Source organism: Saccopteryx bilineata, chromosome X, assembly GCF_036850765.1.
Source record: "Saccopteryx bilineata isolate mSacBil1 chromosome X, mSacBil1_pri_phased_curated, whole genome shotgun sequence".
In the NCBI taxonomy this organism is placed as follows: Eukaryota; Metazoa; Chordata; class Mammalia; order Chiroptera; family Emballonuridae; genus Saccopteryx; species Saccopteryx bilineata.
In genome coordinates, this window is record NC_089502.1 from 31,387,058 (window position 1) to 31,943,080 (window position 556,023).

A 556,023-nucleotide genomic window follows, 5' to 3' on the forward strand; every position below is an offset into this window, starting at 1 on the left:
CAATCTTATCTAATTGGATAGGCATAGCTTTGCTCTGTTTTGCAGTATAGCAATCAAGGGAAATGTGCTAGCTGATCTTATATTTTAAAACTTGGATGGAAATTATTTATATTCATATCCAGATGGTGCTATTGTGCTGAACCTTGCACTAATTTATTATAGATTATGTAAAATATCTCTGAGGCTTTTATATACCATATATAGTGTATATATTACAACTGAGGCAAAAAAAATATGTTCCAGTGACTTTTTAAAATTTTGTCTCATAAGTACAAGATATTTTTATGTGAATTATGGATATTTCTTTCCTAATTCTAATTATCTTCTTAGTCTTAGTTTATCAAATTGGTTTCCTATTCAAAAATAAAAGAAAGCGTTTGATCTTTGGCTATGAAATTGTCTACCTCTCTTTCTACATATACATTTTATATTTTGATTACAGTAGCTATGGACCATTCATAGCAGGAGGATAAATGAATATTTTTTTGTCCTAATATAAATAAATAAAGCTAGAATTAATTGGCTAAAGCTCACTACATACATTTTCATATTAGTTTTTGTTAGATCTAAAAGTATAAGTAGTTAAAACTCTGTGATATTGTGATTTATCCTAAGAAATATATATTTGGTCTTAGTTCCAGTTTCTGACACAGAGCTCCTAAAAGACTCTTTGAATTTCATAAGTGATGAGAGTGATAATGTGTCATTGTTATGTTTATGAGGCAACATTTGAAAAACACCTACAGGATGGGGTCCTTTGCCAGAGTAGCCAACCCTGTGATAAGAGGGTTGGAACTTTCAGTCCCATGCTGACCTCTGGGGGAGGGAGAGAGTTGCAGGTAGATTCAGTCACAAATGGCCAATGATTTAATCTATTGCTTAAGTGATGAAGTCTCCATAAAACCTCACAAGGACAGGGAGATTCTGGGTTGGTGGACATGAAATATCGGGGAGAGTGACATGACTGGACTCTCCCCAGTCTCCATCCTCTGATGGAAACTCCATGCCCTTTCCCATTCCTTGTCCTTTCCCATTCCTTGTCCTGTGCATCTATATAGAGAAAGAGCAGAGTGGACTTTTTGGACACCTTTGACAATCCAATATGGAGTCACTGTCAGCCATGACAGTTATACAAGTGCTATATTAAGACTGAGGTAATGAGTATAACGGGAATGCCCATAGGAAGGGCCTTGAATGCCTAAAACCACATCTGGATACTTGAATAAGGACTCCATCTGGACATCAATGAGTAGGACCTACCTGTGCCCCCTGTGGGCTATAAGAATTCAGACCTGCCTGACCAGGTGGTGGCGCAGTGGATAGAGCATCGGGCTGGGATGTGGAAGACCCAGGTTCAAGACCCCGAGGTCGCCAGCTTGAGCGTGGGCTCATCTGGTTTGAGCAAAAGCTCACCAGCTTGGACCCAAGGTCGCTGGCTTGAGCAAGGGGTTACTTGGTCTGCTGAAAACCTACAGTCAAGGCACATATAAAAAAGCAATCAATGAAAACTAAGGTCACAACAAAAAACTGATGATTGATGCTTCTCATCTCTCTTTGTAGCTGCCTGTCTGTCCCTATCTATCCCTCTCTCTGACTCTGTAAAAAATAAATAAATAAATAAAATCTTAAAAAAAAAAAAAAAAAAAAAAGAACTCAGACCTCAGACTACCCATGCTTACCCTGGCTGTACCATGCATGAGCCATGCTCAGAGCCTTGTTGGACTTCCACTCCACCGGACATGTGTCACCACTGCAACTGTCTGGGCTGAGACCAATGCCTGCCTTTCCACCTAGAGATGCCGCCAGAGACTGGGGCTCACTGCTGGATGCTCACTCTGCTCACTTCTATCCTGTAAGCTGCCCACTCTGTGTATAACCTACCTGTGACTCCATTTGCTTATTGGAGAAGTCTCTCCTAATAAACCTGGCATTGTGGAAAGACCAAATGTGTGAGTGACTCCTTTTGGGGGTGTTCCCTTGATCACAACAACATTTCTTCCATCTGGTTGCTCATGAGTTATATCCTTTTATAATAAACCAGTAATCTAATAAGTAAAATGTTTTCTGAGTTCTGTGAGCTGATCTAACAAATTAAGCAAATCCAAGGAGGAGCTTGTTGAAACCGCTTGTTTATAACCAGTTGCTTAGAAGCACAGGTAACAAGCTGGACTTGCACTGACACTGAAGGCCAGGGAGGGAGTCTTGGAAACCTTTAATCTATAGTCTGTTGGCCAGAAATACAGATAACAACCTGGACTTCTGATTGGCATCTGAAGTGGGGAGCAGGCAGCCCTGTGAGACTTAACCTTAAACTGTGGGCTCTGAGGCTGTTTTCCGGTAGACAGTGTTAGAACTGAGTTAAATTGTAGGATACACAGATGATATCAGAGAGTTGCTTGGTGCTGTGTAAACCCCTGTTTTACTTTGGAATTGGAGTGCTCAGAACCTTTGTAAACCCTTTTCAGGGTTGCATGTGAAAGCTGCCAGAGCATTTAGAAATGTATACTTTCTTTTAGAGAGAAAAAGAGACAGAGAGAGAGAGAGAGAGAGAGAGAGAGAGAGAGAGAGAGACTGGAAGGGAGATAGATGATAAGTATCAACTTGTAGTTGTGGCACTTTAGTTGTTCATTAATTGCTTCTTGTATATGCCTTAATGGGGGACTCTAGCTAAGCCAGTGACCTTGGGATTCAAACCAGTGACCTTGGCATCATGTTGATGATCCCATGCTAAAGCCAACCACTCTGTGCTCAAACTGGTGAGCTTGTGCCCATGCTAGATGAGCCCTTGCTCAAGCCAATGACCTCGGGGTCTTGAACCTGGGACCACAACATCCCAGGTAAATGCTCTATCCACTGCACCATCATCAGTCAGGCTAGAAATATATACTGTTTAATCTTGTAATTTGATTCTAAAATGAGAACCTAATGAAAGGCAATTTGCAAAGGAAGGCAGGGACGATCTAGGAGATTGTCACCCTCTATTATTGGCAGTGTCATAGTAAATAGCCCCAAATTTTAATGCTCAAAGCAAAAGAGACAATTTAGACATTTATGCTGAAGTGGCAAAGGACCTCCCTTAAAAATTTAATCCACCAAAGTGATTTTCAGTGATATCAATTTTATTATTGGTCACTGTGATGTTCAGAACTTGTTCCAAATAAGGCCATCTGTCTTGTTCCAAATATGGCCATCTGTCCTCCAATGCTGGCTGAGGGCCCTCCATTTAGATGGTGTTTGACAAGGGATTAAGCATGAAGAGATGAAGCAGGTGTGGTTGACTAGGCTGGGCCCATTTCTGGATTCCTGAAATAAACTTCTAATAGCTTTCCTTGCTTCTGGTCTTCCTTGTCTGTCAATCTTCACTATTACTACTGTTAGTACTCTACCAGATTCTAAAACATGGATTTTTTTTCATCCTCTTGCTTAGAAACTCTGTTTTTAACCTCTGTTTAGACACTTCACAGTTTCTGCTTAGAAATTCCACTTCCTAAGAGTTTAAGACCATGGTTCACAATCTGATATTCAAATCCCTTCATAATCTTGCATAGGTATCCATTTCACTTCGTTGTTCTTGAGTGTCAACCACTGAGGCAGCTAGGTTAGAACACTGCTGGGACCAGTAGCAGGGTTTTAACTGAAAGGGCCAAAATCACAAGGTACGATTCAAGTGATGTAGGTTTCAACTATGTCCTACTTTCTAAAAGTTTGTGTTATGCCTCTTGCTTTTATGAAAGACCTACATTATATATTAGTGGCATTTCTCACAAAAGGAAAAATCCTCGTCAGATTTCTTTCAGTTTGCAAAATGGGTACTAATGTATCCAGTTCCAAGATGTAAAATGGAGGGACTATTTGAAGTCTGTGTATGGAAGACTTAAGAGAGATAAGGGTAGAAGGTGTGTTTTAGGCTGGGAAGTTGAGGCCTTAATCTTTGAACCAATGGTCGGGAACCTTTTTGGCTGAGAGAGCCATGAACGCCACATATTTTAAAATGTAATTCCGTGAAAGCCATACAACAACGACCTGTGTATGTTACACATTATCCAATAAAAATTTGGTGTTGTCCCAGAGGGCAGCTGTGATTGGCTCCAGCCATCCGCAACCATGAACATGAGAGGTAGGAAATTAATGGATTGTAATAAATAAGAATGTTTTATATCAGGGGTCCCCAAACTATGGCCCGCGGGCCGCATGCGGCCCCCTGAGGCCATTTATCCGGCCCTCGCTGCACTTCTGGAAGAAGCACCTCTTTCATTGGTGGTCATTGAGAGGAGCACATTGACCATCTCATTAGCCAAAAGCAAACCCATAGTTCCCATTGAAATACTGGTCAGTTTGTTGATTTAAATTTACTTGTTCTTTATTTTAAATATTGTATTTGTTCCCATTTTGTTTTTTTTACTTTAAAATAAGATATGTGTAGTGTGCACAGGGATTTGTTCATAGTTTTTTTATAGTCTGGCCCTCCAACGGTCTGAGGAACAGTGAACTGGCCCTCTGTGTAAAAAGTTTGAGGACCCCTGTTTTATATTTTTTTAATTAAAGATTTGTCTGTGAGCCAGATGTAGCCATCAAAAGAGCTACATCTGGCTTGAGAGCCATAGGTTCCCTACCCCTGCTTTGAACTGAGAGTAAGATTACAGTTACTGGTTATCCATTTTATGTAGTGCCTACTACTGATTGGCAGTACTAGGTATAGCTTGTGGAAGGAGCCGCACCGATCCTGTCACCACTCCTTTGCATCACCTCTGTGCCCCACTGCCCATCCCTCATGCTCTGTGCTGGGCAGTGTGGGGGGTGTGCTCCTTTGGACTGTTGCCCTACTCTGGCTCAGATAGATATGCAGCAGACCTTAGTGGTATCAGGAGGAGTCCGTGATTTTTAATTTTTATGTTTTTGTATAAACAATTCTGGCGCCCAGTGCCCAACTTCTCATCTGGTAGAGGAATTTAAAGGGGTCAGGAACATGCCAAGTGCTGGGGTATGGTGGGACAAAGAGATCAGAGAAAACATGTTGAACACTGTACAGCATAGTGTAGGTGGTTAATAATACTATAGTTGAATAAGGTATAAAGTGTAATGGCGAGAACAGGTATTATCTGCAGATAGGTTTTATGGAGGAGGTTGGGAAGATAATGAGCTCAGGGTTTTTTGTTTTAAATTTTTTCCATTGATTTGAGAGAGAGAGAGAGAAATATAAAGGGAGAGAGAAAGAAAGAGAAGCATTGATTTCTTGTTCCACTTAGTTGTGTACTGATTGGTTGCTTCTTATATGTGCCCTGACTGAGGATGGAACCTGCAACCTTGGTGCACTGGGACAACACTCTTTCCACTGAACTACCTGACCAGGGCCTAAGTTCAGGTTTTAATATGCTGATTTTGAGGTGCCTGTTGGACATGCTTACCAAACAGCTGGATATATTTTGCTTTGACATTTCCAACATGAGTGCAAAGTTAGAAGCCTGGCTAGAAACATGTCATCAGCACACAGTGATACTTAAAATTTAGAGAATGGATAATATCCTCCAGGGAGAGTGGGTAGAGGCTGAGAGAGAAGAGGCCAGCAAAAGAATTAAGAGAAGTGCCATGGTAACTGAGAAAGTTTCAGTTAAGAGAGGAGGGATCCACAGGACCAAATGCTGGAGGGAAACCAAGACAGATATGATTAGAATTATGTCTATTGGATATGGCCATATGGAGGTTGGTAGTGGCCTCTTCAAAGTTGGTTCAGTAGAGTGATGAGATCAGTTCATGTTGCTCTGAGGTGAGCAAGTAGAGAGAGAAAATCTGGATTACCGATTTAAGGTGTTTTGCTGAGAAGAAAAGGGAAGAGAAAAGATAGTTAAAGCCTGTGCAAGTAAAACAAGGATTTTTTTTTTTTGAAAGAGAGAGAGAGACAGGAAGGGAGATAGAGGATGAGAAGCATCCACTCATAGTTGTTTTCACTTTATTTATGCAATGCCTACTTCTTCTGCCTGCCTTGACCAAGGGTGAGCCCATGTCCTCTTGCTAAAGCCAGTGACCTTGGTTTCATGCCAGTGACCTTTGGGCATGAGCTGGCGAGCTTTGGATTGTGTGGATAATTCCTCTACTCAAACTTGTGAACCCACAATGACGAGCTCATGTTCAGAGCCAGCAACCTTGAGGATTCAAACTGGTGACTTTAGCCTTCTGGGTTGATGCTTTAACCACTGCACCACCACTGGTCAGGCAAGCAAGGGTATTTTAAGGAAAGGAAAGACCTTCGCAGGAATATAGGTAGAGGGGAAAGGATCAGTAGAGTGGAAGAAGTTGAAGGTGAAGGTTCTAGCATTAGTGGGAATGATTACAATTGAGCACATAGGTGGAGGGGTAGCCAATAGCCCTGAACAAGAAGAGCCACATCCCTTCCTCTGATCAAAAGAAAGAGTAGATTACAGTTTCAGAAAAGTTTGCAAAGTGAGAGGAAATCCAGGGCTTTCACACTTTTTGTTAGCCACTTCTTACTAGTTCAGATCTTCTTGGACTTATTATTTCCAGGGCCTTTGGCTATTGCTTCTGTCCCAGCCCCTTCTCTGAGTAGGCTCTGATAGGCTTACACAGTACAACCCGTCAGCCTTTCATTGCATGCTCTAGGGCTTTCCTGTGGACATTGAGATGAGACACAGTGGGACCAGTTGGGACACCCCTGCACTATGTAGCCTGAAAATGCTGAGAAGTCAGCCCAGGGCAGCTGTGAAAAACTCTGAATCAAAAAGAGACTAGTGTTAGCCATTAAGTTCTCTTTCCCTTCTCATCAACTGATTTGAGATGCAAGTTATGTATTTACAATCTCTCTGAAAATGGTCCCCCAAGCTCAAGCTTGATACTAACACACCTTATTGACTCTCTCATTTCTTCATTTTTACCCTTTCCCTCCCTACTGCTCCCCTGGGATTGCACTTTTTAATAACAAATTAGGCTAAATCGTGTTGTTTCTGTGTGTCAAAATGGTTGAATTTTGGCCTGACCAGGTGGTGGTGCAGTGGATAGAACACTGGACTGGGACGCGAAGGATCTATGTTCTAAAACCTGAGGTCACTGGCTTGAGCACAGGCTCATCTGGTTTGAGTGGGAGCTCACCAGCTTGGGCATGGGGTTGCTGGCTTGAGCATGGGATCATAGACATGACCCCATTGTCACTGGCTTGAGCCCAAAGGCCACTGGCTTGAACCCCAAGGTCACTGGTTTGAGCAAGGGGTCACTCGCTCTGTTGTAGCCCCCTGGTCAAGGCACATATGATAAAGCAACCAATGAACAAGCAATCAACAAACAACTAAGATGCTGTGATGAAGAATTGATGCTTCTCATCTCTACCTTCCCGTCTCTCTGTCTCTATCTGTCCTTCTCTCTCTGTTTCTTAAAAAAAAAAAGTTGAATTTTGGCACTTTCATGTGATTCAACCAACTAGCACATTGGCAGCCTCCTGGGGAACTCAGGCTAAGAAACACTTAATGGTATTAGTGAAGTACAGACATGTGAGCACGAGCTTTTATCAATAGCTATCATTTATTGAGCACCTGCTAGGTATCAGGCACATGTTAATTGTTTTACATACATAATATTATTGAGTATTTAAAGTAGATATTAGTATTCCCATTTTATTTATGAAAACTGAGGCAAAAAGAAGATAGATGACTTGCTCAAGACCATATAGCTAAGTATATGGTAGATAGAATCAGACTCCAAACCCAGATCTGTCTGGTTTCCAGCCTGCAATCTTTTTTATAGCACCCTGTTGTCTTGCCTAAGATAAATCTGATAGGCAGTTAAACAAAGACCATTAAAAAGGATAGACTAGAGGAAATGAAGGCCTAGTTAAGATCTAAAAACACTAGTTTATAGTGGCTCAAATTCATTTAGGGGCACATTTTTCTCCAGGTATGTTCAGGTATTTGGCTATAGGTTCAGAGAGGTCTGGTAATGGGATTGACTCAGGATTGGTTATGGTTTTGACAGTCAAAGGAGTATGATGGAAAGAAAAGGGAGCAAAGAGATTGAAGATGCTAGCAAGGGAGTATAGTGATAGACCATGGTGTCCGGAGTGGATAGGGGAAAATGAGGTCAGGTGGGGTCCAACTAACTGGGAGATGATGGAGTGGTTCTGAGGTCAAAGAGTAGATTTATAGGAGAGTGATAAACTGGAAAGTCTGTGGCACAGAAGTTGTGGTCAGAATGGGATATTGGTTTCGTCTGTCACCATTTATCTCCCCTCAAACCGTCCTCCTCCACCTCCCCCCTCACTCCCTGGCAATCACCGCATTATTGTTGGTGTCCATGACTCTTCTCCTTTTTTTTTTGGCCTTTTTTTCTCAACCCCTCCATCCCCTCACCCAGCGCTTCCTCCGCCCCCCAGAAAGACAGCTGTCAGCCTGCTCTCTATGTGTATGAGTCTGTCTCTATTTTGTTGGTAGTTTATTTTGTTCATTAGGTTCCACATATGAATGAAATCATGTGGTCCTTGTCTTTCTCTCATTGGCTTATTTCACTTAGCATAATGCTTACTGGGCACTTGAAACCTGTACAATTATGTTAACTAGTGTCAGCCCAATATATTTAATAAAAAAGAAAAAAAAGAATATGATATTGCTTTGAATTTATGATAAGTGTAATATTTCTCAAAGAGTGGATTGTTAAAATGGAATGGAGGTGAAAGTCATTGGAATTGAGGAACTCAAGGTACTGTGAGACCATGGAGATATATGCTCATCATAATTATGGGTTTCTAAATCACCCAGAATGACGGCAGGACTAGAGGTGAACTGTGAATCAGACGGCAGGAACCTCAATAAACATGGCTGAACCAGGCATATGAACCAGGTGTATGAACATGGGTGTATGACAGGAGCAAGGGGAGTTAGGGTAGAGTATATGGTTGGTGTGATTTTCAAATAGGAAGGGAATATTCTTTTTTTTATGATTGTGAAAGATTAATAGTTTTGAGTAGAAGTCAGGAAACTAGCCATGGTTCAAATATGGTCTTGCTACCTATTTTTGTAGATAATTTTATTGGAACACTGCCATAGGTATGCGTCTACACAGTGTGTGACTGCTACAAGAGTAGAGTCAGGTAGTTGCAATAGGGCCAATTAATACCCAGAAAGTCTAAGATATTTACTTATCTGGTGCGTTAAAGAACAAGTTTGCTGACTCTTGGTTTAGAAAATGCAATGGGGGAGTGAGGAGAAGGGTGACTAACACAGCTCTCCCTAATCCTCACCCCAGCCCCGTGTGCAGGCTGGGGAAGGAAGAACAGCCTTGAGGTGACTCTATGGGACATGGTATTATAGGGTAGACGGCCAGCTTGCAATTAGCAACAGGAGGTGGAGGGAGAATCTGGGGAAGAAGTGGAGACACAGGGGTGGACTGTGTTCACCATGGAATGACAGTTCCAGACTGTGCAGTGGGAATGTTGGGAGAAAGGGGAATAGCAAAAAGTTGGACAGAGAGGGGAGGAAGAGAATGGCATCAAGAAAATTGCTCCACTATTGATGTCCAGCCAGAATTTGTTGTTTGGGTGGTACCCAAGGATCACAGGCATAAAAAGGCAAGGAGGAATTTAACCAAGGTTCTCATCGGATCAGGCTGAGCAACCTCCAGGTCATCTCCAGGTTAGCAAGGAATTCCACACTCCAAAGGCAAGATGTCCATGGCAGGGTGGCTTCCAGGGCAGCCCCAGGCCTCTCTAATTTTCTTGTCTGGCAGGCTGAGAAAACTGTCATTTGGTAGTTTTTGAATATAGAATCCAATCTAGTCCTCTTTTCCCCTTACTGGAATATTCATGGGTTTTACTCTCTGTCTATGAAAATGCAAATATTGTAAATTTTCTTTTATCATCTACTTGGAGAATGTATAGGCTGGTACCTTGTATTTGAAGATAGTGCATTACTAAAAATATTTGCCTAGGAGGCATCTTTGGGTCAGAGTCATCTTCTTTCTTTTCTATCTATCTATCTATCTATCTATCTATCTATCTATCTATCTATCTATCTATCTATCTAGACTCACCTATGACACCTTCTCCATACATGTCGCAAATGTCCCGGGCTGCTTCGGCAGCTTTTTGACCTCGATGAAAAGCAAAGAAGAGCAGGTGTTGAAAATGTTGATTTTTGCCTCCTGGGTATTCCCCTTCTAAGCCTCAAAACTAATAAAAAATTAAATAACTCAAAAATACAATTAACATAGTTTTGTAGAGCAGAAAGAGTTTTATCGAATACATACTTACCCTTTGTCAAACAGCAAAAAAATCGTTGTAAAATAAAAGAAAATATTAAAACGCTACGAACTTATTCCCCAACCTAATATTTCAGAGTCAGAGAAAGAGATAGATAGGGACAGACAGACAGGAACGGAGAGAGATGAGAATCATCAATCATCAGTTTTTCGTTGTGACACCTTAGTTGTTCATTTGATTGCTTTCTCATATGTGCCTTGACCGTGGGCTTTCAGCAGACCAAGTAACCCCTTGCTCAAGCCAGTGACCCAAACCAGATGAGCCTGTGCTCAAGCTGGAGACCTCGAGGTCTCAAACCTGGATCCTCTACATCCTGACACTCTATTCTATGCGCCACTGCCTGGTCAGGCTCTTTTCTTTCTTGAATAATATTCACTACCATAAGTTCTATCAAGGCAGGGATCAGTGTTTAGCATTTTCATTATTTAGTTCCCAGAGCCTAGCAGTAATAAAAGTTCAATGCATTTTTTTGTTAGATTAATGAATAAGAAATGGTTTTTCCCTTAGTGAAATATGATTTTGATATTAATGTTGAAAGTACTAAAAAATACAATTTCAGGCTTTCCATGAAAACTGGAAAAAAATTCTATAGATTTTACCAACTTTAACAAAAGAAAACAAGTCCACAATTTTAAAGAAATAAATGCTTTAGGAAAATTTCTGATGTGAGTTGTATTAACATTGGTGGATTTTTAGAAATGTGTCATTTTCAACATGATTTTAAATGAATAATGTTTGAAGGGTCTTAAAAGGGGGGTTAGGAGAAGGCATAAGATAAATGGTGGAGGGACATAAAATCTAGACTCCCTGTTATTGTGCATTCAGGCTGCTATAACAAAAATACCCTAGACTGGGTGGCTTAAGGAACAAACATTTATTTCTCAGTTCTGGAGGCTGGGAAGTTCAACATCAAGGTGCCAGCAGGGGCTGCTGAGTGTCTGCTTTCTAGTTCACAGGAGACTGTCTTCTTATTGGATTCGCACATGGTGGAAGGGACAAGGGAGCTCTCTGGGGCCTCTTTTATAAGGGCTCTCCCTTTATGACCTAAGTATTCCTTGAAGGTCCCAAATATTGTCACATTAAGGGTTAGGTTTCAATGCATGAATTTCTGAGGGGCACGGACATTCAGTCTATAGAACTCTGCTGCAATACTTTATACTCAGAATCACAAACAGAAATCTTGCCAGGGTAGGGAAGGAACATAATAGATAATCTAAAGAATTACAAATCTGTGATGGCCACGAGAGTCTAGTCTTTGCCTATTTTGAGGGAAAAAATGTGGCTACAAGTTATTTATTTTGAGAGAGATTATATCAAATTTGGGCTACAGAGACTTGGTAGCATGACTTGGTAGATATAGAATCTGGACTAAGGAGCTTCAAATCCTGGCTCTACTACTTACTAGCTGTGTGACTTTGAGTAATGTATGCAACTTTTCTAGGTCTCAGTTTTTTCATCTGTAAACTGGAGTTGATAATCTTGCCTATATTATAGGGTTGTGTAAGTATTAAATTAGTCTATGTATATCACATAATCTGGTGAATAATAAGTACTCAATAATTGTTAGCTATTAGTGTTATTATCATGTACAAAAGGTTCCAGTTATTGTTTTATTGATTTAAGGCTAGCTTCTTATCCAGTCATAAAACCCAGTCTAAAAACCAAGTGCAAGTTTTTGTTTCATCTTAACTCAGCTTTGGCCATTTTTGCACTTTGAGCATATATGGAAGAGGACATAAAGTCTGTAGAATTACGTGGTCTGCATTTTTGGTCCCTTTTCTTTATAAGATTCTATGAGGACAGTTTAAAAACCTTGGTGAGAGGTAGGACAGAAAATTGGGTTCAGACTACCTAGTTAGTGGCATTTTATTTGGTGTACTTCAAAACATTGCCATAAGGTGGCACTCTTCCCTTGTTCTAGAATCACCAGCAGTTTGAAATTAAATTTTTTTTAGACTTGAGTAGATGGAGGGAATATAAAGAAAGCAACATAAAATTTATTGCTGTTGGTACACTAAAAGTAGTCCTGTTTTTCAAAAGAGTAAAGTTTTGAAAAGTTTGAACTTTAAATATCTTGTGAGATACATATAGTCGCTTCTAAATAATCAAAACAACTATTTGAAGAGTTTAGATTCAAATTAGAAACATAGGAAATTCTTAAAGAATCATACGGTTTAAAGTAAGTTAAGCAACGAACCACTTTACATGAGTATCTACTGTGCTTCTGTGTGTGGTATATTCACCCCTCAATCTCTCAAAGGCTTTTAAAGGATCTCAATTGATGTCTGAATGTGCTTGTTCTTGGGAGGATTAAGGAACTCCATCCATGTCAGTTGTCTGAAGTCTTTCCTTAACATATCTCATGTGTCTGTCCCAGGTGTCCAACATGGCTATAGGCTTTAAATGCTGATAAGGATGATGGACCCATCTATATGCTTTGTGGCCAGCATGCAGTGTGAGAGAGTATTTCCAGTATTCTCACCAGTCCATGACCAAAGTTACAGATCTTATTCTGTGCCCAGTGGACCAAATCTATTGCAGGAATGATCAGAGGCCGGCACAGATTGGTTGGGTGGGGTGAGTTGCCTTAGGGCTTGATTGGGAAAATTCTTATGTAAGGCTGAAAAGGGCATCATCTGGGTATTGGAATGATGCATAATTTATTTAATCTTTCTTTTTTTTTCTTTTTTCTTTTTTTTAAAAGCTGGAAATGGGGAGAGACAGTCAGACAGACTCCCGCATGCGCCCGACCGGGATCCACCCCGCACGCCCACCAGGGGCGAAGCTCTGCCCACCAGGGCGATGCTCTGCCCCTCCGGGGCATCGCTCTGCCTCGACCAGAGCCACTCTAGCGCCTGGGGCAGAGGCCAAGGAGCCATCCCCAGCGCCCGGGCCATCTTTGCTCCAATGGAGCCTCTGCTGCGGGAGGGGAAGAGAGAGACAGAGAGGAAGGAGGGGGGGTGGAGAAGCAAATGGGCGCTTCTCCTATGTGCCCTGGCCGGGAATCGAACCTGGGTCCCCCGCACGCCAGGCCGACGCTCTACCACTGAGCCAACCGGCCAGGGCCTATTTAATCTTTCAATATTCTGTATTGGCTTTTTAAAAAAAAATCTTTGGTGAACATATAGCTTTTTGGTAATCGAAATGAAATGACTTGATTTCAGTTTTGGAAGAACAAACAAACGAAATAAGCAAAGTTGAAAACTGAATGAGATCCAAGCCTCTAGTCTTGGAAAGGTGCCCAAAGTATCACCAAAACCGAAGGGAGTAAAATATGGGTGTTGACATTGGGCTGTGGAGCCAAGAGTCCAGGTTCTGAGTGATGAGAGCAAACAGAACTGACTGATTGGGGAATAACGAGGATAGTGGTGGTGGGTAATCCTGAGCAAGTGCTTAGAGAGAAAGGAAACCACTCCCTCAGGGTGAGCAAGGCTAAGCTTTCCCGTGATTACCTGGGAACCTGAGAAGTTCTGTGATGTATCTGAGGGGAGTGGGAAGCTCCCTGACTCTGTTTTGGTCCATAACTCTTGAGTTGTGAATGGGAGGCCAATACTTAAGTTTCTGGTCTTGGGTTGTTGGGGTGCGCCGAGCTTGGAAGTAGCAGACAGGGTCTTTTTTTTTTTTTTTTTTTTTTGAGAATAGCCTTTTTATTTATTTATTTATTTAAATTAATTTTGTTAACATAGATTCAAGTGTATCACTGAATATAACGCCTTCATTCCCCACCCTGTGTCCCCCATTACACCCCCTTTGCCCCCTCTCCCTAACTCCCTCCCCGTTCCCTCTAGGATTTGCTGTCCTGTTATCTGTATCTCTGTGTTATGTATATATAATTTCACTAATCCCTTCACCTTCTCTGATACTATCCTCTCATCCAACTTTTCCTCTGAAAGCTGTCCCTCTGGTCCCTGCGTCCCCGCCTCTGCCTCTATTTTGTTCCTCAGTTCACTTTGTTCCTTAGATTCCACTTATAAGTGAGATCATATGATATTTGTCTTTTTCTGCCTGGCTTATTTCACTCAGCATAATAATCTCCAGGTCCATCCATGCCATCACAAAAAGCAAGATTTCCTTCTTTCTCATGGCCATGTAGTATTCCATTGTGTATATATGTACCACAGCTTTTTAATCCACTCATCCACTGACATACATTTGGGTTATTTCCAGATCTTGGCTATTGTAAACAATGAGTAGACAGGGTCTTGATAGGCCAGATGCGGGCTACTTCCTTTTCCTGGAGTTTTGGGCCATTCCTAACAGGGGACACTCCATGGTTATAGTTTTATCAGCAGCATTCCTGCCTTCTCCATGTCCTGGCATGCAGTGACATTATTCCTGTGATATATAATGCCGGGGAGTGCTGCATAGCTCCTGGCTGGTGGAGAGGAATCACTCTGGTTAAAGGAAGACCTGAGTATATTCATCTGCTCAGTTCTCCCCCCTCCCACACCCCTGGCCAATTGTAAGTCCTGGTCTCTGAACCAGAAGAAAACCTGAGAATACCTGGAAGTTTGCTGGAGTTCCCTAGATTTGAGGGAGATTTAATTGGGGAATGGAGATGCAGAGTCAAATAGACACATTCATAGTTGTTCCAGGACCTTTGCCTTGGCTTTAGTCAGTTTTGCATTGAGTAAAGCTACTTGGTCCCATCACTGCATTTTTCCCCTCACAATGTTTTAGTCTCAGAAGAAAAAAATATTGGGCCTTTTCCATATTCCCCAGGTGCCTAATGAAAAGTACTGGAAACCTGCCTAATCTGCCTAAGTTCTTCCTTTGTGTGTGCGTGCACACGTGTGTGTGTATGTGTGTGTGTGTGTGTGTTAGAGATATAGGGATAGAGTGGAGAGAGCAGATGGGGAGGGAGAGGAGAGAGGAAGAGAGGGAGGAAGGAAAGGAAAGGAGAGAGAAAGAGAGAGAGAGAGAGAGAGAGAGAGAGAGAGAATGAGCAAAAATCAAGGGAGCCAGCAGAATTGATAGAATTGATAGAATTGATCCAGAAACCAAGATTCAAGTAATGATTTTGAATGAGGCACCGTGATATGGGATTAGTGGTAGCTCTCAAAGCCAGAGTACAGATTTAGAAATCTAAAGTTAAAGAAACAAGAGAAGAAACTGATTAAAAACTGTTTAGTTGACCAGGAATCTGACGGACTAATAAGTTTATAAATATGAATATGAGTAACTAACAATTTAAAAATCTGTCTTTTATGTTAGGCATGATTTTCTCAGCACATACACGTTTTCTACTTAGTGAGATCTTTGTATAGCTCTGTTGTATTAGCTAATCACTTAACTTGTTTGTTTCCCTAACTCTACATAAGTTTTATAAGAAATGGGGCTTCATCAGCTAAAAAAAATTAACATTATTTTTCCCTTCTCAATATTGAAAATTGCCTCTGTATATTGTTTAGAAAAGAAAGATGTTGTCTGACCAGGTGGTGGCACAGTGGACACAGTGTCAACCTGGGATGCTGAGGACCCAGGTTCAAAACCCCGAGGTCACTGGCTTGAGCACTGGCTCACCAGCTTGAGCATGGGCTCACTGGCTTGAACGTGGGATCATGAACATGATCCCATGGTCGCTGGCTTGAGGTCAAGGTCACTGACTTGAGCAAGGGGTCACTGACTCAACTGAAGCCCCCTCCCCGCCCTGGTCAAGGCACATAGGAGAAAACCATCAATGAAAACTATAAGTGCTGCAACTACAATTTAATGCTTCTCATCTCTCTCCCTTCCTGTCTGTTCCTGTCTGTTCCTCTCTCTTTCTCTCTGTGTCTCTGATTTCTCACACTTAAAAAATAAAAGATGTTATGATCCTAACTTACTTTTCTGTTTCGATGAGAAGAAATATCATATTTTTGTGTAACTGGCTTTATTGTGAAACACATTTTTTTTTCAGGCCAACTTTGTTTCTCTGACCTAGATTTTCCTCTCTTCTGTACTTGGCTTATTTAAAGTATGAAACTGGGAACCAGGCACTTGTGGCCTCATAATGACTGTGTCACTGATTTGGTATGTGACCTTGGCCAACATGCGGAACAGAAGAGGCACAGAAAAGTTAAATGGGGTTCAAAGGATTGTAAATAGTGACCTGCCTCATTAAGATATTGTTTATGTCCACTACTTTTAAAAATCCCTAAGCTAAGCAAAGCGAAAGAAAAAATAAGCTCTTTTTTTCCACTCTCTGTCCCATTCTTACTCCCTGTTCTCTTTCCTCCCCATTGCTGCTGATCAAGTGTGGAGTAGAGAAGGTCCTTTTTCAAGACGTCTCTCCCTTTTGGTCTGGGCTCTTGAACAGTCCAGCAGCATCTTTGGGATATACTTTTGGATGCTTGGTCTGTGCAGATGTGGAGTTTTATTTGGGAAAATATAAAATTTGTTTTATTTTCTTTAAATATTTTCTTTAATTATTTTAGAGAGAAGAGAGAGAGAGAGAGAGAAAGAGAGAGAGAGAAGGGGGGAGCAGGAAGCATCAACTCCCATTTGTGCTTTGACCAGGCAAGCCCAGAGTTTAAAACTGGCGACCTCAGCATTCTAGGTCGACACTTTATCCACTGTGCCACCACAGGTCAGACCTAAAATCTGTTTTAAATCATCGTACTTGGCCTATATAGATGTGTACTGGGTATGTCAAGGGATCTAGATTTAATCTCAGTTCTATGCATGGTTAAAGGTGTTCACCCAGGTCCCTTTTGAGAGGTGATAGAAGGGAAGGCTGGGGTCACCAACCTGCTTGGGAAAAACAAGCTTGCTTTCTAGAAAGCCTAGAAGAGGACTTGGTGCTTTAAACCATCTGAGAATCTTGATGACAATAAGCATAAATTTATTCCTGACCCTAGCAATAAAATGAGTATTAAATTACTTGTCTCCTATGTAGGTCCTATGCCTATAATATATATTAGATTAAAAATTATAAGAAGTAAAATTAAAAAAATATAGGAAGCAATAATGTATTTGAAAACTCCTTGGAAATATAATTTCAAGGCATAATCATAATAAAACAGGGTTATTGTATTATAGCATCTGTTTGAAGGTCTAGGAAGTTGACTGTGATTCCGGCTGATGCAGCCTGTGATAGCCAGGACTCCAAATGGCTCTTTGCTAGCCCTGATTTATATGTGGACCTGTAACCAAATTTGCTAGTGAGACTATATTAGAGTTTTCTGAGTTGCTCCAAATGGCAAATTGTTTTAAAGCTTTTATTTAAAATACATAAATCTCATGAGGAATATATTGGGATAAGGTTCAATGGCAAGTAGGAGAAAAACTCTTCTCCTGAGCACCCAGGCTGGAAATGTTCACACACCTCCTGCTTCCTTTGCTCTCCCATCGCCTCTTAGAGATTTTACCTTCTGTGGCTGACACTTCCCATTATCTCCCAATATTCATTCTTCTCTTCCTCCTCCTACCTCTTCCTCTTCCACTTCCCCTTATTTGTAAAAAAAGAAACCCAAAAACCTGGAAATTCAGCTAAGACAGGATTTCTCAGTTTTCCTTGCATGTAGTCACACGACTAAGGTCTGGTTAATGAGATAAAAGGGGTGTGTTATATGATACTTCCAGGAAGACTCATTAAAAAAGAAGAAATCACACATTTCTTCTCTTCCTCCAACAGAAGAAATAATTTTATTTATTTATTTATTTATTTATTTATTTATTTATTTAGAGAAAGAGAAAGAGAAAGAGAGAGGCAGTATGGGAGAGAGATGAGAAGCATCAGCTCATAGGTGCATCACTTTAGTTGTTTATTGATTGCTTTTCATATGTGCTTTGATCAAGAGGCTCCAGCCAAGTCAGTGACCCATTGCTCAATCCAATGACCTTGGGCTGTAAGCCAGCAACTTCTGGGCTCATGCAGCAACCCTGGGATCATTTCGATGATCCCATGCTCAAGCTGGTGACCCCACGCTCATGCTGGTGAGCCTGTGTTCAAGCCAGTGAGCTTGGGGTTTTGAACCTGAGTCATCAGTGTCCCAGGTTGATGCTTTATCCACTATGCCAATAGAATTCAGGCAAGGAATTAGTTTTGAGTAGAAGTATAATGGGCTTGTTTAGGGGCATGTAAATATTGGTAGGTCACTCAGGAAGAAATTCAGAAGTCAGAGCTTCCGGAGATGGTAGGACTGATTAGACCATGAAACTCTCTGCTTCTGCTCTTCTCTCTGGTGTTGTTAAAACCCAGGAGACATAGAGTTGGTTCTACATTGCTACTTTGTGAAAAGTTGGCCTATACTAGAAGGCCAATAACCTTTTAACTGGTCTCCCTACTTCCTGTCCTTGCCTTTTGAAACGATTTTATTTTTTTTTTCTTAAGATAATTTCTTGAAACTATTTTTTCTCATGCTTACTGGCCAGAGTCTGATTTTCTTATGTTGACACTCATGGCTTTCCACGACCAGGTTTGAATCCAATTTTCCATTTTTTTTTCGTTGTGTCTTCTCATGTAACTCATGCTTTAGTCAGACCGATGTATCCTCTCTGTCCTGTTTATGCTTCACAATTTCCTCTTTTTTGCCTTTGTACATACTCATGGTCATCACTAGCCCATATGGAATCTTGGTGCAAAGCAGGTGTAGGCACCTCTTCCTCAAAACACATTATTTCCATCTGTCAGAAAATTATTGTCATGCACACTAACTATTTGAAAATGGCATTTCCTTGCCATCTAGTAGAAAAAATTTGGAAAAAATATATCTCACCCAATCTTCAGAGCAACAGAAACTTATTGAAATATAAAAAAAATTTCAAACAATCAAGATCTCAATGGGTGACCATGACCCCCTTAGATGTGACCCTCTTTGGCAGCACACAAACTGAAGAACCATGAATGGAACCCTGCTCATACTATTTGCTCTCCCTGAAACTCCCACCCTGTCACCATCTTCATATATCTAAGGCCTACTCGAATGCTATTTTTGTGAAAATGTTCCTGATTTTTCAAGGTGGAAATAAACCTCCTCTTACCCTGCAAACCCCGTATACTTTATCTGGACTTTTCTGAAGATATTTATAACTTTCTGATAGCATTCTGTTTATTTAGGTTCATGTCTCATCGGTCTGCTAGACTTAGTTCCCTTTGATGGCAGGATGTGTTTATGATTTACTTTTGTAGCTTCACAATACTTGGCAGGGTGCCTTATATTTAGGATTACCATATGTCTCAGTTTTCCCAGGACAATCTGGGTTTATGCCTGTTGCTCTGATGTATTAATAGTGCCTCCTTTCACACTCAAAATGCCCCAGTTAGAATGATAAATTGTATTCACTCTACTCATGTGATATGTGTCCAGTAAGCAATTGATGGATAGATCAATAAATGAATTATATGGATTAGTTCACCAACCACATAGAGAAAGTAACTGAACCTGTGGAATTGGTAAGTCCATCAAAAGGGAAAGAATAGAAAAGATGAAGGCCATGAACAAGGACCTGGGGGGAATGCTTACATTTAAGGGATAGATAGAGAAGAAAGAGTCAACAAAGGAGACAAAGCAGAAGTAGTCAAAGAGATAGGAGAAAAGTCGGGTTGGGGTAATTTTAGTGAAACCAAGGAGAGTGTTTTAAAAAATGGATGAAGTGATCAACACTGGTAAGTAGCACACCTAGGTCAAGCAGGATGCATTCTCAAAAAAAAAAAAAAAAAAAAAAAAAAAAAGCTGTCCAATCTGAAAATTACTAGGTTGTTACTTACTTTAAGATAGCACTTTCAGTAAGTGTAATAGAGTGGTGGTGTGGAAGCTGAGTTGCAAGGGATTGCAAGGGAGTGAATGATACTGAGAAAGGAGTCAGCGAGTATTTGTGAGGAGTTTGACTTATGAAAGGAAGTTGAGAATTAGGGTGGTAACTTGGGTCAAAGTCAGAGGAGACCTGAATGTGTTTATAGACCATGGGGAAGGGTCCACGAAAAATAGCTCATGGAACAGTTTCTCTGAGGAGTGGAGAGGGAAGGGATCAAGTGTTTAAGTAGAGCACATAGCCTTGACAAGGGAAAAGAGAGATGTGGCTTTCTTTGAGACAGAAGAGTTGTGATAAAGTACAGCAAAAGCAAACTGTATAATGCAGTTTGAAGAAAGAGGGGAATAAGAGAGCCTACATGGCCACAGTCTCTGCAGTGAAGTAGCTGGTGAGGTCATCTGTGAGAGGACGGACAGCTGGGGTAGCTCTGGGGATTTGAAAGCAACGGAAAGTTTGGATTTCGAACAACTGTTCTAAGAAATTCCCAAGAGAGCCAACAAGAGGCCTGCCAAGCTGCAGTGCGAGCCCAGCTGAGGTTCAACTTCCCATATCAAATGAGATAGTTATTTCTACAAAATCCATAGAAAACGTATTTCTCAAGCTTATTATCAAAATATGGTCCTTTTTTCCCTCCAGGAAATGTATAAAGAAAAATACACTGGCAGTTTAAAATGTGGCAGAGAGTTATGAGCATTTAATCTTTCTCAAAAGGCTATTGCACAATCCTCCAGAATCCTATAGCAGCCTTCGTGAACATGAATGCTTCTACGGGTTGTTTGTGGGCCCTTTAAAGCATAGACCCCAATAAAGCCTTCTCTTTTCTGAGCCACTCAGGGATAATTCTTCAGTTACCATGCCCAGTTCAGAGCAAAGGCAAACAGTGCCATGTCTGTGAGATATAGCATAAACTTGCAAATAGCCTCTGTGTGATCAAACCCAATTTAACTAGGCGGAACCTTTAAGCTTCTGCGCGGCCTGCTAAATCCACTGAAGACCAAATGTCAGGCGGTGCCCTTTAAAATCCAAGTAAATGACCACAGTACTGGTGGCTTAAAATGAGAAAAATTAAACATCTCACACGCCCACAGGTAATCTTTCCAAATGTCGTTTAATCATATAGTCATAATGATTACAGTGCTCTTTAAGGAGGATAACATTTGAAGACAACTGTTTGGCCAAAGTGTTAGGCATTATTTTCTTGAAAACAGAGTTTGCTTCCTTTGTTTCAGTGGGGAATCAGGGTGGCATTGGTCCAACAGCACAGCTGCCCAAATGCATAAACAAGTGACTCCGATTATTTTTCATCCACCTGTCTAAGCAAAGTACAGGATCTACACATATGCACTTAATTAAGCTGTTTTCATGTTTGTGTTGCCAGACTCTTCCAATGACACGTATTTGTGAGGTGAACAGTAAAACAGAATCTGGGTCTTAAGACAGATGCATAATGCACCATAAGCAATTTCACTTAGAGGCCGCACAGTTTCCCTCTTTTGTTTACTTAGTGAAAGGATTGTTTATTAAGCACCACCTGCATTAAATTATGTGAGTATCCATTTCCTTTGGAAATAATTAGCTTGTTGTGTATGCATTTTCTTTAACCTCATCAACTGTGTACCATTTCAGGGGCATTATACAGGGTGGGGAGAAAGCGTACCATTTGGGACTAGCCTTTCTCAATCTTGAGGGGAACTATGGCTTTCTCACCTCAGCATGAAATAACTCTGCCATATAATTTGTAATTAGCAGTTGGATGGTGATGAGAGCAGAGATATAGGCAAAGGAATCACCTTTCTCCTCTAGAAAGCCCAGAAAACCTATTTACTTCAATAATAAGAATTATTATTATTATCACCTCCAAGCATTAATTAAGTGCCATTACTGTACCAAGTGTGGTGCTAAATATTCTTTCTGTTCTTTCATTTGATTTTCACAACAGCCATGTGATGTGATTAGGAAGTTCTTTGTTTTTTTGTTTGTTTTGTGGTTTTGTTTGTTTTTTTGAATGAGAATCTTGATGACCATAGAGGTTAAATGATTTCTCTTGGGAACGTCAGAGAAATGGTGCTTATCTCTCCCCTTGAAATTTCAACAAATTCTACAAATATATGCAGAGAAAAAAAACCTAGATGAACCTGAAATATACACACACCGGATAGACAAAGGTATGATTGCACAAGAGGTTGTGCCAAAGCACAGAGGAAAAAATAATATCAGAGGTCTGAGTCTTTCTCTTTCCTTATGGACGTGAGGGAGGGAGGCACTGTTTGCGCAGGCTTTGTCTCAAACCCAGAGTAGCAAGGAGGAGAATCTGGGAGGAAGGAGCAGAACAAGGGGCAATAACCAAGAACAGGGATCAGGGCCATTTCTCGGCATCTGCTGCACCTATGATTTCAGAGCTGAGCTACTACAGGCACAGGGTGCACATAAAGCCAGTGGCAAGCTCCCAAGAACTGCAGGCAATAGCCTGTATAAATTGGCCCACAGGACACTGGGGCACACTTGATCTGCCCACCTGACTGGCACAATTTAGCCTTGTGGTGCCAGACATGCTTGATCTGGGATCTGTACACCACCGGCTCTGAAGATCGGGCACCAGCTTGCCAGAGGGTGTTTAGTGTGGTGGGTGGGAAACCCCTATTCTGTGATCTCTGCCACAGTTGCTCCCAAGATTCAGGGACACAGGCTTGTGGTGCACACACTTGCCCTGCCCAGGGCTGTGCTTAGAATGCTATCAGAGGAGGGACTGGACTCTGTCACCCCAGCTTCCCGGATCCTCATTGCTCCCCTTGCTGTGAAAACAAGTGGTGGCGGACCACCCTCCTCTAGGTCTCCAGGCTTCTCTCTCTTGTGAGAGGTAGTGGCACCCAGAAACTAGATCCCTTGCACTGTGGGGACGTGGGGGAGGGCCCTGGAGGACTCCTGGTCAGCCAGTGCTGGTATTATAAAGTTGCAAAGCCCTAGCAATAAGCCCCTCCTACCAACACAACGACCCTGCCTGCATCATTACAAAGGCGACAGCTAAGCCTTAACAGATCACCCATGAATCTCTGAGAGGTAAAGCTTATAGTGCGGTGCACCCTGCCAGAAAGAGGAATAATTATCTCTTATTGGGGTTATTAACAATATCACCCACAAATGTCATCAAGGAAAAAGAAATAAAATATAGATATACAAGACAGAGACGTAGCTCACATAGATGATGAAAAATTTCCAGAAAAAATTTCAATTATATGGAAACCTTGGAGCTTAATGACAGAGAATTCAAAATTGAAGCTCTAAAAATACTCAATAAGATACAAGAAAACACTGAAAGGCAATTTAGTGAGCTCAAAAAACAATTTAATGAACAAAAAGAGTACTTCACCAAGGAAATTGAAACTATAAAAAAGAACCAAACAGAGATGAAAAACTCAATACATGAACTGAATAATATGGTAACAAGCTTAGCCAATAGAACAAGCCAGATAGAGGAGAGAATCAGTGACATTAAAGACAGGCAACTAGAGATATTACAGAGAGAAAAAGGGAGAGACTCACACGTTTGAAAAAATGAGAAAGCCCTACAAGAATTGTCTGACTCCATCAGGAACAGCAATATAAGAAAAATGGGTATACTAGAAGAGAAAGAGAGGGAAAAGGGAATGAAGAACATATTGAAACAAATAATAGATGAAAACTTCCCAAGCCTGTGGAAAGAGTTAGATCCTCAAATCCAAGAAGCAAACAGAATGCTCAGTTACCTCAACCCAAACAGACCTACTTCAAGGCACATCATAATGAAATTATCACAAATCAATGACAAAGAAAGAAAACTCAAGGCATCTAGGGAGAAGAAGGATATAACATAAAGGAAGGCTCATTAATCTATCATCATTTTTCTCAGCAGAAATTCTAGAAGCCAGAAGAGAGTGGACCCTAACATTTAAAGAACTGAAAGAGAGGAACTACCAGTCAAGAATACTATATCATCAAAGCTATCCTTCAAATATGAAGGGGTAATGAAAAACATTTACAGACATAGAGAAGTTGAGGGAATTTATCACCAGAAAACCCCCACTACAGGAAATACTAAAGGGGGTTATCCAACCAGATACAAAGAACAAAAGAAGACAAAATTACAAGTAAAAATTTTTTTTAACAAAACCACAATACAACAAGGATATCTGTGACAACAATAACATAAAAGGGGAGAGGATAAAGATCAGCAGTAACAAAGGAGGATGAAGTGCAGAAATACTCATGAGATAATGGACTCTAGTAAATATGATAATTTTTCTTCTAATAACCTAATGGTAACCACCCCTGAAAATGCCACTACTGAAACACATAGCTTAAAAAAAAGAAGAAACAGAAGATAGAAGTATGGAATACCACCAAACAAAAACAATGACAGAAAACAAAAAAGAAAAACCAAACAAGACACAAAGCTATCAGAAAGAAGTATATAAATGGCAATAGAAAAATCCTCAAGTGTCAAAAACTACACTAAATGTAAATGGATTGAACTCTCCAATAAAGAGGCACAGAGTAGCAGATTGGATCAAGAAGCAAAACCCAACAATATCCTGCCTTCAAGAGACACATCTAAGCTACAAGGATAAAAATAGATTCAAAGTGAAAGGTTGGAAAACGATTCTCCAAGCAAATAATATCCAAAGAAAAGCAGGAGTAGCTATACTCATATCTGACAATACTGACTTCAAGACAACAAAGGTAAACAGAGACAAGGATGGACATTTCATAATGATAAAGGGAACATTGTTTCAAGAAGATACAACACTCTTTAATATATATGCATCAAACCAAGGAGCAACAAAATATATAAGACAACTACTAACTGATCTAAAAGTACAAACTGAAAAAAATACAATCATACTTGGGGACCTCAATACACCATTGATTGCTTTAGATCATTCATCCAAACAGAAAATCAATAAAGAAATATTGGTCTTAAATGAAACACTAGAACAAATGGACATAATAGACATCTACAGGACATTTCATCCCAAAATGTCAGGATATACATTTTTCTCCAGTGCATATGAAACATTCTCAAGAATACACCATATGCTGGGCCACAAAACTAACACCAACAAATTCAGAAAGATTGAACTTATACCAAGGATATTCTCTGATTATAAGGCTTTGAAACTAGAATTTAACTGCAAAAAAGAAGTAAACACACCCACAAAAATGTGGAAATTAAACAACATACTTCTAAAAAATGAATGGCTCAAAGAAGAAATAAAAGAAGAGATCAAAATATATATATATATAGACAGATGAAAATGACAACACGATATATCAGAATCTCTGGGATGCAGCAAAAGCAGTAATAAGAAGGAAGTTCATATCACTACATGTTTATATGAAAAAGCAAGAGAGAGAGCCCAAGTAAACAACCTAACATCACATCTTAAGGAAGTAGAAAAAGAAGAACAAAGGAAAACCAAAACCAGCAGAAGAAAGGAAATAATAAAAATTAGAGCAGAAATAAATGAGATAGGGAACAGAAAAACTATAGAAAAAATTAATATTTATACAACAAAGAGCTGGTTCTTTGAAAAGATCAATAAAATTGACAAACCCCTGGCAAGACTCACTAAGGAAAAAAGAGAAAGACTCATATAAACAAAATCCAAAATGAAAGAGGAGAAATTACCACAGATATCATAGATAAACAAAGGATTGTTGCAGAATACTATGAAAAATTATATACTACCAAATTCAACAATCTAGAATAAATGGATAAACTCCTAGAACAATACAATCTTCCTAGACTGAATCAAAAAGAAGTAGAAAGTCTAAATAGATCAATAAGCAGGGAGGAAATAGAAACAACTAGCAAAAACCTCCCCCAAAATAAAAGTCTGGGGCCAGGTGGATATACTAGTGAATTCTACCAAGCATTCAAAGAAGAATTGGTTCCTATCCTTCTCAAAGTCTTCCAAAAAATTGAAGAAGAAGCAATACTTCCAAACACATTTTATGAGGCCAACATATCCCTCATGTCAAAACCTGGTAAGGACAACACACAAAAAGAAAACTACAGAACAATATCTCTAATGAATACAGATACAAAGATCCTAAACAAAAAAAACTAGCAAATCGAATACAACAACACTTCAAAAAAATAATTCATCATGACCAAGTGGGAGTCATCACAGAAACACAAGGGTAGTTCAACATATGTAAAATGATTAAGGTAATACACCATAGCAACAAAACAAAGAATAAAAACCATATGATCCTATCAATAGATGCAGAAAAAGCTTTAAAAAATACAACATCCTTTTATGTTTAAAACACTCAATAAAAAGGGTATAGAAGGAATATACCTCGACATAATAAAGGCCATTTATGACAAACCATCAGCTAACATCATACTATTCAATATATGGTAAAAAACTGAAAACTTTTCCTCTAAAACCAGGAACAGACAAGGTTGCCCACTCTCTGCATTCCTATTCAACATAGTGCTGGACGTTCTAGCCAGAGCAATCAGACAAGAGAAAGAAACAAAAGGCATCCATATTGGGAAAGAAGAAGTAAAGCTTTCACTTTTTGCAGATGACATGTTCCTGTACATAGAAATCCCCAAAGACTCCACAGAAACACTATTAGAAACAATAAACCAATACAGTAAAGGTTGCAGGATACAAAATTAATATACAGAAGTCTATTGCTTTTTTATATGCCAATAATGAAACAGCAGAAAAAGAACTAAAAAAAAAAATCCCTTTTGCAGTAGCAACAATAACAAAAAATACTTAGGAATAATCATAACAAAGAATGTAAAGGATCTATATACTGAGAACTACACATCATTATTAAAGGAAATTGAAAAAGACACAATGAAATGGAAAAATATTTCTTGTTTGTGGATAGGAAGAATAGTATAGTTAAAATGGCCATATTACCCCAAGCAATATACAAATTTAATGCAAACCCTATCAATATTCCAATGTCATTTTTTAAAGAATTGGAACAAAAAATTGTCAGGTTTATATGGAACCATAAAAAACCTCAAATAACCAATGTAATCCTAAGGAAAAACAATGAAGCTGAAGTCATTACAATACCTGACTTCAAACTATACTACAGAGCCACAATAATCAAAACAGCATGGTTCTGGCAGAAAAATAGATACACAGACCAGTGGAACAGAATAGAAAGTCCAGAAATAAAACAACAATTATATGGTCAAATCATCTTTGACAAAGGAGCCAAAAACACACAATGGAGAAAAGAAACCCTCTTCAATAAATGGTGCTGGGAAAATTGGAAAGTCACATGCAAAAGAATGAAACTTGACTACAGTTTATCTCCTTGCACAAAAATTAATTCAAAATGGATCAAGGAACTAAATAAAAGACCTGAAACAATAAAGTACATAGAAGAAAACATAAGTACTAAACTGGTGGACCTTGGTTATAAAGAGCACTTTATGAATTTGACTCTAAAAGGCAAGGAAGTGAAGGCAAAGATAAATGAATGGGACCACATCAGACTAAGTAGCTTCTGCACAGCAAGAGAAACTGACAACAAAACAAATAGACAACCAACTAAATGGGAGATGATATTTTCAAACAACAGCTCAGATAAGGGACTAATATACAAAATATATAAAAAAACTCACAAAACTCTGCAAGAAACAAACAATCCAATAAAAAATAGAAAGAGGACATTATGAGACACTTCTCCCAAGAAGAAATACAAATGGCCAATAAATATATGAAAAAATGCTCATCTTCACAGCTATTAGAGAAATGCAACTCAAAACTAAAATGAGATACCACCTCATGCCTGTTAGATTAGCTATTGTCATCAAGATAGGTAATAACAAGTGCTGGAGAGGCTGTGGAGAAAAAGGAACCTTCATTCACTGTTGGTGGGAATGTAAATTAGTGCAACAATTATGGAAGAAAGTATGATGTTTCCTCAAAAAATTAAGAATAGAACTACCACATGACTCAGCAATCCCTCTACTGGGTATCTACCCCCAAAACTTGAAAACATGGGCACATAAAGATACATGCACCCCCATGTTCATTGCAGCATTATTCACAGTGGCCAAGACATGGAAACAACTGAAATGCCCTTCAATAGAGGATTGGATAAAGAAGATGTGGTACATATATACAATGGAATACTACTCAGCCATAAGAAATGATGACATAGTATCATTTACGACAACATGGATGGACCTGGATAACATTATATTGAGTGAAATAAGTAAATCAGAAAAAGCTAAGAAGTGTATGATTCTATGCATAGGTGGGACACAAAATTGAGACTCTTGGACATAGACGGGGTATAGTGGTTACCAGGGGGAAGGGAAGGGTGAAGAGGGAGGGGGATTGGGGAAGAGAGGAGCTTAAAGAGGAATAAATTTAGGGTGACAGAGGATGATTTGACTTTGGGTGATGGGTAATTGTCCAAAGGATGTGGAGATATTTTCTATCAATCTATATACTCTGATTGACCAATATCACCCTGTTAAATTTAATTGTCTAAAAAATTTTTTTAAAAGAAAAGATTTCTCTTAACGTCATACAGCCAGAAAATAAATGGAAGAGTTGGAATTTGAAGTCAGGTGTTCTGATTAATAGCTATCCTTCACCTCATGTTTCCAGTGGTTAATTGGAGGAACACATTTTAAAGTTTAGGTATTCCAATATTGGAAGTACCTCTAAGGGCATATCTTTCTACTTCGTGAAAGGTAGTGGGGCAAGTGTGTACCTTCTCTATGAGTACTAGTTTTTCTTGCCTGCAGCTAGCTCTGCTTATTTTGCATGTTTGTTAATTTACTGAAAAATTTGCTTTTCGTTTGACCTGTGGTGGCTCAGTGGATAAAGCATCGACCTGGAACGCTGAGGTCGTCGGTTGGAAACCCTGGGCTTGCCTGGTCAAGGCACATATGGGAGTTGATGCTGCCTGCTCCTTCCCCTTCTCTCTGTATCTTTCTCTCTCCTTCTCTCTCCTGTCTATCTAAAAATGAATAAATAAAAAAATCTAAAAAAATTTTCCTTAATTATTACTTGTTCATTATGAGTTCTTGTAGAAGTATAAGAAGAGAAGTTTGCGGTCTAAAATTTTTGAAGCAATTTGCACAAATGGCTGCTCAATTCCAAGAGAGCTCCAGTTTTATCAGGCAGTCATTGCAGACTTAGCCATGCCATTGGCCCAACACAATCACAGCACTGAAACATGACTTCCTACCGCATAAGTCTGGTCAAAGAGTATTAGAGGAGAGAACAGGTGCTATTCTGTCCCCTGGCAGAAGAATTAGAGCTAGTTTCCACCATACAGTTCCTAGGGAAATTGTATCTGCTGGCATGCTCCAGGCCAGACTTGCAAGGGCCCCAGTTCTCTTCTCTAACCTTTAGCTACTGCCACCTACACCTTACCTTTTCTTTACCCACAATTTATTTTTTTAAATTTAAACCCTAATGTTAAAATATATTTTTAAAATAGATGGAAGGATACATGACTTAGGGTGGTGAACACAAAATACAATATACAGATGATGTAGTAGAGGCTTGTACACCTTACTCTTTACTTTTAATTCTGCTGTTACCTATGTGGTAATGAGAAGAACTCTTCAGTGGGTTTAGCAGAGATAGTTAGGCAAAGGTTGGAGGGTACATGGCGCATTTCTCCCATCCAAGTACTAACCAGGCCTGACCCTGCTTAGCTTCCAAGATCAGATGAGATCGGGCGCGTTCAGGGTGGTATGGCCGTAGACATGGCACATTTCTGATCAGCTTGCTCTGTTCTCCCAGCGACGGACTCAGTGTGCTCTGAGTTGTGTCCGGCCCCCTGGCCATGTTATTGACACAGAGGATATATTGACAGGATTGTTTATTGGATGCTCCTGCTGAATTATATTTACTCATGCAGGTTATTAAGCTTTTAGATCTCTGCAGTCATTGTGTAGCTCCAAATCCTAATAGGTTTCCAATCGAATATGGACCTAATATGTAGCCTAATCAAAGGGGGGGTAAAAAAACTTGGCTAAAGGCATGAATGTTTATGCCAAGTGCATGTAATTGACAGGCATAGACCTTAAAGGGATATAAGACCAAGAATAACAAACCAGTACAGTTTCTGGAATCACATAATTACTCACAATTTGTAGAAAATTAGCAAACAGGGAGGCAAATCGTAGAAACAAAGGGCAGCCTTGGAAAAGACTCTTGAACTATTGAAACATAGACCACAGGTTTCTCTTGAATCCAATTTCCCACTCACCCACTAATAATTGTTTCATTTTCCTGCCTTGCAATGCATTAGAGGAAAAGAATAATCATATTTCAACCCTATCACTCATTACCTATTTTATATTAATTTACACTGATGTAAAGCCAGTCAAAATGCAAATACTAAAGGGGCCACTTCAAGATTAATTACTTTGTGTCTGTTAACAATTACTTTGAAACTGAAAAGCGTCTAAATTTACATTCTCACAAATACTGAGACAACACAAATATTGGAGTTAAGTGTATGTATCATAATTATAATTCACCGTTATAATCAAAGGAGACATTAGGAGTCCAATTCAAGTCTCTGCTCCTGGACACATAATAGAGAATACAAACATATGTGCTTGGTAATAAATATAAGAGGAAAAACATTTATACTTTCATTGATTTATGTGCAAATGAGGAATTGCTATTTGATACATGTACGTTAATTACATTTATTTTGCAAAAAGCAGTGTTCACCTAGAAAATCTCATTTAGTTCTAGTTGCTTTTATTGGCAGATAAAATCGATGCTCAATTGTTGAAAAGATTGACTATTTAAACATTAGATTAAAATAATATTTATAAAAATCCCATTTGTAACATAATTTGGTTCTGCTTTTTATGTATTTTTTTTAATTTTATTTTTATTTTTATTTATTTTTTATTTATTCATTTTAGACAGGAGAGGGAGAGACAGAGAGAGAGGAGAGACAGAGAGAGAGAAGGGGGGAGGAGCTGGAAGCATCAACTCCCATATGTGCCTTGACCAGGCAAGCCCAGGGTTTCGAACCGGCAACCTCAGCATTTCCAGGTCGACGCTTTATCCACTGCGCCACCACAGGTCAGGCAACTTTTTATGTATTTTATTCCGAGTCATAGTCATTTTCTTATCTCTTTATATATTCAATATTTTTATAAGTTTTATTATTGGAGTATTAAAACATGTACAAAAGAGAAGAATTCAAAGCAGGATCTTGAAGAGATAGTTGCACACCCATGTTTGTTGCAGCATTATTCACAATAGCTAAGAAGTGGAAGTAACTCAGTATCCATGGATGATGATGGATAAACAAAATATGGCATATACATACAATGGAATATTATTGAGCCTTAAAAAGGAAGGAAATCCTATTATATGCTACAACATGGGTGTGAATTATGATTAGTGAAATAAACTAGTGACAAAAAAAGACAAACGTTATGTAATTTTACTCATGAGCAATCTAAAGTAGTCAAATTCAGGAATAGAACATAGAATTATGGTTGTCAGGAGCTGCGGGGAAGGGTAAGTGGATGTAGAGTTTCAGTTTTGCAAGATGAAAAAGTTCTAGAGATCTGTTATACAATTTAAATGTACCACCATTCAAAATAATGAGTTGGCTTACCAGCATCCTTCAATAGTGGCCAGTTTTTCTTTTTTTTTAATAAATTTTTATTAATGGTAATGGGATGACATTAATAAATCAGGGTACATATATTCAAAGAAAACATGTCTAGGTTATTTTGTCATCAAATTATGTTGCAAATCCCTTGCCCAAAGTCAGATTGTCCTCCGTCACCCTCTATCTAGTTCTCTGTGCCCCTCCCCCTCTCCCTAACTCTCTCCCTCCCTCCCTCCCATGTCCTCCCTCCCCCCCCCACCCTTGGTATCCACCACACTCTTGTCCATGTCTCTTAGTCTCATTTTTATGTTCCACCAATGTATGGAATCATGTAGTTCTTGTTTTTTTCTGATTTACTTATTTCACTCCTTATAATGTTATCAAGATCCCACCATTTTGCTGTAAATGATCTGATGTCATCATTTCTTATGGCTGAGTAGTATTTCATAGTGTATATGTGCCACATCTTCTTTATCCAGTCTTCTATTGAAGGGCTTTTTGGTTGTTTCCATGTCTTGGCCACTGTGAACAGTGCTGCAATGAACATGGGGCTACATGTGTCTTCATGTATCAATGTTTCTGAGGTTTTGGGGTATATACCCAGTAGAGGGATTGCTGGGTCATAAGGTAGTTCTATTTGCAGTTTTTTGAGGAACCACCATACTTTCCTCCATAATGGTTGTACTACTTTACAGTCCCACCAACAGTGAATGAGGGTTCCTTTTTCTCCACAGCCTCTCCAACATTTGCTATTACCCGTCTTCTTGATAATAGCTAATCTAACAGGAGTGAGGTGGTATCTCATTGTAGTTTTGATTTGCATTTCTCTAATAACTAATGAAGCTGAGCATCTTTTCATATATCTGTTGGCCATTTGTATCTCTTCCTGGGAGAAGTGTCTGTTCATGTCCTCTTCCCATTTTTTTATTGGATTGTTTGTTTGTTTGTTGTTGAGTTTTATGAGTTCTTTGTAAATTTTGGATATTAGGCCCTTATCTGAGCTGTCGTTTGAAAATATCAGTTCCCATATAGTTGGCTGTCTGTTTATTTTGATATCAGTTTCTCTTGCTGAGCAAAAACTTTTAATTCTGATGTAGTCCCATTCATTTATCTTTGCCTTCACTTCTCTTGCCATTGGAGTCAAGTTCATAAAATGTTCTTTAAAACCCAGGTCCATGATTTTAGTACCTATGTCTTCTTCTATGTACTTTATTGTTTCAGGTCTTATATTTAGGTCTTTGATCCATTTTGAATTAATTTTAGTACACGGGGACAGGCTGTAGTCGAGTTTCATTCTTTTGCATGTGGCTTTCCAGTTTTCCCAACACCATTTGTTGAAGAGGCTTTCTTTTCTCCATTGTGTGTTGTTGGCCCCTTTATCAAAGATTATTTGACCATATATATGTGGTTTTATTTCTGGGCTTTCTATTCTGTTCCATTGGTCTGAGTGTCTATTTTTCTGCCAATACCATGCTGTTTTAATTATCGTGGCCCTATAATATAGTTTAAAGTCAGGTATTGTAATGCCCCCAGCTTCATTCTTTTTCCTTAGGATTGTTTTGGCTATTCGGGGTTTTTTATAGTTCCATATAAATCTGATGATTTTTTGTTCCATTTCTTTAAAAAATCTCATAGGGATTTTGATGGGAATTGCATTAAATTTGTATATTGTTTTGGGTAATATGGCCATTTTGATTATATTTATTCTTCCTATCCAAGAACAAGGAATATTTTTCCATCTCATTGTATCTTTTTCGATTTCCCTTAACAATGCTTTGTAATTTTCATTATATAGGTCCTTTACGTTCTTTGTTATGTTTATTCCTAGGTATTTTATTTTTTTTGTTGCAATCGTGAAGGGGATTATTTTTTTGAGTTCGTTTTCTAATATTTCATTGTTGGCATATAGAAAGGCTATGGACTTTTGTATGTTAATTTTGTATCCTGCGACCTTACTGTATTGGTTTATTGTTTCTAATAATCTTTTTGTGGAGTCCTTCGGGTTTTCGATGTATAGGATCATATCATCAGCAAAAAGTGATAGCTTTACTTCTTCTTTTTCGATATGGATGCCTTTTATTTCTTTGTCTTGTCTGATTGCTCTGGCCAGAACTTCTAGCACCACGTTGAATAAAAGTGGAGGGAGTGGACAACCCTGTCTTGTTCCTGATTTAAGGTAGAAAGTCCTCAGTTTTATGCCGTTTAATAGGATGTTGGCTGATGGTTTATCATATATGGCCTTTATCATGTTGAGATATTTTCCTTCTATACCCATTTTGTTGAGAGTCTTAAATATAAAATTGTGTTGTATTTTATCAAAAGCCTTTTCTGCATCTATTGATAAGATCATGTGGTTTTTGTTCTTTGTTTTGTTGATATGGTGTATTACGTTGACTGTTTTGCATATGTTGAACCATCCTTGAGATTCTGGAATGAATCCCACTTGATCATGATGTATTATTTTTTTAATATGTTGTTGTATTCGGTTTGCCAGTATTTTGTTTAGTATTTTAGCATCTGTATTCATTAGAGATATTGGTCTGTAGTTTTCTTTCTTTGTGCCATCCTTGCCCGGTTTTGGTATGAGGGTTATGTTGGCCTCATAAAATGTGTTTGGAAGTATTGCTTCTTCTTCAATTTTTTGGAAGACTTTGAGTAGAATAGGAACCAAGTCTTCTTTGAATGTTTGATAGAATTCACTAGTATAACCGTCTGGGCCTGGACTTTTATTTTTGGGGAGATTTTTAATAGTTTTTTCTATTTCCTCCCTGCTGATTGGTCTGTTTAGGCTTTCTGCTTCTTCATGACTCAGTCTAGGAAGGTTGTATTGTTCTAGGAATTTATCCATTTCTTCTAGATTGTTGTATTTGGTGGCATATAATTTTTCATAGTATTCTACAATAATTCTTTGTATATCTATGATGTCTGTGGTGATCTCTCCTCTTTCATTTTGGATTTTATTTATTTGAGTCCTGTGTCTTTTTTCCTTGGTGAGTCTTGCCAAGGGTTTTTCAATTTTGTTGATCTTTTCAAAGAACCAGCTTCTTGTTTTATTGATTTTTTCTATAGTTTTTCTGTTCTCTATTTCATTTATTTCTGCTCTGATTTTTATTATCTCCTTTCTTCGGCTGGTTTTGGGTTGTCTTTGTTCTTCTTTTTCTAGTTCCTTAAGGTGTGAAGTTAAATGGTTTACTTCGGCTCTCTCTTGTTTGTTCATATAGGCCTGAAGTGATATGAACTTTCCTCTTATTACTGCTTTTGCTGCATCCCAGAGATTCTGATATGTCGTATTTTCATTTTCATTTGTCTGTATATATCTTTTGATTTCTGCGCTTATTTCTTCTTTGACCCATTCATTTTTTAGAAGTATGTTGTTTAGTTTCCACATTTTTGTGGGTTTTCCCCCCTCTTTTTTCCAGTTGAATTCTAGTTTCAAGGCTTTATGATCAGAAAATATGCTTGGTATAATTTCAATTTTTCTAAATTTGCTGATATTGTCTTTGTGGCCCAACATATGGTCAATTCTTGAGAATGTTCCATGTACACTAGAGAAAAATGTATACTCTGTCGCTTTGGGATGAAGTGTCCTGTAGATGTCTATCATATCCAGGTGTTCTAGTATTTCAATTAAGGCCACTATATCTTTATTGATTCTCTGTTTGGATGACCGATCTAGAGCCGTCAGCGGTGTATTGAGGTCTCCAAGTATGATTGTATTTTTGTTAGTTTTTGTTTTAAGGTCAATAAGTAGCTGTCTTATATATTTTGGTGCTCCTTGGTTTGGTGCATATATATTAAGGATTGTTATGTCTTCTTGATTCAACTTCCCCTTAATCATTATGAAATGACCATTTTTGTCTCTGAGTACTTTTTCTGTCTTATAGTCAGCATTATTAGATATGAGTATTGCTACGCCTGCTTTTTTGTTGGGTGTTGTTTGCTTGGAGTATTGTTTTCCAGTCTTTCACTTTGAATTTGTTTTTATCCTTGTTGCTTAGATGTGTTTCTTGTAGGCAGCATATAGTTGTATTTTCTTTTTTAATCCATTCTGCTACTCTGTGTCTTTTTTTTTTTTTTTTTTTTTTTAATTTTTTTTTATTTATTTATTCATTTTTAGAGAGGAGAGGGAGAGACAGAGAGGGAGAGAGAGGAGAGACAGAGAGAGAGAAGGGGGGAAGGAGCTGGAAGCATCAACTCCCATATGTGCCTTGACCAGGCAAGCCCAGGGTTTCGAACCGGCGACCTCAGCATTTCCAGGTCGACGCTTTATCCACTGCGCCACCACAGGTCAGGCTACTCTGTGTCTTTTTATTGGTAAGTTTAATCCATTTACATTTAGTGTAATTATTGACACTTGTGGGTTCCCTACTGCCATTTTATAAATTGCTTTCTTTTAGTTTTGTATCTAGTTTGATTCTTCTCTTTTGTTTTTCTATCATTTGTTTTTGTTTGTTTGTGTTCCATACTTCTTTCCTCTGTTGCTACCTTTTTTAAGTCAAGTGTTTTTGTGGTGGTTTTTTTAAGGGTGGTTACCATTAAGTAATGAAAAGGGTACCTACCATATTCATTGTAGTACCCTATCTTATAAGTATTTCTGCACTTCATCATCCTTTGCTACTGTTAATCTCCATCCTCTCCCCCCTTTTTTTCCTTTGTTGTCACAGTTTAAGTTTGGTTTTATTGTGTTCTTGGTGGAGCTGTTACTTGTGGTGTTGTTTTCTTTTGTTCTTTGAATCTGGTTGGAAAACCCCCCTTAGTATTTCCTGGAGTGGGGGCTTCCTGTTGATAAATTCTCTCATCTTTTCTGTATTTGTGAATGTTTTTATATCTCCTTCATACTTGAAGGATAGCTTTGATGGGTATAGTATTCTTGGCTGAAAGTTCCTCTCTTTCAGGGCTTTAAATATTGGGGTCCACTCTCTTCTAGCTTGTAGAGTTTCTGCTGAGAAATCTGATGATAATCTAATAGGCCTTCCTTTATATGTTGTACTCTTCTTTTCCCTGGCTGCCTTGAGAATTTTTTCTTTGTCATTGTTTTGTGTCATCTTTATTATGATGTGCCTTGGAGTGGGTTTGTTGGGGTTAAGAAAATTCGGTGTTCTGTTTGCTTCTTGAATTTGAGGCTTTAGTTCCTTCCACAGGCTTGGGAAGTTCTCGTCTATTATTTGTTTGAGTATATTCTCCATTCCATTTTCTTTCTCTTCTCCCTCTGATATACCTATTATTCTTATGTTATTCTTTCTGATGGAGTCAGACAATTCCTGTAGGGCTTTCTCGTTTTTTATTATTTTTGAGTCTCTTTCTTCTTCTCTCTGTTGTGCCTCAAGTTGTTTGTCTTCTATTTCACTAATCCTATCTTCAATCTGGGCTGTTCTGTTAGCTAAGCTTGTTACCTTGTTTTTCAGCTCGTGAATTGAGTTTTTCATTTCTGTTTGATTTGTTTTTATAGTTTCAATTTCCTTGGTAATATATTCTTTGTGTTCATTGAGTTGTTTTCTGATCTCCCTATATTGCCTTTCTGTGTTTTCTTGTATATCTCTGAGTATTTTTAAGATTTCTATTTTAAATTCTGTCATTTAGCTCCAAGGCTTCCAATATGTTAAGTCTTTTCTCCATAGATTTTTCCACATCTATTTGTGTTACCTCTCTTTCTTTTGTATCCATAATATTCGATTTTCTCTTTCTTATCGGCATCTGAGGGTGGTCTTATTGATAGCACTAATTAGAATTAATATAGAGTAAAAAGTAAAAAAAAAAAAAAAAAGGGTAAAACACCCCCCCAAAAAAAAACAGTAATAATTTATTATTTCCCCCTTTTTTTTCTCTCTCTTCTCTTTCCCTCCTCTCTCTTCCTCAGGGAAATATCGTGCCTATAATGGAGGGCCTGATTTGGGGTGAAGAGTTCAAGGGGCAAAAAAAAGGGAGTAGGGACCTACTAAATGCAAAAAAAAAAAAAAAAAAAAAAAAAAAAGGAAGAAAATATTAGACAAGCATAAGATGATTTGCTTGTAAGTGATGGTCAACTAAGAGATATAATGAGAGGGGTAAGAGGGAACCAGAAAAAAGGACCAAAAAAGAATAATAAAGAAGAAGAAATAAAAATAATAAGTAAAAATCTGTTGTATTAAGTGGAGCGAAGACTAAATACAATGGAGACCTTGGGTTGGGAGGACCCAAAATGCCACAAAAATAAACAAACAAGAAAAAAAAATAAAAACAAAAGCAAAAAAGAGAAATAAAGCCAAAAAAAAGCCTTGAGTCCCAAATTAACTAATTAGTTCGTGATTGAGGATTATATGAGAGGAAAGTAAAATGAGAAAAGAAAAAACGAATAAAAAGGAAAAAATAAGAAAAAGAGAAAAACGAAGGAAGAAATAAAATAGGAAGAGAAAAAAACAAAATAAAGCAAGACAAAAAAAAAAAAAGAGGAGAGAGTGAGAGTTAAGTGTTTTGGAGTATAACCTTAAAGGAGGGTGAGGATGAAGAAATGAAATAAAATGCAACACTCATGAGTAGTGTAGTTCAAGAAAGGGGAAGCATAAGATGGGTAGAGAATAGAAGGACCGAGGTGGAGGAAATAAAGGCAAAAAGATAGAAGAAACAAACAACAACAACAACAACAAAAAAATTAGTGGATCAAGTTGTAAAGTCTGTGGGTTTTTCTTGATTTTGAGAGGTTAACTTCCTCCTTTTTCTTTTCTCTCCCTCTTCCTGGTCGGTGACTCTGTACCCCAGGCTCTGCCCCTGTGTCACTCTTAGCTAGGGATTTGCAGTTGATGGGATTCTATGGCAATGTCATATAATTGGCTTTAGTCTTGCTGGAAGTAAAGGCTTGTTGGCGTTTGTAGGGTCCAACGATGAGAGAGTTTGCTTTCCTGGATTCTCTCTCCTAGTCCCCCCTTTCTGAATTAGCAGCCTGGTGATCCAGCTATAAGGCTGCAACTGCTTCTGCCTGGGGAGTAAGAGGCTCAAAGAGCTGGGAAATCCCCACTCTATCCCCACTCAGTGCAAGGCTTTGGGAAAGGCTCTGAGAGTCAGGGCCTCCAGTGTAATCAGGCGGGGGTGGGAGTCAATTGTTGTCAAGGTGACTGTTCAGCGTTTATCATTTAGTTGGACCTCTCAACTCAGGGTTTCCACAGTTTGTAGCCTGTTTATGCAGGGAAGAAGAGGCACTAGTCTCTGCTTACGACTAGTGTAGTATAGACCTTATTATCTGCCAAGTCCTTCTTGTTAGCGTTTATCCCTGAATATGGAGGCTCTATCAATCAGAAGTTGCCCCTGCCCCTTTAGCGAGAGGCACTAAAAAATATCACGCCTCTTGTCTTGGATCGCTGAACTGAGAGAGATCTTATCAATTAGAACCGAGGGTGCGCAGATTTCATGGGTTAAGCTAATTTCAGTGATTGGGTCGCAGCTGTGTTTCCGAAGGTATTTTAGGCTGCCTGCGCGCGCCCCTCCCCCAACGCTTGATTGTTAGCTTGAATGGCTGGGTGAGGTGCCCCGCCCATGGAGAGAATCTCCCAAGCCTCTCCAGCTCGCCCGGCCACTGGCGGCTGGACCGCACCAGGTGCAGGATAATGGAGCCCCCTGGGTGTGCGGGCCAGCAGGGCGCCCTGGGCGCGCGAATGGGGCGCTCCGGGCACCGTTGACCGGCGACCCCCACTCGCAGTGTGCGAGCCGCTGGGAACGTCAGCGGTGCTCAATCGGACCGGGCACGCGCATGGCTGCTCGCGGCGGCTCGCGGCGGTGGCTCGCGTTGGCCGCTTGCGTTGGCTAGCGGTTCCCAAGTATATGGGCTGACTCACCACAGGCGCACTTCCTTGCGGTTTGAAAGAACGTCCCTGTGGTAGATTCCTCCACACCCTCGTCTCTCAGATTCAAGTGATAACAGTCCTTTCGCTATCAGTTTGTGTGGAACTCCGGAATGCTCCGAGGATAAATTTTTCTGTTTCTAGTTGATAAATTTGTTGTGATTTAGTGGAGAGCTGTCGGATGCGCTGCTCACGGCGCCATTTCCGTGACGTCACCCTGCAGTTTTTCTTTTTTAACTTAATTATGAACTCATGGATTTAAATATACAGGGTGGGGCAAGAGTAAGTTTAAAGTTATTCATATGGAAAATAATACAATGGTTAATAAATAATAATATAAGAATAAACTGGTTTGCGTACTCACAACTGTAAACCTACTTTTGCCTCATCTTGTATTTGATAAATTTCAATACACTGCAGCTAATATTTTCATTGATACTGTAATTGTCTCATCTTTGACCTTACGGTTTTTCAATCTGACTTTTCAGTCCTTTTGACATGGTCTTAATGTCTTCTATCTTTTATCTTTTTACTTTGGTAATGGTTTTATGACATACAAAAATTTTTAAAAATTTTGTAACTTATCCACCCTTTTGTTATTAAATTTTGAGTCATAGTTAGGAGTAATATCCTCACTCTCAGACTATAGAGGAACTCACTCATATTTTCTAGTACTGATATTGTTTGTGTCTTTGCTTTATTTACATCTTTGATCCACTTGGAATTCATGTTGTTTATGGTATGAGAAATAGATCTAATTCTATCTTTTTTCCTTATGGCTACCTAGTTATCGCAATACCATTTATTAACAAGCTAATAGTTTCCTCTCAGATTTGAGGTGCCTCTTTTATTTGAAACCAAACTTGTATCTGTAATTGGGTCTATTTCTGGATTTTCTACTCTGTTATTGGTCTGTCTCATTTTATTAAGAAGCTTTATGTTATATTTTATTATTATATGGGGCTAGTGTCTTCAGTCCTATGCTTTTATACTTCAGGGTTTTTTTTTTTTTTGCACATTTTTACTGTTTGTTCTCCCAAATTGGCCTTGTAATTATTAATTATAGTTTTTATTCTTTTTCTTTTTTAAGTGAGAGGAGGGGAGATAGACTCCCACATGTGCCCTAACCGGGGAACACCTGGCAGCCCCCATTTGAGGCCGATGCTTGAATCAAGATGCTTGAATCAACTGAGCTGTCCTCAGCACCCAGGGCCAATACTTGAACCAATTGAGCCACTGGTTGCGAGAGGGGAAGAAAGAGAGAAGGGGAAGAGGGAGGGGAAAAGAAAGAGTGGTTGCTTCTCCTGTGTGCCCTGACCGGGGATTGAACCTGAGATATCCACATACTGGGCCAACGCTCTATTCACTGAGCCAACTGACCAGGGCTAGCTGCAGTTTTGTTTTTTTTTTTCTGAAGCTGGAAACGGGGAGAGACAGTCAGACAGACTCCCGCATGCGCCCGACCGGGATCCACCCGGCACGCCCACCAGGGGTGACGCTCTGCCCACCAGGGGGCGATGCTCTGCCCCTCCGGGGCGTCGCTCTGCCGTGACCAGAGCCACTCTAGCGCCTGGGGCAGAGGCCAAGGAGCCATCCCCAGCGCCCGGGCTATCTTTGCTCCAATGGAGCCTTGGCAGCGGGAGGGGAAGAGAGAGACAGAGAGGAAGGAGGGGGGGGAGTGGAGAAGCAAATGGGTGCTTCTCCTATGTGCCCTGGCCGGGAATCGAACCTGGGTCCCCCGCACGCCAGGCCGACGCTCTACCGCTAAGCCAACCGGCCAGGGCCCTAGCTGCAGTTTTTAACAAATTATATTTAACAATCTTACAGGCAGCCTAATGTTAATTTCTTTATTAAAAAAGAAGGTAAAGTTATAACACATTTTTTGGCTCAGGGGGTAAGAAAAAGTTCATATTTAAAAAATGGTTTCAATTTTCACATTGAAATCTCTGATCCATTTCAAATTTATCTCCGTCTGTGGTGTGAAGAATGGATCCAATTTTATGTTTCATTTGGAAGATTGAAAGGCAAGGTGGGATACTGGAATGAGGCTTTAAACTATTTCTGGAGATGTGAATTAACAGAATCACTTTGAATTTTTATTCACAGAAGACACTGTGAAATCTACTACCCTCAGACCTCCTGTTTGTTATACCACTGCTATTTACACTTTACCCTCATTGATAGGAAACTACTTAACAGGAAGTCTTGTGGTCTAGTCACTTCTGAAGTTCAAGCTGAGTGTTTAATACTAGGGCAGAGAATGTTGACCTAAAGTTTATATTACTTTGAGTTAAGATTGTGTTTTTTATTTAAATTTTATTTTCAGTTACGCTTTACATTTTAAATTATTTTGTATTACTATCGTTTCAGGTGTACAGTATAGTAGTCAGAGAATCATACACTTTACAAAGTGTCCCCCTGATATTTCCAGTACCTACCTGGCACCATACATACTTATTATGGAGTTAGGATCTTCATAGTACTTTTACTGTGTGGCAATACATTAAAATCTGCTTTCTGGAATACTCATTAATTGTTTTCTATTTATTTGAATCTTTACTGGACAACTAAAACTATTTTTACAGGAGAACTGTTGGTAAGCGATATTGCATTGACAGAAATAGCACAGGCAAAATTTGATGAAAAAGAGGGGGAAGAAACTTCTGGAGAATGGAGTCATGGGGCACATAGTCTTACCCTGAGAAGTTCCAACTTCTCTTTACATTTTAATTTTTTTTTACTTAGTGAGAGGAGGGGAGATAGAAAGACAAACTCCCGCATGTGCCTCTACTGGGATCCACCTGTCAAGACCACCAGGGGGTGATGCTCTGCCCTTCTGGGGCATTGCTCTGTTGCTCAGCAACCAGACTCTTCTTAGCACCTGACACAGAGGACATGGAGTGCCCAGGGCCAACTTGCTCCAATTGAGCCATGCCTGCAGGAGGTGGAGAGAGAGAGAGAGAGAGATGCAAGAAGGAGAGGGGTGGAGAAGTAGATGGGCACTTTTCCTGTGTGCCCTGACAAGGAATCAAACCCAGGATATCCACACACGGGGCCAATGCTCTACCACTGAGCCAAATGCCCACGGCTACTCTCTTAACATTTTGAGCAGAATCATCACTCTTCCTAAAAAGTAAAAACAAACAAACAAAACAAAACAAAAACAACACAGAAATGTTGGTCTTGCCAACCAGCAGAATGTGTGATGAAATGCAAATCACATTCCTTGATTTTCACCACCCTTGCCCCCATCTTTCTGTTACATAAAGCATATTCTCGCACCCCCATCCTGCCACCTCTTCATTAATGTTGTATTTAACCACTCACCAGAGAAGTCTATTTTGAAGTGTTTCTAGTCAAATGACATCAAGAAATAGTTGAAAATATATATTTAGAAACAGTCACTAAGATGTTAAGTGTTCAATCCCTCAAGCTCTCTAAATACAGTTGGGCATAATAACTAACTTTTGTTCAAGGTATAAGTAGCCTTGGCTGTTGTGGCCCAGTGGATGAAGTATTGACCTGGAATGCTGAGGTCGCCAGTTCAAAACCCGGGCTTGCTTGGTCAAAGCATATGCGAGAAGCAACCACTACGAATTGATGCTTCTTGCTCTGCCCCTTCACCTTTCTCTCTCCTCTCTTTAAAATCAATAAATAAAATCTAAAAAAAAGTATAAGTCATGATCACATGAAGCAATTCTTCATCTTTCAGATAATGATTTGTTGAAAATAATTACAATACTCATTGTCTTTTAACTAAAAGCTCTTAAGAAAGATACCATCTAGAATTTAAAACCAGGAAAACGCTTTTTTAAAACACAGTTATCTTTAAAATGTTTATTTATTGATTGTTTGATTTTTAGAGAGAGGAGAGATAGAGAGAGAGAAAGATGGGGTAGAGCAGGAACCATCAACTCATAGTAGTTGCTTCCTGTATGTGTCTTGACCAGGCAAGCCCAGGGTTTCAAACTGGTGACTCCAGCGTTCCAGGTCGATGCTTTATCCACTGCGCCACCACAGGTCAGGCAGGAAAACCTTTTTTAATGGAGGAAGTACACTTGTTGAGACAGCTATAGATTTTTTCTTGGTAGAGAAACTTGCCTGGGTTGGTCTTGGTTCTCAGGATGCTCAGAATAAACTGAACGCCAATTATGGTAATTATGTCACCCCTGGTTCCTTGTAAATTCTCTTTTCTTATCTCTATTAGAATTTTAATATATGTTTTATATCTTTATTTTTACTTGGTATATATATCCTTTTAAAATTTTTTACTGTAAATTGTATCAAATTCAGAAACAAGTGGATAAATAGTAAGTAAATTTAAAATAAGCAAGTAAATAAATAATCAAACCAAACCTTTCCTAGGGTAAAGGGATGTTTACTGAAATCTTATCATATGTATTTGACACTTGTCTGGACTGATACCTGACTTGGGCATCTCAAACTGCACATGTCTCTTTTTATCCTTACTTAATTTTCATAGGTTTCAAAATGGAGCAAGGACTTTCCTACTTTTTTATTCTTCCTGGGGGGTGGCAAATTGTCCCTGCTTCTTAAAAATTGGCCTCTTCTTTCATTATTGGCTTATCTTCAAAGAAAGTTTGTCTGATGCTAGAGGACCAGTGTCTTGTCAGAGAGGAGTGTTGAGTGTTGGATCAAGCAGCTTGCATCCTGTATCATCTTAATGTGCCAAAGAATTACTTTTGCAACTGATGATTTTAAGCATTAAGAAAGAGATAGAGGGCCCTGGCCGGTTGACTCAGCGGTAGAGCGTCGGCCTAGCGTGCGGAGGACCTGGGTTCGATTCCCGGCCAGGGCACATAGGAGAAGCACCCATTTGCTTCTCCACCCCTCCGCCGCACCTTCCTCTCTGTCTCTCTCTTCCCCTCCCGCAGCCAAGGCTCCATTGGAGCAAAGATGGTCCGGGCGCTGGGGATGGCTCTGTGGCCTCTGCCCCAGGCGCTAGAGTGGCTCTGGTCGCAACATGGCGACACCCAGGAGGGTCGCAACATGGCGACGTCCAGAATGGGCAGAGCATCGCCCCCTGGTGGGCGTGCCGGGTGGATCCCGGTCGGGCGCATGCGGGAGTCTGTCTGACTGTCTCTCCCTGTTTCCAGCTTCAGAAAAATGCAAAAAAAAAAAATGCAAAAAAAAAAAAAAAAAAAAGAAAGAGATAGAGGAAGTGTGAGGGAGCTGAGAGCCAGGGCAGCTGGCAGTGACAGCCAGCAGCTGCAAGGAGATGAAGGGGAGGAGAGATGAAGGCTCTAAGCAGAGTGTGTAGCAGAGAGTAGGTAGTAGGGCTGGATGAGAACTACACTCACTGAAGAAAGTATGTAAAATAACACAATAGAATAAACTCTTTTATTAATAAACAGATTATTCCCACCTTTCAAAGGTCCAGCTCAGAAGTAATCATCTTCTAAGTTAAGCTTCCCTGTGTCTCCTCCTCTCCTTCCCAAGGCAGGAACAGTCTTCACTTCGTCTGAAGTTATGAGGCACATCGTTCATTCATTCTGCTTTTATGGCACTCATCACTTTCTACTGTACTTGTGGACTTCTGTCCTTCTGTCCTGGAGCATGTGTCCCTTGAAGGCAGTTTGTTCACCTTTATCTCGTAGAGGCTGTAGAGTTGTTAGTAGTTTGTTGAATAATGACGTCACAATGAGGAATTGTCTGACTCTATATGGTCTGTTCAGTGTTGATTGATTTTTCAACACCAAAGGGCCTGTTGGGCTATGAAAGAGTTGCATATCCTGAAACCACAATTCTCCCATTTGAATAGTCCCAGGACTGAGGTCCTGGTAGGGTCTCAAAACATTTAAATTGTGTATACAATAGATTTACCTTGGAAAGGCTACAGATCTCTTGATGCTTTGTGCTTTGTGCCTGGGTAGACATTAGGCTTTGGGAAGGAATATTGCTTTTCAGGACATGGTCACAGTGATTTCCTAAATGACACGCCCAGGAAAGACTGAAAATACTTTTCTTCCCACCTCCACGTTGACTTCACTTTAGAAGGGGTGACAGCTTTCATGTTGATTGAACTTTACGAAGAGCTTCATTCAGTGAAGTGGGACCAGCAACTTGATCTTCCTGATTGTTTTCTCAAGCTTTGCCACAACTCTGGCTCTCTCTATGTGGCCACTCTCAATGTGGTCTACATTGTTTCCCCTTTTGCTGAAGAGAGCAGCATTCATTTTATCACCAGTGGTGCTTTACTGGACAGGTGCAGACATGGAGGGTGGCTATTGTCTTGTGAAAGGGACTTCCTGGAGAGGCAAGTAAATGTCTCCTTGCATGACGTTTGTCCCCAGAGTAAGTCATTGGCTCAGGAGCAGTAAGGTCTATTGTTTTTGTTATATTATTTCTTTCTTTCTGTTTTTTATTTTTTTGACAGAGACAGAGAGTCAGAGAAAGCGGCAGATAGGGACAGACAGACAGGAAAGGAGAGAGATGAGAAGCATCAGTTCTTCGTTGTGGTACCTTAGTTGTTCATTGATTGCTTTCTCATATATGCCTGACTGGGGGCTACAGCAGAGCAAATGACCCCTTGCTCAAGCCAGCAACCTTGGGGTCCTGTCTATGATCCAATGCTAAAACCAGCGATCCCTCGCTCAAGCTGATGAGCCTGCGCTCAAGCTGGTGACTTCAGGGTTTCAAACCTGGGTCCTCTTTGTCCCAGTCTGACGCTCTATCCACTGTGCCACTGCCTGATCAGGCATCATATTATTTCTGAAGTTATTAACCCTCTTCATTTTCTCACACCAGACCAGCCATATATGCACCTTCATGAAACTGACTAAGTTGTGTGTATGCCTGGTCTTTCCCACACCAAAACTTCAAGCTCTCAGCCCCTCAGGCACTCAGATTGTCTCTTCTGGGATATCAAACCATGTTTTCAGGAAGGGGTCTTGTATAGGTCAGGTCATTTCTTATTTTTCATTAAGATTACAATGTCATATTTTTCCAGGATTATTTTCATATTGTGTTATCTACATTTGTTGAATCAATGGCTTCCTGCCCCCTACCTTTTCTTTTTTCTTTTCTTTTCTTTTCTTTTCTTTCCTTTTCTTTTCTTTTCTTCTTTAGATTCAGGCATTAAGAAATATTTAGTGGTTAGATTAGCAGTTGAGTGGTAATTCTTTGGGTATTTTTGTCATGTGAGTTAGGCCATTGAATATTCCAGCTGAATATCCTGTTAAGGAGACGATCTTGAAATAGGAGCCAGATTTTCTGAACCCCAGTATAATACCTCAAAACTAGAAGTTAAAAACACAGCTTTTGGGGGGCTAAGATCATATTCTATTGCAGAGCATTGCCTGCTCCATCAGGAATGTCCCTACCATTTAATTGATCACTGCAAGGTAGACAGTGGTCCAAGACAAGCAAATGCTATCATGTCATTGAAGACTGGGTCCCTGACTAAGATGTATCCTGAAAAATGAAGATGGAGCAATGGAGTCATGGGCCAAGGAATGTCGGTGGCTTCGAGATGCTAGGAATGGCAAGGAAATGCATTAGCCCCTAGAAGAGGGGTCCCCAAACTTTTTACACAGGGGGCCAGTTCACTGTCCCTCAGACCATTGGAGGGCCGGACTATAAAAAAACTATGAACAAATCCCTAAGCACAATGCACATATCTTATTTTAAAGTAAAAAAACAAAACAGGAACAAATACAGTATTTAAAATAAAGAACAGGTAAATTTAAATCAACAAACTGACCAGTATTTCAATGGGAACTATGGGCCTGCTTTTGGCTAATGAGATGGTCAGTGTCTGGTTCCATATTTGTCAATGCTAGCTGTAACAAGTGATATGACATGCTTCCGGAGCCCTGACACGTGCGTCCCGCATCACTGCGCTTTGTGGCGCCACCACATACAGCACACAGGATGCATCCTTTGCTCTCTCACTGACCACCAATGAAAGAGGTGCCCCTTCCGGAAGTGCTGCGGGGGTCGGATAAATGGCCTCAGGGGGCCGCATGTGGCCCGCCGGCCGTAGTTTGGGGACCCCTGCCCTAGAACCTTGAGTAGGAATTCAGCCTCTGCTGACACCCTGATTTTAGGACATCTGACCTCCAGAACTGTAAGATACTACATGGAAGCCACTGAGTTTGTGTGTCGGTTTGTTACAGCAACCACAGGAAATGAATGGAGAGCCCATGGTTTTGATCACTAGGCCTGTTTGATCACTAGGCCTAGTTTGCTGACTTAGATGCCTATAGAAGGAGTGCTTATGGAATTACCAGGCTATCCTAAGGAAAAACAGAAAACATGGCTATTTGGTGAGTATAAACCTAACTAGTAACTCAGAGTCATCACTAGGAGATACTTAGTTTTACATTTCACCTTGAAATATGATCTGAACATCTTAGATCAGAGAGAGAGAAAGAGAGAGCGAGAGATTGAGAGAGAAACAGAGAGAGAGAGATTGATTCACTTTACTCAAAGCTGGCAATTTCAAAATGTTATAGTTACTCTGGTATCTGATATCCATCCACTAGATGTCAGGAGAGACATTGTCAAGGCTTTTACTGATTGCTTCATCCTTCTGCTTGGGTAACATTCCCAATGAAACTGAAACACAAATAATTGTAGAAACTATATAGTAATTAACGTGTATAACATAGACAAGATACAAAAATATTCTAACTTATTATTTTGAAATATGTACAGCAGAAAATACTCATAGTCTGTGTTCTCATGAGGCCAAATGAAATATTGCCAGCCCTTTTCAACAGTTTTTAGTTGCCCACAGAAAGTATTCAGCCTCAGTCGCCCGAGGCTTAACTTGTCCCTTTTACACTTTCAAATAACACTTCGCCTAGAAAGTGTCTCAGCAGCCTAGCAGAAGGGAATTTTATTTGTTTTGTGTAAATTAGATCATTTTTGTGGCTCTTTTTGATACAGTGGTACCTTGAGATACGAATTTAATTCGTTCTGTAACTGAGTAAGTCAGTCAACTCGTATATCAACTGCCGACACTGGACCCGTGCGCCAACATGCCAACTAGCGGCAGCTTCCCGAATTATGACTCGTATCTCGGAATTTCGCTCGCATCTTGAACAAAAATATGGACTGAGTCGCAGCTCATATCTTAAAACAAATTCGTATGCTGGTCTGTTTGTATCTCAAAGTACCACTGTACCTGTTTTCTGGCTGCTCTAGTGTTCACGTGAAAGAATCCATGTGTCTTTAGTGATATGTAACTTGCTGACTTAGATGGTTTAAGCCAGTGGTCCCCAACCTTTTTTGGGCCACAGACCAGTTTAATGTCAGAAAATATTTTCACAGACCGGCCTTTAGGGTGGGATGGATAAATGTATCACATGATTGAGATAAGCGTCAAGAGTGAGTCTTAAATGGACGTAACAGAGGGAATCTGGTCATTTTTTTTTTCTATTTTTCCGAAGCTGGAAACGGGGAGACAGTCAGACAGACTCCCGCATGCGCCCGACCGGGATCCACCCGGCATAACCACCAGGGGGCGATGTTCTGCCCCTCTGGAGCGTCACTCTGTTGCATCCAGAGCCATTCTAGCGCCTGAGGCAGAGGCCACAGAGCCACCCTCAGCGCCCGGGCCAACTTTGCTCCAATGGAGCCTCGGCTGCGGGAGGAAAAGAGAGAGACAGAGAGGAAGGAGAGGGGGAGGGGTGGAGAAGCAGATGGGCACTTCTCTTGTGTGCCCTGGCCGGGAATCAAACCCGGGACTCCTGCATGCCAGGCCGACGCTCTACCGCTGAGCCAACCGGCCAGGGCCTAATCTGGTCATTTTTTAAAAATAAAACATTGTTCAGACTTAAATATAAATAAAATGGAAATAATGTAAGTTATTTATTCTTTCTCTGTGGACCGGTACCAAATGGCCCATGGACTGGTACTGGTCTGTGGCCCGGGGGTTGGGGACCACTGGTTTAAGCAATATTCCCTATAAGTTTGACTTCTTTTACTTTGCTCCTGGGTCAGACTGGATGGGTCTGACAGGGGAACTCAGAAGGGTTAGCTTCTAATTAAAGGCAGTGAAGTTGTCAGGTGACTCATCAGCCTGGCATTGGGGTCAAGAGAACAGAAACAAAAACAAACAAACAAAATCTAAAGTACTTCTTGCTGAACTCTGTGTGTGTGTGTGTGTGCATGTGTCATGGGTTGATTCCCAGGTGAGAGAAGAAGTCATGATTCTTCCATGGCATACCTGAGTACAAATTACCAAAGAACTTTCCATTGCTTGTAGAAACAGCCTGTATCAATAAAATTGGACTGGAGCTGCTAACAAGGTTAACGTCTGTGTCAAATACAGTGGAAAGCTGATGACCTCTTTCATTCCTCTTATTATACCTCAGTGTCATTAGTGTCATTTGAACTTTTCAAGTAACATACTTTTAGTTCTTCTTAAGCTATAGTATAACTTTCTAAGTTTTTCTTTTCTATTTCTGAGTCTTTCTGACTATTTCTTACATTACATTCTGGATTTTCTTCCTGACTTATACGTGCTCTCTATCTTTGTTTAACTTCTTAACTCATCTATGATAGCTTACCATTCTTTTCCCATATTCTATAGAATCAGTGACCCTGCCGTCCATCTTCAGGCTTAAGGTTTTAAATATTTATCCAAAGCTTGCTGAGACATGGGTATTTTGAGCTATTAGCCTCCCAGTATCTACTTTTTAAAAGTGATCTTATAACTTTCGTTCACTTTTAAATGATTAATTTTTGAATAAGCAATACATACACATGGTGAAAAACTGAAAGAGTGAAAAGAAGTAAATGAATGTTTTTTAAAAAAAAACCTTAAAAAATGCAGTTTTCCTCCTGTTGCAACCCTAGACATTTAATTCCCATCTCTTGAAGCTATAGCTACTACCAATTTCTTGTTTATTCTCCAAAGATAGTCTAAGCATTTATATAATGCAAATAATAACAAACTTTTATTCTCTTTCATATCCAACTTTTTAAAATTGATTTTTTAGAAGTGAGAGGGGGAAGAAAGAGAGAGCGAAAGAGAGAGAGAGAGAAAGAGAGAGAGAAAGAGAGAGAAACATTGATTTTTCTTGTTTCATTTATTTATGCATTTATTGGTTGATTCTTGTATGTTCCCTGATCAGGATTGAACCCACAACTTTGGTGTATCGTGATGATGACCTAACCAACTGAGCTACCCAGTCAGGGCTACACCCTACTTTTTACATTCAACATTATTTTAGAAGTAGTTTATATCAGTACATTTGGAAATACCTGCTTCATTATTTAGATGAACTATAACTCGGACCTCTAGATGATTTCCAATCTTTTGCTATTACAAACACTATTCTAATATATATCCTTGTAAACAAGTCTTTTTGCACATGTGGAAATATATCTATAGCATAAATCCCCAGAAAGAGAATTGCTCAGTCAAGGGTAGGTGCATTTTTAGTTTGGACAGAAATAGCCTAATTGTCACCATTGAGGTCAAAAGAATTATAATCCCATCAGCAATGTATGGCAGTGCATATTTCCTCACACTCTTGCAAGAAAATGTGTTATCAAAAATTTTAATCTTGCATGACCAGTCACTGGTGCAGTGTATAGAGCATCGACCTGGAATGCTGAGGATCCAGGTTTGAAACCCTCAGGTTGCCAGCTTGAGGGTGAGCTCATCCGGTTTGAGTACAGGGTCACCAACTCCAGTGTGGGATCATAGACATGACCCTATGGTCATTGGCCTGAGCCCAAAGGTCTCTGGCTTGAAGCCCAAGGTCACTGGCTTGAGCCCAAGGTTGGTGGCTTGAGCCCAAGGTTGGTGGCTTGAGCAAGGTGTCACTTACTCTGCTGGAGCCCCCTGGTCAAGGCACATATGAAAAAGCAATCAGTGAACAACTGAATTGCCACAACTACGAGTTGATGTTTCTTGTGTCTTTCCCTTCCTATATGCCTCTGTCTCTCTGTCTCTTTCTCATTCTAAAATAATTTTTTATCTTTCTTTATCGGACATATATTATATATCAATATATTCTAGATTTGTTTGAGTTTCCCTCATGAGTGAGATTGAGCACTGAAATATGTTCAAGAGAAATTTGTATTAACCTTTTTTTGTGGATTATCTATATTCATTTATCACCCATTTTTAAAAATTTTAATTTATTGTGTTTACATAATACTAGTGTTGCCCCAAATGCATCTCCCTTCCCCTGTATTCTTCTCAACATCTCCCTCGTTGACCTTAGTCTTATTGATTTGTAGGAACATTTATATATTAAGGAAAGTAGCCCTTTGTCTTTGGTGTGTGTTGCTGTTTTTTCCAGGTTGTCTTTTGACACTCTGATAATGCTTTCTTTGTGATGCAGTATTTTTAGATTATATAGTCAAATTAATATTTGCTTTTATGGCTTTTGAATTATATGGCATCTTAGGTCTTTTTCTCCTTGGAATTATTAGAAGTTTCATCTATATTTTCTGCTAGTATTTTATGGTTCTGTCATTTCAGATTTAAACATTTAATCTATTTGGTATAAGGAATGACATAGTGATTTAATTTTTCAAATATATTTTTACTATCATCCTTGCTGATGACGTAAATAATAGCTGCTTTTTATAAAAAAAATAGGGGAACAGAAAAACAAAAAGAAAAATCAGTTATCACATTACCTAGTGATAACTATTGATAACATATGGTATTTCCCTTTTTTTCTATGTATATATAGAAACAGCTTTTTCTTTCAAAATCAGGATCATATTATATATACAGTTCAGTACAGGGGTTTCTCAGGTTATGACAGTCCTGACATACAACATTTCGAGTTTACAACACGCACTCCCATAAAAGCTTAAAAAAATTGAAACATAAGTATTGAGGCTTACACCATTAACATCGTATTTTATGGACTACGCGAGCAAATTAGTTTGGTTGCACGCAGTGGAAGAATACTCAGTAACGCAGCATATGAGTGAGAGAGTTGGCATCCCCCAGTATGCTTACCTACGCCATTTTGGACTGTTAAAAGCACAAGTGTTCCATTTGTGTTAAGCTAAGGTGTATTTTGACTCACACCAAAATTCAGGTTACGTCACTGTCATAGGAATGGAACTGTGTTGTAACCTGAGGACCCCCTGTATCCTGCTGTTTTCAACTTAATATTAAATCATGAGAACATCTCCTATGTCAAATGTGCTTACTCTTTTGTTTTCTGACTCTGTTTTATGTGCATTTATTTAGTGGCTTAGTTTGAAAGCTCTGGAATGACAGAAACTGTTTCTTTAAAAATGGTTATGACTATTCATGGTAAACCTCATTCTTTGATTGGCATCTAGTAAACATTCATTGATAATATTATGCTTTGCCTTTTATCGTTCAAAGTCTTAATTAAAAGTTAAGTGCAAATACACTTAATTTGGGACCAAATTCTATTTTTTTTACACAGAGAGAGAGAGTCAGAGAGAGGGATAGATAGGGACAGACAGACAGGAACAGGGAGAGATGAGAAGCATCAATCATCAGGTTTTCGTTGTGACACCTTAGTTGTTCATTGATTGCTTTCTCATATGTGTCTTCACCGTGAGCCTTCAGCAGACCGAGTAACCCCTTGCTCAAGCCAGTGACCTTGGGTCCAAGCTGGTGAGCTTTGCTCAAACCAGATGAGCCCGCGCTCAAGCTGGCAAACTCGGGGTCTTGAACCTGGGTCCTCCGCATCCCATTCCGAGGCTCCATCCACTGTGCCACCGCCTGGTCAGGCCAAATTCTATTCTTTATATACTGTCCTAAGAATGAATCACAGTGTTATATGTCAAGTAACTATTCAATAGTATTTTGACATAATACTATTTTGACACTGAACCACACCAAATCATTATTTTCTATGGAAAATTTACCAATTAAGGTTATATATAACTTAATGGGGTAATCATTTAATAATTACTTAAACAGACAATGCAAAGAGGAAACGGTGAGAGAGAGGTTCCATTTCTGATGGTCAAGTAGTAAAAGTCTTCATGTAACAAGTGGTATTTGATATGGGACTGGACAAAATTTGACAGGTAGAGCTGGAGGTGGGAAGAGCAAGACATTTCTGGCAGACAGGATGAACTGTGCTAAAATGCAGAGTGGGGATATGTACCAGGTATGGTCAGCAAATTTTTAAAAAGATTTTTAAAACTTTATTGATTTCAGAGAGAGTAGAGCGAGAAATACAGTGGGGGAGGAGTGAGAAGCATCAGCTTATAGTTGTTTCTCATATGTGCCTTGACCAGGCAAGCTCGGGTTTTTGAACCTCAGCGTTCCAGGTAGAAGCTTTATCCACTGTGCCACCACAGGTCAGGCTGTTTGTTCAATGAATTTTTAATTGTCCTGTTTGGTTGATGCATGAGATGCATGAATGAGAATAAGAGAGATTAAGTTTAAAAATGAACTTTGCAAATGCAAAGCTTAATGAAGGTTTTGAGTAACAGACTGAAAAGTTGCTGCTTCTCTAGGTATTAGGGTAATGGAAGATTTTTGACTGTGTACTACAGAAATATTAAACATATACAAAAGTAAACAGAAAAATATGACAGCTCCTTATGTAGCCATCACCCTGCTGCAGCAGTTGGGATTTTTGTTTCTCAGTTGGGATCATAAAACCACTCTTGTTTCATCTTCATGCCTTATTTCTGCCATGTTATTTTGAAGGCAAAATATCATTTCATGCATAGATATTTCAGTAAGTGTCTTTAAAATATAAGGATTCCTTACAAAAACATAACCGTAATACCAAAACATAACCACACCTAAAATAAATAACAATATTTCTTTAAAACGACCTAAAGGGATTTTTTTTTTAATGGCAGAGACAAAGAGAGTCAGAGAGAGAGGCACAGATAAGGACAGACAGACAGGTAGGAAGAGAGATGAGAAACATCAATTCTTCATTGTGGCTCCTTAGTTGTTCATTGATTGATTTCTCATATGTGCCTTGACCGGGGGGCTACAGCAGACCGATTGACCCCTTGCTTGAGCCAGAGACCTTGGGCTCAAGCTGGTGACCTTGCTCAAACCAGATGAGCCCACACTCAAGCTGGCAATCTCAGGGTCTCGAACCTGGGTCCTCCACATCCCAGTCCAATGCTCTATTCACTGCACCACTGCCTGGTCAGGCACGACCTAAAGGTTTTTAAGACGGCATGCCATGACCAGTGCTGTAATCAACCCAGGAAGGGATATGGTTGCTCCCCCAAGCATAAAATATTGTTTTATTTAATTGAACGAACTTGATATTGCATAGAGAATTTCTGAAATGCAGATAACAGAAATGAACCATTTTTATGAGTGGTGAATGCTATAAGTCACTTCACTGACACAAAGTCATTTAGAGATTTTTTTAGAAGCATGTGATTACGTCAGAAGCAGAGCTTGGAAATGATGTTTCTCAGAAGGGAAAATGGTATAGTCAATTTTCATTAAAATAAAACTGACAATATATATTTTTCAACCTTTGAAAGGCTTTCATAGAAATAACAGGGGTCCATTTCTTTCTATCTTTGTCACCTTGTCCTAGAACTGCCTAAGAAAGAGAGCGATTTTTTAAAGACTAAGGTTAAAGAGAGATAATTAAGGAAAAGGAAGAAAATAAATAGCTCAGTATCCCAATAAATTGTGCCCTTCTGAAGAAACTGCATTATGTTAGAATAGATTATTATCTGGGGGTTGGTTGGAAAACTGCTGCTATCGTGGTGGAAATGCAATTGCATTGTGTAGGATGTTGATGAAGAGAAGGCCATTGAAAGCCAGAAGCCTCTTTTTTCCCTTGGGTGCCTTCATCTCTGTGACATTAGCCACCTGGAGCCCTGTTTGTTCAGTTGCCCATCTGATAGAATATCCAATCTCCTCATTTCCTGTGCTGTGGAAAATTATTTTATTCAAGTAATTGAACCCTTATTTGGAATGAAAATTGCTGATGTATTTGAGACAATGTATTTGGCACAAAGCAAAGATGAGTCTTAGATTCCTTTTTCTAGACAACAGGAGGTCTGAGAGGGTCTGGTAGAGCAGAGGATGTTTTAAAAGGTAAATATTTTCTTTTACTTCATTTTCTGAAGGCTTACTCTTTAAGAATATGGGAGAGGGGAAAAACAAATTCATCTTCACTACTGCTAAATTTTAGTTGTAATTCAGCACCTCTGTTAGGCCACAAAGCCGGTCACATTTAAGGGGACAATTGCACAGTACACTGCGATGCTGATGCTTGTGTTGATTGACTTTTAATTCAAGGAGGAGAGAAGATGGGATATGCACACTTAAAAACTTTATACTTTCTTTGACATAGTGTAATCTCAGTGGGCAGTAGAGGCTTCTGAGGGTAGGTGGCAGAACTTGGCACATATTTTATCTTTTCTCATTTTCTTGTTCTAATAGTTCTTGCTTTTTCTCATTGCATTATGGCTTATTCTTTATTGTTCTGTTGCTACTTACATTAAGTTTATGTAAATCTAGTTCCCTTAGATTATAAGGTCCACTCGTCCTTCTGTCTAGCATGGAGATAGAGCAAACATTTCAACAGATTAGATCCAATTGATGTAAACTGTGGTAACATCCCCTTATCTGTACTTTAGACTCCTGGCAATCTCAACGGGCCTCTCTGCAAGGCCAGAACCTGGGAGGAAAAATAAAAGGCCTTCACGAGGTCAAAACAACTATCACAAAGACCGAGAACTTTACCCTGTTGGAGAAGCCTCAGGACAGGCAGTCAGGTACTAACTTTAATCAGTAACCTCATTCTGTACACAATTCTAATATACTCCATTATCTGTCTTGCTGGACTACAGAAAATTAGATGAGAGACTATTAGCAGCAGGTCCACTGAGAGCCAGGAGAAATAACAGGCAAAAATTTGAACGTAAGGGAAGAGTAGAAAACACAGAAAATGAGACAAGCTCAGCAATCTGTGGCTATTGAGCGAAGGGGCAAACAGGCATGTGGGCCACAGTAGCCTTGAGCACATCTCCGCCTCTAAGATAGGAACCATCTTGCCTCTCTATATGTATTTCTGGTAGTTAGCCTAACTCTTTTTTTTTTTTTCCTGGAGAGCAGATGTCAAAGCAGGATCCCAGTAGAATCCATTAGTTAGTGCTTATAATGATAAACTCAGGTCATCAAAAATAATTAGATTATATTCACTGTACTCTGATTAAGAAGGCAGAAAACAATTCTATCCTATAAAATTCAATTAAAAATACTTGGGTAAATACCTGGGCATGGGATTGCTGGATTGCATGGTAGGTTTATCTTTAACTTTATGAAAAACTGCTAAACTGTTTTCCAGAGTGGCCTTTTGCATTTCTACCAGCAATGTTTGAGAGTTACTGTTGGTCTGCATGCTCTAGAGCATGTGATACTGTCAGTTTTTTTAACATTTTAATATTCTACTAGATACACAGTGATATATCATTTTGGTTTTAACTTGCATTTCCCTAACAATTTATAATATTTAGCATCTTTTCATTTACTTTTTTGCTATTTGTATATTTTCTTTGGTGAGTGTCTGTTCAAATATTTTGCCTTTTTAAAAAATTGGGTTGTTTTCCAATTATTGAGATTTCAGAGTTCTTTATTTATTTTTAGTATAGCCTTTTATCAGTGAAATGAAAACTTGTCTTTAAAAATAACCCTGGGCTCTGGCCAGTTGGCTCAGTGATTGAGTATCAGCCTGGTCTGTGAATGTTCCAGGTTCAATTCCCGGTCAGGGCACCCAGGAGAAGTGACCATCTGCTTCTCCATACCTCCCCTTCCCTCTTCTCTCTCTCTCTCTCTCTCTCTTCCCCTCCTGCAGCCATGGCTTGATTCATTTGAGCCTCTGCCTCAGGTGCTAAAAATAGCTCGGTTGTGAGCATGGCCCCATTGGGAGTTGCGGGGTGGGTCCCAGTTGGGGCACACGTGGGAGTCTGTCTCTCTATCTCCCTACTCTCACTTAGAAAAGAAGAAAAAAACCAAACAATCAAACAAAAACCCCTGTACACAAATGTTAATAGTGGCTTTATTCATAATTGCTGAAAACTGGAAACAACCCAAATATCTTGCAACTGGTGAACGGTTAAAATGTAGTGTGTCTATAAAATAATATACTACTCAGCAATAAGAACTGAACAAGCACCTGATTCACCTAACAACTTGGATGAAACTCTAGTGCTTTATGCTAAGTGAAAGAAGCCAGCTTCAAACTGCTCTGTACTGTGTGATTCCATTTATGTGACATTCTGGAAAAGGCAAAATTTTAGGGACAGAAAACAGATCAGTAGTTTCCAGGAGCTGTGGGTTAGGCGTAGGGTTTGACCACAAAGGGGCTGCAGGAGGGAAATTTGAAGACTGATAGATCTGTTCTGTGTCTTGATTTTGTTGGCAGTCTGTCAACACTCATAGAACTAACATAATGGTGAATTTTACTCCATATAAATTATACTTCAGTTTTTTTAAAGGTAAAAAAGAAGAGTTGGGGGGTAGAAAAGGGAATAAACTTTACAGTCGTGGTAAAGTCTACTCTGGCTACATTTTAGGGGGTTTTCTGTAAGCCAGAGCATTGTATTAGTTATCAGACTTCTATAAGATGTTTAATTCTGTTTTTAGGGGAACACAAAAGTTTTAATCACTTGAATTTTAACTTGCAGAGAATTGTGAATGCAGTAGCATCAGCATAGCTTAGCAGTTATTAATGTGATGAACAGATAGAAGCATGGTGGAGGACAGGGGGAGAAAACCCGTCATGAATAAATGACCATCAGCTTATTTCTTATTTTACACGCACACAGAAACACACACACACACACACACACACACTTCACTTTTTCCTCCTCCTCCTCTGCTACCACTTCCTCCTCATCATCACTAGTCTGTTAGTTCAACCTTCACATTAGGGCCAAATCTCTTTGTGGTCCAGGCACACAAGCCCAGCCTCAGTTTTACTTATTTCCCATAAACGTTCCTACCAGTGTGAATTTGCTCACATGGACTCCTGTGAGTCCTTGCCTGATATGCCCTACCCCTTCTGACTCCCGACTCTTTCGAGATACAACTCAAAACCTGCCTACCCATGAAACCTTCTTTGATCACTCTATTCAGAATTGAATTTCCCCTACTTGGACTTAGTAGATTCTCAGAAAATGCTTATTCCATTGACTCCAAGCGTAGTTAGTGGAACAAAGGACAAATATATGCATATTACAGATGCTGGATAGATATTGAATGACGGGCCTGAACCATTAGCTTTGTTTGAAGCAGGATGGTGCTGTGGTTAAAAAACATGGAGGTGCCATGGTTCCTAGGTTTGAATACTAGATCTGCCAAGCACTTGCTGTGTGATATGGGAGAAATTATTTAACTTTGACGTCTCAGTTTCCTTATCTGGAAAATGTCAGTAATCATTGCATCTACCTGGAGTTCTGGTGAGGAGTAAATGAATTAATTTATAATAAAAGTGTCCAATGTAAGTGTTAGCTGTCATTATTTTGGATGCAGCCTTAATACTTCCAACTAATTCTAATCGGATGGACTAAATATATTAATTCAAAGGGTATGTTGGTTTCAGGGGGGATAACACTGTTAGAAGACGTAGAGATATAACATTTACATTCATCCCATCCAGGCACTTCAGAAAGATCAGCAACACTGGTTCCATTGTGGATTCTAATTTGCCCCCGTGAAAATAGATCATTACAGCCTTCATAATAGGACTTGAAAGGGGGCTGCATTGGTGGGGGCTGGTGGAGGAGGAGTCAGCTGCTGGACGACCTCTCTGAAGAGAGCACTTACAGCCAGCCTGTTCCATGAGCAGCCATTTGATATTCTAGGCAGCTGCCTGACACTGCACTTTGGTGCCCTACAGTATAATTAACAGGCACACACGCAGCTGCCTTGTCAAACAATTGGCCAGACTTGGCAGTGTCTGCTGCAGAGGCGGGTGGTGGCAGGGAGCACCCAGGATATGTTCACCACCTTCGGCACTGAGCTTTCCTAGCAGCTTTGTTGTAACACTGCAGCTGCACCCGAAGCACTTCTCAAAGCACTGTGCTGGCTAATTTCTCCTTGGGCACTATCCTGATTCCTCAGTTTCTAGTGAGTTTCCATTCTCTGGCTTAAACAACAACATCACTAGCTTGAGCTCTTGATGTTATCGGTCAGCTGCGACTGGCCCATTCAGGTGTTTTTGTTTTTTAATTCTCCTCTAACCCACACAAGGACTTCTTCGTCTTTGTTACCCCTGGCCAGATAAATCTAGTTCAGGGAAGGAAGTGTAAGGGAAGTGTGATGTCAGGAAAAAAGCACGGGACTGGGAATCAGGAGACCTCCCTGTTTGTTCTAACTCATTAGTTAGGACATGACCTTGAGAAAGTGTTTGTTCTCTTTGGGACTTTGCATCTTAATGTGTACCATTAAGGTGCTTAGTTTAAAGAGAGCCTTTCTGGGATATTTGCAGCTTTGGGGATCTATTACTCATAAACCATTTCAAGAACTTTGGATCTTTGATCCTGGATGCAGAATCTCAGAATTCAGAAGCTCAGTGTAAGAAACTCAGAATTGAACCTATCCTGAATTGCCAAATTACCAACTCCTATGCAGTAGGATCCCTGTCCTTGAAGCTTCCAGCCTCTCCCTCTTCCAGCCTTTCTGGAGCGTGCTGCGGAGTCTGAACATGGGGCTGTATTCAGGATGCTCCTGCAGCTTTTGGTGAAAAGCTCAAGAACGTAGTAACACTGCTGGTGGAAAACAAGGCTCAATTCTAAGATTAGCTTTGCTGCCGTGTATATATTGCTACCCTGGGCTTGCTCATCTAGGTTATGTTTTTTACATTTTATATGTGTCAGCCATCAGGCTGCTAGTTTGAGAAACACTCTGTTGGTTTCAGCAGGGTTCATTCCGCTCATTTCCCTTGTGAGGAAATGTTGCTTCACACAAAGGGGCCTCCTGCGAAGAACAGAGCAGGAGGGACTGTGCCTTGGTAGTCTCACTGTACACTCTCTGCCCATGCTTATCCACTTGAAATCAGATTGAGGAGAACAACAGGGACAGCTCGGATGGGGCTGGGAGTGCCTACAAGGGAGATCAATAGCCTCACGGTGTTTGTGGTCAGAAGGCTGAGACTCTAATACAGGGGACGGGAAACTTTAAGGCTGAGAGAGTCATGAACGCCATGTATTTTAAAATGTAATTTCATGAGAGCCATACAACGACCCGTGTATGTTACACATTATCCAATAAAAATTTGGTGTTGTCCCAGAGGACAGCTGTGATTGGCTCCAGCCACCCACAACCATGAACATGAGTGGTAGGAAATGAATGGATTGTAATACATGAGAATGTTTTATATTTTTAATGTTATTATTTTTTTTATTAAAGATTTGTCTGCGAGCCAGATGCACCCATCAAAAGAACCACATCTGGCTCGTGAGCCGTTGGTTCCCAACCCCTGCTCTAGTACTACTGGTCTTGCCTTGGCAGATGGGAGATATTTGTGGGTAAGAGCCACTTATGTGTATCTCTCCCCACCACTGCATTCAGTGACATCCAGTTGGTAACCTTGACATTGGCCAGTATGGTAGTATTTTTCACTATGGAAATCGGCAAACACTACAAATCAGAGATGTTTATTTTTTATTTTTTCTTTCTCTTGTTCACATTGAATAATTTCTATTGCTATATCTTAATTCTTTTATTTCATTTTTAAGCAGCGAAACTATTTACTATATGAAGCTACAATGGTGGGTAGATATTATGTGTTTCTCAAAACCCATAGAATGTACATTAAGAGTGAACCCTAATGTAAACATTCCAGACAATTCACATGTCCAAAATAGGTTTGTAAAACACTGATTTATTTATTTATTATTTAAAAAAATTTTTTACAAACCCTTGTGTCGAGGGCTGACTTTCAATAGATCACAGCAAGGGAGCTGCTCTGCTACGTACAAAACCCCGACTAGTAAAACACTGATTTAGAGGAAAGCTGAGTTCCAGGAAGTCTCATGATGCCAAGTCATAGTTCTCTTTTCAGCCACCTGGAAAAGCCTAACTTGTGTCCCTCATGGCTGACTGAGAAAGAAGTTCCCACTGTTCAGCATGGAACTCAGCACACCAGTGTCATTCCTGGGACTGAAGGAGAAGGCCTCACATCGTTCAGAGAGAACTTTCACTGAATTGCATCCAGGTGAGACCCAATCAGCTTGCAGTGAGAGATACCATGAGAAACAATCCTGGGAATTTGTTGCTGTCTCCTGCAATGAAGTTGTTTTTTTTTCCTGGCTTACCTCATTTTTCTTTATTTTTAATTGGATTTATTGAAGCAACACTAATTGCTAAAATTATATAGGTTCCAGTTGTACAATTGTATTATACATCATTTGTGTACATTGATCAGTCCATCTACTGATACATCTTTTAAATTTACTGGCTCTTTTTTCTGTCATCTCCAATCTGCTATTGATCACATAGCATGAGTGTTTAATTATGGTTATTGTAGGTTTCAATTCTAAACTTTACATTTAGCTCTTCTATTTCTTTTTTGAGACTTCCCATTTTACCCGTTTTTTCAAGAATGTTCATGATTGGTTGCAGGAGCATTTAATAACAGCTATTTTAATACTGTTATTGGATAATTGCAACATATACTATATTTCCCCATGTATGAGACACATCTTGATTTTGGGGCCCCAAATGAAAAAAAAATGCATTACATAAAGTTATTGAACTCATTTTATTCATCATAAAATTTATACAGCTCCTCATCACTGTCAAAACTCCTGCCCATTAGGTTATCCTCATCTGTGTCTGATGTTGAATCACTGTCTTTATATATTGTCTTGTCCTCAGTTCCATCTCTGGTATTTGAAATGCCACACTTCTTAAATGACTTGACAACAATCTAAATCTTGATATTATCCCAGGATCTTTTCACCCAGGAACAAACTTTTCCGATAGTTGTTATTTTCACTCTTCCTGCTGGTGTCAAATTGTCCCCAGAAGACTTCATCCATTGGTCCTATTCATCTCTCATGGCAACTTTGAAGGGTTTGTTAATGCTGACATCAAGTGGTTGGAGCTGGGATGTCAACCCTCCAGGTATGATGGCAAGTTTTGTTTTTGCTCTGCAGCAATCTTCTTTGTGTTTTTTGTTATGTGTGCCCTGAACTGATTGAGCACCAATAGGGCAGGTTTGCATAAGAGCCCACCTGGTATCTTTCTTTAAACTTTCTCAAACCAGATCTTCATCCCATCCTGATCCATCCAACCCTTGTCTGAACATGAACAATCACTCAAGAATGTCTTTTTTTGGCATTGTTTTGCATTTGAAAATCAGCATAGAAGGCAGGTTGGTTCCATTGGCACAACAAGCTAAAACAACTGTATAATGGCTCTTTTCATGTCCACTTCTCTTCACAGTTACAATTTTCACCCCTTTCGTATCAACGGTTCTGTTACTTGGGACATCAAATTGAAGGGGGACTTCGTCCATATTTGCAGTCTGTTCCAACTCAAACTGATGTGTCCTCCGATATCAAATGACAAAATGATGAAATTAAAAGACCTTCTGTTCATAGCTTTCAGGCATCTTTTGGGCAAGTCTGGTGTGTGTACGCATGCTTAGTCCATTCTGTTTCATGAGCCTGAAGCACCAATTGTGTCCTCCTTTGAAATCAGTAACTTCTTTTTCATCAGCAATTCTTCTTGCCTCATGCTGAACCATCTTTGTGGACACAGGAATTCCAACTGCCCTTTGATCTTCAATTCATATCTTCAATTCCCTCTCTAAATCAGGCCATTTTGCTGACTTCCCTCTCATGGCCTTCTTCTGCTATGGCATTTTCAGTAGAGTTTCTTCTTCCTGTAGCCAATCTCGGATTGATTTCTCAGTTGGAGGAGGACCAAACTTACATTCAGCAGCATGATTTCCATTCACTTTTGTTAACTGGATCACTTATAACTTGAATTCAGCACTGTATGAAAATCTTTTCTGAGCCATTTCTGGGCGGAACATGGCAAAATGTAAACCACTTTAATATACCAGTAACAAGTGTGAAACAATGAGTGCAAAGACAACAAGTGCAAAAAAGTGGGAGATGCAACTAAAAGAATCTACAACCACTGTATAAGACACACCCAGATTTTAGACCCCAAATTATTTTAAAAGGGTGCATCTTATGCATGGGGAAATACAGTATATCATTTTGACACCTGTACCTGTTGATTGTCTATTCTCATGTGAATTGAGATTGTCCTGCTTCTTTGTATTCAAAGCATTTTTTGGATTGCATTCTGGGTATTTAGACTATCATGTTGTAAGAATCTGGTTATTGTTTAAGTCCTATGAAAGATGTTAACAAATGTTAGCAGGCAATCAATATGGTTAGGTTTGGGTTGCAATTTTCAGTTCATCTTTGTGGGTTGTAGTTCTAGTTTCAGTTCTACCTGCAGTATTTTCAAAGCCTTCATATTGTTTAGATCTGTCCTAACTGTGTGCCACCCAGTGGTCAGTGTGGGACCTGGACAGTAATCTCTCTTGTGGTTCAGTTTTCCAAGTTTTTGGCATGATCATTAGCTTCAGGGTGAATAGGATCTGATCCATATGTGCACAGCTCAGGGGTGAGTCTGGGAATTTATAAAGAATCTTATGGCGTCACTTTCCTGAGCTTTCTTCTCTGCAATTTTCTCTGATTCCAGCCAGGAATCAGAGGCTTTAGTTCCCTCTGTTACACATTTATATGCTTCTGCCCACTTCCAGGGCCAAGTGGTGGGAGGACAGAGCACCCCATTGAAAGAGCAATGGGGGTTTGCCCATATGGGCCACAGCTACAGTGACCAAAAAGGAAGTTTCTGTTACATGAAAGCTCCTCAGCCACCACTGTCACGGGGTTGCTTGTGGTCTGGGCCATGAGAGAATGGAGAGAAAAGAAAACCTCTTTGACTGCTAGGCGGTCCTCTTCCAGGTCCTTGAGCCAGAACTGGAGAGTTTCTCCTGGAGCTTTCTCTGTTGATACTGATGGCCAGCTTTGGCTTTCAGGCTGTGTTGAGTTTAAACTGGGGGTACTGCAGGAGGAAATGGTAAACTCACCATCAGTTTGGTGCTACTTTGGATTCTGGTTTTCTTCCTCAATCTGCTTGCTGCTATATATTTACTTTTCAGCATCTTCAAAAAGCTGTTCCATAAATCTGGCCAGGTTTTATAGCTGCATTAAGTAGGAGAGATAGAGTGGGTTGTGCTTACTCCCTCTTGCCTTCCTGGAATTGAGGGTCCTTTCTTTTTTTCCTGGAGATCAGTGGTTAAACATTCATCAGTACACTGCTTACTGGCTGATTATACCAAGTATGACTATAAGTAAGGAAACTCCGTATGTAATCTCTCACATTGATTTCAGGCTGTTATACCATTTTCTCTGCAACTCTGAACAATTAGTTACTCTACCACTCTGGGACTCAATATCCTCATTTGTAACTGGGGGGGGGATAATAACAGTACACATTGCGTTGGGCTGCTATACAGGTTAGTGGGAATAATACAGTACCTACAATGGTACCTTACCTACAGGATATGCTCAATAAATGGAAGATATAGTATTAAAATGTAAAGAAAAGATTCTGTATCTCTTTCAAAATAGAGACATATGTATTTAGCAGAAATAAAACCAAGAAATTGATAGGCATTATGGCACAGTGGTAAAGCTTCAGTTTGGGAGCCAGTGGGTGAATCCCTAGTTCATCTGTTTACTAGCTGCATGGTATTGGGAAGTCAGTTCACCCTGTGTCAGCAGTAAAATGTAAAATGAGGACAATGATAGTGCATACTTCACAAAGTCATTGGGAGGATTAAAAGAGCTAACATATAAAGAATGCTTAATAAATATTGACTATTAATATTATGTCAACTCAATATCTACTGTGAACTAGACCCTGTAAGGCTATTTAATGGATATTTTATAGATAAAGTACTTATAAATGACTTTATGCACACATATAGTATATATACACACATATTGTATATTGTATGGTGTATATATTTAAATATATATATATATACACACACACAATCACCTATAAGCATTATATCTATAAAATATTCATTAAGTATCCCTGTAAGGCCTAGCTCACAGTACACACACATACACACACACACACACACACACATACACATATGCACACACACTGGGGTGTTTTGGAACTTGCTGTCAGTATCTTCTTTTCCTGAGACACTATTCAAGTACCTTCTCTCTGTAGCACTGCAGGACCCAGAGCCACTGTCACAATCTGTTTTAAAACACTTGACAATGTTTACTGGACTATAACGAAAATAATTTTATGTGGATACACCTAATTTCTCTGGACTACCTGAGGGCTCTGTCACTTCCTGCTTAGAGCTGTAAAGCCCTCAGTTTCCTTGAAGTTCACAGTCGGTGAGTTTTGGGCCTGAGTTTTCCATGAGCTTGGCTGACTGTTCAGCCAGGCTCCCCATGGGAGGAGCATGTGCATTGCTTTTTCTGCAAATGGTTACTGGGGCTAGAATTAAGAGAAGTGGTTTTGCTGATACATTATTTTGTGGTTTTTCTAACACCCTCTTTCCAGAGCAGCACGTTGCATCTTATTTTCCTCTTTGGGTGTGTGATTGTATTTTTTTAAATTAATTAATTTATTGTGTTTACATAGATTCTAGTTGATTGTATTTTTAATTTTCTTTTTATGTAGCGCTTTTGATTTAATTTTTTTTCATATGTTAAGATTCCATTTTACAACTTTGACAGAGTGGCATACTTCATATTCAAAGTGGCAGTGACAAAAGGTCTTAGTGCAGTAAGATACTGTTCTCTGTGTCCCCAGCATCTGTCTCCTTTTGGGAGACAGCAAGGTATAGTAGATAGAACTAGCAGTCCAAAAAACTGGTGTCAAGTTCTGGACCTGCCTCTCACTTCCTTGGAGACATAGGGCAAGTCACATCACTGCTTTGGTGTCAGTTGTCAGTTTCTGTCATCTGAGTACAGTGATGCCAGGGGTTACAGCAGTGTTGCTTAGCTGAGGCCATGTGTGAATCATAAGAGTACCAGCAACTGCAGAGGAGAGCCTCAACAGTCAGCAAGAGCACATGACACCCCTGGCTCCCCTGCTGGGGAAACCGAGGGATTTAAGGAGTTGGTCTCTGGACAGTCCCCTTTGCTCTTCTTTCCTCAGGCTGGTAGAGACTCTGGAAACACAAGTTCTGTCTTTAACATGAAGGCTTGAGCCAGATAATTTCTGAGGCTTGTTAGCTCCAAAATTTGGGGTTTACAATGAGATGGGGACCTCAAAAAGGAGGGGCAAATTCTAGTCATGTGACCTTGCAGGTTTTGTTTCTTCCTTTCTGAACCAGGAGTAATAAATAATCCCTATGTGCTTAGTGCTCAGGACAGCTGTGAGGAGCGAATGTGGTAAGGGCTGTGAATGTTGTCCTGGTAGCACTCCTGAGTGGAAGAAAATCTCGTGGAGGCCCCCTTGAGGAAAATCTGTTCTTTTTTGGCCTTCCCACTCTGGGTACCGGATTCATTTAAATTTCTTTCAAAGTAAAAAAAAAAAATTAATTAATTAATTGGGTAACATTGGTTAATAACATATAAGGTACAGGTTTATTTATTTATTTATTTATTTATTTGTGTCAAAGACAGAAAAAGGGACAGATAGGGATAGACAGACAGGAAGGGAGAGAGATGAGAAACATCAATTCTTTGTTGCTGTTCCTTAGTTGTTCATTGACTGATTTCTCATATGTGCCTTGACGGGGGGGGGGGGACTACAGCAGAGCAAGTGACCCCTTGCTAGAGCCAGCAACCTTGGGCTCAAGTTGGTGAACTTTGCTCAAACCAGATGAGCCGTCACTCAAGCTGGCGACCTCGAGGTCTCGAATCTGCGTCCTCCGCATCCCAGTCTGACGCTCTATCCACTGCGCTACTGCCTGGTCAGGCAAGGTTCAGGTTTAAAACTTATAATACCACATCTGTATACTCCATTGTGTACTTACCACCCAAAGTCTGTATTTGACCCTGTTTGCCCTCTATGTCTCCCCCACCTCCCTTTTCCTATATTGTTGTCTCTATCTGTGAGTTGTTTGTTGCTTTCTGTATTATATCCCACACATGAGTGAAATCATATGGTTCTTGTCTTTTTCCATCTGACTTATTGCTCTTAGCATGATATTCTCAAGATTCATCCATGCTGTTTGCAAATGGCACTACGTTATCATTTCTTATGGCTGAGTAGTATTCCATTGTATAGATGTACCACATCTTCTTTATCCAATCCTCTATTGAGGGACACTTTGGTTGTTTCCATGTCTTGACAACCATGACTAATGGTGCAATGAACATGGGGGTACATATATCTTTGTGAGTGTTTTCAAATTTTTTAGATAGATACCCAGAAAAGGAATTATATGATAGCTTTATTCTTAATTTTTTGAGGAACCTCCACACTGTTTTCCATAATAGCTGCACCAACTTACATTCCCATCAGCAGTGTGGGTACCAAAACCTTCACTGCATTTGCTAGGTAGGGTCCATGTAGTCCAACTAACAGTGCATGAAGACAAGAAAATGACTTAGGTGAAATGACTTAATGTAGGGAAGGGTTATAGAAGATTTAATATAATTTTATGAAGCATAATTATCTATGTCAAACTACATATCTTATATTTTTGGGTTCTAATGTTAATTTTTAGTTCCTTCTTTCCTAGGGAATTGGGGAAAACATTAAGCTTAGTGTGGTTTAGAAATTGTTTCTGTTCGGGTCCATTCTGAGTTTCCATACTTTTTTCCTTGTCTAAGTCCTACAAATCCTCTTCTGTGTGTCCTGTGCTGTTTTTGGCTTATGTTGAGCTGCTCTGGGAAGGGTACATTTTTGTACTACGACCTTCATTAATCAATACAAGAAATGCACAGTCATTTGGCAAATATTTAAATGTTGGCTTTATGTCATGTAATGCACTAAGGGGAGAGTGAGTATACAGAGATTTAAAAAATAAGTTTCTACCTTTTAGTAACTTGTAGTTTAGCAGAGGAGCCAGACAATTACAGTAGTGAGATAAGTGATCTGACAATTTCATAGAGAGTGGCAGGGGACCACCTGATAGTGGAGGGGGGTTGGTGGGGCTGGTTCTGGAAGACTGCCCTCTGAGCTGGGGGTCATAGGAGTAGTTAGAGATTTTTTGGAGAAGAGGGCTGGTAAAAGGCTTCCCAGATTGTCTAACCACTATCCTGTATACCTGAAATTAAAACAAAATAATGTGGAATGTAAACTATAATTGACAAATAAAAATAAGAAAAACAAAAACATGATTTTCCAGGCAAAGGAAGCAGTATGTATTAAGGCATGGGGCATTGGCAATCATTATAGAGAACTTGATTGACTCAGGAACAGGGATTAAGGGGTAGAGTCATGGGAGATGAAGCTGGAGAGATAAGCAGAGGCTGGATCATGAAGGGCCTTAGGCATCAGGCTGGAAAAGGACACAAAAGTAGTGAAGAGTTTATGTAGGAAATCAACATGCTCAGGTTTTTGTTTTTGAGAATACAGCATTGAAAGAGGACTCAAGATGATCAAGCAGGATACTGGGAGACAAGTTAGGAAATGTGGCAGAAACCCACAATTACCTCTCAGGCAATAGCAAGGTGGTTGGATATAAGAGGAGACAGAAATTCAAACTTGGCCCTGGTGAGACCATAGTAACTGAGGTCTAAGGAGGCAGTATTGGTTAAGTACTATAGAGGTCAAGACATGGAAGGACTAGGAAAAGGCCCTGGACTTGTCTGAAATGAAATCACTGGTACCAGGGCTAAGGGTAAGGATAGTAGGAAGTGAGATGGCAGTACTTTCAGGTGCAGAGTCCAGGAGAGCTTCACCAGGTGCAGTATACTGAGGTCAAGTCCAGGACAATTAATTTTCTGTGGTGCATTTCTTGTATAAGAGCACAAACTGGTGTTCGTTTTATAGGTGACCTATAGGACATTCTAAGCATTTTGAATCGATGATTAACAACCAGGTGATTTTATACTTAAGAAATCAAAATTTCTGGTTTCTCTTGAAAATCCAGATGCTCTGGCTACAGTGGGCCCACATTCATATGTGGTCTCGGGCAGCTGGAGCCGAGTAGCTACTCCTCTTTTTAGATGTCGTGCTTCTTTCTACTCTGTCAGGAACCCGCTCCTCACACCTTTATGTGGCGTGCTTGGCCTGTGTTGGCCTTGAGTTTGTAATCCCCATGTTATCTCAGGCCTGGTTTTAAAAGAGACTTAAGGCAGCTACATTGCTCATCCGGGATGGTCTTTGTCATCATAGTGAAGAGACCAGGTCATCAGCTGAGAATAAAGGATATGAGTTTTAGGAACTCAAAATGTTGACTGGACCTCAAAATGTTGTCTTGATAACAAACCTACTAAACTAAAAAAAAAATCCTTCAGTATGGAACCTTCTCAATGGCCTTTTAAAAAAATTTATTTTTAATTTTTAAAAGATTTTATTTATTGATTTTAGAGAGAGGAGAGAGAAAGAGAGAGGGGAGGAACAGGAAGCATCAATTCATAGTAGTTGCTTCTCATATGTGCGTTGACCTGACAAGCCTGGGGTTTTGAACTGGCAATCTCAGCATTCCAGGTCGACACTTTATCCACTGCGCCACCACAGGCCAGGCACAAAGGCCTTGTAGAAAACAGTTTCTTATTTCTATGCATTGTGATTGTCTGTTTCATGAATCTCTACTCACCTCATCTTGTGAACCTCTATTGGTTCTGTGCCTATTCCTTGGCTATGGGTCTGAGATGATAAAAGGTGCTGAATATACATATCTATAATATTAAACTGGAAAAAAAACAGAGATGTTAAAATTACTCTTCTTTGTTGTTGAGGGAACCAGATGAGACAATACACTTCAGATTGCATAACATAGAGCCTTGCATATAGTAGACACACAAATCAATTTTTCCTTTTATGTGTTAAACTGCTTAAAGAGCAGACAGACACTCAACGAAAACTCATTTCCGTCCTTCTCTCTTCCACTTCTGTGATATCTATGTCCCTGGAAATTCACCTTAGACCATGAAAGTAGAACTCTTACATGCAGTCTCTCCCACTCAGCAAGGCACTTGTCAATATATTCAATTTGTTGATTGTATATTATAAACCTATTATTTGTACAATCCCATAGTAGTCATGGCATGGTACCAGAGATAGGATCCAGTTCCTGCCTCTTGCTCTTTGCCTGGTAGGAAGGTTGGACACAGAATCAAGATTTTTTTATACATAAACTTTTCAGTGTGCCATGAGGGCACAGGTAAAATTCCCCTGCCATTTAAAGGATGGAGGAACCCCATGAGGGGAGGAATCAGAAAAGGTTTCCTGAAGAAGTTGATAGCCAAAGGCATGAAAAGGATAAGATTTCAGCATGTGGAGGTGGAGAAGCTGCAGAGACAGTTCTCTGCCTGTAGGGAATGTTTCCCTTGGAATTGTGCCAGGTTGTCAAAGACCTTTTGAAAGTTTAAATAAAGTAGACACACTGGTTTCTCTTTAGCCAAGAGGTCTATTTACCTTCTTGGAGAACTCTGTAGAGATATGATGCAAAAACACACTCAAACCCCAAAGGATGACACTGAACTGGGTCATGACACCAGACTTATTTGGGCCATTGAACTGATATAACTTCTTTGCTGAGCACTCATTTGGCAAATATTTATTGAGTATCTATTTATTACATGCCTGGCACTGGCACTGTTACAAGATACTGGGGCATATTAAAATGAATACAATATGGGCCATACCCTCAAAGGGCCTCTATTCTATTGAGACAGCTATGAAAAACTACCTAATGTGGCAAGTATTCTACAAGGGGTTTGAGCAGAGTGCTATGAATGTGCAGAGGCGAGATTAACTAATTAAATCTGCAGAGAGAGTGAAGGAAGGTGTCACCAGGATGTGACATTTTTAGTGGGCCTTGAAGAATAACTAGCATTGCTCGAGGTAGAGAAGTGAGTAAATTAACATTAATAAGAGCCAGGAGCTTTGCACTTAACCCTCGGTGAAACTTGTGATCCAAATGTTACTATTTTCATTTTGCAGATGAGGAAACTGAGGCTCAGAGAAACTCAGTGATTCATTGAATGCCACACAATTAATCAATGTCTAATCAATGTCAGAGTTAGGCTTTAAACTCACATGTCTTTGGCTCCAGTGTATCAGGCTACCTTCATAAAGAAGAAGCAGTGGCCAGTGAGGATGTGAAAAGGCATTCTAGGCAAAAGGAAAAGTTTTGCTGGCGATTGATGGGCTTTGGATCAGCAGGATATTACTTCAGCTATGATCGTGCCTGCTTGACTTTGAATCACTTTAGGGTGATTATCTACTTTCAGATGTGCTTTTGAAATGGAAGTCATTCAGTGCCTGCTTACATTAACTATAGCATTCATTCTAGCCAGCATTTATTGAGCGAATTGGCTACAGCACAAGGGATTTGAGCTGTTTGACCATCTTCACAATCATTTTTACAGTGATAGATTAGAACAATTCTCAGAAGACTCACTTTAGCTCTTTTGTTCACCAAAGTCCCTAGATTGATGATGCCATTTCTGGGTCCTTAACAGACAGACACATCCTGAAAGTAAAGCCGGAAAGAGCTTATTTTTCAAGAAGTAGCTCTCTTGAAAGTGTATATACCACTTAAACCCTTTCTTGAACAAGCAATGGTTTAAAGAAATAAATATATAGATATACAGATAGAGGATAGAAAAAGCGTACAACTCACATATATTTCTATATGTGTACATGAGTAACTAATTAGAATTTGTTAGAATAGTAAAATTAGAATAGTAAAAACGACCCTAGTGCAAATTCTACTATAGTAGATCCCTACTCCTCTTAACAGAGACAGACAAAAACCATTCCCCTTTCTACTTTGAGTAAAAGAAGTATGTTTGGCTAAGGACAGTGAGATCGTTATGAACAGAAAAAAGATGTATCCTGGCCCTCTTTGCTGATGGGAACAAATTTACCAAATACTGGGAAGTGGAAACATCAGTGCCACCTGCAACAGTACCATAGACCCCAGCACCAAAGAACCTGCCTGCATCTGCCAAAGGCAACATGTTGGTGAAAGAGTGTAATGTTTCAGTTATGCATGATGAGTGAGTCCTGGAGATCTAAATAGACAGTATGGGAACAGTAGTTAACAATACTGTATTGTATACTTGATATTTGCTAAGCAGGTCATTCTTGAAAGTGTTCTCACCACAAAGAAAAAAAAATAGAAAAAAAGAAAATGGTAACTGTGTGAAGTGATGATGGGTATGTTAATTTGCGGCAATCCTTTTACAATGTATGTGTATATTAAAACATCAAGTTGTATACCTTAAATGCGTGCAATTTTTGCCAATTATAGTGGAAAAATAAAGCCAACCCTCCCAATCCCTACTTTTTTCCATTTACTTCTGGTTTAAAGATTTGGAGTGGTATGTGTGCACCTGTATGCATCTCCAATTGCCAAACTTTCTCAGTCCTTTATCTAACATAACTTTAAACTATATTACTTCCTTTCTGTGTTATTAGCCATAATCCTAGCTCAGATAATCACTAAAACATCCTAAAGCTATTGCAATAGTCTCTCTGTTCCTCACTGTTTTCAAATCCATCTATGCATAGCTATGAAAAAAGTGAACACCATTTTCTTCAATGGTCTTTTATTCAATGAAAATAGGTTTACTTTTTTTCTGATTAGATAACTAACACATGTTTTTGTTAAAAGTGCAAAAATAAAATACAGTAAAAATATACAGAATATAGTAAGACATTACCTGGAATTTTACCACCTTGAGGTAATCACCATTAATATGTTGGTTATCATCCCTTTATTCATCTTTTGTATCTGTTAACACAAACATGCAATTTTACAGTTCTTAGTTTGCTTGTTACCCGTTACTGCATAACCAGTATCTCTTTCTTCAGGTTCATAAAACTATAACTATGATAAATTAAATAGACATATATACAAATAGAGGTTTAAAAACCTTTGTACATTTTTTAAAAAAAGTATCATGTTATACACTTTTTTTTGCCTCTTGCGTTTCTTACCCAACAGTGAAATCCCTCCAAGTTTACTGGTACAGATCTAATTAATTCCTTTTAATATCAGTACAACATTTCATTGTATGTATATACAATTTATTCACTTATTTCTCTATGGAAGGACAGTCCTTTTGCTATTAGATTTCTGCCGCTATAGAGCCAATGCCTCTGTAAATATCTTTGTGGATGTATCATATCTGTGTATCTCCTTATATTGCTATTTTTATTTCTTTGGAATGGATTCATAAGAGTGAAATTGTTGGGACAAAGCATTATGAGAATTTTAATTTTTTTCTTCTTTTTCCAAGTGAGAGGAGAGGAGATAGAGAGACAGACTTCTGCATGTGTCCCAACAGGGATCCACCCTGCAAACCCTGTCTAGGGCTGATGTTTTGCCCATCTCCGGCTATGCTTGCAACTGAGCTATTTTTAATGCCTGAGGTGAAAGCTCTGTGAATCCATTCTTAGTGCCTGGGGCTCTTACACTGGAACCAATTGAGCCATGGCTGCAGGAGTAGAAGGGGGGGAAGAGGGGGAAGGGGAGGGGAGGAGAAGCAGATGGTCGCTTCTTCTGTGTGCCCTGACCAGGAATCAAACCCGGGACATCCATATGCCAGTCCGATGCTCTACCACTGAGCCAACCAGCCAGGGCTTGTAGTTTTCATTTTTATAGCTATTTCCAAATGCTTTCACCAAAGGCTATAAATAGTCATCTTAATGTAAGCAGCGGTATGAAAGTAAACTCTCCTTTCTCTATTCTGCCAGCATAGATGTTAGTATTTAAATATTTTCTAGGCCAATGGGTAAGAAATATTTCATTATATATTTTTAAATAGCATTTCCCAAACTGCAATTGTTTAACCCTTTGAGTAGTACGAACGTTCATGTATGTCCTCATGCCTCCTGACCATCCAGAGTACGATCATACGTGTGTAAGGCAACATTTAAAAAAGTGAAATTGTATGTTCTCTTGTTTCCATAAATTAGTTATCAAACAAACATGATTTTAAGTTAATAAAACTGTAATTATAATTAATTTCATTTTTTGAAAAAACAAAAAAACAAAACTCACTCCTGGGGGTCAGCAAGCATGGAAGAAAACTCACTACTCAAAGGGTTAATAACCATTTGGATTTGCACTTCATAACCTTCGTTCATTTTCTTGTTGTGTTGTCTTACAAGTTTGAAGGAGCTATTTAGGTATTGTAGATATCAACATCTTATTTGGTATATGTATTCTAAGTTTTATTTTCCAAAAAATCATTTGAATTTGTTAATGCTATTGGCTTTCCATAGAAATATTTAAAAAGAAAATTATATAGTCAATATGTTTGTTTTTCTTTATAGTTTCTGGGCACTATATCTCAGTTAAAGATTACCAAACCTTCTAGGTTACACATGTATTTACCGAAAGTTCTAATGACTTTTCCTGGTTTATTATTTAAACTTATGCTTTTATTATGTCCCAAATTCACTTTTTTTTTTAGCAAGTGCGAGAGAGAGAGAGAATGGAAGGGAGAGAGATGAGAAGCATCAACTCGTAGTTTCATCCCTTTAATTGTTCACTGATTGCTTCTCATACATACCTTGACCTGGGGGCTTCAGCCAAGCCAGTGACCCTTTGCTCAAGTCAGTGACCTTAGGCTCAAGCCAGCAACCTTTGGGGTCAAGCTGGTGAGTTTGCACTCAAGCCGACGGCCTAGGGGTTTCAAACCTGGGACCTCAGCATCCCAGGTTAACCCTCTATCCACTGCGCCACCACTAGCCAGGCCCAAGTTCACTTTTTAAAATTAAGTTTATTGCAGTGGTTCTCAAGCTGTGGGTCACGACCCCGGCGGGGGTTGAACAACCAAAACACAGGGGTCGCCTAAAGCCATTGGAAAATACATATTTCCGATGGCTTTAGCCTCTGAGAAGCCGTGCTACCATCTGCAGCAGCGCTATTCAGTTTGAACGCACGCCGTTATGGATGTGTGTTCCAAACTGAATGCCTGCGGTCATGAGCAGACATGATTGCATCATCTATCCAGGGCCTAAGGGGCGGGGGAAGGGGGGGGACGCTCCACAGTCCATAACAGCGCATTACGTGTGTCCGGTGCTTGCTGACGTCATCAGTGGGCTGGTGCAGCAAGCGCCAGAGGACAGAAGCCTAGGAGGTGGAGAGGCAAGGGGCGGAGAGCCAAGAGAGCCTGCGAGACAGCCTGCTGGTGTAAAAAAGGTTAATAATGTAAAAACAGTACACATACCATACACACAATACTGTGTAAGTGTAAGGTGCTTTGTGTGTAATCATTACACAGTACATAAAGCAGCTTACACTTACACAAAGCACCATACATTTACACAGTGTGAACTACATCAGTCTTATACTATAAGAGATCACTATAAGATGTAGTTCACACTGTTCCCCAATGTATAATTATCTCCCATATCTCCTACTATTTTCCCATATTCTGAATGAGGAAACTGCTGAAATCAGCGGTTTCCGGCATTGAATCCGCCTCCTATTAATTTCATTGGGAGTGCGGCGGATTTTGTGAAAGAGAGCTCCCGAGAATCTTGGGTTACCACACGATCCGCCTGGGAGGCCGCAGCAGATTCTGCTCAAATATAGAGCATGTTGCTTAATTTTTTCCACGCTAGAACTTTTCCTAGAGCAGAAAAATTCCAAAGGTGGAATCCGCCACCCCCAATAGACTGAAAGAGGCCTCACACTGAGGAATCTGCTGTGCGGATTCTGCAGTGTAAAAGATCTGCCTCCTATAGAAGTCTATTGGGGGTGGCGGAATCTGCTGCGGCCTCCCATTGACTTGAGTAGGAGAGGAAGAAATGTGTCGGAACTGCATTTCTGCCGTACAGGGGATGTCTCTTCTGCGGAATCCACAGGTCTCCCATTGAAGTAAATGAGATGTGGATTCCACTGCAGAAACCGCTGCTTTATAGTGTTAAAGAGCCCTGAAAGATACCATGCTGTGCAGAAACTGCAGTGTATCGTATGACGTAAATCACACTGTTCTATGTAGAAAACTTGCCACTAATCTGGAAAAAACAGATCCATTACTTAAGCAGCTATTTATGGAATGGTAGCCCTAATACACTAGGTAAGGAGGTCCATTAGTAATAAATATTTCTCAATATATAATTAAATATTGTTTTTGTGATTAATCACTATGTTTAAATTATGTTTGATTTGTAGCAATGAGAATACATAATACATATCAGGTATTTACATTCTGAATCATAACTGTAGCAAAATTACAGTTATGAAGTAGCCACCAAAATTATTTTTTGGTTTGGGGTCACCGCAACATGAGGAACTGTATTGCGGGGTCATGGCAATAGAAAGGTTGAGAACCACTGGTTTATTGGGATAGCATTTGTTAATATCAAATTTACTTTTAAAACTGGAGTACTGTAGAGAGTTGAAATTACTTTTATTCTAGATGGGTAACCAACTGTGCCAGACTATTTTTTTTATTAAATTTAATGCAGTGACATTGATAAATCAGGGTATATATGTTGACAGAAAACATCTCTAGATTATTTTGACATTTGATTGTGCTGTATACCACTCCCCCAAAGTTAAATTGTCTTCTGTCATCTTCTATCTGGTTTTCTTTGTGCCCCTCCCCTCCCCCAACCCCTCTCTCCTTCTTCATACCATCCCCCCTCCCCCCACCCCCCACCTCTGTTGCCATCACAATCTTGTTCATGTCTCTGAGTCTCATTTTTATGTCCCTTCTATGTATGGATTCATATAGTTCTTAGTTTTTTTTCTGATTTACTTATTTCACTCCATATAATCTTATCAAGGTCCATCCATGTTATTGTAAATGATCTGATGTCATCATTTCTTATGGCTGAGTAGTATTCCATAGTATATATGTACCAAAGCTTTTTGCACAGCTAAAGACAACAAGAACAGAATAAAAAGACAAACTACACAGTAGGAGAACATATTTGACAATACGTCGGATAAGGGGTTAATAACCAAAATTTATAAAGAACTCATAAATCTCGGCTTTTGAAGATGGCAGCGGAGTAGGCGGACGCCCAGACGCCCAGCTCTCAACACCAAACTGGAATACAAATCAATTTAGGAAAAATCAGCATGAAAAACCAACACTGGACTGCAAGAACAGCTCTCAAAAACCAAGGAGCAAAGAGGAAGCCACAATAATCCTGGTAAGGAGTGCCTGAATCTCCTCTGCTTACAGGAATGGCAGGGGGGGGGGGTTAGGCTGAGAGCCCAGAGAGGATTTCACAGAGGAAAAAGAGCAGAAACTACTGCTCACAGCCACTTACCTGGCGACCAGGGAGCAAGGTGGGTTGAAAAGACCAGCTTATCTCCCAAGTGGAAAGGACAAGGAGAGGGACAGACTGTGAGGGGCTAAGGTATGAAAGAAACGAAATAAAAAAGCTGACTCATTCGTGCTGGAGGCGGCCATAGCTGGGGGAGGGACTGAACCTTTCACAAAACAGAGCTGAAGTGCTTCTGGATCAGAGATCTCCGGACATCTATCCAGCTCCAATCAGCACAACAAGACACAGCTGAAAACAAGAGGTGGGGAGGAGGGGCAGTAACTCAGGTCTCCATGGAGATCTGAGATACACCTCCCCCTACTGAAGCTGAGAAAAAACCCTGCCCCCAGTGAGATTAGTTGGTGGAAGAGACCTTCAGCGTCTCAGGTTACACCCACAGCATTCCTGGTTACAGTTTCAAGGAAGCCCCCTGCTGAGATCAGTTAACAAGACTATCACCTGTTAAGAAAACAAACAAATCAAGACTTCAAAGCTGCCCAAATCTGAAAGTGGATTACAAATAATAGCCGATACTAACCCAAGAAGACCTAGAAATAACACAACTGAAAACTGGAGGCAGACAACACCAAGCCTAGACTCAACCAACTCTACAAATAAAACACCATTATGAGAAGACAAAGAAGTGCAACCCAAATGAAACCACAAGAGACACCTTTGAGAGATGAGCTGAGTGATATGGAAATAATCAAACTTCCAGATGCAGAGTTCAAAATAATGATTGTAAGGATGCTTAGGGATCTTAGAACAACAATGGAGGGGCAGTTGGAAAACCTAAATAAAGAAATAGCAAGTATAAAAAAGGATATTGAAATATTAAAAAAGAATCAGTCAGAGATGACAAATACAATATCAGAAATGAAGACCACAATGGAAGGAATTAAAAAAAGGATGGATACAGCTGAGGATCGAATCAGCGAGTTGGAGGACAACTGGAATGAAGGCATGAAAGCAGAGAAGAAAAGAGAAAAGAGACTCAAAAAGTCAGAGGAAATACTTAGAGAGCTCTGTGACAACATGAAGAGAAATAACATCTGCATCATAGGGGTTCCTGAAGAAGAAGAAAAAGAACAAGGGATAGAGACTTTGTTCAATCATATCATAACTGAAAACTTCCCTAAATTAATGCAAGAGAAACTCTCACAAGTCCAAGAAGCACAGAGAACTCCATTAAAGAGAAACCCAAAGAAACCTACACCAAGACACATCATAATTAAAATACCAAAGCTAAGCGATAAAGAGAAAATATTAAAAGCTGCAAGAGAAAAAAAAGTTATCACCTACAAAGGAGCCCCCATAAGGATGACATCCGACTTCTCAACAGAAACACTTGAGGCCAGAAGGGAATGGCAAGAAATATTCAAAGTAATGCAGAAGAAGAACCTACAACCAAGACTACTTTATCCAGCAAGGCTATCGTTTAAAATCGAAGGAAAAATAAAAAGTTTCCCAGACAAAAAACAACTCAAGGAATTCATTACAACCAAACCAATGCTGCAAGAAATGTTAAGGGGCCTGTTGTAAACAGATCAAAGTTGGAAAAGAATATAGCAAAAAAAGGAATACACCTTTAAAGAAGAAAATGGCAATAAACAACTACATATCAATAATAACCTTAAATGTAAATGGATTAAATGATCCAATCAAAAGACATAGGGTAGCTGCATGGATAAGAAAACAGGACCCATACATATGTTGTCTACAAGAGACACACCTTAGAACAAAAGACAGACATAGATTGAAGGTAAAAGGATGGAAAAAAACATTTCATGCAAACGGAAATGAAAAAAAAGCTGGGGTAGCAATACTTATATCAGACAAATTGGACTTTAAAACAAAGGATATAGTAAGAGATAAAGAAGGCCACTACATAATGATAAAGGGAGTAATCCAACAGGAAGATATAACTATTATAAATATCTATGCACCTAATATAGGAGCACCCAAATATATAAAACAGACTTTGATGGATTTAAAGGGCGAGATCAACAGCAATACTATAATAGTAGGGGATTTCAATACCCCACTAACATCACTAGATAGATCCTCAAGAAAGAAAATTAACAAAGAAACAGCAGACTTATTGGAAACACTAGATCAACTCGATTTAATAGATATCTTCAAATCCTTTCACCCTAAAGCAGCAGAATATACATTCTTTTCAAGCGCTCTTGGTACATTCTCTAGGATAGACCACATGTTAGGGCACAAAAGTGCTCTCAACAAATTTAAGAAGACTGAAATCATATCAAGCACTTTCTCCAATCACAACGGCATGAAACTAGAAATGAATCACAGCAGAAAAGCTCAAAAATTCTCAAACACATGGAAACTAAATAGCAGGGTGTTAAATAATGAATGGATTAAGAATGAGATCAAAGAAGAAATAAAAAAATTCCTAGAAATGAATGACAATGAGCATACAACAACTCAAAATTTATGGGACACAGCAAAAGCAGTGCTGAGAGGGAAGTTCATAGCTCTACAGGCACACTTTCAGAAGCTAGAAAAAGCTCAAATAAACAACTTAACCCTGCATCTAAAAGAATTAGAAAAAGAACAGCAAGTAAAGCCCAAATGTAGTAGAAGGAAGGAAATAATAAAGATCAGAGCAGAAATAAATGACATAGAGGCTAAAGAAACAATACAGAGGATCAATGAAACTAGGAGCTGGTTCTTTGAAAAGGTAAACAAGATTGATGAACCTTTAAGTAGACTCACCAAGAAAAAGAGAGAGAGGACTCAAATAAATAAAATTAGAAATGAGAGAGGAGAAATAACAACTGACACAACAGAAATACAAAATATTGTAAGAAAATACTATGAAGAACTGTATGCCAAAAAACTAGACAACCTAGATGAAATGGACAAATTCCTTGAAACATACAATCTTCCAAAAATCAATCTGGAAGAATCAGAAAACCTAAACAGACCGATTACACCAAATGAGATCGAAACAGTTATCAAAAAATTCCCAACAAAGAAAAGTCCGGGGCCCGATGGCTTCACAACAGAATTCTACCAAATATTCAAAGAAGAACTAACTCCTATCCTTCTCAAACTATTTCAAAAAATTCAAGAGGAAGGAAGACTTCCAAGCTCCTTTTATGAGGCGAGCATAATTCTGATTGCAAAACCAGGCAAAGACAACACAAAGAAAGAAAATTATAGGCCAATATCTCTGATGAATATAGATGCTAAAATCCTCAACAAAATATTAGCAAACCGGATCCAACAATATATGGAAAAAATCATACACCATGATCAAGTGGGATTTATTCTGGGGAGGCAAGGCTGGTACAATATTCGTAAATCAATCAATGTGATTCATCACATAAACAAAAAGGAGAAAAACCATATGATAATTTCAATAGATGCAGAAAAAGCATTTGATAAAATCCAGCACCCATTCATGATCAAAACTCTCAGCAAAGTGGGAATACAGGGAACATACCTCAACATGATAAAAGCCATCTATGAGAAACCCACAGCCAACATCATACTCAATGGGCAAAAATTAAAAGCAATACCCTTAAGATCAGGAACAAGGCAGGGGTGCCCCCTTTCACCACTCTTATTTAACATAGTCCTGGAAGTCCTAGCTACAGCAATCAGACAAGAAGAAGAAATAAAAGGCATTCAAGTTGGAAAAGAAGAAGTAAAACTATCATTATTTGCAGATGATATGATATTGTATATAGAAAACCCTAAAGTCTCAGTAAAAAAACTACTGGACCTGATAAATAAATTCAGCAAAGTGCCAGGATATAAAATCAATACTCAGAAATCAGAAGCATTTTTATACACCAACAATGAACAGTCAGAAAGAGAAATTAAGGAAACAATCCCCTTCACAATTACAACCAAAAAAATAAAGTACCTAGGAGTAAATTTAACCAAGGAGACTAAAGACTTGTACTCGGAAAATTACAAAGCATTGATAAAAGAAATCAAGGAAGATACCAACAAGTGGAAGCATATACCGTGCTCATGGTTAGGAAGAATAAACATCATTAAAATGTCTATATTACCCAAAGCAATCTATAAATTCAATGCAATACCAATTAAAATACCAATGACATACTTCAAAGATATAGAACACATATTCCAAAAATTTATATGGAACCAAAAGAGGACACGAATAGCCTCAGCAATCTTAAAAAAGAAGAATAAAGTGGGAGGTGTCACACTTCCTGATATCAAGTTATACTACAAGGCCGTTGTACTCAAAACAGCCTGATACTGGCATAAGAACAGGCATATAGATCAATGGAACAGAACAGAGAACCCAGAAATAAACCCACAGTTCTATGGACAACTGATATTTGACAAAGGAGGTAAGGAAATACAATGGAGTAAAGACAGCCTCTTTAACAAATGGTGTTGGGAAAATTGGACAGCTACCTGCAAAAAAATGAAACTAGATCACCAGCTTACACCACTCACAAAAATAAACTCAAAATGGATAAAAGACTTAAATGTAGGCTGTGAAACCATAAGCATCTTAGAAGAAAACATAGGCAGTAAGCTCTGGGACATCTCTCGGAGCAATATATTTGCTGATTTATCTCCACGGGGAAGTGAAATAAAAGACAGGATAAACAAATGGGACTATATCAAACTAAAAAGCTTTTGCACAGCTAAAGACAACAAGAACAGAATAAAAAGACAAACTACACAATGGGAGAACATATTTGACAATACGTCTGATAAAGGGTTAATAACCAAAATTTATAAAGAACTTGTAAATCTCAACACCAGGATGACAAACAACCCAATCCAAAAATGGGCAAAAGAGATGAATAGACACTTCTCCAAAGAGGACATACAGATGGCCAATAGGCATATGAAAAAATGCTCAACATCACTAATCATTAGAGAAATGCAAATTAAAAACACAATGAGATATCAACTCACACCAGTCAGAATGGCGCTTATCAACAAAACAACACAAAATAAGTGCTGGCGAGGATGTGGAGAAAAGGGAACCCTCCTGCACTGCTGGTGGGAATGCAGACTGGTGCAGCCACTGTGGAAAACAGTATGGAGATTCCTCAAAAATCTGAAAATCGAACTGCCTTTTGACCCAGCTATCCCACTTTTAGGAATATACCCCAAGGACACCATAGAACGGCTCGAAAAGGAGAAATGCACCCGCATGTTTGTGGCAGCATTGTTCACAATAGCGAAGATCTGGAAACAGCCCAAGTGTCCGTCAGAGGACGAGTGGATTAAAAAGCTTTGGTACATATATACTATGGAATACTACTCAGCCATAAGAAATGATGACATCGGATCATTTACAATAACATGGATGGACCTTGACAACATTATATGGAGTGAAATAAGTAAATCAGAAAAAAAAAAACTAAGATGAATCCATACATAGAAGGGACATAAAAATGAGACTCAGAGACATGAACAAGAATGTGATGGCAACAGGGGCGGGAGGTTGGGGGAGGGGGGGTGAAGAAGGAGAGAGGGGTTAGGGGAGGGGAGGGGCACAAAGAAAACCAGATAGAAGGTGACAGAAGACAATTTAACTTTGGGGGAGGGGTATACAGCACAATCAAATGTCAAAATAATCTAGAGATATTTTCTCTCAACATATGTACCCTGATTTATCAATGTCACTGCATTAAATTTAAAAAAAACAAACAAACTCGTAAATCTCAACACCAGGAAGACAAACAATCCAATCCAAAAATGGGCAAAAGAGATGAATAGACACTTCTCCAAAGAGGACATACAGATTGCCAACAGGCATATGAAAAAATGCTCAACATCACTAATCATTAGAGAAATGCAAATTAAAAACACAATGAGATATCACCTCACACCAGTCAGAATGGCGCTCATCAACAAAACAACACAGAATAAGTGCTGGCGAGGATGTGGAGAAAAGGGAACCCTCCTGCACTGCTGGTGGGAATGCAGACTGGTGCAGCCACTGTGGAAAACAGTATGGAGATTCCTCAAAAAACTGAAAATCAAACTGCCTTTTGACCCAGCTATCCCACTTTTAGGAATATACCCCAAGGACACCATAGAACGGCTCGAAAAGGAGAAATGCACCCGCATGTTTGTGGCAGCATTGTTCACAATATCGAAGATCTGGAAATGGCCCAAGTGTCCACCAGACTATTTTTATTAAGTAAATTGCCCCCTTTGTCATTGAATTGAATTACCACCTTTATCATATGTAAAAATAACCCATGTAATGGTCTCTATTTCTATACTTTATTTTGTTCCATTGATCAATTTACCTATTCTGCCAATATCATACTATTCTGCTTATAATGGCTTCATGATATATTTTAAATTTGGTAAGGCAGATATCACACTATTTTTCCTTTTCTATAACTTTATTAGCTATTCTTAAACATTTACTTTATTTTGTTTTATGTTTTACGGCTGTAAGCCTCTTTATTAATTTTTATTTTATTTTTAAAAATGTTTATTGATTTAGAGAGAGAAGAAGAGGGAGAGAGAGACACACACAAGAACATAGATCTGCCCCCATATATGCCCTGACCAGGGTTTAAACCCACAACCTCTGTGTTTTGGGACAATGCTCTAATCAACTGAGCTATCTGGCTAGGGCTAGGCATTTATTTTTCCATCTAAACATTAAGATCATTAAGATCATGTACTATGTTATGAAACAAAGTATTACAAAAATTATGGTATTCTGATTGTAATTGCATTAAATTTATATATTCATTTTGGGAGAATTAAAATTATTACAATTAGGCTTTCCATAAAAAAATGGCATGTGTTTTTATTTGTTCAAGAAAACTAACTTTTAACAGAACTTATATTATAGCCAATATTATAAGGCAAGAGTCAGAATAAGAGGTCTACCTATTGAAAAAAGTGGGACAAAAGTGGTCATTATTTGCAGACACTTTGATCTTTCTCTATAAGCCATAAGACAATGAACTGAAATTCAATCAATAATAATTATAGGTATTATAAATATGGTAAATACAAAATAAGTACAGGTAGCCCCCACTCTTACTGTCCAAATATTTGCTAGACTGACATGAAAAATTATACTCAGTTGTCATTATCTGAATCAAAAACCTGCTATAATAGACTCATGTGTGCACCATTAAAAAGTTTACCTCTAGTTACCTCTAGTTGTATTTTATTTTGCTAAATGTCATTTGTGACAATCACATGTCTTTAGCATGTTATTTTATGGTTTGTTTATATGAAAGCATGTGGTTGTTGCAGCATAGGAAGAAAAGATTTACATCTGATACAGTATAATGTCATTGCATATTGCAAGCAAACATTCCCCCTATTGAGGTTATTAAGGATTAAATAATTACTGTTCTTCAGTGCTTTATGTTATGCTGAAATCTTTGGTGGATGGTTGTGTAGGTATCTAGGAGTGCTTTAGTGATAATTGAGGAAATTCATTGGAGTTATTGGGAGGACTAGTAATACAGTTTTTCTTTTAAAACAATGCACTGCTGCTTTTAGAAAATTTGTTAGCCAACATGTTTTTGGGCACTGAATAGATTCTGTTGATGAATGATTCCTGTACGAATTTGGGAGAAATAGAAGAAGATATATGCACAGTGGTCTATGATTTGGGGGGAGCAGCAGTAGTGTTTGGTTCTACCTATGGTTAGTCAGTCTGTCAGTCTCTAAGATTGCTCCTAATGAACCCAGCTTTCTGATATTAATGCTCTTAGGTAACCTCCTACCTTCTGTGTGGCTCAATCTAGTGACTTGCTTCTAATGAACAGACTCTCACAAAAGTGAGAGGATGAGATATTTAAGATTAATTTACAAACAGACTGTGAATTCCTTCTTGCCTTTTTCCATTCCTGATCCCTCATTCTGGGGGAAGCCAGAAGCCATCTTCTGAGTAGCCCTGTAAAGGTCTGTGTGGCAAGGGTCTGATGTCTCTGGACAGTAGTCAAAGAGAATATGAGGCCTTGCCATATGAGTGATCTTGGAAACATATTGTTCCATAGTCAAACCTTGAGGTGACTGCAGCTTTGGGTAACACCTCGATTACAGTCCTGTGAGAGACCTAAAGTTGAGGCATTTAGCTCAGCCACAACCAGATTTCTGAGGCACGGAAACTGACATAATGCATGTTTATTGTTCTAACACACTAATTTTGGGGGTAATTTGTTATATAGTAAGAAGTCATTAATGCACCACCAGAATGTAAAGGATGTGAAGAGAGGCACTGAGAATATCTGGTTTATCACTCTACCTTTCACAGTACATAGTACGAAGTGGGATTTCAATAAATATTTGATGCCTGACCAGGCGGTGATGCAGTGTCAGACTGTGATGCAGAGGACCCAGGTTCGAGACCCCGAGATCGCCAGCTTGAGCAAGGGGTTACTCAGTCTCCTGTAGCCCCACGGTCAAGGCACATATGAGAAAGCAATCAATGAACAACTAAGGTGTCGCAACAAAAAACTGATGATTGATGCTTCTCATCTCTCTCTGTTCCTGTCTCTCTGTCCCTATTTATCCTTCTCTCTGACTCTCTCTCTGTCTCTGTAAAAAAAAATTGTTGAATGAATGAATGAAAAGGCCAAGAGAATAGACCTTTGCAGCTCTGTCACATTAGTCATCTGGGCCCCAAAGCAACACATTTTATGCACTGAATCTTATACAAGCTCTTCTGAAGAGTTGTACTGTATTTCTGACCCACTTCTCTAAGTGGAAGACCTAAAGTGAGTTTGGAGAACAAGGCAAGGAACTGATAGTTTACCACCTTTCCTTCTTCTTCCAGAGACGTATATTTTCCCCGAAGTATCCTAGGCTACAGAGATGCAACACTACTTCCAATAGAGGAGACTGTTAATATTATCACACCTAAAAGAGGAAATTGGATTACCATCTCCATTTCAGAAGTGGGTCTTTGCTTAACATCTGTATAAAGGGTCCATTGGGTGTTTTTCCCACAACAAAGGAAAACTTCGCTTTAAGGGTGCTTTGACAACTCTGCCAATTGCTAGAAGGAAACTACTAGCAGCTTGGAAGTGACATTTTGTTGTTGCTGTTTTTCTTTTTTCTCAGATTAACCATGGAAGTTTTAATCAGCTTAACAATAACCCACCACCTTCTTCGGACCAACTCAACCATGGAAGTTTAAAAAATTTTTTTTTTATTCATTTTTTTTTTTAGAGAGGAGAGGGAGAGAGAGAGAGAGACAGAGAGGAGAGACAGAGAAAGAGAAGGGGGGAGGAGCTGGAAGCATCAACTCCCATATGTGCCTTGACCAGGCAAGCCCAGGGTTTCAAACCGGCAACTTCAGCATTTCCAGGTCGATGCTTTATCCACTGCGCCACCACAGGTCAGGCAAAAATTTTTTTTCTTAATTTTTTTGAGTTTATTTATTTATTCATTTTAGAGAGAGAGGGGAGAGAGAGAGAGAGAGAGAGAGAGAGAGAGAGAGAGAAGGAGGGAGAAGCCAGAAGTATCAATTCCCATATGTGCCTTGACCAGGCAAGCCCAGGGTTTTGAACCGGCAACCTCGTGTTTCCAGGTTGACACTTTATCCACTGCGCCACCACTGGTCAACCATGGAAGTTTTAAAAAACATCTTAAGGGTTTGGATTTTCATGTGGGCCAGCACCCTTGGAACACTGTAGCCAATGGACACCTCCTGCCTTCTCCATGCTACTGATCAATTACCCCAGTTCAGTTTCTCCTTTGGATTTGTACCATTATATTATAAATGTTTGTTTTCTCTTAACTGAATCCAGCAATACATTTAAAAAATCATACAGCATGATGAATAGGATTAATTCCTGGGATGCTAGGTTGGTACAGTACTTGCAAATCAATTAATTCGATATACCACATAAACAAAATGAAGGATAAAAACAACATGATTGGCCCTGGCTAGTTGGCTCAGCAGTAGAGCATCAACCCAGCATTTGGATGTCCTGGGTTCGATTCCTGGTCAGGGTACACAAGAGAAATGACCATCTGCTTCTTCACCCCTTCACCTCTCCCTTCTCTTTCTCTATCTCTATCTCTGTCTTCTCCTCCCATAGCCATGGATCAGTTGGAGCAAGTTGGCCCTAGGTGCTGAGGCTGGTTCCATGGCCTTGCCTCAGGTACTAAAATATACTGCTCACAAAAATTAGAAAATATTTCAAAATATTAAGTGATAAAATATCTCCTAATTTTTGTGAGCAGTGTAGCTCAGTTGCTGAGCAATGGAACAATGGCCCCAGATGGGCAGAGCATCACCCCATAGGGGGCTTGCTGGGCGGATCCCAGTTGGGGCACATGTGGGAGTCTGTCTCTCTGTTTCTCCACTTCTCACTTAAGAAAACAACAAAGAAAAACAAAGCCACATGCAGAAATAACTTTTAGCAAAATCCAGTTACCATTTATGATAAAACCTCTCAGCAAAGTGAGAATAGAGGGAACATATCTCATTATAATAATGGCCGTATATGAGAACCCACAACTAATATCATGCTTGATGTGGAAAAACTGAAAACCTTTCTCTTAAGATTAGAAACAAGATAAGGATGTTCACTTTAACCACTCTTATTCAACAAAGTACTGGAAGTCCTAGCCACAGCAATCAGACAGGAAGAAGAATTAAAAGACATCCAAATTGGAAAGGAAGAAGTAAAAATGTCATTATTTTCAGATAACATTATACTGTACATAAAGAACCATAAAGATTCCACCAAAAAACTACTAGAACTGATAAATGAATTCAGTAAAGTAGAAGGATAAAAAATAAATATCTAGAAATAGGTTGCATCATTTTTATACACTAATAATTAACCATTAGAGAAAAAAACCCCTAAAAAAACAATCCCACTTACAATTGCATTAAAAAACAATTAAATAACTAAGAATAAATTTAACCAGGGATATGAGACCTGTACTTTGAAAATTACAAGACACTGAAGAAAAATTTGAGTAGATACAAATAAATGGAAGCATATACCATATTCATTGATAGGAAGAATTAGCATTGTTAAAATGTCCTTACTTCCACCCTGACAGATTGACTCAGTTGGTTAAAGCATTTTCTGATAAGCAAAGGTTGTGGGTTTGATCCCTGGTCAGGGCACAAGCAGGAGCAGATCGATGTTTCTGTCTCTCTCCTCCTTCCTTTCTCCCTAGAATCAATCAATCAATCAATCAATCAATAATAATAAAAATAATAAAGTTCATACTTCTTAAAGCAATCTTTAGAGTAAACACAATTTCTATCAAAATACTAATGATGTATTTCAGAGAAGTAGAACAAATAATTCAAAAATTTATATGAAACCATAAAACATCCCAAATAACCACAGCAATCTTGAGAAAGAAGAATAAAGTTGGAGGAATCATGCTACATAATATCAAACTATACTATAAGGCCATAGTAATCAAAACATCATGCAACTGGCATATAAGCAGACATATAGGTCAATGGAAAAGAGGATAGAGCCTAGAAATAAACTCACGCCTATATGGTCAATTAATACTTGACAAAGGAGGCAAGAACATACAATGGGGTAAAGAGAGTCTATTTAATAAATAGCATTGGGAAAACTGGACATATACATGCAAATAAATGAAACCAGACCGCCTTTTATACCATACACAAGAATAAACTCCAAATGGATCACAGACTTAAATATAAGACTTGAAATCATAAAGCCCCTAGAAGAAAACAGGCAGACAATCTCCGACATTTCTCCTAGCTTTTTTTTCCTTTTACTGATACTGTATATCTATCTTCTTGGGCAAGAGAAACAAAAGAAAAAAAAAAGTGAACCTACATCAAACTAAAAGGTTTTTGTACAGCAAAGGAAACCATCAACAAAATGAAAAGACAACCCTCCGAATGGTAGAACATATTCAGCAATGATACATCTGATAAAGGATTAATATCCAAAGTTTATAAAGACGCATACAATTCAACGCTGAAAAAAGGAACAATCCAATTAAAAAATGGACAAAGGACCTGAATAGACACTTCTCCAAAGAGGACATACAGATGGCCAATAGAAATATGAAAAGATGCTCAATATTACTAATCATCAGAGAGATACAAATTAAAACCACAATGCGATACCACCTCACACCTGTCAGAATGGCCATCATCAAGAAATCATCAGACAACAAGTGCCAGTAAAGATGTTGTGAAAAGGGAGCCCTTCTGTACAGTTGTTGCAAATGCAGATTGGTGTAGCTACTGTGGAAACCAGTATGGAAGTTCCTCAAAGAAATAAAAATGGGACTGCCTTATAACCCAGCAATAACACTTTTGGGTATATATATCCAAAGTAACCAAAATCACTAATTTGAAAGAATATATGCACCCCTATGTTCATTGCAGCATTACTTTCAATAGCCAAGATATGGGAGCAACCCAGTGGCCATCAATAGACAAGTGGATAAAAAAGTAGCAGTGCATTTACACACTGGAATATTACTCAGCCATTAAAAAAATGAAATCCTGCCCTGGCCAGATGACTTGGTTGGTTAGAGCATTGTCACGGAGCATAGAGATTGCTGGTTTGATTCCTTCATCAGGGCACATACAGGAGCAGCTGAATGTTCCTCTCCCCCGCCAAAAAGAAACAAAAAGAAAAAGAAAGAAAGAAAGCAAGGAAGAAATCTTACCACTTGTGACAGCATGGATGGACATAGAGGGTATTATGCTACATGAAATGTGAGTTGGAAAAAGACATGTACCACATGATTTCACTTCTTTGTGGAATCTGATGAACAATATAAAGGAACAGACAAAACAGGAACAGCAAGACAGAAACAGACTCATAGATACAGAGAACAGATTGATGGTGGCCAGAAGAGAGAGTGGTTGGGGGACTGTGTGAAAAAGTGAAAAGATTGAGAAGTACAGAATGAGAGTTACAAAATAGTCATGGGAGTGTTAAGTACAGCATAGGAAATATAGTTAATAATATTATAATAACTCTGTATGGTGCCAGTTGAGTACTGGAAATATTAGGGGGACCACATTGTAAAATATATAATTGTCTAACCACTATGATGTACACCTGAAATAAATACAAAGTAACCTTACATGTAAGCTGTAATAAATTTTTTTTAATTTTTATTTATTCATTTTTTAGAGAGGAGAGAGAGAGAGAGGGAGAGAGACAGAAAGGAGAGAGAGACAGAGAGAGAGAAGGGGGTAGGAGCTGGAAGCATCAACTCCCATATGTGCCTTGACCAGGCAAGCCCAGGGTTTCGAACCAGCGACCTCAGCATTTCCAGGTCGATGCTTTATCCACTGCTCCACCACAGGTCAGGCCTGTAATAAATTTTTTAAATAAAAAATGTAAAATATGGAGAAAATATTTAGGGTCTAAGGTATACTTTTTATTTGTGCTGACGTTAGGAATACTATTGGGAACCCGAAAAAATTCTTTTTTATTTATTTTGTGGACTTTTATCTTACTGTTCTCTTTCTCCTAGCTCATATTAAAATAATTTAATGAGAAAAAAATGCTTTTTTGCTCTTAAAACCCTGTGGTAGAAAAGATGTATTGACAATGATATATATATATATATATGATTTTAAAAATGGAGGTTAATTTATGTTAACAGATATGGCATTATTACCTGGGAAAAGACAAAGTTTCAAGTGGTTCATATTTTCTCCTAACTGTGAAAACAAAGCGCATATACAACAACTCAGTGAATTGTTTTTCTTTTTTGTTGTTGTTCTTTTCTTTTCTTTTTTTATTAAGTGAGAGGCCGGGAGGTAGACAGACAAACTCCTGCATGTGCCCCAACTGGGATCCACCCAGCAAGCCCCCTATGGGCATGATGCTCTGCCCACCTAGGGCCACTGCTCTGTTGCTCAGGGAACTGAGCTATTTTAATGCCTGAGGCGAGGCCATGAAGCCATCCTCAGCACCCAGGGCCAACTTGCTCAAACCATTCAAGCCATGGCTGCAAGAGGAGGAGGAGGAGGAGGAAGAGGAGAAGGAGGAGGAGGAGGAGAGAGAGAGAGAGAGAGACGGGGGGGAGGGGAAGGGGTGGAGAAGCAGATGGTCACTTCTCTTGTGTACCCTGACTGGGAATCAAAACTGGGACTTCCACACACCAGGCCAATGTTCTACTGCTGAGCCAACCAGCCAGAGCCACCCAGTGAATTGTTTATTCAACACTTTTCATTGGTTCCTTTCATAAATAACAAGGTGACAAGAATAATTTCAACCCATTTTATTCATTAGTTTCCTAGTTTTGTAGGTGAAACTTGTTCTTATCTAGACAATTGTACTTCTCTGTTCTAAATTCATAGAGACAGAAACATTTTTTTTTGTATTTTTCTGAAGCTGGAAACGGAGATAGACAGTCAGACAGACTCCCACATGCGCCCCACCGGGATCCACCTGGCACGCCTACCAGGGGGCGATGCTCTGCCCACCAGGGGGCGATGCTCTGCCCCTCCGGGGCATCGCTCTGTTGCGACCAGAACCACTCTAGCGCCTGGGGCAGAGGCCAAGGAGCCATCCCCAGTGCCTGGGCCATCTTTGCTCCAATGGAGCCTCGGCTGCGGGAGGGGAAGAGAGAGACAGAGAGGAAGGAGAGGGGGAGGGGTGGAGAAGCAGGTGGGTGCTTCTCCTGTGTGCCCTGGCTGGGAATCGAACCTGGGCCTTCTGCATGCCAGGCCAACGCTCTACCACTGAGCCAACTAGCCAGGGCCCAGAAACATTTTTTAAAGATAAATGTTGTAGATACAAGCATGTCAGGTTTGCTGACATCAAAATTCAGAACTTAATTCAACAAACTTTTGTAGAATCTACTGTGTGAACATATATTCTGTCCTCAAGGAGTTTATAATGTACTAAGAATTATAAGAAATATGATTATAATGGCATCTTTTATTGAGTGCTCAGTAGTGTCAAATACCTTTTCCCCAGATGACTTCTTTTAGTCCTCACAGGAACCTGCTAAGTAGTAGCATTATTATCTTAATTTTACAGATAAGGAAAGTGAGTCTTAGAGAGGTCAAATAATTTGCCCACAAGGTCAATCACACAGCTTACAACAGTGACATTGGGAATAAAGCCCAGATCTGTCTAATACTGGAGTTCTAAACTGACAAAGGACTATAATACAAAGATTGTTAGAGGTGACTCTGCTACAGAAACCTGCTGGGTAGACTCCAAGAAACCAAAGCCTGTGAGTCCCTTGGGGTGAGGGAATAGAGAGTAGGGTTGCAGAATTGACACTCAGAGAAACTGACGGAAGGGCATCACCAGGTGTGGAGCCTGAGGCTGAATTTTACTCATGTGTAGAAATCTCACCTATCCAGTACACAGTGATGACTGATAGATTGAAAGCTCTCTTTTGGTTCTGCAGGAGATAGGGAACGATTGTTTTAAGTCAGTAGTGATTTTAACTGATCAGTTCCACTAACAAGACAAGGCAGAATGTGGTAAGTGGCATAAGAGAACTTTGTATAAAATGCCATTAGGGTTCATATAATAAAAAATAATAACGAAAGCTTGCATTTTCAGAATGCTTTCTCTGCAAAGATCTGTGCCAAATGCATCATCTTACTAAATCCTCACAATGCTTACTTTATGAAGTGGGTAAGTTTTCTCAAGCCTGCCCATGGATAACTCTGAGTTGAGCGTTTTATCCAAGGCTGCACAGCTAGTAAGCTGTGGCTGGATTCAAACCCACATCGGTATGGTTGACCTCAGGGAGTTTCTAGATGAATGACTCAGGACAGTCTTTATGAATCAGGTGGCAATTGAGGTGGACCCGAAAGGGAGCCAAGTGCAAGAACAGCAAGTGGAATGGTTTGCCTGGAGCTTCATGTGGTTGAGGAGCTATAGGGGCAGAGAAGACTGAAGAGAGCAGTTGAGATCAGATTTTGGAGATATCTGAATTCCAAGCTGAAGAATTTGTGCTATGTAGTTGTATTAGTTTGCTAGGGCTTCCAAAACAAAGTACCATGAACTGGATGGCTTAAAGAACAAAAATGTATTGTCTCACAGTTCTGGAGGCCAGGAGTCCAAGATCAAAGGGTTGGCAGTGCTGTTTCCTTTTTATGGCAATGAGTGGAGGCTCTTTCCTGGGCTGCTCTTTGACCTGGAAGTGATCTTTTTTCCCCCCTGTGTCTGCACATTGCTTTCCCTCTATGCTTGTCCAAATTATCTTTTCTTATGAGGACTCCAGTCCAATTGGATTAGGAACCACCCGAATGACCTCATTTGAACTTGATAACCTCTGTAAAGACCCTATCTTCAAATATAGTCACATCATGAGGTTCTGGGGGTTAGGGCTTCCACATGAATTCAGGGAAGCAGCACACAGTTCAGCTTGTATCACTAATTAGGTAGATGGTTCAGTGGTTTTATAGTGTCTGCTTTATTTTGAGAAAACCATTGTTTAATTTCAGACTTTCAAATCAGGTACATAAAATCAAATGATGCAGATCATATGAAATAGAGAGGGTAATAAATCTCAGAGGCATCAGTGTGGTGAGAAGAAAAAGAAAACCTTTCTATTTAAAACAAGAGCCAACTACAGACAGTTTTTCATCAGGAACTGGGGCATTGTTCATGTCTACAGAGGCGCTTCTTTGTTTGGGAAAAATATCTTGATGACATATTTGAGTTGAAATGGTAAATGATACATCCCTCACCATAGTTTTGGGCATTGATTGAAAGGGCAGAATAAAACAAATAATTAAAAATTTCATTCTACTAAAGGTTGACTTTGAAAAATCAGGGTTGGCTGCAGATAATGTCTAGAGCAGGGGTCTCAAACTCGCAGCCTGCAGTAAACTGCATGTACGATTGTGCTTGTTGTACTGATTTTTTTTGTTTTCAACTGCAGTGAGAAAAGTGTTGCATAACAGTTGCCTTTTGTAGACCTAGTGTGGCCCACCGAACAGCTGTGATCTTGCTCTGCGGCCCACATGCTGAGTTGAGTTTGAGACCCCTGGTCTAGAGGAAGGAAGGTGACAATAATGACAGAATTGGAAGAGAAGGAAAGGGAAGGGAAGAGAAAGAAGTAAAACATGACAGGTTGGAATCAGGAAAGAAAGTTGGACAGTTTGGTATGATGGAAGTGTTCAGAGTCATACAATATTCAATTTTCAGTTGTGTGTCTATTGTTATCAATGTATTGTCCTTTCAAATGACTTCTACAGGTACTATCCTTTTGATAGTGATGTGTGGAGGGATTAATTGAAAAAGATCTGAATTCTATGGGTAGGTCTAAATGCAACACAAAAAGAATGACTTCAGAGGCAAGATGGTCCTGAGATAAGAGCTTAGTGGAAACAAGAATTTGAAGTCTTAGAGTTCTGGAATTAGGCCAGATGGGGACCACTACTTATTAGCAATGTGGCCTTGAGGAAGTCAATTAACTTCTTAAGCCTCAATTTCCTCTTCTTGGAAGAAGGAGACAAAATGAAACTATCTCATATGGTTGCTGTGTGTGAGGATTAAATAAGATAATGGTTATTAGATGTTTGAAACGACGCCAGACACATAATTAAGTGCACGATAAATATTAGCTGTGGGAAAGACCAAGAGACTTTCAGCAATACTTGGAATGAGGACTGAAAGCACTTTTTTGTAAGTATTGAAAGAAAGGACTAGGCCAGAAGGAGGGAGGTCTTGGGAACACCCAGGCTGGAAACATCTGGGTTGCTCTGAGGAGTAAGGATAGATCTGTAGGAGTGTAGTGCATAGAAAGAATGAAATTAACAAACTTCCTGGAAGAAAATCAAGGGAAAATATCTTTTAATTAATTCAATCAATGATGAGTACTCCCCATCCCACTGTTGCTCTTTCTGTCTCTCTCACAGTTTGGCTTTGTTTTTTAGCCATGGTGCTGCTGGATGAGTGTCTCCCCCCATACCCATTTATATTTTATTATGATATATTGCAAGAATTCAGAAAAGCATAGAGAAAAACATCATGAATACCTGTGAGCCTACCACCCAGTCCTAGCAAATCTGAATGTTTTGCCTTGCTGTCTACAGTTTTAAAAATTTAATTATTTTTTAGAAATGAAATGTTATAGATACAACTAAAGCCTTCTTCCCTTCCAGTCTGTGAACACCTCTCCCAGGAATATGATTCTTTGGAATACAATGTGAATTATGTTCCATGGAGCTGTGCAGCAACAGTCCAGGATCCTGAATTAAATGTTTTTCATCCTTATATATGTTTTAGTAGTTTTAACACCGATGACTGTATCAATAAACAATGTTGTTTGACAGGTTTTATTATTTAAAAAATTTTACTTACTGATTTTAGAGAGAGAGGAAGAGAGAGAGAGAGAAACGTGGGTTTTTCTTTGTTTCACTTACTCATGCCGTCATTGGTTGATTGTTGTATGTGTCCTGAGTGGGGATCAAACCTACAACCTTGGTGTATCTGGACGATGCTGTAACCAATTGTACTACCTAGCCAAGGCCTTTTTTACAGGTTTTAAACTTAACTAATGGTACCTCCCTGTATTTAACATTCTACGTGTTTATTTATTTATTTTTGTTTATGACTCAATTATTGAATTTTTCCACGCAGAGAGATATAGGGAGCTGTGTAAATGAAATTCTATTGTATGAATATATCACAATTTATCCTTTCTCCTGTTGATGGACAGTTAGGCTTTTTCTTTACTTTATTTTTTTCCCCTTTGCTATTGGTGCAGTGAACAGTCTTATACATTGTGCAAGAGTTTCTCTAGAGAATATGCAGGAGTGAAATTGTGTATCTTCAGCTTTCTCAGATATTTGCAAATTGCTCTCCAAAGTAATTTTACTAATTTAAATTAATTGTAGTGGTGTACCAGTGGTGTACGAGTTAATATTGTTTTACATCTTCATTGACAGTTGGGATTGTAATATTTTATAATGTTTGTCAATCTAATGGCTAGGAAATATGTTGTTACTTTAATTTAGTTATTCTGTTATTTTAGTCTTGTTATTTTAATAGTTATTGGTGAGGCTGGTTGTATTTTCATAAATATATCAACCATTTCAGTTTCCTTTTCTGTGAGTTACCTTTTCCTTTCCTTTAAGGATTAAATGAAGTTGTATGTGTAAAGCAGTTAGAATAATACCAGATATCAAGTACATAATACATACGACCTATTATTATTTGCCTGTTTTCTTATTGGATTGCTATTGATTTGTATAATTCTGATATATATTTTATATAACTCCTTTGTTATGAGTTGCAAATATTGTCTCCCATTATGTAATTTGTGTTTTTATTTTTTATAGTGTACATACATTTTAGATTTCAATGAATCAAACTTATTCTTTTTTAAAAAATATTTATTTATTTGTTCATTTTACAGAGGAGAGAGAAAAAAAGAGAGAGAGAGAAGCGGGTAGGAACAGGAAACATCAACTCCCATATGTGCCTTGACCAGGCAAGCCCAGGGTTTCAAGTGGGCAACCTCATTGTTCCAGGTCAACGCTTTATCCACTGCGCCACCACAGGTCAGGCTAACTTATTCTTATCGTATAAGTTTTTGTATGTTTTGAGTCCTGTTAAAGAAATCCTACCCTGATGTCATAAAGACAGTCTTATCTCTTATAAAAATTTTTATGTTTAGTTTTCATATTTAGATTTTTAGATTTATGTGGATTTAATTTTTGTGTAGGAATTGTTTTGTTTTGTTTTTCCCAAAGAAAACTAGCATGATTTAATGAATGGCCCATACTTTCTTCAATAAAATGTAATGTTACTGCTATTGTGTATCAAGTTTTTACAGGTTTGTTTGGCAGTTTGTTCTCTGGTGGGACTGGGCGATCTATATTTGTCCCTGCATCATTGCCACTTTTCCTGACTACTTGATTCTATATAACAAATTGTAAAGTTAAGTTCCTTCTCTTTTGCTTTTCTTCATAAATGTTCTCAACTCTTCTTGGCTCTGTGCTCTTCCATTTGAATTTTAGAATCAATTTATAAAATCTCACAAAAATTTTGATGGGGTTTTTGTTAGAATTGCATTGACTTTAAGGATCAATTTGGGAGAATTGATATCTTTATGATATTGAGTCTCCCCTTTCACGGGCATAATACAATACTGCCTTTTTAAACTTCTTTATTTGCTTTTCAGTAAGGTTTTAGTAGGTTCTTCCCTAAGGTCTTTTAAAATATTGTTTGAGTTTATTCTTATTTACGATATTAGTCAGTGTTTTCCAGAAAAACAGAACTAATAGGACAGATATAGGTGTAGATGTAGGTACAGGTATAGATTTAAATGGAGATTTATTGTAGGAATTAGCTTTGAGGATAACAGCAGTCTCATTGTCTGCTGTTTGCAAATGGGAGAGCCAGGAGAGCCAGTGGTATAATTCAGTCTGAGTTCAAAGGCCTGAAAACTAGGGAGCCAATGGTGTAAATCCCAGTCTAAGACCAAAGGCCTTAGACCCGGGTAGCCACTGGTGTAAGTCCCAGAGTCCAATGGTCCAAGAACCAGAAGCTTTAATATCTGGAGATAGGAAAACATGAACATACAACCTCAAGAAGAAAAAGAATTTGCCATTCTGCCTTTTTGTTCCTTTTGGATCCTCAATCAATTGGATGATGTCCACCCACATTGCTGAAGGCAGGTCTCTTTACTCAGTCTACCAAATTAAATGTCATTCTCTACCAAAAACACCCTCATAGACATGGATAAATAATGTTTTTACATCTCTCTGGTCATCCTTTTACCCAGTTATGTTGACTCAAAATTAACCATCAAATATAATTTATAATTTTATTGCTATCTGAAAAGTTTTATTTTCTTTTTAATTCATATGTTCTATTTGCTGCTTATATGTAGGAATGCAACAGATTTAATTTTTTTAATTTTTTTAGAGAGAGAGGCAGAGAGATTGAGAGAGAGAGAGAGAGAGAGAGAGACAGGAACATCAAGCTACTCCTTTATATGCCCTGACCAGGGATCGGACCGGCAACCTCTGTGTATAGGGATGATGCTCTAACCAACTGAACTATCCAGCCAGGGCTTAATTGTTATTTACTGATCAATTTTTAGAGAGACAGGGAGAGGAAGGGAGAGAGAGGGGAGAGGGAAGGGAAGCATTCATTTATTTTTCCACTGAGTTGTAGAATGCAACAGATTTTTTTTATATGAATCTTTTATACAATGGCATTGCTGGTATCTTTTATTAGGTCCTTATATGCAGATAATCCAACCATATCATTTGAATATAATGATTGCTTTTTTCCTTATGCTTACATCTTTTAGATTTTAATATATTTTTTAACTTTTGAATTGTTATTTAAAAGGATGTGTGTGTATATTTCAACACTGATGAGATTCTTCATCTTTTCACCTATTTTGTCCATCTTTTCCTCTGTGTTTTGAATGTATTCATCATATATATATATTCTTGTGACTCTCTCCTGGGCGGGTCTGAAACTTGAGTCTACAATAGATATAACTTTATATTACATTTCACAGGCTTGACAGATACCAAATAATGGTCCAAGGGTAAAATCAGCTGTGTGCTTGATGAACCCAAAGTTTTTGCCAAATCTCTTAAAGTTTATTAATCTTTCCAGTAAGCTTTTGATTATATTATTCATCACTAGTATATCTAAAAAAATAACTTCTATAATATTTATTACTTCATTTTGTTAACTTCTTGAGTTATAAAATGTGCTCATTAATTTTTAAAATACCTTTTCTCAGATAAGTATCTGAGAAGCATATTTATTTTTTTGTATTTTTCTGAAGCCAGAAATGGGGAGGCAGTCAGACAGGCCACCCGGCACGCCCACCAGGGGGCGATGCTCTGCCCCTCCGGGGCGTCGCTCTGTTGCGACCAGAGCCACTCTAGCGCCCGGGCAAACTTTGCTCCAATGGAGCCTCGGCTGCGGGAGGGGAAGAGAGAGACAGAAAGGAAGGAGAGGGGGAGGGGTGGAGAAGCAGATGGGCGCTTCTCCTGTGTGCCCTGGTCGGGAATCGTACCCGGGATTTCTGCACGCCAGGCCGACGCTCTACCACTGAGCCAACCGGCCAGGGCCAGAAACATATTTAATTATCACTCCTGCTTTAGCTGTACCCCTCTGGTTTGTGGTGCCCAGTGTTTCCACAGTTTTGTACACTAATTTCCATTATGATTTCATTATGTGGCTAATGGATCATTTAGAAAAGTTTTTCATTGCCAATATATGTTTTCAAATTACTTTTGTTATTATTTTTTTATAAATAAATTTTTATTTTAATGGGGTGACATCAATACATCAGGGAACATATATTCAAAGAAAACATTTCCAGGTTATCTTGTCATTTAGTTCTGTTGCATATTCATCACCCAAAGAGAGATCATTCTCCATCACCCTCTAACCAGTTTTCTTTGTACCCCTCCCCCTCCCCCTCTCCTTCATTCCCTCCCCCCACCCCCCGTAACCACCATACTCCTGTCCATGTCTCTTAGTTTTGCTTTTTTGTCCCACCAATGTATGGAATTCTGCAGTTCTTGTTTTTTTTCTGATTCACTTATTTTACTCCGCATAATGTTACCAAGATTCCACCATTCTGCTGTAAGTGATCCGATGTCATCATTTCTTCTAGCTGAATATAGTATACCATGGTGTATATGTGCCCTGTCTTCTTTATCCAGTCTTCTATTTTTTTTTTACAGTGATTAAAAGCCTTTAAGCAAACTCTTGGCCAATACAGCAAGAATCCATATAAGAGTAGTGTCCTTAACATGTTCACCAAGTCTAAGTTGGCCCCATCACCATGCCAAATCCCTGAAAAATGCAACCCAACCACAGTTCAGTCTGTTAGGAGCTGTCACAGGGAGCAGGAGTCCAGGAAAAGTTCACATCCAGGAAAAGTCCACACGGCACTGGAATTGTCACCATTCTATACTTTGCAGCTCATGTCCAAGTCCCAATGACCGCTGCTTCTAGCTGGTAATGATTCAGGTAGACTGGAAAAGCCATTTGCAGCATGCATGGATATGGAGCTTCTGTTCTCCTCTGCCTGGAGAGATGAGAGCAGGTTGCTTTTCCCTGGAGCTCTGCGACTGTGGCATGGTAAAGAGAACCTTGGGATACACTAAGCTGGGTGGCAAAGGTAGATTCATAATAGAAGTTGGCAAAAGGGAGAAAGAGAGCTCTAAATTAGGAGTAGGTCCTAGCCTGAAATATGAGTGGGGCATTGAGGTAGGAGGGATAAAGGAAACAGTATATATTAAGCAAAGCAGCATAAAATAAGACTATCAACACCCACAACAGAGATCTTTGAGGGAAGAATAAAAAACTTGACTATTCAGGCAAAACATAATTAAGTGGCCCTTGTGCAAATGAGATCAGTTTACCTGCTTCTTGGAAGAAATACCCTAGGCTCGTCCACAGTGTCGTAGATGGGGCCGACGGCCCTGGGCACCTTCAGCCTTCAGTGGCAAACCCCAGCTTTCTGGGCAAGGTTAGGTCATAGGTGGCTGGAGCAGGGCTGGAAGAGACTGAACCCTCCCTTAGAGGAGTGAGGGGGAAGCCTACCTTCCAGTGTCCCTGTTTCCTCACAGCAGAGGCATGTAAGCCTGGCAGGCTTTAGCTCAATGACCTTCCTTTCCACTATTGAAGCAGGACCCAGATGACATCCTATGAGACCCCTTTGGGTTATTGGAGCCTTTAAGGGTGTATCCTAAAAGCTGGTAGTTCCCCTGATCTCTCTTGGGCTTTTTCTGCCTCTAGGTGTCTTAAAAGCCATGCTCGGAAGATCTTGCTGAGGGGTTTGAGGATCCCCATCCGCCTATATAAATCTTTTCCATATATCTGGAGCTATTTGTAAAAAGACAAAACAGTATTATTAGCTGGATCTAATAAAGAAGGTAGTAGTTTGCAGGCTAAAAAGATTTGGTGTCTCCTGTTCATCAGCATTCAAAAGAAATGTAATTTTTTAAAAGTATTCAATAAAAAGCATGATATGGTAGACCCGTAGGAATTCCAGGATATGACTACCCCCTTTAAAATTTGTTTTAAATTGACCTTAAAATGTTTGCTGAGTACACTTTAATAATACCTTAACTTTAAATATTGTAAGCATGACAAAATACAGTAAATGCTTTTGCTCCATATGCAGGAGCATTTTCAGTTTAGCCAGTTTAGGAAATCCAATAATAGAACAATGCATACAGACAATGAGCTATAACATGCTTAGCAGCCTCTCCTGTTCTGCCAGAGGTTACTATAGATCCGGAATATGTATCCACTGTAATGTGGACATACGACTGTTTGCCAAATGAAGGTATATGAGTAACATTCATCTGCCAAAGTTGTCCTGGTAGGGGTCCTTGAGGGTTAACTCCAAATGAAGGGGCAGTATAGGACCCCTTGGACAGGATTTCCCAATCTGCCGTGCTGCTTCCCGAGAAAGTTGAAACTGTTTATACCGGGCTGCAGCGTTCTGGTGATGAATAGTATGAGCTTGACTTGCTCGGTCTGTTATGGTTGCTCCATATAATTTTCTTTTGGGTAGCTTGCTCAACAAGGGCATTCCTAGGCCCTGGCCGGTTGACTCAGTGGTAGAGCCTTGGCCTGGTGTGCAGGATTCCTGGGTTCGATTCCCAGTCACAGCACACAGAAGAAGCACCCATCTACTTCTCCACCCCTCCCCCTCTCCTTCCTCTCTGTCTCTCTCTTCCCCTCCCACAGCCAAGGCTCCACCGGAGCAAAGCCACCCTGGGCACTAAGGATGGCCCCATGGCCTCTGCCTCAGTCACTAGAATGGCTCTGGTTGCAACAGAGCAACACCCCAGATGGGCAGAGCATTCCCCCCTGGTAGGCATGCCAGGTGGATCCCGGTCAGGCGCATGCGGGAGTCTGTCTGACTGCCTCCCCATTTCCATCTTCAGAAAAATACAAAAAATAAATAAATAAAAGAAAAAAATACATCAACAAAAAAAAAGAGAAAAAGAAAAGAAAAAAAGGGGGGGCATTCCCTTGTGCTAAAGCTTCAGGGAGCATGGAGTGAGCTTGAGTATGTCCTATGAAACATGGAGCTCTATGTTGACATATAAGTCTTTGAAGAAGGAGGAACTGCTGAAATAGTTCATCAGCATTTGTTCCTAAGACAGCAGTCTTTATAGTGGAAACACCATACGTAAATATTTGCTGTCTGTCTATAGATTAAGGGGGGAATATGGCCAATGCTGAAAAGCCATGATCTTTGTGCCCCTCCCCTCCCCCAATCCCCTCCCTCTCCTCCCCCCACCCTGTAACCCCAGCACTGTTGTCCATGTCTCCGAGTCTCATCTTTATGTCCCACCTATGTATGGAATCATATGGTTCTTAGTTTTTTCTAATTTACTTCTTCCGCTCAGTATAATGTTATCAAGGCCCATCCATGTTGTTGTAAAAGATCCTATGTCATCATTTTTAATGGCTGAGTAGTATTCCATAGTATATATATACCAAAACTTTTTAATCCACTCGTCCTCTGATGGACACTTGGGCTGTTTCCAGATCTTTGCTATTGTGAACAATGCTGCCATAAACATGGGGGTGCATTTCTTCTTTTCAAACAGTGCTATGGTTTTCTTGGGGTATATTCCTAACAGTGGTATAGCTGGGTCAAAAGGCAGTTCGATTTTTATTTTCTTGAGGAATCTCCATACTGTTTTCCACAGTGGCTACACCAGTCTGCATTCCCACCAGCAGTGCAGGAGGGTTCCCTTTTCTCCACATCCTCGCCAGCACTTATTCTGTGTTGTTTTGTTGATGAGCGCCATTCTGACTGGTGTGAGGTGATATCTCATTGTGGTTTTAATTTGCATTTCTCTAATCATTAGTGATGTTGAACATTTTTTCATATGCCTATTGGCCATCTGTGTGTCCTCTTTGGAGAAGTGTCTATTCATTTCTTTTGCCCATTTTTGGCTTGGATTGTTTGTCTTCCTGGTATTAAGTTTTACAAGTTCTTTATAAATTTTGGTTATTAACCCCTTATCAGACGCAATGTCAAATATATTCTCCCATTGTGTAGTTTGTCTTTTTATTCTGTTCTTATTGTCTTTAGCTGTGCAGAAGCTTTTTAGTTTGATAAAGTCCCATTTGTTTATCCTGTCTTTTATTTCACTTACCTGTGGAGACAAATCAGCAAATATATTGCTGCGAGAGATGTCAGTGAGCTTTCTTCCTATGTTTTCTTCTAAGATGCTTATGGTTTCACGGCTTACATTTAAGTCTTTTATCCATTTTGAGTTTATTTTTGTGAGTGGTGTAAGTTGGTGGTCTAGTTTCATTTTTTTGCAGGTAGCTGTCCAATTTTCCCATCACCATTTGTTGAAAAGGCTGTCTTTACTCCATTATATTTCCTTACCTCCTTTGTCAAATATCAGTTGTCCATAATGCTGTGGGTTTATTTCTGGGTTCTCTGTTCTCTTCCATTGATCTATGTGCCTGTTCTTATGCCAGTACCATGCTGTTTTGAGTACAATGGCCTTATAATATAACTTGATATCCGGAAGTGTGATACCTCCTGCTTTATTCTTCCTTTTCAAGATTGCTGAGGCTATTCGTGTTCTCTTTTGGTTCCATATAAATTTTTGGAATATGTGATCTATATCTTTGAAGTAAGTCATTGGTATTTTAATTGGTATTGCATTGAATTTATAAATTGCTTTGGGTAATATAGACATTTTAATGATGTTTATTCTTCCTAACCATGAGCACAGTATATGCCTCCACTTATTTGTATCTTTCCTAATTTCTTTTATCAATGTTTTATAATTTTCCGAGTACGTCTTTAATCTCCTTGGTTAGATTTATTCCTAGGTACTTTATTTTTTTGATTACAATGGTAAAGGAAATTGATTCCTTGATTTCTCTTTCTGACAGTTCATTATTAGTGTATAAAAATGCCTCTGATTTCTGACTATTGATTTTATATCCTTCCACCTTGCAGAATTCATTTATCAGGTCTAGTAATTTTTTGGCTGAGACTTTAGGGTTTTCTATATACAATATCATATCATCAGCGAATAATGATAGTTTTACTTCTTCTTTTCCAATTTGGATGCCTTTTATTTCTTTTTCTTGCCTGATTGCTGTGGCTAGGACTTCCAGAACTATGTTGAATAAGAGTGGTGAAAGGGGTCACCCCTGCCTTGTTCCTGATCTTAAGGGTATTGCTTTTAATTTTTGCCCATTGAGTATGATGTTGGCTGTGGGTTTGTCATAGATGGCCTTTATCATGTTGAGGTATGTTCCCTGTATTCCCACTTTGCTGAGAGTTTTGATCATGAATGGGTGCTGGATTTTATCAAATGCTTTTTCTGCATCTATTGAAATTATCATGTGGTTTTTCTCCTTTCTTTTGTTTATATGATGTATCACATTGATTGATTTGCGAATATTTTACCAGCCATGTCTCCCAAGAATAAATCCCACTTGATCATGGTGTATGATTTTTTCCATATATTGCTGGATCCGGTTTGCTAATATTTTGTTGAGGATTTTTGCATTTAAGTTCATCAGGGATATTGGCCTATAATTTTCTTTTTTTGTGTTGTCTTTGCCTGGTTTTGGAATCAGAATTATGCTCGCCTTATAAAAGGAGTTTGGAAGTCTTCTTTCCTCTTGAATTTTTTGAAATAGCTTGAGAAGGATAGGAGTTAGTTCTTCTTTGAATATTTGGTAGAGTTCACTTGTGAAGCCATCAGGCCCAGGACTTTTCTTTTTTGGGAGTTTTTTGATAGCTGTTTCAATCTCATTTGTTGTAATTGGTCTGTTTAGGTTTTCTGATTCTTCCAGATTAATTTTTGGAAGATTATATGATTCAAGGAATTTGTCCATTTCATCTAGGTTGTCTAGTTTTTTGGCATACAGTTCTTCATAGTATTTTCTTACAATATTTTGTATTTCTGTTGTGTCAGTTGTTATTTCTCCACTCTCATTTCTAATTTTATTTATTTGAGTCCCCTCTCTTTTTTTCTTGGTGAGTCTTGTTAAAGGTTCATCGATCTTGTTTACCTTTTCAAAGAACCAGCTCCTGGTTTCATTGATCCTCTGTATTGTTTCTTTAGCCTCTATGTCATTTATTTCTTCTCTGATCTTTATTATTTCCTTCCTTCTACTAGATCTGGGCTTTACTTGCTGTTCTTTTTCTAGTTCTTTTAGATGCAGGGTTAAGTTGTTAATTTGAGCTTTTTCTAGCTTCTTGAGGTATGCCTGTAATGCTATAAACTTCCCTCTCAGGACTGCTTTTGCTGTGTCCCATAAATTTTGAGTTGATGTATGCTCATTATCGTTTGTTTCTAGGAATTTTTAAATTTCTTCTTTGATCTCAATGTTAACCCATTCGTTATTTAATAACATGCTATTTAGTTTCCAAGTGTTTGAATATTTTTCAAATTTTCTATTGTGGTTGATTTCTAGTTTAATACCATTACGATCAGAGAAAGTGCTCGATATGATTTCAATCTTCTTAAATTTGTTGAGACTGCTTTTGTGCCCTAACATGTGGTCTATTCTAGAGAATGTACCATGAGTGCTTGAAAAGAATGTGTATTCTGCTGTTTTAGGGTGAAAAGTTCTGAAGATATCTATTAAATCGAGTTGATCTAATATGTCCTTTAAGTCTGCTGTTTCTTTGTTAATTTTCTTTCTTGAGGATCTATCTAATGATGTTAATGGGGTATTGAAATCCCCTACTATTATAGTATTGCTGTTGATGTTGCCCTTTAAGTCCATCAAAGTCTGCTTTATATATTTAGGTGCTCCTATATTAGGTGCGTAGATATTTATAATGGTTATATCTTTCTTTTGGATTGCTCCCTTTATCGTTATGTAGTGACCTTCTTTATCTCTCACTATGGTCTTTGTTTTAAAGTCTATTTTGTCTGATATAAGTATTGCTACCCCAGCTTTTTTTTCATTTCCATTTGCGTGAAATATTTTTTTCCAACCTTTTATCTTCAGTCTGTGTGCATCTTTTGATTTAAGGTGTGTCTCTTGTAGACAGTATATGTATGGGTCCTGTTTTCTTATCCACGCAGCTACCCTATGTCTCTTGATCAGATCATTTAATCCATTAACATTTAAGTTATTACTGATATGCAATTGTTTTTTGCCATTTTTTTCTTTAAAACTGTATTCCTCTTTTGCTATATTCTTTTTTTCCTTTGATCTGTTTACAACAGGTTCCTTAGCATTTCTTGCAGCCTTGGTTTGCTTGCAGTGAATTTCTTGAGTTTTTTTTTTGTCTGTAAAATTTTTTATTTCTCCTTCAATTTTAAATGATAGCCTTGCTGTATAAAGTAGTCTTGGTTGTGGGTTCTTGTTCTGCATTACTTTGAATATTTCTTGCCATTCCCTTCTGGCCTCAAGTGTTTCTGTTGAGAAGTCAGAAATCATCCTTATGGGGGCTCATTTGTAGGTGATAGTCTTTTTTTCTCTAGCAGCTTTTAATATTTTCTCTTTATCATTTAGCTTTGGTATTTTAATTATGATGTGTCTTGGTGTTGGTTTCTTTGGGTTTCTCCTTAATGGAGTTCTCTGTGCTTCCTGAACATGTGAAATGTTTTTCTGCCCTAATTGGGGGAAGTTTTCCACTATGATTTGTTTGAACAAAGTCTCTATCTCTTGTTCTTTCTCTTCTTCTTCAGGAACCCCTATGATGCGGATGTTATTTCTCTTTATGTTGGCACAGAGCTCTCTTAGAGTTTCTTCAGACTATTTGAGTCTCTTTTCTTTTTTCTGCTCTGCTTCTGTGCCTTTATTTATCATGTCCTCTAACTCGCTGATTCAATTCTCTGCTTCACCCATCCTGCTTTTAATTCCTTCCATTGTATTCTTTATTTCAGATATTGTATTTGTCATTTCTGACTGATTCTTTTTTATTATTTAAATGTCCATTTTTATATTTGTTATCTCTTTATTTAGGTTTTCGTAATGGCCATCTATGGTTGTTCTAATATCTTCGAGCATCCTAACAATCATTATTTTAAACTCTGCATCTGGTAATTTGGTTATATCTGATTCACTTAGGTCCTTTTCTGGGGATTTCTCTTGGTTTATTTGTGTTGTATTTCTCTGCCTCCGCATTTTCTCTTCACGGGAGTGGCTGTGATCACGCGCTTGGGTGCACAAGCATTGGTGGCCTTGGCCTTTGCCCCTCCCCCGTGTGTGACGTTATGCTCGGTCCTGAGGGCACTAGTGAGCACCTTTGCTCAGCTGCGAGTCTCTGCCTGTTTTCGGGCTTTCGCCCTGCCCTTGCAGGAGAAGCCTCCTTGAGGAACGGCTGCTAGCCTTGGCTCTACTGCCAGGCAGGACTGCATGCCCAAGCTCAGCTCAGTAGGGGAACCCCGCCTCTTTTGGGCTTTTGGCTCCACCCCCACAGGAGGAGCCAGCTACCAAGTCAGACCGCAAGCCTGGGTTGCACGGGTGGGTCAAGGCTGTGCTCCTGCGCCCTTGCTCAGGGGCTGGTCTCCACCCTATCTGGGGTTCCCGCCCTTCTCCCGCAGACTTGATTACAGGCTGCCTGCAGCTGAGCTTGACTGCTTTTGCACACCCCCTTCTCCCTAGCCGGGCAAGTTTGAGCTCATACCTGAGCCCAGTGGTAGCCAACTGGCTTCTGCCCCTGCCAGCAGAACCGTGCCTTTGTCTCCTGATGCCGCCTGCCCTCCAGCGAGCCCTCAGCAGAGTGGGTGGGGGCATTGCTGCTCAGACCCTAAGACGACTGTAGACCCAAAAGCTCCCTCCTTCTATGCGACTCTGCTCTGAGTGCTGTGTGGGAGCTTGTTTGGCTGCTCTCCTGCTTCCCTTTGCTGGTATTGCTGTTTCCAGGGAAAATATTCACTTCAGCTTTGGGGAGTGACTCGTCCCAGGGGTTAGGGTGGCTATCTCCCAAAATGTTTCTCCCTGTGCCTCCTAGATTACACTCTCTTCCTGTTACACTGGTCCTCTCCTCTCTCCCCATCCCCAGGAGCCCCGGGTGAGTGGTTGTGAGAGAGATGTTCTGCGCGGTCCCTTTAAGAAGGATCCTGGGTCTGAGAAATCAGACTCTCTCACAAACAGTATCCTGTCTTGTTTCCAGCTAAATACTGTCCTTACGCCTGTTCTGGGCTCTGGGGCTGCAGGCTGGGGCTTTGTTCCTGGGGCTCAGGACCCTCCCCTCTCTGCTAAACTCACTTCCCACCACGTGAGTCTCTCCCAGCTGCCTTTCTCTCTGGGGAGCTGGGCAACCCTCTCCACATTTCCTACCAGTCTCGGTGTGGCTTCTTCAGTGTTCCTTGGTTGAAGAGTCCACTTAGTTTAGTCCAAAGTTGGTTTTTCCAGATGATAGTTCTTAAAATTAGTTTGTAATCCACTTTGGTTCTGGGAGGTAGATGTTGGTACGTCCGCCTACTCCAGTGCCATCTTGTCTCTACTTTTGTTATTTTCTAATGAGGTCAGTAGAGTTTTGATTCTTTGGTAGGTTCTGAGACTTCCTTTATTGCCTATTACAGGGTCAATTTTGAATAAATATTCCATATGTGCTTGAAATAAAAGTGCATTTTTAATCATTTTGTGTGAAATTACATAAATATTTATTTGAAAAATTAGAATTTTGTTAACTTCAATATAATTACTAAATTTTAAAATCCTAGCTTTAAAGCCTTCTTTATATTTTGATATAAACATCATATCACTTCTATTGATCACAAAATAGGTAATTCACTTTCGTTACTAAATGTTTTTCTTTTAATATATGGATGACAGTGTTAAATACACAGGCTGAATATTTTAAGTATTTACACTTTCATATTGTTTGTTATAATAGCACACTAAGGTAGGAAGAACCTAGCATATTTATATTTCCATCTTAAAATTCTCTTGTGAACTATTTGGTATTCCCATAGTAAATTTTGAATCTTACTAGATTTGCTAAGGTCTTTTGCTCCATTGTCACATTATAAGAATATTAAACAGAGCTAGAACTTGAAGTGAAAACTTAGTGAAATAGAAACCTCCAGAGTATCTCCTGGGTCTTATTAAATAAGATAGTGGATGCAGTTGCTATAATACTCAAAAGCCATGCTACTTGAAATTGTAGCTCTGTTACATGAGATTCAAGCCTCAGTAGACCCCTGCATTGTAAGGAACATATATTATGAAATTAGTGTCCTAGAAATCTGAATATGAATGAGTCTTGGCTGAATACACATATTTGGCCTAGTTGAAAGGCTTTAAAAAATGAGTTGATGTTCTTGGATCCAATTTAATTTGTAATGAGTCTAAGAAACTGAAGAATCATTACCATGGGGTTCCAGAATGAAATCAGTCATTTTTTGTTATTATTACACTTTGCCCCTACCTTTGATGTGATGCTTTAAAGTGGAACAGACTATTAATAAGACACAGGGAAATTGGGACTAGCACATTTCAAAATCTAAAAATTTCCCAGCTGCCACTGATTCACATTTAAGTCTGAAATAATTCCATATATTGCTTGGAAATTTAAAAGGTTAGGGGGAGTGGTTGTTTCCCCTGGAGAGATGCTTTGTTTGTTTAACAATGTTGGCTTCTAGCACATTTAGGGCTTGGTGAGTTGTGACTCTGTGGTGGTCAGATTTTGGATGTAAGCTTCCTGAAGCAATAATCCTCTTGTCCTTCCTTTTACATAACAGAAAGAGAATCATCACTTTCTGTTATTTGGATAATATAGACAAAGAAATGATGTCTTAAGTTATTTGAGGAAGTGCTTAGGGGTAATAATATGTAAGCCCTTATTAGGAAAATACTTCAAGGAGATAATTTCAGGTTCCAGACTGTGTAAACCAGAATCTAAAATGTTACTGTTGACCACGCAGGCAACCCTTAAATTTATAAAAGGGATCTATGCCCACATTTTGTAAGTGGCATGTTTGGAATTTGGAACTGGTTTCTCATAGGAACAAAGCTGTATTTGATTAATGTTCAAAGTGGGACTACAAAATGCCAATTTAATACAGACTGTGACTGAAATATTGTTACATTTCTGATTTTAACCCTTTTTTTCTTTTAAGTTTTATAAAGTATATTTAAACATACAGAATATCTTTAAAGGATACCAATACCAAACATGCAGGGTCCTAAGCATCATGACTCACATTTAGGAACTCTGCTGGGGCTTTGTATGTTATGTAATTCCCCAAATACATCACTGGAAATTGGCCATCAATGGTGGGAAGGAGGTTTTCTGAACCCCAAGGTGAAATGACACTCTAGAGCCATGATGGCTAACCTTTTTATAAAAACCGCTCACTTTTGCAGTGCTGGTCAACCTGGTCCCTCCCGCCCACTAGTGGGTGTTCCAGCTTTCATGGTGGGCCAATCGTGGCACCGTTTGGTTGCTTCGCTACCTTGAAAGCTGGAATGCCCACTAGTGGGCAGGAGGGGCCAGGTTGACCAGCACTGCAAAAGTGGGCGGTTTCTATAAAAAGATTCACCATCATGGCTCTAGATGCTTCAGTTTCTACTTTTCCAGGTCTCAAGAGTCAAAATGTACCTGTTATCCAGAGCAAGGGAAAGAATGGGGTGGACACAGGGAGCAAGTGTATGAGCTCCAGATATCAGCCAACCACCCAAACACCCAGGTGTAGCCCCCACTGGGAGAAGCTGGGAGCAGGGGAACTGGCTTCTTTCCATCCGTCATGCTGGAGAGTGGAGTGAGGAAAACTCCCACAGAGCACCTGTAACTATAAGCCTGCCCTGCTGGATGGGAGTGGAGTGAAGAAGGCAAAGTGAGGTCCATTAAACTACCAATTGACTAGCATACCTATTAGCAAAATCTGAACTGGGAAACTCTATCAGTCAAATAGCCTGGGTGTTTCATCAAGAAATTATAAGGAAAAAAGAACAGAGGAATATTAGCCTAAAAGTGATGAAAAGACATATTTAATTTTTTAAACAGGCCAGACTAAAAATATAGTGTTTAGGGACACACATTTAGGTGATAGAACTATTTTTTTAGAGACAAGGAAGTGTTTACTGTAGAAGTCTCGATAATATTTGTGTATGGATCAAAGGAGGGGCTTGTGAGGTGGGCAGTACACATGGAAGGGGTAACTGACAAAGACCTATTTCTTGACCTGAAAATGGTTAAAAAATTTTGATTTATATGAATTCATAAGCCATACATCTATTACATCTGTGTGGTTTTCCTTATCTGTTTTACTTTACAATATAGAGCATAAAAAGTAGAAGAGCATACCCATGGAGACAGAGCACTTGGGAGCTGGGAGACTGACGTGGTTACTGAGGATTTTTAAGGAAAGGAGAGGAAAAAGCATTCCCATCACAGCATGGGTAGAACCTGGGGAGGAAGAGATGGCTGGGAAGGCACAGCAGTGACAGAAAGAAGATGAAGGGAAGGATGCAGGGCTCAAAGAAAAGAGGAACACTCGTTAAGTAGCTTGCAGCAGAATCCCGGGCTGAGTTACTGTTCCTCATTGAAGGCACATAGATTGAGGATCCTTGTGGTGGTGCCACCCCAAATACGATCTGGGGCAGAAACGAGTGTTTCACAAGTTGTTTTTGTTCCATGTCAAAACAAAATTAATCTCACCAACTTGCCTCAAGATGTTATTAAATAGCAATATATGATCTGATATTTAATCCAAATTTTAACAGTGTGGATCAACTTTAATACAAGATTTCTAAGTTGAGAAACACCTAAAAAGCTGGCAGAAACTTAAAAACAGGTAGCCTGAGAGCAGGCAAGACAGAAGGGTTCAAATAGGTGGTCAGAAACAGGGAGTGAAGGTCCCACAGTTGGGTTGGGATTCAAGGCCCAGGTCCTAGTTTCCCATAATACTGGCAAGAGCAAAGCAGGCTCCTATTTCAGAGCAACTGAGGCTGCAGGCAAAATAACAAGTGGATTAAGAAGCTGTGGTACATATATACAATGGAATACTATGGGGCCATGACAAGGAAGGAAATCTTACCTTTTGCGACAACATGAATGGACCTGGAAACTATTATGTTAAGTGAAATAAGCCAGGCAGAAAGAGAAAAATATATGACCTCATTCATTTGAAGAATCCAATGAACAATGTGAACTAAGGAATGGAATTGAGACAGAGGAGAGATCAAAGGGACCAGAAAAAAAGAGTACAGAGGGAAAGGGGATGATAGGATGGGATAAACCTGAAGGGAAGAGGGGAAGATGCTATGGGGAGGTGGGCAAGGGAGATGTTAAGGGGAATACAGGGGAGGGAGGATACATTCGGGGCGACACTAGAATCTATGTAAACAAAATAAATTAAAATCAATTAAAAAATAACCAGATAGACTGAGACTTAAGCAGAGGGTCCAAGCAAGTGGCAATAATTTCATCTGGAGTACAAGGTACAATGTTCCAGCGGGGTCAGTAGCCAGGTTACTGCACACTGCAGTCCTCAGAGTGATGAAACTCAGGCTCCTTAATTTCTAGTCACTGCATAAAACAGGATTTGTTTCAGAGCTTGGGGCAGACCCAGTTCACAGGAGTGAGGTTGGGGATGGTCAAGTGGCCCCAGCTATAAGAATCGTTTTGCTCTTTCACTCCTTAATCAAATACAAATAAAACTGTTTTCCTGAGTATCATTTTTTTTTCTAGAGATTTGACAAGATTTAGTTCACTTTTTGAGTTAAGAATTGCTAATCAGTGGGAGTGTTTATCCCACTGCAGCACATCAGGATGCCTGTAATGTCTCAGAGTCTCACTTTTTATAATATTAATATTGATGAGTAGGTTTCAGGTGGTGTCAGCCTGATTCCTGCATTATAAAGTATCTCATCAACCTTTAACCTAATAATTTTAGCATCTACCGATGATCATTGCTTAGATCCATTATTTCATTAAAGGTAAGAGTGTTGATTTTCTCCAATGTCATCATTCCTTCTGCATTTATTAACTAGAATTCTATAAAGAAGAAATTTCCCTCATCAATCGTCTGGCTATTTTGAAATACAATTCTTATAAGAAAGATAGGACAACCAATTAATTCTTGCCTTTTACTTATCAATTTTCAGAATGATTTGGTGTCCTAGTGAGTTCCAGTGGTGACTAATGTGTTTCTATTAGCTCATGAATTTATGGATTTTTATATATCGAATGTCTCAATAAATCACTGTGATTTTTCACTTTGATACACAAATTGTCTCATATTAAGCCAGTGGGAGCCCCTTTAAAGTTGACTCATGAGGCCTGTTGCTATGACCACAGTACTCACAGATTATGTCCTTGCTTTCTAGCACAGGAATAGATTTCAGGTGGGTCCTGCAGTCAGCCATTTCTCTAAGGAACACTGATTTATATATTGGGGAATGTTTTTCACAGATTACAATTTGTGTGCCAGGGTGCTCATTGCTGTTAGTTAGTCATTGCTCCTAGGATTTTTCAGTGGTCAGGGCTAGGAATTACCTTTTTCTTTAAGAAACAGAAAAAAAAATTGAGGTTATAGTGATAATTCCAATTAAAATGTAAGATTATAGGATTTCTACCTAAAATTGAATTTACATTTTTTTTAAATAAATTTTTATTAATGGTAATGGGATGACATTAATAAATCAGGGTACATATATTCAAAGAAAACATGTCTAGGTTATTTTGTCATCAAATTATGTTGCAAACCCCTCGCCCAAAGTCAGATTGTCCTCCGTCACCCTCTATCTAGTTCTCTGTGCCCCTCCCCCTCCCCCTAACTCTCTCCCTCCCTCCCTCCCATGTCCTCCCTCCCCCCCACCCTTGGTAACCACCACACTCTTGCCCATGTCTCTTAGTCTCATTTTTATGTTCCACCAATGTATGGAATCATGTAGTTCTTGTTTTTTTCTGATTTACTTATTTCACTGCTTATAATGTTATCAAGATCCCACCATTTTGCTGTAAATGATCTGATGTCATCATTTCTTATGGCTGAATAGTATTCCATAGTGTATATGTGCCACATCTTCTTTATCCAGTCTTCTATTGAAGGGCTTTTTGGTTGTTTCCATGTCTTGGCCACTGTGAACAGTGCTGCAATGAACATGGGGCTACATGTGTCTTCATGTATCAATGTTTCTGAGGTTTTGGGGTATATACCCAGTAGAGGGATTGCTGGGTCATAAGGTAGTTCTATTTGCAGTTTTTTGAGGAACCACCATACTTTCCTCCATAATGGTTGTACTACTTTACAGTCCCACCAACAGTGAATGAGGGTTCCTTTTTCTCCACAGCCTCTCCAACATTTGCTATTACCCGTCTTGTTGATAATAGCTAATCTAACAGGAGTGAGGTGGTATCTCATTGTAGTTTTGATTTGCATTTCTCTAATAACTAATGAAGCTGAGCATCTTTTCATATATCTGTTGGCCATTTGTATCTCTTCCTGGGAGAAGTGTCTGTTCATGTCCTCTTACCATTTTTTTATTGGATTGTTTGTTTGTTTGTTGTTGAGTTTTATGAGTTCTTTGTAAATTTTGGATATTAGGCCCTTATCTGAGCTGTCGTTTGAAAATATCAGTTCCCATATAGTTGGCTGTCTGTTTATTTTGATATCAGTTTCTCTTGCTGAGCAAAAACTTTTAATTCTGATGTAGTCCCATTCATTTATCTTTGCCTTCACTTCTCTTGCCATTGGAGTCAAGTTCATAAAATGTTCTTTAAAACCCAGGTCCATGATTTTAGTACCTATGTCTTCTTCTATGTACTTTATTGTTTCAGGTCTTATATTTAGGTCTTTGATCCATTTTGAATTAATTTTAGTACTCGGGGACAGGCTGTAGTCGAGTTTCATTCTTTTGCATGTGGCTTTCCAGTTTTCCCAACACCATTTGTTGAAGAGGCTTTCTTTTCTCCATTGTGTGTTGTTGGGCCCTTTATCAAAGATTATTTGACCATATATATGTGGTTTTATTTCTGGGCTTTCTATTCTGTTCCATTGGTCTGAGTGTCTATTTTTTTGCCAATACCATGCTGTTTTGATTATCGTGGCCCTATAATATAGTTTAAAGTCAGGTATTGTAATGCCCCCAGCTTCATTCTTTTTCCTTAGGATTGTTTTGGCTATTCGGGTTTTTTTATAGTTCCATATAAATCTGATGATTTTTTGTTCCATTTCTTTAAAAAATCTCATAGGGATTTTGATGGGAATTGCATTAAATTTGTATATTGCTTTGGGTAATATGGCCATTTTGATTATATTTATTCTTCCTATCCAAGAACAAGGAATATTTTTCCATCTCATTGTATCTTTTTCGATTTCCCTTAACAATGCTTTGTAATTTTCATTATATAGGTCCTTTACGTTCTTTGTTATGTTTATTCCTAGGTATTTTATTTTTTTTGTTGCAATCGTGAAGGGGATTATTTTTTTGAGTTCGTTTTCTAATATTTCATTGTTGGCATATAGAAAGGCTATGGACTTTTGTACGTTGATTTTGTATCCTGCGACCTTACTGTATTGGTTTATTGTTTCTAATAATCTTTTTGTGGAGTCCTTCGGGTTTTCGATGTATAGGATCATATCATCAGCAAAAAGTGATAGCTTTACTTCTTCTTTTCCGATATGGATGCCTTTTATTTCTTTGTCTTGTCTGATTGCTCTGGCCAGAACTTCTAGCACCACGTTGAATAAGAGTGGAGAGAGTGGACAACCCTGTCTTGTTCCTGATTTAAGGTAGAAAGTCCTCAGTTTTCTGCCGTTTAATAGGATGTTGGTTGATGGTTTATTATATATGGCCTTTATCATGTTGAGATATTTTCCTTCTATACCCATTTTGTTGAGAGTCTTAAACATAAAATTGTGTTGTATTTTATCAAAAGCCTTTTCTGCATCTATTGATAAGATCATGTGGTTTTTGTTCTTTGTTTTGTTGATATGGTGTATTACGTTAACCGTTTTACGTATGTTGAACCATCCTTGAGATTCTGGGATGAATCCCACTTGATCATGATGTATTATTTTTTTAATATGTTGTTGTATTCGGTTTGCCAGTATTTTGTTTAGTATTTTAGCATCTGTATTCATTAGAGATATTGGTCTGTAGTTTTCTTTCTTTGTGCCATCCTTGCCAGGTTTTGGTATGAGGGTTATGTTGGCCTCATAAAATGTGTTTGGAAGTATTGCTTCTTCTTCAATTTTTTGGAAGACTTTGAGTAGAATAGGAACCAAGTCTTCTTTGAATGTTTGATAGAATTCACTAGTATAACCGTCTGGGCCTGGACTTTTATTTTTGGGGAGATTTTTAATAGTTTTTTCTATTTCCTCCCTGCTGATTGGTCTGTTTAGGCTTTCTGCTTCTTCATGACTCAGTCTAGGAAAGTTGTATTGTTCTAGGAATTTATCCATTTCTTCTAGATTGTTGTATTTGGTGGCATATAATTTTTCATAGTATTCTACAATAATTCTTTGTATTTCTATGATGTCTGTGGTGATCTCTCCTCTTTCATTTTGGATTTTATTTATTTGAGTCCTGTGTCTTTTTTCCTTGGTGAGTCTTGCCAAGGGTTTGTCAATTTTGTTGATCTTTTCAAAGAACCAGCTCCTTGTTTTATTGATTTTTTCTATAGTTTTTCTGTTCTCTATTTCATTTATTTCTACTCTGATTTTTATTATCTCCTTTCTTCGGCTGGTTTTGGGTTGTCTTTGTTCTTCTTTTTCTAGTTCCTTAAGGTGTGAAGTTAAGTGGTTTACTTCGGCTCTCTCTTGTTTGTTCATATAGGCCTGAAGTGATATGAACTTTCCTCTTATTACTGCTTTTGCTGCATCCCAGAGATTCTGATATGTCGTATTTTCATTTTCATTTGTCTGTATATATCTTTTGATTTCTGCGCTTATTTCTTCTTTGACCCATTCATTTTTTAGAAGTATGTTGTTTAGTTTCCACATTTTTGTGGGTTTTCCCCCCTCTTTTTTGCAGTTGAATTCTAGTTTCAAGGCTTTATGATCAGAAAATATGCTTGGTACAATTTCAATTTTTCTAAATTTGCTAATATTGTCTTTGTGGCCCAACATATGGTCAATTCTTGAGAATGTTCCATGTACACTAGAGAAAAATGTATACTCTGTCGCTTTGGGATGAAGTGTCCTGTAGATGTCTATCATATCCAGGTGTTCTAGTATTTCGTTTATGGCCACTATATCTTTATTGATTCTCTGTTTGGATGACCGATCTAGAGCCGTCAGCGGTGTATTGAGGTCTCCAAGTATGATTGTATTTTTGTTAGTTTTTGTTTTAAGGTCAATAAGTAGCTGTCTTATATATTTTGGTGCTCCTTGGTTTGGTGCATATATATTAAGGATTGTTATGTCTTCTTGATTCAACTTCCCCTTAATCATTATGAAATGACCATTTTTGTCTCTGAGTACTTTTTCTGTCTTGTAGTCAGCATTATTAGATATGAGTATTGCTACACCTGCTTTTTTTTGGGTGTTGTTTGCTTGGAGTATTGTTTTCCAGCCTTTCACTTTGAATTTGTTTTTATCCTTGTTGCTTAGATGTGTTTCTTGTAGGCAGCATATAGTTGGATTTTCTTTTTTAATCCATTCTGCTACTCTGTGTCTTTTTATTGGTAAGTTTAATCCATTTACATTTAGTGTAATTATTGACACTTGTGGGTTCCCTACTGCCATTTTATAAATTGCTTTCTGTTAGTTTTGTATCTAGTTTGATTCTTCTCTTTTGTTTTTCTATCATTTGTTTTTGTTTGTTTGTGTTCCATACTTCTTTCCTCTGTTGCTACCTTTTCAAGTCAAGTGTTTTTGTGGTGGTTTTTTTAAGGGTGATTACCATTAAGTAATGAAAAGGGTACCTACCATATTCATTGTAGTACCCTATCTTATAAGTATTTCTGCACTTCATCATCCTTTGCTACTGTTAATCTCCATCCTCTCCCCCCTTTTTTTCCTTTGTTGTCACAGTTTAAGTTTGGTTTTATTGTGTTCTTGGTGGAGCTGTTACTTGTGGTGTTGTTTTCTTTTGTTCTTTGAATCTGGTTGGAAAACCCCCCTTAGTATTTCCTGGAGTGGGGGCTTTCTGTTGATAAATTCTCTCATCTTTTCTGTATTTGTGAATGTTTTTATATCTCCTTCATACTTGAAGGATAGCTTTGATGGGTATAGTATTCTTGGCTGAAAGTTCCTCTCTTTCAGGGCTTTAAATATTGGGGTCCACTCTCTTCTAGCTTGTAGAGTTTCTGCTGAGAAATCTGATGATAATCTAATAGGCCTTCCTTTATATGTTGTACTCTTCTTTTCCCTGGCTGCCTTGAGAATTTTTTCTTTGTCATTGTTTTGTGTCATCTTTATTATGATGTGCCTTGGAGTGGGTTTGTTGGGGTTAAGAAAACTTGGTGTTCTGTTTGCTTCTTGAATTTGAGGCTTTAGTTCCTTCCACAGGCTTGGGAAGTTCTCGTCTATTATTTGTTTGAGTATATTCTCCATTCCATTTTCTTTCTCTTCTCCCTCTGATATACCTATTATTCTTATGTTATTCTTTCTGATGGAGTCAGACAATTCCTGTAGGGCTTTCTCATTTTTTATTATTTTTGAGTCTCTTTCTTCTTCTCTCTGTTGTGCCTCAAGTTGTTTGTCTTCTATTTCACTAATCCTATCTTCAATCTGGGCTGTTCTGTTAGCTAAGCTTGTTACCTCGTTTTTCAGCTTGTGAATTGAGTTTTTCATTTCTGTTTGATTTGTTTTTATAGTTTCAATTTCCTTGGTAATATATTCTTTGTGTTCATTGAGTTGTTTTCTGATCTCCCTATATTGCCTTTCTGTGTTTTCTTGTATATCTCTGAGTATTTTTAAGATTTCTATTTTAAATTCTCTGTCATTTAGCTCCAAGGCTTCCAATATGTTAAGTCTTTTCTCCATAGATTTTTCCACATCTATTTGTGTTACCTCTCTTTCTTTTGTATCCATAATATTCGATTTCCTCTTTCTTATTGGCACCTGAGGGTGGTCTTATTGATAGCACGCAGGCGCACTCCCTCGCGGCTTGAATGAGCGTCGCTGCGGTAGCTTCCTCCACACCCTCGTCTCTCAGATTCAAGTGATAACAGTCCTTTTGCTTTCAGTTTGTGTGGAACTCTGGAATGCTCCGAGGATAAATTTTTCTGTTTCTAGTTGATAAATTTGTTGTGATTTAGGGGAGAGCTGTCGGACGCGCTGCTCACGGCGCCATTTCCGTGACGTCACTCCCTGAATTTACATTTGTTTCTCCTTTTATTTTTAACATCTTGGCTATTTATTGATTAAATTTATTGGGGTGACATTGGTTAATAAAATTATATAGGTTTCTAGTGTACAATTCTATAACACTTCATCTGTGTATTGTATTGTATGTTTACTAGCCAAAATCCAATCTTCTTCCATCACCATATATTTGACTACCTTTATTTTTTAATACTCCCCCCTTTCCCTCCGGTAACAACCATACTGTTGTCTGTGTCTATGAGTTTTTGTTTGTTTGTCTTTCTTGTTTGTTTACTTGTTGCTTTCAGTTTTATATCCCACAAATTGTACAAGATCATATGGTTCTTGACTTTTTCTGTCTGACTTATTTCTCTTAGCATAATATTCTCAAGGTCCATCCATGTCATTGCAAATGGCAGCATTTGATCATTTCTTATGGCTGTGTAGTATTCCATTGAATATATGTAGCACATCTTCTTTATTTAATTCTCTACCAAAGGTCATTTCAGTTGTTTCCATGTTTTAGCCATGAATAATGCTTCAATGACCATAGATGTACATATATCTAAGTTTGCAAATAAATATTTTCAAATTTTTCAGGTAGATACCCAGAAGAGGGGTTGCTGGGTCATATGGTCAGTATATCTTTAATTTTTTGAGTATACTCAATACTGTTTTCCATAGTGGCTGTACCAGTTTTCATTCATACCAGCAGTGAATGAGGTTTCCTTTTTCTCCACAAGCTCTCCAACACTTGTTATTACCTGTCTTGGTGATGACAACCAACCTAACAAGTATGAGGTGTTATCTCATTGTAGTTTTCATTTGCATTTTTCTAATAGCTAGTGAAAATGAGCATCTTTTTGTATATCTGTTGGCCATTTGCATGTCTTCTTGGGTGAAGTGTCTGTTTAGGTCCTCTATCTTTCTTTTTTTTTTTTTTTTGAGAGAGACGGAGAGAGGAGATGCATCAACTCATAGTTGTGACATTTCAGTTTTTCATTGATTGCTTCTTATAGTGCCTTGACCAGGGGGCCTCAGCCGAGCCAGTGACCCCTTGCTCAAGCCAGTGACTTGAGTTCAAGCTAGTGACCTTTTGCTTCAAGCCAGCAACCTTTGGGCTCAAGCCAGCGACCATGGGATCATGTCTATGATCCCATACTCAAGCCAGCAACACTATGCTCAAGCTGGTGAGTCTGCACTCCAACTGGATGAGCCTGCACTCAAGCCAGCAACCTAGGGGTTTTGAACCTGAGACCTGAGTGTCCCACATTGATGTTTTATCCACTGCACCATCACTGGTCATTCTCCTCTATCTGTTTTTGAATTAGATTGTTTGTTTTTGTTGTTAATAGCATAACCGATAATATTATATTGTTTTAGTTACCTATAATATTTTTCAAATAAAAATGATGGTATAACCATTAACAATAAAACTACTGAATGCTGTTTAGAATTTGTTTGTGGTTCTCTGAGCCCTGAGATGATATCCAATTAGTAATGTACATTCAAAATTCTGTGTTTTAAAGTCAAGTTGAAATAATTATTTTCTCTACATGGATTTGCCCTCAATTTAGTAAAAAGTTAAGTTCATTTATTTCAGTTTGCTTTTTACTTTTAAGGTTTTTAGCTTTTTAATTAATTTTGTTTCAAAGTCAAAATATACAGCAGGAGTTGGGGACCTTTTTGGCTGAGAGAGCCATGAACACCATATATTTTAAATGTAATTCTGTGAGAGCCATACAACGACCTGTGTACCTTACACATTATCCAATAAAAATTTGGTGTTGTCCCGGAGGACAGCTGTGATTAACTCCAGCCACCCACAACCATGAACATGAGCGGTAGGAAATGAATGGATTGTAATACATGAGAATGTTTTATATTTTTAACTTTTTTTTCTTATTAAAGATTTGTCTGCAAGCCAGATGCAACCATCAAAAGAGCCACATCTGGCTCACGAGCCATAGGTTCCAGACCCCCGGTATACAGTATAACAAAGATATATCAAGGCCATCCCTGACTCTTCCACCCTCATCCTCCCACCCCCTGTAAGTAAGTATCTTTATTGTGTTTTTAAAATTTATTTTATTGGGGTGATACTAGTTAACATAATTATACAGGTTTCAGGTGCCCAATTCTTTTTAACTTTTTTAAATTAAAATTTTAATTTATTGTGTTTACAGGATTCAAGTATTCCACTCAATAAAATACCCTCACTCCCCATCCACGTGCCACCCATTCCATCTCCTTTGATCCTTTCCATATAACTCCTTTCCCCCTTCCCTCTAGGGTTTGCTGTCCTGTTATTTATATCTATGTGTTATGTATATATAATTTCACTAATTCCTTCGCCTTCTCTGATCCCATCCCCTGATCCCCCTTCCCTCTGACTGCTGTGCCTCTGTTCCCTGTGACCTCACCTCTACCTCTATTCCATTCCTCAGTTTACTTTGTTCATTAGATTTTACATATAAGTGAGATCATATGATATTTGTCTTTCTTTGCCTAGCTTATTTCACTTAGCATAATAACCTCCAAGTCCATCCATGCCATCACAAAAGGTAAGATTTCCTTCTTTTTCATGGCTGTGTAATATTCCATTGCATATATATATCACAGCTTTTTTATCCACTCCTCCATTGATGGACACTTGGGCTGTTCAAGATCTTGGCTATTGTAAGCAAAGCTGCAATAAACATGGAGGTGCATATCTTCTTTTGAATTAGTGTTTTGGGATTCTTAGGATATATTCCTAAAATGGGATAGCTGGGTCAAAAGGCAGTTCCATTTTTAATTTTTTGAGGAAACTCCACACTGTTTTCCACAGTGGCTGCACAAGTCAGCATTCCCACCAGTAGTGCAGGACGATTCCCTTTTTTCCACATCCTTACCTGCATTTGTTGTATGTTGATTTTTTTTTTTACAGAGACAGAGAGAGAGTCAGAGAGAGGGATAGATAGGGACAGACAGACAGGAACAGAGAGAGATGAGAAGCATCAATCATTAGGTTTTCATTGCAACACCTTAGTTGTTCATTGATTGCTTTCTCATATGAGCCTCTACCGTGGGGCTACAGCAGACTGAGTAACCCCTTGTTCAAGCCAGTGACCTTGGGATCCAGCTGGTGAGCCTTGCTCAAACCAGAGGACTCTGCGCTTAAGCTGGTGACCTTGGGGTCTTGAACCTGGGTCCTCCACATCCCAGTCCGATGCTCTATCCACTGCGCCAATGCCTGGTTAGGCATATGTTGATGTGTTAATGTTGTATGTTGTATGTTGATGTGTTAATGAGCACCATTCTGACAGGTGCTCTGAGGTGGTATCTCATTGTGGTTTTAATTTACATTTCTCTGCTGATTAATGACGTTGAACATTTTTTCATATGCCTATTGGCCATCTGTATGTTCTCTTTGGAGAAGGGTCTATTCCAGTGTTTCCCAACCTTTTTTGTGCCATGCCCCACCTTAACCTTTCTAAAATTTTTATGTCCCCCCCTATGTAACATACATAATTTTTAATATTAAAAAATTGATTTGTACACTTAATAAACATAAATGATAGGTTCTAGGAAGAAATCACTATGAAATTGTTAACAAAACACAGTAAGTTAAATTTCAAAACATATAATGAAAAAAAGAAATTTAAATTCCAAATAATTTTCTATATTAATTTATTATTTTAATTTAGTGTGATCCTAGCGCTTGATGCTTCCTGCACAGAGATTTCATATTAGGTTCCAATTTGGTTAGCTTTAGTCTCAAGTCTCCACATTGTGTTATATCCAGCCGATTTCTTTTTTTTTACCAGTAAATCATTTACAGCACTAAATCCACATTCAGCTAAAAATGAAGATGGAAACGGTAGCAATAGTTTTCTTGCACATTTGGTTGAATTTGGGTATTTGATTTCTGTTTCCTCACAAAGCCATGCCATCACTCCTTTGATATTAAATAAAGCTTTAACTGACTCATCATTTTGCAATTCTTCGAGTTCTTCTTGATACTGCATATTTGATATATCAGACAAATCCACTAACATTGGCTGCATCATCCATGTTGGGAAATCAATTTGTTTTAAATCAGAAAATCTTTCTTTTAAATCAGCTGATAGAATATTCAAATGATTGACAATAACAAGTAAAGCGGTATCAGTTACTTCACATTTTCGGAGCCAATGAAACTGTTTAAAGTTTTTGTTGTTAACATGTTTCTGACATAACTCAATCTTGGTAATGAAACCAAATATCTTTGCTTTTGCATCGACAAGAGTTTTATTTGTTCCTTGAAGTTGCTCATTTAATATATTTAGTTTTTCAAAGATATCGGCTAAATAACTCACAAATGCTTTACCATCTATTGTTAACAGATACTTCATTTCAGGTTTGTCGCTTAAAAATCACTAAGAGTATCAAACAGTTCCATAAATCTTTTCAAACAGTTTCCTTTAGATAGCCATCTTACTTCAGTATGAAGTAAAAGTCTCACATGGTCTTCATTTTGTTCTTCACAAAATAGCTTGAAAAGACGCTCACATTTGGCACTAGCTTTAATAGCATTAACACACTTTATTACTGTATGTAATACTTCATTCAGAACAGGCGAGATGTTTTTAGCTACCAAGTTTTCCCTATGAATAACACAATGCACAAGAATCATTTCTGGATTCTCATCTTTCATCAATTTTAAGCAGCCATTTTTCTTGCCCATCATATTGGGAGCACCATCTGCAGCACAAGATGTTATATTTTTCATTGGTATATCATTGACATCTAAGTAGTTTTTTAGCTTATTATATATATATCTTTGGAGGTAGTGGTGCTTTCTAATCTTTTACAGAACAACATTTCTTCAGCAAAATGTCCTTTATCAATATATCTTATGTTAAGTTATTAATACTGCCTCACTGTCTCTCAAAGTTGATTCATCCATTTGCAAGGAGAATTTTCTTGTTTTCAGCTTTTCAATAAGTTGTTTTTCAATATCCTCACTCATTTCGTCTATTCTTCTGCTAACAGAATTGTTACTGAGTGGCATAGCTTTTACATCTTTGTCATCTTTTTCAAGAACAGTTTTAAGAAATGCTGATATTGACAGTTTTATTAAATTCTCTCCTATAGTGTAATTTTCCCCAGTTTTAGCAATGAATAAAGAAATTTGATAACTAGCCTCAAGAACACGATTATTAGTTGAAGTATGAGCAGTAAATAGAGACTTTAATGTTCTTTTTTCAAAATTTTTCTTTAAAGTTTTAAAGTAACTCAAATCTGAATTAATATGAGCATTATGTTTCACCTTCAAATGCGCCTCAAGATGACCTCGTTTCATTGATTTGTTGGTCAAGCATTGCTGGCATAAAAGACAAAAAGGAATCTGCTCATCGTGAACAGCGGGTATGAACCCAAATTTTATTTTATTTTATTTTTTATCTTTTTTTTTTGAAGCTGGAAATGGGGAGAGACAGTCAGACAGACTCCCGCATGCGCCCGACTGGGATCCACCCGGCACGCCCACCAGGGGCGACGCTCTGCCCACCAGGGGGCGATGCTCTGCCCCTCCGGGGCATCGCTCTGCCACGACCAGAGCCACTCTAGTGCCTGGGGCAGAGGCCAAGGAGCCATCCCCAGCGCCCGGACCATCTTTGCTCCAATGGAGCCTTGGCTGCTGGAGGGGAAGAGAGAGACAGAGAGGAAGGAGTGGAGGGGGGTGGAGAAGCAAATGGGCGCTTCTCCTATGTGCCCTGGCCGGGAATCGAACCGGGGTCCCCCGCACACCAGGCCAACGCTCTACCGCTTAGCCAACCAGCCAGGGCCTGAACCCAAATTTTAAATATTCCTCCGAATATTGACGAGTTATTTTCTTGCTTGCACCACTCATTTTACTATGGGCTATAATAAAAATAAGATCAATTAAAAACTAATATTAAAATATGTGTTAAAATATATTCAATGTGACATAGAGTAAACATATACTAAAAATTCATATTTAGTTAAATGTATATAACACATTTACTACACTACTACCGCAAATCAAAAGGTATCTATATTTTTTCCACTTGACAAAATTTTCTGGAAAGTTATGCTTCTAAAATTAAAATTGTCATGCATGCACTATTATAGCCCCAATAATATTTATAAAATATTATTGCTTTCTAGCCCCGATGCAAGAAGTACTTAATAAAGAGTTTAATATTGATAAAAATAAAATCAAATACTTACCAATTTTATCTATACAACATATATATGTATATTTATTAAATCAAAGAGCTTTTACAACAGTTTTGACTGACAGTTATTTCAAATTAACACCAACTGAATGATGTGAAACACTACAGAAGTTGCGATGGGCCAATTAGGTGAGAATAACTGTGTTGTTTAGCGAGTTTTTAAAACATCCGGGGTTCCCCGCAGCAGACGGCACGCTCCGCGGTGAATCCAGGACGAAGTTTACTTGACGACGCCAATCACCCATTGATATTTTGGTCTCGTCAAATGAAATTATACTTAATAATTATTTACCACAATTATTTAAGAATTGCATTTTTTGTTAAATTTGGCACCGATATCTAGCATTACATTTAAATGGCCCGGGGCGAAAGAGTTAAAGTCCTGTTGAGTCCATTTTCAAATTGCCCCCCTTAACTATCGAATTGCCCCCTTGTGGGGCGTGGGCCCCCACGTTGGGAAACACTGGTCTATTCATTTCTTTTGCCCATTTTTTGATTGGATTCGTTATCAGGTGCCCAATTCTACAACACATTTCTGTACACTATATTGTGTGTTCACCCCTCAAGTGAAGTCTTCATCCATCACCATTTATTCTCCCATAACTTCTTCCACTTCCACAATCACCACACTGTTGTCCATGTCTGTAAGTTTTGTTTTAATTTTTCTTCTTTGCTCTATCCCACTCACTGAGCTCCCCCTGCTGACAGCTGTCAGCCTGCTCTCTATCCATTAGTCTGTCTCTATTTTGCTTGTCAGTTTATTTTGTTCAGTAGATTCTACATATAAGTGAAATCATATGGTACTTGTATTTCTCTGACTGGCTTATTCCACTTAGCATAATGCTCTCTAAATATAATCAAATGTGTGTTTCCCTTTAAGTAAGCTACTCAAAAGGTGACATTATTACAAACATTGATTTTTTTATTCACTCTGCACCCTTCTTTTTATTTAACAATATACCATAGACATAGACATATTCATATAGACACAGCAGAATTTTTAAAGTACAAATTTTATTGCAGTATAACATACAATTTTAAGTGTGTAGCTTGATGAATGTTCATAAAATAAACACACCCATGTAACCAATGTTACACAGTGTACACCCCAGAACATAATATACCAGCACCCCGAAAGACTCCCTCACACCTCCTTCCAGGCACTGTGCTCCATCTTGTCTTACCACCATTCTGATTTTTTAAAATTGAATTTATTGGGGCGACAATGGTTACTAAAACCATACAGATTTCAAGTGTACAATTCTATAACACATCATCTGCACACTGAATCCTGTGCTCACCGTCCAAAGTCAGGTCTCTTTCTGTCCCATTTATCCCCACTTTGCTCTCTTCTGACTCCCCCAAACCCTTTCCCTTTGGTAATCACCATACTGTTGTCTGTGCCTGGGTTTTTTTTTGTTGTTTTGTTTTGGGGTTGTTTTTTTTTGCTTACTCTAATTACCTTTTTCACGCATACCTCCAACCACCTCCCCTCTGACAGCTGTCAGTCTGTTCTCTGTACCTGTGAGTCTGTTTCTGTTTTGTTTGTTAGTTTATTTTCATTAAATTTCACATATAAGTGAAATCATGTGGTACTTGTCTTTCTTCAACTGGCTTATTTCACTTAGTGTAATGCTCTCTAAGTCCATACATGCTGTTGCAAAGGGTAAGATTTCCTTCTTTATAAGACTGAGTAGTATGCCATTGTGTAAATGTACCAGAGCTTTTTTGTCTACTAATATACTGATTGGCACTTGGGCGGCTTCCAAATATTGGATATTATAAATGTTTTACCCTTGCTTTTTTCCCTAATAAGGATTCTGTTGATATATCATAACAGTATATAGAAGTCTTTCCCATTTTTTATTTTTGAAAAATAAATGTATATTACCCATTATGGATGTACCATACTTTATTAAAGTGGTCCGTAATTAAGGGCATTTGGCTTGTTGCCAGTCCTTTGCTACTACAAACAATGATGCATTGAATGGCCTTGTATATATGCTATTTTGTTAATCCATCTTTGTGATAACATTGATATTATTTTTATTGTAAGCTTCAGTTGATCAAGATTATTTTCATGACCTAGAGTCTGGTCAATAGTGAGTGCTCTTTGCTAATCTAGTGTTGATGAATGCTATCGAAGGAGAAGTCCTAAAGATAGCAGATATATTCACAAATCTCTTAGAACTCACTACCCCTCAACATTCCCCAAAGGCATCATACTCACTCTGGTCTCTGGATCTGTGCTCTGCCACAACCTACTGGCCCCAGAATACTTTCCCTCCTCCATAAATTCTAATTTGAACATTTTTGGTCTTGATGTCTTTGTTTCCTCTAACTCTTGAAAATATTTTAAAACTTTTAAGTTTGTAGTTTGACTATTCAAAAGGTCTTTGAAACAATGCTTATCTTTCCCCTGCAATTAGAGTATACTGCTGAAAGATGGCAGAAGTATCTTCTTGGTTTTGTTCTCATGGTCCAAACCCCAAAGCATTGGTAAATTGGACAATTTTTTCTGAACCTGTTTCTTTATCTGTAAGTTGAAGGGAGTAGGTTAGGGATTTCTAAAGTCTCTGATCCCAACTTTTATGAGTCTAAATAATTTCCTAAGTGATTTCAGTTTCTGTCAATTGTTTCTTTTTATTTCCATCTGGCAAGAGAGAAAAATGTGCGACAGGCTTTTCTTAGGCATACACTACTCAGGAATTAACTCTAATAGAAAAGAAAAATTAGAAAAGAAAGGCTATTTTCCTTGCTACTGTAACCAAAGAGTAACAATTCTCCTCTTGCCTGTTAAGTATTTTTTTTAAGTGGCTGCTGCTGGGTAGGTATTTCTTAAATCTACATTTGTTTCATTTGATAATTTATTTAATTATTCAACAAGTATTTATTGAAGGTCTTCTACATGCCACTCACCATTTGGTTGTTATTGACTTTGCTCTGTGTGTGTTGTTTTGCTTTTAGCAACAGCTTGAGCTCAAAATCTGTTTTCTTTCTTCCTTTTTTAAAAGAAAGTCTAATTATAAATACAATTTCCAGAACCCAAACTTCTAAATAACAAATTAAAACAATTTTTTGACTAAACTATAAATCAGATTAGTCATATCTTTAAGTAGATGGTAAGTAATTTAGTGATTCTCATACATTTTGAGTTAATGGACCAGTAATATTAAAAGAAAAAGCAGACTGACCTAAAGTGACCATTTTTCTTGTTTTGTTTTGCTAAGTAAGGATGTTAAAAATACAACTGCAACTATAAAATAAGGAACATTTCAGTGCCAAGAAAAAACGTGGAACAGAAATATTTGTAAGAAACTTGTAATAAAGAAAAAATGTTAAAGAATTGCCCATAAATTTAGTCATGAAATATTGTCTTTATTTTCCTCTTTGTCTTTCTTTACATTTTGCCATGGACTTGAGAAAACATTGTCATAGACTAGCCCATGTTTGTGGATCAGTATTTATGAATCATCATTTTAGGATGGCAGTTGTATCTTCTAATTCTCACTTGTGCTCCTATTGTGCTAGGCTCCAAAAATAATCATCAGATTCAGTTGAAGTCTATCCTTGGAGTTACTGTGTTTTTTTTAAAAAAAAGCGTCATTATTTTGACTGAGGAGGTGGTTTGTTATGTTGTGAAAGACACTGAGGAAGTCAAAATGGCTTTGTACACAGTTAATTATTTGTAGCCCAAATTTTATAGATGATGAAAGAAACACAAAAAGATTCAGTTAGCACCTTCAACTCAGTGAGTCAGTAAAACAGGCAAAAATAGAACAAGACACTGGACTTTTAGGATCGCATAACCACTTGAATATAATAAGAAATTATAACAAATTAACTTTATGAGATTTTCATTAGCTTTGGCTGACTCATTACCAGCATAAATTTTCAAACAAATATGCATAAGTTTATACCCTACTCCCAGGCTGAAGTAAGCTTTTTCTCTGTTATACTTCGCTGTGGAATAAATTACATTTTGCTCCAGCTTGCAAGAAGGCAGTGAATTCCAGTAGAGTGGTCTTCCAAAGACCCACTTCGTGGAATTCTGTGAAGACACACAGATTCACGGGATCTTCACAATCAGTGATTTCCCATAGCATTCTCACAGCTCACTAATGTAAACTAGACTAATCTCGAAGGATCCCCTCAGCTCAGGGACCCTAAAATTCTAGTTTTTTTTTCAATCTTCTGACCTGTAAGATAACACTGAGTCAGTTAGACAAGGATTGCCAATTTTATCAAGATTTTGTGAAGATTTTGTGTATTTGTTTGTCCTGAGCCATTTTTTTCATAAGTGGAGTCAGTCACACAGAAGACTTTTTAATTTTAATTTTAAAACTAAGTGATTGGAAGGAGGCACGTTAGACCCCCATTAAATATTATTATAAGAAATCTCATAGTATTCTCTCTTATCCTAATGTGATTATCTTACAAGGTAAAATTTTATCCTTTTTTTTTGAAAGGAGAAAGCCAATGCTTAAAGAACTAAAATTCCAAGTGGTTTTGTAGGACTATAAGACTGTCAATAGATGCTGTTGTTAGGCAATGACTACCACCCTATAACATCAGCCCTAGTCAACAAAGGATGACTAGTCCCTTTAAGACTAGGAAAGGCTACCAGAGAAGACCTGAGCTAAAAACCAGGCCAAGATCCACAGACGTTGTTGACACAACCTAGCTTCTCAGGAGAACTCTTGAGACTATTGTTGTGTGGCTTACTGTGGTTTCCACTTTGCTGGCTCCTTTTGTATGTACTGTATTCCTGATCGCACATTTCCTGGCCAGCCAGCTTGACCAAGTAAGGGGGTGCTTATTTGGTTTATTTTCATCATCTATCTCACTCCACAAGCACATTTACTTTTCCTTTTTTACCTTAATTTCTCTGACATGACTATGAGTAAGTTTGGATTAGCACACAACAGTTTGAGCCACAGCTTGTACTTGCTCATGTCAGCTTAAAAACATCTCTCAAATAAGCCAGGCAGAGAAAGACAAATATCCTGTGACCTCACTTATATGTGCCATCTAATGAACAAAGTGATCTGAGGAATGGAATAGAGGCAGAGGCAGGGTCGCAGGGACCAGAGGGAAAGTAGTCAGAGGGAAGGGGGATGAGGGGATGGGATCAGAGAAGGTAAAGGGATTAGTGAAACTATATATAATAACACATAGATATAGATAACAGGATAGCAAATCCCAGAGGGAAAGGGGAGGGAGTTAAGAATAGGGGGGCAAAGAGGGTGCAATGTGGGACACAGGGGTGGGGGGTGAGAGAGTTATTTTGAGTGGAACACTTGAATCCATGTAAACATAATAAATTAATATTAAAAAAAGAAAAAAGAATAATCTCTTGCAGGTTTTACCTTGAACCTATGTATTCATTCTCACCTCTCCAAGCTATGTTTCCTTTATACTAGCTCTGGGCTTTATATAGTTTCAGTGGGTTTGGGATTAGAATTGATTATATAACTCATATCTGTTCTTCGATATTTATTCATTCACATCCATTCATTCAAAATACAAGAAGTCCTTGAAAAACATTATTTCATTATAACATTGATGAGATGAAATTTAACTCTTTTTTAAAATTCCATTGATTTAAGAAGGGGGAGGAAGAGAGAGAGAAGCATCAATTTATTGTTAAACTTAGTAGTTTCATTTAATTGTGTACTCATTGATTGCTTCCTGTACGTGCCCTGATTGAGGGTCAATCCATGACCTCTGGCATGCTGGGTCAATGCTTTATTCACTGAGCCACCTGGCCAGGGCTGGAAGTTAATTCTTTTTATTTTGTTTTAAGAGAGAAAGAGACGGACAGACAGACAGACAAGAAGAGAGATAAGAAATATCAACTCATAGTTGCATCACTTTAGTTGTTCATTGATTGCTTCTCATACATGCCTTGATCAGGAGGCTCCAGTCAAGCCAGTGACAACTTGCTCAAGCCAGCAACCTTGGGCTACAAGCCAGTGACCTTTGGGCTCAAGCCAGTGACCATGAGATCATGTTGATGATCCCACGTTCAAACTGGTGACCGTAGGGTTTCGAACCTAGAACCTGATTGTCCCAGGTCGATGCTTTATCCACTGTGGTACCACCAGAAAGGCTGGAACTTAATTCTTGTTTATATTAATTAGCTGATAGTAAAATGGTTTTCATTTTATGTTGTTTGGCTTAAACAATTTACTGCATATTCATTGAGTAACTACTATTAGTCACTGTGATAAGCACTAAGGATGAAGCAGTGAACAAAACAGTCATGGTCCCTGATTTTATGGAATTTTAAATTTAGCAAGAGAGATAATAATTAATTTAATAATAATACTAGTGAGTATGTAATTATAAGCTAAGACAAGTCTCTGAAGGAAAAAAATCATGTATATTGTGAGAATATATAAAAAAGTAAGTTTACTATGACTAGGGGGTTAGGAAAGGGTCCCCTTAGAAAATGACGCTTGAGCTGAGATTTGCAGTAATAGTTTTAAATAGAAGAGGCAGGGTTGATGTGGGCACCTATTAGAGTGTGTCTAGAAGACCATTTGGAATAGGGAGTGTAATTGACCAAGGTCCTCAGCTGCTGTGTTCTGGCACTTTGGATCCAACTCTTCCCTCCCATGACTGAGCACAATGGGGATACTAAGGCAGACTCACTCCTGAGAGACTCCTTTGTTGACCAGCTTTGGCACAAGAACTTGCAGAAGCTTCGACTGTGTGGTGGTCTGGACTGTTTCCATGCGATCTTCTTTCGTCTGTTCCTTACTCATGATCACATGTCCATCACAACTTCTTTCCTATATTCTCTCACACTGTCATTCTCTTAATAAAATGTTTCCATATGTTTAACCACGTTTGACAAGTGCTTCTTGGAGGACTTGGAAAAAACACAAGAAGAGTGGGTATTTGAGATACAGGGAACAGTGTTTACTTCCTCATCCTAGATTTGACTTGTAAGACCAAAAGCTGTGAAGCTTCAAAAAACTGATTGTTGTTAGCTGTATACGCAAGACTAGATTATCAAGAATAAAGTCGAGAGGAGTGAGGATGTGGATAGTAGGGGCTGGCAGCAAGCCCTATCATTCTCTTCTGCTAGGGAAGGTCTCTGAGCAGAATTCTTGTAGACATTGTTATCTTTATTACCTACCATCTGCATTGTTGGCTCTGGTCTGTCTTCCTGGCGATAGCTGTTCTTCTTCTACAGATTGAGTTGCTACAGTTACCAAGTGAGGAAATATGGGTAACAGTAGAAAATTTAGAATCCAGGCTTCACCACTTTTCTAAAGATTATCTTATTCAGTGAAGGCTTGTCTTCTAGCTTCCTAAAATCTCATTTTTCTTGGTCTGAGCCTTTTCAAAAGTTCTTCACCATATATATAATTTGTCTTTTTCAACCTGATTTTTTTCTTTTCCTCAGTCAATTAAAATGCACTTCTCTTTTTAGTTGTCTACTTGAAGAGGTTATGAGTGTTTTAAGAAGATTCAGATCAACTCCACCACTTCCTATATGTGAGACTTTGGGCAAGTTACTTAATTATGAGCCTCAATTTTCTTATTTATAAAATAAAGATAATAACATTAAGACAGCTGTGAGGATTGAATGAGTTATGATATATAAAAAGACCTGATACATAGTACATATAGAAAAATGTTAGTTCCCTTTTAGCTCCCATATTAGCCTTCCTCTTGGCATTCTTTTTTATTTTTAAGATTTTTTTAGTGAGAGAGAGAGAGAGAGAGAGAGAGAGAGAGAGAGAGAGAGAGAGAGGAGACAGGGACAGACAGGCAGGAAGGGAGAAAGATGTGACGCATCAATTCTTTGTTGTGGCACCTTAGTTGTTTATTGATTGCTTTTTCATATATGCCTTGACTGGGGGCTACAGCAGAGCGAATGACCTCTTGCTCAATCCAGTGAACTTGAGTTCAAGCCAACGACCTTGGGCTTTAAGCCAGTGACCTTTGGACTCAAGCCAGCGACCATGGGTTCATGTCTATGATCCCACACTCAACCCCACAACCCTGTGTTCAAGCTGGTGAGCCTGCACTCAAGCCAGATGAGCCCATGCTCAAGCCAGCAATCTTGGAGTTTGGAAATGTCCTCTGCATTCCAGTTGGATGTTCTATCCACTGTGCCACCGCCTAGTCATGCCCTCTTGGCATTCTTATTTGTTTTGTTTTTAACTTTATTCATTTATTAATTTTAGAGAGGAGAGAGAGAGAGAGAGAGAGAGAGAGAGAGAGAGAGAGAAAGAAAGGGGGAGGAGCAGAAAGCATCAACTCTTATATGTGCCTTGACCAGAGAAGTGCAAGGTTTTGAACTGGCGACCTCAGTGTTCCAGGTCGACGCTTTATCCACTGCGCCACCACAGGTCAGGCACACTCTTAGCATTCTTAACTTTCCTTCTTTCCAGATGCTGGTCCCCACAGCCAATTTTTCCTTCCTGAGACTAGAAGGGCCTTGCAAGATCTAGTTGCTTTTATATTTTTTTCACATTCCATTTATCTAAGCACAAATAAGTCCTTTCTCTTATTGACTACCTTTTATTTAAAATTTCAGTGCACTCAAAACTCATATGAAAAGATTCAATTCATAGAGATATGGAACTTAAAGGGCCACAGAATGAAAAAATTGAAAACTACCAGTTAGACTTCATTCATCTGTTTATTTAGTCACCAAATATTTCTTGACTCTCTATTATGTCTCCACTCTATGGAGCGTAAGTGCCCCATATTTAATTTTCCAGGATAGATCATAGTGTAAAATAGGAAGCAATATAAAATTTGCTGGTCAAATATCAGAATTCCAAAAGATATTTGGCCATATGTCACTACTAGAAATGCCCTGCTTACTGGTAGCTCACTCTCTCTGTAGGCCCTAGTGTTGCAGGATGTTGTGGGGGCTGCTTTTACTTTACTCATTTTCCATTTCCTAGCTATATAATCTTGAGCAACTTGCTTAACCTTGAAGACTCCATTTTTTTTTATTTGTAGAAGAGAAAGAATAAAAATATTTTCCCCCCCAAATTAAATGAACTAATTTAAAGTGCTTAACACAATGCTTGGCATGTAATAAGTACTCATTATCTGTCACTGTTCACCAGCATGGTCACTGTCATTGTTATTTGGCTTAAGTGAGCCTAGCAGTTTGTAGGCCCAGATTTTAAGTGTTCACACCATTTCCCCTTTTATTTGAAGGAAGATAGGGATGACAAATATGAATGCCAACTCTTCCACTTTGACTGTGAGACTTTCAGTAAGTCATTTAATGTTGCTAAAGCATATTTTTCAGATCTGTAAAATGAGGAGACTAATGGTCCCTGTTTCACAAGTCTGTTGGGGAGATTAAATGAAATGCTGGGTAGAGCACTTAACCTGGTGCCTGACTGGATGATCATGGCGAATATACATTAGTAACTATTAGAATTCCAAAGGTAGTTTTCTAACCTCTCTGTACCACCTATGGTACTTCTTTTCCATCTCCTATTACTAGGATGGGCTTCTGTTCAGAGGAAGCAAGAAATAATTGTCCACCAGAATCACCTCTATCCCCAGAAAGATCCATTTTCTACTTTATTATGGAGGTAATTAGACCCCCTTTGGCTAAATCCTCCCATTGCCGTCTATGCGTCCAGCTTTGGCTTTTATCTCCAAAGGGTACATAATGATATTTTACTAAACAGGATCTGCTACCGTACATACACACTCCTGAGGTAAACTCTGCTGTTCCCTCCTCCAATGTGGATTCCATACTAATTTTTTTAAAAAAATTATTAGGATGACATACTTTTTTAAAAAGCAATTTTTGCTTCATGCAATCCAATGGGTCAGGAAGTACGAGATTTCAGGCCACAGTCCCAGCTCAGCCTGATTGAGTATGCTGTGTGTCCCATATACCTTCAGCAATTTCAGTCTGGAAGTGCCTCTGACCCGTTAATGTCGAATGCAATGTGCTTGGCCTCGGACAATCACCAGTCTCTGCAAGTACGCTTTGGCCTCCAGCTGTGTTAATGCTGTTTTTTTTTTTTTTTTTGTTTTGTTTTTTTTTTTTTTTACAGAGACATAGAGAGAGTCAGAGAGAGGGATAGATAGTGACAGACAGACAGGAACAGAGAGAGATGAGAAGCATCAATCATTAGGTTTTCATTGCGACATCTTAGTTCATTGATTGCTTTCTCATATGTGCCTTGTCCGGGGCACTACAGCAGACTGAGTAACCCCTTGTTCAAGCCAGTGACCTTGGGATCAAGCTGGTGAGCCTTGCTCAAACCAGATGAGCCTGTGCTCAGGCTGGGGACCTCAGGGTCTCAAACCTGGGTCCTCCACATTCCAGTCTGACGCTCTATCCATTGCACCACCACCTGGTCAGGCAATGCTGTTCTGAGCCACAGAAACCTTCAAGCCAACTCATATGAGGAGAGAAGAGAAAAGTGTGGATGTGGTGGGAGATGCGGTGGTGTGAGGCAGAGCAGAAATCAACTGAATTATAAAGTGCATATTTGCCAGGTTATAAGAAGCATTAAACTAAATAGCCTGAACAGTCTATTTGCTGAAAAGACATTTAATTATTTCAGTGAGAACTAGTTAGAGATGAGAGCCCATAAAATAAACAGAGACACTAGCATTTGACTTTAATGCCTTTCTATTTTGCTACAGGCCAAAATTTAATTAAAATTCTGAATAGAAATTTTAAGACAACACATTTTCCTTCCAAGCAGCCAGGGAACTGAGATAAAGCATTCACAATATCTTTCTGGAATTTTGAACTTTTTAGCTAAATGCCCAGAGTGAGGTCATCTTTGCTAGCTTCCAGTCCTCCCCCCACACATGATGAGAGATGCTTGCAATCGCTAAGCTCAATGTTTTAAGTCTGGGCCAAGTGCCCAAGGGTCATAGAAAATTTGCTATTTATTTTAGCGAAAAAAATGTAGAACTGGATTATTGAAAAACTAATCAAAAGAGGTGGAAGTGAGTGCGGGTGTTAGGGAGAGACGTGGTTTTAGTTTTGTGATTTTCATTGGTAGAGCAAGCACTGAATCAGAAATAAGATTCTAGTCCCTGGATCTCATAATTAAAAATTTATTTTAAAATTCTCTGCACCTCAACTTTGCCATCTGTGAAATGGGATAGCGTAAACTGGTGATCCCTTAAGGTACCCTGCACATGTATTCAATAGTACTCATGTCTTTAAAATCTTAAGGTAAATAGGGCCTTAGAATAGAAATGACCACAAATTTAAATAGTTTGGCAGTGACGGCAGTTCCTTCAACTATATTGAGAAGGTTTCGAAAGGAATTACACAAATCAACACATCTGTTTTTTTGTTAATGTCCAAGAACTAGAGCAATACTTGCCTCATATAGGTGCTCAATAAATATTTATTAGCTGAGCATGTGACTCTTCCATGAATGTTTTAGCTCTCAGTTTTAATTACCTAGTTTCCCAACCCACATTGTGTGAATGTTTAAGATGTTTTGATGTACTTGGGGGCAGTATTTGCTTAATAGGTTAACTTATAGGCCATTACATTCAACTTGGCTTTTCTCTGATGGTAAATTGCTATCATGAGGGATTTAAAAAATGTTACCTATACACTAATTATGTAAAATCCTAAGGAAAGCAATAATTTGTAGCTTACCTTAGTTAGGTTGTGTGTTTTTGTTTAATCTTTTGAGATATATATTTACCTATATATAATCATGAATGATTTCTGTCACATTTTCTGTACTTATAACATATTCATTTATCTATATTTATAGCAAAATATAAATGTATTATTTAAGTATTTAATTTTCTTTTTTACCTAGAGAGTTTAGGAAACTCCTCTGAACCTTTTAAAAACTTTTGCATTGGAAGCTCCACCCCTTATAAGCAAGAATCGTAAAATCTCTGAGTTTAATTAAGCCTTAAAAGTTATTTTGGTCTATCTCTCATTTGATGCTTGACTCTGTTGTAAAATATTTCCAATAGAACAATACTTTTTGGCAAATGGTTGAGCTCTCTCTTAGATGCAACCTCTCTTAACTATGTTTCTGTCTGAGTCAGTTTGGGCTGTTATAACAGAATACCATGGACTGGCTAGCTTATTAACAATAGAAATTGATTTCTCATCGTTCTGGAGTCTGGGAAGTCCAAGATCAAGGCATCTGCAGATTCAGTGTCTGTTGACAGCCTGCTTTGTGATTCATAGTTGGCCATCTTCTTTCTCTGTCCTCCCATGGCATAAGGGGCAAGGGAACTCTCTGGGCCCTCTGTTCTAAGGGCACTAATCCCACTCATGAAAGCTCTGCCCTAGTGACCAATCACCTGCCAAAGCCCCCACCACCAAGTACCACCACCTTGGGGGGTAGGATTTCAATACATGAATTTGGAGGGACACAAACATCCAGTCTATAGCAGATTTTCCCTGTAGTTTTTCTATTTCTTTTCTTCCTGCTCCAGCTATTCTTCTCAACTGACTGCCTCTGCTTCCCCACTCCCTATTTACTCCTCAGTGTCGTGTGATCTAGCAATGACACTGTTCTCACTGAGGTCACCAGTGACCTCCATCTTGTCAGATCAATGTATACTTTTCTTGTCTTGCAACACTTTATAGCATATGAAACATTAACCACTCCCTCCTTGAAAATACTCCCTCCTTCGTGTACTATGATAATCTTCTGGCCTTTTACCTCATTCTTTGGCTCCTTTTCCTTGGCTGGAATCTCTAATGTTGTTTCACAACACTCTAACCTTAACCTTGTGCTCTGTCATGTACTGTCTTCCTGGGCTGTCTAAACCACTGTCGTTTATATACAGATAACTCCCAAACCTACATTCAGCCCAAACCTTTCTTCTAACTTCTAGACCTACATATCCAACTGCCTACAGAAGACCTTCGCCTGGATGTCCTAAAGGTCTCTCATCATGTCCCACCTTGATGGCAGCAGTCTTCAGGCTTATGCCCATTCTCTTAGTTCTCTATGCTCTGGCAGGCTAATTTTTAAAAATACAAATCTAATTTGGTCACTTTCCAGATGAAAATTATTTAGTGGTTTCCATTGTGTGTAGTATAAATCCAAACTTTTAAAAAAGCATATAAGGTACTTCATGTTCTTCACCTTTTCCTTGAGGTTCATTTTTCTGTACATCACCCTCTCACACTGTAGCAACACTGAACTATTTGTGTTGCCTGATAAATATCATGACCTTTCATACATCAAAGGCTTTGTCCAAGCTGTTCCCTTTTTTAAGTCAACTTAAGCATAGCTTCCTCTGGGAAGTCTTCCCTGGTTCATGTTCTCCTTCCTCTAGTCTCCCATTGGGCCATATATTGACTTTCAGTATAATAATGGTTGCTTCTGTTGTATGTTGGATTGATTAAATGCTCATTTCCTAGTCCTGGAGGTGAAGCAAGGAGCGGTCATTCTTGTTAGGTGAGTGGACCTTCAGAGTAAGACATAGATTCCCAGCCAATGGCTAGACAACAAGCAAACTCTGATAATATCTCCCATTGTCCTGAGTTCTAGTGGGGAAGATAAGGTATATTCTCTAACCAAGAGGAGGAGTAAAGCATGCTGCTAAAGTAACTCTTATAAACCTTTCTCACACTATTATTGACCTTTTCCACACTTATTTTTCTTATTTCACCACAAAAATAATTAAAATAATAAACATATAAAAATACCTATATACCACAAAATCCCACGATATAGTGAAAAATACATGATACAAAATTAGATATACAGTATACAATTTTAAAATTTGTGTTACAGTGAGACCACAAAAAGTGAACCATGATATGGCAAGGGATGACTGTATTATCGTATTGTGGAGGAGGCAGGGTAGCCATACAAGTAGCATCTGATAGTCTATGCATATGGAAGATGACAGAATAATTAGGGGCTGGACTTCCCAAGTATATTGAGGAAGATCCAGCATTTAGAGGCTAGAGCTCTCCAAACAGGTATACATCACTAGTGCTTAAAATATATATATATATATATGTAAATATATATAATATTTACCTTTAATAGGTTTTACATATATATATATAAAATACATATATATGTAAAACCTATTAAAGGTAAATCAAAATAGTAGCTACCCCATCGTGGTGGGAGAAGGGAGGATTTGTGGAGCAAGGGAAGCTTCTGGTGTATTATTATATTTTATCTCTTGATCTAAATGGCAGTTACATTTTTATGTAAGTAAAAATTTATAGTGATTCACTTAAGATTTATACACTGGACTGTATATGTGTTATATCCCAATGAAAAAGTAAAAGAAATAAGGGGAAATATATATATGTTTCAGAAAAAAGTAGCTCTTCTCAATTTATATTTCAAACAAAGCATTGATACCTAAAATCAAACTGCTGTATTATAATCATGTTCTAACCTTAGGCTTTTAGGTGACAAACTAGTGACTACAAAGAGAGAGAGATTCCTTATGAAATGCCATACCCTTCGAGGTGCTTAGGCCATTGCAGCAGGTCTGGCCTCTTTACTTGTTGATTTCCCCCATTATACTGTAAGCCTATTGAAGTCAGGGAGCATGCCTTCCATCTCTGTATCCCAAATTGTAGCACAGAGTAAGTGCTTAATTAAGTTACCTCTACAACAGTTACACTCTTTTTTTCTAGATTTTGAGAAAGAGAGAGAAGCATCAACTCATTGTTTCACTTAGTTGTTCCATTTAATTGTGTATTTATTTATTGCTTCTCATACATGCCCTGACTGGAGGTCAAACCCATGACCTCTGGCACTGGGTTGATGCTTTATCTACTGAGCCACCGGGCCAGGGCCAACAGTTATAATCTTCTTTTGTAAACAAAAGAGTAAACAGCAGACAAAGACTGTCTTTTTACCTTCTATCCTACTTTGGTATGTTCCTTTCCTCCATCTTGGTGTCTCTGTGCCTGGCCTGTTGCTTGGAGCTCCCTGCTGCCGTAGGTGCAGTAACTACTTGCCTGGTGGAGGGGGTGCTATGCCTGTCACATAGTATGCACTTAACAGATACTTACTGACCGAGGCAGAGAAGCAAGCTTCCATGGTGCTGGTGTAACAGGGAGGCTCAGTGAGTTGAGGAATTCAGTCAATGGGAAGGCATGTTGGGTCACACATGGACACAGGGCAGAGTGAGACTGCTGGCAGGAGCAATGCATTAGTAGAGAAAGTCACAAACTAGTACTCTAGCCCAGAAGCTAGAACCAAGCCTGCACAGCCCCGGGCCCTGAAATGCCTAGCCAAAGACTACCCATCACCGGAGCCAAAACCAAGAGCCAAGGCCAAGCCAGTGGAGAGTCTTGGTGAGGTCTGAGCATGCCTGAAAGAGACTCGGTCAAGTGGTGGCCATTTCTGCCACAGATGACAGCTTTGAATTGCTTGGACCATAATTCTTTTAGGATTCTGCCTTTTCTGTCTGTTTATCTTAAACTGGCTGCATACATTTATCTGGTTTTCAATGAATTTAACCCTACCAGCAGTTTAGCTGATCAGAATAGTACCCTACAGTTGTATAGTCTTTTAAAGTCTGCAAAATATTTTTTCAGGCATTAAATTCCCACAGCAATCCTATGAGGGTGGTGTAGTAGGTATTCACATTGCCATTTATCAGATAAACCGAGACTCAGAGAAGTTAAGTGTCTTACACAAGGTCACACAGGTAAAAATTGGCAGTCAAGCTAGAACCCAGCTCTTCTGACTGTAAGTCCTTTGTGCTTTTAAAATCAAACTGTAACTGCCTGATAATTATTTAAGGGATAACTTTACACTGTGATATTTATCTTTTCATAGGGGATCTTAAAAATGGAAAAAGCCTTGAAGAAGTAGAGAAGTGACTTTCTTTTTTTTTAAAATAATTTTATTTTTTTAATGGGGCAACATCAATAAATCAGGATACATATATTCAAAGATAACAAGTCCAGGTTATCTTGTCATTCAATTATGTTGCATACCCATCACCCAAAGTCAGATTGTCCTCTGTCACCTTCTATCTAGTTTTCTTTGTGCCCCTCCCCCTCCCCCTTTCCCTCTCCCTCTCCCCCCTCCCCCCTCCCTCCCGTAACCACCACACTCTTATCAATGTCTCTTAGTTTCTCTTTTATGTCCCATCTATGTATGGAATAATGCAGTTCCTGGTTTTTTATGATTTACTTATTTCACTTTGTATCATGTTATCAAGATCCCACCATTTTGCTGTAAATGATCCGATGTCATCATTTCTTATGGCTGAGTAGTATTCCATAGTGTATATGTGCCACATCTTCTTTATCCAGTCATCTATTGACGGGCTTTTTGGTTGTTTCCATGTCCTGGCCACTGTGAACAGTGCTGCAATGAACATGGGGCTGCATGTGTCTTTACGTATCAATGTTTCTGAGTCTTTGGGGTATATACCCAGTAGAGTGATTGCTGGGTCATAAGGTAGTTCTATTTTCAGTTTTTTGAGGAACCACCATACTTTCTTCCATAATGGTTGTACTACTTTACATTCCCACCAACAGTGAATGAGGGTTCCTTTTTCTCCACAGCCTCTCCAACATTTGCTATTACCTGACTTGTTAATAATAGCTAATCTAACAGGTGTGAGTGGTATCTCATTGTAGTTTTGATTTGCATGAGAAGTGACTTTCTATTGGTGGAAATTTGGGATATTTTTACAGGAGCTGGGAGATATCTTTGGGCAAGACATTGTGCGCAGTTCTTCTGAAAGCATTCCATCTAGTTGGCAGCGTAGTTTGTGCTCTGAGAATAGCCCTGCTTCCTGGGATATATGTTATGTGGTACCTGGGCCAACGTGGGTGATACATGTTAGTCCTTCGCCTTCTGCTCTACAGGTCAGGCAGTATAGCATAATTGTTAAAAGCAAAGACTCTGGAGTCACATAGTTTGGGTTAGAATTTCAGCTTTGCCATGTACTAATTGTGAAATCCAGGGCACACTCTTTTACTTCTCTGTGCCTCAACTTTCCTCATCTGTGAAATGGGCAGTAATAACAGTATTTACCTCATGATTAAATGACTTTCATACTTGTAAAGAATCATGAACAGTTCTTGGCATGTGGTTAGTATCACAGAAGTATTGCCTATTTTTATTATTGGCAGTATCTGTATTATTTTGTATCCTCTAGTGAACACTATAATGGGTATGTGTATAAATATGAGTGTTTTCAGAGAGGCCAAATCAGGTAGGATGAGAAACGGAGTCTTTAGACCAGGGGTCTCAAACTCGCGGCCTGCAGGCCGCATGCGGCCCGCCGAACAATTTTGTGCGGCCCGCAGACTAATCCACGGGTTTACTTAATTTTATCCAAAATATTTTGAACTTCGTGGATTAGTCTGCAGGCCGCACAAAATTGTTCGGCGGGCCGCGAGTTTGAGACCCCTGCTTTAGACAGAGACACAGATTAGATAAAGAACCAATTTATGACCCCATATGCACCCCAGGACTCTTGAATATCAGTTTTGCTAAGAGTCAGTTCATCTGAACAAGTGATCAGCTCAGTTTACCTGGGCCACAGACAACAGCATTTCATTTTAACAGCAGTTGCTTCCCTCCCAGTGAAGGATATATGATGATAATCACAAACCTACATGATAGAGCCCTCTGGACTCCAAATGGCCCAATGTTTGCACCTTTCATGTGTTAATATTTATATTTAACTCCCTGCAATTTCATGAGAATGCATGTTTATTTATTCCCAGGGTAACTAGATGGGACGCAGGCTTCCTTTTTGTCAAGACTCTGGGTGAATAGGCTTGATCACCGAGAAAGAGTGGTGAAAAATGCATAAGAGAAGCTCTGCCTTCATTGTCAGAGAACAATTGAGACATGCAGAACCCAGCGTCTTCCCTTGCTGCTCCAGGAAACCTTTCACAGTCACCACTGTGCTCACTGATCTCTCTGCCTCTGATCACCCCCTAGCACTGTCTGCCACTCAGCTTGGCACTTAATTATATACTGCCTGAGGTGAAATCTCCCTCCCCAATTATAGGCCATTCCAAGTACACCGCTGTTCTCCCAGCAAAAGCCTGACTAGGCAGTTGAAACATATTTCAGAGGACAGTTCAAGTCATAAATTAACTCTTTATTCTCCAGGATCTTTTAAGCTGTATCCCTGTATCCAGATCACCAGAAAAGCTACATAGCTGATTCATGTTGCTCTAGCCTCCTCTCTGACACCCCACCTCTTAAAATCGCCATTATAAAATGGTTTCAGCACGAATGTTAGCCTCTGCTTATATTTTCCTTTTGTTATGTGGTGATCTTTTTTTAATATTTTAAAATTTTCCATTGATTTTTTTTGGGGGGGGATAAGGGAGAGAGGTATATAGAGAGAAGCATCAAGTCATTGATCCACTTAGTTGTTCTATTTTTAGTTGTGCACTCATTGATTGCTTCTCATATGTACCCTGACTGGGGGTCAAACCCACAACAGTGTGCCAGGTGGATGAGTGGATAAAGCATCCACCTGCTTTATCCACTCATCCACCGGGCAAGGACTGTTGTTTTTAAGTGAAAGCTATCTGAAATCCTTGATAGAAGGAGGGAGCAGGTACATAAATCCTCGAAGTGTATTCCTGTTTAGAGTAGATAAAATTATCTCCATGATTCGAGTTATGTATATGTAAATGAAGATGACAAAACTGAAGGGTTTGTTTATTGGATAGGCTGAGAGCAGGAGAGAAATGGTTGTAAAGCGTGGGACTTCTGGATACCCGTGGCTTCTGAAGTGTCAAAGTATAAAAAAGTTGTAAAAAATAGAAAAGCTTAAGGTTGTGAATATGGCAGGGTACTGGCTGCCTGTAAAAGGGGACAAAACCCCTCTCTCTCTCTATCTTATCCCTTCTAAATGTTTCCCACATCAGCAACCCTAAATTGGGCTAGTACTGTCTCCCTACCAGCTCCAGGACACCTCCTATAGATACTTTGGCTGCACTTTCCTGGGAACTCTGATGTGTGCTTGCCTGCTTGCTTGTCAGTAATTGCAGTAGCATGTGAATATCCTGTAGTCATCTTGGGTGACACTGTTCTTACATGTGCCCAGCATTTAATTTCCTGATTTCAGTATATACCTTTATCTTGTATGTGATCTGTGATCTGTGTGCTTGGAATTTGGCATACAAATATCTTTGTGCCACCTTGGTCATTCTTTGTGATCCCGACCATGTGGTAGAAGCTCATTTTTGATATGCCATAGAGTGGGATCCTTATCTCCAAGGCCCTTTCAGATTCTGGCATTGTGAGTCAGTGACCAGGAACTGAGACAGATTTTTCAGCTGATTATAGCTACAATGTGGAGATGACAAGATTCTGACATTATCTATTTGTTATTATTGCATGCTTTTGGGAATCAATAGAAAATATGTTACCCTTTTCCCCTGAAATTAAAAGCAGTGTGTGGAAATCAGACTTCACAAATAAAGTAAAGGCTGGTTATTTGCTCTACAAAATGACTCACAGAGATTCCTTTAAATAGCAAACTCCTCTGGTGTGCTTAAAATATGGGTCAATTTATTTTTAAAAAGGCTTTTCACGTGCTGTACATTTAGAAACAAGTCTGTTATATAAAGAAAGATAGATATGCAGGATAGTTTGGGGTTTGGTTTTGGATTTAACAGATTTCACTTGTCCAAATGAATTCACTTCTATCTTTGTCCAGGAAAGTCTTATTTTAACTTGGGGAGTTGAAGGTAATTGGATTAGGAATCTTAAGAAAATCAACAGAGAAGTACCATTCATTCTGCCTCCTGTGGTGGTCTCAGACAAGTAGATTTTTGTTGCAGGGGAGTCGTAATGGTTTCAATGGTCCTTTCTATGCACTTTTCCCCCTGGGGATGTTAGCAGAAAGTGCAACATTTAAAATTGTTTTTCTGGAATATCTAGACCCTCAAAAAGTAGTCAGAAACCTCTGGTATATGTGAAAGCATGGAAAAGAACTGCGAATTTTTTAAAGATAAAAGATGGCCTTCTTAAACATCCCAGGAAGATTAGTACACACATAGTTTTCAATTCTTAAAGTCAATCTTAAGACCTTTTGGAGTATACGTTGCTTTGAGACCACCATTACTTTACTGTCTTGTTCTGCCTTTTAAGTCAAGCCCATATGTACCCAGTTGTGAAGCATGCTGAAACTCAGCAGAATGGGGGAGGAGGCCAAGGTTGAGCTGGACCAGGGTTAAGGCTCTCATCCAAGAAGGATGGCCAGCTATCTAAAAGCCAGCATCTGAAGAGATGGGGTGAACTTCACCTTGAATTGGGCAAGTCTTTATGTCCACAAGGTCTCATCTGATAGTTTGGGCTAAGTAGCACATGTAGAACTACAGGTTAGGTGTATGGTAATATCATACTTTGAGGTTGATGGGTGGGGATGGATGTCTATCAGTTTCAGCTGGATTTCAGCTAGTAGCTAGGGAGAGAGGGAGACAGGTTTAGTTCTAGAGGAAAAGGAGTGACTAGAGGTAGATGGGGACTGAGGGACCTAGCCAAGTTGGTTGGGGTTCTAGGCCGGATCCCAGGTCCAGCAGAAGACATTGGGTGTGATTTAGGAACTATGGAAGAAGCACAGTCATGCAAGTAATAATGATAGCTGCTTTTCATTAGTTACTTACTGCAGATCACCAATTATTTTTTTCTTCCTTATAACAAGTCTATAAGATAAGCAGTTAGTTTTTCCTTTGGACATCATATATGCAGTGTCTTTCAAATGTCAACTAATCCTACAGTTTTCTGAAACCAAATGGATGTCCAACAATTTGATTCTGTTCTGATGCTCATTATCCAGAGTTAATTCAGATTTCATAGGTGAAGGGCTCAGTGTCACAAGACTGCCCTCACTTCAGATGAGAGCCACAAATGGGGTCCCCAGGTGACCCATACTTCTGCCTGGCTGATTACCAATTTAGGTGTTCCCTACCTACCAGGTTGGAGAGTTCAGTAAAATGACTCACAGAAATCAGGGAAGCACTTTGCTTATGATTACTGATTGTAATGAATGTAACTTGGGAACAGCAAAATGCAAGTGATGCACAAGGCAAGGTGTGTGTGTGTGTGGGGGGGTGCACAGGCCTTCCATGCCCTCTTTGGGTCTGGCACTCTTCCAACACACCAACATGTTCACCAACCTGGAACCTCTCCAAGTCTCCTTTTTCCAAGAATTTTTATAGAACTCTATCCTTAGTCTCCCCCCCCCCTATGAAGGCCCTCTCTGGAGGCCAGGGAGTTGGGCTGAAAGTCTAACCCCTTGAATCACATGTTTGGTCTCTCTGTTGACCAACCTCCAACATAAAGCTATGTAGGTGCCTCAACTTTAGTCAATCATTTACATACATAAATGCAGGTGTTGAAAAAGGCTTACTATGAATAACAAAAGATACTCCTATCACTCAGAAAATTCCAAAGGTTTTGGGAACTTTGTGACTGGAATCTGGGGCCAGGACAAACATATTTGTTATTCTACTGGTAGGTATTTATATTACCTTACAGATAAGGAATCTTAGACACAAAGAGATGAAGTAACTTGCTTAAAGTCACGTAGTTGGGATGTAAGTTGTAGAGATAGAAATTGAACCTAGGTCTGGCTGTTGTCAAAGTCCTGCATTTAACTAGCATATCCTGCTTCTACTATATAGTGTATGTCATGGCGGAGTTTGGAGGAATGGAATGCTGAAGCTCAGATGACCCCTTACTCATATCCTGCTTAAGAGAGTCAATACCTTTTGGTATTAAACAATGGAGAAAATAAAATTCCCAAATCAACAAAGTGAAAATTCAAGCTTACTCTGCTAAAAATTCAACACGTTAAAGGTAATAATGCAGAAGACCACTTTCATGTCTCTTTTCAATTTAGGGGTAACTGGAGTCCATATGACTTGCAGCCACATGTTTGGGGAAGTTAAGGGGGCTGATTTCCAATAGCAAAGGAAAGTTGAGGTCATCACATCTTTGTGGAGTGCATGCCTTTGTTGTTGTTGTTTTGGCCAGGCTCTTTCCTAATAATACCCAGAGAAGAAAAGGTAGCATGAAGAATTAATCATGCAGAAGTGAAACCTGTAAAAAGACTGTATAGTTCAGTGATGACCATGTCAAAATGTGTTAACCTCTTAAAATAAAAACAAACGTTCAGATAGCTCTGTCACCCAACTGCCAGTCATCAGCTTGAGGAATCAGCCTTGCCTGCCCTAAGCAGTGAGCTCCCCGAGTCTCACTCCTCAGCCCCCTTGGCTGACCAAATGGTAAGAAGGTCTTGGAGTTGGGTCAGTCTAGAATGGTTGTTATCTAAGGAAACATGAAGTTCCATTTCCAATAAGGAGAGGTAAAGCTGTATTTATTCATTTGGTCAGTTAATCCACAGTTATTCATTAAATGCTTAACGAGGGTCCAATACTCTGTTAGGTACATGTGAGAGAAAACCATAGGTTATTATCAGAAAGAAAATAATAATTATGTTAGATGTAAAGTACTGGGTGAATATGGGATAGGAGAAGTAGGAGGACCAGCAGAGTTCAAAACTGAACAGAGTAGGGTCCTGGTGTACATGAATTGAGAATATATCCTTTTAAGGAGGGCATGGCTGCATAAAAGAGCTTTAGTGGTGTGAACATACATCTTAAATTGTTGGGAAGCCACAGTAAACATTTTGTACCGTCCTGAGCTCAATAGAGTCTATTCAAGTGTACGGATGTGTCCCGAGGCAGTAGGCGTAGGGGCAAGAGCACTGGAGCAAGATCAGTAGCAAGGTTTGGATGTTAATTCAAGCTCTGCCACTAACCTTTTGTATGATTTGGAGCAAATTGCTTACCCTTTCTAGCTCCTAGATTCCCTTTCTGTAATTAGAAAAGGGTCGACATGATTGATTGTTCTAAACAAGCAAGGCAGAACTTTAAACTAACTCCTGAATTCTGTTTTACCCTACTCTCAAATTCTCTCTTATTCCTGCTCTCTGTGGTAAAGAATTTCAACACTATCCTGGACTACAGGACCATCTGAGTTTGGAAACCCCGAGGTCCCTTTTAGCTCCTGAATTCTATGCTTTTGTGTCACTGTAAATGTGGGCTTTAGGTGCATTAATTTAATCTTGTAAAGATTGATTAGCAGTCAGCCAGAAGGTATTGTCAGGCCAAATACAGGGGATAGGGCTGTCCAAGTAAAAAACTCTACGGAGAAAACTGGAATTAGAAAGAGGGATGGCAGGCCCTGGCCGGTTGGCTCAGCGGTAGAGCGTCGGCCTAGCGTGCGGAGGACCCGGGTTCGATTCCCGGCCAGGGCACATAGGAGAAGCGCCCATTTGCTTCTCCACCCCTCTGCCGCGCCTTCCTCTCTGTCTCTCTCTTCCCCTCCCGCAGCCAAGGCTCCATTGGAGCAAAGATGGCCCGGGCGCTGGGGATGGCTCTGTGGCCTCTGCCCCAGGCGCTAGAGTGGCTCTGGTCGCAACATGGCGACGCCCAGGAGGGTCGCAACATGGCGATGCCCAGGATGGGCAGAGCATCGCCCCCTGGTGGGCAGAGCATCCCCCCTGGTGGGCGTGCCGGGTGGATCCCGGTCGGGCGCATGCGGGAGTCTGTCTGACTGTCTCTCCCTGTTTCCAGCTTCAGAAAAATGCAAAAAAAAAAAAAAAAAAAAAAAGAAAGAGGGATGGCTGTATCTAAATTGATAGAAACAGATTGAGTATGAGGATCTCATCTGTCCAGAAGGTGATTAGTTAAATGGGGAAAACTCATGATTATTACTGTTATTATTAGTGACCTTTGTAGAATCACTGACTGTATGGCAGGCACTGAATTAGGTTCTCTATGTACTTTACATATTTCATTCTCACTATAAACTTATATTATTATTGTTTTCTTATCCCCACTTTTCAGATGAAGAAATTGAGGCATAGGGAGGATGGAGACTTTCCCCCACACAGCAGGAGAAAGGAAGCTTGTTAAAAAACTACTCAGCCATAAGAAATGATGACATAGTATCATTTACGACAACATGAATAGACCTTAATAACATTATACTGAGTGAAATAAGTAAATAAAAAAAAGCTAAGAACTGTATGATTCCATACATAGGTGGGACACAAAATTGAGACTCATGGACATGGATAAGAGTATAGTGGTTACCAGGGGGAGGGGAAGGGAGGAAAGGAAGGGGGTGGGGGGAGGGGCATAAAGAGAACCAAATATAAGGTGACGGAAGATGATGTGACTTTGGGTGATGGGTATACAGCATAATCAACTGTCCAAATGATGTGGAGATGTTTTCTCTAAATCTATGTACTCTAGTCGACCAATCTCACCCTGTTAAATCTAATTGTCTAAATAAAAATTAATCAATCAATTAAAGAAAGTGCTGGGAGCTCCCAGAGCCATGATAGATTGGGTTTGAAGTGATTGGAAAGAATATACCATGGGTTTGAAACAAGAATAAGATCTAGAACCCTCCAAGAAGGGATTGAGGGTCTCCAGTGACTGGGTTAAGTAGTAGTTGATTAATTTGGAGGAAAACCAATTAGAATCGAATGTTTAGAAATCAGACATATATGCAAGGTTTGTTTTGTTTTGAGACCCTATCATTTTCTTCAAACGATCATTTTTGTTTTCATTGTGAATTCTCTGTTAGTAACAGAATACATAAACTAGATTTCTATGGCCTGCCTAGAGAGAGAAATGCACCATTTCTGTATGGACATGTTTGCCCACAGAGATAAAGAGTTGAATCTGATGAGAATTCCCCTTTTGGGAGGCACCGTAGTAAATTTATTGGCTGATTTGATGTTCACTACAGTTGGAGCCATTTAAATTCATTGATCTTTAGAGCTATGCTTTGTAGCTTGTATCTGGGCAGCAATCAATAATTTTATATTTAGTGTGAATTAAACTGTAACCAAAAGATGGAGTGATTCTTTGTCATGGCTCTTTACTGTAAATAGAATTTATGCTTTCTCTGTAGTAATCAGGATAAGTGGAAAATGAAAGTGTTCAGTATTCCTACTATGCTGTCAGAAAAGTTACACCCACTCATTCACTGCCAGGTTAGGAGGCATACTTCAATTTGTCCAGAATATTAAATTTATGAATTCCACTGAAGTGTGATAGAAATTATTTAGGAATAAGTTACTCACCATGCTACTGTATTTTGAAGGATCTTTAAAAAATTCTCTCACTAAACGTAATTAAGGGAAAATACATGTTTTGATAAATGCTTAATTATATACATTTCACTCATTGTCTTTGAATTTGTCACTTCCCTTATGTGTTTTATCTTTGTATCCAGTTGAAACATCTACTTCCTCAGATTGTTAATGGATGCTAATAGGAGAACATATACTATTTGTTAATTTGTTTAGATATTGATTGTAATACATTCTGTTCCACTTGTATAAAGTAATTTTCAGAATTCCCAACAAGCTTATACAATCTTGCTACTCAGCTCAGCCTCTGCCTCTTTGGATCATCCTGAGAACTCCAGTGTGGCCTACTTCCTCTCTCTATTGCTCCATTTACCCTCTTTTTTTGATCTGCTCTGAAATGTTCACTATGAAGGTGACTTTAGGAGGCCATGCTAAAGTATGCAGGTATTGCCTGGAAAAGGGAGGAGGATTCCATCATAATTTTCTCACCATTTCTAGATTTAAAAAAATCAGATTAGCTACTTTTTACCTTGGAAAACATAGAGATTAACCCTGAAAAGACTGGCTGTGTAAAAGCCAAAAGATTGGTTGGAAAATCAAAAGCCATAGGGTCTAGGCTCTGCCCTGCTGCAAAATAGGTATGTGATGTGGCTCAGGTCACTACCTCATTCTGGACCCCAAACTCCTCATCCATTGTAGTCAACTAAATAATTCCCCCCCCCCAATATGTCCATGCTGGAAGCTGTGGATGTTACTTTATATGGAAAAGGGGACTTTGAAGTTATGATTAAGTTATGTATCTCAATATAGGGTGCTCATCCTGAATTATCTGGGTGAGCTCAGTGTAATTGCAACCATCATAAGGAGATACAGGAGAAGACAAAGGAGGAGGAGGCATTATAATGAAGGTTGGAGTGATGTCCTTTGAAGATAGAGAAAAGGGGCTTCAACTCAAGGAATGCAGGCCACTAGAAGCTGAAGAAGGTAGGGAGAAGGATTCTGTTCTAGAGCCTCCAGGAGGAAACAGCCCTGTTGACACCTTGATGTAAGCCCAGTGAGGCTGATTTCAAACTTCTGGCCCATAAACTGTAAGATAATAAGTCTATGTTGTTTTAGGTCACTAAATTTGTGATAATTTGTTCTGGCAGCAATAAGACGTCAATATATTATAAAATGAGGAAGTTGGGCTAGGCAATCTCTGAGGTTATTTCCAGCTCTAGTGGTCTGTGATCTAAGATAAATCCAGAATAAATGTTTTAATGGAGAGGCATAGGTATTTTCTGAATGGACTGTAAAGAAAAATGATATGGAGCCTGACGAGGCAGTGGTACAGTGGATAGAGTGTCAGACTGGGACACAGAGGACCCACGTTCAAAACCCCAAGGTTGCTGGCTTGAGCGCAGGCTCATCTAGCTTGAGCATGGGCTCACCAGCTTGAGCGCAGGGTTTCTGGCTTAAGCATGGGATCATAGACATGACCTCATGCTCGCTGGCTTGAGTCCAAGGGTCGCTGGCTTGAGCCCAAGGTTGCTGGCTTGAGCAAGGGGTTACTCACTCTGCTGTAGCCACTTCATCAAGGCACATATGAGAAAGCAATCAGTGAACAACTAAGGAACTGCAATGAAGAATTGATGCCTCTTATCTCTCTCCCTTCCTGTCTGTATGTCCCTATCTGTCCATCTCTCTGTCTCTCTCTATCACACACACAAAAAAAGAAATATGATATGGAAACTAAGTTTAGTCTTGTTGACCACTTATAATTTTGTCCACATATGGCATAAATGACTAATAATAAAAAATATCTGTGGAAGAGTTGAAGTCATAAAAAAATAAGCATCTATTGCTATCAGCAAATTTTATAGTGTATTGGTCTCTCACAGGAATCAAAGGATAGAAGATGAACACCATCAAACTATAATCTCTCCAAAATTTATATCCTTAATTATATTGTAAGTCTGTTCGGCCAGAGCTGGGTGGAGTAGGAGGTGGAACCCCAGATTTCTGGGCAGTCAGTGCCTTATAGGGCTGACGTTCATATGAGACAGTGCTGAAGTTGAACTAGTCAAAAGAGCTCTTACTGATTGAACAGTCTGCTGGGGTGAGGATAGGCCTCAGAGTAGCAAAGCAGCTTTTTGTCATGACTGCATGGTCTTATGTATCTGTACCTATGTTTGACTAATGACCTGTATTTGTGCCTGATTTAGGTATCAGAGCCTTTAAAATAAATACTGCTTTTACTTCCCTCTATGTCTAGACTCTTAATTCTACTAGCAGGCCTATAAAGGAAAAATGGCAAAGAAAGAGAAAAAAATGGTTAAGTAGTGAATGGACTATGGGATAAATTTATTCATTTTCTCATGTATCCATCCATCCATCCATCCATCCACGCATTCATCCAGCAAATATGACTTGAGAACTTATTCAGAGCAAGTCTATGTTCTATGTGCCATGGTATATCAGATAAACTGGACAAAAATTCTACATTCAGAGAGCTTAAATTTGAATGGGAGAGTTACAAAATGTGTGTAATATCTTAGTAGAGATATCACTTAGAACTTAGTGTATAGAAATATTAGTGCCTGCCCAGTACTTTGTACCCTCTTATCTTGGAAGGTACTCACCAAACCTGATCATAGCATTATCTAAAATCTACCCTCAGGGTGAGTATTTATCGTACACATAAAATAAACTAGAGGACATAAATATATTTTTATTTGTGTGTGTGTGTGCATGCGTGCATGTATTCCTGTGGCATTTCCTAATATGGAATAGATGCATCTATATCACTGGGGCATTTTAAATAAAAAGGAAAGAACATTATTGCCTGATTTCCTGAGTCAGCATTTGTCTAATGAACAGAACAGAAAAAGCATTAGGATTTGTAGGGAAGAAAAATATACTACCCCCAAACATGCCACTTTGGCATAAAGATTATTTTGGGCTGAAGTCATTTGAGATTCAACAGATGAAGAAAGAAGCCTTCCCGGAACCTCCCTTATCTGACTAAAAGCAGACACTTCTGAGAAATGAGTATAACCATAAGTCCTCTCTCCCAGGGAAGGTCACGGCTATGAAGAAGATGGAAAGGTATGCCAAGAGGGACGTGCAGGAACAAACCTTACCCCATTAGTTTTCCCAGAGGCGAATTAAGGTCGGTTAAGGCCCCGGGTGCAGAAGAAAAGTTTGGGCCCCTTAAAAAAAAGAGACGGAAAATAAAAATACATGTTCACCATATTTTTAAATAAATAAAAAATATATACTATTCACGTTAAAATTGTACATATGAAACCAAACTTGGTGTCATTAGAAAAATGTGTCAAGTTAAGGTTTTATGGGGCCCTTCAAAAGCCAGGGCCCAGGGCACATGCCTGGTGCGCCCACCGTTAAATCCACTTCTGAGTTTCTCCCATATATTTGCTTTCCTACAGTTTGCTGTGCTTAGTATCCTAAAATCTTTTTTCCTTTGTCTTGTAGCTTTTCTGCAAATTTAGTGTACTTTCTTCAGATGCTCCCTAAGCCCAAGTTCACCCCTTTGAGTTACTCATCACCGAGTTTCTCCTGTGTGTATGTGTGCTATGTGTTAATAAACTCTGTTTTTCTTTTGTTAATCTTTTGCCAGTCTAATTTCCAGGGCCCCCACTGGAGAACTTATGAAGGTCATGGAAAAAAAGTGTTTTTTTTTTCTTCCCTACAGAATATTGTCTAAATGCTTCTTTAAAGCAGAAGCGGTAACTCAGATGCCTGCAGGGGCAAACAGAGGATTTAAATGAATAAATCAGGACAGAGTATATTTTATTGAAATACGGGTTTTTTTTGTATTTTGAATACATAACAATATTTTTCAATTCTGAAAAAATGGTCTCCATTTTTTCTTGAAATATGTGGTATTTATAACTTGTTTTCCTTTTTTGTTAGTCACACAGAGGAGAAATATTTCATCTTCTTTAATGGAAGGAAACAGTCATTCCATGTAATGATAAATATTCCCTGATATCCAGCTGGAGGACAGAAGTAGAGGGGCAATAAGGAATGGTGAAGAAAGCGGCCAAATAGGTAGCGCATGTCTCATCTAATTGGAACATTTTCTAGTCCACTCTGGTCAATCAGTGCCACTTGAGAATATGGGCCCAGTATTATCAGATTTTCTGATTTTTTGAGAAAGGGTAGAAATTTGGATTTTATGTGAAATATTTCACTTTTCAAATGTTAGTAGCTTTTTAAAAAAAGATGTATGGCACTGTGTGGGCCACATACAACATGGCTGTAAATCTTCAGTTACATCTTTTAATTTAAGTCATTTATAAGCTTCATGTTCTTGACTCTAGCTCCTATTGGTACCAAGCATAATTTCTAATGGCTCAATTTGAAATGAGGATGAGAACAAAAGCCAGCCTCTTGTTAGAGGTAGGTAATGAATTTGAAGGAAAGAAAACTAGAGAGGAGAAAAGAAAAAAAATGATACTTTTTGTTGAGCAGATAAAATATATTATGCTCACTTTGTTAAAGATGGCATTGCCTACGTGGAAGCCCATTGCCCAGGTGATGGTATTGGTTGCCCTTCTTGCTTGGGATGGGCGTGATTATATTAATGTGTGTTGGGGTGAGCTGTGGTCAGGCAGGATCCTTGTAGCCTGGGGCTTGGTTTGGGGACTAAGCCTTTCCCACCCTTTTTGATGTGGGGTGGTGCACTCTCATGAGGAATCCCATTATGCCTCAGATAAGTGACTTTGTATCAGAGACTTCCTTGTTTGTATATTGGATTAAAGGTTTTCGTTTCTACACTATAAAGTGGGGCAGACTGGGAGCTTGCTCTCTCTGTTCCTGAGTTTAGCATTAGAGGAGAGAACAGAGAAAGGAGAGCAGAGAAAGGCCATGTGGAGGAGGCCAGGAGAAGCAGCCAAGATGGTGGAGTGCTGAGTGAGAAGCCAGTTTGTGCAGAGTTTGGGCAGGGAGAAGGAGATGGGGAACAGAGGTGAATAAGTCTAGTGAGCTAGAAACCTTTGATTCTAGGAAACTCAGATAAGTCAGTAGCTTTGTGAGCACTGAATAAGTGGGTTTTGGAGCCCAGTGTGTGTTTTTACTTGCCTACCGGATGCAAGCTAGGATTAAAGATGATGGCCCACCAGTTTTTGGCTCTGTTGTTTCTTTACCAACTGTCCGAATCCAATGCGAACCTGCATGGGTAGGGCGGCTGTGATGGTGGCCATGGCTACTGGCTTTACACTTTTGTATGTCTCCTTGCCAAATAAGATCTCATGTGCCATTTCCTTCTCCTGTGGAGTGTGTTATATATCTAAGGATGGTAGTTACAGTTTTTAAAGAAACATTTTACTTATTGATTTTACAGAGGGGAAAGGAGGAGGCAGGGGTAAGAAGTATCAACTCATCGTTGCTTCACTTTAGTTGTGCATTGCTTACTTGTTGCTTGTTGCATGTGCCTTGTCCGGGCAAGCTGGGGTTTTGAACCGGCAACCTTAGTGTTCCAGGATGACACTTTATCCACTGGGCCACCACAGGCCAGGCTGTTTTTGAAAAACCAATTGAAACACATGATCTGACAGTGAGACATACTATTTTGAGTGTGGTTATGTCTAGGACAATATGGGACACATGTCAGACATCTTGATAAAAACACAAATGGAGTTCTTCCCAGGGACTCAATGTCTTACTGCCTTTGCAAGTGGCAGAGCTGTCACAGGGTCATTTGTGGTTTTGATTTTTAATACCTCAATTACTAAAACTCCTCTAGTGAATTGCACATACAGTTGACCTTGAACAATGTGGGGATTAGGGGTACAGTAAAAAAATCTGCATACAACTTTTGACTCCCTGAAAATTTAACGTGTATACAGAGGTTCTGATGCTTGAACACTGGAGACCAGACCATGAATTCCTCTAGCATGGCCTGCCACAGTCCCCTGTCCACAGTGGAGAGAAAAGCCAGTGTTTAGTATGCAGGACCCTACAAAGTGCTTCTTGTATTAGGTGGGGAGAGCGGATAGTGCAGGGGAAACACAGACTTCTCAGACAAGGTCTGGACTGATTTGAGTTTGGAGTTGTTTAGTTTGGGATGGCTGCTGGGAACCAGACTGAGGGTGAACCTTTCTAGGGCAGCTTCAAAGGGAGGGAGAGTAGAAGACAGCAGAGATGTCACAGAAAGATCTGGTCTCCAAGTCTTAGCTCAAACTCAGAAGTGTTTTGGGGCCAGGCTACTCCAGGAGTAGTGGCTACAGGGAAGAACGGTAGACTGTGTGGCCTTCTCAGAGGTACTCACAATAAAATTTATTTTGAGTCTGTGCTCGTCTCATAAAACATATGCTGAGTTAGGCCCACTAGCTACCAGTTGGAGCCATGGTCTAGACTCTCTTTAAGGGCCCTAGCCCTGACCTGTAATTATTTGGTAGTACTTTTAAAACCCAAACTAAAAAGAGGTCAAGTGGGTGTGTGGTCAGATGGCATCTAGAAAGAAATGCTCTCGCAGAATACTGAAGAGGAACCAGCAACTGGACAGGTCTACACAGCTTTTCTCATGCAGGGTTTTCTTGTCCTTTTGCCTAGGCCCCATGATCTTCCTGACTTTTTGTTTGGAACAGTGCTCTCCAAGGTTGCCTTAAATCTGACCAGATCTGAAGTTTTATGGGTAATTGTTCCCCTTAATGCTTTCCTCGCTCTGCCAATAAGCCAGGTGGGACTTATTAGGTTGGATTTGGATTTGTTGACAATCCCTGCTTTGACTTCTGAAGTTCTGAAGGGTAATCTTGCATTGGAATGGGGTGAGGCAGCACTGTTTCTTGGACTTTAAATTCTTACTCAGGTCTGTTGAAATTGAGAATGTGGAGCAAGGTCTGTTTGTTTAATGGGGCTTTCCCTGACTACTTATTCACTCACTTCTAGTCCTTACATGTTGGTGGTATTTGTTGACTGTTTCAGAATATGTGTATGCATTGAGTGGCTTGGCTATGACTGTGGGTTTTATAGATTCATAGAATGTCAGAGTTGGGAGCATTGGAGGGGATCTTGTCCACCCAAGTGCTCATTTTACAGATGAGGAAACAGGCCCAGAGAGGGAAGTGACACAGCAAACCAGTGGCAGCGCTAGTAGAACTCAGGGCTCCTGTTATTACTATTATTATTATTTTCAATTGAGAAATCTTTATTACTTCCTAATATGTAATAGCTCCGTAGATCAGTTGTGGAGATCAGCCTCCCCTCATTCATGACTCTGACTTTCCTGCCTCAGAAGCCAATAAAATCCAATGGGAATGATAGCTACTGTGGAAAATGTTGCTACTGAAAATTACGCTCCTAGCCGCAGGCTTATCATATCCAGTAGGGGTTCTCAGAGTCAGTAATCAGTAGGAGCACTTGAGATGTGCAAACATTCTGCAATCATCACCATCCCTAATTGATATTAGCACAGCTTTTTAATTTGCTATATAACTATAATCACAGTAACTATTTTAAAAACCTCATATTTAGAAAAAACAGTGTGCCTGACCTGTGTTGGCACAGTGGATAAAGCGTCTACCTGGAATGCTGAGGTCACTGGTTTGAAACTCTGGGCTTGCCTGGTCAAGGCACATATGAGAAACAACTAGGAGTTGATGCTTCCCACACCATTCACTGTCTTTCTCTGTCTTTATCCTTTCTCTAAATTCAATATATAAAAGAATAAAAAAGATGTCATTTAAAAAATCTTAGTACTGAGTATGGCATAGGTGCTCAATAAATATGTACACAAAAATGAATGCTTCAGTTTAGTTTTGGGTTCTGCTGAGCTGTCCATTGGCTCAGGCCTCCCAGGGGGAGCAACAGGAAATGTGATGCTCTTTTCCCATGCAGCAGCAAAAACAAAGGGCTCCAACTATGATATCTTTTCTGATGGCTTCTGTGCAGTGTACAGAGAATGCTTAGAAAATCCTATCTGATCAGCAAAAGGTTCCAGTCCAGCGTTAAATGAGAGCATTCCTGGAAGCAGCCTACGTAGGTAAGCACGTCCTGTCCTTTGAGGTCATTTTGATGACATCTCTGTATTTCTCAGCATCCCTGCTCCTCTCCTGGTTCAGATCACCTAGATACAGTGCTTTTTCAAATAATCCTCCCTCCTTCCCTCCCTCCCTCCCTCCCTCCCTCCCCCCTCCCTCCCTCTTTCTTTCTTTCTTTCTTTCTTTCTTTCTTTCTTTCTTTCTTTCTTTCTTTCTTTCTTTCTTTCTTTCTTTTTTTTTTCTTTCACAGAGACAGAGAAAGATTTAGAGAGAGGGACAGATAGGGACAGACAGACAGGAAGGGAGAGAGATGAGATGCATCTTCTTTGTAGCTCCTTAGTTGTTCATTGATTGCTTTCTCATATGTGCCTTGACCATGGGGCTACAGCAGATTGAGTGACCCCTTGCTCAAGCCAGCGACCTTGGGCTCAAGTCAGAGACCTTGAGCTTCAAGTCAACCTCTTTTGGGCTCAAGTCAGCGACCATGGGTCATATATATGATCCCACGCTCAAGCTAGCAACCTCGGGCTCAAGCTGGTGAGCCAGCACTTCAAGCTGGATGAGCCTGCACTCAAGTTGGCGACCTTGGGGTTTTTATCCTGGGTCCTCCGTGTCCCAGTCTGACGCTCTATCCACTGCACCACCACCTGCTCAGGCAATCTTGTTTTTCCTAATGGCAGAGAAATGTACATGCGGACTCTTTGGCAAGTCAGGGAATAGTTTAAAGTGCATCCTTGTATGTACACAGTTTCTGTTAAAACTTGTGTTTTATTTTTTAAACACATGAGGAGTTTTTATTCTGCTCCATCCTTTGTTTCAACAGAAAGATAGTATTTACTTCCAACGTTGGGGTGAAGTTTCTGCTCCAGAAAACATGCTAGGCCTGTTAAGTGAAAGCATTACTGTAAGTAGCATAACTAGGAAGCAGGTCTTGTTCTTTATGTCATCTTGATGACACCTCTTTATATCCCAGCTCCTCTCCTGACACAGAAGCTCATCTGGACAGAGTGGCATTCTCTGGGACACCTGGGCCACATTGTCAGAGCTCAATTTGAAGAGTATGGAACTAGGGAGTACCTGATGTATCCAGCCCCTGAGGTAGATCATCGCTCTTAGTCTGGAAAGGTATGGTACTGATTTTTATAGATTTAGGGCCATAAATTTTCAAACAATTATTCAAAGCTAATCCAAGTAATATTCTCTTCCAAACAATGCCATCAGGGAGTGTCACTGTGTAAGATTTGACTCTTCCCTGGTTAAAGCAGGAGACTGAGGATCCAGAGTTTTATCCCCTTGAGTCCCTTGTCCTTTGCCTTATAAGGGGACACTGAGTACTTGAAAGTAGTTTGAAAATCATTAAACTAGGGTGAAACTATTCTTCATCCAGATCTACTATCTTTCATTCATTGACTGTCTATACACTGAACAAACATTTGTTGAGTGACTACTATGTGTCAGGCACTGTTCTGACACTTCTGATACAGCAATGAATAACACAGATAACATTTTCTGCCCTCATGAAATGAACATTCTAGTGGGGTAGCTAGCCAACTAGCATGATAAGTAAGTAAAATGTATAGTTTGTTAACTACTGATAGTCCTAAGGAGAATGGTAGAGCAGAGAAGAGGGATAGAGGTGTCAGAGGTGTTCTGCAATTTTGGACAGGGTTGCTAAGGAAGGCATCAGTGAGAAGATGAGTTTTGGGTAAAGACCTGAAGGAAATGAAGAAGTTACCCCTATTTAGATCTGGTATAAAAGCCTTCTGGGTCAAGGCAAGAGCACGTGCAAAACCCTGAGGCAGGAGAGTGCTTAGCCTGTACAAGTTACAGCAAGGCTTTCAGTGTGAGCAAAATGAAAGGTGCCTCAAGGGCTTTGAGTAGATTCTGTTAAGTTCCAACAATGTCACATGGCTGCTAGGTAGAGGATAGATGGAAAGTGAGCCCTGGCCGGTTGGCTCAGCGGTAGAGCGTCGGCCTAGCGTGCTGAGGACCCGGGTTCGATTCCCGGCCAGGGCACACAGGAGAAGCGCCCATTTGCTTCTCCACCCCTCCGCCGCGCTTTCCTCTCTGTCTCTCTCTTCCCCTCCCGCAGCCAAGGCTCCATTGGAGCAAAGATGGCCCCGGCGCTGGGGATGGCTCTGTGGCCTCTGCCTCAGGCGCTAGAGTGGCTCTGGTCGCAACATGGCGAAGCCCAGGATGGGCAGAGCATCGCCCCCTGGTGGGCAGAGCATCGCCCCTGGTGGGCGTGCCGGGTGGATCCCGGTCGGGCGCATGTGGGAGTCTGTCTGACTGTCTCTCCCTGTTTCCAGCTTCAGAAAAATGGAAAAAAAAAAAAAGAAAGTGGGCCAGTGCAGAACAGGAAAACCTGGTAGGAGGCTATTGTGGAAATCCAGAAGAAAAGTGGTGGTGAATTGGGACAGAATGGTGTCAATGGATGGTAAACAGTGGTCAGACTCTGGCGGTAAAGCTAGTGGGATTTACTATGGACCATATTGTGGTGTGAGAAAAGAGAGTGACTAAGAATGTCACTAAAGATGTGGATCTGAACAATTTTAAAACGGGGTTTTTATTATTATATTTTAGAGAGGGGCGGAGAGAGAGAGAAAGGGAGATGGAGATGCAAGAGAGAGATGAGAAACATCAATTTGTAGTTGTGGCACTTTAGTTGTTCATTGATTGCTCCTCATATATACCTTGACCAGGGGGCTCAAACAGAGCCACTGACACCTTGCTCAATCCAACAATGTTTGGGCTCATGCCAGGGACCATGGGGTCATACTGATTATCCCGCGCTCGAGCCAGCGACCCTGCATTCAAACTGATGAGCCTGTGCTCTAGCCAGTTGAGCCCGTGCTCAAGCCAATGACCTTTGGATTTTGAACCTGAGACCTCAGTATCCCAGGTCAATGCTTTATCCACTGCACCACCATTGGTCAGGTAGAAATTGGGGTTATTAATAACTGAGACCTGAAGTTTGAGAGAGGACCAGTGTTTGTGTCTGGAGGGTGGGGTGGGTGCGGGTAGAGATGAAGGGAATAAAAGTTGCTCATTTACACATGTTGAATTTGAGATGTTCGTAATACATCTAGGTAAATATGTCTAGTAGGCATTTGTACATATGAATCTTGAATTTAGGACAAAGTTAAGGCTGGAGCTTCACATTTTCCTGCATCTCTGTAGTAAGGATGTGCTGTATCAGAAATACATCAGCAAACTGACTTTCTACAAATGGCACACATCCAGAGGGCTCATGGCTTCCAGTCTCAGTCACTTGAGGCCACATTCCAGTTGGCACAAATACAGACAACCCCTTGCTTTCACCCTTAACCATGTGAATTAGATAAACACATCCACACTTTTCTTTCAAGGACCCCTAGGGATGATTGTGAAGCTCAGAAACAGTGTTCATGGAACTAAGTAACTTTCATAATCCCTGGATCCAGAACATTGCCAGTTGCAATGGCCTCCGTAGGGGGTCACAAAAACTTTGGAATAAAGCAAAGAAAACTTGTTTAACCACCAAGGCTAAAATTGCGGGACCTAGGGCTGATCACAAAGCTGGCGTTCTCCCACTTTGTGAGTGACTTTTTCAAGAGGAAACCCTCTTCAAAGGAGTGTCAAGGGCAGCCTTGAAGGGAAAAGAAGTTCAAAATGCAACATGCTGCCCTGGCAGGAGGGGTGGCAGATTGGCTTTGCCCAGATCACAGAAGGAATGATTTTTTTTGACTTATGTGCACAGGAGCTTCACTTTCAGTTAGTATCAGAGGGTCGAGCTGTCTCCCTCTAGCCCAGTCACGGCATCCTGGAACTCAGCCCTAGGGCCAGAGCATGGGAATTAGAGCAAGGCCACTTGTCACTTAGCACTGACAAGTACAGTCAACTCTTGCTATCCGCATAGAGTGTGGGGGGCAGGGAAAGGGGAGGAGGTCCTGACAAGAGGGAGGAATTGAGGAAGGAGTACAGTAAACAGTAATGGGAGTACCAGGAGCAGAGCTGAGGGTACATTAGAGAAGCTTTGAGGAGTAGGTGGTATTGAACGATAAGTCAGATTTGGCTAGACAGAAATGGGGAAAAGGACAGTCCTAGCAAAGGGACTGGCATGAGCACAGGCAGATGTCTTCAAAGAACAGTAAATTAAAGCAGACAGAGTTGAAGTAAGTGAATGAAGACATGAAAAGGGAGGCAGGGCAATGTTGCGGTTAAGGGCATAGTCTCGAGTCAGTCGGATAGCAGTGTGAAGCCCAGCTCTGCAACTTACTGTGTAACCTTGGATAAGTTGCCCAACCTGTTTTATCCTCAATGTAATGTGGAAATAATAAAATTAATAGCACAACTGAGTGTTTGTGAGTATAAAATAAGACAATTTATTTAAGTGCTTGGCACAGTTTTCCATCACCTATCAGTTCTGCTACGAAAGGTAAAAGACTAAAAGAAATTACACAAAAACATTTAAAGCAGTTATTCCTGGATTGAGGGATATAGGTAATTTGTCTCTATTTCATTCTTTTCTGTGATTATTAAGTTTCCTTTCACAAAAATTCTAACAATAATCAGGAAAACATAAGTTTTCTTTCTTTGTAAGCATGTGTGAAAGGCTGTAGAGTACAAGATTAGAAAGATCAATGGAGGCTGCCTCACCACACAGTTACTTTTATATTAAGGCTTTCAAACTGTGTTTCATAAATTCAAAGATTCTATACAGATGTTTCAAGGGTTCCATAGATATTGAATTTAATTTCTACTTTAAAGATATATGTTGAAACATATATTTGAAAACCATAATAAATTACATGCTTAAATATATAAAACATAATAATTAACATATCAGAGACAGTAAAATAATTTATGCTAACATCTGACTTATTTTTCTGCAGACCTTGTAGTAAAGCTACTTTTGCCTTCTTGTGCAAATGAGGTATCTTGCAAGATGAACTTTCAAACGGTTAACATTTGCAGCTACTTACCTGTGTAAGAATTTTTTCTCAATACTGTACAACCAAAATAAAAAACAAATGAAATATTAATGTAAGATTGAAGTTCCCTTAACCTTGACTTTAGATTTTTGTGTTTATCAGAAGAGCCTTATTTTTCCTCACTGATTGATTATATGATGCATAAATACAAATTTTTCACTTACAAAATAAAAATATATTATTAAAATATTTATATCTGTTTTATAAAGTGGGGTCTGTGTCACACTTTTGTCTAGGGAAGTCCTCATCTGTTATGGAAAATAAAAATATCTGAAAAACAATATTCTGTAGGAAGAGGGAGCCTCTGAAAGTTTTTAGGTCGGGGAGTATAACTCTTTGGATCTGTGCAGTTTTTCTGGCAGCAGTGTGAGAGGTAGTTTGAAGAGGAGTAGGTAGAGACTGAAATCCGGGACAGCAGTTAGAAGTCTGCTTTAGAAGTATAGCTGGGAGTGAATATGGTCTAAATTAAGGGATAGGGCAGTGGACATGGGAAGGAGAAAGTGCATCAGAGAGATGCTAGATGTGGGATTGACATGACAGGACATGCCAACTGAGAAGGCATGAGAAAGGGGAGTCAAATGTGCCGTGGTGAGGTTGAAAACACTTGCCCCCTGGACAGTGGCAATGCTGTCCTCTAAAGTCATAGACACAGGAAAAGGATCAAATTTGGAGAGCATGGGCAGGAGATGGTTTCAGTTTGGGGTACATTGAATTTCAGGTGTCTGGACAGAATAGTGGGAGACATCCAATAAGCAAGAAAAGGGTCTAGAGTTCAGGAGATTGTTCTGGGCTGGATGTGGAGATGGAGGTTTGGGAAAGATCTATTTAAAATAGATAAAGCCCAAAGCAGTGGTCTGATAGCTCTGTTGGTTGTAGCATCATCTTTGAGCACAAGGGTTGCCAGGTTTGAATCCCCGGTCAGTACACATACAGAAGTAGCTTGATATTTCTGTCTCTCTCTCTCCCTGCCTCAATCTTAAAAAAAAAAAAAAAAAAGATGAAGTCCCAAATTCCTGCTGTAAACTGACTAGAAGTATAATTAGGTTTTGTGTTAATATTTTGGCCAGTAGTCTTCATGTCAAAAGGCATTATGATAATAATTAAACATTTTTTTGTTGCATCTTAAATGATATAACAGTTCTCTGAGTTTGTGGTAGATAATATTTTTTTTTCTGAAGCTGGAAACGGGGAGAGACAGTCAGACAGACTCCCGCATGCGCCCCACCGGGATCCACCTGGCACGCTCACCAGGGGCAATGCTCTGCCCACCAGGGGGCAATGCTCTGCCCCTCCGGGGCATTGCTCTGCCGTGACCAGAGCGATTCTAGCGCCTGGGGAAGAGGTCAAGGAGCCATCCCCAGCTCCCGGGCCATCTTTGCTCCAATGGAGCCTTGGCTGCGGGAGGGGAAGAGAGAGACAGAGAGGAAGGAGGGAGGGGGATGGAGAAGCAAATGGGTGCTTCTCCTATGTGCCCTGGCCGGGAATCAAACCCGGGTCCCCTGCACGCCAGGCCGACACTCTACCACTGAGCCAACCGGCCAGGGCCTGTAGATAGTATTTTTCCAGCTTAAATTATAGAGTGTTTATGGCTGAACCTAAGTAGACCTTGGAAGACCCATGTCAGAACATGGAGCCAGCTTGGCCTTGTGGAGTTAGATAGCTATCAGAGGATCACAGTAGAAGGCAATATAGCTATATCCCAAATGCACTGGTGACTACACGAGGGTTATTATTTCAGTACTAGAAATATTTATCTAAATGGCAGAATGATGTTAATTATAGGCATCGTGTCAAAACCCCAGTGTTGCTAAAGAAAACATTATTTGGAAAACAAAGAGTTGTTACTTAACATATTGTGATATGCTTATGATTTGAGGTGAAAAATAATGGAATGTTGGAACTCAAACGGCTTATAGGGTAACGTTTTCCAACCGTGGGTCCGCGGACCAGTCCGTCAGAAATTTCGTGCCAGTCGCGAAAGAGTTAATCACCGGCATGTTGTATGAAGTTTAGAGACAGTAGCCACAGCCACCATCACAGCTTCCTGGCCCATGCAGGTTCACATTGGATTCGGACGGACAGTAATGAAACAAAGGAGCCAAGAATTGGTGGGCCATTAGTTTTAATCCTAGCTTGTACCTGGTGGCAAGTAAAAACACACACTGGGCTCCAAAACCCACTCATTCATGCTCACAAATCTACTGACTTATCCAAGTTTCCTAGAATCAAAGGCGTCTACCTCACCAGCCTTAGTCACCTCTGTTTCCCATCTCCTTCTTTCTGCGCAAACTCTGCACTAACAGGCTTCTCCTTCAGCACTCCGCCAACTTGGCTGCTTCTCCTCTCCTCCACGTGGCCTTTCTCTGCTCTCCCCCAGCATTGGCTCCTCTGCCCCATTTTATAGTATAGAAATCAAAACCTTTAATCCAATATAAGGAAGTCTCTGATACAAAGTCACTTATCTGAGGCATAAATGGGATTCCTCAAAAGAGTGTACCACCCCCTATCATGCAACAGTCAAGGGTGTGGGGGAAAAGTTTAGTGTTGAGAATATTTTAGTATTAAAAGAGTGGGAAAGGCTTAGTTTTAAAACTGAGCCTTAGGCTATAATGACCCAGCCTGCTTACAGCCTGTCCCCCACATCCAATGCAAACTATAAGCGAGCAAACATATATATCATATTTGCAAACTTATTTGACCCACAAGACCCAATGATCTTAGTTAAATTCGCCTATACCCAGGGTGATTTCTGCCTTAGTGGTCCCTGAAATACTTCTATTTTCACAGGTTCAAGTGTAAAAAGGTTGAAGACCACTCTTATAGAGTTCTTCCAGCTAAACTTTTTAATTTAATTGAACCCCAGGTCATACTTGTTAGCAGAGCTCAGAACTCAGACCAGCCCAGTGTGCTTCCCATGACATCACATTTTATGTAATTCCATTCCTTTATTGGTGAGCTAAATCAGATTTGTGGCACAAAGGGGAAATCAGCCTTATCTGTAAAAGGAATATAAGTAAGTATCAAGCAATGTTTGCTTGACCTGCAGGGAGATGAGGAAGCTGCAATCATTCTCTACAGTTTCCTACCTCTGCGGATCAGCTACTCCTCTATTTCTCCTCGGATGTATTTACATACGTAGAACACAGTTCACAGGGTGGATAACCCAAGTGATAGTAAAATCTGCAAGGAATTGTCAATGTCAGAACATCAAAGTGCTAAAAGATAAGGGGTGTATGATGGGCAGGTGGTAGTCACAGTTTGAATGTGTGGAAGCTAAGCAATGTGGCTATTCCTTGTCTTTCTTCCTAGACCCTTACTAATCCTCTCATTTACAACACCCCAAAAATGGTACCTACTTCAGAGTGAATGGAATTTATCAGAAGTTTAAGAGATTGCCTTTTTGCAAAAGCAATGAGAATGTAATTTTGTCCCATAAAAAGTACTAATTGAAAGAGAATGACTTTATTAAGAATGCCACTGAGTTAGAGGCAATCAATTGGTATCCTTATACTATTAAAATAATGAGTATAATCACAGCAATTACTTTTTCAAACAGTGTCTCTCAACTTTCCTTTTATTCATAGCCCTGAATCGTGTAATTCTCAGGCTTTGTGATCCTAAAGAGCTTAAAATGATAGTTAGAATATGTGATCATTAATATTTTAAGCATTTTTTTCTGATGTTAAAAACTATGTAATTATTGCAGAACACTTTAAAAGGCATAGGAAAGTATCAAAAAGAAAATAAAACTTCCTTCTAAGCCCATCTCCATTGGTACCTGTATTCTAAATGATGAAATTCACATATAAAGGTAATTACGTAAAAAAAAAAAAGGAACATAGAAATTCCTGAGTAAAACTGTGGGCTAAAGTCACAAAGTATGATTATTATTTAACCTTTAGGAGCTCCCATGCCATCCGTCCCAGGCAGACAGGAAGGAAGCAGAGTGGCATGGCAGCTAGCAGGATTGCTGCTGATCAGCAGAGTGATCCTTAGGGCCCACCTGAGAGAGCTTGATAGGACATATTGTCATTGTTAAGGTTACTTTGGTGGCAGAGCAGGCTGTTCTTTTCTTGACTGTCTCTGTTCTCCCACCTTACTTTTAAGTTAGTCAGTTGACATCTATTAATTGAGCAGCACTGAGCTAGGCAGAGACAGAGATAGAAGTCAGAGAAGCTATCAAAATAGGGAAGTTGCCCTGACTTTATACAGATGAGAGACTAGTGGGAGTAATAAGCATTAAATAATTATACCAATAAATAAGAGTCGTAGCATAAGTGCACTCCCTTTTCCATTCTGAACTCTCTTTTTTGTAATTAAAATACTGAGAGATATATGGTACCTATTAATCTATTATATACAGTATATTCCTGTGCACACAATACATTTATATGTATTATACATGTAATACATATACAAAGTAGAATACACAGAACACCCATATTGTACTTTATGGGAGCTTTCACTCCCCCTTGTTTTAAGAACTCAGGATTTACTCTCTTATTTATGGGAGATTTAAATGATTGTTAATGCTAATTTTAACTGCTGTATTTGCCTCATATGCTGATTTTAGAAACTAACCCCTGGGTGAGCTGGAGCTTCACTATGGGAAGCGTTGTGTGAAAACACAAGAAGCTAAGAGACAAGATAACCAAAAACCCTGTTTAAATTGGGAAAGCAGTAAAGCTCACTACGACTCTGCCAATCTTTGGTAGATTATCAAATACACTGACTGGGTCATTACAAAAATCAAGAATAATTGTCTTAAAATATACCTTCAGGGCAGCATTTCAGTTTGGCAGGAAAAAAGAAAAAGTTAGGAATGGAAAATTGAAGATGTATCTGAGACATTGGTTCTGAACTAGTTCTGAAACATTTAATCCCACTCTTACAGAGCTGTTCTTTGTTCTATGTCTGATTTCTTCTACATGAATAATTCCCATTCTTGTGTTCAGATGCAACAATCCAGTGTTCATTGTCATGATAAAAATAGAAAACGACAGGCATTGATTTTTCACAGCAATTAGCTCTTCATCTGTTTTCTGATTTCTTGAGCACATATAGGCAAAGCAGGCTGGGCAGTAATATGGAAGAGAGTGCCACATGCATTTAATGGGAGCCAGTTGTTTTAGCACGTAAGGCATGGTGAAGGATGCTATATTTCAGAGATGTACTTTTTTTTTTCCATTTCAGATTGAACCTTTCCTCATATGTAAAAAAACATCTGCTAAAAATGTCATATTTTATGTAGCTAAAATAACAGCAACATGTTTTTTAGGAGTTTCTTATCTCTTCTGAGAATTGCCATTTGAGGCACAATTTGTCAACCCCATCTGTTTTAATTGTACCAAAAGGACCTGTTAAGATCAATTAAGGTAATGTATAGAGAAGCATTTTGTAAACTGTAAAAAATGTTCTAAGAAGATGAAGTATTAAATTTTACATATACTTAGTGAGGGACTCCTCTGTGTCAGGAACTGTGCTAGATGATGGGAATAACTCATAGAACAGAGCAGATAGTGCTAGTCCAGGCTCTCATGGAGCTTACATTCCAGAGTTGGTGACGTTTAGCAACCAAGAATATGGAATAACTTCTGGAGAACTTGCTCCATCATTAGATAATCTACTTTTCAAACACTTTTTAAGCATCATTTTCTTCAATAAGTGTTCTCTGGTTCCCTTTTCTATCATTTTTTTAGTGAGAGAGAAAAACAGACAGAGGGACAGATAGAGACAGACAGACAGGAAGGGAGAGAGATGAGAAGCAACAATTCTTTGTTGTGGAAACTTAGTTGTTCACCGATTGCTTTTCTCATATGTTCCTTGACTGGGGGCTCCAGCAGAGTGAGTGACACCTTGCTCAAGCCAGTGACCTTGGGCTCAAGCCAGCAACCTTGGGATCAAGTCAGTGACCATAGGGTTATGTCTATTATCCCACACTCAAGCCAGCAACCCCATGCTTAAGCCAGTGAGCCCACACTCAAGCCAGATGAGCCTATGCTTAAGCCAGTAACCTCAGTGTTTTGAACCTGGGTCCTCTGTGTCCCAGGCCAACACTCTATCCACTGTGCCACTGCCTGGTCAGGCCCTCTTCTACCCTGTACACTATGATGTGTTAACATCTCTGTCACAGCACTTATGTCACTATCACATCCTAGGTCCTGGTTTACTTACTTATCTTCTGTTAAATTATGAGCTCCTCAAAGGAAAAGGGTATGTTCTGTTATCTCCTTGGTATCCATGATATCTGCCTTGTACATACTATATACTTAATTTTGTAGTGATGGATCAATCAATGCATGGTAGTTAATCTTGACCCTGAAATCATAAGTTCTCAATCTGGAATCATAAAGTAGGATGTGCTATCTAAGATCATATAGTCTAGTCTCACTTTACATATGAGGAACTTGAGCCTTACTGGTATGGTATGTGACTTTGAGTTGAGCAAGTCATCACACTCTGTCTCAGTATTCCCATCTGTAATCTGGAGGTAAGAGAATTTTGATATGAAATAAAGTTCACAAAGGTCCCCTAATCCACATACTGTACAATATTTGAGAGGTGAATGAAATGAAACCCAGAAAGATCAAGCAACTTATCTGAAGTTCCTTGGCAAGTCAGTTGAAGAACCAAGAACAGATTTTGTGGCACCTGTCATAATTCTTTTTTTATAATCTCATGTTTTTCTTCATGTAAGTGTTAGTACTATCACAAGACTGCTATAAAGTTACAGAGAAAGAATAGATATGAATACTCTAGTTGGAGAATAAATTAGTGCTATCACTTCAGAAAACATTTTGGTATTATCTCGAAAAGAGACACATCTTCTATGACCCAGCAGTTCAGCTTCTAGGAATACACTCTAGAATTCCTACACATGTACAAGAATATTCAAGAAGCTTTGCTAATAATAGTAAAAAAAAACCCCACAAAAATACAACAAACACTCCCAATTTCCATCAACAGAATGGATAAAGAAATTGAGGCCAATACATAAATTGGAATATATAGCAAAGAAAACTAATTTCATAAATATGATATTGAGGGGGGAAAAGCAAGTGTATAGGGAAATATGCACTTAATATTAGCTATAGAAAGTTCAATTATGAGCAAAGTGAAACAATATGTGTGCTAAAGCAATAAATAGTAGTAAGAGATTGATAAATATAAAACTCTGAAAGGCCTAAGGTAACATTAATATTTGGCCTAAACCAAATATCAGCATTATGGAAGGAATTTGTGAGATATAAGAACAGACTTGAAACTTTATTTTAAAAATTAATTCTTGCTAAGTTTCCATTAGTTAACAGTTTAGTATTCAAAATTTTTTTCTAGTTTTACATTCAGAAAAGGAAGAATAATTTTTTTTTAGCACTGTCAACTGCTAATTTGTTTCTGTGGACACTAAACTACACACTTCCAAAAGAGAATAGTTGTTCACTGTCAATGTCAACTGAGGTTAATGTAGAGACAAGATATTTTTAGGGTACCTTAATATTCTCTTTTATGTAGGGGATTGAAGATGTTTTGTCATGGATGCAACTGATTTGTTTTTATTTTCTCCTTGTGAAAGTTCAAAATGACAATGTTAATAATCCATTTTTAATTTATTCTCACAAAAGGGAAATATTCTCAAATAGAACTATTCTTTAAAAGACAAAGAGCCTAAATTGAATCAGGTACCTGAAAATTAAAATCAGTCCTTAAATTTTATTTTGTTTCATCTTAGAAATATAAGCATACCAAACAATTAAAAATATTAGATTATAGACCTGAAGATGGCAGCAGAGAAGGCAGATGCACAGACTCCCAGCTCACACCACCGAACTGGATTATAAACTAATTTATGAACAATCAGCGTGAAAAACCAAATCTGGACTACAAGAATAGCTCCTAAAAATCAAGGAGCAAAGAAGAAGCCACAACAAACCTGGTAGTGAACGCCTGAATCTCCCCTGTTTACAGGAACGGGGGGGGGGGGATGAGGCTGGGCTCTCACTCCAAGGAAAAGAGCAATAAATAATGCTCACAGCCACTTGCCTGGTGACCAGGGAACAAGGTGTGTTGAAAGGGCCTGCTTGTTTTCCAAAAATGTAAGAGGGGAGAGAGAGAGACGGATGGTGAGGAGGAGAGGAATTCAGGGGATGACCTGAAAAGCTTACTCATTCAGTGCTGGAGACAGCCAATCTAGGGGAGGGGCTGATCCTTCCACAAAGCAAAAACACAAAAGTCCTTTCAGGTCACAGAGACACAGACATCGCTCAAGCTCCATCAGCGCAACAAGACACAGCTAAAAACAAAAAGTGGGGAGGAGGGGCAGTAACTCAGGTCTCCATGGAGATCTGAGAAACACCTCCCCCTACTGAAGCTGAGAAAGAAACCCGCTCCCAGAAAGTTTAACTGGCAGAAGAGGACTTCAGAGTCTCAGGTCACACCCACTGCATTCCTGGATACAGTTTCAAATAAGTCCCCTGCTGAGAACAGCAAACAAGACAATCACCTGTTAAGAAAACAAACAAACCAAGACTTCAAAGCTGCCCAAATCCAAAAATAGATTACAAATAACAGCTGATGCCAACCCAAGAAGACCTAGAAATAACACAATTGAAAACTGGAAGCAGACAACACCAAGCCTAGATGCAACCAGCTCTACAAGCGAAACACCCAAATACACAGATACAATGAGAAGACAGAGAAGTGCAATCCAAATGAAACCACAAGAGAAACATCCAGGAAAAGAACTGAGTGATATGGAAATAACCAAACTTCCGGATGCGCAGTTCAAAATAATGATTGTAAGGATGCTTAGGAATCTTAGAACAACAACGGATGATCATTACAAACACCTAAATAAAGAAATAGCAAGTATAAAAAAGGATATTAAAATATTAAAAAAGAATCAGTCGGAGATGACAAATACAATATGAGAAATGAAGACCACAATGGAAGGAATTAAAAAAAGGATAGATAGAGCTGAGGATCGAATCAGTGAGTTGGAGGACAACTGGTTGAAGGCATGAAAGCAGAGAAGAAAAAAGAAAAGAGACTCAAAAAATCTGAGGAAACTCTTAGAGAGCTGTGTGACAACATAAAGAGAAATAACATCCACATTATAGGGGTTCCTGAGGAAGAAGAGAAAGAACAAGGGATAGAGACTTTGTTCAATCATATCATAGCTGAAAACTTCCCTAAACTAATGCAGGAAAAACTCTCACAAGTTCAAGAAGCACAGAGAACTCCATTAAAGAGAAACCCAAAGAAATCTACACCAAGACACATCATATTTATAATTACAATACCAAAGCTAAGTGATAAAGAGAAAATATTAAGAGCTGTGAGAGAAAAAAAGGCTATCACCTACAAAGGAACCCCCATAAAGATGACATCAGACTTCACAACAGAAACACTTGAGGCCAGAAAGGAATGGCAGGAAATATTCAAAGTAATGCAGAACAAGAACCTACAACCAAGACTACTTTATCCAGTAAGGCTATCATTTAAAATTGAAGAAGAAATAAAAAGTTTCCCAGACAAAAAACAAAAAAACAACTCAAGGAATTCATTACAACCGAACCAATGCTGCAGGAAATATTAAGGGGCATGGTATAAACAGATCAAAGTGGGAAAAGAATATAGTAAAAGAGAAATACAGCTTTAAAGAATAAAATGGCAACAAACAACTACATATCAATAATAACCTGAAATGTAAATGGATTAAATGATTTGATCAAAATACATAGGGTAGCTGCATGAATAAGAAAACAGGACCCGTACATATGCTGTCTACAAAAGAAACACACCTTAAAACAAAAGATGCACATAGACTGAAGGTAAAAGGATGTAATAAAATATTTCATGCAAATGGAAATAAAAAAAAAGCTGGGGTAGCAATACTTATATCAGACAAAATGGGCTTCAAAACAAAGAATATAGTAAAAGATAAAGAAGGCCACTACATAATGATAAAGGGAGCAATCCAACAGGAAGATATAACTATTATAAATATCTACACACCTAATATAGGAGCACCTAAATATATAAAGCAGACTTTGATGGATATAAAGAGCAAGATCAACAGCAATACTATAATAGTAGGGGATTTTAATACCTCACTAACATCACTAGATAAATCCTCAAGAAAGAAAATTAACAAAGAAACAGCAGACTTAAAAGACACACTACATCAACTCGATTTAATAGATATCTTCAGAACCTTTCAACCTAAAGCAGCAGAATATACATTCTTTTCAAGTGTTCATGGCACATTCTCTAGGATAGACCACATGTTAGGGCACAAAAATGATCTCAACAAGTTTAAGAAGATTGAAATCATATCAAGCACTTTTTCTTATCACAATGGCATGAAACTAGAAATCAACCACAACAGAAAAGCTCAAAAATTCTCAAACACATGGAAACTATTCATAAATAGCAAGTTGTTAAATAACGAATGGATTAAAAATGAGATCAAAGAGGAAATAAAAAAATTCCTAGAAACGAATAATAATGAGCATACAACAACTCAAAATTTATGGGACATAGCGAAAGCAGTACTGAGAGGGAAGTTCATAGCACTACAGACATACTTTAAGAAGCTAGAAAAAGCTCAAATAAACAACTTAACCCTGCATCTAAAAGAACTAGAAAAAGAAAAGCAAGTAAAGGCCAAATGTAGTAGAAGGAAGGAAATAATAAAGATCAGAGCAGAAATAAATGACTTAGAGGCTAAAGAAACAATACAGAGGATCAATGAAACTAGGAGCTGCTTCTTTGAAAAGGTAAACAAGATTGATAAATCTTTATCTAGACTCACCAAGAAAAAAAGAGAGAGGACTCAAATAAATAAAATTAGAAATGAGAATGGAGAAATAACTGACACAACAGAAATAAAGAATATTGTAAGAAAATACTATGAAGAATTGTATGCCAAAAACTAGACAACCTAGATGAAATGGACAAATTCTTTGAAACATACAATCTTCCAAAAATCAATCTGGAAGAATCAGAAAACCTAAACAGACCGATTACACCAAATGAGATCAAAACAGTTATCAAAAACTCCCAACAAAGAAAAGTCTTGGGCCAGATGGCTTCACAATTGAATTCTACCAAATATTCAAAGAAGAACTAACGCCTATGCTTCTCAAGCTATTTCAAAAAATTCAAGTGGAAGGAAGACTTCCAAACTCCTTTTATGAGGCGAGCATAATTCTGATTCCAAAACCAGGCAAGGACAACACAAAGAAAGAAAATTATAGGCCAATATCCCTGATGAATATAGATGCTAAAATCCTTAACAAAATATTAGCAAACCCGTTCCAACAATATATGGAAAAAATCGTACACCATGATCAAGTGGGATTTATTCTGGGAAGGTAAGGCTAGTACAATATTTGCAAATCAATCAATGTTATTCATCACATAAACAAAATAAAGAAGAAAAACCACATGACAATTTCAATAGATGCAGAAAAAGCATTTGATAAAATCCAGCATGCATTCATGATCAAAACTCTCAACAAAGTGGAAATACAGGGAACATACCTCAACATGATAAAAGCCATCTATGAGAAACCCACAGCCAACATCATACTCAATGGAGAAAAATTAAAAGAAATCCCCTTAAGATCAGGAACCAGGCAGGGGTGCCCCCTTTCACCACTCTTATTTAACATAGTCCTGGAAGTCCTAGCCACAACAATCAGACAAGAAGAAGAAATAAAAGGCATTCAAGTTGGAAAAGAAGAAGTAAAGCTATCATTATTTGCAGATGATATGACATTGTATATAGAAAACCCTAAAGTCTCAGTCAAAAAAATACTGGACCTGATAAATGAATTCAGCAAGGTGGCAGGATATAAAATTAATACTCAGAAATCAGAGGCATTTCTATACACCAACAATGAACAGTCAGAAAGAGAAATTAAGGAAACAATCCCCTTCACTATTACAACCAAAAAAGTAAAGTACCTAGGAGTACATTTTACCAAGGAGACTAAAGACTTGTACTCGGAAAATTATAAAACATTGATAAAATAAATCAGGGAAGATACAAACAAGTGGAAGCATATACTGTGCTCATGGTTAGGAAGAAGTTACATCATTTTTTTTTTTTATTTTTTTTATTTTTTTTATAATTTTATTTTTTTAATGGGGTGACATCAATAAATCAGGATACATATATTCAACGATAACAAGTCCAGGTTATCTTGTCGTTCAATTATGTTGCATACCCACCACCCAAAGTCAGATTATCCTCTGTCACCTTCTATCTTGTTTTCTTTGTGCCCCTCCCACCCCCTATCCCTCTCCCATTCCCCCCTCCCCCCCGTAACCACCACACTCTTATCAATGTCTCTTAGTTTCACTATTATGTCCCACCTACGTATGGAATAATACAGTTCCTGTTTTTTTCTGATTTACTTATTTCGCTTCGTATCATGTTATCAAGATCCCACCATTTTGCTGTAAATGTTCCGATGTCATCATTTCTTATGGCTGAGTAGTATTCCATAGTGTATATGTGCCACATCTTCTTTATCCAGTCATCTATTGATGGGCTTTTTGGTTGTTTCCATGTCCTGGCCACTGTGAACAATGCTGCAATAAACATGGGGCTGCATGTGTCTTTACGTATCAATGTTTCTGAGTTTTGGGGATATATACCCAGTAGAGGGATTGCTGGGTCATAAGGTAGTTCTATTTTCAGTTTTTTGAGGAACCACCATACTTTCTTCCATAATGGTTGTACTACTTTACATTCCCACCAACAGTGTATGAGGGTTCCTTTTTCTCCACAGCCTCTCCAACATTTGCTATTACCTGACTTGCTAATAACAGCTAATCGAACAGGTGTGAGGTGGTATCTCATTGCCGTTTTGATTTGCATTTCTCTAATAGCTAAAGAAGATGAGCATCTTTTCATATATCTGTTGGCCATTTGTATTTCTTCCTGGGAGAAGTGTCTATTCATATCCTCTTCCCATTTTTTTATTGGATTGTTTGTTTGTTTGTTGTTGAGTTTTATGAGTTCTTTGTATATTTTGGATATTAGGCCCTTATCTGAGCTGTTGTTTGAAAATATCATTTCCCATTTAGTTGGCTTTCTGTTTATTTTGTTATCAGTTTCTCTTGCTGAGCAAAAACTTCTTAGTCTGATGTAGTCCCATTCATTAATTTTTGCCTTCACTTCTCTTGCCATTGGAGTCAAATTCATAAAATGCTCTTTAAAACCCAGGTCCATGAGTTGAGTACCTATGTCTTCTTCTATGTACTTAATTGTTTCAGGTCTTATGTTTAGATCTTTGATCCATTTTGAGTTAATTTTTGTACAGGGGGAGAGACTGTAGTCCAGTTTCATTCTTTTGCATGTGGCTTTCCAGTTTTCCCAGCACCATTTATTGAAGAGGCTTTCTTTTCTCCATTGTGTGTTGTTGGCCCCTTTATCAAAAATTATTTGACTATATATATGTGGTTTTATTTCTGGACTTTCTATTCTGTTCCATTGGTCTGAGTGTCTATTTTTCTGCCAATACCATGCTGTTTTGATTGTCGTGGCCCTATAATAGAGTTTGAAGTCAGGTATTGTTATGCCCCCAGCTTCATTCTTTTTCTTTAGGATTGCTTTGGCTATTCGGGGTTTTTTATAGTTCCATATAAATCTGATGATTTTTTGCTCTATTTCTTTAAAAAATGTCATTGGAATTTTGATGGGAATTGCATTAAATTTGTATATTGCTTTGGGTAATATAGCCATCTTGATTATATTTATTCTTCCTAGCCAAGAACAAGGTATATTCTTCCATCTCATTATATCTTTTTCGATTTCCCTTAACAATGGTTTATAGTTTTCATTATATAAGTCCTTTACATTCTTTGTTATGTTTATTCCTAAGTATTTTATTTTTTTTGTTGCAATGGTGAAGGGGATTATTCTTTTGAGTTCCTTCTCAGTTGTTTCATTGTTGGCATATAGAAAGGCTATTGACTTCTGTATGTTAATTTTGTATCCTGCGACCTTACTGTATTGGCTTATTGTTTCTAGTAGTCTTTTTGTGGATTCTTTGGGGTTTTCGATGTATAGGATCATATCATCTGCAAAAAGTGATACCTTTACTTCTTCTTTTCCGATATGGATGCCTTTTATTTCTTTGTCTTGTCTGATTGCTGTGGCAAGAACCTCTAGTACCACATTAAATAAGAGTGGAGAGAGTGGACAACCCTGTCTTGTTCCTGATTTAAGGGGGAAAGCCTTCAGTTTAGTGCCATTTAATATGATGTTAGCTGATGGTTTATCATATATGGCCTTTATCATGTTGAGATATTTTCCTTCTATACCCATTTTGTTGAGAGTCTTAAACATAAAATTGTGTTGTATTTTATTGAAAGCCTTTTCTGCGTCTATTGATAAGATCATGTGGTTTTTGTTCTTTGTTTTGTTGATATGGTGTATTACATTAACCGTTTTACGTATGTTGAACCATCCTTGAGATTCTGGGATGAATCCCACTTGATCATGATGTATTATTTTTTTAATATGTTGTTGTATTCGATTTGCTAGTATTTTGTTTAGTATTTTAGCATCTGTATTCATTAGAGATATTGGTCTGTAGTTTTCTTTTTTTGTGCCATCCTTGCCTGGTTTTGGTATGAGGGTTATGTTGGCCTCATAAAATGTGTTTGGAAGTATTGCTTCTTCTTCAATTTTTTGGAAGACTTTGAGTAGAATAGGAACCAAGTCTTCTTTGAATGTTTGATAAAATTCGCTGGTATAGCCGTCAGGGCCTGGACTTTTATTTTTGGGGAGGTTTTTAATGGTTTTTTCTATTTCTTCTCTACTGATAGGTCTGTTTAGGCTTTCTGCTTCTTCTTGACTCAGTCTAGGAAGGTTGTATTGTTCTAGGAATTTATCCATTTCTTCTAGGTTGTTGAATTTAGTGGCATAAAGTTTTTCATAGTATTCTACAATAATTCTTTGTATAGCTACGGTGTCCGTGGTGATTTCTCCTCTTTCATTTTGGATTTTGTTTATATAAGTTCTTTCTCTTTTTTCCTTGGTAAGTCTTGCCAAGGGTTTGTCAATTTTGTTGATCTTTTCAAAGAACCAGCTCCTTGTTCTATTAATTTTTTCTATAGTTTTTCTATTCTCTAATTCATTTATTTCTGCTCTGATTTTTATTATCTCCTTTCTTCGGCTGGTTTTGGGTTGTCTTTGTTCTTCTTTTTCTAGTTCCTTAAGGTGGGAAGTTAAGTGGTTCACTTGGGCTCTCTCTTGTTTGTTCATATATGCCTGAAGTGATATGAACTTCCCTCTTATCACTGCTTTTGCTGCATCCCATAGATTCTGATATGTCGTATTGTCATTTTCATTAGTCTGTATATATCTTTTGATCTCTGCACTTATTTCTTCTTTGACCCATTCATTTTTTAAAAGTATGTTGTTTAGTTTCCACATTTTTGTGGGATTTTTTTCCTCTTTTTTGCAGTTGAATTCTAGTTTCAAGGCTTTATGATCAGAAAATATGCTTGGTACAACTTCAATTTTTCTGAATTTGCTGATATTGTTTTTGTGGCCCAACTTATGGTCAATTCTTGAGAATGATCCATGTACACTGGAGAAAAATGTATACTCAGTCACTTTGGGATGAAATGTCCTGTAGATGTCTATCATATCCAGGTGCTCTAGTGTTTTGTTTAAGGCCACTATGTCTTTGTTGATTCTCTGTTTGGATGACCGATCTAGAACCGTCAGCGGTGTATTGAGGTCTCCAAGTATGATTGTATTTTTGTCAGTTTTTGTTTTAAGATCAATAAGTAGCTGTCTTATATATTTTGGTGCTCCTTGGTTTGGTGCATATATATTAAGAATTGTTATGTCTTCTTGATTCAGTGTCCCCTTAGCCATTATGAAATGGCCATTTTTGTCTCTAAGTACTTTTCCTGTCTTGTAGTCAGCATTATCCGATATGAGTATTGCTACACCTGCTTTTTTTTGGATGTTATTTGCTTGGAGTATTGTTTTCCAGCCTTTCACTTTGAATTTGTTTTTATCCTTGTTACTTAGATGAGTTTCCTGTAGGCAGCATACAGTTGGATTTTCTTTTTTAATCCATTCTGCTACTCTGTGCCTTTTTATTGGTGAGTTTAATCCATTTACATTTAGTGTAATTATTGATACTTGTGAGTTCCCTATTGCCATTTTATATCTTGCTTTCTGTTAGTTTTGTGTCTTGTTTGATCCTTCTCTTTCGTTTTTCTATCTTTTGTTTTTATTTGGTTGTATTCCATACATCTTTCCTCTGTTGCTATCTTTTTTATCTCATGTGCTTCTGTGGTGGTTTTTTCAATGGTGGTTACCTTTGAGTAATGAAAAGGGTCCCTACCCTGTTCATTGTAGCGAACTATTTTGTGAGTACTTTTGCACTCCATCGTCCTTTGCTACTGTTAATCTCCGTCTTCTCCCCCTCTTTCTTTTTGTTGTTGTCACAGTTTAAATTTGTTTTTATTGTGTTCTTCTTGGAGCTTTTACTTGTGGCTCTGTTTTTTTTTGTTCTTTGTATCTGAATGGAGAACCCCCTTTAGTAATTCCTGGAGTGGGGGTTTTCTGATGATAAATTCCCTCATCTTTTCTGTATCTGTGAATGTTTTTATTTCTCCTTCGTATTTGAAGGATAGCTTTGATGGGTATAGTATTCGTGGCTGAAAGTTCCTCTCTTTCAGGACTTTAAATATTGGGGTCCACTCTCTTCTAGCTTGTAGAGTTTCTGCTGAGAAATCTGATGATAATCTAATGGGCCTTCCTTTATATGTTGTATTCTTCTTTTCCCTGGCTGCCTTGAGAATTTTTTCTTTGCTGTTGGTTTGTGTCAATTTCATTATGATATGCCTTGGAGTAGGTTTGTTGGGGTTAAGAAAACTTGGAGTTCTGTTTGCTTCTTGAACTTGAGGCTTTAGTTCTTTCCACAGGCTTGGGAAGTTCTCATCAATTATTTGTTTAAGTATGTTCTCCATTCCATTTTCTCTCTCTTCTCCCTCTGATATACCTATTATTCTTATGTTATTCTTTTTGATGGAGTCAGATAATTCTTGTAGGGCTATCTCATTTTTTTTAATTTTTGAGTCTCTTTCTTCTTCTCTCTGTTGTGCCTCAAGTTGCTTGTCTTCTATTTCACTAATCCTCTCTTCTATCTGACCTGTTCTATTAGCTAAGCTTGTTACTTCGTTTTTCAGATCGTTAATTGAGTTTTTCATCTCTGTTTGATTTGTTTTTATAGTTTCAATTTCCTTGGACATATATTCTTTGTGTTCATGGAGTTGTTTTCTGAGCTCCCTATATTGCCTTTCTGTGTTTTCTTGTATATCTCGGAGGATTTTTAGGATTTCTATCTTGAATTCTCTGTCATTTAGCTCCAAGGTTTCCAATATATTAAATTTTTTCTCCATAGATTTTTCCTCATCTAGCTGTGTTACCTCTCTTTCTTTTGTATCCATGATATTCAATTTTCTCTTCCTTAATGGCATCTGAGGGTGGTTTTGTTGATAGTATTAATGAGATTTAATAAAGAATAAAAAGTTAAAAAAAAATAAAAAAATAACAAATCGAAAAGAGTTGTTTTTTTTTAAAAAAAAATTAATAATGAAATAAAGAAAAATAAAATAAAATAAAAATTTTTAAAAAAAGGAAATTATTTCCCCCCTCTTTTTTTCCTCTCCTCTCCTCTCCCCTCTTTCTTGAGAAAATCTTGTGGTGGACTGTGAGTTATAACAAACAATGCCTGTGATGGAGGGCCTGAATTGGGGAAAAGTAATAAAGGGGCAAAAAAGAGAGAAAGAAAAAAAAAAGAAAAAAAAAAAAAAAGGAAAAGAAAAAAAAAAAAGAGCGTATGGACCCACAAAAAGCAAATAAGGAAAAAATTTGGGTCAAGAATAAAATGATTTGCTTTTAGGTGTTGGTTTTCTAAGAGTTATGATGAGAGGAATAAGAGGAAAATGGAAAAATGGGGGGACAAATTAAAAACTTACTATTGTATTTAGTGGAACAAGAACTAGATAATATGGAGAGCCAGGGATGGGAGCACTGCTAGTGAGTTAAAAAGGTGAAGTAAAAACCCCCCAAAATGCCACAAACATAGGTTTGAGTCCCAGATAAGATAATTTGTTTGTTATTAAGGTTTGAATGAGAGGAGATGTAATGGAGAAAGGAAGAAACTAATATAGAGGGAGAAAAGAAAGAGAGAGAGAGAAAAAAAGAGGGAACCACTAAAAGAAGAAAAAAGAAAGGAGAGAGAGAGAAAGAGTTAAGGGTTTTGGAGTGCAACCCTCATAGAGAGAAAGGAAGAGAAGAGAAATGATAATGGGAGATGTAACACTTATGGGTAGTGTAGTTCAAGGAGAGGAGAGAGTAAGACCGGTAGAGAGTTAATCGGCCAAATTGGAGGAGGAAAAAAAAGTCTCAAGAATGAAGATAAGAGAAACAAACGAACAAATATAATAAAATGGGATAGGTTATAAAGTCTGCAGATTATTCTTGATTTTGAGAGGTTATCTTCTTGCTTTTTCTTTTCTCTCCCTCTTCCTGGTCGGTGACTCTGTACCCCGGGTTCTGCCCCTTTGGCACGCTCAGGTAGAGGTTTGCAGTTGATAAGTCTCTATGGCAATGTCATGTATTATGCTTTATTCTTGTTGGGAGTTGAGGCTCATTAGCATTTATAGGCTCCGACAGTGAGAGAGTCCGTGTTCCTGGAGCCTTTCTCCTAGTCTTTCCTTCCTCAATTAGTAGCCTGATAGTCCAGGTATGGGGTTGCTGCTGCCTCTGCCTGGATAGTAAGAGGCTCAAATTGCTGGCAACTCCCCACTCTATTTCCACTCAGCACAGGGCTCTGGGTAAGGCTCAGTCAGTCAGAGCTGCTAGCATAATCAGGTGGACTTTCCGCCCACTCAAAGACCACTGGCTCTGCCACTCTGTCCGGTAACACAAGCGGGCGCCCACTTCCGGGGCGCTTGGAGGAAACTCTCACTCACTGTCTGCAACCAGGATATCCGGCCAGCAGTCTCACGCTCTGAGTGAAACCCCCAACCACAGGGAAAAGTTGCAGCGTTGGAATTGAGTCTCGCTCCGTCCCCGTGTGCGGCTTTTGCAAGGCGCTGGGGCGGCCCGAGATTCCGCTTTGGCCCACACAAAGGCCCCTGACTCTGCCCCTCTGTGCGATAACACGGGCGCGCACTGCCGAGGCACTCGGAGGAATCGCTCACTCCTTATCTGCGCGCGCACACCAGGATATGAGGCCGGCCGCGGTTCCCTCTGAGTAAAACCCTCACCAGCACGGAAAATCTCCACCGTTGGAAGTAGTTCTCACTCCCTCCCGTGCGTGGCTTTCCCAGGGCGCTGGGGCTGCTCAGAGACTCTGCCCTCAGCCCACAGAAAGGCCTCTGACCCTGCCTCTCCGTGGGGCAACACGGGCACCCACTTCCGCGGCTTAGGAAGAAATCTCTCTTCCACTAACTGCGCACCGACCAGGAGACCGGGTAAAATGGCCGCTCCGCTTGTCTTTCTTTGTTTGGGTTTGGCGCGAGTGTTAGCTTGTATTGCCCGGGTTGCCACAGGATCAGATTTTCCTCGGCTTGGATCTCTGAGCCACAGCCTGGTTCGGCCGTTTTTGCTGCGGCGGCCTGGATCTATTCACCCCCTTTGCCCGCCTCAGTTTCTATATTCACAGTTACCAGAGAAAGCTGCCCTGTTTAGGTTAGTGAGGAAGGCGGAGCATTTCTTACTCCCTATTTCCTTCGGGGTTTGGTTATATATTTAGCCAATTTTTCACTCAATCATACCTTTGGGTGTATTGCGAAGAATCTGGAAGCTCCAAGTATAGGTTTTTCTGTTTCTGGTTGAAGATCTTGTTGAGTTTTGGGGGAGATTTATCGGTATCGCTTCCTACTCCGCCATTACTCTGATGTCATCTCTCCGAAGTTACATCATTAAAATGTCTATATTACCCAAAGCAATTTATAAATTTAATGCAATACCAATTAAAATACCAATGCCATACTTTAGAGATATAGATCACATATTCCAAAAATGTATATGGAACCAAAGGAGAACACGAATAGCCTCAGCAATCTTAAAAAAGAAGAATAAAGGGGGAGATATCACACTTCCTGATATCAAGCTATACTACAAGGCCATTGTACTCAAAACAGCCTGGTACTGGCATAAGAACAGGCACATAGATCAATGGAACAGAACGGAGAACCCAGAAATAAACCCACAGCTCTATGGATAACTGATATTTGAGAAAGGAAGTAAGGGCATACAATGGAGTAAAGACAGCCTCTTTAATAAATGGTGTTGGGAAAATTGGACAGGTACCTGCGAACAAATGAAACTTGACCACCAACTTACACCATTCACAAAAATCAACTCAAAATGGATAAAAGGGAGTATGACGTCATAGTGATGGCGCGGTAGGAAGCGATACCGAAAATCTCCCCATAAACTCAACAAGTTCTTCAACCAGAAACAGAAAAACCTATTCTTGGAGTCTTCAGATGCTTCACAACACACCCGAAGGTAGGATCGAGCGAAAGATTGGCTAAATATATGGTCAAACTCCGGAGGAAATAAGGAGTAAGAAATGCTCCGCCTTCCTCTCTAATCCAAACAGGATGGCTTTCACTGAGAACTGAGAATATAGAAACTAAGGCGGGCATAGGGAGTGAATAGTTCCAGGCTGTGGTACAAACAGCCAAACCAGGCTGTGGCACGGAGATCCAAGCCGTAGAAAAACCTGGGCAATTCAAGCTAACACGCGTGCGCCAAACCCAGACAAAGAAAGACAAGTGGGGCAGCCATTTTCCGCATCTCCTGGTTGGCGTGGTTAGTGGGCAAGAGATTCCTACGAACACTTCAGGGGTGGGCGCCGCCCGTGCTAACCCACAGAGAAGCAAAGTCAGAGGCCTCTGTGTGGGCAAAAAGCAGCATCTCCTAGGAGCCCCAGCGCCCTGAGAGGACCGGGCACGGGGAGGGAGCTGGAGCCAACTCCAACGGAGGAACTTTTCTGTGTGGGAGGAGGGCTTTTGCGGAGCGAGAGGCGTCCAGCCTGAGCCTCATGATCTGGTCTTTGCGCACGCACGCAGAGTGGGCAGGAGATTCCTCCGAACTCCTCAGGGGTGGGCGCCCGTGTTTTCCCTCAGAGGAGCAGAGTCAGAGGCCTGTGAGCGGGCCAGGAGCGGAAGCCCCAGCGCCCTGGGAAAGCCGCACGGGGACAGAGTGAAAGCCAATTCCAACCCAGTAACTTTTCCGTGTGGGCAGAGGGCTTTCTCGGAGTGAGAGGTGTCCCGCCTGAGCCTCATAATCTAGTCAGTGCGCACGCAGGAAGAGTGGACAGGAGATTCCTCCGAACTCCTCAGAGGTGGGCGCCCGTGTTTTTCCCACAGAGGAGCAGGTCTGTGAGCGGGCCAGGAGCGGAATCTCAGGCAGCCCTAGCCCCTTGGGAAAGACGCACGAGGATAGAGTGAAAGCCAATTCCAAAGCTTGATCTTTTATGTGTGGGTAGGGATTTCACTCGAAGTGTGACCTGTCTGGTCTGACATCCTGGTGGGTGCGCACGGAGAGTGGGCTAGAGATTCCTCCAAATGCCTCAGGAGTGGGCACTCGAGTTATCCCACAGAAGGGCAGAGCCAGAGGTCTTTGAGTGAGAGGAAACCACGCCTGATTATGCTGGCAGGTCTGACTGACTGATCCTTACTCAGAGCCCTGTGCTGAGTGGGAATAGAGTGGAGAGTTGCCAGCTCTTTGAGACTCTTACTATCCAGGCAGAGGCAGCAGCAACCTCATAGCTGGATTATCAGGCTTCTAATTGTGGAAGGAAAGACTAGGAGAGAGGCTCCAGGAACACTCTCACAGTGAGAGATCCTCTCACTGTTGGAGCCTATAAACACTAATGAACCTCAACTGCCAACGAGACTGAAGCCCAATACATGACATTGCCATAGAGAATTATCAACTGCAAACCTCTTCCAGAGCGTGCCACAGGGGCAGAACCCGGGGTACAAAGTCACCGACCAGAAAGACAGAAAAGAAAAAGCAAGACGACAACCTCTGAAAATCAAGAATAATCTGCAGATTTTATAACCTATCCCATTTTATTATATTTGTTCGTCTGTGTCTCTTTTCTTCATTCTTGATTTTTTTTTCTACTCCAATTTGGTCATTTAATTCTCTCTCAGTCTTACTCTCGCCTCTCTTTGAACTACACTACCCATAAGTGTTACATCTCCCATTATCTTTTCTTTCCTCCTCCTTTCTCTCTTTGAGGGTTGCAATCCAAAACCCCTAACTCTCTCTTTCTCTCTCCTCCTTTTTCTTTTTTCTTCTTTAAGTGGTTCCATCTTTTCTCTCTCTCTCTCTCTCTCTCTCTTTTCTCCCTCTATATTAGTCTCTTCCTCTCTCCTTTACATCTTCTCTCATTCAAACTTCAATAACGAACAAATTATCTTATCTGGGACTCAAACTTAAGTTTGTGGCATTTTGGAGGGTTTTTACTTCACCTTTTTAACACATTAGCAGTGCTCTCATCCCTGGCTCTCCATTTTATCTAGTTCTTGTTCCACTAAATACAATAGTAATTTTTTAATTTTCCACCCCTTTTTCCTGTTTCCCTCTTATTCCTCTCATCATAACTCTGAGTCAGCCAACACCTAAAAGCAAAACATTTTATTCTTGACCCAAATTTTTTCCTAATTTGCTTTTTGTGGGTCTATACTGCTCCCCCCTTTTTATATATAAATATTTTTTTCTTTTATTTTTTTTCTCTTTTTTTTCTTTTTCCTTTACCCCTATATTACTTCTCCCCAATTCAGGCCCTCCACTACAGGTATTGTTTGTTCTATTTAGTACAATATAATTCACAGTTCATCACAAGATTTTCTCAAAAAAGAGGGGAGAGGAGAGGAGAGGAAAAAAGGAGGGGAAGGAATTATTCCCTTTTTTCCTCAAATTTTTATCTTATTTTATTTTTCTTTATTTAATGATTAATTTTTTTAAAAAAAACGCGCAATTTTTTATTTTTATTTTTATTTTTTTATCCTTTTATTCCTTATAAAATCTCATTAATACTATCAAGAAAACCACCCTCAGATGCCATTAAAGAAGAGAAAATCGAATATCATGGATACAAAAGAAAGAGAGGTAACACAGAGAGATGAGGAAAAATCTATGGAGAAAAAATTTAAGATATTGGACCTTGGAGTTAAACGACAGAGAATTTAAAATAGAAATTCTAAAAATACTCAGAGATATACAAGAAAACACAGAAAGGCAATTTAGGGAGCTCAGAAAACAACTCGATGAACACAAAGAGTATATCTCCAAGGAAATTGAAACTATAAAAACAAATCAAACAGAGATGAAAAACTCAATTCATGAGCTGAAAAATGAGGTAACAAGCTTAGCTAACAGAACAGGCCAAATAGAAGAGAGGATCAGCGAAATAGAAGACAAGCAACTTGAGGCTCAACAAAGAGAAGAAGAAAGAGATTCAAAAATTAAAAAAAATGAAATAGCCCTACAGGAATTATCTGACTCCATCAAAAAGAATAACATAAGAATAATAGGTATACCAGAGGGAGAAGAGAGAGAAAATGGAATGGAGAACATACTCAAACAAATAATAGATGAGAACTTCCCAAGCTTCTGGAAAGAACTAAAACCTCAAATTCTAGAAGCAAACAGAACTCCAAGTTTTCTTAACCCAAACAAACCTACTTCAAGGCACATCATAATAAAATTGGCACAAACCAACTGCAAAGAAAAAATTCTCAAGGCAGCCAGGGAAAAGAAGAATACAACATATAAAGGAAGGCCCATTAGATTATCATCAGATTTCTCAGCCGAAACTCTACAAGCTAGAAGAGAGTGGACCCCAATATTTAAAGTCTTGAAAGAGAGGAACTTTCAGCCATGAATACTATACCCATCAAAGCTAACCTTCAAATATGAAGGAGAAATAAAAACATTCATAGATACAGAAAAGATGAGGGAATTTATCATCAGAAAACCCCCACTCCAGGAAATACTAAAGGGGGTTCTCCAATCAGATACAAAGAACAAAACAACAACAACAACAAAGCCACAAGTAAAAGCTCCAAGAAGAACATAACAAAACCAACTTCAAACTGTGACAACAATAAGAAAGGGGGGGAGAGGATGAAGATTAACAGTAGCAAAGGGCGATGGAGGGCAAAAGTACTCACAAAATAGTGCACTACAATGAACAGGGTAGGAACCCTTTTCATTACTTAATGGTAACCACCATTGAAAAAAACACCACAGAAGCACATGATTTAAAAAAGATAGCAACAGAGGAAAGATGTATGGAACACAACCAAATAAAAACAAAAGATAGAAAAATGAAAGAGAAGAATCAAACAAGGCACAAAACTAACAGAAAGCAATCTATAAAATGGCAATGAGGAACTCACAAGTGTCAATAATTACACTTAATGTAAACGGATTAAACTCACCAATAAAAAGGCACAGAGTAGCAGAATGGATCAAAAAAGAAAATCCAGCTGTATGCTGCCTACAAGAAACTCATCTAAGTAACAAGGATAAAAACAAATTCAAAGTGAAAGGCTGGAAAACAATACTCCAAGCAAATAACATCCAAAAAAAAGCAGGTGTAGCAATACTCATATCGGATAATGCTGACTACAAGACAGGAAAAGTACTCAGAGACAAAAATGGCCATTTCATAATGGCTAAGGGGACACTGAATCAAGAAGACATAACAATTCTTAATATATATGCACCAAACCAAGGAGCACCAAAATATATAAGACAGCTACTTATTGACCTTAAAACAAAAACTGACAAAAATACAATCATACTTGGAGACCTCAATACACTGCTGACGGCTCTAGATCAGTCATCCAAACAGAGAATCAACAAAGACATAGTGGCCTTAAACAAAACACTAGAGCACCTGGATATGATAGACATCTACAGGACATTTCATCCCAAAGTGACTGAGTATACATTTTTCTCCAGTGTACATGGATCATTCTCAAGAATTGACCATATGCTGGGCCACAAAAACAACATCAGCAAATTCAGAAAAATTGAAGTTGTACCAAGCATATTTTCTGATCATAAAGCTTTGAAACTAGAATTCAACAGCAAAAAAGAGGGAAAAAATTCCCACAAAAATGTGGAAACTAAACAACATACTTTTAAAGAATGAATGGGTCAAAGAAGAAATAAGTGCAGAGATCAAAAGATATATACAGACTAACAAAAATAACAATACGACATATCAGAATCTATGGGATGCAGCAAAAACAGTGATAAGAGGGAAGTTCATATCACTTCAGGCATATATGAACAAACAAGAGAGAGCCCAAGTGAACCACTTAACTTCACACCTTAAGGAACTAGAAAAAGAAGAACAAAGACAACCCAAAACCAGCCAAAGAAAGGAGATAATAAAAATCAGAGCAGAAATAAATGAAATAGAGAACAGAAAAACTATAGAAAAAATTAATAGAACAAGGAGCTGGTTCTTTGAAAAAATCAACAAAATTGACAAACCCTTGGCAAGACTTACCAAGGAAAAAAGAGAAAAAACTCATATAAACAAAATCCAAAATGAAAGAGGAGAAATCACCACGGACATCGTAGATATACAAAGAATTATTGTAGAATACTATGAAAAACTTTATGCCACTAAATTCAACAAACTAGAAGAAATGGATAAATTCCTAGAACAATACAACCTTCCTAGACTGAGTGAAGAAGAAGCAGAAAGCCTAAACAGACCTATTAGTAGAGAAGAAATAGAAAAAAACCATTAAAAACCTCCCCAAAAATAAAAGTCCAGGCCCAGACGGCTATACCAGCGAATTTTATCAAACCTTCAAAGAAGAATTGGTTCCTATTCTACAGAAAGTGTTCCAAAAAATTGAAGAAGAAGCAATACTTCCAAACACATTTTATGAGGCAAACATAACCCTTATACCAAAACCAGGCAAGGATGGCACAAAAAAAGAAAACTACAGACCAATATCTCTAATGAATACAGATGCTAAAATACTAAACAAAATACTAGCAAATCGAATACAACAACATATTAAAAAAATAATACATCATGATCAAGTGGGATTCATCCCAGAATCTCAAGGATGGTTCAACATACGTAAAACGGTTAACGTAATACACCATATCAACAAAACAAAGAACAAGAACCACATGATATTATCAATAGATGCAGAAAAGGCTTTTGATAAAATACAACACAATTTTATGTTTAAGACTCTCAACAAAATGGGTATAGAAGGAAAATATTTCAACATGATAAAGACCATATATGATAAACCATCGGCTAACATCATACTAAATGGCACAAAACTGAAGGCTTTCCCTCTTAAATCAGGAACAAGACAGGGTTGTCCACTCTCTCCACTCTTATTTAATGTGGTACTAGAGGTTCTTGCCACAGCAATCAGACAAGACAAAGAAATAAAAGGCATCCATATCGGAAAAGAAGAAGTAAAGGAATCACTTTTTGCAGATGATATGATCCTATACATCGAAAACCCCAAAGAATCCACAAAAAGACTTCTAGAAAAAATAAGCCAATACAGTAAGGTCACAGGATACAAAATTAACATACAGAAGTCAATAGCCTTTCTATATGCCAACAATGAAACATTTGAGAATGAACTCAAAAGAATAATCCCCTTCACGATTGCAACAAAAAAAATAAAATACCTAGGAATAAACATGACAAAGAATGTAAAGGACTTATACAATGAAAACAATAAACCCCAAGCCATGGAAACAACCAAAAAGCCCTTCAATAGAAGACTGGATAAAGAAGATGTGGCACATATACACTATGGAATACTACTCAGCCATAAGAAATGATGACATCAGATCATTTACAGCAAAATGGTGGGATCTTGATAACATTATAAGCAGTGAAATAAGTAAATCAGAAAAAAACAAGAACTACATGATTCCATACATTGGTGGAACATAAAAATGAGACTAAGAGACATGGACAAGAGTGTGGTGGTTACCAAGGGTGGGGGGGAGGGAGGACATGGGAGGGAGGGAGGGAGAGAGTTAGGGGGAGGGGGAGGGGCACAGAGAACTAGATAGAGGGTGACGGAGGACAATCTGACTTTGGGCGAGGGGTTTGCAAAATAATTTGATGACAAAATAACCTAGACATGTTTTCTTTGAATATATGTACCCTGATTTATTAATGTCATCCCATTACCATTAATAAAAATTTATAAAAACAAAACAAAACTATAAACCATTGTTAAGGGAAATCGAAAAAGACATTATGAGATGGAAGAATATACCTTATTCTTGGTTAGGTAGAATAAATATAATCAAGATGGCCATATTACCCAAAGCTATATACAAATTTAATGCAATTCCCATCAAAATTCCAATGACATTTTTTAAAGAAATGGAGCAAAAAATCATCAGATTTATATGGAAATATAAAAAGCCCCGAATAGCCAAAGCAATCCTAAAGAAAAGGAATGAAGCTGGGGGCATTACAATACCTGACTTCAAACTCTATTATAGGGCCACGACAATCAAAACAACATGGTATTGGCAGAAAAATAGACACTCAGACCAATGGAACAGAATAGAAAGCCCAGAAATAAAACCACATATATATAGTCAAATAATTTTTGATAAAGGGGCCAACAACACTCAATGGAGAAAAGAAAGCCTCTTCAACAAATGGTGCTGGGAAAACTGCAAAGCCACATGCAAAAGAATGAAGCTGGACTACAGTTTGTCCCCCTGTACTAAAATTAACTCAAAATGGATCGCCTGATCTGTGGTGGCGCAGTGGATAAAGTGTCGACCTGGAACGCTGAGGTCGCCGGTTCGGAACCCGGGACATGCCCAGTCAAGGCACATGTGGGAGTTGATGCTTCCTGCTCCTCCCCCTTCTCTCTCTCTCTCTCCTCCTCTCTCTAAAAATGAATAAATAAAAATCTAAAAAAAAAAATGGATCAAAGATCTAAACATAAGACCTGAAACGGTAAAGTACATAGAAGAAGACATAGGTACCAAACTCATGGACCTGGGCTTTAAAGAGCATTTTATGAATTTGACTCCACAGGCAAGAGAAGTGAAAGCAAAAATTAATGAATGGGACTACATCAGACTAAGAAGTTTTTGTTCAGCAAGAGAAATTGATAACAAGATAAACAGACAGCCAACTAATTGGGAAATGATATTTTTAAACACCTGCTCAGATAAGGGCCTAATATCCAAAATATACAAAGAACTCATAAAACTCAATGACAAACAAACAAACAATCCAATATGAACAGACACTTCTCCCAGGAAGAAATACAAATGGCCAACAGATATATGAAAAGATGCTCATCTTCTTTAGTTATTAGAGAAATGCAAATCAAAACGGCAATGAGATACCACCTCACACCTGTTAGACTAGCTATTATTAACAAGACAGGTAATAGCAAATGTTGGAGAGGTTGTGGAGAAAAAGGAACCCTCATCCACTGTTGGTGGGAATGTAAAGTAGTACAACCATTATGGAAGAAAGTATGGTGGTTCCTCAAAAAACTGAAAATAGAACTACCTTATGACCCAGCAATCCCTCTACTGGGTATATACCCCAAAAACTCAGAAACATTGACTTGTAAAGACACATGCAGCCCCATGTTCATTGCAGCATTGTTCACAGTGGCCAGGACATGGAAACAACCAAAAAGCCCATCAATAGATGACTGGATAAAGAAGATGTGGCACATATACACTATGGAATACTACTCAGCCATAAGAAATGATGACATCGAATCATTTATAGCAAAATGGTGGGACCTTGACAACCTTATACGGAGTGAAATAAGTAAATCAGAAAAAACCAGGAACTGCATTTTTCCATACGTAGATGGGACATAAAAGTGAGACCAAGAGACATTGATAAGAGTGTGGTGGTTACGGGGGGAGGGGGGAGAGGGAGAGGGAAGGGGGGGAGGGGCACAAAGAGAACTAGATAGAGGGTGACAGGACAATCTGACTTTGGGTGATGGGTATGCAACATAATTGAACTTTAAGATAACTTGGACATATTATCTTTGAATATATGTATCTTGATTTACTGATGTCACCCCATTAAAAATAAATACAATAAAAAAAATGGATAAAAGACTTAAATGTAAGCCATGAAACCATGAGCATCTTAGAATAAAATATAGGAAGTAAGCTCTCCGACATCTCTCGCAGCAATATATTTGCGGATTTATCTCCACGGGCAAGGGAAATAAAAGACAGGATAAACAAATGAGACTATATCAAACTAAAAAACTTTTGCACAGCCAAAGACAATAAGAACAGAATAAAAAGACAAACTACACAATGGGAGAACATATTTGACAGTACGTCTGATAAGGGGTTAATAACCAAAATTTGTAAAGAACTGGTAAATCTCAACACCAGAAAGGCAAACAGTCCAATCAAAAATGGGCAAAAGAAATGAATAGACACTTCTCCAACAAGGACATACAGATGGCCAATAGGCATATGAAAAAATGCTCAACATCACTAATCATTAGAGAAATGCAAATTAAAACCACAATGAGATATCACCTCACACCCGTCAGAATGGCGTTCATCAACAAAACAACACAGAATAAGTGCTAGAGAGGATTTGGAGAAAAGGGAACCCTCCTTCCTACACTGCTGGTGGGAATGCAGCCTGGTGCAGCCTCTGTGGAAAACAGTATGAAGATTTCTCAAAAAATTGAAAATCAAACTGCCTTTTGACCCAGCTATCCTACTTTTAGGAATATACCCCAAGAACACCATAGAGTATTTCTAGAAGGAGAAATGCACCCCTATGTTTATAGCAGCATTGATCACAATGGTGATCTGGAAACAGCCCAAAGTGTCCATCAGAGGACGAGTGGATTAAAAAGCTTTGGTCCATATATACTATGGAATTCTACTCAGCCATAAGAAATGATGACATCGGATCATTTACAATAACATGGATGGACCTTGATAACATTATATGGAGTGAAATAAGTAAACCAGAAAAAACTAAGAACTATATGAACCCATACATAGATGGGACATAAAAATGAGACTCAGAGACATGGACTAGAGTGTGATGGTAACAGGGGATGAAGTGGAGGGTTGGGGAGGGGGCGAGGAAGGAGAAGGAGGGGGTAGGGGTAGGGGAGGGGTACGAAGAAAATCAGATAGAAGGTGACAGAAGACAATTTGACTTTGAGTGAGGGGTATGCAGCATAATCAAATGTCAAAATAATCTGGAGATGTTTTCTTGGAACATATGTACCCTGATTTATCAATGTCACTGCATTAAAATTAATAGAAATAAGATAAAAATATTAGATTATTATATAACTTAAAATATTTGACATCAAATTATTATATAATTTTATAAAATTTATTAGCTCAAAATATATGATTTTCTTTATAGGTTTATCTAGTAAATGTACTATTTTTTAAATATTCATACTCTCAATCTATTTCCCTTTTTAACTGATGTTTATAATCATTATGGTTGTATATAAGCTTAACAGTTCATTTATATAACAAATTAGTGCAGCATTTTACTCTTGAAATAATAAGTGATTTTCATTCCACATGTCATCTAGAATGCTTACCTAGTTTTGAAACTAAATATTTTGATATTCATGGTGATTCCAAACGCTGTGTCTTGGTAATGGTGAAGTTCAGAAACACCAAGTGGCTATTCAGCCTTCCAAAGACCTAGTCCAAAACCCAAACCAAATAACAGATTTGGCTTGAATACAGAGTCCAAAACTAGATTTCCAGTGTCTCTTTGATGGATAGTGAGTTCATAGGTGTTGTGAGGATGCTTTCTAATTAACATATATATTATAGAGATTTCTTTGAAAATATCTAATATTTAATATTTAAAAATTAAAATGATCTGGGGGTATTTGGAAGAAAATTGTAGTCCCTGTCTCCTTTCCCCCTTTACTTCTTCACATGTCTCAGTCAGTTTTTGTAGGAGACCCCATCCCCCATGACCTCTCAAATTCAGCACTAGAGTACTTCTGGGAATGCCTAGCGCTCTGGCTAAGACTTGCCCAGTATTTCCTTGGTACCATATATACCCCAGCAGATATAAAGATAGACATATAAATATTAATAGACCTCCCTTTGCTACAAATTATTCTTGAGAAGATTTAATGAGCTAAGCACATTAACATTTACTTACTATCATAAATACCATTCATATTTACAGTGAAGTACCCAGAGGTAAAAGGAAATTTATGCAGGAAGTGGTTGATTGTCTTTGGGCAAAGTATTAATGTCTACCTACTTATGCTTATGGTCCCAAAGACATTAAAAAAATAAGACAATCAAGTCTGTGAAGCAATTAAGGACATACCACCTAATGATCCACTCCCTCCTTTTCTGTTTTTGGTTTTGTTTTTGCACTGGGCATTCATACCAACACAAGTTCTCTTTTAGTGATAGATGGATTGATTTTGCAATTGGTGAAGGGACTGTTTTTTGAGAATTTTTAATAGTCCAAGAATGAAATGGTCTCAACTGGTAATAGAGTGGTATTTTGAATATTTTATCAGTATTATTAAAAGTCGTAGAAGTGGCTATATTATTAGTAGATATTATTAGAATAAGGGGAAGGGCAATTGTCTGATCATAAAGACAATAGAGTGCAGTAGCACAAGAGCATGGATGTTGGACTCCAATGACAGTGCAGTTGAGTCTGGCTCTGTTGCTTAACCAACTGTGGGAACTAAGATAAGTTGCTTAATGTCTCTGAACCTTTGTTTTTACCCACGAATTAGAATAGGGTCTATCTCATAGTGTTGTTATAAGGATTGAGCAAAATGATACCTAAAAAATTCTTAGCATATTGCCTGGTACAAATATTCTCAATAAATATTATAAATGGAATTATACTATTATGGAAGCTAAATTATTATCTATTACTTGTAGACTTATCAGTTATTTATTTTATTTTATTTTTTGCATTTTTCTGAAGTGAGAAGAGGGTAGGCAGAGACAGACTCTCTCATGAGCCCGACTGAGATCCACCCGGCAAGCCTACTAGGGGGCGATGCTCTGCCCATCTGGGGCGTTGCTCTGTTGCAACCAGAGCCATTCTAGTACCTGAGGCAGAAGCCATGGAGCCGTCCTCAGTGCCTGGGACAACTTTGGTCCAATGAAGCCTTGGCTGCAAAAGGGGAAGAGAGAGATACAGAGAAAGGAGAGAGGGAAGGGTGGAGAAGCAGAAGAGTTCTTCTCCTTGTGTGCCCTGGCCAGGAATTGAACCCAGAACTTCCACATGCTGGATCAGTGCTCCACCACTGAACCAAAAGGCCAGGGTTTATCTGTTATTTTTGACCATGGCAAGATATATACTTTACATCATAACCAATACATACCCACATAATTTAATTTAGAAAGTTTTACAACATAAACCTTATTATATGCAAAGTTTGATATTTTTTACTGTTTTATTTCATTCTATTAAAATTTTAATTTAATTTGTTTTAAAATTCACTAATGGAACTCACCTTGTGGTTGGAAAATCCTAGGCTAGACCATGAAGTAAAGCTGAATCTTCCCCACCCCTACCCCAGAGTTAACTATATAGAACCGGGGAAGGGGCCAAATGACAACTCTGGCAACTACTTTTAGGACAGTTAGAGATCAAGTCTAAATAGCAAGGATGAGTCCAATCAAGAATACTAGTGATGGGGAGAAGAGGGCTTCGACTTGGAAATGCTGGTTTTTTTTTCCATTGATGAGGGGGGAGGGGATACACACACACACACACACACGCAGAGAGAGAGAGAGACAGAGAGAGAGAGAGGCATTGACTCATTGTTCCACTTAGTTGTTCCATTTTGTTGTCTACTCATTGATTGCTTCTGGTATGTGCCTTGATCTGGGGTAGAATCGGTGACTTTGGCGCACAGCTGCGACACGCTTTATCCACTGCGCCACCCCACCAGGACCTGGAAATGCTATTTTGAAGGTGAGAACATCCAGTACAGAGCTGGGTCATTCCAGCAGTTATATTAAAAAAAAAGAAAAGAAAAGAAAAGAAAAAAAAATCAGAGCGAGGATCAATTCCCTGGAAATGGGGCTGGCAGTACAGAAGGCCAGGAGGGCATTGGTCCCTCTCCTGTCGTGGGAACTGGCCTTTTTTCTAGATTTTTCTTTTCCTTTCAAAAATAGCTTTTGGGTGTTTCTTTTTCAAAAATCTGGTAGGTGAAAGACTATGAAGTTTGTATGTGTACACACACACACACACACACACACACACACACACACACACTTTAAAATCCTGTTTAGTTGTCTTGTCCTGATTCAGTGGATTCAAAAATCCTCTCATTTCTCTGTTCTTTTGTATTAGTCTAAACTCCACTTTTTCTGTCTTATTTTCTACTAAACAGTATTTTGGTCTAAGAGATTTTGCATTTACAGACTTATAACTGTTTCAAGATCAAGACTATTTTACCATCTTATCTGCATTCTATGATTTCAACTTGAAATTTCTTTTTGTTTCTATTTGATTCTTTTTTTTTTTTACAGAGACAGAGAGAGAGTCAGAGAGAGGGATAGATAGGGACAGACAGACAGGAATGGAGAGAGATGAGAAGCATCAATCACTAGTTTTTTGTTGCAACACCTTAGTTGTTCATTGATTGCTTTGTCATATGTGCCTTGACCATGGGACTACAGCAGACCGAGTAACCCCTTGATCGAGCCAGCAACCTTGGGTCCAAGCAGGTGAGCTTTTCTCAAATTAGATGAACCCACACTCAAGTTGGCGACCTCAGGATCTTGAACCTGAGTCCTCTGCATCTTAGTCTGATGCTCTATCCACTGTGCCACCACCTAGTCAGGCTATTTGATTCTTTTTTTTTTTTTTTTTTTATAATTTTATTTTTTTAATGGGGTGACATCAATAAATCAGGATACATATATTCAAAGATAACAAGTCCAGGTTATCTTGTCTTTCAATTATGTTGCATACCCACCACCCAAAGTCAGATTGTCCTCTGTCACCTTCTATCTTGTTTTCTTTGTGCCCCTCCCACCCCCTATCCCTCTCCCATTCCCCCCTCCCCCCCGTAACCACCACACTCTTATCAATGTCTCTTAGTTTCACTATTATGTCCCACCTACGTATGGAATAATACAGTTCCTGTTTTTTTCTGATTTACTTATTTCGCTTCGTATCATGTTATCAAGATCCCACCATTTTGCAGTAAATGTTCCGATGTCATCATTTCTTATGGCTGAGTAGTATTCCATAGTGTATATGTGCCACATCTTCTTTATCCAGTCATCTATTGATGGGCTTTTTGGTTGTTTCCATGTCCTGGCCACTGTGAACAATGCTGCAATAAACATGGGGCTGCATGTGTCTTTACGTATCAATGTTTCTGAGTTTTGGGGATATATACCCAGTAGAGGGATTGCTGGGTCATAAGGTAGTTCTATTTTCAGTTTTTTGAGGAACCACCATACTTTCTTCCATAATGGTTGTACTACTTTACATTCCCACCAACAGTGTATGAGGGTTCCTTTTTCTCCACAGCCTCTCCAACATTTGCTATTACCTGACTTGCTAATAACAGCTAATCGAACAGGTGTGAGGTGGTATCTCATTGCCGTTTTGATTTGCATTTCTCTAATAGCTAAAGAAGATGAGCATCTTTTCATATATCTGTTGGCCATTTGTATTTCTTCCTGGGAGAAGTGTCTATTCATATCCTCTTCCCATTTTTTTATTGGATTGTTTGTTTGTTTGTTGTTGAGTTTTATGAGTTCTTTGTATATTTTGGATATTAGGCCCTTATCTGAGCTGTTGTTTGAAAATATCATTTCCCATTTAGTTGGCTTTCTGTTTATTTTGTTATCAGTTTCTCTTGCTGAGCAAAAACTTCTTAGTCTGATGTAGTCCCATTCATTAATTTTTGCCTTCACTTCTCTTGCCATTGGAGTCAAATTCATAAAATGCTCTTTAAAACCCAGGTCCATGAGTTGAGTACCTATGTCTTCTTCTATGTACTTAATTGTTTCAGGTCTTATGTTTAGATCTTTGATCCATTTTGAGTTAATTTTTGTACAGGGGGAGAGACTGTAGTCCAGTTTCATTCTTTTGCATGTGGCTTTCCAGTTTTCCCAGCACCATTTATTGAAGAGGCTTTCTTTTCTCCATTGTGTGTTGTTGGCCCCTTTATCAAAAATTATTTGACTATATATATGTGGTTTTATTTCTGGACTTTCTATTCTGTTCCATTGGTCTGAGTGTCTATTTTTCTGCCAATACCATGCTGTTTTGATTGTCGTGGCCCTATAATAGAGTTTGAAGTCAGGTATTGTTATGCCCCCAGCTTCATTCTTTTTCTTTAGGATTGCTTTGGCTATTCGGGGTTTTTTATAGTTCCATATAAATCTGATGATTTTTTGCTCTATTTCTTTAAAAAATGTCATTGGAATTTTGATGGGAATTGCATTAAATTTGTATATTGCTTTGGGTAATATAGCCATCTTGATTATATTTATTCTTCCTAGCCAAGAACAAGGTATATTCTTCCATCTCATTATATCTTTTTCGATTTCCCTTAACAATGGTTTATAGTTTTCATTATATAAGTCCTTTACATTCTTTGTTATGTTTATTCCTAAGTATTTTATTTTTTTTGTTGCAATCGTGAAGGGGATTATTCTTTTGAGTTCCTTCTCAGTTGTTTCATTGTTGGCATATAGAAAGGCTATTGACTTCTGTATGTTAATTTTGTATCCTGCGACCTTACTGTATTGGCTTATTGTTTCTAGTAGTCTTTTTGTGGATTCTTTGGGGTTTTCGATGTATAGGATCATATCATCTGCAAAAAGTGATACCTTTACTTCTTCTTTTCCGATATGGATGCCTTTTATTTCTTTGTCTTGTCTGATTGCTCTGGCTAGAACCTCTAGTACCACATTAAATAAGAGTGGAGAGAGTGGACAACCCTGTCTTGTTCCTGATTTAAGGGGGAAAGCCTTCAGTTTAGTGCCATTTAATATGATGTTAGCTGATGGTTTATCATATATGGCCTTTATCATGTTGAGATATTTTCCTTCTATACCCATTTTGTTGAGAGTCTTAAACATAAAATTGTGTTGTATTTTATCGAAAGCCTTTTCTGCGTCTATTGATAAGATCATGTGGTTTTTGTTCTTTGTTTTGTTGATATGGTGTATTACGTTAACCGTTTTACGTATGTTGAACCATCCTTGAGATTCTGGGATGAATCCCACTTGATCATGATGTATTATTTTTTTAATATATTGTTGTATTCGGTTTGCCAGTATTTTGTTTAGAATTTTAGCATCTGTATTCATTAGAGATATTGGTCTGTAGTTTTCTTTTTTTGTGCCATCCTTGCCTGGTTTTGGTATGAGGGTTATGTTGGCCTCATAAAATGTGTTTGGAAGTATTGCTTCTTCTTCAATTTTTTGGAAGACTTTGAGTAGAATAGGAACCAAGTCTTCTTTGAATGTTTGATAAAATTCGCTGGTATAGCCGTCAGGGCCTGGACTTTTATTTTTGGGGAGGTTTTTAATGGTTTTTTCCATTTCTTCTCTACTGATAGGTCTGTTTAGGCTTTCTGCTTCTTCTTGACTCAGTCTAGGAAGGTTGTATTGTTCTAGGAATTTATCCATTTCTTCTAGGTTGTTGAATTTAGTGGCATAAAGTTTTTCATAGTATTCTACAATAATTCTTTGTATAGCTACGGTGTCCGTGGTGATTTCTCCTCTTTCATTTTGTATTTTGTTTATATGAGTTCTTTCTCTTTTTTCCTTGGTAAGTCTTGCCAGGGGTTTGTCAATTTTGTTGATCTTTTCAAAGAACCAGCTCCTTGTTCTATTAATTTTTTCTATAGTTTTTCTGTTCTCTAATTCATTTATTTCCGCTCTGATTTTTATTATCTCCTTTCTTCGGCTGGTTTTGGGTTGTCTTTGTTCTTCTTTTTCTAGTTCCTTAAGGTGGGAAGTTAAGTGGTTCACTTGAGCTCTCTCTTGTTTGTTCATATATGCCTGAAGCGATATGAACTTCCCTCTTATCACTGCTTTTGCTGCATCCCATAGATTCTGATATGTCTTATTGTCATTTTCATTAGTCTGTATATATCTTTTGATCTCTGCACTTATTTCTTCTTTGACCCATTCATTTTTTAAAAGTATGTTGTTTAGTTTCCACATTTTTGTGGGATTTTTTTTCCTCTTTTTTGCAGTTGAATTCTAGTTTCAAGGCTTTATGATCAGAAAATATGCTTGGTACAACTTCAATTTTTCTGAATTTGCTGATATTGTTTTTGTGGCCCAACATATGGTCAATTCTTGAGAATGATCCATGTACACTGGAGAAAAATGTATACTCAGTCACTTTGGGATGAAATGTCCTGTAGATGTCTATCATATCCAGGTGCTCTAGTGTTTTGTTTAAGGCCACTATGTCTTTGTTGATTCTCTGTTTGGATGACTGATCTAGAGCCGTCAGCGGTGTATTGAGGTCTCCAAGTATGATTGTATTTTTGTCAGTTTTTGTTTTAAGATCAATAAGTAGCTGTCTTATATATTTTGGTGCTCCTTGGTTTGGTGCATATATATTAAGAATTGTTATGTCTTCTTGATTCAGTGTCCGCTTAGCCATTATGAAATGGCCATTTTTGTCTCTGAGTACTTTTCCTGTCTTGTAGTCAGCATTATCCGATATGAGTATTGCTACACCTGCTTTTTTTTGGATGTTATTTGCTTGGAGTATTGTTTTCCAGCCTTTCACTTTGAATTTGTTTTTATCCTTGTTACTTAGATGAGTTTCCTGTAGGCAGCATACAGTTGGATTTTCTTTTTTAATCCATTCTGCTACTCTGTGCCTTTTTATTGGTGAGTTTAATCCATTTACATTTAGTGTAATTATTGATACTTGTGAGTTCCCTATTGCCATTTTATATCTTGCTTTCTGTTAGTTTTGTGTCTTGTTTGATCCTTCTCTTTCGTTTTTCTATCTTTTGTTTTTATTTGGTTGTATTCCATACATCTTTCCTCTGTTGCTATCTTTTTTATCTCATGTGCTTCTGTGGTGGTTTTTTCAATGGTGGTTACCTTTGAGTAATGAAAAGGGTCCCTACCCTGTTCATTGTAGCGAACTATTTTGTGAGTACTTTTGCACTCCATCGTCCTTTGCTACTGTTAATCTCCGTCTTCTCCCCCTCTTTCTTTTTGTTGTTGTCACAGTTTAAATTTGGTTTTATTGTGTTCTTCTTGGAGCTTTTACTTGTGGCTCTGTTTTTTTTTTGTTCTTTGTATCTGATTGGAGAACCCCCTTTAGTAATTCCTGGAGTGGGGGTTTTCTGATGATAAATTCCCTCATCTTTTCTGTATCTGTGAATGTTTTTATTTCTCCTTCGTATTTGAAGGATAGCTTTGATGGGTATAGTATTCGTGGCTGAAAGTTCCTCTCTTTCAGGATTTTAAATATTGGGGTCCACTCTCTTCTAGCTTGTAGAGTTTCTGCTGAGAAATCTGATGATAATCTAATGGGCCTTCCTTTATATGTTGTATTCTTCTTTTCCCTGGCTGCCTTGAGAATTTTTTCTTTGCTGTTGGTTTGTGTCAATTTCACTATGATATGCCTTGGAGTAGGTTTGTTGGGGTTAAGAAAACTTGGAGTTCTGTTTGCTTCTTGAACTTGAGGCTTTAGTTCTTTCCACAGGCTTGGGAAGTTCTCATCAATTATTTGTTTAAGTATGTTCTCCATTCCATTTTCTCTCTCTTCTCCCTCTGATATACCTATTATTCTTATGTTATTCTTTTTGATGGAGTCAGATAATTCTTGTAGGGCTATCTCATTTTTTTTAATTTTTGAGTCTCTTTCTTCTTCTCTCTGTTGTGCCTCAAGTTGCTTGTCTTCTATTTCACTAATCCTCTCTTCTATCTGACCTGTTCTATTAGCTAAGCTTGTTACTTCGTTTTTCAGCTCGTGAATTGAGTTTTTCATCTCTGTTTGATTTGTTTTTATAGTTTCAATTTCCTTGGACATATATTCTTTGTGTTCATGGAGTTGTTTTCTGATCTCCATATATTGCCTTTCTGTGTTTTCTTGTATATCTCGGAGGATTTTTAGGATTTCTATCTTGAATTCTCTGTCATTTAGCTCCAAGGTTTCCAATATATTAAATTTTTTCTCCATAGATTTTTCCTCATCTAGCTGTGTTACCTCTCTTTCTTTTGTATCCATGATATTCGATTTTCTCTTTCTTAATGGCATCTGAGGGTGGTTTTGTTGATAGTATTAATGAGATTTAATAAAGAATAAAAAGTTAAAAAAAATAAAAAAATAACAAATCGAAAAGAGTTGTTTTTTTTAAAAAAAAATTAATAATGAAATAAAGAAAAATAAAATAAAATAAAAATTTTTTAAAAAAGGAAATTATTCCCCCCCTCTTTTTTTCCTCTCCTCTCCTCTCCCCTCTTTCTTGAGAAAATCTTGTGGTGGACTGTGAGTTATAACAAACTATGCCTGTGATGGAGGGCCTGAATTGGGGAAAAGTAATAAAGGGGCAAAAAAGAGAGAAAAAAAAAAAAAAAAAAGGAAAAAAAAAAAAAGAAAAAAGAAAAAAAAAAGAGCGTATGGACCCACAAAAAGCAAATAAGGAAAAAATTTGGGTCAAGAATAAAATGATTTGCTTTTAGGTGTTGGTTTTCTAAGAGTTATGATGAGAGGAATAAGAGGAAAATGGAAAAATGGGGGGACAAATTAAAAACTTACTATTGTATTTAGTGGAACAAGAACTAGATAATATGGAGAGCCAGGGATGGGAGCACTGCTAGTGAGTTAAAAAGGTGAAGTAAAAACCCCCCAAAATGCCACAAACATAGGTTTGAGTCCCAGATAAGAGAATTTGTTTGTTATTGAGGTTTGAATGAGAGGAGATGTAAAGGAGAAAGGAAGAAACTAATATAGAGGGAGAAAAGAAAGAGAGAGAGAGAAAAAAAGAGGGAACCACTAAAAGAAGAAAAAAGAAAGGAGAGAGAGAGAGAGAGTTAAGGGTTTTGGAGTGCAACCCTCATAGAGAGAAAGGAAGAGAAGAGAAATGATACTGGGAGATGTAACACTTATGGGTAGTGTAGTTCAAGGAGAGGAGAGAGTAAGACCGGTAGAGAGTTAATCGGCCAAATTGGAGGAGGAAAAAAAAGTCTCAAGAATGAAGATAAGAGAAACAAACGAACAAATATAATAAAATGGGATAGGTTATAAAGTCTGCAGATTATTCTTGATTTTGAGAGGTTATCTTCTTGCTTTTTCTTTTCTCTCCCTCTTCCTGGTCGGTGACTCTGTACCCCGGGTTCTGCCCCTTTGGCACGCTCAGGTAGAGGTTTGCAGTTGATAAGTCTCTATGGCAATGTCATGTATTGTGCTTTATTCTCGTTGGGAGTCGAGGCTCATTAGCATTTATAGGCTCCGACAGTGAGAGAGTCCGTGTTCCTGGAGCCTTTCTCCTAGTCTTTCCTTCCTCAATTAGTAGCCTGATAGTCCAGGTATGGGGTTGCTGCTGCCTCTGCCTGGATAGTAAGAGGCTCAAATTGCTGGCAACTCCCCACTCTATTTCCACTCAGCACAGGGCTCTGGGTAAGGCTCAGTCAGTCAGAGCTGCTAGCATAATCAGGCGAGCTTTCTGCCCACTCGAAGACCTCTGGCTCTGCCACTCTGTCCGGTAACACAAGCGGGCGCCCACTTCTGGGGCGCGCTTGGAGGAAACTCTCACTCACTGTCTGCAACCAGGATATCCGGCCAGCAGTCTCACGCTCTGAGTGAAACCCCCAACCGCAGGGAAAAGTTGCAGCGTTGGAATTGAGTCTCGCTCTGTCCCCGTGTGTGGCTTTTGCAAGGCGCTGGGGCGGCCCGAGATTCCGCTTTGGCCCACACAAAGGCCCCTGACTCTGCCCCTCTCTGCGATAACACGGGCGCGCACTGCCGAGGCACTTGGAGGAATCGCTCACTCCTTATCTGCGCGCGCAAACCAGGATATGAGGCCGGCTGCGGTTCCCTCTGAGTGAAGCAGCCTCCGAAACGGAAAATCTCCACCGTTGGGATTAGTTCTCACTCCCTCCCGTGCGTGGCTTTCCCAGGGCGCTGGGGCTGCCCAGAGACTCTGCCCTCAGCCCACAGAAAGGCCTCTGACCCTGCCTCTCCGTGGGGCAACACGGGCACCCACTTCCGCGGCTTAGGAAGAAATCTCTCTTCCACTAACTGCGCACCGACCAGGAGACCGGGTAAAATGGCCGCTCAGCTTGTCTTTCTTTGTTTGGGTTTGGCGCGAGTGTTAGCTTGTATTGCCCGGGTTGCCACAGGATCAGATTTTCCTCGGCTTGGATCTCTGAGCCACAGCCTGGTTCGGCCGTTTTTGCTGCGGCGGCCTGGATCTATTCACCCCCTTTGCCCGCCTCAGTTTCTATATTCACAGTTACCAGAGAAAGCCGCCCTGTTTAGGTTAGTGAGGAAGGCGGAGCATTTCTTACTCCCTATTTCCTTCGGGGTTTGGTTATATATTTAGCCAATTTTTCACTCAATCATACCTTTGGGTGTATTGCGAAGAATCTGGAAGCTCCAAGTATAGGTTTTTCTGTTTCTGGTTGAAGATCTTGTTGAGTTTTGGGGGAGATTTATCGGTATCGCTTCCTACTCCGCCATTACTCTGACGTCATCTCTGCTATTTGATTCTTTTGCAGAACAAGTTAGGTTCATCCATTCATTCATTTCATCTATCCATTTGTTGAGCCCTTATTATGTGCCAAACATAAGCTGCTAAGTGGTGAACAAAACCAGTTACTTGGTGTCACAGAGCTCACAATCAGGTAAGGAAAGTAGAAGTGGCCTGACCAGGCAGTGGTGCAGTGGATGGAGCGTCGGATTGGGATTCAGAGGACCCAGGTTCGAGACCCCGAGGTCACCAGCTTCAGCGTGGGTTCATCTGGCTTGAGCAAAAGCTCACCAGCTTGGACCCAAGGTTGCTGGCTCAAGCAAGGGGATACTTAATCTGCTGAAGGCCCATGGTCAAGGCACATATGAGAAAGCAATAAATGAACAACTAAAGTGTTGCAACAAAAAACTAGTGATAGATGCTTCTCATCTCTTTCCGTTCCTGTCTCTTTGTTCCTATCTCTCTCTCTCTCTGACTCTCTCTCTGTCACTGTAAAAAATAAAAAAATTAAATTAAATTAAAAAAAAGAAAATAGAAATGAATTCTATTTTCCCACAAAGAAATAAAAATGGATATTGTGATATATGATAAACAGTAGAGGTATGTGACAATTTGAGAAAACTTACAAAATCTTTGACTTGTCGGGAAAGTACTCTTTGGAATAGTAAGGTTAAGAAAAAAGAATGGAAACACTCCAGAACAAGGCCCTGGGTGGGAAGGAGCAGGTTGAGTATAAAAGACTGAGAGAAGGCTAGTGAAGTAGTAGGATGGTCCTAGAGAGTACAGTGGGAAAATTGCTTGTGGCTTCACACTGCAGAAATTCATGCACTACCTGTAAGAGTCTATGTTTGGAAGTTTTGACTATCCTAATGGCAATGGCAATACATGGGACGGTTCCAGGACACGAATATAATGATGGTGGGGAGGATATGATCAAATTTATTTTGGAAAAGTCAACTTTGGCTACAGTGTAGAGCATGAATTGGTGGCTGAATAAGTGTGAGTGCAGATAAAATTTAAAAAGCTATCATGTCTGTTGCATTTACTATGCATTAAGCACTGTTGTAAGGGTTTTTATACATATTGTAACTGAATATTTATCATAACCCAATAAAGTAGCTAGCTACTGTTTTAAACGGAAACTCAGAGAAGTCAAGAGACTTGCTTAAGATCACATACATAGCTTGAATGTGGAAGAGCTGGGATTTTATTCCAGGAGGCTGTTCTGTAATCAGGGAAAGAAATGATGGTGTTTTGAGCCAGGCTAGGGTTATGGAGGGAAGTGAACGGTTTTAAAGATATATTTAACGGGTACTAATAGTAATTCATGGTACTTTGGACATGGGAGTAAAAGGAGATGTTAAGGAAAATATCCAACTTTCTGATTTGTACAACTTTGTGGCTAATGGTATATTCATTGAGCTAGGGAATAATGAAAGACAATAAGAGAAGCTTAACCTTGCAAGAGACAGAGAAGGAGTGTTTGGAGAAGCAGTAGGCAATCCTGGAGACTATCATGGAAACCTCGATGGGGGCAGAGAGGAGACGCTTCAACAAGTAGAGATGATCAACAGCATCAACTGTTGCTCAGAGCTTTCTGTTACACTTAGTTACTCAAAGTTCTATTTAATTTGCTGTGATATGATAATTCTGAAAGGATTCTCCCAGTTGGTCACATTCTGAAAGTTGTCAAACCTAGAACATCCATTGACTTGGATGTCTAGGGCTGCCTGAAATTTTTAAATGAAATTGCCATCAAGTGCTGTCTATTTCATCACCTTGTTTTTTTTCCCCTCTCCACAGCCAGGGGTGCCTGGTCTCCTACTTGCAGATTCAACCCCACCTCAGTCCTTGGACCAATTCCAATTTTAGACTGGAAGAAGTCAGACAATTCTAGCCTAGGCTTCTAAGTTTCAGCACTGGGATGTCATTGTTGCTCTAACTTTTTTCCCATTTCTGAAAATTGAACTTCCTGGCTTTTTTTCTGTGTATATGAGTCCTTAGCTCAGCCAGATGAAATAATGGCTATGAAAATGCTTTAGAAATGGTAGAACTTAATATATGTAAAACATCTAGCATGTGCAATGGGTACACAGTAGATTTTCAGGTAATAGTAATTATTGCTATATGGACCATAGCTTTGTTATTGCTGTCAACCAAACTAAGACACAAAGAGTAGAGTTGAATTGTAGTGTCTTTTTAAGAAGTGGCAGATACCTCTCCTTCCGAGTTCCTTCTTGTCCTACTCTCAGATTTTCCACTTAAACTACTCTTTGCCTCTTTCCAACCTGGTTCATAAGGTGGAGGGTGGAATATTAAAAAACAGCATGGGTTCTGGAATTAGGCAAATCTGGGTTTAAATCCTGATTCTTAGGCAGTTTACTTATCTGTAAAATTGTGAGTACCTCCCACTCCTTGGAGGATTGAATTAAGTGAAATGCATAAAGGCAACTGGCAATGTATTGGTATCCATTAAATATGAGCTTCTCTTTCTTCTGCTTCTTCTATGTGCTACATCACCGTTATTCTGTGGCTGTCAGACTTCTGAAGCCATTCTCATTTTACTGTTATAGAAAAATCCCATTACTTATACAATGGTGCATTCTAAACTTTAATCTATTTTGTGTGTGTGTTTCCTTTTTATTGAACTTATTGGGGTGACACGGATTAACAAAATTGTATGGTTTCATGTGCACAATTTCACAACACATCTCTGTATACTGTATTGTGTGCTCACCACCCCAAGTCAAGTCTCTGTCCATCATTATTTATCTCCCTTTACTTTCCTTCAACTCCTCCTCCTCTCCCTCTGGCAATCACCACACTGTTGTCCATGTCCATGATTTTTTAATTCCAGTGCACACTAATGTACCACATCAACTTTCAGGCCATCAGGATTGCGTATAACTAATTTTGCTTGGCTAGCTCAGTTAATATTAACTGAGACTTACTATGTGCAAGGTACAATAGGAAATATTAATCCACCGCATCCCTGACTCTCTACATTGGGCTGACTTACCTACCTTTTTCAGCACATCCTAATAGGTCTATGAAGCCAGCCCAATGGTAGCACACCTTCTAGGCATTTGCTGTGACTTCTCTTCCTCTAGTTAGTCCTGATTTGATTTTGCTTCACTCTGTCTTCCTTTTACTTCCCTTTGACTGTGCATTCTGATTTTGATCATTCCTATCTCTGAACCCTGCAGAATTTGATCTTTTCCCTAACTTTCCCTTTGTCATTTGGACTTTGGCTGGCTGGCATCCTTTCTGGAGTATTTTACCACTTTGACCCTGGAATTTCCTATTACCTCAGATGAAAGTACTTCTTTTTTTTATCTACTTTTCCTGCCCAATGGGCTCCTCACACCCAAAGCTCAAGGTGAGAGTGCGATGATAGTAGGAGAATGCTAAACAATGAAAATTATATGACATGTCCTGCTATCCTCAGGGTAGACATCAATAGTATTAAAAAACATAAGCAAGGAATGGATGGTATCAAGTAAATAGTGATGTCAATACAATTTAATGTTAAAATTGTCATCTAATATTTTTAAATATATATATCAGCTGAAAAAAAATGCATCTTTCAGAGGTACCTAGTTTATAAACTAGGCACTCTTGGACAATCTGGTTTAATATGCTTTACAGGTATTTAAACAATAACTTTATTTTATGGTGAGTTTTTTCTTGTTTGTCATTTAAAATGTTTTTGTACCTCAATTTCTTGTTAGGATTGTAACTTTAGAATATGTGAGTTTGATACAAAATAGTCCATTTGCAGTAGGGTTAAAATAACTGAGACTTATTAGCAGAGTTATTGACTATATTGTTTACAATTTATACTTTCCTAGGTTTTGTTCTGGAAGATGTAGCTGAATTCACGCTGAATATCAGAAGTTCTCACTTCTATGAAAATATGATATTCAGGAATTTGACCTGGCAGAACGCTAAGTAGAGTTGTTCATATTACTATCAAATCATTAACTTTTTCTTATTAATTTTTATTTACTGCCATAACCTGTGCAAGCTGGCACAGGCTAGTGGGGAAGTGGTTGAACCTGAAGAAATACAGGAAGAACTCAGAGACCTAAATGTCCTGTATACTCGCTTCCAAGGATAAGGAAATTGAAAGGGAATGGGTGCTGGGAGATGAAGCATTCCAAATAATGTTGTGATCTATAATAAGAAATACATATTTGGTCTTCCTCCCCTTTTCTGGCACAGAGCTCCTAAAACCCTTGCAATTTCTTATGTGAGAGCTATAAAAGTGTCTTTTATTATGTTATGGAGGCAACTTTTGGTAAGCACCTAAGGATAGAGACTAGTTGCCTGAAGAACCAATCGATGATTAGAGGGTTGGAACTTTCAGCCCCATTCCCATCCCCTGGGGAAGTGAGAGGACCTGAAAGTTGAATCAACCCTCAACAGCCGATAATTTAACCATTTGTGCCTGTGTGGTGAAGCCTACGTAAAACCCCAAAAGGACAGGGTTCAGAGAGCTTCCCTCAGAAGGTCGGTGAACAGCTGGAGATTCAGAGAGGGTAGTGGTTCTGGGAGGACATGGAAACTCTTGCCCTTTCCCACACCTTGTTCTATACTTTTCTTCCATTTGTCTATTCCTGAGTTATAGCCTTTTATCAGAAACCAGTTATCGAGGAATATTTCTTTGAGTTCTGTGAGCCACTCTAGCAAGTTAATTGAACTCAAGGAGGAGATTGTTGGAACCTTCACTCTATTATGACTGGTAAGAAACACAGCTAACAACATGAAGTTGCAACTGGCATCTGAAGTGATGGGGGAACTTTATTTTGTAGGACTGAACCCTTACCCTGTGGCATCTGATGCTATCTCCAGGTTGACAGTGTCAGAATTAAGTTGAATTGAAGCTGGTGTTGGAGAATTGCTTGTTGGTGTGAGGGAACATCTAACCCCAACACACACACATTGGAATTGGGTGCACATTGAAATTCATTGTGACACAGCAAACTCCAACTCGGAATAAACTTCCATGTGGTGATGTTTGGAGTGAGACAGATCATTGCTGTTGTTAGCGTGAAGCAGTCCAAGTTCATGGTGGAAAGGGAGTGTTTGGATTCTAGTCAAATAAGTTCAGGTGCAGGGCAGAAACTGAACTTCATATTGAGGATCTGGAGTACAAAGCAATAATCCCAGGCAGGAGGCCACTTTTTCAGGCTAAGCAAACCCAGTGGGGATCAGGAGGATATTTAGTCGTGAACATTCATAGATTTCACTTCAAGTCTACCAGTTTAAGAAGAGTAAGACTTCATTCAACCACCAATACTTTAGGTCTCAAGCCCAGAGTAGCTGAACCTACTGTACATTCAGTTATTATCTGCATCTCTTTGGAGTTCCTCAGGGATTAGCAGGGCTGAGCTGCAGGTTGAAAGCAGCCTTAGTCCAAGAAGGCCCACAGGGCTTCTATCTATTAAAATCCTATTTATTTGCTGCCTTCCAGGAACATCTCTATTGCTCAAGAAATATTTGTTGAGGAATAGTTATTGTGATGCTTAATTTTATATGTCAATTTGGTTGGGCCTCAGTATCTAGATATTTCATCAAACATTATCATAGATGTTGTTGTGAAGGTATTTTGTAGGTCATATTAACGTTTACATCAGTAGACTGAGTAAAACAGGTTACTCTCTGTAATATAGATGGGCCTCATCCAAAGAGCTGAAGGCTTTAATAGTACCAAGATTGACTTTTCCTCAGGAAGGAAAAATTTTTCCAGCAGACCAACCTGAGCTTCAACAATATCTTCTTGTATCTCCAGCTCCAAACCATATGAGCTAATTAATCCCTTAAATCTACCTCAATACCTATTTCAATATCCGTTTCTATCTATCTATTTATCTATTTATCTATCTATCTATCTATATATCTATCTATCTATCCATCCATCCAGATATATATGCTTTCAAGACCTGCTCGCTTTTGGCATCAAAACTTGACCATAGTCATAATGCATAATGATATGTGGAAAACTATTCACTTGAGAATGAAAGGCTGAATCCTGAAGGCTATTAGAAGACATTGTGGATATATTTGTTTGAACTGATTTCAGTTGTAAAAGTTCTTTTAAACAACAAGAAGGGGGATACATAAATGCAAGTAGTGATCTCATGATTGAGGAGGCCTGCCTTCCGGCTTTCTCTGCAGCATAATGCTGTGCAGTTGCTTTGTGTTGTAATTTCTCTTGGGGCATACATTATTTAGTTTGTTAGCTCAATACAAGTTCTTATTGAAATTCCTGTGTGGTCTATGCTTTAAAATTCTTTTTGCTCATCACATCACAATATATTTATAAGGTTGAGAAATGGATTAGGATGAGGTAAGTTAAAATATGAGCAATTCTACTGTGAATTTAGGTCACATACTCTTTTAGTAACTAAGCTGTTAAATGTTGAAACTCCTTTTTCCCTGAAGGCATTTAAATCTTAGTTTTCGTTGGACATCTTCCTGGTGGCTGAAAGTTACTAACTATGGACATTCCTAAAGCTGTTTTCTCAAGTTTCTTGTATTTTCCTTTTCTTCGACTTCACATTTGCTCTTTCCAGCTGTTTATGTTTTGATCCATTGTTCTTTGAATATTCAATTTTCTTTAACATGTTCAGTGGAAAATTTGGATTTCTTGGTTAAAGAATGCTACATTTATAAAAATTTTTGTTTTATTGTGAAACAAGAGTTATCCATTAACACCTACCTTTGGCTTTATCATATTAAATTAATGATGTTCTTAATGGGATACAGATATAGTCAGCACCTAGAATCATGCTTGAGATGAGACTCAAGAAATACTTCTTTTAGTTAACTTAGTTAATAAAGCCCAACCAAAACTGTAAAGACAATAACAAGCATCCTGTGCAGAAAGAGTTCTCTTTTATCAAATACCATTATGTCATCCATTTCCCCCCCATTTGCTACTTTAAAATTCATACAAATATGGTCTTACTGATTTAGTTCTTGAATAAAAAATGATAAAGAAACTCTGGAAGAATACACATGAAATGAATTATACTGGTTGTGTGGGATGTGGATACTAGGTGGATAAGACAGAAATGGGAAAACTTTTTTAACTGGATTTCATTTTATACCTTTTTGGTTTTGAACCTTGTGAAACTATTCAATATTCAAAACTTGAATTAAAGAAAAAAGTACTTGTAAGAATGAGATGGATTTAAATGTCCCTTTCCTATAAATAGCTACTAACTGAATACAGATTTATCCCTTTGGAATGATGTTTATGTTCAGTAACCGTATTTGGATATGTGTACAGATTTAACTAATATTAATAAATTGGAAATGGTTTTTAAAAATCTGTTGCTAATATTGTAAATCTATCACTTTAAACTGCCTTAAGCACCTCTGAAACCAACTAAATCTTTTTAAGAAGTGTACTTTGAAGTATTTTAGATATAGCAACGCACACATTTTTATATACCTTTCAACTTATTAAAATAGGATTCTATTTATATAGCTGCCTCAGGTACTCATTTCTACACAATAAAATACCCCCAAATGTAGTGGTTTTAAACAACAATCTTTAATTTGCTCAACATCACATGACCTGGCAATTAAGGCTGGGCTTAACTGAGATGGCCTATCTATGCTTTGGTGTTGGCAGGGCGTATTCCTATGGCTAGGTTTATTCCTATGGCTGGCTTATTCATATGGTTGGCTGGCTATCAGCAAGGTTGATGGAAGTAAGTGGTCCAAGTATCATTCACATTCCAGCAGGCTAGACTGATCTTTTTAAAAAAAATTTTATCTATTGATTTTAGAGAGAGCGAGGGAAGGGGGAGAGAGAGACCTAGATTTGCTGTCCAACTTACTTATGCATTCATTGGTTGACTTGTATGTGCCCTGAGTGGGGATCGAAACTGCAACCTTGATATATTAGGATGATGCTCTAACTGAGCTACTGAGTCAGGGCCCTAGCCTGAACTTCTTCACTTGGTTGCTGGGTTCCACCAACAGCAAGCTAAAGCAAGCTCACAAGCCTAAGCGCTTTTCAAGCCTCTGCTTGTGACATGTTCTTTCATGTCCCATTAAGCAAATTAAGTCACATAGTCAATGTGGGAGGCCAAGCTCAGAGTCAATGTGTTAAAGAACTAAAGGAGGGTAGTTGGTAGAGGGAGGTATGATTCACTGGGGGGGGGGGACATTACTGTAACAGTAGTTGTTATAATTTTTAAAGTTGTTAATTGTTTTCTCAAAGCATCGATATTAAACACTCAAATCATGAGCTGGCAATTCTGTAAACAGTGGAAAACTGATGCTGAACTATAGCTATTGTATTCTGATTTAAGGTTTAGCACTACTTAATATTATCTTTTAAAATACTAAGACTAATCATATCAGTGCCTTGCACCTAATTTTCCCATGACTCCTTTCTGCAATTAGAGTATCAAAATTCCTTGATACAGCCCACAGGCCTTAAATAATTTTGTTTTTATCTACATTTTCATGATGTCATGCCCTATTGTTCAGCTCATAACTTACTATCGTTCCAACATAATGGCTATTTTCTATTCTTACTAATGAGTCAAATTTATTCCCACCTCAGGGCTTTTCACTTGCCATTCCCTCCCTGGAATGATTTTCCTCAGATCTTTGCTTGGGTGGCTTCCTCTCATTATTCAGGGCTCAGGGCAAATTTTACTTCTTAAGAACAGTCTTTCCTGACCACTTCTTCAGTAGTACATCCTCCCATCCCAGAACTCTCATCATTGCATTTCTTTTTATTTTTTTTTTCATAACACTTCTCATTACCTGGAATTATCTTTTCAATTGTCTACTAGATTATTCTCCTATTCTTCCACTTGTATATAAGCCTTTCTTTCCTCTTTTTTCCAAGTGATAGGAGGAGAGATAGAGAGACAGACTCCTGCATGCACCCCAACCAGGATCCACTCAACAACTTCCATCTGAGGCTGATGCTCTGCCCATCTGGGGCCATGCTCACAACTGAGCTATTTTTAGTGCTTGAGGTAGAGGCTCCATGGAGCCATCCTCAATGCTTAGGGCTGATGCACTCGAACCGATAGAGCTATGGTAGAGGGAGGGGAAAGAGAGAGAGAGAAAAACAGAGAGAGAAAGGGGAGGAGGAAGGGTGGAGAAGCAGATGGTTGCTTCTCCTGTGTGCTCTGATAGGGAATTGAACCTGGGAAATCCACATGTCAGACCAGTGCTCTACCACTGAACCACGTGACCAGGGCTAAGCTCTTTTTCAAAAAAATATTTTATTTAGAAATGAAATTTGATGACGTCAGAGTAATGGCGGGGTAGGAAGCGATACTGATAAATCTCCCCCAAAACTCAACAAGATCTTCAACCAGAGACAGAAAAACCTATACTTGGAGTCTCCAGATGCTTCGCAATACACCCAAAGGTATGGTTGAGTGAAAAATTGGCTAAATATATAACCAAACCCCGAAGGAAATAGGGAGTAAGAAATGCTCCGCCTTCCTCACTAACCTAAACAGGGCGGCTTTCTCTGGTAACTGGGAATATAGAAACTGAGGCGGGCAAAGGGGGTGAATAGATCCAGGCCGCGGCACAAACGGCCGAACCAGGCTGTGGCATGGAGATCCAAGCCGAGGAAATACTGATGCTGTGGCAACCTGGGCAATACAAGCTAACACTCACGCCAAACCCAAACAAAGAAAGACAAGCGGAGCGGCCATTTTACCCGGTCTCCTGGTCGGCGTGCGCGCAGTTAGTGGGCGAGAGATTTCTTCCTAAGCCCCAGGAGTGGGTGCCCATGTTGCCCCACGGAGAGGCAGGGTCAGAGGCCTTTCTGTGGGCCGAGGGCAGAGTCTCTGGGCAGCCTCAGCGCCCTGGGAAAGCCACGCACGGGAGGGAGTGAGAACTAATTCCAATGGTGGAGATTTTCCGTGCGGGCGGGGGTTTCACTCAGAGGGAAACGCGGCCGGCCTCATATCCAGGTTTGCGTGCACAGATAGTGAATGAGAGATTCCTCCGAGTGCCTCGACAGTGCGCGCCCGTGTTATCGCACAGAGGGGCAGAGTCAGGGGCCTTTGTGTGGGCCAAAGTGGAATCTCGGGCCGCCCCAGTGCTTTGCAAAAGCCGTGCACGGGGACGGAGCGAGACTCAATTCCAGCACTGCAACTTTTCCCTGCAGTTGGGGGTTTCACTCAGAGCGTGAGACTGCTGGCCGGATATCCTGGTCGCAGACAGTGAGTGAGAGTTTCCTCCAAGCGCCCCGGAAGTGGGCGCCCGCCTGTGTTACCAGACAGAGTGGCAGAGCCAGAGGTCTTTGAGTGGGCGGAAAGCCCGCCTGATTATGCTAGCAGTTCTGAATGACTGAGCCTTACCCAGAGCCCTGTGCTGAGTGGAAATAGAGTGGGGAGTTGCCAGCTCTTTGAGCCTCTTACTATCCAGGCAGAGGCAGCAGCAACCCTATAGCTGGATTATCAGGCTACTAATTGAGGAAGGAAAGACTAGGAGAAAGGCTCCAGGAACACGGGCTCTCTCACTGTCGGAGCCTATAAATGCTAATGAGCCTCAACTGCCAACGAGACTAGAGCACAATACATGACATTGCCATAGAGACTTATCCACTGCAAACCTCTACCAGAGCGTGCCAAAGGGGCAGAACCCGGGGTACAGAGTCACCGACCAGGAAGAGGGAGAGAAAAGAAAAAGCAAGAAGATAACCTCTCAAAATCAAGAATAATCTGCAGACTTTATAACCTATCCCATTTTATTATATTTGTTCGTTTGTTTCTCTTATCTTCATTCTTGATACTTTTTTCCTCCTCCAATTTGGCCGATTAACTCTCTACCGGTCTTACTCTCTCCTCTCCTTGAACTACACTACCCATAAGTGTTACATCTCCCATTATCTTTTCTCTTCTCTTCCTTTCTCTCTATGAGGGTTGCACTCCAAAACCCTTAACTCTCTCTCTCTCTCTCCTTTCTTTTTTCTTATTTTAATGGTTCCCTCTTTTTCTCTCTCTCTCTCTTTCTTTTCTCCCTCTATATTAGTTTCTTCCTTTCTCCTTTACATCTCCTCTCATTCAAACCTCAATAACAAACAAATTATCTTATCTGGGACTCAAACTTATGTTTGTGGCATTTAGGGGGGTTTTTACTTCACCTTTTTAACTCACTAGCAGTGCTCCCATCCCTGGCTCTCCATATTATCTAGTTCTTGTTCCACTAAATACAATAGTAATTTTTTAATTTGTCCCCCCATTTTTCCATTTTCCTCTTATTCCTCTCATCATAACTCTTAGACAACCAACACCTAAAAGCAAATCATTTTATTCTTGACCCAAATTTTTTCCTTATTTGCTTTTTGTGGGTACATACGCTCTTTTTTTTTCTTTTTTTTTTTTTTTGCCCCTTTATTACTTTTCCCCAATTCAGGCCATCCATCACAGGCATTGTTTGTTATAATTCACAGTTCACCACAAGATTTTCTCAAGAAAGAGGGGAGAGGAGAGGAGAGGAAAAAAGGAGAGGGGGGGAATAATTTCCTTTTTTTAATTTTAATTTTATTTTATTTTTCTTTATTTCATTATTAATTTTTTTAAAAAAACAACTCTTTTCAATTTTTTATTTTTTTTTATTTTTTTATTTTTTTAACTTTTTATTCTTTATTAAATCTCATTAATACTATCAACAAAACCACCCTCAGATGCCATTAAGGAAGAGAAAATCGAATATCATGGATACAAAAGAAAGAGAGGTAACACAGCTAGATGAGGAAAAATCTATGGAGAAAAAATTTAATATATTGGAAACCTTGGAGCTAAATGACAGAGAATTCAAGATAGAAATCCTAAAAATCCTCTGAGATATACAAGAAAACACAGAAAGACAATTTAGGGAGCTCAGAAAACAACTGATTGAACACAAAGAATATATGTCCAAGGAAATTGAAACTATAAAAACAAATCAAACAGAGATAAAAAACTCAATTCCCGAGCTGAAAAATGAAGTAACAAGCTTAGCTAATAGAACAGGTCAGATAGAAGAGAGGATTAGTGAAATAGAAGACAAGCAACTTGAGGCACAACAGAGAGAAGAAGAAAGAGACTCAAAAATTAAAAAAAAATGAGATAGCCCTACAAGAATTATCTGACTCCATCAAAAAGAATAACATAAGAATAATAGGTATATCAGAGGGAGAAGAGAGAGAAAATGGAATGGAGAACATACTCAAACAAATAATAGATGAGAACTTCCCAAGCCTGTGGAAAGAACTAAAGCCTCAAGTTCAAGAAGCAAACAGAACTCCGAGTTTTCTTAACCCCAACAAACCTACTCCAAGGCATATCATAATGAAATTGGCACAAACCAACAGCAAAGAAAAAATTCTCAAGGCAGCCAGGGAAAAGAAGAATACAACATATAAAGGAAGGCCCATTAGATTATCATCAGATTTCTCAGCCGAAACTCTACAAGCTAGAAGAGAGTGGACCCCAATATTTAAAGTCCTGAAAGAGAGGAACTTTCAGCCACGAATACTATACCCATCAAAGCTATCCTTCAAATACGAAGGAGAAATAAAAACATTCACAGATACAGAAAAGATGAGGGAATTTATCATCAGAAAACCCCCACTCCAGGAATTACTAAAGGGGGTTCTCCAATCAGATACAAAGAACAAAAAAAAAAAAACAGAGCCACAAGTAAAAGCTCCAAGAAGAACACAATAAAACCAAATTTAAACTGTGACAAAAACAAAAAGAAAGAGGGGGAGAAGATGGAGATTAACAGTAGCAAAGGACAATGGAGTGCAAAAGTATTCACAAAATAGTTTGCTACAATGAACAGGGTAGGGACCCTTTTCATTACTCAAAGGTAACCACCATTGAAAAAACCACCACAGAAGCACATGAGATAAAAAAGATAGCAACAGAGGAAAGATGTATGGAATACAACCAAATAAAAACAAAAGATAGAAAAACAAAAGAGAAGGATCAAACAAGACACAAAACTAACAGAAAGCAAGATATAAAATGGCAATAGGGAACTCACAAGTATCAATAATTACACTAAATGTAAACAGATTAAACTCACCAATAAAAAGGCACAGAGTAGCAGAATGGATCAAAAAAGAAAATCCAACTGTATGCTGCCTACAGGAAACTCATCTAAGTAACAAGGATAAAATCAAATTCAAAGTTAAAGGCTGGAAAACAATACTCCAAGCAAATGACATCCAAAAAAAAGCAGGTGTAGCAATACTCATATCGGATAATGCTGACTACAAGACAGGAAAAGTACTCAGACACAAAAATGGCCATTTCATAATGGCTAAGGGGACACTGAATCAAGAAGACATAACAATTCTTAATATATATGCACCAAACCAAGGAGCACCAAAATATATAAGACAGCTACTTATTGATCTTAAAACAAAAACTGACAAAAACACAATCATACTTGGAGACCTCAATACACCGCTGACAGCTCTAGATCGGTCATCCAAACAGAGAATCAATAAAGACATAGTGGCCTTAAACAAAACACTAGAGCACCTGGATATGATAGACATCTACAGGACATTTCATCCCAAAGTGACTGAGTATACATTTTTCTCCAGTGTACATGGATCATTCTCAAGAATTGACCATATGTTGGGCCACAAAAACAATATCAGCAAATTCAGAAAAATTGAAGTTGTACCAAGCATATTTTCTGATCATAAAGCCTTGAAACTAGAATTCAACTGCAAAAAAGAGGGAAAAAATCCCACAAAAATGTGGAAACTAAACAACATACTTTTAAAGAATGAATGGGTCAAAGAAGAAATAAGTGCAGAGATCAAAAGATATATACAGACTAATGAAAATGACAATACGACATATCAGAATCGATGGGATGCAACAAAAGCAGTGATAAGAGGGAAGTTCATATCACTTCAGGCATATATGAACAAACAAGAGAGAGTCCAAGTGAACCACTTAACTTCACACCTTAAGGAACTAGAAAAAGAAGAACAAAGACAACCCAAAACCAGCCAAAGAAAGGAGATAATAAAAATCAGAGCAGAAATAAATGAATTAGAGAACAGAAAAACTATAGAAAAAATTAATAGAACAAGGAGCTGGTTCTTTGAAAAGATCAACAAAATTGACAAACCCTTGGCAAGACTTACCAAGGAAAAAAGAGAAAGAACTCATATAAACAAAATCCAAAATGAAAGAGGAGAAATTACCACGGACACCAAAGATATAAAAAGAATTATTGTAGAATACTATGAATAACTTTATGCCACTAAATTCAACAACCTAGAAGAAATGGATAAATTCCTAGAACAATACAACCTTCCTAGACTGAGTCAAGAAGAAGCAGAAAGCCTAAACAGACCTATCAGTAGAGAAGAAATAGAAAAAAACATTAAAAACCTCCCCAAAAATAGAAGTCCAGGCCCTGACGGCTATACCAGCGAATTTTATCAAACATTCAAAGAATACTTGGTTCCTATTCTACTCAAAGTCTTCCAAAAAATTGAAGAAGAAGCAATACCTCCAAACACATTTTATGAAGTCAACATAACCCTCATACCAAAACAAGGCAAGGATGGCACAAAAAAAGAAAACTACAGACCAATATCTCTAATGAATACAGATGCTACAATACTAAACAAAATACTAGCAAATCGAATACAACAACATATTAAAAAAATAATACATCATGATCAAGTGGGATTCATCCCAGAATCTCAAGGATGGTTCAACATACGTAAAACGGTTAACGTAATACACCATATCAACAAAACAAAGAACAAAAACCACATGATCTTATCAATAGATGCAGAAAAGGCTTTTGATAAAATACAACACAATTTTATGTTTAAGACTCTCAACAAAATGGGTATAGAAGGAAAATATTTCAACATGATAAAGGCCATATATGATAAACCATCAGCTAACATCATATTAAATGGCACTAAACTGAAGGTTTTCTCCCTTAAATCAGGAACAAGACAGGGTTGTCCACTCTCTCCACTCTTATTAAATGTGGTACTAGAGGTTCTAGCCAGAGCAATCAGACAAGACAAAGAAATAAAAGGCATCCATATCGGAAAAGAAGAAGTAAAGGTATCACTTTTTGCAGATGATATGATCCTATACATCGAAAACCCCAAAGAATCCACAAAAAGACTACTAGAAACAATAAGCCAATACAGTAAGGTCGCAGGATACAAAATTAACATACAGAAGTCAATAGCCTTTCTATATGCCAACGATGAAACAACTGAGAACGAACTCAAAAGAATAATCCCCTTCACCATTGCAACAAAAAAAATAAAATACTTAGGAATAAACATAACAAAGAATGTAAAGGAATTATATAATGAAAACTATAAACCATTGTTAAAGGAAATCGAAAAAGATATAATGAGATGGAAGAATATTCCTTGTTCTTGGCTAGGAAGAATAAATATAATCAAGATGGCTATATTACCCAAAGCAATATACAAATTTAATGCAATTCCCATCAAACTCCCAATGACGTTTTTTAAAGAAATAGAGCAAAAAATCATCAGATTTATATGGAACTATAAAAAACCCCGAATAGCCAAAGCAATCCTAAAGAAAAAGAATGAAGCTGGGGGCATTACAATACCTGACATCAAACTCTATTATAGGGCTACGACAATCAAAACAGCATGGTATTGGCAGAAAAATAGACACTCAGACCAATGGAACAGAATAGAAAGTCCAGAAATAAAACCACATATATATAGTCAAATAATTTTTGATAAAGGGGCCAACAACACACAATGGAGAAAAGAAAGCCTCTTCAATAAATGGTGCTGGGAAAACTGGAAAGCCACATGCAAAAGAATGAAACTGGACTACAGTCTCTCCCCCTGTACAAAAATTAACTCAAAATGGATCAAAGATCTAAACATAAGACCTGAAACAATTAAGTACATAGAAGAAGACATAGGTACTAAAATCATGGACCTGGGTTTTAAAGAGCATTTTATGAATTTGACTCCACAGGCAAGAGAAGTGAAGGCAAAAATTAATGAATGGGACTACATCAGACTAAGAAGTTTTTGCTCAGCAAGAGAAACTGATAACAAAATAAACAGAAAGCCAACTAAATGGGAAATGATATTTTCAAACAACAGCTCAGATAAGGGCCTAATATCCAAAATATACAAAGAACTCATAAAACTCAACAACAAACAAACAAACAATCCAATAAAAAAATGGGAAGAGGATATGAACAGACACTTCTTCCAGGAAGAAATACAAATGGCCAACAGATATATGAAAAGATGCTCATCTTCTTTAGTTATTAGAGAAATGCAAATCAAAACAGCAATGAGATACCACCTCACACCTGTTCGATTAGCTGTTATTAGCAAGACAGGTAATAGCAAATGTTGGAGAGGCTGTGGAGAAAAAGGAACCGTCATCCACTGTTGGTGGGAATGTAAAGTAGTACAACCATTATGGAAGAAAGTATGGCGGTTTTTCAAAAAACTGAAAATAGAACTACCTTATGACCCAGCAATCCCTCTACTGGGTATATATCCCCAAAACTCAGAAACATTGATACGTAAAGACACATGCAGCCCCATGTTTATTGCAGCATTGTTCACAGTGGCCAGGACATGGAAACAACCAAAAAGCCCATCAATAGATGACTGGATAAAGAAGATGTGGCACATATACACTATGGAATACTACTCAGCCATAAGAAATGATGACATTGGAACATTTACAGCAAAATGGTGGGATCTTGATAATATGATACGAAGCGAAATAAGTAAATCAGAAAAAAACAGGAACTGTATTATTCCATACGTAGGTGGGACATAATAGTGAAACTAAGAAACATTTATAAGAAGTGTGGTGGTTACGGGGGGGAGGGGGGAATGGGAGAGGGATAGGGGGTGGGGAGGGGCACAAAGAAAACAAGATAGAAGGTGACATAGGACAATCTGACTTTGGGTGGTGGGTATGCAACATAATTGAACGACAAGATAACCTGGACTTGTTATCTTTGAATATATGTATCCTGATTTATTGATGTCACCCCATTAAAAAAATAAAATTATAAAAAAAAGAAAAAAAAAGAAATGAAATTTATTATTCTTTGCTTTTTATTTTATTTATTTTTTCTTTTTTAAAATTTAATTTAGAAAATTAAATTTAATGGAATAATATTGATCAATAAGAGTATGTAGGTTTCAGGTAAATATTTCTATAGCATTTGAACTGTTGATTACATTGTGTGTCCATAACCCAGAGTCAAAACACTAGGCTCTTAAAGGCATAACTTTGTCTCTTCTGCATCATGTAGAACACATAGTAGGTACTCAATAAACATTTGTAGAATTAACAAATTAATTAAGTAACTAAAGGCCTGGCATACTCTGTCTTGACCCAGGAATCTTTGCTTGTAAGATGCAGATGTTTAGGTCCTTTCCAACTCAAAAATTATATATTTTTTCACATTTATAATTCAGTTTTTAGATGAAGTTTGAGCAGGGGGAAAGAAGGTGTCAAAATTTTGGGAATAAATATTCTGTATATAACTATTTCATGTTGGAAAATTTGTTGTATTGATTTTCCAGTAAATAGAATATTGGTAGAGTTTAGGAAGAGGAATGATGGTGCAACTTAAATAGAAAAAATAGGTATTCTGTTCAACTATATTTATACCTAAATATCTTTAAAAATATTTTATAGTTTTATTTAACAATAACTGACATATAACATTGTACACATTTGAGGTATACAATATGATTTGATATGCCCAAGTATCTTGATTAAAAATAATATATAATCCTCCTCCCCCCACCCAGTTCCACTGAGAAGGCCAGAGAAAGGGAAGGGGGAACCCTCCCCTGGGTGGCACCAGCATACTGACATTTTCATCAAAGTGATGTACTATAGGTACCTGATCAGCTGGTGGTGCAGTCGATAGGGCATTGGCCTGCAATGCAGAGGACCCAGGTTTGAGACTCCGAGGTTACCAGCTTGAGTGCATGCTCATCCAACTTGAATGCAGGCTCACCAACTTGAGTGCAGCGCCACTGGCTTGAGCATGGGGTCATTGACATGGGCTTAAGCCCAAAGATTACTGGCTTGAGCCCAAGGTCGCTGGCTCGACTGGAGCTCTCCCTTCCCCCCATCAAGGCACATATGAGAAAGCAATGAACAACTAAGGTGCTGCAGCAAAGAATTGATGCTTATCATCTGTCTCCCTTCTTATCTCTCTGTCCCTATCTGTCCCTCTCTGTGTCTCTGTCTCTCTCACTAAAAAAAAGAAAATGATGTACCATAAACTCCAGAACCAACATGCCCAGGATTGAAGCCCAACTCTGCCTCTGCATACCCGTGAATCCTTAGGGAAGTTATCTAACTTCCTATGCTTCAGATAGCACCTTCAGATTGTGAAATGAGGATACTTACAGCATTTACATCAAAGGATTGTTGTGAGGATTAAATGAGATAATGTTTGTAAAGGGTTTAGCATAGTACCTGTTGCATCTTAGCATCCAACTAATAATAGTTATCATTATTCAGAATAAACAGAGAAACAGCAGTGGACACCAGACTGAAAGAATGGCAAGTAAAGTTGATGAGTAGGTTGGGGGAGGAGAGAAATGGGAGGTTTGGAAGCGTTCAGAACATTTCTGACATGTCTGTGGCTACACTGCTGATTAGCACATTATTGGAGTTAGGCAAGACAGATGTGGATTTTTAAAGAATCAGCTTCTGGATATAATATTTTATACTGTAAGGAAATGGTTGTTAAAAATTAATTTACCAAAACTACCAGAAAGTTTAAAATATAATGTAAATTCAATTTTCTATATCTTGAATATATGGATGTGGGATTTATATTGAAACTCTCTTTAGATGGTTAATGTATATAGGGCTTGAGCCAATAACGGATAAATAATTTAAAGTCATTCATGTTAGGTAGATAACTCACATTCTGAAACTTTAACCCCTGAGATGAAGTTGCTGGTATAAGTTTATAGGATAATGTAATCAGAATACAATATAACATTTTATTTTATTTTATTTTATTTTATTTTATTTTATTTTATTTTATTTTATTTTATTTTATTTTATTCTGATGTGAGAAGCAAGGAGACAGAGAGACAGACTCTCGCATACACCCAACCGGGATCCACTTGGCATGCCCACCAGGGGGCGATGCTCTGCCCATCTGGGGCATTGCTCCATTGCAACCAGAGCCATGCTAGCACCTGAGACAGAGGTTGTTGAGCTATTCTCAGCTCCCAGTCTAACTTGCTCCATTGAAGCCTTGGCTGCGGGAGGGGAAAAGAGAGATAGAGAGAAAGGAGAGGGGGAAGAGTGGAGAAGAAGATGGGCACTTCTCCTGTGTGCCCTGGCTGGGAATCAAACCCGGGACATCCACACACCAGGCTGATGCTCTACCACTGAGCCAATTGGCCAGGGCTTAATGTATACTTCACTAATTGAGAATCTCAGAATATTTAGGTAGAATTGAGATTTTGCCCTTTCTATGGAAAGTAAAAGCATTGCCAAGAACATCGGTATTATAAACAATATTATATCAGAAGAATATAAACTACTTAAAAGAATCAATCCCATTTATACATTCTTTCCGGTGAAGTTGGTATGCTAATACAGTGGTACCTTGAGATATGAACAGACCAACATATGAATGTTTTTTAAGATATGAGCTGTGACTTGGTCCATATTTTTGTTCGAGATCTGAGCGAAATTCCAAGATATGAGTCGTGATTCAGGAAGCTGCTGCTAGTTGGCGCTTTGGTGCACGGGTCCAGCATCAGCAGTGTGATATACAAGTTGACTGACTTATGAGCTCGGTTACAGAATGAATTAAATTCGTATCTCAAGGTACCACTGTATACTTAATCCACCACACAACATAATTACTTAATGACTTGAGTTAATAAATTAAATCAACATTATTTATTTGTGCACTCCCAAGGCACCAGGTTTTATTTGAGATACTGGGATCCAGTAATGAACAAGGTAGACTGGGTCCATCTCTACATGGGGTTTACATACTAGCAGGAAGACAAATAGTGGTTTACATTAATGGGTGATATGATTTGAGGAATACAAGGTGCTTTGGGAATATTATAAGAATACCCATTCAGGTTTAGGATGTAAAGAAAGGTCTTCTTATGAAAAAAATTAAGCTGATACTTAAAGTGTAGTAGAAGTTGTCTAGGGTAAAAGAACCAGGAAGCCATGTGCATACAGAGCCAATAGCATGTGGGAAGACTTGGATGTCTTACTTGGCTGATTATCTTTCTGATTAATAGAACAGGTCTATAATGGGTTTATATTAACTCTTTGCCAGTGTAATTTGTATTTATTTATATACTTGAAAATAATAAATTATTTTTCTTAAAAATATTCTGTGATTCCAGCCTGACCAGGCAGTGGCACAGTGGATAAAGTGTCGACTTCGGACGCTGAGGACTCAGGTTCAAAATCCCAAGGTTGCCAGCTTGAGCGCAGGCTCATCTGGCTTGGGTGCAGGCTCACCAACTTGAGTGCGGGGTTGCTGGCTTGAGCGTGGGATTATAGACATGACCCCATGGTCGCTAGCTTGGGCCCAAAGGTCACTGGCTTGTAGCTAAGGTTGCTTGCTTGAACAAAGGGGTCACTGGCTCATCTGGATCCCCCTGGTCAAGGCATGAAAGAGAAAGCAATCAATGAACAACTGAAATGCTGCAACTACAACTTGATGCTTCTCGTTGCTCTCCCTTCCTTTCTGTCTGGCCCTTTCTCTCTCTCCTTCGCTAAAATAACTAACTAACTAAATAAAGATTTAGTACCAAAAGGGAATGCAAAATATCTCATTAGTTTATGAAATGAGTGTATGTTGAAACTGTTTTAGATTTATTTAATTAAATAAAATATTTATAGATTACTAAATTAATTTTACCTCTTTAAAAACTTTTAAAATGTGGCTACTAAAAAAATTTAAATTGTATATGTGGGTAACATCTTTGCCTCACATTATATGTCTATTAGCTGGGGTTGCTTTATACTTTTTTATTTTGTCTATGTTAGCAAATGCTGAGGCTAGTCAGAAGACATGGCTAACGTGCTACGAATGTTAGAGAGCGTGAGAAGTTGTGAATGCTAGTTAGGGAATGTATGGCTTTTGAATAGAATAGTTACTGAGACAGATAAACATCTGCAGATGCAATGGGAACTTCGTTGGGGTTTAGGAATTGGAGAAAGAAAGATGAGATCATGATGTTCGGGTCCCACTAAATGATTAGAGAACCCTAACAATGTCATGTTTATGAAACTGGGACTATTGTTCCCAGGGAGTTACTGCTGCTTCTTTTGCCCCTGAAATATCAAAGCAAGCACGTAAGAAGGAAATGTAACATTACATCGGAAGAAAGTTAACCTGAAGAAATAGGAGCTGAGCCTCCTTACAAACAAAGTTCCCACATTTACATTTACTTTCCCCAAGAATAAAGAAGGTAAACCCAGTCCAAAATACTTTGCCATTCTGTGGTGATAGTAACATTAATTCTTTAATCATCACGATTTGTGTAATATTGTATAGTGAGTGTTATTATCCCATTTATGGATTATGGAAGAGTCAGTGAAGGTAAAAGCCTGGCCCGGGTTGTGTAGTGTTTGGGAGAGCTCACCTATCAGCATAAAAGAAATGAAATAGAAGGCCTTACAAAAGCACTTTTGAGATGGTATTGGAAAAGGTGTGGTAGAATAGCACATTCCTGCTTTCTATTCAATACATTTCTTTGACTAACTAACAGAACTGAACAATTGTGTGAGATTTTGTAACTTGACTTAAATGTACCTAGAGGGCTTACTATTTAAAGCAAGAATGTACAGAGATTTATTTATTTGATTTTTTTTGTTTGTTTTAGTCACAGTATTTTTTTATTTAGTATAGACTAGGGATTACTTGTTTTTTAGACACAGTTTATTTAATCATACTATAAGCATTTATTGAATACTTACTATTGCCAGTGTATTAGACATCATTGCTGACCTCAGGAAGCTTATTGCCCATTATGAAGACATGTAAAAAAAGTGGCTGAACATATTTCAGATGCTCTTATAACAGGAGTAGATTCAAATAGTGATAGTAACACTGACTGACTTCAAATTATATTATAGAGCCACAATAATAAAACAGCACAGTATTGGCAGAAAAACAAACATACAGACCAATGGAACAGAATCAAGAGCCCAGAAATAAAACCACATATACATGGACAAATCATCCTCAACAAAGGAGCCCAAAACACACAATGGTGAAAAGAAAGCCTCTTCAATAAATAGTGCTGGGAAAATTGGAAAGCCACATGCAAAAGAATGAAACTTGACTACAGTTTGTCCCCCTGCACAAAAATTAATTCAAAATGGATCAAAGACCTAAATATAAGATCCAAAACTATAAATTACATAGAAGAAAACGTAGATGCTAAGCTCATGGACCTTGGCCATACAGAACAATTTATGAATTTGACCCTAAAGGTAAGGAAAATAAAGGAAAAAATAAATGAATGAGACTATATCAAATTAAAAGCTTCTACACAGCAAAGGAAACTGACAACAAAACAAAGAGGCAGCCAACCAAATGGGAGATGATATTTGCAAACAATAGCTCTAATTAGGGGTTAATATCCAAAATATATAAAGAACTCACAAAACTCAGCAACAAACAAGCAAACAATCCCATTAAAAAATAGGTAGAGATTATACGAAGTGAAATAAGTAAATCAGAAAAAACCAGGAACTGCATTATTCCATACGTAGGTAGGACATAAAAGTGAAACTAAGAGACATTGATAAGAGTGTGGTGGTTACGGGAGGAGGGGGGAAAGGGAGAGGGAAAGGGGGAGGGGGAGGGGCACAAAGAAAACTAGATAGAAGGTGACAGAGGACAATCTGACTTTGGGTGGTGGGTATGCAACATAATTGAAAGACAAGATAACCTGGACTTGTTATCTTTGAATATATGTATCCTGATTTATTGATGTCACCCCATTAAAAATAGTTGTTAATTAAAAAAATATAGGTAGAGGACCTGAACAGACACTTCTGCCAAGAAGACATACAAATGGCCAACAGATATATGAAAAGATGCTCAGCTTCATTAGTTATTAGAGAAATGCAAATCAAAACTACAAGGAGATACCACCTCACACTTGTTAGATTGTCTATTATCAACAAGACAGGCAATAAGTGTTGGAGAGACTGTGGAGAAAAAGGAACTTTCATTCACTGCTAGTCGGAATGCAAATTAGTATAACCATTATGAAAGAAAGTATGGTGGTTCCTCAAAAAAATTAAGAATAGATCATATGACCCAACAATCCCTCTGCTGGGTATCTACCACTAAAACTCAAATACCTTGGTACGTAAAGACACATGCAGCCTCATGTTCATCACAGCATTGTTCACAGTGGCCAAGAAATAGAAACAGCCAAAGTGTCCCTCAATAGAGGATTAGATATTGTGGTAAATATATACAATGAAGTACTACTCAGCCATAAGAAATGATGACATAGTGCCATTCATGACAACTTGTATGGACCTTGAGAACATTATACTGAGCAAAATAAGTCAGAAAAAGCTAATAACTGTATGATTTCACACATGGGTGGGATATAAAGTTGAGATGCATGAACATAGATAAAAGTGAAGTGGTTACCGGGGGAGGCAGATATGGTGGAAGAGGGTAGGGAGAAGGGTGTAAAGAGGGACAAATATAGGGTGACAGAAAATGATTTGACTTTGGGTGATGGGTATACAACATAATCAACAGTTCAAATGTTATAGAAATGTTTACCTGAAACCCATGTACTCTTATTGATCAATGTAACTGTGTTAAAGTTAATTTTCTAAGTAAGATTTAAAAATTAAAAACAAAACAAAACAAAATAGTGATAGTATCTATGACTTATATAGCACTTCCTATGTCCCGGGCACTGCTCTAAATGCTTTTATGTATAATTTATTTAACCTTCAGGAGAATCCTTTAGGTAAAGAATTACTAGCATTCCCATTTTATTATTAGTAGTCCCAATTTGCAAAAATACTACAAATGAGCAAAAATTGATTTGTAATGTGCGCAGGGACACAGTGAGTGGCAGAGCTCAGATTCAAACCAGGCAAACTTTGTTTTACACTAGTGCCCAAAGGTGTGTGTATTGCCACCTGGGTGGACAGAAAATACTTCCTAGGGAAAATGATACTGGAGCCAAGTCTGGTAAAAGGAGAAGCTGTTTGCTAGAATGGCAAGATGTGGGACATTCCTATTTCGATGATCAATGGATAAAGACCAGCAAAATGAATCAAAACGAACAGGTTCAGGAGAAGAAAAAAGGGAAGGTTGAAGGAGTGGGGGTTAGGGTACTCCAAAGAGCTGCAGGGAAGGAAAGGAAGACACTTAAAAGAGTTAGTTGAGTCAACTTTAAGACTTTGGACGGATGCTATTCTGGAACTTTGGCAACAAATGTTAAGTCTTGAATTCTGATTCACCTCTAATTAGTTAAATCCGTCAATGTGCATAAAGTTCAGTAAAGACAGGAGGGATGTAGAAGTGTATCTGTAGGGTAAGCTTCACCTGATTTTCTGTAACATCATCCACTGTAGGGGCAATTTTGAAAAATGTTTTACTATAGATATTTTCAAACATATGTATATTTATTTATTTATTTATTTATTTATTTATTCTTGTGGGAGAGACAGAGAGAGTCAGAGAGAGGGACAAACATGAAGGGAGAGAAGTGAGAAGCATCAATTCTTTGTTGCAGTTTCTTAGTTGTTCATTGTTTGCTTTCTCATATATGCCTTGACTGGGGGGCTACAGCAGACCGAGTGACCCCATGCTCGAGCCAGCGACCTTGGAGTAAAGCTTGTGAGCTTGCTCAAACCAGGTGAGCCTGCGCTCAAGCTGGCGAACTCAAAGTCTTGAACCTGGGTCTTCCACATCCGAGTCCAACGCTCTATGCACTGCACCACCGCCTGGTCAGGCAGAAATATATGTATATTTAGATAGAAGAGTAAAATGAATTCCCATGTATCCATCAAAAACTTTAATAACGATCACTATTTGCCAAAAAAATAAAAGAAAGAAAAAAGAAAGAAAGAAAAGAAAAGAATCCAACTGCTATTGACAAGGTGAGTTTAGCAGAATATTTAAGGATTCATTTAACAAAATTCCTGCAGTTGCTTTAACACAGACAGCTGATAAATTTTAACTATATTTAAATCACTGGTTATGTGACCCTGGGCAAAGCAGTTTAATTCTCTGAGCTTCAGTTTTCTCAGCAGTAAAATCAAGGGCCAACACGAAATGGTCTTTGTGTTCCCTTCCAGCACAGGTATCATGATTTCTATGAGTTCTGATGTGCAAAGATGAAGGCAATTTTAAATTGATGAGTGACAAATTTAGATTTGCATTTCAGAAAGATGATATTGTTTTATATAATAATATCACAGTAAACTTTTTAAAAGCCATAAAAAGCTCTAAAATCCAATATTTGCTCTGGACACTTCTGTGTGTAGAGTGTTTCCTTGTTCACCATTGGAGTTCATGCCCTCACTTTCTCTTTTTACCACAACTGTCACTCCATTGGCTCTGATGTTTTCTTGTTTTTCATCTGGAGGTGACCTCTTCTTTCCAACTTCTCCTATTGTGAGTCTAAGTTTACTAGAGTTTTCTTAATAGTTTCCATGGTTTTAACTACCATCTCTATATATGTATCTTCCAAATAACTGCTGTAATTCTGTATCTCTAGTGGATATAGTCCCACTTAAAAATGACATGGTGGCCCTGGCCGGTTGGCTCAGTGGTAGAGCGTCGGCCTGGCGGGCAGGGGACCCGGGTTTGATTCCCGGCCAGGGCACATAGGAGAAGCGCCCATTTGCTTCTCCATCCCCCCTCCTTCCTCTCTGTCTCTCTCTTCCCCTCCCGCAGCCAAGGCTCCATCGGAGCGAAGATGGCCCGGGCGCTGGGAACGGCTCCTTGGCCTCTGCCCTAGGCGCTAGAGTGGCTCTGGTCGAGGCAGAGCGATGCCCCGGAGGGGCAGGGCATCGCCCCCTGGTGGGCAGAGCGTCGCCCCTGGTGGCTGTGCTGGGTGGATCCCGGTCGGCGCATGCGGGAGTCTGTCTGACTGTCTCTCCCCATTTCCAGCTTCAGAAAAAATACAAAAAAATGACATGGCAAAAACATGCCTCAAAGTTTGTCTAAAGCCTTTCTTGTTTATTAGGAAAAAATTACATTATTTTTTTCTGTCATTCTCAGTTAAGAAAAATCAGAAAGTATAGACAGAAAATATAATTACACCCATAATCCCAAACACTAATAGATAATCATGGTTGCTATCTTATTATATAATTTTCTAAGTTATTTTTTCCGTATGTATGTGTGTGTGTGTGTGTATGTGTGTGTGTGTGTTCGTAGGGGCTTCATACATACTGTTTTGTAACCTATCGTGAACACCTTTTCATTTCAATACATAAAGTTATATATTGTTTTGAAAAGACTATGGGCCTGACCTGCAGTTTCTCAGTGGGTGGAATGTTGACCTGGAATGCTTAGGTCACCAGTTCAAAACCCCAGGCTTGCCTGGTCAGGCACATACGAGAGGCAATTGCTGTGATTTGATGCTTCCTGCTCCTCCTCCCCTTAAAAAAAAAGACTGTGGATTATTCAATTATATACTTATATAATATATTTAAACAAATTTCTGGTGTTGGGAATTAATTTTCAACTTATTGACATGACAAAGAGTGCTGTGAATTCTCATTGCTTCTGCCACACGTATAATACTTAACACACATAGCTGATGTGGTGGATACTTGAGCTTTGATGTATTTTTCTAAAATGATTTTAAACTTTTTTGAGATCCGATCCTATATTTCTTTGTGTCTCTTATAGAGTTTAGTATTGGTCTTGCTAAATACTGAAAAGCTGAAAGTGAAGCCCTTTCTCTAAGATCAGGAATAAGGCAAGGATGCCCACTCTTGATACTTTTATTCAACATAGTATTGGAGTCCTAGCTGAAGCAATTAGGTGAGAAAAATAAATAAAAAGCATCTAAAATGGAAAGGAAGATATAAAACTGTCACTATTTCCAGATAACATAATATTATATATAGAAAACCCTAAAGACTCCATAAAAATATTAAGATTAATAGCAATAATAAGTGCTTATAGATGAATAAGTGAATAAAAAAATTGTGATATATATTAAATATATAAATATATAAACATATATATTCAATTATATATTATATACTCCACTATATATAATAATATATAATATATATTCTATTATATACTTATAATTATGTAGCATAATTATATATTATAGATATAATTATATATAGTAATATATATGTAAGGAATATTATTTGGCCATAGAAAGAATGAAATCTTGCTATTTAAAACAATGAATCTCAAGGGTATTATGCTAAGTGAAATAAGTCCTGCCGAGAAAGATAAATACTGTTTGATCTCTTTTATATGTGGAATCTTTAAAAAAAAATAGCAAAACAACAACAAAATAATTTCATAGATACAGAGAACAGATTGGTGGTTGCCTAAGATAAGGGATGGGATGTAGGAGAAATGGGTGAAGGTGTCAAAAGGTAAAAAGAAACAGTAAGGTTAAAAAAACAATTAAAAAAAACGCCAAACAACCAAAACCGATACTGCCCCCCAAACTCAAACAAACAAGAGAATGAGATAGTCCTGACAGCATTCTAGCCTCTGATTCTTGAGCCTTGACTCTTTCCCTGTTTTTGTACTCTTATCCACAGAAAAGGAATAAAATAGCAACACTGTACTTTGTCAAGGCACATAACTGAATTCTCAACAGCTTTATAGAGATGTAAATAACATACAGTGAACTGCACACATTAAAAGTGTACAATTGGACAAATACTGACATTCATATATACTTATAAAACCATTACCATGAAAGTGATAATAAATATGCTCATCACCCATAAATGTTTTCTTGTACTTCTTTGCTATTCTTACTTCTTCTCAATCCCTATTTTCATTCCAAGGCAGTCAGTGATCTGCTTTCTACCACAATAAATCCATTTTTCGCAATTTTAAATAAATGGAATTATATCATATGTATCCCTTTTTGTGTGGCATCTTTCACTTAGGATAATTGTTTCAAGACTCATACAGGTTGATATGTTTATCATGTTGCATCATGATGGTGGGGAGCTTTTGTTAGAAGTCTGCCAATAAGGACTCTCCATTGCACAGAATCTATTCTGAGCCTTTGATGCATACATTCAGGCCTGCTTGGTCTCTCCCCTTAAATATCTCTCAGAAAATTATAACAGGTCTAAAATGGATATGCAATTCCCTCCCCCACCAAAAACACAAGGTGACCAGGTCCTTCAAAACCTGGTCACTCTATTTTTTCCCAACTTAATAGATGACATCTTTCTCTCTAATTGAATGGATCTTCTTAGTTGCCTCTTCTCACTCTCATACTTAAAACCCATCAGTGGTATCCCTTGCACTTAAATTCCAACACTTTACTATGGCCTGCAAAGCCCTACCGGATCTAGCCTTTGCTAGTATCTACAAGTTCATCAAATTCTCCTCTTCCTTGGTACTCTCTGGTCTCTTTTCACCTTTCAAATGCATCAAGTGCTTTCCCACTTGAAGGCTTTTACCTATGATAATCCTTTTGTCTAAATGAAAAATGGAGGAAAGATGCTTGTAGTTATATGGCTAAGAAGGGGCATGTTAAAAGGAAGACTTGTGTGTTGTTGAAGACAGATAAAAGAAGTCAATTGAGAGAGAAATTGAGGACCTTTTTGGGTAGTGAGGGTTTCTGTGGGTTCATAGTTCTCTGTGGAACGGGGAGCATCTTGGTAGAGAGTGGAGCTTATCCTATAGCTTTATTTTTAAAACTTAGTGCTTCCAGGGTGCCCAGGAAAAATTTGATTCCTAACTGTTCAAATTTGAGCTCCTGTAAGTATTAAGTGAATAAGAGCTATTTTGAGAAGTCAGCTCTGAAAAGTTTTGACAGAAGAGAGCAGGGATAGAATCTTCTCAATGTCTCCTACACAAAATGGAGTCAATGTAGTTTATGGCTGGTGTTATCCTTGATGTTAGAAAATCTGTACAGATCTTTTAGCTCCTTTCCTTCCTTTGGTTTTCCAAACTCGATCTTGAACTTTCCTTGAAGCCCAGTTAACAGCTCACTTATTCTAAAACTGCTTATTTGACTAAGGTGATGGAAACATGTTGGTTTCTATTCACTTAGTATGTATTTGTTTCTATATTGAAACACCCCCTACCCCCACACACACAATGTAACCTATGTATATATATTATAGATATGTGTCCAGAGTAGTTTTCAAAACCTTTTTCCTTACTCTGTTCCTTACGCCACTCTATGGAGTAATCAGCTAAGCTGACACCCTGTGGGCTCTCTATAAATGCTGGTTCCATTCAATAATGAGCCAGAGGAGTGTTTCGAAGAAATGCAAATTGAGTAGAGAGGCAAAATAGTGTACTAAATTTGTTCTTTAATCAGAGTTAATGTAATTGAAAGTCTTTGATTTCACAATTATTTGGCACACAGCAGGCTTGCAAATGCATCTTGATGGAGTAGGAATTAGGCATGGCTTGGTGTTGTGTGTGTGCAGGTGTGTGTGTGTCCACATCTGCCTGTATGGTCTCTCTCTTGGTAAATTTCTATGAATATATAATTAATCTGGTGTTTTCAAATGGTTATGGGGCATAGTAGGCAGAATTCTAAGATGACCTCCAAGATTATTGCCCTCTGGTGTACATGCCCTGAATATTTTCTCCCTTTAAGTGTAGTTGAGAACTGTTATATGCTGGGAGATCATTCCAATGATTAGGTTACAATGTGTGACAAAGGCAAAGAGATTTTGAAGATGTAATTAAAATCCCTTCTGGAAGAGAGAGTTCTGCTGACCTTGATGGCAAATGGCCATGTTATATAAACTGCCTATGGACAGGGGCAGTCTCTAGAGCCTATAGATACTGAAGGTCTCCATCCAACAACTGTAAGGAATTGAATTCAGACAACAAGCTGAATGAGCTTAAAGGAGATTCTGAGCTCCACATGTGAACACAGCCTGGCTGACCCCTTGATTGCAGCTTTGTGAGACCCTAAGCAGTGTACCCAGCTCAGCCATGCCTGGACTCATGACCCACTGACACTGAGAAAATAAATGTGTGTGGTTTTTGACCAGCCGTCAAGTTTGTGGCAATTTGTTATGCAGCAATTAATAATAACTAATACAGAGCTTACTAAAGCTGACATGAAAATGTTAGCCATTATATTATTTTGTTAGAGCTGTCATAATAAAGGACTACAGACTGGATTGTTTAAACAAAAATAAACAACAAACAGACATTTTTCTCACAGTTCTCATAGATGCTGCATGTCCAAGATCATGGTGTCAGCAGGTTTGGTTTCTTCTGAGGACTTTTTTCCTTGGCTTGAAGATGGCTACCTTTTTGCTGTATCCTCACATGGACTTTTCTCTATGTATATGCATGTATGTGTTGTAAGACCAATAGTCATGTTGGATTAGGGCCCAACCTAAAGACCTCATTTTAATTGAATTACCTCTTTAAAGGAATTTATCTTTAATTAAGGTTATATCCTGAGGTTCTGTGGTTTAAGATTTAACTTATGAATTTTAAGGGTAGGGACAGAATTCAGCCCATAATAGCTATCATGCTTTTATTTTTTTTACCACTAATATTTTGTTTTGACTTGTTTTCTTATTCCCTGGATTTTGATAACATCTCCCCATTCTTCAGATTTTTATTGTACCATTCTAAATAATTTTCCTAGTTTTTGACATGTTGGGGTATATGATAACATATAAAATCTTTCATAATTACGTTTCTAGCTTCTAGTGGCCAGTCTGATATTAACAAAAACATTGCCTTACATTTGTATATATTTTTTACAAGTTTACCAGTTACTTTCACATGTCTTGTTTTATTCGAAACACAGAAAGATACTCTGAGGCAGATAAGGCTAGCATCTTATTATTCCCACTCTAAATTCAAGAAAACATTCAGGTATTGGGGACTAAATCAATGTTACAAATAGCAAAAGTGTCTGCTGACTCCAAATCAGAGTGCTCTACCCACTCAATTAATTCCTACCTAGTTGTTCAAATGCTGATTCTACAATATGATTGCCCTTATGTTTGTTGTGTACACTGAAGGGTTTTCTCATTGTATGAAGAAGTTTTGCTGGGACCACACCTGATTATCCCATTTTGCTATCATTGCTGTTTGAGGACCTATTGTAAAAGCAATCCAAAGTGAACCATTTAATGGCAGGAATGAAGCAATGACTTGGATGTACATCAACTCAGTATTTGTATTTATTTATTTTAAACATACGTGCCAGGCTTTTCATATATGTTAAACTTGTTTGCTTTAAACATATCTCTTTAAAGATACTGAAAATAACTGTTAACTAGCTTTCCACCTAATAGATATTTTGTGTTTATAGTAGTCCTCTGCCACATCTATGATTTGGCTTTCCATGAGTTCAGTTATCGACGGACAACTGTGGTCTGAAAATATTAAATGGAAAGTTGCAGACATAAACAATTCATAAGTTTTAAATTACACGCCATTCTGTGTAGCATGATTAAATATTGCACCCTTTAGATTCATCGGGCCCAGGATGTGAATCATCCCTTAGTCTAGTGTCTCCGCGCTGTATAGGCTACTGGCACAGTAGTCACTGAACTGTCTCTATTATCAGATTGACTGTTGTCGTATCTCAGTGCTTGTCTTAAGTAACTCCTATTTTCCTTAACAATGCCCTAAAGCACAAGAGCAGTGATGCTGGCAATTCAGTATGCTAAAGAGAAGCCATAAGTGCTTCCTTTAAGTGAAAAGGTTAAAGTTTTTGATTTAATAAGTAAAGAAGAAAATTCTGTGCTGCCCTGGCCGGTTGGCTCAGTGGTAGAGCGTTGGCCTGGCATGCAGGAGTCCCGGGCTCGATTCCCGGCCAGGGCACACAGTAGAAGCGCCCATCTGCTTCTCCACCCCTCCCCCTCTTTTTCCTCTTTGTCTCTCTCTTCCCCTCCTGCAGCCAAGGCTCCATTGGAGCAAAGATGGCCCGGGTGCTGGGGATGGCTCTGTGGCCTCTGCCTCAGGCGCTAGAGTGGCTCTGGTAGCAACAGAGCGACGCCCCCTGGTGGGAGTGCCGGGTGGACCCCGGTGGGGCGCATGCGGGAGTCTGTCTGACTGTCTCTCCCCGTTTCCAGCTTCAGAAAAAAAAAAAAAAAAAAAAAAAAAGAAAATTCTGTGCTGAGCTTGCTAGGATATAAGGTAAGAATGAATCTTTTACCCGTGAAGTTGTGAAGAAGGACAACAAAAAAATCGTGTTTGTTTTGCTATTGCACTTTAAACTGCAAAAGTTTTGACCACAGTGCATGATAAGTGCTTAGTTAAGATTGAAAAGGCATTATATTTGTGGGCAGAAGACATGAACTGAAAACGTGTTCTGATTGACCGAATTGTGTTGCACCAGAAAGCATTGAGCCTATGGGAAGACTTCAGCAAGGGAATCTTTTGACACTAATGACACCAAGCATTCACTGCAAGTAAAGGATGATTACACAGATTCAGGAATAGGTTTGGACTGAAAAGTGTCAAAATTGTTGGAGAGAGAGCAACCACATTCACATAACTTTTATTACAATAAATTTTTATAATTATTCTATTTTATTATTAATTTACAGTATAAATTAAACTTTATCATAGGTATGTATCTACAGGAAAAAACATAATATATATAGGGTTTGGTACTACCCATGGATTCGGCATCACTGGGAGTCTGGACCATATTCCCTGTGGATGATGAGGGACTACTGTAATGTGAATATACAATAATTATTGAATAAGCATGGTGGAGAAGCCAATGAATACATTCCTATTCATGAAGATGAACTGTGTTGAATACACTAACAGGTAAAAGATAATGCAGATTTCATGTGCATTTGTAGTTATTTATCTTTTCATCAGCTTGATAAAACCTAACAATGTTGTTAGATCCTTAATTCTACCAAGTTTTTGAGTAGCTGATTATTTTCAAAGTTACCAGAAAACCACAAACTAGAATTTCAGTGCATTGAATTTGAAATACCAAAGTCGGCAATGTTGAGATCTCAAATTCCTTTTCGGTTTAACGGTGGGCAATGGGAGAAATATGAGGAAACATGAAGAACTACAGTCACTACACTCACTCCCATCACTTCCTTAAAAAAATAAAAGCATTCATTGACTAAACTGGTTGCTATTAACACGATCCCATTAATTTTTCTGATCTAGAATTTTAAGTAGAGAGGTAAGGGAAGAGGTCTAAGAAGGTGGCCCCAGGCTGTAACAGTTAAGAACATAAAGGAAGGCTTGACTGGGTTTTTGTTGGGGACTAGGCAGACAAAACAGGGAGGAGCAAGTGTTGATTCTGACTTAGAGCAAGTAGCAGGTCCTCTAACAGAGTCTAACTAGTTCAGATGTCATAGAGTACAGCGAGCACATCCAAGAGCTTGGGCGCTAGAATCACCCTGCTTGAGATCCTAGGTCCTGCTCTGTCCCTCATTAATTGTGTAACCTTGGACAAGTGATTTGACCTTTACACCTCAAGTCTCATCACTTGTAAAATGGAGATGATAATAAAAATGTGGACCTTGGGGCATAGCTGTGAGTTCAGCGTTTGGTTCATAGTAAACGCTCAGCGTAATGTTTAACTGCTGTATTTGTTGTTATTCTTCCTCTTTGTTAACACTCTTCGGCAGGGAGGAGAGAGATGTAGCGCTCACTGCACTTTCTGAGTGATGAACAATTGTGTGAGAGCCTGGGTCAGGCTTATTTTGAGGTGCGTGCCCCACCGAGGTGAAGCACACCCTGTGCCCGAGCCCTCCGTGACTATGAGGGACCGTGACAACGGCTGGCAGGAGGCACGCGCGGGCCTCCTTTTGGAGTGGTTAAGCGGGACTGCTGTTCCTGGACACTTGACAATTTTACCTCTCCTCCCTCCTGGGCACAAGAAGCCATGTGTGCTCCATCACGAGCGCCCAGGTTCTGGAGGCCTGAGGGCCACTTGGCAGTCACCCCGCCTCCGGGGCCACCCTTCCAACGCACAGCTACGGCGGAGGAGTTGTGCTCGGACCCTCGGCACCGTCCTAGCCCCAGCTCCCTCGCCTGCCGCGCAGGCGCCGCCAGGGCCACCCCGCCGCCATGTTTCCCCTGCCCGCGCTTCTTCCCTCTCCCCTCCTCCTCCCCTCCCCCTCCTCCTCCCCCTCCCCTCTCCCTTCCTTAACCCGCTCCCGCCCCCCTCTCTCCCCACACCCCGGGTGAGGTCAGGCGGAGGCGCTGCCGCTGCAGCCGCAGCAGTTGAGCTCCGAGTCCGGCGAACACTGGAACGGGCACTTTTGGAAATAACTGAGGCGGCGTTCGCATTAGGGTCCGCGCTCTCCGACTGAGCGAGGACCGGGCGAAGTGACCAGGGCGAACAGGGGGTGCGGAGGTGCGGAGCGGTGCCTCGTAGCTGGAGAGAGCTCCGGGTGCGCCGCGCGACTCCTTCTCTGGCCCTCGGAGCGCTGCAGCCGGCGGCCGAGCAGCGGGACGCCGGGACGCGGCTAACAAGGTGAGGCAGGGTCTTGAAGTAGCAGGGGCTCCGCCGGGCGTCTTCCCGCGTCCGGGACCCGGCGCGGCGAGACGGGGAGCGGGAAGGAGTTGCTATCTGCACCGGGGGCTGACGGAGAGGGACCCAGGTTCGCCCTTTGCACGCTCCCCCCTCTTTTTCTCTCGCGTGCGGGTGCGCGTCCTCATCCCTGCACCTTCTCATCCCTACCTCCCGGACTCGCTGGCTTCTCCGGACCTCTGGGTCCTTTTAGGACCCCAGAACCCAGTTTTCCTTTGCTTCTTTGTTATTCCTCCTAGACCTCCTCGTCCGGGCTTCGCTGTCGGTGCCCTGACGGTCTGGGGTCCCTCTGTCCGCCTCCGCCCAACTGTCTCTTGCGTTCTAACAGTTTCTGCTTTGTGCTGCCCAAGCCATCCCTTCCTCTGAATTTTCTAACTTGGGAGATTTCGCTGCTGGCCCCCGAGTCAGAAGCACTCACTTTCCTTCTCCTCCAAGTTTTTAACTCTGCTCTGAATGTCTTCATCTGTGAACGTATTGGCTTCTTTGGTTTCATCACAGTTGACTGATGATTTTCTTGGGAGACTACAGTGTGATAACCTAGGTTTACTGAAAGTGATGGGAACGGTTCTCTAGTAAATATCAGCTAAGGAACTTGAAAGTTTCTTTCTAGTTTTCAAAAACTTAGTCCAAGAACCACAGCCACTTAAAATGTATGGTCGTATGTAATCCTAGCACATGGCCCTAAATCTGACCCCCGTCCCCACTTCTGAGCAGGTCTGAGACAGGGTGACTTTTGTTGCCTCGCTTAATTTCTCCACCTGCAAAATGGGATGTTCATGGTTTCAATGTAGGACTCCAGTGGTGTGGAATAAAGTCACTCAAGTTAGCACAGTCGTTACTAAGCACATTGTAAGGGAACTGAGACTTGGGTTTAAAATTCTCTCTGTTGAGAAGGCACCTGCTTAATTTTTTTAAAGAAAGAATCCACAATTTCTTACATTAGATTCTATATTTGTTTAAACCCCCAAGAACCAGCATCTAAAAACCATGCTTTTAAAAAAGAGACTACTTTTCTGTGGATTGGAGAGTAATTTGCTTAAGTTGATTTCACGCGGCTCCTGTTTGTCTCTCAGCAATCTCACCTCCTGATGCAGTTGCCCTGTCGGCCGCCACACTGAGGTTCATTTATTCACTTCCATACTCGAATTGGTGTCTGAAGACAACTGAGCAGAGAAGCTGCAAGTGAAGGCAGATAGTGAAGTGGCGCATGCTGACGTGTGCGATTCTGTTTTCAGAATGGCTATATCTAGTGCTCAAATGTGAAAACTGAGAAAAAAGCAGTAATTAAGCAGTGATGACATCATTGTACGCTTAAACATATTAACTCCCTTAACTGCAAGTTCTTCTTAATACCTTTACACTTAACCGTGATAGAATTTGTTTCTTGATATGTGCCCAGGTGCTGCCATTGGCATAGTGAGTGCTAATTGACAGTAATCTCAGAAGAAACCAAGTTATGAATGAAGATAACACCAAATTTTACTGTCCTGGTAGCACTTCTTTTGGCAGAGAGATAATGAATTTAGTTTCTGCTGCAACATCAAGTGTTATATTTTGAAAATAGACAAATAAGAGCCCAAATTTCCCAAGATTTTTAATTTGTATTTTTATAAGCACACTTTGAAAAGTGTGGTGTGACTGGAGTTTAGCTTGATGTTCTGAAGAAAGTGGTTTTTACAAGAACAGTAAAAGCTAATGATTATCAATTTAGTTAGAGGATTGGCAGGTGATTTGTAGTTTCCCCCCTTGTTTGGTTAATTCCTGACTTCACTTTAGCTCTATTAAAAAATGGAAAATAGTATGGAAAGGGAACTTTATACTAATACGGCCACCCTCCTAAATCTGTAATTTTCATGGCAACCCATTCTGAAAAGACATATAAACTTCCAAACTGCTTCAAGGAAGAGGGTTTATGTCATTAGTTTTTCCTTTTGTGATTTTTTAAAATAAATTTTTATTAATTTTAATGGGTGACATTTATAAATCAGGGTACATATGTTCAAAGAAAACATGTCCAGGTTATCTTGTCATTCAGTTATGTTGCATACCCATCACCTAAAGTCAGATTGTCCTCTGTCACCTTCTATCTAGTTTTCTTTGTACTCCTCCTCCTCCCCCTTCCCCTTCCCCTCTCCCCCACCCAACTACCACACTCTTGTCCATGACTCTTAGTCTCTTTTTTTATGTCCCACTTATGTATGGAATCATGCAGTTCTTACTTTTTTTTTTTTTTTTTTTTTTAGTTCTTAGTTTTTTCTGATTTACTTATTGCATTCCATATAAGACATGGAAACAACCAAAAAGCCCTTTTGTGATTCTTATCGATAGTAACTGTAAGTTAACACTGCCGCTAATATGAACTATTTATATTTGCAAGGAAAGAAAAAAAGGGTGGATGTGAGTTCATTATAAGCATTTTGCTCTGAATCTTTTTAATATATTTCAATATGTATTTGATAACTCACCTAGTACACCTAAAGATGATCATACTGTATATTCCTGATGTTACTAAATGTAACTGCATCTGGCTATTGCATTCTCTTCTTTTTCATTTTCTTTGCATTTTAAATTACTTTTCTTTATTTAATTTGACTTACAATATTGAAATGAGACTACCCGATTTTCAAATTGTTTAACTTTATTGGTGTTTAATAAACTGCTAAAATTTCCCCCCAGTTTTTTCCCTTAAATCCATTGGTTAAAACCCATCTATTTTTTTTTTGTATTTGTATTTTTCTGAAGCTGGAAACGGGGAGAGACAGTCAGACAGACTCCCGCATGTGCCCAACCGGATCCACCCGGCACGCCCACCAGGGGGCGACGCTCTGCCCACCAGGGGGCGATGCTCTGCCCATCCGGGGCATCGCGCTGTTGCGACCAGAGCCATTCTAGCGCCTGAGACAGAGGCCACAGAGCCATCCCCAGCGCCCGGGCCATCTTTGCTCCAATGGAGCCTTGGCTGCGGGAGGGGAAGAGAGAGACAGAGAGGAAAGAGAGGGGGAGGAGTGGAGAAGCAGATGGGCGCTTCTCCTGTGTGCCCTGGCCGGGAATCCAACCCGGGACTCCTGCACGCCAGGCCGACGCTCTACCACTGAGCCAACCGGCCAGGGCCCATCTATTTTAATTAATGTTAAATAACAATAATTTTTCAGGCATCATCAGATTTCAGAAAATGTAGAAAGAACATGGAAAAGGAAACAGCCCTAGAAAAAACATCTTAAATCAGAAAAAAAAAAGTTTTTTAAAAAAGTTACTGACATGCCCTGGCCGGTTGGCTCAGCGGTAGAGCGTCGGCCTGGCATGGAGGAGTCCCGGGTTGGATTCCCGACCAGGGCACACAGGAGAAGCGCCCATCTGCTTCTCCACCCCTCCCTCTCTCCTTCCTCGCTGTCTCTCTCTTCCCCTCCTGCAGCCAAGGCTCCATTGGAGCAAAGATGGCCCGGGCGCTGGGGATGGCTCTGTGGCCTCTGCCTCAGGCACTAGAATGGCTCTGGATGCAACAGAGCGACACCCCAGAGGGGTACAACATCTCCCCCTGGTGGGCATGCCGGGTGGATCCCGGTTGGGCGCATGCGGGAGTCTGTCTGACTGCCTCTCTGTTTCCAGCTTCGGAAAACTGAAAAAAAAACCCAAAAACAACAAAAAAAAACGACAACAAGAAAAACTAACATTCAGAACAATCAGCCTTTAAATATATATATTGTTCATTCATTTAGTAATTTACTTTACAAGCTCTTTGGAGCGCCTTCTGTTGGCTAAGAACCCTGTATCAGGCACACTGGTATACCTTACAAATCATGGTTCTTGCTCCTGTGGAGTCTTAGAAAGGTTCTATTCCAACAAAGGATATAGACAATACACAAGTAAACAGAAGAAGGTCCTTATAGATCAAAGTAAGAATAATGAAGGAAATGAGTAGCAAAATGTGACATGGAGAAATGAGAAGCGCCTATTTAGCTATGGTGGTCAGAAGAGGCCTCTCAGTGAAGATGACCTTTGAACAGACCTGAAAGAGAAGAGAATGAACCTATCTTGTGGAGAGCAGAGAGAGGAATCCCAGCCAAGGCCTTGAGGCAGAAAGACAAACTTGGGGTGTTTGAGGAACAGAAAGCAAGCCAGTATGGCTGGAGCCTAGTGACTTGGGTGGGTGGAGAGAGAGTGGTTAAAGGTGTTAAAGAGCCTAGAGGGTGTCAGATAATAGGTAATGCAGGGTTTGAAAATACTGAGAAATAAGTTGGGTTTTCTTCTCATAACAATAGGAAGCCATAGAAGAATCTTTGTTAACTTCTTTTTGGTGGGAGGTTACTGGCTGAAAAATAATAGTGAATATAAATAAAAATTTGCTTTGCATAAGATAAATAGAATATCTACCTACTTGGTTATTTACATTAATACCTGAGATGAAAAACTTTGTTTGATATATTTACTAAATATATATGTAGTCCTCTACTCTGTTTAAATAAGGGGGTAAGGGAATGGGGACTCTAAGTTGAGTAACTTAAAAAGCAGTTTACTTTCCACTGTCATAATGTCACTTGTTCCCTGAGGTAAGTTGTCACAAAAAAAATCAGATCATTGTTCAACGTAAGAATTTGATTTTTCAAAGAATGTGTTATTTTTTCATAGACATATATTTATTTTCTTTTTTTTAAAAAAATTATTAATTTCTTAGAGAGAGAGGAAGGGGGAGAGAGAGAAAGGAACATTGATCTGTTCCTCTATGGGCCCTGACTGGGAATCAAACCTGCATTCTCTGCACTTTAGAATGATGCTCTAACCACCCAAGCTACTTTGCCAGGGCCATATATTTCTTTTTAGAAGGTTGGAAGTTTCATCTGCATATGAAAAAATAAGTTAGGTTTTAGAAATGGCCTTTGGTATTTAGAGGAGTTTGCCATTCCTTTAGCTGTTGCCTTATCTAACACTTTTCTTTTATCTCTTCTTTTCTTTTCCTTTTTCTTTTTTTAATGAAATCATGTAGCTCGATTGTTGTTTCATTATTATTGTTATTTTAGAGAGAGACAGAGACAGACAGACAGGAAGGGAGAGAGATGAGAAGCATCAACTCATAGTAGTGCCACTTTAGTTGTTCAGTGATTGCTTTCTCATATGTGCCTTGACAGGGGGGAGGGGGAGTGTGGAGCTCCAGCTGAGCCAATGACCCTTGCTTAAGTCAGTGACATTAGGCTTCAAGCCAGCGACATTAGGCTTCAAGCCAGCAACCTTGGGCTTCAAGCCAGTGACCTTTGGGCTCAAGCCAGCAACCATGGGATCATGTCTGTTATCCCATGCTCAAGCCGGCGACCCCATGCTCAAGCTGGTGAGCTCCCACTCAAGCCAGATAAGCCTGCGCTCAAACTGGCAACCTTCAGGTTTCAAACCTGGGTCCTCAGCGTCCCAGGTTGATGCTCTATCCACTGTGCCACCTCCAGGTCAGGCTGTTTTATTATTTTTTAATTGAATTTCTTGGTGTGACACCAGTTAACATAAATATACAGGTTTCAGGTGCCTAGTTCTACAATACATCTCTGTATATGGCATTGTGTGTTCACCTCACCCCCCCCATAAAGTTTTGGTTCATCACTATTTATCCCTTCTATACCCACCTCTACCTCCCTTCCCCAAATTGCCATATGTTTATTCTTTGAGAGATTAGGGTTACTCTGTTCCTTGATGCTCAAGTGAATTTAGACTTGGCATTTATTTTGTTGCCCTGAGCCCTTTCTTGAAAGCAATCCAGCTTTGAGGTCCAGTTGGCCCCAAATAAGAATGTAGATAGTAATTGATATTCTATAGGGGTAAATCATAATATTGTGGGGAAATAATCAGCAAAATAACCTTCAGCAACTCCTGCAGGGTCTAGTTCTCACTCCTTAATGTGGCACTCAAGGACTGTACATTATTTGACTCAGGCCTACTCTCTGACATGTCCTTATTATTCTGTTACATAAACTTTCTGTTGATCTGAATGGACTTTCCCCAGTTTGGAACATTTTTGTTAGCATTATTCTTGGTATACAGTAGGTGCACAGTAACTGCTTATTGAACAGATGCCATGCCATCATCCATTTGCAAAGTCCTTTGTTTTCCCCTTTGTCATTGTAAATCCCAACACTAGTTAGGAACAGTTCAAATTCCACATCCGAATACACCAACCTCTGCTGGCCTAACCTCTGAACGTGAACAGCAGTCACACACTTGTCATATGTATCATAATTAATTACAGTAATTCTTCACTTAACATCATCTATAGGTTCTACAACTTTAAATGAAATGACATATGACAAAACCGTTTTACTATCACCTAATTGATACAAACAAGAATTAAGTTCCTTGGGCATCTCATCAATGTTATAGGAAAACGATGTTGGATGAAAAAACATTATTCGAGGAACTGCTATATGTTTATTTTGATGCCTGCCTATCTCCCCAATGGTCTCTGGCTCCATGAAGGTGACTTGGACCTTGTCTGGTTTGCTCATTCTTGGTATCCCAAGCACCTGGTCCATGGTATGTCTTGTATAAATAGTTGTTGAATAATGAATAAATGCTGCCTTGTCTTGTGTCTCTTATGATTGTTTTGGATCCTTAAATTGTTTAATGCTATTTTACTTTTTATGTGTTTGGTGTCCTCAAGTGTTTCTTTCTTTCTTTCTTCCTTTTTCTTTCTTTTTTTTTTTTTTTTACAAGATTTTAATTGATTTTACAGAGAGAAGAGAGAAAGGATCAGGGGAACGAGAAGTATCAACTCATAGCTGCTTACTTTAGTTGTTCACTGATCCTTGTCATATGTACCTTGACCAGGCAAGCCCAGGGCTTTGAACCAGCAACCTCAACATTCCAGGTTGTCTCTTTTTCCCACGCTTTATCCGCTGTACCACCACAGGCCAGGACTCAAGCATTTCTGAGAGAGGTCATAGAGCAAAGTTATTAAGAGAACAATTCTGAAGCTAGATTTCCTGGGATTCAGTTCTGGCTAGGAGACTTACTGGCTGTGGGATACTGGGTGAATTAGTTAAGCTCTCCATACTTTATACTTTTCATCTGTAAAATAGGAATAATAAGACTTACCTTTTAGGGTACTTATAAGAATTGGGTTAGTTGGGTCTACAATTTGTGGTTTGTAATTTTTCATTTTCAAAAACTCTGAAAACCTATAAGATTTTTATTTAGTAAGTTAGGAGCCAAGTCAGGTGGTGACAACATCTGACTCGAACTGATGTAAGGGTAAGGGTATTTTTATTCTTTATTATGTTTAATATTACTTTTTATTTGGTTTTGCTATAGAATTAGTAATATGTTTGTGGGACAGTGCCTCAGGCCCTGCCGGGGTATTACATAACATGTAGTATGTGCAGGTTGCTACCTGTCCCAAAGTCGGGACATTTCTGAATTTGGAAACACATCTGGCACCAAGGGTCTTGCACAAAGTAAGTTGATGCTTTTGGTGGTGATTAGGGAGGTAAATAGATTATTTTATCCTTCCAAATGCCTTTATCATATTGATTGCCATGTATAGAAGCTGATTTATTCATGTAACAACTCTGACTAGAGTGCTGGCTGTATGAGCATTTTATCAATAGAAAACAGCTAGGATTCAGGTCTTTCAATGCTCTCATTTAGTAACATTGAAAACATTTATTTTTATTTTCCTTTTGCAACTTAAACCAAGATATGCTTTTTAAGGGTTCTTCTTTTTGGGGGTATGTGTGGGAGGATTCAGTTAAAAATTTATTTATTAGACACTTATCCTTTGCAGTTGCTAAACATTTATTGAACTCCTCATGTGTATAGAAATAAAAAGAAATGAGGCGTGGTTCCTGGCCTTCAGTAGTTCCAGCATCATGCATGGTTACACTGGGACATGGGTGCCCTTTACCAGTCTTTAGTTTCCTCTGTTAGTTTGTAGTCATTAATACTAAAAATATACCATAGATAAAACAGGAAACAATTGAAAACTTTTCTTAGTCTCCACTATATGGAATTGGTTTTTAATCGCCCTACCCTCTACCTCCTGCAATATTATCCCAATGTGACATTCTGGCAGCTTTCCTTTCCAAGTAAACTAAGTAAAATAGGGTTTCTTTTTCCCCTTATCAATATTTATAAATCACAATTGGGATATTTTGTTTGTCCTTTTTCTTTTATTTTTCTTTTATTTATTTATTTATTTTTTCATTTTACCGAAGCTGGAAATGGGGAGGCAGTCAGACTCCTGCATGCGCCCAACCGGGATCCACCCGGCATGCCCACCAGGGGGCGATGCTCTGCCCCTCTGGGGTGTCGCTCTGTTGCATCCAGAGCCATTCTAGCACCTGAGGCAGAGGCCACAGAGCCATCCTCAGCGCCCGGGCCATCTTTGCTCCAATGGAGCCTTGGCTGCAGGAGGGGAAGAGAGAGACAGCGAGGAAGGAGAGGGGGAGGGGTGGAGAAGCAGATGGGCGCTTCTCCTGTGTGCCCTGGCCGGGAATCCAACCCGGGACTCCTGCACGCCAGGCTGACGCTCTACCACTGAGCCAACCGGCCAGGGCCGTTTGTCCTTTTTCTTTTATGGCTTTGGGCATAATTATGTGTCTCAAAGATTTATTTCTGCAAAGTTCTTACAGTTGAAAACTAATCTTCGAAAGTATTCTGTCAATTTACTCCACAAATATTTATTAAGTGCCTATTATAGTCCAGGAATTGCACTAGTTTAAACAAATGGAATCTCTGTCCAGTGCTCTGTGGCTCAAACTGGAGCACACTGGTCATACTGGTTCGTAAGGGTGGTGATATGATAGTATGCCCCCGAAGCTAAAGCATAAAACAGCTTGAATTCTCTTGAAGCATCTGTCTTACACACAGATTTAGGAGAATGTTCACTGGTAGGTAATTTAAAATATTTAATAATATTTATACAAATTCAGATGCAGGTATACCTTGGAGATATTCCAGATTTGGTTCCAGACCACTGTAATAAAACAAATATTGCAATAAAGAGTCACACAAATGTTTTGGTTTCCTAGTGCATATAAAAGTTATGTTTGCACTGACTATTAAGTGTGCAATAACATGGTGTCTGAAAAACAATGTACATACCTTAATTTAAAAATGCTTTTCTAAAAAAATGTTAACTGTCCTCTAAGCCTGTTGGGAAAATGGCACAAATAGTCTCACTTGATGAAAGGTTGCCACAGACCTTCACTTTGTTGAAAAGGGCAGTATCTGTGAAGCGCAGTAAAGCAAAGTGCAATAAAACAAGGTATGCCTGTCCATTATGCTTTAGAATGCAATATTCATATCAAGATTTGAGGTAAAAACCAGTTCTTCAGAAAAAAAAATCTCTCCTTACAAGGGCAGCTGTGGTAACTCTGGTGTGACCCTTTAAAAAGCACTGAGGGCCACACTGTTCTGTCTTGAAAGTGTTCCTTTAGTCAAATACCCATACCTTTTCATAGCCTTAAATTCCCGTGATGACCTAGTCCAGTGGTTGGCAAACTGTGGCTTGTGAGCCACATGCGGCTCTTTGGCCCCTTGAGTGTAGCCCTTCCACAAAATACCACGTGTGGGTGCTACCTTGATAAGGAATGTACCTACCTATATAGTTTAAGTTTAAAAAATTTGGCTCTCAAAAGAAATTTCAATCATTGTACTGTTGATATTTAGCTCTGTTGACTAATGAATTTGCTGACCACTGCTCTATGGAAAAGGTAACAGACATTAATTTTCTCCCTATGTTGCAATTTCTGTCAGTTCCCAGAACACTCTCATTGCTTGTAATGGTCTAAATCTTAAAATTTGTTGGGTCCTAACAGAGTTCCTAATGTTTGTGGGTAATAGCCAAGACTCACAGTGATGGACCTGTCAAGGGACAGATAATCTGAAACGAGTTTGTTAGAATACAATAGCAACAAACTTAAAGCAGCACTATTGTTGGGGTCAAGGCTTTGTCCCTTTTGATGCATATTTGCCTATGTCACTGATTAAAGCTAACTTTTCCCCCCAGTTTAAAATTTTTATTTATTGATTTTAGAAAGAGAGGAAGGGGAGGGAGAGAGAGATTGAGAAATATATTTGTTTTTGCACTTATTTATGCATTCATTGGTTGATTCTTGTATGTGCCCTGATTGGGGATCGAACCTACAACCATGGCGTGTCAGGGTGATGCTCTAACCAACTGAGCTACCTGGCCAGGTAAAGTTAACTTTTCCTAACTGTAAAAAGTTGCTTTTGTTTATAACATTCAGTACAGAAATTGCTTCATTAATTGTTGGCCACTGAAATATTTAATAATAGAAATTGTCAAGGTTTGTATGCTTTAAGGTTGATAAACTGTTTCTAGAGTTTGGGATGGTTTGCAAAGGTTCAGGCAGTACATTGGAAGAATGCCTGCTATAAAGCAATGCTTTGATTTACTACAGATGAGAAAAATGAAGAGGAGGGCAAGCAAAGAAAGGGGGTGAAAGTAAATGAAGTAAGTCAAACACTGAATCTTTCCATTGACTTTTACTATTTAATGCCCCATTTCCATTGTTGGTGTCTCACTCTAGAGCAGTGGTTCTCAACCTGTGGGTCGCGACCCCGGCAGGGGTCGAACGACCAAAACACAGGGGTCGCCTAAAGCCATCGGATAATACATATTCAGTAAAAGGGGGTAAGAGAGTTGTAGAGTTTTGCTTCTTGGTCCCACTTTATAAAAATAGCCATACATTTAAAAAAATTATTTTTAACTTATTATGTTAACATGGATTCAAGTGTCTCAGTCAATATAACACCCTCACCTCCTACCTCTGTGTCCTCCATTACACCCATTTTGCTGCCCTCCCCTTAACTCCCTCCCCCCTACCCTCTGGGATTTGCTGTCCTGTTATCTGTATCTATGTGTTATACACATATAACTTCACTAATCCTTTCACCTTCTCTGATCTCAACCCCTCATCCCCCTTCCCTCTGACAGTTGTCCCTCTGCTCCCTGTGACCCTGCCTCTGCCTCTATACCCTTCCTCAGTTCACTTTTTTAAAATTAGATTCCACATTTAAGTAAGATCATAGGATATATTTCTTTCCCTGTCTGGTTTATTTCACTCAGCATAATAATCTCCAGATTCATCCATACCATCGCAAAAGGTAAGACTTCCTTCTTTTTCATAGCCGTGTAGTATTCCACTGTGTATATGAACCACAGTTTTTTAATCCACTCGTCCACTGATGGACACTTGGGCTGTTTCCAGATCTTGGCTATTGTATACAATGCTGCAATGAACATGGGGGTGCATTTCTTCTTTTGAATCAGTGATTTGATATTCTTAGGATATATTCCTAGAAGTGGAATAACTGGGTAAAAAGGCAGTTCCATTTTAATATTTTGAGGAAACTCCATACTGTTTTCCTTTGTGGCTGCTCCAGTCTGCATTCCCACCAGCAGTGCAGGAGGGTTCCCTTTTCTCCACATTCTTGCCAGTACATATTATATGTTGTTTTGATAATAAGCATCATTCTGGCAGGTGTGAGGTGGTATTTCATTATAGTTTTAATTTGCATTTCTCTAATAATTAGTGATGAACATTTTTTTCATATGCTTATTGGCCATCTGTATGTGTCTTTAGAGAAGTGTCTATTCATTTCTTTTGCCCATTTTTTTTTTTCATTCTTCCGAAGCTGGAAACAGGGAGGCAGTCAGACAGACTCCTGCATGCACCCGACTGGGATCCGCCTAGCATGCCCACCAGGGGGCGATGCTCTGCCCCTCTGGGGCGTTGCTTTGTTGCATCCAGAGCCATTCTAGCTCCTGAGGCAGAGGCCACAGAGCCATCCTCAGTGCCCGGGCCATCTTTGCTCCAATGGAGCCTCGGCTGCGGAGGGGAAGAGAGAGACAGAGAGGAAGGAGAGGGGGAGGGGTAGAGAAGCAGATGGGCTCTTTTCCTGTGTGCTCTGGTTCAATTCCCGAATCGAACCCGGGACTCCTGCACACCAGGCCGACGCTCTACCGCTGAGCCAACTGGCCAGGGCCTGTTTTGCCCATTTTTGATTAGATGTTTTATCTTCCTGGTGTTGAGTTTTAAAAGTTCTTTATAAATTTTGGTTATTAACTTCTTATCAGACCTATTGGTGAATATATTTTCCCATTGTGTGGTTGTTTTTTTATTTTGTTCATGGTGTCTTTTGCTGTGCAAAAGTTTTTTAGTTTCATATAATCCCATTTATTTATCTTGTCCTTTATTTCCCTTGCCCATGGAGATATATCAGCAAAAATATTGCTAAGTGAGATATCAGAGAGTTGACTGCCTATGTTTTCTTCCAAGATGTTTATAGTTTCGTGACTTACATTTAAGTCTTTTATCCATTTTGAGTTTACTTTTGTGACTGGTGTAAGTTGGTGGTCTAGTTTCATTTGTTTGCATGTACCTGTCCAATTTTCCCAACACCATTTATTAAAGAGAATGTCTTTACTCCATTGCATACTCTTGTCTACTTTGTCAAATATGAATTGTCCATAAAGGTGTGGGTTTATTTCTGGGCTCTCTGTTCTTTTCTATTGATCTGTACACCTGTTCTTATGCCAGTACCAAGCTGTTTTGAGTATAATGGCCTTGTAGTATAACTTGATATCAGGAAGTATGATATCTCCCACTTTATTCTTCATTTTCAAGATTTCTGAGGCTATTCATGTTCTTTTTTTGGTTCCATATGAAGTTTTGGAATATTTTTTCTATATCTTTGAAGTATGGCATTGATGTTTTAATTGGAATTGCATTGAATGTATGGATTGCTTTGGGTAATATAGGCATTTTATTGATGTTTATTCTTCCTAACCATGAACACAGTATATGTTCCACTTGTTTGTACCTTCCTTGATTTATTTTATCAATGTTTTATAATTTTCCGAGTATAAGTCTTTAACCTCCTGGGTTAAATGTACTCCTAGGTACTTTATATTTTTTGTTGCAGTAGTGAAGGAGATTGTTTTCTTAATTTATCTTCCAGAGAGATCATTGTTGGTGTATAAAAATGCCTCTGATTTCTGAGTATTAATTTTATATCCTGCCATCTTGCTGAATTCGTGTATCAGGTCCAGTAGTTTTTTGACTGAGACTTTAGGATTTTCTATGTACAATATCATATCATCAGCAAATAATGATAGTTTTACTTCTTTTTTTCCAATTTGGAAGCCTTTTATTTCTTCTTGCTGTCTGATTGCTGTGGCTAGGACTTCCAGAACTATGTTGAATAAGAGTGGTGAAATTGGGCACCCCTGCCTTGTTCCTGATCTTAAGGGGATTGCTATTCACTTTTGTCCATTGAGTATGATGTTGGTTGTGAGTCTTTCATACATGGCCTTTATTATGTTGAAGTATGTTCCTTACATTCCCACTTTGCTGAGAATTTTGCTCATAATTGGGTGCTGGAGGTTATCAAATGCTTTTTCTGCATCCATTGATATTATCATGTGGTTTTTCTCCTTCCTTTTGTTTATGTGATGAATCACATTGATTGATTTGCAAATATTGTACCAGCCTTGCCTTCCCAGAATAAATTCTACTTAATCACAGTGTATGATTTTTTTATATATATATTGCTGGATCCGGTTTGCTAATATTTCATTGAGAATTTTTGTGTCTAAACTATAGGCCAAGGATATTGGCTTATAGTTTTCTTTCTTTGTATTGTCTTTGCCTGATTTGGGAATCAGAATTATGCTTTCCTCGTAAAAGGAGCTTGGAAGTCTTCCCTCCTCTTGAATTTTTTGAAATAGCTTGAGAAGGATAGGAGTTCGTTCTTTGAATGTTCGGTAGAATTCACCTGTGAAGCCGTCAGGCCCAGGACTTTTGTTGGGAGATTTTTGATAACTGTTGAGAGAGATAGAGAGATATATATATATATATATATATATATATATATATATATATATATATATATATATATTTTTTTTTTTTTTTTTTTTTTTTTTTTTTTTTTTTTTTTTTTTTTTTTTCCTGAAGCTGGAAACGGGGAGAGACAGTAGACAGACTCCCGCATGCACCCGACCGGGATCCACCCGGCACGCCCACCAGGGGGCGATGCTCTGCTTCTCCGGGGCATCGCTCTGTTGCAACCAGAGCCACTCTAGCGCCTGGGGCAGAGGCCAAGGAGCCATCCCCAGTGCCTGGGCCATCTTTGCTCCAATGGAGCCTTGGCTGCGGGAGGGGAAGAGAGAGACAGCGAGGAAGGAGAGGGGGAGGGGTGGAGAAGCAAATGGGCGCTTCTCCTGTGTGCCCTGGCCTGGAATCGAACCCGGGACCTCTGCACGCCAGGCCGACACTCTACCACTGAGCCAACCGGCCAGGGCTTGATAACTGTTTTGATCTCATTTGTTATAATCCGTCTATTTAGGTTTTCTGATTCTTCCACATTGATTTTTGAGAGATTATATTTTTCAAGGAATTTGTCCAGTTCACCTAGGTTGTCTAATTCTTCGGCATACAGTTCTTCTTAGTAGTTTCTTACAATTCTTTGTATTTCTGCTGTGTCAGTTGTTACTTTTTCACTCTCATTTCTAATTTTATTTATTTGAATCCTCTCTCTCTTTCTTTTGGTGAGTCTGGTTAAAGGTTCATCTATCTTGTTTACCTTTTCAAAGAACCAGTTCTTGGTTTCATTGATCCTCTGTATTGTTTTTTTTTAAATGTTTATTTTACTGATTTTAGAGAGAGAGGAAAAGAGAGAGAGAGACAAGAACATTGATCTGTTCCTGTATGTGCCCTGACCAGGAATCAAACCAACAACCTCTGTGTTTTAGCATGGTGCTCCAGCCAACTGAGCTATCTGGCTAGGGCCTTCTGTATGGTTTTTTTAGCCTCTAAGTAATTTATTTCCATGCTGATGTTTATTATTTTCTTCCTTCTACTTCCTCTGGGCTTTACTTGCTGTTCTTTTTCTAGTTTTTTTAGTTGCAGGGTTATGTTGTTTATTTGAGCTTTTTCTAGCTTCTTAAGGTATGCCTGTAAAGCTATGAACTTCCCTCTCAGGACTGCTTTGGCTGTGTCCCATAAATTTTGAGTTGTATGCTCATGTTCATTTGTTTCAAGGAAATTTTTGATTTCTTCCTTGATCTCATTGTTGACCCATTTGTTATTTAATAACATAGTGTTTAGTTTACAAATGTTTGAGTGTTTTTCAGTTTTTCTATTGTATAATAGTTGATTTCCAGTTTCATGCTGCTGTGGTCAGATAAGATACTTGATATGGTTTCTATCTTCTTAAATTTGTTGAGGCTCGTTTTATGGACTAACATGTTGTCTATCCAGAGAAAGTACCATGAGTACTTGAAAAGAATGTATATTCCATTGCTTTAGTAGATATCTGAAGATATCTACTAAATCCATTTGATCTAGTGTATCCCTTAATTCTGCTGTTTCTTTGTTAATTTTCTTTCTTGAGGATCTATCCAGTGATGTTAGTGGGGTATTGAAATCCCCTACTATTATAGTATTGCTGTTGTTCTCGCCCTTTATGTCCATCAAAGTCTGCTTTATATATTTAGGTGCTCCTATATTAGGTGCATAGATATTTATAATGGTTATCTCCTCCTGTTGGATTGTTCCCTTTATCATTATATAGTGAGCTTCTTTATTCCTAACTATAGTCTATTTTAAAGTCTGTTTTGTGAGATATAAGTATTTCTACCCCAGCTTTTATTTCATTTCCATTTGCAAAAAATATTCTTTTTCCATCCCTTTTCTTTCAATCTGTGTGTATCTTTTGTTCTGAGGTGGATCTCCTTTAGATAGCATATGTATGGGTCCTGTTTTCTTATCCATGCAGCTATTCTATTTTTTTTGATTGGAGAATTTAATCCATTTACATTTAAGGTTATTATTGATATGTAGTTGTTTATTTCCATTTTTTTCTTTAAATCTACATTCCTCTTTTACTAGATTTCCCCCTGCTTTGTTCTGTCTACAGCAGCCCCCTTAACATTTCTTGCAGCATTGGTTTGTGATGCATTCCTTCAGTTATTGTGGAATCCATTGTGATGGATTCCTTCAGTTATTTTTTGTTATTATTATTTTTTTGTCTGGGATGCTTTTTATTTCTCCTTCAATTTTAAATGATAGCCTTGCTGGATAAAGAAGTCTTGGTTGTAGGTTCTTGTTCTGCATTACTTTGAATATTCCTTGACATTCCCTTCTGGCCTCTAATGTTTCTGTTGAGAAGTCAGATGTCATCCTTATGGGGCCTCCTTTATAGGTGATTGACTGTTTTTCTCTTGCAGCTTTTAGTATTCTTTCTTTATCTCTTGGCTTTGATATTATGATTATGATGTGTTTTGGTGTAGGTTTCTTTGGGTTCTTTTTAAATGGGGTTCTCTTTGCTTCTTGAACCTGTATGACTCTTTCCTGCATCAATTTAGGGAAATTTTCAGCTATAATTTTTTCAATCAGGTTCTCTATCCCTTGTCTCTATCCCTTGTTCTCTATCCTCTTCTGCTTCAGGAACCCTTATTATGCAGATATTGTTTCTATTTATGTTGTCACAGAGCTCTTTTAGAATTACCTCAGACTTTTGATTCTCTTTTCTTTTTGCTGTTCTGCTTTTGTGCTTTCGCTTATCTTGTCCTCTAAGTTGCTGATTTGATCCTCTGCTTCATCAAGCCTGCTTTTCATTCCTTCTAGTTTAATCTTCATTTCTGATATTGTGTTTGTCATTTCTGTCTGGTTCTTTTTTATGATTTCAGTGTCCTTTTTGATGCTTATAATTTCTTTATGTAGGTGCTCAGTAAGTCTGTCCATTGTAGCTTTGAGAACCTTAAGCATCCTAACAATCATTATTTTAAACTCTGCATCTGGTAATTTGATTAGTTACATTTCATCCAGATCTTTTTCTGGAGATTTTGTTGATTCATATGGCTTATGTTCCTCTGTCTTCCCATTGTTTCTGTTTGTGGTTTGCAGGCTTGTTCGAGTTGTGGTCTCCTTAACTAGTAGAGCCTCTTTTCCATTTTCTATCTCTTAACTGGGTGAGGTGTGAGGATCCCTTCTTTAAGATGTCACTCTAACAAGGGTTGTTAGGTCCTGAACTGATGCTCTCCATATCTGGCCTCTGGATGTGCCCTCCCTGGACCTTCTTGGCCAGAGCCTGGTGCAGATCAGTGGGGGTCACTGCCTATGACTGGCCCTTATCTATCTTTTTGGAGTAACAGGTGATCCAGATCCTGTGTCTGCCTCTGCTGAGCCCAGGTGCCATTGTTAATATCAACTTAGCTTTTATCTACTCTTGGCCTGGGGGAAGTTCATTTAAAAGTTCAAATTACCCTGAGATCCACTTTCTGCTGTGTCTTATCGCTGGCTACTTGTACTATAAATCAGGGGTTAGGTAAGGTATCGGAAGTGGCTTGTCCCTTAGCCTCTGGTGTGGTTCTATCCAACCTTTTAAATTTAATTTAATTTATTTTTTCTAGCTCTCAGAAGGATTTGGCCTCAGGAGTCCAGTGGGTGTGGACTTTGTGATCCCAAGGTGTGGTCTGTCCACAGGCCTGCCACCACTGCTGCTGCCACCTCAGGCATTGAGGCACTGGTGTTTCTGGTGTGTGCCCGCTCACCATCGTTGTTGCTGTGGCTTCTGCCTCACCTCCACAGGTGGGACTGCATGCACGTACCTGGTCTGCAAGCCTTGGTGGGCCCCCGGCTCCACTCTGCCCCCATGGGAGTGACTGCTTTTGCGTACTTGGGCCTCAAGCCTGGGCTGGTTTGCCAGCCTGTGCCCCAGGACCTCATTCTCTCATTGGGGCTGGGGCTGTAAGCCTTAGCTGGGTCCCAGCCTCTGCCCTGCCCCTGGAGGTGGGACTACGTTCACGCATCCAAGCTGCAAACCTTGGCTGGCCTCTGGCCTCTGCCTCGCCCCTGCAAGTGGGACTGCTTTGGTGCGGCCTGGGCTGCAAACTCTGGCACGTTCCCAGGCTTTCACCCCACCCCCACTGGCCAGACTGCATTCACGTGCTTGGGCCAAAGTCGCCCCTGGCTTCCGGCTTTTGCCCCGTGGACATGACCACACTCCCATGTTCTGCTGCAGCCGCACGCTCTGCAGCGAGCACTCAGCAGTGTGGAAGTGGCATTGTAGCTCAGACCTCAGCACTCAATACTGTATCTCTAATGGTTCCCTGCTTCTAAGCAATTGTCTGCTCTCACTAGCAGGAGAACTTCTGTTTGGCTGGTGACCCAGTTCTTTTTGCTGGTATTGCTGGTTCCAAGAAAAATATTCACTTTAGATTTGGGGAGTGACTCATCCCAGGGGTTAGGGTGGCTGTCCCTCAAAGTCTTTCTCCCTGTGCCTCCCAGATTACACTCTCTTCCTGCTACTCTGGTCCTCTCAGCTCTCTCCATCCCCCAGAGCCCTGGGTGAGTGGTTGTGAAAGAGGTTTTCTGTGTGGTCCCTTGAAGAAGAATCCTGGGTCTGAGAAATCTGTCTTTCTCACAAACAGTATCCTGACTTGTTTCCAGCTAAATATTGTCTGTACACTGTCAGTCCTGGGGCCCCAGAACCCTCCCCTCTCCAGTAAAATCCCACCACCATGTGAGTCCGTTGGGGCCGCTGCTCGCTCCTGGGATCTGGGCAGCCCTCTCTGCATTTCCACTTTTCCTACCAGTCTCAGTTTGGTTTCTTCGGTGATCTTTGGTTATAGATTTCTCTTGGTTTACCACAAAGTTGTTTTTTCCTGATGATTGTTTTTAAAATTAAGTTGTGGCCCTGGCCAGTTGGCTCAGCAGTAGAGCGTTGGCCTGGCGTGCGGGGGACCCTGGTTCAATTCCTGGCCAGGGCACATAGGAGAAGCGCCCATTTGCTTCTCCACCCCCCCTCCTTCCTCTCTGTCTCTCTCTTCCCCTCCCGCAGCCAAGGCTCCATTGGAGCAAAGATGGCCCGGGTGCTGGGGATGGCTCCTTGGCCTTTGCCCCAGGCGCTAGAGTGGCTCTGGTTGCGGCAGAGCGACACCCTGGAGGGGCAGAGCATTGTCCCCTGGTGGGCAGAGCGTCACCCCTGGTGGGCATGCCGGGTGGATCCCAGTTGGGCGCATGCAGGAGTCTGTCTAACTGTCTCTCCCCGTTTCCAGCTTCAGAAAAATAAAAAAAAAATAAAATGAAAATAAATAAATAAAATTAAGTTGTAATCCATTTTGGTTCTGGGAGGTGGAATTTGGAATGTCTGCCTACTCCATCACCATCTTTCTGTCCTCTAATAGCCGTACATTTTAAAAGAACATTTTAACAAAACTTTGTTTCACTTTTGAATATGTCTCAGTGGGGAGGCATTAGAGTTTAATGGTAAGCCCTTAGGCCCTAGAGTGGCAGTCTTGGGTTCCAATTACTCTTTGCCTCTTGTTGGCAATTTGATTTTAGGCAACTCTCTCCATCTCTCTCAACCTTGTTTGCCTCCTCTGTAGACAATCCCATCTATTGATTTTAAGGATTAAATGAAATGCTTATAAAGTGCTAACCACAGTTTAAGCTTCATAGTAGATATAGTTACTGTTATTGACTGTATTAGTAAATGTATGGCTTACCTAGTGAAAACTTGGAGCACAGTATAGGACTTTCTATGTAAACCAGAAGTAAGGGAAATGTATCTTTTTAAAACTTTATATTGCCTTAATCCCAGCTGAATGCTCTTGAAATTTTATTTTTTTAAAATTTCAATTATTTTTTACATTGATTAATATTCTATATTAGTTTCAGATGTACAACACAGTGGGTAGACAATCATGTACTTGACAGATTTTTTCCTCCAATATTTCAAGTATCAACTGGTTCAATATATAGTCATCATGATATTATTGAGTAATAAGTGCTGTTTTTGAACATACATCTCTTAAATGGTGAGTAGACTGTTCAGAAATAATACTAGATTTCTCACAGACAAGATGCTTATTTTAAGTGCTTGGCTTATTATTCAAAGTAGCTCTCATTAAATACAGGGAAAATATAAATTTTAATATGTTTGGCATGTATGTATTTAAATATGATGCTATTTAACTTAAGAAGATTAAAAATTTAAATCTCCATTTTTCATGGAAAGGAATAAGCAGGAAAATATGCACAACCAACAATTTTGTCTTTTAAACATAAAAACTTTTGGTGTTCTGATAATAAAAGGTCATACGTTTTCCTGATTTATCTTTATTCTAGATTTCAAGTTTTAAAAGAAGAAAATATTGAAAAATTTTGTAACAGTTCAGCTAATTCCAGGAAGAGAGATAATGTTTGAATAATGTTGTCTATAGATTTTGAGGTGTTAAGATTATCTCAAATTTGTTATTATAGTTACTTTGGGAATAAATAAATTAATACCTTAGGGATGATAAAAGTTCAATAGCAATTTTGCTAAGTGAATGGATACATCTAAATAAGTTATTGAGAGCAGCTTCAGTGTTGGAGGGCTCGTCTAACCTTTTGAGATGGAAGTACATGAAGACAATTCCTGCTCTCTCATGTTCCAGTGTTCTCCTTTGGTACCATTTTCAGACAAATGATGAGACAGATGATCTTTGGGTAGCTGACTTGTTTGTGGTATTCCATAGGTGCGCGGAAGGGAAAAGAACAGGAAATACATTGCTCAGATAGTATATTCACAGTGTTTTGTGGTGATTATTATGACAATATACATTCAAGCACTTGAAAAGCCTAGGTCACCATACTAATTAGATGTATTATTAACAGCATAACCTGCATTTATAATCATTATTATCAGTATCATATATGAACATGAAAAGACAATGTTCCAAAGTAGTTTTAGGATAATTAGACATTACCCCCAGGTCATGAGCTCAACTGTTAAAGATAATGCTCTGTATTTGTAGAGGAACTTTCTTTTGATGCATGGTTAATTATCCTTATTTTATTTACTTCAAGGGAGTATGCACAATGAGGTTAAGTGACTTGCTGAAGGTCACATTGTCTGAGGTAGAACTAGAAGCAGAATTTAGGACTCTTGGCTTCTTATGCAGTGCTTTTGCACTAATGATATTAAAAGTTCTTTAGCTAGAAGGATTTTTTCATATCTGTAGTGTTTCAATTGGGGTGAAATGAGACTTTAGCAGTGGAGATAATCATTGTTACACTTGTACACCTTGCACAATTTAGTATTTATCAAAATGAATTTCAGATTTAAGAAGAAATTTTCTAAGCACTTTTGGCATCATGCAGGTGTGGTTCTCATGTAAATATTCACAAGCAAGCATGTATTGAGTAATTATATGTAAAGCAGTAGTCTATTTGGAAGGAGGTAATGTACCAGTGCCCTGACATAGCCTACAATCTAGCAAGGGCAACAGGGAACACAAAGCAACTTGATATCAGTCAATACTAGTACTAATACCAATCACTAATTAATAAATAATTATAACACCCTTCATGAGTCTGGCACCATTCTAAGTGCTTTATATGTGTTAACACATTTAAATGACATAACAATGCTATGATGGAAGGACTATTATTATTCCCATTTTACAGATGAGAAAAAGGCACTGAAGTTAGATAACTTCTCTAAAGCTGCATATCTGATAATTGGAAGAGCTAGCATTAGAATCCATGCAATCTACTTCTGCCGTCTGTGGTTTTTAACTGTAACACCTCCTTTTATTCTGTCTCTGACGGGACATTATATAAGAGAATACAATAGCTAAACAATGCACACTGGAAAACAGTCTAGAGAAATACAGAGGAGTGATCAGAGAAGGGTGTTAAAGTTGGCAAGATGTCCATTATACCTCAAAGAATAAAAAAGTTGGCAAGACATTTTGAGTAAGTTGCCTGGCCTGTGGTGGCGCAGTGGATAAAGCGTCAGCCTGGAACACTGAGGTTGCCAATTTGAAACCCTGGCTTGCCTGGTCCAGGTACCTACCTGCTCCTTCTCACCATCTCTCTCTCTCTCTCTCTCTCTCTCTCTCTCTCTCTCTTGTCTCTCTAAAATCAATAAATAAAATCTTTATAAAAGTAATTTTAAATAAGTCACTTTTGAAAAGGAGGCTTATTGAAAAACAAGGAAACAGGTGAAGTCATCTTTGAATGGGGGTCTTATTGAAAAACAAGGAAACAGGTGCTTCTGTGCATGTATATGCTTATTTTGAACTGGAAAATAACCTTCAAAGGTGAATCAAATGGAGAATCCGTTTGACAAACAGTTAGAAGCTCTGTTTTTGTGTACAGTCTTTGACTTCACAGATGTTTTTATTTTAATGTAATGGTTTTATTGAACTGTATAATTCACCTGTCATACAATTTACTCTATTTAAAGTGTACAATTCAGTAGTTTTTAGTATATTCACAGTTGTGTAACCATCAGCACAGTAAATTTTAGAACACTTTTATTACCCCAAGAAGAGAAATAGATTTTGTAACAAATGTAGCCACAAAGGGTATGGAACCAGTGTGCTTGTTGGTTCTGTTACTTCCCTATCATGATGTTTATAGATCCCTGCTCAGTGTAACTCAGATCTTATGCTGTTTTTTGCAGTCTAGCTCCAAATTTTTGTGGAACACCTTTAATTTCATTTTGTTTGATGACTAATATTTCGGAGGATTATGTATTTATCTGATTTTGAATGCTCAGTCCAAGTTGATTATATAAATTTGGTCATTAGTTTTATTTTTTTAAACTCAAAGTGGGAGAGATAGTGAGACAGACTTGCATTATGTGCCCTGACCAGCAACTCCCATCTGGGGCTGCTTGCAACCAAGCTATTTTTAGCATCTGAGGAGGAGGCTCGGAAAGAGCCATCCTCAGCACCCTGGCCAATGTGCTCTATTTGAGCCATGGCTACGGGAGATGGAGAGGGAGAAGGAGAGCAGTGGAAGAGGAATGAAAGAGAAGGCAGATAGTCACTTCTTATGTGTGCCCTGACCAGGGACCGAACCAGGGATCCACATGCCAGGTTTATACTCTGTCCACTGAGCCAACCTGCCAAGTCCAATCATTAAGTTTTAATCACAAACGTTTTGATAGCTGTACTACATAACTAAGTCAGACTTGTATTTTAAAACAAAACTCCTAAACCCACTAGTGTGAATGGCTACTCCCTTGTCTATGTGTGATTCTAGTGTGGGCCAGAACCAGAGATGTCTGAGAAAGTTTGTGTACACACTGGCACTTTTTAATATTTATAAAGGTTTTGCCTGACATAGGTTATTAGTGGGTAGATAGTTGTGATTAAAGCAACACTGTTTTTTTTGTGGGGGGGCTGGAGTATAGTATTGAGAGGTTGTGTTATGGAAAATGTCTTATAAAATGTATTCCCGAATATTGTGTAACAATATTGTGAAATAATTAATTTTTTGAAAAAAAAATCTGTAAGGATGTTTCAGCCACTCAGATTTCACCAAAATATAGTCAGATGTCATAGTCATGACTACATTTCTGTCCTGTGGGAGTTACCAAACCAAATATCTGTATGTTGGTATGGAAGGGAGGGAGCAAGTTGTTCCCCATTCCTCATTACAGTAATTAGTTTTATTCAAGGATACATTTCAGGTGAAAGGATGGCTATTTACTTTTTGATATTAAAAATAATCTTTGGACATACTTAGGTGTCTTGAAGAACATAGGTGTTTTTTTTTTAATGAGTTAATCTTGAATCAGTTACTTCTTCTGACTTTACCTATGTTTTCTTTCAGAATGGTTTTGAAATGCTATTTTATACTTCTTCAGTATTGTTCTATGCTTATTATATCCTTGAGTTGTGTTTCTGTTCAGGGGCCAAAGTATTTTCATTTTTAGGGTGAGATGAGGGGAGTAAAGAGGGACAAATATACATTGATGGAAAATGACTTGATTTTGAGTGATGGGCACTTATAGAATCAACAGTTTAAATGCTATAGATATGTTTACCTGAAGCTTACATATTCTTATTGACCAATGTCAACCCATTAAATTTAATACTAAATTAAAAAAAATAAAGTGACTATTCACTCAAAATGATTTGCTTAAGTCTACTTTTTATTTGCTTATGTGGATTCTCTGCTCGTCATGTGTGGCAACAGCATGGCAATCTCACAGCTAGTATGTACGATAGAATCAGACAAGATGGCACTGCTGTACCTTTATATTAGGTGGGAACATGGTGGGCTTTTTGTTTTGTTTTGTTTGTTTGTTTTTACAGATACAGAGAAAGCCAGGGAGAGGGACAGACAGACGGGAAGGGAAAGAGATGAGAAACATCAACTCGTAGTTGTGGAGCCTTAGTTGTTCATTGATTGCTTTCTCATATGTGTCTTGACTGAGGGCTACAGCAGAGCAAGTGACTCCTTGCTCAAGCCAGCAACCTTGGCTCAATCCAGCAATCTTTGGGCTCAAGTCAGTGAACATGAGGTCATGTCTATAATCCTATGCTCAAGCCAGCAAACCCGTGCTCAAGCCAGTGACCCCACAGTCAAGCCAGCAACCTCGGGTTTCAAACCTGGGTTCTCCACGTCCTGGATTGACACTCTATCCACTGCACCACTGCCTGACCAGGCAGGAACATGTCTTTATCATGGAGATTAATAGTTCACATTGTCTGGAGTCAGGGAATCAAGTTCTCTGGTGTTTTTAAAAAAGGATGCTTTATTTAGGGATTTTGGGATCTATATTATGATATTGCTTTTTTCCCATTGCTCATTTTGTTTATTAAGGTGTTTTGATACTATACTACACTGACAGGGGTTAGAAATGTTCTCATTTAAGGCAAGCCAGATTGGTGTGGTTCAAGAGGAACATTCCGAATGAGGAAGATTTACACCATTTAGAAAAGAAGATCTAGAGCAAGGGTCCCCAAACTTTTTACACAGGGGCCAGTTCACTGTCCCTCAGACTGTTGGAGGGCTGGACTATAAAAAAAACTATAAGCAAATCCCTATGCACACTGCACATATCTTATTTTAAAGTAAAAAAACAAAACGGGAACAAATACAATATTTAAAATAAAGAACAAGTAAATTTAAATCAACAAACTGACCAATATTTCAATGGGAACTATGGTCCTCTCACTGACCACCAATGAAAGAGGTGTCCCTTCCAGAAGTGTGGCGGGGGCCAGATAAATGGCCTCAGGGGGCCGCATACGGCCCGCGGGCCGTAATTTGGAGACCCCTGATCTAGAGTAATGTGAATATTGAGTTTTCTTTGACTTGAGATACCATTCATTGATTTAAAAAATAAACTCATTGTAATATACCCATAAACTATTACTTCACAATAGTTCAATAGTTTGATTTTCTGCTTAAATTAATGCCAAAAATGGTTTAGACTCTTAAATGGTTTAAAATGTCTCCAAGTGACTCTGCATGTGGGCTAGATCCATCTAACTATATTAAAGATGACTCTGATTTATTGGCAGGTAGAGAGTCACTTGCTTTAGTTAGCCTTACTATATAGGACAACACTATTTCTCTGATGAGAGGGAATGAGGTATTTCATATAAATTCATTCAAGAAAAATTAGTGAGCATTTTCTGACCCAGATGCTTTTGAGATACAGTGGTGAACATGTGAAAGTTTTACCTTCATTCTCAGAAGCAGTTACACTATTCTGCTTGCTTTCTTTATTCTTCTACAGAGCTATGGAAAGGCCTTATAAGGCCTATTGTGTCCCTCTTGGTGCTCCTTAGTTGGAGTCAATTGTAAATATCAGGAAGAAGAGGAAAGTAGGTCTCTAGCTCCATCAAGCTAAAGTACTGCCCTTAGTTATGAAACCTCTCTTTTGTTTGTGTGCCACAAGTACCCTCCTGGTAATTATTTATATCTCTTTCTAGTGAATTAAATGGAGATGATAAGAAAACAATGGTGGCCCTGGCCAGATAGCTTGGTTCGTTAGAGCATCATCCTGAAGATCAGAGGTTGTCTGTTCAACACACAGTCAAGGCATGTGCAGGAACAGATCTATGTACCTGTCTCTCTCCCTCCCTTCCTCTCTCACTAAAATGAATCAATAATAATAATAATAATAATAATAATAAAATAATAGTAAATAATAAAAAAACCAATTGTGACCGTGTTCTCTTATCCTTATGCTTTTGTACTGCCTATCCTCCCCAAAATACTGAATAGTTCTTGTCCTTCAGGGCTTCATTCAGTTGTGACCACTTCAGCTTGATGGAGCTAGAGATCAACTTTCCTCTTCCTCCTTTTGTTACAATTGACTCTAACTAAAGAGTGACCTGTTTTGTAAACATTTTCTTGAGCCTCCTCTACTTCCCAGCAGCTGCTAGGTGTTTCTTCTATATATTTCTATGGTATCATTTGTGCCTCTTTTTAGAAATCTTTGTTATATATAAGTAGTGCTTTTACTTCTCTCTCTGCTGTTGGATTGTGAGTGCTTTGAGGGCAGGGATTGGTTGTCTCTGTGTTGTCTGGCATGATACCTGGCCCTGATGTTTAATTAATGTTTGTCAATGAAATGTACGGATGAATGAATGAATGAATAAATATTTAACTTACTAATTATGATTGCTCGACGGCACTGGCAGCTGTTTGCCTCTGGAAATTACAATACTTACCACTAGCCAGTGCTGTGTATTTTTATAAGTGTTGGTAAAAATCAGGTGGACAGAAATATTTACCAGTTAACTACAATATATGATTATAATACAAAATATATTGGAGATGCAAAGAATACATGTGTCTAATTTTAGAGCCATAAGAAACCCTAGGGATCATTTAATCTAACACTAACAATGAAAAAAGAAGATATAATCTGGTGCAGTGGGAGAAGTTAAATTGCAATACTTGCTCAAGGTCTCTGTCTTTAAGGAGTTGGTAATATCATTGACTGATGATATTTACAGACACTAAAAAATGAATGGGAAAAGTGAGTAGAAATGGCTAGACTAGTTAAGGTAGGTTCATCCAACAACTCTTAGGGTTTGAGGTGGGTAAGATATTGATATAAGAGGAGATTCTGGGTGTAGAGAATGTGTAAATAGAAGTGCAAAGATAAGGATGTTAAGTGACTTGGGGTCTGTTCAGTTGACTGGTATTTAATAGTAAGAGGGAAAGCAGAAAAAAAGTAACCAGAAAATGGAGGGTCATTAATACTAGGCTGCAGAGGAAAACCATTGGCAGTTTTTGAGTAGATGAGTGCTGTAATGAAAACGATTTGTTCAAGTCATAGGTGGACTGAGTTGAAGTTTAGATGGGACATGAAGCTGGCTCACTGTCTAATGTGCCAATTAAGAAATATGAACTAGCCCTGGCCGGTTGGCTCGGCTCAGCGGTAGAGCGTCGGCCTGGCGTGCGGGGGACCCGGGTTCGATTCCCGGCCAGGGCACATAGGAGAAGCGCCCATTTGCTTCTCCACCCCCAGCCCCCTCCTTCCTCTCTGTCTCTCTCTTCCCCTCCTGCAGCCAAGGCTCCATTGGAGCAAAGATGGCCCGGGCGCTGGGGATGGCTCCTTGGCCTCTGCCCCAGGCGCTAGAGTGGCTCTGGTTGCGGCACAGCGACGCCCCGGAGGGGCACAGCATTGCCCCCTGGTGGGCAGAGCTTTGCCCCTGGTGGACGTGCTGGGTGGATCCCGGTCAGGCGCATGCAGGAGTCTGTCTGACTGTCTCTCCCCGTTTCCAGCTTTAGAAAAATACAAAAAAAAAAGAAAAAAAAAGAAATATGAACTAAATGAAGTACAAAGTTTTTTCTCAAAGGCAAAATCATGATATCTACCACATATTCCCACGGTAATTAAAATAACATCATTAATGTTTTCTTAATGGAAAAAGTAAGCCCAAGCAGCAAGCTTGTAATATTAGTAATGTGCATGTATTAGTCATGACATACTGCAGATAATTGTTTGAATTCTCACGTTACGCCAATAAACAGGAAAAATTCCTGAAGTAACTGAGAAGATGATAGCAGCTGCACCATCAGGCCTTGGTATATTGCCAGTCATTCGGCAAATAGAAAGTGGGACGAACCATCTCAATAAATTTGGTAGCCATTTTATTAAAAATGGTTTTGTAGAAAGCTAAAATGTAATATTGTATTTCAGTTAAAAAATGAACAAAGAAAGAATAATAAAAAAAAGATCTATGCAATATTAAACTTTTTGTGAAAATGAAAAGCATAGGGGGAAAACCTTTATTTACCTCATGTGCCTCAGAAAATTCTGACTTTGTATAAACAAACAAAATAGATTCCACGTGAAGCAAGGTTTGTTATTTCAGTAGTATAGGAGTCCTCCCTTATCCACAGGAAATACGTTCTGAGACCTCCAGGGAATGCCTGAAATTGCAGGTAGTACCAAGCACTGTATATAACTATGCTCTATCTTATACATAGATTCTTATGGAAAAGTTTAAGTCACAAATTGAGCACAGTAAGAGATTAAGACAATGACTACAAAAGTAGATCAATTATAACGATCTACTGTAAAAAAAGTTATGTGGCTGTGGTCTCTCAAAATACTTTATTGTAGCATACTCACTTTTTCAGTTAAAGGAAGCACTTTACAGCTTCTCTTCCACATATCTACTATTGCCAGCATCACTACTCTTGCACTTTGGAGTCATTATTAAATAAAATAAGGGTTACTTGAACACAAACACTAGGATAGTGAGGCAGTCAATCTGATAATGGAGAGGGCTACTAAGTGATTAAAAAGGTCGGTAGTATATGCAGTGTGGAGCTGCTGGACAAAGGAATGATTTATGTTCCAGGAGGGATTGAGTTGGATGGTGCACGATGGCATGAGATGGTATGAGATAGTATGAGATTTCATCGCGCTACTCAGAGTGGAGCACAATTTAAAACTTACAAATTCTTTATTTCTGAAATTTTCCACTTAATATTTTTGGACTGTGGTTGACTGTGGGTAACTGAACATCAGAAAATAAAACCATGGATAAGGGGGTGGTACTACTGTGTATCTCATTTGTATAGTTAGGAATGAGTTTATTTCTTTAAGGGCAATAAATGTATGGATATGGAAGGGACTCACCCGTGAATGGCTTTCAGTAAGACTTTTTAAATTATTTAAGTTTACAGCTTTAGAGACAATATTGAATACAGTTTTTTTCCTCTTGTCATTTTTTCTTCTAAATATTAAGGAAATTTTCAATTAAATGTAGGTTTATTTAGGTTGTGTTGATTTGAGGCTGGCATATTTGTAAGACATGTTAAGGAAACCTCAAAAAGGATTTGTTTCAGATAGTATACAATTAAAGCTGTAAATACCAAGATATTTTCTAATATCTTGATATTTCAAAATAAAGTTCACTTTTGAAAATTAAAAGCATTTTAACAAATAAAAAATATACAGTGGTACCTTGACACATGAGCACTTTAAATCACAAGCAATTTGAGAGATGAGCAGTCACTCATGAGATTTTTTTGCTTTAAGTCACAAGAAGATATTTGAATCATGAGCTTCTGCCACCCTCCACTAGATAGATAGCCTGCCGAATGTTCTGAAAGGGAGGAAGAAGCAAACTTCCACGGAAAGGTTTTTGTTGAGACGGCCTCTAAGCGAAAGCGAGGAAAGTGTGGTGAAAAAACGAAAAATCAGTGAAGGAAATGATTGTTGGGCAAATGAGTTTGTAAAATTTGTATTTTCTGCCTGACCAGGCAGTGGTGTAGTGGATAGAGTGTCGGACTGGGATGCTGAGGACCCAGGTTCAAGACCCCGAGGTTGCCAGCTTGAGCGCGGGCTCATCTGGTTTGAGCCAAAGCTCACCAGCTTGGACCCAAGGTTGCTGGCTCGAGCAAGGGGTTACTCGGTCTGCTGGAGGCCTGCGGTCAGGGCACATATGAGAAAGCAATCAATGAACAACTAAGGTGTCGCAGTGCACAACGAAAAACTAATGATTGATGCTTCTCATCTCTCTCTGTTCCTGTCTGTCCCTGTCTATCCCTCTCTCTGACTCTCTCTCTGTCTCTGAAAAAAAAATAGTATTTTCTGAGTTTGCTCACTTTTATTCTTAAAAATGTCACTGGGCAGCTGTGAAATTGCTAATTACCTTCCTTCTTGGGAAGGGCCATTATTATGCTAATGTCTCCTCCCCCTCCACCAGCATCTTTGCCTCACCTTGAAGGTAAATACACTTCATAAACCAGTTTATTTCTTTACATTCTCTCATTATGTATATATGTATTTGTTATTTATAAAGTACATTTTCTTATTTAAAAGCATATAAAACAAAAAATTCTTGTGGTATTTGGGGGCTGAATGGATTAATTGCACTCCCATTGCAGTCCCATTAATTTAAATGGGGAAATTTGATTTGACATATGAGCAAATTGAATCACAAGCTCGGCCATGAAATGAATTAAAACTTGTGTGTCAAGGTACCACTGTATTTTTTTGTGATTTCTTTTTTCCTACCCTGTTAGAAAATCTGGTAAACTTTAGCATGTCATATGCTTCTTATGCCTGTGTGATAATATAAAAATTTGTAACAGTTTTTGGCATCATACACCATATAAGGTTATTGTCATAATATTATAGTGAAGCCATGCTCTTGAATATGCCTTGAAGACATAAAATCAGTACTCATGATTTCCTAGCTCTGATCTATTGAAAACATTTATTTGTTATAGTTCCCAATCTAATTGAAATCCTAATTGAAATAATTGATAGTATTTAATTGAAATCATTTAATAGAAATCAGCACATGACCTGTCTATCTGTTAAATAAAATAGTAATTAAGCATTATGGATTTAGAGTTACAGTGTAGTTGTGGTTAATAGCGAGAACTCTAAGCCTGACTTAAAATCAGACTCAGCTGTTTGCTACTTGTGTGTTAATAAGCACATTACTTCTTTCCATCCAGACATGAGTCACAGTTTCCTCATCTTAAATGGAGAAAACAAAGGTTTTGAATTAAGTAAAATAATATAGCATGTGTTTAGACACTATGTAAAATATAGAAAGATTCAGTGAGCTAACTTATTATTTAATACAAATAGTATCATTTTATTTTCAAAACAACTTTGTCAGGTTCAAATTTAGTTTTTTCAGCTATTGTTACCTGTTGGGCAGATAAAATGTATTATGCTCACTTTGTTAAAAATGGTGCTGCCCACATGAGGCCGTAGCCCAGGTGATATTAATGTGTGTTGAGAATCCTTGTAGCCTTGGGCTTGGTTTTGGGATTAAGCCTTTCCCACCCTTTTTGATGTGGGGTGGTACAATCCAATCATGCCTCAGAGAAGTGACTTTGTATTAGAGACTTCCCTGTTTTGTATATTGGATTAAAGGTTTGGATTTCTACACTATAAAATGGGGGCTGAACGAGAGCTTGCTCTCTTGGTTCCTGGGATGATTAGCGTGAGAGAGCAGAGGGAGCAGAGCAGAGAGCAGAAAGAGGCCATGTGGCCAGGAGAAGCAGCCAAGATGGCGGAGTGTTGAGTGAGAAGCCAGTTTGTGCAGAGTTTGTATCTGGGATAAGGAAGGAGATGGGGAACTGAGGAGAATAAGGCTGGTGAGCTAGAAACCTTTGATTCTAGGAAACTCGGATAAGTCAGTGGCTTTGTGAGCACTGAATGTGAGTGGGTTTTGGAGCCCAGTGTATATTTTTACTTGCCCACCGGGTGCAAGCTAGGATTAAAGTCTATGGCCCACCAGTTTGTGGCTCCTTTGTTTCTTTACCGACTGTCCGAATCCAATGCGAACCTGCATGGGCCGGGCTGCTGTGATGGTAGCCCCGGCCGTGCCTCCTGGCTCTACATTACCTAAGGTAAATATCTATAGAAGAAGAAATATCAAAAGAATGAGGTGTGACAATATCAGCAATTTAAGCATTATCAGGTAATATGGGATTTTTTAGCAGGAAAACAGTTATTTGGACAAATAATTAAAGAAAATTATTATTATCGTAAGTGATATAAGCCAGTCAGAAAAAGAAAAATGCCACATGATCTCATTTATATGTGGAATCCAATGAACAAAATAAACTGACAAAATAGAAGGCATGGACATATGGAACAGACTGACAGCTGCCAGAGGGAGTGTGGTGGGGGACTGCATAAAAGAAGGTGAAGGGATTTGCCAAAAAGCACACACAGATATATATATATATATATAACTTTGTCAAATATATATACATATATTTTTTAAAGTTTTTTTTTAATTTTTATTTTATTTATTTATTTTTACAGGGACAGAGAGAGAGAGAGTCAGAGAGAAGGATAGATAGGGACAGATATATATATATATATATATATATATATATATATATATATATATATATATATATATATATCATGCATAGACACAGACAACAGTGTGGTGATGGTAAGAGGGAAAGAGAGGGTAGGGAGTATATGGAGGTGATCAAAGTGGGGATAAATGGGGAGGAAAATAGACTGCTTGGGGCAATGGGCACACGATGCAGTGTGCAGATGATGTTTTGTTGAGTTGTATACTTGAAACCTGTATGATTTTGTGAACCAATGTCACTCAAATAAGTTCAATTAAAAAAAAGAAAAGAAATGACCAGCAGACTATGAATGGCTTTGCCTTTAACTCTTACTAAGTAGGATTTATTTCTTTTTAATTTCCTCAGTATTAGTTAGAGAATGGTCTTTTTTAAAATATTGAATTTATTGAGATAGCACTGGTTTACAAATTTATATAGGTTTCAGCTGCTCAATTCTACAACATATATTTCTTTGTACACTGTATTGTGTGTTCACCTCCCCCAGTCAAGTCTTCATCCATCTCCATTTATTCCCTCTGTACTTTCTTTTGCTTCCTTTCCCCCTGGCAATCACCACACTATTGTCTATGTCCATGAGTTTTCTCTCTCTCTTTTTTTGTCCTTTTTTGCTCAATTCATCCACCCCTCTCCTATTCTCCACTCCCCCAATAGCTATGAGCCTGCTATCTATGAGTCTGTCTCTGTTTTGCTTGTCAGTTCATTTTGTTCATTAGATTCCATATATGAGTGAAATCATATGGTACTTGTCCTTCTCTGACTGGCTTATTTCACTTAGCATAATGCTCTCCAGGTTTATTCATTCTGTCACAAAAGGTAAGATTTCTTTCCTATTTAGGGCTCTGTAGTATTCCATTGTGTAAATGTACCACAGCTTTTTTATCCACTCATCTACTGACGGGCACTTGGGCTGCTTCCAAATCTTGACTATAGTAAATACTGCTCCAGTGAACATAGGGGTTGCATATATATTTTCATATTAGTGTTTTGAGTTTCTTCACATTAAATTCTCAGAAGTGGAATCACTAGGTCATAAGGCAGTTCCATTTTTAATTTTCTGAGATTACTCCATACTGCTTTCTACAGTGGTGCTTTAAATCTGCATTCCTACCAACAGTACGTGAGAGTTTTCTTTTTTTTTCTGCATCCTTGCCAACACTTGATGTTTGTGGATTTATTGATGATAGCCTTTCTGATAGGTGTGACATGATATCTTATTGTGGTTTGAATTTGCATTTATCTGATGATTAGTGATATTGAGCATATATATCTATTTGCCATCAGTATGTTCACTTTGGAGAAGTGTCTATTCAGTTTCTTTGTCCATTTCTTAATTGGATTTTATTTTTTTAATGTTGACTTTTATAAGTTGCTTATATATTATGGTTATTAATCCCTTATTTGGTGTATCAGCAAATATGTTTTCCCATTCAGTGGGTTGTCTTTTAATTTTGTTGGTGGTTTCCTTTCCTATACAAAACCTTTTTAGTTTGTTGTAGTTTCATTTATTTTTTCATTTTGTTTATCTTGCTCAAGGAGATATATCAGAAAAAATATTGCTATGAGATATGTCTAAAATATTACTGCTTATGTTTTTTTTCTAGAATTTTTATGTTTTTGAGGTTAATATTTAAGTCTTTAATCCATTTTGAGTTTATTTTTATGTAGGGTATAAGATGGTGGTCTACTTTCTTTCTTTCTTTCTTTTTTGCATGTCTCTGTTCACTTTTCCCAATACCATTGAATAGACTGTCTTTACTCCACTGTATGTTCTTGACTCCTTTGTCAAATATATATACATATATTTTTTAAAGTTTTTTTTTATTTTTATTTTATTTATTTATTTATTTTTACAGGGACAGAGAGAGAGAGTCAGAGAGAGGGATAGATAGGGACAGACAGGAACAGAGAGAGATGAGAAGCATCAATCATCAGTTTTTCATTGCAACACCTTAGTTGTTCATTGATTGCTTTCTCATATGTGCCTTGACTGCGGGCTTCAACAGACTGAGTAACCCCTTGCTCGAACCAGCGACCTGGGGTCCAAGCTGGTGAGCTTTTTTTTTTTTTTGGTGGTTGCTGTTCAAGCCAGATGAGCCTGCGCTCAAGCTGGCAACCTTGGGGTCTCGAACCTGGGTCCTTCTGCATCCCATTCCAACACTCTATCCACTGTGCCACCGCCTGATTAGGCTATATACATATATTTTTTATTAAGTGAGAGGCAGGGAGGCAGAGAGGCAGACTCCGACCTGGATCCACCTGGTAAACCCCCTATAGAGTGATGCTCTGCCTATCTGGAGCTGATACTCCATTGCTCAGCAACCGAGCTATTTCAGTGCCTGAGGCAATGTCATGGAGCCATCCTCAGTGCCTAGGCCAAATTACTTGAACCATTTGAGTCATGGCTGCAAGAGGGGAAAGAGAGAGAGAGAGAGAGAGAGAGAGAGAGAGAGAGAGAGAGAGAAAGAAAGAAAGAAAGAAAGAAAGAGCCTGACCTGTGGTGGCGCAGTGGATAAAGCGTCGACCTGGAAATGCTGAGGTCGCCGTTTCGAAACCCTGGGCTTGCCTGGTCAAGGCACATATGGGAGTTGATGCTTCCTGTTCCTCTCCCCTTCTCTCTCTCTTTCTTCTAAAATGAATAAATAAAGAAAAATAATTTTAAAAAAAGAAACAGAGAAAGGAAGAAAGGGAGGAAGGGAGGAAAGGAGGAAGGGAGGAAGGAAGGAAGGAAGGAAGGAAGGAAAGAAAGGAAGGAAGGAAAGAAGGAAAGAAGGAAAGAAGGAAAGAAGGAAAGAAGGAAAGAAAGAGAAGGAAGGAAGGAAGGGAGGGAGGGAGGGAGGGAGGGAGGGAGGGAGGGAGAGAGAGAGAAAGAAAAGAAAAGAAAAGAAAAGAAAAGAAAAGAAAAGAAAAGAAAAGAAAAGAAAAGAAAAGAAAAGAAAAGGAGGAAAGTGGTGGAGAAGCAGATGGTTGCTTCCTCTGTGCACTCTGACCGGGAATCGAACCCAAGATTTTCACATGCTGGGCTGACACTCTATAGGTGAGCTAACCAGCCAGGGCCTTTGTCAAATATTAATTGACCATATAGGTGTGGCTTGATTTCTGGGCTCTCTTTTCTGTTCCATTGATCTATATGTCTGTTTTTATACCGGAAGGGAATGGTTTGGTTTTGTTTAGACATTTTAAAAGCTTTATTTTGAAATAACTGCAGATTTGCAGGAACTTGCCAAAATAGAACAGAAAAGTCTGTTGTACTCTTCACTCACTTTTCCTGATATAACCATAGTATATTATCAAAGCCCATAAATTAACATTGTTATGATGTTTATGTATCATGCTATGCCATTTTACATTATAGATTTTTGTAACCGCCTCCACAATCAAGATTTAGAACTAGTTCATCACCACCAAAATCATCTAGAGAACTTGAGATAAGAAAAGAAAATCTATTATATATACTTGTATTTTTCTTACCATATTTTACTTCTTGGTCTTCCAAGATTCCTTCTTTTATCATTTCCTTTTAGTTTCTAGAACTTTTTTAAAGCTATTCTTTTAGAATAGGCCTGCTAGTGGTAAATTCTTTTTTCCCCCTCATCTGAGAATGTCTTCATATCTTCATTTCTGGAAGATATTTTCACTGGATATAAGATTCTGAGTTGATAGTTCCTTTTTTTCACCACATGAATAATCTTGTGTATCTCTGAATTATGGCCTCTATTGTTTCTGATGAAAAAAAAATGTTGTTCTGTGAATAGTTTTCCTCTATTGGTAAAGTGTCATTACTCTCTTGCTGACTTCAGCATTTTTATTCTGTCAAGTTTGATGATAATGTATCTTGAGTAGATGTCTCTGGATTTATTCTGTGTGGGATTTACATAGCTTTTTGATTCTGTAGGTACATCTCTTTTGCCAAATTTGTGAAGCTTTCAGCCTTTATTTCTTTAAGAATTTTTAAACCCCAACCCTCTTTTTCTTTTTAATTTCTTTCTTTAAAAATTATTTATTGATTTTTAGTGAGAGAGGTAGGGAAGAGAGAGAGAGAGAGAGAGAGAGAGAGAGAGGAACACTGATCTCTTCTGTATGTTATCTGACTGTGGATTGAACTGGCAACCTCTGTGCTTCGAGATGATACTCTAACCACCGTACTATTTGACCAGCCACCCCCTTTTTATTCTTCTGGGAGTATGATGACACAAATGTGAGGTCTTTTGTTATAGTCCCTCAAATCACAGATGCTGTTTCTTTTTTTTGTTTGTTTATTTATTGTATTTTTCTCTCTTGTTCAGGTTGGGCAATTAATATTGTTTATATTTGTGTTTACTGATTCTCTTCTCTGTCTCTTTCATTCTACTGTGGAGCCTATCTTATGATTGAGTCTTTTATTTCAGTTACTGTATTTTTCAGTTTTGAAAGTTCCATTTGGATTTTCTGTCTTTTATTTCTTTATTGAGATTTTCCATTTCTTTTCTGAGACAGTCTTTTTTTCATTTGTTTCAAGCATGTTCATAATTGCTCATTTAAACATTTTTATGATGGCTACTTTAAAAGTGTTGGATAATTTTAATATTAGCCATCTTGGTGTTGACATCTATTGATTCTTTTGTCACACAGCTTGAGATCTTTCTGATTGTTGGTATGGCAAGTGATTTTTTTTATGGAAAACTCAACATTTTGGGATTATGTTATGAGATTCCGGATATTATTGAAACTTTGTATTTTAGCTGGTTTTTTTTGAAACGACTTTGTCAGGGGAAGGGAAGACACTGCCTGGTTTCCCACTTGACCTCCTTTGACACTTAAGGGGTAGATGGATGAAGGTGTAATTACTGCTTCCCTACTAGGCCTTCATTGATCTCTCTGATTAGAAGGGATAGGAGTGCTCTATTACTGCTCCTTGTTACTGGCCTCCACTGACACCATAATGGGGGATAGCTGCATTATCTCTGTTGAGTGGTGAAACTCCTAACTTTCCACTAGGCCTTCTCTTACACCACACCAGCAGGGAATGGGAAGCATGCCTTTTTATAGTCTTGTGAGGGTGGAAGTTTCGGCTCCTCACTAAGTCTTTGGTGACATTGGTATAGTCACATTTTTTCCCTGTAGTCTTTCTATATTAGGACATAAATACCTACCTCATATAATTTTTAAAAATTGAGATATAATTTATACTTCCTAAAACTTACATTTTTCAAGTTTACAATTCAGGGTTTTTTTAAAAAAAAATGTTCACAAAGTTGTGCAACCATTACCACTACCCAATTACAGAACATTTTCAGCCACAGAAACCCTGTGCCATTAACAGACACTTGCCAAATCCTCAATGTCTCTGGCAATCACTAATCTGCTTTCTGGATTAACTTACTATGGACATTTCATATAATAGAATCATACAATATGTGGACTATTGTGTCTGGCTTCTTTACTTAGCACAATGTTTCCAAGGTTCTTTTATGTTATAAAACATAATTCAGTACCTAATTTCCTCTATGATTGAATAATATTCCATTATATATCAATAGATACGAAGTATGTTTATACATTTTGTTTGTAAAATAGTTCCCCCTTGTCTACACTTTCACTTTCCATGATTTCAATTATCTGCAATCAACCATGATATGAAAATATTAAATAAAAGTTCTAGAAAAAATTTATAAATTTTATGTGCTGTTCTGAGTAGCATGATGAAATCTTGCCCTGTCTGGTTCTGTCTTGCCCAGAGCATGACTCATTCCTTTGTCCAGCTATCCATACTGTATCTGCTCCTTGCCCATTAGTCATTTAGTAGCCATCTCTGTTATCAGATCTATTTTTTCGGTATTGCAATGCTTGTGTTCCAGTAACCCTTACAGTAAGCCTGATGCTATACATCATAATGCCTAGGTCATTCACCTCACTTAATTTCATCATGTAGGCATTGTATCATCTCATATCATCACAAGAAGAGGGTGAGTACAATAAGATATGTTGAGAGAGAGAGAGACCACATTCATATAACTTTTATAATAGTATATTGTCAAAATTGTTTTATTTTATTAGTTATTGTTGTTAATCTCTCACTATGCCTAATTGATGAACTTTGTCATAGGCATGTATGTATAGGGGAAAAGCAGTATATATAAGGTTCAGTACTATTTGTGGTTTCAGGCATCTACTGGGGTCTTAGACAGTATCCCCTGAGGACAAGGGGGGACTGCTGTACACAAATTTGCACATATTTGCATTCATTTGTATCCATAGCTGCTGAGAGGAAACATCAGGCTGTCCCTTTTGTAGGGCTTATTTAATTCTGAAAATACCTCCTCAGAGAGTGCTCTCCGTAAAAATAAAAACACACATATATATAACACTCTTTTATCTCAATCCCAAAGCACCCTCTACCTCCTTAGTCTGCAGCCTTTGTTCAGCATGCTTCCTCTTTCTGGGATATACTTTTACAACACCACTTTCTCCACCACAAGGTAGTAATTTAAACCCTACCCGTCCTTGAGGACCAGCCCCAAACTTCCTCAGTTGCACAAGCAGAAATCATTACTCCCTGCAGATTTCCCCTGCATGCTGCTTAGCTTCCTCTTACAGAATTGATCACAGTGTGCCTCAACCATAGATGTTTGATCACTTCCAGTTTTAAATTCCTCAAGAGCAAAAGCTTATCCTTGTTTATCTTGGAGCCTTCACTATAGCTAGCAGTGTATAGTAAGGTCTCAGCACTTTTGCTGAACTATATCTGTAATCAAGTGTGTCACAAGATTCCAGACCAGACTAAGAGGAAACACAGAGGTCGACAAGGAAAGCAAAAGTAAATAATCCCCAAAACCAAATTAATAAAGCAAAAGTTTGTTTCCCCTTGTATTAGGGTTCTCCAGAGGAAAACCCTATATGTATGTGTATATGTGTGTATATGTATTTGTATGTGTATATGTGTGTATATATATATTTTTATATAAAATAAATATACACAGAGATTTTAAGGAATTGGCTCATGATGGTGGAGGCTGGCAGATTGGAGACCAAGAGAACAGTTAATGTTGAAGGCAGAGTGAATAAAACTATATAAATGAAACAAATTATCAAATTATGAATTTTTTCAAAAGTTTTTTAAAAGTAACAAATAAGTACAAATTCTGTATAATAATTTATATTGAAATTTATATTAATTTTATTATATTACAGTCACATTAAAAAATAGCACAGAGGCCTGACCAGGTGGTGGCACAGTGGATAGAGCATCAGACTGGGACTAGAGGACCCAGGTTTGAGACTCCGAGGTTGCCAGCTTGGGTGTGGGCTCATCTGGTTTGAGAAAGGCTCACCAGCCTGAGCCCAAGGTTGCTGGCTCAAGCAAGGGGTTACTTGGTCTGCTATAGCCCCCCGGTCAAGGCCCATATGAGAAAGCAATCAATGAGCAACTAAGCTGTCGCAACGAAAACCTGATGCTTCTCATCTCTCTCTATTCCTGTCTGTCTGTCCCTCTCTGTGACTCTCTCTGTCTCTGTCACAAGAAAAATAGCGTAGAGGAGTTCATTTCAAAATAACTTACCCTTAGAACACACCACAACATTCTCTTCCTATGCTGTTCTTTCTAAATAAGGTACAAGTGACCTCAACTGAAACTGAGGTTTCAACATATCAAGGAAGAAGGAACAGAAGAGACAAAAACTATTGCAAAATAATGTATAAGCATTAATAATCACAAATGCCAAAACCCTCTAATGCTCAAGTGAAACAAATTTAGAAACTGTCTTAACTAAGAACTTTTATGATTTTTTCCCTCACAAGTATCTTGTGACACAGAGGCAGAATTAAGCAGACTATTATACTGTCCACCAAATAATGAACTTTTGGCAAAGCATACCTAGCCTTCAGTTAGTATGAAAATAAGGTAGATCACGTTCAAATTTATTAATTCAGCAAATATATATATACCTACTGAGTGCCCACTTTGTAAGGTACTGTAGACAATGTATTCTGCAGTGTAAAAGACTAGTAAAAAGCATACTTGCCAAAGAATGTTTTACATGAAACTTCTGTCACCATGCAAGGTCGCTAAGAAGATCTAGTAGCTAAATCTGCATCTGTGAACATGTTTACTTGTTTTTGGCCTGGCTTCTCTGGAGCAATGACACTGAAGACTACTCTTTAGATTAAACATTCCTTCCTCCGCTTCCTAAATCTACTCATCATGGTCTCCTGGTTTTCCTCACTACTATTAATAGTGAGGAAATTAAATATTTGAATTAAAAATTAAAATACCACTATTTTATGTCACTTCTTTTTCTGCACAGCTTAATCTATAATGTTAGTAGTTCTCTTAACTCTGTCTCATATTTCTCCTCTCTCAATTCATACACCCTCCTTCAGCAGTCAGCCTTATACAACCCCTTGGCTTTATCTACCACCTGTTTGCTGACAACATCTAAAATTAAAAATTAAAAACATTAATTTTTAAAAAATATTTTTAACTCTAGTAAAAGAATACAACATAAAATTATTTTATTTCCTTAAGCCAAGACCTCTTGTGAATTGTATAAGCCAGAGCTATATATCCAACTGTCTACTAGATAACTTGGATGGCACACAGGTGCCTTGATTTTATGTGTCCAGAAATAACTCTTTATTCCTACTACATGATTGGCTTGTTCTCTCTCTCCTTCCTTTTTGTATACTCTGGCAGTGTCAATGGCTGGTCACCCACCAAGTAAGTGGGCTTTATTGTTTGTTCCTCCTCGTGTTCTTACCCCTTCATTCTTTCAAGTGGTGAACCCCATAACTGGCTTTCAGTGTCTTCCCTCCTCATCTCTCTTTTCTCTGTTAGACCTTATTTCAGACACTTTATCTTCAGGTTGTATTACTTTATCAGCCTTCAGACTAATCTCCTAATTTTTTTTAATCTCCTAATTAATCTCAGGACTTGCCTTCCTTTAGTTCATTTTATAAACTGCAGCCTAAGTAGTTCTACTAAAAGGCTATTCTGATGTCATTGCTCTGCTTAAAAATACCACAGTGGCTCCCCAATGTCAACAGTATAAAATCTAAACTCTTTGGAGTTATATATAAGCCTTTCAGTGGGGACCTGAACACTTGATAATTCTCATAACCCACTACCACCAGCATACAAACTGAGTTCCTTGTCCTAGTTCATGCTTTATCTCCCTTATGTAGCTTGCTCAGCCTGGAATTCCCCTTCTTTCCCCATTTTGCCTAGTAAACTCCTATACATTATCTAATAAAGACTGAAATCAGCTTATCACCTCTGAGAAACTTTAAGGACACAAGGATATTAACTGTAGTGTATCGAGCTTGAGAGAGAAGCAAAGATCAGAGATACTTAAACAAATAAGTCTCATAGGTTATCTAAATAATTCTTAAATTCAAAGGGGATAAACCAATTGCCCTTAAAGTGTTATCTTCTCCCATACTGTTTCATATGTCTAATGCATTTCTTCAGTAACTCTCAATACATTCAATGACTCTAGGTGGGAAGGGAAACCTTTCAGAAAATTAAAAATATATATACATGGTGGAGCAGGTGAGCAGAAAAGAAAGAACCAGCCACACAAACCCAAGAATATCTTACCAAACACTTATGCTGATGGTGTGTGTGTGTGTGTGTGTGTGTGTGTGTATAAAATAGAAAATGAATTTACTAGAGTTCAGTCTTCAAACATATGTAATAATTATGGGCACAGAGATATTACATGAAATTTACAATTTCATACTATGTTCCTACAAAATCACCAGTGGAAAATGTTTGCCATAGTGATAAATTCGGTGGACTGCTTGAAAGACATATAGTACTTAGCATAATGGTAAGTCCATCTGTCCCCAACAAGTTCATACACCTAACAGTGGCAAAATACAAAGGACTGGGAACATCCATGTTAATTATTCTGTCAGTTTGCATCTTAAGTGAAGAAACAAGCAATTTATTAAGAACAATACAGTGGAACTGCTAGCAAGATTAAGTCAACAAGTTTACTGCACTAGGTGAAATATGTATGAATGTTTGCTGCCAGGCCAGCCTCATAAATATGCATTTGAAGAAGTTCTGGAGACTTTGAGAACCAGGTTTTTCTCAACCTGTAAGAGAAGAGTGGCTAAACCGAAAAGTACTGGCAGATTTATGGTTGAGGCTTTTACTTCACAAACACACCCTTAGGTAGAGCCTCTGTTTCAGCTGATGTCATAGTGTCCTTTTGCAGCAAAGAGAGCCCAAAGAAGAAAAAGTCTGTAGCAGTTTATATAGGTAGAACATTCCAGTAGCTCAGCAGATGTCTAGATCTGTGACTAGCGAGAACTTCAGATGGAAAAAAAAGCAGGAAAAATAGCATGAGACAGTCGAAAGGGAGCTTTGTTTCTAATCTCCATTCTGCTAAATGGTATGACTCTGAAAAAGTTAATTTACCTATATGGAATTCAGTTTCCTTATCTATAAAGTGTATTGCAGGTGGTGAGGGACAGCTAACAGCTCTTAAGGCCCCTCACAGCTTTGAAACTATATGATCTGATCTAGAGTGACCTTTTGGAAATGTACACAGTGCATGGCACAGAAGAAAACAAACACAGAACCTATCAACAAGGAAGAGAAATACAATGTTTTTCGCTCCATGAGACACACTTTTTTCCCCTCAAAAGTGGAGGGGAAATGCCCTTGCGTCTTATGGAGCAAAAAATACGGTATTTTATTAAGTATTTTAACACACCATTTGGTTCAGAATATTTTTTTTCTTATTTTACTCCTTAAGGTCTGGGTGTGTCTCATGGTCAAGTGCATCTTATAGAACAAAAAATATGGAAGGTAAATGATGGCTGGTAAAAGTGAGTAAAAAATTATATAGGGAGGGTGAATATACAGTCTGAGGAGCCAACTTAATATACTTATTTAGGAAGCTTTAAACATTGCTTTGCAAACGCCCTTTCCCCTAATTTTCAGAATCCCTTTATAATTCTAAGACTTTCTTTTGATTATATGTCATATTTAGGGGGAAAAAAGATTGAAAATACTGTGGTTGCTACCCCCAACAAATTGGGTTAAACTTCCAGTCAATTTATTGTCATTTTCACAACCAGGTGTCTGTCTGTAGAGAGGATGTTATTGGAGCAGAAAGGAGAAGGGAGAATTGGAGGGTGTGGGGATTTCTTTCTCCTTATGACCACAACATGGTAAAAGTTCAAATCACTAGGAAGGTAAAATAGTTGTAAACTTTTTTGCACCTAATACATAGATTCAAAATATATGAAGTCAAACTGCTGAACAATGTACCAGTTGGAATGGAATATTTTATAACACCTCTCGCTGTAACTGATACAGCACAGACACCAAAATAGTAAGGCTGTATGTACTTTGAATACAATTACTACAGTTAATCTATTGGGTATATATAGGAGATTATTTCAGCAAATGGAGAGAATTATTTCCATTTCACAAGCACAGACAGCACATTTATGAAAATGGACTATAGGCCCTGGCCGGTTTGCTCAGCGGTAGAGCCTTGGCCCAGTGTGTGGAAGTCCCGGGTTTGATTTCTGGCCAGGGCACACAAGAGAAGTACCCATTTACTTCTCCACCCTTCCCCCTCTCCTTTCTATCTTTCTCTTCCCCTCCCACAGCCAAGGCTCCATGGAGGAAAGTTGGCCCAGGCACTGAGGATGGCTCTATGACCTCTGCCTCAGGTGCTAGAATGGCTCTGGTTGCAATGGAGCAATGGCCCAGATGGGCAGAGCATCGCCCCCTAGTGGGCATGCTGGGTGGATCTTGGTCAGGTGCATGTAGGAGTCTGTCTCTCTGCCTCCCCATGTCTCACTTCAGAAAAATACAAAAAATATATATATTTATATATGGACCATATACTGACCATAAAGTAAGTCTCAACAAATACCAAAAGAACTAATAATCAGTATATTTTGTGATGACTATGCAAGTATGCTAAAAATCAATATTAACTGATAACTAAAATTATTTGTGTTTGGATATTAAGAAAAACTTCTGAAAACAGGGTCTAAGAATAAACCATAATAAAAATTAGAAATTCTTTAAGCCTGACCTGTGCTGGCGCAGTGGATAAAGTGTCGACCTGGAAATGCTGAGGTCGTCGGTTCGAAACCCTGGGCTTGCCTGGTCAAGGCACATATGGGAGTTGATGCTTCCAGCTCCTCCCCCTTCTCTCTCTGTCTGTCTCTCTCTCCTCTCTCTCCCTCACTGTCTCTCTCTCTCCCTCTCTCTGTCCTCTCTAAAAATGAATAAATAAAATAAAAATAAACTATCCTGGACATACTCTACCCCTATAAGATCTTCACTTTAAAAAAAAAATTCTTTAAAACTAAACAGTAGCAAACACTACACAGCAAAACTTATGAGATGCAGCTAAAGTAAAGCTTAGAGTGAAATTTATAGCCTTAAATGTTTACATTAAAAATGAAGGCTAAGATAGACCCACTAGGTATCCAGTTTAATGAGCTAGGGAAAATAAAAGTAAAGAAAATATAAGTATAGAAATAATAAAGAGCAAAAACTAAATAAAATAGAAAACAAAAAATAGTACATCAAGAAAATCAAAAGTTAGGGTATTGAAGTAAGGGGTTAGCCTAATAATAGTGACAAATTTCTGGCAAAAAGACAATAAATATATTAGGGATAAAAGCAAATATTACACATGCTGCAGAGATAAGAAAGGTTGTAGGGAAACATTTAAAATCATAAGTTGATGAAACCTCCTTGGACAATAAGGCAATATATAAATCAAAATGGAAAATTACACATAACTTTTTCTTGGGAGAGAGAGAAAGGTAGGGAGAGAGAGAGAGAGAAGCATCAGTTCATTGTTTCACATAGTAGTGCATCCATTGATTGCTTCTCATATGTGACTTGGCTGGTGATTGAACCAATGACCTCAGGCTCAAGCTAGAAATCTTGGTATCTAGCCAGCAACCTCAGATTGAGTCCGTGACCTTGCAATCAAGCCAGTGATCCTGGGCTCAAGCCAGTGATCTTGGGATCGAGCTGCCGACCCTGGGCTCAAGCTGGCGACCCTGGGCTCAAGCCAGTGAGTTTAGGAATGAGCTGGCAACCTTGAGTCTTAAACCTGCAATTTTAGCACTAATGGTAGAAGCTTTATCCACTGTGTCACGACTGGTCAGGTGCAAATAACTTTTGGTATAGCAATTTCACCTCTAAAAGTGTTATCTCATATGCAGGAGTGGGCAAAAGTAGGTTAACAGTAATAATAAGACAATGATAAGTAATAATAGAAGAGTAAATTTTCATGTACTCACAACTGTAAACTTTTTTCCCCACCCCTGTATGTGCACAGACATATATATGCAATGTAGAATGTGGTCTCAGTCTCTCAAAATATCTTACTGTAGTGTACTGACCTTTCCCCTTAAAGGAATCACTTTATTGTTTCTCTTTGGCATATTTAAATTGCTAACAGCAGTACTCCTTCACTATAAGGTCATTATTAAGTAAAATGAGGATTATTTGAACACAAACACCGCCATAACATGATAGTTGATCTTACTAAGTGACTAAGGAGTGGGTAGTGTATATAGCATAGATATGGTGGACAAAGAAGTATTTTACAACCTGGGTGGAATGGAGTGGGAAGGCAAATAAATTCACTACACTACTCAGGGTGGCATACAATTAAAAACTTATGAACTGCTCATTTCTGGAATTTTCCATTTGATGTTTTGGATTGTGGTTGACTGTGGATAACCAAAACCATGGAAAGGGAAAAACTACTATACAACTTAAATTGGAATTTTCCTAAAGTATTTATTTCTAACAAATTTGACCTTGTACTATATATTTTTAAAACCCAGTAAGTAAAATCTGTAGGTTTTTTTTTTTGAGAAACCACTAGTTTTCATGAAAAAACCTGAAATGGGATTTTACACTATTTTCAACATTAGTAGCAAAATAATATTCCATTAAGACAAAAACATTTTTTATTTATCCAACAAAAAAGTATAGAAGTTTAACTACTACTGGGATCTTGGGACACAATAATAAAAAAAAGCCAAATATGGTCCCTGTACTGATAGAACTTATGGTTGTGAATATTAGTCAAGATAGAAAAGAAAGAAGATGACTCTGACCCAAAGATGCCTCCTAGGCAAATATTTTTAGTAATGCACTATCTTCAAATACAAGGTACCAGCCTATACATTCTCTAAGTAGATGATAAAAGAAAATTTACAATATTTGCATTTCCATAGACAGAAAGTAAAACCCATGAATATTTCAGTAAGGGGAAAAGAGGACTGGATTGGATTCTATATTCAAAAACTACCAAATGACAGTTTTCTCAGCCTGCCAGACAAGAAAATTAGAGAGGCCTGGGGCTGCCCTGGAAGCCACCCTGCCATGGACATCTTGCCTTTGGAGTGTGGAATTCCTTGCTAACCTGGAGATGACCTGGAGGTTGCTCAGCCTGATCCGATGAGAACCTTGGTTAAATTCCTCCTTGCCTTTTTATGCCTGTGATCCTTGGGTACCACCCAAACAACAAATTCTGGCTGGACATCAATAGTGGAGCAATTTTCTTGATGCCATTCTCTTCCTCCCCTCTCTGTCCAACTTTTTGCTATTCCCCTTTCTCCCAACATTCCCACTGCACAGTCTGGAACTGTCATTCCATGGCGAACACAGTCCACCCCTGTGTCTCCACTTCTTCCCCAGATTCTCCCTCCACCTCCTGTTGCTAATTGCAAGCTGGCCGTCTACCCTATAATACCATGTCCCATAGAGTCACCTCAAGGCTGTTCTTCCTTCCCCAGCCTGCACATGGGGCTGGGGTGAGGATTAGGGAGAGCTGTGTTAGTCACCCTTCTCCTCACTCCCCCATTGCATTTTCTAAACCAGGAGTCAGCAAACTTGTTCTTTAACGCACCAGATAAGTAAATATCTTAGACTTTCTGGGTATTAATTGGCCCTATTGCAACTACCTGACTCTACTCTTGTAGCAGTCACACACTGTGTAGACGCATACCTATGGCAGTGTTCCAATAAAATTATCTACAAAAATAGGCAGCAAGACCAGATTTGAACCATGGCTAGTCTCCTGACCTAAAAAATATTAATCTTTTGCCCTCATGCAAAAAAAAAAAAAAAAAAGGAATAATTCCTTTCTATTTGAAAATCACACCAACCATATATCCTACCCTAAATCCCCTTGCTCCTGTCATATACTCAGCTCGTGGTTCAGCCATGTTTATTGAGGTTCCTGCCGTCTGGTTCACAGTTCACCTCTAGTCCCGCCATCATTCTGGGTGGTTTAGAAACCCATATGGATGGTCATCATATCTCCATGGCCTCACAGTGCCTTGAGTTCCTCAATTCCAGTGACTTTCACCTCCGTTCCATTTCAACAGTTGACTCTTTGAGAAATATAATACCTTTGATACCTTCAAAGCAATAACTCACTCTGACCAGAACTATTATCACGCAGATTTTCTAACTCTTCACTCTCCCAGATTTATGCTCTTTAACCTCAGAACGCCTCCATTTTCTCCTGGTTATTTGGCTACCACTTGACCTCATTTTCCCCTACCCAGTCTGGACATCATGGTCAATTGCTATACTCTCTTACTAGCACCCTCAAGCCCCTTACTACCTTTTCTTTTCGTTGCAACTCTTTGTCCAAAACCATATTGTGCTCTGAATCAATTTGATTATGAGACTTTTCTGATCCTGTAGCCAAATACCTGTACATGGCTGGAGAAAACTGTACCATTGTATGAATTTAAGTCAGTATAAACTTATAATTTTAAATCTAGCAGGCATCACTACCTCTAGTTTATCCTTTTTAATGGTCTTTATTTAACTCCCTATTACATTTATTTTAGGCAAGTCAACATGGTGCTGTAAAGACATTATAATAGGCTTTGAAATGAGACAAACTTGGATTTGAAATCTGGTTTCACTGTTTGCTAGCTGTATAGTTGTGAGCAAGTTTTTAAACTTCTTTTATCTCAGATTTCTCATGAACAAAATAGATAAATACCTACTTTGCCCATTAAATAAGATTCTGGTTATAAAACAACACAATGTCTGACACCAGTCGGGTGCTCCATAAGTGATAGCTATTAATAATAACTCACATTCATCAGGTGACTCTATGGCCAGTATTTATCTTTACTATCTTTTCCTGAAGTTCTGTATCATTAAAAAACAATTGCTTGTCTTGACCCACTAAATAGATTCCATGTCCCACTTAAGGGTCTGACTTAGTTGAAAAACACACTAGTTGAACTACTTTAGTTACAACTCCCAACCATCACCATACTTACACCCATAATCATTACTTGTTATCTTTGTCTTTCTACTAAGTAATGATCCTATTCATTTGTTCTCTAAATAAAATTTATGTTATAACTTAATTTTTTTTTAGATAATATCTTCAGGTATGTTGTCAGAAAATAGCAGGAAGTGGAGCTTTAGAAATAATTTACTGTAAAACTAGAGATTTTTCCATCTTTAGGTTATTTTAGTTGTGGTAAAACTTTAGTATCTGTTAAATTGGTAATGTCCAGCCCATGAGGAGCTATAATCTTTGCATGTTTGTCTTTAATTATCCATCCCTGTCTTAGTCAAGTTTCTTTTACTTCTAAGTAATAGAAATATGGCTAGCACTGTCCTAAGGGATAGGTCTGGGGACCGGTTTAAAAGAAGCTAGCTGGCGAGGCTCAGTAACCTTGACAGCTGTTCTCCCACTCTGGGAGCATTTGTGTTTTGGGCTACATTGGCTTCATCTTTTCATTTCTTTTTTCTTTTCTTTTCTCTTCCTTCTTCCTTCCCTCCCTCCCTCCCTCCCTCCCTCCCTCCCTCCCTCCCTTCCTTCCATGTATGTGGGTCCTCTATCCCTCTCTCTGTGAAGATTGGCTTCTTCTGATTCTCAGTGCTTCTGGCTTCCCTGAGACCCTGACTTTATTTTTAGCCAGGCTAGAATGCTCTGCTCCAATTCCCAGGAGATATAGTATAATTATTTTAGCTTAGGGCTTGTTTCACCCTTTCATCCAAGGAAGGGGGTAGTACCATAAAATACAACCTAGGTCTATCTCTTTGCATTGAAGATATGCAGTTCTCAGAGTCTGAGAAGGATACTGGATCTACAGTGAGGCCTGAAAGTGTCAGTTGGCATACATTTATCTTTTAAAATCCATTTAAATTAATTTTGTTTTAGAATACATAAATTTATAAAACATCCTTTGTGTATTAAAAAATAAAACTAAAATAAGTTAGGAATTACAAAACCAGAAAAAGATACATTATCATCAAACACTAACTTTTTATTTCTTTCATTAAAAAATGATTACCACAACACAGTCAGCAGTCCAAACGCTGTAGAAATGTTTACATGAAACCTGTGTCCTTTTATGGATCAATGTCACCCCATTAAATTTAATTTTCCAAATAAAATAAAAGATAATTAAAGTTATATAACACAGAAATATAGTTGAATACATTGACCCAAGAGTGCAGTTTATTTTAAAAGGTGGCAGTCATTCATATACAGAATATCTCTGGATTCAACAATTATGAAAGTTGGAGGTTAAGGAACATAAATATTTAAAGTATTAAAATTGCTTTACATATATTGATTTATTTATTCAATTATTTATTTTAATTTATTGAGTTAACATGTTTCGCCAAACCATATAGGTTTCAAGTGTACAATGTAGTATATAGCACCATCTACACACCAATGCGTGCCCCCTCCGCCCCACCCCAAGCATAGTCTCTTTCTACCCACCTTTTCCCCTACTTTTTCCTCCTTCCCGTACCTCCACCGTATTGCCACCCTGTTATCTGGGTCTATGTGTTATGTGTATATGTTTTTGACTAAGCCCTTCACCTTTGATTCAGTCCCCTGTGGCCCCTTCCCTCTGAGAGTTATTTGTTCCCTGTGACCCTGTCTCTGTTTGCTTTACTTGTTTAAATTGTAAATTTTTCTCAAGGTTCCAATGAAAAGTACTTGATTTGAAAAGTTTTTGTTTAGAATATATTAAAATTCAAAGTTATCAAACAGGGAAGGGAAAATAGAAAATTAACAGTTATTGTGACTTTGCTTAGTCAAGCACTTAGGATTATGTTATTACATTCAGTCCTCACAACCAGCCTGTGAGAAGGAGGCGTGTTATCCCATTGCCAAGGAAGAAGTCAAAATCTAGGGGAAACGGCAAATGTGTGGCTGGGCTCAAATTTTAATTTCAGGTCTATGTGATTTGCAGGTATCTTCTCTCCACTCTACTGTTCATGTATATGAGTTTATTTTGAAAACCTTTCTAGCCTGACCTGTGGTGGCGCAGTGGATAAAACATTGACTTGGAATGCTGAGGTCACTGGTTTGCAAACCCTGGGCTTCCCTTTTCAAGGCATATATGGGAGTTGATGCTTCCTGCTCCTTCCCCACTTCTCTCTCTCTCTTTCTTCTCTCTAAAAATGAATAAATAAAATCTAAAAAAATCTTATTTTAAAAAGCCTTTCTAGAGGAAGCTGTAGTAGGTATATACAGAAGCTACCGAGCTCCTTTCCTGCATAAATAAGACTCAATTTCAGTGTCAAACGTACGGTCACAATTTCTCTACTATCTGGAGTAAAGTGAGAGTAGTATCAGTTATCTAATGTTAGTCACTCAATCACCTAATTTTTCAGAGGTCATTAAATTAATAAATCAATATTTTAAAATAATGCATTTTTCAGTTTGGAAGAAAATGTTTTTTATTCTATATTTTCAACATTAATGCATGCTGTATTGAAAATTGTGGAAGGGGGAGCTGACCTTTATTTTATTTATTTTTGTCAATATAAATAAACAGGAAGAAAAAGCAAAGACTGAGCATTGGATTACAGTACTTTAAGTTTTCCATTTTTAATGTGAAAAAGCAGTGTATGGCCAGGAGCCGCCATCGTGGCCATTCACATACAAGTTTGCATTGGATTCAGACAGATGGTAATGAAACAATGGAGTAAAAAACTGGTGGGCCATCATCTTTAATCCTAGCTTGCACCCGGCGGGCAAGTAAAAACACACACTGGGCTCCAAAACCCACTCATTCAGTGCTCACAAAGCTACTGACTTATCCCAGTTTCCTAGAATCAAAGGTTTCTAGCTCACCAGACTTATTCACCTCTGTTCCCCATCTCCTTCCTTCTCCCTGCACAAACTCTGCACAAACCAGCTTTTCCTTCAGCACTCCGCCATCTTGGCTGCTTTTCCTGGCCTCCTCCACGTGGCCTTTCTCTGCTCTCCTTTCTAATGCTAATCTCAGGAACGGAGAGAGAGCAAGCTTCCTGTCTTCCCCCATTTTATATTGTAGAAATCAAAACCTTTAATCCAATATACAAAATAGGGAAGTTTCTAATACAAAGTCACTTATCTGAGGTATGATGGGATTGCACCACCCCACATCAAAAAGAGTGGGAAAGGCTTAGTCCTAAAGCCAAGCCCCAGGCTACAAGGATCCTGCCTGCCCACAGCCTGCCCCCAACACACACCAATATCACCTGGGCTACAGCTTCCATGTGGGCAGTGCCATCTTTAACAAAGTGAGCATAATATATTTTATCTGCCCAACAAGCAGAAAAGAAATATGCTTCAGAAATTTTTTGTTGAAGACAAAATTTATAACAAATGCTTTATGTTTTAGTTAGGTAAAACACATTTAAATGTTTTTTTATTGATGATGTTGACTTAACAGAACCAAAACTATCCTTCAGATATTTGTGATTTTTACCCGTAAGTTGGTGCTACTTTACCTTCTAATACATCAACGTAAATGGCTTTGCCAAATAAAATTAAAATGAATAATTGTTTGGTTTATTGTAACTGCAGGTTTAGTCTGAAGAAATTTAAAACCATGGCTAGGGTGTAATTCTTAAAATAACTAATGTTTGTCTTTGGATGGTAAATAATATTCATTACAGCAGTGGTCCCCAACCCCTGGGTCACTGACTAGTACCGGTCCATGGGTTATTTGGTACCAGTCTACAGAGAAAGAGTAAATAACTTACATTATTTCCATTTTATTTATATTTAAGTCCGAACGATGTTTTATTTTTAAAAAATGAACAGATTCCATCTGTTACATCTGTCTAAGACTCAGTTTTGACGCTTGTCTCGGTCACATGATACATTTATCCATCCCACTCTAAAGGCCGGTCTGTGAAAATATTTTCTGACATTAAACTGGTCCGTGGCCCAAAAAAGTTTGGGGGCCACTGCTTTACAGTTCTAGCAAAAGATAAAAATGTGCTCTCTTTGTAGATAATCTGATCAAATGTAGTCTTCTTGGCTTCTCACATGAGTTTAATTTGATATAAATTAAATCTAACCTTATGCTTTATTTACCAAGAATTCAGAATGACCTTTTTACTAGAGGAATAGGGCATGTGGATGAGTTTGATGTTCCAGAATTTATATTGCTACTATTTTTCAGGACATAAAAGGAGATATAAAAATTGTTCCTTTAGAAATTATCTTTTTTAGTGATGGAACAAACTAATATAGCATGACATGATTTAAGCATCAAACATCAGTGTCTTAATGAAATTGCTTTCAGGGTTGGTTCTAAAAGTACCTAATTAAAAGTAACCCTGAGTTACTGCCTCAGATGTTGGCCTAGGATCAGGGAAAATGAAGCCCACTTAGAATTAATGGGTTGAACCAATAGTTCTTTTCAGCATCTCTAATATTTTTCTCATTGATATGTCTAGAGCGGAGATGGGAGCTTTTTAGTGATGGAATTTTCTTCTGAAGATAAACCCTTGGTATTGTGGCCTCTTGACCTTTTATTCTTTCTGACTTCTTGATGCCTTTTTTTCTTTTCTTTTTTTTAGTCCTCTGAAGTTCAGCACACATACAGGCCAGCTGAGGTACAACTAAGCTTTATTCTAGTGGTGAACATGTTATGTGGGTCATAGACTTTATTTAAAGAATTGATGTATTCGTCAAACTCAGCTACTTGCCACTTTTTCAGGATTGAAATTTTAACTAGTCTCCCCTCACATCTTCTATCTTAGACTTAGTCCACCTTGATGCTATGACTGCTGCTGGGTTATGTCTAAGAGGATTACCTGGAGTCAGTTTTGTATATTCATGCTTAATTGGGTTTCTTTTTAAATTTTTATTTCTTTATTTTGTGACAGAGCCAGAGAGAAGGATAGATAGGGACAGACAGACAGGAACGGAGAGAGATGAGAAGCATCAATTCTTTGTTGAACTCCTTAGTTGTTCATTGATTGCTTTCTCATATGTGCCTTGACCAGGGGGCTACAGCAGAATGAGTGCGACCTTGTGCTCAAGCCAGCAACCATGGGCTTCAAGCCGGTGACCCCACACTCAAGCTGGCAACCTAGTAGTCATGTCTATGATCCTAGGCTCAAGCCAGTGACCTTGCACTCAAGCTGGTGAGCCTGTGCTTAAGCTGCCAAGCTGCCGACCTCGTGGTTTCTAAACTGGGTCCTCTATGTCCCAGTCCGATGCTCTATCCACTGTGCCCCCGCCTGGTCAAGCTTAATTGGGTTTCTTATAAGCCACTTTACCCCTGTTTCTTTAACTTCTTTGCTTCCAATTTTTGGGCTAGTGTTTCTTAGTTCTGGGTGCTGAGCTATCAGATACCAGTAATAAAGGACATTTTTATTTTCCTCTTGACCAGATTAGGGACAGTTTCTGAGTTCTCTTGGCTAGTCTCTGCAAGTCACTGTATGTGGTTCCCAAACCTATCAGACTCTTACCTCCTCCTTTTAAATAAATATTTTGTAACACTTTATTTCATTAACCATCAATGAAGTTCATAAATAATATAACCTCCTATACATAGACTAAAATATAATGCCATGATTATAATATAAAGTATAAATTAATGTAATTTATAATATAGCAGTATGTATTTCAGGATGTAAATGAGAGCACAGTTGTACTAGAAGATTCAATGAATTCATTGATGCTTGTATCACCTTCTAAAGAGGATTTTTGAGTTTATGAGAAGCACCAACACAAGTCTGTATAAGAAGCCCAGGAAAATGAGAAAGTGATGTTCATGGGTCATAAAATAAAAAATGTGAGAATAAATAATAACTGACTAGACTTGTTTGTAATATGGTAAAAGAAAGAAGAAATACTTTAAGTGGAGAAACATGCCAGGATAAATTAGGACTGTCAAAATGGAGAGATAAAATGAGGAAGTATGCTGTCACAAATGACCTGGGGCATACTTATAATTCCAGTGACAACATAATTTCCAATATATAGAGATAAAACAGGGTACTGACAAAGTGTCAAAGCATCTCTTGTATTTTGAAATTACGACATGTTGAGGCATATTTTAGGTTCCCATTACCTCAAAAGACCTTGAAGATCTTATCCTTCTCTAGATGATGCAGAATAGAGAGGATGGTTTAAAAAGGTCATAAATGTCTCTACATAGAGAAGACTTTTAAAAAAATGGCAACCCCCAATACGTGTGATTTTATTTTTTAATTTAGTGAGAGGAGGAGATATAGAGACAGACACTTGCATGTGCTCCCACTGGGATCCACCTGGCAAGCTCACTAGGGGGCGATAATCTGCCCATCTGGAGCCCTTGCTCCTTTGCAACAAGAGCCATTTTTTTTTAGTGCTTGAGAGGGAGTCCATGGAGCCATCATCAGCACTCAGGGCCAACTTGCTCTAATTGAGCCAAGGCTGCAGGACTAGAGGAGAAGAGAGAGAGAGAAAAAGAGAGAGAGAGAGAAGTGAGAGGGGGAGGGGTAGAGAAGCAGATGGGCACTTCTCCTGTGTGCCCTAACCAGGAATCAAATCAAGGACATCCACATGCTGGGCTGACATTTTACCACTGAGCCAACCGGCCAGGGCCCCCAAATACTTTATTTTTTTCTTTTTTTAAAATTCATTTTAGAGAGGGCGGAGGGGGAGAGAGAGTGAGAGAGAGGGATATAGAGGAGAGGAGAGGAGCAGGAAGCATCAATTCCAATATGTGCCTTGACCAGGAAAGCCAGGGTTTTGAACCGGAAACCTCAGCGTTCCAGGTTGATGCTTTAACAACTGTGCAACCATAGATCAGGCCCAAATACATTTTTTAAAAATTTTTAAAATAATTTTATTTTTTTTAATGGGGCGACATCAATAAATCAGGATACGTATATTCAAAGATAACATGTCCAGGTTATCTTGTCATTCAATTATGTTGCATACCCATCACCCAAAGTCAGATTGTCCTCTGTCACCTTCTATCTAGTTTTCTTTGTGCCCCTCCCCCTCCCCCTTTCCCTCTCTCTCTCCCCCCTCCCCACGTAACCACCACATTCTTATCAATCTCTCTTAGTCTCACTTTTATGTCCCACCTACATATGGAATAATGCAGTTCCTGGTTTTTTTCTGATTTACTTATTTCACTTCGTATAATGTTATCAAGATCCCACCATTTTGCTGTAAATGATCCGATGTCATCATTTCTTATGGCTGAGTAATATTCCATAGTGTATATGTGCCACATCTTCTTTATCCAATCATCTATTGATGGGCTTTTTGGTTGTTTCCATGTCCTGGCCACTGTGAACAATGCTGCAATGAACATGGGGCTGCATGTGTCTTTATGTATCAATGTTTCTGAGTTTTGGGGGTATATACCCAGTAGAGGGATTGCTGGGTCATAAGGTAGTTCTATTTTCAGTTTTTTGAGGAACCACTATACTTTCTTCCATAATGGTTGTACTACTTTACATTCCCACCAACAGTGTATGAGGGTTCCTTTTTCTCCACAGCCTCTCCAACATTTGCTATTTCCTTTCTTGTTAATAATAGCTAATCTAACAGGTGTGAGGTGGTATCTCATTGCAGTTTTGATTTGCATTTCTCTAATAACTAAAGAAGATGAGCATCTTTTCATATATCTGTTGGCCATTTGTATTTCTTCCTGGGAGAAGTGTCTGTTCATGTCGTCTTCCCATTTTTTTTATTGGATTGTTTGTTTGTTTGTTGTTGAGTTTTATGAGTTCTTTGTATATTTTGGATATTAGGCCCTTATCAGAGCAGTTGTTTGAAAATATCATTTCCCATTTAGTTGGCTGTCTATTTATTTTGTTATCAGTTTCTCTTGCTGAGCAAAATCTTCTTAGTCTGATATAGTCCCATTCATTAATTTTTGCCTACAGTTCTCTTGCCTTTGGAGTCAAATTCATAAAATGCTCTTTAAAACCCAGGTCCATGAGTTTAGTACCTATGTCTTCTTCTATATACTTAATTGTTTCAGGTCTTATGTTTAGATCTTTGATCCATTTTGAATTAATTTTAGTACAGGGGGACAAACTGTAGTCCAGTTTCATTCTTTTGCATGTGGCTTTCCAGTTTTCCCAGCACCATTTATTGAAGAGGCTTTCTTTTCTCCATTGTGTGTTGTTGGCCCCTTTATCAAAAATTATTTGACTATATATATGTGGTTTTATTTCTGGGTTTTCTATTCTGTTCCATTGGTCTGAGTGTCTATTTTTCTGCCAATATCATGCTATTTTGATTGTCGTGGGCCTATAATATAGTTTGAAGTCAGGTATTGTAATGGACCCAGCTTCATTCTTTTTCTTTAGGATTGCTTTGGCTATTCGGGGTTATTTATAGTTCTATATAAATCTGATGATTTTTTGCTCCATTTCTTTAAATAGTGTCATTGGAATTTTGATTGCATTAAATTTGTATATTGCTTTGGGTAATATGGCCATCTTGATTATATTTATTCTTCCTAACCAAGAACAAGGTATATTCTTCTATCACATTGTATCTTTTTCGATTTCCCTTAACAATGGTTTATAGTTTTCATTATATAAGTCCTTTACATTCTTTGTTATGTTTATTCATAGGTATTTTATTTATTTTTTGTTGCAATTGTGAAGGGGATTATTCTTTTGAGTTTGTTCTCAAATGTTTCATTGTTGGCATATAGAAAGGCTATTGACTTCTGTATGTTAATTTTGTATCCTGCAACCTTACTATATTGGCTTATTGTTTCTAGTAGTCTTTTTGTGGATTCTTTGGGGTTTTTATGTATAGGATCATATCATCTGCAAAAAGTGATACCTTTACTTCTTCTTTTCTGATATGGATGCCTTTTATTTCTTTGTCTTGTCTGATTGCTCTGGCTAGAACCTCTAGTACCACATTAAATAAGAGTGGAGAGAGTGGACAACCCTGTCTTGTTCCTGATTTAAGGGGGAGAGCCTTCAGTTTAGTGCCATTTAATATGATGTTAGCTGATGGTTTATCATATATGGCCTTTATCATGTTGAGATATTTTCCTTCTATACCCATTTTGTTGAGAGTCTTAAGCATAAAATTGTGTTGTATTTTATTGAAAGCCTTTTCTGCGTCTGTTGATAAGATCATGTGGTTTTTGTTCTTTGTTTTGTTGATATGGTGTATTATGTTAACTGTTTTACGTATGTTGAACCATCCTTGAGATTCTGGGATGAATCCCACTTGATCATGATGTATTATTTTTTTAATATGTTGTTGTATTCGATTTGCTAGTATTTTGTTTAGTATTTTAGCATCTGTATTCATTAGAGATATTGGTCTGTAGTTTTCTATTTTTGTGCCATTCTTGCCTGGTTTTGGTATGAGGGTTATGTTGGCCTCATAAAATATGTTTGAAAGTATTGCTTCTTCAATTTTTTGGAAGACTTTGAGTAGAATAGGAACCAAGTCTTCTTTGAATGTTTGATAAAATTCGCTGGTATAGCTGACTGGGCCTGGACTTTTATTTTTGGGGAGGTTTTTAATGGTTTTTTCTATTTCTTCTCTACTAATAGGTCTGTTTAGACTTTCTGCTTCTTTTTTTAATTTTTATTTATTCATTTTAGAGAGGAGAGAGAGAGAGACAGAGAGGAGAGAGAGACAGGGGGGAGGAGATGGAAGCATCAACTCCCATATGTGCCTTAACCAGGCAAGCCCAGGGTTTTGAACCAGCGACCTCAGCATTTCCAGGTCGATGCTTTAGCCACTGCACCACCACAGGTCAGGCTTTCTGCTTCTTCTTGACTAAGTTTAGGAAGGTTGTATTGTTCTAGGAATTTATCCATTTCTTCTAGGTTGTTAAATTTAGTGGCATAAAGTTTTTCATAGTATTCTACAATAATTCTTTATATATCTACGGTGTCCATGGTGATTTCTCCTCTTTCATTTTGGATTTTGTTTATACGAGTTCTTTCTCTTTTTTCCTTGGTAAGTCTTGCCAAGGGTTTGTCAATTTTGTTGATCTTTTCAAAGAACCAGCTCCTTGTTCTATTAATTTTTTCTATAGTTTTTCTGTTCTCTGTTTCATTTATTTCTGCTCTGATTTTTATTATCTCCGTTCTTTGGCTGGTTTTGGGTTGTCTTTGTTCTTCTTTTTCTAGTTCCTTAAGGTGTGAAGTTAAGTGGTTCACTTGGGCTCTCTCTTGTTTGTTCATATATGCCTAAAGTGATATGAACTTCCCTCTTATCACTGCTTTTGCTGCATCCCGTAGATTCTGATATGTCGTATTGTCATTTTCATTTGTCTGTATATATCTTTTTATCTCTGTGCTTATTTCTTCTTTGACCCATTCATTTTTTAAAAGTATGTTGTTTAGTTTCCACATTTTTGTGAGGTTTTTTTCCTCTTTTTTTGCAGTTGAATTCTAGTTTCAAGGCTTTATGATCAGAAAATATGCTTGGTACAACTTCAATTTTTCTGAATTTACTGATGTTGTTTTTGTGGCCCAACATATGGTCAATTCTTGAGAATGATCCATGTACACTGGAGAAAAATGTATACTCTGTCACTTTGGGATGAAATATCCTGTAGATGTCTATCATATCCAGGTGCTCTAGTGTTTTGTTTAAGGCCACTATATCTTTGTTGATTCTCTGTTTGGATGACCGATCTAGAGCCGTCAGCGGTGTATTGAAGTCTCCAAATATGATTGTATTTTTGTCAGTTTTTGTTTTAAGGTCAATAAGTAGCTGTCTTATATATTTTGGTGCTCCTTGGTTTGGTGCATATATATTAAGAATTGTTATGTCTTCTTGATTCAGTGTCCCCTTAGCCATTATGAAATGGCCATTTTTGTCTCTGAGTACTTTTGCTGTCTTGTAATCAGCATTATCAGCTATGAATATTGCTATGCCTGCTTTTTTTTGGATGTTATTTGCTTGGAGTATTGTTTTCCAGCCTTTTACTTTGAATTTGTTTTTATCCTTGTTACTTAGATGAGTTTCTTGTAGGCAGCATACAGTTGGATTTTCTTTTTTAATCCATTCTCCTACTCTGTTCCTTTTTATTGGTTTGTTTAATCCATTTACACTTAGTGTAATTATTGACACTTGTGAGTTCCCTATTGCCATTTTATAGATTGCTTTCTGTGAATTTTGTGTCTTGTTTGATCCTTCTCTTTCTTTTTTCTATCTTTTGTGTTTATTTGGTTGTATTCCAAACATCTTTCTTCTGTTGCTATCTTTTTTAAATCATGTGCTTCTGTGGTGTTTTTTTCAATGGTGGTTACCTTTAAGTAATGAAAAGGGTTCCTACCCTGTTCATTGTAGTGCACTATTTTGTGAGTACTTTTGCACTCCATCATCCTTTGCTACTGTTAATCTCCATCCTCTCCTCCCCCCTTCTTTTTGTTGTTGTCACAGTTTAAATTTGGTTTTATTGTGTTCTTCTTGGAGCTTTTACTTGTGGCTTTATTTATTTATTTATTTTTTGTTCTTTGTATCTGATTGGAGAACCCTCTTTAGTAATTCCTGGAGTGGGAGTTTTCTGATGACAAATCCCCTCATCTTTCCTGTATCTGTAAATGTTTTTATTTCTCCTTCATATTTGAAGGATAGCTTTGATGGGTATAGTATTTGTGGCTGAAAGTTCCTCTCTTTCAGGACTTTAGATATTGGGGTCCACTCTCTTCTAGCTTGTTGAGTTTCTGTTGAGAAATCTGATGATAATCTAATGGGCCTTCCTTTATATGTTGTATTCTTCTTTTCCCTGGCTGCCTTGAGAATTTTTTCTTTGCCGTTGGTTAGTGCCAATTTCATTATGATGTGCCTTGGAGTAGGTTTGTTGGGGTTAAGAGAACTCGGAGTTCTGTTTGCTTCTTGAATTTGTGGATTTAGTTCTTTCCACAGGCTTGGGAAGTTCTCATCTACTATTTGTTTGAGTATGTCTTCCATTCCATTTTCTCTCTCTTCTCCCTCTGATATACCTATTATTCTTATGTTATTCTTTTTGATGGAGTCAGATAATTCCTGTAGGGCTATCTCATTTTTTTTAAATTTTTGAGCCTCTTTCTTCTCTCTTGTGCCTCAAGTTGCTTGTCTTCTATTTCACTAGTCCTACCTTCTATCTGACCTGTTCTATTAGCTAAGCTTGTTACCTCGTTTTTCAGCTCATAAATGGATTTTTTCATCTCTGTTTGATTTGTTTTTATAGTTTCAATTTCCTTGGAAATATATTTTTTGTGTTCATTGAGTTGTTTTCTGAGCTCCCTAAATTGCCTTTCTGTGTTTTCTTGTATATCTCTGAGTATTTTTAGGATTTCTATTTTAAATTCTCTGTTGTTTAACTCCAAGGTTTCCAATATATTAAATTTTTTCTCCATAGATTTTTCCTCATCTATCTGTGTTACCTCTTTCTTTTGTATATATGATATTCGATTTTCTCTTCCTTAATGGCATCTGAGGGTAGTTTTGTTGATAGTTTTAATGAGATTTAATAAAGAATAAAAAGTTAAAAAAATAAAAATAAAAAATCGAAGTTCTTTTTAAAAATTAATAATTAAATAAAGAAAAATAAAATAAAATAACAATTAAAAAAAGGAAATTATTTCCCCCCTCCTTCTTTTCTCTCCTCTCCTCTCCTCTCTTTCTTGAGAAAATCTTGTGGTGAACTGTGAATTATATTGTACTAAATAGAAGAAACAATGCCTGTAATGGAGGGCCTGATTTGGGGAAAAGTTATAAAGGGGCAAAAAAAACCCCCAGAAAAAAAGGGGTGTGGACCCACAAAAAGCAAATAAGGAAAAAATTTGGGTCGGGATTAAAATGGTTTGCTTTTAGGTGTTGGTTGACTAAGTGTTATGATGAGAGGAATAAGAGGGAAACAGGAAAATGGGGGGACAAATTAAAAAAATTACTATTGTATTTAGTGGAACAAGAACTAGATAAAATGGAGAGCCAGGGATGGGAGCACTGCTAGTGAGTTAAAAAGGTGAAGGAGAAAATCCCCAAAATGCCACAAACATAAGTTTGAGTCCCAGATAAGATAATTTGTTTGTTATTGAGGTTTGAATGAGAGGAGACATAAAGGAGAAAGGAAGAAACTAATATAGAGGGAGAAAAGAAAGAGAGAGAGAGAGAGAGAGAGAGAGAGAGAAAGAGGGAACTACTAAAAGAAGAAAAAAGAAGAAAGAGGGGAAAGAGAGAGAGAGAGTTAAGGGTTTTGGAGTGCAACCCTCATAGAGAGAAAGGAAAAGGAAAGAAAAGATAATGGGAGATGTAACACTTATGGGTAGTGTAGTTCAAGGAGAGGAGAGAGGAAGACCGGCAGAGAGTTAATTGACCAAATTGGAGGAGGGAAAAAAAATATCAAGAATGAAGATAAGAGAAACAAACAAACAAATATAATAAAATGGGATAGGTTATAAAGTCTGCGGATTATTCTTGATTTTGAAAGGTTATCTTCTTGCTTTTTCTTTTCTCTCCCTCTTCCTGGTCGGTGACTCTGTACCCCGGGTTCTGCCCCTTTGGCACGCTCAGGTAGAGGTTTGCAGTTGATAAGTCTCTATGGCGATGTCATGTATTGTGCTTCAGTCTCGTTGGCAGTCGAGGCTCATTAGCATTTATAGGCTCCGACAGTGAGAGAGCCCGTGTTCCTGGAGCCTTTCTCCTAGTCTTTCCTTCCTCAATTAGTAGCCTGATAATCCAGCTATGAGGTTGCTGCTGCCTCTGCCTGGATAGTTAGAGGCTCAAAGAGCTGGCAACTCCCCGCTCTATTCCCACTCAGCACAGGGCTCTGGGTAAGGCTCAGTCAGTCAGAGCTGCTAGCATAATCATGCGGGGTTTCTGCCCACTCAAAGACCTCTGGCTCTGCCACTCTGTCCAGTAACATGGCAGGCGCCCACTTCTGGGGCACTTGGAGGAAACTCTCGCTCACTATCTGTGCGCAGACCAGGATATCAGGCCGGAAGTCTCACACTCTGAGTGAAACCCCCGCCCACACGGAAAAGTTCCAGCATTGGAATTGGCTCTCGCTCCCTCCCCATGTGCGGCTTTTTCAGGGCCTTATGGCAGCCTGGAGATTCCGCTTTTGGCCCACACAAAGGCCCCTGACTCTGCCCCTCTGTGGGATAACACGGGCTCCCACTCCTGAGGTACTGGGAGGAATCTCTTGCCCACTCTCCGTGCGCGCAGACCAGGATATCAGGCCAGCCGCCTCACCCTCTGAGTGAAAGCCCCGCCCACACGGAAAAGTTCCAGCGTTGGAATTGGCTCTCACTCCCTCCCCATGTGCGGCTTTTTCAGGGCGCTGGGGCGGCCTGGAGATTCCGCTTTCGGCCCACACAAAGGCCTCTGACTCAGCCTCTCTGTGGGGTAACACGAGCACCCACTGCTGAGGCACTTGGAGAAATCTCTCACCCACTATCTGCACGTGCCGACCAGGAGATCGGGGAAAATGGCTGCCCCACTTGTCTTTCTTTGTCTGGGTTTGGCACGAGTGTTAGCTTGTATTGACTGGGTTGCTACAGGCACAGTTTTTCCTCGGCTTGGATCTCCATGCCACAGCCTGGTTCGGCCGTTTTTGCCGCGGCCTGGATCTATTCACCCCCTTTGCCCGCCTCAGTTTCTATATTCTCAGTTCCCAGTGAAAGCAGCCCTATTTAGGTTAGTGAGGAAGGCAGAGCATTTCTTACTCCCTATTTCCTTCAGGGTCTGATTATATATTTAGCCAATTTTTCACTCGACCATACCTTCGGGTGTATTGCGAAACATCTGGAGGCTCCAAGGATAGGTTTTCTGTTTCTGGTTGAAGATCTTTTTGAGTTTTGGGGGAGATTTATCGGTATCGCTTCCTACCGCGCCATTACTCTGACGTCATCCCAAAAGTAAATTTCACATTTTTTTTTTTGACAGAGACAAAGAGAGTCAGAGAAAGGGACAGACAGACAGGAAGGGAGAGAGATGAGAAGCATCAGTTCTTTGTTGTGGCACCTTAGTTGTTCATTGATTGCTTTCTCATATATGCCTTTACCGGGAGACTACAGCAGAGCAAGTGACCCCTTGCTTGAGCCAGTGACCTTGGGCTCAATCTGGTGAGCCTAGCTCAAACCAGATGAGTCCGTGCCCCAGCTGGTGACCTTGGGGTGTCAAACCTGGGTCCTCTGCATCCCAGTCTGATGCTCTATACACTGCGCCACTTCCTGGTCAGGCCAGGCCCAAATACTTTAAGTATGGTCTTTCATGGTAGAGGATTTTTAGTGACTATTTAAAAAATATATAGTATTAGAATAATCTGAAATATTAAAAGTAAGTTTTATTGGGATTCATGTGGTTTATATGCCTACTAGTTTAGTCAATGTTTTGTTTAAAATTTATTAAAATGAGACTCATATCCTCTGCGACATTTTTGCAGAGGTTTTATTGCTTTTGCCGTAATGAATGCCACTATTGTACTAAAACAACTGTCAACAAATATGTAATTGAAAATGCTCTAATATAGATAGAATGGAGTAAGGACATCATTTAAGTTTGAGACAGTGTCTTCTTTTTTGATTTATGATTTTATCTTCATAAAGACTGTTATAAATTATTGAACTTTCTTGTTAAATTCTTATAAAATCCACCTGGAATTAGTAAAAGTGCTACTGATATTTGTGTTGTGGTTAGTCTGGAGGAATATTCCTCTCTTCTGGAATAGGGATGGGGCAATTCTTTGTTGTGTGGGATTGCTGCATGCATGTCATGACTCTGCCCTTTGTCCACCAAATATGAGCAGTTTCCCCCAATAATTTGGGGTTGTAAAACCATCTTAGCACATTTCCAAAATGGTTCCTAGAGACTGGTAATCACTGACTTTATGGCTCTACCTTGCTATAACTACATACCTGCATTTCTGAATACAACCTTCACAAATTTGAGTCTCCATAATTGTGAGACAATAAATTTATGTTATATAAGAATTTATTCTGTGATACTTGGTTATGGCAGCCCCAAAAAACTAATACAATGACAAACTGTACACTTTAATGTGTTAGCTCCATGTTGGTATACTAGGTTAGGAGTATAATTTAGTCATTGCAGGATAGGTATTAAGGTTATGATCCAGACTCATTTACTTAGTAGTTGTGACCTTAAACACTTATTGAGTCTTGCGAGGTCTCTGTTATTTTATGTGTAAAATGTGGGTCATAATATCTTCCTCACTGGGCTGGTTGTTGTGAGAATTAAGGTGAAATAACTAGTATGATCTGCCTGGCATAAAGAAGACTTCTATAAATCTTAGTCCTTTTTATCTGCTTCTACTTTTACGTTTAGATTGCATTTTCTATAAGGATGTAATGGCATGCTTGGCAGGTGATCTTTACTTGTGGGAATTTGAGGTTCCTTGAGTAGTGAATGGGTAGAGTTGGGCTTTTTCAATACTGTTATAGTCAGTAATGTACATATAAGGCTTTGCAATTTACAAATGCAAAATCTATCACATTCAGGTATACATTAATGCATGGGCATTAACCCTAATTGTGCCTTAGGAGATATTATTGTAACCTTTGTTTTGTTTGTTTAGCTTCTTCTAAGACCTGCCCTCTGGGAACCCATTGGGTTAAGTCTTCTTTCTTTGTGTTCTGTAGTACGATAACATACCTACATTTATATGCTCTATTTTAATGGTTTGTTTCCCCATGAGATTGAGTTCTTAGAAGTTGATGATCATTCCTTATTCATTTTTGTGTTCGTATTGCCCTGCACAGTGCCTGGTTCTTTGTAAGTGTATTGTAAATTACAGATCACTAACATTTTTGAGTTATAAGTGCTAGTTACTTCTACTGTCCATTTTACGTATGGCAATTAAATGCTTAGGGTCACACAGTTCAGTGGTTGAGCTAGCCTTTGAACCTAGCCTGGCTATCTGCAGAGTCCATCCTCTTGACCATTATACTTCACTGATAATGGAAGGGTTGTCATCAGGGATATTGTAAGAGAGAGTTGCTCAGAGAGTGTTCAGCATGACATCAGGAAGATCAAGAGACTGAAGCACAGCTTACTTGGAGGCAAGTTTAGGTTTGTGTGTGTGTGTGTGTGTGTGTTTGTGTTTGTGTGTGTGTGTGTCATGAGGCACCTAAAGGAATTTATATCCTAAAGTGTGCACATCTGTGTATGTTGTACCTATTACTAATCATGAACTTGCATACAATAAACTAGTTCTGAAATGCATTTTCTCCATTTCAATGTATTTTTATAGTGATGAAGTAAATTTTTCTTGCTATAAACCCCCAAATCTCTCAGTATATGTTATCACAAACCCCTACTACTTATACTTCATAAGATTTATTTTAATAGGGCAAAGATGGTTGAAATAGATTTAGGATATTTGGTATAAGTTTTTAGTGAGAATTAGAGTGAAGAAAAGTGAAAATACTGCTCATAACATTGAAAGTGTAGATATGTATGATTCCTTGGGAAATGAACCATTCTAAAATTTTTCTTTTTAAATAAGTTTAACCCCCTAAACACCAATGTATTTTTCATTTAAAAAAGTTTGGTTAAATACTTTTCTTGTTGACATATGACCATCTTTGCAGCTATTATTATAGTTTTAGAAATGTCCCTAGGATTTGTTAAGTCTTATAGAACTATTTGCTTCTACAATATATTCAATATGATCCCAGATGGTTGTGCTCTTCTTACCTTCCTTAAACTGGTTTTGATGATTTTCTTTTCTATTCCTATCAGACATCATGTGCTACCATTGTCAGTGTGCCTTTCTATAGTTCCCTCACTGCTGCCTTCTGATTTGTTGCAAGCTTAAAACCAGTTTGCCAAACTCTTTAAGTATTGTACTTCATGGACTAAGGGTATCAGTTACTAATGTGAATCTGCATTTATCCTTGTGCTTTGTAGCATCTGTTTTGTCTCTGAGGCCTATTATTATTATTAATTATTTATCATTATTATTATTGCTGCAATTCACTAGAGAAGTTCTAACAAAATGGTTCATTCTAGGCATTATGTAATAAAATATTGTAAATTTTTTATATTGTGTGTTAAAAAGGATTATTTGGCTTAATATTCAGGTTATTTTTCAGTAGTGACTTTTTGTAATTGGATATTATTGGAAAGTAAAATTCTATCTGCTTTCCTAAAAGAAATGGTGCGTAGAGAAGGGGTCAAGAGCATAGTTGGAAATTCCTGAGTTCATTTCCTCCCACAGACACAGCAAAAGTACAACTACATATAGAACAATGGAGGCTGAGAAGAACCTGAAGACTAGCTGAATAGATTTGCTACAATTAAGGATGTAGAGAAAAATCCACATTGAGATGGGTAGGAGAGGAAAAGGTATAATCTATTCAGGAAACCGATCACTGGTGTGGCAACTTAAAAGCAGGAAAAGCAGGAAGGCGATCACAACCATAGTGGTCTAGCCAAAAGAGCTAAGGGTCTAAGTCCCACATGAGGCTCCTCCAGGCTGGGAGGACCTTAACCAGGAAGAGGAGCCCCCATAGTATCTAGCTCAGAACACCAGTGGAATTTATGTCTGGGAGAGTCGAAAGGCTGTAGGAAACCTAGATTCCACTCTTAGAAAGGCCACTCACAAACACACTTGACCTGAGTCCCGGTTTTTTTTTTTTTTTTGTATTTTTCTGAAGCTGGAAATGGGGAGAGACAGTCAGACAGACTCCCGCATGTGCCCGACCGGGATCCACCCGGCACGCCCACCAGGGGCAACGCTCTGCCCACCAGGGGGTGATGCTCTGCCCCTCCAGGGTGTCGCTCTGCCGCGACCAGAGCCACTCTAGTGCCTGGGGCAGAGGCCAAGGAGCCATCCCCAGCGCCCGGGCCATCTTTGCTCCAATGGAGCCTTGGCTGCGGGAGGGGAAGAGAGAGACAGAGAGGAAGGAGAGGGGGTGGAGAAGCAAATGAGCGCTTCTCCTATGTGCCCTGGCCGGGAATCGAACCCGGGTCCTCTGCATGCCAGGCCGACGCTCTACTGCTGAGCCAACCGGCCAGGGCCTTGAGTCCCGGCTTTGAGGAAACAGTTTGAAAAGTGCTTGGGGCATACCCAAAGGAGATACACTGACTAACTTTAGGATAAATGCTGGACAGGTAGAGATTAGTTGGAATTTTCAGTACGGATGTAAGCACTGGTGAGCACCATTTAAAAATTTTCTTTCTTTTATTTTACTATCCTTCTGCCAAGGGGGTCTGGTGCCTATGGGCACCAATCCTGACTTAATTCAAAATCCTTGCTAACACCATGTACCTGGCCTTAGTCATCCCCTGAGGCCCAAGTGCCCACCTAGGCCAGAGCCCACCCCAAGCAGCTCCAATATCAGTGCACGCCAGCAGGCAGCCCCAACCCACATCAGAATTCTCCCAAGTGACTCCATTCTTCTTTTTCTGTTTTCTTTTCCTAGTGAGAGGAGGGGAGATAGAGAGTCAGACTCCTGCACACACCCTGACCAGGATCCAGTGGCAACCCCATTTGGGACTGATGCTCTGCCTGTCTGGGGCCATGTTCTCAACAAAGCTGTTTTTAACATCTGAGGCAGAAGCTCCATGGAGCCTTCCTCACTGCCCAGGGTGATATGCTTAAATCAATTGAATCATGACTGGGAGGGGAAGAGAGAGAGAGAAAAGGAAGAGGCAGAGGGGTGGAGAAAAAGATGGTCGCTTCTCCTGTATGCCCTGAAATGGAACTTAACCTGAGACATTCATACACTGGGCCAGCACTCTACCACTGAGCAAGCCAGCCAGGGTGTGACTCCATTCTTGACACACCTAGAGGTTAGCATTGGCCAACACTGTTGCCACTCCACAGCAGTTCCCACTCTGGAAGGCCAGCCCCTGCAAATTAACATACTAGCAACAGTTGAGGCCAGGTTTTACAGGTAACTGGCCTGTAGGCCAGCCCCACCTCCCAGTGAGTTCACAGCATTAGTTCCCCAACTATAACAGAGAGGTGCATGTAACCCAGAGAGGGGATACCCATGGAACACGTGGCTCTGATGGCCAGGGGAATTGCCCCACTGCCCCACAAGACACTCTCTACATGTGGTCATTCTTTTAAGACAGGAAGACATAGCTGATATACCTAATTTGTAGAAATCACCACAGCAAGATAGGCAAAATGAAGAGAGAGAGGAATGTGTACTAAAACAAAAGAACAGGACAAAAATCCCAAACAAAGAGCTAAATAAAATGGAGATAAGCAGTCATTTAGATAAAGAGATCAATGTAGTGGTCATAAAGATGATCACAGAACTCAAGAAAAGAATGGATGAACTCAGTGAGAACTTCAGTAGAGATATAGAAAATATAAAAAAGAAACAACCAGAACTGGAGAATTAATAGCTGAAGTGAACAATACACCAGAGATAATCAGTAACAGATTAAATTATAGAGAAGAACATGTGAACCATCTGGAAGATAGAGTTGTGAGAATCACCTTATTAGAATATTAAAAAGAAAAATTTTTTTTAATAAGGATAGTTTAAGGGACCCCGGGACAACAAAAAGTGTGCCAGCATTCACATCATAGATGTACCAAAGGAGAAGAAAGAAAGGGAAAGAAAAAACTATTTAAAGAAATAATGGCTGAAAATTTCTCTAATCTAGCAAAGGAAACAGACATCCAAGTTCAGGACACACAGAATGTCCCAAAGAAGATGAACCCAGAGAGACCCTCAGTAAGACACATCATGACTGAAATGTAAAAAGTTAAAGAATCTCAAAAGCAACAAGACAAATATTAATTACATGCTAGGAAATCCCCATAAGACAATAAACCGATTTTTTAGTTGAAACTTTGCAGGCCAGAAGGCATGATATGTTCAAAAGGGTGAAAGAGAAAAATTTACAATCAAGGATGCTCTCAGCAAGGTAATTTCTCAGAATTGAAGGACAGAGGAAGAGTTTTCCAGACAAGCAAAAGCTAAAGGACTTCATCACCACTAACACGGCATTAGAAGAAATGTTAAAGTAACTTTGAAGTGGAAAATAGAAGGTGAAAATTAGAACTAAGAAAGTATATGAAAGAAAAATTCTCACTGGTAAAGGAAACAGTAAAAGTAGTGGTTCAACCAGTTTTAAAGCTACTATGAAGGTTAGAAGACAAAAGCAGTAAAATTATTTTTATCTACAATGAGTAATTAGAAGCTACACGCACATGCACAAAAGATGTACAGTATGACATAAAAAAGAAAAGTGGGGTGAGTAATCATGTAGGGCTTTTAGAATGTATTTTAACTTAAGCAACCATCAATTTAAGATAGACTAATACATAGGTTGTTATATAGGAATCTCTTGGTAATCGCAAACTAAAAACCTATAATAGATACACAAAAAATAAACGAATGCAACCATAACGCTAAAGAATGTCATCAATCCACCAAGGAAGAGAGCAAGAGAAAAAGAAAAGAACAGAGAATTAAAACAAATCAACCAGAAAACAATTAATGAAATAGTGGTAGGTACATTACAATTTAAATGTAAATGAACTAAATGCTCCATTCAAAAGATATTGAGTGACTGAATTAATTTAAAGAAAAACAACAAGAATTATACATATGTTGCCTACAAGACACTCACTTCTAATGTAAAGTCAAACAAAGTGAAGGAGTGGAAGAAGATATTTCATGTCAATGGAAATGTAAAAAGTTATATCAGACAAAATAGAATTTAAAACACAAATAATGAGCTAGTTCTTTAACAACTTCCAAAGATAATCAGTGATATTTTTAGTATCATTATGAATTTATGCATTTAAACATGTATGATGTGCTTCAATTCTTACAGTTATGCCTTATTGATGTTTAAATGATTCCATATTTGGTCAAAGGAAGCTTACTTATGTTGGTTTAAGTCCTTTTGACATGGCTTAAATAATCTTTGATGGTTCCTTGGCTCTTTTTTTTTTAAATTGAAACAGAGACTTTAATCCATTAAATATGTAGTGTGTTAAGTAGCTCCAGGGTGGGGTTTGTTTGATTTATTTTGGGTGGTAGACATATACACAAATTTGTTGCATTCCTTTCTAAACTGTTCATGAAAAAGAAAGATCAGTGGGAAAAGAACTTAAATGTTTATATTTGGGTTTGTAAAATTTCTACAGATGTAGAAAGTAATTTTTTTGATTAATTTGAATGGGGTGACATTGGTAAAATTGTCTTCCGTCACCTTCTAACTGGTTTTCTTTGTGCCCCTCCCCTCCCCCAACCCTCCCTCTCCTCCCCCCCCCCACCCTGTAACCTCAACACTGTTGTCCATGTCTCTGAGTCTCATTTTTATGTCCCACCTATGTATGGAATCATATAGTTCTTAGTTTTTTCTGATTTACTTATTTCGCTCAGTATAATGTTATCAAGGTCCATCCATGTTGTTGTAAAAGATCCGATGTCATCATTTCTTATGGCTGTGTAGTATTCCATAGCATATATATACCAAAGCTTTTTAATCCACTCATCCTCTGACAGATACTTGGGCTGTTTTCAGATCTTTGCTATTGTGAACAATGCCACCATAAACATGGGGGTGCATTTCTTCTTTTCAAACAGTGCTATGGTGTTCTTGGGGTATATTCCTAAGAGTGGTATAGCTGGGTCAAAAGGCAGTTCGATTTTTAATTTCTTGAGGAATCCCCATACTGTTTTCCACAGTGGCTGCACCAGTCTACATTCCCACCAGCAGTGCAGGAGGGTTCCCTTTTCTCCACATCCTCGCCAGCACTTATTCTGTGTTGTTTTGTTGATGAGTGCCATTATGACTGGTGTGAGGTGATATCTCATTGTGGTTTTAAATTGCATTTCTCTAATGATTAATGATGTTGAGCATTTTTTCACATGCCTATTGGCCATCTGTATGTTCTCTTTGGAGAACTGTCTATTCATTTCTTTTGCCCATTTTTTAATTGGACTGTTTGTCTTTCTGGTGTTGAGATTTACAAGTTCTTTATAAATTTTGATTATTAACCTCTTATCAGATGCATTGACAAATATATTCTCTCATTGTGTAGTTTGTCTTTTTATTCTGTTCTTATTGTCTTTAGCTGTGCAAAAGCTTTTTAGTTTGATAAAGTTTCATTTGTTTATCCTGTCTTTTATTTCACTTGCCTGAGAGACAAATCGGCAAATATATTGCTCCGAGAGATGTCAGAGAGCTTACTGCCTATGTTTTCTTCTAAGATGCTTATGGTTTTACGGCTTATATAATATTTAAGTCTTTTATCCATTTTGAGTTTATTTTTGTGAATGGTGTAAGTTGGTGGTCTAGTTTCATTTTTTTGCAGGTAGCTGTCCAATTTCCCCAACACCATTTGTTGAAGAGGCTGTCTTTACTGCAATGTATGCTCTTACCTCCTTTGTCAAATATCAGTTGTCCATAAAGGTGTGGGTTTATTTCTGGGTTCTCAGTTCTGTTCCATTGATCTATATGCCTGTTCTTATGCCAGTATCAGGCTGTTTTGGGTACAATGGCCTTATAGTATAACTTGATATCTGGAAGTGTGATACCTTCCACCTTATTCTTCCTTTTCAAGATTGCTGAGGCTATTCATGTTCTCTTTTGGTTCCATATAAATTTTTGGAATATGTGTTCTATATCTTTGAAGTAAGTTATTGGTATTTTAATTGGTATTGCATTGAATTTATAAATGGCTTTGGGTAATATAGACATTTTAATGATGTTACTTCTTCCTAACCATGAGCACGGTATATGCTTCCACTTGTTTGTATCTTCCCTGATTTCTATTATCAATGTTTTATAATTTTCCGAGTACAAGTCTTTAATCTCCCTGGTTAAATTTATTCCTAAGTACTTTATTTTTTTGGTTGCAGTGGTAAAGGGGATTGATTCCTTATTTTCTCTTTCTGACAGTTCATTGTTAGTGTATAAAAATGTCTCTGATTTCTGAGTATTAATTTTATATCCTACCACCTTGCTGAATTCATTTATCAGGTCTAGTACTTTTTTGACTGCGACTTTAGGGTTTTCTATATACAATATCATATCATCTGCAAATAATGATAGTTTTACTTCTTCTTTTCCAATTTGGATGCTTTTTATTTCTTTTTCTTGTCTGATTGCTGTGGCTAGAACTTCCAGAACTATGTTGAATAAAGTGGTGAAAGGGGGCACCCCTGCCTTGTTCCTGATCTTAAGGGTATTGCTTTTAAGTTTTGCCCATTGAGTATGATGTTGGCTGTGGGTTTGTCATAGATGGCCTTTATCATGTTGAGGTATGTTCCCTGTATTCCAACTTTGCTGAGAATTTTGATCATGAATGGGTGCTGGATTTTATCAAATGCTTTTTCTGCATTTATTGAGATTATCATGTGGTTTTTCTCCTTCTTTTTGTTTATGTGATGAATCACATTGATTGATTAGTGAATATTGTACCAGCCTAGCCTCCCAAGAATAAATCCCACTTGATCCTGGTGTATGATTTTTTTCATATATTGCTGGATTCAGTTTGCTAATATCTTGTTGAGGATTTTAGCATCTAAATTCATCAGGTATATTGGCCTATAATTTTCTTTCTTTGTGTTGTCTTTGCCTGGTTTTGGAATCAGAATTATACTTGCCTCATAAAAGGAGCTTGGAAGTCTTCCTTCCTCTTGAATTTTTTGAAATAGCTTGAGAAGGATAAGAATTATTTCTTCTTTGAGTATTTGGTAGAATTCACTTGTGAAGCCATCAGGCCCAGGACTTTTCTTTTTTGGGAGCTTTTGACAACTGTTTCAATCTCATTTGTTGTAATTGGTCGGTTTAGGTTTTCTGATTCTTCCAGATTAATTTTTGGAAGAGTATATGTTTCAAGGAATTTGTCCATTTCATCTAGGTTGTCTAGTCTTTTGGTATACAGTTCTTCATAGTATTTTCTTACAATATTTTGTATTTCTGTTGTGTCGGTTGTTATTTCTCCACTCTCATTTCTAATTTTATTTGAGTCCTCTCTCTTTTTTTCTTGGTAAGTCTGGTTAAAGGTTCATTGATCTTGTTTACCTTTTTGAAGAACCAGCTCCTGGTTTCATTGATCCTCTGCATTGTTTCTTTAGCCTCTATGTTATTTATTTCTGCTCTGATCTTTATTATTTCCTTCCTTCTACTAACTCTGGCATTTACTTGCTGTTCTTTTTCTAGTTCTTTTAGATGCAGGGTTAAGTTGTTTATTTGAGCTTTTTCTAGCTTCTTGAGGTATACCTGTAATGCTATGAACTTCCCTCTCAAGACTGCTTTTGCTGAGTCCCATAAATTTTGAGTTGATGTATGCTTATTATCATTTGTTTCTAGGAATTTTTTAATTTCTTCTTTGATCTCATTGTTTACCCATTCGTTATTTAATAACGTGCTATTTAGTTTCCAACTGTTTGAGTATTTTTCAGCTTTTCTGTTGTGGTTGATTTCTAGTTTCATGCCATTGTGATCAGAGAAAGTGCTCAAAATGGTTTCAATCTTCTTAAGTTTGTTGAGACCACTTTTGTGCCCTAACATGTGGTCTATTCTAGAGAATATACCATGAGCACTTGAAAAGAATGTATATTCTGCTGCTTTAGGGTGAAAGGCTCTGAAGATGTCTATGAAATCGAGTTGATCTAGTATGTCCTTTAAGTCTGCTGTTTCTTTGTTAATTTTTTTTCTTGAGGATCTATCTAGTGATGTTAGTGGGGTACTGAAATCCCCTACTATTATAGTTGATCTTGCCCTGTAAATCTATCAAAGTCTGCTTTATATATTTAGGTGCTCCTATATTAGGTGCGTAGATATTTATAATAGTTATATCTTCCTGTTGAATTGCTCCCTTTATCATTATGTAGTGACCTTCTTTATCTCTTACTATAGTCTTTGTTTTAAAGTCCATTTTGGCTCATATAAGTATTGCTACCCCAGGGTTTTTTTTATTTCCATTTGCATGAAATATTTTTTTCCATCCTTTTATCTTCAGCCTGTATGCATCTTTTGTTTTAAGGTGTGTCTCTTATAGACAGCATATGTATGGGTCCTGTTTTGTTATCCACGCAGCTATTCTGTCTTTTGATTGGATCATTTAATCCATTTACAATTAAGGTTATTATTGATATGTAATTGTTAATTGCCAGTTTATTCTTTAAAATTGAATTTCTCTTTTGCTATATTCTTTTTCTCCTTTGATCTGTTTTCAACAGGCCCCTTAGCATTTCTTGCAGCCTTGATTTGGTTGTAGTGAATTACTAGAGTTTTTTTTTTGTCTGGAAAGCTTTTTATTTCTCCTTCAATTTTAAATGATAGCCTTGCTGGATAAAGTAGTCTTGGTTGTAGGCTCTTGTTCTGCATTACTTTGAATATTTCTTGCCATTCCCTTCTGGCCTCAAGTGTTTCTGTTGAGAAATCAGAAGTCATCCTTATGGGGGCTCCTTTGTAGGTGAGTCTTTTTTTCTCTAGCAGCTTTTAATATTTTCTCTTTATCACTTAGCTTTGGTATTTTAATTATGTTGTGCCTTGGTGTTGATTTCTTTGGGTTTCTCTTTAATGGAATTCTCTGTGCTTTCTGAACGTGTGAGATGTTTTCCTGCCTTAATTGAGGGAAGTTTTCAGCTATGATATGCTAGAACAAAGTCTCTATCTCTTGTTCTTTCTGTTCTTCTTCAGGAACCCCTATGATGCGGATGTTATTTCTCTTCATGTTGTCACAGAGTTGTCTTAGAGTTTGCTCAGACTTCTTGAGTCTCTTTTCTTTTTTCTGCTCTGCTTCCATGCCTTTATTTATCGTGTCCTCTAAGTCACTGATTCAATTCTCAGCTTCATCCATCCTGCTTTTAATTCTTTCCATTGTGTTCTTCATTTCTGATATTGTATTTGTCATTTCTGACTGATTCTTTTTTATTTCAATGTCCTTTTTTATATTTGCTATCTCTTTATTTAGGTGTTTGTAATGACCATCTATTGTTGTTCTAATATCTTTGAGCATCCTAACAATCGTTATTTTAAACCTGCATCTGGAAATTTGGTTATATCTGATTCATTCAGGTCCTTTTCTGGGGATTTCTCTTGATTCATTTGTGTTGGATTTCTCTGCCTTCTCATCTTGTCTGTGTAAAAGAAGGTTTTGGCCACTGGAATCCACTAGGTGTGGCCTCTGTTCTCTAGGTATGGTCTGTCTGCAGGCCCGACACCCCCTCTGCTGTTGCTGCCTAGGGTGTTTGGGTATGGGCGTTGCTGGTACCTGCTCACTGGGGCTGTTGCTGTGATTTCCACCTCTCCTTCATGGGAGTGGCTGTGATCACGTGTTCGGGTGCACAAGCCTTGGTGGCCTTGGCCTTCGCCCTGCCCCTGTGGATGGCATTATGCTCCACCCTGAGGGCAGTGGCAAGCACCTTTGCTCAGCTGCGGGTCTCCGCCTGTTTCCTGGCTTCTGCCTTGCCCTTGCAGGAGGAGCCTTCTCATGGGATGGCTGCAAGCCTGGGCTCCACAGGCCAGGCAGGACTGTGTGCCCATGCTCAGTAGTGGGACTCTGCCTATTCTGGGTTTTTAGCTCCACCCCCATGGGAGGAGCCAGCTCCCAAGTCAGGCCACAATCCTTGGTTCCATGGGCGGGGCAAGGGTGTGTTCCTGCACCCTTGCTCAAGGGCTGGTCTCCACCTCTTCTGGGGTTCCTGTTCTTCCCCTGCAGGCTGGATTACAGGCAGCTACAGCTGGGCTTGACCACTTTTGTACAACCCCTCCTCCCCAGTCTGGGCAAGACTGAGCTCACACCTGGGCCCAGTGGTGGCCACTTGGCTTCCTCCCTTGCTGACAGAACCGCACTTCCTCGTCCCGCTGCCGCCGGCCCTCAGGCGACCCCTCAGCTGTGTGGGTGGGGGCGCTGCAGCTCAGACCCTAAGTCTCACTATTGTAGTCCTAAAAGCTCCCTTCTTCTAAGCGACTCTGCTCTGAGTGCTGTGGGAGAGCTTGTTTGGCTAGTGTCCTGCTTCCCTTTGCTGGTATTGCTGTTTCCAGGGGAAATATTCACTTCAGATTTGGGAAGTGACTTGTCCCAGAGGTTAGGGTGGCTGTCTCCCAAAATGTTTCTCCCTGTGCCTCCTGGATTACACTCTCTTCCTGTTACTCTGGTCCTCTCTTCTCTCCCTGACCCCTGGAGCCCCGGGTGAGTGGTTGTGAGAGAGGTGTTCTGCACAGTCCCTTTAAGAAGAATCCTGGGTCTGAGAAATCAGTCTCTTTCTCATAAACAGTATCCTGTCTTATTTCCAGCTAAATACTGTCCGTGCACCTCTTTTAGGCTCTGGGGCTGCAGGCTAGGGCTTTGTTCCTGGGATTCAGGACCCTCCTCTCTGTGCTAAACTCACTTTCTGCCACGCGAGTCTCTCCTGGCTGCCGTTCACTCCGGGGAGCTGGGCAGCACTCTCCGCATTTCTGCTTTTCCTACCAGTCTCGGTCTGGCTTCTTCAGTGCTCCTTGGTTGAAGAGTCCTCTTAGTTTAGTCCAAAGTTGGTTTTTCCAGATGATAGTTCTTAAAATTAGTTTGTAATCCACTTTGGTTCTGGGAGGTGAGAGTTGGTATGTCCTCCTACTCCATCGCCATCTTGTCTTCACTCGAGATTCAGTTTTATATCCCACCTATGTATGAAATTATACCATTCTTAACTTTTTCTGATTTGCTTATTTCACTCAGTATAAAGTTCTCAAATCATAATTATTATTTTGTTTATCCTGCTATACGTACACAACAGCCTCGAAATAATATTACCAATACTACCATCAACAATGTGATTACTGGAAACAATTTATAATTTGTGTGAGTTTGTGCATTTGTGCATACCTGTGCTCATGGGCAGATCTCTTAGTTAAGGTATATCCCACTAGAAATCTACAGTTTAATTGTTCTAAAGTCATTTGAAATACAGTTCCTGTTTTTGTGCATTCAACTTAAAACATATACAAGATACCCAGACAACAAGATGTACAACTCAGGCCATTTACTTAATTTTACCTTTGACTTTTAATATTGGCTTTTAAATTCATTTTGTTTTTGTATAGTATTCACACATTTCAAAAGTCAAATCTGCAAAAGAATACACTCAAAAAAATCCAACTACAATCTTTTTTTCTCAGTATAGGTAACCAACCCTTGCCTTTTCTTATATAAAATGATAGCATACTGTACACACTATGAGGTTTTTTTCCTTAAGACTATATTCTAGAGATAACCTGCAGTAGTAAATGGAGATATTCCTATGTTTTACATCTCCTTCCATTATGTATATGAACTGTAGTTTATTCAACCACTTCCTCATTGATGGATATTTGGACTGTGTCTTCCTTTTAAAATAGTGCTGCAACAAATATCCTAGTACTAGAAAGCCCGGCGGTCATATGAAATGAACGCTGTTCTAGATATTATAAATTGTAATTAAAATGATTTGTGCAAAGGTGTCTGCTAATTCAAACTGAATTACCCAGGGCAGGCGACGAGGATGCCCCTTTGCTTACTGCCCCACGGGGTTTTCCCCTGCTACTTGCTTAATTGCTTAAAGTAGAGTGCAGTGAAGGAAACCACTGGCGGTACATTTCTTAAGAGCCACCGCTAGCTTAATAAATAAAGGTGATTTAAATAATAAAATGTTAATTCACATGTCAAAGATATCTTTGTACACAACATTTCTTGTGTAGATCTTTCCATAATTTTTAAGCTCGCCTTGCAGAGGACCATCAATTATTTTTCATGTTACGTCCATTCTTTCATGAACTCTTGAACAGGCAACATAAAGTTGACCATGTCCAAATGCAGGCTCAGGTAAAAAAATGCCAACACGTTTAAGCGTTTGGCCCTGAGACTTATTGATGGTCATAGCAAAGGCAAGTTTTACAGGAAATTGTCTATGTCTCAATTGAAACGGCAACCCCGTTTGAGATGGAGCCAAATCAATTCTTAGAATGACATGTATTTCACCTTTAGAGGAGCCAGTCAAAGACTTAGCTATTATGACATTATTTTTCAATTGGAGAACCTCTAGTCTTGTACCATTGCAAAGACCCCTTCTGGTGTTAAGATTTCTTAACAGCATAACAATTGCTCCAATCTTTAACCTCAATTTGTGAGGTGGCATGCTAGAAGGTGGGACTATTTGAATGCCATGGCAACTTCACCCCATTGGCTAGTACAGTTACGCAAGCAACCAATAAGCTATTGGCGACAAACAGACACTTAAGCTGCATATAATAAAGATATGTGATAAGATCTTAAGTTAGATCTCTAAGAGAAATCTAACTTCAATGAAACTTAAGGACATCCTGTGCCATTTGGTAATAGAAATGTGAAATACTGGGTAGTGAGTTAACGTGATTGACCTTTTCATGGTGATGTAGGTTACTGTTATAGCAGATAATTTGCTCAAGGTTTTTATTCAGTTCCTTCATGTGTTTGGGCTTCAGTAAGATGTCATGAAGATTACTAAGGCTTAACACAGAAGTTTGAGACTGACATGAATTTACTAAAGAAAACATATTTACATAGCTTCTTGCTGTATTTTCCCTTTCTCTCTCTCTCTATCTTTTAAATTTGAGTCAGAGGAGGGGAGGCAGAGACAGACTACTGCATGTGCCCCAACCGGGATCCACTGGGCAAACTCTCTAGGAGGTGATGTTCTGCCTATCTGGGGGTCTTGTTCCATTGCAACTGGAGCTATTTTTTTTAATACTTGAGGTTAGAGGCCATGGAGCCATCCTCAGCAGCTGGGGCCAACTTGTTCCAACCAAGCCATGCTAAAGGAGGGAAGGAGGAGGAGGAGGAGGAGGAGGAGGGGGAAGGGGAGGAGGGGGAGGGGGAGGGGAGGAGGAGGAGGAGGAGGAGGAAGAGGAGGAGAGAGAAGTGAGAGGGGTGGAGAAACTGATGGGCACTTTTCCCGGGAATCAAACCTGGGACATTGACATCCACACGCTGGGCCAGTGCTCTAGCAACCTGCCAGGGCCTCTTTTCCCTTTTTCATACACATTGGGGGAAGAATATTAAAAAAATACCTTTTCTTTCTTTTTTTTCTTGTATTTCTTCTCTCATAATTCCTAACCATTTCTGTAAAAGCTTTTTAAAGCAACTTTTTTTTTTTTTTGTCATTGGTAAAGCAGATAGAGGGTTAAAAGCAAGTGTCTCTGAACTCTTGTCTAGGCTGGTGATGTGTAGTGGGGTCTCCGTGTTGGAGCTACTGGTTTCTCAGCTGGACTGCTTCCATTTCCTGTAGTCTTTGGAGATAAGGAGCCTTTTTGTATGAGTCCTAAACTTTGAAGGGAGAAGGAAGTTCTAAGTGTAAGCCTTGGTGTTCTGGATACTTTTTTCCTGTTTTAAATATTTTATTATGATTAAATATGATTTTAGAGAGGAGAGAGAGAGAGAGAAAGAGAGAAGGGGGGGACCAGGAAGCATCATATCATACTGATTGCTTCTCATATGTGACTGGGCAAGCCTGGGGTTTTGAACCGGCGACCTCAGCCTTTCAGGTCAACACTGTCCACTGCACCAATACAGGTCAGGCTGGCTACTTTCAAGTAATTTTTTTCTCCTTGAAATACTAATCCAATCCAACACCTTCAACCTGTCTTTTGTTAGTAGTAATATGAAATTCAGAAAAGAAGGGAGGAATATTTAATTGGAAATATTAAAAATATTATATGTGTTTCTGTAATTAAATAATGTAAATAATCATAAAAGTTTAGTTTTCTAGTGTATTGAGGGTGGATAGAGTAATGGTTGGAAATGCTAAGTAATAAAAATAGTGAAGTGAATCTGTTTCTTTTTTTAAATGATCTTCCTTTCTTAGGGGAATTTATGAAGCTGCAGTTTGTAGGGCAGACTCCCAAATCTTCAGCCACCCTTATTGGCCATTGTCAGTCCGTGTGGTTTGCCCTACTAGCAATTAGTTCCTCAAACTAGGGTTGCCAGATGGAGCAAATAAAAATACAGTATACCCACTTAAATGCGAATTCCAGATAAACAACAATTTTTTATAAGGAAGGGTCAATGCAATATTGGGGGCATTCTTATACTAAAAATGTATTCACTATTAATTTGAAATTTGAATTTAACTGATATCCTGTACTTTGCCTGTCAGTCTTACTCTCAAGAACTTTGCAAGCCCCAAGTAGCAAGCCAATGGCCTTTAAGTCATATTAATTGATGCCATGACACTATGAATTCTCTATTTTTTATTTTTTAATTTGTTGGGTTGACATGGATTGCCAAACCATGCAGGTTTTAAGTGTACAACTGAGTATAACACCATCTACACACTGCATCATGTCTCCCACCCCAAGCAAAGTCTTTTTCCACCACTATTCTCCCACCCCTGACCCTCCTGCCCCTACCTCCACTCCTCCACACACCTTTCCTTCTGGCTATTGCCACTTTGTTATCTGTATCTCTGTGTGTGTGTTTGTGCGCGCGCGTGTGTGTGTATGTATGTGTGTGTGTGTGTGTGTATATATATGGGTTTTTATTTGCTAATCCCTTGACTAGGGTTCTCTTCTCTAGTCCTTCCAGTTTTGTTTGCACTGCCTATGGTGTCATGAGTCAGTGGTTTTATACCAAACCTCTTTTGTACTAACTACTGTGATTCTATTATTTAAATATTACATTCACCAATCAAATGTAATTGTGAAAAGAAAGTTGTTTCTAGGGAAACACAGTTGAGTGTATTGCGATGACTCCTAAAACTTCAGAATTTGTTTAAATGCTTAAAATTTAAAAAGCTATCACTGCGTAAGGGTGAGGCAGCTGCAGTGCTCAGCTGAGCCATACTGGAGCCTGAGGCAGTAGGAGAAATCAGTTGTGCTAATGCCATCTTGATGTAAAATACTGGTATTTTCTTATGGGTTTTCTACATGAATGTACATTTTTAAAGCACTGGTTTTTTGAGATTTAATTCACATACCATAGATTACATTTATTTAAAATGTGCTATTCCAAAAATTAATTCAAAATGGATTAAAGACCCAAATATAAGAGCTGAAACAATAAATTACATAGAAGAAAACATAAGTACTAAACTCATGGACCTTGGCTGCAGGAACAATTTATGAATTTGACCCCAAAGGCAAGGGAAGTAAAGGCAAAGATAAATGAATGGAACTACATCAAACTAAGAAGCTTCTGCACAGCAAAATAAACTTACAACAAAACAAAGAGGCAACCAACTAATTGGGAGATGATATTTGCAAACAGCAGCTCCAATAAGGGATTAATATCCAAAATATAAAAAACTCACAAAGCTCAGCAACAAACAAGCAAACAATCCAATTAAAAAATGGGGAGAGGACCTGAACAGACACTTCTCCCAGGAAGAAATACAAATGACCAACAGGTATATGAAAAGATGCTCATCTTCAATAGCTATTTGAGAAAGGCAAATCAAAACTACAATGAGATAGCACCTCACATCTGTTAGATTGGCTATTATCATTATGACAGGTAACAAGTGTTGGAGAGGCTGTGGAGAAAAAGGAGCCCTCATTCACTGCTGGTTGGAATGCAAATTAGTACAACCATTATGAAGAAAGTATGGTGGTTCTTCAAAAAATTAAGAATAGAACTACCATATGATTTAGCAATCCTTCTACTGGATATATACCTCCCAAAACTCGAAAACATTGGTACATAGACGCATGCACCCCCCATGTTTATCGCAACATTATTCACAGTGGCCAAGACACGAAAACAGCCAAAGTGTCCCTCGGTAGAGGATTGAATAAAGAGGAAGTAGTACATATATATGATACAATGGGATACTACTCAGCCATAAAAAATGATGACATATTGCCATTTATAACAACATGGATGGACCTTGAGAACATTATACTGAGTGAAATAAGTAAATCAGAAAAAGTTAAGACCTGTATGGTTTTACAATTAAGTGGGATATAAAACTGAGATTCATGGACATAGATAAAAGAGAAGTGGATATGGGGTAAAGGTGGGGAAGGGTATAGAGAGGGACAAATATGTATAAGATAACGGAAAATGATTTGACTTTGGGTGATGAGTGTACAACATAATCGACTATGCTATTGAAATGTTTACATGAAACCTATGTACTCTTATGGATCAATATCACCCTGTTAAAGTTAATTTTTTAAAATAAAATTAAGAAGAAATAAAATGTGCTATTGCATAATTTTTAGTAGAGTCACAGATATGTACAACTACCACCACAGTCAATTTTGGTATATTTTTGTCTTGAAGAAAATAAACCTTCTGCCCTTCAGATATACAAGTGGGCAAAAGTAGGTTTACAGTTGTGTGTATCAGAAACACAGTCTTTATTCTTGTATTATTATCCATTAATTATTATTATTATTATTATTATTATTATTATTTTTGTATTTTTCCGAAGTTGGAAATGGGGAGGCAGTCAGACAGACTCCCGCATGCACCCTACCGGGATCCACCCAGCATGCCCACCAGGGGGCAATGCTCTGCTCATCTTGGGGCGTTGCTCTGCCACAATCACAGGCATTCTAGTACCTGAGGCAGAGGTCACAGAACCATCCTCAGTGCCCGGGCAAACTGCTCCAGTGGAGCCTTGGCTGCAAGAGGGGAAGAGAGAGACAGAGAGGAAGGAGAGGGGGAGGGGTGGAGAAGCAGATGGGCGCTTCTCCTGTGTGCCCTGGCCGGGAATCGAACTCGGGACTCCTGCATGCCAGGCCGACGCTCCACCACTGAGCCAACCAGCCAGGGCCCCATTAATTATTATTTATTACTGTTATTAGCCTACTTTTGCCTACCCCTATATATCAACCTTACCTCCCATCTTGTCCAGCTTTAACCTACTATTAATCTACTTTCTGTGTCCATAGATTTCCCTCTTCTGGACATTTTATATCATTTGAGTCATACAATATGGTGTCTTTTTTACTGGCTTCTTTCAGTTAGTATAATGTTTTCAGTGGTCATCCATTTTTTTTTAAATTTAATTTTTTTAATGGGGCGACATAAAAAAATCAGGATACATATATTCAAAGATAACATGTCCAGGTTATCTTGTCGTTCAATTATGTTGCATACCCATCACCCAAAGTCAGATTGTCCTCTGTCACCTACTATCTAGTTTTCTTTGTGCCCCTCCCCCTCCCCCTTTCCCTCTTCCTCTCCCCCCTCCCCCTTTCCCTCTCCCTCTCCCCCCGTAACGACCACACTCTTATCAATGTCTCTTAGTCTCACTTTTATGTCCCACCTACGTATGGACTAATGCAGTTCCTGTTTTTTTCTGATTTACTTATTTCACTTCGTATCATGTTATCAAGATCCCACCATTTTGCTGTAAATGATCCGATGTCATCATTTCTGATGGCTGAGTAGTATTCCATAGTGTATATGTGCCACATCTTCTTTATCCAGTCATCTATTGATGGGCCTTTTGGTTGTTTCCATGTCCTGGCTACTGTGAACAATGCTGCAATGAACATGGGGCTGCATGTGTCTTTACGTATCAATGTTTCTGAATTTTGGGGGTATATACCCAGTAGAGGGATTGCGGGGTCATAAGGTAGTTCTATTTTCAGTTTTTTGAGGAACCACTATACTTTCTTCCATAATGGTTGTACTACTTTACATTCCCACCAAGAGTGGAGGTCATCCATTTTTTAACATGTTCACTACTTCATTCCTTTTTATGGATAAGTGATATTCTACTGTATGGATATACCAAACTCAATGTGGATTTGATTTGCATTTTCCTAATGATTAGTGATGTTGAGCATCTTTTCATGTGCTTACTAGTCATTTGTATATTTTCTTTAGAGAAATTTCTATTCAAGTTTTTTGTTCATGTTTTGACTTTTTTTGTTGTTGAGATAGAGCTCTGAATATTAATTCGTTGTCAGATATATGATTTGTAAATATTTTTTCCATCCTGTAGGTTGATTTTTCACTTTTCTTAGTAATATCCTTTGGTACACAAAAGTTTTTAGTTTTGATAAAGTCCAAATTGTCTATATTTTCTTTGGTGTCATATTTAATAATTCTTTGCCAGATCCAAGGATATAATGATTTACTTGTATCTTCTAAGAATTTTATACTTTGGCTCTAACATTTGGTTAGTTAATTTTATTTAGTATGTGGTGTAAGTTGTTCAAATTCCTTCTTCTTTTTTTTTTTTTTTTTTTTGCATTTGGCTATCCAATTGTGCCAGTATCATTTGCTGAAGAGACTGTTTTTCTCTATTAAATGATCTTGGTACCCCTGTCGAAAATCCTTTGACCATAGAAATATGGCTCTATCTCTGGACCCTCAATTCTATTCCATTGATCTGCTACATATGTCTGTTCTTGTGCAGGTACTACACTGTTTGATTACCATTGCTTTGTAGTAAATTTTGAAATTAGGAAGTATGAATCCACTTTTGTTCTTTTTCAAGACTGTTGGCTATTCTGGATCCCTTGCAATTCCATATGAATTTTAGAATCATAAACAGTTTCTATAAGGAAGTCAGTTGAGATTCTGATTGGGATTAAGTTAAATTTGCATATTACTTTTGAGAACATTGCATATTAACAAAACTAAGTCAATCAATTAACTTATTTAGACCTTATTAGATTTTTTCAGCAATGTTTTAGTTTTCAGAGTACAAGTTTTGCATTTCTTTTGTTAAATTTATTCCCAGGTATTTAATACTACTATTAATGAAAGTGTTTTCTTAAGTCTACTTTCATATTGTTTATGGCAAGTCTATACAACTGATTTTTGTATATTGACCTTATATCCTGCAACCATAAAAACACATTTATTAATTTTAATAGTTTTTTTACTCAGTTCCTTAGGATTATCTTTTTTTAAAAAAATAAATTTATTGTATTAACATGGATTCAAGCATCCGACTGAATACAAGACCCTCCCCCACTTCCTATGTCCTTATCTATACCCCCTTTGCCCCACTCCCCCCAACTCCCAACCCCTTCCCTCTGGGACCTGCTGTCCTCCTATCTGTATTTCGGTGTTATGTGTATATAATTTCACTAATCCCTTCACCTTCTATTATCCTATCCCCTTATCCCCCTTCCCTCTGACTGCTGTCCCTCTGCTCTCTGTGACCCCGTATCCATATCTGCCTCTATTTTATTCCTCAGTTCATTTTGTTCCTTAGATTCTACATATAAGAGAGATTATATGATATTTATCTTTCTCTGACTGGCTTATTTCACTTAGCATAATAGTCTCCAGGTCCATACATGCCATCATAAAAGGTAAGATTTCCTCCTTTTTCATGGCCGCATAGTATTTCATTTTGTGTATGTACCAGAGCTTTTTAATCCACTCGTCCACTGATGGACACTGGGCTATTTCCAGATCTTGGCCACTGAAAACAATGCTGCAATAAACATGGGGGTGCATATCTTCTTTTGAACCAGTGATTTGGTATTCTTAGGATATATTCCTAATAGTGGGATAGCTGGGTCAAGAGGCAGTTCCATTTTTATTTTTTGAGGAAATTCCATAGTGTTTTCCACAGTGGCTGTACAAGTCTGTATTCCCACCAGCAGTGCAGGACAGTTCCCTTTTCTCCACACCCTTGCCAGCACTTATTGTGTTTGTTAATGAACACCATTCTGAACAGGTGTGAGATGGTATGTTATTGTGGTTTTAATTTGCATTTCTCCAATGATTACTGATGTTGAGAATATTTTCATATGCCTATTGGCCATCTGTATGTCCTCTTTGGAGAAGTGTCTGTTCAGTTCTTTTGCCCATTTTTTTAAATTGGATTGTTTACCATCCTCGTATTGAGATTTAGAAGTTTTTAATAAATTTTTGTTATTAACCCCTTATCAGATGTATTGGCGAATATATTCTCCCATTGTGTGGGTTGACTTTTTATTTTGTTAATGGTATCCTTGGCTGTTGCGAAGGATTTTAGGTACATATAGTCCCATTTGTTCATCCTGTCCTTTATTTCACTTGCCCGTGGAGGTAAGTCAGTAAAAATATTGCAATGAGAGATATCGGAGAGTTTACTGCCTGTTTTCTTCCAAGATGTTAATGATTTCATGACTTATACTTCAGTCTTTTATCCATTTTGAGTTTATTTTTCTGAATGGTGTGAGTTGGTGGTCTAGTTTCAGTTTTTTGCGTGTACCTGTCCAATTTTCCCAACACCATTTATTAAAGAGACTGTCTTTACTCCACTGTATGCTTTTGCCTCCTTTGTCAAGTATCAATTGACCATAAAGGTGTGGGTTTATTTCTGGGTTCTCTGTTCTGTTCCATTGATCTGTATGCCTGTTCTTATGCCAGTACCATGCTCTTTTGAGTACAATGACCTTGTAGTATAACTTGATATCAGGAAGTGTGATACCTCCGACTTTATTCTTCATTTTCAAGATTGCTGAGGCTATTCATGTTCTTTTTTAGTTCCATATAAATTTTTGGAATATTTTTTCTATATCTTTGAAGTATGCCATTGGTATTCAATAGGAATTCCATTGAGTTTATAGATTGCTTTGGGTAATATAGACATTTTAATGATGTTTATTCTTCCTATCCATGAACAAGGTATATGCTTTTACTTGTTTGTATCTTCCTTGATTTCTTTTATCAATGTTTTATAATTGTTTGAGTACAAGTCTTTTACCTCCTTGGTTAAATGTACTCCTGGGTACTTTAACCAGATTTACTCCTGTTGCAGTAGTGAAGGGGATTGTTTCCTTAATTTCTATTTCAGACAGTTTATTGTTGGTGTATAAAAATCCCAGTGATTTCTGAATATTAATTTTATATCCTGCCACCTTGCCAAATTCATTTATCAGGTCTAGCATTTTTTTGACTGAGACTTTAGGGTTTTCTATGTACAGTATCATGTCATCAGCAAATAATGACAGTTTTACTTCTTCTTTTCCAATTTGGATGCCTTCTATCCCTTCTTCTTGTCTGATTGCTGTGGCTAGGACTTCCAGAGCTATGTTGAATAAGAGTGGTGAAAGAGAGCACTCCTGCCGTGTTCCTGATCTTAAGGGGATTGCTTTTAACCTTTGCCCATTGAGTATGATGTTGGTTGTGGGCCTGTCATAAATGGCCTTTTTAATGTTGAGGTATGTTCCCTGTATTCCTACTTTGCTGAGAGTTTTGATCATAAATAGGATAGGTGCTGGATTTTATCAAATGCTTCTTCTGCATTTATTGATATTATTATTTGGTTTTTATCCTTTCTTTTGTTTATGTAATAATTCACACTGATTGATTTGTGAATATTATACCAGCCTTGCCTCCGCAGAATAAATTCCACTTGATCATGATGTATGATTGTTTTCATGTATTGCAGGATTCGGTTTGCTAATATTTTGCTGAGAATTTTAGCATCTAAATTCATCAGGGATATTGGCCTATAGTTTTCTTGGAGTTTCTTTACATGGTTTTGGAATGAGAATTATGCTTACCTCATAAAAGGAGTTTGAGAGTCTTACCTCCTCTTGAATTTTTTGAAATAGCTTCAGAAGGATAGGTGTTAGTTCTTCTTTGAATATTTAGTAAAATTTGCCTGTGAAGCCATCTGGTATAGGACTTTTGTTTGCTGGGAGTTTTTTTTTTTTTTTTATAACTTTTAATTTCACTAGTTGCAATTGGTCTGTTTAGGTTTTCTGATGCTTCTTGATTGAGTTTTGGAAGATTATATGTTTCTAGGAATTTATCCATTTTGCCTAGATTGTCCAATTTATGGCATACAGATCTTCATAGTATTTTCTTACAATTCTTTATATTTCTGCTTTGTCAGTTGTTACTTCTCCACTTTCATTTCTAATTTTATTTATTTGAGTCATTTTTTTCTTGATGAGTCTGGTTAAAAGTTCATCAATCTTGTTTACCTTTTCAAAGAACCAGCTCTTGGTTTCATTGATCTTCTGTATTTTTTTAATGCTCTATGTCATTTATTTCTTTTCTAATTTTTATTATTTCCTTCCTTCTACTTCCTCCTGGCTTTGTTTTCTTTTTCTAGTTTTTTCAGATGCAGGGTTAAGTTGTTTATGTGAGCTTTTCCTTTATTCTTAAGCTATGCCTGTAATGGTATGACCTTCCCTCTCAGGACTGCTTTTGCTGTGTCCCATAAATTTTGAGTTGTTGTATGTTCATTTTCATTTGTTTTAAGGTAAATTTTCATTTCTTCCTTGATCTCATTGTTAACCCATTTGGTATTTAATAACATGCTACTTAGCCTCCAAGTGTTTGAATGTTTTTCAGTTTTTCTACTATAGTTGATTTCTAGTTTCATGCCATTGTAATCAGAGAAGATGCTTGGTATGATTTCAGTCTTCTTAAATTTATTGAAAATTGTCTTGTGTCCTAACATGTGGTCTATCCTGGAAAATGTACCAAGAGCACTTGAAAAGAATATATATTCTGCAACTTTTGGATAAAAAGTTCTGAAGATATCTATTAAATCCAGTTGATGTAGTGTGTTATTTAAGGCTGCTGTTTCTATGTTAATTTTCTGTCTGGAGGATCTATTCCTTGAGGGTGGTGGGGTATTAAAGTCTTCTACTATTATAGTATTGCTGTTGATCTTACCCTTTATGTCCATCAAAATGTGCTTTATATATTTAAGTGCTCCTTTATTAGGTGCATAGATATTTACAGTGGTTATATTCTCTGTTTGGATTGCTCCCTTTATCATTATATAGTGACCTTCTTTATCCTCTACTATAGTCTTTGTTTTAAAGTCTGTTTTGTCAGATATAAGTATTGCTACCTCAGCTTTTTTTAAAATTTCTATTTGCATGAAATACATTTTTCCATTCCTTGACTTTTAGTCTATGTGTATCTCTTGTTCTCAGTTTGGTCTCTTGGAGCCAGCATATGTAACTGTCCTGTTTTGTTTGTTTGTTTGTTTTTAATCTATGCAGCTACCCTATGTCTTTTGATTGGAGCATTTAAACCAGGGGTCTCAAACTCGTGGCACGCCGAACAATTTTGTGCAGCCCGCAGACTAATCCACGAAGTTCAAAATATTTTGGATAAAATTAAGTAAGCCTAGGGGCCTACTTGTATTTTTCATTTCTCTAGCATCCTAGCTAGATATTAGCTTAGTTAACAGCAGTTGTGATGCGAACTACAGTTTCTGGTCGTTTTGTGACACTGAGTAAACTGCATGTACGATTGTGCTTGTTGTACTGATTTTTTTTTTGTTTTCAACTGCAGTGAGAAAAGTGTTGCGTAACAGTTGCCTTTTGTAGACCTAGTGCGGCCCGCTGAACAGCTGTGATCTTGCTCTGCGGCCCACATGCTGAGTTGAGTTTGAGACCCCTGATTTAAACCATTTACATTTAAGGTTATTATTGATATGTTGTTGTTTATTGCCATTTTATTTTTTAAATCTACAATTGTCTTTTTCTAGATTTTTTTTTTTTTTTGCTCTTTTTACAGCAAGTCTCTTCACATTTCTTGAAGTATTGATTTGGTTGTAATGAATTTCTTGAGTTTTTTTTTTTTGTCTGGGAACCTTTTTATTTCTCCTATTTTAAACAATAGCCTTGCTGGATAAAGAAGTCATGGTTGTAGGTTCTTGCTTTGCATCACTTAGAGTATTTCTTGCCAACCCCTTCTGGCCTCAAGTGTTTCTGTTGAGAAGTTGGATGTTATCCTTATAGGGGCTCCTCTGTAGGTAGTTAACTGCTTTTCTTTTGCAGCTTCTAATATTCTTTCTTTTTCTCTTAGCTTTGGCGCTTTAACTATGATATGTCTGCGTATAGACCTCCTTGGTTTTCTCTGCAATGGGACTTTTTGTGTTTCTTGAACCTATGTGACTTTTTCTTTCATCAATTTAGGGCAGTTTTCAGCTATGATTTCCTTTTTTTTTTTGGCTTTTTTTTTTTGGTATTTTTCTGAAGTTGGAAATGGTGAGGCAGTCAGACAGACTCCCACATGCACTCAACTGGGATCCACTCGGCATGCCCACCAGGGGACGATGCTCGGCACATCTGGGGCATTGCTTCTCTGCAACCAGAGCCACTCTAGCACCTGAGGCAGAGGCCATGGAGTCATCCTCAGCGCCTGGGCAAACTTTGCTCCAATGGAGCCTTGGCTGTGGGAGGGGAAGAGAGAGACAGAGAAGAAGGAGAGGGGGAGGGGTGGAGAAGCAGGTGGGCGCTTCTCCTGTGTGCCCTGGCCGGGAATCGAACCCAGGACTCCTGCATGCCAGGCTGAGCTATGATTTCTTAAAACAGGTTCTCTGTCCCTTGTTTGATCTCTTCTCCTTCAGGAACCCCTATGATGTGGATGTTGTTTCTCTTCATGTCACGGAGCTCTCTTAGAGTTTCCTCAAACTTTTTGAGCCTCTTTTCTTTTTGCTGCTCTGCTTCTATGCTTTTGTTTATGTTGTCCTCTAAATCACTGATTCGATCCTCTGCTTCATCGAGCCTGTTGTTAATTTCTTTGAGTACAGTCTTAATTTCTGATATAGTATTTGTCATTTCTGACTTTTTTTATGATTTCAATGTGCTTTTTGATGCTTGCTCTCTCTTTATTTAGATGCTCATTATGTCCATCGATTTTTGCTCTATGATCCTTGAGCATCCCAAAAATCATTGTTTTAAACTCTGTATCTGGTAGTTTGGTAACTTCCATCTCATTCAGTTCTTTTTCTGGGGATTTCTCTTATTGTTTCATTTGGTTTGCATTTCTTTGTTTACCCATTTTGTCTGTGTATAGGCTCCTCCTTTGGGTGTGCTGCTTGTATATCTAGCTGAGTCTACATTTGATGCTTTCTGCCACCAGCTAGCAGTTGTGTTGGTTCTCAATCTTCTAAGGTTGGTGTCAGCTGTTGTTTGTAACATGCTGTGGGCTACTTGTCTGCATCTACTGCTCTTTTGTTGTTTGTGTCTGTGTTTTCTGTGTCTGAGTAGTGTGGGAGGGGCCGATCTGTGTATAAGGATCAGCTTCCTTCTGCTTAGAGCTGACAGCAGCTCTGTAAAAGCTCCAATCTCCCTAAAATTTGCCTCCACTTTTCAGCTGCTCTATTTCTCTTGCAGCTCTTCTCAGAGTCTTCTGCAGAAAGACTGTAGTGTGGGCTCAGACTGGCTTCACCCAACCAATTCCTCTACAGATTGTAAGCTTATTGGGTTAGGACAGCTGATTTTAGGAATACAACGGTAGTAGGACCCCCTACTTTATGGGTCTCTTGGGCAGTAGCACAGTACAAGGATTCTGGCCCCTAATCCAGAGCCTAACCCCTCAGCCCCTGTTGGGTACTCAAATTTTTTTTCTCCCCAAGGTGAACAGCATGTTCAGATTGAGTGGAACCTATAGTCCCCTCTGCAGAAATTCTTATAGTTGATGAGACCTTGGTCTCCAGGAGGAAGACCCAGGTCTTCTCCTGGGTCTGACTGTGCCCCCCAAGAAAGTAGCTATGCCCCTCGACCAGATCCAGCATTAGGCTCACAGGGACTCACACTTTGAATGTCCATGCTCCAAGCCTCTTTTCCTTCCCCCTTTGGAGTCTATCCCGGCATGGTGGGATATCCAGCACCCAGGCCAGCTGACTGTGTAGCTCCACCCTACCCAATGCACATGAGCCACTGTGCAGGTGCTGGTCACAGAGAGCAGAACTCACCTCAGCTGGGCCAGGTGTGAGGAACCCTTCATTAGGATACAACTCTATCAAGGGTTGTTAGGTCCTGAACTGATGGTCACTGCAGCTTGCCACTGGTTGTGCCATCCCTGTGTCTCCCTGGCAGAAAACTGGGACAGACCAGTGGTAGACACTACCCGTGACTGGCCCTCAGCAACCTTCTTGTAGCTACAAGCAATCCAGAGTTTGTGGCTGCCTCTGCTGGGCCCAGGTGCACATGGAAATACCAGCCACAGACCTAGGCTGGCTTTTATCCACACTGGGCCAAGGGAAATTCCACTTAAAAGTCCAAGATTCCTCCTGACCAGGTGGTGGCACAGTATATAGAGCGTCAAACTGGGATGCAGAGGACCCAGGTTCGAGACCCCGAGGTCGCCAGCTTGAGTGCAGGCTCATTTGGTTTGAGCAAAGCTCACCAGCTTGGACCCAAGGTCACTGGCTTGAGCAAGGGTTTATTCGGTCTGCTGAATGTCCACGGTCAAGGCACATATGAGAAAGCAATCAATGAACAACTAAGGTGTTGCAACGAAAAACTGATGATTGATGCTTCTCATTTTTCTGTTCCTGTCTGTCTGTCTGTCCCTATCTATCCCTCTCTTTCTCTCTCCCTCTCTCTCTCTCTGTCCCTGTAAAAAAAAAAGACCAGGGTTCTCTGATTCCTTCCTTCTGAAGCCTCTGTCTGCTGGTTGCTTGTTGGTTTCTAGTTTCGAGCCTGCAGCAATTCAGGGATTAGGAATGGTGGTGGGTGTGGCTTCACTGCTGGGCCTCAGCTGTCAGTCTGTCCATAGTTTTTTCACAGACCTCTGTAGGGTGAGGCCCCAGGAGTCTGGTGGGTGTGGCCTCTGAGACCCAGAGGTGTGGTCTGCCCATCCACAGTTACAACTGAGTCTGCTGTGGAGTGGAAGCACCAGTCACAGGCTTGGGAGAGTGTAGGGGTGTAGCTCTGGCTTAAGCTTCAGAAAACTGAGTCATTGACATGCCCCCTGCTTCCTGGACTCTCAGAATGACCCTTTGCCATGACTGGAGCAGGGGAGACTCCTGAGGGCAGAACAGTTGCTTTTCCTCAGGCTGATGCCACTCCAAGGGAATGCTCTGCCCAAGAAAGATGGAGACTGCAGTATTGGAGAATGACTCAGCACAAGGGTTCTGGGGACTGTCCCCCACAGTGTGTCGTCCTGGGCCTCCAACTTTATACTCTCCTCATGCAACTCCAGTCCTCTCAGTTCTCCATTCCCTGGAGCCCTGGGTAAGTGGCAGTGAATAAGATTTTCTGCGTGGGCCCTTTAAGATGGAGTCTGAGTCTCAGGAAGCTATCTCTTTCTCGCAGAGAGAAACCTGGTTCTTTTCACCGCTAAATTCTGTCTGGGCACCTATTCTAGGCTCTGGGGCTCTAGGCTGAGGCTCTGGGTCCCGGGTTGAGCACCTACACCTCTCAGGGCGACCCTCCCACAGTGAGAGTCCCTCTGGCCCAGGGATCGGGAAACTTTTTGGATGAGAGAGCCATGAATGCCACATATTTTAAAATGTAATCTCGTGAGAGCCATACAATGACCCGTGTACATTAGGCATTATCCAATAAAAATTTGATATTGTCCCAGAGGACAGCTGTGATTGGCTCCAGCCACCCGCAACCATGAACAGGAGCGGTAGGAAATGAATGGAGTGTAATACATGAGAATGTTTTATATTTTTAACATTATTCTTTTTTTTTATTAAAGATTTGTCTGTGAGCCAGATGCAGCCATCAAGAGAGCTACATCTGGCTTGCGAGCCATAGGTTCCCGACCCCTGCTCTGGACCCTCTCCTTCCCCTCGTTCCTGGGAGCAGGGCAGCCCTTTCCATGTCTCAGCCCTTCCTACCAGTCTTGGTGCGGCTTCTGTGAACCTTGGTTATATAGTCCTCTTCGTTTAGTCCAAAGTTGGTTTTTCAAGGTGATTGTTCTTCATTTAATTTGTAATCCAATTTGGTCCTGGGAGGTGGCAGTTAGAACATCTGCCTACTCAGTTGCCATCTTGGAATTTCCCCTTAGGATTTTCTATATGAAACTCATATTACCTGAGAATAGAGATAGTTTTATTGCCTCCTTTCTAATCTGGATGCCTTTTATTTCATTTCCTTGACTAATTATCCTGCCTACTATTGAATACTTACAACACATTGTGGAATAGAAGTGGGGAGAGCAGGCACCTTGTCTTTTTCTGGATCTTAGGGGGCAAGCAATCAATCTTTCATCATTATGTATAATGTAAGTTATGGGTTGCTTTTTTTCTTTAATGACATTAACATTTATTTTGACAACTGAGCTTTGACACCCTGTTAAAATTTTGAGCTTGAAATTTCATTTGCTTCACATCAGTCTTGGCTTTACAATTTAAAAATAATTGGGGGAAATTGTAAACATGCTTAAGCATTCTGAATTCATATCAATGTACAAATGTCTTTGCTCCCTTTCTGTTTTCAAGAATACATATATGTAAATTAGAGTTTATGCATTTATTATGGTGGTGAGGTTAATTTATGAAATAAGGTGCTATGATACAACTAGTAGGCCTATATACCAAAAACCCCCCAAAAAACAACAAACAACCCACAAACAAAACAAAAACAATAACAAAAAAATCCTGGCTCTAGATCAAATAGTAAGTCAAATCATAAATAATTTCTACTTGAACTTTTTTGATTTATTAATCACTACGGGCCTGAATATAACACATGACACCTACTGTGGCTAGGAAAGATTGTATAAAGGATAGAGTCACCTGCCCTGACCTTTATAGCTTCTTTCATTTTGTTCATTTTCTTAAACTTATCTGATGAACCCAGAAAAATTACTATCTTTATCTGGGCCTCCATGCTGATCTCTCTTGAATCCCTTGCACAGTAAAAGTTGAGTAACCTAATTAGTAAAGTGAGAATTTATATTGGAAAGATTTTTGTCTGGAATTTTACTTTCTATGGAGTTGTGATTAGTAAATTGTCAACAATTTTTGCCATATTTGAAAATCACTTCCTAAAAGAGGTAAAACTAAATGTGGTCAGAACAGGTTTTATGGCCTGATCTGTGCTGGCACAGTGGATAAAGTGTTGACTGAGAACGCTAAGTTCACTGGTTTGAAACATCTGGGCTTGCCTGGTCAAGGCACATATTGAAGTTGAGGCTTCATGCTCCTCCCCCCCTCCCTCTCTCTCACTCTCTTGTTCTCCTCTCTAAAATGAATAATAATAATAAATTAGGTTTTTGTTGTTTTTATATAATTGACTCTCGTGAACTGTGACTGAGTGGGATGTTAAACAGTATTGTAACTTTTAAAAATTAATTGCCTTTTAATTTAATATTGAATATGATAAACCTTTACAGAAGCATATTACAATTAAATACATTTTTTTCTATAATAGTGTTATGTTAATTACAGTAGACCTTAATTAAAGATGTTTCTACCCTTACCTGGTGGTGGCACAGTGGATAGAGCGGCAGCCTGGGACACTGAGGACCCAGGTTCAAATCCCTGAGGTTGCTGGCTTGAGCATGGGTCATCTGTCTTCAGTGTGGGTTTATCAGTTTGAGCATGGGGTCACTGATCATGGGATCATACACATGACCCCATGGTTGTTGGCTTGAGTACAAAGGTTGCTGGCTTAAAGGCCAAGGTTACTGGCTTGAGCTCAAGGTCTCTAGCTTGCACGAGGTGTCACTGGCTTGGCTGGAGTCCCCCATTCTAGGCACATATGAGACAGCAATCAATGAACATCTAAAGTGCTGCATCTGTGAGTTGATGCTTCTCATCTCTCTCCCTTCCTGTTTGTCTATCCCTTTCGTTAAAAAAAAAAAAGAAAAAAAAGAATGTTTCTTAATTTATTAGCTGATCATGGGTGGAACTCAATACATTCTTCTTAGTCTGAATAACAAGTAATATACAGAATATATTATATTTTACACATACTTTAGAAATGTATGTTATACAGAAGCGAGTAGACTTTTAAAAAGTTTCACCAGTGTAAATTCTTCAAAATTTGCTCACAAAAATTTTATTAAAAATATAGTCAAAGATTTTAAATATCTTTTAGTCATATATATCTAAGTTATTTTGGGAAATTATTAACTTTTTTTTTTAAAGAAACACCATAGTGAATTTTTTTATTAATTAATTAATTTATTTATTTTAATAAATTTTTATTAATGTTAATGGGATGACATTAATATTTCAGGGTACATATATTCAAAGAAAACATGTCTAGGTTATCTTGTCATTAAATTATGTTGCATACCCCTCACCCAGAGTCAGATTGTCCTCCGTCACCCTCTGTCTAGTTTTCTCTGTGCCCCTCCCCCTCCCCCTAACTCTCTCCTTCCCTCCCTCCTGCATCCTCCCTCCCCCCACCCCTGGTAACCACCACTCTCTTGTCCATGTCTCTCAGTCTCGTTTTTATATTCCACCAATGTATGGAATCATGTAGTTCTTGTTTTTTTCTGATTTACTTATTTCACTCCGTATGATGTTATCAAGATCCCACCATTTTGCTGTAAATGATCTGATGTCATCATTTCTTATGGCTGAGTAGTATTCCATAGTGTATATGTGCCACATCTTCTTTATCCAGTCTTCTATTGAAGGGCTTTTTGGTTGTTTCCATGTCTTGGCCACTGTGAACAGTGCTGCAATGAACATAGGGCTACATGTGTCTTTACGTATCAATGATTCTGAGGTTTTGGGGTATATACCCAGTAGAGGGATTGCTGGGTCATAAGGTAGTTCTATTTGCAGTTTTTTGAGGAACCACCATACTTTCCTCCATAATGGTTGTACTACTTTACATTCCCACCAACAGTGGATGAGAGTTCCCTTCTCTCCGCAGCCTCTCCAACACTTGCTATTACTCGTCTTGTTGATAATAGCTAATCTAACAGGGGTGAGGTGGTATCTCATTGTAGTTTTGATTTGCATTTCTCTAATAACTAATGAAGCTGAGCATCTTTTCATATATCTGTTGGCCATTTGTATTTCTTCCTGGGAGAAGTGTCTGTTCATGTCCTCTTCCCATTTTTTTATTGGATTGTTTGTTTGTTTGTTGTTGAGTTTTATGAGTTCTTTGTAAATTTTGGATATTAGGCCCTTATCTGAGCTATTGTTTGAAAATATCAGTTCCCATTTAGTTGGCTGTCTGTTTATTTTGATATCGGTTTCTCTTGCTGAGCAAAAACTTTTTATTCTGATGTCGTCCCATTCATTTATCTTTGCCTTCACTTCTCTTGCCATTGGAGTCAAGTTCATAAAATGTTCTTTAAAACCCAGGTCCATGATTTTAGTACCTATGTCTTCTTCTATGTACTTTATTGTTTCAGGTCTTATATTTAGGTCTTTGATCCATTTTGAATTAATTTTAGTACACGGGGACAGGCTGTAGTCGAGTTTCTTTCTTTTGCATGTGGCTTTCCAGTTTTCCCAACACCATTTGTTGAAGAGGCTTTCTTTTCTCCATTTTGCGTTGTTGGCCCCTTTATCAAAGATTATTTGACCATAAATATGTGGTTTTATTTCTGGGCTTTCTATTCTGTTCCATTGGTCTGAGTGTCTATTTTTCCGCCAGTACCATACAGTTTTGATTATTGTGGCCCTATAATATAGTTTAAAGTCAGGTATTGTAATGCCCCCAGCTTCATTCTTTTTCCTTAGGATTGCTTTAGCTATTCGGGGTTTTTTATAGTTCCATATAAATCTTATGATTTTTTGTTCCATTTCTTTAAAAAATGTCATAGGAATTTTGATGAGAATTGCATTAAATTTATATATTACTTTGGGTAATATGGCCATTTTAATTATATTTATTCTTCCTATCCAAGAACAAGGAATATTTTTCCATCTCATTGTGTCTTTTTCTATTTCTCTTAGCAATGTCTTGTAGTTTTCGTTATATAGGTCCTTTACATTCTTTGTTATGTTTATTCCTAGGTATTTTATTTTTTTTGTTGCAATCGTGAAGGGGATTATTTTTTTGAGTTCGTTTTCTAATATTTCATTGTTGGCATATAGAAAGGCTATGGACTTTTGTATGTTGATTTTGTATCCTGCGACCTTACTGTATTGGTTTATTGTTTCTAGTAATTTTTTTGTGGAGTCCTTTGGGTTTTCGATGTATAGGATCATATCATCTGCAAAAAGTGATACCTTTACTTCTTCTTTTCCGATATGGATGCCTTTTATTTCTTTGTCTTGTCTGATTGCTCTGGCCAAAACTTCTAGCACCACGTTAAATAAGAGTGGAGAGAGTGGACAACCCTGTCTTGTTCCTGATTTAAGGTGGAAAGTCCTCAGTTTTACGCCATTTAATATGATGTTGGCTGATGGTTTATCATATATGGCCTTTATCATGTTGAGATATTTTCCTTCTATACCCATTTTGTTGAGAGTCTTTTTTTTTTTTTTTTAATAAATTTTTATTAATGGTAATGGGATGACATTAATAAATCAGGGTACATATATTCAAAGAAAACATGTCTAGGTTATTTACTCATCAAATTATTTTGCAAACCCCTCGCCCAAAGTCAGATTGTCCTCCGTCACCCTCTATCTAGTTCTCTGTGCCCCTCCCCCTCCCCCTAACTCTCTCCCTCCCTCCCTCCCATGTCCTCCCTCCCCCCCCACCCTTGGTAACCACCACACTCTTGCCCATGTCTCTTAGTCTCATTTTTATGTTCCACCAATGTATGGAATCATGTAGTTCTTGTTTTTTTCTGATTTACTTATTTCACTGCTTATAATGTTATCAAGATCCCACCATTTTGCTGTAAATGATCTGATGTCATCATTTCTTATGGCTGAGTAGTATTCCATAGTGTATATGTGCCACATCTTCTTTATCCAGTCTTCTATTGAAGGGCTTTTTGGTTGTTTCCATGTCTTGGCCACTGTGAACAGTGCTGCAATGAACATGGGGCTACATGTGTCTTCACATATCAATGTTTCTGAGGTTTTGGGGTATATACCCAGTAGAGGGATTGCTGGGTCATAAGGTAGTTCTATTTGCAGTTTTTTGAGGAACCACCATACTTTCCTCCATAATGGTTGTACTACTTTACAGTCCCACCAACAGTGAATGAGGGTTCCTTTTTCTCCACAGCCTCTCCAACATTTGCTATTACCCGTCTTGTTGATAATAGCTAATCTAACAGGAGTGAGGTGGTATCTCATTGTAGTTTTGATTTGCATTTCTCTAATAACTAATGAAGCTGAGCATCTTTTCATATATCTGTTGGCCATTTGTATCTCTTCCTGGTAGAAGTGTCTGTTCATGTCCTCTTCCCATTTTTTTATTGGATTGTTTGTTTGTTTGTTGTTGAGTTTTATGAGTTCTTTGTAAATTTTGGATATTAGGCCCTTATCTGAGCTGTTGTTTGAAAATATCAGTTCCCATATAGTTGGCTGTCTGTTTATTTTGATATCAGTTTCTCTTGCTGAGCAAAAACTTTTAATTCTGATGTAGTCCCATTCATTTATCTTTGCCTTCACTTCTCTTGCCATTGGAGTCAAGTTCATAAAATGTTCTTTAAAACCCAGGTCCATGATTTTAGTACCTATGTCTTCTTCTATGTACTTTATTGTTTCAGGTCTTATATTTAGGTCTTTGATCCATTTTGAATTAATTTTAGTACACGGGGACAGGCTGTAGTCGAGTTTCTTTCTTTTGCATGTGGCTTTCCAGTTTTCCCAACACCATTTGTTGAAGAGGCTTTCTTTTCTCCATTGTGTGTTGTTGGCCCCTTTATCAAAGATTATTTGACCATAAATATGTGGTTTTATTTCTGGGCTTTCTATTCTGTTCCATTGGTCTGAGTGTCTATTTTTTTGCCAATACCATGCTGTTTTGATTATCGTGGCCCTATAATATAGTTTAAAGTCAGGTATTGTAATGCCCCCAGCTTCATTCTTTTTCCTTAGGATTGTTTTGGCTATTCGGGGTTTTTTATAGTACCATATAAATCTGATGATTTTTTGTTTCATTTCTTAAAAAAATCTCATAGGGATTTTGATGGGAATTGCATTAAATTTGTATATTGCTTTGGGTAATATGGCCATTTTGATTATATTTATTCTTCCTATCCAAGAACAAGGAATATTTTTCCATCTCATTGTATCTTTTTCGATTTCCCTTAACAATGCTTTGTAATTTTCATTATTTAGGTCCTTTACGTTCTTTGTTATGTTTATTCCTAGGAATTTTATTTTTTTTGTTGCAATCGTGAAGGGGATTATTTTTTTGAGTTCGTTTTCTAATATTTCATTGTTGGCATATAGAAAGGCTATGGACTTTTGTATGTTAATTTTGTATCCTGCGACCTTACTGTATTGGTTTATTGTTTCTAATAATCTTTTTGTGGAGTCCTTCGGGTTTTCGATGTATAGGATCATATCATCAGCAAAAAGTGATAGCTTTACTTCTTCTTTTCCGATATGGATGCCTTTTATTTCTTTGTCTTGTCTGATTGCTCTGGCCAGAACTTCTAGCACCACGTTGAATAAGAGTGGAGAGAGTGGACAACCCTGTCTTGTTCCTGATTTAAGGTAGAAAGTCCTCAGTTTTATGCCGTTTAATAGGATGTTGGCTGATGGTTTATCATATATGGCCTTTATCATGTTGAGATATTTTCCTTCTATACCCATTTTGTTGAGAGTCTTAAACATAAAATTGTGTTGTATTTTATCAAAAGCCTTTTCTGCATCTATTGATAAGATCATGTGGTTTTTGTTCTTTGTTTTGTTGATATGGTGTATTACGTTAACCGTTTTACGTATGTTGAACCATCCTTGAGATTCTGGGATGAATCCCACTTGATCATGATGTATTATTTTTTTAATATATTGTTGTATTCGATTTTCCAGTATTTTGTTTAGTATTTTAGCATCTGTATTCATTAGAGATATTGGTCTGTAGTTTTCTTTCTTTGTGCCACCCTTTCCTGGTTTTGGTATGAGGGTTATGTTGGCCTCATAAAATGTGTTTGGAAGTATTGCTTCTTCTTCAATTTTTTGGAAGACTTTGAGTAGAATAGGAACCAAGTCTTCTTTGAATGTTTGATAGAATTCACTAGTATAACCGTCTGGGCCTGGACTTTTATTTTTGGGGAGGTTTTTAATAGTTTTTTCTATTTCCTCCCTGCTGATTGGTCTGTTTAGGTTTTCTGCTTCTTCATGACTCAGTTTAGGAAGGTTGTATTGTTCTAGGAATTTATCCATTTCTTCTAGATTGTTGTATTTGGTGGCATATAGTTTTTCATAGTATTCTACAATAATTCTTTGTATATCTATGATGTCTGTGGTGATTTCTCCTCTTTCATTTTGGATTTTATTTATTTGAGTCCTGTGTCTTTTTTCCTTGGTGAGTCTTGCCAAGGGTTTGTCGATTTTGTTGATCTTTTCAAAGAACCAGCTCCTTGTTTTATTGATTTTTTCTATAGTCTTTCTGTTCTCTATTTCGTTTATTTCTGCTCTGATTTTTATTATCTCCTTTCTTCGACTGGTTTTGGGTTGTCTTTGTTCTTCTTTTTCTAGCTCCTTAAGGTGTGAAGTTAAGTGGTTTACTTCGGCTCTCTCTTGTTTGTTCATATAGGCCTGAAGTGATATGAACTTTCCTCTTATTACTGCTTTTGCTGCATCTCAGAGATTCTGATATGTCGTATTTTCATTTTCATTTGTCTGTATATGTCTTTTGATCTCTGCACTTATTTCTTCTTTGACCCATTCATTTTTTAGAAGTATGTTGTTTAGTTTCCATAATTTTGTGGGTTTTTCCTCCTCTTTTTTACAGTTGAATTCTAGTTTCAAGGCTTTATGATCAGAAAATATGCTTGGTACAATTTCAATTTTTCTAAATTTGCTGATATTGTCTTTGTGGCCCAATATATGGTCAATTCTTGAGAATGTTCCATGTACACTAGAGAAAAATGTATACTCTGTCGCTTTGGGATGAAGTGTCCTGTAGATGTCTATCATATCCAGGTGTTGTCGTATTTCGTTTAAGGCCACTATATCTTTATTGATTCTCTGTTTGGATGACCGATCTAGAGCCGTCAGTGGTGTATTGAGATCTCCAAGTATGATTGTATTTTTGTCAGTTTTTGTTTTAAGGTCAATAAGTAGCTGTCTTATATATTTTGGTGCTCCTTGGTTTGGTGCATATATATTAAGGATTGTTATGTCTTCTTGATTCAGTGTCCCCTTAATCATTATGAAATGACCATTTTTGTCTCTGAGTACTTTTTTTGTCTTATAGTCAGCATTATCAGATATGAGTATTGCTACACCTGCTTTTTTTTGGGTGTTGTTTGCTTGGAGTATTGTTTTCCAGCCTTTCACTTTGAATTTGTTTTTATCCTTGTTGCTTAGATGAGTTTCTTGTAGGCAGCATACAGTTGGATTTTCTTTTTTAATCCATTCTGCTACTCTGTGTCTTTTTATTGGTAAGTTTAACCATTTACATTTAGTGTAATTATTGACACTTGTGGGTTCCCTGTTGCCATTTTATAAATTGCTTTTTGTTAGTTTTGTATCTTGTTTGATTCTTCTCTTTTGTTTTTCTATCATTTATTTTTGTTTGTTTGTATTCCATACTTCTTTCTTCTGTTTCTACCTTTTTTAAGTCAAGTGTTTTTGTGGTGGTTTTTTCAAGGGTGGTTACCATTAAGTAATGAAAAGGGTACCTACCATATTCATTGTAGTACCCTTTCTTATGAGTATTTCTGCGCTTCATCGTCCTTTGCTACTGTTAATCTTCATCCTTTCTCCCCCTTTTTTTCTTTTGTTGTCACAGTTTAAGTTTGGTTTTATTGTTTTCTTGGTGGAGCTGTTACTTGTGGTTTTGTTTTCTTTTGTTCTTTGAATCTGGTTGGAAAACCCCCTTTAGTATTTCCTGGAGTGGGGGCTTTCTGATGATAAATTCTCTCATCTTTTCTGTATTTGTGAATATTTTTATATCTCCTTCGTACTTGAAGGATAGCTTTGATGGGTATAGTATTCTTGGCTGAAAGTTTCTCTCTTTCAGGGCTTTGAATATTGGGGTCCACTCTCTTCTAGCTTGTAGAGTTTCTGCTGAGAAGTCTGATGATAATCTAATAGGTCTTCCTTTATATGTTGTATTCTTCTTTTCCCTGGCTGCCTTGAGAATTTTTTCTTTGTCATTGTTTTGTGTCATCTTCATTATGATGTGCCTTGGAGTGGGTTTGTTGGGGTTAAGAAAACTCGGTGTTCTGTTTGCTTCTTGAATTTGAGGCTTTAGTTCTTTCCACAGGCTTGGGAAGTTCTCATCTATTATTTGTTTGAGTATATTCTCCATTCCATTTTCTTTCTCTTCTCCCTCTGATATACCTATTATTCTTATGTTATTCTTTCTGATGGAGTCAGACAATTTCTGTAGGGCTTTCTCGTTTTTTATTATTTTTGAGTCTCTTTCTTCTTCTCTCTGTTGTGCCTCAAGTTGCTTGTCTTCTATTTCACTAATCCTATCTTCTATCTGGGCTGTTCTATTAGCTAAGCTTGTTATCTCGTTTTTCAGTTCGTGAATTGAGTTTTTCATTTCTGTTTGATTTGTTTTTATAGTTTCAATTTCCTTGGTAATATATTCTTTGTGATCGTTGAGTTGTTTTGTGATTTCCCTAAATTGCCTTTCTGTGTTTTCTTGTATATCTCTGAGTATTTTTAAGATTTCTATTTTAAATTCTCTGTCATTTGGCTCCAAGGCTTCCAGTATGTTAAATCTTTTCTCCATAGATCTTTCCACATCTATTTGTGTTACCTCTCTATCTTTTGTATCCATAATATTCGATTTCCTTTTCCTTATTGGCATCTGAAGGTGGTCTTGTTGATATTGTTAATTAGAATTAATGAATAAAAAGGGGGGGAAAAAAAAAGAAAAACACTGCACACTCAAAAAAAGTAATGATTTATTATTTTCCCATTTTCCTTTCTTCTCCTCCCCTCCTCTCACCTCTTTAGGTAAATATTGTGATGACCTGTGAATTATATTATGCTAAATGGAACAAAAACTGCCTATAACAGAGGGCCTGATTTGGGGTGAAGAGTTCAAGGGGAAAAAAAGGGAGTAGGGACCTACTAAATGCAAAAAAAAAAAAAAAGGAGGATATCTTAGACAAGCATAAAATGATTTGCTTGTAAGTGATGGTCGACTAAGAGATATAGTGAGAGGGATAAGAGGGAAACTGAAAAAAGGAGAGAAAAAATAATATTTAAAGAAGAAAAAAATAAAAATAATAAGTAAAAATCTGTTGTATTAAGTGGAGTGAAGACTAAATACAATGGAGACTTTGGGTTGGGAGGAATGCTAGTGAGTTAAAAAGCAATGTAAAAAGTACCCAAAATGCCACAAAAACAAACAAACAATGGAAAACCAAAAACAGAAGCAGAAAATAAAAAAAAAAAGAACAAGCAACAAAAACAAAAAAATACTTGAGTCCCAAATTAAATAATTTGTTCGTGATTGAGGATTAAATGAGAGGAAAAGTAAAAGGAGAAAAGAAGGAACGAATAGAAAGGAAAAAATAAGAAAAAGAGAGAAACGAAGGAAGAAAAAAAGGAAAGGGGAAAAAAACAAAAAAGAACAAAAAGAAATCAAAAGGGGAGAGAGTGAGAGTTAAGGGTTTTGGAGTGTAACCCTAAGGGAGAGCAAGGATGAAGAAAAGAAATAAAATGTAACACTCATGGGTAGTGTAGTTCAAGAAAAGGGTAGCATAAGATGGGCAGAGAATAAAAGGACCGAGATGGAGGAAATACAAATAAAGGCAATAAGAAAGAAGAGAGAAACAACAACAACAAAGAATTAGTGGAACAAGTTATAAAGTCTGTGGATTTTTCTTGATATTGAGAGGTTAACTTCTTCCTTTTTCTTTTCTCTCCCTCTTCCTGGTCGGTGACTCTGTACCCCAGGTTCTGCCCCTGTGTCACGCTTAGGTAGGGATTTGCAGTTGATGGGATTCTATGGCAATGTCATATAATTGGCTTTAGTCCCGCTGGTAGTCAAGGCTTGTTGGTGTTTGTAGAGTCCAACAATGAGAGAGAGTTTGCTTTCCTGGAGTTTCTCCCCTAGTCTCCCCTTTCTGAAATAGCAGCCTGGTGATCCAGCTATGAGGCTGCCACTGCTTCTGTCTGGGGAGTAAGAGGCTCAAAGAGCTGGGAAATCCCCACTCTATCCTCACTCAGCCGAAGGCTCTGGGTCAGGCTCTGGCAGTCAGAGCCTCCAGCGTAATCAGGTGGGGCTGGGAGTCAATTGTTGTCAAGGTGACTGTTCAGCGCCTACCATTCAGTTGGACCACTCAACCCAGGCTTTCCACACTTTGTAGCCTGTTTTGGCTGGAAAGAAGATGCACTAGTCGCTGCTTGCTATATAGATCTTAATATCTGCCAAGTCCCTCTTGTTAGGTATATCCCTGAATATGGAGGCTCTGTCAATCAGATATTGCCCCCGCCCCTTTAGCGAAAGGCACTGAAAAATATTATGCCTCTTGTCTTGGATCACTGAACTGGGAGAGATCTTATCAATTAGAGCCCCGTGGGTGCGTAGATTTCGTGGGTTAAGCTAATTTCAGTGATTGGATCCGCAGCTGTGCTCCAGAGAGTATTTCAGGCTGCCTACGTGCCCCTCGCCCAACGCTTGATTGTTAGCTCGAATGGCTGGGTGAGGTGCCCCGTCCACGGAGAGAATCTCCTGACTAGGAAAGACAGGTTTGGCGCCCCTCCCAGACTATGGCACGGGGCCCGCGGCTTCTCAGAGCACGCCGGTGGTTGCCGGCACGGACGTGGGGGCTCAGGGCGCGCGCGCGGCTTCTCAGAGCACGCCGGTGGTTGCCGGCACTCCCCGGGACGCGGCTGGGGGGGGCGCGGCCTCTCAGAGCACGCCGGTGGTTGCCGGCACTCCCCGGGACTTGGCGGCTCGGGGCGCGCGCGCGGCTTCTCAGAACGCGGTTGGGGGGGGCGCGTGGCCTCTCAGAGCACGCCGGCGGTTGTGGGCACTCCCCGGGACGCGGCAAGTGGGGGGGGCGTGCGGCTTCTCAGAGCACACTGGTGGTTGCCGGCACTCCCCGGGAGGCGGCGCGGGCAGCTGCACACGTGGGTTGACTCACCACAGGCATATTCCCTCCTCAGCAACAGTCCTTTTGCTTTCAGTGTGTGTGTGGAACTCTAGGATGCTCCGAAGATAAATTTTTCTGTTTCTAGTTGACAAATTTGTTGAGATTTTGGGGAGATCTGTCGGACGCGCTGCTCACGGCGCCATCTTCGTGACGTCACTCCATAGTGAATTTATCACTGGGGAAAAATAATTTATTTTTGCTATTGTTTGGCTGTTGCCTGGTATTTAAAGCATGGACTTCAGATTTCAGCCATAGGCTGATGCAAAAACTAAAACCCTTCAGCTAAATACATCTTGTGCAAAGATAATAAAATGATGCAATTTTTCCTTTTGCAACACTAGAAAAATATAATGCAATAAAAGCTCTGTATTCCTTCTAGATTTTTCAAGAATCACTTGGAAGTTAATAATTCCATTATATTAGAGATGTAGTTATTTTTACTTTAAGATAGCTTGTGAATCCCGTTTTGCTTGGATAAACAGCTTTGTGTTAAGATGATTACTATAATATAAAGCCACTTAAGAATTTTACCCTTCGGAACATGGAGGAGAAATTGAATTATGGTGTAACCCATGGAGATGGGGATAAAAACAAAAGCCTTCACCTTGCTTAAGCTCACCCCAAATGGGAAGTTTTCATAGATGAGTCGAGTTAATTTCCTTCCCCAGTAAAATGTGCAGTAATTTTTTAGTTTATTTTCCCTGAATTTCTAAGGAGACGTCATTTGAAATTTTTTGTAATATTTTTTCTTTTTTCTCTTTCATTTTCTTTTTCTTGTTTGTAATACTTTCGTGGGAAATATAGGATCTTCCATGCTAAATAGGACCTAAGACAGGGGTCGGGAACCTATGGTTTGTGAGCCAGATGTGGCTCTTTTTGATGGCTGCATCTGGCTCGCAGACAAATCTTTAATTAAAAAATAATAACGTTAAAAATATAAAACTTTCTCAGTATTACAATCCATTCATTTCCTACCGCTCATGTTCATGGTTGCGGGTGGCTGGAGCCAATCATAGCTGTCCTCCAGGACAACACCAAAGTTTCATTGGATAATGCATAATGTACATGGGTCGTTGTATGGCTCTCACGGAATTACATTTTAGAATAGGTGGTGTTCATGGCTCTATCAGCCAAAAAGGTCCCCGACCCCTGACCTAAGAGGTGTTATATTATCTTTTGATGGTAAAAATGTGAAAAAGAACAGTAAGGGGATATGACTAATTTGTTTTTAACCTGGCTGTGGATTTTTTCTGTTTCAAACATACACAGACAATTGAGGTTGAACATATTTAAGTAATTTTTTTTCAACTACGATATACATTCAAAATTATTTTGTATTAGTTTCAGGTATATAACATAGTAACTAGACAATCATATACTTTACAAAATGTTACCCCTGATATTTTCAATACCCACCCGGCACCTTACATAGTTATTACAACATTATTGTCTATATCCCCTATGCTGTACTTTACATCCCTGTGACTGTTCTGTAACTTCCAGTCTGTACTGCTCAGTCCCTTTATATTTTTCACCCAGTTCTCCCATTCCCCTCCCCTGTAGTAAGCGTCAGTCTGTTTTCTGTATCTCTGAGTCTGTTTTTGTTTTATTTTTTTTGTTTATATTTTGTGTTAGATTCCACATATAAGTGAAATCATATGGTATTTGTTTTTCTGACTGTTTTCACTTACCATACACGCTCTAAATCCATCCATGCTGTCACAGATGGTAAGATTTTACTCTTTTTTATTGCTGAGTAATATTCCATTGTGTTGAGTTGTGTGAGTTTTTTATAAATTTTGGATATTAACCTTTTATGATGCATTCTTGGTGAATATGTTCTCCTATTCAGTAGGTTGCTTTTTCATTTTGTTGATTGTTTTCTTTGCTGTGCAAAAAAATTTCAGTTTGATGTAGTCAAATTGGTTTTTCTTTTGTTTCCCTTGCTCTATGAGGTATATCAGAAAAAATATTGCCAAGAGAAATGTCAAGAGATATTAATGCCTATGTTTTGTTCTAGGATTTTTATGATTTTGAGTCTCATAATTAATTCTTTTTTTTTGTTATTTTAAAATTAATTTTAATTTATTTTTTTGACATGTATTCAAGTGTTCCCACTCAATATAACACCCTCACCACCACTCTCGTGTCCCTCATTACACTCCTTCTGTCCCCCTCCCCCTAAATCCCTCCCTCCTTCCCTCTGGGATTTGCTGTCCTGTTATCTGTATCTATCACATTTAAGTCTTTAATCTATTTTGAGTTTATTCTTGAATATGGTGCAAGAAGGTGGTCTAGTTTCATTTTTTTGCATGTATCTGCCCAATTTGCCCAACACAGTTTTTGAATAGACTGTCTTTACCCCATTGTATGTTCTTGCCCCTTATATCAAATATTAATTGACCTTATAGGTGTGGGTTTATTTCTGGACTTTCTAATCTGTTTCATTGATCTATATGTCTGCAGTTTTTTGTTTTGTTTTGTTTTTATATTTTTCTGAAGTTGGAAATGGAGAGGCAGTCAGACAGACTCCTGCATGCGCCCGACTGGGATCCACCCGGCATGCCACCAAGGGGCGATGCTCTGCCCATGTGGGGCATTGCTCTGTCGCAACCAGAGCCATTCTAGCGCCTGAGGCAGAGGCCACAAAGCCATCCTCAGCGCCCAGGCCAACTTTGCTCCAGTGGAGCCTTGGCTGTGGAAGGGGAAGAGAGAGACAGAGAGGAAGGAGAGGGGGAGGGGTGGAGAAGCAGATGGGCGCTTCTTCTGTGTGCCCTGGCTGGGAATCGAACCTGGGACTCCTGCACGCCAGGCTGACACTCTACCACTGAGCCAACCGGCCAGGGCTATATGTCTGTTTTTATGCCAGGATCATGCTATTTTGATTACTATACCCTTGTATTATAATTTGATAACAGGTTGCTTGATACCTCCTACTTTGTTCTCTTTTTTCAAGATTGCTGTGACTAGTCAGAGTCTTTGTAATTACATATAAATTGTTGAATTTTGTAGTTCTGTGGATATGCCAGTGGTATTTTGATGGAAGTTGTGTTAAATCTATAGATTTGTTTGGGTAGTATGGACATTTTCACAATGTTAATTCTTCCTATCCAGGAGAGTGCTGAATGTTTCTATTTATTTGTATCTTCCTAAATTTCTTCCTGTGTGGTGTCTCAAAATTTTCTGAGTACAGGTCTTTTCATCCTTGGTTAAATTTATTCCCAGGTATTTTATTTTTTGATGCAACTGTAAGTAGGATTTTTTATAGTTTTCCTTTCTGATATTTCATTATTGGTGTATAAAAATACAAACTAATTTTTGGATATTTATTTTGTATCCTGATACTTTACTGAATTTATTTATCAGTTCTAGTAGTTTTTTGGTGGAATCTTTAGGGTTCTCTATATAAAATATCATGTCATCTGAAAGTAATCATGGTTTTACTTCTATTTTTCCTATTTGGATGCCTTTTATTTCTTCTTGTTGTCTAATTGCTGTGGCTAGTGCTTCTAGTAGTATGTTTAATTAGAGTAGTGACAGTGGACATTTCTGTCTTGTTCTTGATCTTAAAATAAATATTTTAGTTTTTTGGGGGTTGAGTATGATGTTAACTCGGAGTTTGTTATATGTGGCCTATATTATATTGCAGTATATTCCCTCTATTTTCACTTTACTGAGAGTTTTGAACATAAATGGGTGCTGGATATTGTCAAATGCTTTTCTGCTTTTATTGATATGACCATATCATTCATTTTTGTTTATGTGGTGTATCATATTAATTGATTTGCAGGTATTGTACTAACCTTGCACCCCAGGAATAAATCCCACTTGATCATATATATGATTTTTAATGTATTGCTGAATTCGCTTAGCTAATATTTTGTAGAGGATTTTAGCATCTATGTTCATCAGGAATATTAACCTATAATTTTCTTTCTTTGTAGTAGATTTATCTGATTTTGAGATCAGGATAATGCTGGCCTTGTAAAATGAACTCAAGAGTCTTACCTCCCCTTGAATTTTTTGGAATAGGTTGAGAAGGATAGGTATAAGTTTTTCTATATATTAATGGTTTGTAAAATTTACATGGTGAGCCATCTGGTCCAGGACTTTTTTTTTTAATTTTTTTTATTTTTTTATTATTTTTTATTTTTTTGTATTTTTCTGAAGCTGGAAACAGGGAGAGACAGTCAGACAGACTCCCGCATGCGCCCAACCGGGATCCACCCGGCACGCCCACCAGGTGCTACGCTCTGCCCACCAGGGAGCGATGCTCTGCCCCTCCGGGGCATCACTCTGTTGAGACCAGAGTCACTCTAGCGCCTGGAGCAGAGGCCAAGGAGCCATCCCCAGCTCCGGGGCCATCTTTGCTCCAATGGAGCCTTGGCTGCGGAAGGGGAAGAGAGAGACAGAGAGGAAGGAGGGGGGGTGGAGAAGCAAATGGGCGCTTCTCCTATGTGCCCTGGCCGGGAATCGAACCCGGGTCCCCCGCACGCCAGGCCGACGCTCTACCGCTGAGCCAACCGGCCAGGGCTAGTCTAGGACTTTTGTTTGTTAGAAGGTTTTGATTACTGCTTCAATTTTGTTGTTTGCCATCAGTCTGTTCAGATATTATGTTTCTTCTTGGTTCACTTTTGGAAGAATGCATGTTTCTATGAATTTATCCATTTCATCTGTATTTTCTTATTTGTTGGTCTATAGTTTGCAATATTTTCTTAAAATTAATTTTATCGCCTGACCTGTGGTGGTGCAGTGGATAAAGCGTCGACCTGGAATGCTGAGGTCGCCGGTTCAAAACCCTGGGCTTGCCTGGTCAAGGCACATATGGGAGTTGAAGCTTTCTGCTCCTCCCCCCTTTCTCTCTCTCTCTCCTCTAAAACGAATAAATAAATAAAAATAAAAAAAAATAAAAAAAATTAATTTTATTTCTCTGGTCAGTTTTCCCTCTTTCACTTCTGATTTTATTTATTTGGATGTTCTCTCTCTTCTAAGAGACTAGGTAAAGGTTTGTCAATCTTGTTTATCTTTTCAAACTCTTGGTTTCACTGATGTTTTGTATTATTATTATTTTTTATCCCACTTTATTTTTGTTCTGATCTTTATTATTTCCTTCCTTTTACTCACTTTTGGCTTTTTTGCTGATCTTTCTCTGCTTTTTTTTTCTTTTTTCTTTTTTGGGAGAGAGATTGAGGGACAGACAGGAAGGGAGAGAGATGAGAAGCATCAACTCGTAGTTGCAGCATTTTAGTTGTTCATAGACTGCTTTCTCATATGTGCCTTGACGGGGGGCTCCAACCTAGTCAGTGAACCCTTGCTCAAGCCAGCAACCTTGGGCTCAAGCCAATGACCTTGGGATTCAAGCTAGTGACCTTTGGGCTCAAGCCAGCAACCATGGAGTTATGTCTATGATTCCATGCTCAAACTGGTGACCCTGTGCTCAAGCTGGCGACCTTGGGGCTTTGAACCTGAGTCCTCAGCATCTCAGGTCAACACTCTATCCATTGCACCACCACCTGGTCAGGCTTTTTTATGATTCTTTTAGGTGTAATGTTCGATTGTTTAGTTCAGAGTTTTATTAAATCTTGAATAAGTATCTTTTGATTTCTCCTTGATCTCATTGTTAACACTTTCATTGTTTAAGAGCATGCTATTTAGCCTTTATGTCTTTTCTTTTTTTCTTTTTACTTATTTCTAGTTTTATGCCACTGTGGTTGATGATGCTTAATATGCTTTCAGTCTTCCTAAATGTATTGAGACTTACTTTGTGGCTTAAAATCTAGTGTATCCTGGAAAATGGACCACTTACACTTGAAAAGTATATATTTTTTGTCTTTGGGTTGAAATGCTCTGAAAATATCAATTATATCCATCTGGTCTAGGGTGTTAGTTAAGGTTGCAGTGTTCTTGTTGATTTTCTGTGTGGATCAATCCTTTGATGTCAATGTAGTGTTAAAATTTCCTCCTATGACTGTTTTACTTTATATATTTAGATGTTCCTATGTTGTGTACATAAATGTTTACAAGGATTGTATCCTCTTGTAAGGTTGATCCCTTAGTCATTCTGTGATGTCTTTCTTTTTTTCTTATTATAGCCTTCTTTGTAATGTCTATTTTTCAGATATAAGTATTGCTAACCAAGCTTTTTTTCCTTTTCCATTTGCATGAAATATCTTTTTCCATCCTTTTACTTTCAGTCTGTGTATATCTTTCATTCTGAGGTGGGTCTCTTGTAAACAGCATATATATGGGTCTAGTTTTCTTATTCGTTCAGCTATCCTATGCCTTTTGATTGAAACGTTTAATCCATTTATATTTAAATTGATTATTGATAGGTACATATTTATTGCCATTTTATTCTTTGTAGTCATGTTTTCTTCTACAAAAAATTCCTTTAACTTTTTGTGTGTCTAATACTGGTTTGATGGTAATGAACTCCTTTAGCTTTTGTGGTCTGGGAAGCTCTTTACTTCTCATTCAAAGTTGAATGATAGACTTGGTGGGTAGCTTAGTCTTGGTCTTAGGTCCTTGTTTTTTATCACTTTTGTATTTTATGCCCAATAGTCCTGGCCTGAAATATTTCTGTTGGTAAATCAACTGACAGTCTTATAGGAGCTCTCTTATAGGCTATTGTCTTTCTCTTACTGCTTTTAAGATTATCTCTTTGTCATTAACCTTTGCTATTTTAATTATTTCATATGAACCTCTTTGGGTTTATCTTGTTTGGGACTCTCGGTGCTTCCTTGACTTGTGTGCCTTTTCTCTTCACCAGGTTAGAGAAGTTCAGTCAGTCATTATCTCTTCAAATAGTTTCTTGACCATTGCATTCTCTCTTCTTCTTCTAATACCCTTATAATACAATTTTCCCAGAGGCCTCTTATACTATCCTCATTTTTAAAATTATTTTTCCTTTTACTGCTTTGATTGGATGTTCTCTGCTACGTTGTTTTCCAAATTGCTGATTTAATTCTGTGCTTCAAGTTTTCTGCTATTGATTTCTTCTAGTGCATTATTTATTTTATATATTATAGCCTTCATTTCTGACTTTTTCTTTGTTATGGTTTTTATGTTATTTTTTATGCTCACTATTTCTTTGTTGATATTCTCACTGATTTTCCACATTTTTCTTATAGTTTCTTAAGCATCCTTATAACCATTGTTTTGAAATTTGTATCCAGTTGATTGCTTGCCTTCATTTTATTTAGTTATTTTTCTGGGTATTTCTCTTGTTCTTCATTTGGGGCACATTTTTTTTGTCTCCCTGTTTTGGTTGCCTTTCTGCATTTTTTTTCAGTGTAATTAGGTAGATCTGCTATGTCTTCCAGTCTTGTTATGTTGACCTTATATAGTAGGTGTCCTTTGGGGCTCAGTTGCATAGTCTTCCTGATCACCTGATCTAGGTGCTCCAAGAAAGTCCCTAGTGTGTGTTACATATGTCCATTTGTTGTAAATGAGTCTTTACTGCCATTGGCCCATCCGTGGACGGTGTATCAGGTGGCTAAGTATGAAAACTGACTCTAGTCGCAGTGTATGAGCTGCCGTGTGAAGGCTTATTCCATAGAGCTGAGTTCACCCCAGCTTGGTTTGGTGCCTGCTGAGATCTCCATTTGGGCATGCTACTTGTGGAGCTAATTGGGTCACCTCTGATGTGGTATGAAACCCAATACCAGTTGGTTCTGGGGCTTCTTGTGTGTGTGTGGGGGGACTCTCATACAGGTCAATGTCAGACACTGCCTGTAACTGGCTCTGGGCTATCTGTCTGTAGCCACAAAGTGATCTACAGGTTTTGGCTTCCTCTGATGGACCTGGGTGAGTCTGGTAGGGGCCCAGAGTGGGTTTGAGACCCCTCTCATCTCAGTGTGGACCTTTGAAGCTGAAATATGACTCTGGATTCTGAACTGCCTTTTGTGGGTGTTTGGCCCACCGTTTTTGCATCTCTGCCCTTCCTGTCTAATCTCAATGTAAATTCTGTTAATCCTTGGTTATAGGAGTTCTGTTCAGCTAGTCTTCAGTTGATTATTCAAGTTGATTATTCTCTAATTTATTTGCAGTTCTGGTTTGGTCTTGGGAGGAGGTCAGTGTAAATAAAAACTTCCATCTACTCTTTCACCATCTTCGATCTCCTATCTGTTATATATTTCTTTTTGTTGTTATTCTTCTGTGAAAGGCTTATTTAAATACATGCCCATTGGGTTGCTCACCTTTGTTATTAATTCTTGGGGGAATACTGTATGTATTATGAATGGAAAATCTTTGCCTGTTGTATGTGTTGCAGGTTTCCTCCTCTCCCTCACCTGCAATGACTTAAGTATGTTTATGTTGCATTGTACTGTATAGAATAGTAATTTTTTTTTTTACTAACAAACATAAACAATTTTCCCTTTCTTTATGGCTTCTGAGTTTTGTGTCAGCCCTTAGAAATATTTTATTTATGCCTCATTAAAAATATATTCTCATGCAAATCAAAACGGCAATGAGATACCACCTCACACCTGTTAGATTAGCTATTATTAGCAAGACAGGTAATAGCAAATGTTGGAGAGGCTGTGGAGAAAAAGGAACCCTCATACACTGTTGGTGGGAATGTAAAGTAGTACAACCATTATAGAAGAAAGTATGGTGGTTCCTCAAAAAACTGAAAATAGAACTATCTTATGACCCAGCAATCCCTCTACTGGGTATATACCCCAAAAACTCAGAAACACTGCTAAGTAAAGACACATGCAGCCCCATGTTTATTGCAGCATTGTTCACAGTGGCCAGGACATGGAAACAACCAAAAAGCCCTTCAATAGATGACTGGATAAAGAAGATGTGGCACATATACACTATGGAATACTACTCAGCCATAAGAAATGATGACATCAGAACATTTACAGCAAAATGGTGGGATCTTGATAACATCATAAGAAGTGAAATAAGTAAATCAGAAAAAAACAGGAACTGCATTATTCCATACGTAGGTGGGACATAAAAGTGAAACTAAGAGACATTGATAAGAGTGTGGTGGTTATGGAGGGGATGGGGGAATGGGAGAGGGAAATGGGGAGGGGGAGGGGCACAAAGAAAACAAGTTAGAAGGTGACAGAGGACAATCTGACTTTGGGTGATGGGTATGCAACATAATTGAACGACAAGATAACTTGGACTTGTTATCTTTGAATATATGTATCCTGATTTATTGATGTCACCCCATTAAAAAAATAAAATTATTATAAAAAATATATATATATTCTCCTTTATCTTCTTCTACTACTTTTACAGTGTTTTTTCACATTTACATATTTAATTCATCTGGGATGTGTATGTATGATGTGGATAAGATTTTAGTTTGCCCCTCTAACATAGACAGTTTCCTCAAACCTATTTATTGAGTTCATCCTTTTCCTACCGATGGCAACTACCTGATTCTCGTATTGGATTCCCCATATTTTAAATTCTGTTCTATGTATGACTTTGTCTATTTTTTCACTAGTACCACACTGTTATAGTTATTATACCTTTATAGTACATTTTAATATCATTTGGAAAAAATTGCCTCCACCCTAACTTTCTTTTTAAAAAAATTTGGACTTTTCTATGTTTACTTTTTCAAATGAACTATAGATTTAACATGTGAAATATTTATCCTCCTCCAGAAAAAATTCTGGCCCTTTGTAATTTGATTAGAATTACATTAAATTTCTATATTAATTTTTGATGAAATTTATCTTTCTAGTTTTGAGTTTTTCTATTTTTCAATGCTATATGTTTATGTGTATATTCATTTATTCAGATATTAATCATTTTATGAACTTCAGTAAAATTTTATTGTTTTGCAAGAACTTCACATTTCTTTTCAAGTTTATTCCTAGGCATTTTACAGATTTTGTTGGAATATAAGAAATCTATGTGTTTGTGGAAGTGATATTTCTGTAGTGGACAACTTACTGTGTTAGTTTTCCATTAGATTCTTCTGGACTTTTCATAAAAATTATCATGTTATGTATAAAACATTAGTTTTTAAAGTGCCATCCATGATCTACACAAACTCATCCCACACCAAGTGAATGAGAAACTCTGCGGGTGGGGTTCAGAGGTCTAGGTTTACCTTGCTTTCCAGAGGATCCTGATGTATACTCAGGTTTGAGGACTACTGATATAAATAATATTAATTTTTCTTACCCATATTTCCTTTCTCACCTCTTTTTACTTTGAAGATGAATGTAACAGAGCTCAATGGATTATGAAGAATGAACATTGAAGAGACTGAGACAGATTGCTAACTTACAAAAATAAGACTGAAGAGGGGAATGATGAAAAATGTACTATTCCTTAACCAGATGAATGTGGGGAAAATTAATCTTAGAGAGAGGGAGATTAAAGTATATAATTTAAGTTAAGGATTTTGGTGGGTAGAAGAGGGAGGCATGATTCAAAGTGAGGCATACTACAGTGACATCCCTACAGATAAGAGTTGTAACATGAATTTGCAATAAATGAAGACAACTAATCTTTGGAATGACAATAAATATTTGTTAGATGAAGTTTGACCCTTCTTATGAGGGCAGCAACTATTTGAAAATCAGATATAATTGCATTAATACAAGGATAACAACTTGAACATTGGTAAAAGAGCCAATTGCAATGAGATGAATGGTGCCATTAGACAACAATGTCACTCCTAAAGCCTGTTATGAGTAACAACATGGAAAGAGATGACTATGGGATCATACTGAGAAGGAAGGGGTGATATTATTTCACAAAGCAGTGGAACTGCATGATGTATGGTGTATATCTGTGGTAATAAAGAGCAAGATGGTAGTGACTGCATAGTGGTGACATGGCCAGATTGCTTCAATGATTATAGGAAGAAAACTGAAAATGTTGAGGACAGTGCATCAGCCACCCTGGCATGTAGACAGGAAAAGAGAAATTTATGGGACTTGGGGAATCTAGTCTTTTTGTAGGTGTTTAGATGTAGAAGTGGCTGTTATCATACCTCTCTGGACACCCTAGTTGTAGCCCAGAGTGCTGATCAGCAGGAAAGCAGGGAGATTGCTCACTTACATAAAAGATGTGTTTTGAAATCAACTGTAGCTGTAACCTTTAAGACAGTACAACCATTATCACTTATAGCATTGCCCATTTCATTAGTGGTGTGTATGTGGGAACATATCACATAGTCCTAGCCAGCTTTAGATTTACTCTAGCAAACAATCACCACTCTGCTCAGCACCTAGTACTGAAGTGTTTTAGGGTTGGACTTCTTTAGTGCCACAGGTGAGACGGGAATATGGTGTCTGTCCTATGTGAAAGCTGAATAATTTGATAGTCATTTTGTAACATTTTAAAATATTAACTTTTGTATAACAAACTATTTTCCAAACAATACAGTTCTGTTTCTTAGACTCCATGTTTTGCCATTTCAAGATGAATTTGAATTTTTAGTGATGCTGCTATATATAACTTCAGTTTTGGAGTTGCAGTTATGTACAATTTTTCTACATTTTGCAGCTTTTTTATTTTGTAGTGCTTAGCACTTTTCACTGGTCTTTTCTGTCAGCTTTTGTGAAGACGGTACATATCAAAGTTTTATTTAAAGATGGACTATTATACAAATGCTTAATTTCTTTCATATAACATTGGTTTAGTTCATAAGCAGGGCTTATATTACATGTTGTGAATTTGGTTAGGCATATCAGAACTCATTACGTTTAAAGCTATTGATTCTTTGACAGGGTTAGGAAAGAATGAGATGGTGGATTTTAATTAAATGCTAAATCATAAACTGGAATCTTTCTTTGAAATATTATCTATATGATAGATGCTTGAGAAATACAGGATTTGTGAATTATTTAAAATAAATGCTTAAGAATAAAATTGAAACTTTTATGCAAGATATCTCAACTGTCAGAAACAGTCTTGTTAGTTTTATTTATCATAAGCTAAGTTCAATTTTTTACGGACAATACCACAAATAAGTCTTTCTCAGGTGTGTGCTCTGAGTAATGATTTGTTCCCCTTTATTCATGAGAATATCATGGCCATGGAGAAGTGTGTTTTTCTAAATTACATTGTATATCTGGATTATTTTGGTCCTAGTCTTTGAAAACATTCTTTTTTTTTATGCTGACCTTTATAAGTTATGTCTTGTGTGCTTACCTACATAGTCCCTACTTTAGGGAAGAGAAAATATGTTTTTGTTTATTTTGTATTAAAGTATTTCAACATACAGAAAAGTACAGAGACCAATATAACACTCATAGTACTACCACTTAGCTATGTTATACCTTAACACTTTGCCATTTTTGTGTCAGGTTCTTACTAAAGTATTAGATCCAGGTACAGCCTAGTGTATCCTTCCCTGATTGCGTTCCTTTCCCTTCCTTTTTTGAGGTAACTACTATCCCAAATTTGATGTTTATCATTCACGTGAGTATCTATGCTTTTATTATGTATATATACAGACACTTAATGTGTATGTATACATATACATATATGGTATAATCTTATGTGCTTTTTAAATTTATTACCTACTGTTGTACTTCTTCAGTTTGCATTTTAGTTTAATGTCATGCTTTTCAGACTTTTCTGCTCTAGTATATCCCATTATAAAACACAATAAAATAAAACATTATTTATTTCCACCCTATATCCTTCTCCAACTACCACCTATTTCTCTGCCATTTTTTAAAGCACAAGTTTCTGTCACATGTAGTCATTTCCCCTCATTCTGTCTTGAACCCACACTAATCAAACTTTTGCTCCACCATTCCCCAGAAACCACTCTTATCAAGGTGCCCAGTGACATCTGTGTTACTACACTGAGTTCTCACTTCTCAATTCTTCAGGGTAGGACTGCTTCAGTGCCACAGATGGAAGCATTTGACACATGTGGATTACTCTTTTCTTCATCCAATAACACTTTATTTCACATTCTAGATTACTACATCTTCCTGGTTTTCTCTATTTCAAGGCCATGCCTCCTTACACCTTTTGCTGGATCTTCCTCAATTTTTATTTTGAAATAAATTAAACACAAAAATTTAGAATGAAATTGAGTGTTTCCCTCAAATCCAAATTCCCTATCATTAATAATGGATATGAACAGTTTGTTTATGTATATATCTGTGTGTGAATTTCATATACTAAAACAATGCCTCATTTTAAATTGTATTTATTTTTACTAATGATTTGTATTTCTTTTTAAAGTTTTAAATCGATTTTTGGATGGTGAGAGGAGAGAGGGAGAGAATGAAAGGGAGAGTGAGAAAAGGGGGAGAAGCAGAAAGCATCTACTCATTGTAGTTGTTTCCTGTGTGTCTTGACTGAGCAAGCCTAGGGATCTGAATTGAGGACCTAAGCGTTCCAGGTTGCCACTTTATCCACTGTGCTACCACAGATCAAGCAATTTGTATTACTTTTATGTTCACTTCTTGTTTATATTATTTTCTCAGCTTTATAATAGTGTTTTATTGTTTATTTATTAATCGTGTGTGTGTGTGTGTAAGTTAAAATTATTAGCCCTCTGTTGTCTGCTGTGGTGACTATTTTTTCCTAGTTGATCATGTACCGTTTGAATTTGTGGAAATTTTGAAGTACACAGTTCTAATTTTTTGTACATTCAGACCTAACAGTTTTTTTTTTTTTATGGTTCCTAGATTTTAGGTACTACTTACTTCTCCACTGAGTGATTAGACATAATTTCACTTGTGTTTTTTTTGGTACTGTTTCAGTTTTATTTTTTACCTTTAACGCTTTGATCCTTCTGGAATTTATTTAGGTTACCCTTATGTAAAGTAGTGTACAACCGATTTATTTTTCTCAGTGGCTACTCAACTGTTCCACACTTACTTTCAACTATCTCTTTCCCTTTGTTTGAAGGCCGCCTTTACCATAGAGTCATTACCTGATGTATTTGAGTTCCTCATAAGTTCTTGAAGGAATTTATTTTTGTCTTATTTTTCAAATCTCTTATTTTGTCTTATTTTTCAAGTGTGGTTCTCCCCATGCATATTGCCTCATTGAAAACTATCATCGTTGACTTTGTAACTGTTAAATGAATTAGCTGTATCTTTCTTGATCTGGGTAGAGCTTGAAACAGTTGAATCCCCTCTGACCCCTCTCTGTACCACACTTCCTCATTACTTTTTATCTCACAGTTCTCTTAGTTTTCCTCCTACCTATTCTCTCTTTTCTTTTATAGCTTGTCTTCCTGTTTCTTATACAATAATGCTCTTTGGAATTCCACTTTCCCCATGGCAAATACACTCTTGAGTAATATTTCCCAATCTCATCACTCCAGCTGTTACTTAACTGGCTAAATATTCCTATATTTTCATTTCTAGTTTCAATCTAAATCTAGGTCTATGTACCCAGTTTTCTATTAGTTACTATACAGTGTGTCCTATGGTACTTTAATACATCTATACCAAACCTTGCTTTCCATATTCTTCCTTCTTCCCTGTATCCTACCTCACTCAATATCATCACCATTTCCCCCACATACCTAAATAGATTTTGTCTTTGATGTCTCCTTTTCCCTTTGATATCTGTCAGTGACCTTTAGTCATAAGTCCTAGTTCTCTCTGGTTATCTCTATAGCCTTATCTGTCCCCTTTTTTCATGCCTTGTTTATGGAAGTAGTTTCTTAACTGGTCTTCATACTTTCAGTCTCTCTCTCTCTCTCTCTCTGATCTTTCCCCACATTTCAGGCAGTGTTAATTTTCTAATACATATAAAATAGTTGGTTTTAGTTAAACCTCACTTAAATCTATCACATATTTTTACTCCTCCTTTTATAACTCCATTAAAATGAGAGTAAAGAAATGGAAAAAATCAAAAGGCCAGAAAAACCCCAAAAAACAAAAACAAAACCCCAGAGTAGAAACATTGACAAATGTAAGATTGAAACTGATTTTTTTTACTTAGAGCAAAGGAAGCTACAACATCAAAATCTCCCCCTACATTGACATTTGAGAGAAACCAATTAATTCTTCCCATAGAACTCCTAATGTCTCAAGACTTGGAGTCACCCAATCTAGGGAAGGCAGGAATGAATTACGAGATTAAAAATACGGACTCTTTCTTGAAAATCTTCATAATAAGTGGCTAGAGTCCCATGTCTGGTCACCCATTCTCTGCTCCTTAGAAGACCAGAGGTTTCTTATCTGGAGAATTTGAATGGGAGCGCCCCAGACTCAGAGATCCAGATACAACAGGTGGATAGGTTGAAACAATGGAATTAAGTGAAAGTTTGTATACTTAATTTTGGTACCTATATGTTCTAGTCTAGATGCAATTGGTTAAAAGGGACATGGTTTTGGGAGGGTAGGTCAGCTGGTTAAAACATCCTCCTGATATGCCAAGGTTGTAGGTTCAATCCCCAGACAGGGCACATACAGGAATCAACCACTGAACGCATAAATGAGTGGAACAAAAAACCTGATTTTCTCTGTCCCTCTCTCCTTTCCTCTCTCTCTAAAAATCAATAAAAGATATTTTAAAAATAAAAAAGGGATCATGAATTATTTTTTTCCCACATTTCCCAGATTTTTGATAAGTAATCTTGATATGGTTGGGTTTTTTTTTCTTGGAACATCTAAAAAACTGTAGCCTAAACAAAGTAAAAATTCTTTAAAATCTTAAAAGTCTTTCAACAATTAAACATTTTAGAAAAGATCAGTCTTGGTTGGTTGATTTTGAGATGCTTAAATTTATTTTATTTTATTTATGTTGCTCAATTTTTAATGCTGTGATGGGATTATAACAAAAATAAGACCATGCAAACAGACATAATGTTCTATTGCCATTTGATTTGTTTCATTTTTAGAATTATGAAGATCCAAGAAATAGAGTGCTCTATTCCTTTCTACTTTTGCTTTTGTCTCTAAATTAAGTGGTGGAAAGAGAGCAGGCAACAATGAAGAAAACCTTTTTTCTTTCTCTAGATAATGCTTTTGGGTCTTCATATAGTTTTATAACAAACATAATTCTATGAACAAACTAAATTGCACCTTCCCAATGCAATAAGTTGACTTTATTAATAAGAAATATTTAATTAAAGACACAGTTTTGCTTCCCAATGTATTTGAAGTTAATAGAATACATTAAATATCCTCAACATCTCTAACACAAAGCATTCACATTACTAAAAACCAGTATATTAGATAAACTTCAGTTTACTTCAAACTTACTTGCTGTTCCTTTCCCATAAAAAATAACAGGTAGAACCAAAACAAAAATTCAGTGCAGACCAAGAAAGCAACAATTTTATCTCAGGAACCTATTTTATGCCTTTAGATTTCAAAATATTATACCTTTCAAGCCTTAATTTTGATCAACCACTTCTAAAGCTGTGGACCCTGCTTATGGACTTCTCAGGCCTTTAGTCCCCCTGGTAGTGTGGGAATTAGTCCTGTCTGTATCTACTTGGCAAATATTTGCCTCAACTCTTTGCTTTAACTTCTCTTGTCTAACCCAATTACACAGACACCTCAGTTCTTCTGATTCTCATTTAATCTACCTTGTGTATACTTGGTTGTTTGTCCATGGGTAACTGTTAGCTAATGATTTCACATGAAATTTAGTCAATACTATTTAATGATTCAGTTAGGCATTATGTAGATATTTTGACTCTTCTAGATGAGTTTTTTTCTTTTTCCTTCCCTTCCCTCTCTTCCCCTCCACCCCTTTTCTTTTCCTTTCTCCTTTCTCTTTTCCTTTTTCTTTTCTTTCTTTTATCTTTTCTTCTTCCCTTCCCTTCCCTTTCCTTCCCTTCTCTTTTCTTTTCTTTATTTTTTCTTTTTTAGAGAGAGGCAGGAACATGGAATTGCTCCCATATATGCTCTGACCGGGAAATCCAACCAGCAACTGCCAGCTCTGTGAATACATGCCAATTGACCGAGCTATCTGGCCATGGCTTAATTTATTTTCTATTTTCAGAGAAACAGAGAGATGAAGGGAGAGAGAGAAGAGAGGGAAGGGAAGCATTTATTTGTTGTTCTACTCAGTCATGCACTCATTGATGCTTCCCATGTGTGCCCTGACTGGGGAATCAAACCCACAACCCTGTTGTTTAGGGACGATGCTTTTATTATTTTTTTAAAATATTTTATTTATTGATTTTTTAGAGAGAGAGGAGTGAGAGAGACAGAGAGAGAGAGAAGGGGGAGGAGCAGGAAACATCAACTCCCATATGTGCCTTGACCAGGCAAGCCCAAGGTTTTGAACCGGCAACCTCAGTGTTCCAGGTCGACGCTTTATCCCACTGCGCCACCACAGGTCAGGCCAAGGGACGATGCTTTTAAGTGACTGAGCTAACCAGCCAGGACCCAGATTGAGTTGCTTCATTTTCTTAGTTTTCTAAGTTATCATATGGACATTAGGTACATGGACATTTATTTTGAATTTCTATCACAAAATATAGAAAATGCTACAAAGGTTGCATAATTTGACAAAACTAGTATTGATTTTTATAGTAAATACTGACTTATTTTCCTCCCGAACAGGTCCTTTTCCAACTTGTAGAGGTAATGGATCATCTGCATCTCGGCGAATCAGTTGCTGCAGTGCTCCGTAACAGGTATATTTATGGAATCAATTTACCTTATAAGTTACCCAGTGTCGCTCCTGCCTATTTACATAGCTAACATAATTGCTACTCAATAAGTATTTGTTGACTCTCTGGCATAAAATAAGTGCATTTGCTATATGAATGAATGAATGACTGACTGACAAAGAAATGGAATGAAGAGCACATTAGTGATTATGTATTCTGAGCTAATGCAAAAATAAAAATACATAATTAGAACCCATAATTAATATAAATTGTGAAGACATAGAATTTAGACATTGGAGCTATTAATTGGGATTTTATTTTTAAGCATATCAATAAGAATACAGGTATCCATTGCTTAAGAACAGGTGTCTGGACAAGTATTTTTAAACAGTATGGCTCTGTGATAGTGTGTACATTTCTGTTGCTTAACTATCCAATTAATCTAGCTAATGTGGTCAACACCTGATAATAACAAAATTATATTGAATGTCAACTATAATAAAAAAATAGAATTTACAAATATCTAACTAAAACTTTTCCAGAGAGTTATAAGAAATTTAGAAGTTCCTTGACAATTTAGAATTTTAAATTTATGGTTTAAAGAAGCATAGTCTTTGCTTTGAAGGTATGGAAGAGTACCCCTTATTCCCAATAGTTTAGTTGTATGGTTTGTGCGAAGCATTTGAATAATGTGCTGGATTGTTTATATCATGGCTCTGACACTTAATAGTGCATGAAATTGGGATAATAATAATACCTACATCTCAGAATTGTTTTGAGATTAAATAAGTGTCTATGGTGTGTATGTGAAGAGAGATAGAAAATGTCAAATAGTACATGATATGTCATATATGGTATATGGTGCTAGTATTGAAATATAAATGTGGGATTTTAACTATTTTGACAATATAATAATTGGTTTTGCAATCTAAGGTACTTTAAAATATAAGTGTGTCTTAAAAGAATATGAAAAGAGGGAAAAGGTTGAAGTATGAAGTGGACATATATAAAGTCATTGTTATTTGTTAGATACTATACCAGGAATTTTACACAATAATCTCATTAAGTAAACATTATATGAATGGTGACTGTTGGAATGTGTCATATCATCTGGGCAATGGGCTGTAAGGTAGACTTGCTCCAAGATACAGAAAGCAAGAGAATCATAGCAAGAATAATGTACGGGTATGTTGGGTGAAAATATAGAAGAGAATGATAATTGGGAGACATTAAATTGCTAACGTGGAATCGAGCATGCAGAGTTGAAGTGAAGCATTGCTGAATAGGAGGGTCTATACCACACAGTTAGAAGAGGAAATGGATAACTGAGGTGACTATAGAATACTTGAATTTGTTTGTTTTTATTATTTTTATGAAGGTATAATTACATACAGTAAAAAAAAACATTTAAATATACATCTTGATAAATTTCGTATGCATGCCCACGTCCAGTAACCACAATCCAGTTCAAGATATAAAACAATTCTGTCCCACCAGAGAATTCCTTTGTGCCCCTTTCCAGTCCCTATCTACTCCACTCCTTCTGAAGGAACCACAATTCTGACTTACATATCTTGGATTAGTTTGCTTGTTTTTGATCTTCATGTAAATAGAATCAGGCACTGTGGATTCTTTGTAGATGGCTTCTGTAATTCAAAATAATGTTTTTATTTTATTTTGTTTTATTATTTATTTATTTTATTCAGTGAGAGGAGGGGCAACAGAGATAGATTCCTGTGTGTGTCCCCACCGGGATCCACCTGGCAAGCCCACTAGGGGGCGATGCTCTGCCCATCTGGGGCATTACTCTGTTGCTCAGGAACCAAGTTCTTCTTAGTGCCTGAGGCGGAGGCCATGGAGCCATCCTCAGTGCCTGGGACCAACTGGCTCCAATGGAGTCATGGCTGCAGGAGAGGAAGAGAGAGGGGGGGTGGAGAGAGAGAGAGAGAGAGAGAGAGAGAGAGAGAGGGAGAGAGAGGTGAGAGGGGAAGGGGTGGAGAAGCAGATAGGAGCTTCTTCTATGTGCCATTGATCCCGGGACATCCATGTACCTGGCCAACGCTCTACCACTGAGCCAACTGGCCAGGGCCCAAAATAATATTTTCGAAATTATCATTGCTGTGGTATCACTAGATCCTTCTTTTTATTGCTACATAGTATTCCATTGTTTAAATGTACTACAATTTGTTTATCCATTTTTTTTTTGTTGGTAGTCATTTAAATTGTATCCATTTTTTGACTATTATGAATAAAGCTTTTATTGATGTTTAATAAATATTTTTGTGTCCATTTACACTCGTTCTTTTTTATATATAACTGGCAATGGAATTTCTGGGTCATAGGAGATATATATTTAATTTATGTATCATTAATAGAAACTGTCAAATACTCCTCTGAAGCGGTTGTGCCATTGTCCACTCTGACTAGTAATAAGTGAAAATCTTCACTAATCTTGATATTGTGGGTCTTTTAATTTTAGCCATTCCCTTGAGTATCTAGTGATTTCTCATAATTGCTCTCACTTTGCATTTTAATTATGTGTAGTGGAGTATGTTTTCATGTGAGAATTAGCTATTGGTGTGTTTTCTAGTATTGTTCAAGTCTTCAACAGTACGGTGATTTTTAGATGTAAAAGGGGCTGAGGAGAGGTAAGAGGGGGGTAAAAAGGGGATAAATGGTGATGGAAGGAGACTTGACTTGGGGGTCAACACACAATACAATATACAGATGATGTGTTCAGAATATACCCCTGAAACCTATATCATTAACCAATGTTACCCCAATAATTCAATAAAAAAGGAAAAAAATATGCTCTGGTTTTGTTTGTTTTTTTTTTTTGAGTTTTAGGAGTTTTAAAATTTATTGTGAATATTTAGATATATGCATTATGAATATTTTCTTCTAGTCTGTGGCTTTCCATCCATTCTTTTAATTTTTTATTTATTTACTTTTTAGATTTTATTTATTCATTTTTATTAGAGAGAGATGGGAGAGAGAGAGAGAGAGAGGTAGAGATAGAGAGAGAACAGGGGGAGGAGCAGGAAGCATCAACTCCCATATGTGCCTTGACCAGGCAAGCCCAGGGTTTTGAACTGGCGGCCTCAGCATTCCAGGTCGATGCTTGATCCACTGCGCCACCACAGGTCAGGCCTCCATCCATTGTCTTATTTGTGTTTTTTATGAGCAGAATTTTTTTTGATGAAGGTTGGTTTATCCTATTTTTCTTTTATGCTCAGTGCTTTTTGTATCTTGTTCAGGTAATATTTGCCCTCCCAAATTTCAGGATTTCTCTTCAAAGTTTTATGGTTTTAGCCTTCATATTATAAGTACATACTTTTTTTAAGAGAAAGAGAGAGAGAGAGGGAGAGAGAGAGAGAGACAGACAGACAGGAACAGACAGGCAGGAAGAGGTGGGAGGCATCAGCTCGTACTTGTGGCACTTTAGTTGTTCACTGGTTGCTTTCTCATATGTGCCTTGCCCCGGGGCAGGGATGTGTGTCCCAGCCTAGCCAGTGACCCCTTGCTCAAGCCTTGGGCTTGAGCCAGCAACCTTCGGCTTCAAGCCAGAAACCTTGGGCTCAAGCCAGGGACCATGGGGTCATGTCTATGATTCACACTCAAGCCAGCGAACCTATGCTCAAGCTGGTGACTAAACTCAAAGTGGGGACCTTGGGATTTCAAATCTGCGACCTCAGCGTCCCAGGTTGATGTTCTATCCACTGTGCTACCACCTGGTCAGGTTTGACCAGAAACGAAAGAAGTGAGCTATGACCTAGATTTACAAAAGAGAAGTCTCTTTGTACTTTTAATTCTAACTTAATGCTGTTGTAAATGGAGTAGTGACTTAATTGTAACCTGAATGATACTTGGTGAAACATGGGGAACTAGTCTTATGACTCCTAGTTTGTAGCACAGTTTTATAACTTTGATTTCCTTGTTTTACTATATATGTTTCTTATTATAAATACAACTCCTTTGAAAGAAAGAGATAATTCTGATACTATATAAACTGATCTACAGCATAGAAAATGATGGTAAACTCCCCAATTCATTTGTGATGCTGCCTAATTCAAATATCAAAGCCTGAAAAAATATTGCTTGTTTGCATACACAAATTATGCATCAATTTTTAATTCCTTTTTTTTTTTTTTTTGTATTTTTCCGAAGCTGGAAAAGGGGGAGAGACAGTCAGACATACTCCCCGCATGCGCCCGACTGGGATCCACCCGGCACGCCCACCAGGGGCGATGCTCTGCCCACCAGGGGCAATGCTCTGCCCACCAGGGGGCGATGCTCTGCCCCTCCGGGGCGTCGCTCTGCTGCGACCAGAGCCACTCTAGCGCCTGGGGCAGAGGCCAAGGAGCCATCCCCAGCGCCTGGGCCATCTTTGCTCCAATGGAGCCTTGGCTGCGGGAGGGGAAGAGAGAGACAGAGAGGAAGGAGGGGGTAGGGGTGGAGAAGCAAATGGGCCCTTCTCCTATGTGCCCTGGCCGGGAATCGAACCCAGGTCCCCCGCACGCCAGGCCGACGCTCTACCGCTGAGCCAACCGGCCAGGGCCTCAATTTTTAATTCTAAATGAAATACAAATATAACACACTTAGGAATATTTGAAAAGAATAAACCTTTGTCAATGGGAAAGTTTTATCCTAGAGTGTAAGTGCTCTCATCCTATGAAGTTACTTGTGATGTATCCTGTCAATAGTTCTCAGAAGGAAAAAAAAAAAAAAAGACCAAAAGTAAATGCTGGAGGTGTTTGTAAAAACTCAATGCCCATTTGAAGAATTACAAAGTTAGTGACAGAAGCTTTCTTCCTTTTTTTTTTTTTTTTTGTATTTTTTTTTGTTTTTGTATTTTTCTGAAGTTGGAAACGGGGAGGCAGTCAGACAGACTCGCGCATGTGCCCGACCAGGATCCACCCGGCATGCCCACTAGGGGGCGATGCTCTGCCCATCTGGGGTATCGCTCTGTTGCAACCAGAGCCATTCTAGCACCTGAGGCAGAGGCCACAGAGCCATCCTCAGCACCCGGGCCAACTTTGCTCCAATGGAGCCTTGGCTGCGGGAGGGGAAGAGAGAGACAGAGAGGAAGGAGAGGGGGAGGGGTGGAGAAGCAGATGGGCACTTCTCCTGTGTGCCCTGGCCGGGAATCGAACCTGGGACTCCTGCACGCCAGGCCGACGCTCTACCACTGAGCCAACCGGCCAGGGCCTAGAAGCTTTCTTTCTTATTAAGAAAAATAAATATCTCTCTGAAATCAACAATCCAGCATCATATCTAATGGCAAAATAGAAGTTGTTCCTTAAGCAGCATCAAAACAAAAATGCCTACAACCACCATTGATTAATACAGATCTATAAATACCAGTCAATGTCAATAAAGAGGCCTAGTTAATAAGAAGGGAAGACAGAAAGTGATCAAGTTTTACAATCATGTACAAATGGATGCTGAGTCTTTAAAACAACTTCTTAGTTGATAGACTTTGAGTTCTGAAGAGTAACTGGATATAAGATGAAAATTAAAAACCAATACCTTTTATTTATATCGGATGTGTCCATTTAGAAGCTATAAAAACAGCCCATATACAAAAGCCATAAAAATGAATATGTAGTAATAATCCCAACAGAAACATGTCTAGTCCCGATGTGATGAAAATTAAAAACTTTGAGAGGCAGGAAAGAAGGTATTTTAAAAATGGAGAAACAGACCATGCCCTGAATTAAAAACTAAATTTGGGGAAGATGTAAACTCTTCCCAAAGAATTATATAGATTTAACATGAATTTAATAGTGTATTTAAATGTTTTGACAAAATGATTATTTAATATGATAAAGACAGTATTAAAGAAATACATCTCAATTGCTTAACATAATGTCTGGCATGTGGTAATTGCTACTGAAAAATTCAACGATTTGTTCTGTTTATTATTCAACAAACATTTATTGTATAATTGATAAGAGCTAAGCACTTTCATGTCCTCAAATGTGATGAAACTTTATTCTCATTGAGTTTGTATTTTAGTGGAGGTGTTGGTAGGGTCAGATAAAAAGCAAATATATATATAGGAGAAAATTGCTATGAAAAATTAATAAAGCAGGTAGAAATATAAAGACTTAAGGGGGGAAATGCAGAGTAGCATTAACTTCTTAGTATTCTTAGATGTTTTTCATCTTGTGATCTACCTTTCATCGTATTTATCCTATTTGAAGCTTTATTTTAGTGATTTATGAAATATAGAGAGAGTTCAGCCATATGTGGCTTGTTTTGCTGCCAAGAGCTGAGCATCACCCTTATGCACAAATTATGGTAATATCTTGGAGGGGAACATTGTGGTAGAAGTCACCCATTTGGTGGTGTGGTGCTGGAGAATTCTGACGTTCCTAGCTCCAGTAAGGATTTCTAAAATGATGTATAAAGCTGTGACAGTGTTCCAGTTTTCTAAAAGTGTTCTTTGATAAATTATCCATAGCATAAAGTGTTGTCTGGTATTTGTATTACATGAAAAGAGTGCCAAACACAGTATAATCAGATTTTCATCCCTTTAACAAATATTATTTAGCACTTACTGTGCAAAGTTTTGGGAAATAGCAGTGAATGGTAATGTATGGTTCCCTGCCCCTTAGGTGGCTATTGTAAAAGTCGAAATAAGAAACAAGGAGAGTCTGAACAAAGGTGACAGCAATGGGAATGAAGCAGAAGGGAGGGGATAGATTAATGAAATATCTAAGGGTGAATTTGACAATACTTGACATTCAACTAGATTCTTCACACTTAGTCAAAGTGATCTTTTAAAATTGTTAACCTAATAAGGTCGCCCAGATTGCTTTCTCTAATTATTGAAGTCTCATCTGTTCTTCAACACCTAGATTTAATTGTATTTCCTCCCCAAACCTTTCTTGCTCAATCCAAGCAGATGATCAGGAGGGTCTCCTTTGCCTCTGAGCTGTTTTACCCTGTGATGATTCTTATTACATTCGATTTCTCATTGAAGTAATCTGAACATGTCCTTGCTTACAACATTGTTAAGGGAACTTTTTAGGAGTCCTGTATCTAATGTGTATTTACTTTGTATCATATATAGCACAGGATTTTGTGACTAATAGGCATTCATTAAAATTTTGTAGAAGGTATTACATTTATCAGCAGTTATCGATTACTGATCATCTTATTTAGTTAAATTGTTTAAGGTGGTTTTGTTTCCCGAAGTTAACTCTTACTTATGGTTAAATACTTGAATATTAAGTGACCCTCATTAAAATTGTAAAATACACTGTTGAAATTTACTACAGATTATAGAAGTAAGCTCAGACATTTTTTTAAACCAATGTAATGTATAACCACTCCTTAATAGTGTATGATGTCAACAGAACACAGGGCTACGAATCAGGTCATTTGATATTTTATAATATTGAGCCTTTAGTATTTGTTAAACACTGTCATACTCTGTAAAATTTAGGGCTTGAATAGCCAAATCTTCCTTTTAGTTTTATATATCTGGACTTCTATCTTTAAACCTAAGCACATGATAGATGATAAATAAATGCATCTTAGATTAAACTTGATGATGGCCAGTCATTGAAAATAAGTCCTTTTATTACAGTTTTATAATTTGGCTTAATAAACTTTTCTTTGAATGTTGAATTTTAAAAAATGTTATTTTATTTATAGGGGCAATGGCTTTATAAACTTCAATGAAGATATGTTGATTTTGTGCTTTTTAAGGATTAAGAACTTATAAAGATCTAGTTTTACCTTTCCTGAAGTGATGCAATGATTATTATAAGGTCAAATCTGCCTGACCAGGCAGTGGTGCAATAGATGGAGTGTTGGACTGGGACGTAGAGGACTCAGGTTTGAAACCCTGAGGTCACTGGCTTGAGCACAGACTCATCCAGCTTGAGTGGGAGCTCACCAGCTTGAGCTCAGGGTCGCTGGGTTGAGCATGGAATCATAGACATGACCCTATGGTCACTGGCTTGAGCCCAAGGTTGCTGACTTGAGCAAGGAGTCACTCACTCTGCTGTAGCCCCCCCCTCCCGTCAAGGCACATATGAAAAAGCAGTCAATGAACAACTAAGGCGCCACAATGAAAAATTGATTCTTCTCATCTCTCTCCTTCCTGCCTGTCTGTTCATATCTGTCCCTTTCTCTCTTTGTCTCTGTCACACACACACAAAATAATAATAAGGTCAAATCTTAGGCTAGAAGATCCCTATAAAGACTGTGGTCTGTGAACAACACAGAAACTTCTGAGGCCAGTTAGACTTTATACAATAGAATTTTATTTTGGCTCAGAAATTCTGTAGGTTTTTGTTACCCATTATTATTGTCCTAATATATTGCAGTAAGGTACATGCTCAATTTATCAGCATATTTGTTCCTCTCACTAAAGAGTTGCATATTTTCATATAAAGGGCACAGACTTGTTAGTAATGGTATGGGTCTGATCTATTTAGAGAAATTTTCTAGGCTATAAGAAGTGTTTCTTTTCCTGGGGAGAGGAGTTACTACCCTGATTCCTCTTCCATTACCTGTGTCTTAAATTTTGCTGTTCATAATTCTGTACATATTCCACACATTCCTTTTTTTGTATTTTTTTGAAGTGAGAAGTGAGGAGGCAGAGAGACATGTGCCCAACTGGGATCCACCCAGCAAACCCACCAGGGGGTGATGCTCTGCCCATCTGGGGTGTTGCTTCATTGCAACTGGAGCCATTCTAGTGCTTGAGATGGAAACCATGGAGCCATCCTCTGCGCTGGGCCAACTTTGCTCCTATGGAGCCTTGGCTGCAGGGGTGAGGAGGGAGAGAGAGAGAAAAAGGAGAGGGGGAAGGGTGGAGAAGCAGATGGGTGTTTCTCCTTTGTGCCCTGGTTAGTAATTGAACCTGGGACATCCACACACCGGGCCGACGCTGTACCACTGAGCCAGCCGGCCAGGGCTTTTCCACACATTCATTCTGGGTAATCTTGTCTACAGTCATTACTTGTATCCCAAGCTATATGCTGAGGACCTTCACATTTATATCTTGCGACTAAGTCTTCTTCGTAAGCTCCAGACTAAAAGGTTCTTTATTTCTTCTCTCCACCAGTTTGTTTGTTTTGGCTCTACAAGTAATGCATATTTATTATAGAACACTTAAAAACAGAAAATTATATATATGCAGGGAAAAGAATCACCTGAGGTAATCTCTATTAACCCCTTGGAACATTTTCACTCTACCCTTTAGGTGAATTTTAAAATGTGTCTGAGGACACATTTATTATTGGACATGATATGGTTATAGTGTTGTGCTTAAGAGCAGAAGCTTTGAAGTCTGTCAAATATAGGTTCAAATCAAGTTCTGCTACTTACTAGCCATGTGAATTTAAGACAGTTTCTTAACCTCTCTGAGTTCGTTTCCTCACCTATAAAATAAAATAATACCGCTGCATAGAATTGTTCTGAGGATAACATAAAATGTTTGTAAGATAGTCATTTCCTGGCACATGTTAAATGCTCAATAAATAGAGGCACTTACTGTTTTTATTGTACTGTATATCATGTCTGTATCATGCTGTTTTTCTTAGTTATATCATTAGAATTCCACATGTCAATAAAAACTTATAGCACACATAATTGTTACAAAGCATAAACTATTCCATGGTGCAAATTATTTCTTAGTGTTAAATATTTAAGTTGAATCCACACTTGGAGTATTAATTATAATGCCTTCTATACCTATATTTTCTCTTCTTGCTTTAATATTGGTTATCTTTTATATTTTTGTTTAATGAATTTGTTTTATACTTGTCAAATTTCCTCTTTACTCTCTCTGATGTACATTTTGGTTGTTACTCTGACCTATTTTCTTGCAATTGATCAATATAATTATTAGCTTTCTTCATGTAATCTTGTTATCTTGGTTGACTTCTTCTTCCTGCTTTATTGAAACCATGTTTTCTTATTTTTTTAAACGTGCCAAAGGATTTCAGCATTGTTTTCTGGCTCCTGTATGAAAGTGTTTGCAGAGTGTTCTGCTCTTTCTCTGAGTATTTGTGATAACAAAACTCCTTTTTCTTGTTTATCAATATATTTCCATTTGCCCCGTGCTAGTTCTCTTTCTATTTATTTATTCTCAAAGGAATAAGGGATCCAAAATGGCCTTTCCTTTTGTCTGAACATTTCTTCCTCATGGTCTTTGTGTGGCTGGATCTTTTTCTTTTAAGATCTTCACTTAGATGTCTCCATTTTGAGAGGTTGTCTTTGACCAGCCAGTCTAAGTTGGGCCATCTGTTGGTGTCACAACACCCTAGTTTATTTCTCTGCATAGGATTGATTAATCACTATCACTGTTAGATGTGTTCCTTCTTTTCTTATTTTTTCCATCCTTTTGATTTATTTATATATTCTCTTTCCCTAAAATAGAAGCTCTAGGAGTGTAGGGATCTTGTCTGTCTTGTTGACTGCTTTAATTTTAGCACCTACACCAATGTCCATATTAGTTGCTCAATATACAATATGTTTGCTGAATGAACAAGTTAATCATCACCCCTTTCTCTGTGCTCTTCGGTACTAATCCAGCCCCATTCTCAGACTTTTACTGATGAGTCAATACTGATAGAAATAGATGGTTGAAAAAATAAATAAGTGGAGGAGAAGAGACAAATCTTTACAGAAGAATCCCAAATTTTATGCATGTATATGTGCATGTGTGCGTATGTATATATTTTCACCCTCCCAGAGATAGAACTTCATCTTCCTCTCCCCTTGTGCTTATTCTTAAATTTTTATTGAATTTATTGGGGTGACATTGGCTAATTAAATTATACAGGTTTTAAGTGTACAGTTCTACAACATATCATCTGTATATTGCATTGTGTGTCACCATGCCAAGTCAAGTTTCCCTCTATCACCATTTATCCCTCCTCTACCCTTCTCCACCTCTCCCTACCCTTTTCCTTCCTACAATCCGCACACTGTTGTCTGTGTCTGGATTTTTATTTTCTATACTTAATCCCTTCACCTTATCCACCCAGTCCCCCAACCCCCATCCCCTCTGATAGCTGTCAGTCTGTTCTTCATATCTATAGATATGTTTCTGTTTTGTTTGTTTATTTTGTTCATTAGATTCCACATATAAGTGAAATCACATGATACTTGTCTTTCTCTAACTGGTTTATTTCACTTAGCATAATAATCTCTAGGTCCATCCAGTCTGTTGCCACAGGTAAGATTTTCTTCTTTTGTTTTGGCTGAGTAGTATTCCATTGTGTAAATGTACCACAGCATTTTTATCCACTTATCCACTGATAAGCACTTGGGCTGCTTCCAAATCTTTGCTATTGTAAATAATGCTGCATTGAACATAGGGGCGTATATATTTTTTTGAATTGGTGTCTTGGGTTTCTTTGGATATATGTTTAGAAGTGAAATTACTGGGCCATAAAGCAGTTCTATGTTTATTTATTTATTTATTTATTTATTTTATTAACTCCATACTGTTTTCCACAGTGGCTGTACCAATCTTCATTTCTCCCCTTATGTTTAGACTTAATGATTCACTTCCAGAGAGAAGAGTGTGGAAAGGGGAAAAAGTACCTTTACAGTGAGGAAATCTAGCAAATTCGACCTGTGGTAGGCAGAATAATGACCTCTTCTCCAAAATGTCTACATCCTGATCCCCAGAACCTGTGACTGATACTGTACATGGCAAAAAGGACATTGGAGACGTGATCAAGAACCTGTTTTTAAAAATTAGATTTTATTGGGGTGACACTTACTAACATAATTATACAGATGCCCAATTTTACTACACATCTCTGTACACCATATTGTGTTCATTGCTTTCAAGTCAAGTCTTTGTCCATTACCATTTATTCCCTCTATACCTCCTTCATGGGGAGAGTATCCTGGATTTCCCAGAAGGGTCCAGTGTAATCATAAGGGATGTAAGGGAAGTCAGTCAGTAAAAGGAGATGTGATGATGGAAACAGAGGGTGGAGCAATGCTCCTTGAAGATGTAGGAAAGTAGCACGAGCCATAGAATGCAGGCAGCCTCTAGAATCTGGAAAAGGTAAGGAAAGAAATCTCCCTTGAATAATTATAGACTTCTGACTGCCAGAACTGTAAGACAGAAAATTTGTGCTGTTTAAAGCCACTAAGTATGTAGTAATTTATTATAGCAGAAAGAAAAAAGAAATGAATACACCATGTTTCTAGGGTCTGTCACACAGATTTGCCCATATATTCCAGGAGTTGTCATTTCTGACTTAATGTAAACACGACAGGTATCAGCAGTGGCGACAGTGGTCTGAAGGGGGTGGACCATAGATGAGAACAGCCCCTTTGCTAAGTCTCCGTTTCCCAGTGGGAGCTGGTTTTCCTCACTCTTTGTCTACACAATATAGTGGGAAGGAGAGAGAGACATGCTATTTAAAATTAAACATATATGTATTTATCTTGAAGTTTTCCATATGTAATGTATGCTCACTGTGAAGTATTTCGACAGTACAATTCCACTGCTCTGAAAACACCATTAGTATTTTGAAGCTTGCAAATAGAAATGCTTATTCACCATGAACATTCCCCAGTATTGTAAACAGTGTGTGCAAACCCATCCAGTCTTATTCCCTAGCACCTGCCTCCTTAGCTGTAGTGTTGGCCTTACTTAACAACACCACCATTCACTTGGTTGCCTGAGTCAGAAGCTTGGATCTCATCCTGGACCATTCTTTCTTCCTCATCCCTCGTATTCATCAGTCACCAAGTCCTATTTCTCCTTTCTCATTATTTCTCCAATCTGCTCCCCCTGCCACTTTATTCTTTTCCTAAAAATGTATTTTTAAATGTATTGGTTTGACGCAGTTCATCAAACCATACAAATTTCAAGGATACAACTCAGTATAACACCGTCTACACACTGCATTGTGCCCCCTCCAAGGAAAGTCTCTTTCCTTCCACCTTCCCCCCTTCTCTGCCCTCCTCCCCCTATCTCCACCCCCCCCCCGCTTTCCCTCTGGCTATCGCCACCCTGTTGTCTATATCTATGTATTGTGTTTACATGGTTTTTTGGCTAATCCCTTCACGTTCTTTGATCCCATTCCCTCTTCCCCTTCCTTCTGACAGCTGTCCATCTGTTCCCCGTGTCCATGATTCAGTTTCTATTTTGTTCCTCAGTTTATTGTGTTCATTAGATTCCACATATAAGTGAGATTATCTAATATTTGTCATTCTCTGTCTGTCTTATTTCACTTAGTGTAATAGTTCCAGGTCCATCCATTGCTGTTGCAAAAGTTGATTTCCTTCTTTTTTATGGTCATTTAGTATTCCATTGTATAAATGTACCAAGGCTTTTTTATTCATTCATCTACTGACAGATATTTGTGCTGTTCCAAATCTTGGCTATTGTAAATAGTGCTGCAGTGACCATGGGGGTACATATCTGCTTTGTTTTTATTACCACATTCTTACTTCAGTCCTCCATAATTTGTCACCTAGGTCATTATAATATCCTTCTGACATAGGTTTTGGCAACTAGTCCTAGCCCTCATCCACCTCTTCCTTTCCTTCCAGTTCATGCCTCCAATTGCAGCCATAATGACCTTGCTGAAATGTAAATATGTTCATATCATTTTCTGGTTTAGATTTCTTCAGCGGCTCACAATGCAGCAAGGTTTTTCATGGGGCTCCTCTCTGTCTTACCTGTCTCATCTCCTGCCTAGAATATTTGTTGTTGTCCCCCTCACCTCCGCAGTGGAAGGTGACATGTTTCCTCATACTTCAGTTTCTCTTTCTTGTACGCCTTTTTTCTGATCCTTGGCCTCAGCAACTTCTGTTTATCTATGATGACCCAGTGCGAATATCAACTCCTCTGTGAACCTTTCACTGATGTGTACCACCTACCTCCGCCAAGCAGAAGTCGGTCTTCCTTCCTTATGGCTCTCATAGCATTGACTCTTACTTCTATGGTTATAGTAGTGGTGATTGAAGTCCTAACAGTAGTAGCAGTTGTATTGGCAACAGTCATTATAAAAGGTAACTCTTAGATAGCATTTGCTTTCTTCTAGGTTCAAATCATATATGTATATACTTATTTTAGTCTCATAACAACCCCAGGAACTAGCCTGACCAGGCGATGGCACAGTGGATAGAGCATCGGACTAGGATGCAGAGGACCCAGGTTCGAGACCCTGAGGTCACCAGCTTGAGCCTGGGCTAATCTGGTTTGAGCAAAGCTCACTAGCTTGGACCCAAGGTCGCTGGCTTGAGCAAGGGATCACTCAGTCTGCTGAAGGCCCGCGGTCAAGGCACATATGAGAAAGCAATCAATGAACAACTAAGGTGTTGCAACGAAAAACTGATGATTGATGCTTCTCATCTCTCTTCGTTCTTGTCTGTGTGTCCCTATCTATCCCTCCCTTTGACTCTCTCTCTGTCTCTGTAAAAAAACACAAAAAACAAACAAAAAACAACAACAACAACCCCAGAAAGTAGGTATTATCATTATTCTCATTCTCCAAATGAGGAAATTGAGGCACAGAGAGTATAAGTATTTGTCTAAGGTCACACAGCTAATAATGAATGCAGGATTCAGACCCAAGCTTATGCATTTACCTTATGCCTATTTTTCTCATTCCCTGGGTTGTGAGCTCCCCAAGGGTGGGAGTTTTGACTGTCTTGTGTCACCTGTCCTGTGTCCCATTCCCTAGATGCATTTCTGTTAACTGTTTCCCTAATCTCTGACAAATTAACTTATTGTAAGTAGTTAATGATTAGATAATTCCCATGATAATCTTTTAGAGAAAGCAGCAAATTAATGAAAAGGACTATCTACTACCCATGGTTTTGACCTAAGGCCAAGCCAGTTCTGCTATATTTTGGCTGTGCAACATTTTAACTGATAGACCTGACCTGTAGTGGTGCAGTGCATAGAGTGTCAACCTGCGACGCTGAGGTGTCTGGTTCCAAACCCTGGGGTTGCTGTCTTGAGTGTGAGGTCGCTGACTTGAGCCCAAAACTGGCTGGAATCCCAAGGTCATTGGTTTGAGGAAAGGGTCACTGGCTTGTTTATAGATCACCAGTCAAGGCACATATGAGAAGCAATCAATGAACAACTAAAATCACATAAATATGAGTTGATGCTTCTCATCTCTCTCCCTTCCTGTCTGTCTCTGTCTCTTAAAAAACATTTTTTTCAACTGATAGGTTAACAGCTATAAATGAATTGGAAGCCTGGAAGTTGGTAAAAGTAATTTTTTCTTTAAAAAGTTTTGATTTCTCTCTTTTTCCAATCTTTAACCCCTCCCTTCCTTAATCTTCCTCAGAGATAAATTTGCATGCATAATGTTAAAAGACTATATAAAATTTCCACAGGTTTCTAAACCACAGTTGGGTCATGTTCTTTTAAGGGTCACATGTGACAAGAAATATGGGCCCATGAAATATTTCACAGCCTTAATTAATATAGATGCTACAAAAATATATAGAGCTAGAAGACAAAGTGTTTCTTTGTTTTTTTTTGGTTATCCATGCTGTGTGATATTTCAACTCCCAATCTCCCAATCATTTTTTTTCCTTTTTACTATTATTTCACAATGAACAGAGAAAGAGTAATACATTTTCTTTGTTTTGGAAGGTCTACTCTACTAGTTTCTGTGCTTGTCTTTGGGCTTTAGCTATGGCAATTTCAAACTTTGTTTTCCTCCTACAACCCTATTATGGGTCTCCTCTGAGCACCAAAAACCTTAATCTGCTATCAAAGGACACGAAATATATTTTCTTCTCCTTTCCTGGGGGTCTAATTACCTGTGGTATGTGATGATATGAATTTTCCTGAAGGTGAAGACATTTTCCTGTGTCAGCATAGCATGGCATAGCTGACATAGATACAGGCTATAGATAGCTAAAAAGAAATCCTCTGGTGATTTTAGCAATCTGTTATCTGGGAAACAAAATAGCAGAGGCAGCAGAGTGAATTCAAATTAAACCTGATGTTTTTGACAGGAGTTATGCCTAGATTATAGAGAGTGTCATTTATTTTTCCCTGATACATGATTGAAAATACTATTATATAACTTTGTCCAAACTTGTCTGAGATCAGCCATTGTCCAGAGTTGGCAGGTCCATCAAGCTTGGCTTAGCTTTCACTTTTGTCTTCTTAAGCTTGAGTGACTATTTGAGGCAGTGGGAGGCCACCTAGAACATACAATATTTCCCCATGTATAAGACGTACCTTTCCCTGAAAAATTTGGAATCTAAACTGGGTGTGTCTTATACAGTGATTGTAGATTTTTTTTTACTTGCATTTCCTGCTTTTTCACGCTTATTGTCTTTGTGCTCGTTGTTTCGCACTTGTTACTGGTATATATGGTAAGTTATGTTTTTCCACGTTCTGTCCAGAAATGGCTCTGAAAAGGTTTTCGTACGGTGCTGAATTCAAGTTAAAAGTGATCCAGTTTGCAAATGTAAATGGAAATCGTACTGCTGATGTAAGTTTCGCCCCCTCTGACTGAAAAGTCAATCCGAGACTGGCTACGAGATTAAGAAACCCTTCTGAAAACACCACAGCAGAAGAAGGCCACGAGAGGTAAGCCAGCAAAATGGCCTGATTTAGAGAAGGAATGGAAGATCTGCATTGAATAGCAAAGGACAATTGGAATTCCTGTGTCCACAAAGATGGTTCAGCATGAGGCAAGAAGAATTGCTGATGAAAAAGAAGTTACTGATTTCAAAGGAGGACACAATTGGTGCTTCAGGTTCATGAAACAGAATGGACTAAGCATGTGTACACACACCAGACTTGCCCAAAAGATGCCTGAAATTTATGAGCAGAAGGTCCTTGAAGTTCATTGTTTTGTCATTCAATGTCGGAAGACACATCACTTTGAGTTTGAACAGACTGCAAATATGGACGAAGTCCCCCTTCAATTTGATGTCCCAAGTAACAGAACTGTTTATAAGAAGGGGGTGAAAACTGAAACTATGAGACAAATGGACATGAAAAGAACCATTATACTTTTGTTATAGCTTGTGCTGATGGAACCAAGCTGCCTCCTATGGTGATTTTCAAACGCAAAACCATACCAAAAGAAGACATTCCTCGAGCAGTGATTGTCCACATTCATGACAAGGGTTGGATGAATCAGAATGGGATGAAGATCTGGTTTGAGAAAGTTTGGAGAAGGAGACCAGGTAGGCTCTTCACAAACCTGCCCTATTGGTGCTTGATCAGTTCAGGGCACACATAACAAAAAACACAAAGAAGATTGCTGCAGAGCAAAAAACAAAACTTGCCATCATATCTTGAGGCTTGACACCCTAGCTCCAACTACTTGATGTCAGCATTAACAAACCCTTCAAAGCTGCCATGAGAGATGGATAAATCCAATGGATGAAGTCTTCTGGGGACAATTTGACACCAGCAGGAAGAGTGAAAAAACCAACTATCGGAGAAGTTTGTTCCTGGGGAAAAGATCCTGGGATAATATCAAGATTTAGATTGTTGTCAAGTCATTTAAGAAGTGTGGCATTTCAAATACGAGAGATGGAACTGAGGATGAGACAATATATCAAGACAATGATTCGTCATCAGACACAGATGAGGACAAGCTAATGGATGGGAGTTTTGACAGTGATGAGGAGTTGTATGAATTTTATGATGAGTGAAACTTGAGTTCAATAACTTTATGTAATACATTTATTTTTCCAAATTTCGGGCCCCAAAATTAAGGTGTGTGTTATACATGGGGAAATACGCTACTTTTCTCCCTTGGTTCCCAAGGCAGTGCTAACAAGAATAAGGCCTATAGGAAGAGAATAGCGATTTGATCTCTAGACCCTACAGTCTGCCCCTCCATGTTACATTTATCCTTTGACCATGTGACATGAAGGAAAAGGGACATCAATATTACTTTCTGCTTCCATATTTATACCCATTCCCCTTGATGGGAGTTCACTGACCCGATTGCCACTTTTGTTGAAAAGGCAGAATGCAATACTGAGTTTGGAGTTTGAAAAACCCTGTTTTTTGGACCTGAGTCTGCCAACATAACAGTGTCAACTTATTTAATCTGCTATCAGTTTCTTTCCTTTTCTTCTTTTTTTTTCCCCCTGAACATAAATACCTTCTCTTGTCTTGAAAATTAATGAGATGATATGCTTGAGTTAGTTTGTTCTCCCTGGAAGGGAGACCTGAATCAATTCAAGTTGATTTTTTGAAAGGAGTTAAAAGCAGAGATTAAGGCTGTTTGTTTTGCTAAGAATAGTTGTGGCTCCACAAATAACAGACTACATTTCTTTTAAGATAAAAAAACGATTGTAGAAAATAGAGTAGAAATTTAGCTCAGTCTGTGTCCTAAACTTTGCTGTGCTATTTTAGTGTATTATTTGGCCTTAAACATATATTTAATGACACATCTACATCCAGACACAGCTCTTGTTGCTAACATTATTAATTTGATTCCATCTTACTCTTCTGACTCAGTTATTTTGTTTTCCCTAAAACAGATTGCAAAACTATCAGACAACTTTCCATTTATCTATAGCCCTGTGTATTAGTTTTATCTTGCTTCTGTAACAAATAATCATTAACTCAATGCTTAAAACAACAGATTTATTATCTCACAGTTCTGGAGTTCACTGAGCTAAAATCAAGGTACTGGCAGGGTTGTGATCCTTCCTGGAGACTCTAAGAGTAATCCATTTCCTTCTCTTTCCTACTTTCCAAACACAGCCTCCATTCCTTTGCTCTTAACTGTCATCTTCCATCTTCAAAGCCAGAAAGAGTGGGTTGAAATCTTCTTACATCTCATCACTTTGCCAACTTTTGCTTCCTTCTTCCAATTTTAAGGACGTTTATGATTCATTGAGCTCACCTGAATAATGCAGGATAATCCCCCATCTCAGAACTCTTAATTTAATCACATCTTCAAAGTCTCTTCTGCCTTGTATGTAGACATATTTACAGGTCTCAAGTATTAAGAAGTGGACACCTTTGGGGAGTGGGAAGCATCATTCTGGTTGCCACATCGGAAACCTAGCATGCTGTATGTTAAGACAATGGTTCTCTCTTCTTTTTTTCCACCAAACTTTTTTTTAATCTTATTTTTATTAATTTTGATGCAGTGACATTGATAAATCAGGGTACATATGTTCAGAGAAAACATCTCCAGGTTATTTTGACATTTGATTATGTTGCATACCCCTCACCCAAAGTCAAATTATCTTCCATCACCTTCTATCTGGTTCCACCAAACTTTTAAAAACAGTATCTTTCAATTACAGTTTACATTCAGTATTTGTTTTAGTTTCAAGTGTACAGCGTAGTGATTGGATGGTCATATACTTTACAGTGTCCCCCGATATTTCCAGTACCCACCTGGCACCATACATAGTATCACGATATTATTAACTATGTTCCTTATGCTATACTTTATGTTATCCCCGTGACTATTTTGTACCAATTTGTAGTTCTTAATTCCTTCACCTTTTTCACCCAGTCTCTCTTTCTTCTCTCAACCATCCATCTATTCTCTGTATCTATGAGTCTGTTTCTATTTTATTTGCTTATTTTGTTCTTAGGATTCCACATATAAGTGAAATCATATGGTACTTGTCTTTCTATGACATATTTCTCTTAGTTTAACACTGTCTGGGTCTATCCATGCCATTGCAAATGTAAGATTTTATTATTTTTTATGGCCGTGTAATATTCCAATGTATTTATGTGCCACAACTTTCTTATCTACTCATCTGTTGATGGACACTTGTGTTACTTCTGTATCTTGGCTATATTAAATAATTCAGCAATGAGCATGAAGATTCATAATTTTTATTTGAATTAGTGTTTTGGGTTTCCTTGTATATATACCCAGAAGTGGAATCACTGGGTCATAAGGCAGTTCCAGAAAATGGCGCTTTTTCAAATTTAAAAATTAGTTTCTAAAACATTCATCACAAATTCTTATTTTAATGTCTCTCATGTACTTTCCTTTTCTTATTAAGAGAATTTCTAACCATTACTGATGAAATGTATAAGTATACATATAGTATATAATATGGAAATTATAGACATTTATGGCAATGCTGAAAAGAAAATAAATTACACATTATTCTACCTTATCTAAGGTAAACAAGTTTTTATGGTGGTATTCTTTCAACTGTTTTTGCCTACATAGATTTTACAAGGTTATAATATATATACAATTTTATATTTTGTTTTTCTTATACAAGGAATTAATACTTTCCATGTTGTTAATAGTCTTAATCAACTAATTAATACTTTCCATGTTAATAGTCTTAATAATCAACAAATTAATACTTTCCATGTTGTTAATAGTCTTAATAATCAATTAAAGAAATAAAAACCTTTTTCTTATAAAATTCATCTATACTAATAGTAAAGAATTTAGGAAATACAGGAAAGTATAAATAAAAATATTTAATACCACTATTCCAATTTAACTACCCTTTAACATGTAGGTGTATTTTATTCAGTTCTTTTTTTCTTTCTCTTTTTTTTAAAAATGAAAGGATAGGAGATAGAGAGATAGACTCCTGTATGCACCCTGACTGGGATCCACCTGGTCACCCCCATCTAGGGCCGATGCTTGGACCAACCGAGCTATCCTCAGCGTCCAGGCTTGATGCTCAAACCAATTGAGCCACTGGCTTCGAGAAGGGAAGAGAGAGTGAATGGGGAGAGGAAGGGGAAGAGAGGTAGATGGTCGCTTCTCATGTGTGCCCTGACTGGGCATCGAAACAGGGACATCTGCACACTAAGCCAATGCTTTATCCACTGAGCCAACCAGCTAGAGGTCTTTCTCTTTTTTACAAAGCAAAATTGTACTCATACCTTTCAAGTAGTTTATTTCCATATATTTCTCTAATATTAATGCAATGTTAACTTTTTTCATGTTACTATTATATATTGTTCTAAACAGTAATTTTTAAAATAAAGTGTATTAAAAAATTAACACATGCTCATTATTATTTTTAAAACCTAAAATGTACTTATATGGAGAAAGAAAATTTATATCATTTATAATCCAACCACTTAGTTAAGATATTAGTCTATATTCATAGAAAATGTATGTGTATATAATTATTTTTGCAAAATAGGCTTAGTTTAGGTATTATATTTGCATTTTTCACTATGTCATAGGTATCTATCTGTATCTCTTCTTTTCCTTCAGCATCATTCTATGGATATGCTTCTAAAATGCTTTAATCCGTGGAACATAACGAGCTCTCAAATGTAGTTGTTATCAGCCTCAGCCTCATCGTAAGAATTATTTTATTGTATGCATGTTTCAAAGTTTGTATTAGCATTTTCCTATTTGTAATACTTTTATATTTTGAAACTATTTTCAATTTACAGAAAAACTACAAGGTCAGTAAAGCCAAATTTTCAAATTTTTTGACTAGTTAAAGAGTAACTTGCTGACAGAATGCCTATCAGCCTCAAATTCTCCAGTGTATATAATTCCTGTAAATGAGAACATTCTCCTATATAACCTCAATTCAACCATCAAAATCAGGAAATAACATTAATACATTACTACATTCTAATCAAAGCCCATATTTTTCCAATTATTTCAGAAGTGTTTTTGATAGCACAAAGTTCCAGTACAGAATCACGCATTGAATTTTATTGTAGGGTCTCTTCAGTTTTCTTCCATCTGGTCCACTTCCTCAGTCTTTTCTTGATGTTCAGGACCTTGGCACTTTTGAAGACTGCAGGCCAGTTATTTTGTAGAATGTCCTTCAGTTTGGATCAGTTTTAATGGTTTGTCATGATTATTATATTCACGGTTTTCTTCCTCAGCAGGGATCTCATAGAACCTTATACTGTATTCTCATTTTCTCCTATTAGGTGACACATGATTTTAATTTGTCCCATATTCATAACATAATGTTACCTTGATTAATATGATATCTGTCAGGCTTCTCCACTGCAAAATGACTTTTTCTACCCTTTCTAATTAATGACATTTCTGGGCAGGACGTGGGGTGTATATTGAGACTATGAATATCTGTTTCTCATCAAACTTTTAATATTTTATTTATCATTATGAAGTCAGAGGTCTTTATTTTATTCAAAGCATTATAATCCGTTATTTATTTTGATGCCAAATAGTTCCAGATTTGGCCAGAAGGAGCCCATTCCAATTGGTTTCTGTTTTCTTTTGACAAGTCTCCATCTTTCTTTATTATGTTTTGAGTTCATCTTTGACTTTTTGTCTGCTTCCTTATATTCTAGTTCATTTTATATTTTCTCTGCCTTAGCTCTGGAATCAGTTATCCTGGATCCTTTCAGTGGAGAATAGTGTTTAGAACCAAAATGTGTGTGTGATGTGTGTTCATTGCTATTGGGATATTGTTGCTTCCAGGCCTTTTCAGTGGACAGAACAAGGAAACATGTATATGTGTATAAGTAGCTATAAATACACATATAAGCTTACATATATTTGCATTCTTACTTTAATATCTTTATATATTGAAAACCATGAGTTCCTACCAATACTTCAAATTTTAAACTGATACTAGAGATCTCATTCTAGTTTTCTCCCTTTCCATGTTTTCACCTCTCAATTTCTAACATTAAGAACTGTGTCGCCCTGGCCGATACTCAGTTGGTTAAAGCATTGTCCCAAAGCTCAATGGTTGCTGGTTGTATTTCTGGTCAGGGCACATACAGGAACACATTGAAATTCTGTCTCTGTCTCTGTCTCTCTTTCCCACCCGCCCTCCCTCCCTCCATCTCTCTTTAAAATCAATAAAACAAACTTTAATAAATTAAAAAAGAACTGTGCCTCCCATTGTTTGTCCAGTGTCCCTGTATGTATCCAACACTTTGTTGATACACCTTTGCCCTCTCCCAATCCAGGTGTTGGCCTCCAATAATTCTTGCCTTCCTGTGGCTGCTGTCCCCCTGCACGAAAATCCTCCTCATTTTGTTTGGGCTTCAACTGACCATGCCAGACCTCCATGATGCTGCCTTCTTGCAGCAACAGCTTCCTCATCCAATGAAACCCGATACATGGCCACCAGCATACCCTCCCTCCCCTGCCCCTACCAAAGGATGCCTATTTTACTTGCCCCAAGAAATGGCTTTAAGACTAAACTGTTCAGAAAGAGGAAGGAAATGAACTTTCTCTATATTTTGACTTGAGTTTCCTTACACACATGATTTAGTAATGATTACTATCCTTCTATTGGATCAGGGGTCCCCAAACTTTTTATACAGAGGGCCAGTTCACTGTCCCTCAGACTGTTGGAGGGCTGGACTATAAAAAAAAAAACTATGAACAAATCCCTATGCACACTGCACATATCTTATTTTAAAGTAAAAAAAACAAAACGGGAACAAATACAATATTTAAAATAAAGAACAAGTAAATTTAAATAAACAAACTGACCAGTATTTCAATGAGAACTATGGGCCTGCTTTTGGCTAATGAGATGGTCAATGTCCGGTTCCATATTTGTCACTGCTAGCCGTTACAAGTGATATGATGTGCTTCTGGAGCCGTGACATGTGCGTCCCGTGTCACTGGAAGTAGTACTGTACGTGAGTGATGCCGCACTTTGCGGCACCACCATATACAGTGCTCCTCTCACTGACCACCAATGAAAGAGGTGCCCCTTCCGGAAGTGCAGCAGGGCCGGATAAATGGCCTCAGGGGGCCTCATGAAGCTCACGGGCCATAGTTTGGGGACCCCTGTATTGGATGTTTAGTTATCTCATGTATCTTTGTTGTTGTTATTCTTATAAATAAATCGGGTTCTCAGGTAGTTAACATATACATTTCTTTCATTATATTTTATGGCATATTTGCTTGTCAAGTTGAATACTTTTCTTCAGATTAATATTAATTAGCTTAGTGGTTTACTATTACTCCTGATTTGATTCTTAATTATATTATAAAAACAAGCTGTCAGAAAATGAGGCAGTTGGGAATTAGATGATTTTTCAGATAATTATAGTATAATTTGTAGAATCACTACTTTCTCATGATAATCATTTTTGAATGCAGATCATTTGAATACCTCTTACACAGTAACCTCTTCCTAGTTATTTAAGGTTAGGAGCATAAGTTCAAAAAGTCTGATTTCGGCCCTGGCCGGTTGGCTCAGCAGTAGAGCGTCGGCCTGGCGTGCGGGGGACCCGGGTTCGATTCCCGGCCAGGGCACATAGGAGAAGTGCCCATTTACTTCTCCATCCCCCTCCTCCTCCTTCCTCTCTGTCTCTCTCTTCCCCTCCCGCAGCCAAGGCTCCATTGGAGCAAAGATGGTCCGGGCGCTGGGGATGGCTCCTTGGCCTCTGCCCCAGGCGCTAGAGTGGCTCTGGTCGCGGCAGAGCGACGCCCCGGAGGGGCAGAGCATCGCCCCCTGGTGGGCAGAGCCTCACCCCTGGTGGGCGTGCCGGGTGGATCCCGGTCGGGCGCATGCGGGAGTTTGTCTGACTGTCTCTCCCCGATTCCAGCTTCAGAAAAAAAAATAGGAAAAAAAAAAGAATAAAAAAGAAAAAAAAAAGTCTGATTTCCTTAGCCTGGATAGAAAGCCTTTCACATTGGGCTCCCAGACTACCCTTCCAGCTTCACTCTGCCTCTTCTTATTTTGGTACCCTATGCTGTTGCTGTAACCACATTATTTGTCCTTCCCCAAATAGGTCACATTCTTTTGAATTTCCATGATAATGTTGGATCACCCAATAGGTAGATTCAGCACATGCTGGGAGCACCACCCAGTCATGAGCAACAAAGAAGAAGGGGAAAAAAGAGTATTTGGTATTTCCTGAGCATCAGATTGGTTCTTGTCAGAGAATTTCAATCTTTATTAGATTTTCTTCCCCTGATTTATAGTGGAGTGTTATTTATATTTTGAAATAGTATATAAGGATGAATATAAAGAGGCAACATGCGAGAGGAAATACAATAGTTTTTTCTGTGATTGGCCTTTCAAGGTTTATTCAGACCCTCTGTGCCTTTGCTCCTGCTAATTCTGTGAACTCCGTCCCCTTGCCACCAACTGAGTTAAATGATATTTCATCTACAGCATTGGACTGTACACCTGTTATATCATATAGCAGATTATGTAATAATTATTTTTAATAGTCTTCCTCATGTAGTCTAGGAGGAAAATGACATTTCTATCTCACCATCTATTTCCTGCGTTGAACCTAGTGACTTATGAAGCAAAGTAGAAACTGTTGTTGAACTGAGTAATTGTCCTGTTTGTAGATGCAGATAGTGGCCCTTGTAGGAGGGATTAAATGATCTCTTAAACTGTCAGACATCTGATTCAATAGCATGTACCAGGATAGCATTTGACATATCCTTGTAGTCCCATTTGCATAATCCATACATCAGATTGTTAAAGGCATATGCTGTGCTTAGAAATAAGGATTCTGAAGAGGCCTAAGATTATTATGCCACAAGATGGTTTACTGGTGGGATTTCCTCCTAGCCTGCCCAGTATTCTACAACCAGGATACATCTTTATATTTTCTAGATTTATTTTTATACATATATGTTCATGCACTTGCATTAGTTCTTTAAAATGCAAATAATCTTTTCACTTAAACCAGAGATACAGGCACTTTCTGATCTGTTCACTAGTGGTAGTTTTAGTGGGAAAATAATTTTAAAATTCTGTTATTGGATGGATTCCACATGATCATTGGCTCTTTCGCTGCATAAATATCATTTATCTAATGCCTGTTGCAGTCATAGAATGACTTAATTTTTACCGTGCTAGAGTGACAGTCTTGCCCCAGACTAGAAAATGATTCCAAAGATCATCTTTTGAGCATGGACCCATCTGAGTAGAATGTCTTCCAACTGGTAGTGGTTTCCAGATGCCAATTAGCACATGAAAGCTGGTTTGTTATGCGTATTGTCACATGTTTGAAAATAAATGAAAACAACAATTTAATGATTTTCTTTTCTAGAAATCTATTGATTATAAAGAACCATCTTTTATTCTGACTTTGTCTTTTACTTTTTGGTTGTTAAGATGTTCTAATACCCTGTTGTTAATGAAATGATGGTGATAAGGGATTGTATACCTTATCTGAAAATTTAAAGGCAAGATGTATTTCAGAATTTACGTTTTTTTTTTTTTTATATTAGACCAGGTAGTAAAGTGCCTGTAATGGACATTATATAACAGTCTCAGCACGGGGCTGAGTTGATACCCTATAATCAGTTATAGTAATATTTCCGCAGTGAAATGTAGGAATAGTCATACTAGATGAGATAGAATAAGCCTGTAAATAGCCTTATGTTTGTTCACATTGGGCTTTCCTGCCAGAGGAGTTCAGGTCAGTTCAGATTTTGCTGCCAAATGAGTTATAGAGAAGAAAAAAAAAGGGCCATTTGATTTCCAATTATTTGTATTTTGAAATTGTGGATAAAGGGTCATGGGCTTATAATTCCTTTTTAAAAGATTTTTTCTTTGCAAAATAAAGTTGGTTACCCTTTGTAGGACACCAAGATATTTTTGAAATGTCACTGATCCACAAAATCCAAAACCATAGGGAAAACACTCCCTTTGGAAGCTATTGAAGTGATTATATAACTTAACTCATCCCTAGCAAATGACCATGTAATCTTTGAATGTTAATAGATTTCTCAAATATACTTTTTTTAGCAAGAGAGAGGAAAGAAGAGAGAGAGAGAGATGAGAAACATTAGCTCATAACTGCAGCACTTTAGTTGTTCATTGACTGCTCTCTCATATGTGCCTTGACTGGGGATCTACAGTGGACTGAGTGACCCCTTGCTCAAGCCAGCGACCTTGGGCTTCAAGCAAGTGACCTTGGCCTTTAAGCCAGTGACCATGGGGTTTTGAACCTAGGACTTCAGCGGTGATCTATCTACTATGCCACCACCAGCCAAGCTCCTCAAATACATTTGTGTGTGTGTGTGTGGGGGAGAGACAGAGAGAGTCAGAGAGAGGGACAGATAGGGACAGACAGACAGGGAGGAAGAGAGATGAAAAACATCAATTCTTCATTCCTTAGTTGTTCATTGATTGCTCTCTCATATGTACTTTGACTGGGGGGCTACAGCAGACCAAGTGACCCCTTGCTCGAGCCAGCGACCTTCGGCTCAAGGTGGTGAGCCTTGCTCAAACCGGATTAGCTCGCGCTCAAGCTGGCGACCTTAGGGTCTCGAACCTGGGTCCTCTGCATCCCAGTCTGACGCCCTATCCACTGTGCCACTGCCTGGTCAGGCCTCAAATATACTTTTAATCAAAGTAATTTGAAATTAAGTTTACCTTGTAGATATTTTAGGAAATTAGAGCAGGAGTGAAAGTTGCAGCAGAAAAGCAGCCACAATTTCCAGTGATAGGTTGGGATTCTCTGATAGGGATTGGCTTTAACCGAAAAGAGCCTCTGGGGTATGTTCATTTGGCCAAATATGTAAGTGAATTTCAGATCCTGTGAAGGGCAACAGAAAATAACTATATGAACCTCCACTAACTGATGAATTTCTGGCATTTGTAGGTCATGTTCCTATCCATCAGATGGGACTAACGCTTTCCATCTCACAAGTTGAAAATTAGTTAGCAGCTGTGGAACCACTTTCATAATAATTGGCCACCTAAGCATATATAATTGTTATTTTGACAAGTAATTCCATATCACATAGTCATTGTATATCATTGCCCAATCTGGCCTCCTATTGGAGAGGTGATTTGTTCTCTCTATTCTGCATGGTCTTTTAAGGTTCTCTTCTCCATCATCCTAGCAGGATATACTAAGTAAGAAGTCTATCATTGCCTTTAAAATTTTGTGAAGGGCCTGACCAGGCGGTGGCACAGTGGATAGAGTGTCGGACTGGGATGTGGAAAGACCCAGGTTCGAGACCCCGAGGTCACCGGTTTGAGCGTGGGCCCATCTGGATTGAGCAAAAGCTCACCAGCGTGGACCCAAGGTCACTGGCTTGAGCAAGGGGTTACTTGGTCTGCTGAAGGCTCATGGTCAAGGCACATATGAGAAAGCAATCAATGAACAACTAAGGTGTTGCAACAAAAACCTGATGATTGATGCTTCTCATCTTTCTCTCTGTTCCTGTCTGTCTATCCCTCTCTCTCTCTGTCTTTGTAAAAAAAATAAATAAATTTTTGTGAAGGCCTATTTGCCTAATTATAACCTCATGTGTGGATGTATGTTGGTGGCATACATGTACATGTCTTTTATATGGTATAAAGTAATAGAATCAAATCAACACAGTTACATAATTTTCATCCTAAGAAGTTTTATCCAGAATGTAAACTTGGTAAAGCAAGTATTGTAACTAACTGTGCTATAATTTGGCTCTTGCTTGCTTACAAAAATATTTCTCTGTTAAAAATGTGCCAGTTAGGCCCTGGCCAGTTGGCTCAGCGGTAGAGCGTCGGCCTGGCGTGCGGGGGACCCGGGTTCGATTCCCGGCCAGGGCACATAGGAGAAGCGCCCATTTGCTTCTCCACCCCCCCTCCTTCCTCTCTGTCTCTCTCTTCCCCTCCCGCAGCGAGGCTCCATTGGAGCAAAGATGGCCCGGGCACTGGGGATGGCTCCTTGGCCTCTGCCCCAGGCGCTAGAGTGGCTCTGGTTGTGGCAGAGCAACGCCCTGGAGGGGCAGAGCATCGCCCCCTGGTGGGCAGAGCGTAGGCCCTGGTGGGCGTGCCTGGTGGATCCCGGTCGGGCGCATGCGGGAGTCTGTCTGACTGTCTCTCCCTGTTTCCAGCTTCAGAAAAATACAAAAAAAAATGTACCAGTTGTTGATTTATTGACCCTCAGCTTCAAATTCACCTTTTCTGCCTGCTCTATCAACCTGAACCTGAGCCCTTTAAATATTTGATTCCTTGACAACCTGGTATGGAAGTTTTTTATCAGTAAGAAGGTGCTGGAAAGGCAGATCAGGAGCAGAGGGTTTTGTTTCTTGGTTCCTGCCACCTGTGCATCTTCTCAAATACATGGCTTCTTCACCCAATTGTCAATAGTTTTTCCTGTTGCCCCCGAAGATAGTTTTGTGGCTTACCAGGGCTTCTGGTAAGACACTTTCCAAAGGATGTGTTTCAGTATTTTCCAAATAGTAGGCTCATCTTTAGACTTTCTGGGAAATATCCCAAAGATGAGCACCACAGGAAATTCCCTGTGCTTCAGTGAGTGACCCTCTCCAAATAAGGTCTGAGTCTCGGCCCTGGGGAAGCAGGGCCCACTTCCTTGAATCCTTAAACACTGTATCTCAGCCCTGGAAGAGGGATCCTCTTTCTAAGATGCTCTTCCTCAGCCCTAGGAGTAGTTGTTGTTTTTGATACCTGTGATTCCTCTAACTTTTATAATTCCCTTTACTTATTACTAGTCCATTGCCTATCTCTCCAATTCCCTGTCATTCCAGTCTTCTGTTATAGTTAATAATTACTTATATGAACCTCTCTCAGTTCACATTGCTATTTGGTTTCTCTCCTGATTGACCCAGACAGAGGCAACCAGTTAAAGGTCTCTATGATACCAGTGTGCTCGGTAGGTAAAAATATTAAGACAAAACATTTCAAATATCCTTTAGGGAAATGTTCTAAAATGCCATACAGTTTAAATGTTTTTCCCATGGAATCTCTGTGCACTTGTTGTGTATTTGTCTCTCCTCTCCTTCTGTGTCCCCACCATTGCTGTTAGATGTTACTCTTCTCCTCTTGTTTTCTTCTTATTTGCCTTGATAAATGTTGTCTGTAATCCCAGCTTTGCCTTTAACAAGCTATCCCTTGTCCTCTCCGAGTCTCAATTTCATTCTTGGTGAAGCAGAGATAATAAAAGATCATAAATTAATGAAATTAATGACATGAATGTGCTTTGTAATTAGTAAAGCATTAAACAAAAGTAAGGTGATATTAATTATATTTATCAAATTGTTTTCCATGTTTTTAATTTTTAAATTGTATTTTATTTTAAAAGCTTTAAGGAGATTTTAGAGGTGTTTACAACCTAATTAAACAGGTACATAAATATACAAGGTGTGACAAAAATGAGTTTATAATTGTGAGTACATGAAACACAGAATTTATTCTTGTATTATTATTTATTAATTTTTGTATTATTTTCCATACGAACAATGTAAACCTACTTTTGCGGTATACCCTGTATATACTTTTTAAATGAAGTAAAATGTGCTGGGTGCTAAAAAGGGGAGCAAATAGGATATGGGAGCCCCGACAACTCTAATTGAATTGTGGCCCAAGGAATTGTGGTCTAGTTCCAAGGAGTGCTACCTGATCTTGAAGGATTTAAGCTGCCATTTGTTAAATTGCTGTGACATAAATGGAACTTGTGCTAGCACTTTACATATATTATCATATTTAATCTTTACATTTATTCTTATATTATTCAATTATTTTATTATGATTTGGACTTATTTTCAAAATATTTTCTTTTGGGACAGAGTTACAAAGTTTTGTTCACTTATTTTGTTTCATTGAAACCTCCTGTGTCTTAATTAAATGTGTGAGTATTCAGTGGCAGCAAAAGTCTTCAAGAGAGAAAATATTAATATTTATGTAGCTTTTCAAGTCTATTCTGGTTTTGTATCTACCCTGGATACATGCATTTCAACAATTGGTTAAATGCTTTCATCTTTGAACAGGAATAGACAGAAAGGTTCTCTATGATAATCCCCTAGGTTCTCTATATTGAAAATGGAAATTATTTGTTTAAAAATTATTCTCTCTATTGTGCCAGGAGATAGTGTTAGTGTGCATAGAACATTCTAGGGGGTGACGTGGTTGAATATAGGAAGAAATGCAGCATACTGTTTATATTAGAGATAGGTGTTCTTTGAATACAAAGTATTTGGTCAAATTACAGGATGAGTGCATCTCCCAGTGGAAGATATTGCAAAGTGCAAGTGACTCAGTCCCGAAAGCACTCATCTTCATAGGTTGGATTGTGAGAGATGTCCCCAAAAGACAATTCACTTTTCTCTTAGCAGTCAAGAGGCATACGTTTTCAGGTTTATTAGAAACCCCTTCCTCAGATTTGAATTCCTTTGTGATGAGTTGTGCACTCTTTCTTTGTCAGTCTGCAGGTGAAATGGGAACTTCCTGTTTGTCAAACAAAATATGTGAGCATAGCATGGGCAGCTTTAAGAAACTGCTCCTATTAGAGTGGTATTTTTTTGAAGTATGAAATGCATGTTACTGACAGTATGCAGACTACTGGCAGTACACAGGTCTATACTTTAGATTTGAATTGTTTTGTTATTTTAAGTCTTAATGCTTATTAGAAGAAAAAAGCCTGGTGTATGACATTTGTGATTTCATGGACATTATTGCTGAAGTCAAGACTAGAACAGGTAGCAACACTTTGTTCAAACAATTGAGTTACTGATGTAGTGCTCAGATATGCTTGAGAATGCATGGCTGCAATCTTTTAAACAATAGAGCAAAGTTTCACATCCAGAAAATGGTAATTTTTAAATATACAATGTATTTATAGTATATATAATTGTGAATTGTCATCAGACTTTTGCTCTTTTTTATGTGACAGAGACAGAGAGGAGGACAGATAGGGACAGAGAGGCAGGAAGGGAGAGAGACCAGAAGCATTAATTCTTCCTTGCGGCACCTTTAGTTGTTCATTGATTGCTTTCTCATATGCGCCTTGACCTCGGGCCTTCAGCAGACTGAGTAACCCCTTGCTCAAGCCAGCGACCTTGCGTCCAAGCTGGTGAGCCTTGGTCAAACCAGATGAGCCCGCACTCAAGCCGGTGACCTCGGAGTTTAGATCCTGGTTCCAGTCTGAAGCTCTATCCACTGCGCCACCGCCTGGTCAGGCACTTTTGCTCTTTTTTTTCTATTTCGTTGATGAACTAACATGGGTCAGTGGATAAAATGGAATTTTTACAATATAAAGGTGCCAGATTATGATGGAAATGCTAATACTAAGGTATGATTTTGATAAAAACAGTCATGTTTCTTCAGATATAAGACCTAATTTACAGATATAAGACCTAATTTAGTAATTACCCAAACCATGTGCTATTCATGTAAAAGTAACAGCTGCAAAGGACACTATCACATAAATAAGATGAAAATTATTTAAAATTTGTGTTTTCCTAAGCATGATAATAGTGAATATTTTTCTAAAAAATCATGTTTGGAGAAATATTCTGGTGTGAAACCTTCCAACCACCCATGTTATCTTGAAATATACAAAAAGTACTGTACAAAACCTACACCAGAGATTCCTTGAAAACTTTAACATAGAGTTACTATGTAACTCAGAAATCCTCCTCTTAGGCATATGCCCAAAATAATTGAAAACAGTCAAACGAATACATGTGCATACATCTTCACAGTAGTACTATTCACAAGAGCCAAGAGGTGGACATATCTCAAATGTACATCAAAGGATGAATATAGGTAAACAAGTCATGGTATATACATACACTGTTACATGTTAAGCAGGGATGAAGTACTGATAACGCAATACATGCTCAGTGAAAGAAGCCTGGCACAAAGGATCACATAGTGTATGATTCCATTTATGTGAAATAGCAAAAGAGGTAAATCCATAGAGACAAATGCATAGTCACGGTTGCCAGCAGCTGTGGGGAGAGGAGAATAAGGAGTGACTATTTAATAGATGTGAATTTTTATTTTTGGGTGATGACAGCATTTTGGGCAAGATAGAGGTAGTGGTTGCCCAACATTCAGGATGTACTATATGTCACTGAATTGTTCAATTATATATTATTGATTTTATGTTATATGAATTTCACTTCAAAAACACCCTGAAAGACAAAACAACAACAACAATAACACTACTCCATAGTGTGGTGAGTGGAGCACTATATGGGTAATAGGATGTTAGGTTGTATCCAAACTTTTATTATTTTAGGAGTTATATATTGTGAGGTATAAAAAAATTGACTTTCCTTCCACCTTGTGAGTTCTTCCATCTGGGCTAATCAAATGAACAGTGACAGATTAACATGAGAAAATGTACCAGGTTTATTATATGAATGTATATTCGGAGGGCCATAAGATAGGAGACCACCAAAGAGGCATTGGGCAGTTGAGGTTTATATGCTGTGCTGGACAAAGGAGAAGGGGGAAGGTGTCTGGGATTCCAGAGGGGAAGTAGGAAATTCATAGGTAGAAGGGAAAGGGGGAATAAGTGGCAAACAAATTCTTGTTAGTCCGTCTAGAAACAGTGGGGCACGGGGATCCTCGTTAACACGCCCTTGTGTGGATCCTTCCTATCTACCATGCTTAGTTAGGCTAAGGTGGAAATCCTTATGCTAAGGATTTTCTTAGCATATAAAATCTTTTATGCTAAGATTCCCTTCCTGAAGCAGGCCTTTCCATCTGAATTACCTTAGGCAGGAAAGGAGTGGGGTGTATTTAAAAGGTTCTTTCTGAGTCTTTTGTTTATTAATAATCAGCTTGACAGCAATATAACAAAGCCACATTTGGCGTGGCACAACTTTGATGCCCCTCAGTATCTATTTTCATAGTTGCCTCCTCATGGAAGTATATTACAGCAGTTTTCCATTTGTAGCAATAGGCAGAAGTTTTACACTTTAGATGAAAGTAAATTTGAAAGAGTTGACTTCTTTACAGAAAAAAAATACATAATAAAGATAGTACTGAGATATGACAAATGAAGGCAATTCACAAATGACTAAAGAATAGGAGACCTTAGGAAATATTATATGCTATGCTTAAGACGATTAATTTTTATTGAGTGTGAATTGAGTTCTGGATGCTGTCCATCAAAGATGAATAAGATATGTTTTTTGCTTTAGATACTTTCAACTTAATAGAGGAGATAAGCCATGTCTATAAATAATTCTAGGAAAAGACTGAATGTGCCAAGTGCTAAAACAGACCAAACAGACTGAGGTCAAGACTAGGTACCTTTTGGATTACTAGTACCATTGAAGAAAATATTAGAATATAGAGGGAGATAATGAACTAAGAAATTTGCTTTTTGCGGTGGTGCAGTGGATAGAGCATTGGACTGGGATGCGGAGGACCCAGGTTCAAAGCCCCAAGTTGGCCAGCTTGAGCACAGGCTCACCAGCTTGACCTCAAGGTCGCTGGCTTGAGCATGGGATCATAGACATGAACCCATGGTCACTGGCTTGAACCCAAAGGTCACTGGCTTGAACCCCAAGATTGCTGACTTGAGCCCAATGTTACTGGCTTGAGCAAGGGGTCACTTGCTCTGCTGCAACCCCCCGAACAAGGCACATATGAGACAGTAATCAATGAACAACTAAGGCGAGTAAGGAGCTGCAATGAAGAATTAATGCTTCTCATCTCTCTCCCTTCCTACCTGTGTGTCTCTATCTGTCCTCTCTGTCTCTCTCTCTCTCTCTCTGTCTCTGTCACACACAACAAAACGAATTTGCTTTTGACATTAGGAACAGAAATAATTAATGAATGAAACAATGTATCAAGTTCCATATGCTGTGGCCCTTTCTGCCTCTACCTTTTGCTCTCTTAGTAACTCGGCAGTCACCTGGGCTCCCACTTTCCCTAACAACCTCACATTTAAAGATAGTGTAATGGAGGACTTAAGTAGTAGACTGTTGAGATACACTGCCCAGGTTCAATGAGTGCCAGTATTTATTCATTATCTAACATTTGTCCTGCCACTTGATTTTCCTATGCCTTAGAATTTTCATCTATAAAACGGGGATACTCATAGTACCTACATTATAAGGTCTTGGTAAAGATGAAATTTGTTAAATGATTAAATGGGTAAAACATTTATAGCACTGCTTGGTTCATGATAAGTGATCAACAAATGTTCACTATTATCACCATCACCAGTCAGTAAGTCCTGTCCATTTTGTCCCCCCCAAAATCTTTTTGAATGTCCCCCACTTGTACTACTTTAGTTTAAGACTTTGTTGTGGTCACAGTTGCATTTGTGCCTTAACTAGTTTTGCCTCTCCGTTTCCCCTCCATTCCCTGTCACACTAGACTGCTTGACACGTTTCTGCTTATTCCTAAGCATCCAGCTCAGGTGCAACGTCTGTGAAACTTGCCCTGGTTCCCTGTCCTAGCCCAGTTAAGGCTCTGCATGTGTATTAATACCACCTTCAGTATACCTCTTCTATACTGGATCTCACATGGTATTGTGACTATACTGGATAATTACCTGGGCTGTGACGACCTTGAGGGGTGGGGACTGGGCTTACTTAAGTTTCAACTTCCAGCCTAAACACAGTTTTTTATTACAGAGTAGATGCTTATTAATTGTTTGCATGGATGAATGAATGGCTTCTTCCTGTAGAAAGTTAGCTTATAGTCTTCATTTTGGAAGTTGAGGTGAGCACACATAAGGCTTAATAAGAACAATGTGTGGTAAGTGATGTAAAGGTTTAGAAAAGAGGGCATTTAGTGTTAGAGAAATCAAATTAAGTTTCAAAAAGGTAGAGCTTGATTTGGAATTTAAGAACAGGCAGAACTCATGTGAGCAGAGGAGTGTTTGCAATCTAGGCAAGGGTAGTGGTTTTTGAATTGAATGTGAATAACAGAAGAAAAGCATCTAACATCTCCAAAACAGAGAAGAGACCAGCTTAACTAGGGTGTGTTTGGTAGGGGGAGGTTGGGAGGTGGAGTGGAGGCAGGGGTGAGGAAGAGGTATATGTTGAAAAGTATAGGTAGTTCCCAACCTAATGGTGAGTGTTCTAAAGGTTTATTTATGAGTTATTACTCAGACATGACACATCATATACAGGATGGTGAGGTTTATGGCCATTCCCCAAATATTCTATTTAACCTACTTAAGGAGCTGATATATCCATGGGCAGTACTAGCTTGAGCTCCAGGGAGCAAGGGGTCAGGGGAGACATGGTGGATTCTGGGCTTGAAGACATTAAGTGATAGAGGAAGTTGAACTTTGTTGTTCTCCTATGACCCTTTCTGCACCCTTTTCTATATCTCAGTTCACTTTCTGTATCTCTAGATGTAGTTTCTTTATCCCCCAAGCTTCCCCCAACTTTCTTCAGATAGCACCGCACCCAAGGTGGCAAGGATTCCAAAATACAGGCTCTTATACCCGCCTTCCCCATTCCCTGAGGGCAACAGCTCTATGCTTTTTGCCAATGTGGAACAAACTGATAGTCAACTCTTCCTGGAGGCTGTACTTAAAATTTTAGCTGGCTTTTTTTTTTTTTTTTTTTTTTTTTTTTTAGCTCAAATGAACCTGTAATTGCAGGAATTTCTGGCAGTAGTACAGAGCAAACAATGAGAAGGGGGAGAGAGGGAAGAAAAGGAAGGATAAGGAGGGTGGGATTAGATAGGTAGATAGATAGATAGGGAGGGAGGGAGGGAGGGAGAAGAGGAAGAGAAAGTTTATTGTGAGGAGAGGGTTGGCACTGTAGGAGAAGATATTTGGGACAGGGAACCCGTTTGCTAATTTGCCTTTCTACTCTACCTCCCTCTCCCCAAATTGTTTATGTATATTCCTCTCTTGAATCCACAGAAATAATAAACTGCATTTAAAAATTACAGGCCCCATGGCAATTCTGGGTAAAGGGGTTCTGTGGTTTCCAGTTGTGTGCAAATCCGAGATAGCCTATAATGGGAAATAGGGTTGAATAAATAAAGGCTGGGGTCAAGGGGACCTTGAGTGTGAAGTCTATAAATATATCCACACAAACAAGAAGCCATAGAAGGGTTTTGAATAGAAGATTGAGATGATGAGAGCAATAAGGAAGGCATAATTAATTCTAAATTTTGGATTAGAAATGATATGGTATTAAATTCACTCTTGGCTTGGTTCATACAACACAGAATCTTGTTCTTTGCTACTGGTTTTTTCATCGTACTGGGACTTCTGCCTTTAACTGTTAGTGTATGCCTCCCTGGCTGTGTAACTGTTTTCTCTGCCTTCTGATCGATCTTTCCTTTAGGATCCAGACTACCAGAGGCTTTTTGTGTGTGTGTGTTTCCAACTAGCCCAAGGGACTTATACACTATGTGTCTGTGTCCCAATAGGAAACTTCAAGTCCAGTGTTAGCAAAACACAGCTCCCTTTTACAAGGCCACATTACTTTCATTTATATATCACCTCCAGCCTTTCTAACCAAAACCCTGAACACACCTGAAGACAGTGGTTACTGATCTGCATCTGTTAGCTTTCACAGCTGCAGAAGCCTCCACCCCCTGTGCATATGTGAAACCATGTGGTGAATAGGCTCTTCCCTACTCACCTTTTATTCTTTTTTATTGGGCCTTTTATTCTTTATATTGTTTAATATGTTAATATCCTGGATTTTCCCCCCTGCAATTTGCATAAAGGGGGAGGCCAGGAAATTGGATAAGAATTTGAGATATTTCCTTAAGCCTAAATTATAATTCTCACATTGAATCAGAAGATTCACAGGTCTTTAATCAATATGTATGTTTTTCTCTATTTTGAATGTTACAGAGGCTTGTTGGCATTGAGGCTCCTGTGTTCATCTGTGTATTTTCCTCTTGACTGCTCACCGTATGATTAGTTACTAGGTCTTGGTGATGTGCAGTGGCTTACTTGGTTCAATTCACTATTTTATTTTATTTTTTTATTGTTCAATCTAGTGGAGCTGTTATTGTTAAAAATGAATTTTATGGTTTACTCTTTCATCATCACTAGTTACAATAACTCAATAGGATCTAACAGCCCAAAATACATGCTTTTCTTTTTTCCAATTAGTATTTCCAATTAGTTTTAGGAAATGCTGTTTCATATTTCAGTATTAACTGGTCTTGGTGATGACAAACTATTGAGATGCAGTTCTTTAGTTTCTAGCTTTACCAGCTCTACTATCGTGACTTAGACAAATGATGACTGTCATTGCCCTTTCTTATTGTAGCCAAGTGTTTCCTTTGCTCAGCTTAGCTTAGCAGTCAGTTCAGCCCTCAGTGTTATACCTACTGTTCTGGGCACCCTTCTAGGAACTCACAGGGTCTATCACATAAACATAAAAAGGAGTCATTTAGATATACTGTTTGTAATTGTAATCTTTACTTTTTGCCATTCATATGTTAGTTTAGGAAGGATAAGACCCTTTAATGATTTCTTGTTTAATTATGATCTGAAGACTTTTTTTTTTTTTTGCGAGAAAGAAACAGTAGGAGACAGAGAAGGACAGACAGAGACAGACAGACAGGAAGAGAGAGAGATGAAAAGCATCAATTCTTTGTTGCTTCACCTTAGTAGTTCCTTGTTTAACTTTCCCGTATGTGCCTTGACCGGGGGTAGGGGTCTCCAGCTGAGCCAGTGACTCCTTGTCTTCAAGCCAATGACCTTGGGCTCAAGCCAGCAACCATGAGGTTATGTCTATGATCCCATACTCAAGCCAGCAACCCCACGCTCTAGCCAGTGAGCCGTGCTCAAGCCGGTAACCTTAAGTTTTTTTGTTTGTTTGTTTGTTTTACAGATACAGAGCGAGAGTCAGAGAGAGGGATAGATAGGGACAGACAGACAGGAACAGAGAGAGATGAGAAGCATCAATCATCAGTTTTTCGTTGTGGCACTTTAGTTGTTCATTGATTGCTCTCTTATATGTGCCTTGACCATGGGGCTACAGCAAACCAAGTAACCCCTTGCTCAAGCCAGTGACCTTGGGTCCAACCTGGTGAGCTTTGCTCAAACCAGATGAGCCCATGCTCAAGCTGGTGACCTCAGGGTCTCGAACCTGGGTTCTCCGCATCACAGTCCGATGCTCTATCCACTGTACCACCGCCCGGTCAGGCAACCTTAAGGTTTTGAACCTGGGTCCTCTGCGTCCAAGGCCAACGTTCTATCCACTGCACTACTGTCTGGTCAGGTGACTGATCTTAGACTTGGAGGAGAGAACCAATGTCTGCTGACTTGATTTCACCAAATGTGCCTCCTATAGTTAGGGTTACTGTGTGACAGGTGCTGAGTTAGGTATAATAAAAACAAGGGAGACCTAACCACATGTCTTGTAGAAGTTTATAATCTAGGGTACAGTTTATAGAAAGAGTTATGATCCAATGTGACAGGAGCTATAATATTCAAAATGCCATGTGAATTTGAAAAACCTAGCACCAGAGTCTGCTAAGGGATATGAGAGAACTTTTCATGAAAGGAGTGTGCTTGGACACTTAAGTATGATTAGAAATTTGCTTGGTAGACCTGGAGGACAGGGAATTCCAAGTGGAGAGAATATCATATATGAAACCACTGAGGCATGAGAGAGTATGGTATAGGATGATCATTCTGATATTTTAATCATGTAGGAATCTACAACTCTCATAACCTATTCTCTCATTCTTTTGGCTTTTTACTTCCTAAGGATAGGATCAGTGTGAAAAGACCATTTTCTTCCTTTTTGATCATATTTGGAAGTTATGTTTGTGTTTTTCCCCTAAAACAAACATTAATACAATATAGAGGTGACCAATGAACACTGAATTAGGTGTCAGGGGACCTGGATTTTTGTTTTCCAGTTCACTCAGCAGCTATGTCACTTGAACCAAATTTTAATAAACTCTGTCTTTTCACTAGTAAAATGAGAATATTAACACCTGCCTTATCTCTCTCAGGGTTGGGTGGAAATGGAAATGAGAGCCTTAAAAATTAAAAGGTATAATAAACTTTTTACTCAGAATTCTGCTGGCTGAGGATATCAGCTGACATTTAAAACAAGGAAAGTACTTGGTGGAGTAGCTGGATAGGGAAATTAGGATTGGAAAGTAATTGACAAGTAGAAATATTCTGATTTTCTCCTTAATTCCATACATTTGCCCTTCTGTCTGAAGAATGTTATGTAGCTTATTTCTATGTTTTCAAATTTACATGATAAAATTTCCTTCTTCCAATTGGACTGTCATGTGTACCTTGGGTCCTTTCAGAGTCTTACTATATTTATTAAATAGTAATGGATTGAAGACTTAGGTTAGTAAAATATGAGTTGATATGTTTTATAGTCAACCTCAAATAGTTGATATCTATTAGGGAGTTTGAATTACTCATGAATTACCCTCAATCATTTGTGTTACTTTTACTGGTATGACCTGAATTTTGTTGCATTTTAGGGATATATCAGAAGGTTATGGTAAAGCTTCTTGTCCTAGATTAATCTCCCAACTAACATTATTATTATTTTTTTTAACATATCCTCTTCTTACACTTGGATTTTCTCCCTTAATATTCATTCAAGTAGGAATGGGAGGTTATGTAACTGTGGCCTTCTACTTCTTTTGCTATTTCTCCTAATCCAATGACAGCACAGACCGAGTTATTAGTGACAGCAAAAGGTACTTTGATTTGTGTTCTTCCTTTTGACCCCATCTTTCCCATTACACTGAGTGGTAATACTACTAGAATCTGATAATTCACCTGAAATATGAACTTCTGGGATGTAGGAATATGAGCAACTCCTCCAAATATAAATACCCCCCTGGCCCTGGCTGGTTGGCTCAGCGGTAGAGCATCGGCCTGGTGTGCAGGAGTCCCGGGTTTGATTCCTGGCCAGGGCACACAGGAGAAGCGCCCATCTGCTTCTCCACCCCTCCCCCTCTCCTTCCTCTCTGTCTCTCTCTTCCCCTCCCGCAGCCAAGGCTCCACTGGAGCAAAGATGGCCCGGGCACTGGGGATGGCTCTGTGGCCTCTGCCTCAGGCGCTGGAGTGGCTCTGGATGCAACAGAGCGACTCCCCAGAGGGGCAGAGCATCGCCCCCTGGTGGGCATGCCGGGTGGATCCCAGTCGGGCGCATGCGGGAGTCTGTCTGACTGCCTCCCCATTTCCAGCTTCGGAAAAATGAAAAAAACAAAAAACAAAAATAAAAATTAATAAATAAATAAATAAATAAATACCCCCCTGACCAACCATTCTTTTTTTTTTTTTAGATATTTTTATTCATTTTAGACAGGAGGGGGAGAGAAAGAGAGAGAGAGAGAGAGAGAGAGAGAGAGAACTAGAAAGCGTGAAGTTCCATGTGTACTTTGACCAGGCAAGCCTGGGGTTTCGAACCGGTGACCTCAGCGTTCCAGGTCGACTCTTTACCTACTGAACCACCGCAGGTCAGGCTGACCAACCATTCTTTAGATCAGTGTTTCTCAAAATCTATCACTCAAGAATATTTCCTCTTTATAAAGAGCTCTACAAACAACTTAACTCATCATGCTCTGAGCCATCCTATATACACCAGAAGAAAGGAGAGAGAACTGCTATGGATGAGATAACATAACGATGGTATTTTACATGGAATGTAAATGCATTATTACACTAGATTAATATAGACCTTGCAACTGAAATCACTAAGAATATGAAATATACTGTGGACTACCAGGAGATAGTTATTCCCATCTTTTCTCCTTTTACAACTCTTAGATGAACTAGTTGGATAAAATACCTATTCTAGTTCAAAGTATAATACAAAATGAGTATTGTTTTTTCTTTTTTTCTACCACTCCTCAGGGAAGTACTCTGGCAATTTTTCTGTTTTCCACAAATCTAAATGAGGAAATATTCTGGTTTATGTTCTCTTTGTTCTAAAATCTATGGCACCATTGATACATAGCTTAGCAACATTCTTCTGAAGACTCAGCAGATTAAATTATTTTTATGTTCCCTAAGTACTGCCCTTTTCTGAAGATTTCTTGAGGAAAGTGTGGCACATATCCAAAATTACATTCTTCATCTTTTTCTGTATTTGAATATTTTCCTTACAAGCAAGTAGAGAGGAAAGCGGTCAGTTTCTGCACTCAATAAATAAGAAGGAAGGTGTAGACAGCTTTTATCTGGGATATTTTTAAGTCATTGAGAGCATATTTTCTAGTATCAACTGATTTTTGAAATTATTGGCAGAATCCTCTTAACCCATTTTAACGTTAAGTGCTTGAATAGATGAAAAGATTTTTTTATTGTCTACATAAAAGAAAACACTATGGCTTTTGCACCATTGCATAAATCTAAGAGATTATGCATGCATAAAAAGAATGAGGCAAAGCTAAATGCTAGATGCCAACAACAGGGAAAGCTTGTCTGGGTATTTGACACGGAGCATAATGGGATGTGGTTCCACAGGGAGGGAACTCTAAAGATTATACCCCAGGACCTGTTTCTCTGGTAAAGCTTCTTGTCCTAGATTAATCTCCCAGCTAATGCTATTATCCCTTTTTAACATATCCTCTTCTTACACTTGGATTTTCTCTCAATATTGTGAGGGAGGAACAAAATTTCTTCTACTCTCCTGCCAAAGTTCTTCTGGCTGGTTCAATCAAATAGACATGAGACAGATTAGCAAGAGAAAATCACCAAATTTAATACATACATATGTATGGGAACCCCACATACATAAGAAAGTCAGAGACCCCACATGCAGGAGAGGTCCAGAGACATAAAGGGAACACCAGTATATAAGACATCCTGAGCTAGGGATAAGGTAATGCCCCTTGGGGCTTCAGAAGGTCACTGCAGGGAGAGCACATGCTCAGTCACTGTTGGTTTGCCCTGACATGAGATAGGTAAAAAGTCATTTCTGGTCATAACTCTTACCAAGGGACAGGCTCCTAATTTAAATTCTTCTAGATCCGTGATGGCAAACCTTTTTATAAAAACTGCCCACTTTTGCAGTGCTGGTCAACCTGGTCCCTCCTGCCCACTAGTGGGTGTTCCAGCTTGCATGATGGGCCAATCACTGTGCCGTTTGCTTGCTCTGCTACCGCCCACCACTAGTGGGCAGGAGGGATCAGGTTGACCAGCACTGCAAAAGTGGGCGGTTTTTATAAAAAGGTTCACTATCACGGTTCTAGATAGTCAAGAGGGAAGCAGAAGTTTCTTTTGAGCCAGCAGGACCTTGGTTGCCTTTAGCTCAAAATAATCCACGTACCACTAAGGTACATCTTGGGGTGGCCCGTTCTGAACCTGCACAGTTCTTTATGAAGTTCTAAACCTTCTGCATCCAATCTCCTGTCCTCACTGTCCCATCTCTTTCTGTGGTCTTCATGAATTCCTTGTGTTTATTGTATGGACTTTCAAGTGAATTCTCTTTGTTTACTGCAAGTGGTAAAACACAATCACAGTCTCCCACCCCCATAGCTTTTGCCTCCAAAGGTCATAGCTCCATCATTCTAATATTTTCTTGGCATCCCTTTCTCATCATTTCTCTGGAATTTTCAAACAAGAGCTGAGATGTATACAGCCAGCAGTGTTGCATAGTAATACAGAATTGCTGCCTAATATGGAACCAGTTCCTTTCACAATCGTATCCTTTCTTTTTCAGACTTGAGAGTGGTGAAGGAAGTTGCTGAGATTAGCATGTACTGTGAAGTCTGAGGAGGTGTGCTTTCTTAGGCCACTTGCCCTCAGGTTCTGACTTTTGCCTTAGTATCATCTGTTCATCATCTTGCTTCGCCTTATAGGCAAAGGTCCAAAAAGCTTTCTAGAATATTGTATGCTAAACATTAGGAAAAATGCATGGCTTAATGAAGAAACATTGAAAAGCTATAATGCAGAGTTGCATCAAATCGTAATGGAGTACATCACAGAAAAGAATGAAATTTGAGCTGGATCTTGAGGGATGAGTTTAGAAAAGTGAAGAGATTTCATGCAGGAGGAACTCTGGAACAGAGGTGGGAAAGAACAAAGCAAAGCAAGTGTTGAGATATAGAATAGGAAATTGGTGTTAGGGGATATTAGACAGTAAATTAATTGGAGAGTACCAGCTTGTAGGGAGTTCTTAGTGCTGTGCATAGTTACTTGATTAATTCCATGAGTGATCCACTTATTCAACAAATGGCTTCTCACAACACATAGGATAAAATCCAGACCTCTTCACAGGCACACAGATCTTTCTGTATACCTTAAAAGTCACCATCTCAGTGCTATGTACCCGAAACTCCCTCTGGTCATATTGAAGACTTTCCTAATCCTCCCAGCGTGTCATACTCTCTCAAATCTCCACTGAAGCTTCTATACCACAGTGTGTGCTGTGCATGTCTGTTTTCTCATTCAGCTAGGGGCTTCCTGAAAGCAAGGGCTTGTGTCTTATTCTCCGTCACATCCATATCAACAAGCAGGGTACCCACCTAATATGTAGCACATGCTTAACAAATATGCATTGAATAAAATATTTATTGAACACTGAATTACATCATGTACAGTTGTATTTTAAGAAAGCCATCTAGAAACAATGTTATTGATAGATTGAAGATGCAGAGAGACCAGTTACAGGTATTTTTTGAAGTAGCTCCTTTTTTTTTAAAACCCCGGCTGGATAGCTTGGAACATCATCCTGAAGTGCAGAGGTTGACAGTTTGGTCTCTGGTCAGGGCATATACAGAAACAGATCGGTGTTTCTGTCTCTCTCTCTCCTTTTCTCTCTCTAAAATCAATTAAAAATATTAAAAAAGAAACAGTAGGGGGTAGAGTCTTAGAAAATTGATAAAGAATAAAAGAGAGGACTTAATAACTAGCTGCTAGGGGCACTAGAACAGGAAGAGTTAAAGATCTAAGATTACTTTTAGGTAAACGTTTTTTTCTTAGTCAGATCTCCTGGTATATTAGTATTTGCCTTACCCTACCTCTGCTCTGAAGATGAACACTGTTCCCGTTCAGCATTGTGGAGCTCAGCTAAGATTCGTGTGATTCTGATCCTCGTATCTGAGCAGGAGTTAGGATTTGAAATATAAATAGTTCAGCCACGCTGACTACGATTTCCTATCAAGGGAAGGTGTACAGTGCATAGGTTTTGAATTTTAAAGCCTGTTTCTGCTTTTGGGAACTACAACTGGTGTTATACCAGGCAGATGCACTGGGGTGCGCTACTATGTAGCAGAGCCTAGCTGTGCATCACAGCTCTCAACTTTAAAACTCCAGAGAATTTGATGAGAGAGGGATCCACAAGAACATGACAAATGATGAGAGTTCAAACCTTAAGAGAAAAATGGGCTTATTGGTAAGAGACCTTTCTTTTTCTTTATTTGCTGTTGTTACTTATTCATTAAAATAACAAGCCTGTTGTTTTCATGTGTAGCTGTGAAGCGGTGTACAAAAATCAATTTTATATGTATTGTAGAATTCAGGAGACATATTGGTAACCATGCAAAGATCTTAGGAAGCATATATACAGCTTGAAATTTAAAAACATCATGAAGGAAATTTTACTGTATTTCAGACTGTGGTATAGATTTATTTATGTAGCTTAAATGTAATACAGATTTAGAAATATAGATATGTATTTTAAAAGTTAAAATAAAGGATAGTGACTTGTGTAGATATATAATTTCACTCAGTTACCAGAAGGTGGCACACCAGATTCTTCTTAAATACACAAAGGAAAGGAATAATATTAATACAAATATAAAATAAGCTGTATTTAAAGATATTTTAATGTATTTTTAAGCAAAAAATATATAATTGTTATTTGCTTGGTGCAATTTAGTGCTAAAACATGACAAATATGAATTTAACCCATTGTAGCTTTTTATGATTTGAATAAAATATTTTTTTGTGTGTATAGCATTTTAAAAAGTAGACTCTGAAATAGTATCGTCATTAAAGAGATGCTGTTTTGAATTTATGATTTAAAAAAATAAATAAAATAGTTTCTTCCTATCTTTTGCATAAGAAGTCATTAGATTTAGGATAGCATTTTGCATAAGTTCTCTGCCAAGGTCTTTCTTAAGATACTATGATGCTATATGACTTTGATTTAGTTGTGACTTTAATAATGCAAAACTGCTTTGTGACATGACCCAGAAAAAAAGCCAAAACTGTTTATTTATAAGACAAAGTTAGATAAGGGGAATGCTTAGTAATGTCACCTTCTATAAGCTAAAAACAACAGAAATGCAATAAATGTAAATAAATTCAATTTTGCGTTAGAGCTCCTCAAACACCTGCCAGATTACTTTAAATTTTTAAGCGAGTTGACTGCATAGACTGCAGCGCTTCCATAGTATTCTCTGTTTTGAAAGCTGCATTCCCGAGGCAGCATCAGAGTATGCTTGCTGTAGCCTTTTGTATTAGAAATGTAACAGAACTTCACCGAAATGAAGTCCTTCATTTGGAGACAGTACATCTATTTATGTTTTTATTAATTACAAGCAGTATGAAAACAGAAAATTGGTAGTAAATGAAGATAGAAGAACATTAGCCATCTGTTTTCTGAAAGCTTGTAATGTGTTCAGGTTTTTATGGAAATACAGTATATGAGCAAAGAATTGAACTTTAGGCTTACAAAGCTAGAAAATGACAAAGCATTCCAAGGCTGAATATATATTTACTGGAAAAGTGTTTTCTTGTGTCCAAATTTGGCTAGTTTAGTCTTTTAGATCAGCTGCCAATAAATGTTGTATTTAATGTCAATCTTTATTCCAGACTTTCTAAAACATTAAGAGAGCTTCTAAAAACAAATAGAATCTTATGGCTTTCTAGTGAAGTTTTTTAAAATGTTAATTTAGATAGTTTTTAATGGTTCTGTGTGGTCTTAACTGTTCAGGATTCATAAACATGGCTTATTAATTTACAGCTAAAGTATTTGCAGAGCATGCTTTGAAAAATGTAAACAAAATACAATAAAGCCACAATTAACCAGATTTTTTTTGCACTCCACTTTCAGGAGACGGAGACAGTTGTCTTTAAAACAAGCCGATTTCAAGGATTTATTCAAAAAATCAACTTCAGGGTATGTCCAAGGGTCTGCATTTTCCTTTACCTTTTTGTCAATGAGAATTTATTTTCATAAAAAAAGACCCTGAGATACTAAAAGACAGTCATCAAGAAAACTTTCAATAATGTCTAGGATACTGTGTTTATTAAGACAAAAAAATGACAAGTTATTCTGTTAAAAAGCACAATGTGCTGTTGTATTGGGATTTGTGTTTTCCAATGTGTTTTCACAGATACAAGTTCAGTTGGTTTTCATAACATTGATGAAAGTCTGGCAAGGAAAGTTGCAGCTTCCCTATTTGGGGATGAGGGAAGGTAACACCGGCATTACTAAAGCTAGTTAGTGGCAGAGCTGTAGTTAGAGTGACTACAAGTGCCTAGTCATGTCCTCTTCTGCATCCTTCCTAATCAAAAAAGTTTGAAACAAGTTTTTAATTTCTCAACCTATATCCTAATTGTCACAGTTTCCCACCTTGAATCTGTCTGTCTTCCTCTGTGCCTATCTGTCAGCCAGATGGAGACCTTAGTTTCAGACTCTCCCAGACCTGGAAGGATCTGGAGTGTAAGAGGGCAAGATAATGGCTGTGGACAGTGTGGGGTGACAGCTAGTGGCGAATGGCCAGTGCTGATGTGCTTAGGAAGGCCAGGGACTGAGAGAAAAAACAGAATCTCACTCCTGCTGAGGTTATCCTGGGTGGGGGTTAATGACCTTGACTTTAGAGCAGTGCTCCCCCAAGTTTGGTAGACTGGGCATGAAAATCAGTAGGAGTACTTGTTTAAAATGCAGTCTACTGGGCCCCACTTCCAGACTTCTATGTTTTAAATATTCACCCAACATCGTTTTATGCATACTTTAGTGTGGGTGCATCTGCCTTCAAGGCATAGGACGTTTCCCTTGGTCCATGTATTGAAGTATTAATATATAGAAAAGAGCCACTTTTCTCTCGGTAACATCCGAATTCCTTGTCAAAGCATAAGGGGGCAGGAGTCAGGCAAGGGTGGGGAATGACAGATGTTACTTGCACATTGCTGTAGCTACATCTGAGACAGCACAGTAGCTCTATTTTTTAAAGGCTTGTGTCCATTTTAGACTTAAAGAAGTTAAAGGGAAAAAAAGGGGTTCTACCAGGAAGTGACAAATTGAATGGGTTCTGATATTTTAAGGGTTAACCTATCTTAGTTTTAAATTTAGATTGATATTTAAAAATTGGCTAGAAAATTATGCTCTCCAGGATTCTGGGTAGTTAAGGCTTATTGTAGTAATGTATGTATGCTCGTGTTTCATACATAAATATGTAGTCTGCCTGATTAGATTGTAAGGGTTTTGCGGCCAGGAAACATTGTATGCTTGCACCATCTAACTTACTGATAATTGAACTAATTCAGTATGCATGTCTTATCTATACATTTTGAGCTAGGCATAATGAGTTGATTGATTTTGGTGTTTGTCAACTTCATGGAGTCTATCTTAAACTGTCAGTAAAAGCTAATATACTGTAGGTCTCAGGGTAAACAAATGAGTTTTAGTTGACAAATACAAAAACATGATCCTAATTAATCAAATTTGCTAATGCTTGTTCCTTGTTTGGAATATCAGTTTAAGCTTGATTCTGCTGCCTCTTTGCCCTTTTTGCAATACTGTTGATCTTGTTCTGTGCCTTATCAATCTGAATCTCAAAAACTGGTAATTCTGGAAATCCTCAAACGTAGTTAGTTTCATTTACTGAATGAGCAGTAGTATCATAGGAATTTAAATAAAATGGCCAGATACTGTAGTGGAAGACTCATAAAAATGCTCAACAGTGTCTCTGATTTAGATCAAGTTGAATGAGGAATGAATGAATAAATATATGTTAGCTAAAGAGAAGGTATGTTATGTAGCTTCAGAATTCCATGAGAAATAACTGATTATTTAAAACATATATTTGATGTTGAAGATATAAAGTGGTTGGTTCTGAAATATTCATTGAAATAGATTTATTTTTAAAAGATACCATTTATTCATTTTAAAGAAAAGATAAAGAGAAGGAAAAAGGGAGAGAGAGAAGGTGGGAGGAGCAGGAAGCATCAAGCTCCCATATGTGCCTTGACCAGGCAAGTCCATAGTTTCAAACCCGTGACCTCAGCATTCCAGGTAGACACTTTATCCACTGTGCCACCAAAGGCCAGGCTGAAGTAGACTGAAAAAGGCAGCCAAGAAACCCAAATTTAAATTGCATCTAGCTTAAACCTATGGTCAACCTAGAAGATGAATTGGATTTTATTCCCTTAAATCAAAATCTCTTGAACTTTAGTTAGTAATAGAACATGAAATAAGGAAAAAGAAATGATTTCCCACTGTTGGACACCATTGCATTTAAGTAAGGAAGTTAGACATAACTCTGAAATAATGCTTTTGTAGGTTGTAACACATGAACACTTTACATAACATGACTTAATGATGGCTTAGAATATAGATTATCATTGAATTGATAAATATATTTTTTAGGCATAGCAATTTGAAACTATACACCTTTCAGTTAGCTTAAATAATTTTGACTCACCAACATATTTTTGACATGTTTCAGTGTAACTGTTTCTACACCCCCTCTTTTTTTTAAGAAAAAAACTTTATGACTTAAAATCACTCAAGAGAATTCTAAATGAGAAGGATCTCAAAATAGTCATGAAAATAGATGTATTTAACTGGTTTCTAATTCTCTTAGATATCACCATAGTAAGCAAATACCATGACTATAAACTGCACCTTTATGAAAACTATTGAGCCCCATGTTATGACATTGGGTCATGAGGTTCAATTTTAAAGTTGAGTCTTCTTTGAAGTTTAAGATTTTCTTTTCATTCCCTGTATAGTTGAAACTTTCTTTTGTGTGTGTATATTTCCAAAGTTAGAAGCAGGGAGGCAGTTAGATAGACTCCCACATGTGCCCTACCGGGATCCACCTGGCATGCCCACCAGGGGGCGATGCTCTGCCCATCTGGGGCGTTGCTCTGTTGCAGCTGGAGCCATTCTAGTGTCTGAGGCGGAGGCCATGGAGCCATCCTCAGTGCCCAGGCCAACTTTGCTCCAATGGAGCCTCGGCTGTGGGAGGGGAAGAGAGAAATAGGAAGGAGAGAGGAAGGGTAGAGAAGCAGATGGGTGCTTCTCCTGTGTGCCCTGACGGGAATCAAACCTGGGACTTCCACATACCGGGCTGGTGCTCTACCACTGAGCCAACCAGCCAGGACTACTTGAACCTTTTTTTTTTGTTGTTAACAATAATAATTTAAAGTTTTCATGGTTAGGCTTGAAAATTGGTAAAAAACAAAATTAAAATTAAATCAACTGAATATAAAGGGCCTTTTTTCATGGAAACTATAAATAGTGTTGTATAATCTTAATGAGCCATTAGAATTAGCTTTCCATGAAACTGTTTACTCTGTTTAGCAAAAACATTATTGTGATTGCTCTATAAGTATTTGAAACCAAGATTTACAAATACTCAAGGGGAGAAAGAGATGGGAAGACTAGGTAATCTTCTAGATTTCATTTTCAGCTATAATATGTATGGTGCAAATGTGAATGTTGTAACTCCTATTTGGATGAAAGGATAGAAATATAATTTTGAAAATATAATAGCATTATTTAATTTGATTGGCATGTGGAGGAAAATGTCATATTATTCTAAAGGTCTTCTTTGTAACTCAGGTTTTTATACAAGTATAGATGTTTCTGAAGAAATGTAGAATATAGCAAATGATGAATTCTTTAACAGGCATGTGTTTTGAAATTGGGTATGTGATGTGCTAATTATTGAAAAATTTTTCAACCATCATAAGTGAACATGATTAGAAATTGTTTACTCATATCAAAATAGTGCAGGATTTTCAAAAATTAAGACTATTATATTGCTTACTACATTATCTTCATGCAACTTATGTAATTTTGCTTCTGTATCTGATCGGACCAAAATTAAAACAAAGTCATGAATGTCGTTTTTAGTTAGTAGAGCCATATTCTTAGGTTTTCTTTTAGTAAAATGGTACATCATAAATGGCTTTTTATTTTGATAAATTTGTAGGTTTAATGTACAAACACTTCAGAAAATCTAACAATGGTTTAGATATTTTATTTATGCAAGGTAATTTAAGCAGATACTTAGGAAGTTGCTGAGAGATGACTAAACAGATATATTATCATTATTTGATATGAGAGCAGAGATTTTTTATTGGAAAAATTTATCATCACTATAGTGATGCATTTAGTTCATTTAAGAAAGCATGTATTCTGGGTGATTTTTGTCAATACATACTTATTTTTAACAAGATAATGTGTATATTTTTTCATTTTAAGGATTTATAGCCTAAAATTATTACATTAACAAATGAATATTTATTTTACCCAAACCCTGCTTTTAGTAATATAGGAATCAATAACATTTTAAAAACCTTTTTTTAAAAAAAATTATAAAAATTAAATATAACAGGGTAACATTGATCAATAAGAGTTCATAGGTCTCAGGTAAACATCTCTATAGCATTTGAACTGTTGATTATGTTGTACAGCCATCACCCAAAGTCAAATCATTTTCTGTTTCCTTATATTTGGTCCTCTTTACACCCTTCCCCAATATGTCCTATCTTCAACACAATTCTTAATCATTCATCTGCTTATAAACTTCTTTTCAGTTTACTCAAAAAGTTTTTAATAAGTGCTTTCCCTTGTGCCAGGAATAGTGCTCAATAAGGAACATAGTTTCAGGGATTCCTTCTTAAAAGAGGAGCAGGAATGCTGCGAGGATGGCATCTCAAGCAGAGGAAGTAGAGTGGCCGGAGCACAGGGTGTGGTAACAGTATGACCTGTTATTGGAATACTGGACACATTCTCCCCATTTGATCATGATAAACTCTAAATTGCATTTTTCAATTTAAAAATGGTCATGCAATGTCAGGTATGTAAAAAGTTTACATTTAAAAATCATTGATTTCCATCACTGCTACTCCTAATACAGACACTTTGGTTTGGAGCTTAAGGCATTTAAAAAAATAATAAATGGCAATACTTAAGAATAAATTTCATTTATGCATGTCAAAGATGCAGAAAGGCTTACTTGTGGATTTGGAAACCATATGCTAATGAGGCACTCAAGGGTAGTTCCCCCCCCCCCCCCCCCGCCCCAAATTGCCATAAAGAATGTAGATACTGCAGAAAACAAAAGGAAGAAGGAAGGACAAAAACTTCTGAATTTCCCATTCATTGCTAATCCTTTTTTCAGCTGTTGTGAGACTAAGGGCAGGCAGAATCTGTAGGTCATTGAGTCCTCAGAAACTGGGTCTTTCCTTGTTATCTGTGTAGCCCTTCTGTATCTTTGTCCTCCCACCCCAAGTTTTATCTTAGTCCCATAACATTATTTATGTGACCCCAAATTATAAAAGGTGCTACATAAATATCAGGAACCACTACCATTCTGGATTTTCATTCTCTTTCCAGTCAGTACCCTTTTCACCTTCGTTCCCACACCTATTGTTTGTTTCCTGGGTTTTCAGATTACCAGCTTTTCTTATTGTGTTCTTTCCCCCCTGACCTCCCCCATCTTAGTATGCTTCTTCTTCTTCTTCTTTTTTTTTTTTTTTTGGAAATGTTAAAGATGGGAGAGTATACTATTTATGCCATCATGGCATGAAGGACTCTCCATACATATATGATACATATGCATGTCTGTGAATGAAGGAGATAGGCACTACATTAATCCAAGGCATAGCCACAGTTATACTAGTCTATATAAATCCTTTGTGGAACTATAAGAATTCACACAGTTCTGTTAAGGAAATTGACATGTGAGAAAATGCTTATAAAAATGGAATGATAACTTTCCAATGTGGTTTTCTTTGGGAGACATCTGGGATTTTCCATTTTGGTTTAAGCAAGACTACATATCTGTATCTAGTAAGAAATTTTAATGTATTTGATACTCAATTTCCTGAAACAAATAAAAGAGATACAAACACACACATGAGTATATATAACCATTCATGCGAACAGTTTTATTTCCTGGTAATAAAGAGCCCTGAGTGTATTCAGAATTTTGCTCTGTTGTCCAGAAGTTAATTTTTATGTTCTTTAAAGTGTTTAACATTCTTAGTTGGTTGCATCCAAAGACTTTTACTGAGTGGTAGAACATACAATAGAATAGAGCATATAATTTGGCGTAATCTATAGTCTTGTTTGAGCAATACGAATAGCACGGATATCCCAGATTAGTCTGAGGAGATATATATTTTCAGGACTGAAGAGATTACACAGTACCTGCTCACACAAACTGTGGTTAGTGATACTAGTCTTTAGTTGTACCCACCACATGAATAACCAAAACTTGCAAGAAAAGCTAGGTCAGTTCTTAAAGATCAGGAGACTATGGAAAGAAAGGTTAGATACATGACATATTAGTCAATTCCTTGAGTGATGAGGTAGTCCTGGAGAGGAAGTGTAGCAGTCCATCAGCAAGTTAAATTTTCCTATAAAGTTATTTAGAAACATTTTCATTGAGAAAAGAATAGACTACTAAATATATATTTTACCTTTCTCCCATACTATGATTGGTTTAATTTTTTACTTACCCTTTTATCCCTGGTCATTCCTAAACACCTTCTGGAATTATGATGTTGGAAATGTATTTTGGGGGTTTCTCTCCCACTTCTATCTTTTAGTATACCTATAATTGTAGGAGTCAGTAGCTCTTTGTAGTTCTTGTTTCTTTAGAATACATGGAGATATTTATAGAATGTGGGTCACTTCATATAAAAACACACATCATATGGCGTGGTTTCATCAAGAAGAAGGAAGAGTAGGAATTCTAGAGTGGGATTCTTGGACTAGGAGATGCAAACTTGGTATCTAGTTTCAGTTGTGCAACTAGCTAGCAGTGTGACATCAGCAAGTTCACTTCTCTGGGCTTTAGGCTTTTTTATCTATACCGTGAGAGTACTGAGCGATTTATTTGTAAGAGTTCTAAAATTTATAAAAATCTTCTTTCTACATTGAGAGCCAGGAAATTCTATGTTGTAAGATTTGGCCAACTCTTTTTGTGGCCTTGGCCAAATCCCAGCATTGTCCTTTGTTTATTACATCTCTGAAATATGCATTTCTCAGGTATTTTTAAGTGATTAGTTAATGTTCATAAAATGCTTTGAGGAACTTTTGTGTATGTTGTCTTTCTATCCTGTTTTATGCAGTTGTCCATAATAGAAACCAAGTGTTCTGTAAATAAAATCAGTTTTTCCTATAATATGGACAAGGGTTTTTGACATTTCTTAGTCTAAATATTAAAGTAGTAGGACACTGAGCCTGCATAAAATTACATTAAAATACATATTTAAATATTTTCTTTTTTTTTCACTCTGAGAAGAAAACAATTTTAGTTCCGGAATGTAATAGTGATTACACGCCATAGTTGCTACTGAAGTCTGGGTAGTAAAGTCTGATTAGTTTGAACTCTGCTAATTTGTAATTCCAGTGATTTTACTTGGCTGAAGTTTATTTTTAAGCGGTGTGGAATGATGTTGTTAAATTAATAGCATAATGTATATTTCATAGACTCTATTTCTACTTAAAGGAGTAATTTTAAGCCTTTGGCATATTAGTTGTTTGCTCATGAGAGATAATTATAGATGACTCCTAGTAACTTACTAAAGACCTAAGTTTAAGTAAATGTTCATCATCACACATAATACTTTTAGGGTCTGAGGGTCTTTAAGGGTACTGTTGGTAGGTAGTGGAAAGCAGTCTGATTTTCCTTTCACTTTGAACAAATATTACAGTTGTTGTTGTGCCACAAAAACAGGTTCTAAAACATTAAGTCTAAAAAAAAACAACTCCCATTAAGTGTACGAGAAATCTAGATTGAAAATTGGCATAGATAATTTGGTGGTATTAGTTTATTTCTTTGGAGTCTAATAGAGATTAGACAAAGAATATGTTGCCGTTTTTAATCAGTTGATTGTTCACAGAAGAATAATAACTTGAGAACCTTTGCAATAAAGTGATCTTCACCTGTTTGTGAAGGTTACCCTCTTGGAAATTTGGAAAACTCTAGATTCACCCTATTTCCCATTCATAAATGTTGAGTAGTCTTTATAGATAAACTGCTCAAACCTTTTACTACCATGTTTTTACATAAGTTTTGGGTTGTTTGTTCTCAGAAGTTATGTTTTGCAATCACTGCTTTGTCTTAAGCTGGAATGTGGTTGAATTTCCTTTCTAAAACACTGCCTTCTTGCTACAGACACCTAATTTGTATCTGTTTTATGTTTATATTTTTAAGTGTTTGAGAATGCTTTAGGTTTTTGGAGTAAGACATTCCAAATTTGCTTGATGAGTACATGTGTGTGTAAAGTGTAAATGTGTGTACTTGTGTTTACATGTGTGTTTCCTTCTTGGAGTTTCCAACAAATTGCTATTGCTGATGGTACCTGGAACCTCTTTGCTCCATAACTATTAAGAATTATTACACAAAGTCTTCTAATGTAAAATATGAGTATGGTTTATTTGTATTTGTGCTGGTTTATTTTTAATCTTTTAAATATATTTTGAACACCAAAGTATGGAATACTCCTTTCTGTGATTTCTTTGAAAATGTCTCTGAGAATGTTTTGTGTGTGGGTACTAAAACAAGTTAGAAATACAATTTAACCCTTTAAGATATCTGACTGGTTTTGTTTTTTTTTTTGGAGGGGGAAGGTAATTTGTATATGATAAACTGAATAACATTATTTGTGAGGTAGTGATGGCTGGCATCTATTTAATGTTTAATCAAGGTCATGCATTACTGGTCAATGTTTAAAAATAATTTTTTGGTCTCTTCATATATGTGAGTGTGTTTATGTATATACTATATGGTGGGGCACTAGTAGGTTTACAGTTGTTTGTGTGGAAAATAACACGATAATTAGTAAATTATTATTTAAACTAAAATTATTTAAATTATTAAATTATTATTTAAATTATTATTATTACAAAAATCAACTCTGTGTTTCAAATACTCAGAGCCGTAAACCTACTTTTGCCCCATCCTGTATATGTTTGGGTTTCATAGGAAAACACTTTTTGCCTGAATATTGATGTGTGTCATAAAGGAAGGTATTTGCGATTTACCTTAGCTGATTTCAGTCTATAGTTCTGGTATATTAAATTATATATTTTGGAATTTTTGAAAGTAGTATGTTTCTATAGAAACATCGATCTGTGATTGTTTGAATACAAATGAGAAAGCTTCTTAAGGACTAAATTTAGAAATTAGTAATATTTTGGAAAGAGTATCTGAAAGCCAACTACTGAAGTTCGAAGCACAAGTTTATTGTTTTGATACAAACTTGAAAGTGAATATGAGCTCTTTGTCACTACAGTAATTGTTGTTTTTTAAAGGCTGTAGCTTTAGTGTCAATGGCAGTCCGCCTTTATTGAGCTTTCACTGATGAAGAAAAATAATTCTGTTTTTAGGTAGAAGTGGAAGGGTGTACAAACCTAGATATTTAGTGATGGTGACTTGCATCCCTTGGAAGTAAAATTTTTCAGCCTGAAAATAAAGAATTCAGGATAATACCACTTGTCCTATTTTCCTGTGTTAAAATTGTGTAGAATATTTGTGAGTCTGGTGCTTTAAGTAAATATTTGGAACAGTCACTTTCAAGGCACTCCGGATGCTGTTTTCTGGAATTCTTTTCAAATAATGTAGACGAACCCTGTCTTTTCCATTGCTTTCATGAAATACCTCAGGCTGCCTTTGCCAGCAGCTTTAATTTTTGAACCTTCTTGTCAGTCAGTAACCCCTTGAGGTTACCGGACCACTGCCGAGCCTTGGAATGGTCCCTGCTGGACACCTGCTCGGCCAGTAGCATTGATCTCTCCTCTAGGCAATTTGTGAGCTGTTTGGGGGCGGGGAAGGAGTGCTGGGGTGAACGGGAAGGGAAAGGAGGAGAGAAAAAGGGGAGGGCAGCATTGAATTAGATCGTTGATAGCGTCCTTCAGAGGACTGCTATTAAGAGCACGCTACTCTGTGCTTCTCTGCTGCAGAAGACAGAGTGATGATATTCGTGTTACCACAGCATGTTGTCAATGTGTGAGATTTTGCTCATCTCGGCTTGGAAATAAGAATAGGGAGAGGAGAGCAACTTGAATCAGAAGCTACTAGAAGAACGTGCAGAGTTCTGCAGCAGTTTATATTTGTTCTTACATTTTGCCTTCTTCTAACTGGAAAACTGACTGGCATTTTTAAGCGGGCTTTTCCCATAATGGCATTCTTATATTGTGTGGCCAGAGCTTGCACAGGAGGAAAGCAGGCTGCCGAATTTAGTCACTGATCTCTGTTAGCTGTGGCCTAAGGCTATGCTGAGGTTTATATCCCATTTGTATTGTTGCAGCTCAAAAGAAGAATGTTCAGAGGATGACAAGTGTATTCTGAGTAGGTATGTTGTTTCATTTTCATATGAAACCCATCCATTTTTTTTTTCCTGCTACTATTGGTCAGAAATCAGGTTAATAGATGCAGAACATAGTACCTCGCTGCAGTATCCCTGTTAAGGTAGAACAATGGTAATGCCAGCTTAAAGCAATACAATAAAAACAAAACCCTAGCTGCTTTTATTAAATAAAGCTGCATTGTGTGCTATGCACAGTGCAATCCTAAAAAAAATATACTGCAGTCAACGCTTTCCTAACGAGGTGGCACTATTGTTGAGTTAGAACGATAGAATGATCATATTGCTTTAGGGGACAGGAGGATTTAAAGGAGGTACTTTGCAGCCCTATTTTACAGATTGGAAGCATCGGTTTAAGGGCACTGGCAGAATCGTTTGCTTGTTCTCTGCGGCAGCCACTGCTGTGTCAGTTCAGTGTGGAATGGAAGTCCTAGTTGGTAGTCTGTTATGGAAACGCTGTTTACTGTTATTGTAGTACCGTGGTGACAACATGCCATTGAAATGGAAAACGAGCTCTCCTGCTATCTGGAAATTCCCAGTTCCTGTGCTTAAAACATCCAGGTCAACTCCACTTTCTCCAGCATACATGTAAGTGAGAGAAAATAGGATATTAAAGTGGGATCTCATTCATGAATCAACCTTGTGGCAAAAAGGGGGTAAAAATCCCAAACAGCAACATCCAAAATATGCACAAGATTAAAAACCTCAAGCTTGCTTACATTAAATATATTGGCATGGCCACATTTTACCTTTGTTTTGTTTTCTTAGGAGTTTGTTTATTTTTATTTAAAGTGCCTGATAGTAATCTAATTACTAATATGAAAGTCTAGAGGTGTACCTAAGGAATTGCATAAGGATAAACTTGAATCTTTTACACTGGTTGATGTTTTTTATTTTTTATTTTTGTATATCTGAAGTACTTAGATGACTTCTTTTGTGCAACGGCACAAAAAAACTGCTGATGCTTGCTGTTGTGTTGTGTGAAATATGAAAATGCTTTCTATAAGTCTTTGATGAGTTTGAAACATTCGGAGTTAACACATCAATAAGAAAATGAATCTTTTAAATAAGACTTTTGTACTTGAGTTGTGTATGAATATTAATATGTTTGATATATCTTTCCTAGTTTTATAATGGTTCTGAAGTGCAAGTTTGAATTAGTGCAAATAATAGCCATATGAATAGTTATTTATACGCATGGAGTTGAAAAGTGTATTATAGAAATGCCTATTTTAGAAATTTATTTTAAATCAATATATACTGAAATGTATTGGGAGGTCTTTCTAAATTTTTGAACATCTTATTTTTTAAAGTGTTGCTTTAAAAACAAAATCCAGGAGATATAATAAAAATATGTTTTTAAAGAATTGTCTGCGATTTTTTTGTGTGTGACAGAAAGAGTGAGGGAAAGCAGGACTTTAAAAAAATAAATATTAGTATGAGAAAACCTTTTGAGTATAAGTTGGTCTTAACTGTGAGGGTTCTCTTTAAATATTTTTCTGTAGGAGAGATGTGGAAAATTTTTCTTGCTTTAGGTTAATTGTGTGACTAGAAATCTAGTGAGGTACCGTTTTATTACCTAGTTTTTATTTTGTATGAAGTTCAGAGACACAATAGTGACTGTCTAGTTCTTTGAACGGCAGTCAGCTGTTGAGGAAGTAAGTATGCTTGTGATCTCAGTCCCGAAGAAGTGATTTCCTGGAAAGCGCTGGAAAACGAGGACATTTTACAGTTAAATCCTGTCATCATTGCATTTTCCAATTTTCAGATACCCCTTCTTAAACATGCTTCAAGTGATTTTATCTGTGTGGAAGCGAAACTCTTTTTCCTATAAAGTTAAAAATTTAATTTATGTTTGCAAAGAAAAGAAATAAATCAGCTATATTTGTTTCTCAAAAGCTGTAGTCCAAAGCATAAATTATTGGAAGTGACAAGTTAATGGAACTCCTTCAATAATTTTGAGAAAATGGGATGTGCCTGTTGACTTTAGGAATCTTAGCTGGTGAGAAATGGCTAAAGGTTTACTAAAAGCAAGTTTGTCATCAAAACAAAGCACACGTCCCCAACTAACATCAGTCGGTTATAATTAATGATGTTTTCTAATGATTCTAGTATTTCAACAATATGTTACTGTCCAAAAGATCCAAATTACAGCTCCTATTGCAACTTCTTTGCAAATTTTTAGAGATGGTTAAAATATGCGTATATTTGATTAATTCATACTAGCCACAAACTCATAAAGCTTGATGCAACATCTTTAATGAACCAGTTTCTTCCTTTTAAGTTTTCACTTCTTTAACCTGAGGATGTGAATGAATTGGCTGAGATGATAGAAGCTAGAAAATATCACAGCCCTTGAATGTTGGCAGTAATAATTAGTAGTACAAATATGCAGAATGGAAAATTTTATTCTAAGAGCCAGTGTTAGCCTAGATTCTTTTGATATTGTGATGGTCTATGTTATTAAATTGGCCTTAATTTATTTTCCTTTATAAATTAATGCAAGGTTTGAAATAGTATGTAAATATACAGAGACACAATCTGTTAAATATAGGAAAAGACTAGCTCGAGAAGTTTATATCAGGTTTTAAAATACATTTAGAGTTCCTTGCCTTACTTGGCCAGAAATGAAAATATCATCATGTGTAACACATGTTGTTCTCGTCAGTGCTTCTTTATATTTCACAACGTCTACATACAAAATGATACTTAAGTTTGGTATTATTTTCACTCTCAAAAATTATCAAGACTAAGTTAGAACAGTGGGTCAAGTAGCATCATATTTGCTCTCACAATCTTGCTGCTAGCAAACAGGTTAAATGGTTATTTGTGTCTTTTGGGTCTAAAATCTTTGCATTGAAGTGGAATACATTCAGGCACTTTGATAAAATGTGGATGTTTTAGAATATACTTATGAAATTATGCAGACACATTTAAAACTGTATCTTGGATATAGAATTCTTCACAGTTAATAAAGCATCATTTTGTATGTTTGCTTGTGTAGCAGCAGCAGTGGTGTCTAATGTGTTGTCATTACTTACTATGATCTGTCAAATACACAGTATGTGGTGTTCATTAAAGACAGGTACTTTTTAAAGGACTGAAATTTCAGTATAAAATATTTTTGATTGTAGTAATTGAGCAAGTACAGAAAGAATGTAAAGGCTCTTTATACACTCAGTGTAGGTGCTGCTTAGCTAGATAGAGTGCTTCCATTAGTGAAAGCTACAATGTGGAATGTTTTACTTAGTGCAAACATTGAACAGAAAGGTTATTTTTCCTTGTGGGTTTAAGGTACAAGTTTTTTTCTTTCTGCTTCTTTAGAAGTTGAATGACAGTTGAAACTTCTCCGGTATCTTCAAGACTTGATGATAAAGACAATGTTTTTGAGAATATTAAGGGAAATAGTTTTTTATATAAAGCACTTTTCACAGCGTGTTCTAATATGATTTGGGAAGAATGGAGTATCTTAAAAACGAAAGATTTAGGAAAAGAATCCTTTGGCCTCCAGATAGCTCGATTACCCAATACTTATTGGGTAGTCAGTCTTATTTCAGCTTCAGTTTTGACAACTGTCAGGGTCGTGTGCCATCCATGTGGGATTCTGAAGGGACTGTCTTGATAGAAATCTGAGTGACATGTTTGTGTTCATTCTGTTCAACAGTAGGTTGAAGTTCATCCTTAGCCTGACGGAGGATCTCCTGGTCAGTGTAACTGAATTAGTAAAGACTCTGCTCCTGACCGCTGTAAACCATAGAAATCAACCTGTCATTTTGCCTAAATTAATAAAACTAAAAGGACACTCTCATCTAAATGGTTTTCTGGTGCTTGGGGTATACATTTTTTTAAAACAGCAAATGGTTTCTTCTGGCTAATGTTATAGGATAAATGTATTGTTTGATTCTAAGGACACATGGAAATAAAATGGGATTAACACAGTGATCCTTTTATCTCTTCTTTACTAGCAGTAAGTTTTGATAATAATGGTGTGGCAATACGAAGTAAGACAATAGGTCAGAATTAACTAGCTAATTGTAACAGGGAATTCTAGCAAGACAGACACTGTGAGATATTTTCTTAGAATTTTACCCTTCTCAATCTGAAAGACCATGACTGTAGAATGAGTGTTAGTAATTAGACTTTTTCTTTTTGGCCAATGCACTTGCATTCCGTTAGCTTCCTCTTTGCAATGATTTTGTTTAATATACAAAATAAATTTATAGTAAATATCAATAGCACAGTATTTTATAGTAGTTGTTTTCTGTCATTTCATCATTAAAATTTAGTATCTAGATTTCCTGAGAAAAGATTATTCATAATATATAAACGTTCCTTGTTTTTGGGTGATTCAAAGGATAGACCAAATAAAAATATATATGCATTTGCATGATTTTTTTTTTTGCTTAATCCCTGCACCTTTTTCATCCTAAGAACTTTAATTAAAAAATAACTATGCATTTGCCAAATTTGACATTTCCATACCTTAAGATTGTCTTTTTTAAAATTAGTGAATGAAACAGAACCTGTGGTTTTATATATATATCTTTTTTGTTTAGCAAAATGCTTCTTAAATTGATCATCTCAAATTCAAAAAGAATATATTTACTTTCACAATTATCATACACATAAACTTTTGTTTTGCATCTGCTTAATTTGTTTTTAACATCTATGATTAATTTAACAAAATTATGTGTATCACTAACAGAAAGAACACCTAAGAGCAATTTCGTGTTAGTTTGTAACTTTTGTGGCATGTTCTCTGGGAATTTCCATTGTCTGAGTTTCCAAAAGGGCTAGCTTAACACTTATTCATAGAAAACCATAAAGATAAAAGTGACCTTAAAGGTCATTTAGAGAATCCAATCCCCTCTTTAAAACAATAATCCTTCCTCTGACACCTCTGAAAGATGGTGATATATCTTCTCTTTGATCACTGGCAGTGACAAAGAGCTTACTACCTCACCAGGGCAGCACCTTTCATTCGTGGACAGCTCTTTCGTGCATTGAGCAAAATAAATTCTTCACATCTTTTATTTCCTGGTCCCAGTGTTGCCTTATCAAGCTACATAGAAAAAAATATCTATTTTCTCCAATATGCACAAGTCTAGAAATCTTCTTTTAACCATTACTCATGTGATGTGTTTTCCAGACCCTTTACTCTGCCGGTTGTCCTCACCCGGGTATTTTTTATGTTAACCTTTATATGAGATACTATATCTGAATGCAATACTCCCTATGTGGTCCAACTAGAAGAAGACACCTCTGTTCTTTTATACAGATGTTCTTGTCTTTCCGAGTCGGGGTCTATATTATTTTTTAATTGTAGGATTCACACTGGACCATGGTGAATTTAGAGTTTGCAAACTTCCTTTTCAGAGGTTTGCAGTTGGATAGCTTACTCTTCATAGTCAGTGTTTAATCTTTTAGCTAATTCAGATCTTCTAGTCTGAGGAAGTGTGGTATGTGAAAGTGAAGTTAAAATTGTTTTAAAGCCTGTTGTGTCTGTCTTTTAAAAGAGCTCATAACTATTTACTCTAACTGAAGAATACTGACTGCACACAAGAAACTTGCAAGACAGAAAGGCAGTATTTTTGATGCTTTCAGAAATTTCCAAAAATTTTTCTTGTTAAATAATTTATCTAGATTCATTTTTTTATGCTTCAATGAGGGTTGCTGCCAAATATCCCTCAAAAAACAGTTGCCCCAGAGGGAAGAGAGACAGAAATGGAAATCTTATACCATCATGGGAAGTCTGGAGTTACTAAGAATTCTAAGGATTCCAGACATTCTCCGTGAAACTTAGAATATTTAGAAGAGACCTAAGTAGGGCCAAGTAAGGAGGAGGGAAAAGAAGGAAGTAAGAGATAGGCAAGCATTTGTGTTAATGACTTTCTTACTTGTGGTTAAAGAGTCAAGAACTATAAGCATTGTGTATGGTACTTTAAATTGAAATGACAGTCACAGTGTATATTGCTTTATTTCCTTAAGACTCTGAGAAAGAGGTGTTGTCAAGTGAGATTCTTGGGGAATTGGGACATAAAGAAGTTACTAGCAATCTATATAGTTCTTAGTTCTTTTACCATTACATTATATAATGAGTTTATAATATTTACAAGTTACTCACTTCCTGTTTTGTACCAGCCATCGGTCTCCTGAGTGTTAGGGGTACAGCTCTTGCAGTCATTCAAAAAGACTATTCTTTGTCTTCTATCCTGTCTTTGTTAACAAATAATTTAATTGATTAATTTTATTGTTGTGAAAATTCTGATCCAAGATAATCAGGTTAAATAACATGCTTGTTTACTGTACCTTCAGTATTGATAGTGGGTTTAATGGCAGTGAAAACACTACAGAAGAGAAATGTGTCTGGGCTAGATGAGCAGACGGGAATTAGGGAGAGATACTAGATTTTAAAATGCATATTACATAGGACAGAAAATTATGCAATTTATCTTCAACTTGATAGTAACCTTTTTAAGCAAGAAGAACAGACTGCCATCCTTTAAGTTGGACAGGGTTGAAATGCTTTATAGTGCGCAAGGGTACATATTGTTCCTTCTAAATAGCAATAATTTGATCCTGGACCATAAAGTGTAAACTTAGTGAAAAGTAAAATTATATTGTGTTTCTAATTTTAGTAAAATATTTTCACAGGCATGAATTACTACAGGTGTATGTTGTTTTTTTTACCCAATTTTGCCATATTTATAGTATGGTAGGACAAAAGCATGCTCAACTTGTTGAAGAGTACTTCTTATGATACAGTTCAATGGGAAATGAAGTGTTATCCTTCTATAAGAAAAATGTAATTAAAAACAACTTTGAGAACCCTAGGAGCATAAATCTTGAATCTAGCCTATATAACAGATGTAAATTTCATATGGAACTTATTTATTTGCAACTAAAAAATTGTCCTGGTTTAGAATAGTTAAATATAATATAGTTTATTGAATGATACTATAAAAGTCCCAGGCACTTTTCAGGCTGCCTCCCTAACATGGTACAGGGGTAAGTCTTCTCTCTCTGGTTTACACACAAGGGCACAGTGTTCAGGGAGCTTAATTAAGTTGCTCAATGTTCCACTTCAAGTAAGAGCTGACATGACAATTAAAATTCAGTCCTGTTTCATTTCAAAGCTCTTAACTTCTCTAATGCCTTTTTTGTTTTTACAAACTTTTGCTACTTGCATGCTATCTATTAAATAGATAACACTGACTAGAATTACATGAACAAAGAAGTATGACACATGAGAAGACTTTTTGAATTGGGTGATGATATAGAGAGACATTAGCTTTACAATATTTGACAATACTGTCAAGTGTTGATGTGGTAGAAAATACCGGGGCAGTTATCCTTACTTACTAATATGATATCAGGATTAAACTCAGTGTTTCCTATTTCTCTCTCTCTCTCTCTCTCTCTCTCTCTCTCTCTCTCTCTCTCTCTCTCCTCTTTTATTTCTCTTGAAACACTGTTCTACCTTCACTGGCTACCCATCTTTCTCCCATGCTTATTTTCCATCATGGACATTGCTGTAGCTGGTGTGCTCCTTTTAGCACTGTCCAAGGGTATTGCCCAGTGAGGATGTTTAGAACTTTTTTGTGGACATTACTGTCCCATTACTTAATAGTATGCAAGGACTAAAAAAATGCAAATCTCACAAAACTCCATGTATTAATTTTCTATTGCTGCCATAACCAGTTACTGCAAATAATGACTTAAAACATCACAAGTTTATCATCTTACAGTTATTTAGGTTGTAAGTCTGGTCTGGGTCTCACTGGGCTGAAATCAAGATGTCAGTAGGGCTACATTCACTTCTGAAGCTCTGGGAGAGAATCTGATTCTTGCTCATTTGAGTCATTGGTAGAATTCAGTTCTTTGCAGTTGTAGGACCACCACGGTTCCCATTTTCTTGCTGGCTGTAGGCTGAGGGTCAATTTCAGATTCTAGAAGATGGCTGCATTCCCTGGCCTGGTGTTCCCTTTCTCCAACTTCAATGTCAGCAATGGTAGTTTTTTTTGTTTTGTTTTGTTTTGTTTTGAGAGGAGAGAGACAGAGAGGGAGAGAGAGAGACAGAGAGTGAGAAGGGGGGGAGGAGCTGGAAGCATCAACTCCCATATGTGCCTTGACCAGGCAAGCCCAGGGTTTCGAACCAGCGACCTCAGCATTTCCAGGTCGTCGCTTTATCCACTGCGCTACCACAGGTCAGGGTTTTTTGTTTTTGTTTTTGTTTTGTTTTGTTTTCACAATAATCTCTCTCTGACCCACTCTTCTGCCTTCCTCTACCACTTTTAAGGACTCATGTGATTAGATTGAACCCATCTGGATAATACAGGATAATTGTTCCACATCAAGATCCTTAACCATAATCATATCTACAAGGTCTCCTTTGTCATGTAACTGCATATTCACAGGTTCCAGGGATTAGAACATGGACATCTTTCAGAGACCATTATTCTGTCTACCATGTTCTAGTTGAAAAGAGTTCTGTTAGGTTTATGCATGGAGTGTAAGCAATTGTCCCAATTAATCCAGTGGTTCTACAAATTTTGCATTCTTGTTATTAAGCTATATTTATTAATCACTGTGCAAATTGTTTTGTTTTTGAAAATTACAATACTTTAAACACAGCACTACCAGTTCTCAAACTTTACAATAATGATTAATGATTTACTGGAAATATTATTAAAAAGTAGAATTATCCAGTGACAGGGTTATAATCTGAGGTTGTGTTAAAATTATCATGAAAACAAAGTCTACTATTAGAACTTTTATTATGCTCTAAAGTCTATAGAATATGCACCAATGAATTGCACATGTCGAATTTACAATTATGCACAAACACATAAAATGCAGATATGATTTCAAACTAAGGTACTAGTCATTTAAATACTTTATTATTTACTTGTGTTTTTAAAAATCAGGCTTTTTTTGAGATGGTTTGCATGATCCAAGTCTCCTTTTAACAGCAAATAAACATTAGTGCCACCTTTTGAATAAAATCGTGGAATTCATTTTCTTAATCAAGTTTTATATAACAAGCAGAAGCCTTCCAGATTACTCCATTGATATCAGAGCTGTCTAAAAACTACTACAGTGAGTGTATAATACAAGTTGATTGATGTCAATTGCCTTCTATTGTATTGATGAAGAAAAAAATTCAAAGAACTCTGCATTGCTTCCCACATTCTCAACATTTTCAGTTTATGCACAAGGCTGTTCAGAATAAAACATAAAGGCTATAAGAAAATAATAGTTAACAACTAGCAGGTCCTCACATGTCTCTGAAAAATCATACATATGCTACAAGTTGTTGAGAGAGAAACTTAAAAATATTCAAAACATATTACAGAATCAGTGACATATGATTATGTGGTTGTTGCTTTGCTAATGTGTTTCAGTGCTTGGTGCAAGAGGAAAATGCTGAAATTCGGATATTAGTTAGCATCTATTGAGTAAATAAAATAATAGATGAGGACTGTTTATGTCACTCAGTATTGATCATAAAACCTTCAAGTTACTGTGGCCTGAAAAGTGACATTTCTAAACTTGGAGGTGAGTGGAGGAATGTTCTGAACTCAGAACAAGTTATTTAACTCTCTAGACACTGCTTCCTATTATGGAAGGTGCAGGGACTTAATTTTTTTACATTATTATTATTTAAAAGTTTTAGATTACTGTATTTTAGAGCACTAAAAATTTGAGAATGAAACATTATGAGAATGATAGATTGGAGTGGCAAGTTCTGTTGAGTGTTCGCCAGCAACTGGGCTAACCTAGTGGTATGCCATCCCTTGCCCCTCCCCTCTCTCTCCCTTCTTTCCTCCTTCATTAAAGTCTCTCACTGCAGGCCTTTCTAAAGATTCTTAATGACCTTTGCTCTTCATTTACAACTTGTCCTGTAACATCTTCTATTTTTACTTTTTGTTTCCCTGATTTCAAAAGTAAAGTGCTTTTCACTGGTCAACCATGGCAGCTCATAAAAAGCATGATTATTGTACCCAAGGTTCTTTGAAACCAAGAGCTGGAAGGAACCTTAGAAATCACTCTTTGTCATACCATTGCACCTTGAAAAAGAATGTGGTATTTATTTTGGATGACTTTTTTTCCATCTGTGTATGTTTGTTTGTTTTGGTTGTTCGTTTGTTTTTTACAGAGACAGTCAGAGGGATAGATAGGGACAGACAGACAGGAACGGAGAGAGATGAGGAGCATCAATCATGAGTTCTTCTTTGGAACACCTTAGTTGATCATTGATTGCTTTCTCACATGTGCCTTAACTGTGGGGCTACAGCAGACAGAGTGACTCCTTGCTCAAGCTGGCGACCTCAGGGTCTCAAACCTAGGTCATCCATATCTCAGTCTGACGCTCTATCCACTGCGCTACTGCCTGGTCAGGCTGTGTATGTTTGTTTTTGATGATTTAACCCATTCCTATTTTTCCCCCTACTAGGCCTTTATTCCTTTACACAGGGGATTGTTACATCTTGGCACAACCTAAACTGAATGCTAAACTTTCATTTGTATTCCATCCATAGAATGGGCTAATGAAAAATAGATCACTGCTGTCAAAGTGTTAAGTAGCCTCTTTATTATTTTATTCTATTCCATCAACTATATTACAAATTAATGTTTAAAATCAATTTACTAAAAAACTTCAACTAGGTTTTTCTTTATACATGTGATTACATCACAACTCTTCTCTTATCCTACAGTGAACCATGTTCCTAATTAATTCAGTTTGGTCTAGCTTTCATTTGGGTGGACCCCCAATATTTGAAATAGAATTTTGATAAGTATTTGGAAGTTCTTGGTTGTGAATAGATCATCCCATCCCTTAGAATCAGCAAATTGAAGTGATTGTCATCATTATGTGCACTTTCCTACAAGGGTTGTGTGCATGTAATCATTTCTGAATGATTCACGCTAAACAAAAGTTTATGGAACTGCAAGCAAAATTTTGATCTTAAGTAGACTGGAAACCTGAGCTCTTTAGAATATTTTTTATAAACAGATTGATGAAATATATAGATAGATGCAATTAGAAATTGCCTTTTTTCAAATGATGAGATGCACCATCACATCATCATAAATCTTGGCTTTCTTTCATATAATTATAATTGCAGATTATAATTTTGAACAATGGATATTGTTTGATTGATGATTCAGCCTTGCAGATAGGCAGATCTGGGATGAGTAATCCTTTAAGATAAAATAATAGTAAAGAAAGTTGATGTTATTAATTTTTTTCATTTGATGCTTGTATGCCAAACATGAACTCATATACTTGTGTATTAGGGATCAAAGTTTACAGTTACTTTTGTTACTGTGGTTCACATGAATTATAAAATATGGTATTTGTTAGTAGACGGTGTTAATAATTTCTTATTCTTTATGTCATTTAGTCCTTTGGAAAATAATTATTTCTTTTACTGTAATTTTTTTTTTGCAAGCAAATATCATTCCTGCTCTTTGTTTACCTGTCTCCTCCTGAGATGCCTGGAACATAGTAGGTACTCAATAAATGTTGAATAGATGAATAAATTTAGAGAGTATAGTTTTGAGGTTTGTAGCCCTGTGAAAATCACTTCGCTTAACAGTGTCAAATTTTTTCATTTGTTATATGCAGTAGTCTAATATGTTATATACTTGTTAGAGAGCAAGTTTATGAAGAGAACTAATCCAAAATTCTGATTCTGTTCCTTGCTTGCTGATAAATACCATGGTGCTGTTACAGACTGAATGTAATTTTAGTAGAAACAATTAGCCAGTGACCAGACTACTTTAGTCATGGTTCATCAAATTATACTTTGATAAAGAAGATAAGATTATAATCTGTCCCAAGACAGCAACTACTCTTAAATAGGTTTTAAATTTTTTAAAAAAATTTTGTATTTTCACATGTCCTTTTCCATAATGGAGAAAACTAGATAAATTTATGTTTTAAAGAAAATATGTTTGCACTTATATGATAAAAAGAATGACTCACTATGAAAAAAAGAAATCTGACTTAGAGTTTAGGAGAAATAAGTTTTCATACCTAAAATAGCTTCAATCTAATTGCAAAGGTTTAGAGATATTTAATTTAAATTAAGTACATTTTTCATTTATAAAAATAGTTAAGTAAAGTGGCTTTTATACATTACTTGGTTAACAATAGAAAAATTGCATGGCTATTAATAAAAAAGAAAATGACATGTTCTAAAGCAAAACAATTGATAGTTTTATTCTCTAATCATTAAAGATATATTTATTTTGAACTATTTGCTGGAATAAATGATTAGTTAGGAGAGTTAGTTCAAGAAGCTATTGAATTCAAGATTGTGGCATTTAGGTTTTTTTTTCATTTTTGTGCTGAATTATCTTCTCTTTAAAATAATTTTATTTGGAAAATTAAATTTAATGGAATGACATTGATCAATAAGCGTACATAGGTTTCAGGTAAACATTTCTATAACATTTGTACTCTTGATTGTGTTGTGTGCCCATCACCCAAAGTCAAATCAATTTCCATCACTGTATATTTGTCCTTCTTTAGCATTTAGGTTTTGTTCAGCATGAAGTGAGGAATCATTGAATCCTTAACAAGGAAGTGACGTCTAGAGCTATAAATACAATCACAGTATGGGAAGAAGATATACTGTAACAAATATGTAATTTATATTAATGACCAAATCCAAATGAGAAGTATTAGATACCAGAAATTGTAAGGGCAGTGAGAGTGGAGAGGTGGTGAAAGACAGGAGCACAGTAGAGAGATAATCAGTAGAACTTTGACAGTTGAGTGGCATGGAATATGGGGGAGAAACAAGAGTCAGAGTTGACTGAAGTAATTTAATGATAATAATTTTCATTTTGGAATCCAAAATATCCTTTCTATGGCTCTCTTGAATACATACCATCTAGATACAGTTGAGATGCCTGAACTTTATTTTGACTGACCAAGCTTCCAGGAATGATCAAGAACTGTGTCATCAAATTCATTTCTGGAGAGAGTGCCTTTAAATAAACCAATTTTCTCATTAAAGCATGAGCTATGAAAAGACTGGATTGTGGAGATTTGGAAATGACTTATTGCTTTGTAGGTGGTAGTGAGGATAGTAACATTTACAGGAACATTTTCCAACTAGCCGGGCAAACTTTTAAAACTTGGATTCCGCTGTTCTCACCCATGCGGTGATGCCTCACGGTCTCCTTCTCACTTGCACTCTGAGAGTCAGAAATTATAAATTGTTTTTTAAGGACTGTGTGGTAGGAAGGAAAGGAATGCATCTCTACTTCTTGCTTAATATCCCTTTCTGATCTTTATCAAAAAATGATCAAGTCAGTACTTCATTACTACTTCACAATTCATAGCTTCAGCAAAAACACATACACATATAGTCTGAAAAGGCTCCAATTATCTTCTATTTAAAATTCCTGCTTAAATGACTGAGAAGTGTGCTTGGTGCTTACTCTGTCATAGTGTTTAAATGGTATGGTTTGCCTCTATCCTTTTTTGAGTTCTAACCAAGCATATATACATACATACATACATACATACTCTTTAAAGCAGAGGTCTTAATGTTCCTAAAAATGAACACTTTATCCCAAAGTAACAAACTCCTCAATGAATTGCAATTTGCATCCACCCCCTCAAAAACAAAAACAAAAAACAGTCTACCTTCTAGGAAGTAATCATCAGTTTAATTAAGAGTATTTAATATTTTGGGAAAACACATATAATCCTGGTACATAAAAAACTTTGCCCAAAGGACTCCCTCCTTATTGTTACTGCATGATGGACAAATTACTTTTAAATCAATTTTTGTTACATTAGCAGAGCTGTCTGTGTCTAGATCAGGGGTCCCCAAATTTTTTACATGGGGGGCCAGTTCACGGTCCCTCAGACCGTTGGAGGGCCGGACTATAAAAAAAAGTATGAACAAATCCCTATGCACACTGCACATATTTTATTTTAAAGTAAAAAAAAATGGGAAGAAATACAATATTTAAAATAAAGAACAAGTAAACTTAAATCAACAAACTGACCAGTATTTCAATGGGAACTATGCTCCTCTCACTGACCACCAATGAAAAAGGTGCCCCTTCTGGAAGTGTGGCAGGGGCCTGATAAATGGCCTTGGGGGGCCGCATTTGGCCCGTGGGTGGTAGTTTGGAGACCCCTGGTCTAGATCATAAAATTGTGTTGTGATATGGAACTGAGCAGTATAGTTGTGTAGATAAAATAGTTGTCTAGGAATGTAATAACATGATGGATCCTGGTGGCATTTTTAGGAGAAAAATAAACCACTTCTGGGGTTCAAGACTGCATTTCTACTCTTAGAATATGCTATTTGAACATGGAGATAGGTGAGTGGCTATAGGTGGTAGTAAAGATTTTTTCCATTTCCTAACAACCTGGGAACTTAAGATCAGCAATGGTTATGTTTCTTTATGGTAAGTATAGTACAAGAAGGATAACTCCAAGTATTATAACAAAAAGAGAAATAACAACAAAAAAGTTTTATGACAAAAAAACCTTGATGGTGAGGCAGTTAGTTATGTACAAAATAAAAATAATTTTAATATGAAAAATTTTACTTGTCAGACTCTTTGCTTCCATAAGCTCCATATATGAGATTAGCTTGAGAAAACTATCCTAAGTGTGATTCCCAGAGTACTTGAGTTATGATTCTGTCTTCCAATTTTTCTTTTTGTATTACCTTCCCCTGTCTTAAAAATATGGTCATCGTATTTAAGTACTGATTTGATTAAATAATATCAAATATTCTATTAAAACATGACTGATTTGACAATGACTTTTTTTTTTACCTCATTCATTGAAATACTTAGAGATGCCTCTTGGTCATTGCAAAATCAAGGTTGAGATTTGTTATATATATATATATAAAATATATATATAAATATATATAATATATATTAAAGGAATATTTATTTTTTATTTATTCATTTTGAGAGAGAGAGAGAGAGAGAGAGAGAGAGAGAGAGAGAGAAGTTTGGAAGGAGCAGGAAGCATCAACTCCCATATGTGCCTTGACCAGGCAAGCCCAGGGTTTTGAACCAACGACCTCAGCGCGTTCCAGGTCAACACTTTATCCACTGCGCCACCACAGGCCAGGCTTTATATTTATATTTATCAGAGGCTTTAAAGACATAGAGTCAGTGGTACTCTTAGAGCTTCCAGGTATAATTCTTAGAACGTGGAATGCAGTTGGCTATTTATAAGTTTGAAAGTCTTGCTCTGTTTTTTCCATATTTCATTTTTAAAGATAAATAAATATTTCTTTAAGACCTGGTCATGAATTTCTGACTTTGTGAAGTTGAATATAACTGGGAAATTTAGAAAAGATGTAAAAGGATAGGCGTTTTACTACTTGATTAGTGATTCTCCTGTTCCCAAAGAGATTTGTCTCAGTGATTTCTAATTGGTTTTGAGTTTGTGTAATCTGCCTTTATAATCAGCTCAAATTAGATAAATTGGAGGTTTACATATTTAATGAACTGAAATTTTAGGCAGGTAATACCTGATTTCTTTAATAACATGCTTTTTCATTGAAATGCACCATAACACAGTAGTCAAATTTCAAAGTTGGTGAGCTACAGGTAGTAGGAGTAACAAGCTCCTTTAAAGAAAGTTGGCTTGGGCTCCAGTTTTTTCATTTGGAGTTTGAAAAATGTGAAGGCGTGTTCCCTTGTCAGATATAGCTAGACTTCTCAATGGGTAGGGCTGGGACTATTAACAGTAATGGGAGCACATGCTGTTTTCCCTAACCTACAAGTACATATTGTCATCTCCCTCGCACCACTACCACTTGCCTACTCTCACCTAATATGACTTCTTAAGACCAGGGAACTTTCTTTCTCTCTCTCTCTCTCTCTCTCTCTCTCTCTCTCTCTCTCTCTCTCTCTGTGTGTGTGTGTGACAGAGACAGAGAGAGGGATAGATAGGGACAGACAGACAGGAAAGGAGAGAGATGAGAAGGATCAATTCTTCGTTGCGGTTCCTTAGTTGTTCATTGATTGCTTTCTCATATGTGCCTTGGCTGTGGGCCTTCAGCAGACTGAATGACCCCATGCTCAAGCCAGCGACCTTGGGCTCAAGCTGGTAAGCTGTGCTTGAACCAGATGAGCCTGTGCTCAAGCTGGCGACCTCAGGGTTTTGAACCTTGTTCCTCAGTGTCCCAGTCTGATGCTCTATCCACTGCGCCACCATCTGGTCAGGCCAGAAAGCTTTGACTTAGATTTTTTTATATGGTAGATGTGGAATCAGCATTTAAAAATTTATTGTTTTGGTTACTCTTTTATTTCTACTTCAAGTATCTACCTACCTACCTAATCTTTCATCAAAAGAAATGGGAAAAATAAGAAATAGTTGATAAACTGAGTTTCTAAACAGAAGAATTTTTTTGGTTTAGATGAATGAGACTTGATGTAATTTAATTGGTATATGGAGTTTAAAAGAGGAAGACAGAAGTTTTGAAATATAGCAGATAGAAGGAGCAAACATTAATTTTAAAGGTTTTTCAAGGACAGAATTGAGATATCCAGTGTAAATGCTTTATGATTTGGATAATTAACTTTCATCCTGTTATAGTTATCTAGTGGAGTGTCATTTGTCATTCCATTTGTTTAGCTCCATTTCCTCATCTGTGTCATAGTGCTATTTCTTCTTTTTAATTTTAATGGGGTGACATGAATAAATCAGGGTATATATGTAAGGAGAAAACATCTCCAGGTTATTTTGACATTTAATTATGTTGCATACCCATCACCCAAAGTCAAATTGTCTTCCATTACCTTCTATCTGGTTTTCTTTGTGCCCCTCCCCTCCTTCCACTCCCTCCTCCTCTTCCTCCCCACTCCAGTAACTACCACACTCTTGTCCATGTCTCTTAGTCTCATTTTTATGTTCCACCTATGTATGGAATCATACAGTTCTTAGATTTTTTCTGATTTACTTTTTTCAGTCAGTATAATGTTATCAAGGTCCATCCATGTTGTTGTAAATGATCCGATGTCATCTTTTCTTATGGCTGAGTAGTATTCCATAGTGTATATGTACCACATCTTCTTTATCCAGTCATCTATTGAAGGGCTTTTTGGTTGTTTTCATATGTTGGCCACTGTGAACAATGCTGCTATGAACATGGGGCTGCATGTGTCTTTACATATCAATGTTTTTGAGTTTGGGGGGTATATACCCGGTAGAGGGATTGCTGGGTCATAAGGTACTTCTATTTTTAGTTTTTTGAGGAACTACCATACTTTCTTCCATAATGGTTGTACTAATTTGCATTCCCACTAACAGTGGATGATGGTTCCTTTTTCTCCACAGCCTCTCCAACACTTGTTATTACCTGTCTTGTTGATAATAGCTAATCTAACAGGCGTGATGTGGTATCTCATTGTAGTTTTGATTTGCATTTCTCTAATAGCTAATGAAGATGAGCATCTTTTCATATAGTGCTATTTCTGTGATTGTGATGGGTGGCTTTGGAACTCAGAATCTGTTCTTTTAGATGTGGATAGTAGCAATGTAAAGTTCTCCCTAAATATGACTTGAATTACATCCTAGGATATGTTATCTCCTTACCCCATATGCATTGGAAGAATTGCATGAGATTTTTAATATTGATACTATTTTTATGGAAATAGTGGTAAAAATGAGTAATTTTAAATTGAATTAATTCAACCAGAAAATGTCTTGCCTATAACAGAATGTGACACTGTGAGATCCAATTTGTATTTATAAATTAAGCACTGGAATGTCCATTGCTTTATGGTCTCTCCTCTGCTATTTTTCATTTTTAGGCTTCTTGTAATGGGAACAATGTGAGCTCTGGAATCAGACTGGAGTTCAAATCTTAGTTAGCAGACTCATGGTGAGGCCTTCAACTCACTTCAGTTTCCTGTCTGTAAAATGGAATTGTTGTGAGGATTAAGTAGTATGGAGACCATGTATGGCAAAATGCCTAGTGCACAGCAGGTACTGGCTAAACGATTTTATTTCTGTGTTAAAACTTACATCAGCTATTTGTTAATGTGATCTTAGTTTAAATGTGACAGATATATGCATCTAAGGAAGCTTCTTAACTTTGGAAAATCATTTGAACTTTTTTTTTCTTTTCTGTGGGCTCTGGTATTGCTGCAGCAGAAAAGAAAGCCTTGGAAAGATTAGCAGCTATTTTATATCATCCATGGAGAGAACTCCATTACTGAATTCATTACAAGTGGACAATAACATATAGTTGGCCCTCTGTATCCCCAGGTTTTGCATCCTCAGATTCAACCAACCATATTGTCAATCTAAATCTGTATTTTGATTTGAAGTTGGGGATATGGGGGGGCAATGGTTGTGCATTGTTCTATGCCATTTTATATGAAAGATGGAAGCATCTTTGGATTTTGGTGTCTGGGTGGAGGGATCCTGGAACCAGTCCCCTGCAGATACTGAGGGATGACTGTACTTATGTCATTAAAAAAGACAAATAACTGGCCTGACCTGTGGTGGTGCAGTGGATAAAGCGTCGACCTGGAACGCTGAGGTTGCTAATTCAAAACCCTGGGCTTGCCTGATCAAGACACATATGGGAGTTGATGCTTCCTGCTCTTTATCTATCTATCTATCTATCTATCTATCTATCTATCTATCTATCTATCTATCATCTATCTATCATCTATCATCTCAAACTCTCTCTTCTCTCTAAAATGAATAAAGTCTTAAAAAATTTTAAAAATACAAATAACCAAAGCTTAATCTTTTTCTTAAAATTTTTTTTGATTGATTTTGGTGAGAGAGGCAGAGAGAGAAAGAGAGACAGGAACATTGATCTGTTCCTGTATGTGCCCTGACCGGGGATTGAACTGACAACTTCTGTGCATCGGGATGACAATCTTAACCAACTGAACTATCTAGCCAAGGAAGCTTTATCTTTCTTAATTCCTTTTAGGAAATTCCTTCATTAAGTAGATATGGTCTTCATAGTCTCCTAAACAGCAATTAATTTATATCTTATTAACAGAACTTGCTGTGATGTTTTAGTTTCCTTGTGCAATGATATTGTAAATGATGTTTTAGTTAGGATCTATCTTTCAATATTTTAAGTTTTAACTTTTTAATCTTTCTTTTAATGAAACTACCAAGCTTATTTTATACCTGTCAATTTCAAGAATTGGAAATTTTCTTTCTGATTTTTAAAAAACTTTCCTTTTTTTTTCTTGCCTCAGTGGAATTTGATTGAGAAAGAGAGAGAAAGAGAGAGAGAGAATCATTTAGTTTTTTTTTGGAGTTGTGAAAAGGATAGTTAAGATTCCAAATTTGGTGATGTAAGAAGGTTATTAATATCTTTAGAATTCAACGTAGTATGCATACTTTGAATCTATAGGAAAATCAATGGAAAATGACTTCTACCATCTGAAGTTTTTAAGTTATTTCTCAAGAGTGGAAGGAAATACCTCGACAGATTTAGCACTCAAATTCAAATGAATATGAGAACAGGTGGCTAAATTTCTTCTCCACCTGCTATGCCACTTTATCACAAGAAATGTTTCATTTAGCAAATGCTGCTGCTAGCAGCCACTTCCCTGTTTCAGAGCAGATAAACAAATGGAAGGGGAATACTTCTTTGAAGAAAATTATTTTCTTGACTTTCTTTTTAAATTGTAAGTGTGAGAAATATGTATTTTATTTTCTGGGGGATGGGTGGTGGACAGCATGCGTCAGTGCCTTGACTAAGCAACCCAATTTGTTATATACAATTTGTTGTATACCTTTCTTTCTTTCTTTCTTTCTTTCTTTCTTTCTTTCTTTCTTTCTTTCTTTCTTTCTTTCTCTCTCTCTCTCTCTCTCTCTCTCTCTCTCTTTCTTTCTTTCTTTCTTTCTTTCTTTCTTTCTTTCTTTCTTTTTTTCTCTCTCTCCCCCCCTCTCTTTTTCTTTTTCTTTCTTTTTTCTTTCTTTCATTTTATTTTGTTAATATTGCTGTTCTTGCATACCAACCTACTGGCACTGACTTTCAATTATGATAACATTGTTACTCTGGGAAATAATATTTGTAAAATACTTTTGACACTACTAAAGCCTCTGTTCTTTTATTACAGTGGAATTATGTTATAAGAATATATTTTTAGATTTAACCATTTTGTAATGTAATGGTTGCAAGCAAAAAGAAGTGCTATGAAACTGATTAGCAACTAACTAGAGAAAAATTAAAGAGGTTGTTCATGTGCTTTTGACTTCTTAGCTTTTCTCTGATTCACTTTTTTCCCTTCAAAAATCAACATAAATACAGGACAGTAGGAGAACAAGTTGACAACTACTTTGATAGTCTTAATCTGTGCTTTTTTCTGCGAGTACATAGATCCTACTAGCATTTTTTGTTCACAGCACTGTTAATGTGCTGCTTTCCATTGGGTGTAAAAAGTTAACTTGTCAGAGCATGTGTTGGAAGTTACAGTTTCTCCACCAAGAAAAAGCAAGTATTTCATGTGTTTCCATGCTAAAAATTTCAAAAAGCACTAAAATGTCGCCTTTTTGTTGAGGATGAAATTTGACCACACCTGACTTTCTGTGTAACATTAAACTGCTGCTTGCTATGATAGGAACTAAGAAATTGAAATGCACAGTTTATGTTTTATGAGTGGATACATCATTTTTTTAAAACACAAAAGTACTCATTTCAGTGGATTTTATGGAAATATATATATATTGGCATTGAGAGTGATGAGTTGTTGGATTTGAGGCTTTGGAGCCAAATGATACAATTGAGAGATATTCTTCTGTTTTCCACATAGCATGCCACCAAGCGTGATTGCTGTAGTGAATTCAAAGAGTTTATAGTTCTTTATAGAATGCCTGCCAAATTATGACCTTTACAAAACTACTCATTCTAGAAAACATTTGAACCATTTGAAGTTGACAGAGCTTACTTGGTGCAACCCACCTACCAAATTGTACACACAATACACAATCCTTTATTGTCATGGTGTTCAGTATAAAAAGTAAAAGATTATACAATTGATGATTTAAAATTTTTCATTAAAAAATCCATTTGGATGAACAGTACTGTACAGATTTAATACATGGCTTGCACTATCAATGTTGAGAGTAAATCTACCACTTTACTTTTTGATACGTTCATATGTTTAAAGGTGAAATCTTTGCTTTAATTTGCATATTCTGGAATACTAATGTGGTTGAACATTTTTTCTGTTAACCATTTGTATTTTTATCTTTATGAATTGTCGGCTCATATCATTTACATATTTTCCTTGGGGGTAATTTTTAAAACATGGAGGTTTTTGAGGTACGATTATAATGTTAGCATCACTCTATTGGTGTATGTCAATTGCTTAGACTTTCTTTCTTTTTTTTTAAATAGTGGTAGAAAGAAATGCCATAGTGTGTGTATGCTCAGTTTGACCACCTTTGCAATTATTTCAGTAAAATGGTCAGATGATGTGCTTCGAAAAAGTAGTTGTTCTCTTTGAGCAAGCACAGTTGACTTTCATGCTCTGTGGTTGGTCATTGTTTAGAAAATAAAAGGTGTTGAGTCTTAGAGGGATGGGAGAGTGTTACCTGGTAGCTATATACAGATGTTGTAGGGAAAATACTTGATTTTTAGAAAAAAAACTGATGAACGCAATCTATGGCTAATTTTATAGTGTTGATGAAATGGAACTTTTGGGGCAGGATTAGCTTGATTCTAAGTTAGCATGTAAAAGTGAGTTCACATAACAATAAGTTTAAGCAGAGTTCAATTATTATTCTTAAGTGAGTTTAAATAGAACAAAAGGTTTCCTGAATAACTGTCTTATAAACTTCAAAGTCATTATCTACTTATCTACTATAAACACTTGCCTTTTTAAATTGATGGCCCATTAATTAATGATATGAAAGCCAGCCATATTATTTTGCCAAGAAACAAGAGAGTTATTTTATTGTTAAGTCGCCTTGGAAATATTAGTTATTATTAATAATCTTATTATATTTCTTACTGCCAGCACTGCCTCATGGATTCAACTCTCAACTGGGAAGTTATTTAGAACATGAAATTGCTTTAGAAAAATTTTCCTGAAGAGATTAATCCCTCTGTGTCAGGGTTGTTCATGCTTGGCGCTCTTGACATTTTTGCCAGAGTGCGTTTTTAACGTGGAGATATTTAGTAGCGTCCCATTAGATAGTAGCACACAACCCCTCCCCTTTACAACAATGAATAATGTCTTTAGACTTTGCCAAGCATGGGGGATGGGAGGCAAACATCCACTCGGTTCCCTTTCCCCTACTGAGCACCACTAGTCTTTATATTGCTTTTTACTATATGACTTGAATAAAAAAGGTTAAAAAAGTTATTTGTTTTTGGAATTACTCAGGTAATAATTCCTTTAAGATGATTTGATAGAATTGTGGCCTGGGGCTTGCAGAGAGGTTTCGCATCCTTGCAGTGTTAAAGAACAATTCTCTTCACATCTAGTCAGTAAACTTAATGAAAAAGAGATAGGAGAGAATACTGGATCTGCTGAGAAGGTTGACATGACATGTACTGTTACTGATGCAGAAATAATAGGGAGTGTTCTGAATGTTAAAAAGTCAAACAATGTTGATAAAAAGTCACAAAGAAGACGATTTTAGTTGAAGGCTTCTTCAGCTTTTGAAGTAATTAATTAGAAAGCCAGCCATCTTCTCTTGCCAAGAATGGGCTGCATTTTCACGTTCTGATTTTCAACTTTAAGAGCAAGTAATAAATGGCAGGTAAACAAGTTGTTATCTGTAGTTTATTTTTATAAAAAACAATTTCCAGAATATGTCATGGGGCAGTGTAGTTTCAGTTGTACCAGTTATATCTGTGGTCCTATAAAAATGGTAATTGGTGGTCATTGAAAGCACTGCATGATAAAGAAATGTCTTTGGAATGATCTACAGAAATGAAATTCTGTATTCATTCCTATGACATATATTAAACCTCTCTTGTGTCAGGTTCTGTGTCCAGAATACAGGAAATAATAAAATATTCTGCTTGACTCTCCCATTAAAATGATTCAGGTTGAATGGAAAATTTCAAGTTAGGGATACCAATTGTCATCACGCGGTTACCCATTTTTCCAGTTCATTCTGTAATGTTAAATGTCTGTCTGCAAAAACTGTTTAAAAGTGTGTGAATAGTATATATCATGCATATAATTTAATTCTTTTAAAGCTGTTTCTGAAACTACTAGAAAGCTATATTCATTTTCTTATATGCTTGTTAAAATCTTATTTAAATTATTCTCTTTATTAAATATCCATGAGAGTTGAATAAAACATGGTCCTATATTATTAATTTATTTTTTATTATACTGTGGTGCTAATACCATTAAGAAAAAATCATGTCACCCTGAAGGCCAGAATTTTTGTTAATTATTGCCATTTGGTGTCAGAATTTAAAAAGCAGCATCTTTATTAAAAAGTCTGGTATAATCATAAAAATTTTTTTTTAGTGTTAAAACTGATCAACTTAGATTATAGATATGAAAGGGCAAAATGAAGACTTTAGGATATTGGATATACTGGAATTAGAAAAACAAATAATTCAACATTTAGGCAGTTACAGATAAGTAGGAAAAATACAGAGTTTTAGAACTTAAAAGTCCATCCTTCCTCCTTATTTTCTGATGTCGATTTTAGCAGTCCACATCATGAATGCACAGACCCATTCAGAGCCATGAGCTCCATGCTCTTATGCAGGTGATTCAGATAATTTTAGAAATGAATACCTAAGGGAATATAAGCCACCCTGGTCTAAGGAATAATGAAAGGTTGTACCATCATGGTCACTTTTTGGTGTAACCTGCATGGGGCCCATAATTAAATATTTTAATGTATTCTCTATGGAACTAACTGATCTGTTGACTATTGTTTTAAAATACTTTTAATGGCCCCTAAAAATTACTGTTGTAATATATATGGGTATAACTTGTATTTATTATTTTTATTATTTGTGTGTTTGAAAAGATAGAAATGCCACTGGACTGTAGCTATTTATCTAAATAATCCCAAATTTATAAGTGAAAAATACTGCTAGAAAACAAAATTATTTAACATGTGAAAAATTTTATTCATTTAGGGTTATATGGAACTATAACTAATAACAAAGGAGGAAATAATGTTGTAATATATCACAATTAATCTTTGACTTTTATTAATGGGGCCTTTAGAGTATGGAATTAGATTAAATTTAGATTCAAATCCTGGCCCAACCACTTAAAAAAATTTATGACCTTAAGTAAGTTATTTTTAACACTTCCGTAGCTCATTTTTTCTATCCTTAATAAAAAAGGACATAATCATTGTATCTATTGCAATGGATTGTTTTAAAAATTATATGAGATCATGTGTGTAAATTTTTTAGAAAGTTATTTATAAATTAAATTTAATGGGGTGACATTGATTAAAAAGAGTACATATGTTTCAGGTGAATATTTCTATAGCATTTGAACTGTTGATTGTGTAGTACAGTATATCCATCACCCAAAGTAAAATCATTTTCTGTAACCATATATTTGTCCCCCCTTGCTCACCTACCCTATACCCCCTCCCCCTGGTAACCACTTCACTGTTATCTATGGCCGTGAGCCTCAGTGCTATATATATCCCACCTATGTGTGAAATCATACAGTTCTTAGCTTTTTCTGATTTACTTAATATGTGTAAATTTCTTGACAAGTACTGGGTATGTAGTGACTGTTGAATAAATGAATAGATATCATTTTTATCTTTCCAAAAGTAGATATTCCAAATTAATTTTAACTGTGAATAATACAGTTTTATTTTATTACTACCAGTGAAATGAATACCAAAAACATTTACTTTGGTAGTAAAAAAAGAACCCCTTTTTGATTTGGTTTTAAGCCAGCTTTTAGGTTGATTTCTCAGGTCTCAGTTACCTTTACTGACCTTGGGAAGCTTTCTGTAAATATATATATTTCTTCTATAATGTACAATGGTTTGAGCCTAAAATGAAGTGAAACAACATTCAGTGCATCCCACAGTCAGATGATTGGTATTAGTAACGGACTATTTCTTGAAATAATCTCATTACCTTGAATTTATATGACAACTTTTAATTTGCTTTTTTTTCTGATTTAAAAATAATTTCAGATCTCTCGTGGAAGAGGAAGATCAGCACATGAAACTGTCCCTTGGAAGCAGCGAAATGGGGCTCTCATCCCATTTGCAGTCTTCCAAGGCAGGAGCTACGCGCATCTTTACCAGCAACACCCATAGTTCAGTGGTGTTACAGGTACTCTAAACTGTCTTTTCCACAGTATTTTCATGGCGTCAGAAATTACCCAGGGTTTTTGTGGTGTGGCATGTTGAGAGTGGGGGAGGTTGTGCATGTTTGCAGATGGGGGTTATAGGGACACTCTCTTAATTTCTGCTCAAGTTTATTGTGAACCAAAAACCTCTCTAAAAATAATAAGTTTATTAATAAAAAAAAGAAGAAGAAGCAAACAGAGGAGAAACCTTGAGTGGAAAACTGCCTGGTGTTAAAAAAAAAATCCCCAGAGTTCATTCTTTGTTTTGTGGGCCATATGCATTGCATAATCTCATCAATTTGTAGAAAAAGATATACATTCTGCATACAGAGACATAAATGTAAATACATAACAAAGAGTCTGGGAACATTAGAGAGGCTGGTGAATGATGTCTTATACTCTGTGCCCTGTATAACTCTGCACTGTTTGTTTTACAATGGAAATAATTTTACGTATTACCTTTGTAATTTAAAAAGCTATATAATAGTTGACAAAACAAGTGTAGCTTGGTCTTATAACCCTTAACACTGGCATGTTTTAGCTCAGCCTTTGGTGGTTTAGGGGCTAATAATGATAGGAAGAGGGATGTGAAAGTAATTTGAGAGTTTGTATTAAGTGAAGATAATCTTTCCTAAACTTTCTTTTTATGTCCTAATATTTTCTGTGATGGTATAGAGTTACCACTCTATATTGCTCTTGAAAAACTTTGTATATGCTCTTTAAAAGTCTACTAAAAATTACGTTCTAACAAATGGAGATTATTAAGCTTAAGCACTAACAAGGACCTTTTAACAAGGACCTTTTTTTCAGGGGAGGGTACCTAATCTTAAGTGTGTGATTGTCAAGGTAACAAGCTAGAGAAGTGTTTAATGTGTAAATGCCATCATTGTTTTAAAATTAGCAATCATACCAACTCAAGCTTCAAAAGGCTTTGAAAGTAGCTGTCAAGGGAATGGGTCCATGGAGAGAAGACTGTTTTAAGAAGTCCCGCTCTGCAGGATTACCCACTGCATAACTGTGGGAAGAAAGTGCGTTTAGGCCATAACTGGAATCCTAGTTTCACCACTTACCAGCTAGTTTTGTGACTTTGGGAAAGTCACTTACTCTCCTTAGGCCAACTTCCTTATCTGTAACATGGGTAGGAGATATGAGGATTAAATGTGACAATTTATGGGAAAGTAAAGTGCATAATTTATTTTCCCTTCTTTTGTGCCAAACAAGGACAGTGTCAGAGAAAATGTAGCTGATCAGAAGTAATAGGTTTGCCAAATAAAGTGTCCACCTGGTGGGCTTGATCTGCTCTAACATTAGTAATCCCCATTAAACAAGCTTTGGCAAACTAGGCTGTCAAACCTTGTGCCTGGCAAGAATTTTGATACCTAATATGCTTGGTTTCCTAGAACTTTGAACAAATCTCAGGAGAATTCATGATGAAATTACCAGTACCAATGACTTTTATTCAAGTAAGGAAGATTAAGTAGGGTTTGCTTAAGTAGTAATTGGTAAAAGAAAAACAAGGATTATTTCATTTTCCTCACTCCGGCTGTGGGCACTTATGGAAAACTTCCATCCTTTGACTTTGTTCTCTTATTTCAGGTTGTCAACATCTTTCGTTTGCTACCCCATCCTATGGTGATTCATTGAATCAAACCCTTCCTAGCACCTTTATTGCTTAAAAATAACAGCTTTATGAAGATGTAATTTATATACCATATATACATTTGCCCATTTCAAGTATACAAGTCACTGGTTCTAAATATATTCACAGGGTTTTGCAGATATCATCGTCTGTTGTAGAACATTATCATCCCCTCAAAAATAAACCTTGTATTCATTAGCAGTCACCCCTACTTACTCCTAACTCCTTCCTAACCCTAGGCAACCATTCATCTATTCACTGTTTCTAAAGATATGCTTATTTTGAATATTTCATATAAATGGAATTGTACAATATGTGATCTTTTGTAACTGGTTTCTTTTGCTTAGCATAATAGTTTCAATATTCATCTACATTTTAGCATGCATCAGTAGTTGTGTCCTTTTTATTACCTAATAATATTCCATCGTCTGGATATGCCACTTTTTAAAATGTCCATGTTGATGGACATTTAGAATATTTCAGCTTTTTGTCTATTATCAATAATGCTACTGTGAACATTCTCATGCAAGTGTCCCAGGAGTGGAATTGGGAGGTCATATAGTAATTCTATTTGTAACTTTTGAAGAACTTCCAGAGTGTTTTTGAAAGTGGCTGCACCATTTCGCATTCCAGTGGGCTGAATGGTAGCTAGAATGTAGAGAAATGAGTATATTACCTTTCTTGGGGATACCTCTTTGGGTACTCAGGTTAAGAAATAATAGATTATTTTAATACTTCTATAAGTGAATCTTAAAGGTATAAATTGGAAGAGTTTGCCAGCCTTCCTCTTAGACCACTTTAGGCTGTTATTGCTCTGATCACTCAAATGAGTTTTGTTGTTGTTATTTAGTTTTGAGGTGATAAAGAGGACTAGCCATACCAACTGAGAGTCAAGTATGCTGTGTAATACGGAATTACACTTTCTGATAATTTGTTGCTAGTATATAGTAATAGTTTGTTATTGAATATTGATCTTGCATCTTGCAACCTTGATAAACTGACTTACTACTTCTGAGAGCTTTTTGTTTTGTTTTGTAGATTCTGTAGGCTTTTCTATATAGAAAATAATGTTGCCTATAAATATAATTTTATTTCTTCTTTTCCAGTGTGATACCTTTTATTTCCTTACCTTACTATACTGAGTAGGAACTCCAGAAAAAAAAAGTTGAAAAGAAGTGGTTTGAATACATTCTTGCTTTGTTCCTGCAATTGGGGTTGGGGGAACATGAATTTTTTTTCACCATTATGATAGTAATAGGTTTGAGGAAATAGCTTTCTCTTCCTAGATTGCTGGAAAAAAATATTTCTTTTACTTAGAAATGGATGTTGGATTTTGTCAGATGCTTTTTTTGTTCCTATTAAGATGATCTTATCACTTTTTTAAGGCTCTTTTTTTAAATATATATATTTTTTATTTTTATTTTTATTTTTTGTATTTTTCTGAAGTTGGAAATGGAGAGGCAGTCAGACAGATTCCTGCATGCACCTGACCGGGATCCACCCGGCATGCCCACCAGGGGGTGATGCCTTGCACATCTGGGGCGTCGCTCTGTTGCAACCAGAGCCATTCTAGTGCCTGAGGCAGAGGTCACAGAGCCATCCTCAGCGCCCGGGCCAACTTTGCTTCAGTGGAGCCTTGGCTGTGGGAGGGGAATAGAGACAGAGAAGAAAGAGAGGGGGAGGGGAGGAGAATCAGATGGATGCTTCTGCTGTGTGCCCTGGCCGAGAATCGAACCTGGGACTCCTGCACGCCAGGCGATGCTCTACCACTGAGCCAACTGGCCAAGGCTAAGGCTCTTAATATTGCAAATTCTATTGACCAATTTTTGAATGCTATATCAACTATGTATTGTAGGAATAAAACCCACTTGGCCATAATGTAGCATCCCTTTTATATATTATTTGATTTAATAAAACTATGAATTTTTGCATCTATACTTATGAGGGATTTTGGTCTTAGTTTTGTCTGGTTTTGGTAACAGGATAAAGTTGGCCTTGTAAAATGAGTTGGGACTTGTTCCCACCTCTTAATTTTCTCGATATATTTGTGTAGAATTGGTGTTATTTCTTCCTTAAATGTTTAGTAGAATACACCAGTGAAAATTCAGTTTTACAGAACACATATGGTTATTCTGGTTATTTGTTTTAGAGTAATCTTTGGTAGCTTGTGTCTTTCAAGGAGTTTGTTCATTTCAACTGAGTTGTCAAATTTGTTGACATACAGGTGTTTGTATTTATTATCCTTTATTTTTGAGAGAGAGAGAAAAGGGAGAAAAACAGAGAGAGAGAGAGAAAGGGAGAGAGATAAGAAGCATCAACTTGCAGTTGTGGCACTTTAGTTGTTCATTGATTGCTTCTCATATGTGCCTTGACTGGGGGGCTCCAGGAGAGCCACTGACCCCTTGTGAAGTCAACGAAGTTGGGCTCAAGCCAGCGACCTTGGGCTTCAAGCCAGTGACCTTTGGCCTCAAGCCAGTGACCATGGGGTTATGTCCATGATCCCACACTCAAGCCAACGACCCCACACCCAAACGGTGAGCCCCCACTCAAGCCAGATGAGCCCCTGCCAAAGCCAGCAACCTTGAGGTTTTGAACCTGGAACCTCAGTGTCTCAGGTTGACACTCTATCCACTGTGCCACCACCAGTCAGGCTTCTTATTATCCTCTTAATATCTATACAATCTCTAGTGATATCACCTCTCTATCCCAGTATTGGTAATTTGTGTTTTCTCTCTTTTTCCCCCTAATCAGTCTGGCTAGAGTTTTATCAGATTTATAGGTCTTCTCAAATAACCAACTTTTGGTTTTATTGCTTTTTGCTTTATTTTTATGTGTGTACCTCACTAATTTCCACTCTGACCTTTATTATTTTCTTTCTCTTGCTTAATTTGGGGGTAATTTGCTCTTCTATTTTTATTTTATTAAGGAGGAATCTGAAATCTTTTACTAGACTGATAATAAGTATTTGATCTGAAATCTATTTTGACTCATATTATAGTCATTACCAGGTTACTTTTAAGTAGTGTTAGCTTTACACATCTGTTGCCATCTTTTTACTTTTACTTTTTAATTTTTAAAATTAACATACAGTAAAATAAATTTTTATTGATCTATATATTTATGAGTTTTAAAAAATACATTATTTCATGTAATAATCATCACAATAATGATAGTGGACTGTTTCATTACTCTTAACATACTCTCTTGTTTCCCTTGGTAGCCAGATTCATCCCCCACCTCTAAACTCTAGAAACTACTGATCTGTTTTCTATCACTGTATCTTTGTCTTTTTGAGAATAATAGTGGCATTATACAGTCTTTAAGTTTTTGAGATTGGCTTCTATTCATTTAATATCTTTGAGATCCATTTCCTTTCTTATGTGTTCAATAGTTCTTTCCTTTTTACAGTTGAGCAGTGTTCTGTTGTATGGAACTTTGTGGGGTCTCTTTTCCATACTCCTTCATCATCACCATCTCTGAGTTCATTCTAGTTCTCTAGGGCCCTCTTTTTGATCCTCTGCCTGAAAGCTGGGGCTTTATTTATCCTGCTGTGCTTTACACTTACCATAACTGAACCCACATCCTGGTCTGAATACAGTGAGATATTGAGGAACTATTGCAACTCCTTTAACCAAAGAAGATGCCTCTTCTTCAGAATTGTAGGCATTTTCCATCCACACTGTTACCACTGCCCCTGTTGCCACAATGACTGCTTTGGAATCTTCTGGGGATTTGGGGGTTAAAAGATACGAAAAAAGTAAAATTTATTTTCTTCATTCCTGTGAACTTTAATAATCCTCTTTCCTGCTCTTCAAGCCAGAAATAGAGCCTTCTCTGCTCCCAGATGACTACCTCCAGGTTACATGATACCTTAAATCCAGCCTGGAGTTATAATGTATGCAGTGGTACAAGAGAGAGGAATTACAGTATTGGGACAACAAAGTAGGAGGGAGGGAGGAAGACTCACCTTCAGTTTGCTGGTACTTTGCATTCTGATCTCTTCCACAATCTTTTGCTATTCTTAACATATTTTACATTTAAGCTTTATGAAGTAGAACCGGAGCAGCATTTTTTTCTAGGGAAAACTTTTCAGTACTGAGGCATATCCTTTTGAGTATTCTACCTAAAGCCTCAGAAGTAGTAGTTTTCCACTCTTGTGGTTTGAATAGGACCTATTCCTAGCCCTTTGTGAACCTTATAGAGTGTTCCTCGTGCTCTTTGTGTATGGTTCTTTCCCCAGACAAATGTGCTTATCAGAACTCTCCTGAATAACTGGAGGGAGACTGTTTTTAGATTTCTCTCACTCTCCACGCAGATCTCACTTCTTGTATTCGCCCTACAAACCTAGCTGCCTTAACCTCCCCAGATCTCAATCCTGGGAAGATGCCAGGCTTCGCCCAGTTTCCTATTGCCTATAACTGAAAACTCCAGGCAATAAGTAATCATGGGGTTTGTCTAATTCATTTCTCATATTGTGTACATCCTTCTCCTTCACCCAGTCTTAAACTTTTTTTTAATACATCTTTTCTGGTTTTAAGTTGTTTCAAGAGGTAAAGTAAATCCAGTGCCCTGTAACTTCCATATTCACTGGGCATGGAAATCTATAGGATGTATGTATTTAAATGAGAACTTGTGAGACCCAAACTATAGGTGCCTAGTTATTCTAGAGTTTTTGTTAGAGATATAGCTTTACAAAGGAGCTCAATTTAAAAAAATTGTTTTCCAATTACAGATGGCATATAATATTATAGTAGTTTCATGTGTACAACATAGCAATTAGACATTTATATACCGTATAAATAGATCACCCCAATAAGTTTGGTAACCTTACATCTGACACCATACATAGTCATTATGATATTATTGACTCTATTTTCTATGCTATACTTTACATCCCCATGACTATTTTTATGACTGGCACTTTGTACTTTTAAATCCCTTTCACCTTGTCGCCTATTTCCCCAACCCTTCTCCCAGTGTTTCCTGTTATCTATGAGTATGTTTCTGTTTTGTTTGCTCATTTGTTTTGTTTTTTAGATTCTACGTATAAGTGAAATCATATAGTATTTGTTGTCTGACTTGTATCACTTAGCATAATTTTCCAAAGAGGTCAAATTTGTTTTCCAAAGAAGGTAAAATATATATATATATATATATATATATATATATATATATATATATATATATATATATATATGGTCTACCGGAAAGTTCTGTCTGTTTTTGGAATAAAACAAAATACAAATTTTTCTTACCGTCAATAAACTTTATTAAATAATATAATTGCCATTATTATTAATGATTTCTTGCCAGTGTGAGGGCAATTTGTATATCCCATTTTTTGAAAAATGTTTTATCTTTTGATGTGAAAAATTGAACCAGTGCTTGTTTGATATGTTCTTCATTTTTGAATTTTTTGCCCTTCAAAAAATTTTGTAAGGACAAAAACAAGTGATAGTTGGAGGGTGCTAAGTCCGGGGAATATGGTGGATGTGACAGACATGCTTCTGTAGCATTTCTTCCTTGTTGAAATTCGTAAAAATTATAGTGGCGTAAATAAACTTTATCAGTAGCCATGGGTACACTATCGCTTCACACATAAGACTAACATGAATCAACTTTGTTTTAATTAACTTGCTATGTCAGTATGTATACATTAAGTGATAAAAATAGAGAGGCACACATGCGCCAAATAAATATGTACTTACATGTCAAAACTTGTTGTGATAGAAACGGACAGAACTTTCCAGTAGACCTTATATATTTAGTGAAAGGAGAGGAGATAGAGAGACAGACTCCTGCATGTACCCTGACTGGGATCCACCCGGGAACCCCCTTCTGGGTCAGTGCTCAAATTTCTGAGCTATCCTCAATACCGAGGGTCTGATGCTTGAACCAATCAAGCTACTGGCTGTGAGAGAGGAAGAGAGAGACCAAAGGGAGAGAAAGGGGAAAAGAAATATATGATCACTTCTCATTTGTGCCTTGACTGGACACACTGGGTTGATACTCTATCCACTGACCCAACCTGCCAGGGCTAGGAAGTCAAATTTTAACTAGGCTTTGAGCATATTCTACATGAAAAATATAGCAAAGATCTGGAAACAGCCCGAGTGTCTGTCACTGGACGAGTGGATTAAAAAGATGTGGTACATATACACAATGGAATACTATGGGGCCATGAGAAAGAAGGAAATACTACCTTTTGTAACAATAGAGGAAAAGAGAACAGAGGGAAAGGGGATGATAGGATGGGATAAACCTGAAGGGAGGGGGGAGGGCGCTGTAGGGAGGGGGACAATGGAGATGTTGGGGGGAATATGGAGAGGATGCATTCAGGGTGACTCTAGAATCTATGTAAACACAATTAAGTAATATATATATATATATATAAAGAAAAAATATACTAGGAAAGGAGTAATTCAAGATTTTTAGCTATGAGATAGTCTGGGGAACAATCTGATAAGGTGAGTCAGAGTACTAAGGGAAATAATGAAAAATAAGTGTGAACAGTTAAGTTGGAGATAAATTAGAAAATATAATGTCTTATATTATGATATAATGCAATGATAGAAAGCAATTAGAAAATTTTAAACTTCAAATAGTGTTATATAATGAGAGAAGAGATTAATTAATATTAATATAAACTTATTTTATATCTAGTTATCTATTTATTTTAGATGTACATCTGTTTCTTTTCTGTCCAATGAATAATAGTAAATGAAGAAATGATGTATTTGTCTTGATCAAATGCATCACATTTACTTAAAGATTAAAGTAAACCTATTCCTTAACTTTCTCTTTTTTTCCTTAATCTTTTTTCATAAAACATATTTTTCATTAATAGTTTTTATTGCTTTTCTCAAGATGAACTTTCTTTTTACTCTATTTCCTTCTTGAAATTTTACTGATCAAAACTAGATATAATGCATTAATAAGTTATTTCCAATGCAGAATTTAGTGGAAAGATTTGTTTATCATATTGCTATGTTAATACCCGAGAGTATCAATCTAGTTTTATTTTTTAACAGTGACATTATATTATATTTGAAAGTTAGTGACCTCCAACCAATTTTTGGTGTGAATTATTTGTAGCTTATCTGGTTTCTATATTATTTCTGTGTAATGCCAATGTATATCCTTTTCTGTTTTAATGTAACCATTTTAAAACTTACCAAACTCTTTTAAAATGTTTGGTACTTCAGGGTATTACATATGTACCTACCTCTATTCAATAGTATTTGAAGTTTTGGTACATTGGATAAGTTAAAGCTGTAAAAAAAATGCACATATTTTCTCTCCCCCTCAAAGGGATGTGAAGAAAAAGTAAAAACAGAAGATATGGGGAAATTTATAGAAGAAGAAAAGGAAAGCATTAGAATAAAGAAATTGAGAACAGATAATACCCTCATAAATGAAACCCAATATGCAAAATAAATAGAGAAATAAAGAACTAAGATAAGAATTGGGGCAGAAAGAAGCTGAATTTAAAGCAGTAGAAACAGTTTTAAAGAGACTCTAAAAGATTAATTGGACATGTTAAACGAGTTCACATAAAACAGAACTTGTTTGTGTATAGTGAGCTACCGTTTAGAAATAGACAGAAATGTTTCTAGAATTTGACAAGAGGAATGAGTACAAATTTGGTGGAAGAAAATTGTTTTATAATAAAAGGAGACATTTTAAGTGTTCAGGGTATCTTTAAGTATCTTTATAGAATTAAATGGGGAAATATTTGAGTGAATAAAATAGTCCGCATTATCCACAGGGGATATATTCCAGAAGCCTGGTGGATGCCTGAAACTGCAGATAGTACTGAACCCAGTATAACCTATATTTTTTCCTATACGTACAGACCTATGATAAAGTCTAATTTCTAAATTAAGTACAAGGAGAGATTAACAACAGCTAATAATAGAATACAACAATATTCTATTAAAAAAATTCTGTGAATGTGGTCTCTCTGTCTTTTTCTCTCACTCTCACTCTCTGATGATAACTGATCTGATAATGGAGATACCTCCTAGTTACTAATGCGGTGGAGCTCATATACAGCATAGAGACTAGACAAAAAAGGACGATTCACATCCCTCCCCGGCAGGACAAAGCAAAACAGCTTGAGATTTCATCACACTACTTAGGCATGCAACTTAAATTTTATGAATTGTTTATTTCTTGAATTTTCCACTTAATATTTTCAGGCTGTGGTAAACTGTGAGTAACTCAAACTAAAGAAAGTGAAATTGGGAATAACAGGAGACTACCATACAGAGGGCAGATGAAAATTGTGGAGAAAAATGTCCCTCCCCTTTTTTTAATGTGTGTGTTTGACAAGATTAGAGTACAGCAGATTCTGCAATAACATTGTTTCATTCAACATCTTCAATATTGTTTCATTACCATGTTGATGAGATGCCATAGGAACTTAATTCTTATTTCTATCAATTAACTTGTGGTAAAATTGGTTTCATTACATGTTGTTTCACTTTCATAGAACCTATTAATGACGTTAAGTGAGAACTTAGTATATAAAAGTTGTTTAGAGGAATGACTGCCTTCTTCTGTACAACAAATTATGTTGTAGACAGAATTTTAGGGTTTTTGTTTCTCTTCAGACAGAGCTGGGATATGCAGATAACATGTAAACAAGATATTTAGAATATGTGTGAAAAAAATCTGAATTGACAGATCTTATTTGGATAAAGATAGCAATAATCAGGAGTAAAATTGGCAAATATGGAATTGGAGAGTGAGATTATTCATTTATGCATATGAAAATAAAGGTTGGGGAATGGATAGAAAGGGAAACTGTATGCACTGAAAATAAATGCAAAACGTCACAAAAACAAACAGTTTGCAAAAGATAGATAAATTAAGCTTAGAATAGAAGATACTCAGAATGTGCTAAAAGTTGTCTGGGAGCTTCAGCTTCCATTTTTGGAAGGACTCCAGATTATTCTGGGAAAGATCAAAGGATTTTTTTAAAGATCATGTAAATAGAAGCAAAATGATCAAATTTGTAAAGAGAGTAAAAGCTGTTGGTGTCTTAGCTGAGCTTTTCAGAATTTGAAGATTGAATACATACCTCAACAAGTAGTTGTAATGGAATATGGACCAAATGAGAAATGGCATAGATCATGGAACAGAAAGCATTGGTCATACCTTTTTACAAAGAGAAAAAGAGGGAATAATAAATTCCTTCTGACACTACTAAATTCCTAGTAGAAAATTATTTGTCAGAATATTTGAAGCACAGGAGGCCTTGCATATGAGCCAAAATGTTTTTGTTGTTGTTTTAATGGAAAAAATAAATCATTACTTTGGATTGAATAAAAACCATGGTTACCTTTCAATATATCTACATATACCTCAGAGAAGATTCAAAAATTATTTGATGCGTAAAAATAAAACAAAGTAGCATTCAGAACTTATCTCATCTCATTGTTATCTTGACATCTCTCTTTTTAGCCGACCCAAGTTATAATAAATATCACTAGATAAGCCATATGCTCTAATTTGCCAGTGGCTACTAAGTCTTTAAAAGTACATATTCTCCAAGCCAATAATTCTACTTATAAGACTATCTACCACAGATTTTCTCACACAAGTATTTGTACAAGGAGGTTCATTGCAGCATTTCTTATAAAGGAAAAAGTTGAGAAAACCTAAGTGTCCAACCAGAGAGGAATGGATGAATACTTTATGGTATGTTGCATTATGAAATACTATGCATTTACCCAAAAGAATGAAGTGATTTATGTATACTGAGACAGATGGTAGATTGTTATGTGCTCAAGTATATTTTTAAAATGTACAAAAGTATGTCTAGTATTCTACTTTAAAAAATCCTATATACATACAAACCAAAATAGATTACTTATACAGGGGGTCCTTGAGTTATGACAGTCTTAACATATGATGTTTCGAGTTTATGATGCTCACTCCCATAAAATCTTAAAAATATGGAGACGTGAGTGTTTCGGCTTACACTGTTAGCATCGTACTTATGGTCTATGTGGGCGAACTAAGTTTGGTTGTGCGCAATGGAAGAATAAGCAGTTCAGTGTACAGCACAGTATATTTATGTCCTTTTCCTTTTTCTGTGGCTTTTATGTTCTAGATTATAATTTTACAACTGTGTTAGGAGAGGTAAGTGACTTAGGCTAGGGTGTGTTTCGGCTTACACCAAAATTCGGATTTCATCACTGTTGTAGGAATGGAATTGTGTCATAATTTGAGGACCCCCTGTATGTATAGAAAGATGCCTAGAAGCACAGTTGACCCTTGAACGACACGAGGGTGAGGGCTGCTGACATCCCAATCTCCCCTGCTCAGTTGCAAATCCACATATAATTTTTGACTCCCTCAAAAACTTAACTAATAGCCTACTGCTAACCGGCAGACTTGCTGATAGCAAATAATTGATTAACAGGTATTTTGCATGTTATGTGTATTATTACAATAAAATAAGTTAGAAAATGTTATTAAGGAAATCATAAGAAAGTGAAAATACATTTATAGTATTTATTGAAAGTATCCAGGTATAAGTGGAGCCATGCAGTTCAAACCCATGTTGTCTAAAGGTCAACTGTATATATACTAAACTGTTAACGGTAGTCTTGGTACTTAGAGAGTGAATTCTTTTCTTTTTCCTTAAGTGAGAGGAGGAGAGATTGAGAGACAAAACTCCCGCATGTGTCCTGACCAGGATCCACCCAGCAACCCCATCTATGACCAATGCTTAAACAAACTGAGCTATTTTTAGTGCCTGAGGCTGACACTCTAGGACCAACTAAGCTGTCCTCAGTGCCCAGGCCAACACTCAAACCAACTGAACCACTGGCTGTGAGACAGGAAGAGGTAGAAAAGGGGGAGAGGAAGAGGAAGAGAAGCAGATGGTCACTTCTCATGTATTCCCTGCCTGGGGATTGAACCAGGATATCCGCACATTGGGCTGATGCTCTATCCATTGAGCAAACCAGCCACGGATGACTATTAGTTTTTTTTATTTATATTCTTTCATATTTTTGCAACAAGCTTATATTTAGTTTGTTTTTTTTTTTAACCTGAAATTTGAGGAAGAAAAAAAGGCAAGCTCTTGGGAGCCAACCCTTTCCTCCTAAACCTCAGTTCAATTCCTCTTCACTCATCTTGGCTTTTACAGTTTACCACAAATAAGCACTATAGGTACAATTTATTTTATTGGGAGAAGTTTCATAAATGAAGTTCCTGGTTCCTAATTAGCTTGTCAGAAATTATAGTTCTGCCCATTTTAGCTGCATGGTTTTAGAATACCAAGTGCTGGCTTCTGGGGAAAAATTGGTTTGTTTGTTAATTTATTAACTGAACATTTATTAAGTGCCATCCAAGTGCCAAGCACTGGAGAATTCAAACATGCCAGACCTTCAACTCTTCTATCAGCTGGTTCCTTCTCTCACTATCCTCTCACTCTCCCCATGGTTGCATTCAGTACTTCCCAATTCTCATCAACATTTGAAAGGCAATCCCCTTCCACTTGTTGCAATTCAGAGTCCATATATGAATGTTCAAAAAACCACTTCTTGAGCTTGACCAGGCGGCAGTGCAGTGGATAGAGCATCAGACTGGGATGCAGAGGACCCAGGTTCGAGACCCCAAGGTCGCCAGCTTGAGCGCGGGCTCATCTGGTTTGAGCAAAAACTCACCAGCTTGGACCCAAGGTCACTGGCTCAAGCAAGGCGTTACTCTATCTGCTGTAGCCCCCTGGTCAAGGCACATATGAGAAAGCAATCAATGAACAACTAAGGTGTCACAACGCGCAAGGAAAAACTAATGATTGATGCTTCTCATCTCTCTGTTTCTGTCTGTCTGTTAATGTCTGTCCCTCTTTCTGACTCTCTCTGTCCTGAAAAAAAAAAGCCACTTCTTGCCTTCTTAAAACTGACATTTCCTTTTACATCTACTTTTATAAATAACAGGGATGGGAGATGATTTAGCAATGGAAAATAGTGAGCTTGGGGTATATAATGTTTGTGTTTATAAAGGAAAGGAGCATTTCTGAAAGATTTGATATTTGTGAACAAAAACATATGTCAATCACTGTTGGAGAAAAAATATGATACATAATCCTGTTCTAAAGTATATGCATATTGTATAAATATTTTTGGAATAAAAATATACCTCTCTCCAGAGAGAAAGTGGCTGGATCACATTATCTCTTTGAAGTTCCCGTTCTGTAGATCTAAGCATTTTTTAAAACGCAATTTAAAAATTATGATGAGAAAATGTTTAGGCTGAGATTTATATTATATACATATGTGTAGGATCAATATTTCTAAAACTGCATTTTTCAGTACTTCATGCCTTTTGCTTCGTAAATCCGTGAAACACAACTTTAAATGAAAGTTTTATTTGAGATCATTAAAATATGAAGGGGATAGAGTAATCCTTGCTATTAGTTCTTATTGTATTGCATTATGTATTATATTACATTATGCTATTAGAAAGTAATTTGTATGAGTATCTTCATGATTTTTATAACAATACATTTCCATTTTTGAAACTGCAGATGCAATATTGCCAATTCTGCATCTTGAGCCTCATTATTAAGTTGTTATCTCTTTTTTTGTGTTTTACTAGCCTATTACAAATGTAACATGTTTCATTCTCCCCAGAGTAAACCAAGGGGACCACACTGCCTGTTTGTTCTGTGGTCAGTAGCCTATTATTTCTCCACTAGACTTTAGGCATTTGGGGACAATTACGCCTCATGTTGGGGCTCCCTGGGCTCCTTTTTTCAAACATAATTGAATCTCAATCTTGAAACTTGAAATATAATTAATCAAGCAGCAGCAATATAAAAATTACAAGGATACCTAAGGCAAAATCCCTAATTCTCTAAGAGATGGGACGCTCTAGTGGGCAGAAAAGAACTCCTGTCTTGGAGCCAACACAGATGCTCCGTACCCTTATTCCCCCCAAAAAAACAAAGACCCAAAACAAGATGTCTCAGTAAAATTCTGTAAAAGGGCTATTAATAAGTATATATTATAATGGAAAGAATGTTAATCTGACGTTCTAATTCTGCACTTGGGAAAATGAAAGTATACATGGTAATTGTTTTTCAAAATAAGGTAAAAGTCAATAGTTGTGTAAAGAATGAAGGTATATACCTCTCTCCTTATTTCTTTTTTATGTAAATTAGTCATAATTTAACCTTTTTCCTGCACTGAATTAGATCGTTTGTCAAATATCAAGGAAGCTGTTTAGTTTTTTCTTCTGAGGAATTACTGTATTGTGTTTATTTTCTGAATAGTGGCCCACACAGTGATATGTGAACAGAATGTTAGCACATGGAGATTGGTATACCCATTTTACCTTGATTAGTGGTGCAACTCATGTTCTTGTTGTAGGGCTTTGATCAGCTTCGCCTTGAAGGCTTGCTTTGCGATGTGACCCTGATGCCAGGTGACACAGATGATGCCTTCCCTGTGCACAGAGTCATGATGGCCTCTGCTAGTGATTACTTCAAGGCTATGTTCACAGGTACACTGCCTTTTTCAAATCTACATCCACGTTCAAACAATATGAAAACTATGTGTTTAAATCTTTTTTATCTTTAAAGTGCATTCATTTCTTTTGGTCTGTGTTTTGATAAGAAGAAACAGTTTCAAACGGAATATACACCCAGAAAGTGTGGTTGTGGGTGGTGCTTTTTTAACTTGGGAAGTGGTTGTGCCTTTTTCCAACTTCCACCCTCCTTTATTTCACAGCTTTTCTTTTCCAGACAATGTATGATTAGGCTTCAGAGCCTGGGTCCCACTCCTACAATCTTTAATTCATCTAAAGATCTGAAGTTATAAGAGAACATTTTGGAAGCACTTGCATCCTATAGACCTCCATTAATGTGTGTGTGTATGTATGTATGTATGTATGTGTATATATATATATTCATTATTAAGTACTCTTTTTAATGATAAAATATGCAGAAGCCTGATTGACATGAATGCTTACACAGAATAAAACTTTTCCTTGATTTCATTGTGTCTAATTAGCAGCAGAAGTGAGTTTGACCTTAATTAAATTATATGCCTTCATTTAACTGAATCTTTTTACTTAAGGTGGAATGAAAGAACAAGATTTAATGTGCATTAAGCTTCATGGCGTGAGCAAAGTCGGTCTGAGGAAAATTATTGATTTCATTTATACTGCCAAACTTTCTCTTAATATGGACAACCTTCAAGACACACTGGAAGCTGCCAGTTTCCTACAGATTCTGCCAGTTTTGGACTTCTGCAAAGTATTTCTCATTTCCGGGGTAAGACATTTTCAAATCTTCAAATCTTTTTCTGCAATATACTGTGATATCCCCTGTTTAGAGTAGGCTAATGAATCTGTTGTGTAGACACGTGAAACTTTGGCCATTAGAGACGGGTTCACATAATGTGCAGTCTGGAAGCAAGTTGAGAGGAAACAGTACAGGCATACACTTACGAAAGAGAACCACTTATGAAAAGCTTTCTGTGTAATCAAGTGACACCAGGCACTAATAGGGTTTGATAACAGTATATACCACAACCTTCTTGACAGTGTTATATATTTTAATTCGGTTAGATTCACCTTAATGATTTTAAAAAAGTAGCCTTTAAATGGAATTCTGCGGAAACATAATTTGAATTTCTAAAAGTCTTTCCAAATAAGCTTAGCAATCCCATTTCTTCCTTTAAATATGGGAGCTAGGTCTTGAAAAGAACTAACATCTATATGGAAACCTTTAAGAATATAAATTTTGAGTCTATCATAGTAGATGACCCACTGGTTTATTTTTAGCCTTCTTTCATAGATAAAGAAAGAACACATACAACTACCAGCCAATGAACTACTTAACAGTCATCTGGTTCCTGAAGACAGTGGTTTATTTTAGTTAAGACCCTTAAATTTTTTTCTGCGAAACACAATATTTTGGTTGCAAAGAAATATTGCCAAGAAGATTTCCAGAACTTCTGGAGCTTGCTTTTGTGGTTGAAAATTATGACAATAGTAAATTTTGATATGTTCTATTATTTATTATATTGATGGATAGTATACTTTCCTATAATTGGTTTTAACTCATACAAATATTAATATATTGTAAATACTTGGTGTTGGGCCTTTAAAATTGCATTTACTAAACATGAAGTCTTGTCTTTATTTTATTTATGTTTTAATATTTATTTTATTGATTTTAGAGAAAGGAAGGGAGAGAATGAGAGAGAGAGAGAGGAACATCGATCTGTTCCTGTATGTGCCCTGACCGGGGATCGAACCGGCAACCTCTGTGCTTCGGAAAAATGCTCTAACCAACCGAGCTATCCGGCCAGGGCTGGAGCCTTGTCTAAAACTCTAAGTTTCAAGAGAATGTGTCCTTAATGATTTTTATTAACAAGCTGCTCCTTATCTTACAAAGTCAGCCAACAGATAATTTAACTGGGCTATTGAAAGTGTGTTTTGTTTGCTTAAGGGCATTGTAACGTGTTCAGGCTGCTGTCTCATAATTACATTTAATCTTTTAAACTAACTGCTATTTTGAAGGTTTTTTTATGGCAGCATGGTGTTATAGTGTTGACTCTATTGTTTTCTCCATTGCACAAAGAGCCGAAGTGAAGTTTATTTCCCAGGATGCTGCTTGTTGTCATTACCGAATCTGGGAACTAAATTAACTTTTAATTTAATCATGCAAGGCTATTCCCCTCAAGAGCTATAATTATCTTTCCTCTAGTTTTGTGCCATTGACATTGTATAACAATGTCATTTCAAGAAAAAGTGAATTGTATTGAATATGTTTTTTTTTAATGTATCAGTCTAATAATTAATCTAATAACACAGCTTACATTTATAGACTCTTAACATTGCTTTACACTGATCCTAGCTACAGGTAGTCATCCTGAACCAAACTAGACACAGTGTCATGATTATTTTGGAACTAATCATTAGCAAGCAACATTCTTGACCTATTCCTTCTCAAATACCAAAGTTTTTCCTTATAATTTTAGATATTGCTTGTGACCGGTTCCTTTACCTGAAAGAAAAATACCAAACTGGATAAAGTCCCACTTATGAAAAAGTAAAAAAATATACAAATTTCAAAATAACAGTATTGGAAAATAATTTTGTTCTACATAGCTCTATTTAAAGCAAGTTTATTTAAAGATGATATCACAGCAATTTTGCAATATTTACGAATTTTCTGTAATTAGAATGTTGCTTCCTTAACCTGTTTGAAGCATTTATTATAACTGTATGTTTTACCCCCGGGGAAATATCTTTTTTTCTTTTCATAACAGTTAATATTGTCTTAAAGCTTATATTCTTCATTCTTAGCATCCTCTGCAGGCATACTAAAACCTGTTTCTAATGGAGAAGAGGCCTGTCCCTGACGGAGCTTACTTGTATAGTACAGTCGTATCTCCAATGGTTTTAGAACTTTCTTAACTATGAGCTTTGAGGAAACACCTCTTTTCTGTGCACCATTCTATTTACTCATCTTTCATCCTGAACTATGTCTGGTGATTTTACTGTGGAAATCTTCCCTTTCACAATCCATGATAAGTTTTCAGAAAAATCGGTAGATTATTACTGTAAGGGTTGTATAAAATCCAATTTTTCCATTATCCCTCTTTCACACATTCCATTTCTTGTTAAACATTTAGCTTCACTCTATTCTCCCTTTACATCTCAGCAATCAAGTGAATCAGAAAAATACAGTAGCCCTCGGTGCCTTTTCTACTTATATGAACTGAAAGTTTCAAGATCATATATTTTTCAAAGGTAGATTTGTTTTTAGTTCTCCCACAAGCTGGGTTATTATAGATCAGTTTAAGCATAACAATCTCATGTTTTAAGGATCGCATGCTTAAACTAAACATTTTAAGGAAATAGGATATTTTTAATGATATAGTGTGATTATAGCTCACATAAACAAACCAATACTTGGATTTGAGCTCTTAGAAAGAAAAATCAGCTCTAATACAATTCTGTCTGATTTTTAATCACTTGTGTGGATGATGAGGGGTACTGGTCCATTAAATATGACTCAGCAAATAACACTATTCTATAACAGAATATCAGGCTCCGTGGAACAACAACCACTTTCCTCGTAACTTTGCCGTCTTTTTGCGGTAGTTCTTTGCTCTTAGGGTGGTAATTATTATTATTATTATAGTTTATAGGATCTGGTGCTTTTGTTCGTACTATATTATATTCTTGATAATTATAGAAAAGAAGACTATGAAATGAATCCGAAAGGTTAACAGTGAGCGATACAAAACTGAGTAGGTAAAATTTCTGTGAAAGTAAAAATGTTTATTTTATATATCATGGAGGTAATGGAAAATTACCTTTGTTTTGTCCCTGTGACATTGCATAACTACACTGTGCTAAATACCATGCAGCCGTTCCCTGATTGATGAACAGGTTGTAGTTAAGTTTTTTTGTGTGTTTGTTTGTTTGTTTCTTATATTTGTTTACAAGTTAGAATTTGTAATATATAGCATTTACCCCACAGAATTACTGTTATAGAAGATTACAGGTTAGCCCATAAAACCCAATTTAATGTAAGGTTGCTGAAATGGGACATTTGTAATTGAATTGGAAATATTACAATGTAAATATACAATTATACAGAATAAACAATACTGAATGAAGGTGAGCAAGAAACCACTTTTTTATATATAAAAGCACATTTAATCAGAGAATAAGATGGCATTGTTCTTTTGACTTGGTGATACTCTTCCTTTAAACACATTTTTAAAAGTTGTGTTTATTTTTTTCCCTTGCTACAGGGATATCATTGGTTCTGCCAATGATTTATTATTGAGTTGGGAGCTCACAATGGAATGCAGAGAAGTGTTATGGAGGTGAATGGGGGCAATGGAGACTTGGAGATGATGGGAAACAATGGAGGTGTATAATGTGGGAGAGGCTAAAGGCAGGGAAAAGCGGTTTTCTCCAGGGAGGAATGAAGGAAGTCAGTAGTTTTTAGAAAAGACTCCTTCTTTTGCTGTTTGGTGATGATATCAGCAGCAAGCTTTGGGAATATTTTCTTGATGTAAGGATTTCCTGTATCATATATATATTTCCCATTTCTTATTTAATCCAAATTGGAGTATTCATAACAAATAAGAAACATGTATTTTCAGGTTGCTTTCTTTTTCTTTTTCTTTTTCTTTTTCTTTTTTCTTCTTCTTTTTTCTTTGCAGAGGTTCAATGAAAATTAGAGAAAAACGTTGCATTGATAATTTTACCATAAATCAGTTTTTCTCCCCACCAAACCAAGCATGACTTCTTTGTTTCTAAGGCTGATATTCAGCAAGTAGTACTCAGACTCCAACTGTTTACAGCCAGCATCTATTCTGATTAGTTGGTACCCAGACTGTACTGTGCTAGTCATTAAGTATCACCTCTGTCTATCACTTTCATCACCCTATTCTTGCCCATCTGCCATATGGGACTCTGTAGGGTAAGAACAGGCCCAGCCTGGGTCCAAAACAATTTATCCTCCCAAAGACCATTATAATAGCTAATATTGTATCCAATAAAGGAAGTTCATTCAAAGTGCAAAGGAATAAGAGAATTAGATTCTCTAAGATGGAGACACTATCAGTATCCACCTCAAATGACATTTAGAATCTGAAGTGAGACAAAGACTGAGAGAAAGGTCTTTGTTTTTTATTTAACTTTTTGTTCTCTTTAACAAAAGTTCCCTATTTTCTGTGAAATCCTCACCTATGGGAGGAGGCCCAGGAGAAGATATTCTTTGACCCCCAAACTAGCTTGTTTGATTTCTTCCCAATCTTTTTCTATGAACATGCTTTCTCACTCTACATTGGAGATACTTGATATCAAATTATTCTTTCATTTTTTAATATTTTAAAATTGATTTTTAGAGAGGGTGGGGTAGAGAAAAAGAGAATCACTGATGTGCCATTCCACCAATCCCTGTACTCATTGATTGACTCTTGTATGTACCCTGACTGGGAATCGAACCTGCAACTTTGGCATGTTGGGATGATTAAACAACTGAGTTACCCAACTAGGACCAGGATGTCGTTTTAATTAGCTATTCAGGACCAAGGAATATTTGGTGCACTGAATGAGGAGTCCTCCAAAATTTGTCAGCTAAACTTCTTAATCTTTTTATTTCCCTTAAGAAGACAAAAGCAGATACTTGTTTACTTTTGCTCTGTGGTTTTGTTTTTTTTTTGTTTTCTAAATGAGAATTTATTTGAATAAGATACTGGTCTTCAACAAAATATTTAACAACACAGATTTCTGATGAAACCTATCATTAAAATATCAAATTATGATGAGAGTGTTTGGGTGTATCAAGTGTGATTTTAATTTTAACTTGAGTAGGGCATTTAAATTTAATATAAGGTATATTAAATTTATTTAATTTGAATTTAATATAGCAAAGCGAGTACCAGTGTGTTAATGAAACTGCCACTTTGAAAATTATGATGTTTGGAACTGCCTTTAGGATGACCATGAAGGTTGTTTGATTACAATAGAATAATTTATGTCAAGGAAACTTAAATGTGCACTTGATTATTTTAAAGTCAGTTTTATTTGTTCTCATAAATGGTTGAGAAATTTCCTTCTTTTTTGCTTTTCTGCCCTTTCAAATGCTAATGTAAATATTTGAATTAACTTCTATAATGACTCTTTAGAATTTTGGCCAGGTTATATATTCAGACAAAATTTGAGTTCTTTCTACATATGAATTCTTAAAAATAAGCTTTAAACTTTATATTTTTATATTTTGAAAAGGTAATGCATTCTAATATATGCATTAATTACATTATATGTTTGTTACTGGATATGTCTATCATTTTAAGTCAACTTAGCCTGAATGTTTGGGGGTATTCTAGCTGATGAACTTTCAACATCATTACTAAGAAGTGGATTGAAATGAACCATCATTGAATAATCCTGTATTTTTCCAAAAATTGTTTACCATCATTTTTATATATTTATATTAACTAGTATTTAATTGTTCTTTTAGACTTTGCTTCTATAATCTTTATATTCTACAATTAGTTTTTCATCTTTGATTATATGCACTTTATAATTAATGTCCTATTACATGTTTTTCTTATCTGAACCTTTTTTAAAATTCATAAGATTCTAGTAATTTACTATGTTAATTCAACAGTATTCTATTTTTAGTTGTATCTATCATCACATCTTTAATTTTTATATTGCTTATAATTGTAGTATTTAACCTTTGTTATATACCCACAGTGTGGTAGCTGTTGTACATGAGCTATTGAAACTGCTTAGTCCATCTGTCAAGAAGATAACAATTGGGAGGCTATGAAATTCCATTCTCTGGTGATTTTTAAAAGAGTAGGCAGCTATCTGTATTGACTAGGTGGTCTATCAGAGTATTTTCCAGTTCTGTGTGTCTGTATCTGAACATACTGATATTTTCCAAATGCCCCTAAATAAAAGGTAGGTTTTGTGTCCTGGTATTTTAGTAACTGTTTTCTTACAGCATAAAATTGAAGAGGGAAAAGGGTCAGGAACTAAATACCTTGATTAGTTTGGTTTCTAATCTTTCAACTTGGCTTATTTTATATGCTTTAAATTTGATGACTAACAACCGATGATATCCTTTTGTCCATGTGAAGTACCCATTTTTGTTGTTTATATTTTTCAGTCATATCAATAATGCTGAGAATCTGCACAGTTGGGAATTATTTTTGTGTTGTTATCAACTTTTGCTTACCCATACTAGTAAATGTGTATAAAAATGCAAATTACCCAAAACAGGAATATCTTCTACTTAAGGTGGCTTGGCCAATCAGGTAGTGAGTGTAACTTCATTTACATAATTTATAACTTTATTGAGACACCAACCTGTCACATCTAAAATTAGCTTAAAATATACTTTTTATTAACCACATTAGAAATCCAAGGTATTGAACAGTGTTGAACTAACTGTACTTCAAAAGATCCATAAAGGGTTAATTTATTTATTTATTTTTTGGGGTTCTTTTGGGTTACAACTTTAGGTATTTTTAAAAATACATTGCTGTTAAGTGTCGCAAGCAATTAAAACTTTTTGGTTATTTCTGCAAAGCAAATCAGCTGCTTAAAAGAGTTCCAAGTCTTGACCAATAGATCTTTGTCTTGTGTGTGTGCATTAACCTTAGGGCTTTCAGTAGCGTTATATCTTAATTAGGCTGTTATTTTATGCAAGGAGTAATGATTTTCAGCTTTTAAATAATAGGGCAATAGAAGGATTAGCCAATTTTTTCTTAACTGTCTGCCAGTCTTTAACTATATAGTTGCATTAATTAGTTTTACATCACATTTATGAACACACACCCTGACTAAATTAAAATACATTTGAGTACTTTGCCATTGAGTTGTCTCTGTGTTTGTATACATATACACACCCAGACATTTTTATGGTAGGCTTGTGTCCTGACTTCTTCCGTGGATAACATTTGCTGATATGCTTTTTCTCTTTTCACTTTTGACCAATCAGTTGTTAGAGTATTGAAAAGAGGTCCTGCAGAAGAGGAGCTTCTCCATAGCTTCTTTCTTTTTCCTGCTTTTCATTCTTGGCATAGCTTGCTCTGTGCTGGGGAAATTTTTCTGGGCTTATTTTGACTTGAGGCAGAGCTAGAATAATACTGAGAGTAAGACAGTGGCTAAGAAAAACTACATGGCATACAATAGAAACCAAAAACTAACTAATCCCTTGGGGTAATTTAATACATACACACCTATTCCAACCCTCCTTAAAGTGATTCCCTTGCTTATACTTCCAGAACAACAATGTGGAAAATTACTCTAGTAATAATTATCCTATTTTACTATAAGCAATAACTTTTTAATTTTTTTTTTTGTATTTTTCTGAAGTTGGAAACGGGGAGGCAGTCAGACAGACTTCTGCTTGCGCCCAACCGGGATCCACCCAGCACGCCCACCAGGGAGCGATGCTCTGCCCATCTGGGGTGTTGCCTTGTTGCAACCAGAGTCGTTCTAGCACCTGAGGCAGAGGCCATAGAGCCATCCTCAGTGCCCCGACCAACTTTGCTCCAATGGAGTCTTGGCTGTGGGAGGGGAAGAGAGACAGAGAGGAAGGAGAGGGGGAGGGGTGGAGAAGCAGATGGGTGCTTCTCCTGTGTGCCCTGGCTGGGAATCGAACCCAGGACTCCTGCATGCCAAGCTGACGCTCTACCACTGAGCCAACCAGCCAGGGCCTTTTTAAATTTTTTTAAAAATGTATTTGGAAATAAAACTGAATAGTAATGAATGAAAGAATAGTATTGAATGAAACCCATTTACATGAAAGAGAAATCTTAGAATCAGGTATTAGAGCTTTTCTAATAATTGATCTGGTAGCTGAATTAAATTTAAGAACCATGACTGAGAAGAGGATTGAGACGAACCACAATAGAATAATTTTCTACTTTTTTCAAAAATTTTCATCTGGCCAGAATTTTATTAGTATTTCTGGGTGTGTGTGTGTGGGGGGGTGAATACACACTTTTAAGGAGAGAAAAATACAGCAGGAGGTCCTTCAATAACATTTCATTATAACGTTGATGAAAAGCAATAACAGCTGAACACTTGTTTATATCAATTAGCCTATGATAAAATTTGTTTCATTATATTTCTTCACAGTTCCAAGAATCTATTAAGAGCATTGAGAACTTACTGTAATTATTTTGGCCATAGTCAAGTAATAACATTGTTTCCTATAGTAACTTCTGACCTACTGACTTTGAATAATACTTCCTTTTATTCACTCTTCTACTGGATTAGGTAAAGGTGGTTTGTGAATTCTTTTTAGATCATTAATGTATTGATATTTAGATAAGAATCTTTATTTGCATCTATATGGACAGGGAAAAACATAATTTACTCTTCTTTTAGAACAGGTATTTATGTTATCCAGATGTGATTGTCATAAAAGGAGTGTGTTTTAATTTTTTTTATTGGCTTAATAGGTCACTTTGGACAATTGTGTTGAAGTTGGGCGGATTTCCAACACCTACAATCTGACAGAAGTGGATAAATACGTTAACAGCTTCGTCCTGAAAAATTTTCCTGCATTGCTGAGCACTGGGGAGTTCTTGAAACTCCCTTTTGAGCGTCTTGCCTTTGTGCTTTCCAGCAATAGCCTTAAGCATTGCACTGAACTTGAGCTCTTTAAGGCTACCTGTCGCTGGCTACGCCTGGAAGAGCCTCGGATGGACTTGGCTGCCAAATTAATGAAGAACATACGATTCCCACTGATGACACCACAAGAGCTTATTAATTATGTGCAAACCGTGGATTTCATGAGAACTGACAATACCTGTGTGAATCTCCTTTTGGAAGCTAGCAATTACCAAATGATGCCATACATGCAGCCAGTTATGCAGTCAGACAGGACTGCCATTCGGTCTGACACCACTCATTTGGTTACACTAGGAGGAGTGCTGAGGCAGCAGCTGGTTGTTAGCAAGGAATTGCGCATGTATGATGAAAAGTCCCATGAGTGGAAATCCTTAGCCCCCATGGATGCCCCAAGGTATCAGCATGGCATTGCTGTCATTGGAAATTTCCTCTATGTCGTTGGTGGACAGAGTAATTATGACACAAAAGGAAAAACCGCTGTTGATACAGTCTTCAGATTTGATCCTCGATACAATAAGTGGATGCAAGTTGCATCTTTAAATGAAAAGCGTACCTTCTTCCACCTAAGTGCCCTCAAAGGATATCTATATGCAGTCGGAGGGCGAAATGCAGCTGGTGAACTTCGTAAGTCTCTTTACTTCGAAATTCTTATCAAATCATAGAATAAATAGTTCTATAAAACAAAAGATAAAAAATGTAGTTAGGGTTTCATTTTAAACTGTTTTTCTTAGAAAATATCAGAGACAAAGAGTATGCCTGATCTGGGCATATATTGTTGGCCACGGTACAAATTATCTTATAAATACATCAATATGTTGCAGAATATTTGATTTTCACAGTATATATGGTTTTCATCTTGAAGGTTTGTTCAACTACAAAGTGTATTCTGCTAATTTAAATTCTAATAGAATCTTGGACAGAAGTTTGGAATGTTTCCTCATTTTTCATTTTTATTTTATTTTTTTCTATTTATTTTTTTTAATTTTTTTATTTTTTACAGAGACAGAGTGAGTCAGAGAGAGAGATAGACAGGGACAGACAGACAGGAACAGAGAGAGATGAGAAGCATCAATCATCAGTTTTCCATTGCGCATTGCGACACCTTAGTTGTTCATTGATTGCTTTCTCACATGTGCCTTGACCACGGGCCTTCAGCAGACCAAGTAACCCCTTGCTGGAGCCAGCGACATTGGGTTCGAGCTGGTGGGCTTTTGCTCAAACCAGATGAGCCCGCGCTCAAGCTGGCGACCTCGGGGTCTCGAACCTGGGTCCTCTGCATCCCAGTCCGACGCTCTATCCACTGCGCCACCGCCTGGTCAGGCTCATTTTTCATTTTTAAAAGCCCATATTATATTTTACTGAACAGATTAAAATTCTTCCTTCCAGATCACGGATTTTTATTTTCTTTTTCTTTTACATAATCTGTTACCTATCAGAGGCCACATAGTAAGATAATTTTCTTTAGTGAGTAAATGTACCAAGTTCAATATTATCCAACATATATTTACTGTGGATATTATAATCTTGGACTATCAGTTTTAAAAATCATCCTTTCAGTAAAATACCAGTTTTCTTCACTGTAAAGTGATGTGGTGATCCTTAGCCGATGGTCACTTTTTTGTCCTTCTAATCTTATATTGGTCACATGTACAGTTAATATAGCAATACTTTGGCTATATATAATTAGAACTAGAAGGTGTATTTCTGTTATTTGAAATGTATATTTTTAAAGATTTTATTTTATTGAGTTTAGAGAGGAGAGAGAAAGAGAGGAGAGAGAGGGGGGGGAGGGAGAGAGAGGGAGAAGGTGTGGGAAAGTGGGAAGCATCAACTCATAGTGGTTGCTTCCTGTATGTGCCTTGACCACGCAAGCCCAGGATTTTGAAGTGGTGACCTCAGTGTTCACGGTCGATACTTTCTCCACTGTGCCACCACAGGTCAGGCTATTTCTTTTATTTTAGATAAAAATTGGAATAAAATAGATGTCCAAAAGGGAAGTCATGAAGACCACGTTTTATGTTATGCCATACAATCTGTCATTACCATCATTTTTGGGTTTTTTTCCCCCTACCCCTCTCTTTCTATTCTCTGTTATAGTGTCCTCATAGTTGTTCAGCATTTAGTCTCCAGAATGCTGGGGAAGTTTAAAGTATGGGTATGCAACATAATCAAATGTCAAAATAACCTGGAGATGTTTTCTCTGAACCTATGTACCCTAATTGATTAATGTCACCCCCATTAAAATTAATTTTTTTAAAAAGTGCAACTAAAAAAAATATTGGCTCTGGATAAATTTAGAGTAATTATCAGAACATTTCTTTTCAGTATTCTAAGAAATAAAAATAGTTTAATGAAATTTAGAGTAAGCTGTTTTTTGGAGACAAAAATAACTGTTCTCGGCTCTTATGCTTCTCAGTTTATCAAGCCCTTTCTTGTTACTGATCTTTCCCACCTACAGATTTTTCCTTTGTTATCACAATGATATATTTTTTAAGACCAAACTTTCCAGATTGTTGAATCATGATCATGAGCCACACAGGTTTCTGAATATATATATATATATATATATATATATATATATATATATATATATGACAGAGAGAGGCACAGAGAGGGGACAGATAGGGACAGACAGACAGGAAGGGAGAGATGAGAAACATCAATTCTTCCTTGTGACACCTTCACTGTTCATTGATTGCTTTCTCATATGTGCTTTGACCAGGGGCTACAGTACAGCGAGTGACCTTTTGCTCAAGCCAGCAACCTTGGGCTCAAGCCAGTGACCATGGAGTCATGTCTATGATCTCACGCTCAAGCCAGTGAGCCCACACTCAAGCTAGCGACCTTGGAGTTTCTTTTGTGTGTGTGTGTGTGTGTGTGTGTGTGTGTGTGTGTGACAGGGACAGCAGAGAAGACAGAGAGAGTGACAGACAGACAGGACTGGAGAGAGATTAGAAGCATGAATTCTTCCTTGTGGCACCTTAGTTGTTCATTGATTGCTTTCTCATATGTGCCTTGACCAGGGGGCTACAGCAGACTGAGTGACCCCTTGCTCAAGCTGGCGACCTCAGGATTTCGAACCTGGGTCCTCTGCCTCCCAGTATGATGTTCTATCTACTGTGCCATTGCCTGGTCAGGCCCAGTCTATTTTTAATTATCAGACTTGTAAAGGCATTTGAGACATTGGTACCCTTACTGCAAAATTATCATTTCGAGTCTCAGTCAATGCATGCACATTATTTTTATGTTATTATACTCTTAAATTTACAGTGTCTGAAAAGATCTATAAGATACAGGCAATGACTTGGTGCTTTCTCAGAAAAACCATTCATCTAAACTAACCTTTATGAGTTTACAAATTATATAGGCCATCAACCTTGACAGTCAGTGGTCATTTTGAATTTTTTTTTTCATGAAGGATATAGCTCCATTTTTCAGTGGTGCTTGTTGATATTATCTCTCCTGTTAATATGTAGCTATTAAATTTTCAATATGTGTTCCTCATATTAATTAAAGGCCTTATTCTCCTGAGAATTTATAATCTTCAGGACAAGGAGAATCATTACCTACAATCAAGAAGGTATTCTTTTTCCGACTTGACCCCCCCCATGCCCCGTTTGAGCTCTTCCCGTGATATACTTAGCAGAGAACAAGAAGTAGACTACCCCATTGGGCAATTATCTCACTTCCTTGCTCATGACCTTCAGAAATCATTGCTATCTCTCATTTAAAATAGTCTTCTGTGTTTCAGTATGAAAGTAAAAGGAAACATTTACAGGCCAATTATTTGATATTCTTTCCCTTTAATATCATCTCCTACAATCTAAAATAACTAAACTTTTATAGAAAATGATTGCTTTGCTTAAAATCAGCACACCCACCAAATCAGTCTATATTAAGTATTTTAAGATTAAATATATTGGAAATTGTTTTTAATAATTATGTGATTGGGCCCTGGCCGGTTGGCTCAGCGGTACAGCATCAGCCTAGCGTATGGAGGACCCGGGTTCGATTCCCAGCCAGGGCACACAGGAGAAGCGCCCATTTGCTTCTCCACCCCTCCGCCGCACTTTCCTCTCTCTCTCTCTCTTCCCCTCCCGCAGCCAAGGCTCCATTGGAGCAAAGATGGCCCGGGCGCTGGGGATGGCTCTGTGGCCTCTGCCTCAGGTGCTGGAGTGGCTCTGGTCACAACATGGCGACGCCCAGGATGGGCAGAGCATCGCCCCATGGTGGGCATGCCGGGTGGATCCCGGTCGGGTGCATGCGGGAGTCTGTCTGACTGTCTCTCCCTGTTTCCAGCTTCAGAAAAATTAAAAAAAAATAATTATGTGATTGACTATTAAGTGCACTCAAAGTAAAAATCTTGATTACAGGAGTACTTTCATGCCAAAAGAAGGCATTATATAAAACCAAGAAGCAAGAGGCTTCATTTTTTTCAATACCCACTCCACCCCCTTAGAGTTTCACCTATGCTAAATGCAAGATGTCAACTGTCTCATCTAGAAACATTCTTTATTGTTGAGATAACCAAGCCTGATCTAACCTGCCCTGAATACTTCCCAAAAGAACAGTATCAATGAGTTCTTGTGAATTCTGTTAATAATTTTTCTCTTTGCAGAAATAAAAAAAAGTACGTGTCAGTTGCCTCATCCAGTTTTCTTAGGCCCATTGTTTTTGCATAATAGCAGATGTTGGCTCTAAGGAAACTCTTGCTTTTATTAATGAATGTCCCAGACAGAAGCTGGGGTGTTAACTTTTTTCCTGCTCCATAAGTATTTTTTTATGAAACTCCACTTCTACTGACACACACACACACACACACACACACACACACATTTGTTGTAATAACTTAACGTTCCCATTTTAACTGATTATGCTGACATGTTAATATGCCTTTATAAATAGAGAAGGGGAAGCCCTGGCCGGTTGGCTCAGTGGTAGAGCGTTGGCCTGGCGTGCGGAGGTCCTGGGTTCGATTCCCAGCCAGGGCACACAGGAGAGGCGCCCATCTGCTTCTCCACCCCTCCCCCTCTCCTTCCTCTCTGTCTCTTTCTTCCCCTCCCGCAGCTGAGGCTCCATTGGAGCAAAGATGGCCCGGGTGCTGGGGATGGCTCCTTGGCCTCTGCCCCAGGCGCTGGAGTGGCTCTGGTCGCAAAAAAGCGACGCCCCCTGGTGGGCAGAGCGTCGCCCCCTGGTGGGTGTGCCGGGTGGATCCCAGTTGGGCGCATGCGGGAGTCTGTCTGACTGTCTCTCCCCGTTTCCAGCTTCAGAAAAAAAAATAGAGAAGGAGATAGAATGGGTGTCAAGAAAAGGAGATTGGTGGGAGAGTCTTTTAACAATTTAACAGGTTCATTAGTACTAGTATATCATTTATTCTTCATACATTCAATAGCCATTGCCTATCTATAACTATGAAAAGAAAAGTGACAACATTTACATGGCACTTTAGATCATTTTAAAAATACTTATTGATTGACGAGAGAGTTAGAGAGAGGGAGAGAAACATCAGTTTGTTAAACTTATATATAAATTCATTGATCGACTCATGTATGTGCCCTGACTGGAGATCAAACACAACCTTGGCATATCAGGATGGTGCTCTAACCAACTGAACTAGCTACCCAGCCAGAGCAAGGCATTTTAGATCATTTTAATGCACTTGGCCTTTTAAAATCCTTTCATGGACTGTATGGGCCCAAGGCCACAGTACATCAAAACAATACTACTAGTGTGTGTATGAGCCTGGAATATTGCTGAAATATAATTTCTTAGACACACTGATTTACTTTGACTTTGGGTACAATGGGAAATGAGAATAAGCTTAAGAGTAGCTGTCACTTAAGAGAAAAAACAGTCCGTTATTTCAGGTATCTTTCAAAATTATGTCATATAAGCAATCGATCTTCCATTGAGGTTTTCTATATTGAAGAGAAATATAACAGCTCTGATATCTTTTACTTCAGTTAAATATTGATAAATCAAGCTTTCAAATAAAAATGACTTACAGGAAAAAATGCTAGACTTTTTTTTAAATAAATGTACAATAAACTTGCTGAAATTGATCAAATACCTCCATATACCTTAATGGATATGGTGTTTTCTTCATTAAGCAACAAATCACCATCTACACTTTAAGATTCTAGAGCCCATCCCCACTCTATGGGTGCCATTGTTATTCATATGGTTTTCTTCAGGCCTAATCTCATTCCCAATCTCAAAGAACAAGTAAATTCCACATCATCCCTTGGGACCAATTCTGGACTCCAGTATAATCACCTGAAAAAATAAGATTCCTAGTAATATATGTGAAAAAAAAACAGCTTAATTGAGTGTAATTCTTAAGTTGAAGATGGTCTGTTATTTAAATACCAGGCCCCCAGACTACTGAAGATGATAAAGTTCAGCAAACTTCTGTAAAGAACCAGAACAAATATTTTCAGCTTTGCAGTCTGTAGGGACTCTTCACAACTAATCACCTCTGCTGTAATATTGCAAAAGCAGCTATAGATAATTTATAAACAAATAGGTGAGGAACTTTATTCTAATAAAGTTTTATATATGAACACTAAAGTTTGAAATACATATAATGTTCATATATTCTTCCTTTGATCTTCCCACAACTCTTTAAAAATGTAAAAACCATTCATATTTTTATCTTGTAGGTCATACTAAAGCAGATGGCATACTGGATTTGAATTCCTAGCTGTAGTTTACCTGACCCCTTGATTTTCCCAATTAACCTCATTATCAAATTCCTCTCTAACACAGTGACAAAACCACTGCTTGGTGGCTCCAGGTCCTTGCCTTACATCATCCCTTGCTTCTCCCCCTATCAAAGTTATGGCACTAACCATGTAAATATGGACAACATAAATAAGGGCAAGTATATACACTTTTTTTTTTACAGAGAAAGCGAGTCAGAGAGAGGGATAGATAGGGACAGACAGACAGGAATGGAGAGAGATGAGAAGCATCAATCATCAGTTTTTCGTTGCAACACCTTAGTTGTTCATTGATTGCTTTCTCATAAGTATCTTGACTGCGGGCCTTCAGCAGACTGAGTGACCCCTTGCTTGAGCCAGCGACCGTGGGTCCAAGCTGGTGAGCTTTGCTCAAACCAGATGAGCCCGCGCTCAAGCTGGCGACCTCGGGGTCTCGAACCTGGGTCCTCCGCATCCCAGTCTGACACTCCATCCACTGTGCCACCACCTGGTCAGGCCAGTTAGGGACCAGTATGAGAAATTATACATATGTGTAGATGTATGGGTTCTTATAACCTCTATTAGGGAAAAAAATCAGTTGGCTCACTGACAGAAATCCAGCATTATCTTTCTACATAGATAAATTTTAATGATCATAAAGAGTGAATATTTATTCAACTTCTAGTTCATTATAAAAGAAATAAGAGGAAACTGCATCAAAATAGACTGAATTAAACATAGGGAAAGACTATAACACTCTTGAAATTTTAAAGTTAAAAGCAGAATTCTTCATTAAGAAAAACAGAACTATAATAAAACCTGTCTTTGACCTCGAATATATTGGAAAGATGATCTTGGAAGTCTTTTAAAACCCTTTTACTGATAAGATGTGTGATTAGTCTACATTTTTATCAGCTAAAACCCTATCATTAATTACTTTTCTGATGCCAACTACCAATCAATATACTAGATTCTCTATAAGTGGAGAGAGAGAGACAGAGAGAGAGAGAGAATAATGTCCATTCAGTAGGATTTTGCTTGTCAAGTAGGTAAAAGTCATGCTAAAAACAAATGGAGTGAAATAAGTAAATCAGAAAAAACTAAGAACTATATGAATCTATACATAGATGGGACATAAAAATGAGACTCAGAGACATGGACAAGAATGTGATGGCAACGGGGTAGGGGCAAGGAAGGAGAGAGAGGGGGTGGGGGGAGGGGAGGGGCACAAAGAAAACCAGATAGAAGGTGACTGAAGACAATTTGACTTTGTGTGATGGGCATGCAATATAATCAAATGTCAAAATAATCTGGAGATGTTTTCTCTGAACATATGTACCCTGATTTATCAATGTCACTGCATTAAAATTAATAAAAATAAGATAAAAAAACAAATGGAAATGTACATTTAAAAGACATCAGTGATTGGACATAGTCAGAAACAGTACTGAGTATGTGGTAGTTTTAGCTCATCATTAATTGTGGAAAAACTCCTACCTTATTTGGGGGAAAAGATTTTGCAGGATCATGCTACTTGATGGAAGGGTTTAGAAGAGATAGAGTTGGTAAGGGTTCAAGCCTGAATCAAAGAACAAAACTATCAACAGAATAGATCAGAATGAGAATAGTAAAAGCCTTTGAAGAAGACTGAAAACGCAAATGTAAAAAATAAGTGGAAAAGGAAATTAGTAAAAGGTTATGAAATGGTATAATATAGGTGTTTTTAGAAGAGAATTAAGTACTTTACGTAGTGAATTTGATGAAGAAATGGAATTATTGAAGAGTAGAAAATTAAGCTCTTTCAATTTCTGTCTCTAGTTTTGTCTGTTCTCATGTTATCTTTTTAATTAGAAATCTTGTTCATAGGATGATTTACCAGTTAGAATTTCATTTGGCTGCAAGTAGCAAAATCTTATTCTAGTGGCTTGATCAAATAGCCCACTCAGTAGAATTCTGCTTCCATTTTATTGTCTACGACTATTATATGATCACTCCAACTTCAAAGGGACCTGATAATTAGAATTTTATTTTAAACTTGGCACAGCACTTTCCAAAGAGTGTTATGGTTCTGTCAGTAGGAAAAATGCAAGATTAGGGGAGACAAGAAATTGGGTTAGCAACTGGCAGTGTCTGCAATAAATTGTATAAACTTTTCAAGTCAATCTAGACTTCATGCTTTTAAAAAAAGGTTTACAATTTTGATTTGTCTGGACTGTCATTGTTCTATTTTTGAGGTTATAACAAATTGATGTTTAAACAAGTTGCTATATGCCCTGGCCGGGTGGCTTGGTTGATTAAAGTGTTGTCCTGACATACCAAGATTATGGATTCGATCCCCAGTTAGGGCACATACAAGAATCAACCAATGGTGGCGTGGATGGAACAACGAGTTGGTGTTTCTGTTTCTGTCCCTTTTCTTTCCCCTATCTCTAAAAATCAATAGTAAATAAAAAAATAAATAAGAAATAAATAAGTTGAAGTCACTTTTCTAAAATACTGTATGTTAAAGTTGATAAATTTATTACTGAAAGGAAGTACTCCTAATAAAAATTCTTAATGTCATATTATTCTACCAATCATTTTCAAGGTATGAGCAGTACTGGCTGCAACAGCATTGGATATATACAAACTACTGGCTTTAATGTGTAGATATGGAAGAATTATTGTCAGTGTCCATTTTGTAGTCTGAATATGAAATAAAGCAATAAACATGAGACCATACACCAGGCAGCATGCATACTTTTATTCTCAATTTAAAATTTTGCTTTATATCTACTAATATTTTTTTCCTATGTGGTATATCAACATGGGCCCCAGAATTGAAATGTTTTTCTTCCTAGAAAAATGCCAAATTATAAAGATACAAGTAGAAAAGTCATTGTAGTGATTTCTGCAGTGACAGAAATGTGTTAGACTATTACGCTAAGTATCTAGTCTGATGTAACATATATTAATGGTTCAAGTTATTAATACAATCACAATAATTAGAGACCTCCTAAAGTGTGTCTCATACCTATAATACATATGTTTCAGTTATTTATAAATAATTATTGTTCCATCTTAAAAAATAATTTGCTAAATTTGAAATTATAAATTCTTTTCTCTTCCTTTTTTTTCTTTTTTTAACAATAGCTACAGTAGAATGTTACAATCCAAGAACAAATGAATGGACCTACGTTGCCAAAATGAGTGAGCCCCACTATGGCCATGCTGGAACTGTGTATGGAGGAGTAATGTATATTTCAGGTAAACAATTATGATTCAGATACAATTAATACAATACATAATTTTTTAACTGTCACCATCTTTCTATATAGTGTTAATAAAAATAATCCAGAAAATGGATAATCATAATATAATTTGTCGTGATTTTAGAAGAGATATAGTGGTGGGCAAAAGTAGGTTTACAGCTGTTTAAATGGAAAATAATACAATAATTAATAATAAAAGAATGAACTGTGTTTTGCATAGTCACAACTGTAAACCTACTTCTGCCCACTCCTGTATTTTGGCCACATGCACATATATTTTTTCTAGTAAAAAATTCTGAACCAGCTGTTGTTTGCTTATACTGTCCCAGTAACAACTTCCATTCTCAAACTGTTGGTATTAAATCATTCTTTTGTAGAATTTAGAGAAGAGTCTTATTCTAATGTAATGTTCAACTCTGATATATATATTTATTTTTCTGAAGTGAGAAGTAGGGAGGCAGAGAGACAGACTCCTGCATGCACCTGACTGACGGGGATCCACCGGGCATGTCCACTGGGAGGTGATGCTCTGCCCATCTAGGGTGTTTCTCTGTTGCAGCCAGAGCCATTCTAGCACCTGAGGCAGAGGCCATGGAGCCATCCTCAGTGCCGGGGCCAACTTTGTTCCAGTGGAGCCTTGGCTGTGGGAGGGGAAGAGAGAGACAGAGCAGTGGTTGTCAACCTGGTCCCTATACCGCCCACCAGTGGGTGTTCCAGCTTTCATGGTGGGTGGTAGCAGAGCAACCAATGAATAAATAAAAAGATAGATTTAACTACAGTAAGTTGTTTTATAAAGATTTATTCTGCCAAACATAGCAAAAATCTGACATAAAGTACTTGGTAAGTAATTATTATTATATGCTTTAACTTGCTGTAACTATGCTTTATAAATTTTATCAAGTTACTTCCCTACTTTATACTTTATAAATCACCATAATCATGGAACCGGTGGGCAGTTAGAAAATTTTACTACTAACAGAGATATGAAAGTGGACGGTAGGTATAAAAAGGTTGACTACCCCTGAGATAGAGAGAAAGGAGAGGAGGAAGGGTAGAGAAGCAGATGGGCACCTTTCCTGTGTGCCCTGGCTGGGAATTAAACCCAGGACTTCCACATGCTGTGCCATTGCTCTACCACTGAGCCAACTTGCCAGGGCTCAACTCTGATATTGAAATTTTCTTTTGTTAGGCAGGTTCTTATCATTTGACCTTGACACAGACTACCTCAGACAGTGTGTCCCTCTTTTGGGGGTCTGCCAATGCCATGTCAGCAGTTATATTATTTGAGAATAAAGGTGTTTAGGTGATGTTTGTGCTCTGAGTCTCTGAACACTGCCTTAGGACATCTGCAATGAAGAAGGATCAGTAAAAGGCCTGGAGTATGTGATTAGCAGGGTTTTGGTGTTAAGTTTATGAGCAGATATAGGATGTTTTATACTGAAAGAGTCATCCAGAAAATCATATGCTCTACTAATCAATGACTTATATCATCTACCAATTTACTGTGTGTAGATCCTGTGACATTATAATGAGAGCTCCAAATCCTCTGGAGTGAAAATGACATCTGAATTGTTCTAGTGGTGATTTGGTATTCTCTGGTTTCTCTTCAAATTGCATAAGTCATTCACCTCTTACTAGTGGTGATTTGGCATAACTAGCACATACTGCATACATGACCTTCACAATCAAAGTTAGGATAGGAACCATGGCTAGTTTTTCAAGCCAAAAAACACTATTTTCTTTCTGACAATTTTGTAAAATACAGAAGAAAAATAATACAAAGCAGAAGAAAGAACATTGATTTCCATCTGGCCACCAGATAGTAGAGCAAGGGTCCCCAAACTACGGCCCGCGGGCTGCATGCGGCCCTCTGAGGCCATTTATCCGGCCCCTGCCACACTTCCAGAAGGGGCACCTCTTTTATTGGTGGTCAATGAGAGGAGCACATTGACCATCTCATTAACCAAAAGCAGGCCCATAGTTCCCATTGAAATACTGGTTAGTTTGTTGATTTAAATTTACTTGTTCTTTATTTTAAATATTGTATTTGTTCCCTTTTTTTTTTTTTTACTTTAAAATAAGATATGTGCAGTGTGCCCTCCAATGGTCTGAGGGACAGTGAACTGGCCCCCTGTGTAAAAAGTTTGGGGACCCCTGTAGTAGAGCTTTGACAGATGTAGATGAAAATTAGTTTAGTTCTTCCCTAATCTGAAAAACATATAGTCTTGATTTTTTTATTGTAGAGACTGATTTGTTATTTAAAAATACACTTTGTAGATGATAGCAACTCAATAGATCAACCAATTGTACAAACAAAATTACATACATATTCAGCATTCCAATATTTAATTTTGTAAATGTCCATGCTGATAGGATATGACATTACTCACCCTCACCCCACCCATCAAAAAGTCTACAGAAACAATTCTGAATACTCTTCTAAGCTTGTCCATTTATACAACACTTTCAATCTTTCCAAAGCATTTTGATTTATTTCAGTTCATAGTCATAGTCACAGTCCTATAATTTGAGTACTTTCATTTAGCAAGTGAGGAAATGGGCACCTAGAATTACAATACCTGAGCCCTATGTTCAGCGCCCAGAGGGTGCTTGCTGAAAAGCATTAGGAGTGAATGATGCTTTGTACTTGGAATTTACTGCAGACCCAACTCTAAAAGTGCCCAAACTATATTTTCATTTAGTAATGCCTCTTAAGTCCCATGGGTCTCTATTGGAAAAACTCATTGCAATAATATAAACTGTATTCTTGTTCTTTAAGAAGATGAAAGTGTTATTTTCTTTCTTTTTAATTCAGGGAAAGGTTATAGAGAGGGCAGATATTTATAAGAATACTATTGAGAAGCTATAAAATGTCATAATTGTGGCTAGAAGTTAATGATCTATGACAGAGAGCTTTCTATTTGCTTTGGCATATTTTTTTTGCTTTGGCATTTTTATAACAATCTCTTTACCTCATGCTGATCATTTTCCTTCTTTAGGAGGAATTACTCATGACACTTTCCAAAAGGAGCTCATGTGCTTTGACCCTGATACTGACAAATGGATCCAAAAGGCGCCAATGACCACTGTCCGAGGTCTGCATTGCATGTGCACAGTGGGAGAAAGGCTCTATGTCATTGGTGGCAATCACTTCAGAGGCACAAGTGATTATGATGATGTCCTAAGCTGTGAATACTACTCACCTATCCTTGACCAGTGGACCCCAATTGCTGCCATGTTAAGAGGGCAGAGCGATGTTGGGGTCGCTGTCTTTGAAAATAAAATCTACGTGGTTGGTGGGTACTCCTGGAATAATCGTTGTATGGTAGAGATAGTGCAGAAATATGATCCAGATAAAGATGAATGGCATAAGGTGTTTGATCTCCCAGAGTCCCTTGGTGGCATTCGAGCTTGCACACTCACAGTTTTTCCACCTGAAGAAAGTACACCATCACCTTCTAGAGAATCCCCTCTTTCTGCACCTTAAGATTATCTCTACAAGTAAAATACTGTAGTCCTATCTTTGCAATGTGTCATGGATTCTCTTCTTTTGCTGCCCCCTCCCTTTAAATAGTGTATGTTAGGATTAGCCTCCTGTAATTGATACAGATATTGAAAAAAAGACAACATTGATGTTATTTGTGCTGTTTGTTTGGCTTAGAGTGTTTATAAAGTGGTAACAAAACAATTCTGGAAATGTATCCCATAGAAGTTGATGTTTAACACACCAAAAGAAAAAAAAAAGAAAAAAAAAGAAAAACAATCAAGTTATTGTGTTTAAAATGTTTCTTCAGTACTTTTTGATGCTGTGTGCTGGGTATGAAGTATTTGTCATCTTACATTATAAAGCCCAATAAACCAAGTCAAGGTGGGTTATAGTAAATGTACAGCTGTGCTAACTAGGCTTCAAAGCAGATGTATTTCTTTCATCTTGACTGTAAGGTGTCAAAGGGAGGCAGCCGGCCCCAACAGAAAACAATAGACAAAAGGTTGCCAACTTGCATGAGCTGCCTCCCTCTTTTCATAAAGTATTTTTGACATAACTGTCAACCTATCTGTCTGTGTGGGTGCATTGAAAACATATAAAGTTCCTTAAACGCACAGGAGAAAGAATAACTGGAATTCACTCATATTTTAAAACAAGCAGCATGATCTTGCCACTTATAAACAAGGGTTGGAGTTTTAAAAGTGTGTATCAAAACATTCACACACACATAGAAATACCAAATGCAGAACTTTAAAAATATGAGTGGCATGTCAAATAAATGTAAAAGCAGAATTAAAATTTTCTTCCAAAAGAACCAGCAGGAATTCAGTATGTACAATATGAATGCATATATGTAGAATCATGCTGATTTCAGTGGATAAAGGCTGGAAACTTTGAGCAACTAAATTTGTTACTTTACCAAATTTTACCTTCCAAAATGGTAAACTACATCTTCTCCTTTGCTGTTGAGGTAACTTCCATATTATGTATTCTGTATACTCTCAGTTTGTGAGGTTATTTAGCACAAAGTATAGCAGTTTCACCTGGCAAGCTGCTTCTGTTCAGTGAATTCAACTTTCATGTTTTATCTTTTTGTTCAATAAAAAACATTTAATGTCATTTTGGTCTGAAGCATCTCATTATTGTGTGATTTGACTTCCTTTTGTTAAGTACCGTATTGTTTATTTATTTAGTTAGTTAGTTATTTCTTATAGCAAGATTCAAGTGAGCAGAACTTAGACCACTGAACTGCTTGGATTAATTCATATTAATGGTTTTCACTAAGGAAAGAAATAATTTGACCAGATATAATCTTATGATCAAAACTCATTGCTGGCTGTCTTTGAGGAATTGGTTTATGGCAGATGCTAACTGGCTCTTCTTCTTTCCCACAGAAGTAATGCCAGACATGTCTAAACAATAAGGTCACTTTTCTCGATCTTCGAGAAGATCTATCTTGCCTAATGAGAAGGGATTGTGTAAAATGACCTAAGACGTTTGTTCTTGAGCTAGAATCACAAACGAAAAACATACAATACATATTTAAAATGAGGTGCTTTCTTTTTTAAAAAAATATTTATTTTACTTTATTTTATTGGTGTGTGTGTGAGAGAGAGGAATATTAATCCATTCCTATATGTGCCCTGACTGGGGTTCAAACCAGCAACCTCTGTGCTTTGGGACAATGTTCTAACCAACTGAGCTATCTAGCCAGGGCTCAAAAAATGTTTTGGTAAAAGATTGTTTAAAACTTACGTTACGGCAATCGGCATTATTTTTTCTAGTTAATCTGCAAATAACCACATGAACTCTGAACCAAAAATTTCAAACTATAGCAAAACAACTGGAGTGTCACTAGATTTCTTCGCCAGTGGGTAATTATCAGTGCAGATGTCACTACCCCTGTCTGTCTTGAGATAAACATAATGAAGAAAGCAATTTTCCCATCAGTAATACTTTTGAATGTTGGTAGAAGCCTGATATGAATTTGAAAGACCTCCATGGCAAGATAGTGACTTCAGTTTTCTGTTTACAGGCAGAGCAGATTTAGCTATTTTCACATAATTAGCACTTGCCTAAAACTGGGAGACTATACAGGAGAGAATGATAGTCCAGCCACAGTCCAGTGTGGGTGTTCTTGGTCAGGCAGTTGTCTTTCAAGTAGCAATGGTTCTTTCCATCTTGTGGCCTCTTCTGTCTCTTAGGTCCTCAACATTCTCTCCATTTGGTCAGCAGGAAGAAAAATGGAGTGCCGTAAGTATGAGAGCTGTAGAGGTCAGGCTCAAAAGGGGCATATATCACTTCTAACTACATCCCACTGGCCAGTAGTCAGTCCGTGTCACAAATAAACACAAAGGGGACAGGAAAATAGCAGGTAGCTGTGTGCCCAGAAAGAAGAGGAAATAGGGTTGGTGATCTGTTAGCAGTTTGCCACAGGGAATAACAGAGCACACACAATTGTCTTTGACAGCTTACCTTTTCTGCCTCCATGCCATATGTTATTTAGAATAGCAATTAATGTCACACAAGTGCTATTATTAAAGAATTTCAACAGCTGGTAAATTGTTAGGGATTTTCCTTCACAGTGAATTAACTTTTTCTTTATTAAAAAAGATGTCTGCCAGTCACTGCTTGGCTTTACAAGCATTTCTCACATTTACCTTTCTTAGGTTCTTGATCTGTTTGAAAAAAGAGCTATGTGATACATTAAGTATCGAAAGGTTCATGATTGCCTTTCTTGGTCAAGCTTGGTAGGGTGGGAAACATGAAGAAAAACATCTACTTTGCCTATTTCTAGAATTATAAAATATTCATCTGACAATCAGGTTTTTCTAGAATTATAAAATATTCATCTGACAATCAGGTTTTGCTCTGAAAAGTGAAATTATAACCTGAAACTATTTCCTCTCTAATATTACTTGAGAGACTCTAATGTGTGTGTGTGTGTGTGTGTGTGTGTGTGTGTGTGTGTGTGTGTGTGTGTAATTTGAGGGGGGGAGTTGCTAAAATTATTCCCTCACTGTAGCCCTTGAGAGAGTGTTCTACTGGGCAGTTAAGTAGAGTTTGATTTGTTCAATCATGTTACTTTATTTTTCATTTCATTGAGCCTTTTTATATTTCTCCCTTCTACCCAAAAACAGTAAGCAGATCTTCCTGTATGGAAAGTTGATTCTGCCTCTAATTTTATTCTTGGCTTTTGTGCCTTTCCTTTTGTATTTCATTTTTAAGCCACTAACCCTCAGATTTAGTCCTTTCCACAGCAGCTCTTTGGGTATGTGGGGAGCATGGTCAATGTGTAGCAACATCACAAGGAATAAGGGAAGTTTGTTTTAAATTGGTCAGATGATACAGTATTTAAAAATTCTTGGTCATTATAAAATGCAAAATATAGAAAATTGAAAAAGACAAAAAAGAAAAGCATTCATCTCCCCCATGTCAAGATAATTATTGCTAAATATGAGTATATTATTTTTACACAATCATCTAAAATCTGTGTAATTTTGTGTACATCATATAATATAAAATATTTTTGATTTCTCAATACACCATTTTCTGATAAAGTACATCTGATACATCACTGCATTAATTTCTGATAAAAATACATCAATGCAATATTTAGAATAAGATTTTTAAATCTATATTAAGTGAGGTTTAACTACTAAATGTCAGTATAAAATATTAAAATGTTAATGTGATCAAATTGGATATCTGCAAGATTACGTAAGAGTGATGCTAGTCTTTTGAAATATTTATTTCATCAGTGAATCTAAGTGATATAATTCAGATCTCTCAGTAAATATTTTATTCTCTTTAAATTTAGCATTTCTTGCTCTCTGCCAATTATGTCTTATGAAATAATGCTCCAGTGCTTCTTCACTTTGCATGTCTTGGCAATGTGACTAAGATAAACAAACTTTGAATTTTAAAAATGAGAATAGAGGCCATATCTCCGTGCAAACAAACAGAAAATATTACAACAGGGTTTGGCAAGCTTTTTCTGTAAAAATAACAGTAAATATTTTAATCTTTGTGTGCCATATGGTCTGTCACAGTGACTCAACTCTGCTGTCGTAGTGCTAAAGTGTAGGTGATATGTAAATGAATGAGTGTGGGTGTGTTCCAATAAAACTTTTGTTTTACACTGAAATTTGAATTTCACATAATTTTTGTGTATTACAAAACAAACACTTTGAAATTCTAGCTAATATATCTGGCACATTTTGTTATTTTGCATTTGCTTCACTATGTGGGTCATAGAGGAATCGAGAGGACTGCAAGAAAGGTGTGGATGCATTTGGAAGGCTTCTGGATGCACTCACATAGGCTGTACATCTCCACCAATCCAGACCAGGTCTAGACTAGCAGGTTTGGGACAACTGATTCAGGAGTGGGAGGTTTCCAAGGACCTGGCAACATCAGGTGGTGTGGTTGTCGGCAGTCAATAAACTGGCCCTATGTGATGGGCAGGAGAGATCACACAGGAGATCTGTTCTTCAGGTACCTGAAATCAATGAGTTGGTCAGAAGAGGTGCTTCTTGCACACGTGTTGTTAGGGAACACACCATCTGCTGCCTTCTTCCTCATGCTAAGCATTCAGGACATGAGTCCTATACATTCCACATAGGTCTGAATGAATTTGGGAAGGGCAAGTTCAGAATCACCAAGGGTCATTAGGAAAGAGAGACTAGATTGCTGTGTCCTTCTATCTGTTTGAATAACCTGTACCTCTTATGCTTGGATGAGGCCAAAGCAAAATGACCATAATCAAATGCTGAACATGCTATTTTTCTTTTAAGTTGATTGTCCAAGGAAGTCTTCAACTTGAGAGCTGTTTAAAAGGAATGAAGACTTTCATTTCATATTTAAATATTAAATTTCACACTTTCACAGAGAGAATAGTATAATGAACACCTGCATGCCCATTACTTACGCATACCAATTTTAAACATTTTGTCACATTTGCATTATCTAATATTTTGTTAAAATATTTTAAAGTAAATTATGGACATTATGATGTTTCTCTTCTATGTCAGTACATATATTTAAGCTAAGGGGCCCCCCCTTTTAACACCAGTACCATTATCCTAACAAAATTCATAATCCTTACTCAGCATTCATTTAAATACCAACTAGATATTTAAATTTCCCAGTTGTTCCCCAACTCTGACTCCTTCATTAAAGCAAGGATGGAAGAGTGCTTTGTGGCCCAAGAACACCTTTAGAATGCATGCCAGTTAGACAGTAAAAAAGGTAAGCAACACCTAAGCATGAATTCCCAGCCCAGTCCATGGATGTGCTGGACCTATGGCAGAGGGAGGGGGTGCACTGGCCTCTGGACCCCAATGGGCTAATGATCACCATCAGTGAAAATTTTTCCAAGAACAAAACTTTTCATCAGGGATTCAAGAGGGTAACATTGTTCCCAGAGCTCTCAAGAGCAGGGTCAGAAGCCTGAGACATCTTTGGCTACAGAACTTATCAAAGGTAAACTGTCAAAATTTAATTCTTATCATAGGCTAAACCATTGTGACAAATAGACCCCCAAAATGATAATGGCTCAAGCAAAATATTTACCTCTTATCCATATAAGCGTCAAGCATGGTATTTAGGTCTGAGGGTAGCTCTCCGCCATGAGTCACTCAGGAGCCAGATCTTCCATACATAGCCTTCCAAATAGCTACAATCATCTCCATCCCAGTGACAAGAATGGGGAGGAGTGAATAATTTAAGAGCAAATGAGAGGACTTGGAGGCCAAATCTGGATGTGATACACAGAAATTCCGACACTTCTTTCAAGGACACTAGGAAATGCAGCCTACAGTTTGACTTGGAAGATAAAGAGAACACTTGTGGTAAAGCCCTAGCAGATTCCACCACAGTGAAAGAGTCTCAGCTCTTTGATGTAAGAAGCAGTGTGCTTCCATGGCAGAATCTCATACAGGATTATCAGTCGAAAAGATCTCATGGGGTGAGAGATTTTGTGGGCAGAGAAGGGACAAGAATTGGGTCCATTTGCAGGTACCAATGAGGAAGCCCCGCCTGCTATGACTTCAAACTGTGAGATCAGGGTAATAGGTGCAAAAATAATCTCATGAATTCTTTTCCTGCTAATCGATCTTGGGTGCGAGTTCCTAAAGCACAACAATGCAACGATGTTCCTAAAGCATCAACATCAGGAAAGTATGGGCTCTGCCCATTCAGCCTGAGCTGTGAACCTCTTTTGTCAAGTGAAGAATCAAGAACAAAATACAAGGAGAAACTGATTACTTCTGAAGTACAGTTTTCTTTTTTTTTTGTAATGAGAGCATGATGAAAGGCTGGCCACTAGAGAAAAAAGAGCAGTGGTGACAGGAATAGTCAAGAGTGGATGACCTCTGACATAGCACAAAGGATTGAAGGTCTGTTGGGAACAGTGAATAACTGAAAACTGGGGTCCTTCCCACTCCCAAAGTGGGGGGAAAAGACAGTGAAATAGTGCTTGTTCTAACTATTGCTTTTAGGCTTGTCTAAGGTAAAATCTATGTGGTCCCACGAGTTTGGGTAGAGGCAAAAGAACAGTGAAATACTACTATTATTTCTGTAAGATAGGATGTGTGTAGTCCTTGCTCAAAGGAATAAAAAATCAAGTGAGTCCTGAAGCCTGCCAAGGTGGCAACACATAACAAGGAAGACTATCAACCCTGTACTTTTCTGTCTTAAGAGCAATCAAGGATGTAGTAAATTTAGGCTATTGAATAAATGAAGTGAAAGATGTGTCAAGAGGGAAATAGGCAGCCTGGGGCTGGACTATCTTGAGTTCAGGAGGTCAGGATCATTCAGAGAAGTTTAGCAGGGATGCCTGGAAGTAGAGATAAGTATCTTGGTCCTTGTACTTTGGAAAGCAGAGAGCACGTACCAATCAGTCATAATTAACATCTACTCAACATCCACTGTCTCCCCCACCCCCACACTCCTCTATATGAGAAATACAGTTTGCTCAAGCCTATGAGCAAGAATGAGGAAATGGCATGTCTTGTGTGGCTGAGGAGATCTCAGGATGCCTGTGCCCTTCAGGATTCTTGATCAGGGTTTCCACTTCATTAAATATGTAAGAGATATACACAGAAACTTTCCTTCTAAACTAGGATAATGTTGGCTCTTTGGTTCACTGGGAGCCAGCTGCATGGTCTGATGTTTGTGTTACCCCAAAACTCAAATATTGAAATTCTAATTTCCAAGGCAATAGTCTTTGAAGGTGGGGTCTTTAACAGGTGATTTGGCCATGAAGGCAGAGACCTCCTAGTTGGGATTAGGATCTTATATAAAAAGGCCCTGAAGAGCTAGCTTGTCCTTTCTGCCATGAGAGGAGGACACAGAGAAAAGATGGACATCTGGAATCCGGGAAGTAGGCTCTCATCAGATGCCAAATCAGCCAGTGCTTTAATCTTGGACTTCCCAGCCTCTAGAACTGTAAGAAATAAATGTCTGTTGTTTATAAGTCATCTAGTTCATGGTATTTTTACTAAGATGTCAGTTATCTCCAATGGCCTGTTTCGGCCCCTGCACCACTGGGATCAGTAGCTCTGACTGGCCCTTTAGGCTTCCTCAACCATTTAAGCCATAAAATCTGTTTAACATCCTGACACTACAAAAAAGGAACGGTGGACTTCAGGAGGCACCACCCCTCCAAGATAGTGCCTGCTGGCCCTCAGGTAATGTAATAAGAATGTAAGAGACACCTGTGATTTCATTGTGCTTTCATAGAACTACAAGAAATACATTTTCATGTCTTCTTTATAGTTTTTCTTTTATTTTTACAATATTTTTGTTTCTGTTTGAGTTTTTCTTTACAAGTAAAACTATCTCTATTTGCAGATAATCTGATTGTTAATATAGAAAATTTCTGAGACTCCACAATACAACTACTAGAATTAGCTAATGAATGTAGCAAATCACAGGATCTGAGCTTAATACAGAGAAATCTAACATATTCTTATACACAAACAGGAAACAATTGAAAAGTGATATTTTAAAAATCTCATTTATAGCAGTACCAAGAAATAGAAAAGAACTAGTAATAAGTTTATCAAAAGACTATCAAGCCTGACCTGTGGTGGCGCAGTGGATAAAGCGTCGACCTGGAAATGCTGAGGTCGCCGGTTCGAAACCCTGGGCTTGTCTGGTCAAGGCACATATGGGAGTTGATGCTTCTAGCTCCTCCCCCTTCTCTCTCTCTCTCTGTCTGTCTCTCCTCTCTCTCTCTCCTCTCTAAAAATGAATAAATAAAAAAAATTAAAAAAATTAAAAATAAATAAAAATAAAAAAAGACTATCAAGACCGCTATAATAAAAACCACAAAACAGTGCTGAGAGAAATTAAAATAGATGAGACTGAAATAATTGAAAAGATATGCTATGTTCACAAATTGGAAGACTCAAAATTGTTAAGATAGTTATTCTCTCCAAATTGAGTTGTAGATTCAAAGCCATCCCAGTGAACATCCCCACAGTGCAAGTGAGTGCACTGAGATACATGGAGTCCCGAAGAGCCAGGGCCACAGCTTCTTGGGGGAGCAGCTAAGAGGAGGCGAGCCTGGGGCTAGGGCTGCACTAAGATCACAGCCGAGATGGCAGAGTTCATCTGTTGTCCCTAGAGTGCAGTTCTGCCCAATAGAAATATGTAATCCACAAGATACATATATATATGTATAATTTTAAATTATATAATATGCAAGATATATATATATATAATTTAAAATTTCTAGCAATCACATAAAAAGTTGAAATTATTATTATTATTATTATTATTATTATTATTATTGAGAGAGAGGGGGGGGAACATTGAGCTGCTCCTGCATGTGCCCTGACTGGGGATCGAACCAGCAACCTCCACGCTCCAGGACGATGCTCCAATCAACCGAGCTATCTGGCCAGGTTAAATAAAGTGAAATTATTTTTAATAATACACTTTATCTAAACCTGCCCTGGTCAGATAGCTCAGTTGGTTAGAGCATCTTCCCAATGCACAAAGGTTGTCACTTTGATCCCTGATCAGGATACATACAGAAAGAGATGGATGTTTTTGTCTCTCTCTTCCTCTCTCTGTTACTAACAAACAAAAACAAAAGAAAGAAAAAGAAAACAAAAACAAAAATGGTGTCTGGCACAAACATCAAATATACAACACATTAAAAAGATAATAACACACTTTATTTTTTTTAATTCTTTTAATAATTTTATTTTTTTAATGGGGCGACATCAATAAATCAGGATACATATATTCAAAGATAACATGTCCAGGTTATCTTGTCATTCAATTATGTTGCATACCCATCACCCAGAGTCAGATTGTCCTCTGTCACCTTCTATCTAGTTTTCTTTGTGCCCCTCCCCCTCCCCCTTTCCCTCTCCGTCTCCCCCCTCCCCCCGTAACCACCACACTCTTATCAATGTCTCTTAGTCTCACTTTTATGTCCCACCTACGTATGGAATAATGCAGTTCCTGTTTTTTTCTGATTTACTTATTTCACTTTGTATAATGTTATCAAGATCCCACCATTTTGCTGTAAATGATCCGATGTCATCATTTCTTATGGCTGAGTAGTATTCCATAGTGTATATGTACCACATCGTCTTTATCCAGTCATCTATCGATGGGCTTTTTGGTTGTTTCCATGTCCTGGCCACAACACACTTTATTTAAACCAACATTTCCACACGTGATCAATATTTAAAATTACTAATGAGATATACTTCTACATTATTTGAGGTCTGGTATGTACTCTACATTTATGGTGTACCTCAATTCAGAAAAGTCACATTTCAGGTACTCAATAGCCACATATCACTAGCAGCTGTAGCATTAGACAGCCCAGTTTTAAGTGATATCATTTGTAGTTCTCTAGTTTTTATAGCTATTTTAAAAACCTACTTTATTGTGGTATGGTTGACCAACAAAAAAGCTATACATATTTAAAGCATACAACCTGATGAGTTTGGAGGTAAGTATATGCTCGTGAAACCATCGCCACAATCTATGCCATAAATGTATCTGGCACCTCCCAACGTTTCCTCCCACCCTCCTCATTATTTATTTATTTATTTATTTATTATCATATTTGTTTCTTTGGTGTGGACAATAACACAGGTTATGAGGTCAGCCAAGGTCACCCCCTGTGGGCCCTAAAAAGTCAGACTTTCTCATACATGTTCGTTCTGCTACCTTCTGATTTGACCTAGATGATCCTCTTTAGTGTAGCCTTTGCTCTCCTGGGTGTCTGAGCAGGAAGATCTTAGCGGCTTTCCCTAAGCCACTTAAGATACACAGTCTTCTGTTATGTGTCCTAGATTCACACATAGGAACATATGCCTTCCTGTGTTATCATTGCTGAAAGGGATATTTGAAATAATGTCTTCTTTTTCAATGCAGATTGTAGGAGTATGTTTTGTTTAGGGTGTCAACCTTCAGAAAGAATATACCTACCAGGAAGGGTCCTAGTGGCTAATTGAGCTCAAATTAAACACAGAGTTTAGCAGCCATTGCTGAATTGGGGCCCCTCACACAAGCTGCATTTCAGGGAGAAGCCTGCACTAAACTGCCTGCCTGAAATCATTGTGTTCCTGTCATCTGAGCTGACCCTTATAAACGTGTTCCTGGACTTGTATTTCAATGAGTAGGACTGAGACTTTCCCTGTCCAATTAGAATTGCAAAACTATACACTCATTAGCATCTTCATCCACTAATCAGAGCAGCTCTATTCTGACCCATCAGAGATGTGCTTTTGGACCAAACTGGAGGATTTGGAGTCCTCCTTTGTGTGAGAATGGACCAATCAGGAGTTGGAGGCAGAGGCTTTTCTCTTTATAAGTCAGCTCCCCTCTGGCTCAGAGAGTGTACTTCCCTTTTCCATCAAACACTATGGTACTCTGAAGACTTCCTGGGAGAGCAGAGTGGAGTTCTCTTCATACTAACAAAGGAAAAGAGCTAATAAACAAAGGAAAATCTGCTTTTCTTAGTGAAAGGCAAGGGAGCAGGGAAAACCTCACCTCACGGTGATGGGAGAGCCATCTGGGGTAACCACCGCCCAGGGAAAGCCTTACACAGACCACACACAGGTGGCGCTGCCATGTACCCACGCACCAATCAAGCAAAGGGCTAGCAGCCAGAAAACCAGCGAGCGAGCCTAACATAGCTGTTTTTCCCACATTCCACCCCTTTAGGGTTGCTTATCTCATAATCTACATGACAGGTATAATCTGTAATGGGCCCTGTGAGAGGAGTGAGGTATGTTACACAAACAGAAACAGTACAGACTCCAGGATTACAAAAACACAAGCTAAAATGAGACAAAATGGGTGAAATGAGAGTGGACAGTGGCACCAAGAGAGACAAATCTTTCCTCTCTGGCACAATACAGGCCAGAGTTATCTCTGCAGACAGCACAGTAGCTGGTAGCAGAGGCCATCCCAGACAGGCATACCAAACCTCACTGGCCTGCACACTGGGATCTGCTGGTTCCGTGTGCAACAAAATGGGAGAACTCATTAGTGGCCATAAAGAAATTACAAAGGTGCCTTTCATAATGCTGTCCCCCTGAACACTCAAGGGATAATACAATTCTACCTTAGGTGGCCAGGTGTGGGTTGCCCAAGGAGTTAACTGAAGGTCCCTTTCTAACCCCTTTCCCCACGGTGCGAACAAGGCCACCCATCTCAGATAGGGGGCCTGTACGGTTCAGGGCCATGTCCACTGAAGTCGTTGGCCTTTAAGGAGGGTTGCTGGGGAAGGCAAGAGCATGGTGCCCTGCTGTCCAAGGCCTGGCTTGAGCAAAGCATCCTTGGTGCGTATCTGCAACTGAATGGAAGCAGCTGTCCGATGCAGGAGGGCCTCCACCACAGCTGGGCTCCCCCATCGAGGTCTCTCATTCAAAATCCGGAGTACTGTCCACAAGCAGCGTGTCCATCCAGTAAGGGAGCCGGTGCCCCCCTCCTGTCGCTGCCCCTACTTTAGGAGTCCATTATACCTCTCAATGATACCAGGAGCCTGGGGGTGCTAGGGAACATGGTACTTCCAGTCCACCCCCAGCTCTTGAGCCCATTGCCTCACCACTGAACTAGTGAAATGGGTACCATTGTCACTTTCAAGGACCAGCGGTTGCCCATATGCAGCACTCAGGTGGTCCAGGGTTAAGGGTGGAGTAAGCAGCAAGCAGACCAGTGGCAGTATCTACACAGGTGACTGCATACTGGTACCTGTCGACTTTGATAAGGAGCCAATGATGTCTATCTGCCACCGTGTCAGAGGAACATGACCTCTCTGGATCTGTCCAGGTGACACCAGTGGTCTCCGAGGGTTCTCCTTGGAACAGACTGCACATTGATCGCAAGCCACAAGTACTCCTTCCTGCACAGGACACAGGTAAGTTCCATGCCTTACCTGTAGCCCACATAGTTTTCTGTCCAGCATGCAGCAGACACCGGTGGAGCCACTGCGCCATGTCACTTGTGAGTATAGTCTCCAACCATTGCATCCTTGCCAAGGTATCTGCCTCATCATTCCCAGGATAGGCTAGAAGGGCATGCCCCGTGACATGATATACTGTCATCTGCTTCTGGTGTCCTATTTCCCATAAGTCCTGCCACATGGCTTGACCCCATAGTGGATGGTGCATTATCATCCACTGGTTAATGTGCCAAGTAGCAATCCAAAGGGCCAGTCCACGATACACAGCCCAGCTGTTGGTACAAATCACAAGAGGTGAAAGTTCATTATGGGCAACCAGCCGTATGGCTCTTAATTCCACCCATTGGCTGCTTTGGCCTGTACCTGTGTCCATCCAAACAGTCTCAGTGGCAGGACGGAAGGCTATGGCTGCCCACTGGCCTGTTGGCCCCTGCTAGAACCATCAATATACCAGGCATCCTCAGGGATGGGCCCCTCCTGGTAGGGACTGACTTCAAGATCTGCCTCCTGAACCCCAGCTGCATCTGACTCTAAGGTCGCATAGGTCAGTGGGCCCCAACCCCGGGCCACGGGCTGGTACCGGTCCGTGGGCCATTTGGCACCAGTCCACAGAGAAAGAATAAATAACTTACATTATTTCCGTTTTATTTATATTTAAGTCTGAATGATGTTTTATTTTAAAACAAATGACCAGATTCCCTCTGTTACATCTGTCTAAGAGTCACTCGTGACACTTGTCTCGGTCATGTGATACATTTATCCGTCCCACCCTAAAGGCCGGTCCGTGAAAATATTTTCTAAAATTAAACCAGTCCATGGCCCAAAAAAGGTTGGGGACCACTGGCATAAGTGACTGGACCCAAGACTTCCTGCAGTTCTGCCCTCAACGGGAGGGTGCTAAGAGCACAACGTTGTTGCAGGTAGGCACCCCACCTGGCCATGGTGGAGGTTTGGGCCATACCACTATGTGGTTTGGTCACCCAGTCTCTCACTCATCCTGCAATAGGGTATGTTGTCTTGACTGCAACTGGTGCTGTGGTTGTAATGCTCTCAGTGGCCAGGAGGGCAGCATACACAGCTACCAACTGCTTCTCCACTAATGAGTAACAGACTTCAGCACCTTTCCATAATTGGGACCAAAACCCAATAGGTTGCTGTAGGTGCTCTGTTGGTTACCATCCAAACCCCTCAAGGGTTACATGGACATCAAGCTCACAGAGCCTGGCAGGATCAAACACATTCAAGGCCTATGCCACCTCGACAGCTCTCTTAGCTGCTGAAAATACACCTTGCATCTGCTCAGTTCAATCCAAGTGAACCCTTTTCTGAATAAGATGATATAAGGGGCACAGTAACTGAGCATTTCCTTTGGTATAAATGCTCGCCAATACCCTAACAGACATAGGAATTCCAGTAACTGCTTTACCATAGTGGGCACAAGGTATGCTTGGATCTTATCTATAACTGTGTCAGGGATAACCTTTGTCTCACCTGTCCTTATAATTTGCCCTTGTTGACTGCCCAGCCACATGCTTTCATGTGAGATAGCTGGGTAGGGAATGCTTGCTCCAATTCTGGAAGAGAGTCATTAGTTACCATAATGTCATTGATATAATGATACATATGAACTGCCTCTGGCTGTTTCCATTTAGCCAGGTCAGCAGCCACCATCCCATGACAGAAGGTGGGCTATGCAAGTAACCCTGGGGTAACACTGTAAAGGTCCACTGTCTCCCTTCCCAAATGAAGGCAAATTGGTCTTGACTCTCTGCAGCTATATCAATAATGAAAAAGGCACTATCTAAATCTGCCAGAAAATGGTATGTCCCCAACTCATGGCTTAGCTGATCCATCATGTTAGCTATTGAGGGAACAGCAGCGTGCAAAGAGGGAACAACTTTATTAAGTTCTCTGTAATCTACTGTCATTCTCCAGGTTCCATCTGCTTTGCACACAGGCCACATTGGGGAGTTGTAAGGGCTGTGCGCTAACTAAATGATCTCCACCTTTTCTAGTTTGAGCATTGTCCCTGTGACTTCTTCATAACTACCTGGAAGGCGGTACTGCTTTGTGCTAGTTACACGCTGGGGAATGGGTAATTGCAAAAGGGAATTGCTGCATGTTCCCACAACACTGCCTTCACACCCCAACTCGCAGCTGGAATTCCCTGGCTGTAGTTTCCAATCACAGTCCTTGTAAGACATATTCCCCCAAAATATATTCAGGAATAGAAGATTTATTTTCCTTTGGAGACTTTTTCTTCCCCTAGCACCACCTGCAGTGATGTGGTCACTCAGGATAAACACTCTCTAACCAATATCTACCTGTGCTGCAATCCTTTAATGACAATGCCCTGCAGGTGTGGGCCCTGTTGACGGACCTTACTCTGGACATCCTCCTCATTTTTTGAAACAAAGCCAGAGGGGCAAAATCCTAGGGATTCAAAGAAGACTTTTGAGCACCACTTAACTAGAAACACCCATATAAGGGCTGTCTCCAAGTGTCATACATGTGCTAATGGTCATGATCAAGTCCTTAGGTGATGCTTGAACAGGAACAGAACCTGGAGTCTTTCTGTGCCTTTAATATATGTCTCTGCTCTTGCTTGTATTCCCCAAGCTTGTAGAAATTCAAGAGGATTAAAGGGTGAGCATATCAAAGCCTTTCCATAACCAGATATTAGATAAGTGCCTGTGCAGGAGGAAGTTATCATTCAGAAGGCAGCAGCACTTCCATTCTGTCTTAAAGAAGGCCTGTCAGGTTTGGAGAGCAACTTAGAAAGTGACTGGCTCCTGCCCACCAGAACACACATTCCCAAGAGTATGGCAGAGTTTGCATAAGCATAGATCTATCAAAAGGATCAATTCCTACAGGAAGGAGAGGCAAGGGCATTGCTGGAATAAGGCCCTCAGTCACCTGGGATACCCACCCCTTTGACAAAGGAAATCACCCTGTCCAATGGATCTGGCAGGATCTGGTGGGAGAATGAGAGGGAACTGATGCCCAGTAGGTGTAGAAAAGAATGGTCTTCAGAGTGAAGACACACCTGGGCCATGAGAAGGGCCAAAATAATCACGCTAGGAGATCCTATCTGCTCCATGCCTATATGGGGACAAAGTGATGCCAGAGGTGAGGGAAAACCACAAACGCATCAGACACTGCTCTCCCCAGGCCAACTACCTACATGTCTCCTTTTCAAGGCCTATCACCCTTGCTTGAATTCTCTTCCTTTGGTGTTGGGTCTGCATGAACCCAGCCTCTCTTTTTTTGTTTGTTTGTTTTTAATGACAACACAGTCTCCTTTTGCTACATCATTATACATTATACACCACTGTACATTGTATACCATTAGACACTACACAATACCTACACAGTAGACCATTATAGAGTATACACCATTATACATTGTACACAACTATATACAATTATATACTACACATCACTATATACTGTATATCACTATACATGGTATACCATTGTATACTACACACCATTATACACTATAAACCATTATATACTATGTACCACTATACTGTGCACTATACATTGAGTTAGATTGTATTTGCCCAGCTTCTCAGGCAGAAAGTGTGATGCCCTGGCCGGTTGGCTCAGTGGTATAGCGTTGGCCTGGCGTGCAGGAATCCCAGGTTCTATTCCCGGCCAGGGCACACAGGAGAAGCGCCCATCTGCTTCTCCACCCCTACCCTTCTCCTACCTCTCTGTCTCTCTTCCCCTCCTGCAGCCAAGGCCTCACTGGAGCAAAAAGTTGTTCCGGGCGCTGAGGATAGCTCTGTGGCCTCTGCCTCAGGCACTAGAGTGGCTCTGGTTGGAACAGAGTGAAGCCCTAGATGGGCAAAGCATCGCCCCCTGGTGGGCATGCCGGGTGGATCCCGGTCGGGCACATGCGGGAGTCTGTCTGACTGCCTCCCCATTTCCAACTTCAGAAAAATACAAAAACAAACAAACAAACAAAAAAACACAAGAAAGTGTGTGGTCCACCAGTTCTATACAGGGAGAGGCAACAGTGAATCTGATCTGCCCTCCTAGTGTCACCTGGTGTGTCCAAGATAGAAGGTGCAGCCTCATTATGCCGACCCTCCTTCAAGAGAAAAAAATAGAGAATTAAATAAAATGTCAGTCACATGAAGATATAAATGAAAGCGAGGCTTCCCTATGGTAGCCTGATTTTCCTGCCTTCCTTTTGTGGTGAGGAGGGGAACCCTACTTTTAATGAAGACTAGTGCTTTGTAGTTGGCTAAAGAAAACACTTGACATGACTTAAGGAGTTTTAGAGATTTCCTCATTGATGGTTGCATATTCTATAAGCTTAAAGTTTAAACTCTGAGCTCAGTGCTTACTTTGCCTTCCATTCTTGCCATTGGACCTTCTAAACTCTCCAAATAAATGCTCTACCCATTAGCACTCACTCCCCATTCCCCTCCCCCCAACCCTTGACAATCATTAATCTGTTTTCTTTCTCCATTGTTTTTCCTATCTTGGATATTTCATATACATTAACAAACAATATGTGACTTTTTGTGTGTGCCTTCTATCACTTGGCATAATGCTCCACAGGTTTATCAATGTTGTATGCAGGATGTATTGTTATTTCATTCCTTTTTATTAAGAATAGTATTTCATTATCTAGACATAAACCACAATTTGTTTATCCATTTATTAGTTGATGGACATTTGTGTTGTTTCCACCTCTTAGTTACTGTAAATAATGCTGCTATAAACATTTGTGTAGAAGTTTTTTTGTGGACATTTGTTTTCATTTCTCTTGGGTATTTACCTAGGAGTGGAATGACTGGGTAATATGGGGACTCTATGTTTACCTTTTTGAGGTACTGTCAAACATTTTTTAGTGGAATTGATTTTTATGGTGGCAGTTTTCTTTTTGTTTCAGATAAATATTTACTTATATGGATTAGACAATGCATTAACTAATTGAGAAAAAAACATCACTGGATACAGTTGGAAGGGTTTGGATTAGAGAAGTAAATTTCCAAAGTGAGTTTTTTAAAAATGTATTTTAATTTTTTTTTTTTTACTGTGTCTACAAGTTTTACAACATGATACTCACCACTATTCATGGGTGAGGGATTCTGATATTCTCTGTTCTATTACTTTCCATTATTCAAATTGCCTCTTTTGGTCCCAGAAACTGATTTTATGACCCAGTGAGGAAAGACAACTGGTACTTTAAAGAGAACTGGACTGGAGAGACTTCAAGATATTTTTCTGCTTAATGTTCTTTAAAAATTAAAGGGGCTAAATTGGAAATCAGGCAAAACAAAATAACATCCATTCACATCCTTCAGCTTGCTCATTTTGACTTTCCTCAGCTTGTCAGTAGTTATAAAAAAAAGTCAGATAATCTGTTTCTCCAGGTGACAAGGTCGGAGATAATTGCTCAGGTTTGAACCACACAGTAGGGGGTAGCTGGGGCATTTAGCATTTCTAACCCCTAGGGGCCTCATCTGTGAAAGGGGGATAAGAATGCAGACCTTACAAGTTGTGGAAAAGATGAATGAGAGCCTGGATGTCCACAGGAGCCATGACCTGTAGGTCCCTCAGGCTGAACTTTAACTGAAGGCATGATTTGTCACCTTCCTATCACTTTTATTGTCTGACATCCTCTGCGCACATTTAGGTGACTTGCTGGACCTTTAAAATCATTTGAGTTTGCCACTCTTCGTTACACATAAGACATGTGACACATTTGCCATTTAATTCAGTCATTCTCTTTATTTTCTCTGGTCCTAGCATAGTGAAAATCACTTAAGTCATGCAACCTCAGGCAGGTTGTTTAAATTGTCTCATTTTCCTCATTGAAATGGAAATAATACCTGTCCTGCTTGCCTTTCTGACTTAGTGGGAGGATCAAAGAAGATAAAGTTTTTCATTGACTCATCATTCATTAATTCATTTGATAAACATTTGTTGATCACTTTATGTCCCAAACAGCAGCTTTGCCCATTGTTTCCAAGAAGCTCTCAGTGTCAGGAGGAAGACAGACTTGAAACAGGTGCTGTCTCTGAGACCATGTCAAGAGGAAGGAGGGCAAGTAGTCCAATGACAGGTACTAGAATTCACTGCCAGCAATTTGGAGCTTCTTTTGGGAGAGGGAGGCTTTATCAGAAGAGCAACATCTTGGTGCCAGAGATAATGCTATCAAATTGTCCCCATGTAACTCTGCCACAGTAACTCTTTATGATGTTTAATACATTTTCCTTTATATTCTCTTTTGTCCTCCCTTCTCTACCCCCACTGCTGTTATTTCAGAGACATTAAGGGATATGTCCAAGGTGACTTAACTAGGCAGGCCTCTTCCCAGGTGCCTATCATAGACGTATCCTCTATTTTATGGTGAATACTTTATTTTATAATGGAAACATGATATATCAGAGGATGGGGTACAGTATGGACTATTTATTGCTCTACATCCTGCTCACATCCCCCAGAACTTGAAGCTTCTGATGCTTTGGGCTATGACTGTTGTGCTAACATTGCTTGGCCCTTGTATGGTTTGTACTTCAGAGCTTTTCAGGTAACACACACATCATCTCTTCATGGCTTTTGCAGGTACCACTGTGCCCAGTTGTTACCTTCTCCGCAGTCCTCTGTCATAATTGAGCCTGGAAAGAGAACAACCTGGACTTATGATTAACACGTTAATCAACTTCACATCGTCTGTCCTGACAGGGTTTCTGATTAGTCATGATGCCTCACAGCCTGATTCTCCAGAGAAGTCCAAAGAATAATAAGTCTAATTTTGGCAAATAAGTGATGACAAATTTGACTTCATCTAGGGAGTGATCATAAGTGGGGAAAAAACAACAGGTACTCCCTAATAAGTAGAGGTGACCAAGATGTAACTTGAAGGTTTCGCATTTATTAAACCATGAGATTTGGACATCTTGGAAATGATCTGAAATAACAGACATTCCACAAAATAATAGACTGGTACTCATCAAAAATGTAAAGATGAAAGAAAGAAAAGCTAAAGGAGTATCACAGACTAGAAGAAGATGAAGATATACAACTATTATGATATGGGACCTGGATTGGATCCTAGAACAGGAAAAGGGACATCAAGTGCTGGAAACCCAGTAGAATTCAAATAAGGTCTGTAGTTTAGTGAATAGTATTTTATCAATGTAATTTCTTGGTGTTGATCATTTTACTCAGGTTAAGGAAAGTAAAGGAAACAGGGTAAAGGGTATATGTGAACTCCCAAGACTATGGTTGCAACTTTTTTTCTAAGTGTAAAATTATTTTTAAATAAGAAGTTATTAAAAAAGGATCTGAAATATATGAGCATAATATTACTGGACAACATGAAATGCCTAAACTGGTTATACTGAAGCTAAACTTCGCATTTGCTACTGAAAATGAGCCTGACCCATGTTTGTTCTTTGGCCTTAGGAATCAGTCAGATTTGTGCAGGCTTTTACACATATGGGCAGGGTGGAACTTAGATCAGGCCAAGGAATGATTCTGATTCAGTTCTCTGACCCTAATATCTTTGTATCCCAGTTTTCTGATTTAGAAAAGGTAGGATTGAATTTTGTTTGTAAGAACCCTTTAAAATTTTGAAATTTTATGCCATGACTTCTAACAACTGTCAAGACTGAGGAAATTCGTCCTTGAGAAAAGCTGAAACACGGACGTCTATGAATGGACAGCTTCTTTGGAGCTGCACTTTGGAGCTTCTTTGGACTTTCTTTGTAGCAGGACTTGGCAAACATTGTGGAGATACTGGTGTGTTGTGAAAGCCCTTTGCAAAAGAGCCAGAGCTAGTCCTTGTTGGATGTTGGAGATGAGGGATGCTGGCAGCAGATTATGAGCACATCAGTTTACACCGTTGGAAATGACCATCAAAGATCCCTCCTTTGTCTGGATGTCATTCACTCATGTGGTACCTATAAGACTTTTTTCTTTTTTTGCCTTTATTATTATTTTAAATTTTTATTGATTTTAATTATTGTGTTTACATAGATTCAAGTGTCCCACTGAATATATTTCCCCCACACCCCCTTGTTCCCCTCAACACCCCTCTTGCCCCCTCCATCCAGGATTTGCTGTCCTGCTCTCTATAATGCTGTGTTATGTATATATAATTTAATTACTATCTTTCCCTTCTCTGATCTCGTCTTCTCTTCTACTTTCCCTCTGGTCTCCTTGATCCCGCCTCTGCCTCTGTTCCATTGCTCAGTTCACGTTATTCATTGGATTCCTCAAATGAATGAGGTCATATGATATTTTTCTTTCCTTGCCTGGCTTATTTCACTTAACATAATAGCTTCCAGGTCCATCCATATTGTAACAAAAGCCTGCACAAATCTGACTGATTCCTAAGGCCAAAGAACAAACATGGGTCAGGCTCATTTTCAGTAGCAAATGCGAAGTTTAGCTTCAGTATAACCAGTTTAGGCATTTCATGTTGTCCAGTAATATTATGCTCATATATTTCAGATCCTTTTTTAACTTCTTATTTAAAAATAATTTTACACTTAGAAAAAAAGTTGTAAGATTTTATTCTTTTTCACAGTTACATAGTATTCCATTGTGTATATGTACCACTACTTTTTAATCCACTCGTCCACTAATGAACACTTCGGCTGTTTCCTGATCTTGGCTATTGTAGACAAAGCTGCAATAAACATGGGGGTGAATTTCTTCTTTTGGATCAGTGATTTAATATTCTCAGTGTATATTCCTAAAAGTGGGATAGCTGGGTCAAAAGGCAGTTCCATTTTTAACTTTTTGAGGAATCTTCATACTGTTTTCCACAGTGGCTGCACCAGTCTGCAATCCCACCAGCAGTGCAGAAGGGTTCCCTTTTCTCCACATCCTCACCAGCACTTATTATGTGTTGTTTTGTTAATGAGCATCATTCTAACAGGGGTGAGGTGGTATCTCATTGTGGTTTTAATTTGCATTTCTCTAATGATTAGTGATGTTGAGCATTTTTTCATATGCCTATTGGCAATCTGTATGTCCCCTTTGGAGAAGTGTCTATTTTTTTTGCCCATTTTTGGTTGAATTATTTACTTTCCTGGTGTTGAGTTTTATAAGTTTTTTATAAATTTTGGTTATTAACCCCTTATCAGACGTATTGTTGAATATGTTTTCCCATTGTGTGGTTTGTCTTTTTATTTTGTTTATATTATCTTTAGCTGTGCAAACTTTTTATTTTGATATAGTCCCATTTGTTCATCCTGTCCTGTATTTCACTTGCCTGTGGCAAAAAATCAGCAAATATATTGCGGCAAGAGATGTTGGAGAGCTTACTGCCTATGTTTTCTTCCAAGATGATTATGGTTTTACAACTTACATTTAAGTCTTTTACCCATTTTGAGTTTATTTTTGTGACTGGTGTAAGTTGGTGGTCTAGTTTCATTTGTTCGCAAATACCTGTCCAATTTTCCCAACACTATTTGTTAAAGAGACTGTCTTTACTCCATTGTATGCTCTTACCTCCTTTGTCAAATATCAATTGTCAGTAAAGGTGTGGGTTTATTTCTGGGTTCTCTGTTCTGTTCCATTAATCTGTATGCTTGTTCTTATGCCAGTACCATGCTGTTTTGAATACAACTGCCTTGTAGTATAACTTGATATCAGAAAGTGTGATACCACCCACTTTATTCTTCTTTTTTCAAGATCACTGAGGCTATTTGTGTTCTTTTTTGGTTCCATACAAATTTTTGGAATATTTGTTCTATATCTTTGAAGTATGTCATTGGTACTTTAATAAGAATTGTATTGAATATATAAATTGCTTTGGGTAATATAGACATTTTAATGATGTTTATTCTTCCTCTCCATGAACACGGTATAGACTACTACTTGTTTGTATCTTCCTTGATTTCTTTTATCAATGTTTTATAATTTTTCAAGTACAAGTCTGTTACCTTCTTGGTTAAATTTACTCCTAGGTACTTTTTTTTTTTTTTTTTTTTGCAATAGTGAAGGGAATTGTTTTCTTAATTTCTCTTTCAGAGAGTTCATTATTGGTGTATAAAAGTGCCTCTGATTTCTGAATATTAATTTTATATCCTGCCATGTTGCTGAATTCATTTATCAGGTCCAGTAATTTTTTGACTGAGACTTTATGGTTTTCTATGTACAGTATCATGTCATCAGCAAATAATGATAATTTTACTTTTTCTTTTCCAATTTGGATGCCTTTTATTTCTTCTGGTCTGATTGCTGTGCCCAGGACTTCCAGAACTATGTTCAATAAGAGTGCTGAAAGAGGGCACCCCTGCCTTGTTCCTGATCTTAAGGGGATTGCTTTTACCTTTTGCCCATTGGTTATGATGTTGGCTTTGGGTTTGTAATACATGACCTTTATCATGTTGAGGTATGTTCCCTGTATTCCCACTTTGCTGAGAGTTTTGTTCATAAATGGTTGCTGGATTTTATCTAATGGTTTTTCTGCATCTATTGATATTATTATGTGATTTTTCTCCTTCTTGTTGTTTATGTGATGAATCACATTTATTGATTTGTGAATATCGTACCAGCCTTGCCTCCCCAGAATAAATCTCACTTGATCATGATGTATAATTTTTTCATGTATTCCTGGATCCAGTTTTCTAATATTTTGTTGAGAATCATAGCATCATCAGGGATATTGACCTATAGTTTTCTTTCTTTTTAGTGTTTTTGCCTGGTTATGGAATGAGTATTATGTTGGCCTCATAAAAAGAGCTTGGAAGTCTTCCCTCCTCTTCAATTTTTTGAAATAGCATGCGAAAGGTAGGAGATACTTCTTCTTTAAATATTTGGTAGAATTCGCCTGTGAAGCAATCTGTCCTAGGACTTTTGTTTGTTGGGAGTTTTTTGATAACTGTTTTGATCTCATTTGTTGTAAATGGTCTGTTTAGGTTTTCTGATTCTTGCAGAATGATTTTTGAAAGACTATATGTTTCAAGAAATTTGTCTATTTCATCTAGGTTGTCTAATTTTTTGGCATACAGTTCTTCATAGTATTTTCTTACACTCCTTTGTATTCCTGCTGTGTCAGTTGTTACTTCTCCACTCTCATTTTTAATTTTATTTATTTGAGTCCTCTCTCTTTTTTTCTTGTTGAGTCTGGATAAAGGTTCATCAATCTTGTTTACCTTTTCAAAGAACCAGCTCTTGGTTTCATTGATTTTCTGTATTGTTTTTTTAGCCTGTATGTCATTTATTTTCACTCTGATCTTTATTCTTTCCTTCTTTCTACTTCCTCTGGGTTTTACTTGCTGTTCTTTTTCAAGTTCTTTTAGATGCAGGGTTAACTTTTTTATTTGAGCTTTTTCTAGCTTCTTAATCTTAAGGTATGCCTGTAGTGCTATGAACTTCCCTCTCAGAACTGCTTGTTCTGTGCCCCATAGATTCTCAGTTGTTGTATGCTCTTTTTCATTTGATTCAAGGAAATTGTTTATTTCTTCCTTGACCTCATTGTTAACCCATTCATTATTTAATAACATGCTATTTAGCCTCCAAGTGTTTGAATGTTTTTCAGTTTCTAGTTTCATGCCATTGTGATCAGAGAAGATGTTTGATATGATTTCAATCTTCTTAAATTTATTGAGACTTGTTTTGTGTCCTAATACGTGGTCTATCCTAGAAAATGTATCATGAGCACTTGAAAAGAATGTATATTCTGCTGCTTTGGATGGGCACCAGTCCATGGACAGGCAGATGAAAGTGACTAAATGGTGTTTTCCAATTTTGAGATTCTAGGTTCTGAAAAGCAGAAATAGTTTTACTGAGCTTCTCTATGTGTTATCAGGAAATTAATTTCAAAAACCTCTCTCTCTCTCATATGAGAGAGAGGAAAAATGCAGGAAAAACATTTTAATCTTTTCTGGGTGTAAGATGTTTCCCATAAATGAAAATAGCATCTTAATTTTATTTTGTGATAGCTTGTTTTCTTTATTTGCTGATTTTTGTTTGCATTTACTGTGTGACTGATTTGTTCAGGTTGATTTTGTATTCTGAAACTTTGATGAATTTGTTTATTATAACATTTTACAGTTTTTTTGGTGGGGTATTTGTTTTTTTATGTATCATCATGTCATCTGCAAACATAGATAATATTTTCTTCTTTTCTAATTCAAATAAGTTTTATTTATTTATCTTTGACAAAGTTATGTGAGTAGGATTACCAGTACTATGTTGAAAAAAAGTAGTGAGAGTGGGCATCCGTGCCTTGTAGCAGATTGTACAGGGAAAGCTTTTAGTTTTTCCTCATTGATTGTGATGTTAGATGTTGGCTTTCCATTTATGGTTTTTATTTTGCTGAGGTACATTCCTTACAGACCTATTTTGTTTGATGTTTTAAACATGAATGAATGTTCAAGTTTATTAAATAGTTGGTTTTTCTGCATCTAATGAGATGATTATATGGGGTTTTTTTTTCCTTTTAGTTATTGTGGTGTGTCACATTGATTGATTCACATATGTTGAAACATCCATTCATCCCAGGGATAAATCCTGCTTGGTCATGGTGTATGGTCCTATTAATATAATGCTGAATTTAGTTTACTAATATTTTATTGAGAATTTTTACATCCATATTCATTAGTGATATTGGCCTATAGTTTTCTTATAGTGTTTCTAATGTCAGGGTAATATTGGCCTCATAAAATGATTTAGAACTATTCCCTATTGTTCTAATTTTTTGGTACAGTTTAAGAAGAATTGATATTAATGCTTTTTTGAATGATTGGTAGAATTCATTCATGAAGCCATCTGGTCCTGAACTTTTTTATCTGTTGGGAGATATAAAAAAATATTTTAAACAACAATTTTACTGTTTCACTGGTCTTTAAAATTCTTTCTTATATATTATATTATTTTCAGGTGTACAAAATAATGATTAGATATTTATACACCTTATGCAGTGGTCACTCCATTAAATTTAGTACCCATCTTGCACCATACAGTGTTATTACAATATTATTGACTATATTCCCTATGCTGTACTTTACATCCCTGTGAGTATTTTTATTATTCGTAATTGTGCTTCTTAATGCCTTTCACCTCTTCCACCCATCTCCTCAATCCACCTCCTATCTGGTGACTATCAATTTGTTCTTTGTATCTATGAGTTTGTTTCTGTTTTGTTTGTTTATTTTATTGTTTAGATTCTACACGTAAGTGAAATCATAATGATATTTGTCTTTCTCTGTCTGACTTATTTCACTTAGCATAATCCACTCTAAGTCTACCCATGCTGTTGCAATTAGCAGGATTTCATTCTTTTTATGGCTGAGTCATATACCATTGTATATATGTGTCACATCTTCTTTACCCATTCATCTATCAATAGAAACTTAGGTTTCTCCTATATCTTGAGTATTGTAAACAATACAGTGAACACAGGGGTGCATATATCTTTTCAAATTACTGTTTTGGATTTCCTCAGAAAATACTTAGAAGTAGAATTATTATGTCATAAGGTGAGTTCTATTTTTAATTTTTAAAAGAATCTTCATACTGTTTTCCACAGTGTCTGCACCAGTTTACAATCCCACCAATGGTGCATGAGGTTCCCGTTTCTGTTGGAAGATTTTTTATTAAATTTTTAAACTTATTGTGTTAACATGGATTCAAGGGTCCCAATCAATATAACATCCTCACCTCCCACCTCTGTGTACTCCATTACACCTCCTTGTCCTCTCTCCTCCTAACTCCTTCCCCCCTTCCCTCTGGGTTTTGCTGTCTTGTTATCTGTATCTTTGAGTTATGCATATATAGTTTCACTAATCCCTTCACCTTCTCTGATCCCATCTTCTCATCCCCCCCTCCCTCTGACAGCTGTCCTTCTGCTCCCTGTGACTCCACCTATGCCTTAATTTTGTTCCTCAGTTCACTTTGCTCATTAGATTCCACATATAAGTGAGATCATATGATATTTGTCTTTTTCTACCTGGCTTATTTCACTCATCATAATAATCTTCAGGTCCATCCACACCATCACAAAAGGTAAGATTTTTTTCTTTTTCACAGCTGTGTAGTATTCCATTATGTATATGCACCACAGCTTTTTAATCTACTTATTCACTGATGGACACTTGGGCTGTTTCCAGAACTTGGCTATTGTAAACAATGCTGCAATGAATATGGGTGTGTATATCTTCTTTTGAATTGGTGTTTTGGGATTCTTAAGATATATTCCTAAAAGTGGGATAGCTGGGTCAAAAGGCAGTTCTATTTTTATTTTTTAAGGAATCTCCATACTGTTTTCCACAGTGGCTGCACAAGTCTGCATTGCCACTAGCACTGCAGGAGGGTTTGCTTTACTCCACACCCTCGCCAGCACTTGTGTGTTGATTTTTTAATTAGTGCCATTCTGACAAGTGTGAGGTGATATCTCACTGTGGTTTTAATTTGCACTTCTCTGATAATTAGTGACATTGAAACTTTTTTTTCATATGCCTTTTGGCCATCTGTATGTCTGCTTTGGAGAAGTGTCAGTTCAGTTCTTTTGTCCATTTTTAAAGTGGATTGTTTACCTTCCTTGTGTTGAGTTTTACAAGTTCTTTATAAATTTTGGTTATTAACCCTTTGTCGAATATGTACTACCATTGTGTGGGTTTTCTTTTTATTTTGTTCATGGTGTCTTTTGCTGTTCAAATCTTTTATGTTCTATATAGTCCTATTTGTTTATTTGGCCTTTTATTTCACTTGTCTGTGGAGATAAATTTGCAAAAATTTTGCTACGCGAGATATTAGAAAGTTTACTGTCTATGTTTTCCTCCAAGATGTTTATGGTTCCACAACTTGCATATATAAATCTTTTATCCATTTTGAGTTTATTTTTGTGAATAGTGTTAGTAAGTTGGTGGTCTAGTTTCATTTTTTTTTGCATGTACCTGCCCGATTTTCCCAACACCATTTATTAAAGAGACTGTCTTTACTACATTGTATACTCTTACTGCCTTTGTCAAATATCAATTGACTGTAAAGGTGTGGGTTTATTTCTGGTTTTTCTGTTTTGTTCCATTGATCTGTATGCCTGTTCTTATGCCAGCACCAAGCTGTTTTGAGTACAATGGTCTCAAAACCTTGATATCAGGAAGTTATACTACAAGATAACTTGTAATATAACTACTTAAAATAGGAACCTCATGCACCATTGATACCACCCACTTTATTCTTCATTTTCCTGATTACTAAGGCTATTTAGGTTCTTTTTGGTTCCATATAAGTTTTTGGAATATCTGTTTTATATCTTTGAACTATGTCATTGGTATTTTATTAGGGATTGCATTGAATTTATAGATTGCTTTGGTTAATATAGACATTTTAATGATGTTTATTTTTCTTATCCATAAACATGGTATATGCTTCCACTTGTTTGTATCTTCCTTGATTTCTTTTCTCAATGTCTTATTATTTTCCGAGTACAAATCTTTTGCCTCTTTGGTTAAATTTATTTCTAGGTACTTTATTTTGTTGTTGTTGTTGCAATAGTGAAGGGGATTTTTCCCTTAATTTCTCTTTCTGACATTTTATTGTTGTTTAAAAAATGCCACTGATTTCTGAATATTAATTTTATATCCTGCCATGTTGCTGAATTCATTTATCAGGTCAGTAGTTTTTTGCCTGAGACCTTAGGGTTTCCTATGTACAGTATCATGTAATCAGCAAATAATGACAGTTTTACTTCTTCTTTTCCTGTTTGGATGCCTTTTATTTCTTCTTGTCTGATTGCTGTGCCTAGGACTTCCAGAACTATGTTGAATAAGAGTGCTGAAAGGGAACATCTCTGCCTTGTTCCTGATCTTAAGGAGATTGCTTTTAATTTTTGCCTATTGTGTATGATGTTGGCTGTGGGTTTGTCATAGATGGCATTTATCATGTTGAGGTATGTTCCCTGTATTCCCACTTTGGTGAGAGTTTTGTTTGTAAATGGGTGCTGGATTTTATCAAATGCTTTTTCTGTATCTATTGTTACAGTCATGTAATTGTTATCTTTCATTTTGTTTTTGTGATGAATCACATTTATTGATTTGTGAATATCATACCATCCTTGCCTCCCAGGAATAAATTCTCTTAGAAGAATTTTGATTACTTATTCAATCTCCTTATTTCCTATTGACCTATTCTGGCTTTCTATTTCTTCTTGATTTAGTTTTGATAGCTTGCATGTTTCTAGGAATTTATCCAATGACATTATTTACAGGAATAAAAAAATCTTAAAATTTATGTAAAATTATGAAAGATCCCATATGCCCCAGGTAATATCAGACAAGAAGAACAAATCTGAAGTTATCATACTTCCTAATTTCAAAATATATTACAAAGCTATAGTAAATAAAATAGTATGTCACTAGCTTAAAAATAGACATATAGAACTATGAGACAGAAGAGAGAACCCAGAGATAAATTCATACATCTTCAGTCAACTGATTTTCAACAAGAGTGCCAAGAATACTCAATAGGGAAAGGATTGTCTCAATAGTAAAATGGTATTGGGAAACTAGACGACGACATGCAAAAGAATAAAAATTAACACTAATCTCACATAACATTAAAAATCAACACAAATTGGATTAAAAACTTAAATATAATACATGAAACTCAATGAAAATACATGAAAAAGCTTTTTGACATAGTCTGGACAATGATTTTTTATGTGACAACAAAAGCACATGCAACAAAAAGAAAAACAGACTATACTGCTATTGTTCACAGTGGCCAAGACATGGAAACAACCAAAATACCCTTCAATAAAGGATTGGATAAAGAAGATGTGGTACATATATACAATAGAATACTATTCAGCCATAAGAAATGATGACATAGTATCATTTATGACAACATGGATGGAACTTGATAACATTATGCTAAGTGAAATAAGTATATATATAAAAAAAGCTAAGAACTGTATGATTCCATACATAAGTGGGACACAAAGTTGAGACTCATGGACATAGATAAGAGTGAAGTGGTTACCAGGAGTAGGAGAAAAGAAGAGAGGGAGGGGGTAGGGACGGGGAAGGAGAATAAAGAGAAACAAATACAAGGTGACAGAGTATGATTTGACTTTGGGTGATGGGTATGCAACATGATCGATTGTCCTAATGATGTGGAGATGTTTTCTCTAAATCTATGTACTCTGGTTGACCAATGTCACCCTGTTAAAATTAATTGTTTAAATAAAAAATAAATAAGTAATGGCCCTGACCAGTTGGCTCAGCAGTAGAGTGTCGGGCCAGCATTTGGAAGTCCTGTATTTGATTCCCAGCCATGGCACACAGGAGAAGCACCCTTCTGCTTCTCCACCCTTCCCTCTTTACTTTATTTCTATCTCTTTCTTCCCCTCCTGAAGCCAAGGCTCTATTGAAGCAAAAGTTGGCTCAGGTGGTGAGGATGGCTCCATGGCCTCTGTCTCAGGCACTAGAATGACTCCAATTGCAACAGAGCAATGCCCCAGATGGGCAGATCATTGGCACCTGGTGGGCGTGCCAGGTGGATTCCAGTCAGTCATATGTGGGAGTCTGTCTCTCTGCCTTCCAGCTTCTCACTTCAGAAAAATACTACACACACACACACACACACACACACACACAATTGTATCAAATTAAAAATCTGCGCAAAACAAAGGAAATAAAAAACAGAGTAGAGGCAGCTTATGGAATGGAAGAAAGTACTTGCAAGTCATATATCTGATAAGGAGTTTATATAAAAAATTTATAAGAAATTCATACAACTTAATGGCAAAACCTGATTAAAAATGGGAAAAAATATATCAATAAACTATTCTCAAAAAAAGGCATATGAATGGCCAAAACTATATGAAAAGGTTTGCAATATAACTAATCATCAAGAAAATGTAGATCAAAACCATAATGAGACATCACCTTACACCTATGAGAATGGCTATTATCAGCAAGACAATGGCCAGGATGTTGAGAAAAAGAAACCCTTGTATATTCTTGGTAAGAATGTAAATTATTACAGCCTTTGTGGACACAGTATGCAGATCCCTTAAAAAGCTAAAAATACCGTATTATTGATTATGTTCCCTATGTTGTACTTTTCATCTCTGTAACTCTTTTTATAACATAATTTGTACTTCTTAATCCTTTAATGCCATATGATCCAGCAACCCTACTTTTGGGTATCTATCCAAAGGAAATGAAATCAAGATCTCAAAGAAATACCTGTACTTCCATGTTCATTGCACCATTATTCACAATAGCCAATATATGGAAACAACCTAAATGTGTGTTAATGGATGGGCAGAGAAAATAAGGTATATCAATGGAATATCATTCAATCATGACAGAGAAGGAAGTCCTGCAGTTTGTGAAAAGATGGGTGAAGCTGGAGGACATATGGTAAGCAAAATAACAGATGCAGAAAGACAAATACTGCATGATCTTAGATGTGGATTCTTGAATAGTCAAACTCATATAAATAGTACAACAGTGGTTACTAGGATCTGGGGGTAGGGAGAGAGGGAAATGGGTGATGTTGTTTAAGGGGCACAATTTTTTTCTGTGAAGTAAGATGAATAAGTTCTTAAGAACCAGTATACAGCAATGTAACCATAGCTGACAATGTCATATTTTGTATTTGAAATTTGCTAAGAGGGTAGGTCTTGTGTGTTCTCACCACAAAAAAGGGGGGGGGAGGAAAATGGTAAGTGTGCAAAGTGTTTTTTGGTGACTATTTCACACTGCATATGTATGTATATTAGGTCATTTAAGATTGTATGCCATAAATATGCACAATTTTTTTTGTCAGTTGTGCCCAGAGAAAGTTGGGAAAATACTGCAAAATTATTTCTCAAATACAAGTGTTACTTTTATTGAGACAAAATCCAATTAAGAAAATCAACCATTTTAAAATGTGTACAATTTAGTGTCATTTAGTACATTCACAATGTTGGGTAACTCTATATATATATATCTATATATGTAGATACACATTTTAAAAAATATTTTTGTTAGATATATGTGTGTGTGTGTGATAATCTGTTCAAAGAGATACATTATTGTCAAGAAGACAACGTGAGGAGTCTTATCAGCAATTTGTGTTTTATGTCCTTGCTTCTAAACTTGAGTTATCACCTTGTTTTAGGTAATAACCTCTAACTTTTAACCTCTAATTTGAAAAATGAATAAAAATGTAGGCTCTGCAGTCATATTAGCTAGGACCTAGTCCCCATTCATTGCTCACTAGTCCTGTAACCTCAGGCAGTTGCTATATCTCTTTGAGCTTGTTTCATTACTTGTAAAAATAAGATGTAATAGTATTTATCTCATAGAATGCCATAAGGATTAAATGAGCTGGTAGGAGTTAACTTTCATAGAGTAAAGTGTTCAATAAACATGATGTAGTATCACTGTGATGCACATTATTATAACATTCAGCACCAGCATCTGAAATGACATGTGAATTTGTTGTTGTTGTTGTTTTCATTTTCTTTGAATCGCACGTAAGGCCTGTTGAGCAGTGACATGGACTATATGACCTGGGGTCATTTTTTTTTTTTTTTTGGTTTTACGAAAAGAGGTGCTGCCAAAGCAGGAAACATTTCTAAAATTTAATTTAGTTGGATTGCTGAATATTTTCAGTCTCTTAAACAATTTTGTGAGTCCTGAATTTGGAGGAAAGAAAAAAAATTGTTTCTGCGAGAGTTTCTACTAGTGTCTTGTTGTAGAGCACTTCACTGACCTCTTCACCTTTGCCATGGCTTTTAGATGATATCACTGGAACTTCAGAAGCGGTTGAAACTAGGCTCCATTGAGTGTGTTGTGCTGCAAACCCTCAGAGACCATTTGAGGAAGCCTTGTTCATTATTTCTGCTCAGCATGATGTCATTATGGAAAACCATATCTGTGATGGAAGTGTTTCCAGGGCTTTGAAAGAAAGTGTCAAGTAAGATGACAAGTCTTTCTGTACGGTGCTTCCCATAATTCTCCTTAAGAATTGTTTTATTTGGCCAGATACTATGCTTTGTAGTTTCTGGAAGTGCTAGAATTTCTCTGGCAATTTAACCCATTTGTGGGTTTTAATGGTCCTTGGTTTACAAGGCCACCTGTTCCTTTTGTTTTATTTTATTCAAATACAATTTTTATAAGGGTAAGAGGAATTTTATTATAGTTCATTTAAATGGCCCCAGAGAAATAAATGTATAATTGAACACAGTCTAACTCTTGGTCCCATTTCAACTACCAACGTGAAATATTACGAGGAATTTGAAATAGGCCACTTTCATCTGTGCATGTGGCTATAGTTAGATAAGTAAACAGATATTTTGTTTATGAAAAATACCTAAGTAGTGCATTTTGTGAACAAAGATCCTTTTCAAAATGCAATAAAATAGGTAGAACTGAGGCTTAGAAGCAGACTGAAACATGAAGAGCACTGGAAGCAGTTGGGACCTGATTTTACTTCTGTAGCCTCACTAACTCACTGTGTGCCTTTGCCAAGGCATTCTGCCTTTCTGGGCCTCAATTTCATTATTTATACAAAGACAGGGTTGGACCAGATGAACTCTAAAATCCATCTAGTTATAAATGTCTGTGCTCCAATAACTCCATATAGGAAAAAAATAGAAGACACAATTTTGTTAGATTAGGGTGACTAGAAAAGTTAAGGATGAATGCTCAAGAGAAACTGAATTGCCTCTGTTTGTGATTTAGTATAAATTAGCTTAGAATGACTATTTGTGTTGGCAAGTATCAATAAATACATGAGCTTGTGCCTTCAGCTAATACAAGTTCTCAGATCACATCTTATTCTTTACTTTCATACTGTTTCATCTAATTGAAAAAAAATCCCCAAATACTTAAGCTGTATTGTATAATTTTTAATTTTTTTAAAAATATAGCAACCCTCAGGGTCAAGCATGAATTATTCTTCCCACTTCTATACCTGAGATGAGAAATGTGGGGCTCTGGAAAGTTAAGCGACTTGTTCACAATTGCATGTCTAAGTGATGCAGCTGGAATGCATCCCAAGTCTCCTGTCTCAAGGACCAGTTCCTCTTCTACGCCATGTATTAAATTGTAAAAATGATTTTATTGAGCAATTGCTTTGTACCTGGTATTGAAAAAAGCCTTTATTTGTTAGCTCACCACTCTCTTTATTTTCCAGACAAGGTAAAGGTCAAGATCAAATACCTCTTAGAAGGTAGAGCTGATATCAAATGCCATGTTTATCTAACGAGCTCTCTTCTGTTAACCAATATGCCTTTAATTATTACTATGTTTGTTAATCTGCTTGTTTTGCTAAGGAACCTCTTTCAAAGGTTGCTTTAATGAGTGCATGATAGTGAAGGCACTGGAGGTAGGAGCTAAGAAGGCCAGGTCTTGCTAAGGCGAACTACTCTTATCTCCAAACTGTACAGTTGTAGTCTTTGCTGTTGCTATCCCTTACCCATGAGGTGTCCTCTGAAGTCATGCAGTGAAGCTTTAGAAAAAAATGTTCTGTTCTATCTGCCTGCAATATTCTTATATCAGATGGCCTTGTCTTTTCTCTTTACTCAAGCCTCTGTTCAACCATCCCTGCCTCAGAAGGACCTTATCCAATATAGCATCTCCATCTTTCTAATTCCATATTTCGCCTTTTCTTTCTCCTTAGCACTAGTCACCACTAAAGAGACTAAATATCTACTTATTTATTTGTCATCTATCTTCCTACATTAGACTGTAAGGTCCATGTGGGCAGAAATTTTGTCTAGATTTGTTCAATGATATATGCACAGCTCCCAGAACAGTGTTAGGGCCATGGTATCTACTCTGCAAATATGTGTTTAGTGAATGAAAGGAAGAAGGATAGAGAGGGTAGTAGTGGCTATTGTACATAAAGAATAAGGATTTAAGCATAAACATGGACAAAGGCCACTAGAAATTCTGGCCAGCATCAAGAAACCAAAGGTTGGCCTGGATTGTCTAGCTGGGAAAATCAAAATGTGTTGAAAAAAATTAGCTACAATTATATGACCAGTAAAATCATCTAGCTTTAGGTTTTTAAGTAAATAGATCTTCCCATTTTAATTTCAGCCATCAATCCTGGGATCTTATAGCTTGCTTAGATCTTTAGAGCTCATCCAGTCTACTTTATCATCAGAAGAATGAGGCTTCGATCTTGGACAGGGGGAGTAACTTGTCTAAGATCAAGCATGGCTACTTACCTGACAAGATCAAATGGAAGCCTGAAAACCTGGGAGGCTTTGCCCTAGGAGGGAATTTTTATGAAAATGATGATGGACTGGATAGTTATTAGTCAGCAAATGGCAATCTAGTAATATGCCAATATCTTTTGATTTTTATGACTGTTTTACTATAACTAGCCTATATTGGAAGACCAGGGATAGAATGCAATACTGTAGTTTTTAAAAAATATATATACATTTTGTCATTCAGATGACCAAAGCAATTTTTTAAGTGATAGAAACAATAAAGGTGTTTTATGTTAATGAGGTGACTTTTTTTTTATTAAATGAGAGGCATGAAGGCAGGGACAGACTCCCACATGCACCCTGAATAGAATCCACATGGCAAGACCCTACCAGGTGATGCTCTGCCCATCTGTGCTGCTGCTCCATTGCTCGGCAACTGAGCTATTTTAGCTCCTGAGGCAGAGGCCATGGAGCCACCCTCAGTGCTCAAGACCAACTTTGCTCAAACCATTTGAGCTATGGTTGTGGGAGGAGAAAAGAGAGATTGAGAGAGCAAGAGAGGGAAGAGGGGTGGAAAAGCAGATAGTCATTGATACCCTGACTGGGTATAGAATCCAGAACTTCCACATATCAGGCTGAAGCTCTACCACTGAGCAAACTGACCAGGAGCAATGAGGTGACTTTTTTGTGACAGAGACAGAGAGGGTCAGAGAGAGAGACAGATAGAGACAGACAGACAGACAGGAAGGGAGAGATGAGAAGCATCAATTCTTCATGGTGGTGGCACCTTAGTTGTTCATTGATTGCTTTCTCATATGTGCCTTGACCGGGGGGCTACAGAAGACTGAGTGACCCCTTGCTCAAGCCAGTGACCTTTGGCTCAAGCTGGTGAGCCTTGCTCAAACCAGATGAGACTGCATTCAAGCTGGTGACCTCAGGGTCTCGAACCTGGGTCTTCTGCATCCCAGTTCGATGCTCTATCCACTGCGTCACTGCCTGGTCAGGCACGAGGTGACTTGAAAAGCACCTAAGTATGGAGACTGGTTGCCATGGGAACCAACTATGTGATTAGATCTCTTCCTTTGACATCTGGGGAAGGGAGAGGATCTGGAGGTTGAGTCCGTCTACCAATGGCCAATGATTTAATCAATCATGCATATGTGATGAAGCCTTCATAAAAGACCTAAAGGGATGGGATTTGGAGAGCTTTCAGGTAGGTGAACGTGTAGAGATTTGAAGAGATTGGTGCCCCTAGAGAGGTTATGGAAGCTCTGTGCCCTTTGCATCTCTTCCATTTGGACATATCTTTATAACATCCTTCAATAAACTGGTAAATGTAAGAAAATGTTTCTCTGAGTTCTGTGAGCCACTCTAGCAAAGGGACTGACCCCTTAACCTATGGGACCTGACACTGTCTCTAGGTAGATAGTATCAGAATTGAGTGAAATTCTAGAACACCCAGCTAATGTCGTAGGGAATTGTTTGGTGTGGGAAAAAACCTTCACACATTTGGTGACCAGAAGTGTTTTGTGTGAGTAGCAAAGAAGAATCTGGTTGAAAACTGAATGTCTTAACATAGCAACCTACAAATTGTGCCACAAATATTTTCAAGAATAAAATTTCAGTAAAACTTTAGGAATTTTCTGGTTCTATGGAACACCTGGAGTCTTTTAAAAATTACTGATGCCTGGGTCCCACTTCTAGAGATACAACTTTAATTGTGATGTTAGTGTGCAGACTGGGTCAAGAATCAGGAGCTTGGAGGTCAGGAGTATGGATTTAGGAAGAAGACAAAGTAGTCTCTCACAAATTATCTCTCTCTCACTTATTAGCAGGTATGACTTTGGGTAAGTTCATCTTTCTGAGTCTCAACTTCCCCATTTGTAAAAGGGAGGTAATTGATCTGATAGGAGTTTTGCAGAGGTGAAATAAGGTCCATAAAGCATATAGCATGTAGCCTAACCCACATAAGCATTCCATTAATGATAACCTCTATTATCATTGTTATTATATTACTATCATATTAAATAATAGCTAATTATTATGCTGAATAGTTATTTCCCCCTCTAAACTTAAAAATGGTGACTTTAAGAATGTAGCCTGACCAGGCGGTGGAGCAGTGGATAGAGCGTTGGACTGGGATGCCGAGGACCTAGGTTTGAGACCCCGAGGTCGCCAGCTTGAGCGCGAGCTCATCTGGCTTGAGCAAAATAAAAAAAAATGCTCACCAGCTTGGACCCAAGGTCGCTGGCTCAAGCAAGGGGTTACTCGATCTGCTGAAGGCCCGCAGTCAAGGCACATATGAGAAAGCAATCAATGAACAACTAAAGTGTCCCAACGAAAAACTAATGATTGATGCTTCTCATCTCTCTCCGTTCCTGTCTGTCTGTCCCTATCTATCCCTCTGACTCTCTCTCTCTCTCTCTGTCCCTGTAAAGAAAAAAAATTTTTAAAAAAAAGAATGTATAAGGCCTGACCAGGCAGTGATGCAGTGGATAGAGCATCGGACTGGGATGTGGAGGACCCAGGTTTGAGACCCCGAGGTCGCTAGCTTGAGTGCGGGTTCATCTGGTTTGGGCAAAGCTCATCAGCTTGGACCCTAGGTCACTGGCTCGAGCAAGGGGTTTACTCAGCCTGCTGTAGCCCCATGGTCAAGGCACATATGAGAAAGCAATCAATGAACAACTAAGGTGTTGCAACGAAAAACTAATGACTGATGCTTCTCATCTCTCTGCATTTCTGTCTGTCTGTCCCTGTCTATCCCTCTCTCTGACTCTCTCTCTGTTTCTGTAAAAAAAAAAGAATGTATAAGGATTAGTTGAATGGTATAAATTGAAGCTATGGGACTATGTTGATGGTGACCTGTATAAAATGGATGAAAACTGACTGCAAAGTGAGATATTTGAAACAGGCCTGCCAGGCATGTTCAGTGCAGACCTGGTATCTATTTTGTGACGTGGCAGCTGAGGAAGTCTGGCACTCACCATGGCCCATCCAAAACCCAAAGAAGGAATCAAGACTGAGAACAACGATCATATTAATTTGAAGATCACGTTAATTTGAAGGTTGTGGAGCAGGAGGATTCTGTGGTGCAGTTTAAGATTAAGAGGCATACACCACTTAGTACACTAATAAAAAAGACTGTTGTGAACTACAGGTTGGTCAATGAGGCAGATAGATTCCAATTTGACTGACAGCCAAACAATGAAACAGACACACCTGTACAACTGAAACTAGAGGTTGAAGGTACAATTGATGGGTTCCAGCAGCAACAGGAGGTGTCTACTAAATAGGGAACCTGCTACTTTACTCTAAAACACTTCCTCCACACCAACAAGACATTGTCAATTAAAAAACTGTAGTTTGGTCCCACCATATCCTACTGCAGTATAATTTTCTCTATTCTTTCATTTTCCCCTTCCCCATTCCTTTATTGTACATAAAGTAACTGATATATGTGTGGAAGCATTTGCATTTTTTAAAATCTAAATGGCCAATAGTTTACCCTCTTTCTCCATTTATGGCATTCTCATTCAGTTCTTTATATTCCAAGAACTTATTCTGTTCTCACTGTTTAACAACAACAAAAAAAGAGCAATATAAAAAATCTTTGCATACCTTGTTTGATTGAAAATTTTTAATGTTTTTCATTTATTATTATAAAAGCTATGACAATTTTATAAGTATTTTGTATGTAGCTGTTACATGTATGGCAATCTGTCTTATTATTATTATTAATTATTATTATTTTTCATTTTTCTGAAGTGAGAAGCAGGGAGGCAAAGAGACAGACTCCCACATGTGCCCAATTGGGATCCACCTAGCATGCCCACAAGGGGGCGATGCTTTGCCCATCTGGGTTGTTGCTCCGTTGCATCTGGCGCCATTCTAGCACCTGAGGCAGAGGCCACAGAGCCATCCTCAGTGCCTGGGCCAACTTTGCTCCAGTTGAGCCTTGGCTGCAGGAGGGGAAGAGAGAGATAAAGAGGAAGGAGAGGGGGAAGGGTGGAGAAGCAAGTGGGCGCTTCTCCTGTGTGCCCTGGCTGGGAATCAAACCCAAGACTTATACACACTGGGTCAATGCTCTCCTGCTGAGCCAACTGGCCAAGGCCGGCAATCTGTCTTTAAGTAGGGATAAATTACCGTAAATGAAATGAATCCTAGATAGTTTTCCCTTCAAGTCAAGCATCTTGTTGTTTAAATAAACTTCTTGTTAAAAATTTTTTGAAAACAAGCTTTCTATTTAGTAATGTTATAGAAATCAGAACTCTAAATTCTTTAGGGAGGACATTCGTACATTGCTTCCTGTGTTACATTCCACACTAATTTAAAGTGAGGCAGTGATGAATGTTCAGATTGCCTCTGGCCAGAGTTGGGGCAGGTCCACAGTCAGAACCAGGCTACTGAGAAGCAGCTGGGCACTGGCAGCCTGGAGCATGGAGTAAAGGAGCAGTTGCATCATTGTAGGGTAGGTAGGTTAAAGTCAGACATAATGTGAGGAGGGATTTTGACAAATTCCTCTGTTTTCTCCTTTCTCTCTTGTGGATGCTTTTAGAATATGAAAAAGGGAACAACAGCAGAACAACTTTCTGCATGATAAAAAGCAGTCATTTGACCATCAACAACCCAAATATTCTACCTATGGGAAGCCTGTTTTGCTTTGGAGCAAGAGGACATTTAGATAATTGACCTCCTTTTTTATTATGGTAGCTTCAGACTCAAGAGCTCTGTAAAATGTGGAGAAAAGCATTTTAGAATGTGCAATGACACACTTTAAAATGTGCATTTTAACTGGAGGTAATAATCTTAAATGTGAAAAGAAAGCAATGCCATACTTACTTGTGTTTGGTAAAGAAAGCACTCACCTAGATATCAAAAAGTTGGAGTTGGCTAATGAAGAGTGAGAAGCAACACAGGATGTCTGTATATACCTTTGTTTAGGGCATATATATATATATATATATATATATATATATATAACACCTGTATTTTAAAAATAAATTTTACTTAACTTCTGCTTGTGTTTTTTTTTAAAGAACACAATGGAGCAGAATAAAATTCTAAATGAGAGAGTGTATCATCCTAGTTTAGAAAAACAGATCCTTTATATATATATATATATATATATATATATATATATATATATGTCAAATACGTGTATTTTAAAAATAAATTTCACTTAACTTCTGCTTGTGTTTTTTTAAAGAACACAATGGAGCAGAATTAAATTCTAAATGAGAGAGTGTATCATCCTAGTTTAGAAAATGGTTTCCATTAAAATGACTTGAAATTCATTGAGCAAATCATGCTTATTATGATATTAGATTTCTGCCTGCAGAAATATTGGAAGAATAGTCCTTCCTCGTCTGATGAAACCAATTTTCCTAACAGCATCTCCCATAATTTTTCATAATTATTATTCAAAATGTACAAACATACACACATTGCTGGCAGTAAGTCTCAAGCAGAATGGAAATGAGCTTATACATCTTCCATGTGGGTGATCACATAGTTTTCAAATGCCTTTGTGGAACTGAGACAGAAAATTTTGTGGTCCTCTTTTACCAGAGATAAGAAAGAAAGCTAATTAAGACCTTACACACTACTTTGGGGAATATTATAAAGCACAAGAAGCCTTTAATTGAATTTTGCTTCTTTTTTTACAAATAATCATTTCCACTTCCATTCATTTCCACTTCCATCTTCAGGTGATCATTTCTTCAGGTTCTGTCAAAGCATTGCTTGTTTGATCTTAGTTAAAAATGATAAATTGCAAACAGTCTTTATGTGTCAAATAAAACAAAAATGCTAGGAGAAGTTGACAGACTTTTTTTTTTTTTTTTTTTTTTTTTTTTTTTTTTTTTTTTTTTTAGTAAACTCTTCTAATTTTGCATTAGTCATTTATATTAAACACAGCTACCAATTCCTGCACCGTAAATTGTTAGCAATATCCCATGGGACATTTAACCCATCTGTTGGTTTGAACATTTTCAATTATAAACCACTTAATGCCCACATCCCTCTGCCTCTATCTCCCTCAGTTCAGCTGCAGGATAAATATCTTCCCTTATATGGTATTGATGGAACTCTGCAAGTTTGAGTTAATTTCAGCATGTTCAGTACTATAACTAACTCCTGTCATTTTCCAACACCCAGAAGACTACCTTACTTAGGCACAATCACTCTGCAGCCCACTCAGTAACATGAGTAATGATCTTTAAGTGAACCATATCACGACTGTAAGGTGTTTGGGTAATTTAGACAAGAAAATTGGAACAAATGTGCATTTCTCTAAAAACAATGTCACTCTGATTTTCTGCTTAGTGGGACTACACAATCTGTTAATGCAAAAATCATCTCAGAAGGCTAGAAACTATTTTTATTTCCCACCGAGCCAGGGAGGGTGCATGCCCGTGTGATAATGTGGTGTGTGTCTCTCCAGAGATTAGAATGGTAGACCAGCAGTTTGTTTTTAGACTCATGAATAAGAAATACTGGACAGAGGAGCAAACATGATGTCTTTATACTGTTTCTTAGTGCCACAACACATTTCTGAGATGACTGTTTCTAGCCCCAAATGACTTCTGGAATTAAAAAAAAAAACCTTTAGAAAGAAGGATATTTGTCCTGCTACATTGATTGACAGCCTACTCAGCACCTCTGTGACAAAAGGAGAGAAACCAGGGTTGTATTTTTTCCCCCTTTACACTGAGTCATTCTAAAATAAAAAACTCAACTCCCAAATAAAGACCCAGTAACAGAGGTAGAAGATCTTAATTAGTGTGGCAGGGGCAGAGAGCAAACATTAGATATTTTCTAATTGCACTTATATCTCAAAGATTTAAATTTTTCTAGTCAGAAGCTAGAAAGAATATTGGGTGACATCTTAGGGAAAGAAGCCAATGTAGGTTTTGGGGGGCTATTACAGAGTCCCTATAATATATATGAGCTGGAGAAATTGCTAGAAACCATCCCTGTTAGGATTTGAAAACTATTACCATTTTCTGTATCTACTATCTCCTTCGTTCCTTATAAGAATCTTAGGAAGTGAACTGCACCAGTGGCAGTGACTCCATTTTATATATGACAAAACTGAGGCCCAGAGAATTTACTCAAAGTCATACAGCTAGTTTGTGGTCATAGCAGGACTGCTCTCATTTTCACTTCTTCTATGGGTTATATCTATTAACACAAAATAACTTGTGTATACCTCTATTTGTTTTTAAATTTTTTGACCAAGAAGAATGAAGAAATTTAGTTCACTTGTATTATCTCATTCCTCTCCCCCCTCACTCCAATCTTTATTTCTTTATCAGTGTGTAGTAAGCAGTAATATTTTCAGACTTGCCTGTCTGAGCTCCAGTTTTCTCATCTGTAAGGTGACAATTGGTCAGATGCTTTCAAAGTTTCCTTTCAGCTCTTACTTGTATGATTCATTAAGAGTCAATGGGCATAGTCTCTGAATCATTAATACACTATCTAGTTGCTTTTTCTATATAGTTATTGCAGTGGAAATACTACTGCTGTCTGAATATGAATCAGTAAAGAGTTAATACTTAAACTTGGACCTCATGGGAGCAATTGTGACCTGTGCAAGGAAGAATTTTAAGCTTTCTTTGCCTAATGACCTGCATAAACACAAGTGATCTAGAAAACCGCTGCTCGTGCTTCATTTTGACTGGACTGCCCCATCGCCAGTGATGCTAAGTGATCGTGATAATCCCTGAAGGAAAAATGAAAGCAGATTTTTCCCTTCGATCCATAATTGGCCTGACACCGAATCTCATCAAGTTTCTCTCTACTGGTAATAAACACTGCATATGTCATTTTATCAGGCCATGATTAGGCTGATGTGCCCATTTTTTTTTCTAGTATTATTTTAGTCATCTTCGCTTTCAACCTTCTGTTTCAGGGGACAATTCAGACATATTGCATTGTGCCTGGGCTGAGTTAACAAAGATTTGTTGTCCTTTTCAGAAGCTGGACAGGAAAAAACTACATTTATTAGCCATTTGTATGCTTGATAGAGAACAGAAAAGCCTTTGGCTAATAGCTACATCACACATGGATACTGTGGCAGGGTAGAAAAAGGACAAGTTTAGTCAGACTGTCCTGGATTAAAATCCCAGCTCTGTAATTTACAAGGTTTGTGACCTTGGGCAAGCTATTCAACCTCTCTTAGCTGTAATGATCTCAAATGTAAAATCAGCTATTTTCAACTGATGTATTGCAAAAATTTTAAAAATATGCAATACCTAACTATTTAGTTAGGAGCTCTGACCTCTATCCCCTTAGATTGTCAATTAAAAAAATGACAACCACCAACACAACAATAGCCATCTAGTATGAATGCATCAAAATCACACCTTTTTTGTCAGATCAGCAAAAAATATAATTTTTTGGTGTGCTGCAGAATTTACTAATTCATTTGTGTGCCATGAGATGAAAAAGGTGGAAAATCGCTGTGTAAAATGAATATGCTTATACCAATTTAAGGAAATTTATGAAGGGTTACTAACACAGTAGTACCTGCTATGAAATAGTGCTCAATAAGAGGGAGATATTTTTAATTTTTTTCATTGATTTGAGAGAGAAAGAGAGAGAGAGAGAGAGAGAGAGAGAGAGAGAGAGAGAGAAGCATCAACTCATTATTTTACTTAACTATTTTGTTGTGTACTCAATTATTGTTTCTCATATGTGCTCTAACCAGGGGTCAAACCCATGACCTTTGGTGTGCTGGGTTGATGCTTTCTTATTGATTTTATAGGAAGGGAGAAAGAGAGAGGAAAACATAGATTTGTTGTTCCACTTATTTATGCATTTATTGGTTGATTCTTGTGCTCTGATCTTGGATTGAACCTGCTACCTTGGCATATCAGGATGATGCTCTAACCAACTGAACTACCACATGGCCTCACCAACATCTTCTAATTACAGGGCCAGTGCTTGTTAGCAGTATCTATCTACCTTATTATTCATAACTTTTATTTTTCCAGGATTAAGAAAATTTGTGAGTTTCTAAAGACTTGTCTGAGTAGTATTCCAACACACAATACAATATACAGGTGATATATTATAGAATTGTACACCTGAAACCTATATAACTTTATTAATGTCACCCCAATAAATTCAATTTTAAAAAGACTTGTTAATGACTCCTTTGCTCTATTAGATTCCTTTTGTAAGTAGCCAAGTAGGATGATATTATTTGTTCATTCATTCAATAATTTTGAGTAGCAGAGCGGAGATTTTACAGAAAAGCATGGGTTGGAGGGGCTCTGCAATGCCATAGCCTCTGTTAAGAGCCTTTATTCCATATTTGTCATGAGAGTCTATAGATACTTCTAGGATAGTCCACTGTATTATATACCACACTGAGGCATCTGCCATCTATTTTTTGCTAAGTTCACTCTCACCAAAGAGGAAAAATAACATATCTTTTCTCTTTCTAACCTGCTATCCAATATTCATGTTCTTCATTAACCAAGCACACTTTTCTTGCCACTAGGAGTAAGGAAAGGGTTCTTTTGAAGTACATGGGGAGGTCCCCAACTTTGGGCTTCACATTGGCTCATTTTTACTAGTTGTTCTGTTTCCTGGGAGCATGAAAACAGGCAGTTCTTACCTACTGATTCTACATCTGTTCTGACCATCGCTAACACTGGCATACTCTGCAGCATGGACCTTACACTACTTTCCACGGTCATTTGGTGAGTCAGCTACAAGCTTCACATTAGAACTCAGAATTCCTGAGAATTGATCTTGCACTCGCTTCATTACTATAAGTGATGGCAGCTGGGAATAACAAGATTCATTGGAAGACTCTTGACACTGAGCTTCCAGACCCTGTAGGTTAAAAAAAAACAACACACACACAAAAAGACCATTGGATTAACTAGATTTACTAAGATACAAAGTGGTAGTTATTTTTCTGCGTTGAACTCAGAAATACTTTATTTGGTATCAATACCTCCTAAAGTCCAATGCTTCTAAAAGCCTGCCTCCCAGAATATCTAGGCATTCTGAATTATTTTTAACCAGTTGGACAAATTACTGTTCAAAGAGGTTTATTCCAGTTTTTTTTTCTATATTTCAAGTGCTGTGGTCATCAAAAATATAAAGACCACACCATCTCTCTCTCTCTCTCTCTCTCTCTCTCTCTCTCTCTCTCTCTCTCTCTCACACACACACACACACACACACACACACACACACATCATAAACATGTCTCTTATTTTTTGGAGTCCCTGCTCCATTTGTCCTGGGAAGTGAGGGAATTTTGTCTGTACAAACATGGGACAGGTTTATTAGGTCAGAATTTATGAGGCTGTAAAAGGCAACATGACGCTTCTTGATTGGAGGCAAAGAAAGTGCCTTGATTCCCAGGTCTGTATAAAAACCCTTTCAAGATTTCTTGAGGGTAAATTTGAATGTGTCCTGATGGCTTAGTGCCACTCCTGGTTAAAACAGGAATGAAAAGAAGTATTTGTCAGATGAAGACAAGATACTACTATATTTTCACATGCAGTGGCTAGAAATTTCTTAGGCAGAAACTATATAAAGACAGGAGTTAAAAATGTCATCCTATCTCTTCTAGTTAATGATCATTTGTGAAGGAAGAGGTGGGTGGGGATGGACAGCGAGGGATCAGTATGAGAATTACAAAGAATGTGTAGCTTAGAGGTAGAGAAAATTGGATTTGAGGAGAGCAGAAAACACAGCTGTGTGGTATTTCTGCAGCACCATTATTATAATCTATAAACAATCTTAATAGTAAGCACTTCATAGTATTGATGTGAGAATTTAATATAACATATGTAAAACACCCCGGCATAATCTCTGTCACACAATAGAAGCTGAATAAATGGTATCTGGTATTACGATCTGGGCTCCATTATGGCTTTTCCCTACCCCACACTACAATGGAGCAGTGTGAATGAATGGCAAAGGGACTGGAGAAGAGCTTGGCACAGAGCTCTCAAGATCAGGGGTCTCGTGGGTTCTGACGTCAAACTGACTATGACTCAAAACTGACCTAGTTTTTGAGTCATAGCTATGCCACTTTTTATCCGCTTCATTTTGGACCAATTTATCTAACTTTCTGTGCTTCAACTTACTCAGCTGTATAATGAGGCTATCAGGATCCAACTCAGAGGGTTGTTTGAGGATTTAAAAAGTCAGTACATATTCTTAGAAAAGTATAGGGCACTAAACATTCAAAAAGTATTAAGTATTATTTTATTGTTATAGAATCTAAATAATCATTCATTATTTGTATCTCAAATATCATTTTTACATACATATAAAGCATTTAAAAGTATCTGGTATGTAGTGGGCACTTGATAAATATTATTTGCTTTTTTTCTTACATATGTATCTCTTTTTTGGTACAAAAGGAATAAGTTCTACTTTTATCTTTTTTAATTGAAATGTTAACTGGTTTTACTTATTGAGGGCTTATTGTACAACAGGCACTGAGTTAAATGAGCACAACTCTTTGAAGCAGTTATTATCATTCTCAGTATAGATGAAGAAATCATGCATATGTGTGCCCATGGTCTTTATTTGGTTTCAATATCACAGCTTGTCCTTTTCCTCCTAGTTGGTTTGTGACATCTGGTATGTGACAGAGTTAGGACTAAAACCTGAGTTTGTTGGACTCCAAACCTCATATTCATTATAATGCATTACTTAGTACCTGTTCATTGAATGGGACAACATATAGGATTAGCCAAGGTTGGATCATACTTTTAAGTGGAATGGAATTATTCTCTGAATGTCAAGAATTGCCTTTCATGTTCTGTCAGTTGACAATAATCAAAGGAGTAAAATAAGCAACCTCCAGGTTGAGTCCCTGGCGTGGTGGCACAATGCTTCTTACCAAGGATCCTTGATACAGACGTGGGTAAAGAGTAGGTTTGTAAGGTTTTTACAGTTGTTATTTGTTTTGAAGATTTCTGGGTTTGTATCATTTTAGCTCCTCTATATTTTATGCAGAGGACTGAAGAGAGCTACTAATTCTGTTATTAATTACCAAAAACCCCAAACAAACCCAGTTTGAATTTATGGACTTGACTATGTACACTGCACATATGATTGTAAAAACTCCACCCCGTTACTTTACTGTAATGAAACTAGTTTATTCCTGAATGTGTCTCAATGGCTTGACTACAGTTGGATAAAATTAAGAAAGTCCTTCAGGATTTTGTTTGCAAAGATCATGGAACTGTCAGGATTAAAGGAGATTGTACAAGTGTTAGTTCCTTGGAAGATACTGAACTTCTGATGTTTATAATGATGGAGGGGTTGTTGAAGGAAACTAGATTCATGTTTCTAGGTGTGGCAGGTGATAGGAAGAGGGGCTTTAATCTTCATAATACAACAAACTATGCTAAGTCAAAATAATCCAACCAATTCAAAAAATAGCATGTAATCTCAGCTTCAAATCAATATATCTCACCTGCCCCTTCCAATCAGAATGTTACCTGTGAGCCTATAAGTATAAATTCTGGAGTGGCCACTGGTTCCGATGATGTACCCGGGTAGTGCCATGTGTTTTACATAATTATACCCATTTGTTACTCTTAAAACCATATAATATGGCTGTTATCTTCATAATCTTTATTTTGAGAAAATTTGAGACTCAGAGAGGTTGACTGACTTGACCTGATTACATGGATAAGATATCACAGAGGTGGGATTTGAACCTGTACTCATATGACTTTCAAGTACATGTTTGTTCTACTTACTATACCATGTTGGTGAGGGCTATTCAGGATGCTAGGAGTCACAGAGCTACTTTGAATGATCACTTTCTTTGCTGTGTCCTTGAAATGTCCATTATTGATTATAGGCTACAGTTTAGTGGTCTATAAAATATCACACATGATCCTTTTTAACTGATGGATGTAAATGTGGAAAACAAAATAGTTTGTGTGATTGACCCCATTTTAGCATCCTGGATCACAAAGGATTACAGGTACTCAAACCCTCTTGAATGTATATTTAGCCCATAGGTGATCACTAAAAAACAAAATAGCTCTAATGACATCACAAATGGAAGGCTCTAGAACATTAAACTTGCTATGGCTACTATTTGGTCTGTGAGGTGGAGTGTCTTTCTTAACTCAAGAATCAAAAGCCTTAGAGATCTTCAGGTTCCGGTAAACTGAATTTCTATCACCAAACTGAAACATTTTGTTGAAGTATGAGATGTATAAATAAGATATTTTGTTTGTTGTAGACTGGAGTAATTTGTTCAAAATGGTCACCATTGGAGATAACTTCATTAGTCCTACAGAATCCATGGACTGGAGTGGATACTTCAGATTTAGTAAACAAGTTCAAATGGAAAGCATTCGAAACAAGTTCGAATGAAGCAAAGCATAACAGTAATTGCTAATATCACCTCTTTCAGCTATCTTATGGATCCTTCCAGAAAAATTCAAGGTATATCTTGAATATGTCATGCTTGAGAACACAGTGTGGCCACATTTCTGGGGCACAGTGGCAGGATGCAGAATCTGAGCTAGGTCCCATGGGTAGGCTGGAGATAGTTTCTTTGGTGCACTAAGAAAGGAAATGGAATTAACAGTGGGAAGGTAGACAGATTGTCATGAAAGTCACTGTCTTGTTTACATTTGTTAAAAGCTCCTTTGCAGGGCTTATTTTTTTTTATCTGTACTTGATCACTTGGATTTCAAAGTAGAATAAGGTTTTTGGTTATAGTCAGCAATCCTCTGAAATTTTGATTTGTGTTTATTATTTAAGTTTACATAATTTTCTTTTTGTCTATGACTCATTTATTTATTTTTTTTAAAAGACTTTATTTATTAATTTGTAGAGAGAGAAGGGGAGGAGCAGGAAGCATCAACTACCATATGTGCCTTGACAAGGGAAGCCCAGGTTTTCAAACCGGCAACCTTAGCATTTCAGGTCAACACTTTATCCACTGCACCACCACAGGTCAGGCTATTTATTTTTTGACTCTTCTTATTTCTATTGTGTTTTTCTCCTTGTATTATAGGTAATGTTTGTTTGGTTTTGCTTTCAGTACACAGTCACCACACTATATACCTCAGATTTTGCCATTTCCTTTAGGTCTGTGAAAAATTCACTGATATGAAATCATATTTCATCATTTGATGAAAAAGGAACCTTGTTTGTTGTACAGATGTTTTATATGAAGCAATGGCTAAGCTCTGCTTTGCATCAACATCATGGATTTCCAAATGATTTGTCTTTCTCTTTGAATGCTGAGATATCTCTCTCTTGTAAACCTTGTGCCAGAGCCACACTAAAGCAGAATTAGGGGCTTGACAAAGGAGAACAAAATTCCTATGGTCATAGAACCCGAAATAGATTGACACACACTCCCTTCCTTTGGAGTAGGGCGAATACCATCTTTTTTGGTTAAGGGTTGGTTTACACAGAGAAACTGCAACTAAAGTCTCACTGAGCTGAGAGCATGGTTTGCATATTTGCCGACATGGGGAAAAACCCAGTCCCTTTTGCATTTATCAGCTCCTAAATGGCAAATTTGTAATATGTTTTAATTCTGCTCTCATCTTTCTTTAGAGCTTGTGTAACAGCTATCTAGCATAGTTCAAACTCTCCATCAATGCATTGACCATATTTTCCAATTACAAGTCAGGACACATGGTCTGCAAAGTTCCAGTACTTAAAGAGACAATAGAATAACACATTTCAAGTGTAAACTGTTGCAGAATACAGACACCATTCTTAGGAAAACAAGCACGTTCAAATTTTGTCAACATGAAAACGTTACAGCTCCCGTTTGCGACAGAGAATGCTGTGCTTGACCTATTGATTTCTTTTTTCTTTTGCTCCTTTTGAGATCCTGTAGTTGTCCTTGCTGAGATTCCAGGTAAGATTAGAACAATTTTAACTCCAATAAAGCCTTGCTGAGTTCTGGTTTTTCATTGTTTCTGGTATTGTAACCACTTTGCTACAGGAACCACACACTGTAGAAATAATGTGTTTGTGTGAAGATAATACGAATGAGGCAGCTTATTGAATTACTATTCATATAAGCATGAAGATCCTGGCATGTGGCTTCTGTAATCAGTGTCTTTGCTTAATGCTCTTACTTTATATATGAAAATCTGGGAGGCATGTAGCTTTTAAGTCTTAGAAACTCCTCCTAGGCTGAGAGAAAACAAAGTGGCCAAAATTCATGAGAGTGTGGAATAAGCAGCTTTCTTATCTGCAAATCCAGGGAAAATGCTTCATTAGGGCAAAGCCATTAATATAATGGAAAGAGCTCTTTCAGCCTCAGGACTGAGGTCATTCAGACCCTTAGGGGAGAGCCCTGAGTGTATAAGAGGTTTAAGTGCCCAGCTGGACCTTTTATATAAGTATTGTGGATGTGTTCTTGGAAAACAGCATGATTATTTTAAAATTTTAATATGATCTGAACATATTTATAGAATATAAAACAATTTTCTTTTCTATTTGACAAAATAAACTCTCTTTCTTCTCCCTCCTAGGAACATTTCTTTCTTTCTTTTAGAACCAGGAACTGAAGTTCAGATTGGCATTTGCTCCCCTTTCCTGGCTCTGGGATCTGAGATTATTATTACTCCCCTAAATTCGTAGTTGTCATTGTGCTGACTTTGGGTGAAAATGACCTATTTTCTTCTACAAAGGAAGAGAGATGGAAGGGAATGGAAGTGACTTTACAGTTCTGGCTTAGTTGGTGATCCTGATCAACCAGAATCTACTCTTTTCTCCTTATAGTTACCTCAGAAATCAGGTTAGGAGGGTAACTTTCATTGCTGAGCTCTAGAGAGAAATGCCTGTTGCAAACTCTAACTTGACTTTCTAAAATTAGTCCTTGGAGACTAAGAAGGCTCTCCTATTGTCCCCAAAGAGAGGCGTGATGATTCTACTCATAAATTCTGTAACACCTCTGAGCACTATCCAGTTTGTGACTTAGCAAGCTAAGCGTGCATGGCATTTTTATCAAGGAAATTTCATCATGTTTGCCCCACCCCCATTTTTGGCTAAAGCCAATACAAGCTCTCAGAACCTTGCCTGTAGAATCTAGATTCACAGTATTGTACGCTCTATATCCTTTATTTTCTCTGAAAGAATGTGGCTTTTTGCCCAGATTGTAAAGTACATGAATGAAATTTAGTGTCCTCTTATTTTCCCACCCTTCGTTCTTTTCTCTCAATCATTCTTTTCTTCATTCATTTAAGACATACTTATTGAGCTTTTAGTATTTGTCAGGCATTTGTATTAGTCATTGAGAATACAAGCAGTGAACACTGCAAGATCTCAATTTTCACAAACCAGCTGCATAAAGTAGCAGTTTTCAATTAGAATTAGCACTTTGCAACTAGACTGCCTATGTTGGAATCCTGGCACTACTACTGTTTGATAGTAGACAAGTCACTTAACCACTCTGTGTCCTAGTTTCTGCATCTATAAACTATGAACAATAACCGTATATTCCTTATAGTATTGTCATGAGAATTAGGTGAGTTCCTGGTTCACATCAAATATTATATTTTTATTAAATAATATAAAGCTTACATTGTAGTGGAGAAGATGGATAATTATAGTCCTGATAAGTGAAAGGAACAAGCTGATGAGTCCAGTATCCTGATACTGTTTATATCTGGGCATAACTTTTTTCCTGGAGAAGGATCTTATGAAATCATTCATACTATGAATTGAACAGTCTTGATGTATTTATATTTCTACAAGGAGAAAAACACACATTATAGATAAACCAGTTGTTGTTAAACTTAATTGCAATTTGGAATCATCTTGGAAGCCCCACGTCCAGAGTCCAAGTTGGCTGCTAGAGCTCTATCATATCGCTTTTACAGGAAGCAGAATGGATGAAGAAAGGGGAAGGAGTATGTTCTCTCTCTTAAGGAGGCTTACCAGAAGTTGCACGTAACATTTTTGCTTGCATCTCATTCTCTTGAACTTAGGTACATGGCTTTACCTAGCTGCAAGGGAGGCTAGACAATGTAGTATTTTCATTGTTGAATATGCTTAGGTAAAATTTGATGTTCTCTTTACTAAAGAAGAAGGGGAAAATGAATGTAGGGAAGTGATGAACAATCTCTGTTCTTAATCAGTTCTCTAACTTCATATCCAAATTTGAAGCTTTTCTTTTTCTAACTTTGGTACTATCGTTATGACTCCTCTTATTCTCATTAGTTTTAACTAGGTTGGATTTTGGCTCAGATGAAATCATTTATTGAGTACTTACTTTATACCAAGCATTACACAGCAATGCTATGATTGTAGACCATCTTATTATCCCCATTTTATAGATGAGGACATTGAGGTACACAGAGGCTAAATAACTTCCTCGGTACTGGCAGAGTCAGGATTTAAATAAAAGTACAGTAGTTTGATGTTAGAACCTGCTTATTAACACAGTACTGCCAGATTTACTTTAGATGGGTTAAGGAAATGAGAAAAAGTAGGAAGGGAGAAGAGAGGGGCATAGTAAAAGCAGTATGTCTCTCATATGAAATGTTTAGAAGTTTCATTTTCATAACTTACAGAACCTGTGTATAGCATAACGTGTTTAAATGTTTCCTCTGATTTGATAAAAGTAAGTTTTTCATTGAACTAATTGGCTTGCCATTCAAGGTCCTTCACAATCTGGCCTCACTTTTTCCTCATCTACCTTAGCTCATACCACTCAGTGCTAGAGAATGGAAAGAAGTTTTAGAATTAAGGCAAGTTTTGGTTTGTTACCACTCACCTCTACCACTCTTACCTGCATGGCTTTGGAAAACTTACCTACCTCTTTGTATCTGAGTTTCTTTTTCTTTAAATCAAGATAATACCTACTTTTAAAGACAGTTATAGAGAGTATGGGAGACAATGTAAGTGATATTCCTACTATTGAAATGAATGTTATTTTCTTCTGTCTTCCTTTTTCCCTTCCTCCCTTCCCTCTCTGTACCCCCACCCATTTCCCCCTTTCCAGTGAGTTTTAGTCAAATTTATTTATTTACTTTCCTTTTTTATTTAGAAAATTAATTTTAACAGGGTGACATTGATCAATAAGTGTACATAGATTTTAGGCAAACATCACTCCATCATTTGACTAGTCAGTTATGTTGTATATCCATCACCTAAAGCCAAATAATTTTCTGTCACCTTATATTTGTCCCTCTATACACCCTTCCCCAATGCAACCTTTCTCTTCCCTACATCTCCCTCCCCCTAGTGACTACTTCACTCTTATCTATGTCCATGAGTCTCAGTCTTGTATCCCAACTATGTGTTAAATCACAGTTTTTAGCTTTTTCTAATTTACTTCTTTCACTCAGTATAATTTTATCAAGGTCCATTCATGACATTGTAAATGACACTATGTCATCATTTCTTATGTCTGAGTAGTATTCCATTGTATATATGTACCACATCTTCTTTATCCAATTCTCTATCGAGGGGCAATTTGGTTGTTTCCAGATCTTGGTCACTGTGAATAATGCTGCAATGAACATGGGGCTGCATGTGTCTTTACATACCAGTGTTTTCAAGTTTTGGGGGTAAATACTCAGGAGAAGGATTAGGGAATACTGGATGATAAGGTAGTTCTATTAATTTTTTGAGAAACCACCATACTTTCTTCCATAATGCTTATACTAATTTACATTTCCACCAGCAATGTATGCAGGTTCCTCTTTTTCACAGCCTCTCCAACACTTGTTATTACCTGTCTTGCTGGTAATAGCCAGTGTAACAGGTGTGAGGTGGTATCTCATTGTAGTTTTGATCTGCATTTCTTGAATAGCTAGTGATGATGAGCATTTTTTCATATATCTGTTGGCCACTTGTATGTCCTCTTCGGAGAAGAGTCTATCCATGTTCTCTCCCCCATTTTTTATTTATTTTTAATTTATTTTATTTTTTTCTACAGAGACAGAGAGAGAGAGTCAGAGAAAGGGATAGATAGGGACAGACAGACAAGAACGGAGAGAAATGAGAAGGATCAATCATCAGTTTTTTGTTGGGACACCTTAGTTGTTCATTGATTGCTTTCTCACATGTGCCTTGACCATGGGCCTTCAGCAGACCGAGTAACCCCTTGCTTGAGCCAGCGACCTTGGGTCCAAGCTGGTGAGCTCTGCCCAAACCAGATGAGCCTGCATTCAAGCCAGCGACCTCAGGGTCTCGAACCTGGGTCCTCCGCATCCCAGTCCAATGCTCCATCCACCACACCACCACCTGGCCAGACCTCTCCCCCATTTTTTAACTGGACCTCTTGCTTGTTTGTTGCTGAGCTTTGTGAGTTCCTTATATATTTCGGATATTAACCCCTCATCGGAGCTGTTGTTTGCAAATATTATACCCCTTTTTGTTGGCTATTGTTTTGTTTTGTTGTAATTTTTTTCTTCTTTATTATTTTTTATTTTTGCTGTGCAGAAGCTTTTTAGTTTGATATAGTCCCATTCATTTATTTTTGCCTTTACTTCCTTTGCCTTTGGAGTCAAATTCATAAATTGTTCTCTACGGCCAAGGTCCATGAGCTTAGTACCTATGTTTTCTTCTATGTGATTTATTGATTCAGATCTTATATGTAGGTCTTTGATCCAATTTGAATTAATTTTTGTGCAAAATTCATTCTTTTGTATGTGGCTTTCCAATTTTCCCAGCACCATGTATTGAAGACGCTTTTTTTTCTCCATTGTGTGTTTTCGGCTCCTTTCTCAAAGATGATTTGGCCATTATATGTGATTTTATTTCTGGGCTCTCAATTATGTTCCATTGGTCTGTGTGTTGTTGTTTTTTTTTTTCCCCCAATACCATCCTGTTTTGATTACTGTGGCTCGGTAGTGTAATTTGAAGTTAGGTATTGTAATACCTTCAACTTTGTGCTTTTTTTCTCAGTAGTGCTTTGGCTATTCAAAGCTTTTTACGGATCCATACAAACCTGGTGATATTTTGTTCTATTTCTTTAGAAAAGGATATTAGAATTTTGATGGAAATTGCATTAAATTGGTATATTGGTTTGAGTAAAATGATAATTTTTATTATGTTGATTCTTCCAATCCATGAACATGAAATATTTTTCTATTTCATTGTATTTTTAAAATTTTTTCTTTAATAATGCTTTGTAGTTTTCAGTATATAGATCCCTACATTTTTTGTTAATTTTATCCCCCATTATTTTATTTTTTTGTTGCAATTGTAAAAGGAATTATTTTCTTGAGATCATTTTTCGAAATTTTATTGTTTGCATATGTGAAAGCAATAGACTTCTGTATATTGATTTTGTATCCTGTGACCTTACTGTACTGATTTATTGTTTCTGTTACTCTTTTTGTGGAGTCTCTGGGGTTTTCTATATACAGAATTATGTCATCTGAAAAAAGTGAAACCTTTATTTCTTCTTTTCCTATCTGAATGCCTTTTGTTTCTTTCTCTTGTCCGATTGCTCTGGCTAAAACTTCCCGCACTATGTTGAATAGGAATAGAGTGGACAGCCTTGTCTTGTTCCTGATTTTAGAGGAAAAGCTTTCAGTTTTTCAACATTTAGCTGATGGTTTGTCATATGTGGCCTTTATCATGTTGAGGTATTTTCTTTCTACATTCATTTTATTTAGTGTTTCAAACATAAAGGGATATTGTATTGTTGTACCTTATTGACTACCTTCTCTGTGTCTATTGATAGGATCATATGGTTTTTGTTTTTTATTTTGTTGATACAGTTTATAACATTAATCATTTTACATATGTTAAACCATTCTTTTGCTCCTGGAATGGATCCCACTTGATCATAATGTATTAATTTTTAATGTGTTGATGTATTCGATTTGTTAGTGTTTTGTTTAGGATTTTTGCATCTGTATTTATGTAGAGACTGTCTGTAGTTTTTTTAAATTAATTTTAATGGGGTGATATCGATAAATCAGGGTCTGTAGTTTTTATATAATGTAGTTTTCTTTTTTATAATGTACTTGCCAGGTTTTGGTATGAGGATTATATTGGCCTCATAAAATTTGTTAGAGAGTATTGCTTCTTCTATTTTTTGGAAGACTTTGAGAAGGACAGGTACCAAATTTTCTTTAAATGTTCGGTAGAATTCACTAGTGTAGCCAACTGGTCCTGGACTTTTATTTTGGGGCAAGTTTTTGGTAGTTGTTTCTATTTCCTCCCTGCTTATGAGTCTATTTAGGCTTTTCACTTCTTTGTGACTCAGTCTAGGAAGATTGTATAGTTCTAAGAATTTATCCATTTCTTCTAGATTGTTGAATTTGTTGGCATATAGTTTTTCATAGTATTCTACAATGATCCTTTTTATATCTATGATATCTGTGGAAATTTCTCCTTTTTCATTTTAGATTTTGTTTATATAAATCCTTTCTGTTTTTTCTTTGGTAATTCTAGCTAGGGGTTCATCAATCTTATATATCTTTTCAAAGAACCAGCTCTTTGTAGTAATAATTTCTATAGTTTTTTCTGTTCTCTATTTCATTTATTTCTACTCTAATTTTTACTTTCTTCTGCTGATTTTAGGTTGCCTTTGTTCTTTTTCTAGGTCCTTAACGTGTCCTGTTAGGTTTTTTACTTGGGCTCTCTCTTGTTTCTTGATATAAGCCTGTAATGATATAGTCTTCCCTCTTATTACTGCTTTTGCTGCACTCAGAAATTTTGATATGTCATTTTCTTTAGTCTGTTTATATTTCTTGATTTTTGCTTTTATTTCTTCTTTGACCCAGTTATTTTTTAGAAGTATATTGTTTGATTTCTACATTTTTATGGGTTTCCTTACTCTTTTTTTGCAGTTGAATTTTAACTTTAAAGCCTTATGATCAGAGAATATGCTTGGTATAATCTCAGTCTTCCTGAATTTGTTGATGTTAGTTTTGTAACCCAACATATGGTCTATTCTTGAGAATGTTCCATGTGCACTGGAGAAAAAATGTGTAGTCTGATGTCCTGGGATGAAATTCCCAGTAAATGTCTACTATGTCCATTTGGTGTAGTGTGACATTTAAGGCCAATATTTCTTTGTTGATTTTCTGTTTGTATGATCAATCTAGAGCCATCAATGGTGTATTGTGATCTCCCAGTATAAATCTTTTTTTGTCTGTTTCTATTTTTAGATCATTTATTAGGTGTTTTATATATTTTACTGCTTCCTGATTTGGTGTGGATATATTAAGAAGTGTTATGTCTTCTTGTTACAATGTCACCTTTATCATTATGAAATGACCATCTTTGTCTCTGGTTACTTTTATTGTCTTGAAGTCAGCATTGTCAGATATGAGTATGGCTACACCTGCTTTTCTTTGAGTATTATTTGCTTTGAGAATTGTTTTCCACTTTTTACTTTGAGCCTACTTTTGTCCTTGGAGCTTAAACTTGTGTCTTGAAGGCAGCATATGGTTGGGTTTTGCTCTTTCATACAATCTTCTATTCTGTGTTTATTATTGGTGAGTTTGGTCCATTTATATTTAGGGTAATTATTTTTTGTGACAGAGACAGAGACACAGAGAGAGGGATAGATAGAGACAGACAGACAGGAAGGGAGAGAGATAAGAAGCATCAATTCTTTGTTGCAGCACCTTAGTTGTTCATTGATTGCTTTCACATATGTGCCTTGATGGGGGGGGGCTACAGCAGACTGAGTGACCCCTTGCTCAAGCCAGTGACCTTGGGTTCAAGCTGGTGAGCCTTGCTCAAACCAGATAAGCCTGTGCTCAAGCCAGCAACCTCGGGGTTTTGAACCTGGGCCCTCTGAGTCCCAGTCCGATACTCTATTCACTACGCCACCTCGTGGTCAGGCTAGGGTAATTATTAACACTTGAGAATTTCCTGTAGCCATTTTATGTATTGTTTTCTGATAGGTCTGTGTCTCATTTGGTTCTTCGTTTTTGTTTTCCTGTCAGTTGTTTTTGTTTGATGATATTTCATATTCCTCCCCCCCTTATTCTTTTTTAAGCTGCACATTTTAGTAGTGACATTTTTGTGAGTGGTTACTTTTAGGTTATTAAAAGAAAAACTGTCATATTTACAAGTCCATTATCATATGAGTGCTTCTGCACTCCATCCTCCTTTACTGCTTGTTTATCTTTATCCTCTCCCCATTTATGTTATTGTTGTTGCAGATTATTCTTGTTTTTATTGTGATCTTATTAGAGCTTTTACTTGTAGTTTTGTTCTCTGTATTTGGTCAAATAACTCCCTTTGGTATTTACTGCAGTTGGTTTTTTTTTTAATAATAAATTTTGTCAGCTTCTGTATGTCTGTAAAAGTTTTTATTTCTCGTTCATATTTGAAGAATAGTTTTGATGGGTATAGTATTCTTGGCTGGTAATTCCTCTCTTTCAGTGCTTTGAATGTTTGGGTCCACTCTTTTCTGGCTTGTAGAATTTCTTCTAAGAAATCTGATGATAACCTACTGGGCTTTCCCTTATATGTTATATTCTTCTTTCCTCTAGCTGCCCTGAGGATTCTTTTTTGCCATTGATTTGTGACAATTTCATTATGATGTGCCTTGGAGAAGGTCTGTTTAAGTTGAGGTAACTTAGTGCTTTGTTTGCGCTTTTTTTTTTTGTATTTTTCTGAAGTTGGAAATGGGGAGGCAGTCAGACAGACTCCCGCATGCGCCCCACCGGGATCCACCCAGCACGCCTGCCAGGGGGCGATGCTCTGCCCATCTGGGGCGTTGCTCTGTTGCAACCAGGGCCATTCTAGCTGGTGCCTGAGTCAGAGGCCATGGAGCCATTCTCAGTGCCTGGGCCAACTTTGCTCCAATGGAGCCTTGGCTGCAGGAGGGGAAGAGAGAGATAGAGAGGAAGGAGAGGGGGAAGGGTGGAGAAGCAGATGGGCACTTCATCTATGTGCCCTGGCTGGAAATTGAACCCAGGACTCCTGCATGCCAGGCAGACGCTCTACCACTGAGCCAACTGACCAGGGCCCTCTTTGCTTTTTTAGGCTCTAACTCTTTCCACAAGTTTGGGAAGTTCTCAATTATTTGTTTAAAAAGGTTTTCCATTCCCTTTTCCCTTTCTTCTTATAATATGCCTATTATTCTTATATTGTTCTTACTGACAGGGTCAGGCAGTTCTTATAGAGCTCTCTCATTGTTTTTAAATTCATGAGTTTCTCTCTTCTCTCTGTAGTATCTCTAGCTGCCTGTCTTTGATGTCACTGGTTCTCTCCTCTATCTGGCCTGTTCTATTAGCTAAACTTGTTACCTCATTTTTACAGTTCATGTATTGAGTTCATCTCTGTTTGCTTCTCTTTTAAAGTTTCAGTCTCCTTGGTGAAGTACTTTTTTTGTCCATTAATTTGTTTTTTTGAGCTCATTAAATTGCCTATCAGTGTTTTCTCACAACTCATTGAGTTTTTTTAGAACTTTAATTTTGAATTCTTTATCATTTAACTCCTAGCTTTCCATGTAATTGAGATATTTTTCTGGATATTTTTTATTATCTATTTGAACTATGTCTCTGTCTTGTTTTTCTATGATGTATGATTTCTACTTTCTTGATTACATTTGAGAGTGGTATTGTTAAGAACCCTAAAAAAAGCCATTTTTTTCAGTAGCTGTTGCTATACTACAAGTTTTGACTCTGTGAAATTCTTGGGCAGACCTCCACTGTCCTAGTAATGTAGGGTGGGCCACAGTCATATTGGTAGGTGGGATATGTTGTGGGGGCTTCTTGATGGCTGCATTTACAGCTTTTGCAGTGACAGTTTTAGGTGTCCCGTCATTTTTCCCCACATCTCAGATCAGGGGGATCATATGCAGAGCACTTTTACCTCTCAGGGAAGAGAGTAGCCCCCGAGATTCAGCTGTGGAAGGCCTGCTACCACCACTCTTCATACCACTTGGTGAATGAGGTGTGATCTGGGAGGCTAGGGGAGAACATTTTTGTTTTTCCTGATGCTGAACAGAGTGTGGGCAGCTGGCAGAGCACTGGTGCTGACTATGGTGAGTGCACAGCTCCACATGAGCTGATCTTCATGTGTTAAGCACCCACCGATGGAGTACAAACCTTGCTTCAAGAGTGGGACACTACCCAGCATGCACTGATGGGGCTTGCACCTTCCCACAAAAGTGCCTGCAGATGGAGTGAGCACTGCAAACTGACCTTGGGCCCACACAGGTTGATTGTAAGCCAAGCGACACAGGCAGTCCTCTGTAACCCTGTGTCTGATTATGCCTGCCTTAGTTCAGCTCCTTCACCCCCTGCCCCCAGTCTCTCTGCCTCTCTTGGCTCAGAATAAAACTCTCTTCCCTGAGTCCAGCAAGGAGAGAGAAAAGTTCTGTTCTCTGCTTTCTCTCTTCTCTAGAGCTGACCAAAGATGTGTTTTATCTTCTGTTCCCCTTTTCAACCAGTCCCACCTTCAGTCCATTCATTGTGTGGATCTTTTAGATGTGGTTGCGAGCCCAGCTTGGGTTCCTTTACTGTGTTATAGTTATTAAATTTGTTGAAATTTTAAGAGAAAAAATCAGGAGTATCTCTTGCCACCATTTCTCTGATGTCCTACTTTTATTTAATAATAATCTACTCATTCTAACCTTCCTGTCTTTGATTGGACTTTGCCTCTTCCTGCAATGCCCCATTCTCTTCTCCCTTTGCTGAAGAATGGCATCTATTGAAGGCTGATGTCTGCCCACCAGTATGTTGTGTTTGGTCTGTACAGTGTTTATTACATTCTTCATTTATTTTTTAAAAACATTTTTTTCAATTACAGTTGACTTTCAATGTTATATTAGTTTCAGCTATCAGTTTGTCCTCTGTTTCTATTGGGTTTTTTTTTGTTCCAAATATTCCGCATATATATGAAATGATATGGCATTTGTCTTTCTCTGACTTATTTCACTTAGTATATTATCCTCTTGATCTATCCATTCTGTTGCAAATGGTAAGATTTCATTTTTTAATGGCTGAGTAATATTTGGTTGTATGCATGTATCACATCTTTTTTATCTACTTGTCTATTGATGGGCTCTTGGGTTGTTTTCAGATCTTGGCTATTGTAAATAACACTGTAATGAACATAAGAGTGCATATGTCTTTTTGAATTAGTGTTTTGGGTTTCTTTGGATAAATACCCAGAAGTGAAATTGCTGGGTCATAAGGTAGTTCTGTTTATAATTTTTTGAGGAATCTCCATACTGTTTTTACATGGGGGCATATTGTGATTCATTCATCATATGTTCTACCACTTGTTTTTTTTTCCTATACCTAGAGTGCTTTATGGTCTCTGCTGGGCTCCTGAAAACATTTTAGATTGAGACAATCCCTACCCCAGTTTTAATCATGTTCATTGTGTCAAAGGTATCTCAAATACCTTGTCTCCTATGAAATTCTTCCTTGATCTGATCATAACCTAAAATTTCTCCCCTTCTATTTCTCCTAAAGTGATAAAATATACTTCTACAGCTTTATGATAATGGCATGTACATTCTTACTTATGCATTTATTAAAGTCTAAGCTCCCTGAGGACAGGGATTCTGTAGATTTTTTTAAATTTTTTAATCTTTGCAGCCCTGTCAGTGTTTAATAGCTGTGTTACTCATGTTAGGCACTTAGATTCTTATTTATTGGTCAGTGAATTCACCCTTGCTGCAAAGCTGAACTATAGAAATTCACTGGAAAAATGTATTCTGTAGAAATGTGTTTTATAAATGAAAAATACCAGATTTTGGTAAGAATTCAAGAAGTATTCAACCCTATCATTCATTGGGAAAGACAGAAAGTAGATTTTTCAACTCAATCTGCAATGTTGGCACAAGATCTATATTTCTTTAGTTTTGCTTCCAAATTAGTATTGATGTCAGTCACTGAGAAGTCTTGGCTTGTGCTAAATTTAATATTTAACAGGATGGGCTTTAAAAAGTAAATGAAATAAAAACCCATAAACTGGGAAGCTCTAAAATGGATGTGCATGGTTAATATAATGAGTGACTAATTAAGGTGAGTTTTATGGTTGTTTTACTCTTTCACTCTGAAGAAATTTCAAGACCAGTTATGCACCACTTCCTATTGATGAGTGAGAGGCCAAAAGGTCAGAAAGTCAACGTCACTGAGAGGTCTAGTTCTGTCAAAGGTAGGTTGATAGATGGGTTTGAGGCTTGAAGAATAATTATTTTCAGCAGGTCATTGGTCATTTGATTTCCTTTGGTGATCAAGAAAGGCTGGAATGGACTCCATATAGGCAATACAAACTTTTGAAACTAGCTAGAAAAGATTGCTGGGTTTCTAAGCAGTTTACGTATAAAAATTGTCCAATGTGAGTGACATCATGGAAATGGCACCGTGAGCAGCGCGTCTGACAGATCTCCCCAAAATCTCAACAAATTTATCAACTAGAAACAGAAAAATCTATCCTCGGAGCATTCCGGAGTTCCACAAACACTGAAGGCAAAAGGGCTGCTATCACTTGGAGCTAAGAGTCCAGAGGGAACTGAGGGTGTGGAGGAAGCTAACTGCCGCAGGGACATTCGCTCAAGCCGAGGAGGAGGAAGTGTGCCAGTGGTGAGTCAACCCACGTGAGCAACTGCCCGTTCACACTCGGGGAGCAACAGCCTGCGCGCTGTGAGCAGCGGCCGGCGTGCTGTGAGAAACCGTGTGCGCGCGCCTCGTGCTGCGGTCCGGGCACACAGTGAGCTCCCGTGCGCCACGAGCGTCCCCAGTGCCCGCGCACTGTGAGCAAGCATCCCTAGCCGCCGGCATGCCCAGAACAACCCATTCGCCCACCTGCCCAGAGCATCCCACTCGCCCGTGCGCCCAGAGCACCCCACTCACCCGCACACCCAGAGCACCCTATTCTCCCATGCGCCCAGTGCACGCCAGCCGCCAGCGGCAAGCAGGAAGGGCACCAAAGTGATCTTCCCTATGCCGGAGCTTCTCTCCGTGGGAGGGGCACCTCACTCAGCCATTCAAGCTAACAATCAAGCATTGGAGGAGGGGCATGCGGGCAGATTGCAGGCCTTTCTGGAGCACATCTGTGGATCCAATCACTGAAATCAGCTTAACCAGCAGTCTGCGCATCTCCCAACTGACTCATGGGACTCTAATTGATAAGATCTCTCTCAGTCCAGCGATCCAAGACAAGAGGCATGATATTTTTTAGTGCCTCTTGCTAAAGGGGCGGGGGCAACTTCTGATTGACAGAGCTTTCATACTCAGGGATATAAGCTAACAAGAGGGACTTGGCAGATGTTAAGATCTGTACTGCAAGCAGCGACTAGTGCCTCTTCTTCCCAGCCAGAACAGGTTACAAAGTGCGGAAAACCTGGGAAGAGTGGTCCCACTGAGTGCTAGGTACCGAACAGGCCTAGAGGCTTATTGAAAGTCACCTTGAGAACAATTGGCTCCCAGCCCTGCCTGATTATGCTGGTGGTTCTGACTGCCAGAGCCTTACCCAGAGCCCTGCGCTGAGTAGGGATAGAGTGATTTCCAGCTCTTTGAGCCTCCTACTCCCCAGGCAGAGGCAGTGGCAGCCTCATAGCTGGATCACCAGGCTGCTAACTCAGGAAGGGGAGACTAGGAGAGAGGCTCTGGGAAAGCAAACTCTCTAATTGTTGGATCCTGCAAATGTTAACAAGCCTTGACTACCAACGAGACTGAAGCCAACTATATGATATTGCTGTAGAATCTCATCAACTGCAAATCCCTACCTAAGCGTGACACAGGGGCAGAGCCTGGGGTACAGAGTCACCGACCAGGAAGAGGGAGAGAAAAGAAAAAGGAAGAAGTTAACCTCTCAAAATCAAGAAAAATCCACAAACTTTATAACTTGTTCCACTATTTTTTTGTTTCTTTTATCTTCTTGCCTTTATTATTATTATTATTTCTATTTCCTCCACCTCGGTCCTTTTATTCTCTGCCCATCTTATTCTTCCCTTTTCTTGAACTATACTACCCATGAGTGTTACATTTTATCTCTTTTCTTAGTCCTTACTCTCCTTTAGGGTTACACTCCAAAACCTTTAACTATCACTCTCTCCCCTTTTGTTTTTTTCTTTTCCTTTTTTTCTTTCTTCGTTTTTCTCTTTTTCTTATTTCTCCCTTTCTATTCATTTCTTCTTTTCTCCTTTTACTTTTCCTCCCCTTCAATCCTCAATCACGAACAAATTATTTAATTTGGGACTCAAGCATTTTTGGGGTTTTTTTTGTTTGTTTGTTTTTGTGGCATTTTGGGTGCCTTATACTTTGCTTTTTAACTCATTAGCATTCCTCCCAACCCAGGGTCTCCATTGTATTTAGTCTTTGCTCCACTTAATACAACAGGTTTTTATTTATTTTATTTATTTTCTTCTTATTATTTTTTCTTCTTTTTTCTGTTTCCCTCTTATCCTTCTCATTATATCTCTTAGTCGACCATCACTTACAAGCAAATCATTTTATACTTGACCAAGATTTTCTCCTTTTTTTGCATTTTGTAGGTCCCTACTCCCATTTTTGCCCAATTCACCGGAACTCAGGCCCTCCGTTATAGGCATTTTTTGTTCCATTTAGCATAATATCATTCACAGGTCATCACGATATTTCCCTAAGGAGGAGGGGAGAGGAGGGGAAGAGAATAAAGAAAAGAGGGGAAAATAATAAATTATTACTTTTTTTGTGGGGTGTTTTTCTTTTTTCCTTTTTTTTCACTTTTTATTCTTCATTAATTCTTATTAAGGCAATCAACAAGACCACCCTCAGATGCCAATAAGAAAAAGGAAATCGAATATTATGGATACAAACGAGAAAGAGGTAACACAAATAGATGTGAAAAAATCTATGTAGAAAAAATTTAACATATTGGAAACCTTGGAGCTAAATGACAGAGAATTTAAAATAGAAATCCTAAAAATACTCAGAGATATACAAGAAAACACAGAAAGGCAATATAGGGAGCTCAGAAAACAACTCAACGATCACAAAGAATATATTACCAAGGAAATTGAAACTATAAAAACAAATCAAACAGAAATGAAAAACTCAATTCATGAGCTGAAAAACGAGGTAACAAGCTTAGCTAATAGAACAGCCCAGATAGAAGGTAGGAGTAGTGAAATAGAAGACAAGCAACTTGAGGCACAACAGAGAAAAGAAGAAAGAGACTCAAAAATAATAAAAAACGAGAAAGCCCTACAGGAATTGTCTGACTCCATCAGAAAGAATAACATAAGAATAATAGGTATATCAGAGGGAGAAGAGAAAGAAAATGGAATGGAGAATATACTCAAAAAATAATAGACAAGAACTTCCAAAGCCTGTGGAAAGAACTAAAGCCTCAAATTCAAGAAGCAAACAGAACACCGAGTTTTCTTAACCCCAACAAACCCACTCCAAGGCACATCATAATGTAGATGGCACAAACCAATGACAAAGAAAAAATTCTCAAGGCAGCCAGGGAAAAGAAGAGTACAACATATAAAGGAAGGCCTATTAGATTATCATCAGACTTCTCAGCAGAAACTCTACAAGCTAGAAGAGAGTGGACCCCAATATTTAAAGCCTTGAAAGAGAGGAACTTTCAGCCAAGAATACTATACCCATCAAAGCTATCCTTCAAGTATGAAGGAGATATAAAAACATTCACAAATACAGAAAAGATGAGGGAATTTATCATCAGAAAGCCCCCATTCCAGGAAATACTAAAGGGGGTTTTCCAACCAGATTCAAAGAACAAAAAAAAACAAACAAAACCACAAGTAAAAGCTCCACCAAGAACACAATAAAACCAAATTTATACTGTGACATCAAAACAAAAAAAAGGGGGGGAGGGGATGGAGATTAACATTAGCAAAGGACGATGAAGCGCAGAAACATTCATAAGATAGGGTACTACAATGAATATGGTAGGTACCCTTTTCATTACTTAATGGTAACCACCCTTGAAAAAACCACCACAAAAACACATGACTTAAAAAAAGTAACAACAGAGGAAAGAAGTATGGAATACAAACAAACAAAAACAAATGATAGAAAAACAAAAGAGAAGAATCAAACAAGATACAAAACTAACAGAAAGCAATTTATAAAATGGCAATAGGGAAATCACAATTGTCAATAATTACACTAAATGTAAATGGATTAAACTTACCAATAAAAAGACAAAGAGTAGCAGAATGAATTAAAAAAGAAAATCCAACTGTAACTGTATGCTGCCTACAAGAAACACATCTAAGCAACAAGGATAAAAACAAATTCAAATTGAAAGGCTGGAAAACAATACTCCAAGCAAATAACACCCAAAAAAAAGCAGGCGTAGCAATACTCATATCTACTAATGCTGACTACAAGACAGCAAAAGTACTCAGAGACAAAAATGGTCATTTTATAATGATTAAGGGGACACTGAATCAAGAAGACATAACAATCCTTAATATATATGCACCAAACCAAGGGACACCAAAATATATAAGACAGCTACTTATTGACCTAAGAACAAAAACGGACAAAAATACAATCATACTTGGAGACGTCAATATACCGCTGACAGCTCTAGATCGGTCATCCAAACAGAGAATCAATAAAGATATAGTGGCCTTAAACGAAACACTAGAACACCTGGATATGATAGACATCTACAGGACACTTCATCCCAAAGCGACAGAGTATACATTTTTCTCTAGTGTACATGGAACATTCTCAAGAATTGACCATATGTTGGGCCACAAAGACAATATCAGCAAATTCAGAAAAATTTAAATTGTACCAAGCATATTTTCTGATCATAAAGCATTGAAACTAGAATTCAACTGCAAAAAAGAGGGGAAAAACCCCACAAAACTGTGGAAACTAAACAACATACTTTTAAAAAATGAATGGGTCAAACAAGAAATAAGCAGAGAGATCAAAAGATATATACAGACAAATGAAAATGACAATATGACATATCAGAATCCCTGGGATACAGCAAAAGCAGTAATAAGAGGAAAGTTCATATCACTTCAGGCCTATATGAACAAACAAGAGAGAGCCCAAGTAAACCACTTAACTTCACACCTTAAGGAACTAGAAAAAGAAAAACAAAGACAACCCAAAACCAGCCGAAGAAAGGAGAAAATAAAAATCAGAGCAGAAATAAATGAAATAGAGAACAGAAAAACTATAGAAAAAATCAATAAAACAAGGAGCTGGTTCTTTGAAAAGATCAACAAAATTGACAAACCCTTGGCAAGACTCACCAAGGAAAAAAGGCACAGGACTCAAATAAATAAAATCCAAAATGAAAGAGGAGAAATCACCACAGACATCATAGATATACAAAGAATCATTGTAGAATAATATGAAAAACTATATGCCACCAAATTCAACAATCTAGAAGAAATGGATAAATTCCTAGAACAATACAACCTTCCTAGACTGAGTCATGAAGAAGCAGAAAGCCTAAACAGACCATTAGCAGGGAGGAAATAGAGAAAACTATTAAAAACCTCCCCCAAAATAAAAGTCCAGGCCCAGATGGTTATACTAGTGATTTCGATCAAACATTCAAAGAAGAATTGGTTCCTATTCTACTGATAGTCTTCCAAAAAATTGAAGAAGAAGCAATACTTCCAAACACATTTTATGAGGCCAACATAACCCTCATACCGAAACCTGGTAAGGACGGCACAAAGAAAGAAAACTACAGACCAATATCTCTAATGAATACAGATGCTAGAATACTAAACAAAATACTGGCAAACCGAATACAACAACATATTAAAAAAATAATACATCATGATCAAGTGGGATTCATCCCAGAATCTCAAGGATGGTTCAACATACGCAAAACGGTTAACGTAATACACCATATCAACAAAACAAAGAACAAAAACCACATGATCTTATCAATAGACGGAGAAAAGGCTTTCAATAAAATACAACACAATTTTATGTTTAAGACTCTCAAAAAAATGAATATAGTAGGAAAATATCTCAACATGATAAAAGCCATATATGATAAACCATCAGCCAACATCATATTAAATAGCATAAAACTGAGGACTTTCCACCTTAAATCAGGAACAAGACAGGGTTGTCCACTCTCTCCACTCTTATTTAACGTGGTGCTAGAAGTTCTGGCCAGAAGAATCAGACAAGACAAAGAAATAAAAGGCATCCATATAGGAAAAGAAGAAGTAAAGGTATCACTTTTTGCAGATGATATGATCCTATACATCAAAAACCCGAAGGACTCCACAAAAAGATTACTAGAAACAATAAACCAATACAGTAAGGTCGCAGGATACAAAATTAACATACAAAAGTCCATAACCTTTCTATATGCCAACAATGAAATATTAAAAAACGAACTCAAAAAAATAATCCCCTTCACAATTGCAACAACAACAACAAAAATACCTAGGAATAAACATAACAAAAAATGTAAAGGACGTATATAACAAAAACTACAAAGCATTGTTAAGAGAAATAGAAAAAGACACAATAAGATGGAAAAATATTCCTTGTTCTTGGATAGGAAGAATAAATATAATTAAAATGGCCATATTACCCAAAGCAATTTATAATTTTTTTTTAAAATAAATTTTTATTAATGGTAATGGGATGACATTAATAAAACAGGGTACATATATTCAAAGAAAACATGTCTAGGTTATTTTGTCATCAAATTATGTTGCATACCCCTTGCCCAAAGTCAGATTGTCCACCGCCACCCTCTATCTAGTTCTCTGTGCCCCTCCCCCTCCCCCTAACTCTCTCCCTCCCTCCCTCCCATGTCCTTCCTCCCCCCACCCCTGGTAACCACCACACTCTTGTCCATGTCTCTTAGTCTCATTTTTATGTTCCACCAATATATGGAATCATGTAGTTCTTGTTTTTTTCTGATTTACTTATTTCACTCCATATAATGTTATCAAGATCCCACCATTTTGCTGTAAATGATCTGATGTCATCATTTCTTATGGCTGATTAGTATTCCATAGTGTATATGTGCCACATCTTCTTTATCCAGTATTCTATTGAAGGGTTTTTTGGTTGTTTCCATGTCTTGGCCACTGTGAACAGTGCTGCAATGAACATGGGGCTACATGTGTCTTCACGTATCAATGTTTCTGAGGTTTTGGGGTATATACCCAGTAGAGGGATTGCTGGGTCATAAGGTAGTTCTATTTTCAGTTTTTTGAGGAACCACCATACTTTCCTCCATAATGGTTGCACTACTTTACAGTCCCACCAACAGTGAATGAGGGTTCCTTTTTCTCCACAGCCTCTCCAACATTTGCTATTACCCGTCTTGTTGATAATAGCTAATCTAACAGGGGTGAGGTGGTATCTCATTGTAGTTTTGATTTGCATTTCTCTAATAACTAATGAAGATGAGCATCTTTTCATATATCTGTTGGCCATTTGTATTTCTTCCTGAGAGAAGTGTCTGTTCATGTCCTCTTCCCATTTTTTTATTGGATTGTTTGTTTGTTTGTTGTTGAGTTTTATGAGTTCTTTGTAAATTTTGGATATTAGGCCCTTATCTGAGCTGTTGTTTGAAAATATCATTTCCCATTTAGTTGGCTGTCTGTTTATTTTGATATCAGTTTCTCTTGCTGAGCAAAAACTTTTTATTCTGATGTAGTCCCATTCATTTATCTTTGCCTTCACTTCTCTTGCCATTGGAGTCAAGTTCATAAAATGTTCTTTAAAACCCAGGTCCATGATTTTAGTACCTATGTCTTCTTCTATGTACTTTATTGTTTCAGGTCTTATATTTAGGTCTTTGATCCATTTTGAATTAATTTTAATACACGGGGACAGGCTGTAGTCGAGTTTCATTCTTTTGCATGTGGCTTTCCAGTTTTCCCAACACCATTTGTTGAAGAGGCTTTCTTTTCTCCATTGTGTGTTGTTGGCCCCTTTATCAAAGATTATTTGACCATATATATGTGGTTTTATTTCTGGGCTTTCTATTCTGTTCCATTGGTCTGAGTGTCTATTTTTCTGCCAATACCATGCTGTTTTGATTATCATGGCCCTATAATATAGTTTAAAGTCAGGTATTGTAATGCCCCCAGCTTCATTCTTTTCCTTAGGATTGTTTTGGCTATTCGGGGTTTTTTATAGTTCCATATAAATCTGATGATTTTTTGTTCCATTTCTTTAAAAAATCTCATAGGGATTTTGATGGGAATTGCATTAAATTTGTATATTGCTTTGGGTAATATGGCCATTTTGATTATATTTATTCTTCCTATCCAAGAACAAGGAATATTTTTCCATCTCATTGTATCTTTTTCGATTTCCCTTAACAATGCTTTGTAATTTTCATTATATAGGTCCTTTACATTCTTTGTTATGTTTATTCCTAGGTATTTTATTTTTTTTGTTGCAATCGTGAAGGGGATTATTTTTTTGAGTTCGTTTTCTAATATTTCATTGTTGGCATATAGAAAGGCTATGGACTTTTGTATGTTAATTTTGTATCATGCGACCTTACTGTATTGGTTTATTGTTTCTAATAATCTTTTTGTGGAGTCCTTCGGGTTTTCGATGTATAGGATCATATCATCAGCAAAAAGTGATAGCTTTACTTCTTCTTTTCCGATATGGATGCCTTTTATTTCTTTGTCTTGTCTGATTGCTCTGGTCAGAACTCCTAGCACCATGTTAAATAAGAGTGGAGAGAGTGGTCAACCCTGTCTTGTTCCTGATTTAAGGTAGAAAGTCCTCAGTTTTATGCCGTTTAATAGGATGTTGGCTGATGGTTTATCATATATGGCCTTTATCATGTTGAGATATTTTCCTTCTATACCCATTTTGTTGAGAGTCTTAAACATAAAATTGTGTTGTATTTTATCAAAAGCCTTTTCTGCGTCTATTGATAAGATCATGTGGTTTTTGTTCTTTGTTTTGTTGATATGGTGTATTACGTTAACCGTTTTGCGTATGTTGAACCATCCTTGAGATTCTGGGATGAATCCCACTTGATCATGATGTATTATTTTTTTAATATATTGTTGTATTCGGTTTGCCAGTATTTTGTTTAGTATTTTAGCATCTGTATTCATTAGAGATATTGGTCTGTAGTTTTCTTTCTTTGTGCCATCCTTGCCAGGTTTTGGTATGAGGGTTATGTTGGCCTCATAAAATGTGTTTGGAAGTATTGCTTCTTCTTCAATTTTTTGGAAGACTTTGAGTAGAATAGGAACCAAGTCTTCTTTGAATGTTTGATAGAATTCACTAGTATAACCGTCTGGGCCTGGACTTTTATTTTTGGGGAGGTTTTTAATAGTTTTTTCTATTTCCTCCCTGCTGATTTGTCTGTTTAGGCTTTCTGCTTCTTCATGACTCAGTCTAGGAAGGTTGTATTGTTCTAGGAATTTATCCATTTCTTCTAGATTGTTGTATTTGGTGGCATATAATTTTTCATAGTATTCTACAATAATTCTTTGTATATCTATGATGTCTGTGGTGATCTCTTTCATTTTGGATTTTATTTATTTGAGTCCTGTGCCTTTTTTCCTTGGTGAGTCTTGCCAAGGGTTTGTCAATTTTGTTGATCTTTTCAAAGAACCAGCTCCTTGTTTTATTGATTTTTTCT

The 556,023-nt window shown here is 38.1% G+C and overlaps 1 protein-coding gene and 1 pseudogene across 5 annotated transcripts; both read left to right on the plus strand.

Moving 5' to 3' along the window:
* The first annotated feature begins 240,425 nt into the window (after window positions 1–240,425).
* Window positions 240,426–486,046, plus strand: KLHL13 (kelch like family member 13). 5 transcript variants are annotated; one of them, XM_066249683.1, is made up of 9 exons: window positions 240,426–240,696; window positions 364,292–364,365; window positions 410,898–410,963; window positions 446,538–446,679; window positions 461,726–461,858; window positions 462,434–462,630; window positions 471,317–472,112; window positions 481,322–481,435; window positions 484,440–486,046. In XM_066249683.1, the coding sequence occupies exons 2-9, from the start codon at window positions 364,316–364,318 to the stop codon at window positions 484,925–484,927; spliced, it is 1,986 nt and encodes a 661-aa protein (XP_066105780.1). In that variant the 5' UTR covers window positions 240,426–240,696; window positions 364,292–364,315; the 3' UTR covers window positions 484,928–486,046. The 5 variants fall into 5 exon arrangements, with proteins under 5 accessions (XP_066105780.1, XP_066105781.1, XP_066105784.1 ...); XM_066249684.1 differs by lacking the exons at window positions 240,426–240,696; window positions 364,292–364,365 and adding an exon at window positions 409,179–409,232; XM_066249686.1 differs by lacking the exons at window positions 240,426–240,696; window positions 364,292–364,365; window positions 410,898–410,963 and adding exons at window positions 421,305–421,387; window positions 421,875–421,987.
* Window positions 486,047–522,501: 36,455 nt separating this feature from the next.
* LOC136317140 (small ubiquitin-related modifier 2 pseudogene) lies at window positions 522,502–522,805 on the plus strand (annotated as a pseudogene).
* The last annotated feature ends 33,218 nt before the right edge of the window (window positions 522,806–556,023 follow it).

Excerpts from the sequence above, each read along its gene's own strand:
- KLHL13 (XM_066249683.1), top strand. The coding sequence starts at position 364,316 with ATGGATCATCTGCATCTCGGCGAATCAGTTGCTGCAGTGCTCCGTAAC. Across the intron at positions 410,964-446,537 it reads TTCAAAAAATCAACTTCAGG|ATCTCTCGTGGAAGAGGAAG; the intron begins GTATGTCCAAGG and ends AAATAATTTCAG. Across the intron at positions 481,436-484,439 it reads AGGAGTAATGTATATTTCAG|GAGGAATTACTCATGACACT; the intron begins GTAAACAATTAT and ends TTCCTTCTTTAG.